Source organism: Chionomys nivalis, chromosome 7 (assembly GCF_950005125.1).
Source record: "Chionomys nivalis chromosome 7, mChiNiv1.1, whole genome shotgun sequence".
In the NCBI taxonomy this organism is placed as follows: Eukaryota; Metazoa; Chordata; class Mammalia; order Rodentia; family Cricetidae; genus Chionomys; species Chionomys nivalis.
The window spans coordinates 38,109,081-38,685,796 of NC_080092.1; the positions used below are offsets into that span (position 1 = coordinate 38,109,081).

A 576,716-nucleotide genomic window follows, 5' to 3' on the forward strand; every position below is an offset into this window, starting at 1 on the left:
CCTCCTCCAGAGGGACCACCAGAACTGGAGCAAAGTGAGGTGGTAAGCAGGATGGTCCCTGAGAAGAGTGATGGGCATGTCTGTGAGCCGTCAAAGATGCCAGCACAGCCAGGGACGTCTAAGAAGGAAATGGTTAGGCAAGCGTACCACACCATGCAGGTTTATTATATTCCCCTGCCCCACCAGAGTGAGTAGGAAGAAGCCTCTGTAGGACCAAAGTCGAGGAGTGACACATCCCGATATGGTTTGAACTGCCCAGTTAGCTATTGTATGGAAGATATACAGTGGAATAAGATATACAAAACAGCAGACAGAAGGTATACAAGAAAGATATACAGCAGATAAGACCAGAAAAGGGGACCTTCCAGAGCTGTCACCTGCTGCAGGGTGAATGATGGCAGAGTGGACCCAAGAGGTAGCGTCAGGAATGACAGATGCCATTGGATGTTGGACACATTCTAACACACAGAAAGTAGCGTTTTCTGCTGAAAATGGCTGTGTCACAGAGAGAAAATAAAGGGTCTCGTGTAATTCAAAGGTTTTGGGGGGGGTGAGGGCAGCATGTGAAGGATGACGTTCTGACTGATTGACAGCCTTTGAGTCTTTCCCGTTTCCTCTGCACATGTGCCTGCTTCCACAGAGACCTTACCAGCATCCCTGGACAAAGACCACTTAACATTCCTGCATCCCGAGCAGGACCAGATGGTTTTGATCCACTTTTAGAGAGTGCAGCATAACCGGGGCTAATGCTGGCTTTCTGATGGGGTTTTTCTCTTCTATTTGGTCCCTAGTTGTAATGACATCCAACTGTGCCCTCACAAAGAAACATTTCCCGAAAACAGTCGATAACAAGCAAAACTCAAATTGAGTTATTTCTCTATTTCCTGTCTACTTTTTATTCCCATAAATGCAATCTATTATTTCTCAGCTATGTCAGGACTCTCCTTTTGATTTGCTTTCTTTGAGCACTAGGAACCTCTACAGTGTAAAGACTATGAAGACGCTTGCTGATACACTTGCATCCACCCCAGGCTTACTGCATAGCTTCCTTTCAGCTTTGCATAAGCTACAATTCAGAAGCGTTGTTGAGCTTGTCAGAGCATAGAAGTAGCATTGCTGAGAATGTGAGGTGGGAGCGCCTGCCTCCCTGTGTTGCAAGCGCTGGTGGTGCTGTGTTCTCTTGGCTCAGCTATATCAACAACCAGCCCTTTCCTCAAGTTCTGCCACCCTCTGGCTCCCTAGGAACTTCCATGGAGAAGAGTGTATATCCTCCATGGAAATCTTCTTGATTCTCTAGCCTGACCAAGTCTCAGTTCTTGGTGAGTTTCTATGATATTCAAGTATCCACACTGTTCATCCTGTGTGCATATCCCTGCATCCCTGACTGCATCCATCCCAGCCTGTTGCTCTTCTATTCTTCCTTTCCTGGTAGCAAGAATGCCTGTAATGTTGGGCATTGGAGCCCTTCTCTGATACAGTATAGCCTTCAAGGAGTGTCTCTTCCCTTATTGGATGTGATTTCTAACATGTGGAGATGGCTCAGATAGAAAAGGTCCTCCCACCTGGCATGAACACCAGAGCTTAGATGCCTAGTACTTATGTAAAGTCATTCTGGTGAGGATGCAGCCTGAAATTCCAGCTGTATGAAGGCAGGAACAGAGTAGCAAGCTTGACTAGCCAGACTAGCCAAATTGATGTGTTCACCTGGGAGATCCTGCCTCAATGAATACAGTGGGGAGCAGCCTAGAAAGGTTCCCAAGATAAACCTCTGACAATCCACACTTCAATCTTTAATTGCTACAAGTGTCTGCATTCATGTTCACTGTGTTCACACACGTTGTAAACATGTACGACACTTGCACACATGCCACACACAGAGATACATGAAGAAAAAAGTAGATGTGAGTTCTTTCTGTATCCACCTCTTAGCATTTGTCATAGCCTGGCACTGGTACCTAATAGACTGAACTCTTTGACTGTAGCATGATGCTTCTGGAAGGCAGTTTTTTAGCGCTCAGCCCACTGCTGTCTGTAAAGTAGGCACTGGCTACATCGTGAGTGAATGTACGGAAAAGCCCAGGCTTCTCTGTCTCACCCTTTCTTGTAAAGAAGAAAGGAAAATGGATGCTCAGCCTGACTGACTTCTGTTACTTCATGAATTTTTCTCTAGACCCTCCAGACTGAAGGTCTGTTCTTTTGCCAAATGAGATTCTCCAGGATGCACACAGGTCTCGCTGAGGCTGGCCTTTGTCTTTCATGAGGCTGCACCAAAGGCCAAGTCAGCAGGGAGACACTGCCACCCACCCCAGTCAACTTCAAACTTCATGCAATTTTTATTTGTCTCCTTTGGCCCAGCCAATCTTGCACTGATCTGACATAAAAATTCAACCCCCTGGCATCTGATGAATAAAATAACTCCTTGGCCAGAATCCGCTTACACCTTGGGGAGGATTCCAAAGACATTCAGCTGTCTGTGCTCAACTCTCCTCTGTGGGCCCGCGTTCCGTTTCAGTGCCCATCGGTAATTAGCCCTCTGCCACTGGCTCACCTGGTGAGTCTTTGCTGCAGGAGAGAAGAAGGCAGGAGGATCACAAAAATACCAGGATGGAAATCAGGAGATCAAGTCGTTGCCTCTCTCAGCGCTTCTGCATCATGGGATTAAGATGAACATCAGTAAATATCCATCGAATTGTTTCTAGACTCAAATGAGTGGGGTGTTGGGGGAGACCAGGAAAGTTTTCTCCAAGCGTTTGCAGAATGACCCTGAACAGTCTCTCTTGGCAAGACTGTCACTAGTAAAGTGGCTTAGAGAAAATGGGGGGAAGTTTGGAGCTCGCGCCCAAAACACACAAAGTGCCCAGGACAATCCCACGTACACAGGAGGCAGCACGCAGGGGACAGGAGTGAGCGCTGATGGAGCCGTTTCTGATGTCACTGAGTTCTTGGCAAGCTCTCCAGGGATGGCAGTCTGGTCTCTTCCATAAAGTTAATAATTATCATCAAGGTTGGGTGCCTTCAAAATCCTGGGTACCACAAGAACTCAGTAATATTTCTCTTTCAAGTTGATAGCAGACCTTCCCACCCTCACCCGCCTGCTCTCTTTTTGTATGAAAAATGAGTGAATTTAAGCCAAGGGATGTCACATGTCACAAGTGCTTGCTCAATGATGTATAGTTGGCAAGAAATGGAGCCGACCCCCTCCCCCAGGCTAACCCTCGGTGCTTCTGTGTCTTGGCTGTGAGGAGTAAGTAGTTGATGCCACGTGACTTCGACACAAGTGAATATAACTGAGCTCTCTGCTGCCCATTGCCAGGATCGAATATTAATCCTCTTTCTCTCGGCTTGTGAGGTTGTGTTACATTTTCTCATCTCTACACGTGAGGAGGCCTAAGGTGGCTTGACTGAGGAACTGTGCTGTTCCACAGGAATTTACAAGTTTTGAAGCTCATTTTTTTCAGGTTAGGGGAAGAAGTCCCCTTTAATCGAGTGCTTTGCAGTGAGCTGGTGATAACTCCAGGGCTGAGAATATTCTCTGTTGACTGTGTTCTCATGGCAGATTTATGTCAGATGATGTTAATGTCCAGGTCAGGACCTATGAGTCTGCACTGACTTATTGCTGTTAGGTTGGTTACTGGAGTGAATCCATGTTTTATTCCTAGATGGGTGGCTTAGTTTATATCGCAGGTAGGGTCTGAGGATGTACTGAGAAATTCTGCAACTCTGGGAACTGGAAATCCATTGCAGATGGTCTTTTTTTGTGAGACAATGTGAAAAATATTGTTCTCACTGAAAATGTCATTATGAAACTCATCGCTTTGTACAATGAATATATACTAGTAAAGATTTTTTAAGGTTTATTTATTTATTTATTTTTTTGAAACTGGAAAGATAGTTCCTCTCTTACGAGAGGACCTGGGTTTGGTTCCCAGCAACCATATGGAGGCTCACAACTGTCTGTAACTCTAGTTCCAGGTGATCTGGTGCTCTCTTGGCCTCCATGGACACGTGTGCATGTGGTCTTCACATATACACTCAGGCCCACACATGTGCACACAAATATATTAAAGTAAACCTTTAAAAGAAGATTTTACTTTTTATTAAGTGTATGCACGTGTGTCTATAGATGGATTCATGCATGCTAGTATGGTGTCTGCAGAAGACAGCATCCATCGGATGCCCTGGAACTGGAGTTAAAGGTAATTGCGAGTCACCTGATGTGGGTGCTGGAAACAGAACTTGGGAGCGCTACAGGAGCAACATGCATTCTAGCAGCTGAGTTATCTCTCCAGCCCCCAATATGTTTTTTAAATAAAGAGATACTTTATAAAAAAAACAGAGGAGAAGGCAATTCCCATGATAACGTGGGAGAAACGAGAGGGGTGGGGTCTCATTGACCCCATGGGTCTGAGGTTCTGGGAATGGGGGTAGGATATCAGCTCCATCCATTTGTGGTTTGACACTGGGATGCACGATTGCACTGAAGGGACAGATACTATGGTAAGGCAGTTTTTCCATGTTTTCTCTTTCCTCCTTTCAATGGTATCCTAACCTTGGTGATGGTAGTTTAGATAAAGCAGAAAAAATGACTCACAAGGCGCTCTCAGTCACCTGATGAGAAGACCCCCATTTTTCTACTCTTGGGGTCTGGCAAGGGTGATTTTCTTGTTGTTGGCTTCCATGAAATAACTTATCGAATAGATTGATGATGGCTCAGAGGAAAGTCTAATGTACACGAACAGTGAAATAGGCATCTGAAAACACTTCTGTGATGTTTACTGGAGGCGGGGAAACATATACTTTGGATTGAAGCAACTGCTAGACAAAAGTGCCTACTGACATTGCTGGGTGGGCCTTGCACGCGCTGCTGTGGGCGAGCAAGCAGAGCTGGCACAGAACTGGACAGAACCCAAGTATCAGCACATAGCCATCTGGAGGATTCAGGCCTTCAACAATGTGGCAATCAGACTCTCTTAAGAACTGATTGCTGGGTTGTTAACTAGGAGGAGCTATGAGCAGTGTGGCTAATCATGGCCTGACAACAACTTCTAGTAAATAAGGACTTTAGGATGGAAAAACATTGAAGGCATCAATCTGTGTCTATTGTGTTAGAAAAGTTCAGTGGCTCACCCCTTCCTTCCTGAGCTCTCCACCCCACAGCTCTGTCCAGTGTCTACTTTCTTTCCACAGTAAACTTCCCGGTGGTTCCTGTCTGCAAAAGGATACCAGTGGTTTAGACAGCAAGGCTCCTGACCTCAAGGAGTAAGATTGGGAATGTGTCCCTTGGCGCTGACTGTAACTGGAGCTTACATTTGGGGGATGCATGGGGATTCCCGGGTGCATAGTTATAATTCAGGAGATGGATTTGGAAATATTCCCAGTTTAATTCTAAATCATGGCCTAAGAGCCTGAACATAAGCTTCCTTGTGTCAGGTTACAAGATAAGCTGGGTGGCCTTGCTCATACTTGTGGTCCCAGGAGTCCTTGGGTGATATTGAAGCAGGAAGATCTCTTGAACTCAGGAGTTTGGGACCTTTCTAGACAACATTAACTGAGAACCTCATCCCCGAAATGAAAACAGAGAGGCATAAAAGTGTGGTAAATAATATGAGGCATGACAAGTGACCCTATACCTAACTAAGGCACCTTCAGGACAAGATGCAACTATCTTTGGAGACAGGTGCAGACAAGATGATAGACATGTAAAACAGAGAGAAAGAGAGGGAGGGGAGGGAGTGCGAAGGGAGAAAGAGAAAGGTTAGGTGCGGGAAATAGCATTGATAACAGAGTTCAGCCATTAGTGGGCTCTAATCAACTATCAGAGTCTCTATAGTAACCCAGGCTATGGTATGTGGTACCCAAGGCTTCAGCCATGGAATACAGGCCCTTAGCTTCAGTACTTATTGTTCTCTCTCTCTCTCTCTCTCTCTCTCTCTCTTTCTGTCTGTCTCTGCCCCCTCCCCCTCCCTCCCTCCCCCCATTCTCTCTTCTAATTATCACAACTTAACTTTACAAATTAGGAGACCACATGACAACATTTCCAAACAGGTGGACTTGTGTTACATCTGCTCTCGCCTCTTCTACTACTGCTTCATTTCCCTCCTATCCTACCCCTCTCAAATCCCTACTACATCCTTCTGTAGTTCCTTATCAATTTTGTTTTGTTTGCCTAGCTTCCAAGCGTAGAAGAAAAACCTATAGTATTTGTTTCTGTAGGTCTGGCTTTCGTGTATCATGAACCTTTAGTTCCATCCATTTTCTTGCAAAGAACAGAATTTCATTCTTCTTTGTGACTCAGCCAAAATCTCCTGTGTTCATGTACCACATCGATCCCTTCATTCTTTGGTGAGCTTTGAGGCTAATTCTGTAGTCTGGCTATTGTGGATGTCACGATAGTAAACATGACTGCTTTTTTATAGGTGAGGGGACAGCAACCCAGGCCTGTACTGGGAAGTCTGTGGTCAACTCACAGGTAGGTAAACTCATAGCCTGGTCAACAGACCTGCCTTCTATTGTAAGTCTTTCCTATATGGCGAAAGGAGCTCTGTTTAAAAACAAGCGCTCCCTAAACTTAATGCTAGTCCAGGCCCATCCCTGACAGGGCTGGCCAAATACCATTCTAAAGGGGGGAACAGATATTGGTGATGATAGTGACACATTAAAGTCATAGAAAAATATGACCCCAGGACTGGAATGTGGCTCAGGGGTTGAAAGCAAGCAGATCTCTACAGAGGAACTGAATTCAGTTTCCAACAGTCAAGTTGCATAGCTTACAACCATCAATCCCCAGTAACTTCATCTCTTGGGGATCTGATGCCCTCTTCTGGCCTTCAAGGGTAACTGCACTCATGTGCATAAATCCACACAGACATATGAAATTAAAAATTAAATTTAAAAAATGGAAAATATGATCTCTAGGATCTAGATCTGAGAGGAAGATAGAGAGAATCAGAGAATTAGTGGTGGTACAGAAAGCCCTGGGTGATCCATTTCAATTACTTTCTGATGACATCTCATATTGAACTATGGTACACAGACATGGATCTCCATTTCTCATTTTGCCTTGAGAAAACAAAGTGTCCTGAATACCTCCTGCTTCTTGTTCTTTCTCCTCCTCTTAGCAATGAAGCAATGTCTTTACTGTTTATCCTTCTTTGCAGCAGGAATTTATAATGCTTAAGTGCATTTGGATATAGAGGGAAACGTTGACATTAGAGTGTTTATTCACTGGGTAAATTGACACAAATTTATTGTGACTGCAGGTTGGTGTGCTGACATCCACTCTCTCAAGCAAAATAGCCTTATCAAAATAGAAGCCAGAAAGGGAACTTTCCCTATCTCGTTTTCTTTTCTTTGGAGCAATCACTGCTGGACCTTCTGATACAGCGGGCTGTGGAGTTCTGAAAGTAATTACCCCTCCAGGAAAGCGAGCTTTGAATAGCTCATGGGTTGTGAAAAAAAGAATGTCGAGGAAGAATATCTGATTTTTCAGGGAGAAATAAGACAGGCCTCCTTTGTGAACCTCTAATAGTCGGGCTGGACTAAGCCACGTAACAGCCGCAGTTTATCGACACTTGAGGATATTTGTGTAATCACCTGTCAGAGGTTCCCAAACTGTAGCACGTGTTAGAATAACCAAGCTGACTCTCTGGGTGCATGCTGACAACCATAAACCCAGCTTTTATGATTTAGTAAGTCTGGGCATAAAGTTTGTATTTCCATGAAGTTTTAGTAATCGGCTAATAATGTTGCCCCGAAGACTTCACTTTGGAAAATATATTGTATAGTGCTTTAAAAAAAAATCTCTTTCACATTAACTACAAGCTTCGTTTGTCAGATAAACTTTCTTAAAAATAAGAAAGGCTGGCATGGTTTCTTTTTCTTTAAAATTTTATTCAGTGTGTGTGTGTCTGTGTGTGTCTGTGTGTGTCTGTGTGTCTGTGTGTGTCTGTGTGTCTGTGTTATGTATGTGAATGCAGTGACTTGGGGGCCGGAAGTGGTTTGTGTCAGATTGTCAGCAGTTGGGAGCCACCCAAAGTGGGTGTTAGGAGCTGAATTCCGTTCTCCACGAGCAGTGTGTGCTTTTAACTCTTGAGCCACCTTTCCAGTCCCTGGTACCGTTTCCTCGATGTATCTATGTTTTACCTGGGGGGAAAAGAGGTTGAGGTTAATTTGCTGAGACTCATATTAAAAGTTTAGTGTTACAATGTATCTGTGGATCCCTCATTCAACCCTTGGGTTCAGTTTAATGTGGCAACATCGCTTTCTGTTAAGATCCATATAAGGCCAAGGAATAAACTATGAGGTAATCTTCATTGAAAAGGATGCAGGACTTAAGTATAAATTCTTCACTTGGCATTCAAGATTTTCATGACTCATCTCCAGCCCAACTCTTTGCTTTTATATCCACACAGTATTTAGCTATTCTAGGCATCAATCTAACTGGACCTTTGTCAAACGAAACTGATAATTTTCTGTGTTTAAGCAGGAAGTTGTGCCAGCTATTGCCTCCATCTCGTCTCAGGAAAACGATGTTTCTCTATGCTCAGTTGACTCACCGCCTCCTCTGTATCACTTCCCACAGACCTCCGCTTTCACCCCAGGCAGATGTGGCTGCTTCTCCTCCTTCTCATAGAGGATGCTGCCCCATACTTGCTAATAAGTAAAAGCCGAGCACTGCGGAAGGAAGGTTGCATACCTTAGGGGGTGGGGTAGAAAGGGGTGCAGATTAGTGGGAGACGGTGGTGATGGATTTTCATGTTGACATCCTTTTCCGTTGCTGTTATTTCACTCTTAGAAAATACCGACTTTAGTTGTCAAGTTTTCTTTCATTTTTAAATGAGATGCATGGATAATAGCTATGTGCTTACAGGGTACCATATGGTTTCAAAACCATGTCTATTTGAGACGTATCAAATGCCATTGTGGAGTGAGTGAGTGAGTCAGGTTGCTGACAATGTGTCAATCACCTTATTTCTTCATGGTGACATTTGAAATCCTTGCTCTTAGTTGTATGTTTTAGATTTACCTTATTTTGACTATGTATGCCTGCAAGGTGTTGGGGGGGGGCAGTTGGGCAAGTGTGAATGCAATGTCCATGGTGACCAGAAGAGGGTCTCAGATGCCCAGATTTATAGGTAATGGTGAGCCACCTACCGCGAGGGCTAGGAAACAAGTACTTCTCTGAAAGAAGAGTGCATGCTCTTCACCACTGAGCCGTCTCTTCAGTCCCCATCCTTCAGTTATTGTGAACATAGCATGCGTTATTAATAACTACAATCATCATTCTGTGCAACAGGAGGCTGGAACTTACTCCTCACATCTAGCTGAAATTTGGTACACCGTGACTAACTTCTTATTCTGTTCTACATTGAGTTTGACTTTTAAGAGACATCATTCGGTACCTGTCTCTGTCTGGCTAGGTTCGTCTTACGTGGCTGCAATGGCACAATTTCCTACCATGTCACTGCTGTACACTATCTCACCATTTAAGCACACACTCTGACCCCTCTTTAACCTATCAATCAGCTGTGAACAGGGGTCTCCACATCACTAATGGGGTGGGGGGAGAGCTGAGGAAGCCTTGTTCTACCTCTGTCAGTAATACATATTCACTCGGGATTTCATCCGCTCTTTACATGGCTGCTCTAACTCCAGTCCCAGGGGATCCAATGCTCCCTCCTGACCTCCACTGATACCCATTACACACCAAAACATGCACATGCATATAAATAAAAAGAAAAGCCTTAAATATTTCATATAGACAATTTGAATTTTCTCAGCCATCTTCCTCATCAACCTACATGAGTTTTATTGAACCTGCTGTGCACTCCTATAGAACCTGCTGTGTACTCCTATAGAACCTGCTGTGCATTCCTATAGAACCTGCTGTGCATTCCTGGTGAATTTTCTGTGGTGTTCTGTGATGAGCCACGCTCAGCTGCAGTTTGCAGCCCACTGAAATGGGTGTGATGCTGCGTGGTATAAGGGTTTATATTTGGGAAGAATATCATTGTTCCTTGGACCGTCATCACTTCCGCTTGACTCCAAGGCTATGAGGATGTGGAGCTGTTGCTTCATGCTCAGTTTTCTGGAAATTACTACTAGAGTGAGTGTTATCTGCTTTTAGAATATTTGGGAAAACCCACTGGCGAAACCACTTGGACCTGGTGCCTTCCTTTCCTGAAGATTCTAAATTTTGACTGTAATTTCTTCCATGGCTGCAGAATTTCTCATCAAAATGTTCTGTCCATTTGGTAGTTGGTTTCCTGAGAAGCCAGTCAGCCCTAGTCGGTTAGATCCATATGCAAGGAGCTCTTCGCCATTCCTCTCTCTCCCTGGATTAGCACGATTTAATGACTCCAGGCTGGCTGCACCTGTGCCACCTCTTACATTTCCCCATCTCATTACTTGTGAACTGGCACTTGGGGTAGCAGATTCTTTCTATTACAGCTGTGTTTTATACCCCACTGTCCTCTCTGCTCTCCCTGTCTTGCCTCCCATGCTTGCTCTTACTTTCGAGTTTCCTAAGGTTAATGTCCACAGTGTGGGCACTGATGTCCTTGTTTAAGCCATAGTGCTGTCTTTGCTGAATCCCACAGATCCTTCCGTATCATGGTCCAGTTTTATTAAGAACACAGTATCTTCTAAACTTCCTTGGAGGCTTTCTGTGAGATGAATTACTGGAAATGGGTGAAGTCCCCTAGGTTCAGTCGTTCATTTGTAATCTTTCTGTAGTTTGACTGGCGCTAACTCACACACAAAATGTTTTGTGCGGTTATAATTTTAATTGTTTTAGATTTGGCAAGGTTTATTTATAGCCTGGGATATAGTTTAGCTTCATGAATGATCTGTTTGCCATTGAATAGGTGTTTTGCTATTGTCAAATGAAGGTTCCGAAACCATCAGTGGATTCTGACTGGTCATGTTGGCATCTGCATTCTGAGGATGTGTCCCACCTGAGGCCATTACATCACTTACAACTTCTTAACTTCTTCAGCCATGACTGTGAATGAGTCTTTCTGTCCTTTCTTGGCCCTCAGTTTTTATCAGTTACTAACTGAAGATGTAATTAACATATTATTTCTCTGGGACGAGTTGGCTGTGTCGTCACTATGCAATGCCCTGGATTTTCTTTGTTAACTTTGTAAAATTTGGGTTTAAATTATTTTAAGAGAATGTCTTTGGTGGCTATTCTTGGTTGTCAACTTTGCTATACCTGGAATTAACTGAAATACAAAGGACTGGGTGATGTGGGGGTCCCCTCTGTGTGTTGATTTTTTTGGTTAATGAATAAAGAAACTGCCTTGGCCTATTGATAGGTCAGAACTTAGGTAGGTGGGGAAGACAGAACTGAATGCTGAGAGAAGAGAAGAAGAAGAAGAAGAAGAAGAAGAAGAAGAAGAAGAAGAAGAAGAAGAAGAAGAGGAGGAGGAGGAGGAGGAGGAGGAGGAGGAGGAGGAGGAGGAGGAGGAGGAGGAGGAGGAGGAGAGAGAGAGAGAGAGAGAGAGAGAGAGAGAGAGAGAGAGAGAGAAGTGCTATGGAGTCGTCAGAAACAGGCGCTAAGAATTTTACCTGGTAAGCCACTGCCACATGGCAATTCACAAATTAATAGAAATGAGTTAATTAAGATATAAGAGTTAACCAGTAAGAATCCAGAGCTAATAGGTTAAGCAGTGATTTAATTAATTTAATTTCTTTGTGGTTATTTCTGGGCTAAGCTGGTTGGGCAACTGGGACAAACAAGCGGGCCCTCCTCCCTGCAACAACTGGGCATACCTGTGAGGGAATTTTTTCTTAATTAACCATTTCAAGTGGGAAGACCCACTTCTAATCTGGATCTTTGAGGTGGGAAGATTCACTTTTAATCTGGGCCATACCTTTCTGCTGGCCCCCTGTATAAGAACATGGAAAAAGGAAACTCTTCTTCTCTTTGCCTGCTTCTCCTTGCCCTCATTAGCAAGTTCATTTTTTCACTGGCATTAAAACCTACTCCTTTGGGATTCTGGTGTATATTGAAGAGCAGCTGAAGCTGGTCTTGTGAACTGAAAGCTACTGACTTCTTGGACCTTCCATTTTTAAATAACCATTGTTGGATTATGTGGATCATAGCCTGTAAGTCATTCTAATAAAGCGTGTGTGTGTGTGTGTGTGTGTGTTATAAAATCTGTGATTCTAGAGAATTCTGACTGATACAGATCTTGGTATCAGAAGTGGTGTTAGAGACAAGAATATAAACATGAATGTTCTCAGTATCTGAAATAGACTTTCCAATTTGCCAACACCTACAGTTAGCCTCTCCAGTTACTAAAGCTTTTCCTAGGAGCTCAGAGACTACTAAAAGCCAATGGTATGAGTTATTTTTACAAACTTAAGGAGACAAATGCATTTGATTATCTTGATTCACTTGTTGTGAGAGGCAACAGATTTGATGACTCTGTATATAAAACATTTGGCAATTTGTGGAAAAATAAGGAAAATGGTGATACTGGCAGGTTGCTCATAGATTCTCCGAACACCTTTTCATTGGGAAAATAGTGAGCCCTGTGATAAAATTAAACAACTTCTAGCATCTCAGAATATGCTGAAAGCCAGCAGTAAACTCAGTGGTAAAATCGACCAGCTTTAGATTCACATAAACACTTTAAAGGTTTCTAAGTGTGCCCTGGAAGAGAACCTTCTCTCTAGTAGTCATAGGCATCACGTTACAGAAAATCAAACGGAATCCCTCATTAGAAGGCTGACTGAATTACAGCAAAATTTCAAGTACCAGACTTGGAGGGGATCTGAGGTCAAAGTAAAGGAAAAGAATGGGATCCTGTAACTGGGAAAGTAGATGAATGGGAGAACCCTATTGAAACTGAGAACTTTGAATTCTCAGATTCTTAGCCAAAGAAGCAGGTAATCTCTCCACCCTCAGCAAAGGATGCACTTGAACCCACAATCCCTGGAGTATTACTTAATCCATCGTTGTCTGTTAAATTATCAATGGTTTTCTCTGAAGAAGGCACCAGACAAAACAATACTGATGTCCCTCAGGGCCCATCAGTAGTTGCCTTTAGACCTATAACTAGATTTAAAGCTAAGCAGGCTGACAGAGACAGGTTGAAAGTGTTGTCCATGAGGAGGTACACTACCCTACCAAAGATCTTAATGAGTTTGCTAACTCATGCAAGCAGGACTAGGAAGAACATGCATGGGAATGGATTTTAAGGGTGTGGAGTAATGGGGGAGGGGGACATAAAACTGGATCAGACTAAGTTGACTGATATGGGCCCACTGATTAGAAATCCTAGACTTAATTTGAAAGCTTGCAGTTACAAAAGAGGTGTGAGAAGTTTGCTTGAATGGTTGGTTGGGGTATTTGTCAAAAGATGGCCTCCTAAAAAGGAGCTGGAGGTCCCTGATAGCCCATGACTTAGTGTTGAGGAAGAAGTTTAAGGGCTAGTGAAATTGCCATGTTAGAGTGTATGCCAGGTAAAGCTTAATCCTCCATAAGGGAAAGGCCCAGGAGATGTACCCTTTGCTAATCCTATAAGACACAAAATGGCGAGGGGGCACCAGCACATTTGAAGAGGTTTGTGGTGGCCCTTTGCCTTGTGCCAGACCTTCGGGTTGAAAACGTTGCTGCTCGGTTGGATGAATGAAATACAATGGGTTTAATTGGACCCTGAGGTATCAGGGGCCAGGTGGCAATGCTGAGTTGTCAAAAGTGATTGCAGTTATTGCAATGGGCAGCATAGACAAAGCAATATTCATGGTGGCCTGACCTGTATTGGTCAACAGAGGAAAAGTGAATTTTATGGTGGTATGACTTGTATGGACCTTTGGGATTAGCTAATCAATCATGGTGTTTTCAAGCATGAAATAGATAAGAAGCTTACTACATTTCTGTGTGGTCTGAATAAACAGAAAAGGTCTCAAACAATCAAAAAACGGTCGCATTGGATGGTGCCAAAAAGCAGATTCAGCTCGTGTGTCAATTTTTAGACATGAGCCGCTTTGCAGACCCAGAATGCCATCAATGAAAGGATGGCCAGGTGTCCAAGAGGAAGGACATTGATGAAATACCTAAATGTTTTGCAGTTAGCTTTTCTCTAGTCCTTTCCCAGGGGGACCTAAGTCCCTTTACAAGGGTAACTGCACACTAAAGGAAGGTAACACTCAAGAGTTTCTGAGGTCTGTTGAGTACTAGTTCTGAATTGATGCTGACTATGTGAGACTCCAAGAAGCAGTGGAGTTAAAGTCAGGGGCTTATGAAGGCCATGTGATTAATGAAGTTTTGGCTAAAGTCTGACTAATAGTATGTCCAGTGTTTCCCTGAAATAATCTTGTGGTTATTTGCCCAGTCCCAGATGGAGAATTGGGATGGATAGAAGTCGGCAGAATTCTCACATTGGTCCCCTGACCTGTAGAGTGAGCTGCTATGGTGGCAAGGCTAAGTGGAAGTTGCCTCCATCAGAGAGAAAAGTGATTCTAAAGCATCCCTGGAGGAGCTGCACAGATTAGTGATGTCAAGGACTTGAAGGATGCAGGGGTGGTGGTTTCCATGACACCTCCCTTTAACTCTCCTGTTTGGCCAGTGTGGAAGACATATGGACAGTGGAAAGTGGCAGCTGACTATCAAAAACTCAGTCAAATAATGACTCTGATTACAGCTTCTGTGCCAGTGTGGTGTCCTTACTTGAGCAGACTGAAGCATCTCTTGGTGCCTGATACACAGCTACTGATCTAGCAAATGCCATTTTCTCAGTCCATAAGGATGAGAGGCAATTTACTTATAGTTGGCAAGGGCAATTAGTATACCTTTACAGTTTTCCATCAAGGACATATTAACTTTCCAGTCCTGTGCCATGACTTAGAAGGGAGCTTGCTCATCTCTCTCTTCTATAAAATATCAGTGTTTCACTGTATTCATCAATGGCTTTATGCTGATTGGATCAACTGAGCAAGAGGTAGCAACAACTTTAGGTTATCTGTATCACAACCTGTCAGCCACTTTAATAAATCCCTTTATATATATTTATCTATATCTATGTTTATGTCTGTGTATAGATATAAAGATATACAGATAGATAGGTAGACAGAAAAATAGATAAGTGGTAGATAGATTCATTCTGTAATTTATGTTACTCTAGAGAACCCTGACTAATACAATATCTAAAGTAATAAGTTTCATTATGACATTGCATATATGCCTGCTCATATTGTTCTCATTCAACCCTTTGTCCTATTACCCTGACAATTTGTCTGATATTCATTATCACTCTAGCAAGATTTTGATCCATGTTATATAGTATGGAGGAATACCTTTCTCAGTGTTGTTTGCTTTCTGTACTTTGCAGATATTGGGCTTTTCATACACATAGTTGGCATTTTAACAGAGCAGATGCTTGAAGAAATCCAGCCACAGCTGTTCTTTGGCCATCTCTGCAGCAGTCTGTCAATCCTCAGGCCATTTTCTTGTTACTATTATTACATTTGTTATGTTGACCAGGGAACCATGATTTTTGCTATAATAGTAGTTTGGCAGTATCATAAATTGTGCCCATGCAAAATGACAAATTTTGTTAATAAATATCACATGTTATAATTATTCTATTGGTCTCTATTTCTCTCCAACTTGTGGATCCTCCCATTTATTAACATGAAAAAATATTGCAGTTAATCCAGCAGCCACCTCTAAGGAACCAAGAGAAAGGAAGAATCACGTGCCTCTCACTTTAAGTCAGAGGCTACTTTGAATGAGGAAGCTTAGTGAGGAAAGAGTGTCATGGTCTGAGATGACCTGAGGTGTCATTTCTGAGGCAGATTGGCTTCTCTCCTCACACAGTCAGCTGGGTTGAGTTGAATATCAAAGGAAAAGTTCATCAAGGGACCTGAAAGTGAATTCCACTGAGAACACCAAAGAAATGAAATAAGAAAGCCCTTGTGCTAATATGGAAAAAGCTTTAAGACCTGGATAGAAGCCCAAGCTGTCTACACCATCTGTAGAGAGCAAATCTTAACCCACAGAAGAGCCTTCCCTTTCATCAACCTCAGGAAGGCAGAAAGGGTAGAATAGCTGTAGGAGAGATGTCCAAAGCTAGCCAAGTCTGGTCCATGTGGGCAGAGGATGATGTCTCCATGGTGCAAAAGCTCAGGTGAGGAAGCAGGTACTAATGGAAGGTCAGTTAATTACTCAGACAACTCCAGAAAGTGGATGACGGTGACCAAACTCAACATTCGATTTTACATGTGAGAGAAGCAGTCTTCTCTTGAATGAAGATGGGAAGAGATGCCTGTAGGACTCTGCCTTGAGGGCTTCAAGGGACGGGCTGGGTCGCTTATAGGAGTTTATGTAGCTGGTGAGTATGAGTTGACCTTAATGCTCATTTGCCATTCTCAAAATCCCAGGACCCTTAGAACAACACCCACGCTCCCCTGTCTGTCTCAGTAAGTGGAACCAGGCAGGGCAGGTCAAGCGTCTGTTTGCAGCATGGCTTGCTGAATATTTTCAGCCCATTGTGGAGATCTACAGCTCAGAGAGAAGATGCCTCCTCCGTAAATAAAGATGATGGGACATTGGCAATGTGTTTGGCCACCCCAGAGCTCTGGTGAAAGCATACACCGTCATTCTTTTGGGTGTGTTTACAAGACAACTTTTGTTCAGCTGTGGTTCTGACAATAACTTGAAATTTTATTTCTTACTCCTTGAGAGATGCATCTCAAGAGATCACAAGTGTTGCTGTGATTCTTCTGGTGGACTCTGGCAATGTGAACCGAAGATCTTGGTGGAATCTGCCATTCTGGACACCGTCAGAATGTTTGTGGCTTGATGGAGGAGGTAAATACCAGCAGGGATTTGCTCCCATACCTCTGGTTTATGTTGAGATAGTCAAGACTGCTCTAAGTAAAGGCAGAGATGGTGGGAATAGCATGGGGACTAGCACTGGAGTGAGTCCTGGAACTTCGATTGCTTGGGTATGACTCTCACCTAAAGATGAAACTTCAGTAGAGAAGTCATTGCCTTCATAAACTGGATATGGCAGCTTGCACCTGCCATCCCATCCCTAGGAAGTTGGAGTCAGGAGGATGGAGTTTTCTAAGTCAGCCTTGGCTGAATGAGACCCTGTCTCCATGAGAAAAAAAATGATAAAAACAAAAACACAGATGATGGAGAAACAATCAAACTGGTTCTTTAGACAGAACCTTTTTCTGTTATGGTGCTGTGAGCCTTTTTGAGATGATGCCGGGGTGTGGAATAGCACACACATTTAGATCATGGAACTTGGATGGTTTGAGCTGACTGAGTCTTAATTTTGAGAAAGTTCGCTTTGGATAGACAGGCTATCAAACTGTACCGTACTTTGTGTGAAATCCCTCATAAATGAAAGAGGTGGTCCACAGAGTAGACCTGTCTCAAGAAGTTCTCATCACCATGGTAACCTCAGCAAATATCACCCTGATTAGCCAGTAGCTGTGAAAATGGACACAATGACTCACCAGCAGCAAAAGCTTCTACCTCTTGGAACGCCCAGGTGCTTATTAGGGTTGTTTAACCAACACAATCTTTTTCAATCAAGTCATGTGCCTTTTCTACTCACAATGCTTGTGCTGCCTAGCTTTGGTAGACTTGACAGAAACCATATTCACCAAGGAAGACGAATTGAGGAATTTCCTTCAACAGACTGGCCTGCGTGCAAGCCTGTGAGACATTTTCTTGATTAATGACCAATGTGAGAAGGTTCAATCTGATGCTCACATCAGTGGTGCCAATGCTGGACATGTAGACTTGGGTTGTATAAGAAAGCAGCCTGAGTAAGCCATGATGAACAAACCAGTAAGCAACATTCCTCCGTGGTTTCTGTTTCCGTTCCCACCTCCTGGTTCCTGTCTTCAGATCCTCCTGGGCTTCCCTCAGTGATGGACTATAAAATACAAGCTGAAGTCAATCTTTTCCTTCCAACTTGATTTTGACCATGGTGTTTGCCACAGCAACAGAGAGGAGAGCAATGTTCTTAGTAGGAACAGGGAGAAGCTGTGTGCCTGCGGTGTATTGACATGTTTGTTTCTTATTGTGGTCTAAACCACACCTGCAGGGTGTCTTGCTAGATCTGCATTTGCTTTTCATTGTTTTGATTCTATTTCATGATTCTGCAACATTAAACTTGAAATGGCTTCCTTCTAGTTAGAATTTGTTATTTTTATACATTCTGAATATTTCTGAGTTTCTGTGGACATAATTGGAACATGAAATTGAGCACAATCATCAGCGTGTCTAGATTGGGGTTTACCTCTGTACTGTTTGTCTTTTCTTCTCTCTGGATTTGCAGTTTCTCTACTCCTTTCTCTTGAGAGGCAAAGAGGAAACTGTTTAAAATTTTTCTCATGTTCTAAACTTTCTCATGCCTTGCCATTTTAGTAACAGTTTCTGTAGTGACTGTAAAATAAACACCTGCCTTTGTGCTACGTTGAACAAATATTTTACCACTTTAGGAACGACGTTCAAGGCTTTTCCCTCAACATACATTTCTTTTAAGTTATAGTTTTTTTTTAAACATATCCCATATGCCCATTGGAATATGATTATATTAATGTATTAGAAAGTATTGTATTTTTAATTTTAGTAGCCAGATATATTTCTGAAAGTCAGTAAGTGCACAATGTGTTTTATTTCTATCTTGTTTGTTCTTTGTTATTGGTATCTATCCTCACTTTACAATTGTCTTCTTTTCCAAAGGTCTTTCACTAGCAATTGCGTCAGAACCCTTCTTCTTTTATCTGGGAATATTTTGCTTTATTTCTGAAATATTTTTTCCTGGACACAGAATCAGACTTCACTGTTCCTTCCTTATTCCTCCTTCTCCGCCCCATGGGTTATGCTTAGCGTCGAAAAGCCATTAATGTTCATCTGCCCACAAGTGACGGGCTGCTTTCCTTCAGTTGCATTTTGCCTCTTGCTTTGTGTTTACTTTCTGCGGTGTGATTAGGATACATTTTTGACATGAATTTTAATGTGCTTCTCCTGGATTGGATTTCTTGTAATTATTGAAATTGTAGGGTATGTTTTCCATGCAATTAGAGAGTTTTCCATCATTTCCCTTCAAATATTTTTGAAGTTTCTCTGGCATTTATTTACTTGTGTGTGTGTGTGTGTGTGTGCACACGCGTGTGCCCCTTGTATGAGGATGAAATGTGATTTGGCTGCTTCCTGCTGGCGGGCTGACCTCATGCCTCCATCAAAGGCAGCAAAAGTCAAGAAGAAACCTTGTACAGTTGCCTCTCAGCCTCTGAACTCAACCTCACGATGCTCAGGGAGGGTCCTAACTGTCAGCTCTGTGTGTAGATGTTGGGTACTGAACCGAGAGGGAGAATAGGAAGTGTGGCCAAACTTTAAAGCTCAAAGTCTGCCTCAGTGATGTGTGTCTTTAAGCAAGGCCATAGTTCCCATATGTTCCATACATTCACAAAGAGCATCGCCAGCTGGGACACATCTTCAAATACATAAGCCTATGGGGAACAGTTCACAATCAAGCCACAACATTTGGTTGGCACACATGAAACCATGAGTTCAGTCCAGTAGGTAGCACACAGTCAGGAGGCGAAGGCAAGAGGATCAGAAGTTCAAGGTCATTCTCAAATGTATACCAAATTCAAGGTCAATCAAGTCTGTATATGTGATACCATCTCAAGATGCGCTATCCCTGTAAGTTGTCAGAATCCATCTTCGAAATACAGAACTGAGTTGGTGGCTCAGACATGGCACCATCTCTCTTCGTCTCTCATTGCAGAGGAGTTTATGCTTCTCTCCCCTTGAGTTGAGATCAGCAACTCTAGTTACAGCCACTGGGCCACTCTGATGTGGCTGGTGGGAGAGCAAAAGAGAAAAGAGAACGGAAAGGAAGTCATGGGCTCCTGCTGTCCTTCTTGCATTGAACCCGGAAGCCTGTTCTGGGTCTCTGGGTCTCTGTGCATCTGCCAACTGGATCAGGATGAGTTCATGTGTGGGATATTGTGGTGGGCAAGAGTATGTCTGCCAGTGTCACTGCCAATTGGGGGTCCTTTCTGAGTTGTTGCTTAGCTGGCTGCTGTCTTTTGCCAGTCTTCAGCAGTTACTGCATTCATACTGCCCATGTGCTGTGGTTGTCTCTGTGGGAGACAGGTTAGAGCGTGATTGCATTCTAACTGAGAACCCAAGCATCACCATGACCTTCCCCAGGCACAAGAACTTGTTTCAGCCCTTGTTTCAATTCCATCCTTCACATTTTAAGAAAGGCGAAGATAGTGGGCACGCTCTGACTTTACCCAGCTTTATGACCCACCAGCTTAGGGGAAAGCTGTACACATCTTCTGTTGTTACTAAGGGATTGCTGAGGGCGAGTGAGATGGCTCAGTGAGTAAAGGTGTTTGCTGTGCCTTTAACTGATGAGTTCAATCCCTGATAAGTCCCTGACTACACAAAATTTTTCTCTGCTCTCCACACACACACTGTGATACACTCACGTCTTAACCCCCACTATAGTGATTTTTAAAATGCTAAGGGCCTACAGGATGGTTCAGTGGGTTAAGGAGCTTGCCCAAAATCCCATGAACTGAACTTAATCCCATTCAGTTAGACTGGGTGCTCACCGAGCTCCAGAGAGCTGCCTGTCTCTTCCTCCCTAGTGCACTACCACACATGGCCTTTAATGTAAACTTTGGCCCCCATGATTACCCAGCATGCCCTTTACCAATTTGAGCCATCTCACCAGCCTAATGGATGCCATTCTTAGGCTCTAAAAATGTTACTGTCATTTATTCTTATATATTTTCTTTATGAAAAAAAATAAAGAATTGTTTCATATATACTGCCAAAAATTTGAAATACTTAGACTCTAGAGTCAATCACTAGAGTCAGAATAGGGTGTATTTTGAATAAGACTTGTATTATGGAGAATTTTATTTGAGTGAAGGCCTCATCGCCCTCCGATTTAGGAAGTGTATACTAGTGCTAGTGTGTGAGTACACACACTTGCAGACACACTTGGTAGAGATGGTTAGTTAAGCAGAAGCCTAAGGGCCACCCCCAGATTCTAGTCAGGGTCACTTCCACCTTCACTGCCTGTGAGCTGACTGAAACCCAGCACTCTTCATCTCCTGGGAAGTACCTCTGGAGATTCCCCATCTCTGTGATTCCGTGGCCTCATCTGCTTCAAAACTGCTCAGTAATAAAAGGCCTCGAGCCAAAGACCTCATTTCCTTTTCCCCAAGTCTTCGCAGATGGGAGTTAGGATTTCTATTCCACAAAGCAAAAGGGCATACTTTTGGAACCACGGTAGCCAGTTCCCACTCGGTAAAGCAAATTCAAAATCTAATGTCCCCTGCTGCCGACCCGAGTACAATGGCTCTGTTTTCCCAATGTCTCTCCTCTGTGGTTGTGTTTAACTCACTGCAGGGCCAAACACTAGTCCACATGGGAATAATGACAGCCTGGTCCATTTCAAGACCCGGGAGTAAAGGGCCATGAAGAAATCTTGGGGAAGACTGTGGCAGCCAGCTGGAAGGTTGGAGGCCTCTGCTGTTGGCCACTGACCTTCTGCAGGCTTCTCTTGTGAGACCAATGGGAACAGCCATAGTGATCTATAAATACTGGTGAATATTGTAAATGGGAACTGTGAAATGAGCCCATTATCCTGCATTTAATTTCATGTAGAAACTGGAGAAAATTGGATCAGAACCCAGTTCTTCCCCTAGGTCCTCATCACAAGGCTTAGAGTGTTTCCCACTCCCTCACCTGCTGTAGGAGAAACTCCCAGGGCAGCACAACATATACAATATCTACTCATCCTAGGAAGGTGAACGGACGACTGGCCATAGTGAAGATTGCACTAGTCCATCTTGGCAAATGAATGTACTTACTGGAGTTCCTTGCAGGAGCAAGGCTGACTCAAACGCTGACCCCAATACCAGTGATGACTCCCAAAAGCTAGAAACCTGAAACTCTCAGTATGGCTTGTAGGCAGCTCCACCGATCGCTCTATCTCCTCTCTGCAGATCTGTTGGTTTGTGTCTCCTCTGCTAACATCTATGTACTGTTGTTTTGATTGTGGAGAGGAGCCCTCCTATGTCCTGTAAGCTTTAGCATTCCCAGACACGTGAGGTGTCATGGGTCTTTCTCTCCTGTGCCCCACCCCCTCCACTTTGAGTGTTTTAATTGAGAAAAATTGTCACACAAAGATATCTCTGTCCTTAAGTGATGTGGGATAGTTTTTGTTTTTGTTTTTTTTTAATTAGAATGTTCTCAACTTACAATCCTGGAAAATTCTGCATCAGAATCTCCTGGCATGCCTGTTGTGGTGCAGGTGCAGGTTCTGAGGAGGTTCCAACCCCAGGGCTTTCATTTCTACACCACTGGTATTGGAGACGTGGCATTTTCAACAAGCACTAGGTAATTTCTATGAAAAAAATAATGTCCATTGTAGGTTTTTTTTTCTTTGAAATAATCTTTGATTTACCATTGTAAAAATAACACAGAAGTCTAGTGAGTTCTTCACAGCATCTCTTAATGTTACTATCTTATATAACCAAGCATCAAAACCCAGGAGATTGACACTGGTCTATTGCTGGCAGCCTGTATTATACGCATGCTTGGTCTGACTTGCATGATATCGCCACATTCCACAGTGTTGACAGAACCCCGCCTCTGCTCCGGTTCTGAAAATGGTACAAGTGCACTTAAACTCAGGTCACGATGACCCTATTATGAAATACTGCTGAGGAAGCTGAATTGGCTAACGACAAAATAGGAGGGGGCACAAACTGGTCATTTCCTCTCAAACTCTCATTTATGTGTCTATGTACTCATACAAGCGAGTGCAGGTGCCTGCAGAGGCCAACTTTGGGTGTCTTCCACAGTTGCTTTCCCCCATAATTGCTTAAAAAAATTTATTTTCATGTCTGTGTATGAACCACATTTGTGTGTGTATGGGGGGGAGTGCTGGTGGAGACCAGAAGAGGATGCTGGATTCCAGGGAACTGGAGTTACAGTACAGTAATTGTGAGCAACCAGATGTGGATGCTGGAAACTGAGCTCTGTTCCCTGAAAGATCAATGATTACTCTTTTTCTTTCATGCTCCAGGGATCTGCCTGCCTCCACCTCCCCAGGACTGAGATTACAGGCATACACCATAGTCTTAGCTTCTCCATGGTCATTGAGGTGCTAATTCGGGCCTTCATGACTATAGTCATGAACTCTAGGACTGAGGTTTATTGTCATCAACCTCTCAGACTATTATTTTAATAAAGGAGATAAATTATCCCAGAGAAGAAGCATGAAAAGTGCTGAAGAGATTGGACTGGACCATTCATTGACCTCTAACCCTGTCACTTCTTTAGGTATCTGCCCCTAGTTATATTTCTCTCCTCTGTCTCAAAGCAAGGATCATGAAAGGGTTAAAACAAACCTGTAACCCCCAAGATTCCCTTACAGTTGCCCAGTGAGAGGAACATTCCCCTACAAGTTGGGGGAATAAAAAACCAGGTCCAGGGAGAGGAAGGGACTTATCCCAGGTCCCATGGCTGAGGACAGGCGGCTATATCCACACCTCTGCCATCTGACTCCTGAGTCAGCGCTGTTTCTCAGTGCACCCCACGCCTCCAGCCCTGAATTGATGTGCTCAGTGCTAAAACGGATATTTTGTCTATTCAAATAGGACATTTGGAGGAGTGAATATTTATACACAGATTCAAATAGGCACCCAAATTGGAAAGCATTGTGAACCTGGCATATTTAGCAATAACAAGTGGAAGATGTGCCGGGGAAGAGAATCAGTGTGATCCTCATTTGGCAGAGAGCACTTGATTTCCCTAAGGTTTGGAATTTTTAAAATTCTTTTCCCCTTTGTATTTTTAAGTGAAAAACATTTATTTCTAGTTTATGTCTTTTGGTGTCTTGCCTCCATGTATGTCTGTGCATCATTTGCAGACAGTGTCCACAGAGGCCAGAAGAGGACATGAAATTCCCTAGAAGTAAGGTTATAGGTAGTTGAGAGTCACTGCATGGGTGCTGGGAATCGAACCTGCGTTCCTGATGACAACAGCTGGTACTCTTAACCACTGAGCCATCTTCCCAGCCCAGTTAACGTCTTTTAACTTAAGCTGCATCCTTGTGTGTTTTGAGGATGAAATGGGCCACTCCTATGCCACTTAGAGGAATTTGGTGCTTCTGAGAAATAAGTTTATTCCAAAGAGACCAAGTATGACTTGGGGCTGACACATAGACATTGCTCAGTGCTGTGTACAGGGAGGCAAGGACAGCAGTCCATGTTTTATGATTAGAACTCATTCCCATGAGAAAATTGCTTTTTTTCTTTTGTGTGTATATCCATGTGTTCATGTAAACATGTGTTCATATATGGGCATGTGTGTTCCCATGTGCATAGGTACATGGAAGTCAGAGAGTAGTTATGGGTATTATTATTCCTAAGGAATCATCCACTTTTTGATACAGGGTTTCCTACTGGCCTAGAACTCACCAAACAGACAAAACTGATGGTCAATCTTTCCTACAGATTTGGGTGTTTCCACATTCCCCACTGCTGGGACTGCAAGCATGCACCATCCTGCATATACCCAGAATTTGTTCGTCCTTCCTCCCTTCCTCTGTCCTTTCTCCTCCCTTTCTCCCTCCCTCCTTCCCTCTCTCCCTCTCTCCCTCCCTCCCTCTCTCCCTCTCTCCTTCCTTCCTTCCCTCCGTCCCTTCCCCTTCCCTCTCCCTTCCTTCCTTTCACAGCATAGGTCCTGGGTATCGAAGTCAAGACCTTATGCTTGTGAGGCTAGTACCTTACTGAATGAGCTATTTCCCTTAGTCTGAAAAAAAAATGTTTTTGGTGTTGTTCTTTAGTCATACCAAATAGAAAATGAACAGATCAGAATGTAGGGAGATCCATAGTTAATCAAGGTTCATCATAGATGGGGGCCAGGGGAGGGGTCTCCTGGGCTGGGGACAATCTGTGTCTTTGGCGGGGGTGGGAAGCCTTCACACAAAGAGGTGGCAACTTTCCCCACACTGTTTGTGATTCCCAGGGTCTTGTTTCTACATTATTTCCAGGGGTGTCTGTTCATGAGACTTTGTAAAAGCCACGTTTTCACTTGGCAGTACTTTGACTATGTCATTCTGGATCATTGGTGAAGCCAGCCCTCCTGCTCCCACCCTTTCCTGTAGGCAGAGGTTGCTCATTTGTTCCCTGGCTGCCCAGACCCAAAATAATCACACAAAACTTCATTAATTAAAACACAACTTGGCCTATTATCTTAGGATTCTTATTAACTAACTCTTACATATTAAGTTAACCCATTTTTATTAATCTGTGTATTGCCACAAGGCTGCGGTTTACTGGGTAAAGTTCCTGCATCTTTCTACTTTGGCGACCACATGGCATCTCTTTGACTCCGCCTACTCTCTCTCTATATCTCTATTCGTATTTCCTGTCTGATTTTACTCTGCTAAGCCCTTGGTCCAAATAGCTTTATTCATTATCCAATAAGAGCAACACATATACAGAAAGACATCCCACATCACTCTCCCCTCCAATCTCTTCTCTTCCTAGCTGTGTCTCTGTCATTAACCCTGCACTGACCTTTGTATCCAGAAATGAAACATTTCTTAGTGAGTGGAATCAAGGTCTCAGATGATAAATATTTGGCAGAGTGGGTGGGCAGGTTCTTGGCTTAATACATCTAGAGTAAGTGTTGGTAGCAAGCTTAGGAACTGGAAAATGAAGTACAGGGTCGGTATCCTACAGCCCTCATATACACAAGGGTTGCCTGACTACAGGGTTTTTTCTAGTGGGAATAGGGAGTGCACACACTTAGGAGGTATCTTTGAGTCTTAGTTTTCAGGGGTATAAGGGATGGTAAGACGTTGTTAATTGGCTTACCTACTCCCCAAACCCAACCTTATGAGTATTTACTGCTCATCCTTTGCAATGCTGGTCCTGAATTATCTTCAACTAGAAGAACACCACAGCTGGAAGACACTCTTCCATCCTGCTTCTGTTCCATCTTTCCAAGCCAGGACCATCAACATACATACTCGTGGCCCTAGCACCTCTCAGCTGGATCTTCTCACATTGCGTAGGAACTCTGTCTCAAAACTGATGCATGGACTTAACTTTCATATTTTTCTGCGTGGCTGGAGTGGAAGTTTGTCCCTCCTAGAATGGTCATCCAAGAAAAATGACATTTTCTCCCTCCTCTTTAAAATGATGAGGACACCAACTGCAAAGATGAAATAACAATAGCTTGAGGTCACAACATAACCTAGGAGAAAGTTTAAGCAGGAAAACCCATTCTTATTCTCAGAAAAGCAAACTTTTCTCTATAAAGCTGTTAATCAAAAGTAAAGCTTCCACCAGACCCATTTCTGCTTTCTTCAGTGAGTCCCATTTTCCCAAGGCCAGCTCAATACCAAAAACCCGGAATGACATTGATTTTACAGAACACCCTTGTCAATTCTCCAAAGCCTACATTGGGATTTGGATTTCTTGGAGTTTTGAAGAGCCTAGCCACTGGCTTGGGCGGGTTCTGGAAGGAGGCTGCTTTCTGTTTAGACTCAAAAGAATTTGTGAGTCAGAGAGAAGGAAAGTAAGGTGGTCAAGGAAAATTCCACCCTCAAGTTACTGGATTTGAAGGTGTTATGTAAAGGGGAGATTTAGAGAGCCCGTGGATCAATAATGACTAACAAGGCAGTCAGGCCTCATTCTTAGAAAAGAGATAAGCCTTCAAGTCAACTTGTGAGGCTGATGTCAAGTCCAGTTGAAATTGTTCTTGCAAAAACCCTGGGCAGGCAGCAGAACATCCTGGAAGATCAAAAGGGGCTGGTTTCTTCTCCAGTGATAAATACAGATTGGAGCGTTGTCCAGGTTGAACTGTGCCGACCAAAGTGACACGGTTTCCAAGCATAGAACACATACAGCCTGGAATGTGGTCCTCTGTGCAGTACAGGTGAAGTGACCTGCGGAAGGAGCCGTGCCTGTAGCCTACTGTCCCTTAGGACTCTGGATTATGGAAGGAAGGTGTTTAGACCTGCCTGTACTCTCCTGTCACATGACACCCTCTCAGAATGGGTCTAATTGAAGCCACCTAAATCTATGTGAAATACTGAACTGAGATAGAAATGTTTTAAGGTTTTGTTTTTGTGTGGTATGGGCATAGAACCCGGGACCTTGTGTGTGCTGCGCAAGCACTCTATCACTTAGCCATGTTTCCTGTCCTGTAGACAAACTCAGAGATTAGGATTTGACTTTGATTCCAGCCTGGCATTGTTCACCTATTTCCCTTCCGTCTATCTCAGGCTTATATATGCCAAATAGTATAAAATTCTGGCATAAACACAACGTGGTACTATATCTCTGTCATCCTGCCACTTGGGAGGCGGGGACAGGAGCATCTAAAGTTCAAAGTCATCCTCAGCTACAGAGTGAATTCAAGATCAGGCTGGTAGATATGAGACCCTGTCAGAAAGAGAGAATAGGGAGAAGGAGGACAATGGAAAAGGCAGAGAAGAGGAGGGGGAAATGGAGGCTGAGGAGAAGAGGAAAAAGAAGAACAATATTAAAGTGAACCAGAGTACTATCAGAATGAAATATATAGATAATAAAAAAAAGTTAAACCAAGAAAAATTTGCTAATTTACTTCTTATAAGGAATTAGAGCTAGAATTCCAGGATTCTAGATGATCATACTACAGGAGAGGCTATTCCTGTCTGGCCAGATTCAGAGGGCAGCTTCAGATGACAGAGGCAAGTCTAGCCTCCTCAGCCTGCTGTTTGGAAGATCTGGGGTGTGTGGGCATCGCTGGTGATTAATCAGAACATGAATTATTGGTGTTCTTGTTCTCCAGCCACCTGCAGCCATATCCAGGCCGGCTTCCCCAGCACACACTGGAGAAAGCAGGTGCTTCCAATCTTCCTTTGCCTCCTTGAGAAACCAGGTCAGTCTAGGAAAAAGCAGAAGAGCTACATTCTGGGGCTAAAGCAATGCATGCAAAATGAGTTCCAAGAGGAGAGAGACCCATCAGTGTGGTTGGGGACACATGGAAGGCATTCAAATGGTTGACTGCCTTCTTTGAGTTTTTCTAGAAGGAAAAAAAATGAGTTACTTCAGGTGTTTCTGGTGTAGTGTGTTCTTGCATATATGTCAGCGCACACATGAATATGGATGCCAGAGTCAACCCTGGCAGTTTTTCTCAGCATTTCTCCATTTTAGGGGTTGAGTCAGGGTATTTCACTGAGCTTGGAGATCACCAACTAACCTAAACGGAGTGAGCAACAAGTTCCAGGTATCATCTCGCTCTGCCTCCCTAGTGCTAGGATCACAGGCACACGACCGTGACACTCTTGCTGTTTATCTGGGCGCTGGAGTTTGAACTTAGGTCCTCATGCTATGGATCAAGCACTTTCCTGACTGAGCCATCTCCCAGAGGTTAGTTTATGGTGTGACAGTGATGACAACCTGGTTTGTGGATGTCCCCTTAAGGACTGCAGCATGTGTGCTTTACCTGACTGATACATCTTTGTAACTTTCAAGCAATAAAACTTTCAACTTCTAATCACAGATGACCACATACTGTTTAATACTGTAATTGCCCCCCCTCCCCGGTAAATGTCGGGGAGCTTTCTTTCTTAGTTCTGAGGACACAAGAAAGAAACAAGCATCTTCTTTTGGGAACAGGATGTCTGCATTTGAAGACAGTTCTATGTGCCCTTTCTGTTTCACTTATTTTCTGTTGTATGATTTGCCTTAGCTATCCATGATTATGTATGCCTAAAATCAAGCAGAAACAGTTTATGAGATTCCTTTAAGAGTGCCACATACAACAGAACTATTCCTCCCTAGAAAATGTTCAACTTTTCTCATCACAGTTTCATCAGGACAGGGAAGGTAGAGTCTCGTCATCAATACAATGGAGATGTGCAGCTATATGTAACCTTAGGGTGGCAAAGTTCAGTCTTGGAGATGGGAAAAGAAATCAATGGGTGTGAGAACTTTCTCTGCAACCATGAGGACCTGAATCCATGTAAAAACATTGCATGGCAACATGGGTATATAACCCTGGCACTGTATTGGAAGGAGGGGAGAAAGCAGAGACCAGGGCATCTAGATGTAGAGATCTTTGACTTTACCATTGTTGGACTATTTTTTAATATACTCACATGTCATCATTTTGGGGAAATTTTGTGACCACTGTTTCCTAAAATGTTTTTACTGGCATTCTCTCTCTGGGTACATACCATAGGGAGATAAAAAGATGTGACCATATAAAAACATTGACAGAAGGACTGGAGAGATGGCTCAACCATTTTTTTTTTTATCAACTGAAATTGTTCCTTGGCATTTTATACATGTACAATCATTTTTAAAACACAAGTTAAAAAATAATTGTTTCTGTCTCCAAGTTACTGGAATAATTGAACAGAGACATTGAAAAACCATGTAGCTGAGTTCAGGGACACAAAACAAAAGCGTGTCTATGACATGAACCACAGAACAGCAATACTATTTCAGAAAAGTGAACAGAGGTGTAGAACCCACGCTTCTCTTGCAGCACAGCAGAACACTTGAGTTTTTCATAAGGACCTGGCAGCCAATTCCTAACAATTGTCATAGGTTCCCTCCTTTATAATCTGCTCTTTCCTGAGCCACAAACAGCGACAGTCACTGGCTGTTCTCTCTCATAGGTTGAAAGGAGTAAGGTGGAGCAGGGAGATGAGCGTCAGCTCTCTGACACAAGGAGTACTGGACGTGGGCACAGCCCAGTTGGTAGAATGCTTGCCTAGCATGCACGATGTCCTGGCTTTGACCTCTAGAAATGCATAAAACCAGGCATGCCAGTGCCGCTTCTAAACCCAGCACTCAGGAGGTGGAGGAAGAGGATCAGAAGTTCAAGGTCTTCTAGGCTACATTAGTGTGTTGATACAGTCACAGAAACAGAAAAGCTAGAGAGTAGAGGAACAGATAAGACATCTGGAAAGAGATGCTGATGGCTCTGGAGGCAGATGGAGTCCATGAAGGATCCAGGTCTAGTACTCTGCAGCAAGCTGGGTGACCAGCTAGATACCTGTTAGGTCTGGCTTCATTCACTATACCCTCCAAACCAGATCGCTCAGGATCATACTGTCTCTTAACATTGCTTCAGCACTAACAAGTCTGCCATCTCCACCCTGCCAGGGGTCTCTTTTCTGACCCTCCCTTCTGGTATCCTCAAATGATCTGCTTCAAAATGTCACTGTATGATGCACACTCAACTCCTGAGCACCGTGTGCCTGAGAAGAACTGCCAGTGCTCTGTGAATTTACCTTGGGAGTCGCTGAGGCATCTGTAATGCTTCCTCCTTTTCTCCTTTTCTCAAACAGAGAAAAAGAGAGGCTGGGAATTGGATTAAGTCTGTCCTTCTGGTAATTTTTATTTATTTATTTTTTTTGTGTGTAAAAAACTCTTCAGAATCACACAGTCTGCCAAGATTTATAGTCTTGAATTTGGACTGGAAGGATATACAGCTGGTAACAGAAATCCATCTGTTCATTGATTTAAAGGAAGAGTTTCTTCTTATTTTTAAGAGAAAAGGAATGGTGTCTTTTACAAATTGTTGGCTGCGGCCTCTCCCTTGAGTGTACATTGTTGTGTTCATTTAAAATGCAGTGGAACCCTTTCCGTCCGTCCGTCTGGGTGAGGCCTTCCAGGACTCAAGTGTTTTTTCATGCTGAGAAGTTACTGAGCTCAACAAGTGACAGCTCTCCATGCTTCAGAAGTCTCTCAGACTTTGTAGATAACTTGTTTAGCGTGCGTGAAGGAAGCCAGTACCTCATATCCTGGGTCTAGTCCATTCCTGTAATCCCAGCCCTTGGGAGGTGGAAGCAGAAGCTTTAGAAATTCAAGGTCACCTTCAATTACATAGTGCTAGTAAGTTGGGGGACAGCCTGGGCTAACATGATTTTTTTTTTTAGCTTTATTGAGACAGAGTTTCTCCATAGCTTTTTTGGTTTCTGTCCTGGAACTAGCTCTTGTAGACCAGACTGGCCTCGAACTCATAGAGATCCGCCTGCCTCTGCCTCCCGAGTGCTGAGATTAAAGGCGTGCGCCACTACCGCCTGGCTCTAACATGAAATCTTGTCTTAAAGAAATACTTCTCAGGCTTCCTGTCCTACAAGGTGAAATGTGGGATGGGGGTGGGACGAGGGTCAGAGCAATAGGAAGGCACAGTCACTCCTGAGATTATGTCAGAAACTTGGAGGTTTATGAACCACTTCTGAGCACGCTGAGAGATGAGAATAGGGAAGTCAGTTGTGAGGATATTTTTATGAAGCACGGAGTAGTGAAGAGCCCTGGATTCTAGAAACTTGGCTTCTGAGAGCCTGAGAAGTGATGCCAGTGAGAGGCAGTGGGTCCACCTAGCAGGAAGAATTCTGAGGAAGAAGACGGCAGAGTGAAGAAAACAGCAAAGTGCACATCTGGAGAACACATGGATGCAATCCATACTGGTCTCCGACTTTATAGCTCACAGTGGTCCTTCTGCCTCATTCTCCTGAGCGCTGGGAGAACAGGCATGTACTACTGTGAATATCACATCAGTCTTTGCTTTTCCATTTCTCTCTTGGTAGGGTGAGTTGTTTGAAAGAAGTGGCTTTTATGGATTCACCTCTTAGAACGCTGTTGAACATTTTAGTTTCCCTTTGGCTGTATGTGTACAGTGTTGGCCATTTTCTTTTATTCTAGGCTTTCATACATACCTTATACTTAAATAAAGTTTTCATAAAACACTTAAGTAAATCTTAGCAGTTGTATTTATGATCTATGGTGCATTAATAGTACAAGAGTCTAGCTTAGTGCGTTTCCTGTGAGTAACAGCAAACTTATTAACAGGAGTGTGAGGTGTTAAGGACAGGAGTATAGGGCAGCTACATCACTGAGAAGCCCACCCTAGCATGAAACCTAACCCCCTACAGCTCCCTGCAGGATTTGCAGCCAGTTTCCTGGTGGTAGAGTTCTCCATGCCATTGTTCTTGCTCATATAACCTTGTGGTAAGGGCCAAGTGAATCCTATAAGTTTCAGGAGCTTCCTGGGACTTATAAACTTGTTTTCTGACCCTTGTAAGTTTCATTTAATTGTCAAGTCTTAATGGGCCTTCCTCTTGGTTGACTGTTTCGGGGGGGAAATCTATACAACAAGAAAGCAAACGTGTGTAAAGCAGACAGGGTAGTTAGTAGCTGAGATCTGGGTGTCCAGAAATGTCAACAGCTCTTCAAGACTTGAGATGAAGAGGCAGTGGCTTGAGGGCGTGATGGCTGATTAGATCAGATCTGAGCTTCAGGAATGCTCTTTAGATCCTATGAATGGCAATATTGTGGCCATTGTCTTCTGTACGAAACAAAGGAAGCAATAAGGTTATCATGTCAGGGACTCTGAGGTATTTAATCCAGTGTGGTCGATACAAGTCTAATCAGTTCGTGTGGAGAATGGAAGTCTAGCTGTTTCTCACTTTCAATGCACCTTCCCCATAAACATCTCAGCATCCTGCAAACACCAAAACAACCATGCATTACAAACACTACATTGCAAACATGCATTAATCTAAGATGAAGGGATACAGCAATGATCTCTCTCATGACTTGGCTCACAGGAAAGGTAGAGAAAAAAGTTTGCATTGTGGTGGTCATAATTTCATAGCCTATCTTAGGGGACATGATTAAAGAGATTTTTTGGGTCTGGAGAGATTGTCCAGCAGTTAAGAGAACACAAGACAAAAGTTTGGTTCTTACCACCTGTTGGGAAGCTCCCAACTGCCTGTAATTCCAGCTCTAGGGGAGGACCCAACACCCTTTTCTGACCTCCACAGGCTTTTGTACACATGTAAACAGATACACATCTTTAGAACAAAACCACTTTTTATTAATTTGACTGACAGAGATCCATTCAATCTGACTCTGTCCCACACAATATTTTGCAGTCTGAAAAATCACTTCTTTCATATGGATTGCAATACTTCCCAGACATGTAATAAGCTGCCCCATGAACAATTCAGACCTAAGACAAATTAGGCGTCTTGTTCCTTTGGCTGAGAAGGAGCTAACAAATCATTTGGTTCTTATTATCTAGCCCTGGGACCACTTCTGTCTCCCAGCATCCACCTCTTCCCCAGGAAGCAGGGTCTGGTTTGGTCTTCTCACTGACAACAAGGAGAGAGCCCTTCCTGGTAGTTGGATATCCCAGCTTCATGGCTGCCTTATACTGTTAGGTGGTAATCAAACTGCTAGGCTGATGTATTTTAGAAATTAAAGGCTTGGAAATGTCCCTCTCTGAGCCTCAGTTTCCCCAGATTTCAGGGAAGATGTTCATTGTGGCTTTTGGTGAGAGTTTAGTTGCCTTCTCCCCTCCCCTGTATGGTGCAGTATAGCCCCCCAAAAGCTATTTAATGTCAGAGGAATACAGATTATGAAGGTACTGATGTGTGCCCATAACAAATTATGAGGGTGCACTGTAAAGCACTGGGCATGATAGGAGGGCCACAACTGTGTTATTTGGTCACTGTTTTCCTCAGTAATAGTATTATTGTTAATCCACACCACCTCATCCTCACTTTCTCTCCATTAGTTTCTACAGCATAATGGTGGAAATATATAGATTAAGGAGCCGGACCAACTGGATTCTAAAACCAGCCCTGTTTACTCCCACCTGCATGATCTTGCACAATCTATTTTGCTTTCTAAACCTTAGATATAGCATCTGCAGAATGGCTGTTTGTGCAGTGCCTCCGTTAGAGGATCCTGTGAAGTCTGAGGCGGTACCTTGCCTGGCAAGCAGATGCTCATACATTAGCTGATACAAACGTTTTAATAACACTCATGCCAGTTAAGACTCAACTGTGGTTCCTGCAGTTCTCGAGCAGAAAATCAAAGCCTGGGAAGAAACTGAAGTTGTACTGTGGGATCTGGCAGAATGGCTGTGGGTAGGTGTATAGTAAACATCCTCCCACATAGCAGCCAGGCATTTGCCTAGAGCAGAGGCAACGACCTTTGAAAGGAAATGAATGGAATGTCACAAATGTGGCTTCTATGCCCATGACCTTCAGCTTGGCTCTGGTGGTCACATTTCCACACCCCAGCTGGCTAGATGAAGTCTGCCCGACTTGCTGCCCACTCTTTCTCTTGCAATAACACATGGAGAACACACGGAGAGGGCATCCTGGAGGTGGTGGGAGAGAGAGCCTGTGACCTGCAGTCTGTAAAGGGATGCACTATAGGAAGGACAATATGGAGCTAATGAGAGACAAAATGAAGAAATGGCCAGTAGCAGAATGGGAGAATGCTGTTTAGTGACTTGCTCCTCATGACTTGTTCAGCTTCATTTCCTATACAATGTGGACCACCTAACCAGGTGCGGTGTAAGCAGAAACTGCGTTTTCGTTTCCCCATCACCCAGACCCAAATAATTACACAAAAACTATATTAATTACGATACAATTTAGCCAACAGCTCAGGCATTTTTTTAAGCTAGCTCTTACATTTTAAATTAACTCATTTCTATTAATCTGTGTATCGCCACGAGGCTGTAACTTACTGGTAAGATTCTGGCATCTTTTTCCTTTGGCAGCTACATGGCATCTGCCTGACTCGACCTTCTTTCTCTCCACATTCAGTTTAGCTTCCCCATCTAGCTATATTCTGCCCTGCTACAAACCAAAGCAACTTCTTTATTAATCAATGGCAATAAAACATACTCATAGCATGAAGAGGGGAATCCCACATCAGTGAGGCACAACTCACAGTGTGCTGGGCCCACCCACATCAGTCATTAATAATGAAGATGAGCTTGCCCACAGGCCAATCTGATGGAGGCATTTTCTTAGTTGAGGTTCTTTCTTCCCAGATGACTCTAACTTGTGTCAAGTTGATGAACCCTAAGCTGCACTGTTGGGCATCCCTGCTAGATGAGTTGAATATGTTTTGCATGCTCATCTTCTCTACAACACTCCCAACATCATTCACAGACAGTGGAATGGTGGCTTTCTAGCAAGCATGGATGTAAACAATCTTGAAGCAGCAAACATTTTGAATCCTTGGGGCTCTTGGTTCTCCTTGTAAAGTGGTCCCTCATCCTCTCTTGCAGGGTGAATGGAAGCACCCAGTTCTGTTTTTGTGTAAGGGTCCCCTGCTGTAGGGCAGCACATTGCTCCAGAAATCAGTCAACAACCACTGATGATACTCATGAGTTCTGGGAGGAAGGAATTCAGGCATGGTATCTCAGGGTACCATACCATACCAGCATGTACCAATTGCCCCTGTTCTTCATGTGTCTAGGGACTCAAATGGAGGACTTGAATCAGGAAAGTGGGGAATAACTGATGGTATGTTCACTCATTAAGTCTGGTGTTTGGAGCTGGCTGTCTTCAAAAGTTCCTCTTGGTAGGGGCTCTTTTCCCATGGGCTGCTTTAGCCTTCTTTATGGACGGCTACTAACTCCTTTAGAAGAGATATTCCACACTGAGAAAGGAAGCGAAATGTGTATCCTTTTGAAGATCTGTCCTCTGGCACAGAAGCATCACTATTCAGTATGCTTGATTGCTGGTGGAAGTTTATGTAGCCACTAAGAAAAATGAAACCAGGGCACTTATAGGAAAATGGAAGCTTCATTAGCCAGAGTCAGAAAGGCAAATGCAGTGTTTGATTTCATATATAGGACCTAATGTAAATGTGTGTGTGTGTGTGTGTGTGTGTGTGTGTGTGTGTGTGTGTTTATATGTGTGTGCCTTAGGTCATGAAACTACAAAAAAGATCATGGGGGCAGAAGAAGAGGTCTTAAGAGAGGTAGGAGGCAGAGAGGATCCTAGAACATTTGAGTTAGTGTATTTAGCAGACTAGAGGATTATCTGGGGCAAGAAGAGAGACTGTCTGGAGGTATGGGAAGGCAGTCATGGAATGGCGGGAATAAAAATGTGGTGTCATGACACAGGTTCAATGTTCTCTTTTGTTGCTGTGACAAACACTGACTAAGTGCAATTTAAGGGAGGAAGATTTCCTTCAGCCTATGCTTCCAATTCACAGTCCAGCTTTGAGGGAACTCTGCTGGAACTTCAGCAGGGGCTCGGAGGAAGACATATCTTCTGTCCCCCACAGCTTCACCTCTGACCGAAGAGCTTACTCAAAACCAAGGAATAGAGCAGGAACTATGGAGGAAGTCTGCTTGCTGGGTCCCTGGCTGGTCCATTCTCAGTATGTTAGCCGTACAGCCTGCCTTCCCAGGGAATGGTGCTGACCATACCACAGACATGCTGCTGTCCATGCTCACCTCATACGTGACAGACCCCACTCCATCAATTGGCAGTAAAGCAATGCCACCAGACACGCCCACCTGCCAATCTGATCTTGACAGTCCCTCAACTGTGTCTCCCTTTTCAAGGGCCTCTAGGCTGAATCAAATTGAGAGTTAAAGCTAAGGCAACACACATGCAGAGATGTCATGATGAAATTCCTTACTTTGAATTCTAACCTAAATAAATAATAAGAAAATAAATAAAAAGGAAGATTCCCACCCCCTGCATGCACACACATACACGTTTTGTTTGGGGTGGGAAATTTGGGTCGATGGTGGAGCATTTCATTATCAGGAGTGAGGTCCTGGGTTCGTCCTACTCTCTGTACACATTCATGTATATGTTTGGGAAACATGTTAAGTTCTCCACCTGCATTTCCTATCAAGCTACTACCCCTAAAGACTCAGACTTACGGTTGAGGTGCAGGATCATATCACCTGGAACAGATACTGGGGTAGCAGCAGGTGGACTCCCCCAGGCAAATCTCCTCAGAATAGTTTCCTGAGGTGGTTTCTCTTGATTCCCCAAGCTTCCCCCGCCCCATGCTTAATCCATCATACCATGACAGGAAAGTCCTAGGCTAACTTTAGGGACATCATGAGATGTGTAGATACTGGTTCTATGGGATGCTGACATTGTGTTAGGTACGACGGGGGGGGGGGGCATTCATTCCTCCATTTGTCTAAGGAAGGACTGTCTAAGGAAGACCCTTTCTCAGGGATCTTCTCTCTGTCTTCTGAGTCGTCTTTCTATTTCCACAAAAAAACAGTTGGTAGGGGCTACCTCTGGTTAAGATAAAAAGTAAAATAATATACCAATGTTTGGAAAGATAGTATCTGCTCTTGAAGATCAGAGTTCAATTCCCAGCATCCACATAATGGTTCCCAACCACCTGTAACTCCAGTTCTAAGGGAATCTAATGCTCTCTTCACTATATATGTATATGTACACACACACACATGCACACACACAATATACATACAGACAAACAGATGCACATACACATAAATTTAAAAATGTTTAGAAGAGAATATAGCAATGCTCTTATAAAGATTGAGATTTTTTTTTTTTTTACCAAGTTGTTCAGGATGAACTCATCACTCAAAAACTAGAATCACAAAAATTCTTGGGACAAGCTCTCAGTTATTTCAGACATTTATAAATCTGCCAGAGAAAAAGATTTGCAAATTTCCTTGGCAGTGGGCTTAGTAGTACACTCCTGTAATCAATAGGGCTCAATAGAAAGAGGCAGGAGGACTGAGCATCTCAAACTAATCTAAGCTGTACAGTGAGACCCTTTCTTAACAATTTAAGGGTTGGGGATTTGGCTCAGTGAGAGGCATCTTGCTTCACATGGGCAAAGTTAGGTTCAGTCCCCAGAATCATGGAGTCAGGAGGAAATTCTTCAAAATTGATTATTAACAGATAATTAATATTTGAGAAACTAGTTTAATTGTTTTTTAGACCTTAACAATGGGTTTTAATACCATGCCCTTCTTTTTAACAGTAGCTCATGTTTTCTTGACAGTACTCCAGGTTTGATCTCCGTACCAAAGATATTTATTAATTTTAGCAACATTTGCCATCTGGACAGATTGGGAATGAAGAATGGTGTTATTTTCCATCTCAGAAATCCCTATCTGCTTTATAGCCAGCAATCTTTTCATTAGTGTTTCTATTCAATAGTCTTTGGAAGTTTCTACACTGTTTCATGCACAATGGATTGTTCCAGAAGCATCTAGAACACAGAGATACCTTCACACTCTGGAAACTCCATCACCCAGTTCTAAGCCATCCCATATATATTCCAGTCTCCATCTCCCCAGACCAAACGTTTCTAAACTTTCCATCACCGTATAACAGGGTCCAGTTTCCAGTATCACCTTCCTTTTCTTCCTTTAGTCCAGCAGGTACTATGCCTAGTTTACCTAGGTAATAAAGTTAGGATGGATGCAGCATCTCAGCTCTCCCCTCCCTGGTATCTGTGCACCAAGGGAAACTGTTGTTAGGACCAGAATCCTCTGAAGACCTGTTGACCCACATGAGTTTTAGTGAATGGAAGCCTCTACTTGAGCCTCTGCTGCTCTCTCTGTGAGCCCCCACCTATGAAGTACTTTGTGCAGTGAGTGATGGCGTCTTTATACCATGGTGGTGGGCATTCCACAGCAAGCAACCTGGAGAGAGGAAGCCTTGATCTTTTGAGAATCAGTCTCGGAAGTCACTGAGGATCACGTGACTCTACTTTCTTGGTGGGGAATAGTGTAATCAGCTCAGATTCAAGGGATAGGGGCATACAGCACAATTCTTCACAGGAAGTTACAAGGTTGAACAGATATTCAATCAAAAGTGCTGTGGCTATTTTTAGAACTTATAATTTACCAATTCATAATATTGGATATCATTCTTGGAACCTTGCTATTTTTTAACAGTAAATTTTAATATATGGTTGTCACATTCTTCTTTGTGCATTGTGGCCCTATTGTTGGGCCCTCCCCCTAGAGAGAGGTGAACAAGTGTCTACTCACTCCAGAGGGGGAGCTGACGACCAAGTACACCACCGCCAAGGCCAACTTCGTGAACCAGTGATGGGGTTACTTATAGAGATATGAGTGAGGGGCTACTAACAGCAGCAAATATGACTCAAAGGCAGGTGCATCGCCAAAGCCCACCTCTGCATGGGTGGCATCACACAAAAGCTGGGAACCCGGAGCACACTGCACAGTCTGCAGGCCATGCCGCATGTCAGAGAATGTCCTTTCCAGGCGCCTCAGTTGTCCTGAGCCTTTTCTATGCTGCTCCCCTTGTCAGAGAGTGTCTCTCAGATGTCCTTACTGCTTACGCAAGCTTGGTGAGGAAGGAACCTAGCAGAGTTGGTTGATTTCAGTGACTTCCTGACGCTGACAAAGGAGCTTGCTGCTGGGTGGAATGTTTCTCTTCAGAACACCTTGTATCTTGAGGAGCTCCCCACCTGCACCAAGACAGACAATTTTGTCCCAGAGAAAACTGCTACAGAATAGACCCAGAGAAGCTAAATGTTCTAAACCTCAGCGTTAACGTGGTATGGGATTCAGCAAAAATGAAAATACAACTGAAAGAAGGGAGTGGAAATAAAATTCTCCCAGTTGTCCTTACCACGAGTAATCTGCTCCTGGGTAACATTAAACCGTGACATTTCCACATTATTAACTTTAGAGTTTAGTCTTTCAGAAATGTTCTTTGCATTTATTAACATGGGTATATATTATTTTACATCCTTTCGAGCCCATATGTTATTCAGCTACAAAGCCCTTTCTCATGGATCCATATTGATAGATTAGAAACCACTGTGTATTCAAACTTTATTGAGTTTTTTCCCCTCTGAAATGTTTAAATCTTTTACTGCAGCCCATTTGTTCTGTGCTCGCTCTACTTAAACAGAAACACCTGTGCATTTCTGGCTTCATGCTGAAGAGCACAGGAGGTCACCCAGAGGCTGCTAGTGTCCTGGAAGCTGAGAGAATGGAGAGTTAGCAACATGCTTAAGCTCTAACAGATAGAAACAGAACTGTTTGCCCTCTTGTATTTCATATCTTTGAGAACTTGATAGGGAAGGGTTAGGCCTGTACACATAATTTTGCTGGTAAAAGAAAATAACCCGGGATCTGGGAAAATAATTCAGTTCGTGAAGTGCTTAGAACGGAGTTTGGATCTTCACTGGTTACATACAACTGGATGATTTTGCGAACATTTACATTTTCAACAAAATAATCTCTCGGGTGTAGAGGTAGAAACGGGGGATCCCTGGGCAGCCTATCTAGTTGAGTTGGTGAGATAGAGGTTCAGAGAGAATTGGTATCACAAAATAAGGTGGATACCAACAAAGACACCTAATTCCTTCCTATGCCTTTATATATGCATAAGTGAGTACATCTGCATACACGCACAGGAACAGACGTGAATACACACATGCCACATAGAGTAAATGTAGGGCACCCCTAATGAGTAGATGACGAAAGGGCAATGTTGTGAGTCTCTGACATACGGTATAAGTGGAGAAGACCTTGCATTAGGAGTCTGATGGTCTGATTTGGTTTTCCCAGTATCTCCTATGCTTTGGCTTCTCTGGGTGTGATAGGAAGATATTGAACATTGCTGTTCCCACTGTGGGCCACGAGGCAGCAAAATCTGCACCATGTGGGAGCTTCTTAGAGTCTTGGTCTCTGCCCTCTGCTCCATTGGGTTCAACAGCAGAGTCACAGTGAAGTTTATAAACCCTGAGATAATGACCTCAGGGGCCCCGTTGCTATTCTAACTATTTTAGAACTAAAGCGCTCTTTTGAGTAAAGGAGCAAAATATAGAGATAAAACAGAACAAGTGATATTTTGTTACCCTTGAGAGAAAGGTGGACTGCCCTTTTTTATAGCACTGAGTGCGATGTTCTTTCCAGGCGGTTTGTTGAGAACAAGAAAAGCACAAACACCACCGAGTGGATGGTTGCTGGGGTAGTCAGGGTCCTTTGGGAGAAGAGAACCAATAGAAGTAAATATAATATCAAAGGGGGTTTATAGGATTGGTGCCAGGCTGATAGGATCTAGGCAACCCAACAATGACTGTGTCACATCTAGGAGAACAAGAACCTAGTAGCTGTTAAGCCCGTGCGACTGGATGTCTTTATGGTCCTGATCTAGCAGTGAAAGCCTGGAGGATTTCTGGATCACTGCTGGTCTTCAGTCTGTGTGGGAATATTGAAGAAGCTAGATCTACTCTCTGCGAAAGGCTACGGCAGCTACAGAATACGTGAGTTGGCCAGTGAGAGTGAGGGCAAGCAAGCAAAAAAGCAAAGACCGTTTCTCAGTATTTTCTTATCTGTGTTGCCACCAGACAGTGGCACCCACATTTAGGCTGGGTCCCACCTCGAATATTCTCATCAACAAAGTCCTTCACAGAGCTCCTGGTAGCTTGTCTTTTAGCTGATTCCAGATCTGGTCAAATTGACCACCAGATGAACCATGACTTTTGTCTGTCTTGTGGTCTATCCCTGTCATAGTTCTTAGTTTGATTTTGTTTGACTTCCCTGGATCTTCCCATCAGTTACCCTTTCAAACTGTCTTTTAGGAATTTTGTTAGAAAAGAGCTACAGAGCATGAAGTGACTTACCAACGGGCCTGTGTCAAGGCCGTGCTGAAAAATGCCTGTGTGCCTAAGGACAACAGGGTTACAGGAAAATACTCAAAACACATAACACGTGAGGGTGTGATGTTTAATACCAACTGTCAGCTTGAGATCTGTAATCACCCAGAAGACAGGGCATTCCTGCAGAGGACTATCTCGGTTGTGTTGATAAAGGTAAGAAGACCCATCCACTGTGGGCACCACCATTCTCTGGACTGCGATATTGGCCTGTATGAAAAGTCCGATATCAAACTGAGAGCCAGACTTCAGCATTTCACACGTCCTGTCTGTCAATGGGATGAGATCGCCTGCCTTGAGGTCTTGCTGCTGTGACTTTTCCACCATGTCCGGATGATGCTCTTGAGCTCTCGTTCCAAATGAAGCCCCTTGTCCCTTAAGTTGCTTTAGTCAGCATTCTATCACAGCAATAGGAAGAGAAACTAAGGAAGATGATCTAGCTAAATGCAACTCTCAGCACCACTAACTGGATAACTGAGCACTCCGCGGTACACAAGGGAGCATGGTTTGTTTTGTGTGGAAAACACTTCTCACTCTCTAATTCTTGTACAGTCCCGGGACACATCAGGGCCCTATTACTTGTGAATAGATTTATATACTGGATTGTGGCTTTTGAGACTGTCTTTTATGCAGCATAATTTTTAGAGTTTATCCCTGATGTTGTAAGTGCCATGCGCCCCTCCTTTTCATGGTTTCATAGTAGTCCCTTATATGGATATACTATTCTTAGCTCATTCATTCTTCACCTTTGAGCTACTGTGCATAATATTACTACAAACATTTTGGTATAAACCCTTAAAAATATATAACTACATGTGAGGCTGCGAGGCCATGTGGTCACTCTCTGGGTACTCCCTAGAGAGTGATTTCACCCTTTCTGTGAGTGGTTGAGTGACTTCACACTTAGTAAAGCCAACTGTATATTGTCATATGGGATATTTGCCCATCCATTCATGGATTCAGCTCATCCACTTGGGCCTTTTAGGAATTTTTAACTATTTTCCCCGTGTTTCAGCAGTTGTGATTTTATTGGCTTCTGTAGATGGAAGTGATGGTCTTGTTTGTTTAGAAAGACAAACAGAACTGGGAACTGAATTTTGAACACAATCTCTCTTCCTGCCTTGCGACAAGTTAGCTAGGAAATTGCTCCATGTAGCTGTGCAGCGCAACAGCCACTGCTGCAGCAGCTGAAATCTGATAGGAAAAAGCCATCAGAGAGATGCAGAGATTTATTTATTGTTGTCTTAATCTGGCAGCTGCACAAGAGATGAGGAATGGCTCCATTGTTTTCTCCCTATGAATAAGGCATTCCGTGGGTGTGGGTAAGGTCACTTGGTGCCTTACAAACAGCCCAACCAGGTCGGCTGATTCTCAGGAGATAATGACTTAGCAGAATTCACAAAGGGAGAAAAAAAAATGAGATGGCAGGCTTGCTTCTAAGACCTCTTCCAGTTCAAAGAAGCAGTCTCTTGCCCCCTCCCAGTCACAGCTGATTTGCTATGATGCAGTATCTGAATGGCTGGCAGGATGATCCATAGCTCAGAAATCTGTAAGGATGGGCAAGTCTTTGTCCCCACATAGGAAGATACAAAAGGAATAAATCCCACGAGGTGGAGGCTGATGGTATCTCATCCTAGATACCTTGTTTCACTCAGGCACAAGGTATATCGTTTGCCTCCTCAATTTTGATTTAGAGAATTCTTTGGAGGCAGGAGAGATGCCTCAGTGGTGATGCATTTGCCAAGAAAGAGTCAGAACATGAGTTCAAAACTCCAGAACCCCTGCAAAGCCTGCTGTGGAAACATGCATTTGTGATGCAGTCTTCCCTGCAGTGAGAAGAGAGGCAGAAATAGGAGAATCCTTGCAAACTCCTTGGTCAGCTGGCATGGAACGCTCAGAAACAAACAGCCAGCAAAGTGAAAGGTAGAGAGAGCACCCAAAGTCATCTCTGACTGACAATCCCCCTCCCCACACACACCAAAAGATAGAAAATTCTGCAGTTTGTTAGAAAGAACACATACCCCACCTTCCTAGCCAAATTTCTCCTTGTGCTCAGCAAGTAAATGGTGTCTTTCACACTGGTGCTGACTCAAGATGAAAAGAGATCAAGGACTCTGAGTTGACCAGATACATAAAGTTTTACAGCCCCTGTTGGCCACCTGACCTTAGGACCCTTCTGAGAGTTAAAAATGTGTCACTGCTTGCCCAGATTTAATATTAGTGCTACTTGCTATTTCCAAAGTGTCCCTTTCTTGTCTTCCTTTTCCTGCTCCTGAGTTGGATAAGTTTTATAACCTTCAAATGTCCTTTTCTGATCTTTTAAACCACATAAACCGCTTCTTGAATCCATATCTGCACCCCCATAGGTTAGTGTGGCTTCCAGAGCTCAGGGAAGCTTCTTTGTGTAATGACTAGTGGTTGTCAAAGCAAATCACAACTGCTCATAGTGCAGAGAACAAGTGTCTGTAGCCTTCCTAGCCACAAATAGGACATCAGTGTCACCCTCTTTGCAAGGCTGAGGATCATCGCGGAATAGAGAAAAGACTGTTAAACACCAGCGGGTAGGGAAGACGGGAATGGAACAGTGCCCATTTGTGATGACAGCTCACTTGCACAGCTCATGAACTCACAGCGGCCACACTTGCCAGCACCCGGTCAAGCCAGTCAATATTCCAGTATGGATTATAGAGGGGCTCCAGAAACCACACCCCTAGCTGAGGAGCTATTGGCAGTTGATGCCTGCTAGGGGAGGGGCAGTTGGTTTTCTTTAGGGTGCAGTCCCTGGTTAGATGGACCATGCTACAGTGGATCATCCTAGATTCATGAGTCAATGAGTAGCATAAATTGGACATAGCAGATTATTTTGAAAAGAACATGAAATTGGGAGGGGACGTGAAAGGGAGATCTAGGAGAGAAGGCCATGGGATAGGTGAAAAAAATCTAATTGCCCTTCAATATGGCAGACCTATTGAAAAAGTATCATCTCAGGAGCCCTTTGACCAAGGTCTCAGACCAAGTTCTCGACAGCACGGAGATTGATTTGCCCCAAGAAACAGAGGAGAGAGATAAATGACAAAGATAAGAGATAGAGGAAGAGAGTGAAGGGGAAGGAAATCAAGGAAAGGGGCAGGTTATTTGTCCCAGAGGACAAAGGACTGCCTCTCCACAGAGGGAGACAGATGTGCCACACAGGAAAATGGCGTTATAAAGGTACAAAGGGAAATCTCATGTTAGATGAGGTGTTTAATTTTAATTAGGTATATTAATTAGGTAAGCCAAAGGGGACTTTTGATTGCTGGATTTTAATAGTTTGATACCAGGACCTTGGTAGTCTAGGGAGGGATTAGCCAAATTAGGGAATGACCTTGGAGGTTAGCTTTAGGAATGTCATTTGAGGGTTTTCAGCAAGGTAGAGGGAATTGGGGAGAAGGGCAAGCCCTGCCAGAGTCACGTGCTTGAGTGGGCTAGTGTTCCTTCACCTATTACTTGTCAAAGGCGACACCACTGTGTCCAATGTCCTTGGCTGAAGCAAATCCTCTCAATTTCATCAGCCATGGCTATGATTCGGTTTCCGGCCACCACCTAGCCCATTCTCACTGGAGGATCTGTGCTTTCTGCAAAGGTTTCTTGAAGTCTCTTTAAGGAGCCTAGAACTCTTTGCATATAGCCTGTTGGCCCAAAGACAGAGAGATTTTTACCTACATGCTCCTGTGCTCTTGTTAGTTAAGACTTACTGTTTTTATTTAGTTTTTGACAGTTCCATGCATGCATATGTATTTAGGTCATTTTTGCCCCACGATCCTCTTGTCCCTTCCAGGTCTCGAGGAATTTTGTCAACATTGATGACTCTTCTTCTCCCCCTTCTCTTCCTCCTCTTCTTTCTTTTCTTCCTCCTCTTTTTTTCACTCAAAAGCCCCCTTCTGCATTCACATTTGTTTTTTGTTGTTGTTTTGTGACCCACTGAGTTTAACCAGATGAGCGTGAGTTGGGAATTTATTTACCTGAACATGAGCAAAGTATCAGTATCTATATCACCACAAAAATAGCTCTTCCTCTGTCAATGGATGCTTTCTCTTGCATAACAAGATGTATTTTTACTTAAATTTATTAATTTCTTAGAATAATCTTCTCATTTTACATACCAATCTTAGTTCCTAACCCCTCTCCTTCTCCTGCTCCCCACATCTTCTACCCCTCCCACCCCCATTCACTCCTCCGAAAGGATAAGGATTCTCATGGGGAATCAACAAAGCCTGGCATATCATTTTGAGGCAGGACTAGGGCCCTCCCCACTATATCTAGGCTGAACAAAGTATCCCTCCAAAGAGAATGGGCTCCAAAAAGCCAGTTCAAACACTAGAGATAAATCTACTGGCCACTGCCGGTGGCCCATAGACTGCTCCAGCCATCAAACTGTCACCCACATTTAGAGGGCCTAGTATGGTCCTGTGCAGGTTCCCCCCCCACTGTCAGTCTGGAGTCAGTCCCCACTAGCTCGAGTCAACTGTTTTTTTAGGTGTCCCCATCATGGTCTTGATCCCTTTGCTAATACTATCCCTTCTCCCTCTCTTAGACTGGATTTTGGTAGCTCAGCCCAGTGCTAGCTGTGAATCTCTGCATTTGCCTCCATCAGTTGCTGGATGAAGGTTCTATGGTGACAATTAAGGTAGTCATCAATCTGATTACAGGTGCCAGTTCAGGAGCCCTCTCCACTATTGCTTAGATTCTTAGCTGGGGTCATCCTTGGGGATTCCTGGGAATTTCTCATTAGTCCCCTAATGAGTTCCTCTTTCAAGGTATCTCTTTCCTTGCTCTCCTTCTCTATTCTTCCCCCATCTTGACCATCCTGTTCCCTCATGTTCTCCTCCTCGTCCTCTTCTTCCCTCCTTCTCCCCTTCCACTCTCCCTTCTCCTCCGCTCTATGCTCCCAATTTTCTCAGAAGATCTTATCTATTTCCCCTTCGCAGGGGGATCTGTGTTTGTCTCTCTTAGTGTTCTCTTAATGTTTTTCTTTTACCTAGCTTCTCTGGAGTCATGGATTATGGGCTGGTTATCCTTTGCTTCATATCTAATTTCCACTTATGAATGGAATGAGTACATACCGTGTTTGTCTTTCTGAGTCTGAATGACCTCACTCAGAATGCTTTCTTCTAGTTCCATCCATTTGCCTGTAAATTTCACGATGTCATTTTTTTTCCCCCGCTGAGTAGTCCCACATTTTCATTATCCATCCTTGGGTTGAAGGACATCTAGGTTGTTTCCAGGTTCTGACTGTTAGGAAATAATGCTGCTGTGAACACAGTTGGGCAAATGACCTTGTGGTATGAGTGTGCATCCTTTGTGTATATGCCCAAGAGTAGTATCTCTGGGTCTTGAGGTAGGTTGATTCCCAATTTTCTGAGAAACCACTGTACTGATTTCCAAAGTGGGTGAACAAGTTTGCGCTCACACCAGCAACGGAGGAGTGTTCCCCTTACTCTGTATCCTCTCCAGCATACGCTGTCATAGGTATTTTTGATTTTAGCCATTCTGACAGTAAAGATAGTATCTCAGAGTCATTTTGATTTGCATTTCCCTAATGGCTAAAGATGTTTAGCAATTCCTTAAGTGTCCTTCGGCCATTTGAGATTCTTCTGTTGAGAATTCTCTGTTTAGATCTGAACCCCAGTTTTTATTGTATTATTTGGTATTTTTATGTCTAGTTTCTGGAGTTCTTTATTTTGGAGATCAGTCTTCTGTCTGATGTGGAGTTGGTAAAGATCTTCTCCCATTCAGTAGGTTGCTGTTTTGTCTTATTGACTGTGTCCTTTGCCTTACAAAAATCTCTCCGTTTCAGGTAGTCCCATTTATTTATTGTTGCTCTCAGTGTCTGTGCTGCTTGGGTTATATCCAGAAAGTGGTCTCCTGTGTCTATGCATTCAAAGCTACTTTCCACTTTCTCTTATGTGAGATTCACTGTGCCTGGATTTATACTGAGGTCTTTGATCCATTTGGACTTGAGCTTTGTGCATGGGGATAGGTATGGATCTATTTGCCCTCTTCTACACGCTGACATTCAGATATGCCAGCACCATTTGTTGAAGATGCTTTCTTTTCTCTATTGTATAATTTTAGCTTCATTGTCGAAAATCAGGTGTTCAAAGGTATGTGAATATCAGGGTCTTTGATTCAATTCCATTGGTCCACCCATCTGTTTTTATGCCAATATCAAGCTGTTTTAATTATTGTAGCTTTATAATAGAGCTTGATGTCAGGGATGGTGATGCCTCTGGAAGTTCTTTCCTTGTTCAAGATTGTTTTGGCTATTCTGAGGTTTTGTGTTTTTCCATATGAAGTTGATTATTGTTCTTTCAAGGTTTGTGAAGAATTGTGTTGGCATTTTGATCCCTATTGCATTGGATCTGTAGATTGCTTTTGGTAAGATTGGAATTTTTATTATGTTGATCCTACCTATCTAAGAGCATGGGAGATCTTTCCATTTTCTGATATGTTCAATTTCTTTCTTCAAAGACTTGGAGTTCTTTTCATACAGATCTTTCACTGTTTTGATTAGTGTTATCCCCAAGACATTTTATCTTATTTGTGGCTGTTAAAAAGGGTGATGTTTCTCTGATTTCCTTCTCAGCCCTTTTATCATTTGTATATAGGAGGGCTACTAATCTCTTTGAGTTGATTTTGTATCCTACCACATTACTAAAGGTGTTAATCAGCTATAGGAGTTCCCTCATTGAATTTTTGGGGTCACTTATGTATACTATCATATCATCTGCAAATAGTGAAAGTTTGGCTTCTTTCTTTCCATTTTGTGTCACCTTGATGTCCTTTTGTTGTCTTATTGCTCTAGCTAGAACTTTAAGTATGATATTGAATAGATATGGAGAGAGTTGACTCGTCTTGTTCCTGATTTTCATGGAATCACTTTGAGTCTCTTTATATTTAATTTGATGTTGGCTTGTCATATTCTGCTTTTATTATGTTTAGAATCATTCCTTGTATCCCTGATCTTTTTAAGACCTTTATGATGAAGGGTTGTTTGATTTTTGTCGAATGCTTTTTCAGCATCTCATGAGACGATCATGTGGTTTTTATATTTCAGTTTATTTGTATGGCGGATTATATTGACAGATTTTTTTTTATGTTGAATCATCCCTGCATCTCTGGGATGAAGCCAACTTGATTATGGTGGATGATTTTTTTTTTTGATGTGTTCTTGGATTTGTTTTGTCAGTATTTTATTGAGTATTCTTGCATCAATGTTCATGAGGGAGATTGGTCTGTATTTCTCTTTCTTAGTTGCATCTTTGTGTGATTTGGGTATGAGGATAACTGTAGCCTTGTAAAAAGAGTTTGACAGTGTTCCTTCTGTTTCTATTGTGTGAAACACTTTGAGGAGTATAGGTATTAGCTCTTCTTTTAAGTTCTGGTAGAATTCTGCACTGAAACCATCTGATCCTGGGTATTTTTTGATTGTGAAGCTTTTGATGGGTGCTTCAATTTTCTTAGGGGTTATAGGTCTTTTTAAATTGTTCATCTGGTCTTGATTTAATTTTGGTATGTGGTACCTATCCAGAAAGTTGTCCATTTCTTTTAGATTTTCCAATTTTGTGGAGTACACGTTTTCAAAGTATGATTCAATGTTTCTCTGAATTTCCTCAGTGTCTGTTGTTATATCCTCCTTTTCATTTATGATTTTGTTCATTTGGATATTCCCTCTCTACAACAAGATGTATTTTTAAAATATTTTTTAGTTTACACATAATTTTACCATTTGTTAAAGTTTAAAATAAATTTGCATATTAATGAGATAGATGTGCTTATTTACATGTATTCAAGGAACGAAATCTTCACTGAATACTTGATACTGCAGGACCTAGGCTATCTTCAGAGTTTTTCAGATTTTTTTCTATTCATTAATTAATTTATTCATTCTAGGGCTTTTAGATAGAATCTCATGTAGGCCAGAATGTCTTCAAACCTCCTAAGCAGCTATAGCTGGCCCTGATCTCATGATCCTCCTGTCTCTATTCCTCAACTGCTGGGATTATAGATGTGCACTCACAATTGTGATCAATATTTTGATTTCATAACCATCAATTCTGAGAGATTCTTTCTTTAGCACCTCCTCTGATTCTTCTGGAAGTGTCAGGTAAGCAATGCCCGTTGTTCTGTTTAGCACAGCCTTGGACTGCATTAGCTTTTAAATTTGTTTATTTGTTTTTGGCAGCCTTATTTTTCCTGCATAGTGAATTCTATCTCCATGCCTGGTTAATGCGATTCATAAGAAACCTGCCTGAATGCTAAGGTTTCCATGATCATAATCCACAACCCTTTTCCCTGCAAGTCACCAGCTCACAGAATATAGACTGAAAAGTTGTTTTTCATTCTGCCCCCACCAAATGACAAATTTGAAGACATAGAGAAAGTAAGTCGGATATTGTTAGCTTGGGGTGACAGTTCTGGACTGTCACTGTTCCAGGACAGTTGGTGGCCTTAGACACATTCTCTCATTGGTGGACATTTTCATGAGGTTTAAAGGGACACAGGGCACCCTGCATCCACATTTTCACATCCAATATTAAGCAGAGTCAGTTAAGGTGAGCACATTACATGGAGTGAATCCAACAGCTCAGACAAATCTATAGTGCTCCATTTAGCTTTGAATTCCGACTATGCCTTTTCTTCACTATTGAATTGTTCTGAGCATGGAAATCAACTTTCTTTGTTTCTGTACAACTTTGGGAAATGCATGGGATCCGGGTTATTTAACAGGTCCTCACATGTCCCAAAGTCACCTACGTGGCCTAAGGCAGTAAAGTTGTCTTTGAACTACTTCATTTGTCACCTCCCGTGTTTGAGCAAAGTGCAAATATGGTTGGTTACTCATGATCTGGAATCCAGTCCATGTGGCGAATATACATCTGACAAGTGTGCGCTTACCCTCCTCAGCTGTGGCCTCCATCTGCTGTGCCTCTCCTTGTCAAGCCCTGGCGTCATAAAAATATTTCATAAGGTGTCAGAATGGTAACTAGTGGTTTGTACTTGGCTTGTGTGTTACTGAGTTTCTCTTGCTGTGACAAGACACCATGACTAAGACAATCTGTGGAAGAAAGAGTTTGTTTTGACTTATGGTATCAGAGTTGGGATCTATAATGGCTAAGGCCTGCCATCAAGGGGCTGGAGCCCTAAGCTGGTTGAGGATATTTCCATCCATATGCAAAAAACAGAGCAGGCCCGCTGGTAATGGGGCAATGCAATAAAACCCCAAGCTCACCCCAGAGACATACTTCCTCTGACAAGGCTCCACCTCTAACGTTCCTTAACCCTTCTAGACAGTACTATAAACCTGGCCCAAGTATTCAAATACATGAGCCTGTGTGTGTGTGTGTGGGGGGGGGGGGGGTATTTCTCATTCAAACTATCACAGCTTGAACATAAAATCTCCTTTGAGTGTGGTCCCCTGGTTGGAGGCCATGCAAGTTCAATTACAGATATGTTACTTCTGTCCATAGCTAAAAATAACCATCATGGCCCCTCATGCATTGCTATCAGGTTGCTGCAAGATGGTGGGATGGTTTCTGCATGTGGTTGCTCCTGACCCAGTGCTAGCCTTTCCTATCAGTGCAGTGACACTTTAGATGTGCAAGGAAAGCATGGCTAATAATAACTCAGAGCTGTCCGGCTACGAGGCTTCGGGAAGATGGACTCGAGTGTTACAGATGTTCAGCTGTGTCTCTGTATGTCTGTGTCCCAGTTGATCTGCATGTGCATTTTGGGGCCATGGATTCGGGAGAAAGGCTATTTTTATTTTTGTATCTTGCTCCTTCAGTTGGCGTTTGAATAGGACCATTTGGTAAACACGTCATTGGAATATTCTCTCCATAACGGGCACCAATCTGGGCAATGAGAGCCCTCAGCCATTAACCTGCCCTTCTCTCAACCTTAGTTTTATTTATAGACGTGCAGAGAAATTGGCAGTTGCTTTTTGAAGCCACAGTCAGTCATGCCGACCTTTCTGATGGCATTTGGTTAGATCCTTCTGTCTTTCTGATTCATCCTCTCCAGGCAGATAGCCTCTGTCCCTTTGTCTGTCTTGAAACTGTTGCGTACTCTTGTTTTGGATAGCGAATGCTGCTATTGTGGGTGACTGGCACTCTTCAGAGGGGAAGTGTGAGTGTGAACATGTGTGTGTGTGAGAGAGAGAGAGAGAGAGAGAGAGAGAGAGAGAGAGAGAGAGCTTGTGTGTGCTATTATATGAGCATGTACCTGTGTGAGCATCCCTTGTATGACTTGTGGGAGGGCGCTTGCTTATGTGTGAAGTCCTGTATACACAGTCTGCACTGAGGAAGAAGTGGTGTGTCTCTGCTGTGTCTAACAGAAGGATGGGTCGTTTGTTGTTTGCATCTGCATTTGCACATGTGCACCTTGAGAATCTAAAGGAAAGCCAGTCAAGCCAGGATTTTTCTTTAAACTCTGACGGCTCAAGGCAACCCTGCATATTTTTTCTTCCCTCCCAACCTCTATGGGCCTCTTCTTCCCGTCTCCTTAGATTTCTCATGTTAGTAACCCACAGCCATGCACCTCCTTGCCTTGAGCTGGGGCCTCCCTGTGATCACTTCCAAAGAAGCACAGAGAGGTTCAGGCAAGGCAGCTGCAACCAGGTACATTGTGAATCGCTTACCCTGGCTTCTGGGAAGAACACAAATGAAACCTTGATGCTCGACTCTTCAGGGGCTCCTTTTCCATGCCTTTCTTCTCCATCAGTTCCTGTGAGGCAAGGAGGGTATTGATTAGACTCTCAAATGAAGAGTAACTAGAAGGCTCTACTTTGCAGGATCCAATACAGGTCAGGGCCAGATATAACTGCTTCCAGCAAGCCCTTTTCCTCAAGAGTGGAGGAGGAGGAGTTATGTGGTCAGAAATGTAGGGAGACATCTACCACTGAAAAACTTCTAGAACATTCCTTTGCCTTCTGGGTCTTTCTTACTCTGCCTTACTATTGACTCCTTGCCTACCACAGGCCCTCAGTCTGTGGATCGGTTATTAACACAGGGCTTGAGTGAGAGGGATGGCATTTCCTCTTGGACAGAACTCCCTGGTGACGTAAGATCTGAGGGAAAGGGACCCTCCAGCTCACCTCCAGCTCTCATGCTGACATCTGACCCTTCAATAGTAATAGTAATATTAATGTTCATGGCAGAAGAAGACTAACTGTCAGCATCACTAAGGCTCAGGCTCTCTGTGTCCTTTATGTTGTTTACAGTTCTAGTCAATAAGGACACTGGGGGACTCAGAAATAGCAGCTAGATTTATTAATGATAATGATTACAGACATAAAATGTTATAAGGCATCGTTTTCATAATGCAAATAAAGGAATTAGTTAGAAAGCTGGAGCAGAGAAGCTGGGCTGTCACTCAACTGTGAGCTCCCAGCATAGGAAACATTTCCTTGCTTCTGGCTTTGCCACCGATCCACACTGCTTCCGTGGGAAAATGAAGAATGCAGATTTGGGCCTGAATAGGGTTGCTTCACATCTGACTATAGGGAAACTCAGGTGTAACACTAGTGCCTGGTATAGGTGAAGCCCTTCATAGCTCTTCATTTCCTGCATGCAGTCTCCTTCAAGACCTCCTCGTAGCTGCTTTTCTGTTCCTATGGCAAAGCATCACGAGCAGAAGCAACTGATGGAAGAGTTTATTTGGGCTGATGGTTGCCGAGGGACGAGAGTCCATCATCCTGGAGAAGCATGGTAGCAAGTAGCAGGCACGGCAGCAGGAACAGCAAGCTGAGGGCTTTCATCTTGAGCTGCAAGCCGGAAAGAGAGAGGGCAAACTAGGAGCTTGAGGATTAACTTTCAAAACCCACCCTCGTCCCTAGTGATGCACTTTCTCCAGCAAGATGGTACCTCCTGATCTTCTTCAGACAGCACCACCAACTGAGGAGCAAGTGTTCAAAATATCCAAGACTATGGGGCCGTTTCCCAACCAAATCCCTACTACAGACGCGGAAGTACTCGACCAGGTAGAGATTTTACTGTGGGTGGAATGAGGCAGACAGGTACCTTTGAAAGTTTGTTTCAGGTCAGTCCCTGCAAGGGTATTGACCCATTTTATTGAGCAGTGGGCTTCAAGCGTGACATCTAAGCTTCCAATCTACTTCTAGTTCTGGAGCAGAGGCAAACACCTCCACACTGTCATCCGGGCATCAGATACAGAAACATGAGAATGAAAGTTGTGACTAAAACTTACTCTTGTGGTTCGTCTTGTGTGGTGAAACTTGGGTTCTCTTTCAGCAAGAAAACTGGGAACAAAAAAGAATATATGACTGAGATGGGGTAGGGCAGAGGAAAGAGCAATGGATAGATTGAAGAAAGGAGGATAAACAGAAGGACCCCTCCAGTGGCACTCCAGACTTTCCCTAGCTCTCTGAGGACATGTTATATTCTTGTTCTTTCGTGACATACCTAAGGATCCTGAAAATAAGATTTCTCTAAAATATTATTCCCCACCCCCAAGGGGTGAGGATGTAGCTCAGTTATTAGAGGGCTTCCTTATCACAAATGAATCCTTAAATTCAGTCCTCAGCACCACGGCGTAGTGGTGCATGCCTGTACTCCTAGCAACAGGGAGGTGAAGGCAGGAGTATGAGGTGATCAGATTTATCCTAAGCTGCACAGTGAGTTCAAGGCCAGCCTGAACTTAAGGAAGAACTAGAGCATGTTGATACGAATCAGGGGTCTCCCTTAAGGCAGACATTTGTCTAGGTCCTTGTGACAGCAGGCGATGTGGAATGAGTGATCAGATATCCTCTCCACTCTAGTGCCTCTCCTTCTGCAACTCTGCATCTGCCCCTCATCTGCCCCTCATGTTCCTCAGGCTCATCCTTTGCTCAAAATCCCTGCACCTGTCACGAGGGTGGCACCACCTCAGGCTGCTCCCATCTCATCCCACGTCAGGGATGAGAACATTCTGTTTGGCTCTGGGCATGTTCGGATGTACTCCATCAAGATGCTCCTTGATTCATTTAAATTCTACACGAAGGAACAGCCGCCAGCTGCCACTCCGCTCGCTCATCATCCTTCCTGGTGTCAGTCACACCTCATTGCATTTGGCAATACTTTAGACGTGGGGTGACATTAGCCAGAAAACAAATCAGGTAGCATCTGCCGAGAAGTGGGGAGAAGAAAAATTGCAAACAGGTTTATAAAAGGGAAAACAAAATCAGGGTGACATCCAGGTTGCCTTTTTGAGAGTCCCAGTTTCTGGGCTTGTTTGTAGGATTGGTAGCTTGATATTCTAGTGTCCCAGTTTTCCTGGTTCAACACTGCTGGTACCACCTATTGCAAAGGGAGCTCATGGCATGGAATAGACAGGCAGAATAGAAGCAATGAAGGCAACCATAATGTGGGATTCCCCCTCTGTATGCTGTGAATATCATTGGTTAATAAAGAAACTGTTTTAGGCCTGTGATAGGGTAGGGTAGAGCTAGGCGGGGAAAACTAAACTGAATACTGCAAGAAAGAAAGCGGAGTCAAGGAGAAGCCATGGAGCCACTGCCAAAGACAGACATGCTGGAACCTTGCCAGTAGGCCATGAGCCTCGTGGTAAAATATAAAATACTGGAAATGGGTTAATACTAGATGTAAGAGCTAGATAGTAATACACTTAAGTGATTGGCCAAGCAGTGATTTAAATAATATAGTTTCTGTGTGATTATTCCGGGAGTCTGGGCGGCCTGGAAAACAAACAAGCGGCCTCCTACAACACAACCATGTGGTCCATCCAGTTCAGGATGATCCTACTTCATAGCTGTTGTCCAGACACTGTAGCTAGTAACAGCTTTTTCGCTTTCAAACATCTCCTGATTGAGGAGAGAAATAATTAGATCATGCAATAGTCTTGTTTGATGCAGGACCCATCAGTGATATGCACTGAGCCTCTACAGTACAAGATCCAAGGTGAGGAGTCTAGACTGGAGAGATGACTCAGTTGGTAAAACAGTTGTTGTTCAAATATCAGGACTTGGCTTTTGTCTTCAGAACCCATGGGAAAAGCCAGGAGTCATGACCATGCTTAAAATCCCAGAGATAGGGAGGTAAAGGCAGGCGATCCCTGAGACTTGGTGACCAGCCATTCTAGCCCAATTGGTAAATTACAGGTCAGTGAGAGATCTTACCTCAAATAAACAAGTTGGACAGCTTCTGAGGTCCTTTGACCCCTGCCAAAATATGTAAATGAACATGTATCAGTATTTCATGGTCTCTACTCTTTATCCGTTCCTCATTTGGAGCTCACATTGGCAAACAGCGCTAGAGATTTAAAAGTTGTTTTCTTAATTGGAAAGTGAGGAGAGCAAACATTGGTGATTATTGTTTGTTGTTGGGGCAGGAAGCAGTCAAGAGCAAACCACGAGGACACAGTCCCCACCCTGATGGCATCACCATGCACTGGCCTTGCAGCTGGGAGAAACAACTTGCATCCCCCCTCCACAGGTTTTTCAGCTGTCCCTGGGCCTGATGATCCAACAGTGTCTTTCTTTGTGTTAGCTGTTGTCAGGATTGAGTGCCACAAGGAAGAGCAAGTACTCAACTTTGTGTCTGGTGGAAGCTAAGGTCTCAGTGACCAAGAGCTTTGTGTTGTGTCTGATACATGACACACTCCGATACAGATGTTCGAACAATTCCATATTTGCCCATCAGTGGCAACAAGTGCTTCCTGGATTGAGGCTCTCTGGAACCATCCCATGTCTGTCTTTCAAATTCTGAGACACATGAGGTAGGGCGCATCCCAGAATCGCATGTGGGAGAAGCCTGTGCTGCTCCCACACCCAAGTCCCTGAGTTTTGGCGGTCGATGGTGTGGAGGTAAACAGCCTTCCTCAGACTCATTCATCACAGCTCTCGACATTTTCAGACGGAGGGAGTGGTGACAGCAAGACAACAGTGTGCTATGGGCTTGAGGGAACAGATGGTGTCAGGAAAGCCTAGCATGTGATGGAAAGGCATGGCATGTTCCCATCAGCACGCGGAGGGCAGGAACATTGTGTTCTGAGTGGCTCCTCCTTCTAGCCATGGGTGGAAGAAAAGAAATGGTGGGGTGCCAACTGTCAGCTTCTTCTTGGCCAGGTCTAGACCACTGCTTCTCCAGATCTAGAAAAGAGACACATTTTGAGAAATGCTGGGTCTTTTCCTTCTTCTTTTTTTTTTTTTTTTTTAAATACAATTTCTTTCCAAGATTTTACTGAAATTATATGTTGGTGGTTGGCCAAAGAACGTAGAATCCTGGAAAAATAGTTAAAAAACCAAGTATTTGCTTATCCCAAGTATTTTTGTTTAGCAATGCAATGGAAAATAACAACTTGTATTTATTGAGTTCTGCCTATCATATTTGAACTAATTTCTTAAAAATTATTTAAAAAATTATTTTAGAGTTTTTAGATAAGATGCCATGTAGACTAAGCTGGCCCCAAACTCATTATGTAGTTGGGAATGGCATTGAACTTCTGAGCCTCCTGTCTCTACCTCCAGAGTGTTGGGATTATAGGCATATCTCAGCATGCCTGGCTTATACAGGGGTGGGGTTCAAACCCAGAACAGGCACTCTGCTAACTGAGCCACATCTTTAGCCCCAGACCCTGAACTAAAAGCTTTAAAATATTATTGCATTAGGTATTTGGTGTATCCCAAACTCTGACATGGATGTTCTGACAACTCCAAACTCTCCTGTAAGGAAATTGCTTAAAAGCCTAGTTGTTACCTCTGCTGAAGTTCCACCTCTGAGTACTCGAGCTAAGTTAGCAAGCCATCGGTGGCTGTCATGGTCAAAGATAGAATAGTCCCTAGCAGAAGAAGGAGTTGCTGAACTGAGGGAGGGCTCAGGAGCATCTGTGACCTGGCTGAGGTTCCCCACTTTTCCCAGCCTGAAAGACAAGGAATTTCCAATTGGGCATGTTTCTTCTCCTTTAACAGGGCATCCCTTTTACCTTGCTTCTGGAAAGAATAGCAACTTGATTTCGGATACTGTACTGGTTTAAGTGGGAGAGAGGAGGGAGAAAGTAGCTAATGAAGGCTTTTGCCGTGAACAGTGGTCCTCCTGGCTCCTTCGGAGCCTCTTTTCTGCTCTCATTTTACACATTCTTACAGTGACTTCTCCATGCCAGACTCTGCACAGCAGGAAGGTGAGGACAGGGACTGGAGAGGTGGCTCCCTAGTTAAGAGAACTTACTTTGTAATCCTGAAGGTCAGAGTTCAGATCCCAGCACCCAAACCAAATATCCACCCCATAACTGTAACCCCAGCTCTGAATTGTGAAGAGGCAGAAGGATTGCTGGAGCTTGCTGGCTTTCAGCCTAGGTAAGATTATGCTGCAGGTTTAGGAAGAGACCCTGGTTCCAATAAACATTTGGAGATGGATGGAGGATACCTGATAGTTTTCTGACCTTTGTGTATGCACTTGGGTGCATGTACTCCCCCACATGAATGTACATGCACACAGACAGACAAGTGTACACACACACACACACACACACACACAGAATTGCATTGGACACAATCAACACATGGTCAATACCCATATTGAAGGTTCACTTCTTTGCATATATTCCTAAATATATTCATCTCCTGTCTTATAGCCACAGAGACATCCATAATGTAGTGTTTAATGGCTGATTGCTTTCATTCGGGAAGGTGAGAGGGTCACAGCTTTTCTCAGTGATCCAAAACAGGTCGTTGCATTTCACCAGCTTATTGAATGTTGTAAAGAACGGCGGGCAGCTTCCGCCACCTGGCTAGCTTTACATCCGAAATAATTACACGGAAACTGTATTCTTTTAAACACTGTTTGGCCCATTAGTTCCAGCCTCTTATTGGCTAGCTCTTACATATTGATCTAACCCATTTCTAATATTTTACGTACACCCACCTCCATCAATTGAATAATTTAGAAATGACCCTCTGTGGTTCCATCTCTGCAGGCCAGTTCCCTGCCTAGCAAATCATTTGTTTTCCTCCCTGAAGACGCATCTGTCTCAGAGATGGAAGGCATCCGGGCTCAGAGGCCTCCGAAGGGAGAATGCACTGTCTCCTTTTCCCTGACTATCCTTAGGTGAGTCACCTAATTTCTTGTAACACAATACTGGCCTGTGTCTGGCTGAGTTTGCTCAGTGCTGGATTGTAACACTGATGTAAATTTTCTCTATGGATTTAAGGGCTTGGGGTTGAAACCATTTAAGTTTGGGCCCCTCGGATGTGTATGAAATGATCTTGCTCTGTGTGGTTATGTGCATGGGGCTGCCACAAGGTTTCTTTCTGAGGTCTGTTGTAAAAGAGGATGATGACAGACATGCCTCTCTGAATTCCATACCACTGGAACCAACTGTCTGCTCTAATATAACTGCTCATAAATGACCAATAGAGCCTCTTGGTCAGCACAGCACTATGTGATGAGTTGATTTGCTTCTCAGACTTCTGTCCCCCTCTCTGCTTCAGGAGAGATGCCCATAGCACCAGGTTCTAAAGCAGCCTCCAGATCACAGCATATGCTCAGCCAGGAGTTGCTCCCCTGTCAACAATGAGCATTAGTGCAGCAGTTGGAGAGGAAGGAGAAGCCTTTGTCTATTAGGAAGCCCGCAGAGCCTGGTTGCTTAGCAACCCAGTGTGGAGGCAGCAACCAGTGTGTACCAGGAGGGATCCCAGGGAGGTGGGCCTGGAAAGCAGGGAGAAAGCATTCTTTTTGCAACTGAGTGGAGGCACCAGAGAATAAAAGGCCACTCCTCCAGTCTGGCACCCAGGTGAAGAAGCGGCACAGAGGTGGAATCAAGCTGTGACTTTAGCATGGAAGTGCTAGGTGCCATGGCTCACAGGTAACTCTCCTGTTATCTGGAAAACTTTGTGACCTTTAGGAGACTTTCTGCAGTCTAGATTTTTCTGACAGTAGAAAAATAAACCAGCCATCTCTTCTCATGTCTACTCTGTCAGAAACCTGCACGCATGCACACACACGCGCGCGCACACACACACACACACACACACACACACACAGAGTCAGACATGTCCTAGTCTTCTGTTTTTACTGGTATGCTCTTTCTAACACCATGTCTTTGTGGGAAACGGTGGAAGAAAGTTTATATTACTAAAACCTCTGAGGGAAACGGCCTTTGAGGTTAAGCCCAATTTTCCAAATAAAAGGATTATTTACGACTTGCAATCTTTTTAAGTATTTATATAGTTCTGAATGTGCCATGATGCAGATATGAAGTTATCTTCTGGTGGCCCAAGTGCTGTGCAACATTTTGCTCCAAAGCTCATAAGACCAAGACGTTTGAAGAAGGCACCTTAAAACCCAGGAAGGAAGGAGCTTCTGAGCCTGCCTACAGAGCACTCCAGTACTCCAGATTTTATGAGCTGTCCCCAAGCTGCCATAGGCTTTTAATGATGCACAGGGCCTTTGAGATGTCCAGGCTTCTATAATTAACCCCTCACCCGCCCTTCTGTAACGACCCCAATAAATTCATTGGTTCACCAACATAGTCTTTGGGTATATTGTTCCTTTAGCTTTTCTCCAGTTCCCCCTCTGAAGTAAATAGGTGTTTGTTCATGTCTCGCTTGGAAGAGCATCACACAAATGCCAAGTTTCTCACATCTCTTCTGCCCCCAAATATGTTCTTAACTAGCCTGCCTACAGACCCAAAAGGCAGAATAGATGCCTTTGGAAGTTAAGGTTTGCATAAATCTCCTCCTGCACCTAGCTGGCTGACATCTTCAGTATCCACCAGTGCTCAGCTTAAGGTTGGCAGTGAATCTTAATTGAGAAAACTCAGGTGCCTTCATTGTAAACCAATATGCAGGGTTGAATATGGACTGAGCTTGGCACTTGCAGGCTTCAGGGATGGAGGCATTGCCGGGAGAAGGCAGCCGACTGAAAACTTTGTACCTTGGAGACAGAGATGTGTGGAGACAGCACTTTCTCACTTATTTTAGCTGTTAATTTGGTCATGTTGCCTGAATTGTTTGACCGAGGCTCACCTATCAGTACACAGGAGAAATAATTTTATTTCCTTGTAGAAGATGCAGTGAGTTTGAAAGAAAATAGCCTATAGGACCAGAGGCGCTTCAGACCTGACATATTTGATCTATTATTATCACTCCTATTTTATTTATGTGTATCTTTCTGTGTGAGTGAAGGCCGGGTGAGTGTAGGTGCCTACAGAGTCAAGAAGGTACTAGATCTCCTGGAGGTGGAGTTACTAGTAACCTGACATGAATGTTGGGAACTGAACTGGGTTCATTTACAAGACCAATATATGCTCTTAGCCACAGAGTTATCTTAGCAGCCGTGGACACTGACATACTTGTGCATGTACTTGTATGTGCATATGCATGCAGCAGCTACAGTTCCACACTGGGTCTCTTACCCTATCACAGTCCACCTTAGATTTTGAGACAGGTTCTCACTAAACCTCAATCATCAGTTTGGCTCCCTGGCTGGCCCATGAGTCCCAGGGAGCTCCTTGTCTCTGCCTCCCCAGTGCTGCGGTTACAGTTGAATGCTATGGCACTAGCATTTTATGTGGATGTTGGAGATCCAAACGCAAGCCCCAGTGCTTTTGTGGCAAGCATTGTAGGGCTGGGTCACCTCGCTGTCTTAATTACCTTTTTTAATGCTGTGAAGAGACACCTTGACCAAAGCAGCTTATAAAAGAAAATGTTTACTTGGGGGCTTGATTACAGTTTCAGACAGTGATTCCAGGATCATCATGGTGAGGAGCATAGCGGCAGGCAGGCATGCGTGGTGATGAAGCAGTAGTTGAAGGCTTACTTCCTGAACCACCAGCATGAGGCAGAGAGACATCTAACTGGCAATGACATGGGATTTGAAAGCTCGATGCCCATTCTTAATGACACACCTTCTCCAACAAGGCCACACCTTCTAATCCTTATCAAAGAATTCTACCAACTGGGGGCCATGCTTTCAATCATAGGAGTCTATGGGGAGCATTCTATTCCAAACCACTGCACTGCCTCAGGGTGTGATATACTTGGAAACACTGAAGAGAGGTGGACGAGCAAGTCCATGTGGGTACGAGGCCAATGCCTAAGTTGATGTTACAGCGAATCTCACACACAACAGAGCAAAGAGAAGCAGATGAGGATTACAACCCAGGGGCAGAATGCTGGCTTGGGAAAGTGCTGTTAGGAGTTCACAGCTTTGAGAGGATGGCGGGACACACAAACATTCTGGTGTGGCCACAGCCAATGACCATAGGTCATAGGCTGAACACAAATGGTGCTCTGAAAGATCACCTTGCAGGTGGCACAGAGACGCACTCCAGGCAGCATGAGAATCAAACTTCCTCTTGGAAGTGTTCAGGCTGGCAGCCTATCCCTGCCAATACTGCCCATCTCAGGTCCCTTGATATTCTTGGGTCTGGGTCTCTGAGTCTATGAGTGCCTTTTCTCTAGAAGGTTACATTTGTAAGTTCTTTCTTAAATTTGTATCCTTCAGTAGTTCCCAACCCTTTGACATTACAACATGCTGTCATTTACAGCTGCACTGTTCCACATTCATGGTTCTCCTGAGACACATGTGGTCCATATACTGCAGGTTGGACATTCTTGCATGTCTAAAGCATATGTGTCCTTTCCTCTCTGAATGCCCATTATCCCAATAGTGTAAAGTCGACTTAGGTGTCCCTGAATGTGCTCTCTCTCACACCTGTCTTTGCACACTCTCCTCATACATTTCTAGGCCTTGAGCCATTCTGTCTATTCATAAGTAGACTTTCCTGGGTGCTTAGTTGGTGCATAGCACCGCCACAGCACTGAAGAGCTCGCATTGATTGATCAAAAGACAAACTTGTGTTCTCTGAGGCTGATAGTGGCCAGATAGAGACAATAGATACAAAATCCCTGGTTATTTCAGGTAGTAACCCCCACACTTAGTTTTGTGTAGCTAGAACAGAGCACCACCGACTGGATGACTGATAAAGAAGGGTGTGCATTCTTCATTCAGTTCTAGATGGTAGGCAGCAGGTCCAAGGTCTAATGGCTGTCAATTGCCGAGGGCTTTCTGAGGAGTCACCCCATGAAAGAAGGTCCAAGGTTAAAGGGTAAAATAATGAGAAGGTAGGCACGTATGGAAAAAGGAAGGGGTCTTTAACTCATTCTTTTATGAGCAATGTGTAACTCAGGTAGGGAAGCCCTCATGATGACATTAGCCTGACTGGAAAGGCAGAGCCCCGTGTCCCCCAGCCTCTCTTTAGGCCCTGGCTCCCACTGCTGCTGCATTGGAGAAGAAGTTTCAAACAGCTCAAGTGCATGAAGCTGGGGCAGAGCATACTATAATGCCAGCACTCAGGAAAAAGAGGCAGGGGCATGATGGCCTTGCATTCCAGGCCAGCCTGGAAATAAAAACAACAAAAATAACAAAACGTCCAATAAAAAAAATACTCACCAAACATTTCCAACACACGAATCTTTGGGGAACATGTTCAAGTCCAGACTTTACAGAAAACACTGTAAGGTACAGCAAAACACAGAGGTTTCCCCTGTAGTACGGTAACCCACAAAATACAGTCCTAACACAGGGTGGTATTAATTTTTCTTATTCTGTGGTTGACTGGACACCACTGAGTGGTCCTCCCCCAGGCCCTACACGTACTTAATGCCATCCCTGTAACCTCATTCAACTGAAAGTTTGCATGGGACTAGGACTAGCTTCCGAGATTTATTTATTTATTTATTTTTATTTTTTTTTTTTATCATGGGGCTCTTCTTACCTTATCACCCATTCAGCGTTCCTGCACAAGCTTCTAATCGCTCCCAATAGGCGACTGCATTTCAAACAGGGGTGGTCACCATCCTTCCCCCGTCCTCTGCGCTTTGGTGAAGTCCAGAGTTCAGAGACTCTGGGAGAGGACTTCATGAAGACATGGCTGTCGGGTCAGGGAACTCCTAGTGTTTGGGAAGCTGGTTACTGTATGTTGTGTAGATATGGAAAGCCTTTCGGAAGTAGGGCTTTTTGAACTAGATCTAGAAAGTCGCGAGGAAATTAGAGCTGAGTGAACAGGGCCAGCAAGATAGCGCAACTGTTAAAACCTGCCACTGAGCCCGATACCTGAGTTTGATCCCTAGAACTCCCACAAAGGAAGGAGAGAGCCACCTTCTGCAAGTTGTCCTCTGACCTCCACACGTATGCTGTGGCATGCACACGCCACTCCCCCTACAACATATAGCTAAAATGCAATAATTTTTTTAAAAGAAGGTTTTAGGCAGATGAAAGGACAGATGGAGGTTTCTTGGGTGAGGAAAATCTTGTGTCTTTCAAATATCTGGATCAAATCCTCTCTGGTTGGACCACTGACAGAAAGAGGTAAAAGAAGCCAAAGGTTAAGAAGCCATGGTGGTTACAGTGGGCTTTTGTAGTGGGAGTTTGGAGATTGTTTTACATGCACTGAGACACAAACAGCATGTTTAGGACATAGAATAATCTGATGTGATTTATAGAAACAGAAGTTAGACTTCCTTGTGGGGAAAAAAAAAGATGCTAAGACAATTAGCCCAATCTTGTCAGTAAGTCAGAGACATAAAGCAGGGAAGAACCAGATTGAGAGGTTTAAATGATGACAGCCAGATGCAAAGTGTAGTCCCAGAATGGAGGAAAATAGCTGTGGAGACATTTGGGAAGAATTAGCAGACTTAAGCCATACCGAGAGGAAGAGGCCATATGATTTTCGGGAACCAAGTTAACAAAACAACAGGGACATCAGGCTTTTACGTTGGTTTAAAGTAATCTCACAAGTGTATACAATGCGACAAGGACACCTATGAAAGCTCTGAGCTTCCTGTGAGGGTGTGAGGTTCAGAATGTTTGGATTGCTTGGCAGTAATAGGTGGGAGGGGCTAAGAGGGAAAACCAGGCTTTCGGGAAGGTGGCTGCTTTGGATGCAGAGAACAGTGACTTTGAAGGGTAACTGACCGGATTTAGAGATGAGTTGATCCACTGTGGTTATTTTGGAAGTGGAAGGATTAGGACCGACTGGTGAACCACCATCTGAGAGGAGATGAAGTCCAGTCGGAATGGATTTCAGGCTTGGGCTTGAGAAATGGATGGAAGTGGAGGCATATTCTGGAACGGGGAAAAACAAGCAAATATGGCAAGGGTTCCTTTATCAAAGAGAGGCTTAGAGATATGTAGATGCCCAGGGGTAAGCGGTTTCTAAGGAGATGATCCGTCTGAAGTTCCTAATGCCCCTGGATGGGTCCCTATAGGTCTCCAGAGTTCTATAAAGGTGAAGCCTTTCTCAAGCAAGGTTTTGAAAAATCTGGTTAAGTCGAGGCTAAGCGAGCAAAGATGTGTCTTGGAAAGACCCCTGGGGATGTGAAGTCGAATACAGTTAATAGATCACTCTGGCTGCCTGTGGAGTAAAAGCTGACTTTTAAAGCTGCTTCATCTTTGCAAATCAGTACCTGCACTCAGTGTGACTCAGACGCAATCCCCTCTTGACCTGCAGACTGAAACTGGAGTCACTGAAGAAGAGCACTGGTCCCTGTGTCCAGGAACCAGCTATCTCACGGGAAGACGTCAGCTATCTCACGGGAAGACGTCAGCTACCTCACGGGAAGACGTCAGAGTCATCTTAGCTGGAAGATGTTTTCTAGCCAGCTCTCGGTAAGGCACAATCTCCAGCTAACCCAGATTCCCATGATATCTTGTGATCAAACACAGTTTATAGATGGCCTGGAAGACTGTCCCACTCCAATTAAAGTGATGTGGCTGTGTTGCTAATTACATGAGAAAAAATTGGGTTAAAAATGAAGGAGAACTTTCTGAGTAGCCAGCCGAGAGCAGCATGGGTGATGCGTTGGGCGTGGCCCCACCCCTAGGGACTATTTCACGGCCAAAGACTGTAAAGCAGAAATAAGCAATCTCTCTAAAGACGTCTCTTTCCAGTGTATCATTTTTTTTCCTTAAGCTTGGCCCGTGACCAATCTCCCCAGATGCTTTGGGCTGAATCAGTCCAGATGGTTCTGTGAAACAGCCAAACTGAGCGTTTCAGATGTACTACAAATTTGGATACTGGAGGTTCTCAGACTCTTCACTAAGTAAGAAATCTCGGATGCCAATTACTGAACCCTAGAAATGGCAGGAAATAGGGGGGCAGGGGTCAAATGTCAAGTGAGGAGCAGGCGTGGACAGGGACGCTGACACAGTCCTTCAACTGAACTCAAATATTCGGCATGGTTTCTTCACTAGTGTTCATCCAATTTTAACAAGAACGTTTGAAATTCTGTATTGTCCCAACGGAGTCTTTCATGATACATACTGTAGTAGAGTTTCAATGAAAAATATAGAGAATGGGGAAGGTCCGTGTCCCCACAGACTCCTGCATTTGAGCTCATGATCCCCAGTTGGTGGTGCTGTTTGGGGAGGTTGTGAGGTCTTTAACAGGTGGAGCTTTGCTGAAGGTAGTGTCACTTGGGGAAGGTGTGAGCTTTAAGGGTTTTTAGGCTCAACCTGCTCTCTGTTCTCCTTTCCTCTGCTTCCTGAATGCATTGTAATAAAATATAATCTGTAGATTACCTGGAGGATTGCCCAACTCGCATTGAAGCAATGTGGTCATTTAGATAACCATAATGAGAAAAAATTCAGTTAGCAGAAAGTTCCCTGCTCCCTAGGCCATTTCTTCTCTGGTAAGACAGACTATATCTCTTTTGGAAGTCTAAGACTCGGGTAGACATAGCTGTGATAGCACACATCTGTAATCCCAGCACTCAGCAAGGAGGGTTGTGAGTTCTAGTCCATCCTGGGCTGCATGGTTAGACTCTGTCTCAAAACAAACAAACAAACAAACAAACAAATAAATCACTATGCAGAGATGTTCATCAGGGGTAGAGTACTTTCTCACTAGCAACAGGGGTGGGGCAAGAGGATAAAAAAATGAGGTAACTAAACTAGATGAAAAGGAGCCCAAAGAAGAAAGCAGGAATTGTATTAGCCACTGGGTTAAAGATGTTTCTGTCTAGTGGAGGAAGGACTATCGAGCATGCCAGAGAGCTTAGCCAGGCAAATCATCAGACATCATGATGAGGTTCAGAAAGAGCAGGCAGAGTCATCTGTCTTGTGGCTCCTCTCGGGAAAGAACTCTGCTCCTGGAGGCGGGAAGAGCCATACCAGAGACACAAGACCAGAAAACTTTCTTGAGAGACTTACCCAAAGCTGGGAACATTGCATGTGGTGCTTCACTTTTCTGTTTCGGTCTTGGCAGCAGAGATTAAATAATGTTCTACAAAGTGTTTGTATGATGTTTGATACCTAATACATCAATTTTTGTTGTTATTGTTGTTTTGTTTTTGTATTTTTTTCAAGACAAGGTTTCTCTGTGTGACAGTCCTGTCCTCGTTGTCCTGGAACTTGCTTTGTAGACCAGGCTGGCCTTGAACTCGCTGAGATAAGCCTGCCTCTGCCTCCCAAGTGCTGGGATTAAAGGTGTGTGCCACCAGCACCTGGTTCTAGTACATCTTGTTAATGTTAACTATCTATCTCCTCCCAAGTGCTGGGATTAAAGGTGTGTGCCACCAGCACCTGGTTCTAGTATATCTTGTTAATGTTAACTATCTTTTTTCCTGTTTGTTGTTTTGTTTATTTGACGTAGATCACCTTGTAGTCCAGGTTAGGCTTGAATTTACTTTGTGGCCAATGGTTGTTTTGAATTCGTAACCATCCTCCTCCTAGCTCCTGCATGGAGTGCTGGATTTACATGTATGTTGCCATACCTGGCTTCTTAGATGTTTCTCAATCTATCATTGCCAATGAAGGGGATACATAAGCCAACAAGAAAAGGGTTGCATCAGTGAAAAAAAATACTCATCAGGCACATGTGAATAATTGTAACACTGCAGAGCCTGAGGCAGGGGGATGGAGAGTCTGACACTACCTCAGGCTATGTAATAAGTCCCAGGCCAGGTCTTCCTAGACTATGAAAGTAAAATCCTGCTTAAAAAAGCCACACGCACACACACACAGAAAGAGAGAGAGAGAGAGAGAGAGAGAGAGAGAGAGAGAGAGAGAGAGAGAGAGAGAGAGAGCGCCAGAGAGAGCGCCAGAGAGAGCGCCAGAGAGAGCGCCAAAGAGAGAGAGCACCAGAGAGAGAGAGAGAGAGAGAGAGAGAGAGAGAGCACCAGAGAGAGGAAAGGGGGGACCTTCCATTTCTGATTCAGTGTTTCTCAGAATGCTGTGTTCAGGCAACTTGGAGAATCCGGTTGCACTGAGAGCCTTTTGGCATTAACAACTGCTCTGTTCTGAACACATGGAGCCACACATACTGATAAACTATTGATTTTTTTAAAATCATTGAGCTCAATCTGATGACACTCTTCTTCAGTTTTCACAGAAACTGATGATGACAGCTCGTTGGGGATCTGTCCTCAGCTTTTGGGGATCTGAGTGACTTTTGGCTGAGGACCACAGCCCCAAGACTGGTAACTCAGAGACAGTACAGGCACAGATGACATCTGCCCTGGGGGATTATCTGCTGTCTGTGCTTGTTGAACCTGTGACTAGCACATTTCTTAGGAAAGCATTTTCCCCTTTCTACGTCTAGAATCTGCATTCTTTAAAACCTGTTTGTGTGTGTGTGTGCTCACAGGCTTGTGTAAGTACCCATGGAGGCCACAAGAGGGTGTTAGATCCCTAGAGCTGGAGTTTAAGTCCTTTGTGAGTCACCTTACATGGGTCCTGGAATCCAAAGTCTGGTCCTCACGACGGAGCAGCAAGCTTTCTTAAGCCTCTGCGTCATCTCTCTCACCGCCAGAATCAGCTTTTTTACATGGACTTGAACATATCCAATGAGTAGTAGCTTCCTTTCAGGCAACCTGGTCACTGCAATTGCCCTTGCCTGCTGGGCCATATTTTGCAAACCACCCATTCTGAAGACGTAGAGGACTCTTGCCAGGAGATGTCTGTAATACGCCACAGCATTTAGTGGCACAACCATCTATATGGTACATATGATCCATTTGCTGACTGGAGGTCTTAGCTCCAGGGAGCCTGGGGCACCTAGTGAGAAAGAAAGGAACTACTTTTCAGACTCTCTTGCTGTGATTCTAGTTCTGAGTCAGTTTTGTTTCATTATTTTACCAGGCAAGTCCAACCTTTTGACATTAAAACATGATGCCACCATCCATAGCATTAATACTGGACAAGAATGCTGTTGTGTATTTATGATTTATGTATGCATGTATATATAAGTATCATGTATATATGATGTATATATATAATGAATTACAAAAAAGATCATAGAAGAAGGATCATAAAATTTTAAGTTCATGGTTTTGTATTGGTCCATATTCATGGCTCTCCTCAAGCATGCATGATCTCCTGCTGCTCTGCTGCTTGTGAGCTGGGCTCTTCTCTCAAGAAGTAGAACACATCATGTATGCGTGATGGAGGGGAAAATTAGAAAACTGAGTGGAAATGATTCTGCAAGGCACTGTGGGTAGCAAGAGGTGTACTAGGAGTCTTAACGAGGGCATTTCAAAGGAGGACAACCCTCTCAGACCCCAGTATTAAGACGAAAACCTCAGGCCTTGCATTCCAGGAAGGAAAATCATCAGCTCGTCATTTGAAATTCGTTTCATCTCCACAGTGGTGGTGTTATTTTCTCCTGTATCGTGCCTTCTTGAGAGATGTGGGGGTCTGGTCATGGTGCCTAATTTACTCTTTCACTGAATAGATTCCCTGAAATCTAGTAGCTCTGTTGACAGCTATTAAATGCCCGGTTGACACCAGACATCAAAGGATGGGGGAGCTCACATTAGGTGCTGCAGATTCATTTGGCAATCAAAGATAACTGCTGGATAAATAACAGCCAGAGTGGATTTATTTTCAGGATGAGTGGCTGGTTGCCATGTGAATCACAACTCCCGAGTTTATCCCCTTCATCAGCCTGCCAGAACACTCCAGAGCCCTTTGTTTGGGGCCATTCCAAGACTGCTTTTTAAATTCTTATGGCAGCTCGGTGATCTCAGTTCATGTGGATTGCTCGCATGGGCTTAAATCTCTAGCATTTTCTCTCCTCTGCTGTGTATCTGGTTTTTGTTATCTAGCTGGTTGTAGCTCTTGCCTGTGACATTGCTGGGTGTGGGCACAACTGGGAGAGGGCACGCATTACTGGTGAGACTCTGTTTCAACCGTTTTCATCTGTGTAACATCAGACATCGGAAGAACCGCTGGCACTCTGGACTTCTCCCCTTCCCTTGCTCTCAGAGTGCCCAGCTCTCAGCTTGATACTGCTGGTCTTGGGGAAGTCAGAAGTGTGCTTCGCTGGGCACCTGCTTTGCTTGTGTCTCACCTTCTCCTTTCCTGTAGAGCATCAGTGTGGCCATTTTGTACAGAAAGTTGGAGCATGGTGATGACGCCAGTGAAGCCCATTTGGGGCCATCTTGGCCACAAAGGGTTGTTAGGAGTGACTCACAGCAGAACAGATCATCTGGGGCTGGAGCCAGTGCAGATCATGAGAAGCAACTCAGCCTTCTTTTTCAGCCACAGCAGAAGCTGCTGCTGTTTTGTCTCTGTGTGCTCCTGGGTGTGGAAACCAGAGGCTAGCTTTGGGGATTTTTCTCTCAGGTGCTATGTACCTTGCTTTTGAAATAGGGTCTCTCTCTCTCTCTCTCTGGCCCAGAGCTCATCAAGCAGGCTGATCTGGCAGGCTGAAGCCCCAAGATCCACCTGTGTCTATCTCCCTAGCATTGGAATTTTCCATGCCTCGTTGCTGTATATTGGGTTCTGGGGATCAAACCCAGGTTCCTGGGCTTGCATGGCAAGCACTTTTCCAATTGAGCTATCTCTTCAGCCCTGCTGAAATGGATTTTATTTTAAGGACTGTATTTTCAGTCTAACTTTAAACAGCTGTGGACCAAACTGAATCTGGAGTGCCTATTTGTAAACTCCCTTCCTTCCTTCCTTCCTTCCTTCCTTCCTTCCTTCCTTCCTTCCTTCCTTCCTTCCTTCCTTCCTTCCTTCCTTCCTTCCTTCCTTCCCCTGTGTTCTGTCTCTCTCTTGTGTGCTTTTGAGACAGGCTCTCACAATCTAGTTCAAAGCTGATCCTGAGTTCAGCGGCCCACTGCCTCAGCCTCATAAATGCAGGGAATACAGGTTACATGCTTCAAAGTGACCCCATCTCCAAGAGCATTTGGACACAACAGAACTCAGAGACAAACAGCGACAGTCTCTTTCTTATATACAGGGCAGATCTCAACACAGCAATGCAAGAACATCCAGAGATGGGTCACTATTTAACCTACCCCTGCTCTGTAACCCGTCAGCCTTTTTCAGTACATGCCTCCTATCTCTGACCTCAGCTGTCTGGTTCCACTTCTCTGAATAAGCTTTTGTCTTGGTAGCCAGTACTTCAAGCTTCCCCCACCAGTCAGGGATGTTTGTGATTCTGGGTTTGAAGAGAGCCTATCTGAGGTCCCAACAATAGTCTTTTATCCTTCAATATCTTTTACACTATGTGACTCTTTAGAATGCCTGGCATAGTGTTTGCCTAGCTGTGAGCCACCCTGCATGTGTAGCCAAGCACATTAGGAGTCTCAGACATCGCAATGCTGGACTCTCTCTGAGTCCATGGTCTTGGAATTTGTGTTGTCTCTTCGTTTGGAGACAGCATCTCCCTATGTTTCTCAGGCTGGGCAAGAATTCACTATGTAGCTTAGGGTAGTCTTGAGTTCACAATCTTTTTGCCTCAGCATACATTGCAGAGGTATTCTACTAGGCCTGGTTGTGTGCATGCGAGCACACACGTGTATGAATGTATGCATATTTATGAAGGTGTATATGCGTGTATGTATGAATTCATGCATGTTTATGCATATTTATGTGTATGTTTGTATACATGAATGTCTATGTGTGTGTTTGCTTGTATTTATGCTGAGAGAAATCGTGATTTCCTGAGTAAGTGCAGAGGATGAAGTTTATGGGCCAGTAGCTTTTGGATCAGGTTGCAGGTCTACCACTTCCAGTCTATGTGAGTTCTCAAGCAAGGGTCTCCTGAGGTTCATGCCTTCTTTTCATCCCTTGCAAACTGGGTAACTATAACAGCTAATTTACTGTTCTAAGGCAAAATGCATTGAATTGAATGTTCTGTGGCCCCAAAGAGAGCAAGAGTTTAGATACCAAGAGCAGGACCAGGAAGAAGGGAACATCGGGAGGCACCATGTCCAGGCCTGTTAGTCTGTTTGCATGACATCTTTGTCATTTATTTCAAACCAAGGTCTGAGGCCACTAGGAATTGATACGTTTCAATGCCCATGCAGATCCTTGTGTAGCACGGTATTTATTCTGTGACCCTGGCAGTATACAAGCAGCATGACCTCATGTGACTGTAGACTTGAGTCCAGTAGAGGCAAGAGGCAGGGCACACAGGCCATGCTGTGCTCATCCGGTCTCAGAGGTTGGAAAACCTTATCACAAGTTTTCTCTTTGAAGGTATAGCAATGTCTGTCTTAACATTCCAGCATCCTTGGGCTTGTTCTGTAAAGATAATGTCCCCTGCTGGCTTGCAGTGAACAGGCAGCCCATGAGCACAGATCTCCACAAATTTGAAGAAAAAACAGTGTGGCAGGACTGTGGATTCCTAAGAGACTTAAGATACTCCAGCACCTTGATGGAAGGGGTGGTAGGGCCACGGACCACAGTGAAGTCAATTTTGAACAGAATAATAAGAAAAGAAACAAGATGCTGTAACAAGAGAAAGAAATCACCCAGATAATAATCTGCTAGTGTGTGTAGTAAAGGGGTATATTAAATCACCCAGTTAACAAATAAATTAGCAAAAAGGCCTGGAACCAGGGATAGGTGATGGTTTGCTCAGCCACAGAGGACAGGATCATCATTCCTGATGTACACAGAGTCAATAAAACCACAGTTTCCTCACAGAAATGTGGGAGACAGGCAGCCATGCCTAAAGTAGGTCTGCTACTTTAACGACACTCCTCCAACTCTGCATCCCCATCCTGCGGCATCCTCTTTGGGTGGACAAGCCAACGGTGAGGGCTGTGCAGGTTTATAGGTGGATGTAAGTTCGTAATTCTCACCAAAGAATTTGCAAACCAGTAATTTGTGTGTTGGGGAAGCTGAGGCAGGAGGATTGAGAGTTTAAGACCATCCTGGGAAATAGTGAGATTTTGTTTCAAATACATACATACATACATACATATATTATAAGCATGCATGCATGCATATTACTGTACTAGTCGGGGTTCTCTACAGTGATAGAACTTATAGAATGAAATAATGAGTCTCTCTCTTTCTCCCTACTCTCTCCATGTATGTTTGCATTCACACACACACACACACACACACACACACACACACACACAAAGAGGATTGAATGACATATTAGAATGACTTAGAGCCTGTGGTCCAGATAGTCCAACAATGGGTGCCTATGAGTGGAGGGTTCAAGAATCCAGGAGTCGTTTAGTCCATGGGGCTGGATGTCTTGGCTGGTCAAAGAAGTAGACGCTAAAACCAGTAAAGAAGGACTTGCTAACAAGATGAAATCAATCAGGCAAAGAACAAAACCTTTCTTCTTTCATATCCTTATATAGGCTTCCAGCAGAAGGCATGGTCCAGATTAGAGGAGGGTCTTCTCACCTCAAAACATGTAGATTAAAGGCATGTCTTTGCACCTTAAAGACCCAGATCAGAAGTGGATCCTTCCACTTCAAATTAAATGAACATCCCTCACAACTGAGCCCCATTTTAGAGTTTTAGGTAATTCAATGAGTAGTAAGTTGACAAACAAGAATAACCAATCACACGTGCATGCATATCCTTGCCTCAGGAACTCCCAGTATACTCCTACTGTTGCTGTATATACTCCTACTGTTGCTGTATATACTACTACTGCTACTGATATTATTCAAACCAGTGAGACCTTCTTGTGTGTGTGTGTGTGTGCTCATCTATATACATCTTTGTGTGTGTATGTCTTTGCCTATGTATTTATGCATGCTTGTGGAGTGGTGTTTGTGCATATTTGGGTAGGGGTGAGTGTATGTGTGCCCATGTGTTCACACAGGTATACATGCATCTATGCATGTGCACATGAATGTAAATAGGGGTCAGAGGACAAATTCACATGTCATTTTCAGGTGTCTTCTACCTTTTTGTTTTAGGTAAAATCCTCGCACCTGCCTGGAACATAACTGAGCAGGCTAGGCTAGCTAGCCAGCAAGCTTATAGGCATCCTCCTGTCCTCGCCTCCTGTCTTGCCATCTTTGGGATTGCAGGGACATGCTACCATGTCCATCTCTTTGCCTGGGTTCTAGAGATCAGAACTCAGGGCCTCACACTTTCAGTTAGAACTTTATTGACCTTGCCATCTTCCCAGCCCTACCAGGGCCTTCTGTGCATTTTCCTGAGAGGCTCCTTCCCAAGGCATCAGGCACTATTGTGTTAGTCTATTGGTTTTCTGGCTCTTAGGGTTTTGCCAAGTTACTATAAATAAAGTTGTTGGCTCCAGCCAAGAGCATGACTGCTTATAGATCGAGTGGGTCACTCACTGAGTCACTCACTTTTCCTTTGATTAGGAAGTTGTAGTCACTCAGGTATGAGACTAACTTAACTAAGTCACTCTACTAGCTAAGGGACATCTGCCAAGATATTTAACTTCTCTAAGCTTTGGTTTTATGACCTATATAATGGAGGTGATTTTGTTTAAATCTCAGAGGTTAGAACAGGTCACAGCTTTGAAAGAGTTGGTGCTGGCTAGCCTGTCTTGAATGCTGAACTGGTAGTGAATTTAGTCCAAACATAGTTAGGAAAATACAGAAGCTGGCTGCGGCCCTGGAAGGCATGTTATTTTATTTTATAAGAAAACACTTTATTACATTTATTCTGAAAAATAACTTAGAACCATGCACAATGTCCTTGGCATTCTACACAGACAGAATAATGAAGTTGTTGACCTTAAAATGAGGCCACCATACATAACCCGGGGGCGCTCGGGTTGCATTTCTTAGCTTTTTCAGTTTAGAAGACTACCAGGTCAGAAGATTTTAAAAAGCTGTGTCTTATGGATTTACCTCAAAATGTCAGAATCACAAGGGATTGCATCAAGGTCCTGAAGATGCTCCCAGAAGAGCAGTCAGAGTAATCAAATCTAATCCTCCCCTAGTCATCGTGGCCCCCACACCGTTCCTCTGTCTGCCGATGTACTAGGAGGGACAGGCCTTGCTACCTTTCCAGGATATTTATTTTACCATGGATTTAGGTGGCATGAACAGCTCTATTTAAATTCAACACAAGGAAGAAGACATCTTTGCTCTCTGCACATTCCAGAAAACCAACTCTTGTTGGCGGAAGGAGCCTAACAAATCTTTCCCTGTGTTAGACAATCCCTCATTGAATTCAAAGCAGGTTGCACAGACCTCAGAATCCTCTCTCTGGTCAAATACCCTGAGGCTAGGCTGCACGAACTTTGAAAATCATTTCCTCTGGGAAAAAAAAAAAAAAAAAAAAACCCTTACTCTATGGTACTTTGTCCTCCCCGAGGAATGGCATTGGACTACACTGCCCAGGGTTTATGCCTGAGTTTGTGCTTCCCAGAGTCTCAACTACATGGTGTTGTCTGACCTTCATGCCAAGCACTCACTCCCACCCAGGGCACGCACTTGCGCAAATCACCTACTTCAGAGTTGTGATTTTTTTTTAAGTTAAATTTATTTGGTGATAACTTTTAGATGACAGACAGGCGAGAGAGAGAGAGAGACAGACAGACAGACAGACAGACAGACAGAGAGACAGAGAGAGAGAAAGAGAGAGACAGAGACAGAGAGAGACAGAGAACTGTTCAAGCTCACAAGCTCCCAATAAAAAATGACTTTCTCATCTTGATAGAGAATATTTTTATACCAAGATAAAAGTTTAGTGTCTATTCTGTTAGGAAAAGTACTTAACCTCTCCAAACCTTCCCCATAAAACAGGTCTCATGTTAAAGTCAGATAACTGCCAGCATGACTGTAGAAAAGATGGATAGCTACACAGCAGTCATAGCCGGCGGTGAGTCACAGAGAAACGAAATACGACACACTTTAACCCGTTCCCCCCCTCCAAAAGACATGTGTACCAGAAGGGCTTGCTGTCTCATCAGCTGGCCTCATTGCCTCACCCTATCTTAAGTGAAACTGGTCACTCAGCTCTGTGTCATAACCATAGCCAGACACTGCTGCAAGTCTTCATCATTCTCCGCAAGCTGCTGCCACCGTAGCAGTCCCTTGACAGACATTCACTGTTTGGACCTCATGGGTCCACCTCCAAGGCCATGTGTCTCCCAACACATTCTGCTCCCAACTTCGTGTCTTCATTTTGTATGTCTAGCTCAGTAAGTCCAGTTAATGCTGACCATATGTGCATAGGTGTGAGGCATCCCCTGGAGCTCAGGAATCCTATTCGTGACCACGTCTCTTTTATTTTGCAATAATTTTTAGTTTAAATGCATTGTTCTTTTTTTTAAAAAAATTGTTTTTTATTGTTTTATTGAGCCATGCATTTTTAAAAAGAAATACTCTCCTAGTCCAATAACTTGTCAGTAAGGGGTGGGGCATGGAGACAACTTTTCCTATCTTTTCCAGTATTTTGATTGGCTTGACATTGCACAGGTCTTATGTAGGTAACCCCAGCTGCTGTGAGTTCATGGGTACCACAGCCATCTCTTGTCCAGAAGCACTTCCACAGCAATCCTCCCCTCCCCCCCCTCTTACATTTCTTCCTCCTTTTCTATGATATGCCCCTAGCCTTAGTGGTGGGATTCAATATGGATGTCCCTATTAGGGCCGAGCACCTATTCTCTCAAGCTGCACTCACCACTGACTGCTATTCACTGTAAAAAGCAAGGCTTCTGGTCAAAATTAATAGCAGTCAGACATACAGGTGTTAGCCAAAAATATTTAGACGTCAAATCGACAGCACGACCATTTAGCAAAATAGCAACAGCAGTGTCTACCCCGAGTTTATGGTGTGCTCATCCGCTGTCTACCCCAAGTTTATGGTGTGCTCATCCACTGTCTACCCCGAGTTTATGGTGTGCTCATCTGCTGACTTTTCATCAGGATTACAGTACCAGCCATAAAATTAACTTCAATGGAACAGGTCATACACCAATCAGAAAGAGATTAGTTACCCTGTAACAAGGAAATTGAGGGACCTCACAGTTTGAAGAGAAGGGGTTTGTTCTGTGAAGGTCTACAGTGTCTATCTGTCTATCCTTAGCCTTCACAGATGACATAGTTGCTTTTGTTTTCTTTTTAAAACTTTAGGTAGGATTTAAAAAGTTGTCAGAAGGAAAAAAAATAGTTTAATCACCTAGATGATTCCAGTTTCTCACGCCATTTCAAGTGAACACTCTGCCTTCTGGCAATGAGTATCTTTGGTACTGGTTGAGACCTGGTAGCCTCTGTTTTAATTTTGCTGCAAAGTCAGCTTCCTGATTCCTGTTCCTGACTTCCTGTTCCTGACTTCCTGTTCATGTGTGCTTAAAATGGTACGTGTATTTTGTTGCATATTACCTGCATATACCTTGTTGCATAGTACGTGTTTGATGACTTCATGACTCCTGCCAACAGTGAGATTCCATGTATACTGTGATTACACTACTCTCGTGTGTTTACATGCTTCAATTCATTTTAAATATAATTTAAAAGATATTTTGTACCCAGGCCTTTAATCCCAGCACTTGGGAGGCAGAAGCAGGTGTTTCTCTCTGAATTCAGGGCCAGCCTGGTCTAGGTGATGAGTCCCAGGACAGCCAGAGTCACATGGTAAACCCTGTCTCCAAAAATAACAGGTTATTTTTAAATGGCAAACATAATTTATGCTTTAATTGTACCGATAATGATGCACAGCAGTTGTTTTGAATTTATTCTTCCCATCTCACTAGGATTTTGTGTCCTTTGACCATCTCAGCCCAGCCCCTTATTTTAATACAGCAGCAGTCCTACCCACTGGAAGTGACATTTATTTTTCCCTTATCCAGATGATCAAATGGAGGCTATTCTGATTTGAAACCAGTTGATAAGTGGAAGTTTTCATTTCCTTTTGTAAAGGAAAGAAACAATAAGAGGATAACCTCAAAGGGCACTGGTGTCATTGCCTCGATATAATCTTACGATACAAAGATGGTAGGACTGTCCTTGTGCTTCAGTGACCACGGCTCTGGGCAGTAAAGGGTCGATGCTCTGAACTTTCTATCCCTTATGCTGGCAATTGAACAGAAGAGATGGACAGCTTCTGTGTGTCGGAACACTGAGCATATGAACCTGGGTCGGCTCAGTTTTTTGGTCTGATCCTTTCTCGGAGCTGGCATCTCAGGTTTCCTCCTATTTCCTAGGTTTAGGATCTCTGTGTGCTTCTCTTTCTACCCTTCCTCTCTTCATTTGAACTGACTCACGGGGTTCATATGTACTTACAGTGCACACTGGGGCGCCTCGGTGTATACAGCCAACATGAAGTGATGAATATGGGGTCACTGGCCTTTCTCTCTGCTTGAGGGGTTATTACTCTGTGTCAGGAAGTTTTCTGCCTCTCTGGTGGCTTATGAATCATACAGTGCACACCTGTCACTCACATGTCCATCATGTTGCAGAACCACGGAGTTCATTCTTGCTGACTGCTGTAGTTTAGTGCCTGCTGTCCATCCCCATCCCTGCCACCTCCTCAGCCTCCAGGACCCCCTTTCCAATCTACGCTAGAACAAACACATTTTTAGCTTTTCCATATTAGTGGGAATATATAGAATATAATTTTCTTACTTAACAACACATTGTCTACTAATTCAGCTCTGCTGCCACAAATGCCAGTTTGGGTAGTTGAGCAGAATTCCCTTGTATACATGCACTACATCTTTTTCATCTACTCACCCATCCGTGCATGCGTCGCTTGGCAACTGTGAACAGTACTGCGATAAACACAGGGGTGCAGGTGTCTCTTTGATGTACTGATTCATCCCCTCGGATGTCCTGGAGGCAGGACAATTGGGATTTGATGGTTCTTCATTTCTGCTGTTAGTTTATTAAGAAATCTCCACATCATTCATTTTTCTCCCACAACACTAACCGTTTTAAATTTATTTTAATATTTTTTTATATAATTTGAAAATTTCACACACACATATAATATATTGATAATATTAAAACCTCACTCCTTTCTCTAATTCCCCAACTTAGTATCTTCTTTTGTCTAATAAGTCTCAGACTCCAATCTCGCTACACACACACACACACACACACACACACTTGGGTGTGGGACCATTCACTGGATCATGGTTCAACAACCAGAGGCCACATCCTTAAAGAAAACAGACTTTTTCCCTGGAAACCATTAATTGACAACAGCTCCTCTGCTAGGAGAGGAACCCCTCTCTTCTCCGTGCTGCAGTGTTGCCTGGGTTTCTTTTGCAGGCAAGCCCGGCTGTGGGGCCGTGAACCCTTGAGTTGAGCCGTCCTACGACCAGAAGATACTGTTCCTCTGCAGCGCTTCTGGACATCTGGCCTCTGACTTTCACCATCTTTCTGACCTCCTATCTATGATGGTCCCTCAGCCTTGAGGGGAGGCAGCGTGACATGCATGCCTCTTTTGTGGCTGAGCACTCCACAGACACACATTCTCTACACTTTGACCAGCTGTAGGTTTCTGCCTCACCTCCATCCAGGCACAAAGTGACTTTTCAGATGAGGTCTGAGTGCTGCTCCAACCTACAGTATAGAGATACAAACCTAGATGGCAGTTTGATTCTATGGCAGTTTAGCAAAATAAGACTATTAAGTTCACCCATGGGGCCTGGTGTTCCCATTCATGGTTTCTTGATCAAATATACAATCATGTGTTTTCTCCTGTGGGGCAGGGCTTAAACCCAGTGTTGCTAATACAAGTAATTTTAATTCTCAACATCAGTGAATTAGAGCTCCCTTTTCTAGCTACAATGCCTTTAATCTCTTGATCAGGACTCCTCTGTTCACAGTGTATTGGAAACACAGTGAGCTATGCAGGAGATCTGCACTGAGGCCATTAGTGTGAAGAACAGAGGAAAGGGGGGGAAATAGGTGTGTGTGTGTGTGTGTGTGTGTGTGTGTGTTAGTAGATAGAAAGCCAACATTTGAAGACTTGAGGCTATTTAAACTGGGTATGGATTACAGACAAGAGATGGATTTCAATGTGGAGAGGATATGTACATAACAAAATAGAAGAGGGCTGGGCAGTGGTGGCGCACGCCTTTAATCCCAGCACTTGGGAGGCAGAGGCAGGTGGATCTCTGTGAGTTCGAGACCAGCCTGGTCTACAAGAGCTAGTTCCAGAACAGGCTCCAAAACCACAGAGAAACCCTGTCTCGAAAAACCAAAAAAAAAAAAAAGAAGAGATAGGCCAGGGGTTGAGAAAGACAAAAGGAAAGAAGGCAAGGGCATGGCTTACTTTGCTCATGTCAGCGTTTGGTGAGGTTGCAGCAGCAACCACAGAGGGAATTGAGAGAGAACCCAGGAGAGTGTGGGGTCTTGAATCCCAATGAGTAACACCTCTCAGAAGGGCCTGATTGACTGTATCAAACTGCTGGTCAGGTTAAAGAGAGACAACTGAACAGGATGTTTTCCATCCTGGACTGGGCAACTGTGGCCTTCCAAAGGAACACTCTCTTCCCAGGGCTGGGCTCCAGTTGGCTCAAGTGGGCTAGGAGAAGACCAGGGTTGTGTTAATACACATCTATTCACCACAGACTGTGCACCAGTAGCAGAACAAGGGTCTGACTCCACCCAAGTCTAGCTTGTCAAGCCAATGAATCCGCTAGAGTTCCTTCCAGAAAAATGGAGGAGTGGTGACTGATAGAAGCATCAATGAACCCCCTCCAGTGTGAGTGACAGGCCACCAAATCTGTAGCCCTGGAGTTCCCTGCCTAACTTGTAGGCAGCTCCACTGACGAGTCTCCCCACAGTCAGCAATAATCTTTCCAGAGGAGAGCTAACCACCGGCTTCGTGAATTTCATAAGCTTCCCAAGCCTCATCCACTCAAGGAGGGCATGTGCCAGTTCACAGGGAGCAGTGCTACAACCCGTGGGAAGAGAGATGTCCTAGAAGGCACTTTCAGGAGCTCCACTGTTAAAAGGACAGAGAGAGGCAAGAGTGGTTGACGAGGAAAATAAGGCGAGTTCTCTTATTGTTTCTGTTCAATTTCTAATGTGGAAAAATGTTCATGTTCCATGAGTTAAACATCCAGTTAAGAGAATTTGATATTGTCTACAATGGTATACTACTGTTGAAACAATAGCCTCAAGGAGTTGAGTGGAAATGACCTCTGTGCACAGGGTAAGGACTGGTCACTCCAGGGTTTAAAATACTTGACAGGACCTACGATGCTTCTCTCTAGAGTCGGATGACAGTGGCTTCAAGTTACCTACTGTATCTGCCACTCCCAGCAGCAAACACACAGGTTTGTGGGGGTGTCAAATGAATTTACAATGAATGCATAACGGTGCCTGACATAGCAGAGCAGCTCAGGGGAATTCATTCTTCCCAGGGAATCTCCAACATTTGGCAAAGATCACATTTCCAAAGATAAAATGGGAGGTCTCAGTGGACTTAGCACAAGTCCTGCTTACAGTGTCTGTCTGCTTCTAGGAGTGGAATGAAGATACTTTTAGCCATGCCTTTCTTGTTAAGAATTAAACTATGGCAGGAAAAGGGTCTTTATAGACACTCTCTCTTTCTTCTGCTCTTCCTCCTCCTCTTCCTCGTTTTTTCCTCCTTCTTCCTCCTCTTCCTGCTTCTCCTTTCTCTTTCCTTAGTGCTAGGCCAAACCTAGATGGTGAGGACTCTACTTGGTTGTCAACTCGGCGACCTCTGGAATTAACTAAAACCCAAGTTGCTGGGTACACCTGTGAGGGATTTTTCTTAATTAAATCATTTGAAGTGGGAAGACTGACTTTTGATCTGGATCTTTTGAGGTGGAAAGATTTCCCTTAGGTCTAGGCCACACCTCCCGGTGACAGCTTATATAAAAGACATGGAAGAAGGAAACTTTGCTTGCTTGCTCTCGCGCTCACTAGCAAGGCCATTCCTTCACTGGTGTTAGAGCCTACTTCCTTGGGATTCTAGTGTATAATGAAAACCAGCTAAGACATCCAGTCATGGACAGAACAACTGCTGGATTCTTGGACCTTCCATTGGTAGAAAGCCATTGTTGAACAAGCTGGTCCATAGTCTGTAAACCAAACAAATAAATCCCATATTTTAAGTATCCATTATATATTATTATATATTATAGTTGAGATACACGAAGTCTTTCTATCAGTTCTCTTCTTCTAGCGAGGCCCTAACTAACACATTTTTGTGCATGCCAGGCCAGTGCTCCACGGCTGACCCACAGCCCAACACTCTTTTTGCTTTGAAATACAGTGTTTCTGAGTTGCCAGTTTGACCTTGAACTCACCATCCTCCTGTCCTAACCTCCTGAGTATCTTAGATTATGGGCTTGCCACCACCAGACCCTCAGGCCTGTAGTCTTTTTAAATCATCTTAGGGTCCAGATGTTTACTCAATAAGCCCACACGTTACACTGTTTATTTTCCTTTCACAGCCGAAACAGTAAGAAGTTAGATGCCAGGCTCAGCACAGTGTAGCGACATGGCAGGCCGCACAGCCACTGGATCGTCTGGTCTGTGTGTCTGCCAAACCACTCAGAATCTGGATCGTGCTTTACTGCCCCCAAGGCACCGTGTCTGCTGCTCTTTTCACCACTAGGACCAAAGGCCTAAAGTCAAACCAAGAAAGGAGTAAGTTGTCCTGGCCCACAGTTGAGGGCACAGTCCATCAAGGTGGGGAAGGCCCGGCAGCAGGAACCAGAGGCAGTCACTTACATTGTGTGTAGATTTAAGGAACAAAGGGGTGGGGGAGATGGCTCTCAGTTTGCTTTATTCCAGGATCCTCATCCACAGAATGATGTCACCCACATTTGGGTATTTATAGGCAGCCCCTGCCCAGTTAAATCTCTCAGTAAACCCTCGTAGACAGACAGACCCACACAATTTGAAATCTAGTCAAGTTGACAATGAAGACTGATATCATCACACACTGTGATCCGAAGGCTTCTAAAATCGCTAAGGAAACTGGAGGTGATACAGGATTAACCGCCCTGTGTCGTTAGCTGCTGGAGGTAGCCGCTTGCTGCTCAGTCCCTAGTTATCACAGGCTGATATGGCAGAGACAGAGAACATGGGAACTGTGAGCTGTGGAGCCGCCTCTGAAAGGATCCCATGCCAACAGGGGGCATTGTGACTTTCCTTGGTTGCAGCTTACAGTGCTGAGCTCTTCTAGAAAGTTATGTGGAACAATCATTTAATCATTTGCTGACATTTAATCAAGAGCCAAAAATCTAATCAATGGCTGACCCACTGCAGCCCTGGCTCTGTTCTGGCTTCTTGCCTGGGCTGCCCATACTCAATTAGCAGTCATCTCAGCTGGGTGACCTTGGCCTTGGGAAATCTCAACAGGGAATAGCTATTTCCGCAGGGAACTTACCTTCACTCTCATCGCCCACTCATTACTGGACAGTGTGCTGGTTCCAATCCCACTGTCCCCATTGGCTGGGGTTAGGCCAACAGTCACTGTCATGGAAAGTTGTGGTAAAGCTTTCCTTGAGGAAGTTTGAGATGTCCCCCCATCCCCTTCCATCTTTTCTCTGTTCTTTCACTTCGAAATACACTGTTGTTTAATTTTATGCATTTCAGTTCTTTCTGCATTCACCAGAGGGCAAAACCTAACTCAGCCAGGAAGGATTTTTGCTTCGTCTCAAAACAGAGAGAACTTTCCATTTAAATTGAGTTCTTAGGATAAAGATAAAGCCTTACTCAGATTCCCTGAATGCCATTTTCTTCTGACCCCCATCTTGGAAGGTCTTAGATTGAAATTACTGTTTTGTCTGTGTCTTTGGCAAGGGATTCAGCTGCTTTGTGTCTTTCATAGATATTGATCAGTAAAGGCCTCCTTTTGTAGAGGAATCACCTGAGAGTGGAGCAAAAGCAGCCTCTGGGAATGAGGACAGCACAGGGAGACACATTGATATAAAGGCACAAGACAGGTTACTGGATAAACACAATGGATGCGATCTTATTTACTTCACCACAACAATTGGACAGAGGCTCGGTTATTCTAGTGCTTGCCATGAACACATGGGACCTGAGTCCAAATCCTCCAGCATCCACATAAAAACAAGCAGTGGTTGTGCTGTGGTTGCAATCCCAATGCTATGTAAGCAGATATGGGATGTCTCTGGGGCTCACTGACAGCTAGTTTTGCTGAATTGGTAAGTTCCAGATTAGCAGAAGACCCTTTCTTAAAAAATAAGATGGAGAGATAGTGAAAGACACTGGTATCTTTGTTTTACCTGTGTGAACACCCATACACATACATGTATAAACATGACATACTAACAAACACATATACTACTATAGGTAACCATTAGAAGAAATGTGAGCAGACTACTTAAAAAGATGGGTGCTGGTTACTGTCATAGTCTGTATGTTATTTCTCAGTGAGGTGCACATTCCCTAGGATGACATGCCAGAACCTTCCATGAGAAGACTCTAAATCTCAAAACCATTTCCTTAGCCCTTCACGTATCTAGTGAAGTACTAGAGGAACTGTGGTCTTCCTTCCCCCTGTCCATTTCTCTTCTGGTGTGGAAACATGACTAAGAAAGACTGCTGGGGGGGCTGGAGAGATGGCTCAGAGGTTAAGAGCATTGCCTGCTCTTCCAAAGGTCCTGAGTTCAATTCCCAGCAACCACATGGTGGCTCACAACCATCTGTAATGGGGTCTGGTGCCCTCTTCTGGCCTGCAGGCATAACACAGACAGAATATTGTATACATAATGAATAAATAAATATTAAAAAAAAAAAAGAAAGACTGCTGGGCATCGTCCTCCTCGAATGTGAGCAGGGGTGGAAATGTTGCCGAGAATGGCCCCATAGCTCATCGCCTCTGCAGAGCTGTGTTGGTCCTGGGATAGCTTCTGAATCAATCTTGCCACACAGATTACTAGGGAATCCGTGTGCAAGCAGAAAGACACAGCATTTGCAGATAAGACAATCTTCAAGGAACTCATTCAAACCTCAATTTTCAAAGCAGCATCACTGGAAGTGAGTTACATTTTCTAACTTACTACTGTTAATAATAATAACTGGTGGCTTGGGATGCCACCGAGTACCTGGGACAGCCTCTTAAAGAACATCAATTCATTTGACCTTCACAGCAATCTCATAACTTGGGTAAGATTAGCATGGGCACTTCTAGCATAGGGGATCTTGCTAGCAGTATTGGGGAATGCAAGCCATGTTTGAGATCACAGGTAATACCCCTTGGGAGCCCGTGAGGGTTAGTTTGCAAGTTTCAAAATGCTATACCTTAGAATCACGGGAGAAGAGATATTCAGCTGAGGAATTATCTAGACCAAGTTATTCTATGATTATTTCTTCAGATGATTGTCCTCCCTATTAATTGATGATGGGATCAGGTGGCATGATTCCCTAGGGAAGGGTGTCCTGAAGTCAGTCAGACAGGAGAAAGGGGGATGGGAAGCAAGCAAACAAGGATCCATTGGTTTCTCTCTGTTTTTGGCTGCAGATACAGCTAGCTGCTAGAGCTCCTGTTTTGACTTCTCCTCAGCAAAGGGTTGTAACCTGGAATTATAAACAAATAAACCCTTTCTTTCTTAAGTTGCTTTTGGTCAACAGAACTTAAACTAAACTAGGAACCATAGCTTATGAACCATCTTTCTCTGGAACCCCTTCATCATCCCCAAAGAATGGCCCCTTCTTTTCTCTGCATTAACAGAAACATGAAGTTGTAACTCAGAAATGAAACACCAAGGAAAACATGTCAGTACTAATTCAATGCTACTCCCAGGATGGGATGTGTCTGAATGAAAAACAGCAAAAAACAAATAAATGCAATGCAAAGTTTAAGGAAATTCAAGGGCTAAATCACGACAGAATTCCCAGTTTTGCTTTGGGAGGTGTCTATTGAGTATTAACATACTTAGAGGGTCATCCATACACTTAAAGTCAACTGCTTGATGCTACCAAGTGAATAATCCCATATCCTCATCACCAAGACCGTGACAGGGATGACAATCGGCATCCCTGATCTTTCCTCTAAAAAACCAAACCTAAACAACAACAACAAAAAACAAAAATTATGGCTCTGATCCTCTTATCAGAAATCACTTCTGATTCCTTGTGGTGAGTGGATATGATTGGACAATTCATGTTGTTGGCTTGACTTGCAGCTGTTTGAGATGCAGCTAACAAAACCAACCTTAGCTCTTGTGCAGTGGTAAATCTATAGGGTGCCACTGACACCATGATCCATCTTCAGATCACTTCTGTAGGTAGAAGCTGCCTTGGCTTGTGACCAGTAAACTCCTCCTCCTGTCCCTACCCCAATCATAGCCAGCATGTGCTCTATCTACAAGATGCTCTGCCTCCCCAACCCCTATAACATGAAAACTCTGCACTGGGTTCTATCATATGTTCAGCCAGAACCTGTGACTCAGGATAAACATATGACATGATACTTTCATTTGGTGTAAATTTTGTTGATCTATCAACATACACACATTTGGTTTCCTTCCCCTTGGATGCTGTTGCCACAGTGATGCAATGGACACTCCACACAAGTCTGTAGCAGTGTTGGTCTCCATTTATTTGTAGTTAGATTCCTACGGGGCAACCGCTGGGTCCCGTGGGAAGCATGCATTCAACACGGCGGCTCTTCACCTTCTAATGCTGTGGCACTTTAATATGGTTCCTTATGCTGTGGTGACCCTAACCATAAAATTATTTCATTGCTACTTCATAACTGTAGTTTGCTACTGTTATGAATTCTGATATAAATATCTGATAGGCAGGATATTTGATATATGACCCCTGTGGAAGGGTTGTTTGACCCCCCAAAGGATTCATGCCCCACAGATAGAAAACCACTGATTTAACAGGTTAGAAGCACCCACTTCCCAGTTTGGTACAATAACCACAGCATCATTTTATATCCCCAGCAGGGATGGATGAAGATTTGGTCATATCTCATTCTTACCAAACGTTTGGTACTAGGTATCAGTCTCTGATTATACCCACATGGGTTTACACAGCTGGATCCTTTGGGTGTAACTTGTCCCTTGCTAGTGGCTAAGTGCTCTTGTACTCATTACCAGCCAGTATATTCTATTTAATGGAGCACTCTAAACTTTTGGCAATTTACACAATCTTTGTTGTTCAATTGTAAGAGATTTTTATATATTATGAATGCATCTTTTTTGTCAGCTAATAGCTTGAAAACAATGGTTGGTCTCCTGCCTGGTGGCTTTCCTTTTCATGTATACAATTGTATGTATTTTGAAGGGTGTGATATTTTAATTTTAAAAAGCCAATTTATCTTTTTCTTTCATGACTATACCTTTATAGTAGTCATATTTGAGAAATCTTGGCCTAATCTAAAATCCCCCAAATAATTCTAGCTCTTTTTGTTTTGTTTTTTGGTTGTTTGTTTGCTTGGTTGTTTTTGAGACAAGAGTCTTATGTAGTCCAGGCTGACCTCAAACTTTTAATGTAACCATGGCTATCCTGGAACACCCAATCCTCCTGCTTACACTTCCCCAGTCCTGAGGTTACAGATGTGCATCACTGGACCTGGTGTGGTGGTTTGAATGAGAAATGGTCCTATAAGTGCTGACATTTGAATACTTGATCCCCAAGTTGGTGTTATTGTTAGAGAGGTCATGGAACCTTTGGGAGGTGGAGGACATTCATCACTGGCGATGGGCTTTGAGTGTTTATAGTCCTTCCCCATTTCCTGCTCTGTTTCATGCTTGTTTTGTTGCTTACATCCTGCTGCCTTCCTGCCATGATGACCTCATCTCTCTGATGAAATCTTCCTTTTATCCATTGCGGTTGGCTGTGGTTGTTCATAACAGTAATGGAGAAGCGAATCCACCTGACCTTTCCAGACTTGTATGCTAGAGTTCTATAGGTGCAGGACTTGTGTGGAGGCATGTGAGAAATTCTGAGATGGTTACATGATGTGAATTAAAGGCCGGTAATGTTTGTGTGTGAGTATCCAGCTGTGCCACTGAAGTAATAAAAGTGGTGGGGCTGCGTCCCCGGCACCCGGCCGCCTGCATGGCTAGCTTATGCCCTGAAATAATTACACGGAAACTGTATTCTTTTAATCACTGCCTGGCCCATTAGTTCCAGCCTCTTATTGGCTAGCTCTTACATATTGATCTAACCCATTTCTAATATTCTGTGTAGCACTACGAGCTGGCTTACCAGGAAAGATCTTAACCTGCATCTGTCTGAAGTGGGAGAATCATGGCGACTCACTGACTCGGCTTCTTTCTCCCAGCATTCTGTTCTGTTTACTCCACCCACCTATGTTCTAACCTATGAGGACCAAGCAGTTTCTTTATTTTTTAACCAATGACCTTCCTCCATCATGCCACTAGACAAAATCGTTTATTTTTAATCACTAACCATAACATTTGTGTGTGTGTGTGTGTGTGTGTGTGTGTGTGTGTTTTCCAAGACAGCATTTCTCTGTGTAACAGCCCTGGCTGTCCTGGAACTTGCTTTGTAGACCAGGCTGGCCTTGAACTCACAGAGATCCACTTGCCTCTGCCACCCAAGTGCTGGGATTATAATATTTTTAAAAGCTTTATTCCTGTCCTTTTGATGTTTGTTTGTCTTATGTCAATACGCCACTACCTTAGTGTCGGTATTTTTGAGTTTTGAAATCGGAGAGTGTTAACTATTCAGTTTGCCTTTACTTTCTATCTACACAGGTTTGTCTGCCGTTTCCTCTGCTGTTCTCTACATATGGGTCAACCTGTGAAGTTTTATTGCTAAATAGGCCTTTTGATATTTTCATGGAAATTGGCATGCAGGAAGAGTTTGGGCAGAATTACCATATTAATAACATCCAGTCTCCAAACTCGTGGATATGGCTTGTTTCAGTTTATTTAATTTGTCTTGGTCGTGTTTTATAGTTTTCAGTCGCAAATCTTACACCTTTGTTGTGTTTGTTTTATTTGAAGGGGTTCAGTTGGTAAGAGAATTGTCTTATTAATTTTATTTCCAAGTTTTTCAAATTCACAACAGAGCAGTACAATTTTCTAAATATTATATTAGTGTATATTGATATAGGAGGACCCAACCCACAGTGGGTTGTGCGACCCCTGGTCAAGTGGGTATGGATTACATAAAGCAGGTGACATCAACCACGGAGGCCGAGACAGTGTTTCTCTACCGTCTCTATTCCATTTCCTGCCTGCAGATTTGTAGTGATATTTTATTTGTATTTTAATAAATAAAGCTTGCCTGAAGTTCAGAGAGTAAAACAGCCGCACTGATCTGCCTTGCAGACCAGGGAGTGGAGTCACACACCTTTAATCCCAGTAGCCACACTAGGTTGCCATAGAAACCCGGCAGTAGTGGTGCATGCCTTTAATTCAAGCCCTAGAGAGGAATATAAGGTGGGATGATACAGGAACTCGCTCTCTTTCAGTCTGAAGAGTTCATAGAGGTAAAAGTTCTCTAGTGGCTTTGCTGCTTTGCTTTTCTGATCTTCATGTTGAACCCCAACATCTGTCTCTGGGTTTTATTAATCATGCTACACAGGTTCCTACCGTGAGTTCCTGCCTCAGCATCCCTCTGTGATGGATTATAAAGGGTTACGGTATGAAATAAGCCCTTTCCTCCTCCAGTTAGATTCTGTCAGTGTTTTATCATGGCAACAGAAACCAAAGGAGAGCAGCAAGGATTATGTCAGGAGAAGAGGTTGCCAGCTCACCTTGAGTTCGCAATCCGGAAGCACAGAGACTGACACTGGTGTCCAGCTTGCTTCCCCTTTCTCCTTCTCTGTATTCAGCTCAGGACCTTTGACTACATGATTCAATCATTTCACTGAATAATTCTGGCAATTAACGATATGAACTTGCATCTCAGAAACACCTCCATTGTGTCCCATGAGTTTGAGTTTGATGTTTATTCATTTTCATTCAATTCTACAAAGCCTTTAATGGCTTCTTTAATTTCTATCTTGACCTATTTTTCATTCAATAGAGAGTTGTTCAATTTCCATGAGTTTGTGAGCTGTCTATTGTTTCTGCTGTTGTTGATATCCATCTTTAGTCTTTGGTGGTCAGGTATGTTGCAGGTTGTTATTTAAATTTTCTTGCATCTGTTGAGACTTGCCTTTTGTTTGAGTATGTGGTCAATTTTGGAGAAAATTCCATGAGTTGCAAAGAAGAAGATATGTTCTTTTATGTTTGAATGAGATAGTCTATAAATATCTGTTAGGTACATTTAGTTTATAACATTAGTTAGCTCCAGTATTTCTCTGTTTTGTTCCTGTCTGGATGACATGTCGGAATATTGAAGTCTCCCACACTTAGTCTGTGAGAAGATCAATATATGACTTAAGATATAGTAGAGTTTCTTTCATGAGCATGGGTGCCCTTGTTACACAGATGTTAAAAATTGCAATGTCCTTTTGGAGGATATTTTTTACTTTGGTGAGTATGTAATGTTATTCCATATCTCTTTAGAAATGTTTGGTTTGAGTCTCTTTTGCCTCTATTAAAATGGTTACAACAGCTTGCTTCCTAAGTACATTTGCTTGGGGTATGTTTTCTAACCCTTCTACCCTGAGGTAATGTCTACCATTGATGTTAAGTAATGAATCTTGGATGAAGCAGAAGAATGGGTTTTGTTTCTGTGTCCATTCTGTTAGTCTGAGACTATTTATTGGGGGAATTGAGACCACTGATGTTGAGAGATACCAAGTTATCAATTGGCAGTACTTGCTGATTTCTATTATATCATTGTTTCAGGGTGTGTGTGTGTGTGTGTGTGTGTGTGTGTGTGTGTGTGTGTGTATCTTTCTGCTCTTGTGACTTGCTGGTCTGGGATAATTGATTTCCTGTGTTTTCTTGGTTCTGATTAACTTCTGTAAGTTGGAGCCTTCCTTCTAGCACGTTATGTAGGGCTGGACTTGAAAATAGATATTTCTTAAATTTGGTTTTATCATAGAATATCTTTTTTATCTATGGTGATTGAAATTTTTGCTGGGTTTATTATTCTAGGCTGGCATCTCTGGTCTCTTAGGGTCTGTAGAACATCTGTCCAGGCCCTTCTGGCTTTTTAGAGTCTCCATTGAGAAGTCAGGTGTCAGAGAAACAACACCTTTCACAGAAGCATCAAATAATACAAAATATCTTGGGGGTAACTCTAACCAAGAAAGTGAAAGACTTATCTGATAATAACTTCAAGTATTTGAGGAAAATATTAGATGATGGGAATATCTCCCATGATCATGGGTTTGTAGGATTAATGTAAAAATGTCCACTTTACCTAAAATAATCTACAGATTCAATGTAATCCTCATCAAAATTCCAAAGTAATTCTTCACATATCTTAAAAGTACAGTTTTCAGATTCACATGGAAGCACACACACAGACACATACACAAACCAGGATAGCTAAAACAATTCTGATGAATAAAATAACTGTTGGAGATATCACCATCCCCAATTTCAAGTTGTACTACATAGCTCTGGTAATAAAACCAACATGGTACTGGAATAAAAAAAGACACATTGATCAATGGAATTGAATAGAAGACATAGATATAAACCCACACACCTGTGGACACCTGATTTTTTTATAAAGAAGATAGAAATTCACACTAGAAAAAATATCATAATGTTCAACAAATGGTGTTGGCCAAACTGGATGTCTGCATGTAGAGAACTCCAAATAGATCCATAATTATCACCCTGTCCAGAACTCAACTTTAAATGAATCAAAGACTATAACATAAAACCATATACACTCAACCTGATAGAAGAGAAAGTGGCAAATAGCTCTTAACCCATTAGCATAAGAAAAGGCTTCCTGAACAGAACACCGATAGCACAGACACTAAGATCAACAATAAATAAGCTCTCATGAACCTGAGAAGCCTCTGTATGGTAAAGAACACCATCATTTAGACAAGGAAGCAGACAAAATAATGGGAAAAGCTTTTGTATTTGTTTGTTTTGCCAACCATACACCAGATAAAAGACTAATATCTAAATATGTAAAGAACTCAAGAGACAAAATATCAAGAAAACAATCCAATTTAAAAATAGGGTACAAATGTAAACAGAGAATGCTCAATAGAGGAAGCTCAAATGGCTGAGAAACGCTTAAATGTTTAACATCCTTAGACATCATGGAAATGCAAATCAGAGTTACTCAAAGATTTTATCTTACACTTGCCAGAATGGCTAAGATAAAAAACACAAGTTACAGTTCATAATGGTAAAGTAGGGGAACATTTCTTCACTGCTGATTGGAGTGAAAACTTGTACAGCCACTATGTGAATGAATATGGCAGTTCCTCAGGAAGATGGGAATCAGTTTACCTCAAGACCAGCTGTACCACTCTTAGGCACATACTACAACGATGCCTCATCCTATTACAGAGAGAGACTCTTGTTCAACCATGTTCATTGCTGCTATATTCATAATAACCAGAAATTGGAAGCAACCCATATATTCCTCAACAGGAGAATAAAGAAAATATAAACTCACACACAATAAACTCATTCAAAAATGAAATCAGAAGGAGTGTTCCCTTTATCTTACATCCACTCCAGCATAAGTTGTCATCAGTGTTTTTGATCTTGGCCATTCTTACAGTTGTAAGATGAAATCTTAGGGTTGTTTTGACTTGCATTTCTCTGATGGCTAAGGATGCTGAACATTTCCTTATGTGTCTTTCAGCCATTTTAGATTCCTCTGTTGAGAGTTCTCTGTTTAGATCTGGACCTCATTTTTATTGGATTATTGTTTTTTTGAAGACCAATATCTTGAGTTCTTTGTGTATTTTGGAGATCAGCCCTTTGTTCAATGTGGGGTTTATGAAATTTTTTTCCCATTCTGTAGGCTGCCATTTTGTCTTGTTGACCATGTCCTTTGCTTTACAGAAGCTTCTCTGTTTCAGGAGGTCTCATTTATTAATTGTTTCTCTCAATTAATCTGTGCTACTGGGGTTATATTTAGGAAGTGGTCTCCTGTGCCAATGTGTTCAAGTGCCCTTCCCACTTTCTCTTCTATGAGGTTCAGTGTGGTTGGTTTTATGTTGAGGTCTTTGAGCCATTTGCTGGTGGAAGTGCAAACTGGTTAGCCACTTTGGAAAACAGTATGGTAATTTCTCAGAAAATTAGGAAACAATCTACTTCAAGACACAGAAATATTACTTTTGTATATATACCCAAAGGATGCTCAATCATACCACAAAGACATGTGCTCAACTATGTTCGTAGCAACATTATTTGTAATAGTCAGAACCTGGAAACAACCTAAATACTCCTCAACTGAAGAATGGATAAAGAAAATGTGTTACATTTACACAATAGAGTACTATGTAATAAAAAAAATAATGACATCTTGAAATTTGCAGGCAAATGGATGGATCTAGGAAATATCTTATTGGGTAAGGTAACCCAGACCCAGAAAGGCAAATATAGTATATACTCACTCTTAAGTGCCTATTAGACATAAAGCAAAGGTATAACAGCCTATAATTCACAGCCTCAGAGAACCTAGACAACAAAGAGGACCCTAAGAGAGACATACATGGATCTAATCTACATGGAAAGTAGAAAAAGATAAGATCCCCTGGGTAAATTTGGAGTGTGGGGATCATGAGAGAGGGGAGAAGGGTAGTGGGGAGGAAGGGATGGGAGCAGAGAAAAAAAATATAGCTCAATAAAAATAATAAAAAATGAAATCAGGAGATCAAATTGAGAGTGTGGGGGTCATGGGAGAGGGTAGAAAGGAAGGGGTATGAAGGGAGGAGAGTGAAGGAAAATGTATAACTCAAAAATAAAAAAGTAGGTTGAACAAGCTATGAAGAACAAGCCCATATGCAGCATTTCTCCATGGTCTCTGCTTCAGATCCTGCCTCCAGATTCCTGCCCTGAGATCATGCCCTGGCTTCCTTCCGTAATAGACTTATTTTGTTTTAAGCTAAAATAAACTTTTCCTTCACAAAAAATAAAATAATAAAATTTGCAGGTAAATTGATGAACTAGAGAAAAATCATCCTGAGTGAAATATTTCAGACTCAGAAAAAAATATGGTATGTGTTCACTCATATATGGATATTAGCAATTAAGTAAATGACAATCAACCACAGAGGTTAGGAAGAAAGAAAGAAGAAAGAAGAAAGAAGAAAGAAAGAAAGAAAGAAAGAAAGAAAGAAAGAAAGAAGGAAGGAAGGAAGGAAGGAAGAAGAAAGAAAGAAGGAAGGAAGGAAGGAAGGAAGGAAGGAAGGAAGGAAGGAAGGAAGGAAGGAAGAAGAAAGAAAGAAAGAAAGAAAGAAAGAAAGAAAGAAAGAAAGAAAGAAAGAAGGTACAGGCTAGTGGGGACAGAAAAAACCCTCTTGCTAGGGAAAAGAAATAGAATAGATGGTTGTGAATGGATGGGGAGCCTGCAATGGTAGGAACAACTGGTGGGGTTAAGGGGAACAAAGTAGGGTATATAGTGAGAGGCAGCTAAAATTAAGGGTCATTTGAGGGTTAGTGTGGCCATCTAATACACTAGAAACTTCCTAAAATATACACACATTTAAAGGTGATCTAAATGAAATGACCAAGTAACGGGGAAGACAGAGCCCCAACTGGACATCTCTTGTTACCAAACGAAACTTCCAGTCCAGGGATTGGGTAACATGTAATTGAGTCATGAACCAAAGGAAACCGCTAAATAATCCAGGCAGTTGCCAAAACTATAGGTTTCTCTCCATAAAGTGACAACAAGGCCCCACTGCTGAAGACAACACTTACACAACTCAATGGACATGGAGAAGTCGCCTACATAGAGCCTTCACCCCTATGTTTCAGTATCTTTGGTTCATAGTTACTCCTTACACTACCTAAAGAAAAATGTAAACCCCAACCCTGTCACAAACCCTTTTATCTACAATGTTGTCCTACCTTCAAGATATGTCAGGGCAATGATAGCACAAAACTTGTGGGAATCACCACCAATAACTGATTTGAGTCAGTGTCCCCACCATGAGAGGGAACCCATACTCAACACTGGGTGATTAAGAACCTGAGACTAGATAGTTTGGGGGCTTAGGAGAAAATCAAATACTACCATTTTATAAAAAAAATAAATTAGCAATAAATTGACTCCTAATGGCATTCTTCTATACTCATACATCAGTGCCTTGTTCAATCATCATCAGAGAAGCTTCCTCCTGCAGCAGATGGGAACAAACACAGAGACCCACAGTCAGACTTTATGCAGAGAGTGAGAGACCTTGGAACACTCAGTCCTAAGTGGGATGTCGTCATCAAATCACTCCCCTCGGGACTCAAAGAATTCCCAGAAGAGGAGGCAGAAAAGTATAAGGGCCAAAAAAGATATAGGACACCAATTAATGCACACACGAACTCACAGAGACTGAAGCAGCAAGCACAAAGCCTGCATGGGTTTGTACCATGTCCTCTGCGTAGCATGATTAATAAAAGTTAATAGTAATGATTGATAATTATTATATTTATTATATTATAATTATTATATAATTAATAACAATAATAATGATAAATAAACATTAATAAAAACCAGAGACAGAAGTTGGGGTTCAACCTGAAGATCTGAAGAGCAAAGCAACCAGCCACTGGCTCTTGCCTCTACCTCAGAATCTTAGAATGAGATGTGAGTGAGAGCTATCTCCTCCTGTCTTACATTCCTCGCTAGTGCTGGGATTAAAGGTGTGCACCATTATTGCCCAGTTTCTATGGCAAACTAGTATGGTTACTGGGATGAAAGGTATGTTGTTTTACTCTCTGATCTTCAAGTAAGCTTTATTTATTAAAATACAAATGAAATATCACTACACCTCTGTGTATATATTATGATTTTCAGTTTAGTGTTTTTATGGGATTCCTGAGTGTGCGGATGAGTGGGTCTCTGATTCTTGGTGCCTTTTCTTGGATGCTTTTCTTTTAGTTTGTTTGCTTCATTTCAATTTCAATGTGTTAGTTTTCATTTCATCTTATTTTATTTTATTATTATCCTTTAGAAGCCTGTTTCTTTTCTAATGAGAGACAGAAAAGGAGTGGATCTAGATGGGAGGGGAGGAGTGGAAGAAGTGGAGAAACTGTAATCAGGATATGTTATGTGAGGAAAAATTTATTTTCAATAAAGAAAAAATTCTTTGAAATAATATGTTTAATTAAAAATATAATTAATGCACCATGATACAGACTTTATAAAACAACATGATTACAGGTACATCTCAGGATGGCCATATGTTTCTGATGTTTGTTTTCACTGTTTGCAGAGTTGAAGATAGTGTCTCCAAGTGTGGCAAACCCATGAGTACATCCCTCTGGCTTACCCACTGGATGTGACATATCTCAATTTCAGTGCCAGACGAAGTGTATTTCATGAGGCACCCTACATCAGGAAGACATATGAGGAAATTGTTAAGGAGGCCAGCACCTACCTTAGGAAAACGGGTGCAGGCCAGGCACAGGAAGCTTTTTGACAGTTCCTGGTCGGAACAATGATTACATGCTGTAGTCGGGTGCTGACATGTCTTGGCCCACAGACTACAAAATGACATGGAAGGTGGCAAGGCCGGTGGAAGCAACCACTAAAGGTGGGATTGTCTCCTACCCTTACTCTCTACTGGTTAAGCCTTTGTATTTGCCACTCAAGGGAATCCATAACACAGGTGGTATGTGAACTGTCCCTGAATGCTAAGTGGAGCCTGGTGTTCTCAAACATAGGATAGTGGCCACCCAGCTCCAGTTAATGTCACAGTAGAAATAAAGTCTATCAAAATAAAAACAAAATCAACAAGAGTCCTTTCATGCAAACAAACCAGGTCTCTGTGTTTTTAAAAAGTCTCTCTTGGTTTTTGAAATTAGTGTCCATAAAATCCACTAGCACTCTAGTGAGGATTTTTATAACGGTATATAAATTATAGCTTTGATTAAAATGAAAGAAAATTATAAGTTGTATATTGGAAACGGTGATTCCTTGGAAAAATGACATCATAAAATAAACCTAAATATTTCACTCAAATGCAGAAAGTTTTACTTTAATTTCTACCACTGATTTCTACAAAGATTATAAACATCACACAAATAGTCCCATCTTCTACTTTCCCCCTCTTAAATGTCGGTGATGTCCAAAATCCTCTGTAGTTTTGTAATATTCTGATCACATTCATTTAAGTAATGCCTTCATTATTAATGTCAAAATATTTGTATAATCCCACAAATTGTTGAGTTTGAAGAGTCTGCCTGCAGTTAGCAATACTTGATATTCTTTCTTCCTCTTCCCACACTCCGCACACTCAAGCTCATGTGCTTTTTCTAGCTTGCACCTGCCTACATCTCTTGGCCTGTTAACCCCAAAGTGAGTCCTGTGAACAGGAAGAGGGTTAGCTGAAAGGGATTGGACACTAGAGGGCGCTGTGGGGGAGAAACTGGCTTCATGCCTTCAATCTCCACACCTCTGGTCTCAGTGCTGTGAGATAGGGACTATGCACAGTATAAAGAGCATTGAATCCACATTAAAAGATTTCAAGGCCAAATACTGGCTTCATTGCTTTTTGGTTCATTGAACTCAAAGAAATATGTTTAACCTGTATGAGACATGGCTCATTTTGAAAAATGAGGATTATGTTATGAATGGATAAAAATAACATGCAAGTGCCTGGCATGAAGCTACACTGTTAGTGTTTATCATGAACAGGGACTGTACTCATTGTTTACTTCCAGTAATCCTGTTGCTACCCAGAGTTCACAGGGATTTGCAACAAGAGTCCCATAAAGCAATAATCTATTTACCACAGAGACTCAAACAGAAATGTATCTTCTCATGAGGTTTACTGACAGTACATAATGAATATTGGCTAAGCAATCACCTTGTTTAAGGTCATCTGCCATACTATAGTCTGATGCTTGTATTTAAAGATATATGAGGATTTCCCCATCCAGAGTCTGGGAAGAGAGAGAGAGAGAGAGAGAGAGAGAGAGAGAGAGAGAGAGAGAGAGAGAGAGAGAGAGAGAGACTGGAATAGGAAGATATTCTTCTTTCCTTCTAATAGCAAGTGCAAGTTAATATTTATCAAAGGGGGCAGAGTTCTGGGCACCAGCCAGAGGAGTGAGACTATAGCTAGGATTGGTCTTGGTCAGTACCAGTGTTGCTTCTGATAGTGAATCAACGATGTAAATGCCATACTGAAATTCTGAACTTAGACCTGCCAATGCCATGCCTCTATGGGTATTTTTAGTGCATGTCTTAAGAGACACAATTATAAAGCAGAAGGTGAAGCTCCATGGACAGTTGGCTGAGCCCTTGCTGTTAGAATGTGAAAACATTCTTCTCTTAGAAAAGGAAGGCATAGGTGAGGCTAGGTAGAGCTGGGGCCCCGGAGACTGACAGGCCCTCGTTCCCTGGTGCTTCTGCAGCCAGCTACAACAAATTTGGGAGCTTAAAATAACATGCTTATTATTTTATGTCTTGAAGGTCAGAAACCCAACAGAGTACTACTGGGCTAAAAATCTGGGTCTTGATAGGACTGGCTCACTCTAGAAACCCTAGGAGATAGCATGTTTGTTCTGCTTTGTTTTCCTAGTTCTTGACAGATGCCACATTCCTCGTTCTGTGGCATTCATCCATATCCAGTGGCAATGATCAGCGGGCATTGAAGTCCTCATAGTTCATCACCGAGACTTTTACTTTTCAAACTCCTACACTTATAAACATTGTTATGTTTACAGTGGTTCCTCCTGTGTAATCGAGAGTCATCTACATAAATAAAATGACACCTACATTTTATTTAGAATCATCTACATATTCATAGATTTTTAGATAGATAAACTTAATTTTAGCTGAAACCTTAATTTCATTCTACCATGCTACCTAACAGAAATTCGAAGAGTCAGGACGCATTGTCTGGGAGGGGGAGTCTTGTTCTGTGTCTACAGTGCTTCATGTAGGTAAGCACAAGTCTGGGAGAGTCTGCACAGACTCTCAGAGCTTCTGAATTTTATGGCTGTTTTTGGAAAGTCACTAGCTTGAAATTAGGCCTGAAGATGGAGACTGACTAACACAGGAGAGAAGAGAATAAACAGAAATTTAAGGTAGCTGCTCCTCAGAGAGAAAGCAGCATTTCTTATCCACTGGCTCACATCCTTCAATAAAAGAATTTCATCTTAAGGGACTGAAGAGATGACTCAGTGGTTAAAAACACTGGCTGCTCTTTCAGAGGACACAGGTTCAATTCCCACTGCCCACGTGGTGGCTGACAACCATCCGTAACTCCAGTTCCAGGGGATTTGCCCTCTTCTCCCCACCTTGGGCACCACACACACAAACGGTAGACAGACACACAGGAAGGCAAAACACCCATATGTATAGGACAATTAAAAATATATTTTGTTTTAGAAATCCCATCTAGATATAATTGGGGTAAGGATTTGTGAATGGATATCTTACGTACAGTACTCGTGGAAGTCAGTGAGGATCCTAACTGTGGAGAATTGTGAGACTGAACACAACACCAACCCTCTGACTGCATTTTCTGCAGCCGCAAAGCAGTGTTGTAACTTTGGAGAGGGAGATTTCATTCCTAGCTTTTATTGAGTCTGTTTCAGCTCTCTCTGTGTCTCTGTGTTTTTCCCCTGCCTTGACCTAGTTCTCATCAACTTAAAAATTGAATAACCACTAAATGTGCTTGTGGTAGGTGAGAAAATACATCATAAACATTCCAGAGCAATGTTTTAAGGAGCTTAAAGTTAGACACAACAAAGCAGGCAGTATAGAAGTACACATTTGATAAACTGTTTGAAAGGACTGTTGCAAGATACTAGAGAAGCAAAGAGGAGAGGAATCTGTCTACCTGGGAGCCCTTTAGAGCATAAAGGCCTCATCTCCTGGACAGAGCCCTGTGCGAGCTGAGCTCATGGCTGCATATAGGTGTTACACTGGTAGGCCTTGTGGGTTAGGATCCAGGGAGTGCTAAGGGCTCACTTGTACCTGTTTTACTTCTCTTTCCACTTCTATCCCTGGGATTTTCCTTTTACCCTTTCATCTGTGTCTGATACATTTTTTTTTCATTTCATATACCTTCTAAACCAAACCACTTTGAAGTCCCTCTGGACTTAAGATGAACCAGATAAAGGTATAAAATACTAATGACCACATGTCATGATTAATGTGTCCTGACAACTTGCTCCAAGTTCACCTGTTGTTATTAGCTTTCTCTGTTCCTAACCAAACAGGCTTCTCTTGGGACACAGAACTTCGTTCTGGTGATCTTCCCAAACTCCCTGACATTTCTGTCATTCTTGTCTCTTATTAGGAATGGGAAACACGCATCTAACTTCCTGTTATGCAAAGTAACACAGGTTATGTTTTCTCATATACTTCGGATGATTGTCATGGGTGCCCTGTTTTCTTCCACGTCATTTTAGCAAGAAGAGGCTGCACCCTATAGAATCAGGAAATGAGATGCTTTCTGGGAACTCTAGCAACTACAGAACCCATGGGGTTTGTTTCGAAAAGATCTGTAGAGCCTATCCCTATTTATCTGTGTAGATTCCATACCAACTTCTAAAGTAATGTCTTACTCTGTGGTACTTGAAAAAACTTAAATCAGAAAAATACCAGTAATATCTGTGTAAATAGAAAAAAAACCACAAACTACAATGATATTTCTGTCTTTAGGTAGAGTCTCATCAAAATCAACTCGTAGTAAATATTTCTCAAATTATTCCCTTATTATGTATGCCGATCAAGGCAAGATCTCAAACCCTTTAAATTTACCCGAGGGCATCGTTCACACAAGGAGATAAATCAATACTGGAGAAGTAAGGAAGAGTTCACACAGCATAAAAAATGCTGGGAGAAATTCAGGGTCTTTTGATCTTATTCTAAAAAATAAAAACCATGGAACTCTTTTACTAAAATGGCGTCTGACATGTGATTGGGGATGACAGCACTGGATATTGGTATAGACTGGCTTTGAGACCAACGTGAGACATCATCAAGGATAACAGCGCAGTGCAGGAGGACTTCGATGGTGGCGTGCGTGGGAATCATGGCATTAACAGAGATGGATAAAAGGGACACCAGTAACATCCTAAGGTCATCAAATTTTCAGAACGTGACGATGAACTGGAGTTGAGACGCAACAGTGAGGAAGATGTCTGACGGGTCATGTTCTGAAGGGGTTGTCATGCGTGTCCTGTGCTAATGCAACCACAGACACATAAAGGGGCCAGGTAAGAAATGAAGACTTGGTAATAATTAATGGATCCTCAATTCTCAGAACAGTGAAGAGATTCTGAATAGGTTTTTTCCTGTGGCTGTGGTTGCATTACAATAAAAATCCCAGTTACTTTGCGTGCATATGCTTGTGTGCATATAAACATATCTGTATACATGTACACACACTTAGGTAAGAGTTTAGATGGAATCATAGAACATGTTAATGGTTGAAAGAACTGATGTTTTGAGCAAATACATGTTAAAAATACATTTATTTTACATTTACAAAAGAATTTTACAACTTAAAGAGTATTACCAAAGTCTGAAAAATATGACCAAACATACACATTTGTTTATTTTTAAAATATACCTTATACTTTTGAATTAAAATATAATTAAGCAACTTCCCTTTTTCCTCTCCCCTACACATCACTCCTTTTCTTTCCTCTTCCCATTCTCCATTTCCTTTCCTCTATCCAGCCCTTCCCATCTACCCCTCCTTGAACTCTCCCAGATTCAAGTCCTTTATTTTTAATTGCCATTATATATGTGTGTGTATCTTATATAGATATGAATTGTTTCTGAGAGAACATATCTTCTCCATAGTCCTCTGCTCTAATTCTTGTACTTCACTTACCAATGACTGCGAAATATCTGTGGATGTCAAACAACTCAGTTAGAGTAAAACTTGTCAAAACTACAATATGTGTATATTTCTCTATAACAGCTATTTTTTTCATTGTACCTTTGGAGCCTGTTCTGAAACTCACTCTGTAGACCAGGCTGGTCTCAAACTCACAGAGATCTGCCAACCTCTGCCTCCCAGGTTCTGGGATTAAAAGCGTGCGCCACCATCACCCAGCTGTAATTGCTAACTTAGCACATTATGACAAATGTTTATGTTTGCACACTATCGATGAATTAGTTCTGGGTGTTAGCACTTCTCCCTTACACTCCACTACTTCACAAGTCTCAGACCCTTCTTCCATTGCCACAGTCTCTGAATGATTTCTGCTCTCAGTTTATTAAGTCCATCTACATATAACTCATGATCTCCTTTTCTCAAGGTTATTTATCTTAAGGATGTGGGTGGTATCCTCTTTTCTAGGTAAGATAGCATATTTAGATCTAATGAAGCTTCAAACATGGGCATTTTTATAAGACCATTGTTCTCTCTGTTCCACTTTAATTAAACAATATTTCTTGACCTAACTGCTTCTGAGCTGCCCTATACCATTAATGGGTGACTTGTGAAGTCTATTCAGACCAGCAGACACTGCATAAAATAAGCAAAGATTTCCTCTGCTCTTGTTAGCTGTCAGTGTTTAGCTTCCGTTGTTAGATAGCCTTCTTAATGAATCAGTTGGTTCCAATCTTAATCTGCCGAGAATGCTTCTTTATACGAATCATTTAAGATAATTGAAGCATCCAATTTCACTGCCGTGAAGTCCTCCAATTTTTGAATGTTTTCGTGTGAAATCACTGTCAGGTAACTCGGGAAATCACTGGGGTGAGAGACTGAAAGTGTCAGGCGCATCCACGATCCAAAATAACTATGCTTCACGGCATCACCGGCAGAAATAGTAAATAAACCATTTAAGTTCACACAATTTTATGTTAAAATATCTTGAATAGAAGTGGGAAGTTCATCTGAGGAAGTATTCAAGGTTTGTCGCAGGATAGGCACAGGGGCCCTGGGCGGTCTTCCAACGAAGGGTCTTTTCTTACCCTACAAATGGCTATAAATGAACCTTTTGGAGGTAGGGAGCTAGGACATAGCAAGTCACTACTGCCTTCAAGACCTTGTTTTCAATCCGCTTGCAATCATTGTATCAGCATCCACATGGACGTGGGAACGGCTAGAGGGAATCTCTGCTGTGTGTCTCTGTTACCAGGCAGATTTCCTTGTAATTGGTACTTAAATTTGTCAGCATCCCTGGCTTACACTTTAAGTGACAGTCTTAGTTAGGGTTTCTATTGTTGCGACAAAACACCATGGGCAAAAAGCAAGTTTGGAAGGAAAGAGTTTGTTTGGCTTACACTTCCAGATCATAGTCCAGGAACTCGAGCAGGTCTGGAACCTGTCGGAGCTGAGGCACAGGCCACGGGAGAGCAGCTTACTACCTTGCTTCTTCTGGCTTGCTCCTCATGGCTTGCTCAGCTTGCTTTCTTTGAGAACGCAGGAGCAACAGTCCACGGAGGTCACCACCCACAGTGATCCGGGCCATCCTCCATCAATCACTATTTAAGAAAATGCCATACCGGATCTCATGGAGGCATTTACTCAACTGTGGCTCCTTCCTCTCGGATGACTAGCTTGTGTCAAGTTGACAAACACAACCAGTCAGGACAGTAGCAGTTTTCAGATGACAGTTTTAAAAGCACTACAATGAAAGAACAAAACAAAACCATTCTGCCCACTCCCTCATTCCCCTTTTGCTAAAACATAGTAACCATTTGGGTTCTAAAAACACCACCACCACTGATTCGTCTATGAGCCCTGCTTTTAATGGGGTAGCTGACTAAGTCTCATATAACCAGGGTAGGAAGAAAATTTGCATTAAAAGACCCCCAGCATATTAATTTGGTGGTTAGTTTTTTCGGGGAAGCTATACAGTAGAGTAAGAATAACCATCTATCCCATTAACAAGTCAAGCAGAGAAGGTCAGCTTTTCTAGCTTTAGAATATAAAGTCAGTTGCAGCTGAATATGTCCTTAATGTGGGATTCCCCTCTTTGTGATGTGATTACCATCAGTGAATAAAGAAACTGCTTTGGGTCTATAGCAAGGCAGAACTTAGGTAGGCAGGGAAACCTAAGTGAATGCTGGGTGGAAGAAGGGCAGAGTCAGGGAGATGCTATGGAGCTACTGCCAGAGTCAGACATGATAAAACTTTGCCGGTAAGCCACTGTCACATGGCAATATACAAATTAATAGAAATGGGTTAAATTAATGTAAGAGTTAGTTAATAAGAAGATAGAGCTAATGGGTCAAGCAGTGATTTAATTAATACAATTTCTGTTTGGTTATTTTGGTTCTGGACGGCTGGGACGAACAAGCAGCTTCTTCTTACTGCATGTCCTTAGGTCTATGTCTTGTCTCCTTCCTTGAAAAGAATCTATGATTTACAGTAGAAACAACCTATCTCCTTTTCAGAATGCTTTGCCAAAACTCACCCTGTTTTATAAAAAGATGACGAATATAGATCATTCTAAATCTCATCCATGCTTAGGTCTGAGCCCATGTTATGAATGTTATTTCTTTCTGGCCGAAGGGAGGGGAGAAACCAAGTAGGAGTGGATCTGAGGGAGAGGGAAGGTGGGGGTGTTGGTGAGAGGAGGGGAGGGGGTGTCTTAGTGTTCTGTTGCTGTGAAGAGACACTGTGACCATAAACTGAGGTGGCTTCTTTGCAGTTCAGAGATCCGGCTTATTATCATCACGGTGTGACATGGTGACATGCAGGCTGGTGACATGCAGGCAGGTGACATGCAGGCAGGTGACATGCAGGCAGGTGACATGCAGGCAGACATGGTGCTGGAGAAGTGGACAAGAGTCCCATTTCTTGATTTACAGGAAGTGGTCTTAGACATTGGACATGTTTTGAGCATATATGAGACTTCAGAGCCTGCCCCCACAGTGACAGGCTTTGTCCAACAAGACCACACCTACTCCAACGAGGCCACACCTCCTAAAAATGCCATTCCCTTTGAGAGCCATTTTCTTTCAAATTACCACAAAGGGGAAACTGTGGTCAGGATGTAACGTATAAGAGAAAATAAACTTTTTTAAAAAGTTGAAGGCAAGTTACCTCAATGAAATTACTGTCCTTAGCCCAAACAATGGCTGTTGGCTCATTCTGAGATGCATACATAACCTGCTGGATAAAAAGGACCAGTTTCTGGTGAGGACCATGCAACAATATGTACCAACGATAATAAATCACTATTTTGTCATAGGAACCAATGGCCCTTTACTTTGCTACTTGTGTATTAGTTGATGCAAATCTAGGGACCCAAATACCATCATAACTGTTTCAATGGAGTTTTATGAAACTGTATATGATGGTTTGAGAGAAAATGGCCCACAAAGGGAGTGGCACTATTAGGAGGTATGGAACGGGATTGAACCTCAGTCTGCCCATGACATGACATCCAGTTTTCGCCAGCTCTTTCTCATCCATCTCTTCTGTGACTGGCTCTTGCATACACTGCCAATCAGCTTTTGCTTCCAAGTCCACTTTTATTTTAACCTAATCCCTTTCAGCACCACGGGTGCTGTGACCCAATCCTAGTGATGAGCTTGGGCCCCTTCTAACTCCTCCCATTCTCTTCAGTGTCCTCCTACTGCGCTTATCTCCTGCTCATTCTCTGAGAGTGACATGCCTTTCTCTCTTTCCTAGGAGGCTCCTACCCCATCCTGTAGCTGCCTAGTTCCCATTCTACAGGTTTCATCCAGAACATTCTTTCACAGGGAAGCCTTTCCTTGGACTAGTAACACAGACTTTCATTACTCTGAGAAACTAATTATTTTCTGTCATAGGAAGAAGGGCATTTAGTGTTAACAACACTGCCCTGGAGCCAGCCTGCCTGAGCCCGAATCCCAGCTTTGGGTCTCAATGAGTAGGTGCCTTGAGGGAGCTTCCTGAATTATTTTCCTTATAGTTAAAACGAGTAAAGGGACAGTAGCTTCCTGTGAAGCAGTTCAAAGGATGGTAGCAATTGATGCAAAGGGGGGAAGTAGTCCTTGCATATATTCAGATCTTGTAAGTATCAAGCCCTTCGTATATCCCTTGAACGCTGAATGTTACAGACATATGTACATCTCTCAAACACTTGCCTTTGTACATTGAAAGGATTTTCAAGTTTTTTTTGGTGTAAGGTTTGTGTGTGTGTGTGAGTGTGTATGTGTGAGTGTGTGTGTGTGCTGCAAATCTGTGCACATGGGTGAGTGTGGAACATCCCTGCAGAGATCACAGGACAACCTCGATGTGTGTTTTCTCTCAGGAGCCCCCATCTTATTTTCCCAGACAAGGTCTCTCATTGGCCTTGAATTTAGCAAGTAAACTAGGTTGTCTGATCAATGAGGCCACTTGGCTCCACCTTCCCTGCACTGGGATTCTAAGTGTGTGCTACCACATCTTGGTGGGTCCCGGGGGAATCAACTCAGATCCTCAAGCTTACAACTCCAGCACCTTTGCCAAACAAGCCCCTAGGGTCTTAGCCATCTTAATGATCCACTCTTCTGATATTGACAGCAGCCGTGTAGACTCTGTTTAAGTTTTTCTTTGCAAGTGGTCATGCATGACAAACTTTCTCTCAGTTCATGGAGATTTCCTACAGGGTTACAGGCTCTGCGTTCTAGTAAATTCCACCCCCTTTCCATCGATCTCCTTTCCAAGTGTCAACTATTCTTACCTTGAGGGGTGGCTTCCTAGCATCCCAAGGACACTCTTCCTAGGATCAGTATGCCACAGCATCTCATCACAGAAATCTGTATTGAACTCAGTGATGAGCGTGTGCAAAAGATGGGTATGTGGTTCAGAGCTGTTGTACAATGCAATCCATGCCCCAGAGCAAAAACAGCAGCCATCTTTAGCAGCTCTGCTGTGTCTGATTGCAAGGATCATCGGAGCGGGCCTACGGACTATTCACATTCCCTTGGAGAAGTTGGGAGTAGGGAGGGTCCTTGAATCTTCACCTGCCGTTCCAGCCACCCCTTCCAGTCTTTCGTATATAGATTGGGAAGATTGAAAGGAGTTTCTCTCTAAGCAGTCATCAACCACGCTGGGTACAAACCTTCCAGTATGGTTGCTTTGGGGTCAGCCATGTTTCTACCCATAACTCCTCACCCATGCTTGTAAGTTGTGAACTGTTGTGGAATCATTGGGACCTTATGAAGACGAAGTAGATATTACTTACAGCTCCCCCCCCCCATGGGGGGCGATTTTGGCCACATGAGGTGATGTAACTGCAAGGATGGGGGAGGGTAGAGAATGTAGGTAACAAGCATGGAAGCCAGGACACCAGCTGTAGTGGTCTGAGTGAGAATGACCTCTGTAGGTTTATATAGTTAAGGGCTTAGGGAGTGGCACTATTTGAAAGGATTAAGAAGAAGTGTGTCACTGGGGGTGGGCTTTGAGGTTTCAAAACCCCAAGCCAGGTCCAGTGCCTCCCTCTTCCTACTGCCTGTGGATCCAGATGTAGAATTCTCAGCTATTATGTCTGACTGTGTACCACCATGCTTCCCACTATGCTGATAATGGGCTAAACCTCAGAAACTGTAAGTAAGTTCCAATTAAATTCTTCTTTTTCTGAGAGTTGCCAAAGTCATGACATCTCTTCACAGCAGTAGAACATGGACTAAAACTCCGACACTGCCCGAGGCCTTGTGCTCATCTGATGAAATTTCTAGCTTTCTTTGTCTTGTCAGGTGCTCATCTTTCTGAAGCATTCCCGGAAGTCATTCAGTCCATCCCTGCTCACAGGGTGCCTGGGATGTGGGCAATGACATGCAGGCATTGCACACTCATGGAGATGATAGTCACAAAGCCTTCCAGTTTAGACAGCAGAGGAGTGATTTACAGTCTCCAAACTGAGTCTGGGCTTCTAAAGTTTGGGGTTCTGCTGTCTATAAAGTTTGGGGTTCTGCTGTCTAAACTACTAGGCTTGCCTGCAGATGCCAGCTCTTGGGTCTGTCTTAGTGAGCACTAGCATGCTTTGTTGCTGTAGCCACTGAAACGAAACGGGAAAGGAGAAGGGAAGGCAAACCCTCCAACCCCAGTTAGAAAAAGATGAGCATGCGCACAGCTGAGGGCCAGCCAGGAGAGGGTCCCAGTGTGTCCATGAGGCTGTGGAGATATGAGTGGGTGTTGGTCAGGTGCTTGATGGCATGGTCAGAGTCAGGGGCTACAGAATCGTAGAGCCATAGAGACTTTTTATTTTGATTTTTTCTTTTTAGAGACAGGGTCTTCTGCAGCCCATGGTGGTCTTGAATGCTCTACATAGCAGAAGATGACCTGGAATAACCAAATGCCCTGTGTCTATTTCTTTAGAGCAGGGATTACAGATGTTCATTGCTCTACCTAGTTTACTGTAGTTCTGGGGATCAAGCCTAGGGCTTTGTACATGGGGGCTAAGTATGCTACTAACTGAGCTACATCATCAGCTCACATGGAACGGTTAGTTTCAGCTGTCAGTTTGACACAACCCAGAGCACCTAGGAAGACAATCTCATGGAGGGACTGTCTATATCAGGTTAGCCTGTGGCCATGTCTTAGTTAATTGAAGTGGAAAGACCTCTGTGTGCACCACTCCCGACGCAGGGGCCCTGAACTATGTAAGTGGAGAAACTGAGATTATCATAAGCAAGCAAGGAAGTATGCACACATTCGTTTATCTCTGTTCTTGACTATAGGTATGCTGTGACCAGCTCTTTGAAGTCTCGGCCTTGACTTTCCCATAATGATGGGCTGTAAGCTGGATTTAGGAAGCCCAAATAAGCCCTTGCTTCCCAAGTTGTTCATCACCAGTATGTTTTTGTCAAAGCAACAGGAAGGAAGGCAGAACAGCACAAGAGCAATATTTTGTCAGATATTTATTCCCATGCTTACTTAGCCTTCATAAGTTTAGATGTCTGCTCATTGCTCATGTTGGAGTGTAATAGCACATTGCGTCCTCAGAAGGATCTTGGAGGACCTGCTCTGTGACCTTTCTGCCTGACTTGTGTGTTACATCCATTCTTTCCTTTCCTAAAACAGTCTCTCTTTCCTCATTGGACCCCATTTCCTCTCATTTTGTCCAAAATTTAGATAGTGCACCCAGTCAATATACTGTTCCTTAAATGATTCTCTCATGCTTATTGCAAACTGTCCGGGGTCAGAATGGAGTTCACATCACAACAGGACTAAGTCAGAGAGGCTGCTCCAACCAAGCCAAGAGAGCCCTGGCTAGCTCACTGCGCTTCCATCCACATTGGCACACACAGGTTGCCAGTTAAAACCCCCGTCATAACAGCCAACTGCTCACAAGCATCTGGGCTCTTAATGAAACTCCGTCTCTTCCTCCCCTAGAGGGAGGAAAGAATTGTTGGTTTTCTCTTTCAATTATTTTTCCAGTCTATTAAATTGTCACAGCCCCAGTGTCTCTGTAAGAGGTGGGTGTCATCATAGCTCATCTCCTGGAGCCTGGGAACAGTGGTGCCATCAAGAGATGCTTTGTGAGTCTGTTTTCCCGTCTCTGAAAAGAAGCAGATACTGATGGAGACATTCACATGCAGTGGGTGTCCGGTGGAGATTGATGGGACACGCAACAAGCGAGAAGCGGATGTTTATGCCATTGGGTTATATTAAATATGCAATTTTAATCCACTAAGCTGTTTATCTTTCCATGCAGCTTGGTCCCCCAGATAATTACCTTCCTGGGCAGTTCGCGCCATGTATGAGGCAACGTGTGTATGTGTACAAGGTTCCACAAATGGGTGTGTGGCTGGAAAACACAGGAGAGGACAGTGGATTAACCCAAATTTTAGGAAACTGCATGGTGGGTAGCAAAGGCAGGAAGCAGAGGGACCTTTTTGTTATTCGGGAGCTTGTAAAGGTCTGTTTCGCTCAGAGCAATCAACAGTGATTAACTAATGCTGTATTGTGTATCAGGTGCTCTGTGAGTTACTGTTTGCTGTGATCAAACGCCCGAAACAGTGACCAGGGGGATGAAGGCTTTATTTTCATTCGCTGAGAATGTAATGGTTAGTGTTGCCTGTCAACTCTACAGGATGGAGAACCACCTGGCAGACAAGCCTCTAGCTGGGTTTGTGAGGGAGGTTCTAGATTGGGTTCACTGAGGTGGGAAAACCCACCCTGTGCGTGGGCAGCGCCATGCCAGGACTGAGGAGAAAGAGCACAGAGCATCCTCATTGCTTTCTGCTTCCTGACTCTGAAGGATGTAATGTGACCAGGTACGTTATAGACGCTTGCCTTGACTTCCCACTTTGTGGGGGTGAATATCATCAACCTAACAGGGTTGAGGATCACCTAGGAAACATCTTGGGGAAACGCTGGGAGGGAATCTCCATATTGGACTCATTTAGATAGGAAGATCCACCCTAAGTATGGGCTGCACCATTCCATGGACTGGGGTCCTAGGATGAATTAAAAGTGAGAAAGGGAACCAAGTGCCAGAATTTTTCTCTTTGCTTCCTGACTGGGGTATGACGTGGCCAGCTGCCTCAAACTCCTGCCTCCATGACTTTCCATCATTTTGTCTATGAGACTGACCTTGCATCTTCTCACCTTGTCAGCCAGTCTTGCCTGTGTCTAAGTATGTATGTTTCAACAGATGGCAAGCCCCCATCAGTTGACTGACACACCATAAAGTCATTTTTGTGTGTGCATGTGTATGTGTGTGTGTGTGCAAGTATGTGAGTAAGTTTGCATGTGTGCATATCTTTGAAAGCGTGTGTACATTTTTCTCGTGTGTGTGTATGTGTTTTGAGGACCAGCCTTGAGAAAAATTATCTCTTACCAGGGTAGGGGCATGGGGATTTTAGAAATATAATTAAAGAATATGAAGACACATAAAAATAGCCCTGCAGTGGTGTTACATGCCTTTAATCCCAGCACTCAGGAGACAGAGGCAGGTGAATCTCTGTGAGTTCGAGGACAGCCTGGTCTACAAGAGCTAGTTCCAGGACAGGCTCCAAAGCTACAGACAAACCTAGTCTCGAAAAACCAAATAATAATAATCATCATCATAATAATAATAATACAGAAACCATAGGATAATAACGGGAGAGTATTCTAGTGATTACTGAAATCACTGTGTTTATTTTTCCATAGCTTTTGTACTCAACATAAATGGGGGAGGAGAGAAGGTATCAAAAGACTTTATTAACATGATGCAAAGTATAACTCACACCATCAATTGCTTTATTACTCTGAAACATCAAATCATTAGCATTCTGTTGTCTAGGTTGCAAAGCTGCTCTAGATCACACATCCTGAAGGCAGCACCTCCCCAGGTGACCCCATCCTTATAAAAGAAGGAGCAGAAGTACATTTGCGTATCCTGACCACCTGTCAGGATGTCATGGACCTACTTGAATGAGCTATTTTAAAGTTAAAAGAGCCAAGCAACCATATCCTGAGTTAGGATGTGGGACTATGCTTGTCTATCATTTAAGCATCCTCCAAAAACTCTCTGACCATCAGACAAGGTGAAAATGAGTCTACATTTCTTGGCCTCCACATGTGGGTGTAAATGCATGCAAGGGTGTATACATGTGTGTATACATACATGTGTATGCATGTATGCATACATATGTTTGTGCACACATCTCTGCATGGGTGTGAGAGTGTGTGAGTGCATGTGTGGATGTGTGCATATCTTTGCGCATGTGTAGGAATGTGAATATGTATGCATCTTTGTCATCACCAGTCAACTTCAGGTGTCTCCCTCTCACATTCTCCACATTGAGACAGAGTCTCTTACTGAACCCAAGGCTCATTCTCAGTGATGTCTAGACTCGCTGGCCATCAAGCCTCAGGGGTCCACCTGTCTCTGCCTTAATGTCGCTTGCTAGACAGATACCAGGCAGGCTTACCTTGCTTGGCTTTTTGCAGTTGCTTGTCTGCTTCTATTGCCACCTCCTCCATCCTGGTCTTGGTACCTTGCCAGAGCTACAAACCAGATTTGCCCTCCAGCTCATATCACTGTCTCAGCTTAAAACTTTACTCTAGCTGCCCATCTCACTCAGAAGGTACAAAGTCCTTTTGAAGGTCTGTAGGACCACAAATAATTTCACATTGTGAACGAAGGCTTTTCATCCTGCCTGGTCCCACAGCTACTTTAAAATAACCACTCAGAAGCTTAATGTTAATTACGAACTGTTTGGCCTATTAGCTCAGGCTTATTATAATTAGATCTTACAACTTAAATCAACCCATTTCTATTATTCTGTGTATGGCCATGTGGCCTGTGAATTACCAGTAATGCTCTGGCATCTTACTCCTTTGGCAGCTGCTGGCAACTCTCCCAACTCCGCCTTCATTCTTCCTGTATCTCGGCTTGGATTTCTCACCTAGTTACATTCTCTTCTGCCATAGGCCACAGCAGTTTTATTCATTAATCAATAAGAACCACATATTCACAGCATATAGAAGGACATCCCATTTCATTACATGCTCCTCCAAATCTTTGACCTTATTTATAAATGGCTCTCGCTTCCACACAGTAGCCCCCTTGCTGGGCCTCTTGGCTGTTGTCCCAGGTTGGAACAGTCTTTCCCTTCCAGGTGTTTCAGTTTCCTCCTCCTGACATTTCCTCACGTGGCCCTTGTGTTGTGCCTTGTTTAAAAGTGGGCTGCCCCCAGCATTCCCAGAACCTTCTCTCTCCATGAGCTGTCTTCCTTGTTCCATTTATTGCCCTTTAACAGACTTCACAATTTAATTATGTGTTGTGTTTCAGATGCACACTCCCTAATGGAAGTACAAATGCCATGAAAACATTTTTGTTTGGTTCCCCCCCCCCTTGTGTAGTAAAGCAGCAAGCAGTTGAATGAAGAAATAAATAAATCCCAAATAGTGCCAAGAGCAGTGGTTCTCAGCCTGTGGGTCGCGACCCCTCCAGTGGTTGAATGAGGGGTCACACATCAGGTATCTTATATAGTAGATATTTACATTGCAATTCATGACAGTAGCAAAATGACAGTGATGAAGTAGCAACAAAAGTAATTTTATGATTGGCATTCAGCACAGCATGAGGAACTGAATTCAAGGGATGCAGCATTAGGAAGGTTGGGAACCACCAGCCTAGTGAATAATGAGAGTGATGGTGCAGCCCCAGGCTTGCCATTCAAGCAGTCAGTGACTCCCCTGTATGAGGACCGAAGCTACGACTGTTGACACCTTGCTATAACAAGCATGGTCACTTGTGGATGCAGTACTACTTCGCAGCAGAGCGTAGTGTATTGCTGCGATCATCCATCATTCTAATAGCCTTTTAACTCCTGTCAGGATGCCTACTAAATGCTAATATCTTAAACGCCTAATATTCTAAAATGTGTTTTCATCAATTATGAAAATTATCTGGGCATCCAGATCTTAAAATAAATGCCTTTAAGATTTAGGGGGAAAGGAGTACATTGTTGAGAACAGATGACTTGGGGAGAGTCTGTGGAGTTTACTGGGTCTTTCAATAAGTTTCCAAAACATGCATGCCTCCATTTTTTTCTTTAGCATTTATGAGCAGCAGTAATACAGCGACTTGACTGAGAGAGTCAATGTAAGGTTTCATCAAAGGCTACACAAAGAGAACTCAGACCCAGACCTGTCATGGAGTCAAGACTGAATAATCAAAACATCAAAGCAATACTGTTTACCCATGGGTTTGTGTGTGTGTGTGTGTATATATATATATATATATATATATATATATATATATATATATATGCCAGACACTGACCTCTGTATTGTCACTCAGGTACAATCCACCATATTATTTTGGACAGGGTCTCTCACTGGCCTGGAGCTTACCAAGAAGCCTAGGCTGGCTGGGCACTGAACCTCAGGGAGCTCCCTGTCCCTGTTTCCCCAGCGCTAGGTTTATAAGCACTTTCCACATGCTCTACATTTTTTTTTTTTTTTTTTTTTTTTTTTGCGCAAGCTGTGGTGATCGAACTCAGGTCCTCAAGCTTGCAAAGCTTGCACTTCCTGCGCTTGCGCTCCCCCTTGTCAATGTTTCTTTTTTGTTTGTTTGTTTTAAACAAGACAGTTCAAAGAGACATTCTGTAGCTATGAAAGCCCTTCTGTTTTGAAATAAAGCAATGTAACTCTCTAGTTAACCTTGTGTAATGCATCCTCTGTAAAGGAGACAATGTACACATCACGAATACTCATACATATGATGAATTACACCTGTAATAATTACAAACCATATCAAATGCCGGACGTTATTCCAGGCATTTTGTATATATTTGAAAATCTAGAAAATGGGCTGGGGAGATTGCTCAGTGGGGAAAATGCTTGCAGTACAAGCATGAGGACCTAAGCTTCTCTGCACCCATGTTAAATGTATGTGGTAGAGTATGCCTAAGCTCTTGGAGAGGGCAGCAGAGATAGGAGGATCCCCAGAACTTGCTGGCCAGCCAGCCTCTATCAGTCAGTAGTGAACTCCAGAGTCAGTGAGAGATAGATCCAGTCCAAGAAAACAGGCAGAAAAACAACTGAGGAAGACATCTGACAACCACCTCTGGCTTCTCCAGGTATACACATGACCACATGCAGAACACACATATACACATACATACACATATACACACAAAATTTGGAAAAAGGACATAGACATTCATTTGGTCAATGTTACAAAGCTACTGGGTGCTGCAGTAGGGTGCCCACCACCTGTGGACGGATGCTTTCTAGGGAGACTCCTACAGTATGAAGGAAGAGCAATCTTGTATTCACCAAGAATACACTTGACTGAAAGTAGACAGGGCAGGTCACAAATAAAACGCAGCATCCCCAGACATTCAGATGCACACTCTGAACTCAAGAGCAATAATGGTAAAGGGTCGTTACCACATTGGCATTTTTCTCTTGTAAAATGGTCTCAATAATTTCTCCTTTAGCATAGCACTGAAATTTGAAAATTATTTAATTGTTGGAGTGGTTACAAGGTGAAAGCTGAAATTATACCTCTCTTTCTAAGACAAGCATTCTAACCAGGGGCGGAAAGTGTTGAGGTTGCTGCTGGGAGGTTGAGAATCAAGCTTAATAGAGTTGCATTTATGATATGAAGCCCTTTACACAGAATAATTACAGGTGTTTAATTAGTAGTTGTGTTGATTGCTGTGGAACTTACAAGGTGAATAAAAGGATTTTATCCATTTGTAAAATATCTTCGTGATGTGGTTGTACATCAAGAGGTGTACAAGAGAAACTGCTCCTCACAGTTGGGCGCTACTAGACCACGTGGTAAGAAGTATATATAAAGGTGAAATCACACAGTGAGGGCTGCACTCTGCCCTCCAGAAGTATGACTCTTGAGGCTATTTGGTCCTGTATGTAGAGAATTAACTGATAGATGTACTGGCTGTAAGACTATTTCAGAGAAAGATGGGGCTGCTGGTTGGTCAGTATTGGTGAAGAACTTTAGCGTTTTTAGCAAACCATGTCCCAGCAATAGGAGTTGGCGCTGAAGGTGTGTGATGAGTACATCATCACAGGGCAGCTTGCGTGTGCACAGGTGCCTCAGCTGGCACACAGCAGCAGAGTTGTCTGAGTTCTGGATCTGTTCATGCCCGTGAGAAACCATCATTCCCATCCTGTCCCCACATTGCTCAGTGATGTGGGATTCCTCCTGTATTCTATGAATGTATTTATTACTGTGATTAATAAGCTGATTTTGCCTATGGCAGGACAGAATATAGCTAGGCAGGAGAACTAAACTGAGTGCAAGGAAGAAGAAGGCAGAGTCAGACAAACACTATGTAGCTTCCCAAGAAGCAAGATATAAGGCAACAAGCCTCAAGCCTTCTAACAAAATATAAAATACTAGAAATGGTTTAATTTAAGATGTAAGAGCTAGCTAGAAATACACCTGAGCTGTTGGCCAAACAGTGTTGTAATTAATATAGTTTTCATGAGACTATTTGCATCTGGATGACTAGGAAGCAAAAGTGCAATCACCAATTACAACTCAGAAGAGACCCATACCAGGCAGGATTCTATGACAACCCATTCCTCTCTAGGTACTCATACCTACATGACCTTGAATCCCATCGTCACCAACCTAACTCTTTCTCCCCAGGCCCACAAAATCCTGAAGCTATTTCATTACACCCAACAGAGCTCTTGCCACAAATTCTCCATGCCTACAAGATGAAGGAAGAACTTACCACCTTCATCCTCTAATAGAATTTTGGGTTATACCCTGAAAACAGTAAGTCCTTCCTTGGAGCCCTGTCACAGTATACCTCTTTTCCCACACTCCTCTTCTCAGGAGTAGCTCCCTCACACTCTTCATTATGACTTTCAGGCCCTTCGTTGCTAAGCAACCCATCTGAATCACTTACTATAATACATATTGCCCCTCCTTAGAACAGTGTCAGAGGGTGGATGCCAGCCTCTTCCTGTTAGGCATTTTGATTCCCTCTATTTACTATTTAATTTTCTTCTGTCAGAGTAAGTCAAAATTCACCATGGGGAATTTTTCAACACGCTGGCTTTTTATTTTAAAAATTTATTACATTTACTTCTTTATGGTGTGTGTGTGTGTGTATATGTGTGTATGTGTGTCGTGGGTAGCTTCAGATGTCAGCTTGACAGTCTGGAGTCATCTGAAAGAGTCTCAGTTGAGGAATTTTCAGCTCCTACTGGGCTTGTGGGCATGTCTGTGGGGCACTGTCTTGATTGCTAATTGAATAGGTTAGTCCAGCCCCTTGTGGTCAGTGGCTTCCCTAGCAGGTGGTCCTGGCTTGTGTAAGAAAGCCAGTTGGTTGAGTATTAGATGGTTTCTGCTTGAGCTCCTGTCCTCTCGTCTCTCCAAGGTGGATTGTAGCACACACATGTAGATGAAAGTAACCCTTTTCCCCCCTCAGATCCGTGTTTTGTTGCAGCACAGGAAGGAAACTAGAATAGTGTACATGTATGTGTGTGTGCACATATGGGATACTGTGTATGTGGAGGTCAGAGGACAAGTTCCACAAGTCAATTCACTTCTTCCACTGGATGGATCCTGGGGATTGAGCTCAGGATGCCAGGCTTAGAACCAAGTGTCTCTGCCTACTGAGCCATTTTGTTAACCCACAGGCACTTTACTCCTCAAACTTTCCCATCTCCATTTGTCTTTTCTCCTACTCATTCTATACATCTTATGATTAGCAATATCCATATCCCTTCTTCAGTCAGATTTTTTTAAATATTTATTTATTATGTATACAATATTCTATCTATATGTCTGCAGGCCAGAAGAGGGCACCAGACCTCATTACAGATGGTTGTGAGCCACCATGTGGTTGCTGGGAATTGAACCCAGGACATTTGGAAGAGCAGGCAATGCTCTTAACCACTGAGCCATCTCTTTAGCCCCTTCCGTCATATTTTTAAGCACTTCATTCACCAGCCACAATCAGCTTCTCCAGCTTATACAAATACATCACACTCAGAGACACACATTCCAAACATGCATGCATGCACCACATAGACCCTGTACCACACACACACACACACACACACACACACACACACACTGCAAATTTTTTAACTGAAAATACCAATGAAATATACCAGACCATACCAAACCAAAGAGGCACTAGAGGGCTTCACTGGAAGTTTCTGGTAGGCAGAAATAGAATCAGTGCCTCTGAACTTGTTTCAATTCAGCTTGTCTTATCCAATAGTAGCCTGATGATGTGGGATTTCCCTCTGTGTGCTGTGATTACCATTAATGAACATAGAAACTGCTTTGGACCTACAGCAGGGCAAAACTTAGTTAGGTGGGGAAAACTAAACTGAATGCTGGGAGAAAGAAGGGCAGAGTCAGAGAGAAGCCATGTAGCCCTGCCAGAACCAGACAGAACTTTAACCAGTAAGCCACAGCCACGTGGCGATACACAGATTAACAGAAATGGGTTAAATTAATATGTAAGAGTCAGCCAATAAGAAGCTAGAGCTATTGGGCCAAACATTGATTTAATTGATACAGTTTCTGTGTGATTATTTCAGTTCTGGGCAGATGGGACAAACAAGTGGCCTCTTTCCAACAGCATGAGCAACAGAAGACTGAGTCAGGGGAACCGTTTTAATGCAGAGTTAAAGACCAGCCTGGGCAATATAGTGAACTCTAATTTATAGCAGTAGCTGCACTCTTGCAAGTGAGGGTTCTACTGGACCCATCTTTGCATGTCTATATTTCATCCATTGGCTGTCAGCTTGGGAGTGTGGGTGGGAAAAGGGTAGATCATTTTTCAAAGCATAGCATGTTTATTTCAATATCCTTCCATTAATGGTTTGATACCATAGCTCATTGCAAGTGCACCTCCCTCTCAAAAAGTCATTGCTGATATTGCAGTGGTTAATTGTCTCCTCTTCCTAGTGTTAATCACATTCCACTGGAAGTTCTAGTCCCGGTATCTATAGCTACCTTAAAGAGCAGATGTAAAATTATTGGTTGAATTATTAATGTCTTTGATTATAATATCTTAATAAGGTCACTGTTGCTACGGTCATTGATGCAGCATTTTGCACATCACTGCCCAAAGGACATATCTTGCCAGGTGTGAGTTCAGGAGAAAGAAAGTAAGTACAAGACTATATCACTGACAACTAATACAAAGAAATAATGGATGCATCCACTGAGAGAATATGAAGGATAAAAGTCTTTATTCTGCAGGTCACCCAGACAGCTAACAGATCTTAGAAACCAAATGAACATAATGGATATTTACAGTACATTTTCCCCCAAATACAAAAGAATATACTTTCCTTTCAGCGCCTCTTGAAATTTTCTCCAAAATTGACCACAATCTTGGACACAAAGCAAGTCTCAATGGATATAAGAAAATTGAAATAACTCCCTGCATCCCATCAGATCACCACAGATTAAAGCTGGATATCAAAAACAACAGAAAGCGTGCAAACTCATAGAAATTGAGCAACTCTCTACAGAATGAAAAATGTTGGTTAAGATAGAAATAAAGAAAGAAATTAAAAACTTTCTAGAATTCAATGAAAATGAATACACAGCACACCCTAACATATGGGGCACAGTGAAGGCAGTGCTAAGAGGAAAGGTCATAACACTAAGTGCCTATAAAAAGAAAATTGGAGATTAATAATAATAATAATAAACTTAGCAACACATCTGAAAGTTATAGAATAAAAAGAAGTAAGCACAACCAAGAGGAGTAGATGGCAGGAAATAAACTGAGGGCTGGAGTTAGTAAAGTAAAACCAGAGACCAATTCAAAGAAACAATGAGACAAAGAGTTGGTACTTTTAGAAAATTAACAAGCTCAGCAACCCTTATCCAAACTAACTAGAAGACACAGAGAAAATATCCAAATTAACCAAATCAGGAAAGAAAAGTTGGTCATAGCAATAAACACTGAGGAAATCCAGAGAATCTTAAGGACATACTTTAAAAATCTGTACCCCATCAAATTGGAAAATTGAAAAGAAATAAATAACATTCTCAATAGCTACATAGTGGTAGCTATTTTATACCAAGATCAAATAGTTTAAATAGGCCTATAGTCCCTACTGAAATAGAAGCAATCTTTAAAAATCTCAAAAAAAAAAAAAAAAGGAAAAGAAAAGAAAAGAAAAAGAAAAATTCCAGTAGCAGATAGTTTTAGGGCAGAATTCTACTAGCCTTCCAAAGAAAAGTAAATGACAATACTTCTCAAATTATTCCACAAAATGAAACAGAAGGAATGTGGTACGTTTACACAATGGAGTATTACTCCGTTGTTAAAATCAGTGACATCAGGAAATTTACTGGCAAATGGATGGAACTGGAAAAGATCACCTTGAGGGAGGTAACCTGGATTCAGAAAGAGTACATATTTACCTATGTACTTACTCATAAGTGAATATTAGCCACAAAGTAAGGGCAGACCATGCTACAACCCCCAGATCCAGAGATGCTAAGTAACAAGGAGGGTTGGGGGTGGTGCATGAAGCGCACTGTGAAGGGGAAGTAGAATGGACATTGCCAGTGGATGGGAGGAAGGCGCTGAAAGGGAGAATGGGGGTGGGAACGAGAGGGATCAGGCAGTGGGAAAGTGTACTGGGAATGACAGCTGGAATCTGGGGACATCTCTGGGCTGAACTAGAAACCTGTAACAATGGAAACTCCCAGGAATCTGTGAGAGTAACCCTAGCTAAGACTCCTAGCAATAGGGGTTATGGAGCCTGAACAAAACAGTGCCTGTAAGCAGGCAAGACTTCCAGTGGAAGATCTGGGACACCACTCCAGTCACAAACCCTTTGGCCTACAATTTGTCCTGCCTACAAAATGTGCTGGGGTAATGATGGTACAGAAATTGTGGGAGTGACCAACTAATGACTGGCACAGTTGGAGACCCAAACCCAGAGAGGGAGCTCCCCACTGAGGGCCAGGGTCCAGAAGCAGGATACCCCAAAGACTGAGAATAGAATCAAACATAAATGGCAAAAAGTCAATGAAATAACTCCTAATGATATGCTGCTCTACTCATAGATTGGTGCCTAGCCCAGCTGCCATCAGAGAGGCTTCACCCATTAACTGATGGAAACAGATGGAGAGACCCACAGCCAAATAGTACATAGAGCTCAGAGAAGCCTGATAAAGAGAGGAGGAGGGATTGTAGGTGTAGGGATAGCCCAGCCCATTAGGAGGCGTGTTCACCCCGGGCAGGAATGCCAGCCCGCAGCTCCCACTACAGAATGGCGCCCCACACTGGGCGCCACTCTAATGCTATGGTTTGCTTGAAGGGAAATGATGTGGGAATGATTTCTTTCTAATCTGTTGCTTTCATTGGTTAATTAATAAAGAAACTGCCTAGGCCCATTTAATAGGTCAACCCTTAGGTGGGTGGAGTAAACAAAACAAAATGCTGGGAGAAAGAAGCCGAGTCAGTCAGTTGCCATGATTCTCCCACTCCAGACAGACACAGGTTAAGATCTTTCCTGGTAAGCCAGCTCATGGTGCTACACAAAATATTAGTAATGGGTTAGATCAATATATAAGAGCTAGCCAATAAGAGGCTAAAACTAATGGGTCAGGCAGTGTTTAAAAGAATACAGTTTCCATGTAATTATTCCGGGTAAAGCTAACCAGGTGGCGGGACACAGCCCCGCCGCTCCACCTACATGTAGGAGTCAGTGGTATCAAGGACACCACAAGAAAACCTACAGAATCAACTGACATGGACACATAGGGGCTCACAGAGACTAAACGGACAGCCATGAAGCCTGCATGGGACCAACCTAGGTCCTCTGCATTTCTGTTATAGTTGTATAACTTGTTCTTCATATGGGACTCTTAGCAGTGAGAGTGGGGTGTGTCTCTGACTCTATTGCCTGAGTTTGGAACCCACTTCTTCTCTTGGTTTGCCTCATCCAACCTTACTGAAGGAGATGGTGCCTGGTATCAATGCATCTTGCTGAACCATGACTGGCTGATATCCATGGGATGCCTTACTGTGACTAAAGAGTTAACAATGGAGGAGAGTGGATGGAGCAGCAAGGAGGAGGGGAAGGTGGGTGGACTGGGAAGAGGGGAGGGAGGAGAACCTTTGGTTAGATTGTAAAAACAAGAAAATAAATTTTAAAAAAGAAAAGAAACAGAAGAGACACTACCCAATTTATTTTATGAGGTCACAGTCACCCTGATACCCAAACCACACAAAGACTCAAGAAAGAAAGAGAATTACTGACTAATTTTCCTCATGAACATTGATCAAAAATACTCGACAAAATACTTGCAAACTGAATCCAAGAATACATTAAAAAATGACCTACCATGATCAAATAGGCTTTATTCCAGAGATGCAGAGGAGGTTCAATATATGAAAATCAGTAAATGTAATACACTATATAAACCAACTGAAAGAAAAAGAACCATATGATCATCTCATTAGATACACAGGAAGCCTTTGACAAAATCCAACACCACTTCATGTTAAAAGTATTAGAGAAATTAGGGACACAGGGACATAACTAACCACAATAAAGGCAATTTATAGCAACTCTTCCAAGCAAGTGAAAGACTTGTATGATTAAAAATTTGAAGACTTTGAAGAAAGAAATTGAAGAAGATATCAGAAGATAGAAAGATCTCCTATGCTCATAGATCAGTAGGATTAACATAATAAAAATGGCCGTCTTACCAAAAGCAATCTACAGATTCAATGCAACCCCTGTCAAAATTCCAACAGAATTATTTATAGACCTTGAAAGGACAATTCTCAACTTTATATGGAAAAACAAAAAATCCAGTATAGCTAAAACAATCCTGAATAATAAAACAACTGCTGGAGATGTTACCACCGTCTCTGATTTCAAGTTGTACTGCAGAACTTTGTTAACAAAAACTTCATGATATTGGCATAAAAACAGATACATTGATCAATGGAATAAAATTGGAGACCCAGACTTAAATATACACATTTATGGACACTTGATTTTTGATTCAATGTCAGAAATACACACTGGAAGAAAGACAGCATCTTCAACAAATGGTGTTGTCAAACTGAACATTTCCATGTAGAAGAATGCAAATAGATTCCTGCACAAAACTCAAGTTCAAATGGATCAAAGACCTCAACATAAAACCAGATACACTGAAGCCAATAGAAAAGGAAGTGGGGAATAGCCTTGACCATATTGGCACAGAAGTAGACTTTCTAAACAGAACACCAATAGCACAGTCACTACGATCAGTAATTAATAAATGAGACCTCATGAAACTGAAAAGTTAAGGCAAGGGGCATCATCAGTTGGACAAAAAGGCAGCACACAGAATGGGATGATTTTTACCAACTCCATGTTCAGTAGAGGATTAATATCCAAAGTACATAAAGAACTCGAGAAACTAGATACCAAAATCCCAAATAATACAGTTAAAAATGAGGTACAGATTTAAAGAGAATTCTCACTAGAGGAATCTCAAATGGCTAAGAAACTTTTAAAGCAATGTTCAACATCCTTAGCTACAATGATATTATCAGAGAGACTTCTTTCAGAAGCAAATGGGAGAAGATGCAGAAAACCACAGCCAGACATTATGTGGAGAGAGAGTCAAAATTGGTGGTCTTCATGGGTCCCTCCGCTTGGATCTTGGGGAATCCTGAGGAAAGGGCAGTGGAAAGAGTATAGGAATCAGAAGGGATGGAAGATACCAGGAGAACATGGGCCAGTCCATCAACTAAGCATGTCACATATGGAACTCATAGAGACTGAAGTGTCCCCAGGTATATGTTGTGGCTTTTAGTGTGGTATTTTTGTGGGGCTTTTCACTGAGATAGAGGTGTATCTTCGACTCCTCTCCCTTCTCTTGCGACTCTTTTCTTCATATTGGGTTGTCTTGTCTAGCCTCAGTGTGGATGCTGGCCTTGTCTTATTGTTTCCTGTTTTATTGTGTTTGGTTGTTGTCCCTTGGAGGCTTGCTCTTTTCTGAAGGAAAATGGAATGGGGGTGGATCTGGCGGAGAGAGGTAGGGAGGGCTAGGAGGAGCAGAGGGAGGAGAAACTGTGGTCAGAATGTATTGTATGAAAGAAGAATCTATTTTCAATCAAAAAGGAGAAAGTCTTTAAATTTTAACGTGACATGCAGAGGATTCTGGGTAGAGATGAAATGCTCAAGCTTTGTTTGAAGATAGAAGGAAGACAGCACCTTTATCCAGACATCTGTAGGGTCAGGAGGTTCCATAGTCAGCCTTAGTTCTGACTCCGAAGGTCACAGCTAATAAGGCATGAACAAAAAGAGAATATGTCCTCAGCTCATCACACACCAGACAGGACTGCTAATTAATGTCTGATCCCCTCCCTTGGCCTCGTCATCCTCATCCTCTTCCCTCTTTTGTTCTCAGTAGCAAGGAAGTCATATTTCTATACTGAAAAGTCAGCATAGGACCATCTTCCACAGCAGTTTCAATCTCCATTTGGAAACAGCACTGACAGGAGTCACTTGAGGGGTTGATGAAACAGTAGGGCCCACACATCTGCAGGACAGAAAGTAGGGGAGGTAAGATTGGGCTGTTGGGAAATGGCCACCGGGAATAGAGTGGAGGTGTGGTCCATCCTGGACATAAATGGCCAGGTTCTGACAGTCAGCTGTCCTCTGCACTGACAGGGGAGGAAGGGGGTCTGGCTGCAAGGGTGGGTGTTGGGGAGGGTTCATAATACCAGGTCTTGATGTTATCCTGGTCCTTGCACTCTGCCAAAATCCTCTGTGGGAGTAGAATCTTGAGCGAGAGACCAAGCCCAGGAGTACAATAAATGCTACTGGGGGAGAAATGCCCTCATCATTAGCAACCATTGTCCTCCTCCATGGTCCGAATGGAATCCGTTCACATTAAAACCAAACAGAGCAATGCACGAATAAATCAGCCTTTCAGAGGCTCCATAGTGGATGGGATAAAGCCCATCTTTGTCTACAGTGAGGGCTGGTGCTAGTTAGGCGGAGGCTTCCTTTCCCTCCCCCACTCCTGTTTGCTGTTCTTTCTTCACTCTCTGGCTGCTCCTGAACATTCTAGAGAACTCTTTACCTCTCTCAGCGACCTGATTTAACCAAAAGGAACATGGCAAGGCTCAGAAGAGCACAGCTGCTCCGGGCTTTCCAAGGCTTAGTTAAAGTGGGCACTCACCACCCAGCCCGTGACACAGCACCTTCCTGAACACTAACCTGGTGCTTCCATCCCAGAACACCAAGGAGCTGAGCTTTGACCTTGAAATTTTCCTCTTCCAGGCTGACAGCAGACACTGATTTCAAAACACTTTTGGCAAATTTCCATTCGCTAGTAAACTACCAGGGAAAGAAGTTCACTATGGCTCCACATAAGGTGAAGCTTCAGATTGGTCAACCCCCAAAGTCATTCTGTCTGGTAGAAGCCCTTCCTTCTTCTTCAGACTCTCCACTCACCAAGGTGGCAAGAGGCACCAGGTGTTGGAATGAGTTAAATTACCTAACGAAATGTTTGCCTCAGTTTTGAGAATTTAATTTCCTCTCTTTGTTAAGAGCAGGGTGGGTGACTCTGTCCTATAGAATAGAGTCCCATCTCACACACAACAGGAAATTATGGGAACAATCACTCAGGAGGTCATAAGAAGGCCCTTTCCCTGGGTAGCAGGTCCTTAGTCTCCCGACACTCAGTCTGCTCAGGCTGACCCTGCCGCCACCCATACCCACTCCCTTAAGCTTCGCTAGAGAGATGCTCAAGGAGCTGGCTTTACAGATACAGTCTCAGGACTCCAGACATCTGATTGGGATTCACCCTCTTCAAACACAGTATGCAAATGATCTGCCCAGCAAATCGCTGCTCACTGCCAGTCATTGCATGGAAAAGTTTTCTGGGTCTCTGGGTAGTGACAGCTTTCCAAGAAAGAGGCAAGGGAAACACCCTTGGACAGGTGTCCCAAACCACACGGGTCACTGTGTGCCGAAAACAAGGCAGGTAGTTTCTAGAGCATGGTCAAGGTCATTCTTTTATTTGACATTTATAAGCTCCAACGACTAAGGGAAGATGTACTTTTGGTCCGTGTCATGGTTTCCTCTCCTGTTGCCATGATAAAAAGAGCCCTGAGACAAGCATCTCAAGGGACAAAGGATTTATTCCTTCTCAGAGATCAGGCTCCAGTTTATTGAGGTGGGGAAGTCAGTGTCCAGAACAGGAGGCAGCCAGTCACATTCTACCTGCAGGCAAGAAGCAGAACGAGAGAGCCATGCATGCACACTGCTGTCCAGCTCCCTAGCTCCACGGATACAGCTCAAGAGCCCACCTAGGAAACAGTGCCACCGTGAATGCAGTCGGGAGAATCCCTCCTAGACATGCTCAGAGGACAAGTTGACAGTGGCAGCTCTCACAGTCATTCTGAGTTGTTCAAAAGTTGTGTGCAGAAACTGACAAAGCCGCTCTCTGAAGCGAAAGTCTAGGATTCCGTATCTCCAGTTGTTAACTGTTTTTGTCCGATGCCAAGTACTCATAACAATTAATAACAGCTAGAGATAAAAGCTGCAGTTAAACAGCCCCTTGCCAGGAACTCTGCATAGAGCTTTGCCTGTGTCCCTCTGACACACAGTCTGTGAGATGGGTACCGAGGCATCTCTGGGAGATTCAGTAGAGTTCAGAGAGATCAGAGCTGTCCAAGGTCACCTGACTCTGGATGCCAACCTATCTTTACCATAGCTAGGAAATTTTCCTAACCTCAAGGAGATAAGTTCCGTGCATACATGTAAATTCCAGTTCTACCCTTGAGCATTTCAGAAGTCTAAAAGAAACTCTCATATCCCACACTCTCAGCAACTTAAGCAGGAAGCCTCCTCAGAAGACTAAACAGGTGGCAAGGAATCATGGAATATTATTGCAATTCTGCTTCTATAAAATGCTCAGCCCACATTACTGATAATGCAGGGGCGCTTTCATCTTACAAAGTAGGGCTATTAGTGTAGCACAATGGTGGGCCGTTTGCTACCCTGAGGCCTAGTGTCCGATCCTCAGCACCATAATCACCATGGTTACACAGTATCATCGCAAGCCAACAAACAGTGTTCTGACAGGGGCTGGAAAGTAGTTTGTAGAATGTAGCAATCCCGAATCCAGTCTGCAGCACTGTATAAAATCAAGTGTGGCAGTATACACATATAATCCCAGCATTCTGGAAATAGAGGCAGGGAGATGAGAAGTTCAACGTCATCCTCAGCTACATGGCAAGTTTGTGTGCTTGTGTGCGTGTGTATGTGTGTAGTCCAGAAATGTCTAACTATACAAGGAAGACCCACCCAGAATGTGGGCACTGCTATCCTATATGCTGGGATCTTAGACTAAATAAAAAGTAGAAAGCAAACTGAGCACCAGGATTTGCATCTTTCTGTCGTCTGACTGCTGAAGCCATGTTGCCAGCTGCCCCAAGCTCCTGCCACGCCTTCTCTGCCATAGACTTGACTTTCAAATGCTCTGCTAAAATAAACCAAACCCTTCCTTCCATAAGTGTCTTTTGTCAGATATTTTTGGTGACCGCAATGAGAGTAACTAACTCATCATCCTCTTGCAGATGTAGCCTGTGACATTTGTGGCATGAGGTGCCTGGGCACATAGGAAATGATTACCCATAGAAGCCAGTCTTGATTGAGACAGCTGTGCAGACCTTTACCCCACAATTTTCTCCTAGGAAATAAGCATGCGCAAAGTTTAAATCTGAGTTAATTGCCAATGACTAAGGAAGAAGATTTTGGAGCTCATGATTAATAAAATAAGAATGCTTAACTTTCTGCTCTCAAATCTCATGTTTTCAGAAATGATTTCTTTGTAAGCTATGAGATTTCTGACTATTTGAAATGTCCAGTGGTATTTTAACACATGCTCTGTTTCCTGTAGTTATCAGAGATCCTGCCTGAGCAAATATTATATGCTCAGTCCAAACAGCTCCAATTAAATAGAGACACATTATCAAATATGCTGCAAAAGAAGCTCAGAGTACACACACTTGGTTGTTAAATCACCCAAAAGCAATATGTTGTGGCTTAATTTGTATCTACCACTGGAGAAGAGTTATTGCTAGATTAAACAAGTATTTTAAATCCTTGACTGCACAGATCATTAAAGAAAATAAGATAATGCATGAAATATTAGTTTCTTAAAAAGAAATCTCAAGGGGCTGGGGATGTGGCACAGAGGTGGAGCCCTTGCCTGCCATGCACAAGGCTATAGATGCTCTCTCCAAGACCACAAAATTGACAGGTAACACAAGAGAACAAAGAAGATCTAGTCTTATTTGTTGTCCTTTGGAGGAAAGTCTTGACAGGATAGTATGGAGAGCCTCAGGCAGCTGCCAGAATGGGGAGAAACAAGGGGCATAGCATGGAGCACCCGGGGACACACAGCTGAGTGAGCTGTGTTGCAGCCACCAGGATGCACATTAAGAATTTAAAGATGGCGGACATTGTTGAAAGGTTGAACAATCTAGGCAAATGCACTTAGTTGTTTACTTTTGCCCATTACTTGTGTTTCTTTAAAGAATGTGTAAGGATTTGTCATTTTTAATTTTGGAAATTCTGGCCAGACTATTGGAACACTATAATAAACTGCCTGAGCTCCAACAGGCCAACGAAGGCCTCATCCCTATTCATCAGATGTAAAGGTAATGATTCAACTATAGCTGTCATTAACTGGCTAATAACTATTTATGACCTCAGGATGCAGTTTCTACCCAGCTAATGGGAGCTGCAGTAAAGCTATGATTTTTATCTCAGCTGCTACAGTTGTTGGTCTCAGTGACTTTCATTAAGGGACAAGCAGGTTCTGCTGATTATCCACATAATAAGGGATCAGGTTCTAAGGGCCTTTGGAAAAAAGTCTCATCAAGTAAATCTGGAGTTGTGCCTGAGAAGGAAACCTCCCAAGTAACTATTGATTGCCCCCAAATAATCCTCAAGAATCATGCTTAGCAAGAAACTGATCATATATTTTTCACAGTTACTAAGTCTCTCTCTCTGTCTCTCTCTCTGTCTCTCTCTCTCTCTCTGTGTGTGTGTGTGTGTGTGTGTGGTACCTGCTGATACTTACCCAATATGATTTTCCAAGCTGTTTCCACTTGGCCTAGGAGGTGCCACCTACTGCTTGTAGACACAACTCTGCGGTACATGCAAAGTCATGCCTGGATCAGATAGGTTCAGGCTGCAGGGTTGTTTGTTAATTTTTCATCAGATGGACCCACAGAAAGCAGAAGACCTAGAGATGCTCACATGCAATGTCTGGAGCAATCCTCAAGCCACACACAGCTTTTCTCTTCTCAATGTTCCTTGAAAACTGGGCTTTCTTTTCAAGTTAAGATAGGTTTCCTCTATTCAATAGCAATTCCATGAGCAAATAGCACATGCTAGAGACAGGCATTCAAATATGTTCTGGGGCTGACTCAGTCAGTAGTATGCTTGCCACAGAAGCATGAGGACGTGGTGCAATCCCAAGAGCTCACGTGAAAAGCAGCTGTGGTGATAAACATCTGTAATTGTGGGATAGAACTATTCTAGGAAGAGGCAACAAACACATCCACTCACCCCAGGAAGGAAACCTAGAAGAGACCAAAGTAACAACTGCACCAAAGTCCAACTTGCAGAGCCAGTGAGTTTTGGGGGGGCTACTTACAGGAGTAGGGATGACTTAAAAGCAGCTCCTTCGTGGAAAAGCTCACCCCAAGATGGATGACAGACTTAGGAAGCCTGTAACAGCAGAGCCGTCTGTAGCAGGGCAGTGTGAATATGTCTCCTCTCAATAGTTGACTGGTCAGTCCCCTCCTTAGCAATTGTTCATTCATTTGCATACCGTTGGGTGAGTGGTGGGGGCTGAGAACCATTCAAGTTTCTGTTCTTCTTTAGTCTGCCTGCTGCCATGATAAAAGATGGCTGACAGAGGGAGAGAATGAGTGAGCAAGGGCACAGGTGAAGGATGAATTGACGGAGTGAGCGTGAAGGAGAGAGAGACAGGGAAGGAGTGAGAGTGGGCGAGCAAGTGAGTGAGCAAGCGGGTGAAAGCAATATACACACAAGTGTTCATTTTCTAGGCTTGAGGCTGGAGTCAGGAGAGGAGAAACAGTTGGGTTCAGGTGTTGCCCGCTTCCACCATTCAGACATATTTTCCCTAGTAGGGTGCCACATTCTACAGGTTCCACAACCTTTCCAAACAATAGCCCCAGCTAGGGACAAGGCATTTAAATGCATAAACCTATGGGGAAGCATTTCACATTTAAATTCCATAGTAGATGAAACTGAATATTGAGGTCTTTAGAAACTTAACAGCAACAGGAAGGATTGGTCCTGTAGAGGAAGGGCTGCCATGCCCCCAGCTGACTCATTCCCACCATGGTGAATAGTAACCGAGTTGAGTGACGACTGAAAGGACACAGCACGTGCATTCAGGAGACTTCTTACCACACTTCCTACCTGGGCTTCTGCAGCCCAGGACACACTTTGCCCAGTGCCATTCACGGAGGCAGCAGATGTTGGGCTTGTTCTGAGCTCTTTCATCGGACTCCTTGTCTCTGGTGGAGCCTGGACTTTCCACATGGTAGTCACATCCTGTTTACACGTCTGTCCCTTTGTGCTCTGCCCTTCTTCCTTGATGTTCATCATGATGCTCCCGGTGCCAATAGCTGCACCCACAGCTATTAGCCTCTAATGCCTCTCTTGCATTAGACTGCAGGGTCTGATGAGGCAGGAGCACGACTTGCTGTCATTGCAGCTCTGACAGCTACTAAGGGTTCACCAAAGAGTGCTGATTCCTCCCCTTCCAGGCCTCACTCTGGAACCATAGCCGAGCAATGCCATGTGTTTTGTAAGCAGCAGTAGGCAGTAGCATCCAGATAGATGTTGAGAGAGGAGGAAAGAGGGGCCTAGAAAGGTCTTCATGATTGAGCCCCTGGTGGATGGAACTATTATTAGAGAGATAGAGGGATCCATAGGTGAAAAGATGGTTCTTTGGTGGAGGGCATGTTCAATTTAGGCCTCCAAACTATCACACAAGGCATTCAAATTTCTGGTGTGCTGAGGCAGGGCATTTCAAGATTTTGATAACAGGTCTGGAAAGATGGTTTGTATACTACTTGGTGATTTACCTTTAAACTATTTTTAAAAAGAAAGAGTCCTATGAACAAAACTCAACCAAGAATAGATATTATTTGTAGTCAAGTGGAAGCCTCTGATCTAAAAGCTTAGACAAACTTATCTTCACAACTCACTGTGTGCATGTGTATGTACTTGGGTATTGTATGTATACACAGGTATAATTGCCTATGTGGACATGCGGAGGCCAGAGGTTGTGTTGTGTGACTTCCTCTATAACCATCCACATTATATTTAGAAAACTGAGGCTTTCCCTGCATGTAGAGCTCACAGATTGGCTACAGTGACTGGTTAGTGACCCGTAGGATATCCCTGCCTCTTCTCCTCCTCTAGGGTTGGCATTAAGATGTATATGCCACTCCCAGATTTTTTATGTGGGTCTGAGCATCTTAACTATAATATTTACTCTTGTACATTAAATACCTTAACTACTGAACTCTCTTCCTAGTCTAGCTTATAGCAATTCTGTGGAATAGATACTGTTATTATGATCCTCATTCAAAAGACGAGGCATCTCAAAGAGAAATCTAAGTAATTTGTTCATGGTAACACCAGGGGTAAATGGCAGAAGCAGCGTTCTAGCCCTGAGAATCTCCCCCACTGCCTCAGGGCCGGTCTTCTACATATCATACAACTGTTGCCATGGGAGCAGACAACTCCATCAGATCCCCATCACCACATCTTTTTGCTAGCTGTTTCTTGCCAGAGGTGATGAGTGTTTGTTGTTTGGTCTTTTCCTTGTCACTTTACAGGTAAAGACTTTGAGGCAGGGTGACAAAGAAGCTTCCACAGGGTCACACGGCCCAGGATCAGTTGAGCTGGCACTGGAACTTGCCTCCTCTTGTTCCTAACTAGAAACTCCAAGTGCTATACCCAGCCTTTATGCACACAAATCTGTCATTTTAGATGCACTCTTTTGTTACTTGGGGGGCCACAAAGGAAAGGGAGGTTTTGATCCCAGACAATGAAATGAATTCTAGGAATACCCCTAAACACGTAATGTCTGATACCACGGCTCTGTGTGATCTTTACCTGAACATAGTCCATCAAGCCTTGAGCTTGGATTATTTTATGTAACTTTACTTGTGAGAAGGCAAATGAAATATGTGGGACTCTCCAGAAGGTACCAAACAGGCTTTAAGATCCCAAATGTCACTGTTGTTAAATAGAGACCACTTTAGATGCTCACCACAAATCCACAAGGTGGTGCTCTGATCAGTCCCCCACCACAGCCTCTACCACTTTATCCCAAGGGAACCCAAACTTAAGCAGAGGCAATAATTCTCAAAGGCACCTTCAACTAGTTCAGGAGAGAGCAATTTACAGACCAGGCCTGGCTCATGTTCAAGGTGAAGCTCTTAAACACCTCATATTACTTCTCTCTGACCTTTTAAAGAATCTGTACTGCTAGGGCTGGTGAGATGGCTCAGCTGGTGAAGTGCCTGCCATGCAACTTGAGGACATGAGTTTGATACCAAGAAGCCAGGTTTAAAAAAAAAGAAAAACCTCCAGTGTGTGGAGTGGGGAAGGGAGATGGAAACAAATCTGGAGCTTGCTAGCCAGACTATCTAGTCAAAATGATAAAGTCCAAGTTTCAGTAAGAAACTGTGTCTCAAAACTAAGGTGGAAGGACTGAAGAGTGTGTGCTGTTCTTGCAAAGGACCAGAGTGTAGTTTGAGTACCCACAGAGGGTGGTTCAGAACCGCCTGGAACTCCAGCTCCAGGGGTTTGGTTGCCCTCTTCTGGCTTCTACAAGCAACTGCACACTTATGATGGCAAATGGACACATATGCACACACACACACACACACACACACCACATACACATCATCATCATCATCATCACAGAAGTCTTAAAAAACAAGGCAGAGCATGATAGAGGACACTTGACTTCAAACTTTGACTTTCAGAAATATGGGCACATAAGCACACAGTTGGCCACATGCACTATGTGCACACACACACACACACACACACACTGCTGCAGGAATTGAGGTTTGATGAAGAGACAATTGGAAATAGTTTATTTACCCCAGAAAACCTTGAGAGGGCTGAAATCCATGCCACAATGAAATCTTTCTTCCTAATTGAAGAGGCCAGGCTGTTCTCACTATTTCAGCGTTAGGGGCCTCTGCTTTGACTCAGTGGCATAAAGGATATTGCAGTCGGATTTACTATAGTGACTGCATTAGGGAGGGCTTCAAAGTGGGAATTGACACTGGCTTAGAAACAGATACCAGGAAATGAACAGCACTTCTGAGGGTGAAGGCCTGCATGTTTACGCAGGTGTTTCTTATAACGGAAACTATTCTTAACTTTGCATTTGGATTCTTTTCTCTTGAACATTACTTAGATTTTATATATGTCTGGAAGACTCTCTAGATGGACAATTCCACAATATGAAGAAATGGGGAAAAATCAGAGAAAGGGCAAGGGGGGCCACGACTGCCACAGGAGGCAGGGGAAGATCTGTGAAGGCTTGATTCCCAGGTCTCCACTTGTTTGTGTGGCTCTAATTTCCTCGATCATTCAGTCACATGCTCTTGTGAATGCTTCCTTTTGAAAAATGTAAATAACCATGAAAGGAAGATATAAAGCTGGTCAATCAGAGCTTAGTATGAATTAGTTTTTTTCAATAATTAATTGAAAATAATTAATTTCCTGAATTAAGAGAGGATGGGGGAAATTACCTTATCTAGTTCTTAAATTATGGAGGAGTGCAGAGGGATCTAGCTTATTCAGAAATGCTGTGGGATAATGCTCTTGTACCCTGTAAAGTTTTGTCACTTCTATTAGTTTAACATTAATATAAAACATTGATTGGCCCATAGCCAGGCAGGAAGTATAGGCAGGGCAACCAGACAAGGAGAATTCTGTGAAGAGGAAAGGTTCAGTCTGCAGTCACTAGCCGGATACAGAGGAAGCAAGATGAGAATGTCTCACTGATAAAAGGTACCAAGCCACATGGCTAACATAGACAAGAATTATGGGGTAGTTTAAGTTGTAAGAGCTAGTTAATAATAAGCCTGAGTTAATAGGCCAAGCAGTTCATAATTAATATAAACCTTTGTATGTTTTGTTGGCACTGAATGACTGTGGGAATGGGCAGGACAGAAACTTCCATCTACACAGAAATCCATAGTTAACTTCATTATCAGGACATAAGCATAGCATGGACAGTCTGTATAATGTTCTTATGCTCATGTTTTGTTTTCGCAGCCATCAACATACATGATGACTGTGTGATAGATGATTGTGAGATAAACCATGTCACAGTCATGACAAAAGATTTTGAGCTGGATGGAAGGGTCAGGGAGACAGATTCAGAATGCTATTCATGCAAACATTAGGACTTCATTTCAATCCTAAGAACTCACATTAAAAATCTGGGTATGGGGCTGGAGAGATGGCTCAGCGGTTAAGAGCATTGCCTGGTCTTCCAAAGGTCCTGAGTTCAATTCCCAGCAACCACATGGTGGCTCACAACCATCTGTAATGAGGTCTGGTGCCCTCTTCTGGCCTGCGGGCATACATGTAGACAGACTGTTGTATACATAATAAATAAATATTTTTAAAAAATCTGGGTATGATGATATATGCTTAGAACCAAACCTCTGGGAAAGCAGAGGCAGGCAGATAGTTAGGGATCACTGTTTAGCCAGCCTAGCTTAGCTGACAAGTTATAGGTATGTGCATTTTAGGAAAAGCACATATGTAGGCAGAAACTACTCATTTGTTTCCTAGCCTCCAGAATAATAACACGGAAACTATCTTAATTACAACACTGTTCAGCCAATGATTCAGGCATATTTCTAGCTAGTTCTTACATCTTTAATTAACCTTTTTCTATTAATCTATGTATCGGCCCAAGGCTGTGGCTTACTGGTAAGGATCTGGCATCTGTCTCCTTTGGCAGCTACATGGAGTCTCCTCAATTCTACCTACTTCCTCTCTATATCTCTATTTGGATTTCCCACCTGACTTGATTCTACTAAGTCATTGGCTATAACAGCTTCATTAATAACCAATTGTAATAAAATATATTCATAGCATACAGAGGAGGATCCCACATCACACCCACATTGTTGTGGCTAAAGAAACTCCATTTTATGTTAGACACCCATCTTGGTACCCATTAGTCATTTGTCCCTGACTCTAGCCCCTGGAAAATGAGTTCCCAGCAATCCTGACTCGGGGATCTCCCCACCTGGAAATGTATAGCCATGACCATCTCCTTGTTTTGAAACAACTGTGTTTTGGACTTCTGTAACTTGCTTATGTAAAGTTTGTTTTGAGTCACCATAACTACTTAAACTTAGCAGAACAGATACCGCCCCACCCCAATTTGCTTGCTTGCCTAGTTATCAAAGATCTTGCAGTTTTCACCTTTAAAAAACCCTTCCCCTTTACCCCCTAAAAGGCAATGTCTAATTTGGCTCAGAGATTGTTGTCCTGTTCAGAGCTAATCAATACATCTTTTAATTATAATTGTATTGAGTCTATGGTCTTTTCTCAAGTGTCACCTTCTTCATAACAGTGCTCATGTCCATGTGTCCATCACCCTTCCAACACACACACACACACACACACACACACAACAGAATAGGATGGAGACAGATCCTTTGCACAATTCTGCCAGGTAGCTAGAAATGATTTATATCTTCTCTGGCTTTCCATTTATTCTTATGGACAATAAAGACAAATATTAACTATTCCTCTATAGTTACAAAAACAAGATAGAGTTATGCATTTGATACTCTTATCAGAGTGCCTGATGTCAAGGAACTCTGCAATACATCCTAACATTTAAAAATGTATTACTTTAGATCTAAATGATTCAAACTTTGGAATGCTCTATTGCAGTAAGGTGGATTAAGAACTGGGCTGGGTACTTTCATCAGTGACTTCTGACCTGCCGAAGCCTTAATCAATCCTTTGTTCCATGTGGGTCTCATAAGCCACTGTGAGACGCCAAGCTAATGAGCAAGGAACAATATGCGACCTTGAAAGTCCCTCCAAGCTCCTCCCTAAGTGAACCAGGCAGAGGATACCTTGTACAATTAGTAATATATTAAGACAGATGCTGGTTTATTATAGGAGGGTTGACCCCTCTAATTAACCCCTGCAAATTTCCAATGTACACGAAACCCCTCTGGAATTACTAATTAGATCTCAGAACTGTCAAGTGTGTGAAGATCTTGAAGAAACAAGAGATCAGTGAGAATTTTTAAAACAGGAATGAAACTAAAATGCCTTAGAACGTTAGAGGGATCCTGTGATCTGAACTACTGAAGAACAGTTGCAAAAACCAGTTTCCCCAGGAGATTCAAAATGGTTGTATGTCAAAATTCTGGACATTATTGAAGCAACAAATAGGATTTTAGAAACTTTTCCTTCAGAGCTTAAGTTTGGTGGCAGCAAAATCAGTTGCATTTAGAGGTCCCAGTCATCTAAAATATAAAAATAAACAACAAAAAATGGAACAGCTAATGGTGTCAAAGGCAGATATGTTTCTGGTTTCCAGACAGCAGCTTTACCAGACATCTTTGGCTTTAAAATAGTTTCAGACCATGTTACTCATCAAGACCCTGGGTGTGCATTTAAGAAGTGAAAGTGGTCAACACCCAGGCTTAGGGGACATCAGGTCAGAGGAGGCAGAAAGAAGGGATGAGCTGGAGTGCTATGAAGTGATCTCTTCTAACCTGACAGTGGTTGTCACATTACAAACTCAACAAAACTGTGGTTACTTGCATAGGATAGGCATAAAATCAAGTCAATCAAATACTAGAATAGATGGGGAGAAGCTCTCCAGGTGCCACCCCTTACTAAGGAGCTGTTGGGGACTGTCTTTCTTCCATGAAGAGGTAGCCACTGGTAGGTACCAATGGGGTGGCCCATACCCATGTACATGTGAGTATTATTAATTGAGCTTAGTGGGTTAAGACAAAAGAGGATGTGAAGTAGGGAAACCTGGGCATGGAGCATCCATAACTGGAAGACAGTTTAGACTACATGATGAGATCCAGATGAGCCTGAGTACAATGTTGTCTGTAAAGCAAAGATCAGAGGGCTTGAGAGATGGTTCATCAGTTAACAGTCTTAGTTGCTCTCACAGAGGACCTGGATTCAGTTCCTAGCACCAACATTTGTGGCCCAGAACCTCTGTGACTCAATTCTAGGGGGCCCACCAACCTCTTTTGGCCATTGGAGATATTGTATGCGTAAGGTGCACATATAAAGAGACAAACAAAACATTCATGCACATAAAATAAAATATAAAAAATAATACTAATAAGGTATCAATTAGCTACTGCACAAATCAGATAAATACCAGAGTAAAGAGGAAAGTATGTGTGGCAGGTATGTACAGTTCCTCAGCCACAAAGAAGAAGGAAATGATGTCATCTGCAGGAAAGTGGGGAGACCTGGAGATAAACACAGGCTCATGGAATCTGTGTGGAATCCAGATGAAGAAAAAAGGCATGAAGTAGAGGGGAGGTTATGTAGGGTGACGAGGGAACAGAAGTAGGGAGAGGAGACAGATGGAAAGTGACCGAAGCACATCGGATGCCTGTGTGAAAATGTCGTCACAAAGAAGCAAGACACAAACCAGGGCAGCAGGCACTCTCAAAGGCACAGTGAAAGTCTGAAGACTAGGGTTGGTGCTAGAGACATGGTTCATTCAATAGAGGGCTTGTCATTCACCAACAAGGAGTGGATTTTGGTCTCCAGAAGACACACTAAAAGAGAGAGGATTGGAAAGGGAGGGAAAGGGAGAGAGGAGGTAGTGCTTGTAAACCCAGCTCTGGAGGTGACAAGAGACATTAGTACCCCGAGGCTCATTGGCCAATCAGTCTAGCTGACTTGGCAAGTCTCAGGACCCAGTGATAGGCCCTGTCTCAAAACAGTATGGTGGCTGGCTTCTGAGTAACATCACCTAAAATTAAGCTCTGGCCACCATGTTCATACACACACACACACACACAGCAGCAGCAGCTGCTGCTGCTGCTGTTTATATCTGTGCACACATATGAACACATACACAGAAGTCTGAGGAAACTGTTCAATAATAACCATACATCCTTAGGCTTCTTTGCTTCTGAACAGGTTTCACTGTTACCGGTGAATTGGTCACTATTGCCTCTGCCTTTCTGGGCCATGTTTTGGGATCACAAAAACACAAATCTCATGTCTTCACCTCTACTTCTCTGGGCTTATATGTGAACTTTGTTTCCTAGGCCAGCTTTGATGATGAAATCAGTCTGTTATAAGCACCAAACTGCATTTTTGGTAATTAATTAATTGACATAGGAAAAAATCTTCTGAACATGACCTTGGAAGTGCAGGCATTAGGGTGAATAATTAATTAATTAATCAATGTATGCATAAATAAAAAGGAATTTAATAGAGTTACCCTACAACGGTGGGAGGGGGGCAGTACCTCAACTGGAGACCCAGTGCTGGCCAACAAAAACACCTGCAATTATTTATTGCTTGCTTACTTTCCAAATATTAGCCTGGGAGGAAGTACTGATCACAGGCTGTGGGTGACTTCTTGGCTTCCTCTGTTGCTCAGGAATTGCCTGCCAGCAGGTAACTACATTATGTTATGCAAAAGAAGACAACATGAAATAAGGAAGACACAGGAAGCTGCATATATTCACTGAGTCTGTAATTAGCAAAGGTCTTTGGTCTGAATTTCCAGGTTGGCAAAAGGATGCATTCCTCTTCTTAAAAAATTCGGTGTGTGTCTGTGTGTGTGTGTGTGTGTGTGTGTGTGTGTATGCGTGCGCACGCACGTGCACACAACTTGCAGGAATCAGTCTCTCTTCTCACCATGTGAGTCCCAAGGATTGAACTCGGGTCCCCATGCTTGGCCACAGGCGCCTTTATCCAGGAGTCCTCTGGTTATCAGGAGGGAGACTGTGTTGGTAATGAATTCCTCATACAGTTTACCAGAGAAGAAACTAGCAGTGCCGTTGACCAGTGCTGGTCAGAGCTTGCAGATCTGGGTATTTCTTTCAACTGCCAGAGTCATAAAGCTCTTCAGAAGAAAAACAGCACTGCCCATGTAGGGGGACTTTGCCTACTAGGAGACTGCAGCCATGCCTTGCAGTCTATAGTCACAATGTGATTAAAACACTGTTTTAAGGCCTCTCTGTCACCCCTTTCCACACAGAATGACATAGGACTTCACAGCTGGAAGGAGAGATATCTAATAACAGTGAGTGGCTTTTTATTACCTTATTTTCATTTTTCTATCAAAGGATAAAATCGGAGATGCTTGCCTCAGTCTTCTTAGTCTTTTCAGCCTCTAAGAACCACGCTTGCTCTTCTGAACTTATTGAAACCTGAGCTCTTTTCATCTCCAGTGTGAATATCCCTGGTTCTCTATAGCCACATCCCACCCCCAAAGCACGATATAATATTAGCAAATTCTAGAAAGCTGAGCTCTGAGCTGTGCTTGGGTAGGTACCGTGTCTGCCCATGGGAACCTCAGAGTCTAATGAGGCTGATGGAGCAAGGAATGGGCGCTTGACTGCATATGGACTTGGAGATGCGATGTACTACAAAGTGAGGGTGGAAGGCACCGCTAAAGGCAGAGGCAGGACCAAAGCAAAAAGCCAGGAAGAGCATGAGGACAGAAACCCAGAATGGAGTCTGGAGGACAGCGGGAGGGTTGAGAGACACCGAAGGGCCTAAAGCAGTGCTACTTCCTGAAGGGAGAGTGTAAGGAAAGTCAGAGTTGGGAAGACAATCAAACAAGGGCCAGGGGTGAAGGTAGCAGATACAGGCAGAGCCAGGAGGGGCAGCATACAAAATGCAGGCCCATCCATTTGACTGACTTGCCTTCCCTCCTTTCTTCTACCTTCTTTCCCCTCCTTTCTTCCTGTGTCCCTCTACCCTTCCGTCCCTTTCCTTCCTTCACTCTTCAATTTCCTCACAACCCCTTCTTCCCTTCCTTCCTCCCTCCTCTCTTCCTCTATCCTTCCTTCCCTTTTCCCCACCCTTCCTGCCTCTATCCCCCCTCCATCCATCCCCATCTCCCTATTTTCCTCCCTATATCTTCTTCTTTATCCTCCTCCTGTGTCTTCTATTCTCTCTCTCTGAATTGAAAAATTTAGATGGAAAAACAGGTTGAAAAAAGCAGGGCTCTTCCAAATATCGCTCGTCTGGCTTCTACAGTTGATAACGTGGAGCAACACTGTTGTGTGGCTTCCCTCAGCAACGGCTGCTTCCAGTCTCACTTATTTTGAAGCAGAGACAAGATCACATGTTTTCTTGGTAACCATTTCAGTTTTCACTTCAAATCAAATATGTCTAAAAATATTAGACACGAAGTTCTCATACTTAAAAACTTCAATATTTTACTATTACCAACTCTAGTCAGTGTTCAGATTGTGTGTGTGTGTGTGTGTGTGTGTGTGTACACTTTCTTCATATTGGAATTCTCACTAGGCCTATGCAGTGTGTCTGGTATAGTTTGTCTCTTTTCTTCTGTGGACTTCACTTTCTCCTTTTCATTTTCTGAGATTGGAGAAGATGGACATTTTGTACGGTAGGGCTGCTGGGGACTGTCCATGTTGTTGAACATGCTTCTCAAACACATGTACTTTCCCCAAATTAGTGCAGGTGTGCAGCTGGATCTGGATTGCTTCTCTTTCAATGTCATATGGTGGTGGTTTGCCTTTCAGAAGGTTCCTGTTCTCTCCATGTTAGCAATCACCAATGGTCATGATCGGAAGCCATTTTCCTCTTAGGACTCACAGAGTAATTGCCAGGACCCATTGTCCTGTGTTCCTTGGCTGAAAAAGTAGGAGAGAACATTTCCACCATTAGGTCTGGTCACTACTCTGGAGCCAGTGAATGGGAGGAGAGCTCCTAGCTGTGAATCTCCTGAAGGTGGCAAGTTGTCAACATGATGACTGAAGGTTTTGTTTGTTCGTTTTGTTCTGTTCTGTTTTGTTTCAAAAACCATCGTCCACTCTCAGATCGACATGTGTTTTTTGTTTCAATGTCAAAGTTTTTCACTTTGGGGCAGTGGGTGGCTCTTGAGTTGCCCTTGGATGGCTTTCTCACTCTGGGTCTGATGGAGCACTTGAGGTTCAGATGTTAATTCAGCCATTCTCCATGGATACTTTAACCCCTTGCAGGGATGACTGTTGAGTATTCCTCAGGAGAGTAACTTCCTGAGGGACACCTCCAATTGCTGTGCAGTGAATTTTGTCTTTATTTAGATTTTCATTATAGATTTTTTTTATTACTTGTGTTTCTCCATGAGATGAGTAATTCTGTGCATCAGAGTCAGGTTTCTCCTTTCTTCTCTGCCCAGACAGGATTTCTATTTATTTGAAGAAAATTTTTCCATTTAAAAAGATATTAACTGTTAGCTTCTCTTTCCTTTTCCTTGAATAAATGGGAGTACACATGCCATAGGCTTATTCTGCTGTGGTTTTATATCTAAAACATCACAGCAATCCAAGTGTTTTACAGATTCACCAATTTCCTCTTACTGAACTCCAGAGGGCAAATGCATCATGGGTTGTAACACGAATTCTCGTTGGTCTTAATAATAAAAAACTCAGAGTCAGCTATCAGAGGGTGAAAACTGAAGAATCAGAAAAGCAGAGTGGCCAGCACTAGAGAGTTCTTACCTCTACGAAAGGGGCGAACTTGTTCTCAGACTCCCTCCTCAAACTGCATCCTCAGACTGACTGCCTCAGATTGCATTGCTCCTGACTGCACTGAGCTCCTGTCTCCTCCTGCCTTATATTCCTCTCTCCGCCCAGCCGTATCACCCACCTCCCTAGTGCTGGGGTAAAAGGTGTGTTATCACAAGTGCTGGGATCACCTTTGTGTGAGCTCTGTTTCTCTTTTAGACTGGTTCAATTTCTTGTAGCCCAGGGTGGCTTTGAACTAACAGAGATCCATCTGTCCCCTGAATCCTGGGATTAAAGGTGTGTGCCACCACTGACTTCTAGTGGCTTAGCTCTGCACTCTGATCTTCAGGCAAGCTTTGTTTGTCAATTCACAAAATATCATACAATGGGTCATTTACTTGAGCCTTTACTGATGGACACATAGATGGCCTCTAAACTTGTCACTGCAAAGAGCTTCAGACCAGAGTAGGCTACATGTGCCTTTTCATGTTGGCCTGGAATGACCTTATATTAGTTTCCTAACGAATGGCAGATGACTAGGCTAAAATGGGAATGTGTCAGACCCCTCCACAGGCTCTCTGACATGCTGGGATAAGGCTGTATCACGGTGAGCATCTCCATTATGTGAGAGTGACATCTTTCATGTGGCAATGTCTCTGCCAAACTAAAAGAAAAGTGATGATTCCCAGCATGCTAGTAACGGTGACATGTAGAATGGAAAGGCTGGACCTACCAGAAGTCCAGGAATGGTCTGGGTGGCAAAGGGAATGAATGTTGTTTATAGCTGGACTCGGAAAAGAAAGTCACCATGATTTGGTGTAGGAACAAACCTAGAGCTTGAGGGAAGGGCATACCAGTCATAACAGTGTCACTATTACTGAAGAAGGAACTGCAATTTTGAAGATTAGTAGGCTGCCTCATACCCATATCTGCAACACCCTGTGGGGGCTCTTACTTATGAATGAAAAATTATCAGTTTTATATTGTTGCTCTTGGCTTCTCCTTCCCTCCCTCCCTACTTTAAAAAAAATGGTCTGCATTCCCCTTGCTTCGTGGAACTCTTTGTTCTCATGGTGAAACACTTTGGAAGACACGTTCTGAAATACGTGGAATATGTTTAGTGAGGCGGATGGCCCTGATGCTCTGAAGATGTTTGAACGGAATGAAATGAACATCTGGCATTTGAATTGTGCCTATAGTTTGTCTCATCGAGGGAGCCCCATATCCTCCCTAATCCCAGCAGCAGCTCAGCAGGAGAAGATGACAATGCATCCTTAACAACCCAAACGCTGCTAGGGAGGGTCATGAATTAAGTTCAGTTCCTCTGGTGGAAGCACTGAAGAGCATCAAGTTACTTACAGCAACCCTAAACCATGCCCATCCCCTTCCCTTTGCTTCCCATTCAGTCACGGTCAATCCATCAGCCAGTCTGCTTGTAGGCTCGCAGGGACCTATCTGATAGACATCATCTTCCTCTATTCATGGAGCTTGACTCTCCGTACAACATGAGTCCAAACCCAACTTCCATTTCTTAGCCTTATTTATAAGCATCACACATATTTCTAGAAACTTACTTATGTATTTTACCTTTCTTTGTGTGTGTACACATGTGTGTGTGCACACGCGGGTACATGTATATGCATAGATAGGGCAGAGGATGGCATACGACATTGGGCATCTTCCTCAATTACTCTCTACTTTACTGCTTGAAATGGTGTCTCTTAAGGACCCAGAGCTCACTGATTTGTCAGACTGGCTAGCCAAAAAGCCTCAGTAAAATGTCTGTCTCTACATACTCAGTTCTGAGATGACGGGCACACATACCCCTATACCTTGCCTTTTGCACGGGTATTAGGGAACCAACCTCGGGTCCTTATGCCCACACAACAAGTCTTTACTGCTGATGCCACTGCCTACCCGCTCCTTACACTTTTACTTCCTGACAGTTTTTAACACTTCTTTATTTTACGTACACATGGGTGCACATGTCTTCAGCATGTAATGAATGCGAGGGAGACATTTCACTAGAGACAGCTCTCGCCTTCAACTCTGTTGGTCCCAGGGATTGACCTAAAGTCTTCAGGCTCGGCAGCAAGAGCACTTACCTGTCAAGCATCTTGCTGGTCCTGTTATTACTTCTTATCTGAAGTACCTGGAAAACATACCTTTAGTGTGGAGTTGAGTTGGGAAAGAGACTGGAGGGCAGGGGAGCAAAGACCAGATTTCAACATGAACCAAGACAAGGTCTTTATTTTTCACCTTTTCCTTGAGTCTGGAGTCAATTTAACTTTGTGAACCCGAGTCAATTACTCAAACCACTCCAATTCTGTACCCTGACTCCCCCCATGTATAAAGTATAGGAGGGAATGCCCGACCTAGGCTTTCTTGGAGTGGTTGTTGAGAAAAAAAAAATGGGTGGCTCTGGAGTTGGCCACTCTCCACAGTTCTCAGTTACATTTTTATTAGTCTCCTCAGCTTCTTTCCAGGTGTGCAGTTGCATTCTCAATTCAGGAAGGTCACTCTTGAGTTAATACGACAGAAGAGCACAGAACAAGATTTCCAATGGATACAGTTTTAGAGCTTAGACTCTGAAAGCAATGTGCTTAGTTTGAAGTGGACTAGAGGTATATGTGCACACATGTGTGTATACAGTATCACAGAAAACCTAGGATGAAAAGGGTACAAAAAAACCCACCTTCCTCTAGTGGGTAAGTGAAATATGAGATTATGAGAGTGGATAATCAAGATTTATGCAAATATTTTTGAAAAAGTACTGATTATAGGTACTTGAGGAAAAGTGGATTTAATGAGAGGAAGTGCTTGATATAGATCTTTCCCAGAGATCCTGAAGGAGATTTGGGGACACTTAAAAGCATTACAGAAATTGATGTCACATATTTATAATCACATGTTATTTAATTTCAGAGATTTCTTGGCATCAGACATGAGCACTTGTTTTTTCCATGTCATGGTGAAGGTGGAACAGCAAAGATGGCTGAGGAGATGGTTTTCTAATGCAATCACAAGTAAAAGACAAAGAGGCTTGGCATGTCAAATTTAATAGCTGCCACTGGTTGACAGGTTAATAGAAATCAGGGTGCAGGGTGGTTTTCCCATCCTCCACTACTAATATCCCTATTCAGTGGCTTGTTTTGTTTAATTCATGGTCAATTTCCTAATCCAAGGATAATATGAGATCTTAAAAGCCACAAGTCATGAATTCAGTAGTCTTTCCATGACTATTACAAGACCCTTTATACCAAGTTGATGTCTGAAATGGAACTTCTACCTAATCCTGCTACTACGATGTTTCTTCCTATTCATACATATCTAGACTTAAATGGTTTATTGAGACTGGCCTCACTATGCTGTTCTGACTGGCCTGGGGATTCTCTGTAGGCTAGATGACCTTGAACTCAAAGCAATTCACTTGCTACTCCCTCCCTAGTACTGAGATCAAAGGTGAGTACCACCATACTTTCTAAAATTTAATTCATGAATTAGAGACAGTAAGAGATAGGTAACGGTAATAGAGCAGAACTGTAACTGTACACTGCATTAAATTAGTCGCTATCACGAGTGTAACAAGCCCTGTTAGTCACTAAGCAGCATCTCCGGATCCTTGTTTTCTTTACAAACTCTTTGCATGTGTGTGTTTAAGTTGCCATTATCTTTTCTATGTTATGAGGAAGTATTCATCGTTGAACCTGCTGGAAACACCACCTTCCTTTGGATCAAAGTTATATTAACTATATCCTGTACTTCAAGGCCTTGTAACATCCACTAAGTCTAGACTTATCTATATCTGTATTGATAAGTTATATTTTCTGGGGATTTTGAACTTCTTAGCTAATATTTTAAATTTTGTGGGATATATCTCCACAATCTAATGTCCATCCTCTGGTGATTTGTTCGTTTTTTTTTATTCCCCTTGGTTGGACTTATTAACTTTATTACTTTTTCTTGTGTACCTTCTTATTCAACTTTAGTACTTTTAGTCTTGTTTTTATTACCCTATTCTCACTTTCACTGGGACTGGGTTACCACTCTTTGGGTCTAACTTACTCTACAGGATATATGTTTTATTAGGTTTTTCAGCTCTTCTTTCATCTCCTAATATTGTTGAGATTTAATTTATATAACTCAGACCTCATCTTTTTAAATTATATAGTTCAGTGGTTTTCTATCACAAACTTTTGAATTCCAGAACATTTCTTTTCACCTTGTCATTATTATTTTAATTCACTTAAAATTAATTTTATAATTAGGATAAAAAGTGATGAATTTAAAGAAGTCACTTTCAAACATATGCAGCATCATGCCACCTTCTAATTCATTCCCATCCCTAGCTGCCCTCCTCCACCCCAACACAACCTCCTTGCTCATCAGCTTTCTCCCCTCAAATAGCCCTTTAATCCAGAAAATTATGGATATTTTTCTCAATTCATTAATTGCTAATAACAATCCATTCTTGTTTATGGATTTGCCTACAATAGATGTTTCAAGTAAATGAGTCACATGTATGACTGTCCATCTTGATCACTTAGCAATGATACATTCAAGGTTTATTTATTCTGATGTTATGTAACAGTACTTCAGACCTCCTTTTTATGATCCAGTATCTTCCATTCTGTGTATGTACAACATTTGCTTATGAATACGCACGTTGATGGAACTTTTGACTATTTCTTTATGATCTCTCTCTCTGGTGTGTGTGTGTGTGTGTAGGGCAGAGGAGGATGTCAGATGTCCCTCTTCATCATGCTCCACATTATTCCCTTGAGAGAGTTTCTCAAAAATCTGGAACTGGGTTGTTGGCCAACAAACAGCAGCTATCCTCCTGTCTCCACACTCTCCAGCATCTCCAATGGTCCTAGACTTAGAATGTGTATGATGCCACATCCATGACTCTGGAGATTTGAACTGAGGCCCTGATATTTTTACAGAAAATATTTTCATCCACTGAGTTATCTCCCCAGGCCATTTCTTTTTGACTTATAAGTAAATCCACTATAAACATTCATATTCATATATATGCATGCACACGCCAGGGAAAGAAATCCAAATCATACAGGAATACTATACTTGACTTTCTGAGGAACGATCATGGCTGCACCATTTCCATCAGCAATGTCTCAGGACCATAGCTCCTACGTGTTCTCTCTGACTTCTGTCATCAGGTCTTCAGCACAGGGGCTTGAAGTGGCACCTCTCTGGGTTTTTGATTGACATTTTCTTACAGACTATGGATTGGAGGAGGTTTTTATGTGCTCACTGACTATTGTACATCCTCTCTGAAGAAATGTCTACTCAAACCTTTTACCCATATTTCGATGGGTGAGTGATCTTTTTGTTATTGATTTGAGACTGTGCTTTCAAGTTGTTAATCAAATGTCTCATTTGTAACTATTTTTCTGTCATTCTGTAGATTGTCTTTTCACTTTCTTGATAGCATCTTTTGGCTTTTAGAAGACTGATATTTTAAAATGTTTTCAATTAGGTGTATCTTTGTTAGTGTGTGTGCATATGTGAGGGGGTAACCATGGTGTCCAGAAGAGAACATGGGATGGGACCCTCGTTCATCATGAATTTCAGGTGGCTGTGAGCTGCCCGATGTGACTGCTGAGAGCTAAACAAGGGCCCTCTGTGAAAGCAGCCTGTGCTATTAGCCATTCAGTCATTTCTTTAGCCCATGGTTAGTATTTTCTTTCCTGTTTTTTCAGTTTCTCCTTGTAGCCGTGACTGCCCTGGAACTCATGCTATAGACCAGGCTGGCCTTGAACTCAGAGATCTGCCTTCCTCTGCCTCCCAAGTGCTGGGATTTAAGGCATATGCCACCACCGTTCAGCTGGTTAGTATTTTAGTTAAATTTAAAATACATGTATTTCTGTGGTTACCTTTATTAATGCTGTTATACTAAATAAACTTGTGCTTAATTTAGACACAAGATTTTTATCTATATCGACATCTAAGAATTTTCTAGTTCCATATTCTGCAGTATGGACCTTTGAGTCATTTTAGCACATTGGATGTAAAAAACGAGGATACATATTCTCTACTGTATAGACACCAATTTTCTCAGTACTATTTGTTGAAAAATCATAGAATGATCTTTTGAATGGTATTGATGCCTTTGTTAAAGTTCAGTTGACCAGGGATATATGGGTTCATTTCTTTTTATGTATTTTATTTCATCAGCCCATGCACCTGCTCCTTTGCCAGTATTGATCATACAACTACAACTTTGCAATAAGTTCTGGAATTAGGACATGAGAGCCCTGAGACCTGGGATGTCTTTACTCAGGCTATTTTTTTTTATTCTTTTTTAATTAAAATTTCCACCTGCTCCCCGTTTCCCATTTCCCTCCCCTCCTCCCAAATATTGCCCCCTCCCCCCACTTCCCTCCCCCTATCCCCACTCCTCTTCTCCTCCCCCCACTCCATTCCCCCTCCCTCTCGATACTGAAGAGCAGTCCAAATTCCCTGCCCTGCGGGAAGACCAAGGTCCTTCTATCTACGTCCAGAAAGGTGAGCGTCCAAACAGGCTAAGCTCCACAAAGCCAGTTCATGTATTAGGATCGAAACCTAGTGCCATTGTCCTTGGCTTCTCATCAGTCTTCATTGACCGCCATGCTCAGAGAGTCCGGAATCAACCCATGCTTATTCAGTCCCAGACCAGCTGGCCTTGGTGGGCTCCCAATAAATCAGTTCCACTGTCACAGTGGGTGGGTGCATCCCTCGTGGTCTACTCAGGCTATTTGTGCACGTGTGTCAGAAACAGACTAGGACCTCAGCAAGGAGACCCAGTGAAGAAGCCCTGCTTTCACTGGAGAGGGAGGTGGAGGGCAGAGAAGGAAGGAGAGAGATATTTAGAGAAGTGTGGTGTGGTGGTGGTGGTGGTGTGTGTGTGTGTGTGTGTAGGGTAGCATCCTCCCATCCACTGAACACAAACATGGAGAACAGACAGTTCTTTTCTGCATCTGAGACATGAATAATCTGTTGGGTACCACAGCTCCTGTCACAACCTCCTCACACTTAAGCCTCTGCTCTCCCCTCGGTGGGTTTTTGGATTCTTAGTCTTGGACTCAGATTACAGGCCAGAGGGAGTGAACAACAGCATAAGTAGCCCCAGGGAGTAAAAGTGTCTTTGAATAAAAATTCTCATAGCAGCTAGAATTTAGATAACTCAATTAACTTCTTGAATAGATGTGTCTTCCATCGCTAACCAAGGATTACCATGTCACGTGTGTTTGCTTTGTGGTTATATTCAAATAAAATATTTAAAGCCCCCTGCCTTCCAGAGAGCAGACACCACATAAATAATTCATGCAAAATTATCAGAATTAAAACTATAATGATTAAGTGTCTTATGTTTTTATATACCAGAAATTTCTGCTGGAATAGCTCTCTGACGACTTAAAGTCCCCCCAATACGAGACTATGTGAAATTAAAATTGTATGCATAGCACAAAAGACAGTTCAGGGGAGAGCAACACTTTGGGGGAAAACATGCTGTGTGTGCATAAAGAATACCTCTGCGAGTCCCACATCAGTGAAGAAGGGCAAAGAATCCAATGGGAAATGGGCAAACCCTGTGAACCTGCAAGTCACAGCATGCTAGCACAAACATTCACATTCAAGGATGCTCAGCATTACAGGAAATGAAGACAGCCGAGCAAAGGTCTCTACCCATCTGACAGTGAAACAGTCGACAATACCAATTATTCTTATGGGATAACGATGAGAAGGAGGGGCATGTTAATAAGTTTGTGTGTAATTTAAAGATTTAAAATATAATTGTATGACTCCCCCCTTCTTTTTCCTACCTCCAAACCCTTTCATGCTCATTGTTGCTATGAGTATGTATCATTTTGTTGGCAATTAGAGGGAACTTTTTTCTTAATTTATATTCCCTTAACTTTCTTCTCTTGCCTTATTGCTCCAGCTAGTGCTCCCGGCACTATATTAAAAAGGAGTAGGGATAGTTAACAGCGCTGTCTTCTTTTCTGTTTTAATGGGGTTGCTTTAAGTTTCCATTTAGCATGCTGTTGGCTGTGGATGTGTCATATGCAGCTCTTATTATACGGAGTCATGCTCCCTCCGCTCCTACTCTCACTGTGACTTTTATTATGAAAGCATATTGGATTTTGTCAAAGTCATTTTCCACACTTACTGAAATGATCATGTAATGCCTGCCTCTAAGTCCGTTTATATGATTTATTACATTTAGTGCCTTGTTTATGTTGCGCCTGCCTCAGTGGGATAACACTCATTGATTTTTGTTGGTTAATCCATTCAGCCAGTCGGTGTCTTTTTATTAGAGAATTGAAGCCATTATTACATAAAATTATTATCGAAAGGTGTGTATTGATTGCAGGCATAGTTGTAATTGCTGTTTTTTTTCTGTTTTTATTCTTGGACATACTTTGTTTTCAGCAATTATAACTTCATAACAGCCTCTTGGCTATGTTTATTGCTCTATTCAGTCCGAAGTATTGCTTCCCATTCTCTGTTTAGGGTTGGTCTACTGGTTATGAATTTTTGTTTGTTTGGTTTTTTTTTTTTTTTTTGCTTTTTCGAGACAGGGTTTCTCTGTGGTTTTGGAGCCTGTCCTGGAACTCCCTCTATAGACCAGGCTGGCCTCGAACTCACAGAGATCCGCCTGCCTCTGCCTCCCGAGTGCTGGGATTAAAGGCGTGCGCCACCACCGCCCGGCTGGTTATGAATTTTTAAAGCTTGTTTGTATAGGTCAAAATTTTTGTTCCCTTCACCCTTGGTAGAGAGTTTTGCTGGGTATATTAGTCTAGACTGGATATTATAGTTTTTAGGACTGGGAATGCATTGCAGCAAGATATTCTGGCATTCAAAGTTTCCATTTTTCTATTGAGAAATCATCTCTTTTCCTGACTTGTGCTTTTCTTTTGCAGCTGTTAATACTCTTTCTTCGCTGTGTGTATTTAGTGTTTTAGCTATGATATACCGTGGGAGTTTCTTTTCTGTGGGGACTTTCCTTTCTGATTTTGTCTATTGGATGTGCTGTGTACTTCTTGTGTTTGTGTGCATGTGTCTTTCCTTAGTTTGAGGAAGTTTTCTTCTAGGATCTTGTTGAAGATCTGGCCTATAATTGATTCTTCTTCCCCATGCATGTCTATAGCTTGACATTTGTCCTTTTGGGGGTGCCCCATAGTTCCTGTGTGTTCTTTTTCTGTTATTTAATTTTTTCCATGTTCTTTGCTTGTGTGATTTAATTTCTTCTACTTTTTTTTGGAGTCTTCACAATCTATCTTCTACTTGAGCCATTCTTTATAACTTAATTCTTTATCAGGTTTTTCCTTGAGTCTCCTATTCAGGTTAGGTTATTGAATTTTTAATTTTATCTTCAGTTCAGCTTGAGTTCTTCTCAACAATTCTGTCTCTTTATTGAATTTAGTTTTCAAATCTTATACTTTCTTCATCACTTCCTTCAGCCTTATGTTTGTATGATCTTGGGCATTGCTCAGGCATTTGTTCTCTTCAAGGTCTTTGAGCTGTTTATATTTTCTTTCAGTTCCTTGACGTTTATTATTGTTCTTTTAAAGTCATTGTCCTGGAATTCATCTAGGTAATTCTCATTGGAACACATTTCTGTAGGACTGGTGAATTCGGGCACACGTTGGGGTCGGCAGGGGTAGGTACTGCCTTTTTCTGTCACCTGATTTGTATTTTTGCAATGAGACCTGGAAATGTGGACTTCTTTTGTCACTTCTGTCTCTAATGTTGACACAGGGCTTAGGCTGTGTTGGTCCAGGTTGGCCCAGAAAGTTGAATGTGGTGTGGATGGGATGAAGTCAGATAGAAGACAGGACCCTGCGCTTGTGCACAGTATTTACGTCTGGCTGAAGAAGCCTGAATAGGACCATAGATGACCAGATTAGGTTTGGATGCTGTATTTGAGACCAAGTCTAAATCTGAGAACTGGGGAGGATGCATAGAGGGTAGGGTCAGGCTGATTCACCAGGTACCACTTGGTGCAATATGTGTGGGGTTGGGTTGGCCTGAGGTGGGATGAGTGAAGGATGAAGTCAGGTAGGAGACACAAAAACACCTTGTAGATGGTGTGTAGCATGAATTATGGTGGCATGGCAGAGCTCATAGAGCAGTCAGCAGAGGAAACATATTACAAGTGTCTTTAATCCATAGTGCCATATGTTAAACTTTACAATATTTAACTCTAATTTTGAATTTATGGGTGTGTGTGCATGCATGTGAGTGTGCATGTGCACACATGTGCCTGTGTGTGGATTTCAGAGGTCTCCATCTTAGTCTCTAATAGAACCAGGAGCTCTCTTATTGACTATATTTGCTGGCCAGTGAACTCTGGGGATCTGCCTGTCTCTACCTCCCCTGCACTGGGGTTTAAGGTGAACACCACCAGGCAAAATGTTTTTGTGAGTGCTGGGGATCCAAACTAAGGCATTCATGCATGTCCAGCTTTTCACATTTCTGCATCACTCCTACTCATTTTAAATGAAAACTATCACTGTTCCATGAGGACTTATAGGCAGTTCATAGCTACTGGGGGTGGGATAGCTAGTTTCTTCAGCACTGCTAAGTTGGTCTTGTACCTTTAAGCATCCCTAACAGACTTCCCTAAGACATGACAATGCAGAAAGAGATGAGAATAGAGTAGGACTAGTTACGAGGGGTCAGCAGGAGTGGGAATGGGCAAGAGAGGGTCATGGGGTACATTACATATAAAATGAAACCCATTATTATCATAACTAATAATGAATAATAAAAATCTTACAAAATTATGAAAAAATATTACGACTAAAAGCAAACGTCAACTTGAAGAACAAAGCTTACTGTTTTAAAATATACCATTCAGTTTGAAGGGAAGATGTGACGTGTCTCTCATTACATGCCTCTTCTTTCCTTTTTTCCCCATACACATAAGTGACAGGTGACATAGATTCGAGAAGCAGTGGGTAGAATGACACTTCCAAATCAAATGATCAGAAGGAGGTTAGGAACATAAGACGAGAGAAATCCCAGAGCCATGGCTGCTATGAGCCCACTATGGACGGTGGCCTGATTCCAGCCCCTAATGGGAACTGACACCACAGTGTCTCTCTGCAAAAAGGAGGGAGGGTGTCAGCCTGAAATGCAAGCATGGGATAAGGTCCCTTTGCTACTAGACAGAAATGGGTAAGTTGACGGTATTGTCAGAGCCAAAGGCCTGGGGAGTCAAAGAAAGACACAACCTAGCGCCCAGCAGTGTTTCAAAGCTGTCTACTGCTGTTCCTGACTGAAGCAAAGCCCTGATATCATGGAGGAGGCAAGGACCCTAGACCAAAGGAAGCTGAGTGTTGTGTGACCCTATCCTCAAGAAGATGTGAGCAAATGTCTATTCGCTCCAGATAGGAAATTGATGACACATTAAAGCGTGGGTACTATGAAAGTCCAACTTGGTGAACCAATGAGCTTTATTAGGCTTATAGGAGTATAGGTGAGGGGTTACTTACAGGACCAGAAATTACACAAAGGAAGCTGAATCACCAAAGCTGATGCCAGGATGGGTAATATCCCATGACAACCAGAAACCTGGAGCACACGGCACAGCGGCAAGCAGTTTAACTCGTTAGTTAGTGTCCTTTTCCGGCAGCTCAATTGGTTTGAGCCTCTTCTAAGTGGCTGAGCTGATCTTGCACCTTCCAGGAGGCTTTGCTTGTCTTACTGTGTCAGTCAGCAATCCTCGTTGCACATAAAAACTTGGAGAGGAAGGGGACTAGTGAATTCAGTCAGTTTCAGAGACTTCCTGAACCTTACGAATCATTTATTTCTTGAGCTTAAGGAGTTTCCCTACAGATCAGAATGTCCCACCTCTGCTTAGAACACTCTGTTGTTTTGCCTTCCTTTTACCTTCCCGTGTCTTAGGAAGCTTCCCTCCAAAGTGGAAGGTTTTGATCTTGGAGGAAACTGCTGCACAACCCTGAGAGATCTGCTAAGTTCTCCAAGGCCAGAAGCCACCTGATCAGCATCAGATAAAAAAATGAAAGGAATTGAAAACTAAGTGGTTGGCAAGGTCATGTTCATTGTAGGAGTCACTTGCTGTCTGGGAAGGCATGTTGATGAATATAACTATCTTCAGTGGATAATAAAAGAGACAATAGGAATCCTGAACTAGTCTCTGCTGCAAACTGGTTGCTTGTGGAGGAACTGAGATGGGAACTTTCCGGACCCGTAAAGATATTCCACCATGGGTGAAAATTCCTGAAGACCTGAAAGATCCAGAAGTATTCCAAGTCCAGACACTGGTGTTAAAATTTCTGTTTGGCCCACACGGCTCTCGAATCCCTCACTTCGAGAAGGTGAGCCAGGCTATGTTCGATCTGAAGACCCTGGAGTCTTCCGAACTCACCGAGGTCTTAGTTTACGGCTCTTACAACCACAAGCTTCGGGCCAAATGGATTCTTCAGTCCATGGCTGAGAGGTACCGCCTACGCCAGGAGAGAGGAATGCTCCACCTGGAGGAAGCCATGAAGACCCTGGAACTAGGAAAGTGTTTGGAGTGAAGCCTGTTTGTAAGCAGTGTGACTGATTAGGCTGTGGCCAATGTTGGCCTGGTTCTGGTGTGTGTTTTTTTACTTTGATAAATCCTTCGCGGACTAACAAGATATTCCTGGATCCCTGCCTTGCAGTGAGATCTGATGAAACTGTCTCTTTCCAAAGGTAAATAATAAACAGTAAAATTTAAATAAAAAAAAAAGAGACAATAGATGGTAAAATATACCAGAAATTACTTCTTGGTCTGTATGTCCGCAGAAGTGATGGAATTCAAAAGTCAGAGAAGAAAGGGGAAAACAGAATAAACCACAGACAGATAGAACTAAACATATCATAACCACAGTAGAGATAGTCAAACTAGATCAATTAGAAGACATATTACCAAGGTGGGTAAAGCCAGCAAACATTATAACCTACTATCTTTAAATATTAATGGTTGATTAATATTTAAATATTAATAAATAATAATATTAAAATATTATTAAAACACTCCTGAAATTAATTTGAAAGGCAAATGAGCTGGGGAGCAAATTTAAAATGGAAATAACTTCAATTAGAATGCAGATTCCATTACCAGACATAAAGTGGAATGCTACATTGTCACAAAAAGTATAATTCACCTCAAGTTATAAACTGATGAAGTTTGGAGTTCACATCATCAGGGCATTAAAGTATGAAAAGGAAACACTTACAGGTGCACGCACACACACCCTGACAAAGCTAAAATAATACTATGAGACTCAAAATAGAAAAAAGAAAGAGATTGATGAATCAGACAAGAACAATAGCCAACATCTAAGAAAGAACCTTTTATGTGCATATGTGTCTTACGTGATGACTTATTTTTTTCTTTGTCTTAGTTTTTGAGGCAGGGTCTCTCACTTTATCTGGATATCACAGATTCAGCTAGGCTTTCTGGCTATCAAGCCCCAGGGATCCCCCTGTCTCTCCCCCCTCATCTAAGATTTCAGGTGTGTACCACCACATCTGGCCTTTTCATGTGGGTGCTGGTAATCCGAACTTAAGTTCTAATGGTTGCCTAACAGGCATTTTACTGACTGAGCCATCTCTGCAAATACCAGTGTAAGAATCTCAAACAATAGCAGCATTATGTCAGTGCTTGCATATGTCTGTCCAAATAGGGACACTGTAAGACACTCTGTTAGGATTCAAAATTCCATTTTGAAGACTGTTCTGTTTAATGACATTCTGGCTGAGATGAGTTTCAATTCTGAAAGTTCTCTGAGCAGGCAGAAGTAAAAATCAGAACTACCTGCAGACACCTCGTCATCTGTGTTCCTGGTTTGCTCACTATGGTAGTTATAATTGAACAATTTTTTTATTGTCTTCAGTGGAGGTTTTGGCATTAGAATTTATTTAACTTATAGGAGCAGAGGAGACAGTTTAGACAGTATGCTCTGTCAGTTCAAGGATCCAAATTAGATCCCCAGAGCTCCTGTAAAAGACTCAGTATAGTCTGTGCTTGTAATTCCAATACATAGAGGCAGAGAAGATGGCTCCCTGAGATTCAGCAGTTACTTTTGCTAAAGACATCACAAATTGCAAACACAGGACTATGAGGATCCTAGCTGAATCTGACCTGAAAGTCTCCTCACTGAAGACAAGTTTTCATAGTGCCAGAAGTTTCTAAAAAGCTTCCTCAGTGATGAAGTCAACCAACAGTCCCACCCAGCTATGATGATTCTGACACACGACAATGGCCAGCACAGCATGATATCACTAAGGGTGCGATAGTGGCATTTATATCTTGGTGATAATCAACAATTTTCCAATTGGAATTATAGACTACAGACCTGAAGGAAAATTATACCGGTTATTGGAAACCTAGCCAAGCGCCAGTGGCTGGTGAGGACGTGAGCGCTGGAGTACTGCCTACTGCCAGTTCTCTTAACTACTATAATTCCTGGCACCGTCTAAATATTTATCCTATGCCCACAGGTAAGTGTGACTCACACCGCTCATCAAAGAAGCTTCTCTTTGCAACAAATGGAGACTGTTAAAGAAAACCACGAGATGCGAAGAACAGGTGATCATGGAGCAGCTAACCACAATGGATACATGCACAACACAACTCCTGCTCTCAAAGCTCATGGAGCACCTCTAGAGGGATGAAAATGCCACAAGAGTCAGGGGAACAGGAGATTTGTTGTAGGAGTTTTGTTTCCTCAAATTAACAGGGAAGCTTCACCCACGATGCCTCAACAATATGGTTGCCTGAACAAAGACAACTCCAGTAGACGGGCGAATATGTAAGGGGAAAATTTCACAAATTCTGCCTGAAGAACTATAGAGCACTCTTGTCTGCTGAGAGAGGAAGACTTGGTCCCCAGGGATGCACCCTCTTAATGATTATCCAATACCTTGAACTCACAGACACAAGCAACACCAAACAGATTCAGAAGGTTGTCTTTATATATTTGTGCACACACACATACACACACACATCTGCACATATGTAACAATAACAATTCAATGAAAAGAGTATATGAGTTGGAAAAGGAACAAGGTGGCTACCTGGGATGGGTTGGAGGGGAAAAGGGCATAGGGAAATGATGTAATTATCTTTTAATTTAAAAAAATGAAAATATAATTTAAAATCTCTTTAAAGGCTCCTCCCCTCAAAGAACAAACCTCCACATTTAAACACCTCAAGCAAGGCATGGAATAAATCACGGCATCTTTATAACTGAGAGTATCAAGTAATAATCTGTGGCATGCGGCTAAAACAGCACCCATGAGTATATAATCCTGATTTCATTTGTTATCAAAACACAATGTAAATTAAATGCTAAACCTCCAAACAGTTAAAATGGTAATGAACACAAAATCCAAGTTAAATTAAATTAGAGATAGCTGAAATTAAGAGAAGAACAAACAGAAGAAGATACTTAAAAATAAAACAACAACAACATAGATTTGTTCTTTTCAAATAGTCTAACAACCAGTTGAGTCCAAGGAAACCAATTTAGCAAAGGAGAGGGGGAGTACAAGAAAGGAGCTACTGTAACTCTCCAGAGCCCTCATCAGAGCACCAGGGGTGGGCATCTCCATGTAGATATCTGGGTTGAGCATGGTAGAGTATTCATGCTACAGAAATTGATGGGTACTGCCAGTCAGAACCAGGTTTTCACGCTTGGGGTGACTCTCCCCGCTTCACCTAAACTAATCAAGATACTCCCTCCCCAGTGTGTGTCTCCTAGGTGACTCTTGAGTGAGTTAAGATGGCAATTACTATCAACCATCACATTTCTATGTGCACTTTATGTATGGGCTCTATTATTTTAAACCAGGATTATATATTAGTCTATGATAAATGATAGTACAGTACATTATCTAAAAATATAGAAACATCAGCATATCATTACATAGTGGATACATTATGCTCTAATATATATTGTATGCAGCATATCGATAACCGCAGTGATATATTGTTCATATGTTATGTATATTTCCCCCATTTAAAGAAGAATTTTCGTTAGAAAGCTGTTGCTCAATGATGTCACCTTAAAATCAAGGCCATAAGGTCACCAGGCTCGATGTTCATTAACTGAACTGACCACAGGTTCTGAAGACCCGAGATGTCCTCAGTGGGAGGTCTCCTTGCGGAGGTCCTTTGATGAGAGTGGCAGATCATTAATCCTTGTAAATCAATCTCCCCACTTAGTGCTAATGAATTAAGAACCACTTCACAAAGACGGTCCAGTTTCTGGCTAATGAAGTGACAACTGATGTGGCTGGGCCTGCTGGGGAGGAAGGCTCTGTCATACAGTAGATGCATCGTCAGAGAGTCCCTGTCGTCTTTAATACGATGAACCATGGATGGATTGGTGGATCGTTAGGAAATCCGCACAATGAGATGCTTTATTCTCTTATGTTTGTCATTCCCACCACTCTCCCTGGAACTACAAGCAGAGACAGTCTAGGGTTTCCCTTTACTTTCTCTATTGCAGAAACAAGGCTATCATCACCTCATGGGCCTCTGGGGAGCTGAGAGAAGCAGAGGGTCATGTGCATCTGAGCCCAGACACTGGCTACACATTGGCAACATGGTACAAGATCTTCCTCCAAGGTCCACGAGCATGGCATGGATTCTTTAAAGAGAACAAATTTTGGAGGCAATGCCTGAAGGGTGACGACCATTGTTTACTTCCAGTACAGCGCAGGCAGAGAACAGCGGATCCCCAGCTCTTGCTGGTCAGCCGGTCCAGGTTTTCATATAGCCCTACTGCTAACATGGCTAATTGTAATAGAGCAAATTGTAAGAGGTATCCACCTACAACACACAGTCCACTCACAAGCAAGAAGCTAACAGGAAGTGACCAAGTAAGACGTCTTTGTGACTGGGCAAAGTTGATCCTCTGCCACAGCAAGGTTGCAAGTTCCCTGCCAGGTTGACAGTGGGATTAAATAGAGCAGACAGTCAAGGAGAGCAGCCGAGAAGTGTAAAACAGAGATGGACAGACGGAGGCAGTGTGGAAAGGGTGGGTGACCACCCCCTGGATTGGACAGGGCACCTTGGAGTGTGCAGCCTCCAGCCGAGTTCACAACTCTCGCTTCAGCCTTTCTCGCATTTTGGCCTGGACCTACAAAAACCCCTAGATAAGGCCGTTTTTCTCTTTTGCATCTTTCTCTCTGTCCTCCCTTTCTTCTTTCTCTCCTTGCCTCAATGTCTCACTTTTCTGTAATTCGTCTTAATAAAGCTTGTCTCTGCTTTGCATACTACATGGAGAGCCCGTGTCTTGAAACTTTGCTAGGAAGAGACAGCAAACTTAAGTCTACTATCCCAAGTTGATCTTTGGTGACTGTGAATGACCATCATTTTAGGTCCTTGAATCACACACAACTGGACCATGAAAGGTTCTGTCACACTCGAAATCGGTGTGACAAAGGAAGTGAAATAATCTTGAACTTGAACATAATTCATAGGGGCAGGGAGAGGCCAGCAGGATGTGAAGGCAACATGCTCAAAATACAGTATATGCATTTCTGAAAGTGGATTCCTGTCACCTTGAATAAAGCGTAATTTCGGCGTTATAGTAAAGGAAGAAGGGGCTATAGTTAAACAGAGATATGTGTTTACAAACGGAGCAGTGATCCCTACCGAATCATAGGGAAGTCGGGCACTCACTGGAGAGAAAGGGAGGAGTCAGGATGGCTCCAGAGAACACAGCACACAGGGCTGAGCTCTGTCTCCACCCAGGCCCTGGCTGCTCACGCCATGTTCCACATGATTTGATCCCACACAGTGACATGTATGCTCTTTTTCAAGAGTGTAGTTAGCTGAAGAAGCTGATTATGGGGAAGGAGAGTACCAGGTATTAGGATGTGGTGCTTTGACGCCCTGGTCTGAGGCCGAGCCACTGCTTGTACAGATTCCATGGCTCTCAAGTAAATCCCATTCCTTCCACAGCACACAGATCCAAAGCATGCCCGGACCTCTCTGGGCAGACCATTCCTGTGAAGAAGACATAGGGGTCAGGATGCACGCTGCGAGTCACAGCAGACAAAACATTGCGTTGGAAGGGCAGTTCTGAACAGTGGATAAGATTTCTTGCAGTTGTGAGAGGCTAGGGTTCCAGTTCATGCAGACAGGCTCATGGGGCAGCTTGGTTACTATGCCCCATTGACAAGTCCTGAGATCTATTCAGATCAGCCCAACCCTTCAACTCTGAGTGGCAAATGGAAGCTCTTCTGCCATGCTCAGAAACGGGGAGTGTGTGGTTGTGGAAATCACCAGGAAACACTAGACGACACTGACTCGAGGTGCCTCTGATCCCCAAGGCCATGGTGATTGGAGGATTTGAGCTTTGAATTCAGAACAAAACCATCCAGCTGCCATGTCACCTCTGGCAAACCCATTCATCTCTCTGAGGTCTTTTCCTCTTTACAGAGGGGGCGTGGGTAACAACTGGAGTTTGCAGGATCATTGCAAAATTAAATAAGGAAAAGTGTGTAATTATTCCATATATCCCACCAAAGTTGACCTGCACTCACATCGGTTTGGCAATTATTTCGTGATTTATTCATTTCCAGCTATTTCCAGCTCTCATCTTTATTTCTTACACTCTCAGAATCTAATCACCCCATTGCTTTAAGCTTATTGTCTCGCATGAGGTAATAAAGCAATCACTGATTCACTCCTTTACACCGCGCTCCGAGTCTTTGCTCCGTCCCACACGGAGACGACACACTGAGAAACAGCTGGGCATATATGCGCTCCAGCTGTACAAGGCCAGTGTGGGAAGCCATCCTCCATCCGAGCACACTTAAGGGGAACATTCGGGTGATGGATTTGAGTGTTGATAATTGATATTCTCCTATGTATTCCCATTCATCCACTCAATGACTCTTTGGTTATACAGCAGAATCAAAAAGCTTTATGTGAGAAAAGAATTTATATATGACTTATTACACTGTCTGTTTGAAGGAGAGTCGAGGCAGTTAAATGCAATTTTTATTGCCACGTTGAGAAGAAAATAAACAAAGCAGACTAACACGTCCTGCCAGGCAGAATGAACAGAGTTTTACTCCCCGTCTGGATCTCGAAGGGCTCAAGGCAAATGAAATGCGGGCGGAGTTGATTGTGAAATGAGAGAAAACACTTGGAATAGAGTCATGGGGATTTTGATAGGGCATTACTTCCAGCTAGAAGAAAAGTTTGAGGTGCACCCTCAGACCTGCGTTATCCAAGCAGGCATTTCCCTTTCTTCTGTTGGGAGGACCCCGCTTTTCCTTCAGCAGCCTTTCTTTCTCCCTCTCTGTATGCTATGGTTGAAATTGACCCCATTCCCAACAGTAGACTTCAGACGTTGCTCAGTTGGTTAAGGTGCTATACTGTTCAGCAATGGAAATTATGTCCCAGATGGCTACATGACCCAATGGCCATTGTGGGAGCCCTACCCAGGCCTGGCTACATTGGCAAGTGGGTTTTCTCATTTGCTGGGGTTGGTAAATTAGTGAAGCACACTGTCAATAGCCATTGTTTTAACCCTCAAAAGAACTCACTGATTGAAAACTACTCAGAACAGAGGAAGCAAAGAGATGGAAAAGTACAGATTGCTGGGTCTAGGGAAAGAGCTCAGTGGATAAGAGGTTTACCATGCAGTCATGAGGACTTCAGTTTAAAGTCCAGCACTCATGTAAAAAGTCGAGCATGGCTGGCCGTGCATGCCTGTAACCCCAACATGGTGGGAGGTGGAGACAGGAGGATTACTGGGGCAAGCCAACTCATCTCCAGTTCACTAAATAAGATAGTATCTCAGGAATAAGACAGAGTGACTGAGGAGAATACTTGATGTACCCATCTGGTCCCTGTGAGTGCATGGGCATGAACAGAAGACTATATGTGTATGTGCACTTCAGACACATACATAACACACACACATGCACACACAATGCACACACACACACAGTTAATTAAATAAAATTAGATGCAGAATCCTAATATCATTTGAGCACCTGGATCTAAGTGAATCTTGAGTTAATGATGTTTCAGATGACACAGTTCTGTAGATACATAAACTGACCCAGGTTAAGTTGTCATTATTTTGAAAGATTTGTTTATCTTATGAGTATGTAGTATTTTGTCTACGTATATGTGTTTGCATCATATATGTGTGCAGTGTTCACAGAGGCCAGAAGAGGGCACTGGATTCCCTGGAACTGGAAATGCAGATGCCTGTGAGCCCCCGTGTAGGTACTAGAAATAGAGCTGGGTCCTCGCGAAGAGCACCAAATGCTCTCAACAGCTGACACCTCTCCAGTTCCTAAACTGGAATCTTAATATACATTTAGAACAATAAAATTTTAATTCAGCCATGATTGGTAGGTAGCAATTACATTTGTATGTGCCTGAGAAAGTTATAGGATAGCAATGGAGGGAGAGAGAGAGATGGGAACATACAGAACTAGCTGGAAAAGCACAAAGCATCACAGTTAGGTGCAGTCAGGAGAGGGAAGGGACAGTGAGAGAATGGAAACAGGAGTGGGGTTAGATTTTGGAAAGTCATGTTCCTACACCGCAAGTCTTTAGCTTGGAGAAGAAGGAATTTTAGGGCTTTCTAAAAGCACACATGTTCTGTGCCGAGCTGTGCTTTAGAGGGAGGGAGGAAGCAGGCAGAAGTGGAGGACGGAAGTATAAGGAAATAATTATGGCAGAGAGGGCTGTGTGATAGACACGTAATTAACACTCTTGCCAAGTGGCTCCTCTTTTTGAGAATGGGGAATGCACTCCTGCTTCCTTCCTGGCAGAAATTTGTGTTCTGTGAGTGGATTCATTCTCTTGAAGCTTTCGTTGCTTTAGTATCTTGGTCCCTGGGAAAGCTGAAGCTGTCATTTCACATCCAGGCATATACATTCCCTCGCAGTAATTATAGATAAAATAAATCTTCATTGAAATCATCTTCAACTCAAAACTCTTCAAACTATCATCATTAGTTTAGACTAAAGTGGAGCAAAAGGTTTAACCAATCACAAACATGGTTGCATGTAGACTGTTTTTAATGATAATGTCGATTTCTCAGTAACCTTTTCAGCAGTTTTTGTCTTGATTATCCAAAAATACCTGTGATGGTTAGTTTAACAGTCACCTTAACACAACCTAGAATTGTCAGGGAAGAGCATATTAATCAGAAATGATCTAGATGAAGTTGGCTTTGAGCATGTCTGTGGAGAATGATCTTGATTGTTAATTGCTATAGGGAGACCCAGCCCACTGTGGGCAGCACCATTGCCTGGCATGAGGATCCTGGACAGTAGGAGAGAGGAGAGAGAGGAGAAAGCTAGCTGGAGCAAGCAAGCAAGTAGGCCTGCATGTGTTTGTTTCGCTTTGCTCTTGACCATGGGGTGTGAACAGCTTCTTGAGTTCGGTCCTTGACTTCCCCTCAATGATGGGCTGTAATACATATGTAAACCCCATAACCTCTTCCTCTTCTAAGCTACTTTTGTCAGGGCATTTCATCGTAGTAAGAGAACAAAACTAGAACATGTCAACTAATTCTCAAAATATCAACCAGCTGCAGCCAGAGATGTTAAGTAATGTGGGCGGAGGACACACTCATTACAGAGCAGGCTTTGCAATTAATCTCTTTCCCTGTGTGTCTTTCTAAGATTGGGACAGAATTTTCTAAAGACATTATTGGGGCTGGAGAGATGGCTGGCTAGACAGTTCAAAACAAGTACTGCTCTTGCAGAGGATCTGAATTCTGTTTCCAGTACCCAAGTCTGGTGGCTCACAAGTGCCTCCAATTCCTGCTTTAGGCTACCAGAAATCCTGTTCCGGCCTCTGCAGGCACCTGAACCCACTTAAACATACCCTCCCTCCCACGTGTACTTAAAAATAGAATAAATCTTTTTTAAAAAGGCAGTTGGAGTTTTCCTATATTTAAAATTGGAATACCAGAAAAGGATAAATTTCCCTTAGGACATTAATTGGGATTAAACACCATGGCAGATTTTGACAATCAACCTTTGTTATGTCACACAGTACCCAGCATGCTTGGAGAGCTTAGGTAAAATTCATAAAGTGTTAGTAAGTATGGGGAAGTGGGTCTGATAGGGCTGGAAACTATGTTTAATATGCAATCATGAGCTTAAAATTGAGCATTCCCCCTATAGCACTAAAGAAAGCATTCATGCTAGTTGTTATGACAGATGTCAGTAGTCAGCCTCAGCATCCCTATTTAATAGTAAGTGTGATCCAGAGCTACCTATAGTGTTGACAGATTAATGTTCAAATAAAAGTCCATTGTCTCCTGGGTCTTAGTTTTTTTTTTTTAGACCAAACAACACCCTTCTCACATACACATTCATGTTGTCTTTTGTACTTAGGTACTACTGATGTTAGATACCCCACTGTATGCTATAAATATGTTTTATTACCATTGGTCAATAAAGAAGCTGCTTTAGCCTATGGCAGGGCAGAATATAGCTAGACAGAGAAGTCAAACTGAATACAGAGGAAAAAAAAATCAGAGTCTGGGAGATGCTAGCAGCCGCCGGAGAAGTAAAATGTGAAGTAACAAGCTGTAAGCCTTGTCGTAAAATATAAAATAATAGAGATGGGTTAGTTTAAGTTGTAAGAGCTAGTTATTAATAAGCCTGAGCTAATAGACAAAACAGTACTAATTAATATTAAGCCTCTGAGTGGTTGTTTTAAAGGCGACTGTGGGACCAGGTGGTATGAGAAACCTCCACTTACACACTACACAGTGGCTAAGTAATTAATGATAGATGAATGCATATTATAATAGAGATGCCTTCAAGCCAGAGCCCAATGAAACCTAAATGGAAATGTCAGATATAAAACACAACATGAGGAAAACATATCATAGTTATACACAGGTGACATCACTCTGCATTCTGAACCTCTCTGGGTTACAACATTTGGAAACGTTTAAGTGATTTATTCCAAACCGTAAAGTTTTGTGGTTCTGTATCCTCAGATAAGTGTCCCTGGGATGTAGCAGCCTTGTTAAAAACTGCTGCTGACTCAGAGGGACTTGGGAATTGCTTTCATAAGGGGGAGATGTCCTTGAATTTTTTGCAAATGTATTCCTTACCTAAATGCTGGACAAGGCCAAAGTGACCTTGTATTGGAGAGTGGACCCTAGTCAAGACAGGTCCTGAGGAAGGTTTTGGGCAGCTTGAAAAGTAGTCATGAAAACTCACAGAAACATGGAAGATCTAGGGAGGAGATCAGGTTGCCATGGAGTTTTTTCTTAGGAACAGGAGAGCGCAGTACAGATGATTGCTTCTGGAGCTGACAGAGAGCACCCAATTCCTTCTCTCAGTCTTCTGGAGCTGACAGAGAACACCCAATTCCTTCTCTCAGTCTTCTGGAGCTGACAGAGAACACCCAATTCCTTCTCTCAGTCCTCTGGAGCTGACAGAGAACACCCAATTCCTTCTCTCAGTCTTCTGGAGCTGACAGAGAACACCCAATTCCTTCTCTCAGTCTTCGACTTGGCTGCTACCTCCGCGCTCTGACAGTCAAACAAAACCAGCATTGCAGTGTAGTAATGTAAAACCTGCGTTTTAAAATGGCTATCACTGTTGCTGGCACAAAGAAAATCCTTCATTAATCTCTGCCCTCATTCTACTCATCAAACAGCCAAGATGCTCTGCCCAGGTGTCAGGCAGTGGTACCTCCCATAGCCTGGTGTGTATCATATTTTCCCCCACACAGCAACTTTGTGCTTTAGACAAATTGAGATGTTTTTACAGAAATACAGTGATGTTTCAGCGATATTCTAATTACTGACTCCAAAGGGCACTTGAGTGGCTTTTCTAATTGAGATAGACCCAAAGAGAAACCATTAAGTCTTACCTTGTAAAGTGTCCTCACGTTCCTCATCACTCACATCCCATATTATTATTCTTTTTAAGGAGCCCTGGGACCTCTGTCAGTGGAGAGAGTGCCACAAAAACAAATAATGTAATCTGTGTAGGGTTGCTCACACCCGTGATGCCCTTAGGAGGATGAGAAGGGAAAAGAGTTCAAGGCCGGACTGGGATACAGATTGAGTTTCAGGCCAGTTTAGGGCATATGGCTAGACCTTGTCTCTAAGTAAATAGATAAAAAACAAACAAACAAATAAAGGCAGGGATATGGGTCAGTCATTTGCAGGCACAAGGACCTAGGTTCAGTCTCCAGTACTGATGAAAAAGAAAAAGCTTTGGGTGGTTACACACATCTGTGCTCTCAGTGCTGAGAAGTTTGAGACAGGTTGATGCTTGGGGCTCCCTAAGCAACCAGACTAGGCTAACAGATGAGCTCCAGGGTAGGAAGAGCTCTATGGAATACTACACACGTTTGAGCAGGTTTAAACCCGTTCCGGCTAATGAGCAGCCATATTTTTATTTGTTTGTTTGTTTTTTGTAAATCATAAACTCTTCACAGAAACCTAGAGCTTATCCTTTTGTAATTGACGGTATGCTAAGCACGGTACAGGGCGTGGAGGGAGGGGCTGGGACTTCCTGCGGATTCCTCACTTGAAAGACCTCACTGTGCTCTAAGCTGATGATGAGTGTGGTGTTTGGAGCAGCAGCATCAGGGCAGCTGTGAAAAGTGCAGATTCTTAGCCCCACCCCTCAGATACTGGATGATTTTGAGGGGTCCTAAACAGTAACTCCCAGCCTCTCCTTCCATGCAATGTAGCTGGAACAGGTTTAAACCTGCTCAAACGTGTGTCGTATTCCACAGAGCTTTACAAAAATCCCTAGCTCTAGACAGCAATGTGCATGTGTGTCACCTTTGCTTTTCAAAATGTAATCTGCTAATTTTTTATAGAAACCAAAATGACTATTTATTACATTTCAACAGATATTAAAGATTACCCCAGACCAGGCTTTAAAACACAAATCCATGCCATCTAGAGCTATATATTTCTATGGATCTATTAATTGATGAGTTATGGGTTTACGATTCTGCCTGTTCTCTCCCCCATCTCTCTTTCTCCTGGCCACTATGAAGTCCGCAGCCTCTCTGTTGCATGCTCCCACTGCTGTGATGGTCTGGCCATCCTTGAACTCAAAGTAACAAAGCCAGGTAACCAAGGACCAAATTCTTTGAAACTGTGAGCCTTAAACTGTCTCTCAGTTGTCTGTCACAGACAGGAAACTCATACACATACATCCAATGAAAGGGTTATCTTTAGTGTTTGCCCTGCTCGTATGACACGCGTGTGTCAGTCTGATGTGTAGCGGTGACTGTCCTGAGAAACAGAATATATGTGTCTGTGTGTTAAAAATTCGATTTCAAAGTGGCAACCATAAAGAACAAAGGTTGATTATTCCTCTGTTGGCTGCCGTCTTCTTCCTCTCAACTCCAAACACATTTATTGTGGATAGACACGTGTTCTAGCAGAATCATTCTGAAGTATTAGATAATGTAATTTCATCATTGATGGATTTAATCTACTTTATATTATATCTGATTTTATGAAACTCCTGGTCACAGCTGAGATGAACATTTGTAAATTTCTTGGGTTTATGAAGGTTGAAATCAGGATGAATGAATGATGATGTCCTAGCGTTTATTTGCTTTCTCTCTATTGATCTTCCTGGATTATGAAAGTTGTAGGGCCAGGGATCTGACAACTTGGTCGAGAGTGTCTCGCTAGTGTGATTGGGTCATTGTCTCCTTGCGCTCTCTCCCCAACAACTTGTTAAATGTTCTTTTGACTTACTCTGGAGAAGAGCACACCCCAATAAGACACCAGTAACAAGAAACAGATGGGTGCTAGAGGGACTCATGGGCAGTGGCAGAGCGAGCTGGGTGGAGAACATGGAATCATCTTGACAAAACCAGGCCCCTCTGAAAAGCCAGAATAGCTAGGACATGGTACATATGAAAAGCCAGAATAGCTAGGACATGGGTACACATGAAAGGAAGTTGGGGGCCAGTAGGAGGAGGAGACAAAACACAGACCTTTGACAGGCTCCATCTTGTGACAGGGAATGGATGGATGTGTAGCCCAGAAAGCGTTTAGAGCTGGTGGGAGAGAGGTCGGAATGACACAAGTCACCTGGCCAGACACAGGCATTGGTCACATTCTTTGGGCCTCACAGATTTTGATGAGACATGGAAATTACTTTGAGAACAACATAAGCCTTCTTGAGAGCTTTAGGAAAAGAGCAATATAATTGAGTCTGCATTATAAAACAATACCTCCGACTGCAGCAAAGAGAATGGCCCTTGGGTATTCAAAGAATATTTGTTTAATAAATATATGTCCAAGTGTGTTTTCACATAAATGAATATATCTGTGAATTCAACCATGCAGAGACTCCAGCGGGCTTCAAACCTGCGCAGCCCACACACCGTGCACACTTCCATTTCTGCCTCAGCGCCGTCCCTGCCTAACCTTCAGGTTCCTCAAGGATGACAATAAGGACGTGAAGCTTTCCTTCAGCCCAGAATAATTCAACAATCCTGCCAAGGCTGCCCTGCTGCCAGCACTCTTTGGCTGCAAGCAGCTGGAGAGAGCAGGCAGCGGCTCTGCTCTGTTGATCAGCTTTGGCTTGGCATTTGTCTGCAGCTGGAGCCCTTTCTATAAGATCACTCAGCATCTATAAGTTGACTCATTTCCATACTGATTGCAAAGCTGGAAGTGTACACACTTGTCATTCTTATTCTTGGCCCAAATGCGTGCCGGCAGTAGCTCTGACGGTGGAGGCCTTGACACCACTTGGGAGTTATTGTCTCACGTGCTATTGATATGAGTGGGATTTAGAAGATACACAATTTGATAATCAGACCCCATCTGCAGAGTAATCACGAGCTACATTATGGAGAAAAAGCGAGAAAATGCTGGAGATGTAACTGTCTTATTTTCGACTTCCTTTACCCTAGCGAAGACTGTGCTAAGAGATGTTGATATGCAAAACAACTTTGTATTTTTTTTAATATAATGAGCATCTCAGCAGTTTAGCATTTATCTAAATACAGCAAGTGGCAGGCTATGAAACAAAATGCTCCCCTGTCCATGATCTCATTTGTAAATGAGTTCTAAGAGTCACGTGCTTGGGGAAGATATTTAAGCTACAGGGAAGCACCTGACCTTGAGACAGTCGTCCTGTATTCTGCTCACTCACCCTCAGGATGATGGTATGGTCAAGAGCAAACTGGCAGGTGGACTCAACAGCTCACCTCAGTTTTCTCAACTCTAAATTGGAAATAGCATCTTGACAACAAAGCTGTGGGTCAGGACTATGACTCATCCTGTATCGTTCTTGTTGCACAAGACTGAGGACCCAAGTTTGGGTCCCCAGCACCCATGTTAAATGTGAACATGGCCACACATATCTGTAACTGGAAGGACAGAAATAGGAGAAGCATTCTTGGAACTTTGTTGGCCATCTGGTCTACCGGAGTCAGTGAGCTATGGGTGCAGTGAGAGAGCCTGTCTCAAAAACTTAAGGTGGAGAGCCATCTAGGAAGATTACCAGTGCTGACCCCTGGCTTTCACAAGAACTCATGTGTGAGCATAGACGCCTCTACTAGAGGCTCACCCACATGCTTGAGCACAACACATACAAACATCAGCAAACACAAAGTTGGGGGGAACATTCATCCATGCCTGTTGCATTTGGAACAGAGCCTGGAGCACATCAGGAGCCCAGAAGGACTAAGTTGTGCTGCATAGTGCTTCACTCTGCTCCAAAGCCAGACTCTCCCACAGTTTTTGGCGAGACAGACCAGGTATCTGCTACAAACCTTTAACTTCTATTTTTGTTTACTTAAGAGAGCATCATGGGTATACCAGGTAGCATTTTTTTTCTATTCAAAGCTGAATCAACACCTGGCTAGCATGTGTAAGAACCTGGGTTCCATGTCCAGAACTTCACAGCAGGAAGGATTCTCCAGAGTTCATCTTCTTGTCCACAGCGAGATCTGCATCATTAGCACGTGCAGAGTTGAATTTTATGGACAGGCTGTCATCTATTTAATTATTAAATCAATGATCATTTTGACTGCCTCTGGCTTTGTGCTGTTTACACAGTGCCCTAGAACTTAATTGTCAGTCTTTGGGCACTTGTAAGCATTTGTGTGCTGATTGGGTTCCAGGAAGCACCTCTGTATCATCTCAGAATCTATTGGAAGGAAATAGCCTTTGAGCTCTGCTGTCCACAAAGGGCTCAGAGCAAAGTGGAGATGGGTACTTAGGTCAGTCTTCCAACACAAAATCAAATGTGCATTCCATGGATTGACATAAAGTTCAATGAAGATGTGTCTAGTACCCAACCGCTGGAAGCCCGGGAAGCCTTTCGTGTGGGACTCTAAACTGTTTACTAACTGTGGCTGCAGAAGGACCTGTGAAGGTCGATTGTAAATGGAATACACATAGTCAACCAATCCTGATCTTCATCCAGTCTTGTCAAAGATTCCCCCACCCTCAAATGCAAGGCTTACCGAGAACTCAGGAAAGTGAAATTGAATCTCAAGCTGGGGGCAGGTGACCCTTAGTCAGTTCACGATCTCATAGATAAAAAATGAATGGAATAATAAAAATACAAAGTGGATTGATTAAAAAATTCCTTTATCAATCATTGAAGACTTTAAAAGATTGTTTTCAAATAGCAAAGTCAGCTCCCTCTACCCTTACTCTATGGAGAACCACAACCCCATGTCCCTAAATTAAAGTATCATGGACACTGTACCCATGACCATCATTTGAACTTCTGAATATAATCAAAAAATGGACATTGACTCATGAATAGACAGTATTTCATACCCAACCTAAGAGTATTAGCTTTTGTCCCTCAATTTATGAATGAAGATTACAAAGTACAAAAACCATTGAGATTAAGTGTGTAGATGAAATGGTCTCCAAGTTGACAGTTTCAACCTTATATCATATTCCAGGAATAAATATATTCGGGTGCATGAAAATATCATGGGGTACTCTACAGCAGGTATGAGATAAACAAAATACATCCAGGAGTCAATCTCCCTAGGTCTCTGTCAGGCTTTGAAGTTTGACTATTCTGCCATTGATGTCATACCATGGTTTTAAACCAATGTCAATGGAACAAATAAAATTGCATTTCTTTTTGGCATTTGTAGTTATTTAAATCCACAATCAGGTGAAAGGTTAAAAGCGCTCTCCTCAGCACCCAAACTCTAGAATGAGTTAGATCATTTTTATGTAGTCATTAACCCAAATACTAGACTTCGGTGACCACTGTAGTAGACCACTGGTCATTATCAAATGGCCATGATGCTCGCTCTCCTGCTCATAACAATTTCAGGTGCGAACTTGATGACTTGCACTCTTCCAGTGTGCGAGTTTTCAAAAAGTTGATCCTATTAAGCACCTGTTCTCTTTTCCCAATGGAGATGATGGAACGGAGAGGAAGGTGGTGTGCAATCCTACTTCCTGCATTGTCAGCAACTAAACAATAGAAGTGACAGCGGTGAAGAGGCAGCCTCCCGGACCTCTGTCGGCGACAACGTGAAACCTTCTCCTGAAATCCCACAAGCTTCTGCAAGGACTAAAAAGACAGAGAGAAAAAAAGCAATCAGTTTGATTGTATCAGTGAAAATGAGTAAGAAAACAGCACTTTGGGTTTCTGTATATGGGAATATGGCTGCCAGAATTTATTTGAGTTGTGCAGGGTCCCCAGAACTTGAAAAGGAGCTTGGCAGACTGAAAAGATATGGGTGCTGTCCTACCAGCAAAGAAAATATCTCTTGAATTATGCCCAGATATATTTTTTTTTTATTTCTCAATGGACTGTGAAGCCTAACTGCATAGTAGCAGCTTGCATTTCCTAGTTTGATTTTTCTGCTTCAGCGATCCCGAAGCGCTGAGCAGTACATCCTGCCCGCTTCTTCGCCTTTACACCAGGCTTTTGTTGAGTAGAATAATCACACAAATATGCTTTATGTACACACCTATCTGCAGGTATATCATACATGTACTGTGTGTCATATGTGCATTAGTATATTCGTTATGTGTATGTTTATGTAGTCTGGTGTTTTCTGGAGTTCAAAAGAAGAAAACAGGCCAGAACCATTGAGAGGCTTGTCATAAACTATGTGGTGCTAAGCATTCAAGACATCTGTGCTTGGGATATCCTCCACACGTATGTAAAACAGATTGCCTTGTGCATTTCCAATTTAAAGGTGTGTAAACTGAGGCTCACAAGTAACTGAGAAAGTTCAAAAGCCACAGAAACCACCAGACTTCTTTCAGAGCCCGTAACTCAAGCAATCATCTTCTCCCCATTAGGAAACATCACAGGCGACATTCAATTCAGTTCGAATTTCAGATGACAACAAATATTGCAGATTGGTTTCTCTACTCTGCCATAGAAAGAGTATGCTCTAGACACAGCGGGTTTAGTAACCGAGTGATTGTAATACTCTGAAGGACTATTCAGTATTCAAGATATTCAATGTTTAATCTCATATACGTCCATTGTTCTCCTCTAAGTATAAGTTACCTGCATATCCAATGATTTTTATTTGCTACTTCTTTTCCTATAGTTGGTAATGGAATGACAAGAAATTTACACCTAAATCATAAGACATGTCGTGTATAACTGCTTCAAGACAGGCCCAGATTGGATCTCTCCTCTTCCTCTTCTTCCCCCAACCCAGTATATTTACAAGTCTCTGTGCACATATTTGTATTGATATGTGCATGCAGGCATGTGAAAATGCCAGTCTTCCTTGTTCACCCTCTAGCTTGCTTTTGTGATAGGGTCACCCTGAAGTTCATCGATGCAGCTAGACTGGTCAACCTGCAAGCTCTGGGGATCCTCCTGCCTCTGCCTCCAAGCACCACAGTTTCAGATGCACATCACCCGGCTTTCTCCTAGGTGCTGGAGATCTGAATCCAGGTCCTCATGCTTGCACAGCAAGCGCTTCCGAACTGAGCTTGCTCACCATGGTCAAAGGCCTCACTCTCTGCAGATGCAGCTGTGGGATGTGGGGTTACTTTCAACAGAAGAACATATCAGGGACAGACAGAAATCCAGAGTGCCTCTTTGTGCACTGAGGTTCTGATGGGAATTTGCTCAAAAGCTGTTTCAGGAGGCTGGAATTGAAAATAATCAAAATAAATCATAAAAGGTAACATGAATGCATGTAAAAAAAATAAAAGCAATCCTACTGCAGGCATGAAATAACTGCAGCATGCTGCTTAGGATTTAGGAAAGGAAATCTTGGTTCCAAGGACTTTGGTTGTTTTCACATCCTGTTCTCCAAAACAGAACGGACATAGTGCCTTTGCTTCAAACCAGCAGGTGGGGACAAAGGAGATAGTCTGCAGGACAGGGGAGCAAAGATGAACTTGGAAAAATCTTCTCACCCCTAGTCTCTGGTTAGCCCAGAAGGTCTGTCTCCATAACAGCAAGCCTTGCCCGGGGTGATAGCTGCTTAGCAAATTAACCACACAAAAATGGTGGGGGTATTGTGCACAATCTTCCTAGCAGTTTGTCATATTGAAAATAGGGCATAATTGATTCTGCAGCAGCGCCAAGGGAATACAAAGCCATAACCAGGACTTCTGTAGTGTTTATATCTACAGTGGCGGATGTCTAATTGCATAATTTATCATTATGAAATAAACTGCGGTGATCACAGGTATGCATGGTAATCAGCTGCAGGGTGGTACTGGCTTTTGTGAAAATCGTTGTTGACATTTTTGATCCAGTGCAGAAGCCAGACATAGAAAACTCTCAATTTTGATTCCATGCAACTGAATTTTGATGGTCATGCTAAGTGCCCAGAGACCTGAGCAATATTTGGAGTGGGGGGTGGTGTGTGTGTAGGTGCACATGAGTCTGTGCATGTGTGCATAAGCCAGAGACCAACCTTGGGTGCCATTCCTTAAGAGCCACCCACCTCTGTTTTCTCAGACACTGGAAACTGGCACTTGCTGCTCATCTGGGCTGCCTGGCATGTGAGCTCCAGGGACTCTCATCTGTGTCCACTCCCCAGGGACTGGTAAGGAGTGTCGCCACACTTTGCTTTTGATTTAGGTGTTAGCGATTGAACTCTGCTCCTCATGCTAGCAGAGCAGGCTCTTTATGCAGTGAACCATCTCCCCTGTCCCTGCACATGCTCTTGTCTCTAGAAAACCTCTCTTTCTGTCACTAGTTCAGTCTCTTTGTGGTTCATAGAAGAAGGTACGAGAGCTGCCTTCAACATGACCACCAGCTGCTCTAGGTCTGCAGCATTTCCATTACCCCAGAGGACCTAAACTGTTCTATTTCCTTAAGGTCAGCCTCTACTCTCTGGGTCTCTAGCTCAGCTACATCACACCACTCATTAGTGGACCCAGGACTCACTGTTCCTCTTCTTTTATTGCTTTTTGTTCATATCTCCAAATCCTTAGATGTGGGGTATGTGCTCATATGTGTATTTGGTTATCTGTACACATAAGCCACTTTGACATCAGACACATTTATAGACACCGTATAAAACAAACATCAGAGGACTCTCAATGCTGGGGAGAAGGTGGCCGCCTTCTGTGGCTGTGATAAAACACTCTAATCTAAAACAGCTTAGGGATGGAAAAGGTTTATTTAACTCACACTCCCAGGCCACAGCTTGTTATTGAGGGAAGGGAAGGCAAGAACTTCTGGAAGAAATATAAGGGGAAAAAAAATGTTTGGTATTCCAGCTAGCATCACTCCTAATCAGGGAACTCAATCGCAGCTGAGGGAGTATTGCAAAAAGCATGGATGAAGGAATCCCACTTGGGTGGCTTGCTCACAGCCTCATGGTGCCACCCCAGTGGGCAAGGTTTGTGGACACTTTAGGGATTTGAATAGAAAATGTCTCTAACAGGGTCACATGTTAAGGCAGGCCCACAAGTGGCGGTACTCTTTTGTGAACTTCTTGGTTTTCTGCTGCAACAAAATATCACATTGAAAAAATCTGTGGCTTCATCCAGATTCCCCACTAACCGAGAGTATTTTGAGTGGCTTCACTTCTACCCACCTGCGTCTTATCAGGGAGCAGCCTCCTCCCTCAACTCCATGCAGCCAAGGGAAGAACTAGCAACTCCAACCTCTTACACAGCTATCAGTTTCATTCCCTGTCAAACTACAGGAAAGCCCAGACTGCCACCCAAACCTGGGAGTTCAGAAGCACACTCTCCAGGTGACTCAAATGGAGAGAACTGAGACTTGTGTTCTATGAACCAGCTCTCCCACTTTGACTTCATCGGGAAACATTAGAAATCATAAAAGAGTTCTTTAGCTCCTCAAGCCAGGGTGTCTCAGAAAAGGCTTGGGGAAGAAGAGTTCCAACTGCACCCAACATCAGTAAGGAGAGTCTCACTACAGCTGTGGATTAGGAATAAGTAGAAAACCTTGTTTTTCTTTCCTACCAACTTTAAGACAGCATCTCTTCACAATGTTCCCTTCTTGATTGTATCAGAAAAAGCCAGCAAAAAAAAAAAAAAAAAAAAAAAACAGCAGGCTTGAATAAAATCTGAACACTCATAACAAATTTAAATTCTGATTGAAAATTTCCCATCAGGACCAGAAACAGGGACAACCCAACCTTTAGTGAAAGAGAAAAATGAAAGGTGCCAACATTCAGATAACAAGGCTACTGAAATTATTTGATAAGAGCTTAGCAACAGCATAAAAATGTTTTCCTAAACCACAAAGAACACATTTGAAACAAATGAAAAGATAGTCTTTCTTTTGAATATTTATTTTAGTTTCAAAATTTAAGTGTATGCATGTGTCTGTGTATAGGTATGTATATGTGGTCAGGTACCTACAGTGGTCAGAAGACATCAGGACATCAGGTCCCCTGGAACTGAAGTTACAGGTGAGCTGCCTAACACAGGCTCTGGCAACTGAACCAGGGATTTTTTCAAGAACAGTGCATGCCCTTCAACACTGACCCATCTCCCCAGCTTGAAACAAATACTTAATAAAGAAATAAGTATTTTAATGATCCAGAATGACAATGTAGAATTTTGTATTCAAAGATCAGAGGGCAAAAGACATGGAAATGTTTCAGAGAAAGAAGGGGAAAGAATAGAAAGACTGGAAGAAAGAACAGGAACTACACAATCTGAAAGAGAGACAGAAAGCAGAATGGAAACCACAACAATGAAGAGTACAGGTAGCTTTACGGGTGCTTCCCAAGAATAGTGACCGACCATAGTCAGTCATGCTTTTGGTTTCGAATGAGAGAGTTTATTAAATATGTAGCAAGCCAAATAAAAGGACCTGCAACTAGTAATGGATAGAGAGAAACAGCTGAGAGCAAAACACCATTAAATTGGGTGCTTACAGAGCCCGCCAAAGCGACATTATCATATTGGATGCCTCCCACCTCCAGGATAAGCCCTGCTGAAAGAGTTAACCCTTCAGATTCTGGCCAAAAGTTGTCTTTCAGTGGATGAGTGCCTGCCTACTCTTCCCAGCTGCTGGCTTTTGTTTCTTCTCTTTATTTTTTAAACTAGGGGATAAACAATGGTAACCTATATCAGAAATGGTTTACCGAGTAGCCATTCTCAAGGATGCAATGTTTTTAATAACCTTAGCTGTTTGATGCTCTCCTTTCTCCCTTTCACAGAAGCAGGGACCAACCTGACCCAGGAAACAGTCTCAGAGGACTCATGATAAATACGCTGAGTCTAAGATAGCCCCTCCCCCCATCTTCGTCTCAGAGTCCATCTTCACCAAGCACAAACAACCCATGGCAATTTACTAATAAAATTTACATCACAATAACAAATGTTCTAATGTTCATGACATAATTAGACTCTCAGCACAAACAAATGAAAATTGAAACAATTCATTTATTTCTATGACCACAATGGAATAAAACTGTAAGTCAGCAACAAAAAGACAGCAGTCACATCTTTCAATCCATTGTGCGTGCTAGCCAGTGCATCTGTGACTAAAACACAAGTCTAGGAGGAAAGCTGAAAACATCTCTTTAACCAGTGCACCGAATGAGGGGTACAGTTAATTTTCTAATTACGTAAGAAAAGAGAGATGCTGTTAGCTATACATGGCGGTACAGACCTGAAATCTCAGGTACTCAGGAGGCTGGCAGAGCTAGGAGCATTATAAACTTGATGTCAGACTTGGCAGCCTGGCAGATGTGTACCTGAATTAAAATTAGAGTGGACTGAGGCTCAATGGTTAGAGTTTCTCTTGTGTGCACATGACCCTGGATTCAGTTCCCATCACGCCCCTCGGCAAAAACAAAGCTTTTCCACTGACTGTCTCAGCCTAGTTCAGAAATCTAGAAGAAAACAAAAAGAATAAAATGAAGTCAAAGCAATCCAGGTCTTCATAAGGTATGACACGGGGAGATTGATGGTAGCCTGACATGCATAGCAATTCCAATCACATATCTATACAAACACTTGCATACATATGTGTACGTCTGCCATTGAATTATATTAGCAACCCTCTAATAATTGCCAAGCAGTAAAAGAAGAAAAACGTACAAATAACAAGAATGTTGCAGGGGCACCATAACGTTTGACATGGAATAAGAAGGGACATTGTCAACTACTCTCTAGATATACATGTGAGAGTTCCCATGAGATAGGCAAACACTCCAAGCTAGGACAACGCATGCCGAACAGCCCCTATCCCACCACTGTTAAGGAAACTGAATCCATAGCTTTAAAAATTCCCACAAAGGAATATCAAAGCCCAGATGATTTTGGTAAAAAGAAAAATGTGAAGTGTTACAAAGAACTACCTCCAGTTCTATATAATCTCTTCATATTAAAGAACTTAGAAAGGGATATTTTATAATTCCTTGTGAGCATATCCCTTTGATAGCTAATCAAAGATAGTCCAAAGAAAGAAAGCTGTAAACCAGCAATTATTCATAAAATACACCTGTAAAAATTAGTAACATAGAATCAGCAAAGAACTCAGAAATTTATAAAAAGAATTGCACATCCTCACCGATAGATATATTTCTTGGATGAAAGATTTGTCGATGTAACACACTAGAAAATCTTCAGGAATGTTGGACAGAGGCTTCCAAAAGAGCATCCACAAAAACAGGGCTGGAGAGATGAATCAGTGTGTACAGTACTTGCCATGAAAGTCTGAAGATCCAAGTTCAAATCCCCAGACCTACATAAGTCTGCACAAAGTGGTGCATATCTTATAATCACTCCGAGAGAGATGGAGGCAGAGACAAGAGAACATCTAGATGACTAAGAGCAGCTAGAGTTCCACCAGCAGTGGAGAAAACAGAGTCCATCTCAAACTAGGTAGAGAGTGAGGACTGACCCCCAAGTTTGTCCTCTGGACTCTACACACGTTCTGTGTCACGCTCTTGGCTGCTCTTGGCTGTATCCATTTACACAGAGGCATATGCACACATGCACATTTGTATATATGCACATTTGTATATATATATGTGAAAAGAATCTCCGCTGAAACAAGAAAAAAACACCAGGGTCATGTGATCTGTAGTGACTGATAGAAGATTGAACACTTCCTTTCTATACTCAGGACCAAGGCACAGATGCATTCTCTCATCACTCCATCAACCCATTTCTGCAAACCCTTCAGGATGATAGGCAAAGGCAGGAAATAAAGGCACGGGGATAAGAAAACAGGAAATAATACCATATCCAAAATCAGTCCTAGAAAATATAAGGCTATAAGATATAAGATAAATACAGAAAATCCAATTCATTACCTATATCCTAGGAATGAGAAAGTAGACACAAAACTTGAAAATGTAACAATTTATAGTAATTCATTACAAATGAGATACATGTTCGTCTAATAAAATATACATAATTTGGATGCTGAAATCTAGATTGCCATTGAGAGAAATTAAAGCATAAATTGCTCATGCATTAGAGGACTCTATATAGTAACAAAACACATTTTCCTCCCAATTATTGTGTGGGTTGGATGTAATTGCTGCCAAATTTTCAGAAAGATTTTCTATAGAGTAGGCAAGTTTCTTTTTTCATGTACTGTAAGTGGAAATGTAAAGGAAATAGAAGTAATATATTTGAAAATAAATGTGGGGCAATAAAAATATCTGTTTATTTGATTTAAAGACTAAATATTTGTCCTAAGCAATCAAGTCTGCATAGAGTCAGGGAAGGTACTGACTTACAGATCAATGATGAGGGAAAAAAGAACACAGGAAGATAAAATAATTTCTGGGACACTGCAAAACCATCTAGCAGAGGTACAGAGGCATCTTAGCAAAGGAAGATGGAACAATTGGGCTCATGTAGACAAAGAAAGACAGAGAGAAAAAACAGAAAAGGACAAAGAGAAAAATAATGAGACAAAGAAACAGAGAAAGATAGTGAAAAAAACGTAATTTCATGATTTAAAAAGATAATTCAAAATAGACCATACCTTAGCCAGGAACCTACTACTGTAGTCTTACTGAATGGCCATGAGGTCACGCTGTCTTCTATATAATTGTGATTGTGCCCATGCATTAGTTTTGCCTTTAATTGTAATCAGAGAAGCTTCTCTCTGCAGTGTTCACCAGTTAATAATACAAAACTCATAACTGGCCAAAGTGCTGAGAATAAGCGAATACTGAAAGATCAGTTCTAAATGGGATGTCTTTATCAACTCACTCCCAAAGGCTCAGGGAACAACATGGAAGAAAGGGAAGAAAGAATGCAAGGGTCGCAGAATGGGGAGGGCTTCTGTGAGCTGCCGTCTTCTGGATGTGGTGTGGATGTGGTGCTCATGAGCTCACTGAAGCTGTGCTTGTCTATAGAAGATAAAGTCAACAGCATCAGTCAACATCAATTAGCATCAATTGGATCCTGTAGATTGCATGAAGAAAAAGGAGGGAGTGTGAAAGGGGTGTAGAATGTGTTGGGGGGTGCCTGGAAAGAGTAGAGGGGGAGCTGAGAAACATGTGATCGAGATACATTATTTACAGGTATAAAACTGTCAAGGAATAAAGAAAAGACATTCTATCTAAGGTGGGCCATGCCATGGAGAGGGGAGATCTGTTAGGAGGGGAAATAGAATACAGTGTTATAAAGGAAGAAGGGGGAGGGTGGGACAGGAAAGATGAAAGGGGATGGAAAAAGCCATATAGAAAACCACAGTAGACGCTTTCTAAAATATATACATACACATGTATAAAAAGAGTTTAAATGGAGTTACCCTATAGTGGAGTGATAATAAATCCTCCAGACAGACACCATATTCTATCATTAAAAGTCCCAGTAACAGCAGTGGTCTATATCTTTTTGAGTTGTTGGTCGATGGGGTCCCATAGACCCTCTAAACAGTACAGACTATTATTGCCAATGCGCTTACAACCAGAACCTGATTGTAAGACCCTACTGCTAAAGACACCACATGACACAGAGAAATCTAATTTGTTGTTCACTGGAAGTTTCAACCCTGCTGGCCAATTTTTATGGTACTGGCAAGTATTATGCATACTGCTGGAGGGGAAAAGTTATCTTTAGTCTCACTGAACTATGAACACTGCTAGTGACAATGACGACCTCCCTGGTAAGATTCTCACCAGTGAAATAAAGGCATGGATGTTGCTGGAGTAACCAACCACTGTCTGATTCTACTTACAGCCTGCTCCATGAGCTGGAACCCAGCTGTGACACTATCTAAAAGTCCAAGACCCCATGGTTAGACGGGGGAGACCCTACTGTTATTCTGCTGCATAGACATAGGACTAAAATTACTCCTAATAACTTACTGAAATGTCATATTGTTCATAGCAAGACCCTTTATGGAAGCTTCTTGTTGAAGTAGACGGTAGTAAACAGAGACCCACAACTCATCAATCTGCAGGGAACAAGAGACTTTGAAGCTCTTCACCTTGCTTTGAGACATGACCTCTCACTATTCACAGAGATCACAATACTAGACTGACTTAGCTGGAGAACCCTCGGAATTCCACTTGTCTCCCCCTTCCCAGCTTTCAAGCACTGGGATTACAAGCCTGTACCTCACAGTCTTATCCCTGTGGGTTCTGTATACTGAAGTCTGGTCCTTGTGCTTGTGCGGTGATGAAGTTACCTCCTTGTGTCCATCCCAATAACCCAGTTTTCTGCACAGCATGAATCATTCTTTGAAATTACTTTGCTTGTTTATCTTTTTAAAAAAATCCATCATCTCTGTACCCTTCAGAAAAGAAGCATCGTCCTAATTTCTCTACAATTATGTTTGCATTGTCGGTAATTTTCCAAAGCTAGGAAAAAATACAAGATGAAGAGATGTATGAGAAGACAGAAAGGAGACAGAGAGGTACAAACAGGCAGCTTGCAAGGGAGTTAATCCGGCTTAACCAGTTGCCTTAGCAAACAGGAGGATCTGTTTGCACTTAACTCTTCTGCCTGCTTGCATGAGAGAGATGCATAAAGGAGCAAGAGAGTGAAATCAGTTTCTGTCATCACAGAGCTGAAGATGCAGGGAGGAAAGTCACTGTGTATCAATCTTTGTGTCCACTAAAGTCAAAATGTAGCCACGAATAATAGGGCTGCAACTAGGATTCTTCAAAGAACGAGGCTACAATCTGCTAGGAGAGGTTGTAGCAAGACTTGACCTTCTCAGGGGAGGCTTTCTGGAGAGAGTGGCATTCCTCACAGAACTTGAAGGCAGGTACAAGGAGTGAGCCTAAGCAGGAGAAAGAATAGTACCATGGAAGGAGGAGCAGCGTCTGTGCAGGGAAGAGCCCCAGCTCGAGCTCTGGCATTCATGAAGCAGGCTGTCTCCCTGCAGACTCAGGATCATAGCTGTCATTCATCCTGGTCACAGGAGGGAGCTGGCTGGCACCAGCACTCATCACCATTCTCCATGCTGGGGATCCGTATCCCTCATGGAGTAAAAACTGAATGACTCGTGACATTTTATCTGCCTACAGAAGACTTTTAATGTGTGTGTTTTATGACACTAATATTTGTACGTCAGCCAGAGGACAGTCTTTAATGCCAGCCCTGTCCCTTCATTCTTTGAATGAAGTGTGGGAAGTCAGCATTTTGGCTCTGTTTTCTTTGCTTCTGTCAGAACTTTTCCACTGTCTGAGAAAGCATTTCCTGTTTGCTTTATTTCAATTCCATGGGAGAGTCCTTTAACTCTTGCTGAGTGGTCATGGAAAGTCTGCAGACATGAGTATGGGATGTTAGCCTTCAGAAAGTAGAGAGTAGAAGCTGAACACTCTTCTCTTTCACACTGACAAGCGTCCCTCTCTCTGCTCCCCAAACACAATGCTGGTCCAACCTTGATGCATTGGGTCTGTTATTCTCCATGCTTGGAATAGCTTCTCCCTCTGCAGACCTGTCTTTAAAAATCTACTTAAATTTCATCTGCTTTGGGAAATCATATACCTCTTAGGATTATTTTGATTGCAAATGACAGAAACCCTCATTCTAAGTAGCTTATATTTAAAGAGGAATTTCATGGCCTTATGTGGCCGATTAGTCCTGGAGAACTTGGCTTTGAGAGAAATTGTCTTAAGGACACAACAATGTCAGTAGGAGTCAGGTGGGTTTTTTTTTTTTTTTTCTTTATATTTGGTTTCCTCTTCTGCACAAATTCTTTCCCTATAAACTTCTGGGCTCATATCATCTAGAGACAGATGTACAACTTCTTGTAAATCTCAAGATGTTTTACACATTCTCATTGGCTTGTTTTACATCTTGTAACCAGCATTGAACTTGATTCTTTCCTCAGAGAATAAATGGCTCTGATATGGGAGACCATGGTCCCATAATGATTCTGCTGTGTGGTGCTTATTGAATATTTCTTCATATCAGATGTTCCTGTTTTTCCTATTTATTTATTTTTGCTTTAGAGACATAATTTCACACTATAGCCTAGGAAGCCCTCCAACTTCACACCCAAATTCACAGCAATCCTTCTGCCTCCCCCTCTTGAGTGTTTAGATCACAAGTGTGAACTGCCATGTTGGACTCTGGTTCTGGATTTGTTCAGCCCTAGATAACCTTAGAAGATGGTGCCTTAAATCAGGGTAGAAATTCGCTCTGACAGATGAAACAGAGCTAGGAACAAGAGTGTGATACCAGGGATGACAGGCTGTGGCAGGCCTCTATACAAAGGTGTCAGTCCGTAAGGATGTATTCGGTGGTGCTTTTCTTTTCTCCATGAATCACATGGGGGCACAGGAAATTATAGTTTAAGGAAGAGAGCTCTGGCCCATAGCCAAGAAACGGGGTAGCAGTTTGTCACACAAAATTATAAGGAAACTAACATCACTAACACATTTATGTGTGGCTGGCTTTGTGAAGCTCACTGTGTACACAGGGATCAATCAAGTCGTGTCTTTTCACTCCAGGAAGGCACAGTGGAGTCTGTAGTGCTTCTCTACCTCCGAATGCTACAACCCTTTAATATAATTCCTTCTGTTGTGGGGACCCCCAACTATAAAATCATATCATTGTGGCTTCATACCTCTAATTTTGCTACTGTTAGCCATAGTAACGTGACCCACCCAAAAGGGTCAAGACCCACAGATTGAGAACCACTGCTCTAGACCATTGAGAGATGATCATAAGAACTTAGGTTTGAAATGTGACTCTAAACCTATGTCTGGATTAGTCAGGTATTTGGGTTAAGGATACTCCAGAAAGAACACATGGGCTGGGCAAATGTCCTAAGAAAGAAGGATAAAGGAAACATGACCTATTTGAGGACATCACAGAACACAGTAGTAGAATGTGAAGAAACCGTCTGGCCAATAGAAAAATGGCTATGAGTCTGTGTCCAGACAGGGTTCATTTGAGGGAATAGGCTCAGTCTTAAATGGGAGTGGCGCTATTGTGGGGTCTGGAGTATGGACTAGATAAGGAGGGAAAAGGAAAAGCCAGCTGAGCATCTGGATTCATCTCAGCTTGCTGACCTACCCATACACTGAGAAAGCAGCCTCAAGATCCTGCCTCCATGTCTCTCCTCCATGCTTAACTCTCCCTACTCACTGCCACTAAAGTAAGCCTCTCTTACCTTAGCTGCCTCTCCTGAAGTCTATGTGACCCAAGAACTGGCATGCCACTAATATAGACATGGTGTAAAACAAAACCACAGGGGCTAACCTTGGGTTTTAGACAAGCTTTAGGGCCTGGTAAAGCTGATTTTTTATCTTTACTAACAAGACACAGTTTATTTATTTATTTACTTATTTATTTATTTAATAAAGATTTCTGTCTCCTCCCCGCCACCGCCTCTCATTTCCCTCCCCCTTCCCCAATCAACTCCCCCTCTCTCATCAGCCCATCAGCCCATCAGCCTGAAGAGCAGTGTCAGGGTTCCCTGCCCTGTGGGAAGTCCAAGGATCTCCCACTTCCTTCCAGGTCTAGTAAGGTGAACATCCAAACAGCCTAGGCTCCCACAAAGCCAGTACGTGCAGTAGGATTAAAACCCAGTGCCATTGTCTTGACTTCTCAGTAGTCCTCATTGTCCGCTATGTTCAGTGAGTCCGGTTTTATCCCATGCTTTTTCAGACCCAGACCAGCTGGCCTTGGTGAGTTCCTGATAGAACATCCCTATTGTCTCAGTGTGTGGGTGCACCCCTCATGGTCCTGAGTTCCTTGCTCATGCTCTCTCTCCTTCTGCTCCTGATTTGGACCTTGGGGTTTCAGTCTGGTGCTCCAATGTTGGACTCTGTCTCTGTCTCCTTTCATCGCCTGATGAAGGTTAATATCCAGGAGAATGACTATATGTTTTTCTTTGGATTTACTTTCTTATTTAACTTCTCTAGGATCACGAGTTATAGGCTCAATGTCCTGTATTTATGGCTAGGAACCAATTATGAGTGAGTACATCCCATGTTCCTCTTTTTGGATCTGGCTCACCTCACTCAGGATAGTGTTTTCTATTTCCGTCCATTTGCATGCAAAATTCAAGAAGTCATTGTTTTTTACTGCTGAGTACTACTCTAATATGTATATACAAGACACCGTTTTGAGGCATGGAAAAGGAACCTCTGGGTTTCACTATTTATCCAAAAAAGAAGTCAGAAAAGAGACTGATTGAGGATCCGTCATGTAGAGCCGCTGAGATAGTAGTGGTGACAAAAGCAGAGGCAGAGAGAAGCAGATCTGAAAGCTTTCCATGCCTTCAACCCCACAGGCTAGCATTCAGCCTTGGGTTGGTTACAGGTGGGTGGAGCAGAAAAGATAATGAGGTGTTGGGATAAATGTCAAGGCAGTGGTATTACCTTAGTATAAAGCAAAAATCAAAGAAAAGAAATTAGAGAGGTGAACATTCCAAGGAACAGAAGGATACAAAAAGGACTAGAGAGGAAAGGGTTTAACTAAAAAAGAGGTATATCCACACGCAGAAGCCTGAACAGAGAGTCAGAAGGAACCACTGTGTAAGCATGAACAGGGAGACAAGAAGAAAATACAGAGTGCGGACCAGGTAGTTTGGTGTCAAAAACAAGATTTGTTTATTCCTAGGCCAACAGCCAGGAAGAATTTCTGGGCATTTTAATGAGAAATGGTGTGTGTGTGAGCAAGCATAAATTAAGTTCACCTTGGTGTGACAGCAGATAAAAGGTGGGGTCAGGCACATCGAGGGGATGGAGATGAGACTGCAAGAAGGGGATCAAAAGGAGGCTGAGCCAGATGTTCCCAGATGGAAGGATCTCTAACAATATCATTTAAAGCAGGTAAAGGGGGTGGTGGTGGAGTATAATGAAATCCAAGGCTAGAGAAGGGTGAATGGCTGTCATCTTAAATATTATGCAGCCTATGAGGGATTAGATGGCTCCGTCTCCCTTAGGGGATTTACAGTCTAGGGAGGGCAAAAACTTTGCTTCATTTCAGAAGCTCTGATGAGCGACAAAAGATGAGAGGGAGGAAAGCGTGGAATTTCAGAAGATGGAAGTGTAAGTCTCTATGAGGGGCTCACAGTAAACCTCAGAGAGAGAGAGAAAGAGAGAGAGAGAGAGAGAGAGAGAGAGAGAGAGAGAGAGAGAGAGAGAGAGAGAAGAGAGAAAGGAGAGAGAATAGAAAATAGGAATGAATAGAAATTGAGAGCGCACGTGTTAGGGTACAAGCCCAAACTCTTGCTTCTCCTGAAGAATCTGGCCGTGAGATCTGCTGATCCTTCCAGTCTGGCACATCTGGTCCCCTGTGTGGCTTTGTTTCTCTCTGCTGGCAGCCATCAGAGCTAAGCATCCCCTCCAAACCCCTCACGCAGCCCCATTGCCCTCTTAGGAGTAGTTAATGAAGGCGCTAATGAGATTGGCCTAACCTCTGGTCTGAGAGAGCCCTGGTGGGCACCCCAGCCTCCTGCGGTTCCCAATGCCACTCGCTGCTGCCTTTTGTCAGTTTCGCTGTTATGTCTTCTGACAGTTTTCAATCCTGATGACAACACCCATATCCGATCCAATTTCTAGTGAATACCACCGGCCGGCCGCCCCCCTCAAACTCTGTCATAGTTTCCTGGGATGCCATCAGATAACATAGGCTGCATTATGTATTATAATTATAATAATTATAATTCTACCAGAAAGCTGGTCAAGGATCTCTTAATGCTCCATTCTCACCGCTCTAAATAGCTCCATTTATAACAATAGCTGTGGGGCTGGTGGCTTTGACAAGAAGCTGTAATTAACCATGGTTTTCCTAGAATCATAGGAAGGAGACATTTCAGAGTAGGAAGAGGAGCAGGAGGTCACCTGATGACTCTTCTAACTGCCACACATTTTTTAAAAAAAAAATGTGCTATGTTCTCATTGGTCTATGAGATATGCTGAGAGCCAATTACCATAACCATCCTGGAGTTGAAGGGACTGTATTTCAGAGAAGCCACCTGATTCCTCAATATGACAGACCCAATAAAACACCATGTGTGACCAAAAGTTACTCTTCTGGGTCTTAGGTGGCTTCTCTTTGCTATGCTGATAGAAGGAATAGAAATGTTCCCACGGAGGCACAGTGTCAGCTTAAAGGAAGACAGCATGACAGCATTCATCGAAGCATCCCAGAGTAGTCAGACTTGTGAAGGATACAACCAAAGCCGGGAGGGGAGGTACACACTAGGCTACAGGCTGTGATGTCAAACACCGCCTAGACTACCGCTCAAAAGAAGTTCGGGATATGTCCAGGCTGAACTGGAGCTATGACCTTCTGGCCCCAACACTTACTTTAATGCTTGAAGTTCTTATTCCCTCCAGCTCTCAATTGTCCCCTTTGGCTGGGGATTGAACCCAGGGACTCACACATGGCAGGCAAGTGCTCTATCATGGAGTTGTACCCCCAGTCCTCTTCAAGCTCTAGATTTTAATATTCTATTTTTTTGTCAAAATGCTTGATATTTTTCTTTCGACATTTCTTTATGGAGTATTCTGATATCAAGGAGTTCCTATGTACACTGGAAAGTCACATCTATGTTGGGCACTAAAGCACATATCTAACTAATTATTATGATAATTCATGCACTACTGAATTTAGAGAAGGGGAATTTTTTTTCTCATTAATGTGACTTAGGGAGACTTTCTAAAAACTACCAGGCATCTTCTAGACACTAAAAATGGGTGGCTTTAAGCAGGTGACAGCATTCAGCCGCTGGTCTCTGGGGTAAAACACCTGAAGAACGGAGAATGGATGGAGAAGGATGAGACCCTAGTATTGTTGTTAAATCCAATCCCTTCTTACTTACTTTAAAACTTTTATGCTTATAATTCGTTACCAGAAAATAATTTAGAATATTAGAACTTAGTATTTATACCCATAACATGTGAAGTATAATCTATTTTTATAAACATACCTATGTAGTTATACTCTCAAAAAATGCTTCTAGTGGAAGTTGATATCAGAATATCAGAAGTATGCAGAAAGCAACCACTGGGCAGAAAATGATGCTTGTGGGTTTTGTTTTTTTGTTTTTTTTTTTTTTTTGTGAGACAGGGTTTCTCTTTGTAACAGTTCTAGCTGTCCTAGAACTAGCTCTTGTAGACCAGGCTGGCCTCAAACTCACAGAGATCTGCCTGCCTCTGCCTCCAGAGTGCTGGGATTAAAAAGGCATGTGCCGCCACCACCACCTGGCGCTTGTGTTATTATCTAATGGTCACTAAGGAGTAGATACTTTGTATGGTTTCAATTTCGTTGTTGTCTGTGCTTTCCAGTTTCCATAACTCTGCTCCTATTGGCATTGTTTTTTTTTCTACTTTTGGTAAGTTCCTAAGCCGTGCTTAGATTGCCGATTGAGCTTTTCTCTCACATATGTACATGTAAGTGGCTGGAAGAATGACTTAGTAGTTAATAGTGATCCTGACCTTTTGCAGGATCTGGGTGCAGTTCCAAGCACACACAACAGGTGGCTCCCAACCACCTGTGACTCTAGCTCCAGGGTATATGGTGCCCTTCTTCTGGTCTCTTCAGCAACTGCACATACACACATACAAATGCACATGCACATACAAATAAATAAATAACAAAAGAAATCAATCCATGCCTGATTTTATATATATCCCTGTTGGCTATATTTTCAGATATAACCCACAAACTTTGATACCATTTCATTTCATCTTATTCAATGGTTTTTTAAAAATTTTCTTAAGGCAATTGTTTGGGCTCCTGGGTTCTCTTCGTATGCTGCTTAAGTTGGCGTAGCTGCCTCTGTTGATAAGTTCAAATTGGAGTGGATTGTAGTTATTTCAGTATGTCTGAACTTGCCAAGGCTTGTTTTATGGCCCAGGACTTGGCCTCTTTTGTTCATGTTTTGGGGGTCTTGGACAGAATGTGAACTCTGCTGCTGTTGGATGGAGCGTTTGGCAGATATTGACTAGATCCTACTGATGGATGCTGCTGTTGGGCACTTCTGTATCCTTATTGACTTTCTGTCTTGTTGTTCTATCAGCTGTTGAGAAAGACCATAAAAGTTTTCAGCGTAATTGTAGATTTATCTATTTCTCCTTTCCTTTCCATTTTCGTCCCAGGCGTTTGGCAACTTTATGGTTTGGATACATCTGCAATGCATCCGGGTGGATTAATGCTTTTATCAATGTGTGTTGTCTCTTTTGGTGCCTGGGTGGATTAATGCTGTAATCAGCACGTGTTGTCCCCGTCTTCGTTGGGTAACTCTGTCATGAAAGCATGCTTTATCTGATATTAATAGAGACTCCTCCTTGCAATTCAGCACTGCTGGAATGATGTATTTTCCTACCTCTGGCTGTCTGTTCAGATCATATCAACAATGACTTTCTTTCAGATAAGAGCTCAAGATTCATGGCTTACAGAAGGCTACTTTGTGATCTCCATAAAATATTTTCTTAATGTTAGCATATTCAGTTTATTTTCATTTAACATATTTTTGATGTGATGCATTTAATTTTATTGTTTTTTTCCTCTGATTAGATTGTTTTTATTTTCTTTGCCAAATCCTGAACATCTTTTATGATTTTATATTGATAATCTCTAGGGTGGGTGTGTGTGTGTGTGTGTGTGTGTGTGTGTGTGTGTATTTGGTGCTGGAATGGGACTTGACAATGTGCACTTGATAGGCAAGAGCCTACAAAGTTGCGTATCTATTTCTGTGACTTATTATGATATTTATTTGGTTGTTTTCTTAGCGGTTTCTCTGGGCTCTGTTCCTATAGTGCATGTGAATGACAGAGTGCAGTCCACTAAATGTAGACTTTCTTAGCTTATAGTATAATCCTCACCTTCTTTTCTGATCTTTCCCGTTCTTCCTTTAATTCTTTGCTTCATCAAAATGCCATAGACAGTAGGCCTTTCAACCACCGTGTTCTAATTCCTAACTCCCTCAGGAAAGGAAGTCAGGTTCGGGTGTTGGCAGCATGGTTGGGCTCTGATAAGGGCACTTTCCTTGGCTTGAAGATGACTGTTTCTCTCTTTCTCTCTTTGCCCTGACAGGTCTGAAAGAGAAAGAGAGCAAGGCAACACCCTAGAGTCTCTTCTTGCAAACATACCAACCCCATCATGAAGGCATTGTTTAAACATAATTAACTTCAAAGGCCCCATTCCCAGACACTATGGCTTTGTGTGTTAGGGCATCAACAGATACATTTGGTAGGAGACAGTGAAGTCTTTACAGATTCACAGGTCGCATGGTTTACTCCCTGTTCCCAGGAAGTTCAATGAAGCCGTCCGAAGAGCCAAAAGTAGTTTTTCTCTCCTTCTTTCCTTGATTATTCATCTTAGCCGTCTACACTATAAAACTTCAGCACCCAGTCTACAAAGGCAGTTCTTCATCCAGAAGGAGGTGCTGGGATCTGGGGTGAGGCTAAGAATAGATTTGGATTCAGTCAGAGATGAATTCCGTAGCCAACTCCCCTATGGAACTGCCAGCTTCTATAGAGTTAACATTGTAAACTATGATACCTATTTCAATAAAATCTACACCGTTTTATCTGCCAGCAGCTCAGAGCTAATTAGACACTAATTGAAAGAATTTCTCAATGCCTCATTTCACTGTGTAGGCATGGGCAATGCACGTGTTATTTTGTGTGTGAGATCCTGAGGGTGAGAACCGCACATTTGAAGCCATGGGGTATGTACCAAGCTCTAAGCACTGGTCAGACGAATGGTTTCAGGGATTACAGAGCCCTGTGTTTCCTAGCTGAGAGTGTGTGTCTCCAGTCATGCACCGGAGAACACAGGGCACTATGAAGAAAGTGCTCGCTGTTCAGGGGAAGCAATCATGAACATTATAGAATGGAAGGTGGTTTTAGAGAAAGGCAGTCATAGATGTTGTGATGGTTAATTTTGAATGTTAATTTGATGAGTTTTAATATTGCCATAGAAACAAAGCTGATTGCTTGCCTATGAAGGACTATTTAGGCTAGGCTAGCCTCTGTTCGCATCTGTTAGGAATTGTCTAGATCTCATCTTACATACAGGCAATACATCCCCTGAGATGGGGTCCCTGACAGCAGACAAAGGAGAGGGTGAACTGAGCCACAGCAGCGTTCCTCTCTCTCTGCGTCCTGACTGTGGATGTGATATGGCCAGCCCCTTCGTGCTCCTGATACCTTGACATCCCTGCCATCACAGACTGTGCTCTCCAAACGTAAGCCACAGTAAACCTCCGATGAGTTGCTGTTGTCGGATTTCTTATTACAGTAGCGAGAAAAGTAGCTAATACAGGTAAATTGTCAGCAAAATTCAGACTGGAGCCTGTGAAAGAAGAAAAAAAAATGTGGAAGCCTGCATGGCAGAGACAAGTTTATTTCAGAATAAGCCTAAGAGAAGTCCCTATAGGAGGAGGCAAGAAAACCAGTTTCTCTTGGGGAAGGGCTCAGAGTCTGCTTAGGACAGCCTTGGTAGTAGTTAAAGTAGGTTGTGCAGCAATGGTGTAGTGGTATTCACAGTGCTGACTTTGGGAAATTGAAGCTATTCATCATAGGAGAGAGGGGCTGCTCAGATGGAGTGTAGCCACAGGAGAGTGGTCTTCTGTCATCCTATTGTTTTCAAGGCTCCCTTGACAATGTAGGATGACATGTCAAAGACACTGAGATTTGGGTCATGAATTACATCAGAGAGTTCTGCACAACTTACTTGGGTACTTGTTTTCATTTTCTTCGTATTCTTCAGTGGCTCCCAAATCGGCACCCATAGAAACATGGTCTGTGGAGCTGGGATAAGTTAACAGTGTCCCACAAACTTGAATCTTAGTGCCTTCTGAAGAAAATAAAATGAAAGTCAAAATCTCTGGACAAAGGACCTGAGTGTGTGGTCTTCAGTTTTATCTTTATTCATTTAATGTTACAAATTAAAGCACTCTGGCCATTTTTAACATGAAGCCAGCTTGGGAAATCATTGATGTGGAAAAAGAAATTTAAGAGGGACTAATCAGATAGTGCAGTGCAGGCAAATAAATCTCAGCAAGAAGGTTGTGACCTTGGGGCTGGCCTGGAATACACAGGGAGACTGGCACAGAGAGAAAAGGGGGTGAGAGGAGATGAGAAAGGGTGAGAAGGGAGTAATGGAAGAGGGAGAGAGAAGAGGGAGGAAAGAAGAAAATGAAAGAGATGGGGGGGGAAGGAGGAGAAGAAGTGGGGAGAAGGGAAGTGGGAGTATGGAGGGGGAAGGGAATGGGAGTCAGATAAAAAAAGATGAGACGGAGGGAAAGACAAGGGGTGGGGAAGAAGGGAGGAGAGCAGAGGAGAAAAAGAGAAGAAGGGAGGGTAGAGGAGGAGCTGGGAGGGGAGTTGTTAGGGAAGGAGAAGATTAGGAAAACAAGGGCAATCTTTCCTTTTATATTGCCTCCAGCTGCAGCTGCAGGGCAGAAATGAGTCCCTGGGGTCCCAGAGCCTCTCACTATGGGGGCAGAAGCTCCAAAGCAGATCTCTGGATGTATGTGATGTATCTATCGCTATGATCTCCACCATCACTTATGTAATTGTGATATGTAATATGTATGGTCAATTCCCCATACTCTAAATCCGAGAAACCCATTTGGGGGGCTTGAACTTACATCCTTTGGAAGAACAGCCCATGCTTTCAACCACTGATCCACGTCTACATCCCTCTGCTCTACTTTCTTTTATTTCATAATTATTTTATATAGTCATGTAGCAGAGCTCATAACTAGGGTAACACCATTGCACCAGAGGTCTCATGCACATGTGACGGCTGCACCTTCAGCGAGAACGAAGAACGATGCAGTGTAGGAGGTCTCCATGGCTTGCTCGGCATTCACTTCAGTCTATGGACAGAGGCCATCAAGTCTCCAGGACAACAAAAATTTCAGTGTGATTATGGTGCCTCCGGGTTTATGAGTTCATATCGTGCATGCTAACAGATCTGTGTACTGGAGTAAAGTGAGAGGGTATAGTAAATTCATCTTTCGAGAGAAAGTGAGATAAATATCTGGTCAATCTAACTTCACTACGGAAGGTGAACAAACCAGGGCCGAATCTGTGTGACCCACAAATTGTTCTCATTTCCTCTCTGTTGCTGTGATAAAGCCCTCTTACCGAAAGCAGTTTAGGGAAGGAAAGGATCTATTCAGCTTGCATTTCCAGGCCCCAGATCGTCAGCGAGGGAAGTCAGGCAGGAATCAGGCCTGCTTGCTGATCTGCACAGTGCCACCTCTGACCCAGGAACACACTTCACGGCTAAGAATTACAGCAGGAGCCATGGAGGATGCTTGCTGGCTTGTTCACAGGTTCATGCTTGGCTAGCTTTTTTACACAGCCTAGCGTCTTATTATCTGGGGAATGGTGCCACTCACAATGGGCTGGGTTTTTTACATCAACGAATAATCAAAAGAATCCCATAGGACATAACCATAGGCCAATTTGATCTAAGCAGTCCTTCAATGCAGACTTCCTCCCCAGGTGACTCAGGGCTGTGTATTTTCAGGTTGACATAAATCTAACTAGAAGACCAAGGAACGTTCAGCAGCAACGTTTATGTCAATGTTTTGTCTTGTGTTTATGTCAAAGAATAAATACAGAATGTCCAGGAGGGCAGAAGATGTGGACTCTACCATCAACTTGACTTCTGGAGCAAGTAAGATTCATGAGGCTCTAGGAAGACATACAATGCTGCCTACTGGGGGTTTCAATTGGGAGAAGGCTTGTTCATATATGTGGGAGAATGTGTGTGTGTGTTGGTGTGTGCACACGCACACACACACACACATTCATATGCCTGTGTACAAGTTTGTGAAGGACAGAGGAAACTCTGGGTGCTGTTTCTCAGTGCTGCATTATTTTAGATTAAGTATGATTGAGTGATTGGCTAGCTAGCCCCAGGACTTCCCCCATATTAGCCTTCCCAGCACTGGGGTAATAAACACTCACCACACACCATTCCTGCTTTCTAGTTTTTTTTTTTTTTTTTTTTTTTTTTTTTTTTTTTACATGGGTTCACATAGATTCTATGAATCAAACTCAGGTCCTCATACTTCCGTACAGCAAGCAAGCTACCAACGGAACCATTTCCCCACCCCAGCTCTTGGGGTTTTTGTTGGTATGCCAGACCTTGTTGACTACCCAAGACCTTGACCCCTCTGAGGAATGGATGGGGAATAGGGAGCGGGGAAGAGTGTGGAAGAACGGGAAGGAAGGGAAACTGGAGTTGGTATGTAAAATGAAAAGTAAATTTTTGATAAAAAATAGGGAAAAAGAAAAAAAAGTACAAACATAAAAATAAAAGAGCCCTTTTGGAGGCTGTAGGATAGTGTAAGCAAAGGATTTAAAATTTAGGGCAAGGAGGAAAAGGGAACAGAAAAAGACAATCCAGGATGGATGGGGCGTGTCCCCTCACTTGCTGCGGCACCTCCTGCCTATGGAATGAGATTCCAAGCTTGTCCTACTACTGGGACCTGAGTGCAAGGGCGACACCTGCACAGCTTGGTGTGAGAGACTCAGGCTTGGTCCCTGAGAAGCACTAGAGATGCTTGGAAGGAGAAGCTGGGGCCTGGGCATGTGGCTCAGTTGTTGAGGTGGTTTGAATGGGAATGGCCCCCAGACACTCTTGTTTGAATGCTTGGCCCACAGGGAGTAGCAGTATTAGGAGGTACGGCCTTGTTGGAGGAGGGTCATCACTGTGGGGGTGGTCTTCGAGGTCTCAGATGATCAAGCCTGGTGTAGTGTGATGTTCACTTCCTGCTGCCTATAGACCCAGATGTAGAACTCTCAGCTGCCTCTCCAGCAACATGTCTGCTTGCATGCCACCATGCTTTCTACCATGATGATAATGGGCTAAACCTATGGACTGTAAATTAACCCCAATTAAATGTTTTTCTTTATAAGACTGGCTGTGGTCATAGTTTCTTCTTCACAGCAATAGAAACCCTAATTAAGGCAGTAGGAAAGAGTACATGCCATACAATCATGAGGGCCTGGGTTCAAATCCGAGCACTCAAATAAAAAAATGGCACATGACTGTGGGTGTCAGTAATCCCCAAACTGTATAGGGATGAGACAGGAGGGTTGCTCTGCTCTCTGACTGTCATCCTAGCTCCAGGTTCAGTGAGAGAACCTATCTTCAGTGAATAAGGCAGAGAGGGACAAAGTGGGACACCGGATGTCTTCCTCTAGTCTTCAGGTGCATACATGGGCATAAACATCCTCACACATGTATATGTTCATGACACATATCAACTGTAAACATCACACAAACACATGCATGCACACAAGATGCATACCAGGTAAAGAAAGAGGGGAACTAGAAGATTGTCTGTCCAAACAGAGACTCCCAGGGTCTCTGTAAAAATAAAGTATTTATGGAAATATAGGTGATGTGCCTGGCCCACAGCCTGCCCGTAATAGATGTGTGCTGGATCTGAATGGGACCATCTCTAGAAACATCAACAAACACAGGACTGTCTGTGAGCATCCTTGAAAATTGCTGCCCTGCATGGCATGTGTCTAAACCAGGATCCATTTGCCAGAGAAATCCAGTATGAACTCTGGAGTCGTCCTTGGTCCTCTGAACATGAAGACAGCTCTGTCCTCTTTTCAGTTCCTTTGTGCACACTGGAATCTTGCTCATTTATAAGAGAGTTTCCTAGGTGCTCCCCCTTATAATTATTGCATCTTTCCTGTTTTAAAAGATATGTTCTCAAAAAACCTTCTAACATGGACAACACGTAAAATCACACTTACATCCATATAAACTGAAGATGGCTCATTGCTGCTCCCTTGTTTGCTAAAGGTGTTTGGTCCTACAGGTCTCTTCATAGAACACCATGGGGTGTGCATGCAAAGTCTACAACAGAGAAAAGGTGTTCAGAATGAAGGCAGGGATGGTGAAGATGATCATGGTGATGTGGTAATGATGGCAGGGATGAGGATGACCCTGGTGATGTTGATTATGGTGGTGATAATGATGGTGATGATGATGATGTTGGTCATGATGACAGTGATGATAATGATGATGATTATGGTGGTGATAATGATGGTGATGGTGATGATGATGATGATGTTGGTCATGATGACAGTGATAATGATGATGACCATCATCAAGGTGATGCTGGTGATATTGATGGTGATGGTGGTAGTGATGATAAAGTGATGGGGAGATTCAGGTAACAAGGGCAGGTGTAGAGGGACAGGAAGGAGAAGAGATCAGGACTCACAGACAGGAGCATGACGAGAATAGAAGCATAGAGCTATGTGGGGGACTTCAAAGAAAAAGAGAAAACATCCTACATGCAGATTGCTCTGGCATGTGGGAACATAAACGGCCTCTCCTTTGGGATCAATTATAACAGATGTTATGACCAGATTGAATGTGGATGTTTGACAAATTAGGGATCAGAAATGGCAATCTTATGGCCCTCCACATGTCAGCATCTGAGTACTGTATCAACTGCCATTGTGCCCATAATAACTCTGCAGAATCTACCACATGTGGACTGCAAATTGCGACAGAACACATAGATTTGAAATATCAAATCTTGAATGCTCCTTAAAGATATGGATTCTGCTTCCTTATATCTGCTCCAGCCTTTTCCAGAATGCTGCAGAATCTGCAATCAAGGCTTCACATGCACTATGTTGTTGTTGTTGTTTGTTTACTTTTTTTGTAGGAAGGACTTTTTAGGTAACCAAGGATGACCTTGAACTTGTAATTCTTAGTTCTCCACTTTGAGGGTGATGGGATCACAGGAGTCTGGCTTTGGTTACCCCAGGATTTTCCTTATAGCCTATTTCCCATTCTTGAATAAATCCTTCTTCCTTCCCTCCCTCCCTCCCTCCCTCCCTCCCTCCCTCCCTCCCTCCCTCCTTCCTTTCTTCCTTCCTCCCTTCCTCCCTTCCTCCCCTTCCTCCCTCTCTCCCTTCCTCCCTCTCTCCCTTCCTCCCTCTCTCTCCCTCCCTCCCCTCCCCCGTCTCCCATCTGTTTAGACTACTTTTCAAGATAAATTGATATAGTGATTAGGCAACTCTGTATGGAGACTCTGCCAAAAAGTAAAATACAACTTATGATCCAGGTGTTGCTTGGTAGCTAGACAGTCATGTCAGGTTTACAGGTCATGATAACAGACCCCTCTCTCATCTGCTACAACCTGTAAAGTCAAAAAGCTAAACTACAGGATTTTGATACTGTCTCAAAAAATGAGCCCTGAGGCCTATTTCTGCCTTGGGAGAAGAAAGTAATAAACTATCCCCAAAGTCATAAGATTACTATTTAGCCAAGGTTTCTGGTAAAGAACAATACATGCCATTGTCCCCTCCCTTAAGAGTTAATCCAAATGGGTCTGACAATCACCTGGGTAGGAAAGAGACCCCCACCTAGGGACTTTAAGAAATATAAAGCCTCCGGGCAATGGTGGTGCACGCCTTTAATCCCAGCACTCGGGAGGCAGAGGCAGGCAGATCTCTGTGAGTAAGAGGAACGTGGGATGTACTCACTCATATTTGGTTTCTAGCCATAAATAAAGGGCATTGAGCCTATAATTCGTGATCCTAGAGAAGCTAAATAAGAAGGTGAACCCAAAGAAAAACATATAGGCGTCCTCCTGAATATTAACCTTCATCAGGTGATGAAAGGAGACAGAGACAGAGACCCACACTGGAGCACCAGACTGAAATCTCAAGGTCCAAATCAGGAGCAGAAGGAGAGAGAGCACGAGCAAGAAACTCAGGACCGCGAGGGGTGCACCCACACACTGAGACAATGGGGATGTTCTATCAGGAACTCACCAAGGCCAGCTGGCCTGGGTCTGAAAAAGCATGGGATAAAACTGGACTCGCTGAACATAGCGGACAATGAGGACTACTGAGAACTCAAGAACAATGGCAATGGGTTTTTGATCCTACTGCACGTACTGGCTTGGTGGGAGCCTAGGCAGTTTGTATGCTCACCTTACTAGACCGGAATGGAGGTGGGTGGTCCTTGGACTTCCCACAGGGCAGGGAACCCTGATTGCTCTTAGGGCTGACGAGGGAGGGGGACTTGATTGGGGGAGGGGGAGGGAAATGGGAGGTGGTGGCGGGGAGGAGGCAGAAATCTTTAATAAATAAATAAATAAATAAAACAATACAAACATTATAAAAAGGAAAAAAAAAAAGAAATATAAAGCCTGCCTAAAAATGCCTGTCTGTGCAGTGGTCTCTCTCTGACAATATTCACTTCTACCCTGTGAGAGTACTGAGGTCTATGGTGGGTGGTCCCTCTAACCTTGTCCAATCTCCTCCCTTGAGAGTGCCTAACTTAACTCTGTGTGTCTCTCCTGAATTCTTCTGAGAGAGATCACAGGGATAGGGAACAGAGGGGAGTCCCGAACTAGACCTTGGTCACAGTTTGCTCCTTTGATTGCACTGTTACTGGGCACTTAGGCTCATAAGCCTGTTGCCTGCCTCAGTTTCCCTGCATTACAAAGAAGTTAGGGAACAGAAAATGGAAAAGGAAAATGGATTTATTCAGCTTTTTTATATTTTATAGAAAGCTATGTACAAAGGCCAGAACATATGCAAATTTATCTAAGACAGGCTATTCTTTCCTGTGGGGCAGGGACCCTGGTAGCCTCTTCTCTGCTCTGCACTGAAATCTAGGCTGAAGAAAATGAAGCCTTAAAGATTTCTAATTTTTTTCCATTTGATATTTTTAGCTTCTTTGTCAAAAATCAGGTGTTTGAAGGAGTGTGGATTGATATCCAGATCTTCAATTCAGTTCCACTGGTCCTCCTGTCTGTTTCTATGCCAATACCAGGCTGTTTTCAGTACTGTAGCTCTGTAGTGGAGTTTGAAGTCAGAAATTGAGATGCCTTCTGAAGTTCTTTTATGTACAGAATTGTTTTGGCTATCCTGGGTATTTTGCTTTTCCATGTGAAGTTGAGTACTGTTCTTTCAAGGTCTGTGAAGGATTTTGCTGGGATTTTGATGATGCATTGCATTGAATCTGTAGATTGCTTTTGGTAAGATTGCCATTTTTACTACTTTAATTCTACCTACCCAAGAGCATGGGAGATCTTTCCACTTTCTGGTATATTCTTCAATTTCTTTCTTCAAAGATTTAAGTTCTTGTCATACAAGTCTTCCACTTGTTTGATTAGAGTTACTCCAAGATACCTTATGCTATTTGTGACTATTGTGAAGAGTGATGTTTCTCTGATTTCTTTCTCAGCCCTTTTATCATCTGTGTACAGGAGGGCTACTGATTTTTTTTTTTTGAGTTAATCTTGTATCCTGCTACATTACAAAAGCACAGAAAATATATTTAACAAGATTTCTCATTTTTAATGAGGAAAGATTCTTAGGGGATTTCTGGGCCTAGCAAAGCCCTTTGTCCCTTGGCCTGGTCTTTGATAGGTAAAAAGTCAAATCTTTTTGTCTTTTCTTTTGGAGATCAGCTTAAGCTCAGATTCCTGTGTGTTTGCTAAGAGTACTAAACTTGCAAATGAAATGGAGCTGACAGTCTGTGAGATGAAGAGAAGGGCAGAAGTGATTCCCTTTATACTATTTCTATCTCAAGGTCATGGTTACATCACTACTGGGTGTATATCCAAAAGAAGTGAAGTCACTGTGTCCAAGAGTCGTCTGCATTCTCATGTTCATTACAGCCCTATTCACGTTCGTCAAGACCTGGACACAGTCAAGTTGTCTATCAACCCACGATTAGGCGAAGAAAATGTGGTACATACACACAGTAGGATACTCTTCAGCCATATAAGAAGTGAAATTCTGTCATCTCATGGGAAATGTACTGTGTTTTCCACCAAAGGGTTCAATAAGACACAGCTCCATTTGAAAGAATAGTAAAGAAGCCACTGACAGGAATTAAAATCCTGCCAGAATTAGCGTCTCTTAAAACCCAAATATATACTGAAGGTTACATTCAAAACTTCATTCTGCTTCTCAGCTGTCATTCAACTAGCCAGTTACATAGGCTTATAAGGCCAAGCTCTGAGCGTGCAGTGTGAGCAAAGGCTCTTTGGTGTTAGGTAAGGGGGAACCCACATATGTCTATGCAGACAATGATCTGCCAAGAGACGAGAGTGAAAACTCGGTTCAAACTGACTTCATCAGCTTGGATCAGACTTCAGGGAGTCTAAAGCCGGTTCACTGTCAGCATATTTAAAACACAGTACAATTTGGGAAAAAGCCTCCCATTTCTAGGGAACAATCGTTTTGATTCCAGGTACACAATAAAGCTTGAGGTGCGGCTACCTAGAAACATTTTTACACGTGACCGCAAGTGAGTTCCATAGTTAATGGGTCTAGGATCTAATGTGGTCTCTGACCGAGATAGCATAGGGGCAGTACATAAAATACAGTGACGTCTCCCCTAAGGATGGGCTTTATTAACTCTGGGAACTAAAGACAAAGTCTATGGAGGGAGAGTCTGGGATAATCGTTCTGGGGAATTTGGGTGAGGTCTGCCAAAGGTGGGTAAGATTTGCTGCCAGAGAGAGCAAGAAAGTCATGAGTTAGTTAAAAACATCCATTCTCAGCTTTCTGAATGGAAGGCAGGCATTTTATTTTAACTCCCCCAATGAAGAGACACCCCTGTATGATTAACATTCCTGTTTTCCCTGAATGCCTGTAGGGGCAAGGACCTCCTTGCTCCCAACAGTTAGGTGGAAATAAAAATAAAAAAGGAAGCCTCATTGGGTATGATTGCTTGCTGGATTGACATAACTGCATAGACGTAGAACTTTTTTGCTCTGCTGGAATACTTGGGAATGCTGGAATGTTCTATCGTTTTCTCCAGACCCCAGGTCTATTTTCCAGCTATATGCAACAAGTTATGTGGATGAGTGGAACCGGACCTCATTCACAAATTAGGTGTACTATGCCAGATACAGAAAGACAAGCGCCATCTCATCTCAGTCCTGTGTGGGATCTAAAAACATTGGGCTCTAGAAGTTGAGGGTCCAGAGGCCAGGGCCAGAGCGGAATGAAATGAACGGGGGAAGCTGATCAGTGGGTCCTAAGTCACAGTCAAGCAGGGGCAGGAAGGTGTCGTGTGTAAGTGCCCAGCATTGTGACTACAGACAACAGCTCCACACTGCATTTACAAAAGCTCGAATGAAGGGATTTAGAAGGTTTAATGGCAAGAACTGAGGTTAGAACTGAGGTTTGGGGAGAGAAACAGATTGATCTTCTACTGTGATGTGAATATAGCACTGCATATATGTGCATTAAACATTACATAGAACCAATTATTATACACAACTTCTTTCTATTTATAAAAATAGTTCAAAATGATAATTACTAATATTTGTCTTTCCTTTTGTTTACATGACCTATGACTGCCCCCTCCCCACCCCAATCACTCCCATTGATGTGATAATGGACATCTTCAATGCCCTTTCTCTATCATCTAGAGTTCTGGGAGAACCAGGACTATCTCATTCATGAACTTCCATTGATATCTGGTGCAAATTCTCATCTGTTCCCATTGGCTATAAGAAGCTTGTTTAGTGAGTACATACAGAACTTATGAAAAGACCTCCTGAGACGAGGGATGCCTTAATGGTTAGCATGGTAGATGGTTCACTCAGCAGTATCTTCTCAATGAATCAACGGTGTAATCAGTGAATCTCTTTCAGGCATAGATGCTGAGCACTGTGCTTGGTGCTTGGGATAAGCCAGCCTACAGAGAAGACAACCGCCTGTTCTCGCTAAACTTGCATGCTTGCATAAGTGCTTGTGAATCTAGGGTAAGAAAACTAAAGAGGTAATGCACAGATGCATGGTGGGATGGATAATTTGGGCGCTCTCATGCCAGCCTGAGGGATACCTAGAAGCCTGGTAAAGCTTACTTCTGGGCATGCTTGTGAGGCTGTTGCCACTAGTGTGAGGACAGCAAGTCAAGTGAGGAGCATTGATTCGGGTTTTGAGTAACACCTTTCATTAGTCTGAGGGCCAGGATGGAAGAAAAAAGCAGGGGCAAGGAGAAATTGTCTGTGATGGATAATCTCAGTGCCAGTTTGGTAGGGTTTAGAATCATCAAGGAACAAACATAGAGGCATGCATGGGAGAGTTTCTAGACTAATTTAACTGAGGTGGAAAGACTCACTCGTATTTCTCAGAGCAGATTTAATTCTTTGTATTTCTTTGCCCTTTTTTTCAGAGATCAGTTAATGGTTAGTTTTGTCTAACTAGAATCATGTGGGCAGAGAGACTCAGTGAGGGGCTGTCTGCATTCAGTTGGCCTGTAGGCACATGTGTGAGTGGTTAAGTGAATGAATTGATGTGGGAAAACTCAGCCTACTGTGGGTGACACCATTCCCTAGACAGTGGAATCCTGGACTGTGTAAGGATGGAGAAGATACATAATATATGGACATTTTAATAGTGAAAAAACTGTCTCCCCATGTCAAATGATTTAATAAAGAAAAAAAATCCCTCATCGATATGCCAGTCATTTGGATTTTAGTTAATTCCAGAAGTAGTTAAGTTGACAACTAAGAATAACCGTCACAGTCAGGATATTTTGTCCCAGCAGCAGAAATGATACCAGGACACTACACCCCCGTGGTAATTCTTGATCCCTCTGTTTCATTGCTGTGTCTCTTCTGTAGCTAATGTTCTGCTTGATGGCTGCTGTTTTACAGTAATCCCAGGCATTGACTGCTATCAATTCTTCCCACCATCTTTCAAGACTGAATCAGCTATTCTGAGTCATTTACCTCTTCATATAAACTTCCACAATACTAACGATGTTAAATCTTGCTGTCTGATGATGAACTATTTCTCCTTCATTCACTGATTTAATTCTTTGGTATTTTTGATCAGTTTTGTAGTTTTACCCCTATAGATATTATGTATTTTTTGCTAGATTTATATGTAGTTATTTCATTTTCAGAGTATCAACATAAATAGCAACGTGTCTTTGATTTCAAGTTCTGCTGGTTTATTGTTAGTGTGGGGGAAGGCTGTATTATTTAATTTTCTATCTTGGAAACTTACTCTCACTCTTATTAATTCCAGGAGATGTTGATACTTTTTGATTTCATACAGACGCAAGACATAGACAAAGTTCATTTCATTTCCCCTTTCTGGTACGTATACGTTATTTCCTTTCCATGTCTTACTGAGTTGGTATGACCAGTACGCTGTTACGAGCAATGCTCAATAAGGCATCATTACTTTACTTCCAACCTCGGCAGGGAAGATTCCAGTTCTTGAATGTCACCCATGAGGGCAGGTAGCATTTTGCAGAAGCTTTTGGTAGAAAATTCCTATTTATTCTTAATCTGCTGAGAGTCTTTCCATGAGTGGCTGTTATTTCTCTGTTGCAACTGATACAGTCATGTGACTTTTTTCCATGTTTAGACTGTTGACATAGTGCATTATATTAATTCATTTTTAACTGTTAAACAGCCTTATGGACATGGAATAAGTCCTACTTTATCTTGGTATGACATTATTTTGTGTATTTCCATATTAAATTTTGTAATATTCTCTTGAGGTTATTTATACCTGTGTTCATGAACAGCTATGGCCTGTAGTTTCCACTTCTTGCAATGCCTTCTTCACCTTGCTTTGTTCTTGGGCAATGCTGGCCTCGTGGTATAGATAAAGAGGTACTCTTGGCTTCAGCCTGGAGTCGATTGTAGATAACTCTTAGTGGTTTTTTTTTAGGGACTAGTATGTCTGATATCAGTAAATAATTAAAAAGCAAAGGATGTAGATCAGCGGTAGATCGCTTGGCGAGCTTGCCAAATATTCTGACTTCCATTAACAGCAACATAAAAGCCCAAACAGCTCTTCTATTGCATTCGCTCATCCACTCTTCACAGCCCTTTCTTTTCTTCTGTGTGGATGAACCACGTCAGTTTTCTCCTCCTTGAAGAATTTACCAATTCCTGGGTGTACACGGTCAAGCACAGATTTCCCTAAGTTGGTTTGTTTGAACAACTCTTTACTTTTCATGGATAATTTGCAGGGTAGAGAATTCTCAGTTAGTAGAATAATCTGTCTTACTCAGAACCTCATTTGTGTTAGTGTTCTCTCCTTTGCTAGCACAGCTACTCAGAATATAATTACATAATTTTTTGCCTCTGTTCATTTACATGCAAGGTATTTAAATTCCTCCCTCTGGGCCCTCTCAATGTTTGTCCTTGCTTTTGATTATCTGAAATTGGATTATATGTAGATTACTTTTGGGGTTAGTTTAGTCTGGCTGATATTATTTGGGCTCCTAAATCTGGGGTATGGTATCCAGCATTAAATTGTGGTGAATATTAATTATTTTTAACTGCTAGTTCTGTTTATTTTTTCCCTCTACTTTGAATTCCTATTAGTCATACATAATAGTTATTCTAGAACTCTCATCGTTCTTGGAGGGTCTGTTCTTTTGCAAACCATCGTCTTTAGCCTTTGTTTTTGATTGCTTCTCAGAACTCCAATTTCTCTGTTCACTTTATTCATCCATCTTTGCAAGATTTCAAGCTGTTCCCTTAATGCCCTTAGTGTGTTAACCATGATGGCTCTAAGTTCCTGACCTAACAATCCTAGCAGCTACGGCACATCTGGCTCTTGCTTTGAAGTTTTAATTATTTTTTGCAAACTGATTTTTGTTTTCTTTTTACCTTTTGTTTTATTTATTTATATTTGTTTAGAATCTTGGTACAGTGCAGATAGAGGGAGTCTTCTGTGATGCAGTTGAGAAGAGGAAGGTGTGAGGCCAGTGGACGTTGCTCGAAGACCTATGGTGGTCAGGATCCATCATCCTGTGGGCCTGCACTCCTAGACTCTGGTGTTCCTCAGCAATCTGCCTTCTTTTTGGCAGAACAAGATAGCAAGAGCTGGCCCGAGCTGTGGATTTCCCTCGCCTAGCTTGGGAAATCTCTGAAAAGATAGTTTAGAAAGTTTCTCCAGAGAGCAGGCCTTGATGGGAAGGCAAGACACATATATGTTGCAAAGTGGCCACTTTCTAGCCATCTGCCCTGCCCCTGAGCTCTGAGTGATTTTTCTCTCAGCATTCCCTTGAAGCACCCGTGCAACTGTTACAGGTACAGTTTACTCCAGTGGCCCTGTGACTGCGTGTGCTCACAGAGGCTGACTCTCACACTTGCCCACACTGCTCTCCCAGCAATCTCTTACTCATACTGGCCATGGAGGCATGAGCCCTGTGATTCTGAGGGCAGCCATTTGTCCTTTGATCTTACTTCTCTGATTAATCTTTTAATCTGCTCATATTTTTGGTTGCTATAGAATAAAGATGTGTAAGGTAGGAAGATTGACGGGAGTGACTTCCATATAATTTCAGGAACAGAAAGATGACCTCATCCCCAGCTTGGGGCTGGCAAAGCAGAGAAGGTGTCCTGAAGGAAAAGACATTCGGTCACAGTGCTGAGCAGCCGCTGTGGACTCTACTTTTACCCTGCCCTGTTGGTTCATCTCAGATGCTGTTGTTGCGTCTCTGCTAGGGCCATCACGATACAGTCCGTCTCTTCAGACATCTGACCCAAGGAATCTCCTTCTTGATTCCAGAGAGGGATAGAAAGTTAATCAATGGCTCATTAATTTTGCTAATAATGTGAAGTTAATATAATCCAATCCTTCTAGGCTATGGAGGAGCTGTTGTCTAATTAAGAGAGAAATTTCTCCCACCGCTTTAAAAGGCACGGACATGGCCATCTATTAGTAGGACATGGCCATTTTCGCCTAGCAAACACTGAAATGCGATCATGGAAGCACACTGCTTACTGTAAGTGGCTTCGTCTTCAGACCCCAAGGTCACCTGGTTTCTCCATGTTTCATTTCTCTAGAGGACACCAGTTGGGTATAGGGTAGGAACAGTGGTAAGAGAACAATAGAAAAAGAGAAATGACTTGTTTTCTCCATGCCATTCTTTCTACCTCGTGTAAAAAGCCTGAAAAAGGGTCCCTGACTTGAAGATTTGGAAAGTCATTAATAGACAAGATGCTAAGCCTTTTAACACTGAGAGGTAGGAGTTTCCCCCTGAAGCCTGGTGCAGCCAGAGTGGGAGATTTCACACTGTTCTGACAACTGGTCAGACCACCTTTCAGGTGACAATGACAAGACAATGATGGAGAAGGACCACATGGACCCTGTCCTGCACTGCTTGGTCACAAATGTCTCTTGCCCTCTATTAAAACATAAACTTATTTAATTATTAAAGATTTCTGCCTCTTCCCCACCACCACCTTCCATTCCCCCCCTCCCCCAATCAAGTCTTCCTCCCTCCTCAGCCCAAAGAGCAAGCAGGTTTCCTTGCCCTGTAGGAGGTCCAAGGACCACCCACCTCCATCCAGGTCTATTAAGGTGAGCATCCAAACTACCTGGGCTCCCACAAAGCCATTACGTGCAATAGGATCAAGAACCCATTGCCATTGTTCTTCAGTTCTCAGTAGTCCCCATTGTCCGTTATGTTCAGCGAGACTGGTTTTGTCCCATGCTTTTTCAGACCCCGGCCAGCTGGCCTTGGTGAGTTCCCGAAAAATAAATAAAAGAAAAAAAAAAACATAAACTTATGTCAGGAGTCCAGGGATGGACCTGGGATAACTAGAACTCTTTCTTCATCAACTCAAAGTGGCCATATTAAATACATTTTCTTTCTCTGGTTTTCACTATGATTAGTGTCTTTATTTGGCCACTAAGGATGGATGGACCAGCCTGGTTCACTGGCTGCGAGGGCGCAGGGGCTGACCCTAACAATTCTAGCAGAAACCCTCTTGGGTCTGTGTGGTCATCTTTTCCCATCTTTCACTCTTGCTGCAAGCCTGAGCCCTTGACTGAACAAAGCTTCCCTGAAGTTACAAATTGCCCATGCAACTAAGTCGTAGCAAGGATACCAACCTGAACTAGATCTCAAGGTTGGGGACCTGAGCAAGAAAGTCTAACTGGCGACCGTCAGTCAGTGGTCTAGTCTGGTCCACTTAGTAGTAGCAACAAGAGCAGACCAGACTCCTGTCACACATACATGGCTTCTAGGCTTTCCTCATGAATGGCTACTGTGAAGGTCTCAGAGGGACAGGATGATGGAGAGGTAACAATGTTTCCACAAAGTGACATAGAGTAACCTATGGTTCTTGCAGGAAATTGCATCTCTCTCTCTAGAATTCTCAGCTCAGTCATCATAAAAAGACAGGGCCATACCTACAAGTGGGGTGCAAATGAATCCCACAGCGCTCCATGGTAACAACTTATCACCCACCCCTCTCATTTGTTATGGGGATTTGATTTCTCTTTGGCTGCCTTTTACTTTTTGTGTTTTTTTTTTTTTTTTTTCCCTTCTGGAAGCAGATGTGCCCTCTGAAAATGAGGTTTGATACAGCATTGTCTTTGGTTTGTCTCCAGATGTGGCCAATTTAACGTCTCAGTCACAGGATGGCAAACAAATGCTTTCCAGGGAGAAATTAAATGATGGCATTTAAGCCTTAATTGCTGCTTAGAATCATATCCTTTTTAATACTTGATTCAAGTAAATGGATTCGTAGTTCTCCAAGTTTAACTTAAAACAGTCGTGGAACTAAAGAGACAATAATTCGCCTCCATAGCATTTCTTAAAATGAAAATAAATGTGATTGTACAGTCTTTTTATATTCAAAAAGTGTGACTGCTAGATATTTAGTCCTAGCATGGTGGTTTATATATCCCCTCCCACATAACTACTGATGTGCAAAATCTACTTCTTAATGAAACAAGAAAATCCTGAACACATCTGTCATGCTATATCCCCCACAACCACACAGCAAAAGAATCTTGAATTAGTGAGGCACAAAATTAACCTGTTTTTTCTTTGTGGGCTCTGGTGCCTGAAAAACCCTCCTTGAATTGTAATTCCCTTTATTTAAAGAGGGTGCTTGCCGAAGTCTCTATTACGCTATGTGAAGTTTTTGTAAGTTCACGCTAAAAGACTTGTCTGATGAGAATCTGGGCTGCCTGAAGTTGCAAAAAGATGCTGGCTGCAGGAAGTAAGAGTCGATGCCATGCAGTCAATGGCAGAGTTCCCCAAAACAAAGAGTCAGCTGTTGAATGAAGTGGCTGAGAAGTTCCTGCGTGTGGACTACTATCCCTGTGCTGACTTCCCCAACCATCCATCCATCCGTCCATTGATTCACCCATCCATCCATCCATCCATCCATCCTCCCACTCAGTCACACATTTATCCACACATCCTCTCATCCATCTATCACCCATTCCTCCTTCTATTCAGTCACCAACCTCCCATCCAGACATCCTCCCATCCAGTCATCCTCCAACCCACCCACATGTCCATCTATCTATCCGTTTATCAACCTATCTATCCCATACCCAGAATCTGACACTATTATATCTCTGAGCAATCAGCACAACAAGAATCAGAGGGCATAATGCCAAGGAGACTACAACCAAAGGCCCTCTGGTCAGTAGTTTTTAATATGGCATGAAGTAGTAGCTTATTAAAAAGTCACACAGGTTTGTGACTGAGTAATTTTAGATGGTTATGTGTGAGAAGACTGCTAAGCCTGGTCTGGCAGTTGCCTAAGTAGGACCTGGGGACAAGGACAATAGGACATAAAAATAAAAATAAAACAAAGAAGGAACTAGCATCAAAGGAAGCAGACACCTGGAGAAGGATACAGAAATGTACTTCCTAAAGTGACTCCATCTTCTTGTTCCAATCCTTTCTAGACTCTTTGTTTCCTACCTTTGTTCATGACACATAGCAACAATACTTTGAGAGCTCTTGAAACATCCAGACTTTCATTAAATTATATAGTATTTTGTGACCTCGTGTAGCCCAGGTTGAACTCTAGCTGGGTATGTAGCTGAAGATGAACCTTGAACTCTTGGCCCTTCTACCTCCGCCTCCAATTGCTGAGATTCACGTCTACACCTCTGCATTTGGGCAGTGCAGGAGATCACCTGTAGGTCTTTGTGTACTCCATTGGAGCACTCTGTAGGCTGATCTACACCCCGACCCTTGTTATAGTCTTAATGACTAACAGAAACAATAATCAGTTAATGATTAATGGGCCTGTATCAGGTCCCCTGCCTGTGTCTTACATGTGTACTATCTCACTATAATCCTTAAATCCTCATCTAGCGAATTATTGAGGCTTAGGTCAGGGAAGTAATCTGAGAAAAGGAACCAAGTAAACAATTGGTATTTAGAGAATTCTGGGGTCCCAAGTCAACAGATAAGCACTCAGATTTAGTTATCTCCACAGAACAAACTTTGCTTCTACACAGAAAGGTATATGGTAACCCGCAGGTGGAGAACAAGCACTCCGACAACCTTTCAGCCAGTGCAAGGGGGCATGGCTCTTTCTCATCAACCGAGTTTCAACTCAGTCTGTACTCAGTGGCTACTTTGAGGAAGGTGCAAAAAGATTCACGCACAAGCTAAAATTCAGCAGACAGATGTGAATAGGTGTGCACTGTGATCTTCAGGATTTCTTCCTTGGTCCTAACTGGCATAAATCCAGGAAAATGCAAGCTGTTTTTACTATGAAGAATATCCTAGTTATGAGCTGGTGTGAGTCCTTTCCAACAGGTTCTGGTCAACTCTGCTGGAAAAATAATCGCATAACTGGTAGATGTGGGAGCTGCCATTTTTAACCTGGGTCAAAATATCTTCAATGCACATGGGAGGAATTATTTGATTGGTTTGTGCCGTGTCCTCTGAAACTGTGCTCTGTTTTCTGCCACCAAGGAACAGAAGTAAAATCAAGCTGGTGTCCCCATGTGGCAGCTTCCTGTGCTTTTGTGTTTCACCCAGGATCAGGCTGAAACTCCCTTCTCCTTTCTAGGACTCATAAGAAGGTTGGAAAGTCTAGCAAAATTCTTGCCATGCCACCTGGCCAATCCCATATCTGTGCTTCCAAAATAGAGAGTAAAGGGAGCTAGAAAGAAGGTTCCTGTCACGTCTGAAAAGCTAGCAGGTTCATTGTCATTCTGGGGAGCGTGATAGCAAAGTCAGAAGGCACAGCCCCGGATAGGACAGGCTTTCAATGATGTTGTCATCCCTGCATCACACAATTGTTTAACCATCATTTCCCCCTGAGACTAGAGTTTAACTAATTGTAGTTAACAACTCAAACTGTACTTAAACCTCACAGTGTCTCTTAAAGTCTCCTCTGTTGCTACCTCCTCTCTTGTATCACTGCAAGCTTGAGAGGGATAATTTCTCCCAGAATGGCAACGAAGCAATTGAAACCCAGAAATGATAATTGTAATTTACAAAGCCTTATAGTAACAACAGTAAGAAGATTAGGGCGGCTCACAAGAAAAGAATAATTACCTGAATGTAGAGCAATGCAAAGTCAGAGGAGCTATGAGCCCGGCCTGACGGCACGGACCTGCTAATCCACCACATGGGAGGCGGAGGGAGGAAAATTAGGAGTGTAAGGATTTATTGAGGTCCATAGTGACTACATGTGGGCTACATGTGACCTTATCTCGAATAAACCTAACTTAGGGATGGAGAGATGGCCCCGTGGGTAGAAGCAAGTGCAGCTCTTGTAGAGGACCCAAGTTCAGTTCTCAGGACCTATGCTAGAAGGCAGTTCACAACCACCTGAAACTTGAGTTCCCATGATGTAACCCTCCTCTGACTCTTCAGGCATACACACACACACACACACACACACTACACACACCATAATTAAAAATAAAATCTTTTAAAAACTAATTAGCCAACCAAATGAATAAATCTGTATGTAAAACTGGGATATAAAGAATATCTTATTATGGCAGGAACCTTGCTACTGTTTCTGCCTTGACAGTTTATAAATTAGTCTGAGGAAGCATAGACTCATTCTTGCTACTATATTTTCTTAGAATATGAACCCCAGAAGAAAGGGGACCTCCTGGACCCCACAGCTGGCATCATTTTCAGGAAACAGGAGATGACTTTATTGGATGAGAGATGCATCTATCATGAATATCTCTGAATTACCAACATGAACTATATCAAGGAGAGTAGGTAAATAAATTTAGAACCACTAACTTCTAAAGCTAGAACTGAATTCACATCTCTTAGAAGGAACTGGCTTTATAAATAGTCCTAGGTTCCCCATTTCATAAAATGGAGGCATGGAGGTGGATGATGTCCAGGGCTTTGATCACACTAGCATTTCTATCTTATCATCTGTCTTAGTTAGGGTTTTCTATTGCTGTGATGAACACCATGCCATCAAACAACTCAAGGAGAAAAGGGTTTATTTCAGCTTTCAAATCTCCCGTCATACTCCAGTGCTAAGGGAAGTCAGGGCAGGAGCTCAAGCGGGGTAGGAATCTGGAGGCAGGAGCTGATGCAGAAGCCATGGAGGGGTGTTGCTTACTGGCTTGCTCCCTAAGGTTTGCTAAATCAGCTTTCCTTTTTTTCATAATTTTTAAAATTTATTTTACCTACCAACCACAGTTTCCCCTCCCTTCTCTCCTCCTGCTCCTTCCTCTCTAGCCACCACCCCCCACTCCTCTGTCTCTACTTAGAGGGGGTAAGACCTCCCATGGGAATCAACAAAGCCTGGCACATCAAACTGAGGCAGGACCAGGCTCCTCCCCACTGCATCAAGGCTGAACAAGGCATCCCACCATAGGGATTTTGCTCCAAAGAGCCAGCTCCTGCATCAGGAACAGGTTCTGGTCCCACCGCTAGGGGCCCCACAAAAGACCAAGCTATACAATTGTCACCCAGATGCAGAGGGCCTGGGTTGGTCTCATACTGGCTCCTTAGATGTCAGTCCAGAGTCTATGAACTCCCACAAGCTCATCAGCCTGCTTTATTATAGAACCTAGAACCACCATTCCAGGAATAAGCCCTCCCACAATGGGCTGAAGCCTACCCCTACCAATCACTGATTAAGAAAATTTCTTCCAGGCTTGCTAGCCGCCTGATCATATGGAGGTGTTTTCTCAATTAAGGTTTACTCTTCTTAGATGATTCCAGTTTGTAACAAATTGACATAAAAAAAATACAACCAGTGCACAATCTCACTTACCCTGACTAGGAAGCAGGAGCCGAACAGTTTTGACTCCTGGTCTTGTGTTAGGATCTGAAAATACATAACAAAATTACTTCTGATTAAATAACATCTCAAGTGCCTTTCCCTTAATTCATCTAAGTTTGGAGAACCATCTTGTATTAGAACTTCATGAACTATCAAAAATGAATGAGAATTATAAAACATCACTCTGCAATTCTTAAGGAAGAATGCGATAAAAAATATGAGACCCCCCCAAAAAAACCCGTTTCCTACCAATTTTAATCTTGGCAACATCATTATAGAAATAGCTGGACCCTAAAACTGCACTAAGTAGCTTTGCTTGTCAGGCTCCGTGTTAATCACTGACCTGCACAAGCTTGTCTGATGCCGTGAAGAAGCCTGCAATGTCGGCCTTTTGTTATCTTCATTTTACAGACAAGAAAATCAAAGCCCAGAAGTAGTGAGCTACATTTTCAAGAGATAATTAAAATGTAAGTCCGAAGTGGAAGGAAGGTCTAACTCCCAATTAATGTCTAGTCTTCTTGTTTTTATTTTTAAAGATTTATTTACATATGTGTGTCTGTGTGAATGTTTGCCACATGTGTGTGGGTGTTCAGGAGGCCGGACGAGAGCATGGAATTCTAGAGTTATGGGTGATCACGGGCTGCTTGATATATGTGCTGGGATGGACCTGGGGTCCTCTGGAAGAGTCCTCTTACCCATTGCATGATCAATTCAGGCCCTTCTAGTGTGAGAGCACCCTGATTAAAGAGGAAGAGGAAGGAACAGAGTACCTGCTGTGTGTGTGTGTTCATACATCCATGTATGGACTTGCTTGTGTATGTGTGTATGTATGTGTGTATATGTGTGTGTTTATGTGAGCTTGTATATATGTATTGTGGGTATGTATGTGTCTGTGTGTGAGTGTGTGTGTATGTATATATGTAGGTGTATGTGTGTATGTGTCTGTGTGAATGTGTCTGTATCTGTGTGTGAATGTGGGAGCATGTGTGTATATGTTTGTGAGTGTATGGGTGAGTATGTGTGTGGGGTGAGTGTGGGTATGGTTGAGTGGGTGTGTTGTGGGTGAGTGGGTGAGTGTGTGAGTGTATATGTATACGAGTGCATGTGTGTGAGATGAATGTATATATCGTATGTATGTGTGTGTTCTATAGGGAAAGGATAAAACAAGAATCCCTGAGGAGTTTTGCCAGTGTCAGAACAATGCAGCGCACAGTCTTATGGTGTGGTTTTCAGAGAAGTGAACTAATTACTATAATAAACTTTTTGTTTAGCTCTGGTTCTGTTGAATACTAGGTTCATCTTTTGAATAATTGAAAGAATCCTGACCAATACAGGTGCACTGTGCCCTTTAGAGGAAACAGTCCCAATGCCACAGGTCATCCACTGAAGAGGGCTGGGTCAACCCTTGCCCCGAGAGCACACATGTGATTCAGGATCAAAAATTCCTATCCCATGTACAAGCTGACCTGGAGCACCAGGAGGGACCCCAGTTTCTCTTCACTTCTGCTGTGTTCCACACCCATGCTTGTAAATGTAAAACTGCAGGTCAGAAATTCACCAAGCCTATGAGAAAAAAGAACAAACCCACGTGCGTGACAAACCACTGTCATAAGTCAGAGTTAGGATGCCCAGCCACGTCAGAAGACAGTGATCTGCCGGGACTTTATTTAGGGGGGACTCTATCTTTAGGACAAAGGGCATTGTGAAGAAGCCTCAGCAATTTTCAATTATCACGCTGTGAATGAAAGCAGGACTGGCCACGCGTGTCTGATATAATTACAAATAGATTGTAGGCTAGAGCAAAGCATTCTATTAGGAACCACGAGTTTCATCAGAGAAGAAATGGGGTGTAAATATGAAATCAGAGAAGTTAAATAAAAGCCGAGGCCTTCCAATGTGACTCAGCAGGAACACTTGAGAGCCAGTATGTCTGCTCTCCCGCTCTGCTGTCTCGATGATTTCTGAGCTTTGACTACTGGCTACAGCACACCAGTATAATATCAGGGTGTGCCCAGAAACATCTACGCCTATACTGTGACCTCTGGATAGAACATCCTAATCAATAGAAGCCAGATTCCTCCAATACATGCTTGATTTGAGGTTTGGGATAGGAAATAGATTAATGTAAGAGGGTCTTAGACTTTTTGTCCCTTCAGAAAGTAAAGAAGTGATGGTCACAGTGTCAGGTCACAGACACTCAGGAACCAGGGTGAAGAGGCATAAGGGACAGGGCATTGTAAGTAGAACTCCAAGGACCAGAAAACCAAAGTAAAAACACCCAAATTGGCCAATGATATGCATTTTTAATAAAAATCAAACAGTAAAGTAGAGAAAAAAATGCATTGGTCAGTACCAGCAGCTGATAGAGAACAAAGTTTTATCAGGTTGAAAACTGGCAAATGGAGGAAAAGAATTCAATGACTGTATCTTTGCCCATATATAATATATACTATGTAATGTAATACGTAAGCAGCTCACAGTAGCTGCTGTTCAGACGGGGCAGATGATAAACACATGAAAACTGAATACACAGAGCAGTCACCGCATACACTCTGATGAAACTGAGGCTTTAATCCTTACGTTACAGAGAAAGGGCAAGAGGAGGATGCACGGTAAAAGCAAAGAATGAAAGGCGTAAGAAATGTTGCTGAAAGTAGTTCCTCCATAAACATCACAGGACAGAAGGAAGAGAGCGGGGAGACGCTACGGATGAAGGACGCAAAACACACAGCCGTCAGTTTCACTTGCTCGTCTTTCAGTGTGTGTACTTTGTATAATTTGTGACAGACAGAAGGCAAGAGGAAGCTCAGGAGTTTTCCTGTGACCAGATCATTCCCACCACTGCATTTTCTTAGTAAGCCACGCCCACATTCCTGCTAGTTCTGGTGACAATGGCAAGTCCACCTGTGTCCATTCCTGTGTGATTCCCAGCTGCCTTCTCTCTGACACAGCAAGAGGAAGTGTCTGTATTCCACAGGTGACTGCCTCTAGCAGCTCAAAGCGCATTTGGCTCATCCTTCCTCTTCAGCAGGTATTATGCGACTGCATAAATGAATAAATGACCAGGCCAATGAAAACAGTGCTGCACACAGAGTCTGACTGAGAGCCAGTGGTCATAAAACACTGGTTATTGTCATCTGTGTTGCTATTGTTTCTCCGGTGGTAGAGCCCCGGGCTAGATGAAGAACACCCAGCTAAGAGAAGATTTAAGAGGAAATTGTCAGGCAAGCTCCAAACTCAAGACAGAACCGGGAACTGGATGAACATTAGGACTAAGGCAGAGCCCCTGGATGCCCATGACAGACATGTCTGAGGGCCCCTGAAACCTCGGTTATCCAGAACCACAGAGCAGGTGCAGCACTGTACCTACTGTGTGCGACCTTCTCAAGTTCCGAGCTTCCAGGGTGAGAGGAGAATGGCCATGTGACAGGTGCTGAGCCCAGTCTTCCTCTCAGAGACCTTGTGCTGGGATTGGGAGATCCCTTCCTAGTTCTCAGTGAGTCGGGGGAGGGGCTGTAAATGCACTGAGTTCCGCTAATGAAGACACAGTCAGCAACACCAACAGCACATGAACATGAGCTTGGTCCAAAAGTGTTGAGAGACTGTGGCATTATGGGTGGACCTAGAGTTCCATAATGACTGTCATTTCACCAAAGTCCACCCTTTTGTGTGGGGGAAAAAAAAAGCAACACACGTGATTTCTGCTCCCCTCCCCCTCCAGGCTGCTGATAAAGGGGCTGAAAATGATCTCTAGCCTACCTGTGATGATTGGTCTTGGTTGACCACTTGACTGGATTAAGGGTTAGCTGGGACTGGTGAGAAGCACCTGGGCTAGAGATGACTGATTAACAGGTGGGACAATTGAGAGGTTATGGAACCTTTACGAGGTGGAGCCTAGCTGGAAGACATGGGTCACTGGGGTGGAGGGGGGGATTGCAGAGAGAACCTTTTGGCCTTAATCCTGACTGCAAACTGGATGTAGCCAGCTATCCTATTCCCACTCCCCAACACCATGGTAATCCTGCCACAATGGACTGTGTCCCCTCCAACCGTGAGCCAAAAGATCTTTCCTTCCTTTAGCAATTTTTCCCAGAGTGCTGAGAAAAGTCTGTGATCCGGTATTTGCTACGAAGTTTCGACTTTCTTTCCTTCACTTTTTGTTTTGGAAATGAGGAACAGTTTGCAAGGACCTTATAAAACATTCAAGGTAGTTGTTCTTAAATTTTTGAGATTGTATTTTTCCTTTGGGACTCCAATGATAAATGTAGACCTTTCTCAGAAACAAATTTGATTATAAATAACAAGCTCCCGTGGCTATCTCCAGGGTGCTCATAGAATTCTGGGAGCTTGCACAGAGGCGTTTGTGTAGCAATAATCATTATGACTATAGAGCTGTGACTGGGAGTGTGAGTGTGTGTTTGCTCTATCTACGTATATACACACACATGTGTGTGCAGGTGTGCACGCCCTTCACACAGAGAAGCCAGAGGAGGACACCAGGTGTTCTCCTCTATCACTCTTTACCTTATTTCCTGAGACAGGATTTCTCATTGAACCTGGAGCTAGGCCAGTAGTCAGTAAGCACTAGTGATGCTCCTGCCTCTGTCTCTCACAGTGCTGGAGTTAAGGTCTATATTACGACACCTGTATTCCTTCCTTCCTTCCTTCCTTCCTTCCTTCCTTCCTTCCTTCCTTCCCTCCCTCCTTTCCTCTCTCTCCTCCCCCTCCCTCCATTCCTCCCTCCCTCCTCCTTTTCCTCGTCCTCCTCTCTCTCTCTCTCTCTCTCTTTCTTTCTTTCTTTCTTTCTTTCTTTCTTTCTTTCTCTGCATTTGCTGCCAGGGTGTGACACTTGTGTTGACGTCAGATGATAACTTATGAGAGTTGCTTTTCTCTTTCCATCATGTGGGTCCTGGGTATTGAACTTGGGTCTTTACTCTTAGCAGCAAGCACATTCTCCCTGCTCCCCCACTGAGCTATACTGCTGCCCCTTTGTCAGCAAAACAGATCAAAGATTGACTGCTGACTGTTAAGATCTCATCAGAGATTAGTGAGGGAAGCTTATTATTTTTGTTATGACTTTTCATCTCTGCTCATGTGACCAAGAGTCCTTTTCTGACACACATGGTGGGTAGGTACAATTTATATGACCATTGGAGACACTTCTGCTTGGGTGAGGAGGCCATAATCAGACCTGGGAATTCTGCCATATTGTATGGGAGTCACGCAAGCTCTACCTCAAAACTCAACCAGGCCTGAGACTTGGGTGATCACTCCACAGGAAGCTCCTTACTTCTGACAAGCTCAGGACTAGTCATAGCACATGTAAATTAGAAACTTCCAGAAGCCCCTTTGCTTGGCTGGTAGATTGAGTTTTCCTGAGATAATGGGATTGAGAGGTATAGATGAGTTGAGCCACTACAGAAGTCAGCATTGGGCTTCTGTAGAAATCCGAATAGAGCCAGTACAGAATCGATAGACACCAATGGAATAGGCACCAATGGAAAAACATGGTGGTCTGAATAATGTCACTTAAACCCCTGGATCTCATGGTACCTTGAGTATTCAGGAGCATCAGATGGTCTATTTCATTATTGCTTGGAATATACAAAGGGACCTATTTTTGTTTTTTCAAATTAAAATACATAGAAATCAACTATCTCTCCTTTACTCCCAGCAATGGGAAACTCCTGTCATGTGTAAGTTCCACCCTTGGACTGTCTCTTAGAAGCTACGCCTGTGTCCCAGAAGCTTGTCTGTTGCAGGCACAACACTCCTGTTCCCTCTCAGGACTAAGCCTCATCCTCCCCTAAGGTTACAGAACCCTGCCATCCCTCTCCCCCTTCCTTACTCTGGCACATCTAAACCATAAATGCTTTTATTCGCAAAAGAATTGTGTATTTTAGTGTACATATGTGTGTAAGGAAGAGCATGTGCATGTATGAATGCAGAGATTTGAGGTAGAGTGTTCCTTGGAAACAGGGTCTCTCATTGGCTTAGTATTGACTTGATTCGTTAGGTCTTTCAGGGAGTCCCAGAGGTGCTCTTGGCTCTACCTCCTCAGCACCAGTATTGCAAGTATTTTTTTTTTAAAAAAAATCCTGCTTCTGGAGGGTCTTACTCAATTCCTCATGCTTGTGTGGCAAACATTTTCCTGACTGAGCCATCTTCCCAGCCTCCCACTAAGCAGAGCTTAATCTGGCTATGTCAAAATGACTAGTTTTGCTCTTTTGGAGTAATTGTTAGAATTGCAATTTAATTATCTTTCAGGACTTGTACTCAAGTTGATACAGATTTTTATGTGAACCCTTGAATGGCGGGAGTGATGGATTCATTCCATTTACCCAAGAAGGGCACAGGCTCACATATCCTGAAGACAGTTGCGAAGCTGAATTCCTTCATTTTTCATCAAATGGGAACAGCTGTTGAGAGCTCACAGACGTCTAGGGCAGGACAAGAAAAACCTCACAAAGGAACTGTCTTCAGGCAGGAAGTGTGTGAGCCAGGAGCCTTGAAAAATCGCCTCAGAGAATTATAAAGCTGGTAAATTCTGAAAAGGGAGGCTGAGTTCCCGAAAAGAGGCAAGCCCAGGATCGCAGAGATGTCAACAGATATTAGCCTCCAGATGTGCGCATTCATTCAGTTTTTTTGTCAGTTTCACACATGGCATGAGATGAACTATTAGGCAAGTCCTTAGGCTACAGTGCACTGACTGCATTTGGGAGAAGGGAAATTAACCCAAACCTCTCATTGTGTGACATGCTTTTTCTGGGAAGATGAAACACACACACACACACACACACACACACACACACACACACACCCCTACTCACCTCAGATAGGTGATGACAGACCAAAGTAATGATTTCACAAAGTCCACCATGGAGAATCAGTGAGCTTCTACTGGGGGGTTACTAACAGGCGCGTGGGTCAGGGGTCACTTACAGGAACAGGAATGACTTAAAAACAGTTGCCTCATGGGAAAGCCCACCCCAAGAAAGCAGACAGCTCAAGAAGATGGCTCTCCACACAGCTTGCAGGCAGCTGAACAGCTCCAAGACGCTGTGGCTCCTCTCAGAAGCTCTGCCAGTCAGTGGCTCCCCCACCAGCCATTTGCTCTGTCTGTAAAACTCGGGAGGAGGCTTCTAGAATCTTCTGACTTCACACCTTTCCAGGCGTGTGCATTTCGTGTACCTACCGAGTGTCTCAATCCTCCCCGCCACCCTGTATGGAATGTTTCTGTTTGGAGGAAATTGCCAAACAATGCGATGTGTTCCAAGAAATTGGAATGAAAAACCCAACAAGAAGTGGGATTGATAGGTGACTTCCTAGTGTGGGTTATGGCTGAGATCCGGCCAAAAAATTTAACTCTGTCCTTTCTAAATTCCTCACTTAAAATCTATAGAACATCAGATTTGGTGAGCCAATGACAGCTCTATTAGAGTCAAGTTGCTCAAATATTCACTCACATATATAAATAATTAAATATTTATTACATATTATATAAAATTAAAATGTATACACACACACACATATATATATATATATATATATACATACATAATTTATCAAACACTTGAATGCTGTGGTTGAGGCGCCATGTGGGAGGTGCTGCATATGCGTACAGGCAGAAGGTGTGGAGGTGTGTGGGAAGAAGAAGGGTACAGACTCCAAGGAAGTTCCTCCACCATATGTTTTACCATGCTAAATAACAATAAATACAGTACTGTGTTCTAATTTATTCTTTCTAGTAGAGTCACTGTGAACGTCTTTGTCTGCGGAACCGAGGAGGCCACACTGGTCTCAAGCATTAGGAAATTTTATGTATAGGTAAAGGGTGAAGATGAAACACTGACCTCCTATGCTGTTGCCCCATATTTTCTTTATGGTTTTTAAATTACAAGCCATCCTTTAATCTTTCTGCTAATGCTTTGCCTTTTGCAAAGCTTTCTTTAAGTCTCCCCCACAGAGGCCATCCTTCTCATGAGCTCTTGAAACACATTACAGAAACATTTTGGAGGGTCGTGTAGTACTCAACTGTTGTGTAAAGCCTTGTCTTATCTTCTGTGATAGTAAACATTTTATATATGAACCACTTCCGAGGGCATCCTAAAGTGAGAGATTCAAGTACATCAAATGAATGTCTCTTTGTTCTAGCTTTCCATGGCCAACCAAGTCTACTTCAGAGTCTCAGTGCTCACAATTCAACCCTGTTACCATTATTATTTGAAAATGGACCTTTAGGAATAAGTGTGGAGAATAGAATTTCATAATAAGAAATAACTATAACCAACCAAATTAGTTGATATTACGTGAGCTGTCCCATAAATTATAATCCAATTCATAGAAGAACATTTTAAGCCAAAAAAGTAGCAGCTATTGAAAACTGTAACTCACCATTGAAAATTTAAGGATTTCTGTTAATGCGGCCAGCATAGGGACATGAAAGAGTAGTCAGGGATGTCTGGGAATGCATAGACTCTAGGGCCTTACAGAATACATACAGGGGGCTCTCTCAACTGTCAGAGCGATGAGCAGAGGAGGAGGAAGGAGAACTAAGCCTTCGTGACCCTTAAAAGGTTACTAGCAAGCAAAATTTGGAAATAGGAGTATGCCAAATGAGTCTGCATTTGACAACATGGCATTTGATTTCAACCATCAAAACAAATGAACTTAACACGCTTGGTGTCTCGTTCGCTTTCACTGTCAAACTTGCCACATCCCAGTGTCATCTGAGGGCAAAGCCTAGGTTTAAGAAGTGCCTCGCCTTGCCCAACTTCAATGAGATGGTTTTCATTTTATCTTATTGTATTCAGTTGTGTTATATTTTGTTGTTGTTTCTTAGAAGCTTGTTCTTTTCTAATGAGATACAGAAAGGGAGTGCATCTGGATGGGAGGGGATGTGGGAAAGAACTTGGAAGAGTAGAGGGAGGGGAAACTGTATGAGAAATATATTTTCAATAAAAGAGGGGAAAAGAACACAGATAATTGCATAGGTCAGATTAACCTGTGGGCATGACTACAGGGGCCTTTTCTGATTATTAATTAATTCGCACTGTGGGCAGCTCCATCCATAGGTAGGCTCAGCCTAGGTTGTAAAAGAAAGCTAGCTGCGCATGAGCCAGCAACTCCTCCTGGGCTTTGACTTTGAGTTTTTGCTTATGTTTCTGCTATAACATCCCACAATGCTGGACTGTGACTGGGAAGTGTAAACCCAACTAAACCTTTTTCTCTCCTACAGTGCTTTTGGTCAGAGTGTTTTATCCCAGCAACAGGAACAAAACTAGAACACCCAGTTATTTATAATCCATCAGGAATCCCCTCCCCCCCAAAGAGACAGACCTGCCTTGAGCACTTTCCCTTAGGTAGAAGCACGTTTTTAATGATGGCCACAGCCTCGTTGAATACCCACAACAGTCCTCCAAGGAAACAGCTTAATGACGATTCCAATTTATTTTGCTTTGCTTGGTCTCTGACAGAATTAGCACATGTTAACTGGCACGGGGAACGGGAGAGAGAGGAATGCAAGAGGGTCTGTTTAGATCCAGTTCAAAACAGAAGAGCATCCAGAGACGTGCTGACTGGGTTGTTAAAGGCTCATCTGCGTTTGCTCTAGATGGGAGGTTAGATCTCAGGCAGGCCCTCGCAGATGGCTGCATGCTGTCATCTAGTTTTATTTTTGTGATAACACCACGGCCAAAAGGAACTTGAAAAGGAAAGGGTTTATTTCATCTTACACTTCCAGGTAATGATCTATAACTGAGGGAACTCGTGCCAGGAATCTGGAGCCTAGACCATGGAGCGATGTTCATTACTAGCTTGGGTTGTAGACTATTAGTTGAAGATAATGTTAACATCTGCTTATACTGTGGAATATTTGCTTAATGATGCAAAGATGTGTTGCATTTCTTTATGTTACATTTGTTTACCTCTGGAAAGCTGTGTTACTTTGCCTGTCAAATGCCTGATTCATCTAATAAAGGGCTACACAGTCAATAGCAAGGCAGGAGAAAGGATAAGAGCGGCCTGAAGGCAGAGAGAAGAAACAGGAGAAATCTGGGAGGCGAGAAGGAGGAGCAAGAACAAGGCGATCTCTTAGAACACTCCTGTGTGCCTGTTCGGAAAGTCTCTAAGAAAGGACAGTCACAAGAAAGGACAGTCACCCTGGCCAGACGTCCAGAAACAGAAATTCTGTAGTACTGGCCATTCTCTTCTCATGTCCACCCAGGCTGGGATCCAGTTACAGAACCTCAGAGCCATGATTCAGAGTTCTATTCTGGGGCTGGAGAGATGGTTCAGAGGTCAAGAGCACAGGGTGCTCTTCCAGAGGTCCTGAACTCAATTCCTAGCAACCACATGGTGGCTCAAATCATCTGTAATGAAAGCTGGTGTCCTCTTCTGTCATGCAGGCAGAACACTGTATACATAGCAAATAAATGAATCTTTTAAAAGTATTTTAAAAGAATATTCTGTTCTTTTGCTGCACATGTTGAACCATCTGAAGCTATCTTCATAATATACTGACTGTTGAGTGTGGAAACAGGCAGGCACATATATTTCCTATTGATTTTTCAACAAAGAGGCTAAGGCAGTTCACTTGGGAAAGGACAAGATTTTCAACAAACAGCACCATAAAAATTTGTTGGCCCTATGCAAAATAACCCCCAAGCCAAAAACAAAAACAAAAACAAAACAAAACAAAAAAAAAAAACCACTCCAGACATATTTCACAACACATATTAAAAGGACAACAAACCTAAACCGGATCATAAGCCAACAATTAATAATATGACTTCAGGAGGGAAAATAAAAGGAACCCTATCTTTGTCACTTTGAGTTTGGGGAACATAGTAGCATGAATGAAAAAAAGAAATAAATCAATACACTAAACTACATCAAAACCTGGATTTCAAGTTTAGAAAGACATGCCAAGAAAATACTAATGTGGTCTCCAGATTGGGAAAAAATACTTGCTAAAAGACAATAGAAGAGCATGGAGAGATGGCTCAGCCATAAAAGACTATATACACAATGAAAAATATAAGAGCATTTTCTGTTTTTTACCCGAAGTTGGGTGGCTCACAACTCTCTATAACCCCAACTCCAGAGGGTTCAGCTCCCTCTTCTGGGCTCTGCAAGCAACTGCACTCATATGCAAATACCCACCCACAGGTATGCAGGCCGCGGGCGCACTCACTCACAAGAGAGTAAGACAGTGTAAGAGTGGAAACCCTCACAGACTCTTGACTAACCATAATGGAAAGCAGGTTGGTCTTGTCCTACACACTCACAAACATAGAGAAGAAACATTTTACATCTCTGTCCTTACCCACACAAAATGCAAACCTGTTTCCCTTCATCTGTGTACTTCATATCTGTGTACATATACACATAACAGATATTTTGAGAGAGGATCTCACTTTATATCCCTGATCAACTTGCTATATAGAGCAGACTTGGTTCAAATTCATGGTGATTCATCTGCCGCTGCCTCCTGAGACCTGCGAGTGTGAAACCAACTGACCCCATAATAGCTTTTGCTTATTACAAGACCCATATTACAAGGAAGTCACACCTTCAAGGACAAAGAAGACATATATACATTGTAAATCCATGAACACTTGCACAATACATGTCACTATCATTCTGACAGTCTTTATAGAGTATTGAAGGTTGAGTCCAGAAAGAGATTTTCATACTGATTGCTTAGCACAAAAATGGCATGAGTTTTTGTTTTAAAGACTTTTTTCAATTTTTTTCATGTGTGTATATATCTATGTGAATATATATGCACTTGTGTCTAAATGTCTGTGGAGACCAGAAGAGGGCATTGAATCCCCTGGAGATGGAGTTACATTTGTTGGTGATATAGGATGCTGGAAACCAAACCCAGGTCCCCTGCAAGAGAAGCAAGCACTTTTCACTGGTGAACCACCCCAAAAGACCCCAGAAATGAATTTTTGGTACTTTTAACAACATAGATGAATATCAACTATTTATGTCAAATAAAGGAATCCAGAAATGCCTTTCTTCAAAGAGTATATGCTTTAAAATTGAAGAATCAAGCAAATATCCTACAACAGAAAGCAAATCAGTGGCTGCCTTGAACAAAGTAATAGAGACTGGTAGATGAAGAAGGGCTGGACTGAAGAGGCCATTTTCATTGGACATACTCATTGTCTTGATTCATGCAGTATAGGCTGATAAATGTATTAAAATTCCATGTATGACCCATATTGCATACACATGGTTTATCACTGCTAAAGTTTATTAAAATTTCAGGCAATACAGGTAAAAAGGCAAATCTCTTTGAAAGATGTATTCCACGGTACAAATGAGGGCGATACTAAGTAATACATGATTAACTCAATCAGAATACATGATTAACTCAACCTTATGAGCACAGAGATAAATTGGCATTGTTCATTTAAATATCTTCTCATCACATAGTCTCTATTTCTCTCAACATATTAAACATTTACATTTCTTTCCATTGAATTAATGTCTATCTAACACCATAAGAATATTCAAAACTCTGGAATCCAATTTAGTGTTTGGTACTCTTTCCTTAGTGTCTGACACCTGTACTTAACTAGTGTTTGTTGAAAGAATGAATGTATGTAGCACCAAAATTAAAAGCCTGATAAAAAAAAAAACAAGAAATGGCTTCTCCTGGTTTAGGCCATCAGTAAAATATTAAGTTGTTACTCAGAACATCTGCACATGAAGATTTCCTTCACTTAGTCTTCGGTTTAATCCTTGTGAGAATTACACAGACTGAATGGAAGTTGTCTCCTTTTATGAATGAATCTGGAATTCAAGAGGTCACACCATATGGATGGTCAAGTGATAGAGTCCAGTGAACTCAAAGTCTGGTCATTGCATACTAAACCATAGATGATATTTTATTTTTAGTTATGTGTATATGTGTCTCTGTGTGGGTTTGTACATGTGTATGCAGTGCCCTTGGAGGCCAGAAGAGGGCATAGAATTCTCTGGAACTGGAGTTACAGGTGGTTGTGAGACACTTGGTGTGGGTGCTGGGACTCAAACTAGGGACTTAAGAGTAGTAGGTGCTCTTAACTGCTAAGCCATCTCTTCAGTCCCAGAGTGCTATTTTAAACCTCTTCACCATCTTATTCCTAAGTACTGAATGCATCTTGGAAATACATGCAGTTTGTTATTTGTTGGCTTATCTAACTCTGTTCCTCCATTTCACCCTCAGAGATTTGACTTCACAGGTCTAGAATGCTGGCTATCTATTCCATTCTAACTTTGTGTCACTGGTTTATCCATCTTAGTCTATAGAGTTGTTTTACCTCTGACCATCCTCACTCCAAAACACACACCACTTTTTCCAAAAAAGTACTTGAACGTATTGCTACAGAGCATTCAGGGTGTCCCCAAACCTCTATCTTCTTTGAAAGAGGAACTTCCCCAATAAAGAATCAAATGACTACAATCCATGCCTAGGGCCATGAAAAGAAGCAATGATCAGGGTGCATCTAGTGCTAGTAAACAAGAAAGTAGGAAAAGTTGAGGAAATTATGTCAAAAAGCCATTGGAGCCAGTTTGGTGAGACTCCTACCATCAGCCTCAAAATAAATAATATATATCCAAGATGGGAACCCATGATTATATACTGATTTAAAATAAAGGAGTAAGCCAATAAATAAATACAGAAGGTGGGACTCTTCTTTACAAGAGGGGGACAATAAAATTAGAGCGTTTTAAAACTATTATGCTAATAATTGAATTAAGAAAAGCTGAGCAAGGATGCTAGACCGAGGGAGTGAAGAAAGTTTCACAGGGTGAACTGGATATTGACATAACCTTGGGGTATTGCCCCACAAATTCTTATTAATTATGGGGGTGAAAACAGAAATGTTCACACACACACACACATGCACACACACACACACACAGTCCTTCTTTATACACAGTCCACTTTAACTGTAAGAATGTAGCAGCCACTGTAATGGGGTCCAGGGATCCTGAACCTTGCTGCTTCTTTATTCTCTGGAGCCACCCTTTGCATGCTGAACTCACTCTTTGGAAAGAGGCTTCCCTTTGGGAGGCTATCCCGGCTGACTTCTCCTTGGAGAGCACTCCCTCATACCTGTGGGCCACATTTCTCTCCTATCACTCAAGTCTCACTGCCACGCTCCCCACCCCCCCGAGAGCAAGTGCTTCCTGGCATCTTTGGTGGCCCCAGTTCTTTGCACATTAAAGGCATGCAACAAAACTGATGACAGATGGCTGGATGAATGCCCTTCATTAAGAGAAATATTGATACCAAACATTGTATACGTCTTATTAGAGGATAAAACGAAAGCTCAAGCCGGGCAGTGGTGGCACACACCTTTAATCCCAGTACTTGAGAGACAGAGGCAGGCAGATCTCTATGAGTCTGGAGCCAGCCTGGTCTACAAGAGCTAGTTCCTGGATAGACTCCAAAGCTGCAGAGAAACCAGGTCTTGAAAAACTCAACAAATATACACACACAAAAAAAAAAAAAAGAAAAGAAAAAAGAAAAAAACAGAAGCTCAATTACATTACTTCTATAACTTTTTATTTAGTATGTACCATAAAAAGATATTTTATATGCACACCCAATATAGATGCTAACAGACCTCTTAAAATTTGTTGTCTTCTGGCAGACAAATAATTACTTTTCCTTTTTTAGTGCCTAAGAAACGAGACTCCAAACAAGATTTGAGTTCTGCTAGGTAGCACAGATTGTCTTTGTGCACAAACCCTCATACTTGAAGCATGTGTTAAATGATGACTATTGCAGAACTGTGGCAGAGGTGAATTACTCTGCAGAAGAAAGCAAGGATCCAAGGTGGCTAAGAGGAGGTTCCTGGGGGCAGCATGGAGCAGGAGGCCACCCATAGGAAAAGATGAAAGGGAGCAGGAGAGACCTTGAGACAGAGGACGGAAGGGGCTGCCGCTGAAAATATATCCTGGTTTACTGTGGACGCCAAGGAAACTCCTGACGACTGAACTCAAACAAGCCTCAATATTAAAACCCCCCCTTCATCTCTGCCACACAACCTTTAGTAAAATACATACATTTGATAGTGAATGGAATTGGGGATTGGGGCAAGAAAGACGCTTGCTAAACCACATGGGGGGGAAGAAGGAAGAAAGGTTACACCAGGGAGCCTGCACCCTGTAGCACAGGGCTTGCACAGTCAGCGAGTGGGGACTGATGTGACTGACATGATTCTGCCTCTGTAGCCAGCATCCAGTCTGAATGGTCAGGATGACTGTGCTGAAGACACCTGCTAATAGGTTGGAACACACAAGAAAACATTCTGGTAATCCAGCCATTCAATCAGAAATCTGCACAAATTAATCTGGGAAAGACAGGCATTTTCCAATGCTGTTTGGGAGAGCTAGTCCATTTTGTTACATGAAATATTACAACGAGGAGTACTGGGTCTCATTACAGATGGCTGTGAGCCACCATGTGGGTGCTGGGAATTGAACCCAGGACCTCTACAAGAGCAGCCAGTGGCTCTTAACCCCTGAGCCATCTCTCCAGCCACAATGAGGGGTACTGGGCTGGGTCATACTACATGTTCTATCGTTTTTGTTTTGTTTTTGTCTTGTGGCAGTTGTTTAATCAGACCTCACTATAGATGGCTTTCCTGGTTGTTATACACACATGCTAGCCACATGCTGACTAAGGAGCTTTGGTGTGTTGTGCATCGGGGTTCTTCCCTCCAAGATCCTGAGGTCTAGAGTCATAAATTAATGTACAGTCAATAATGAAATACTGTGTTTTAGGAAAATACTCTGGAACCCTAAATTATCCCAACACTGATTCTGAAATCAACCAAATAAAATCTGAGTTGCACATTTCTCTTCGAGCAATGATTTGGGGGTCAGAATTCTAGAGAGACTTGAGTGCTAGCCAAGGGTTCAGACCTGAGACATTATTAAACCCATGCTCAGACTTGTCACATATTCTGGACAAAGGCTTTAAAGGGGGAGAATGCATCTTCTGGGAAGATGCTGAGTCCTCTGCTTAGGGGAAGGAAAATGGGCAGGCTTTATCCAGGGATAAGGGAAGGAAGGAAATGCAGAAGGAGCAAGGAGGAGCAAAGAACTGCAAGGATTTCTGAAAAATCCATAAAGAATCATACTATTTTTTATTTATCTAAAATTATATATGTAATTTTAGGTAAGTCTATGTGTACACACACACACACACATACATATATATTAAATGAGATAATCCTACTTGGGCTGCCAATGTTTTCCCGAAGAACCGTAGATGACTACTGAACAAAAACCCCATTACCAGGCATGAGAAACCCCCTTTTGAGTTGTTGGTCAAGGCAGTCCAAGAGACTCCCAAAGCAATGCACGTTATTACTGTTGACCCAGAGGTTGAAGGTTGACTCTGAGGATCTGAGCTAGATCTGACCTGAGGGCCTCCTCTCTGAGTACCAGAGGGGGCTGTGTAAGATGCCAAGGGAGCATCTGGCCATCCTATTCAGTTGTGATACCTATGAACTAGTCTTCAACAAACTGAAGGGGTAATGGTGGAATTTATATCTTGGTGTTAGCTAACAGCTGTCTAGCTGGACTTAAGGCTTACTCAACAGGAGGGAAATAATGTCTGGTACTGGAAATCCAGCTAAGCACCTGGGGCTATAGAGGTCATGGAGTTTAGAGGAGAATTTCCTATGACCACTTTAGCAAACCAGCATAATTCCCAACTGCATTCTAAATATTTATGTGTATACCCACAGAAAAATGCGGGTCCCATTCCTTGTCAAAGAAACACCTTTGTGTAGCAGATGGAGAACAGAACAGACAAATCACAACTGGCTATCACTGAGAGAACACCTGATTGTTGGGTGCCCAGCCCCAGCAGAATAATACATCTACAACACAACTTCTCCACCAAAGGCTCAGAGGACATCACAGTAAAGGGAGAAGAAAGGCTCTATGAGCCAGAGGACCAGGAAGCCTGCTGTGAGATCGTGTGTGATCCTAGCAATGATGGAGGACCTTTAACCATGATATCTCAGAACATGTTCAATGGGTGGTAGAGTGTGTGGGCACCAGAGTTTATACTCCAAGAGCCTGAAATACAGAATATAGAATAACATACAGCAGATAAAAGAATACCATGTGTTGAGGCTTGAGATTCAGATTACTCTGGTACTCTAAATTACCCTAAGGTTATAATCTGAAATGAGTCCAAAGACACTCTGAGGTGCCAAGAGTTACAGCTAACTAAGGATTTCCGAGTGTGCATGTACGGAATAGTCTTCCCTGGGGATAAGTCCCTAGTTGTATATTCAATACCAAGTGGTCACTACATGTACTTAGAATATACTATTTGTATATTTAACAATACTAGAAAAAAAGCCATGCATTTTAGGGAGAGCATGAGAAGGGTTGGGGGGAGGAAAGGGAGTGATGGAAATCTGGCAATTAAATTTTAGAAAAGGTAAAACATGAAGTATATTATCCTATAAACTCTTGAAGAAATGTTTTTAGGTTATCATCCAGACTGCTGTCTGTATTTCCACACTAAGAACCCATATTTACTTGTTTGCCTCTGATAGAATTAAAAGTCTCGATTGCTCTCTTCCAAAGTTCTAACCAATTAACAGGCAGAATTCCATGCAAGCAGAATCCAATTAACATATCTAATACATTCATCAACTATTAATTTAATTAGAGCATTCCGCAAATTGCCATCATGTACCCAAAGCTGGCTGAGTGCCTCGAATACTTCAGGGAAGTCACGTTTGCCACAGACTTGCTTTGTGTCTTTAGAGATGTAAAATTACAAGTGAGAGAAAACCCTTCAAAACCGGTTTATGCACTCCCAAGTTATTTGAAGATATTGATGCTCTCTTAAAAGATTCAGGCCATGGGCTGGCTTCTGCTGTGTTCTCAACCATTCTTCCCATGGTTGTTCATATGTTTTATGTTTCTCTAGAGTCTCAGTTTATATTCTCTCTCTCTCTGTCTCTCTCTCTCTCTGTCTGTCTGTCTCGTGTAGGGGTAAGTGGTATGGACTACCTGTGAGGCCAGAGATGAGCATCAGGTGACTCCTCCTCTCTCTGACCACCTTTACTTTCTGAAACAAGTTCTTTCACCAAACCTGAAGCTTATGTTTGTGTTAGACTGGCTGGTCACTAAGCTTCAGAGATGGGATTATCTCTATTCTCCTTGTAAGCCTGAAGTCCCAGATATACCTCACTGTGTCTGGTTTTTCCTGGGCTTTGGATATGCAACTCAGGTTCCTACACTTGTGAAGTAGGAGCTTTCCCTACCGGGCCGTCTCTCCAGCCCAAACTCTGTAGGGACATAGCCCCACCCATTGGGGGCGTGTTCGCCTCGGGCTAATGTTTGTTATATTTATTATTTGTTATTATTGTATATAGTTGTATTTGGTTTGGTTCTATCTTATTTAGACAAAAGGGGGAGATGTAGGGACATAGCCCCACCCATTGGGGGCGTGTTCGCCTCGGGCTAATGTTTACGGATAAATCTGCCGGGCGTGAGCCCAGCAGCCCTTTTCTTTTGCTCCGCTTTTCCAGTGCTCCGCGGGAACCTGTGGTCCTGTAAGTCTATTTCCTTATTAAAGCTGTATTTATCTATATAATCTGTCTGCATTCATTTGCGCCACCACAAAACTCACATCCATCTAAACAAGACTTGGTTCTGTTATCTATGTTAGATGCTACTGGGTTTAAAATGAAATTGGGAACTGTGTAAAGGCCCATTCTAAGTAACTAGTTGACACTGGTACAATCCTACTCTCTCACCTCCTGCTCATCACAGACAACATAATCTTCTGCTCACATGCTAAGACCACTCTTGTGTTTCTTTCCTCTCCCCAGAAGACTGGCTTTGGGGAATGGAGAGTTGCCTCATCAGTCAACAGTGTTTGCTGTTGTAGAGCATTGGGGTTTAATTCCTAGCACCCACATGATGGCTCACAACCATCCACAGCTACTGTTCTGGGTGATCTGGCACCCTCTTCTGGCTGCCGTGGGCACTGCATGCACGTGGGGCAAATACACACGTGGCAGCAATCACCTGTACACTAAAAATAAATAACATCTTGAAAAACATTTTTTTTAAAAGATTGACTTTTACCAAAAACTGGATATTGAATTCCTCACCTGGATGTCATACCTTGCTTCTCTCACTTCTTGCTTAGTCTTTATTCTCTGCTAAATCTAGAAAATGGTTAGACTTTCACTGATAATTTGGCACAAACTTCACAAATATAGTTAGAAACAAGAAGAAATTAGTGTATTGTCCCAGCTCCTAACGAGCAGCATGGACTGTAATTAAACCCTTCCTTTCCTTCCGCAGCCAGCCCCCTCCTCCCTCCCTCTCCCTCTAATTCCCGTTTCCCCAGGGATGCCCTCCTCCTGCAAACTTAAACGTGGCAATTACTTTATCCAGAGGAAGCCAGCAGCTCACTCGTGGCTCCAGTTGTTATACCCTGCCCTCTCTCAACTCTGCTTCCGAGAGGATGTTAATTACTGCTGACAGACTCCACGGGTAAAAGTACCTGGTGTGTTGAGCCCTGGGACGGCCAGATTGGCTCAAATGAGCTCTGTGGGTTCTTTGCAAGCCTCACGCTGCAAAAGGAATTTGATTGACTTCAAGACAAGAAAGGTGATCTGGCGAGAAGGGAAAGATCCGCGTGGGATGCCCAGAGGTCCAGAGACTTTGGCTAGCCCAAGTTCTATACAAAGGTGTCAGTAATTATTCCTCATATGGCAGGTGCTGAAATTAAATGACAATGAATGTAGGCGCTCCAATCAAGTGGTGAGCCCAAGACAATCACCGAGTGAGTTCTCCCCAAGTTCCATCTGTTTACAGTTTCAAACACAGAGAGGGGAGACTTTCTCGTTAGCCAGCCCTGTTGTGTTGCGGTTTGAATGAGAAATGTTCACCACAGGCTCATGTTTGAACACTTGGTCCTGAGCCGGTGGCTCTGCCTAGTGACTTATGGAAACTTTAAAAGGTGGAACCTTGCTAGAAGAAGTGTGCCACGAGGTGGGGTTCTTTGAGGGTTTATAACCTGCCCCTACTTCCTGTTCTTGCTCTTTGCTTCCGGCACGTGGATGAAACGTGAGCAGCCCACTTCCCAGCTGCATGGCCAGTCTCACACTCCTGCTGCAAACCCTCTTCACTGGGATGGACTCTGTCCCCTGGAAGCTGCAAGCCACAATAATCCCTTTCTTTCCTAAGTGGCTTTTGAGAGAATTTTACCACGGCCACAGAGAAGTAACCAATACAAGGCTGGATAAAAGAGCGATGTCTGAAAACATTAGTTCAACGGCAGTGGCTCCTTAACATTGCCACGAGAGACAGGAAATGCAGTATATTTAGGTCATAGCTCAGGGTCAGCCCAGCTTTTCGAATCTCAGCTACTAATTTTTCCAGTCCTTTGCTATGTCAGAAACTAGGGCCATTCTTAAACCTGAAGTGCGCATTCAATTAGATACCGCAGTGCTTCTTTTGAAAAATCACGTTGAAATCCAGCCAACATTTTACAACCAGAAAAAAATGAAATAATAGTGTGAAAAACGCACCTGGCCAGAAAGATGGTTCAGCCAGTGCAGGTTCTTGTTGCACATCTGATGGCCTGAGTTTGATCCCCCAGGATCTATAAGGCAGAAGGAGAAAAATCCCTCAGCACTAGGGAGGCTGAGGAATTGGGGGAATCTCAAGGTAGAGCCCACTGAGGCTGGATAATGAGATCTAATCTCACAACAGGCAAGCAAAAAAAAAAAAAAAAAACCAACTTCCTTTCTGTTAAGAAGTGCGCACAGACAGATTTGCAGAAGTCTGAAGGCTCAGACGCCTACCCAAATCATGGCCAGGTTTTCCTTTTGAATTCTTTGCTCTTCCCGGAGGGCCTCACGGTGACCTTTCTCTGCCATCCTCACTCAGAATTTCATATCCTTGTTTTGCCCCCATGTACTTTGCCCAGTGCTTGGTGTGTTCTGCTATGAGTCCCCACAATCCCAGCTATGGATAAAATGGGAAGTGAGATGACCAGTGAGGACCTGGCGCACAGAAAGCTGGTGCGACAGGACTCTGGTTCCTGCTCACTTTAGTCCTTGCCTGGTCCCCCCACATATCCCCTATTCCCAAGGTTGGGCATTTAGAAAAAGCCCCCATTTCTTTAGGGTCTTGAAGAAAATTGCTGCTGGCTAGAGAGGGAGTCATTGTTCTTGTCTCGGGCAAGAGGAACAGGTGGTTTTTCCCTTGACTTAGGACTGTGGTGCCTGTTAACTTATCAAGGTCAATGCCAGCCTCTAGGCTCCCTCAGTCCCAGTTCACAAGCCCCTTTTCTCCTGTTCCCGTTTAACCCTGGAAATCTTTCCCCTGTTGCTTCCCCTTGCTTTCCCAGGAGACAGCCTTCATGGTTGGAATAAATTTTACTTTTTCCCCAAAGCATAGCTATTTTGGTTTCTTTACTGCACCCATTTTCATTTTGTCCTCAGGTAATTTTTGTATTTTGATTTTTAATTCATATTTTTATTTTTGGTTTTCTGTGTCCATATGCTTGGGTGCCATGAACATGCCGCAGTGTACATGTGAAGGTCAGAAGACAACTTGCAGGAGTCGGGGGGGTCTCTCCTTCCACCACAGGGATTGATCTCAAGGAATAAGATTTGGCAGCAAGCACCTTTTCCTATTAAGCCATCTTGCTGGCCCAATCATTAAAAGTCTAAGTATTTTCCCTATTAACTTATGTACAGTATTACTTGTTTTTCTCACTTCTGTGAGAAGATATAAAACAAAGCAGCATAGTTAAGGGAGTATGTATTTTGGTTCCCACTCTGAGAGGACAGAGTGCCACACTGTACTGCAGCCGGGAAACAGAAAGACGGGAATGCTGAAACTTGGCATGACTCTTCTTTTGACTTAGCCTGGCACCCCTGCAAGGCAATGGTGCTGCCCATACGCAGGGTGGGTCTTCCCAGCATAGTGAACACACTCTAGACACTCCTTCACAAACATGCCCAGAGATTTGCCTCCTTGGTGACTCTAGATTCTTTCACATTGACAATATTAACCATCACAGGCCCTGTTTTGCTTTAGAACACAGATTATATATATATGTATATATTATGTATATATATAGCCATATATTTGTTTGACATAGTACCGGGTCTCATAAGAACATTGCCATACAAGTAATGAATGTAGTTTGTACAATTTCTTTTATAACAGAATTTTATCAATGAGCTTATTAGGAGAAACACAGAGTCTGGGTAATGAGTGACACGGAAGGTTAGAACTTAGAAATCTGTATCATCTTAACAAATGACAATGAACATTTAGAGAAGCTGCAGGCCACAGAGAAAGGACTTTGTGTTTCTATAGTAACTAATTTAGGATGATGAGTACAAGCTCCTCCATGGTCGCTTAGGCACGTCTCATGTTCACATTCAGTTCTGACTCCAAAGCTGTGATTCCCTGTCACCAGCCATCCCTAATTATAAAGGAATGGCTTCAACAAGCAAAGAAATAGCGATGCCCCCGTAGGATAACCTCAGTGATTGCAGCGCTTAGGTATTCAGAAGGTACGAACATCAGAGTGGTCTGAGTCGCCGCCAAAGCATGGAAGGTACTTTTCTTTTTTTGCTGTGACCAAATAGCCGACCAAGAAGCAATAAGAAGGAAACAGAATTTATTAGCTCATGGGTTGAGGCTTCTGCCCATCGTGGTGGGGGAAAACGTGGTGACAGGCAGATCTGCTGGGACAGAGTTTTTTTTTTTTTTTTTTTTTTTTTTTTTTACCTGTTGGTAGTGCAGGAACCAGGGCTGAAACAGGGAACAGAAACAAATCAGGAATCAGAATGAAACAAGAAGCAAGGATTCGACAGGAACTGGGGCTGAAACAGGAAGCAGAGCTGGTGCAGAAAGTAGAGGAAGGACAGCAGGAGGCTTGGGCTATAAAGCTCAAGGTTCAGCCCCAAAGATCCACTCCCTCCAATTGGGTTCCACATCCTAAAGATCAAAGACCAACACCTTCCAACTATGCTTCTCTTCCTAAAGGTACCATACCCATGCCCCCAGCTAGCTAGGGACCAAGTATTTAAGCACACGAGTCCATGGGAAACATTTCACATATAAACCACAGCAGAAGATGAGCATGACACTGGACTGGGTTACATGGTCACAGGAAGAAGAAAGCCATGGGGGCTACCGACTGACGTAACACGGCCATTGGATTGTATTACAGCTGGCTGGACATCATGTGACTGTTCAAATACTAAAACTATAAAACCAATCAAAGACAGCTGTGACCAACGTGGCTCCCCAAGATGGTACCTGATTGTCCTTTTTTCCTCATTAAAATGGCACCTCCTTTCCATACCATTATCTTTGCAGAGCTGCCCTCTCCCGTCATGCAGCTGATACCATATCACTCTTGAAGAGCACCATATATGGAACAAAAGGGGAAATAAAATTTATTCCTCGAGAATTCTGACCCATCCCTGGGGTTTCCTGTGTCCTCCCCTTTGCTCATGAATAATCTTCCATCCATTAAAATTTGCTCATTAAGCAAACTGTCCAAGCCCAGGCTGTGATCATTGAGAAACCCACCCTTCCTGAGTATTCTTACTCTGCAATAAAACTTGCTCCTCATTCCTTACTCTGTCTCATTTTTTTGAAAATTTCTCTTGAGAATGCTAGGAACCTGGGAACATTAGGTGAGGACGTCAGACCACTGGTGTAGTGATATTTCATTTGTATTTTAATAAATAAAACTTGCCTGAAGATTAAAACAGCCACCCTGGTCAACCTTACAGACCAGCAAGAGATGACACACACCTTTAATCCCAGTAGCCATACTAAACCACACTAAATCCCAGTTTGTTATAGAAAACAGGTGGTAGTGGTGCACGCCCTTAATCCCAGGCCTACAGAGAAATATAAGATGGGAAGAGACGGTTCTCAGTCTCGTTCTGAGGATTCCCGGAGGCAGAATCACCATTTCAGACTGAGATAGAGATAAGAGCCAGTGGCTTGCTGCTTTGGTTTTCTGGTCTTCAGGTTGAACCCCAATATCTGTTTCTGGGTTTTTATTAATCATGCTACACACTGGGAATAAATAATGACTCCCTCCTTCCACAGAGTACCAAGTCCTGAGAGCAGTGACTACTGTGAGCTATGAAATGTCCTTACTCATTTTTCAAAAAGTACAGCAGCAGGTAATGATAGACTCCTGCAAACATTGAATTCATAAGATAAAGTCTTCCTCAGGCACTGAACACCCAGATGCACTTCCACATCGAACCCTAACTTCATGTGTCAAAGAATCGAGAACCTTTAGAATCTAGAACTGGTTCTGGGAGAACCAGCAACTTTCTATGTGAACACATCGCTACACTGGAATTCTCAAGAGATGAGCAGAACTCCCATTATATGGCAAGTTCTGCCTATAATCTGTTTAATGATCCATTAAATGTCCATCATCACAAGCATGTCTAACTGGGATCTGGAATCCTTATAAGAAAGGCAATCTTACACAGGAAGACATTTTCCTTCTGGGTCCAGATGTTCCTGGGTAAGACCTTTCAATGGTGTATGTGTGTGTGTGTGCTTGTGTGTGTGCTCATGTACATGCACATGTGTCCATATTCACACAAGTGACAGGTTGAAGTTGAGCATAACACTCAGTCACTCTCTACATAATATTTTTGAGAGAGTTCTCTTTCATTGAGCTCGCTGATTTGGCTGGGCTAACTAGACAGGAAGCCACAGGGATCCTCCTGTTCCCATCCTCTCCCCGGTGCTGGGATGTCAAACGCACACTGACACACATGACCTTTTCATGTTGGAGCTGGGGATGCAAACTCAGGTCCTTGTGCTTTCCCAGAGAACACTTGACAAGTCAAGTCATCTCCCAGCGCAACAGTGCTTATTAAGCAACCAGATTCCATCCATCCGTTCTCGGTTCTATAGAGAAGTCCACTTCTCTTCAGCCTGTCATACTTCCCTCTTGACTCCAAGGAAGGTGCCTCTGATTATCACTTGCTCCTGGCAGATTCCACCTAGTAAAAGCCAGCATGGCCTTTCCTGGAGATCCAGTATTGATTCCGACATGTCTTCATCTGTCCCAAGAGGCGATCTCTCTGTGCTTAGGCATTCGTCTTCTGCTTCAGCCTGAGTATCTTCTTGACTCTTCGTAGAAATTTGCCTCAAAGGATTCAGTCTTAGTTATCATGAGCAACTGATTGCTGCCGAAAAGGAAGCATCACTGTGATAACTATAGAGGAAGAGGGGGCTTGTCTTTAATAAAAACATGGCCTCTGACCCACTTCTGAACAGTTACAGACATAATTGACACCGAGATGTTTACACAAGTTTTAGTCAAGGATTTTGTCTTGTGTAGCTCTTTCCTACAAGAAGCTGAAGTGGGGGTGGGACTTTTAAAAGGTAAGGAAGCCAATGAACCTTGCAGAGCTTTGGACACTATACAAGACACAAGATTCACAAGCCTATCCTCCCAGTTAGTCTCTTCAGTGGAGTTGCCTGCAATTTGGGTCTGTGTTAGGAACGTATTTGTAGCATGATTTCTAATTGGCCTTAACAATAAATACCCAGAGTCAGATGTTAGAGGGTGAAAGCTAAAAGACCAAAGAATCAGAGAAGCCAGACACTTATTCTTATCTCTATGAAATCCTCAGACTGAAAGGGGTATCCTGTTTCTACAAGTCATCAGACTGAATACTTCAAACTTCTGTCTTTTCCTACTTCATATTCCTCTCTCTGTCCAGCCATATCCCTTTTTGTCTCCAACTCCGTAGTGTTGGGATTAAAGGCATATGACTCCCAAGTACTGGGATTAAAGGTGTGAGCCACCACTGCCTGGCTGTCTTTCTCATTGAGACTGGATTAATCCCATGTAGTCCAGGGTGGCCTTGAATTCACAGAGATCCATCTGCCTCTGCCTCCCTAGTGCTGGGGATTAAAGGTGTGTGACCACTGCCTGACCTTTATACTAACTAGTGGCTTGCTCCATACTCTGATCCTCAGGGAAGTTTTATTTGTTAAATCACAAACAAAATATTACCACACTAAATAGGATGAGCGGGCATTTGCTCATCTCTCCCCAGGATAAATTATACAGCACACACATAAATTTATAGCCTGACTTGTTTGCATTAGCAAGGAGATCAATCTATCTTATCAACCTGATCTGCACAGTCAAGCTAAAATTTTGGGGTTGTCTTCAGCTTCTTTTCATTATATATTATTTTAAAAATAATCAGAAGCTTCTATTCTTTTAAGATATTATGTATTATACCTTCTTCCTTTAAGTACCACCATAATTCAAGTTTCCTGACTGGATCATTACCAACTTTATTGTGAGCATCCGGGACACAGAAGCATTGTGAAAGCCCCTCTCAATGTCCCATCACTCTTGGGTTAGGTGGGGAAAACAGAGCCCATCCCTTGCCTTAGCCAAAACATTTCATGTTTGCTTTCTCAGGACCGCCCCATTCCAGTTTCTTTATCTTTTGTTTGTTTGTAGCATCCTGGAAGTTTGTGTGCTTTCCTTTCTTCCTATAGTGTTTTGTCCTGGGATGTCCGTGCTGTCTCTTATCCTTGAAATATCAATGAAAATATTATCTCCTCAGGGAAAAATTCCTTGACTATATAGGATGTTGTGTATCAATTTCCCTCAACCTAGAAATCATATCCTGGAAGGAAGTGCCTTGAGACATAGTGTGTTCTAAAGGCAAACTTGCTGAGATTCATGGAGTAAACAACTCAAAAGTCTCAGGAAGTCCCTAAAATTGACCAGGCGCATAAATTATCTCCCCTACAGCAACCTAAGTTATGGAAGCAGTAACAACTTCTGGAGAGGAGACTTGACTAGCTAATCTGCTTAAAGGAGACCCCTTAAACCTGCCAAGCTATGTCCAAGCTGTACAGAGATCTCTGTAGTTGCGGCTTCTGTGAGTCATTACCCATGTTGAGGTGGACCTGCAATGACATAGCTGCCTCTGAGTCATCTATTTTCCAACAAGTAATCCCCCACCAATGCTCCTGTCAGTGACCCCAATAAACTAATTGGCTCACCAAGTTAGACTTTGGTTATATAGTTATTTTGATCTGTAATTGTTAAGTTTCAAACCCAGGACAAATGGGTGAGATGCCTTTAAAAGTGGGGCTGTTCAAGTTCTCCCAGAATTTCTCAGCCCCTACCTGTTACAGGGTATGGTTTGTACATCCCACCCTATGCTCTGAACTCTCCAGTCCAGGGTCTAGGTTGCCCTTTCACCAGAGGCTCTTCCCTAAATAAGGCAGATATGTTGGTTGCCCTCCCCGTTGAACCTTTGACCTCCTGACTGCTGCCCCTGGTTCCCCTCTCCCTCCTTTCCTTTCCCCTCCCCATCTCCCCATGTAACTTAGCTGAGTCTGGTTGTGTCCACTCAGGATTCTGTCAGGTGTGTCTGCCTCTGGCTATGCTCTCCTTTCGTCCACAATACATTTCTCTTCCACTATCCCTACGAGCAGCCATATCCTTCCCTTTCCTTCTTTCTTTCTGTCAGTTCTTTCTTCAGCTCCCTTTGTGGGATAAGTGAATGCTTGTTCACATCTCCCCAGGAACAGTAACACATGGCATCTTGTTTCATCCTGCATTCTCCTCTTCCCCAGGCAGCATCAGCCATGACATCCTATCACTTTCCTTCCCCGCTGTCAGCAAATTCTGACTGTATTTTGGTGTTTATTTTTGTTTGTTTAGACCTGTCTCCTGGTTCATACCTTAGGAAAGAAAAAAAAATCTTCACAGTTTTAGCAACTCAGCACACTGACTAGGTGATGACGTGCCCAGGCATGTTTAAAATCATGCTTAAAAGTTCCCTGAATTGAGAGGTACAATCTCACTTTCAGATCTGAAATTTTAGTGAAAATTTGACAAATACTGAAAGCAGCTGAAACTCTGTTTTCTGACACTTCAAGAGAAAGTTGGAAGCAGCTGCCCCATTTCCACCTGTTGCTGGGAGTATTCATTTATGGAGCCCCGACACAACATGGAAGAAATCACACTTCTCTAGACCTGGTAAGCTGAAAAGGCAACCCAGATGAGCTTTGATAACCGGTCCATACTGATATCTCTTCAGTTAATCCAGTCCAGCATCCAGCATGCAAGGGCATCCTGTAGCTGGGTCCCAGGGCACTCCAGTGGCCATGTCTGGGGAGTAGATATATATCAGACCCATACAATAGAAAATACAGGCCCCATTGCTTCTGTTTGAGTTCCTGAGCCCCCAAGTTGATGGACACTGTGAAGTGACTACTTTATATCACTACTATGAACAATGCCTTGTGATAAAATAGCAGTTTCCAGAACACATGCTTGAATCAGATGATTAAGACCATTTGCTGAAAATGGCTTACCATCCACCATAAGGAAACAGATCTGAGGACCTGGGTTCTAGTCCCAGCTAAGCCCTAATTTGTCATCTCACTGGAAGAAGACCTTTCCAACTGAGTTTCTGTTTCCTCATGTGTACTAGGGTGTGCAGGTAAGAACAAGAGTCCCAGCAACCACAAGACGCTCAGTAGCTGGAAGCAGAGGTTCTTTCTTCCTGTATTAGTTATTTATCTCATTGCTGTGACAGTATGCCACCTAAGACACAATTTAAAGGAGGAAGGGTTTGTTCTGCCTCACAGCTCGAGGGAATCACAGGAATCACAGCAGGGAAGACACTGCGGCAGGAGCAGGAGGCCAGTGGTCAAAGGGCATCTGCAGTCAGGAAGAAAGGCGTTGACATGAAGTTGGGCTGGACTGTAACACTTCAGTGCATCTTCCCGCTTCCATGACTTCCTTCTTCCTGGGAGACTCCGCCTCCTAAAGGCTCCAGAACCTTTCCAAACAGTGCTTCTGTCTGGGAACCAAGTGTTCAAACGCAGAAGTCTTTGGGGAACATTTCCCATTGAAACCCCAACAAAGCAGAGCTCTGCAGAGCTCTGAGAACGTGGAATTCAGGAGGCTGCACAGAACACTATGTTCCTTGCTCTCCGACTCACAGGAAATAGTCTGTCATTGGCCCCACAGACTTAACAGCTAGACAACCCAATGCAAGGGCAGGAGGACAGCTGACAAAGGAAGGGCTTCTGTGAGTTTCTGTTTCATAGTGGAACCATTTTCGTTAATTTTATTTTTAATCCACCGAGATGGTGACATTTCTACAGAAGAAATGCAGATGAGTATTTCTACAGAATCAACTCCAGAATTTTCAGGATGGACCTAGGACTATAACAGTAACGGTAGGGAGATGGAGCGGTCTTCTGATTGGAAGACTAGATTACCTGTACAAACCAGCACTCTGGCCTCCCATTCTGAAGATCTGTAAGAGCCACGCTTGGCCACAAATACAAGACCTACTGCCCCCCCTCACTTCATATGGACTGTAGACATCACCAGTTCACCACAGAACCATTACTTCTACACACATGCCAGGCCCTGCAATCCTCTTCCTGGCACAACCCTAAGATGATATGGAGGGAGGGGCTCTGTGCACAGGGTTGGTAGGGATGAGTATACAAATTAACACAAATATTATAGAAAATGGCATTCCCTCAAAAACATAAATCTAGAAGAGTATCCTATGACCTTAAATTCCACTCTGAAGTATTCAGAGTATATTCCGCTGTTCTTACAAGTACCTGCTCCATACTGAAATCAGAGAGCTAGAGGGACATCTGTCCCCACAGTTCACTACAGTGCCTTCCATGACAGCCAAGACATGGAAGAATCAATTCATTAAATCATAAATGTAGAAGAAGCATGTGATTTAGACAGACAATAGAATCCTATTATTCCATAAAAAGCGAAAATCCTATCATTTCCAGCAACTTGGCTGAGCCTGGAGGGCATTGTGCTAAGTAGCAGGAGCCAGACACAGAATGCCAAGTATCTCCTGCTAGCATTCATCCGTACAATCTAAAATGGTGTGCCTCATAGGAAGTGAGCGCGCACAAGGGCTACTGGAAGCTACAGAGGGAAAAGGTGAGGCGATAGATGGGTACACATTTGCCGTCCAGCAGAACTTGTGAGCTCCAATGTTCTAGCACCTAACAGGATGAGCACAGCTAATCATCTACACTTTGTATTTTAATACAGATGGAAGAGAAGATTTTGAATAATCTTACTTTGAGGAAATAACTACTGTTTATTATGATCAATACACGAATTGCGTGATTGAGCATTTTACAAGTGTATGCTTGAATAGGAACACATGCTGTACTTGACAATTGTATACAAATATCCATGTCAACTTGAAGTAAAGCTTGGATCAGGGAGAAGGCTCAGTGGGTGAAAGCTCTTGCTGTCAAGCCTGAAGACCTGAGTTTAAGCTCCTGGACCCACAAGGGCTCTCAAAAAGGTGATTGTAGTTTTATGAGGAAGGAAAAGAAAGTAACCCACCCAGATGTGAGCTTGGAGCGGAAAGATCCCAACTCAGGGCTTCACAGCTTCACTCGTGGTGCTGCACATAGCTGGCTTTGCTCCGTCCTGAAGTGATGGCTTCCTAGACAGACAACTCTATCTAACGCAGCCTCCAACTTCTACTGAGTTCAGCTTCAGCGTTTTAATGTGAGGTTGGTGTTGTAAATTTCTGAACTTTTCAAGGTGAATCTTTCCTTCATTTGGACACCGCTCCAGACCCTTGCAGACATTTATTCTTCCTTTGAGCCTGAGCAATGCTGCTAGGTCCTTAGATTGCCGGAGAAATTGCCAGAACGACTGGGGAGGTTCCACAGGGAGAAGTCCAGACAAGGGCAAGGACTGCCTCTTCAGCAAGGGAAGAGAGCTGTGTCCTCTGACCCCAGAGAAGAATCAGAATGAAATGCTTGGGTGTTGCTGCTTCTGGTTCCATCGCCTCTCCTGAAGGGGCATGGTGAATGAAATTAGCCGTCCAAATTTAGAGCAGATAGAAAGAATTCCTTTACCATAGCATTACCCTGCTACCCTGGGTATATTATTGAGGCAAATGGAAGTCCTCATTTGGAAGAGGATTAGGGGCTTCTATGAATAAGAACAGCATGTGCAGGTCACAGCAAGGATCACAATTACAGGGCCAATTAGTTCCCACTGGGGTCAGAATGCCACCAAGCACACACTGGGGTCAGAGAGCAAACCATCTACAGAATAGAATAGTGGCATCCAATTTTCTCCATCGTGTCTATATCTGATTTTCCTTCAGTAATTCCTCGAAGGGTCTGAGGGGCATACAGTTCATCTGGTGTGGTGTGAGGCACTTCAAGGCTAACTTCTGGATCTGAGTTAGAAGTGGAAACAGCTCCCAAGAAATTCATAGGACAATCCAATGCCCCAAACCCTCCAAATAGCTTTTCAAGTGTGGTGCCTTGGTAGGAACAACACACCTGTGTTACATCAACTTGATGACTTTGAAGAGGTCACCTGCCTTCACAATCTTCAACTGTTTCTAATATAGAGCAACCAACACTATGTTATTCTAGCCTGCATAACACGTCACTCTAGATGCTGAGGCTCCACAGCACAGGGGAGCAGCTTACGCCCCACATCAAGTATTTGCAGGCAGCAAACAGAGTTTTGCTTCAGTGACCTGGAAGAGAATTAGACACCCATGCATTTATCTTTGGAGTCCAAGCATCTTCAGTAGTGGCAGTCATCTCCCAATGGCATGCCTAAGGTCACTGGTACTGCGAACTCTCTTTAGTCTCGGCAAGCTGTTTCTGAAGGATCCTAACAGCTCGTTGTTCATGTCCCTAAACCAAGAAAGACCCACCAGCCTTAAGCTTCCTTATCTGCATGTGAACTTTCTCCAGTTTGACACATTCGGATATCCAGCTACCCTGAAGATGTGACTGAGGGACAGAGTGTGCGTATGATTACAGACAAGGACCAGAGGTATGCATTTAGCATCTTGTATATTCCTTATGTATCCTTATTCATATGGTATATGCACACACACACACATACACACATACACACTCATATACACACTCACACACATACACAAATGCCTATCACAGAATCGGAAGCTCTTTTCTTTCCTAGCAGCGGAGGAAAGGGAAGGATTGACTGCCTTATGGTTAATTAGACTTTTTAGGGAAAAATACAGAGCATATCAGAATGAGAGATGGACAAGCTGATCCATAATTTATCATGCATACAAGCAGATAAGCTCTTATCTATATTTTCTCATTCATAATGGGACAAGAGGCAAAGAACAATTAACAAATGGTATTTTTCTAATACCAGCAGTTTCCCATATGGCATATTGGTGCTCTATTTCTGACTAAAGAATGTGGTAACATATTTTAATTCCACCAGAAAGGTCTTTCCTCTATTTGAGACACATTGTTCTACTTCTGGGTTCTTTGTCTCCCAAAACTTTTTTCTTGTCTCTCAAGTCCCTAAACATGTTCTGATGTAGCCTGTATGTGAACTCTTTTTTGATTCACTTGGTCACTGAAACTCCCTCAAAGAAGAAACCTATGATGACAGGTTTCCTCTGCTCACCTACTCCCCCTCCCTCTCCACCCCTGTTTTCCTGGACAGGCTGGGGGTTCTTCAATCATTCCACGGGCCTACAGTCAAATGTGTTTCTTGGTTTCTTCATTTCATTCTCATTGTATATTTAGAAATATGTGATATAGAATCACAAAGACCTCAAAGCACTGCCTGAAACTCATGCAGGAAAGAAGAGAACAGAGAATATCTAAACGTCTGTCTCTCAGAGGAGCTGCCCTGCATCTGAGCTCACTTCCTCTTCCTCCCAGCATTCTATTCTGTTTACTCCACCCATCTAAAGGCTGGCCAATTAAATGGGCCAAGGCACTTTCTTTATTAGCCAATGACCTTCCTCCATCAGGTGAGGGGATGAAACTGTGGACATAATATTGGACTTTTCACACCCCCCTCAAAGGCATCAGCTAATGGAAGACGGTTTCCCAACTGTTCCTATGAGGGCAACATAACACTCAGAACAAAACCCAACAGAGGCTGAAGGTGGAAAAAAAAGCCAGAAAAATATCAATATCATTTTTTAGTAAAACATGGAAATACAAGATAAATTGAAAACTAACTTAATTTAATGCCATTTTAAAGGAATAACTTACCATGAGCAAACAGGAATTATCCAGGTAAGTACCAAGGATGCAGCATTCAGAAACCTCCCTATAGCAACTTACCCATAAATAGACACAAGAGAAGCACTCATCCAGAAGAGGAAAATTAAAGACACATTACAGTTAAAAGCCTTGCTAATCTGTGAAAAATGCCATCACCTCAATCCTGGAAATAAAAATCTACCTGAAATCTACTGGCAGCTCTGCTAATATATGCATAAAAATGTGCTCTGCTAAGTAAACCTGAAAGTGTGAAATGACGTTATCTGGGGCCTGGGAGCCAGCTCAGTGTTTAAAGTACTCGCTCTGGAAGTATGAGGACCCAGGTTTGATGCCCAGAACCCATGTAAAAAGCAGACTGTGGTGAACGGCTCAAGTTTATAATCCCGTTGTTGAAGAGACAGAGGCAGAAGGAATCCTGGCACTCACTGGACACCCGGCCTAGCTGGATCAGTGAGCCCCAAGGGGGATAGCAACAAAGGAAGAACACCAGATAATAAGTCCTGGCACACTCACACATGCATCTGTGCACACACACAAACATCCACACACATGTGCACATGTGTACACAATTAAAAAACTGTTATCATTAGAAGGTTCTGGATATTCTGAGCATTAAATAGGACAAAAGCCATGTAAGATACAAGGGATAAAACACAAACAGTATCGGGAAGGACAGGATTAAACATCATTAACTGAAAATATAATGAGAATAAAGTTGTTTGCTTAAAAATTCTAAGGGAAAATGGGATGTTTATGAGATCTTCGCAGAGTTTGGCAAGCTGACTGCTTCTGAAGAACCAATAATTGACCCGGGATTTTACAAAATCAAATTAGAAAGATGCGTTGTGAAAACATTATTTCTAGGGTCTGGAGAAATAGCGAAGCCGTGAAAGCCTCTTGCGTTTCTGAAGGACCTGTCTCCCTTGCTGGCACGCACATCCAGCAGCTCACAGCCACTTGTAGCTCCAGTTCCGGTGAGCTATCACCCAAATCTGACCTCCAGGGGCCTCCGCACACATGTGCACACACAGACACATGGACAACTGGAAATAAAAGAAATATTTGAAAGCCCTTTTCCTAATAACAAAACACAGGGCATGTGTGACCTAGGTTTACCTGGGAATGTGTCGGAGATATATGAATATTTAATTAGAGACATGATTATGGAGGCAAAAAAGCTGCAAAGTGTTGAAGTTGGAGCTTTTGTTTTCTCCCAGCTTGATTGGCTTCTGTGAAGCTGAGCACAGGGTTAAAATCAGAAGGGAAAGCAAACCTGAAGAAACTCCCAAGGGGACCCCGCAGGGTGGCACACTGCCAAGTGTGAAAATGCATTTGAGTGTTCAATTATGAAATTGCACTAATGGCGGCTGGGGTGTGGTTCAGTTTGTAGAGTCCCCGCTGGTTGTGCACAAAGGCTCCAGCACTACACCAACTAACTGGTCATTGTAGCCTATGCCTGTCATCCCAGCACTCAGGATGCAGAGGAAGGCGGGAAGAGCAGAAGTTCAAAGTCATCCCTGCCTCTAATATAGTGAGTTTGAGGCCAGCCTCCGGGCTATGTGAGACCTTACCTCAGAAAAACAATTCTGCTAATGGAAGCGGAGTGCTCAAGCAGGGATGGCGTTTGAGAAGCAGAGCCAAAAATATCACAGAAATTGGTGCAGATAAATGTGACATTTTGAAATGGTAAAGGATGGATTTTCAATAAATTGTATTGGGATAGCTGGCTGAACGAAGGCAAGTTGCATCTCTGTCTCAGCAAAGATCTGAAAATAACTGTGAGTTGATTGAATAGTTAACACTAAGAAGGAACTGTAAATGAGCTGGAGAAACTTGTTTACATGATTTCAGGGTAAAAGGGATTTCTAGACATTAGATGCAGAAACTATAGCTAAAAGAACAGATGTCTGCTGCTAGGTTGTGTCCCTGAGACATGTCAGAGCAGACATATCCACCATCCCTCAGCAAGATGATTACCTGAATAAGAGCAGCACAATGACAGCTAACTGGCATGCCAACGTCATCAGGGTAAACCTCACATAGTACAGATGAAGAGCTACCGGCAATTAACAGCTACAGACTGGGGAAGAATCAGTTTCCTCCAGGGACCAGCTCCTATATAGGATGTCCAAACAAACCCAAGTGGCCAGTCCTAGACACGTACATATACAAATAATGCCAAATGGAATCATAGGGCATATGTACTTGTATGCCCCCATACATTTGTATGCTACAGATGTATACATATGTAACAATAACAATTAAAGAACAGGTCATGAGTCAGGCAGGCAAATGGGGCACAGAGAGGAGCTGGAGGGAAGGGTGGGAACAGAACGATGTAAATGCGGCGCTCATGAGGTTCTCAAAAGTTAAGCTAAAATACATAAAACCACAGGATAAAAACATACCTTCGGAGTTGTAGCGATAGTTCAGTAGTTAAGAGCAAAATCTGCTTTTGCAGAGGAGTTTAGTTAGATTCCCAGCACCCATGTCAGACAGTTTACAAACACTTGTAATTCCATCCCCAGGGGGATCTGATGACCTCTTCTGGCTTCTGTGAGTACCTGCAGTCATGAGCAGTGGACCTACTCACACACAGCTACATACAGACACATACTTACAATAAAAATAAGATTTGAAAAGCACTTGGCAGAACACCAACAGGTGACTGAAAAAGTGGGATGTCTGGTGTTGGTGACAGGAGAAGGCAGCATCATAAACAAAAATTTAAAGAAGATATTATAACTCTACAGAAGGAAAGCCAGTAAAGCAAACAGAAAAAGATCACACAGTAGCAATTTATGGATGATAAAATAAAAATGCTAATAGAACAAGAATAAGCACCTCAGTCGTTTAAAGCAAGTAATGCAATAACATTTTTTATCTGTCTCACCGGAAGGAGATAAAAGACACGGGTACCGTGAGCTGACACTGATGCAGAAGGCACACACTCACATGCACCTGCCGGGCCTCCTCTGTCATCAGGCACCTTGTTCTTGGCAATCTCACTGTGGAAGGTTCGCCCAAGGATATTATGAATCTATGTGAGTGGTAATTGAAAGAATATGTACCGTACTGAACCTTGCCTCAAGTAATGAAAGAATCATATAACTAAGCAAGCAGCATTGGGGGATTGAGCGAGCACACACAAGCATGTTAATATTCCCATTTTAAGCACGGTATTGAATATTGAGCAGGATGAATTCACAGTAGATGTTTATGTGTAAAGCTATTATGGGCTGGTTATGAGAAACTGGTAGCTTTCAATTTTTTATTCTTTGAAAACGTCATACGTATTTGTGATGTTTATCGATCATATCAAACCCTACTTTACACTCAAACTACCCCAGCCTCTCCAGCACATCTTCCCAACTTCATGCTTTCTCTTGCTTTGCTTGTGTTATTTACTGAGTCTAATTAGTGCTTCCCATATGCCTATACATGTATGAATGTGTGCGTTGTTCACGTTAGAACACCTCTTCCTCCCAGAAACCACAGTCAACATCTCCTCACTTGTGGGAGGGCACAAGAAGCCACCTCCAAATCCATGGTAGAATTTTTAACTGGCTTGATCTAGTTTGAGTCTTGTGTAACTGTAGCTACCTGCGTAAGACCAGGAGTGGCAATTTTATATGCTTCATTCCACTATTAACTATTTTCTTAAATACACATACACACACACACACATCAACAATAAAATTGTAGGAAAATCTGAAAATATTAAATGCATGATACAGAATTCTCTCCTTTAAATATTTGTCACATATATGCATAACTATATATTTTACATATATATGTATATATATATATATGTTCTACAAGTTTAGATTAAGTAAAAGACATTTTTAAAAAGGAAAGAAGGCTAATATATCTGGATCTGATAGCATAGGCCTACAATTCCAGCTATTCAACAGACAAAAGTAGGAGGATTACAAGTCTAAGACTGGCCTGGACTGTAACTTCAAGACCTGTTTGGGAAACCTAGTGAGACCCTGCACCAAAGTAAAACATCAGACTAGGAGGGAGGTGGCTTAGTGGCAGAGCATTTGCTTAACATATGTGTGTCCCTAGGTTCAATACCCCGGCAAAGGTAAAAAAATTAGCAATATAAAAGTACCTTATATCTGTTTGCTTTTCCTACTCAAGTCCTCATCCCTGCTCACTTTCAGGAGCAACACGTCACTGAGGTGGTAACTCTGGCAGAAGATATAGGGGACAGTTATTCCCAGCTCTGGTGTCAGGCTCATGTGTTGAGCTCCAGATGGCATGTTTCTCAGCTACACATAGTCAATCTCTATCCATCCTCAGTGCCCAAATCATGTCTCCCAAACAGAAGTAAATGCTGCCCAATGCAGAAACTTCTCAGGGTAAGTGGCCTTCTAGAACAATGTGATGCCACAGCTGTCTCCAGGGTCAGGGGTGAGGGGAAGAGAGGGTGATATGTTTTTGAGAGCTGAGGAAGAAAGGAAAGCTCACAGTGTTATACAATCATCATTTTGTGACAGACATTTCATAATCTACCTTCAGAGACAGCTTCATCTTTACAGGACTAGAGGAAGAATTTGAACACATATATACTTGCAAAAGGACTGGTGAAGAGTTGTTTGGGCCCTGGAAGTGTAGCCTCTGGGCAGTGGCCTCGGAATCAGCTGGTATCGGACTGGTTAGCCATGAAGAGAGCTGGCTTCAATCCAGACCTGAATCAGTATCTTTATTATTACACTCTCCAGGGAGTTGCGTATTTCCTCAAGGCTAAGAAGCTGTGAAGGTTAATCTAGATGTCAACTTGATAGGGAGAGTACACCTTCAAAGGATGAAAACTAAAACACTGCTTTGTTAGTTATCTTTCTATTGCTGTGCTAAAATACCATGACTGAGGCAGCCAATAAAAGGAAACTGAGGCTCATAGTTTCGGGTTCGCGCCCATGACCATCATGGCAGGGAACAAGGCAACAAGCAGGCAAGCATGGTGCCGGAGCAGTGGTTGAAAGTTAATATCTTGAGGCAAAGGCAGGAAGCAAAGAGAGCTACTCAAAATGATGGGAATCTTTTGAAAACTCCAAGCCCACCCCCAGTGACACACCTCCTCTAACAAGGCCACACCTCCTAATCCTTCACAAACAGTTCCACCAATTGGCAAGCAAGTATTCAAATACATGAGTCATGGAGATCATTCCCACTCAAGTCACCACACCTTCCTTCCTTAGGCAGCTTTTGTAGGGCACTTTTGTCACAGCAATAAGGAAAACAAATGATGCAGGAGCATTGATGTCTGGCTTCAGGCATTTACCTAAATATCTATCAGTTCTTTTGACAGGGTTATTGAAAGGAAAAATACTGGCTCAGGACCCCCAAGACCAAGTTCTCATCACAAAGGAGATTTATTTGCCACAGAGGGATAGAAAACAGGGAATAAGAGACAAAGACAGAAGACAGAGGGTGAGGAAGAAGAGGAAGGGAACAGGGGATAAGGGAAAGGGGCATTAGTGCCAGAGTAGGACAGAGGACTACCTATGGTAGGGAGGAGACAGAGGTGGCAAATAGTAGTTTATGAGGGAAAAGGGGGAAACCCCATGTTAGAATGAGCTGTTTCATTTTGATTGGACATGCTAATTAGGTGAGTCAAAGGGGGCTTTTGATTGCTGGACTTCAATCAATACTTTGTTAGCAGGACTTTGGTAGACAGCCTCAGGAGAAGGAAGTGGCCAAATAAGGGAATAGACCTTGGTGGGTAGCTTTAAGAATGTGATCCAATGGTTTTTTTAGCAAGCAAAGGGGATGGGGATGGGGAGAAGGGCAAGGGCTGCCAGAGTCATGCTTGCCAGGACTGAGCTGGCCAGAGTCCCTTCAGTTATCAAATTCAAAGACGCCAGGCATTCTGTCTATGGGTATACAGTGGGTAGTCAGAGTTGTCATTCAAATCCAAGCCACATTGCTTCCACAATGACCCTGATAGAAGAGCTGGTGAGGAAGCAGAGTCTTCATGCATCAAACAAATAAGACACAATTTAACATTTCCCAAATTTCTATATCTGAACATTAAACATTTCCTGCTTGCTTCCTATAAACCCAGTTCCAAGGCCAGCAAGATATCTCTGTTGGTGAAAGTACTTTCAGCTAAGCTTAACAATCTGAGTTGGATCCCCCAGAACCACACCGTAGGAGAGAACCTGACTTCTGCATGTTGTCCTCTGACCTCTGTGTGCTCACTGTGACACACATATAGCCACATATATGCATGCATACTACACATTAAAAATAAACAAGGATGTAGAGCAAGGGGAACACTCCTCCATAGCTGGTGGAAGTGCATACTTGTACAGCCACTTTGGAAACCAATATAGCAGTTTCTCAGAAAACTGGGAATCCACCTATCTCAAGACCCAGCAATACCACTCCTGAGCATATACCCAAAGGATGCTCCATCATATCACAAGGACACTTGCTCAAGTATGTTCATAGAAGCTTTATTTGTAATAGCCAAAAATATAGAAACAACCTAGATGTCAATCAACTAAAGAATGGATAAAGAAAATGTGGTACATTTAAAAATGGAGTATTATACATCTGTTAAAAATGACATCGTGAAATTTGCCAGCAAATGGATGAAACTAGAAAACATCAACCTGAGTGAGGTAACCCAGACCCAGAAAGACAAACATGGTACGCACTCACTTATGAGTAGATATTAACTATAAAGGGTAACCATGTTACAATCTACAGGCCCACAGAAGCCAGTAACAAGGAGGGTTCAATCTGGGGCACATAGATCTCACTGTGGAGGAGAAATAAAATAGACATGACAGGTGGATGGGGGAGAGGTTTTGGTGGGGCGTGGCCTTGAGAAAAGAAGGGAACAGTTGAGGAAGGGAGGATGGAGGGAGAGAGTTCTACTAAAGACAATTGAAATCAGAGGCGTATCTGGAATGAGCTACAGCCCTATTGCAATGGAAACCCCTAGGAACCTATGAGGATAACCCCTGGCTAAGAACCCTAGCAACGGGAGAAACAGAGGCTGACCTGGTGATCTCCTGGAACCAGGCAAATATTGCAGTGGAGAGATTGAGAAACAAACCAAACACATAACCTTTGATCTATAATTTGTCCTGACTACAAGATGTGTTGGGATAAAGGTGGCACAGAAATTTTGGGAGTGGTCAACCAAAGATTGGTCCAGTTTGAGACCCATACCATGAGAGACAACCCCCCACTGACACTGATTGGAAGGCCAGGATCCAGAAGCTGGACATCCTAGAGTCCTAGGATGGAACCAAACAAGAATTCCAAAAAAAGTTAATGAAATGATTCCTCATGATATTCTACTATAAAGATCGTTGCCGCGCCCAATTGTCATCAGAGAGGCTTCACTCAGCAATTGATGGGAACAGATGCAGAGACCCACAACCAAATATTAGGTAGACCTCGGGGAATCCCATGGAAGAGGGAGAAGAAGGATAATGGGAGTCAGAGGGGCCAAGGACACCACAAGAAAACCCACAGAATCAACTAACTTGGGTTCATAGGGGCTCACAGAGACTGAAGCAACAACCAGGAAGTGTGTATGGGACTGACCTAGGCTCTCTGCACATACATTACAGTTGTGTAGCTTTGTCTTCTTGTGGGGCTCCTAACAATGGGACCAGTAGCTGTTTCTGACTCTGTTATCTGCCTTTGGGACCCATTCCTCCTACTGGGTTGCCTCACCCAACCTTAGAGGAGGTACCGAGTCTTCCTGCCACTTGATATGCCATGGCTGGGTTGTATACATGGGAGGCCCGCCCTTTCTTGAAGAAAGAGGAGGAGGAGTGGATGAGCAGGGAGATTGGGTCTGAGGGCCTGTGAGGAGAGGAGGGAGGGAGGGGACATTCATCCTGGCTGGGTCAAAATAATTAATTAAATAAATAATGTTAAAACATAAAACAGTTCTAGAGTCTCATTCTGGAAAAGTCTGGTGGAGCTTGAGGAAGAAAGGCAGAAGCTAGGAAATTTATGCATTTTGAAAGATTCCTTGATATTTGGGATTGCCTGAACTTTTTTTTTTTTTTTTAAATGTAGCAGCACAGCTGTAGACATAGGGATGGGATGTATTGCAGAGCTTCTGGATCTTTCCCCCCTGACTATGTCCATCACCAACAGCAGAAGGTGCGTCCAAGGGTGAGATCCAGATCCTTCTATCCCCAAATAACAATGCTCAGAAGGGACCTCAGATTCTAGGGTTTTCAGTGAAATGAACTGTCTTACCCACGCCAGTCAACAGTTCTGTCCTTTCTTCAAATAAATAAAAAAAGAACTGAGAAGGGCTGTGCACTGCGATTCCCCAGAGATCTCACAAGGCGTTTTAAAAGCATGAAACATTTTTATCTTCACTGGAGAAGCAGGAGGTGATTTGAATAACAACAGCAACGAAAATACAAATGAAAGCGAACACATACAGCCAATTTCTCTAAGAAAACACACTCCAGGCGCCCACCGACCCTGAGCAGACAAATCGAATCGCTCTGATTTTGCTCCTGCTCTTTCTTCTCACAAAGCTCATTAACCAGCAATTATGCAATGACCTGGAGGAAACAGAGCTGTGGTGTTTGGATTCCGTGGGACTGCTGAGACACTGCCGACCAAACTTCCGAAGGAAGAGTAGACATTCCTCTCCACTGAGAAGCAGAGCTTGGGTGCTGAAGTATACAAATCGCTATGCTCAGATTCTGAATGGAAGAAGAGAGCCCACTCATGCCTAATACATTTAAAGGGCAAGCAGCGGTCTGGTCCCTAAACAGCCACCACCTAGGGCTCCCCACCTTCTCTTCCCAAGAAAGACTCTATCTCCCTGAGTCACTGTTATGTCTTTCAGCCAAATTGCTCAAGAATGATAATCTGAGAATAAGTCCTTCCTAGGTAAGAATATGGGAACATTTTATAAAGTAGACCTTTGTTGTTTTGCAATTCTATCCTCTTCTCACACCGAACTTGGACAAGCACAGTATCTTCTCTGGGGAATAAAGAGCCTAGGCTGCCCTCAACTTAGGGTTCAGAGTGCCAGAAATAATTTCTGTAAGATTTTTAATGGGGTACACAGCATTCATGTAACAATTTAATGGACAAGAATCTTCCTTCTCCCAGCTTTTTCTCTTGTAGGTAGAAAAATAGGAGGTAGACTCTGCAAACTAGCACTTCCTGTAGAGACATTTACCATCCAAGATGTTTTAGTTCTGAGGTTGCAGGCAAGATGCTGCAATGTTTTCAAAACATAATGTCTTGAGTTGAGGTAAGAGTGTCTAAATGCAGAAGTTCTCTTTTTTTCTAATGTTTGGGGAGATGTATGCATGCACACAGTTTAAAATGTCTTGCTTCTCTTCACAAGAGTCTTAGGTTCATTTTTCCACTTCCTGAGAGTCTCAGCTTCTTGGCCCCAGGATGCTGACAGAGCCAGGCACAGACTACATTTGCCACAGCTACACAGGCAATGCACCCTGCCAGTGCACCGACTGCATCTCCAAAGATGATACCCTCTCTCCAACCTCAGCACTTCTAGCATTTCCTGTCTGGAGCAGAAATTACTCTTGCCAGAAGCCCTTCCCTCCATATCCGTAGTCTGAATGTTGACATGAAATATTGTTGTATTATGACCAAAATAAATAAATAATGAAAACCTGTCTCTCCATGTTGTAGAATACTACTTTAACTATGTAAGTATGTGTTACATTTTTTTATGCTGGAGAATATTACTGTAACTATATAAATATGCAAAGATGTGTTGCTGTTTCACCTTGCCTGCCTAAGGCACCTGATTGGGTCTAATTAAAAGCTGAAAGGTCAATAGTTAGACAGTGAAGGGATAGGCAGGACTGGAAGGCAGAGAGAATAAGTAGTGGGAGGAATCTAGGCTCAAGAAGAAACGGGAGAGGAGAGAGAATGAGGGAGAAAGAGTGGGAGACGCCCAGGGCCAGCTAGCCAGCCAGCTGCCAGCCAGCCATACACGGAGTAGGACATATAGAATGAAAAAAAAGTAAAAAGCTCTGAGGGAAAATGTAGATAAAGAGAAACAGGTTAAATTAAGTGACAAGAGCTATTGAGAAACAAGTCTAAGTTAAGCTGGGCATTCAAAACTAATCATAAGTTTCTGTGTCATGACTTGGGAACTGGCTGGTGGCCCAAAAGAAAACCTGTTATATTTCTATCCTCCAGAAATCAAGCAGTTCCCCAGTTTGGGAAGGAGTCTTGTGAGACTGTGCCTTCTCCGTGCTGAAGTATTGACTGATTTGATCTTGTGCTGCTCTTGCTCAGGCAGCTACAACTTTGGTGAGAGCCCCTAGTGAAGCAGTCATGTTAGACATACTTTGCCCTGGTCTTCCTCAACCTCTGACTCTTGACTTTGAGGCCTGGTTTCCACAATGATCTTCAAGCCTAGGGGGCTTGTGGTGTTAAGGTGCTGTCTAGTTTACAGGCCTTATAAAAAGAAGAGGTGACCTATATGTGACAGATAGTCTACCCTCTTTTAATATGCCAATAAGGTATATATTCACAAGTACAATTATAGTATTTTTCTCAGACTTATGAAAGTAGATATTCTGTCCTGACATGTTTTTGTATGGTACTTGTTTGAATCCTCTTGAGGCAAATGAAATTTGACAATGTTTTCATGAGACATTGCACTATGCAATTAGAGTCCATGATTTAGCATCATAAGGACCACTCAATACTTAAGAAATCAACTTAGTTTAGAGAACTTTTACTAGTGTTTAAATGATTAAAAGAGATAGAACAGATTATAAAGGCCACCACACAGCAAACATAGATTTGGTTTGTTGAATTGTATAAAGGTTGTATACATGTATGTATGCATGACGTTAATATAGACATTATTTATGGGTCTCAATGCAATAAATCTACAAAACACTGACTTGGAGGCATTTGTCTCTGTAAAAAGAAATGTTCAGAGCAGTATCTCCAAGATTCATGCAAAGAACTAGCATTGTTGGGTACCACCACTGGGTGTCTATGGCTTCTACCGTGGTGCGCTTCATTGACTGATGAATGACCAGATGGACAAATGATGTAATTTGGTCAGATAACAACCTCATATTGCTTCAGTTGTTTTATGAATTCACTCCTGCATTTTGAGCACAGTTATTTTGCAATATTTAAAATACTTGCTTTTCGCCGGGCGGTGGTGGCGCACGCCTTTAATCCCAGCACTCGGGAGGCAGAGGCAGGCGGATCTCTGTGAGTTCGAGACCAGCCTGGTCTACAAGAGCTAGTTCCAGGACAGGCTCCAAAGCCACAGAGAAACCCTGTCTCGAAAAAACAAACAAACAAACAAAAAAAAATAAAATACTTGCTTTTCTAATTTGCATTATGAAAAGAGTTTAGGAATTATGTCTGTGAATAGATAATTTGAATCATGCTCAGCAAAAGTTGTTTTCTCTTTCCATTAAGTATGATTGTTCATATATCAGAGCATCCACCCCAGTTCCTTCCCTCTTAGGCAGGCCTGGGTGAAGACCCATTTCCAGTTACACCCAGTTTTAGAAGCAATATCAGATATTCACACACATACCATAGCAGGCCTGTTGGAGAAGGGGAAATGAATGACTGTTTCTGGTTTGTCCTCTCCTGGAATCCTGTTTAAGGAGCTTTTATTGGACATTTTGTTCTAAAATGGTCTTGATTTTCCATTTTCTTATCACATGAGTATCAAATACAGTCTCTATTTTATCTGAGTCATGTGAAAGAAACCATTGCTATGTGCTAAAATCCTGTGTATTTTCTCCCATCTATTGCTTGTTCTTTCTTTTTTTTATTTATTATACCTCTGTACAGCCCATCATATCCAGAGATTCAACATACAAGGCAAAAGTTCCACTCATAAGTGACAACCCAGTCCTTCCTCTGCAAAGTGAGGCAGGTTTTTCTCCATCCTCCTCTACCGGTTTTCAATGCTTTGAAAGTCTCCTGTGGACATTTTGTACTGTGAGTCTATTATGTCAAGACACAGCTTAACTTTATCCTACTATGCACATCTCTTGAGATGCTGGATACAGGTTATATAATAAGAATTTTTATAAGGGTAACATGTGGGGTCTTCCAGTGGCCACAGAGGCTAAAAAACAATGCTCCCCCAAAGACTTACATATGGCTATTTTTAGAAAGCCCTCAGCAATTTTCATATCTCTCCACAGAATTCTTCCACATCCTTTATTTACTCCTGGTGAGATGCTATTAGCTTGATGTCAATTGATTAATGAAGGAACTTTCCTTGGTATCTTAATTACTGGTTATGAAGTAAGCCCCAGTTAACAAAATAATGATCTGAAAATAATACAGATATTGCTACTCATTGTTGGGCATTTGGAAAGAATCAGGCAATTGACTTCATTAAAAGTTGGTGTTTAATGAGCACTGAAAGAAAAAATAATTTAAAAGCATCCTCCCTAATATCATTTAGTTGTAATTTTAAAAAGTCTTTAAAAATATTTAGTCTCTGGGGAAACCACTTAATGAAATGAGGAGAAAAGGAGCTGGCTAACAGGCAAAGTGATAAAGAAGGCAGGCAGGGACACAGTCTCAGAGCATGGCAGAACCACGGGCATCATGGTCTGTGCTGCCTGTATGCAGTGTGTCGTGTGGTCAATCTGTTAGCTGTGTGCATCGTAAACAACAGAGACTGAAACTCTGTCAGGAAGCCAGGAACACTGGGCTATGAACTAATGGGGGAGAGCTTATGAGGAACAATCATGCCTCTAACCAACAGGCCAAAGCCATGTTCTTATTAAACTGGAAATGCACTCATCCCGAGGGACATCTGGCCCAACACACTGCTGCGTCTCATCTTGGATGCAAAGGTAACCATCACCTTCAATACTGGAATCCCCTGACAAGAGCTTGAAGCCTAGAGCATTTCCACACTCTGTGTGCCCAACTGCAGAGCAGTCTTGTGCAGCCTCTGCAGATGGAAGACTCTTATTTCTCCTCCATGATGGTCCAGGTCCTGGGATATGATGGCTTTTAAGGTTCATGCCAAGTGTAAACTGAATGGCATGGCTGTTCCCAGTGTACTTTCCTCAGCAGGCTTCCTCTTTAGCTTATGCTAATCTCACTGGAGACTGAGGACTAACGGGTAGAGTGCTGTCTATGCTCACCTGTGGTGGTTTTGAGAATGACACAGTTTGAAGTACACATGATGATGATGATGATGATGATGATGATGATGATGATGATGATGATTTCCATTTGCTGAAGCTCACTGTGCCTCAAGTTCTGCCCCAGTATTTTGGAGACATTGACATTATTTGAGCAAATTTTCAAAAATTCTCAAGATGTGAGCATGGCAGCCACCCTCAAAAGACAAGCAAAGGTATCAAGACACAGGGAACTCAGATCACTGTCATCAGAATCCATAGAATCCAAAGAGTCTAGCTTAAAATGCTGCTCTTTTTATCAGACCAGTTCTCTTCCCCTTAGAATGAGTGATTTATTGTTGACAAGGATGTGAGAAGGCAAGGACCTCTCTGCAATGCCAGTGAGGATGTAAATGAGTGTAGCCACTATGGAAATTAGTATGGAACATTTTCAAAAATTTAAAATAAAGGCGGGGTGAGGTACTGCTAAGATGGCTGGGTGAGTAAAATGCTTGCCAGCAATCAGGATGACCTGAGTTTCAATGCCAAGAACACATGTAAACCTGAGTTGTGTAACACAATCTGGAATCCTAGTTCACCTTTGAAGAGATGGAGTCTGGAAACAAGAAATCCCTGGAAGTTCATGGGCTAGCAAACCTTGTGTATACAGTGGCAAAGAACACAGGAACCTTGTCTCAAACAATGTGAAAGGTGAGGACTGATGAATACTGCCTTCTAAGCTTTACATGTGTGCCATGACTTGCACATACCTACATTCATGAACATGCACACCTATACACACAGATCTCACATGCATGCATATATGCATACATGAATTTACATGAAAACTTTTAAAAATTAAAAATAGAGATATCATATGATCCAGGCATCTGGATCATTGTATATATTGTATATAGTGCTGAAGGCGCTAAGTCAGAAAGCCATACTTTTCCTTTTCTTCTTCTTCTTCTTCTTCTTCTTCTTCTTCTTCTTCTTCTTCTTCTTCTTCTTCTTCTTCTTCTTCTTCTTCTTCTTCTTCTTCCTCCTCCTCCTCCTCCTCCTCCTCCTCCTCCTTCTCCTCCTCCTCCTTCCTCCTCCTCCTCCTCTTCTTCTTTTCTTCTCTTTCTTCTCCTTTTCCCCCTCTTGCTCCTCTTCTCTTCTCCTTCCTTCTCCTCTTCTAATCATCATCATCATTATCATCATTATTTTGTCTGCTTCTGATACAGGGTCTCACTATGTGACTCTGGCTGGCTTGGAACTTGAAAAGATATTCCTGCTTTGGCCTCCTGGATGCTAAGATTTAAGTTTCTTAAAAATCTGCAATTAGTTCAGTGCAACTCACAACACCAAAGATAGAAAACCAACCTAGTTGTCCCACAGAGAACTAGATAGAGAACCTAGATCCACATGGTGTTCTCTATTTGGTCACAAGGACTAAGGAAATGATGTCCCTGTAGGAAAATAGATGGCAGTGAAGACCATCGGGCTAAGTAAAATAAGTGAGACTCCAAAGGACAAACACCACATTCCTCTCATAGGAAGATTCTAAATTTCAAGGTTGAACACTTGGAAGTAAAGGGAGGACAATTTGGGCAGTGGAGAGGGGCTCAATGGAGGGGCTGTGGAACAAGAGGGGTGTGAATCTGACTAATGCATATGATAAACATTTATGAAGATGCCATAATAAAGCCCATTATTTTCTGTACTGACTGCGCAATACAATAACAGTTTTACAAATGCAGGGGGTTGATGGCTTTAAGAAGACATCATATTCTTCTGTCAACTCTAATTGTATTTTTCACTTGAATTGCAAGGGCATCTCTTCTTCATACACTCTTCATGTGGTTAAGCTTTCCCTCACTCCCACATTTTGCCATCTCCCATTCCCTTTCATGGTTTATTCTTTGTTATATTTATTTATTTCTGTGATTTCATTTTGCATTCCAACCACAGTTCTCCCTCCCAACTCCTTTCTCCTCTCCCCCCTTGTCTCTCCCCCAGTCACCCCACCATCTACTCCTCCCAACGGGAAAGGGCTTCCATGGGAAGTCAACAAAGTCTGGCATATTAAGCTGGGGCACGACCAAGCCCCTCCCTCCTGCATTAAGGATGAGCATGGCATCCCACCATAGGGAATGGGCTCTAACAAGCTAGCTCATGCACCAGGGATAGATACTGGTCCTACTGCCACTCAGATAGTCTGAGTTTCACCGCTGTCTCCCACATGCCCCCCATACTTGCTCTCTTCTAATCTGGGCTAGTAGCAGCTGATGGTAGCCAAGGGAGAAAGAGCCATTTTCCTTTGAGCACTTGTCAAAAGATTAGTTGCCTATAGCCTAGTGGATAGCCACGTGCATATGGGCAATACTGACTGGACTCAGGATTATTAATAACAACAAAAAAAGAGACATGAAGTTGAGGGTGTAACAGGGTGGAGGTACCTGAAGGAGTTGTAGGGAGTTGTGGTAGATGGATATGATCAATATATATCATATAAATGAAAGAAATTTCCAAATAATGAAAGTACTATTAAAATATAGAAGAAAGTGTGGAGTATGTAACTCCCTCTACCATATTTTCTAGGGACACAGAGAAGAAGGAATATGAAGCCATTACTAGAGCTGGAGAGAGGGCTCAAATGTTTAAAACACTTGTTACTCTTGCAGAGGAGTGTGCAGTGTGCAGACCACCCACACTGGACCCCTGTAACTCTAACCCCGGGGGCACTGAACTCATATGCACATATCTACATGGAGATGAATAACTACAATTAAAATACATCTTAACACTTAAGGAAATTATCTTCCTTACTCAGTCTTCTGAACCAGAGTCTATAGCCCTACCTACTCATATCTATGATCTCAAGGCAAAAATAACAACAATGTTAAAAACTGAAAAATACAGAGACAATGTTCAAGATAAAATGGTTCTGGATGTTGGGCAGGATTTTCTCCCAGACTGCATCTTGCTGTAAGAACTGAATGACTAGAGACAGAAGAACATCTGGTTTCTAGGGCCAAATGGTCCTGCCTTACAGAATCAACGTGAAGCCTCCGAGGAAAGCCTTAGACTGGTCACTGATTTGTGATCCACTCTTCCTTTACCCTGCCCTTTGTCTTGGAGAGCCAGGCCCCGGAAGTCAGGTAGAGTCCACCTTCCTGTTTTGCTTTCCAAGATCATTAGATCATTAATTGGTCTATGAAGAAGAAATCCCCCAGGGTACATGTCTCCTTCCGTTGACATAGCAATTGGTATCTTAGGGCTATTAAAGAAAGCCAGCAGCCCCTGAAGCACCCAACATTTATCACTGTTTTCCTCAGCAAGTGGGAATCACAGGAATCACCCAACAACTCTGTTCTTCTCTCTAATGAGCTGTGGGGATGCCCTGGAGTGTCCAGAGGAGGGAGCAACTAAACACATAGAGTGGCAAGACAATGTTTCAGAAGGCTGGTGTCGGGCTGGGAGAGTCTCCATTATTGGAAAGAATTCTCTACTAGAGCCGAGCATTGCAGCGTAGGACAAAGGATGGGAAGAAAGTGGGAATTTGCATCATTTCATCTGCTGATCCTCCTCATATCCATCTCCATGGTCTATAGACACACCAGACACATCCTGTGGTCCTCTCAACCCACACTTGCTAGAAAGGCCTATAACTGGCAAGCCATAGCCAGGTGTCACAGAGGCAGCTATGGAATGAGAGAAGAGTCTCCTGGGCCAGAAATCAGTGTTCCCAACTTTGCAGAAATTCCTGGGTCAGTCTAAAACCAGCAACTTATAACCCAAACAGAGCGGGAGGTATATGCCAGTTAAACAGCACTAAAGGTGCCTGCTTCAATTCCATTATGTTCCAGCATTTAAACACCAGGAAACTTCATGGACTGATCTAGATACTGGCTGTTCTCAGCAACTTGTCAGGAGCTGAACGAATCCAATCTCTAGAGTCCTGTGTCTGTCAGCTTTATCCTGTTGCATGATTCTTTAACCATCAGGCAAGAGCAGCTCATCCATCATGCTGGGCTTTCAGATGAGAACATCTGTCTATCTCATATTCTCAATAACATATAAGAAAATGAAGGACAGGTACAAGGGGCTTTTCCTTTAGACCTAATTCATGTACCTACTCTGAGTGGCTCAGGCAGGTGTGCTAGCTCACATACTCCTGAAGAAACAGCCCACATGGTTAAATACTCATGTGTACCAGGCACCCTTCTGTCTCCTCTATTGCCCTGTAACTGGCTCACAAAGTAACTATCTACTAGCCAGAACTTTACTGTTCCCATTTTACAGATGAGGAAATCAAGGCATTGTATGTATGGTTGAGAACTTGGGGATATGCACAAACTGTTACATGTATGAGTTATCCCAAGGAACAATGGAGATTATTTTTTCATGGTGAGTCTTGTTTGTGATCTCCTGTTGTCCCTAGTCTAAGCTTCAGACAGGTATTCAGGCTTTCTTTGGGAATCCTCCAGACACAGTGGTCAGGATTCACACTGGACAGGTCATGTCCGTGCACAGCAACGGAACATATGATTGAGTTCCTTCTTAATACCAAGTTCAAGTTCCCTGGTTGGCTGGAAATCCACATCTCAAAGAAGTGAGGCTTCACTAAGTTTAATGTAGATGAACTTGACAACATAACAGCTAAGTGTCTCATGCCTCATAGCTGTGTGGTCAAATGCATTCCCAGGCATTACCCCTTGGACAAGTGGTAGGTCCTGAATATATAGGTTGCTTCTGCTATGTTGAACCTCCTACCCCACAAACTATGTTCAGCAATAAATCTCTCATCCATTCTAGAAGGAAAATAAAGAAACAATGAAGGCAGGTCAGTTACTGTGACATTATAGAACTTGACCAAGGTCACACAGCTGTGGGAAACCTCAGCTAGCTTAGAACCAAGTCACGGCTCTACTCAGACAGTGATTCCGATGATAACAACTCAATCATAAAAATTATTGATTATCAATTTGAACATAGTATGGTTTTATTCATATGCTAAAACACTTAGGTACCCCACCATTCTTAACAATTTGCAAGACAGCACAGTATCTTAAGCACAAGGAAGGGAATAGCAGAAGAAAGATAAATATAATAAGCACATTTTCCTACGCCCCAAAGTGATAGGTCATTTGTATCCTGTTATTTACACTTGATTCCTCAAATTTTGGGTAATGAGCTTTCACTATTTTTATCCTCGCACAAATTGAGAATTATATCTATGGAAACACTGTCACTGCTTGATCTCAGAACATAAATCTCCTATACATTCCCAGCTGAGAACACTAGAGGCCAACCAGAGAGTGGATTGATGGTCCCAACCTAAGGGCATCTTTGAAACAAGCTCAGCTGTCAAGATTCTGATTACCTCAATATCAAATAAATTATAGAACAAGGATGATAAGCAAGACCTACACAGGTAATCTAGTCCTTGAACTCCTGAGCCTCCTGCATCAGCCTCCCTAGTGCTGAGTTTATAGGCATGAGCTACTACACTGGAACTATAGTGGTAGGAATGGAGAAATGTCATCTTCTAGAAATGATTCGATTCTAGTGTGTTATTGTGGCTCAAGACAAGAGGCTCAGGGATTCAAGGTGAGCTTGGGATGCCTGATACAGACTAAATTAAAAAAAGAGAGAATAAAGTACCTTAAGGCAAAAATAATGAGTGTTGGGTGTGTGAAGGTACGTTCAACAGGCTGAGGAAAGAGAATCAGAAGACCAAGACCAGCCAAGGGTATGTAAAGAGATATTTTATGTCTGGGTGTTGGATGTATGTACACATGTCTGCAGGTTCTCAACACTTGGGCAGAGGACAGACGAGGACTGGTACTTTGTCCTATTCCTCTGCCTTTTCCTCTTGAGGAAGCATCCGTCACCATGCTGGCTGCCTTTCTGTTGCTGTGCTAAAACACCATGACTAAAGGCAGCAGGCATGGAGTAGGAGCAGGGAACAAAAATCCTACCTTTAACACAATGTGGAGAGAGCAAACTAGACATAGGGCCAAGTTACATGCTCCCAACACCATTGGCATTCTTCCTCCAAGAAGGCTGCACCTCCTAAGCCTCCTTAAACATTGCTACCAACTGGGGACCCAGTAATAGCTCAAATACTGGAGCTTATGGAGCACATTTCTTATTCAAACTTCTACACTCACTGCACTTGGAGCTGGGCTGGCAGCTGTTGAGCCCCAGTGATCTTTCTGTCTCCCCTGCATCTGGCAGTGCTGGGGTTACTGGGACATGTGAATGTTCATGCCTTATGGGTGTTGGAGATCAGATCTCAGGTACTGCTTTTACCCACTGAGCCATCTCTCCATCCCTTCACTTTAAAACTCTGTGAGTTTGAGGCCAGCCTGGTCTACAAGAGCTAGCTCCAGGACAGGCTCCAAAGCTACAGAGAAACCCTGTCTCAAACAAACAAACAACAACAAACAAACAAAAAACCAACAACAAAAAAAAACAAGGATAAAAAGGAATCTGGAAATATTAACATTAGCATATAGCATAAATTTATAGAAAAAAATAACAGATAAAGGAGCTCACCTCTGAAGTATAGAAACACAAGGCCTTCCTGAGACTTACATTTAGGCCATGTTCTGTGTCCCTGGAAGAGGCTCGCTCTCTGTGACAATATGCCTGCTATGTGAATTTATCTATCTTCACCCTTAGCCCATAAGCTAATACATTGTACAGAGCAAAACTTCAAAAGCAACATGCTACGGACTGTGAAATCAAAGGAAGTTAGAAGATGCGAATTATCACTTTCTAGTACTGCTGGGTTCAAATAAACAACCAAATTATTTACATGGTCCAGATGTCCCAGGGCAATCTTGGCAGGGTAACTCAGGAGGAGGGGAGCACGTACTGGAAGATGATTGATTGGGAGGGGTACAGCCGACTGGCTGAGTGTTGTCACTCTGACAGCTGAATCTTGTCTGCCATTTGGGCTGTTGTTTGCAATAGGCCACTGATCACTAAGCCAGGCTTGTTGCTCATCACTCAGTCCTCCAGAAGAGACTGCAGGGAGCTGCCCTTCATTCTGCTTCTTTGATACTCCGAGGTTGTTTCTGCTCCATCATGCTTTGTGCATTGTATCCTTTGCTGACCGAACTGTATCCTAGATGTCTATACTTTTAATAGAGGCCCTCTTACAGGATGCCCTAGCTGTCTACAAGCTCCAGGGCTAAAGCATTCCTCCTGCTCCCGTTTAATTAGTTAATTGGAACCACAAGCACACCAGCAGACCAAGCCTAGGCTCCATTCCTTTTTCTTTTTTCTTATAATTTACATTTTAGCTTATTACTTGAAAAATGAAGAAATGCATATACATTATATTTCTGTTGTAATATGATCATATCCATTCTCATTCCCACCCAGTTCTCCCTAGAGCCCTCCAATAGAGCCTCCTTCTCCCAACTTCATATCCTCATGGTTTCTTTTTGTTTTAATAACCCATAGAGTCCAATTACTACAGTCTATATGGTATGGGAATGGGCCAGCCACGGGAACATGAGCAACTAGTGGCTGCATCTTCAAATACAATGGCTCTCCTTCTTCTTGTAGGTTCAGTTATTACTAATTTTTTCAGTGAAGTTTGGGGCCTCATGCATCTGTCCCCCACTAACCTGTGCTGGACTGTTGATCAGATTGATCATGCGCAGGTAACCACAGCGGCTATGAAGTACTGAATGTAATGACCTGAGCATTTCCCAGCATTCCTCCCCAGCCTTCTGGACATAAGACCTCCTTACATTATTGTTTCAGCCCTGATATTGGTGCCACTTCTTGGTGGCCAACTACCTGCAAAGTCAGGATCGCTTCCTCCCAGAAGCCGAATCTCAGAGATGCTTTTAGCCATGACCAGGATTTACCTTGTCGAGTTGTTCGCTTGTGATTTTCTGTTTCCCACTGATCACCTGGCTGCTTCATTCCTGGTTAGTGTTCACATTAGTGTTGGGACACAGAAGGTTCTCCACAAATGCTCATGGCACAACACAGGAAAGGAGAAAACATTTGCGGAGCATCTCCCTCCTCCTCCATCCACTGCTCGCAAACACACAGGATTCCATTCTCTCTGGAAGCCCTAGAGGCAGTGGCACAACTTCATTTGGAGAGTGAGGTAGCTTCCAGAAATGGAGTGTGGGAGAGAAACCACCGGACCAGACTGGCTCCACAGACCACTCTTGCTTCCTTCCACCAAAGCTTCCTGACAAGGTGAGCGGTAGAGTTGGTCTTACGTCTGGTCTTTTTAAAGCATCAGACAACCAGTGGGATCAACACTTGGGGACAGTGCTGTCATCTTCACCTCCCATCTGCCATGTTGTTCCTGGATAACATGGTTTTCTTTGATCCAAGCTAAAGCCATCACCTCCCAGCTGAGAGAGGATAGGATTCAGAGTGAAGAATCTTACTATGGTCAAGTAGCTATATTCCATTTTTGTAAAGACTCAGGCCTTCAGAATGCTTTAAAATATCAAAAATAGGGAGGAATCAGAAGTCCATAAGTGGTCACCTGAGGATCCTGTCAGCTGGTTGATGGTTGGGATCTTAAGATGCTACACATAGCCTGAAGATGCAGCAGGATCTGGTCCTTGCCTTCTTCTCTGCTTCATCCCTCTAGAAGCCTCTCCCACATATCTCCCAGAAAGACATTCCTGTCTCTAACATCTTCTTCCTGCTCTTTCTGTCAAAATGCCCTAGGCCTTTTCTTCACTGAGTAATACTGCCCCTGTGTTATTTTAAGGCTTTCTCTCAGCATGACTCTCTCTGGAAAGTCTAACCAGTCACATGGCCCTGTTATGGCATCTGTTTATCCACAGTCTATATTAGCCAAAAAAATCACACACCTTTATAATAATAACATTACATCTTAGTGACTAATCATTAGTCTTTTTCCCCCATAAGATCACCAGCAACTAAAGCGTCATATCTTTCTCATGACTGAAGTAACTTTAGAAATACTTATTTGTATTTCTCTAGTATACTAGATTCTCTGTCAAAAGCTACACATTATCTCTTTAATCAATAAAAATATTAGTGGAATGAACACATTAAAGGCATTAGATAATCATTTAATACTGAGACAGACATGATGTCACTCTATAGTCTCAGCACTCAGAAGGCTGAGGCAGGAGAATCACTGTGAGTTTGATCCTGATTTTGGCTACAGAGTGAGTTCAAAGCCAGTACAGGATACATAATGAGACCCTGTTTCAGAAAGCCATTAAATTTGCAAGGTATTTACCTCCTCAGGGTGATTGTCTCAAGGCAATGTCATCACCCATGCAACTGCACCCTAGTTCACAAGCCAGCCTTGTCCCCAAACCCATATGCTTGTCCCTGATACTTATCTCACTACACCCACACAATCAAAGAAGTAAGTGTGCTTTCTGTATGCATAAATATACATAAACCTTCCTAATTTATATCACAGAACCTCAAGTTGGACAACTACAGACAGCTTCTCTAACTTCTGTATCCTCTGTTATCTATAGGGTGACTTTTGATAGTCTCTGTATGCAACACAGCAAAGGATTTACAAAGAAGGGCCAGCTGCCCGGAGTTCCGTTCTGGAGACCAGTTGCCTTAGTTCTATGCCCAGGGTTACTTCCCATTGTGTGAGTAACTTTGGAGCCAGGCCTTAAACACTTAGTTTCTCAATCTCTAAAACAAGCATGGCAGTTCCTAGTCCCACAGATCAGCACATCCCCTGCTTCATTTTAAACGTTTGATATGCACTATCTACTAACATAAGAGATCACAAGAGAGAAAGTAAGTCCTTAATTTGGCAAATGGGGAATGAAGCCCAGAAAGGAAAAAAAGGACTGATCCAGAAGAGGGCTCACCTGAGGTCCCGCCACAGCCTTCCAACCCTCAAATCCAAGATCTTTTTTTTTTTTGGTGGGGGGGAAATGTTTTTTTTTTTTTTAATTGAAAAAAATTTCTGCCTCCTCCCAGCCTCCCATTCCCCTCCCCCCCACTCCTCTTCCCCTCCCTCTCCAGTCTGAAGAGCAGTCAGGGGTCCCTGCCCTGTGGGAAGTCCAAGGTCCTCCCCCCTCCATCCAGGTCTAGGAAGGTGAGCATCCAAACTGTCTAGGCTCCCACAAAGCCAGTACATGCAGTAGGATCAAAACCCAGTGCCATTGTCCTTGGCTTCTCATCAGCCCTCATTGTCCACCATGTTCAGAGAGTCCAGTTTTATCCCATGCTTTTTCAGACCCAGTCCAGCTGGCCTTGGTGAGCTCCCAATAGATCAGCCCCACCGTCTCAGTGGGTGGGTGCACCCCTCGTGGTCCTGACTTCCTTGCTCATGTTCTCCCTCCTTCTGCTCTTCATTTGGACCTTGGGAACTCAGTCCAGTGCTTCAATGTGGGTCAAGTCTCTTGCCAACCCTAAGATGGCTCCCTTAATTAAGATATATACTTCCCTGCTCCCATATCCACCCTTCCTTTATCCCAACCACCCATTCCCCCAAGTTCTCCCCATCCTCCCCTTCTCACTTTTCTCTCCCCATCTCCCCTTACCCCCATCCCACTCCACCCCCAAGTTCCCAATTTTTGCCTGGCAATCTTATCTATTTCCAATATCCAGGAGGATAACTATATGTTTTTCTTTGGGTTCACCTTCTTATTCAGCTTCTTTAGGATCACCAATTATAGGCTCAATGTCCTTTATTTATGGCTAGAAACCAATTATGAGTGAGTACATCCCATGTTCATCTTTTTGGGTCTGGGTTACCTCACTCAGGATGGTGTAGCTTTTTATACATGAGGCATATGAAATTTCAAAGAATAAACTAGCAGTCTTCTTCTGCATCTTTCATTCTTCCCGAGAGCTCATTGAAATGCTGTCACCTATCAGATTCCAGTTTCTCAAAGATCATGACTAAGGGAAGGCTTCACAGGCAGTGAAATTTTTCTCTGGAAGGGGGATGGTTTCCTTTGAGGTGGAGAATGGGAAGAATATTCAAGAAGCAGGAAGAAGGAAAAAACACTTATGAACATTATGAACAATTTTAAGAAATGGAATCGCTGAGCCTGCAAACTTCAGGATTTTGGAGAAAATAACAAACTTGTTAGAAGAAATAACTGGTTACTGAGAGAAAACGGGTTGGGAGGGACTTTGTTTCCCTAATCCGGAGTCTGATGAGCCTTCTGTTGCTAAGATTCATTGAAAACACAAATTGAGAAGAGAACAGAATCATTTCTATTAGCCAAAATGTTTCTCAGATAAACCAAGACAAACTTTTGCCAGACTTAAAAACCATGGCAAGCAAATTCCTTCTCAAAGACCAAGGGCTAAGCCAGATGAACCCGCCAATGCTCTCTACTCTCTGACTCCAATTCACAGCTCTTTATTGGACCAACATTAGCAGTTATAAAGAGAGTTGGCCACAAATTAATCAGTCTTCCTGTCTGCATCCTTTGTGCTCTCCTTCTGTGCCAGGCATCCATTTATCATCTCCACCTGAACACTCAAGGTTAGCCAAAGCCCCCAGATGAGGTGACATCTGAGAGTGGACAGAGTCCTGTATTCATGCTCTTCCCTCGGGATTCTAATCCTCTTATTGTAGCATCAGTAACTCCACTGTGAGGAGCTTGGCATGAGGACCTTCATGTATGCACATGTGTCTTCTCAACTGGAGCTTGCAGGGTCCACACAAAAGACTCCCATGACTTCAAGACTCGTTTAACTCCAATAGGTTTGTGGATAGAAAAAGGGAGAATCTAACACATCATTGAGGTGAGGGGGATATCCTACACTACAGCTGTCTCTCATTGAGCTGATACACACACACACACACACACACACACACACACACAGAGAGAGAGAGAGAGAGAGAGAGAGAGAGAGAGAGAGAGAGAGAGAGATCTTACCTAAAATGATAGGTTTATCTAAATGTCGAAATGCTGTCTTTCTAGAGAACATGGTGGACAGTGTCTTTTCTCCTGATAGCTACAGATTCTGTACTTTTGGGAAAAACAGAGTTTGTGAGCTGTTAGGATCTGCCTGTTTCCACCATCGAGGTAGGTTTGGGAACTGCTTGCTCAGATGTGCATGAGGTCAAGCTTTCTGTCTCCTACTATCAAGTGGGCACCTTGACACGGGAGAAATAACAGTAGCAAATGGAAAACATTACGGAGAGAAGAGTTAGGCTTAGTCAGATAAGAAACAAAACTCCAGCTCGAAATATCTAATAGAAAGCTGGCTTTGCTCAGGTTCAAGCAGGACAACTCAGAATTGAAAACTGCAGAAGGACGAGCGCTAAAGAGCACCAGGATTGCACAGGGAAGAAAGAGCAGAATCACGATGAGTTTCGCACCAATAAAAAGACACGAATTGGAGATTTTATTTGGGAAGTAATTTCCTGCCAGGGCCTGGGGACTTTCCTTTCCTTGTCCCAAATCTCTTACCAATAACTGGAAGAAGTCAGCAGAGAGTCTCTGGCTGCCTTTTCCTGGGAAAATCCTACGTTCCTACCAAAGACAGGCTATTACAGGAGATGATAATCCAACCCCACTATGAACAGCCCTTTCTATTTTCTTACCCATAGAGAAACGCTCCCTCCTTGGAGCTTCAGCTGAGCCCTCTGCATCAATTCTCTGCCTACCTTGAAGTTTTGCAGAGCCTCAAGCTTGGAAGAAACCGATGACTCCCAGTCTGACTCAGCCCACTGGCAGATCACAAAGCGGCAGTGGCTTGGTGGTGACAGGAGCAGTTGTTTAAAGTCGGAACCGTTTCAAATTTTCTGTTCTTTCCTCATTTAAGTTTCCTTCCAAAGGGGCTCTAAACTATTCTGGTTGAAACTGGTTCCTTTTATCAAGGTTCCAGCAGATGAAAGGCAAACAGCAGACACAGGGACAATGGACTCTGGGCAGCTCTGCTCTTTCTCTCTGCAAAAGAATGAAGAAATTCTAACCCAAAGATGATCCAAAAGGGCGTGCCAGACTGGCCTTTCTATGTCTCCATGGTTATAATAAAAGATTTTCTTGGAAAGTCCTGTCCGATAGAAATGTCATGGGTGTCACATTCCCAAGCCACGTGGGTAATTTTACATTTTCTAGTAACCCCATTTCAAAGAAATAGAAGTTAATTGGAACCTTTTATATAGTCCATTGACCCCCATGATATAGCATTTTGAAATGCTATCGATATCAGAATTACTTATGGTAGATTTTTGCCTTTGTTTGTCTTTGCACCTGCATTTCTGGGTGCAGTGCACCCTCTGTATTGGTGTGGAGGTCAAAGGACAACCTTGGATGTCCTTTCTAAGGACCTATCCATCTTGAGTATGGAACAGGATTTCTTACTGATCCGAAATTCACCAAAAAGGCGAAGTTGGCTGTCTTGTGAGCTTCAGAGATCTGCCTGTCACCAGCTCTGGGATTACAAGCACACATCACAATGCCTACGCATCTTTAATGTTGGTTCTAGAGACTGAATTGAGGTCATTGTGCTTGCAAAGCAAGAACCCACTGACTGAACCATCTCCAGGCCATGAATTATTCCTTCTAACTCTATAAAATAAACATCTAGTTAATACTGGTGACATATCTCAATTCAGATCAGCTGCCACCCAAATGGTCAGTGGAAATGTGAGAAGTGACCACCACACTAGACCAGAAAGCACTAAACCTTGGCTGCACCTGTTTGTTCAAAATATGATTTATTAGCAAGCCAAGGAGAGGCTTTTGCTGGCAATAATAAAATATTAATAGAGTTGTATATCAGTATGTGTTTGCTGCATTGGAGATGAAAAGCACATATTTATAAAGCTTTTATGGTTCTTTTAAGTGCTTGGAGGGTGAAAATGAAATCAGATAAGAGGAAAATATTAGAGCATATGAAAGAGATGAATGTTATCAATGAAAATATTCTGAGTAATTTATAACCTAATAGAGAAGACAAATGTTTTCAAAGATCTTTACATATCAATGAGAAACGGCATGTATATAAATACCAACATGAAAGGAAACAGCTGGTACATCCTATAGAAATTGAAGAGACAGGTTTCTCCCTCCCAGGTGGCAAATATTGTAAAAGAACGCTCATTGTATGCATGGCTCAGGGTTAAGGGGTGGAGCCTACATTCTGTTCTAATATCCTTTCCATCCCGTGAGAATGCACTCTGATCCAGAGCAGCTTAGGGAAGGAAAATGTTACATACAGTTCATCACTGCCAGAAGTCAGGATAAGAAATCAAGGCAGGAAACAAGGCAGGCTTGCTTGCTATCCCATGCAACACGATTTCTGACCAGGGAATTCAACCACAGCCAAGGAAATCTATGTTGCTTTTTTCTGGTTCACTCTCAGGCTCCTGCACAGCTAGCTTTCATCTATAGCATAGGACCACTTGCTTAGGGAATAGCGCGTACCACAGTGGGTTGGGTCCTCCTACATCCATTAGCAATCAAGACAGTCTCCACAGGCAATTCCTCAATGGAGGCTTTTCCTTGTCAGAGACTCTAGACTGTGTCAAGCTGCCAATTAATGCTAACCGGGACACACTCCGGTATACTGCTAGAAATAAAAATGTTACCGCAGTCATGAGAAACAGATAGCTTATATCATTAAAATGATATTGTTCATCCTAGCCACTTTAATTCCTTATCTTGAGGAAATTGCAAGGGATGGTCATAAAAGTGAGCATAAAAAGAGACTCTCTTCCCTGACACAAGAATACTGAAGATTTGGAAACAACCCAAATATCTTAAGAAGCAGGACTGAAAGGCAGTGTGTTTCCATCTGGATGGCCTGGCATGTGCAGAGCCAGGCTGTGAAGCCAGTTAATTGCAAACAGAATTTTACATTTATCACACAATGCACCTATTAGATGAAAATGTTAGCATTAAGGGGAGATTCAGTGCTAATACCACTCAAAGCACCCACTCAAGGCTGAGGAAGTAGATCATTGGTTAAAGTGCTTACCATGCAAGAATGAAGACCTGAGTTTGACCCCAACACCCTTATATAGAGCTAGGTAGGACAGCACATATCTGTCATCCTACTTCTGGGAGAAGGGCAGAAGAGGATAATCCAGGACAGAGTTCTGGGGTTAAAGAGAGACCCTGTCATTAGAGAAAAGGTAGTTTGTGGTTGAGAAGAACAACATATGTCATGTTTGGGCTTCTAAATTCACAGATGCATGTGCATACACAAACACGCACACACAATGCACAAACACAGAGTGGAGCATGCATACAAAACAGAGCATTTACAGAACTATTTGGGAAACATTATTTTAATAAAAAGCACATAGAGTTTAATTAATAGAATAAGTAGTGCATTTCTTTACATTTTGATTAAAATGGAAACAGAAACAATAGCATCACCAAGGGAGAAAGATTTCCTTCAAAGGGGAACACTACAAGATACGAGGGACTCATTCTCCAGTCAAAATGATCCCGTTTCCATATGGATTATTTATTCCCTGGATGGTGACTTCTTTTCAAGCCTTGCTCTTCTTTTTGCTTGGAATTTACAAGAAAGAGAAGACCCACACATAAAAATATAGCTGTGTACTGATTTCCTATCTGACAGGTTTATAGATTACAACCTTCACCCAGGCTTGTGTGCGAATTTACCTGACAAGTGTGAAGCCTGCGCAGCTCAAGGGGCCAAAGGGAAGTGGTGGGCTGGGAAAACACACAACGGCAAAGCTATTAAAACGTCAGATCGGCTCAGAGAAAGGTCAGCGGAGGATGTGTCACATAAAGAACAGACAGGGAGAGCGCCTGTCTGCCAGGAGCACTCACAGTTATCTCTCAGCACCCAGAGAAAGACACACTGTAACTGCACAGGGCTCTGGGTGCTCCCACGTCCATAAACCTGCATGTTGAAACCCCACCCCCAATGCTTTGGTATTAAGATGTGGGATGAATAAAGAGATGGGTTTAGTCAGCTTCAGCAAATGCAAATGCAAAACACCCAAGACAATGATCTCACATAGAAAACGGGCTCGTTTAGGCTCCTGTCCAAGACCAGGTGCCCATGGCTTTGGCATTTGGCAAGGACAGCATGGCACGATGGGAGTATGGGACACATCAAAACTGCTTGTACTATGACCAGAAAGCAAATAAAAAAAAAGACAGGAAGACACTGGCATCTCATAATGCCCTCCAAGGGTACTCCCCCAATGACTTAAACCTCTCATGAGGTGTTACTTCATAAGACTCCAGCCTTTTGCACCCTGTGGCACCACTATGGAGATCAACACTGTAACATCTGGTCTTTATCTACTTTAGAGGAGGAGTAATGAGGGATGGGACCCTTATAAAAGTGACCCAAGCAAATTGCCCCTGCCCACCACATGAGGGCACAAAGAAAGTGTTCACACCAGACTCCAAATTCGTTGTCATCTTGAGCTTCTCAAGAAATTTTCGACGTTTACGTGAAACCAAATTTGAGGTGGTTTTGTCCCTCAGGCAGCACCTACACTAAGACCGCACATCTGTCTATGTGAGCTGCAACCCCTTTCTCCCATTTTTCTCTTCCTCCTTATTCTTGGCAGCCAACATCACACTTACACGCTATCTCATGATCCTTCACCCTGGATGTAACCATAGCAACCTCTCCTCTCACCTGTCTTCCTCTGGTTCCATCTAAGGTGCCAAGGCCCTTCCTCCAAACGGTCAAGTGATCTGGAGTACTGTCTAGGAAACCAGTCCACCAACCCTAAAATGCCCATCTGGTTCTGTTTTGTGTGGTTTTGTTTTGACTCCCTTTGCTTCCCAATGTGATTGTGCTATTTGAATTATCCTTGGACAATTTCACAGGACACCTCAGATCTGAAGACTGAGAAGATGAACAACCTGGAGCCCGTAATCTCAAGGCATACCGCATCCTCGGACTGAGCGCCAGCTGCCTCCTGTCAGCAAGACGTTCTCATTTCCCTCCTCTTCTTCTTCCCTCTGGCCCCGATCTTTCTTCTTATATCACTTATTTTTCTCATTCTTTACCGCAGCAGGAACAGAATCTGAAAGCCTGTATGGTATACCCAGGGACTCTTCTTAATGTGACCTATTGTGTTACCTCCCCTGGGAAGACATGGACATCCTCACATAGATCAGGCGTCAGCTGCAAACAAAAGAAACTACTCCACCCAAGTCTAGCTCACAGAATTAGCTGACTGAGGTGACTCCCAGGAACATGGATGATTCAAAGGCAGATACACCACCAAAGCAACCTCTTTGCTGATGATGGCTTGTGAACACTGCATGCAGACTTCTCTGTCAATGAGTATTCCGTAGTTGCTTTCTGATTTTATACATGCAGGTGGAGCTGGGGATGAATTTTGTAACCTTCTGATGTTCCTAGACCTACTGAGTTGTATGATTTTTATGAGTTTGTTTATTTTCCGAGTCTAATTGCTGCTCCTTCCTGGGTGTGGGGACACATAATTATGCTTTGATTTAGATAAAAGAACTTGCTGGTCAGTGGTGGTCCACAAAACCAAAGAAGGAGGATAAGAAGAAGAAAAAGAAAGAAGAGGAGGAGGAGTAGGTGGAAGAGAAGAAGGAGAAGAAGAAGAAGAAGAAGAAGAAGAAGAAGAAGAAGAAGAAGAGGAGGAGGAGGAGGAGGAGGAGGAGGAGGAGGAGGAGGAAGTTAGGTCACATCTCCCCAAGGCAAAGTCATAAAGTATAACTGAACTTACATGCCTTTCCATAAATCTTTCCCATTTGAACCTCTATATAGCTTCATACATACATATAGGTATATATGCATACATATATACATATGCTTTCTCTTTCCCATACCACATATCTTGTCTTCATATCTTTTTAATGTTTAACATATTTAGAACATATTTGCATGCACTGTTTTATGTATATATCCTGAAGGTCTGCTGTGCATGCTTGTGTCTACAGAGGCAAGAAGATAGTATTTCGTTTCCTACAACTAAGTTTAAGGGTGATTGTGGGCTGCCAAGTAAGTTCAGGGAATTGAACCTGGGTCCTCCACAGAATCACCAAGTCTTACATACCACTGAGACATCTCTCTGTCCACCGTCATGTCATAAAAGTGAGACTCAAGCTCTTTTAAAAACAACTATGTTTATTTATGTATGTGTGCTGCTCACACCTATCTATGCACACGTGTGCACACTAGAAGAGGACATCAGGCATTCTTCTTAGACTTTACCCTTTGAGGCAGAGTCTCTCTGTCTCTCTAAACCTGGGGCTTGGACCCTGGATAGACGAAAGCTGGCAAGGCCCAAGGATCTTCCTAGCTTTGCTTTGTTGGAGCTGTGATTACACACATTTTCAAGGTCACCTGGCTTTTGTATGTAGGTGCTAGGATCAAACTCTGGCCCCCATGACTGTAGAGCAAGGTTTTTTAAACACCGAGCCATCTCTTTAGGTCTGGGTCTCTACCTCTATCCATGAAGCTTCTTCTCTGCCCTATGGGTTTCCTGACTACCTGTCAAAATGAATTAGATTCAGGAAGAAGCATCTGCAACTTTCTTTGGAGCAATGCGAGCTACAATTTGTATCGCCTTCACTTGGTAAGCAGTTTGCACATAATTCTGTGTTCCCCAGAGAAGGCAACATGGTGCTTAATGATACTTTTGTTGATGGACCTGTTTGCAGACTGAGGGGCAACTTGCTTTTCAGCCATACATACATATACATACATACATACATACATACATACATACATACATACTCCAGGAAGCAGAGTGCATCCAATAGAGAAGGTGAATTCTGCATGATGGACAGCTTGGCTGGGTGGTTGCCAAGCAACCACTCAAGTGACAAGCAGTGAGATGCTACTTTAGAGAGCAGGATTGCTTTGACAGTTACTATGGCTCTTTTCAAATAAATTAGCCACTGACTGCAAAGGGGTGTTGATTATCCAGCTCCTTGGTGAACCTGTGAAAGTGAGCTTCGTTCTTAGTCAATGTGTAGCCAATCATCTTTCTAAGCCCGTTGACCTACAGAAGAGCCTCGCCCATTGCCATGCATGGAGACAAGTTGTTTTCCTGAGAATTGGACTCATCACTGTCCCCAGAAAAACATGGAACACGTGAGCTGTCAGCAAAACCTTTAGAGCTTCTAATTTGTATCTCAACGATTGTTTTGTCTGATGGTATTCCTTATATTTCTGCTCTGCTCACCACCCTGTAACATTGACTACCACCAGTGAATGAATACACGCATTTTTCCTAGCCTCTGTTTCCTGGGAAAGGAAGCCTAGGGTGCTATGCAGGAGCAAAGAGATGGGAAGTAATCTTTACTTACCCGTCATCTTCCAGAGGCCGACATGGGGCTACAGTTCGGTCCTCCCTGTAGCCCATGTTCATTTCCTCAACCACATTACCAAGTAAACACCTGTCTTCACTTCAGATCTCAAAGGCTAGAAAGCCACAGATTCAATCACAGATTTTGTTAATTAGTCTCTGTATGGGCCAGGATGGTGTTGTCTAGAGGTCATCAGAACTGAGTCAAATGTGTCCCACAGACTGTTTTTGCAAGTGGAGCTCTGTAGACATACAGCCATGCCTGCTTGTGTGTGGGTTGTGTATAGTCCTGGGAATATGCAGGATGAGGTACCCCAGAGAGTTTGTGGCTTTAACATTTGCAGTTCCCAACCTCTGTTCCCACATTTTTTTTTATTTTAGAATAAATTGTTAGTGGCTTCTTGGTTAAATAAATGAATTGTGAGCCATGCCAAAGGTAACTTATTCCCTCTTCAGACCCCGGAGAGAGCACGCTGATGACAGTAAATGAAGGCATGGCCACACGCATGCATTCCTAATGAACTCCTTTGATGTTGTAAGAGGGTTAACTTCAAACACCCAGGTTTCCAGCAGTTGACTCAACTCTCGCGAGACCACAGAGATGGGTATGGAATCCAGTGCACATGCTGTCTTGGTTGGGGTTCCTTTCCCTCAAGACTAACCTTGGGCATTTGCTTCTTTTCTGATGAAACTGGAATTCTCCAGTCGCCCAGTGTATCCATCTATCTTTGGTTCTCTGTCAACCCCATATCCCTGTCTGAGCAAGCGGTGAGTCACACAAGATCAATGTCTGCCGGGACCTGGCCACACATCACTCACTTGGGACCCGTTCCAGCCGTCCTCGCCTGAGCCAGAGAGCCCAAGCTGAGCCAGAGGCCTCTGTTTCTAGCGTACTCGCTGAGCTGACAGTGGGGGGGGGGCAGAGGGAAGAGGCTGACAGCTATGTGACCTTTAGTTAATTGAACAACAGATCTCTGTAATTTTCCAGACGTGGTGGGGAGAGGAACCGGAAAGGATATATCACACCAATAAACGCTTTCTCATTTACCCCATCAAGACAGCTCTGCATGTGATTATGGAGGGTGGATTATAGCAGGTGGGCATGTATCAAAGTCAAAGAAAGGGACCAAGTGAAATCTAAATTCCCATCCGTTTCCATGGAGGAACAAGAGGAAGTCAAGGTTTTGATAACAGACAGGTGACCATAGTGTCTGTTTTGTAAGCCTTGCCACATCCTTATATGAATTTAAATTAGTATAGTATGTCATGCCACATGGATACTGTATATAAACAATTAGACATTGTGGTGATAGTTTTGAAGATGCTGAAAAGATACTATGAAGCTAAGTCACAGCCAGGGCAATACAACTTATGGGTTTAGCTAATGCTCATTTTGCATGGTGTGGTGCCGGGGTAGGGGCCTGGACACAGCTGCTTAGAAACCAAATTCTGCACTAATAACGTTTTGTAGAGATCTTCCCAATGCTACTCATCAATAATTGAATCCAATAATTTCTCACACACGCGACTCCTAGTTGGAATTTTATAACATTGCATTTCCCTCGTGGACTCGTGTAGAACAAATAAGTTTGAATCCTGCACTGTGTAGAATATCATGCAGTGGCTGATGGAAAAGAAAAAGGCCAGATTCTGCCTTCAAAGTGTTCAGCATCCAGACCCTTCCTTCTTCATCTCAACTCTTTGCATTGCCAGCCAGGGGAATATGAGAGTCCAAAAACGAAGGAAACAGACATGGTGAGAAGGGGAGCAAGTCAATGCGCTCAGCACCACTTGTCTTCAAATGATCTGTTGGTGTGAAATTGCCCAAGATAAATGTGTTGGGATAGAATATGCCGTACATCCCCTGGCCATGAGATACCAGGAACCCGGAGAGTACAGCCTGGGGACTACCACCTTAAGACTTCCATGGGAGGTGCTGCACACATCAAGTCTGAAGACCAGTAAATCGCTTCCTCAGTTCTGGTTATTAAGTTGGGAGTCCCAGACTCTGCCTGCTCTGCTTTTCAGCTATATTGCAACAACAGACACTGGGCATTTTATGTTTCAGATGGGGGAGGGTCAGATGCAGCTTCCTGGGCCAGATTCTGCAAATCTAGGTAGGGAAGGGCGTTAAATTCAAGCCAGTTCCCAGATAACTCCTTGAGACAATTCTGCTGGAGATATACTCAGCAGCTCAGTAAGTCTTAGGAGTTCTCTCACCCGCTTCCCTTCCCCAGGATCAGAGAGTTGGGGGACTTGAAACTCCCATTAGAATTCCAGGAAGAACTTGATAATTATGCTCCTGTCTTTAGGGTTTGCTACATCAACCACTTTTCTTAACTATTACAAAATGAGATGGTTCAAATAAATATGTACAACTAAACACACCTCTTCCTTGGCTACAGTCCATCTGGTTTTCCATGGCTTTAGGATTCAGGCCCTAGATCTCTGCCTGTTTTCTAAGATGCTCCTTAAGCTCTTTCTGCTAGTGCCTGACTTCTTCCTTTCATAACTGCAACACTCTGTCTGGTGCTCCAAGAGCCTCTATCCCAGATCTGCATCCCCAACTCTTCATATCTTCATAGCATGCCACTATGCCATGTCTTTTATTACCATGATCCAATTTCAGCACCCAAAAACCTCGGCCAGGCAAGGCCACATCCACTTAAGCCTCATGTCAACCCATTATCCACCCTCACGTACTGTGATGTTTAGCTTTTGGACTGCCAACCAAACACAACCTAGCATCACCTGGGAAGAAAGTCATCACGAGAGGTTGTCTTTATTGGATTGGTCTGAGGAATTTGTCCTAATTAAGTTAATTGATAGGAGAAGAACCAGTCCACTGTGGGCTGCATCATTCCCTTGGCAGCATGTCTTGCATGAACGTGGAGAGAATGAGCTGAACTCAAACAAGTGAGCATGTATGTCCTTATGTCTCATTTCTCTTGACTGATAGGGTCACGTGACGAGCTGTCTCAAAGCTCCTGCTGCTGAAAGTTCCTGCAACAATCGACTATAACCTGGAACTGAGAGCTAAAATAAACTTTTACTTCCCCAGGTTGTTTCATCATGATGCTTTAGCAAAGCAACATAAACAAACTAGGACTCATATTCTTAACCTTAACAATTACACAGGTGAACAAAGGATAGGCAGGGGCTGGAGCGTGAGATGCGGGCATAGGATAGCTGTGTAGGAGTGAGGAGCTGGAGCTCAGCGAGAGAGCATTTGCCTAGTGGAGGAGGGGAGGAGGTAAGCCTAGGACTGGGTCTCCAGCCCCTTGCTAAAATCTAATATGAGTCTTGTGTCTAAAAATATATTTATTTTTCTTCCTTGGGATGACTTCTCCTTTCTATTTTTTGTGTACTGAAGACCCAATCCAAGTGTTCTGAACATGTCACTTCCATTCTTTTTCTTTTTTTGCTTCTGTGTTTTAGTTGGTAGACTTTTTCCCCCTTTGATTTTTGAGACAGGGATTTTCTGTGTAGCCCTGGCTGTCCTGGAACTCATTCTGTTGACCAGGCTGGCTTCAAACTCACAGAGATCCGCCTTCCTCTGCCTCCTAAGCACTGGGATTGGGATAAAGGCGTGCGCCACCACACCCAGTCAGCTTCTGCGTTTTAAACAAACACGCCAGCCGTGTCACACACCTGGGTGTGGCTGAAGTTTCCTGTCTCCCGTGCCCATGTGTGCAGACATCTCTAACGGCACCCAGCACATTAGATGGCAGTTCTTGGCTGACTTGTCTGTCTCTGCTACAATGCAAAAGGAAATCAGCAGACAGGGCTGCACTGCATTAAATAGGAATCCTGAGTATGCAGCGCAGCCGCTCATGCAGCGTGGTTGAGAGTGAAAAATGAGGCAGAGCCACGAATCGGGGATTCACCGGTGAGCTTGGCTATGAATGCACCTAGGAGCATAGATTTCTTACACAGAGACCGCTGGGCCTAGAGAACGACAGCAGCTCCATTTTGGAGTAAGAGTCATCTCCAGACAGATCCCAGGAGGCCACGGAGTCCGTCACAGGTGTCCAGCCACTTGTCAATGCCCCTGGGAAATGTTCAGTCCTTCATCTGTCAGTCAAAAAAGCTGAATATAAAGGTCCAAATGGTCCTTTAGCCTTTGACTCGTATTTTTTCCTTATGTGACCTGTGGCTTCCATTAAGTCTCTTGAATTTACTACACGCTGATGTTTTAGCTCATATCCTTTCTTCCGCCAGTAGTGACCCTGCTCACCTGGAGTTCCATCCCATTTCTTCTGCCAGAATCCTATTCATCCTTTACTTTTAAAACCACTAATGTATTCATTATTCAAAGTGATGTATTGCATAACGATGAATTTTCTCAACTGTATCTTGTACTGTGCTTACATTTAACTCTCTCGTTCTTTCTTTCTCCATACCATCCCTTACATGAGCCCTTCCATAATTTTACCAGGAAATAGAAGCATTGGGATTGTTTGTTTGTTTGTTTGCATTAGAGTTGAGGGACAAAGCCAGCACTTCTCATAGATTCCTCCCGGTTATTAGGGTTAGCACAGGTCCTGCTGTCAACTGCTACTATTTCAACTGGTCAATATGGTGCTATTTAAAGATTTATTCATTTATCTCTGTGTTTATGTATGTGTATGTATGTGAGTACATGTATATATACATGCATGTGTGTGTGCACTATGCATGAGTGTCCCCCACAACACGGTATATGCAGGTACATGTACACTAGAGGAGGGCACTGGGTTTGGTCTTCTACCCCTCTGCCTGTTCCTTCGAGACAGGATATCTCTCTTTGAACCTAGAACTTGCTTTTATTCTTGGCTCAGCAAGAGTCAGTCAAAACCCAGCCACCCTCCTGTCTCCCCACAACCTTCTTTGGAGCTGAAGTTACTAAGCACATATTATGTTATATGGATATTGAAATCCAAATTCTGTCCCTCATGACTACGCAGCAAGTGACTCGTAGTCATTGAGCCATCTCTCTAGCCAGTCCCCAACTGCTACTTTAAACCTCACTTCTTTGTTTGAAAACAGTAAATATCAATATAGCTTCAAACGAGAGACCAAAGGAGTTAAAATGCAGGAAATCCAGCAAAAAGGAGTGTCCCAGAAAACAGCCATTCCGCTTATCTTTTTCCTCTTGTTCACTTGCTCATTCCTAGTGTCCCTTGCCACCATAATCAAGTACATTCATTTTGTTCTCTGACAATGTCATTTAAGGTTGCTGTTCTGTGGGATATGACCCTTAATATTGCTTTGCTTGATACTTGTTCTAAAAAAACTTCTAGTGCACAACTTATTGAGGCATCAAAAATTTTTTATTAAGTTACTTTTTAACTAATTCACCAGCCTATCTACATCTGCCTGACCACTTCTGATCCTTGGTATCTTTGTGTAGGACATGAGATAATAGTATCAGACTACAGGAATGTTAGGATCTCAGGGCAGAATACATATTGATGGTTTCCCTCCCTTGTGTTCGTGCCAGGAAGGTACCAACTGCACATCGCCAAATGTACAGGATCCAACAGAAGCACTTCTGGCAATTGTTATGAACAGTTGTCCTCTGGGAATGGAATAGAGGATGTCCTCTTGAGCTCTTATCAGCTGACCTGCCAAGACTGGGTTATTAGCTTTACATCATAGATGGAGGGAGGGGTCCACCAGCTTCTGACCACTGAAGATAAGGAAGTTAATAGTGGTTAGAGAGGTGAGACTTGGGGGGGGGCTCTCCTTCCCCCAAATGTACAGGCATTGAAAGGTTGGAGAGAGAGAAAGACGGAGGAGGTAGAGGGAGGGAGGGAGAGGGAGAGGGAGAGAGGGAGTTAGTTTCTTCATTAGTATATCATATAGCCTCTCTTAAGTTACTTGTAAATATTCTTAATTGAACTCATTGTCTCACTAAATTAGATTGGACTTGAATAGAATTCTATTATTTCTTGTTGTCCTATCTTATGTGAACAGACATTTGCTAAACTCCCCAGGAAAAGTTCACTGAGCAGTGTTGCACTAGGCTCCTTAAAAATGATGGTCAAAACTTCAGAGAGCTTCTGTCTTGGCTGCAGAGCCACAGGGTGAGAAAACACAGCTCTCCTGGCTACCAGAATCTTCTCTTATCCTACCCCATCCCAGTGGATGCACCATCTGCCTGTTTCCAGGAGCTACCTCTCCATCTCAATGGCTTTGAGATCCACATTCCTGTTAGTCATTCTGTATTGCACGGAAAACAGAAGAAGAATCATTAGATGCTTAATGAACTTCTGGGTGTTATAAGTTCCTTCTCCATTTGTTGCTGGACTTCCCTTCCCATGGCTCTTTCCGGGACCCCATCTTCATGGCAGAGAAGAATCATTTGGAAAGAAAAGTTTTAAGACAATTTTTGGTGATGAATGGAGCCAGTAAGGCTTGTCTGTGTCTATACTGTTTCCCTTTCACTCCACGAGCAGGGAACAAGCACATGCCCAAAAATTCTGTCCACCCAAGCATTTTAAAAGAATGTGGATTGAAATGGAGATTGAAAGAGAATCACTGGGGCCTGGAGAAATGGATCAATGGTTAAGAGATGGTAGCATTTTTAGAGAGGACCTGAGTTCAGTCTTCAGTCCCCAGGTCTGGGGCCTCGCAGTCTATGCAACTCTAGCTCTTACACACCTGCAGGCTTTGGCATTCATCTGTATATTACCCACATGGACAGACAGACACACATAGACACACAATTAAAAAAGATAAAAAATCATTTTAAATCATTGTATTAGTATATGTCCTGGTGCTATTACAAATTCTCAAACAAAAGCAACTTAAGGGAAGAAGGCTTTATAATTCTAGTGCAAGTGGATAGAAAATTCATCATTGGTGGGGAAGAGATGGCAGAGATTCCCGAAGTGTCACATTATAACCACAGTCAGGAAACAGACAGCAGGTAGGAAATAGAGCCAGTCTGAAAATCCTCAAGGCCAGCCCCAAGTGACTGCAATGCTCCATGACTTTACCAGTGTTACCAGCTGGAAACCAAGTGAATAAGTGCATAAGCAAAGGGGGAACCTCCATATTCCAACCACCATGATCACCCATTTCCCAGACACCAGAAAAGATGATTTGCCAAGCCTGTGACCGGAACTGGGAGAACCAACAGGCTATAAAAAGACTGTACATCTCAAGCCAATTGCTAGGGAAATTAGAAGGATTTGGCCAATGCTGCAGGGATGAGGCTGGGGCTGGGTGCTGAGACTCAGCCTGGGGGAGGGGCTGCTCAGAGTTCTAGAGAGCATTAAAAACACTGCAGGGTTTCCCATGTCCCTCTCATCCTTCCTCTATGTTTTGGCTTTGCCAAGGTCTGGGGCATCAGTCACGTTACACCTGTCCATATGAATGTGTGTGTAAGGCAAGGGAAAGGTCAAGGCCCCTTTGGGGAAATAGCATGGTGTGAAATAGGGCTTTGGTTTTTTGTTTGTTAGTATTTTGTTTTGTTTTGAGATTATAATTCAATTGCAAAGTTTCTCCTTTTCCTTTCCTCTCTCTCTCTCTCTCTCTCTCTCTCTGTGTCTCTCTGTCTCTGTCTCTGTCTCTCTCTCTTTCTCTCTCTCTCTCATATAATCCTCCCTTTCCCATTCAAATCCATGGCTTCTCTATCACTAATTATTTGTATATACATATATATTCCTATAAAGAGCATCTTATGCCTATTGAATGCTACTCATGTCTATATTTTCAGGGCTGATTGTTTGGCCCTGGACAACCAACTGGAGTGGTCTTCCTGGGAAAAGATTGCCTCTCCCAATCTCATCTTGCAGAATCCTTAATTTAGAGACTGGCAAATTTAGGCGTGTGTTCTGATAAAGACTTAAGGTGTGTTTCTTCCCCCTTGTTTATCCTTGGTTTTCATACCCATATTAGTACTGGAGTATAACTGTGTTCTTTTGATCATACAAGCACATCAAGATCACCCAGTGTGTGTGTGCGTGTGTGTGTAGGTTAATTTTGACCGACGATGTGAGACAATGCAGACATCACCAAGGTGTGGAGTCTCCATTGTGGAGTCTCCATGAAAACTGAATAGGTTAAGTTGACCGTGAGAATGCCTGTGAGGGATTTTCTTAACTAGGCTAATTGAGAAGAGGAGCCCCACAGTCAATCCCTTGAGCTGAGCCCTGGCCTGAAGGGAAAGGAGAAAGCAACCTGAGCACTGGAATGCTCCCATCCATGCGCTGCTCTCTGCTCTCAAGTATACATGTGATGTGAAAGCGGCCTCTGGCTCCCACCACTCAGCTTTCCATAATGGCAGCTGAAACATGGAACTGGGAAACAACAAAACCGTTTCTCTCCTAAGTTACTTTTGTCAGGGTATGTTATGAGAGAAAACAGAAACAAAACTAAGGCAGAATTCGCTTTCAAGATATTGGACTGTTACAGGGCTAAACCCAACCATATGCCTTTTAAGCCTTTCGAATTGTTTTCTGGAAGAACTGTGGAAGAGCTTGGAATTTGGGGCTAGGAGAACCATTAGATGGTGGAAGCAGAGCTTCCTGGGATGTTCTAATGAGAGTTGGGAAGGCAGTAATGCTCTAGAAAGACCGAAAACCGGCCTCACAATGTTTCAGATAGAACAAAGACCTTATCAACAACTGATCTAGAGGTCATTTATGTGATATTTTGACCAATAATATGCTTCATTCTACCTATGCCCTGAGAACTTGGGTGAAGTTTAATTCAAAGATAATTGACTAATTTGCTCGACAGAGGAAATTTCAAAACAGGATGTTATTTGGCAGTTGCTGACAAATCAGCTATAATCAGTCAACAGATCAGCACCATCCTCGGTGAACTGGGAGAATGGGGAAAGTATCCCCAGGGCAAACCTCCACCCAGTAGAGGCCATATACAGAGCTTGTTGCAAAATGTAGCAGCAACATTATCTCCAAAGTACAGGCTTTGTAATTAGGTCTTGGAGAATGCTGAAATCAGTCACTGTGTAGCAGGGTTCGAATCCTATGCAGAGGTGCTGAGAGACAACTACGTGAAGCTGAACCCTCAGTTGTAGTAATGACCCCAGAATGCCAGAGACCCCAGGCTGTGGGATGTGTTGAGGAGAGCTATGGACAGGAAATGAGCCATCTTAGGAGGGAATCTGTTGGCACTGGGTTGTGGAGTTGGAGAGGTAATACATAAGCCCTTCTGGGGCTCCCCGCCAACATGCTCATGAGTTTCAGGCGATAGACATATCGAATTTGCTGTTTCCATGCTGAATTTCAGTTTGGCTCATGTGTAATTGCTCATTTGTTATGCTTCTGTTCTTCCATTTGGGCATGGAAATATTCAGTGTGCACCATGGTATGTTGAGAGTGTGTACAATTGTTTATTATTATTATCATTATTATTATTATTATGCTCTTAGTTAAGAAACTGATTTTTACATGTTTAAATTTTTAAAATCTTTGGGGACTTTTAAATTGTATTATATAACTCTATGGCTTAAAGTGGTGTATTTGTGTCAAGATGACAAGGGGAGCATTGTGATGGTTATTCTGATTGGTAACTTGACAAAGCATAGAATCACCTACGATCATAATCCGAGTGAGAAACTGTCTTGATTAGCTAAGTCAGCCTGTTGTATACCTGTGAGGCATATTCTTAACTGGGTTCCCTAGAGTAGGAAGACCCATGCTGTGTACAGGCAGGGCTATTTAAGGCACTTGGCTCCAGGCTAAATAAAAAGTGGAGAACGAGTTGAACATGAGCATGCACACACTCCTTCGTTTCTTTCCTCTTAACTGTGGATGTGCATGGCCCGTTGCTCCAGGTTCCTGCCATCCAAACTGTCACACAGGGATGGACTGTAACCTAGAATTGTGGGCAAACAAACTCTTTTTCTCCTAGTTTCCATTGTTGGGGTATTTTATCACAACAATAAAAACAAAATTAAGAGTATGTATATATAGTATGTATATATTTATATATTCAAATTTCAATTAAAAATGAATGATGTTAAGCCAGGTGATGGTGGCATACTTCCAGCACTCAGGAGGCAGAGGCAGGCAGGTCTCTGTGAGTTCGAGGCCAGCCTGGTCTACAAGAGCTAGTTTCAGGACAGGCTCCAAAGCTACAGTAAAACCCTGTCTCGAGAAAACCAACCCCAGTCCTCCACCAAAAGAACGATGTTATTCAATTCAGATAAGCAGGTTTACATCTGGGTTTTCAGCTTCAGAGTGCAGCAAACTAGGATACTTTCTAAATGTGTCTTGTTTAAGCATGCAGAGCAGGGGAGATGTTGAGAAGCTGTGGGAATGGATGCCAAGAACACGACACCATGATAGTGTCTGGCACACAGTCAGCACCAACAGGGAATCTTCCCATCGGAGTCACAATCCTGCGCAGACCAGATTAACAACTGTACATCTTCAATGGCTAAACTCTGCTCTTCCACCTTCAGGAGGACTTTGTGCCTCTGGACTCAACAGATGTGCTCATTTCCCCTGAACGGGCTGGTTTTATGTCAATTTGACACAAACTAGAGTCATCAGAGAGGTAGGAGGAGCCTTAAAGGAAGAAATGCCTCCATCAGATCCAGCTGCAAAGCATTTTCTTAATTAGTGACCGGGGGGGGGGGGGGGGGCAGCCCATTGTGGGTGGGACCATCCCTGGGATGATGGTCCTGGGTTCGAAAGCAGACTGAACAAGCCATATGAAGCTAGTCAGTAAGCAGCACCCCTCCATGGCCTCTGCATCACCTCCTACCTCCAGCTTCCTGACTTGCTTCAGTTCCTGTCTTGACATCTTTTGATGATGAACATCAATGAGGAAGTGAAAGTCAAATGAGCCCTTTTCTTCCCAACTTGCTTTTTGATCATGGTCTTTTGTCACAGCAATACCAAGACACATGCCCCCCCCACCACCACATCTACAAATTTTAAGAAATGTTAATGAGTAGAAATCTTTCAGAGGCCCATTATTGGCAAATAAACAAATGTGGTACTCATGCTGTCAAATATTACTGTACTGCATGAAGGAACGAGTTTAAATTCCTGCCATGAAATGCACGAAGTTTAAAAATGTTAAGTGAAAAGCTCCAGATGCCAACTGGCATTTATGAAATTGTTCAGAAAAGATAAACACAAAGATCAGGGGAACTGGGAAGGAGTAGAGACAAATGGAGAGTCATCAGTGATGACTACAAGTACCTTTTCTGACATGACAAAAATATCTAGAAACAGGTGGGGGTGATGGATACCCGGCCATCTCAGAGCATCTTGAATGCCTAGGGCTGGTTGTTTCTCCTTCTAATCACAGTTATGATTTATACTGAGGAGGTGTAGGTGTGTGTGTGTGTGTGTGTGTGTGTGTGTGTGTGTGACTTTTTTATAGGGTGAGGCCACCTTGTTTTTTGCTCTTGATCACCATGCATTTCTGAGCACAGAGGTGCTTGGTGGAAGACAGGAGCCTCAGAGATGATAGAACATATTCCACGAGCCACACCCTGCCTGGAAGGCAGCCGAAGAGGAAAGGGTCTGCGGGGATGGCATACTTCACTGAAGGGTCAGGAAACAGTGTAATCTTGGTTATGAAAAAGAAGGAGAATACATCAAGCCAGGGCAGAACACTACAATGTCCTCAGTGGGGCCTGAAGGTCAATTCCTGCGCTCCTGCTGAACACAGGAGAGGGGACAAAAGCAGAGCAGCAGGCTGGAAGCCAGGTCTGAGTGGTTCTGGATTGTTCTCTTAAATTGGAGGATTTTCATTTAAAAAGCATGAACATTAGCTATTGTTAATCTTTCTAAAGGCAGGTGAGAAGTTTGACAGCCCAGGGTAGAAAGAATAAGAGGGGCAGGAACTAGTAATTACCGTCGTCTGGAGACAAAGGCTTGCATGTGAGGTGCACACACTTTCGTGTTCGCCATTCTCACTGTTTCTGTTCATAATTAATTCCTTTCTGCATGTCAAAGAAGGCAGATTTCTCCTGTGATATTGGCAAAGGAAGGTTGCAAAACAGAAAAGACATTGCATTTCACGGTAGGGTAGAAATTTACCAACTGCACAGGTGTAGTTTGCAAGGTAAAAGGATGACTTACTCCTTCCATAATAGTTCTTTCACATTGTAGAAGTTGTCTTAGTTGGATTAACAATCAAGTTGACAAAGCCTAGAGTCATTTGAGGGGAGAGCCTCAGTAGAGAAATTGCCTGGATCAGATAAACCTGTGGGGAACTGTCTTGAATTATTTTAATTTGTTCATTGAAGCAGGAGGGCCCAACCCACTGTGGGTAGAACCATTCCCTTGGTTATATAAGAAATCCAGCTGAATATAAGCCAGGTTATGAGCCAGAGAGCAGTCTGTATCCTCTGAGGTTCCTGCTGTATTACTGGCCATAAAGTAAGTGCCTTGGTTGGGGGTAATGTTATATAGAATAGCAAGCAAACCTGCCTTCAAGTTTCTACCTTGACTTCCATCAATGATGGGCTGGAGCTGTGAGTCAAACATACCCTTTCCTCCCCTAAGTTGCACTGGGTCAGAGTGTGTCACCGTAGCAACTGAAAGTTTTACCGGCTACTGTCCATGTTTCCCAGTGACATCATTGATACCTTTAGAAATATTTAATGGACACGCAATGTCAGGTTTAGATGTTTGGTGAGTAGAACCACACTTAGGCATTGACCATGGACAATTGAGAAAAGGGGGAAAGTGATCCCAGGAGAGCAGAGATGTAGACTGAAAGAAAAACATTTCTCACGATGAGTTTTCACTAAGGCTGCCAGTGACAGTGAGTTTCAACCCAATCATCACAGATCTGTGCACTTGATTCTGATTGCACGGTGAGTAAAAGGACATCAGAACACACAGGTTGGGGCTGCCAGCTCTTGAGCATGGTTCAAGATGGGCGAATGTAATCAAAGCAAGACAGATGCATGTATAGAAATGTGCAATGGAGCCCGCTAGCATATACAATTAGTCTTCATTCCTAGCTATAAGTCAAGATTAGAGCCAACTGGATGATAGTAAAACTGTCTGTAAAAAGACAGTAGGACAGTTTTATGAAATGTAAAGTGGAAATAATAATAATAATAATAATAATGATAACTATATCTTAAGATTTATTTAGATTGAAGGGGAAAGTAATCCTCTAGTAGCTCCAAGAACGTGAGAATAGTCAGTACACACCAAACCACAAACATGATCATATTCCTTTAGTGTTGGTGGATATGTTAAAATAAAAGCCTTCTTTTTTTGTTTAAACAGAAAAAGGGGAAATGATGGATGAGGGTCATCTTTCTATCTGTTGCTTTCATTGGTTAATTAATAAAGAAACTGCTTGGCCTCTGATAGGGTAGAATTTAGATAGGCGGAGTAAACAGAACAAAATGCTGGGAGAAAGAAGCCGAGTCAGGAGTTGCCATGATTCTCCCGCCGGACACAGACGCAGGTTAAGATCTTTCCTGGTAAGCCAGCTCGTGGTGCTACACAGATCATTAGAAATTGGTTAGATCAATATGTAAGAGCTAGCCAATAAGAGGCTAAAACTAATGGGCCAGGCAATGTTCAAAAGAATACAGTTTCCGTCTAATTATTTTGGGTAAAGCTAGCCATGCGGGTGGCTGGGCACCAGGAACGCAGCCAGCCGCTCCTTTTACTACACTTTAGCGATGCAGTCTTAAAAGAAAGCTACGGTGTGCTTTCTTTGGAAGTGCTGGCTGTACAAATGATTAAGTGGCGCAGACAGGTTCAAATACAGTAGGAAAGGATGACCGCGCTCTATGGGCCCCAGTCACTGTGGTCTTGATGACTTGGACTCCTCACCCCAACATAACCCATCTTCTCTCCTTTCCAACTGCAGACCTCAGGAATGAGAGAGAGGCAACATTTCCCCCAGCTCACATAGCCAGTTTACTGCCATTCATAAGACTCTCATAAACCCCAGTTCTCTCAACTCCTGGTCCAGTCCCTACACTGCAAGGATAGCAAAACCTTTGGATGTTCTTTAAAAAGAAGACTCAGAAGCAAAAGTTCAAGGCGCAAGTATATTGTTAGCACTAGATGCTTAAACAGAGGCATTCACCATTAGCAACAACCAGGAAGGACATGGGAACTAGAGAGGAGGAAAATGAATGTGTAACGGCATTGGGGATAGTCAGCTGAAGACAAAGCAAACTCCTCACATGTGCAAAGTGACAGCATGGCTTTCCATGATGACCTTGGTCAAGGCACAACCTTAAAGGCTGCAGCAGGTCTCCTAGAAGCTATTTGGGGTATCTTCTATGTTCTATCAAAATGGATACGACAGCCAATCAACATGGTAGGATCTAGACTCACCTAGGCAATAAGCCTTTTTGCAGGTCTGTGAAGGAGTCTCTAGATTAAATTAGCTGAGGTGAGGAGACGTATAAATATGGACAGCACCATCCCAGGAGCTGGGGTCCCAGACCGAATGAAAAAGAGGAATCTAAATGAACACCAGCATCCTTGACTCTTGTCTCCTGACTGTGTGACCGGCTACCTCCTGCTACATCCACCATGATTTCCCCACAGGGAGGACAGCACTCTCAGACTGTGAGCCCAAATACAAAGTTTGAAATGTAATCATGTGTATACCTGTATGTCTGAGGGTAGTTTGTGTGTGCAAGAGCAGGTGTCTGAGAAGGCCGGAAGAGGCCTTCCCATCCCCTGGAACTGGAGTAAGCCATCCAACATCCATCCTGGGATCCAAACTTCAGTGCCCTGCAAGGGTGTTCTCTTCACCCCACATGAGCCCAAACAAACCCCTCCTTCAGATGCTTTTGTCATGTGCTTTGTCCCAGCTATGAGAAGAATACCTAATCAATAAGCCACTTTAAGTTGTGCATTTAGAGGCTACATTTACGTCATTTGGAAAATTCCCTCTATGCCTCTCAATGACAGTTCATGGTCTGTCCCTGTTCGTTTGATGTTTATCAATAAATTTACATCAAGTAATTCCCATTGCTTGAGATGATAAAAGTCCTCAGCATATATACTCAATGAAAGAGAAGGGCAAGCTGTGTTAAAGGATGGATGAAGGAAACACGGACACAGAAATATCTCTGCCATTATGTGTGTCTGTGACATCTTGGTATCAGATGCCCTTTACTGCACCCTGAGCCCAAACCACGAGCAGCCACCTCCCCGAGGCCCACGCTTCAGTGGTTCATATGTCATGCTGACCTTTCTGCATTTTGCTCTCGTAACAGCAAGGTGTCTCATGACAGTCCCTAAATTGTCTTTCTTGTACTATGTTCAACTTGTGCATTTTTTATTAGTATCTCATTCTCACATAGCATATGTATCCAGTTAAATTAAAAAAAAATCATCTCAATACAGACTTAGTGTTTGCGCTTTCATTACATACACTAGAAAACAATCCCCAGCAAATTTGTTGAATCAATAAATGAATGTGTATGAAAAAATAGAAAGATGAATATATTTATGAGCAATGTTTAAAACATTGGGTCGAAACAACCTTGATTTAATGACTACTTCACAAGTGTTTTCATGTGTATTAAATTAATTTCACACCTTTCAATCATGAGTTAGGGCCTGTCTGCCCACAGACTCTGACTTATGTAATGAAGACTGAACAGAAGAACTGAAGATGGAGTGAGTTCTCAGCTGAATTCCGACCCAGTGAGTCAGCAGGCTGAGAGGTGGTTTGTGTGGCCCTTTCAAGTTCTGATTATATTGGTTTATGACCTGACAAGAACTACGGGGACGAGCCCAACTGTTCCCCGGACAGGTAGATAAGGTTGTCGTTGTTCGCTTTGCTGATAATCCTCAAACCTGACAGCACCTCCAAATCACCTGTGTACCCTGCAAAGGCACTGTGAGCAGCCTGCGTTTTACAGTGCCCTTGTTCCCCTTCTATCCCACAGTTTGTAAAAGGCACAATGGCTGAGTGCCCAGTTTAGTGATTAGTGCCTTTCCTGTACTGAGAAAACAGCCCAGAAAAATCTACAGGACTGCACACATGAAGGAACTCAGTAGCCAAATGGAGGTCACAGTGCCGGGGAGGAAGTCCATAAAAGATAATAGAAAGAAAACATGGATTATGCTTTGAAACCAGAGACTGAGGGAAGCTTTTGAAATAAAATCAAAGTATGGCATACACACCTAAGTGATTCTAAATCTGGGGGAGCTGGAGAGATGACTCGGTGGTAAAAAACACTATTGCTCTTGCAGGGAGCCTGGGTTCAGTTCCCGGCACACACATGGCAGCTCACAGTTGTCTGTGACTCTAGCTCCAGGAAATTTGATGCCCTCTTCTGGCCTTGATGGTCACCAGGTGTGCATGGTACCGTAGACAAAACATTCATATGCATAATACAAAATAAATTCTCCAAAAATTAAAATAAGTAAACAATTTAAGCACTTTCCAGAATTTCTATCTTTACAATGCCACAGTTTTAACACATTATTTGTATTAACTCTTTGGGAATGTCATACGATGTATTTTGATAACCTTCCTTCCCCTTTCCTGCAGTTCCTCCTACATCCACGCCACCTCCCTACAGCTTTAAAATAATGGATGGAACAAAAGTTCAAAGGAAGAAACATTGTCAATTCAATGGTAAAAAGCATTGGATAAAAGTCAGGAAAAAGTGAAAACAATATGATAGAAAAAAATGGGCAAAGAATTTGGGGTTGGCAATGACCCTGCCATTTTGTGTGTGTTCAGCTTTTCTCTTACTAGCCACAGAAGCTGGGTTCATTGGCGTGGGTTTGGGGGCTGAAACTGGCAGGAAAGCATGTGCTGACTGACACTCTGCAGCTCACCCTCCTGGGCACTGAACAAGGCGAAAGAACGCAGAGGGTAAGGGACAGGTGAGGGTGATGATTCCTTAAGATCTGCATTCAGGTCTCTGGAGGATGCGGGCAGAACCACAGCTGTGACCCAGAGAGCTTGCCATCGGTGCCTGTGCCACAGAACTGGAAACTCCAAGACCATAGAATTAGAAAGGCCCAGTGTTGATGCATGCATGCATGTATGTCCATGTGTGTATTTCACACATCGACTTTTAGAAATTATATTAGCTCTGTATTCACATCTATCACTTTTATATGAAGATAAAAATTAATATACAAATGTAGGAAGGCAAGAAAGCAAGCAGATGAACAGTAAGAAAAAAGACAGACAGACATGGACTGTGATTTGGTGCAGCTCCCAGGACGGGAGATGATCATCTGGTTTTCTCAAGTCTCAGTCTTTTTATCAGTCAACAGTAACAATCGCAGTTCTAACTATATATTTTTCATTGGAGATTTAACTGACAAAATGCATTGAAAGTACTCAAGACAGCACCAGGTACTAAACCTAAACACTAGTGATCGCTATTGTCATTTTTATCAGTTGATCTGTGTTTGGTTATACTCGTCCATTGAAAGAGTAAGACAATCAATGGCCAATAAAAGCGCTATACATGCCTTCATTGTTCCAGGTTCCCATTCAGTGCTCAACTATGGAGAGAGCTTATAAGTTGGACCAGGCAGAGACAGGTAAAATAAGACTACACCATGGTGGTGAGGTCAGACAGGTTGGTGAGCTTAGTGACTCAAGGTCACAGTGGATTCATGATGACCTCTCTTCCCCTTGCTAAAGCTACATGGTCTGCTGGCAGGAGGCAAAGCCTTGAGACAAGCTAAGGAAATAATGACCCAGGATTTGTCAGAAGGAGAGGTGTAACTATAGATAGCCAGCGAGGCCACTGGTAGATGCTTATTAAAACAATCTTAAAAACTGTCTGTTTTCTCAAAAACAACAACAAAAATCTGGCACAATTGAGTAACAAACATGAACTTGTTATTTTTTCCTGTGGGTGTTCTTGAAATTATAGGTGATCTCCCACAAATTTAAATAAGAGAATGAATGACAGGAGGAGGAAGGAGAGGGGAAGTAGGTATATTTCACCAAGAAGTGGAAGGGATACCTCATACAAATATAATCTTAGAAGATGGGTCTCCTCTCATTTTCTGATGACCACTTGGAAATGTGTTGGATGGGAAATTAATGAGCAAGGAACAGTTGCAGTGGGGTGGGGACAGCAGCATGGCACAGAGGTTGCAATAACATCAAGGCGGAATACCTCCAAACATTCTCCATGTACCAGGACACTGAAGAGACCTGGGGACTTCCTTCTCCATATTTCATTGTGACAAAACCTCCCAGACCAGTCTGTCAGAACTTACACCCCATGTCTAGGGTATACCCAGCTTAGGACTCAGTGTTCTGAAGTCCAACTTCCCAATACTTTCCTTGTGTGATAGTGTCTCCAGGACACTAGGCCCGCTTCCAGTTTCTCCCCATGGATAGTAATTTCCCTGCACCTGTTCAAACTTTGGAAATGCCAACTGTAGATGAAAAACCTCAGAGGCATCTGTGGACCCTCACCTTTGTTGGCTACTTAGCGTGAGCCTGCTTGCTGGGATTTCACCATCCAAAAGTCTTCTCATCTGTAAGATCGTTCCTCCTGCAGTTTTCCCTGCACTCTTGAGCAGCTCATAAATCTTGTGGCTAACACAGTGCTGAATCCCTGATCACTGTGCTAAGTGCTTGCTTTTAACTGTCACCTTGCCAAAGTCAAGAATTACTCTGAAAGAGAGTGTCTGTTGAGGAATTAGCTAAACCAGCCTGGCTTGTGCACATCGATGTGAGGGGTTGTGTTTAATATAGACCCACTGTGGGTGGCACCATTCCCTAGTCAGGGAGTCCCCGTCTGTATCAAAATAAATGAAATGATCAGAAAGCAAGCAAGAAGCATGAGTATATCCATTTCCCCCTGATATTGGCAGTAGGTAAGTTGTGACTAACTGCTGGAATTCATGCCTTGACTTCCTCTCAATGATGGACTGCAACCTGGAAGGATCACCCAAAGAAACTATTCCCTTCCCTAAGTCTCTTTTGGTCAGGGTGTCTGTTACGGAACAGAGAGAAAAGCAGAGCAGGGATTACATCCTCCCTACCCCCAGCCCTCTTCCTGAAGCCATTTCTGCATTATTGCACTATTAATGGTGACAGTTGGTCCTGGCTCATCAGATGCACATTCAGCATCTCCCTGTCCCCATGGTCCTCCCCTCTCTCAGACCACCTCCCCATCACCTCTCTGTGAACACCAGAGCATCCCTCTGGTGCCTTCCCAGATTGAGCACATTGAATCTGACCTCAAATACTCTCTGGCTTTTCTCCCCACTCCCAGAGTGATGGTCTATGAGCTGTTGGATGATCATCTCCGTTAACCACTTCTTGTTCATGAAACCTTGTTTTTTCCTTCCCTGAGCTTCTGAATTTCTTGATTGTGTGTTTTCACAGTTGTTGTTGGCTGGTTCTTTCTCATCTCCTAGATATCTAGTAGAAGATATCTCCCAGTCACTGTTTGAATATTAGCTAGACTTAATGTCCACATTCCAAAAATCAAACCTCTGATTGTTCTTGGTTATGTCTCAGATGTCTAAGACGCATCTTAAATTTCATGTCTCTAAAGCCAAACTCCTGGTTCCTCTTCTTTGATAAAATGTTCTTCCTACAGTCCATCCCACATAGTAGATGGAAGCATCATCCCTCAAGTGGTCCAGATTGTGTACCACCCAGACAAGCCTTCCTACCAATCCTGAAGCAAGACAAGGCAACTCTTGTCTTGAATTTGTCATTCCATAGACCTGCACTATATTTCCCCTCTACATCAAGATTATCCATCTCTTTAAATGATTTTTTTCTGACCACCTCTTCTATAAAATAAATCCTTGTCATGATTCTTTGTTCACCTCTACATATTGATCCAGGAAGTCTTGGTTACTTTCTATGTGTTTATTTTTAGTCTTCTTTCTCCTATTCAGAGTAAGCTACACTAGGCTTAAATATTTATTTTGATAAATACAGACAAATTAGGTACACAAAAACACTCAAATGCCTGTGAAATGGGTGGATGGATGAATGAATGAATGAACAAATGAACAGCATTACAGCATTGTAGCTTAGTCATCTGCCAGAACACTTGTGCTGTATGACATCTATTGGTTCATTTTTGTCATACATTATATTCCCCTTATAAGAAAAGGAAAAATGATGTGTGGGGATAGTGGCACTGGGCACATGTGCAGGTCAGAGAGCAACTTTCTAACACGTCCTCCCTTCCAGAACAAATAAAAATTCACACCATCTGCACCATACTGTATAAATATGGTTCAAAACGTCCAGTGACTTAGCTTTCACTTCCTTGGCACGAACATTTGCCCTGGACTATCCATCCCAAAATCAAACTGATTGTGCATTGAATTTGTCATCATCTCTACCCAAAACTCAAGGCATGCCACTGAGAAACAAACTGCCTCTTCACCCATGGAAACGAGGGAAACTTCTATAGAACCATCAGGGGAAGGGTGACCTTTCAAAATAACAACGACAAAATGAGTAGAATGCTGGCCAATGAGTCTGAAACACTGGTGTCTAATAACCTTAAGCTCAGCATTTTCTCACCATCTCAGTCATTATTAATTCTGAACACTGCTAAATATTTTCATGCATTGCCTCATTTAGTTTGTGTTATGACCTTATTAAAGTCTGCATTGGAATATGAGAAAACTGGGGCTAACCAAGCTTAAGTAACTCACTTGGAGTCCCAGAATGTAAATACCAGAATAGGTCTTGTCAAGCTTGGCCATATAATGAAGCGATGGAGAGCACTCTTTCCTGTCCTGTCCACAACTCTTACACACTGCAGAAGAGGGACTGGAAAGAATGTCAGAGGCAGTGGATGTCTACAAAGAAACAACGCTTTCCAGAAGCAACATATGAACTCATGGGGGTGTGACAGAATGCACAAGGCCTACGCAAGCTCAAACCAGCCCAAATTAAAACATGGGCACCAAATCTCACCCTTAGCCCAGGAGCTAATGTCAACAGAGAAACTTGGATATTCTCTATAGAGGGCACTACACTTTGAACTTTTCTCATTGTCCATTAAACCATTACCTCACAGTTCTCAGAGGTCCTAGAAGAGCTGTCTTGTCTTTCACCTATGTGAATCATGTGATACATTCAGTCTGCAATTGATATGGGAAATAGGAGTTCAGGAAAATGTCATTGCGCATTGTTGGGAATCTGGTCCCAAAAAGTGGTTGTTTCCTTTGGTGGAAAGTGTGTTTGTTAACAAAAATCCAAAATGAGCCCAGGGACCACTTCCAATAACAATAACTCTGAGCAGGGGGAGCTCAGTATCATAGTTACCTCTCTATTCCTGAGAATAGACACCATGACCAAGGCAACTTATGTAAGAAAGCATTTAATTTGGTGGCCCATGGTTCCAGAGGGCTAGAGTTCATGCTCTTCATGTCAGGGAGTATGGCAGCAGGCATGCAGACATGTCCCTGGAGCAGTAGCTAAGAATGTGGATCTCAAGCTTCAAGTTGGAAGTAGAGAAAGAAAAAGTACTAACTGGAAATGGTGTGGGCTTTTCAAACTTCAAGGTCCACTCCCAGTAACATACCTCCTCCAGTAAGATCACACCCCCTAGTCCTTTCTAAACAGTTTCACCAACCGGGGACCAAGCTTTCAAACACATGAGCGAATGGGGAAATTCTCATTCAAACCACCACATTTCAAGACCAGTCCTGTGCAAGCATGGCTTATTATGGGCAGACAGCATTGTTCATCCCCCATGCTGACACTGGATTACCTTGACTCAGGCAGCATGCATCTCAGCTAGCATCCCTGCCAGACAGTGCTTCAGAAGCAAATACGCATAGTTAAAAAATAGTAAGAAGAAAAATAGTAAGTGAAATCAGAGCTCATTAGAGCAAGGGCAACAGACTATCAAGAACAGTATTTCAGAATAAAATTAAAGTTCACACAGTGCATGGGACTCGGCCAAGGTGGCAGAGGAAATCACTGACCAAACAACTGCTTTTAGAATCATTGTCCAAATCTTTTGACTTAATTGCCTAGCTTTTTTTTTTTTCTCAACCATCATCTCAACTCATGGAATCCCACTTCTTAGTTTCCATGATAAAATACTTTTCAATAAACCCTAAGGTGTAAAGAACGTTGTAGACCCAATGAGCTGGCTCAATGGAAATGGAGACTTCCCACCAGGGTTGATGACCAGACTTCGGTTCCTGGGACTCACCAGATACGTGGAAAGAACTGATGCCTACAAGTTGTTCTGAGCTCCAGACACATGCAGTAGTACACGCACACACACACACACACAATAAATATAATATAATTAAATAATAAATTGTATTTATAAGCCTCTATTTTGTATCCAGAAATAATGTACTGGAGGCATCTTCAGCCCCATGCCTTTATTGATCCTGGTACCAGAACATTCTAACCCAATAAACAGTGTGCTCTTAACCACAGGTCATCACTATCCCTGGGATGTTCTCCACCTAGCTAGTTTAAACTGCTAGGTAACGGAGCTTTCCTATTTGTATAGCTTGAAAAGCTGTTGTTCAACCTTTGCCCCAGTTTTCGAATAAAGCTTCAATATTAAGAGGTATAGAGTGCCGGGTGGTGGTAGCGCACGCCTTTAATCCTAGCACCTGGGAGGCAGAGGCAGAGGCAGGCAGAACTCTGTGAGTTCGAGGCCAGCCTGGTCTACAAGAGCTAGTTCCAGGACAGGAACCAAAAAGCTACAGAGAAACCCTGTTTTGAAAATAAATAAAAAAAAAAAGAAGTATTGAGTGTCTTGACTCTGGGTCAATAAAGTTCTTAACCTGATGTGAGATTCCCCTCTGTATGCTGTGAATGCCATTGGTTAATAAAGAAACTGGCTTGGCCTTATAGAGTAGAACAGAACTAGGCAGAGAAAAACTAAACTAAATGCTGAAAGAAGGATGGAGACAGAGAGAAGCTACAGATGCACTGAAACCTTGCCAGTAAGCCACGGCCACTTGACAATACACAGATTAATGGAAACGGGTTAAACTAAGACGTAAGAGTTAACAAATAAGAAGCTAGATCTAATGGGCCAAGCAGTGATTTAAATAATATAGTTTCTGTGATATTATTATGGGAGTCTGGGTGGCTGAGAAACAAACAAGTGGCCTCCACCAATATTAACCCATAGAAAGTCATAAGACAGTCATCAGAAATGGAGTAATCTCTAAAAATAAAAATAAAAATAAATAAAAAAAACCTTAACAAAAAGCCGAGCAGTGGTGGCGCACGCCTTTAATCCCAGTACTCGGGAGGCAGAGGCAGGCGGATCTCTGTGAGTTCGAGACCAGCCTGGTCTACAGAGCTAGTTCCAGGACAGGCTCCAAAGCCACAGAGAAACCCCGTCTTGAAAAACCAAAAAAAAAAAAAAAAAAAAAAGAAAGAAATGGAGTAATCTCAAAAAAGGAGTTAGATGGGAGGTTACCAAGGAAACAACAGCTGAATCTTGGTATGTTTCTTTTATTGTCAGCAAGTTCCCCTGTGGTGTAACATCCTTGGAATTTAGTTGAAGCTAGACTCTTGCCATATATGGAATTAAAATACCAAGTCTCTTTTCCATACATAAGGTAAGGAATGGTCTTCATTCTCAGAACACCTGGCTCCACTGTGATATCACCTACCCTGTGGTTTTGAAACATGCAACCCTCCTCCCCCTGCATTGGATGTGTTGTAAAGGATCATGGGAAGAAATTCAGAGAGATCCAGATCCAGTGTGGGAGGAAACAAGAGTCATATCACCTTAGTTCACAAATATACCTGACTTCATAAATGTTCACAAAATTTTTTAAATATATAACCCAGCACCAAAGAAATGGCTCACTGGTTAAGGAAGCTTCTGCCAAGGCTGAGGACATGAATTCAAATCCTGGAGCCCACATGGTGGATGGAAAGAACTCAGTCATATAAATTGTCCCCTGACCTCCATACATGTACTATGGAATATATATGAGCCTTTGCACGCACGCACACACACACACACACACACACACACACATACACACAAATAAAGGAACAATGAATAAATAAATAAGATGTAATAGAAGATAGAATAAAACCATAACACAGAACTCATTGCTCTACCTGGCCCTTTGGTGAAGCTCACCCCAATCTCTTGCTTTGTTATACAAACTTCCGCTTAACCTGATGTGGAAACTGTCTGAATGTTTCCCTTTAATAAGCCAAGAACTGAAGATTGACAGTGTTTTACCTCATCAGCTTTAGTGAGCAGGTAAATTTCCTCCAAGATCATCTCTCAGCTGCTTCACCCCCAAGGCCCGCTGGCAAGTGTCCTAGGTAATTGGATGGTCTTTTTGACAAAACATGTATAGTCCTGTATGGTCAGTCATTCCTACCCTCCAAGGAAGAAACGGGCTGTCACTTGAGAATGAACATTGAGTTCATTTACTCACACTTTCCCCATGTTACCAGTTCAGCCTTCAAAAGATTTATTCATTTTTCAAAAATATTGCCTGTACTGCCCAGCAGAGTTCTATAGATCTCCCAGAGCTGGAGTTACAGGTGGTTGTGAGCTGCCCAACGTGAGTGCTGGGAACTGAACTCAGGTCCCCTGAAAAACAAGCTGTCAGTGTTCTGAATGCTGAGTCATTTCTCCAGTTCAGGGTAGGTTTTCTCAATAGGTTGTTATTGGTTCAAGGTTAAGAATTCATATAACAAGATATCAAGGTTTTAAGTATGTCTCCTTTAGACCATAGTTCTTCAATTAATTGGCATCACCCCTTTCCTTTTTTCTTTCTTGTCTAAGATTCACTCCATCTCTGCAGAATCCACTTTCTCCAGAGCATACTTTGAGAGTGATTGAAGTTCATTGATTGTGGCTTTCAGGGTCACACAGCCTACATTCCAGTCCAAACTCTGTCGTTACTTTCTTTAGTTTTAGGGAATCTATGGTTCCTTTCACTTCATTTTCTGCTCTTCTCCTGAGTGCTCCTTCCAACTCTAGGATCCTCCATGCCTGTGTTTGAAGACCTTTCGTTCCCTCCCCAGTTACTTGAGAAACCAGACACTCCCTTCTGAAACTGATGATTGGATGGTCTGTTTCCAGTTTCCTAAATTGGTCCATCTTTCAGGAGTGATGTAGCCCATTGATCTGGAGATTCAAACATCTGCAGTCACTCCAATCAACTCAACCACACTCAACCTCAATGACACTTGGTGTGTGTGTATGCCTATGTGTGTGGTAAACTTTGATATTTGTATATGTGTGTGTGTACAATGTGGCAGGTATATGAATGTGTTTGCGTATATCTGGTGTGGGGGTATATGGTGTATGTGCACATATCACACACATACACAGACACACACGTAATCAAAACTACCTATACACTCCATGTACATAACTCTCCCTATATTGTAGTGTATATTCACTATACATTCACACATGTACATGTGAGTGTGCAAGTACATTCATTGGTGTAATAAAGGCCAGAGCAAGAAACTGAGGGCTTGCTCCATCAATCTCTGTCTTCTTACATGAGGATGGCATCTCTCACTGAACTGGAAGTTCACTGCTTAATCTGGGGCAACTGGCCAGTGAGCTTTTAGGATCCTCTTGTCTCTGTCCGTATTACTGTAGTTGTAGCTCATGAAGCCATGGCTGATTCTTTATGTGGGTTCTGAGGATTCGAACTTGCATATTCACACTTGCAGAGCAACACTCTTTCCAACTGAGCCATCTCCCCAGTCCCAAGTCTTGTACTTTATTATTCCAATAAAATGGGGCAATTGTGTAGCATCATGGGCCTTCTGCACACTTTTCTTTATGCTTTGATCAAGTTAGAACATTAATTAATAAAATTCAACCAGTGTAAATCCCTGTGAGACTCCCCAGTCAGAGCCAGAGTCTGAATTTCCCCAAGGACAATAAGGTTGGTTCTCTGTGGGTAACTCTACTGAGTAGGCAGGATGATGGATTGGCCTGATGAAGGCTTTGAAAAGCCAGCGGCAGGGATGCTACAGAGGGTATGTAGGGACCAATTCAGTTCAGAGCACACAGCAGGGACATTGGGACATTTCAGCTAAAAGGAGAGGAAGATTTCCAGCCAGATGCTTCACAGCTGGAAGTAGGGGCTATGATGTTACTAATATGCTGCAAAACAAATGACACAGGAAGAAACTTACTGGTCTCCAGATAGAGGAACATTCTTGTATTACCTAGAGCACAGGTTTGGTGCATTGGAAAACAGCCCTCTCAAATGTCTCATTATAAGTCAAATCTTATGAGGCCAACGAGTCCCTTAGCATCAGAGCGACCATGCCTCCACCTGAACCTAAGGGAAGCCCTAAGAATTCATATCTTTGAGGCAATGATCTGGCCCCAGAACCATCAATGGTGACTCTTTCTCTAAGGATTATACTATTTTAAGTTTCATGGTGTCCTCCTTCTGTTTCAGTTCTTTAATATTGCTGAGCAATTATAACAGCGACCATGAGCAAAGTAGAAATGAAGAACATGTGTATCAAGAAAACTGCAGGGACAAAGTCAGGAAATGATTGTTTCGAATCAATATACAGTTTGCCAACTCTTAACCCACAACAAACAGATCAGGGAAGGAGTCAACACTTGCTCTGTTCACATCTTCGGGAACTCAATATGGTATACTCTACCTGCTCAACTCAGGACTGGCAGAGGGTTAGAACAGCTGTCGTGTGCCCACAAAGTCTCCTCTCTCCAAATTATACCTAGGCCTTCTGTAAGTGCCACAGAGAGAATGCTTGGGCCTTAATCCCTCGTTGCTCCAATACAAAAGCATCAGACAGCAAGCATCACATCCCTGGGGAAGAGTGCTGCAGACAAGCATCTGACTATCCATGCTATGAATACTTCTTCTGGGATTGCTGTTAAAGAAATTGGCCTCTAGAGTCTTCCTCCTTGTCTTTAGATCCTATTAGACTAGAGGTTAATGATCAGAGACAAGTTGATTGCAACTTTGGGAATTGCCAGCAGCTTTTATTGATTAAAATTTAAATACAACACCCAAACAAACAAAAGAAAGATGCAACGCCTGGGAACAGAAAGCAGACTGACACTCCAAGAAGAATTACTCTGTGTGTGCTGGGAGGGTGGTCTGAGGTCAAACCCAGGCCCTTCATGAAAGTGATATAAGTACCATACTGTTGCTCATGGCCACAGTCCTGACTGATAGCTCCAGTTTAGGGATTAAGTCCCTCTGAATAGCTTTTGTTGTGGAACATTTGTAGACTGTGTGAAGATACGTTGCTGTGATTGGTTTAATAAGGAGCTGAATAGTCAAAAGATAGGCAGGAGGCATAGGTGGAATTTCTGGACAGAGAAAGAGAAAGCAGGAGATGTCCCTGAGAAACAGTGAGTGGGTCACACAAAATGCAAGAGAGGTAAAAGCCATGTGATAAAACATAGATTGATAAAAATATGGATTAATTTAAGTTATAAGTGCTAGTGCACAAGCTAAGCTAAGGCCAAGCTCTCATAGTTAATAATAAGTCTCTGTTGTTATTGGTGAGCTGGTAACCCAAAAGAAAATCCAATTACATATGGTGCCTAATGCCTGGCCATGTATAGCCACATAAGTCTGAGAAAGTTTAAAACAAAAGTTCTGAACAAGCGGCTTCTTGGCGTGACTTCCTGGTGACTGTGGACTCTTCAGTAGGCTCAGAGTAGAGAGTGACTCTTTTAATAAGCCCTGTTGTGCAGCTGAGCACTTGGGCAGCCAGCACTGGATACAAATGCCTGCTGCAGACAGACATAACATTCCCAGAGCTGAGGTAGGTAAATTTGGCTACGGGACCTGTACCCATCAGCATGAGGCTAGGCTCTCACAGAATGGAGGAGATCAGAGCCAACCACCAGAATGCCATGTGCTAACTGTTACTGTACAATGGTAGCCTAGCAGTTTAAGATTTGGCTGACATGGTCAGAGGAGGCTGCAGACACACAGAAGGTCAGATCCAAACTGAGAAAACCTTTGAAAAGATATAATATGCTTAAAAATGTGCTTAGATTCTGAAGAAAGAAAAGAAAATGGGTATATATAAATTACTCTAGTCAATGAGGACACTAAGAGAGACATATATAAACCTAATCTGCATGGGAATTAGAAAAAGACAAAATCTCTTGAGTAAATTGGGAGCATGGGGACCTTGGGAGAGGGTTGAAGGGAAGGGAGGAGGCAGGGAGGGGAGCAGAGAAAAATGTAAACCTCAAGAAAAATCAATTAAAAAAAGAAAAAAAAGATTCAGAGGAAAACATAATAGTAAAAGTTTTTAAAGAAAGAGTTAAAGTGATATTTTAAAAAGCCATGTAAACATGGGAAATACACAGGGCATCTGGATCCTGGATGGTGCTTTGTTGATTTTGAATTTTTAAATCCTAATGAGAAAATGGCAGCTGCTTAAAGACATCGGATTACGGAACGGACTGTTGGATTAAACCAGCCTATATACTTTAGAGATGTGTTGACTTAAGAATGGAAGTGAGGAAATGTGTTGTGTTTGCGGGGGGGGGGGAGGGGGAGGAGGTTATACCTTTTTTTCCCACAGGAAACAAAAAGATATGTTTCTCTTCAAAATAAATAAAGATCAGTTTTGATTGGGGAAGACCTCCTGAAAATCTTGGCTATAGACATGAAAAGAAAAACAAGACAGACTACAGCACAGATGATGTCCATGCTGATCCCTCTACCATGGGAACCGCTCTGAGACGAGACAAGACATGATGAATTGTGTTGTCTACAGAGTCATCAGGACTTATTCCGTGCCATTCTTTTGTAGGGATGGACAGAGGTTTGTACTGCAGTTTGGCTATGCAGTCCGGATGGACTTATAAAGTGGACAGACCCCTTTTACCTGCTCAAACATAAAAAATCATCTTTAGCTGATTTGTACACACCATACATTACATATTTGTGTTAATACAGATCTGTACTTTCTCATCACATGGAGACTGAACAAAGAATAATAAAAGCTAGCTCTCCAAGGACTTGACCATCATCCCAGTTTACAATAGTTACAGTCTGGAATCAACCCCAGGGTCCACCATCGGGAGAGTGAAGGCAATGTGGAACATCTATTCAGTGGGATACTATGCAGCCTTTTAATAGTTTCTGTCTTTTGTGACAACATGGATTGAATTGAATGGCTTTATAATAGAATTATCCTGGCACAGTAGGATAAGCAGCACATGTCTGACGTATGGGAACTCTAGGAACCAAACCCAGAAATAGTAGATAGGTGGTGTATTTATTACTGTTCTTGTTGCTATAACTACACTTGGAAAAGACAATGTAAAGATGAAGGGTTTATTTTGGCTCACAATTTGAGGGTACAGTCTATCATAGCAGAGAAGTCACACAGGAAGGAGCATGAGGCAGCTAATCACATGACATCCTCAGACAGGAGTGAGAGATGCATGGTGCAGCTCAGTGCACTTTCTCCTTTGCACAGTTGGAGGCCCAACCCTTAGAACAATTCCATTCACATTCAGGTGATCTTCCCATCACAATTAACCTCATCTGAATAACCCTCTACAGATGCAGTAAGCGGCTTGTTTCCAGGGTTATTCTAGGTCCTGCCAAGTGGATATTAGTATTAACCATGCTGGTGGGTTCAGAGTTTCATGGTTTGGATAACAGGAAGATTATTGTCAAAAAGATATACAGCCTCATTAGTAAGAAACAATGTTTTCCTTTTAAAGGATATACTGCCATTGTAATTCACCATGTACCATACATTTCAATATTGCGAGCAGTAAATTTCAAATGTTCTCAAGATAAAAATGGAGCTTGGAGGTGATGGGTGTGATAATTACCTTGATTTAATTATTGTACATTGTGCTCATGAATCAAAGCATCATAGCTCATAAATACATGCAGCCACACATCTCTATCTCATAATTTAAGGCAAGAAGAAAAGACCTTCAACAAAACACAAGAGCACCTAAGAGGAGAACTGAAGGAAGCATCCCAACATGTGTGTTCCCAGGGGCCATTTCAACACCCTTGCACGGAGATGTGCATGCCGTCCTTCTAGGCTAACACACCCATGAGCTTACAGAGATGGTCGGGGTTTGCTCATGACCAAGTCAGTCAATAAATTCTCCAGCACAGATTGGGAGGGGCTCGGGTGGCTCCTTCCCTAGCTGAGGAACAGTTGGCACCTGATGGCTGTCAATGGAGAGTCACTTTCCTTTGGGATGTGGCCACTGGTAGGCTGTCTATGTGGATGGCCCTATTCCATTTGCACCTGGTCAGTTCTGCTTAGACACAATGGGCTGCTGCTGCTGCTGCTGCTAATGATGATGATGATGATGATGATGATGATTTTTACAAAGAGTCAGGGGAATATGGGACAGTGGGTCCCATGAGGAGTTGTAGGGAGAGAGGGAACCAGGGTGAAAATGATTAAAAGATACTATAAACATGCATGAAATTTTCAATGAATACATAAAAATATGATCTTTTTAATTAGAAAAAGATAGCTGTGTCAGATAGGCTAGCTAGTTGGTAACTAATGAATGCTATAAATTTTATAGCATTATAAAATTACCTACTTAGAACAATCAGTTGATTTATTTAACACAAAAGACATAGATTCAAATACAGGGTCCCTATAAAGCAAAACTTGCAATAACTTTCAGTTAGTATTTAAAATTGCACATATCCTTTACTTTAATAACTGCAGCTTCTAAACTGTTATATATCACTTGTCTAAATTATGTGAACTATGGAGAGAGAAAGCTGTTGTGATTTGAATTGATTTTAAAAGTGGGTTATAAGTGGAGCCTTTCACAAGTCAGAAACAATTGCCACCTCCAGAAGGTCTGACCAGGGTGAGGTGAGAGAAACAGCTAGCAAAACTCTTGCTGATGTGGGAATGGGAAATGTCCTTCTCATGATCAGAGCAGCATGTGGATGAAAGTGGCTCTGTAACTGATCAAAGTGGAGCTGCTCAGATGCTGGTGTTGTCGTGGAGAGACCCCCATGGCAGTTGGCTGTGAAATTAATCACCACTGCACCCCAACAAAGCACTCTGGCAGGCAGTTTATCCACCAGCAAAGAAAGCGTTGACTAGATTGACTAGAAAATCAAGTAGTTTTGTTTTCCTTAATTCTTCTTCCTATTATTATTTTCAAATTTCTTATTTGTAATTACATAAATTTCTCTGCCTCTGTGTTTGTACACCTAAGTGCAGTGCCCACAGAGTTCAGAAAAGGGGCATTGAATCTCATGAATCTGGGGTTACGGTACAGGCAGTTGTGAGCCACCTACTATCCAATGTGGGTACTGGAAACGGAACTTAGGCCCTCTGCTAGAGCTGTATGTGCTCTTAACTCTCAAGCCATCTCTTTAGTCCCTCCTTCATTCACGATTAGCTAGTAAGATAGAAATATCCTTGTTTAGAGACTTGGTCAAATTAAAAAATAACAGACATTCAAAAACACTATGTGAATACCTGCAAAGAAAGTGAACACAGACTTAAGAAGCTTCCAGAACTGGATCCAAGTTCAAACTGGAGTTGCCCTTCATTATGTGCCAAGTCACATCACATACCCCAAAGTTTCTGGCTCTTCATGGGTCTCCAGAAGATACAATGCTCCTATTGCTGCTTTAATAGATGGGCACAAACTCGGGAGCTTAAAACTACATTAATGTATTATCTCATGATTAGTGAGGCCTGGAGTCTAAAAAGAGAATCAAGACCTGCATTTCTTCTAGAGGCCTTTGAAAAAGAATTGCCTAACTTCTGGATGTCCCTTGCATTTCCTGGGCTCCTTCTATCTTCAACATCATGAGATGAACATCCTTGTACACACAAACATATGCATGCATCTGTACATACATGCAACAGATGTTCTTATACATGACACATGTACGTGCAGTATATTTAGATGTATGGATCTTAGTTTACAGCCATGTGGGGCCTAGAAGCCTAGAGCATTCAGGACAGGGCACCAGGCTGGATAGACTCAGGCAGGAGGTGAGGCTGCACAGAACATCTGGACTGTCTTCATCCTCAGAGAAACATCGAGTCTGTTCTTAGGCGCTTTCAACTGGCTGCGGGAGCCCCCAGAGACCATGGAAATCAATCTCTTTATTTAAAAATAACTGATTACAGAATCAGTCACTTTCAAAACATAGCACTTTCTCAACAACTCTTCTATTAGCACTTGATTAGATATCCAAGTAAACACAAGCGTAGCCAGCACTTCCCCAATTCCACCTTCTTTCCTCCATAGGGAGGACTCCTGCAATACAATTCCCTGCTTTAGTAATCTATAACAGTTTGGCTCCACATTGTCATATAAAACAGCGCATTCACGGACTGCAAGGATGAGGTCATGGGCATCCATGGAGGACTCTTACTCCACCCACTGATGTAGAAACCAATTTTCTGTTACCCAGATCAAAGGTCATCCTGAAACTAAAGCAAAACAAGCAGAAAAGGGAGGATAATGTCAATCTTTAGAGTCAAAACTTTGAACTTGCATGATCTAGGTTTCAAACCGAATTTGTCAATGTTGAGCCATGGGACCCTCAGGGAGTGACTATCTCAGACTTTTTGTCAATTAATGAGAATAATAAGAGCAACTACAGTCATTGCATCTAAGGTCAGTGTAGTCTTTGTTCTGGTAGACAGTAAGACTTGATAAATATTACTTCAGATTATGTATATGCCTATGTATGCATACACACTTATACACAGGCATGCATACATACTTTATGAGCTAACTGGTGCAAAGAGAGACATTTAAGGGAGCCGAAGCTGGGATGGGGGTGACTCAAATGTTTGGAGGGAAACGAAACTGAAGACTGCCTACTACAAGGGTAATGATAATTATTTTGCAAGTGAGAATGTAGAAATGTAGAAATCCTGATAATTTGTTTTGAGATTGTGTTTATTTCAATTCAATTATATACTTTCCTTATGATTAAAAATATTTGTTATGCTATTAAAATGAAGATACCTGTGAGAAAGGAAGTCCTGGTAAAAAGAACTCAAGACACATCATCATTGTTGTTGTTACTTTTAGCATGATTGGAGGGGAACTACAGGCAAGAATGCAAATGAAGATTTTGAAGGTCAGAAGGACAGCACCGAGTCCTTTTCTGTAACCGAGTCTGCACACCGGCACGCCGGCACACCCATACAGCATATTTCTTTCTCTCATCTCTCACTCCTGATTTTCGAGCCAACCTCAATGGGCTCTCCCGTAGGGATGACATTAGCTGACACAGTACACTTTATTGGCAGACACCTGGGACACAGCATGCAATGGATGGAGGATGGCCATTTACCATCCCAATAAAAAACCCTGTAAACTCACTCTTTTCCAGTTAGCCTTCTCAACAGCAAATGACCCCCTTTCTCCCTTCCTCCCTTCCTCCTAGGTCTCCTGAGCTCCATCATTCTGACTTCATCCCAGATTCCTGGGATGACCCCTTTGGCCTCTTTTCTCCAAGCTGTTCCAAGATTGCCATCATAGTTACTGGACTATAGAATTTATGTCTCTTGTTTCTTCCCCGCTCAAATCGCCAGGGTGGGCTCTGGTAGGTCACATCATTCCCTGGCAGTCGTGGTAGATGATAACAAATGAGGAAAAATGCACCTTCTAGCTGGGTGGTGGTAGCCTATGCCCTTAATCCCAGCACTTTGGAGACAGAGGCAGGTGGGTCTCTGTGAGTTCAAGGACCATCCTGGTGTGTAGAGAGTTCCAGGACAGCCAGGACTGTTACTTAGAGAAACCCTGTCTCCAGGAACAAAAAAACAATTAATGTTTTTCTATGTTGACCAGCAAACAAAGCCTATAATGGAAGCGGGAATCTTGAAGGAGGGACCTGCATAATTTCTCAGTTATGTCCTCAAGATCCAGAGGCTTACATAGCTGACAAAGCTGATCACTCAGGCACCTCCTGCAGCAGGTCCACAAGTAACCCACTTGCTATGGGCTCCTAGTAGACTGCTCACAGTTGATGAGGTTGGGCTGCCTCTCTGATTTTTCTTCTTTCCTTCCCCTTTTCCTTCCTTCCTTCCTTTCATCCTTCCCTCTCTTTTTCCCTCCCTCCCCCCTCATTTACAGGAAGGAGTAAACAGAGTTAAGTTATTTATTTTTTTGTCCAGAGAGGCTAGACTGTGTTCGGTTTTAGCAGGATGAAGGAGGCAGTTCAGAGGGGGAAACAGTGGAAAGTTACAAAATATCTGTTATATGCTCCCACCCCCAGTCCATCACAGATTCAAGAGCTCTTCCCTTCTGTCTTAAAACACCCATCACTTTTCAATATTATGGAAATCATTTACCTTAATAAGATCTAATAAATGGTACTGTGTACCAGATACCATTTTAGTTTTTGTTTTGACTTAGAGTCTCCTTAGGTAGTCCTAACTGTTCTCAAACTCAAGATAGTTCTGTCTCAACCTCTTAAAAACTGAGAACACGGACACCCTACTTCAAATTTCCTATGTCCTACTTCAAATTTCCTATGGACTTCCCTCATTAGCATATTTAATCTGTGCAGTAAACTTGAGATACCAACATTATAACTATTTTATAGATAAGAGAATCGAGCTTAAGTAGGTTACCCCAACAGAATACAGGAGTTTTACAAATTATTATGCACAGTATTTGAAATCCGGTAGTGATGGATGAGATGCCTAGAGAAATGGATCAGAAGTTAGAAGTGTTTGCTACTTTTACAAAGAACTTGTGTTCAGTTCCCAGCACCCATGTGGTGGCTCACATCCACATGTTAATGATTCAGAAGAGGGAATTTGATGCCCTCCTTGGCTGCCGTGGGCACTGTACTCACATGGTATATGTACCCACACAGAGAGGTACACACACAAATGAGCAAACTTAACAAATCTTTAAAAATATTTAAAATTGAGTAGAATGGACAATCTTAACTTATAAGTGTTTATATATTCAGATATTTCAATAAGTGAATTAAGTCTCTTTGAAACATCTTACAAGCAATTATGTAATGTTGCCTGGAGCCACTTTTGACTCTTCTAATACAATATTCCAGATCTCATTTCTGCTTGAGTTATAGGAAAATCAGTGCTTAATACATTTCTGTTTCATTCAATTCTATATTGTTTCTAGAAATATTACCAAAGGTCTTAAATAACTATCTCAACAATATATAGACTTTGCCCTTGTGCATTATAGAAGGACAGTCTGTGATCTCAATGACACTACCCACTAAGTTGATTTGCAGTTTTTAATCAAAATAATGCAAGGAAATAGATTAAAATAGAAAGCAGTACTGGAAAACTTACAAATAAATCTTTAGAAGGTAATATTCTCTTGACCTCCTGATATCAGAAAGAGTCTCTCCTTTGATTTCCTCTCCCCTGGAAAAGACTAATCCTGCTCTTTTTGCACTTACCAAATTAGGAAAAAAAACTATGATCTTTCTACTATGGAGAGTGAGGTTTAGAGTCTCTCTAACACTGGTTTCTCATCTGTCTTTACAGAACTTCTCCTATTATAGCCTTTTTTAATTACATGGAACTTAATATGACTAATTCTGGTCTTTGTGCTGGTTAGTTTTTTTGTCAACTTGACACATCTAGGGTCATTTGAGAAAAGGGTCAACTGAGAAAGTGTTTTTACTAGATTGACCTGTTGACAAGACTGTGAGTCATTTTCTTCTTTGATGATTGATGTGAGGTCCCAGCTGCTTGAAGGTGATGCCACCTCTGGACAAAAGTGGAGAAAGCCATGGGAGAACATGTCAGAAAGCAATATCCCTCCTTAGTCTCTGTTTTAGTTCCTACCTCCTTGTTCCTGTCTTGAGTACCTGACCCAACTTTCCTCAGTGATGGACTATAAGCTATGAGCTGAAATAAAACCTTTACTCCACAAGTTGCTTTTTGGTTACAGTGTTTTTCATAGCAACAAAGAATACAAGCTAGATAGTTTGCAATCTGCTGAAAATATATCAACTGAAATTTTACTTACAGGTAGTGACTACCTTATTTTTCTCTCCTGCTCCTTTCTTCCAACCCATGTATTTACTTTCTGACCTTTTATTTTTTTGCAATGGGTTCTTGATATATAGTCTTGATTGTCCTCAGACCGTGTATGTTGCTCAGACTGTCCTTGAACAACAGGCAATCCCTTTTCAGCCTCTAAGTGCGACAGTTAAAGCCATGCAGCACCATGCCTGGCAAAAAAAACCCTTCTCATATTGTTTCCTAAATCCAATGTCCTCATTCTCTATTTTCTCCTACATCTCAGGGATTGCATCCTGCACAGCTATCCAAGAAGGGATGCTGGGTAAGTTCCTTTTCAACTGTGTGAACATGCGTTTACAACTCAGTGATAAAAATACTGTTGCAAGTTTATCTCATGTTGGTTGCTCCCTCCCCCTTTTTCTCTCTCCTCCTAATCTACCCCAAGATTTTTTTGGTTTGGGGTTCTTTGGTTTTGTTTTTGTTTCATTGTTGTTGTTGTTATTGTTTTGAAGCCTCATGTCAATGATGTCTGTGGTTCCAGAAGATTTTTCAACCTATAAATCCCTGATTTAGGAGTGGGGATATTTTTGTTCTGTATCATGTGACATTTCTTCTGTTTTACACATAAGTCCTCCTGTCATGCAGATTGATGCTGAACTTGTGATAAGCTGCCTTCCTCTACCCCTTGGGTACTGGATTCATGCGTATGTACTGCTATACCTAAAACTTTGACTTTCCTTCATGCTTGGGATGAGCATCATTCAAAATGGGTCTTTCTCAGTTCTCTTATTTCAACTTCTCTTTTTGGAGTACTTTGTAGATTTCATGAACTTTGTTTTCCATTTGTCAATGTAGATATTTTTTTTTCTAATGCAATGTCTTGAAAATCATAGACTGCTCCATTCTATTTTTGACTCTACCACTTTAAGGTTCAGATGTGTTTGGCAAATTATTTAGCTTGCTTCAACTCAGTTTCCTTTCACAGAAAATGGGAATGGTAATACTACCTGACTTCCAGGGTTCTCGTGAGGATGAAATGAACTAAAATGTAAATTTCAGAGATTGTCTGACACATAGAAACAGAAAGATAGTTCATTTTAAATTTAAAAATTATAGGTTTCTCTATTTCTGGCTGTCTTTAAAACCAGTGAATAACACGGATTAACAAAAAGCTGTACCTTAAGTTAACTCTGTCTCCCAATGTGTTCAGACCCAATAATTTCTTCTAATTGCTGAAGGAGCCAGTCATCCCTCCAATTTGTCTCCATTCTTTCTCAAAATTTTTCACACCTACATACACATTCTAGAGATATTCTGTGCAGCTTTTTCTTATTGTTCTTGAGGGAATTCAATTTCTTGGCCATGGTCTTCTGGAGGAAGCTTTTAAAGATCACTCGGATGAGAAGAGGACCCCAGACCTTGTCATTTTAAGAATATTTGAAAGAGTGGCACTCTCTGTCTTAGAGAAGAGCCAATCAAGTAAAAGTTTTATCCCTGCTTACTGTGGTGATCTACTTCTACTCCTAAGAAGTGAGAAGGTGGTTATTTTATGCCGAAGGTGTTCAAGATTGAATCATGTGGGAGCTTCCCCCATCTCATCAGAACATTTTGGCAAATAGTTAGGGGTAAATGCTCTCTTCATTATGGCTTCTACTTAAAGAAGGAAATCAAGAATAAAACCATGTCTAAAAGCCACTAGAGGACCCTAAGAGAGATTTACTTGGATCTTAATAGGAAGGAGGAAAAGACAAGATCTTCTGAGTAAATTGGGAGTGTGGGGATCACAGGAGAGGGTAGAAGAAGAGAGGGGAGGGTGGGAGGGGAGCAGAGAAAATTGTATAGTGCAATACAAACAAACAAAAGAATAAAACTATAGCACTCCTGTAGCTAGGGGAGTTATATGGCCATGGTAGGATGGACCAGTCACCCATGTCTTTATCCCATCTGCTCAGCATTAGTGCCAAGATGCAATCTCCCATTTCCTCCTGCACTTTTTGCTAGTGAATTACTGTCCTAGTTAGTTTTTACATCAACATAACACAGTCAAGAGTCACCTGTGAAGGAGTCTCAGTTGAAGGATCACTAAGATCAGATTGGCTTGTGGTTATGTTTGTGAAAAAAATACCTTGAGAGCCCAAACCAATGAGGACAGTATCTTCCCTACACAGGTCATCCTGAGCTAGGTCCAGAAAGTGGGTCAGGTTGCAGCTTTGCTCTGTGGTTTTTTACTTCAGTTCCTGCCCTAACTTTTTTCATTGATGGGCCATGGCCCGGAAGAATAAGCCAAATATACCCTTTGCTCCCCAAGTTCATTTTGGTTCTGGCTTTTATTATAGCATCGGAAAAGCAAACTAGAGCAGTTAGGTACTTGAACCTGCATCCGTTGATGAACTCCCTCATCTGAGCACTCCAGTATGTACACCTACAAACACGTGTTTCCCTGTTAGTGTTTTTGTCTGTTTAATTCACAGCAGCATGAGGAAATTGCTCCCTCCTGGACATTGGGGCTCCAGTACCATCTTGTTATAATAACTCACTCTTCCTTCTTTGGAAAATCATCCTTCTCTTACCATAGTCTATGGACTCCATCCATACTCGCTCCATGTATGTGTCCTAGGACTTGGATGCAGCAGGGTCCCATGCTGATCAGAACATGGTGTCCTCTTTTTTTCAATTGATTTTATTGAGCTATACATTTTTCTCTGCTCCTCTCCCTTCCTCTCACCTCCCCTTCAACCCTCTGCCATGGTCCCCATGTTCCCAGTTTACTCAGGAGATCTTATCTTTTCTACTTCCCATGTAGATTAGATCTATGTATGTCTTATCACATTCACTCAACCTGAGATGAGCTTAACTTGGCCAAATAAGTTAATAGTTTGTGAACTGTCTTCAGTGAGCAAGATACATTATCTCCCGGATCGAGGCAAAAGACATGATTTTCACCCTGTAAAGAATCCTTGTGTGAGAAAAAAAAATCCAAGAAGGACAGACAAAGAAGAACACACAGAACAATTACTAACATGGTAGTCAACGTGAACCTGCTTACACCAAAGCTATACCGTAAGCGACTGTTGACTCCTGTGAGCCACGAACTTCCACAATTCCAAGTTGGGATTCCAAGCTGCGGTTCGGTCATTTTTAATCAAAATGTCCTGAGTCAACAGGCAGGTGTACTACAGGAATAAGGAAATATTTGAACCAAATTCATTGGTTAGGAAAATATCCCGTGGCCATGATGCATGGCAGTTCTAAGGAGTTCTGAAAGGCGCTCATCCTGACAAACAGTTCATTCATAAATTGACCTTGGCCTAGATAACAAGGGAGCCTTTTCTTAAACACAGCACAGGCAAGAATAATGTTTCAGGAGATAGGATTAAAGGACAATGGCTTCTGCTCACATAAATACTTAACATTACCAATTTTCACTACTTCCTAAGAAAGAAGCCGCTGCGGGAATCACATCTTCTCAGGATAGACTGAGAAACTGGGACTCAAAGATATATATATTTGTGAGTGTGTGTGTATGTGTGTGTGCATGTGTGTGTGCTCAGAGTACAAAAAAGAAGAAAAAATAACCAGAGTATAAGAATATAAGTCCTGAATCAATTTGATCAAAGTTTTTATATTCAGGTCTTGCCACTGACTAGCAATCCACATGAGTAATTTCCTTACTCTTCCTTTATTTTGTCTTCCTTGTTTTTAAATTACCAACAAGTGTTAAACTCAGATCAATGAAGGACTAAAAGAAACGCCATCTGCAGAGAATGCAGCATCCTGGGCTGGGGAGGATGACTCAGCCGGTAAAGCACTGGTCATGCAATAGAGAGAAACTGAGTTAAACCCTTAGAACCCACATGAAGTCAGATACCAGACCACATAGCTCTTAATCCAGCTCCCCTACAGTGTGATGGGGCCCAGAGACAGGAGAATCCCTGAAAGTTCTCTCTCAGGTAGACTGGTATACACACCAATGAGCAAAGAGACCCCGTTTCAAACGAAGTGGAAAATAAGTAGTGACACTTGACGCTGTCCTCAGTCCAACACAGGTGTGTAGAGGCATCCATGTCCCTGCACGAGCACGCACACCCACATAGAAGAACATAACATAGGGCTGGAGAGATGGCTCAGTGGTTAAGAGCATTGCCTGCTCTTCCAAATGTCCTGAGTTCAATTCCCAGCAACCACATGGTGGCTCACAACCATCTGTAATGAGATCTGGTGCTCTCTTCTGGCCTGCAGGCATATATGTAGACAGAATATTGTATACATAATAAATAATTTTTTTTAAAAAAGAATATAACATAATGCATGATGCCGCTATTATTACTGATATCATACAAACAAATAGGTTTAAGTGTCCAAAGTAAAATTCCAGATCTAATATGATTTTTCCATCCTATAGTTCATCTTAAATGTTGTTTCTTCTCTTCTCTGTACTCAAACATTGTCTCCCACAGGCTTTACGGCTTGTGTTGACAGTCACAGGGCCTTTGGATGGGAGCCTCTACAGTCTAAGAACATCTTAGTAAACAAAGTTAATCAATTTTCCACATGGAGATTTTTTTATCTCTGCAACCAGTAACCAAATGGACATTTCTTCAGTCATTATCCCTAGACCACTGGGTAGGAGGCCACCTATGCTGTCTTAAAAAAAATAAAAAACAGAGGCCAAAGCTAAGAATTTCTAAGTCATTTGCACATTTGTGGATGGTGAGAACGAGTCTCTAAGGGACACATTGTCCACAGCTAGCAGAAACACTGACCTTACTGTAAAAAGAGATTCAGCCAACAGCTCTGGAAGCCGTTAAGCAACAATGCACTGTCCACAGGAATCAGAAGAAAGAGGGAGATGAGCAGCCATGTTTTTCTGACGTGAAGAACACATTCTTCATAGAGGTTGGCAACATCTGTGAACGTCTGTGAATATACTGATGACCCCTGAATTTTACACTTGAAAGAGCTGAGTTGTGTAGTATGTGAATTGTCTTTCAATGCATCAGTTACAAAGAAGAAGGAGGAGGACTGGTGAGCAGGATTCTCTTGCCACGTGGTCATGGAAAGATGGCTCATATCATCATAGTCCGGAGGCTAAGACAACTCAAGTTTCACCTGACTACTCACTTTATGTAAGTACTTCCTGTTACCTTATCTATCACAAAAGATCAATAGTTTAGGAAAGGAAACCTAAGCAAAGAGCACTAAACAGTTGGTCAAAGGTCACTGTTAGTCCTGGGAAGATGTGTTAGTAGGTAAAATGCTGTATGAGAAAGAGGACCTGAATCAAGGGGTATTTGTAACCCCAGTGCTGGGAGTGTGGGAACAGGCACAGCCCAGGGACTATGTTGGCCAGTCAGCTGAAGTGGAGCCTTCCAGGTTCAGTCAAAGACTCTGCCTCAAAAGGTAAAGTGGAGAGTAGTTGAGGAAAATCCATAATATTAATGTAAGAAAACACACCCTCGTGCATTTGTGTACACATGAACACACACACACACACACATGCATGTCACAGTCAGTCCATCAGAGGCAGGGATTAAGTCTATGATCAGTCTGATCCTTAAACCTGTTTTTTTTTTTCAGCACCTGGGTAACACTACCCCATATAGAGTCCACACACCCATCAGGTTCACCTGCATGACAAAAAACTGTAACCAGTGGTACCCTGGATTTCCAGGATGAGTGATGGCTTGGGTCAGGACCAGAAAACACCAGGTTCTACTGTTGGGAGGATATTAAACTCATAAACCTGTGTGGAGTAGAGTCCGTTTTTGTATGAGGAAATTCTGTTCCCTAACGCAGTGATTGTGTTTATATGAAAAGAATTTTTACTTGATTTTCAATTAGTTATCTTAATCAAATGATTCTGAATTGAAGCTCACAGTTCTAGCCAATGGATTCTATCTTATAGAGCCAGTCGAGGCACCCTCTAAGCTTTGGAGAGCTTCTTTCAATTAATTTGGAAATTGGCCTTTTACAATAATGAGTAGATTCCTCTGTGTGCACATCTGTGTACACATAACGACTTCTAAGCAACGGGGATGCCAAACCTGAACCCTAAAGTTCTGTGTTAGTTATGTTCTCATTGCTGCAATAAAACATCTGGGCAAAGAGATGTGCGGGGGGGGGAGGCCTTATTACAGCTCACAGGAAAGGGTACAGTCCCTCATGGTAGGGAAGGCATGGGCATGAAGCAACTGGTTACACTGGATTGCTTGTGAAAAAAATAGAGAGAAAGAGATGAATATGTGTGTGGCTTGATTTTTCCATTCTACCTTCTCTGGGACCCTAGTCCATAGGGCCATGCCGTTCATTTTTAAGGTGGGAGAGCCCACCTTAAATATAGATGCTCCTTGACAAACCCTTTCAAAGGCTTCTGTCTCCTAGGTGACTCTATATCCTGTCGAGTTGACAACATTAATTATTGCAAGTGATTAAATAAGCAACTACAGATGTTCTAGTGCAATCTTTTATTTTATAAGTCTGTAAAGATCAGGCCAAAAAAGCAAACAAAATAAAACAAAACAAAAAAATGTTTTCAGAACCTTTCACTTAAAGACAATGCATCAAAAGGTTCAATTTGTCTAACTTTTGAAGCCAAGTGCAAGTGTGGGTAAGATTTTGCTGACAAGGTCATTTCTAATTTTCTTCACTTTCAATATTTCAAGTACAGATAGCACATTCTCTTTAAATGTTTTCCAGTATTTTTATCACCAAAGATTGAATTTATTATCCCCATGCAGCCTTCATTTGCTGTGGTACCTTAAAACACTTCAGTATAGAACATGTGCTTTAGAGACATATGCTGTGAACTCTTATTTATGTCATGAGAAGAGTTGTAATGTTATATTAATGATAACTTATTTGAAAACATACACCTTATGGACACTGTCCAAAAGATTCACCAAATGCTCACATGAGGTTTAACTCCCCATGTCTTTAACCTAAATCAAAGTCCTGTAATGTCCTGCAGGCAGAAATGGCAGCCTAGCACAAGCCTAGACACAAGACCCCTTCAGAACAGTTTCTGGGCTTTGGTTTCAGAAGTTCACATGCTGGTGTGGAAGATGTGTGCCTCTTGGCTTCAACTAGAGTTAGAGGTTCCTACGACCAGGGCTTGTCTGAGTTCAGTGAACTTTGCCTTGAAAGAATACATGGCTCATGATTGTATGTTGACCTGCATTTATTTTTAACATATGTTAATTGATTCCTTGGTGTCTAGGGCTTATTATAATGACCCAGAGGAAGAAATTTATAAGTCCTTGTCTAGCTCTCAGTCATAGGAGCAACTTATATTAATCCAAGCACATGAAAGAACAAGTTAGCATAAGTCAGTTTGCAAGAATACCCTGAGATACTTTGGAGTTTGAGTAGAGTGGCTGAGTACTGTATTTAAGAATGGATTACATGGACTGAAGGCATGTCTCAGGAGAGTGCTTGCCTCACATTCGATGTCCAGCACCACAAAAACAGGCTATAATGGTATAATCCCAGCACTCGAGAAGTAGAGTCAGGAAGCTCTGAAAATCAAGGTCATCCTCTGCTACTCAGTGAGACCCAGGCCAGCTTGAACTTCATAAAAAAGTATTTATGAATATATACTGTAATAGAATGGTTTCTTAGTAGACCTATAATATATTCATTTAAGCTTTTAGAGCCAGATAACAGAGGTAACAAGATGGTTCAGTGGGTAAAAACACTTGATGTGCTAGCCTAATTATTTGAATTCAATCCCTACAAGCCATACAGAGTTGTAAAAAGAGAACTGACTTCATGAAATTGTCCTCTGACCTCTATATGTCTCTGGCACATGGACGGCACCACATTACACACACACGATAATAATTTTAAAATAGATTATAATCTGCCCCCAGAGTTAAGGAATCAAGATCTCTGAGGAGGAGACATGAGCATCTACGATCCTCATCATTTCCTTGATTATCCTTAAATGCCCAGACCATTATTAATTCATGGGCCAGCTGGTCTTTGGAAAGAACATAGTGCTGTATGCCTCAAAATTTCATGCGTACGTCTCTTTTTACATTTCTTTTGATAAACAAACAGCAAACCCTAAAACAAGCAGCACAAATAAAAAAGTACCCTGAAAGGAGCTCTTGAAATACCCACAGCAGACAAGGATGAGTAAAGGCAGGGATGGGAATCAAAGGAGAGATGCTGGGCACTGGGCTAGCGACAGATGCAGCAATAATTCTCATTAAGCCTCTCCTTGTACTCTGAGGTAACTGCAAGGACCACCAGGCAGACACGGGCCTTTCCTGGAAGCTGCAAAATCAATCATTGGCTAACAGCTTACCTTGGCCAGCTCTCAGTTAAATCCCTGGCTAGAGTTTGTATCAAGCAAATGAATTCTAGTTATTCCTCCTAACTCTTGTTGGCAGGAGGCAGGACGTTTACCATCTGTTCAGCTGTGCGCTGGCAATAGGTAAACACACTGTTTCCCCAAGGCCATGAGTGGAAAGAAGCAACATATGAGCAGAGCTGAGGTAAGGCACTCATGTTCTGGCTGTGAAAAGCCACTGAGAGGTAGACAGAGGAGCATGGTTAACAACCTGGGACACATACCAATGCAATTCCACAGGGGTTAAAATGCAGAATTCTTGAGGGTTGATCATTTGGCGTCGGATAAGCAATCTACATGCCCTTCTCTGGGGAAGACTATTTCTCCCACTCAGTATTCCTAAGTTGACTATAGTTCCTTGCACAGGAATGAGGCCTGAGAGGCATTTCACATATCCATTTGCCATATCTACTGTTATTGTTCTTGTTCAGCTCATGTTTGGGCAGTCGTGTTGGTGAGATTCTATGGGTGCAGCTTCAGAGATTATTAGGAGACATAGTCTCAAGGAAAACTCCCTGGTCCTCCAGTTCTTAGATCGATCTGTCCATCCCTGCTAAATATAATGTTCTGTTTTTCATTTCATTTCTATTCTGTGGATCCTGGGTCAATACTTTACTGCCTCAATTACTCAATTGCTGTGGATTTAAACTTTGAGAGCAGAGAGAGTTTAATCAGAGAAAATAAATATGGGAAATATTCTTCAGTTGCTCTCCACCTTATATTCTGAGACAGTGTCTCACCCTGAACCCAAAGCTCATTAATTTAGCTGAATTTGCAGACTAGCAAGTTCCAAGGATCCCCTTGTCCGCTCTTCTTGCTCAGTCCTGGAGCCAGAAGCATCTACTGCTATACAAAGCTCCTCTTAATGCACGGGTGTCAGTGATCCAGCTCAAGACCTCATGCTTGCCCAGTAAGCTCTTACAGATGACTGAGCCATCTTCCCTACACCCAAACACTTCTTAAAGCCCCATGTTTCTCAAAAAGTGGCTGTGAGAGAAGTCAGTCACAGCCAATCAGCCAGAGACATGGATCACGGCAAGGAGATGGGTAGCACCAAGAGCAAAGAGGGCTTAACCCCCAAATAGCAGTGATGCTTTGTCTACTGCCCACTCCCAAAATTTAGGCTTTGAACACTTATTTCTCCTCAGGGTTCTCAAGGGTCAGGAATGGAGGTATGACTCAGAGGAACAGTTTTGCGTTCACTGTCTCATAAGGCTGCAGTCAGCTATGTAAACCCAAGTGATATGCAATTGTAGGCATCACTGTGAACATATCTGCTTCCAACGTGTCATGTTCCCATGATAGGTACTGGTTGTGGAGAAACCTTTCCAAACAGATGTCTTTACAGGACCAACTGAATGTCTTTACAGTATGGAGCCTGACTTGATCCAGAGTGAATGATCCAGGAAGTTAGGAAAGACAATCAGTGACTTCAGAATCTAAGCTATGAAATCACATGTTGTGCTATACTGAGTGTGGAATACCTTGGTGGCAGCCATCCTTGATTGATCAAAAGATGATGGGCTTCTGCAAGCCCACTCATAGCAGAAGTGAGGGGGATAGGACATCATAAGCGGAAGGTGACTTTACAAATGTCCCTCTGAGTTTTGGCTCAATGAGTCATTGAAGAACATTCTTGTTAAGAAATGTTAATAAAAAATTTGGTGATGTTACAAGTTTGTTTTACCAACCAAGATAATAGCATCAGAATGCTGTGTTTCTTTGGGTGCTGGAAGCACAGAGAAGCTGATGAGAAACCCTTAAAGAAGCTTCACCCTGAAATGTCCTCAACCCAGGCATGGGAAGATGATTCAGTGGATAAAGTGCTTACCATACAAGCGTGAGGATCCAAGTTTGAGTCTCCAGTATCTACATCAAAGGCCAGGCATGGGGGCACATGTCTGTAACTATGGTACTTTGTTGTATGAGGACATTTGTTAGTTCCTCGTTGCTTAACCCCAAAATAACCACACAGAAACTGTATTAATTAAATCACTGCTTGGCCCATTAGCTCTAACTTCTTTTTTGCTAACTATTACATCTTAATTTAACCCAATTCTAATAATCTGTGTATTGTCATGAGGCTGTGGCTTAAACTTCTGGCGTCTGTCTCCCTGGCGGCTACATGGCTTCTCTTGACTCTGTCTCCTTCCTCCTAGCATTCAGTTTGGTTTTCCCTGCCTAGCTCTACTCTATCCTATCACAGGCCCAAAATAGCTTCTTTATTAACCAATGGTATTTACACAGAGTAGAATCCCACAACAGTGTTTGTGGTGCATAAACATGGATCTGGGGGCTATCTGTTCAGTCAGCTGAATTGGTGAGTTCTAGATTTAGTGAGAGATCTTGTCTCAAAAACATAAGGTGAAGAAGTGATTGAGGAAGACATCCCAACATCATGGCTTCTACATGCACTTGCACTGATGTGTACACCTTTGGGAACATATGTCCATGCATGTACACATACACTCCATAGACCTCCATTTATAGCACAGATCAACTACAGAAGGCTAAGCTACTCATTTCACCAAAACTTAAAGCTATCAAGTAAAGAGTACTGCTTACCAAGAACTGAGACATTGTTGCTTTAGGCTTGGAATATGCTTGGATGCTTGGCCAAGCATGGTTGACTTATCAGAAACTTGACTTAAAGAAACTTGACTTAAATAAAGCTGACTCTTCACTGGGAGATGTACTCATCTATGGATATAGCAAGAAGTCATTAGGAGTTGATTTAATACAGTGTTCATTAGCAGAACACTAGCAAAAGATTCTCCCCTAAGGTCTATGAGTCAGTTACAGGTTCTTGGCCTAACAATGATACCAGGGTTTTTTTTTTTTTTTTTTTTTTTTTTTTCAGCTTGTGAAGTAGACTTTAAATCCAATCAGAAAGTGGTTGGTTACTCCCTTAATGTTCTCGTTACTATTGCACCAGGCCATGTATACATTTTGGTCAAGCCCCTCCCATTTCTTATCCTTCTAATTCCTCCCTCATATCTATTATGACTCTTAACTTCCAATTTCATGTTTTCTCAGCTACTCCTTTTTGTTAAACCCATAGAGCCTAATTAATGTGGCTAATATGTGTATGGATGTAGAGTCATGTGTTGGAGCCATGGATAGCTTTTCCTGTATCATGTGCCTGGAGAAAACTGACCCTTCCTCTCCCAGTGACCATTAATTGCTAATAGTGCCTCAGCTATGGGTGAGACTTTCTGACCTCCTACCAGCTTCATTCTGGAATTTTCTGGCTTGATCTTGTTCAGGGCTTGTGTATGCTGTCCCAGTCACTATCAGTTTATGTGTGAAACTGCCTGTTGTGTTCAGGAAACACTGTTTGGCAGAAGTCACCCACTGCTGCTGCCTCTTACAGTCTTTCTACCCCCTCTGTCAATTCCTGAGCCTTGGGGCGGGGTTTGGGATGTGATAAATGTGTCTAATTTAGAGATTAACATTCTGTAATCTCTTATTCTCTGCACTATGATGAGTTATGTGTCCTGGGATTTATATGTGGGTTATAGAGAATGAATTCATGTCCTCATACTTATAAATAAAACTTTGTGCTAACCAAGCTAACTCTCCCTCTATTCACATAATATTTTTTTTGATATATAATCATGCTTTATTTATACAGGGTCATTCACCCTAGAATCAAAGCTCTCACCACATATCTCATTAACCCTTACGACACCCCCAGGAGGCATGTAGATGGCAGGATGATCCCCTCCTCCTTATAGAGGACAGCCTGAGGCTCAGGACCCTGAAGGGACTTGTCAGGGGCCACATCAAGTGAGTGAGTAATGGGGCAAGAAAGGAAGCTGAACTCTGTCTTTATCTTCATGACACTATTATATTTTACCATGGGGTTGCCAAACATCTTCATTACTTTTTTGTTAGAATTCATTTAAAAATAACTGCTTCTTCAAAAAAAATCAGAAAAAAAAAAAACGTGACTGGCTAAGAAAAAGATATTGGGATTTCTGTTTGTTTTTAATGAATCCTTCATTTAACATGTCTAAAGAAGAAAAAACGCTGCGTGAGAAACTACTGTCATGAGACAAACGGCTACATTTTAAAGGTAATTAAGGGGAACTCAAATTCGAACTCTAATTTGGGACTGAAAAGTCCAAGCTGCTTGTTTTTGAGTTTTCAAACAGAACCACAGAAAACGTGTTTCTTTGCTGACTTGTCCCAGCTTTGCTCTGGCAGTGATGGGTAAGCCAATGCTTTAACTGCATTATCAGCGTAAAAATTATCATCGTTTTCAAATATCGTAACCTTCACATTTTGCTAGAAGTCCACAAAGTGAGCAGTTACGTTTTAAAAATCCTTGTAATAACAACCAACTGTTCCTAGGAATTCGTGATTCCACACAGTAAAATGGTTTACTATCTAGCTTCCCTATTTTTTTTTTGATTTTTTTTATTCTTTTTTACTTAAAATTTCCAACTGCTCCCCGTTTCCCATTTCCCTCCCCCTCCTCCCACATATTGCCCCCTCCCCCCGCTCCCCTCCCCCTATCCCCACTCCACTTCTCCTCCCCCTAGTCCACTCCCCCTCCCTCTCGATACTGAAGAGCAGTCCAAATTCCCTGCTCTACATGAAGACCAAGGTCCTCCCACTTCTATCTAGGTCCAGGAAGGTGAGCATCCAAACAGGCTACGCTCCCACAAAGCCAGTTCATGTATTAGGATCGAAACCTAGTGCCATTGTCCTTGGCTTCTCATCAGCCTCCATTGTCCGCCTTGTTCAGAGAGTCCAGTTTCAACCCATGCTTATTCAGTCCCAGTCCAGCTGGCCTTGGAGAGCTCCCAATAGATCAGTTCCACTGTCACAGTGGGTGGGTGCACCCCTCGTGGTCCTGATTTCCTTGCTCATGTTCTCCCTCCTTCTGCTCCTCATTTGGACCTTAAGAGCTCAGACGGTTGATCCAAATTGGGTCTCTGTCTCTCTCTCGATCCATCGCCAGATGAAAGTTCCTGTGCCATTCTCCTTGGCCTCTCGTCAGCTCTCATTGTCCACCACATTAAGAGAGTCCGGTTTTATCCCATGTTTTTTTCAGTAGCAGTCCAGCTGGCCTTGGTGAGCTCCCAATAGATCGGCCCCCTGTCTCAGTGGTTGGGTGCACCCCTCATGGTCCTGACTTCCTTGTTCATGTTCTCTCTCCTTCTGCTCCTCATTATAACCTTGGGAGCTCAGTCCGGTGCTCCAGTGTGGGTCTCTGTCTCTATCTCCATCCATCGCTAGATGAAGGTTCTATGGCGATATGCAAGATATTCATCAGTATGATTATAGGATAGGTTCATTTCAGGTTCCCTATCCTCAGGTGCCCCAATGAACTAACTGGGGACATTGCCCTGGGCTTCTGGTAGCCATTCCAGGTTCAAGTCTCTTGCCAACCCTTAGGTGGCTCCCTTAACTAAGGTATGAGTTTCCCTGCTCCCCCATCCAACCTTCCTTTACCCCCAATCACCCCGATTCCCCCAGTTCCCCTCATCCTCTCCTTCACACTTTTCTCTCCCCATCTCCCCTCATCCCCATCCCACCCCACCCCCCAAGATTCCCATTTTTTGCCCATCAATCTTGTCTATTTCCCATAGCTGGGAGGATATCTATATGTTTTTCCTTGGGTTTACCCTCTTGTTTAGCTTCTTTAGGATCACAAATTATAGACTCAGTGGCCCCTATCCATGGCTAGAAACCAATTATGAGTGAGTACATCCCATGATCTTCTTTTTGGGTCTGGGTTACCTCACTCAGGATCGTATTTTCTATTTCCATCCATTTGCATGCAAAATTCGAGAAGTCATTGTTTTTTACCACAGAGTAGTACTCTAATGTATATATATTCCACACTTTCTTCATCCATTCTTCTATGAAGGGCATCTAGGTTGCTTCCAGGTTCTGGCTATTACAAATAATGCTGCTATGAACATAGTTGGACAAATGCTTTTGTCATATGCTAGGGCATCTCTTGGGTATATTCCCAAGAGTGCTATTGCTGGGTCCAGGGGTAGGTTGATCCCAATTTTTCTGAGAAACCGCCACACTGATTTCCAAAGTGGTTGCACAAGTTTGCAGTCCCACCAGCAATGGATGAGGGTACCCCTTTCTCCACAACCTCTCCAGCAAAGGCTATCCTTGGTGTTTTTGATTTTAGCCATTCTGACAGGTGTAAGATGATATCTCAAAGTTGTTTTGATTTGCATTTCTCTGATCGCTAAGGAGGTTGAGCATGACCTTAAGTATCTTTTGGCCATTTTAACTTCTTCTGATGAGAATTCTCTGTTCAGTTCAGTGCCCCATTTTTTAATTGGGTTAATTATCCTTTTAAAGTCTAGTTTCTTGAGTTCTTTATATATTTTGGAGATCAGACCTTTGTCTGTAGCGGGGTTGGTGAAGATCTTCTCCCAGTCAGTAGGCTGCCTTTTTGTCTTAATGACAGTGTCCTTTGCTTTACAGAAGCTTCTCAGTTTCAGGAGGTCCCATTTATTCAATGTTGCCCTTAATGTCTGTGCTGCTGGGGTTATACATAGGAAGCGATCTCCTGTGCCCATATGTTGTAGGGTACTTCCCATTTTCTCTTCTATCAGGTTCAGTGTGTTCAGATTGATATTGAGGTCTTTGATCCATTTGGACTTGAGTTTTGTGCATGGTGATAGATATGGGTCTATTTTCATTCTTCTACAGGTTGACATCCAATTGTGCCAGCACCATTTGTTGAAGATGCTTTCTTTCTTCCATTGTATACTTTTAGCTCCTTTATCGAAAATTAGTTGTTCATAGGTTTGTGGGTTAAAATCCGGGTCTTCTATACGATTCCATTGGTCGACTGCTCTGTTTTTATGCCAGTACCACACTGTTTTCATTACTGTAGCTCTGTAATAGAGTTTGAAGTCAGGGATGGTAATGCCTCCAGAAGTTCCTTTATTATATAAGATTGTTTTGGCTATCCTGGGTTTTTTGTTTCTCCATATAAACTTGATTATTGTCCTTTCAAGATCTGTGAAGAATTTTGATGGGATTTTAATGGGGATTGCATTGAATCTATAAATTGCCCTTGGTAGAATTGCCATTTTTACTATGTTGATCCTCCCAATCCAGGAGCAAGGGAGATCCTTCCATTTTCTGGTATCCTCTTCAATTTCTTTCTTCAATGCCTTAAAGTTCTTGTCAAATAGATCTTTCACTTCCTTGGTTAGAGTTACCCCAAGATAGTTTATGCTTTTTGTGGCTATCGTGAAAGGTGATGATTCTCTTATTTCCCTCTCTGCTTCCATATCCTTTGTGTATAAGAGTGCGACTGATTTTTTGGAGTTGATCTTGTATCCTGCCACATTACTAAAGGCGTTTATCAGCTGTAGGAGTTCTTTGGAGGAGTTTTTGGGATCGCTCATGTACACTATCATATCATCTGCAAATAATGCAAGTTTAACTTCTTCCTTTCCAATTTGAATCCCCTTTATCCCCTTATGTTGTCTTATTGCTATTGCTAAAACTTCGAGAACTATATTGAAGAGGTATGGAGAGAGTGGACAGCCTTGGCGTGTTCCTGATTTTAGTGGGATGGCTTTAAGTTTCTCTCCATTTAATTTGATATTAGCTGTCGGCTTGCTGTATATAGCTTTAATTAAATTTAGGTATGACCCTTGTATCCCTAATCTCTCCAAGACTTTTATCATAAAGGGATGTTGAATTTTGTCAAATGCTTTTTCAGCGTCTAATGAAACGATCATATGGTTTTTTCTTTCAGTTTATTTATATGATGGATTACATTGATAGATTTGCGTATGTTAAACCAGCCCTGCATCTCTGGTATGAAGCCTACTTGATCATAATGGATAATTTTTCTAATGTGTTCTTGGATTCGGTTTGCCAGAATTTTGTTGAGGATTTTTGCATCGATGTTCATGAGTGAGATTGGCCTGTAATTTTCTTTCTTGGTTGGGTCTTTGTGTGGTTTTGGTGTCAGAGTTACTGTAGCTTCATAAAAGGAATTTGGCAATGACTCTTCTGTTTCTATATTGTGAAATACCTTAAGGAGTATAGGTATTAGGTCTTCTTGGAAGTTCTGGTAGAATTCCGCATTGAAACCATCTGGTCCTGGACTTTTTTTGGAAGGGAGGTTTTTGATAACTGCTTCTAATTCTTCACGACTAACAGGTCTATTTAGGTTGTTCACCTGGTCCTGGTTTAACTTTGGTATATGGTATTTATCTAAAAAAGTGTCCATTTCTTTTACATTTTCCAGTTTTGTGGCATACAGGCTTTTGTAGTAAGATCTAATGATTCTCTGAATTTCCTCTGTGTCTGTGGTTATGTCTCCCTTTTCATTTCTGATCTTATTAATTTGCAAATTCTCTCTCTGCCGTTTGATTAGTTTGGATAGGGGTTTATCAATCTTGTTGATTTTCTCCAGGAACCAGCTTTTTGATTTATTGATTCTTTCAATTGTTTTCTGTGTCTCTATTTTGTTGATTTCAGCCCTCAGTTTGATTATTTCCAGTCTTCTACCCCTTCTAGGTGAGTCTGCTTCTTTTTTTTCTAGAGCTTTCAGGTGGGCTGTTAAGTCTCCAATGTGTGCTTTCTCTGTTTTCTTTAAGTGGGCAGTTAGTGCTATGAACTTTCCTCTCAGGACTGCTTTCATAGTGTCCCATAGGTTTGAGTATGTTGTTTCTTTATTTTCATTGTCTTCAAGGAAGACTTTAATTTCTTTCTTTATTTCTTCCTTAATCCAGGTATGGTTCAGTAGTTGACTATTCAGTTTCCATGAGTTTGTAGGCTTTCTGGGGGTAGCATTGTTGCTGAATTCTAGCTTTAATCCATGGTGATCTGATAAGATACAGGTGGTTATTAATATTTTTTTGTAACTGTGAATGTTTGCTTTGTTACCGAGTATGTGGTCGATTTTTGAGAAGGTTCCATGAGCTGCAGAGAAGAAGGTATATTCTTTCCTATTTGGGTGGAATATTCTATAGATGTCTGTTAAGTCCATTTGATTCATTACCTCCATTAATTCTCTTATTTCTCTGTTAGGTTTCTGTCTGATTGACCTGTCCATTGGTGAGAGAGGAGTATTAAAGTCTCCTACTATTAATGTGTGCAGTTTGATGGCTGCCTTGAGTTTTAACAATGTTTCTTTTACGTACGTGGGTGCTTTTATATTAGGGGCATAGATATTCAGGATTGAGATTTCATCCTGATGAATTGTTCCTGTTATGAGTAGAAAATGTCCCTCTCCATCTCTTCTGATTGATTTAAGTTTGAAGTCAACTTTGTTAGAAATTAGTATGGCCACACCTGCTTGTTTCCTAGGTCCATTTACTTGATAAGCCTTATCCCAGCCCTTTACTCTGAGTAGGTGCCTGTCTTTGTGGTTGAGGTGTGTTTCTTGTAAACAGCAGAATGTTGGATCCTGTTTTCGTATCCAATCTCTTAGTCTGTGCCTTTTTATAGGTGAGTTGAGTCCATTGACATTAAGTGATATTAATGACCAGTGGTTGTTAACTCCGGTCATTTTTTTTTTAGTAGTAGATTTTGTGTGTTTCCCTTCTTTGAGATGTGCTGGTAAAGGGTTTCTAGATGTCTGAGTTACTGTGGTCATTGTTGGACTCCTTGATTAGTGATTTTCCTTCTATTACTTTCTGTAAGGCTGGATTTGTGGCTACGTATTGTTTAAATTTGTTTTTATCCTGGAAAATTTAGTTTTCTCCATTTATAGTGAACGAAAGCTTGGCTGGGTATAGTAGTCTGGGCTTGCATCCATGGTCTCTTAGTTTCTGCAGTACATCTATCCAGGACCTTCTGGCTTTCATGGTTTCCATAGAGAAGTCAGGTGTAAGTCTGATAGGTTTACCTTTATAAGTAACTTGGCCTTTTTCCTTTGCTGCTCTTAGTATTCTTTCTTTATTCTGTATGCTTTGTGTTTTGATTATTATATGGCGAGAGGATGTTTTTTTTTGATCCAGCCTATTCGGTGTTCTGTATGCTTCTTGAACCTTCATAGGTATATCTTTCTTAAGGTTGGGAAAGTTTTCTTCTATAATTTTATTAAATATATTTTCTGGACCGTTGAGCTGCGCTTCTTCTCCTTCTTCTATTCCTATTATTCTTAGGTTTGGTCTTTTTATTGTGTCCCATATTTCCTGAATGTTTTGTGATGAGAATTTGTTGGCCTTGCTGTTTTCTTTGATCAGCGTGTTTATTTTCTCTATGGTATCTTCAGAATCTGAGATTCTTTCTTCTATCTCTTGTATTCTGTTGGTTATGCTTGTTTCTGTAGTCTCTATTCGTTTACCTAGATTTTCCCTGTCCAGCTGGCCTTCTGTTTGTGTTTTCTTCTTTGCCTCCATTTCAGTTTTTAAGTCTTGAACTGTTTCCATTATTTGTTTGATTGTTTTTCCTTGGTTTCCTAGGGTATCATTCACTGATTTACTCAATTCTTCAAACTTTCTGTTATACTTCTCATCCATTTCTATAAGGGCATTTTTTACATGCTGTTTAAGGGTGTCAATCACTTTCATAAAGTCAATTTTATCTACTTCTTCATGATTAAGGTGTTCATGTCCTCCTGTTGTGAGGTCGCTGGGTTCTGGTGGTTTCATATAGTTTTTCAGATTGTTGGGTGAATTCTTGCATTGGAGCCTGCCCATCTCTTTCTCCGAATGCTCCCCTATGGATCTTCTTTTACCGGATCAGGTCTCCTTGCCTACTGATGTACTTTCCCAGTGATGGCACCCTGCAGTGATAGCTCTCCTGGTGCTCCAGTGATGTCTCTTCTGGTACCAATATCAGATCTCCTTGCACAAAGACGGCTCTCCTGGTACCAAGATTAGCTCTCCCACTGATGGCTCTCCTGGTGCCAAGATCAGATCTCCGTGCAGGTTGGGTAGTTCGTAAACAAAGGCCTTACCTTGCTTGGTGCAGGCAGGCCAGTAAACCAAAGGAAGTTTCGCCTGCCTACTTGCCCTGAGGATTTGCCCCCAGCGCCAGACAGACTGAGGAAAGAGGAAAGGGGGCAGAAGGAAGAAGGGTTCTGGATGCAAGCTGGGTGGGACAAGAAGAGAGAGGCAGTATGCAGGGTGTAGAGCCCCTGCAGGGAGCCCAGGGAGTATAGGGTGGGGGATGAGGAACTTCAGAGTTCCCTGTCCAGGGCTGCTTCCGCTGCCGCCTGTCAGGTCACAAACTCACCCCGCTGCTGTCTCTCCTGGTGCCTAGATCAGATCTCCCTGCAGGTTGGGTAGTTTGTAAACAAAGGCCTTACCTTGCTTGGTGCAGGCAGGCTGGAGAAACAAAGGAAGTCTCGCCTGCCTACTTGCCCTGAGGATTTGCCCCCAGCGCCAGACAGACTGAGCTGGATGGTGTTATGTGCCCAAAGAGGAAAGGGGGCAGAAGGAAGAAGGGTTCTGGATGCAAACTGGGTGGGACAAGAAGAGAGAGGCAGTATGCAGGGTGTAGAGCCCCTGCAGGGAACCCAGGGAGTATAGGGTGGGGGATGAGGAACTTCAGAGTTCCCTGCCCAGGGCTGCTTCCGCCGCCGCCAGTCAGGTCACAAACTCACCCTGCTGCTGTCTCTCCTGATGCCTAGATCAGATCTCCGTGTAGGTTGGGTAGTTTGTAAACAAAGGCCTTACCTTGCTTGATGCAGGCAGGCTGGAGAGACAAATGAAGTCTGCCTACTTGCCCTGAGGATTTGCCCCCAGCGCCAGACAGACTGAGCTGGATGGTGTTATGTGCCCAAAGAGGAAAGGGGGCAGAAGGAAGAAGGGTTCTGGATGCAAGCTGGGTGGGACAAGAAGAGAGAGGCAGTATGCAGGGTGTAGAGCCCCTGCAGGGAGCCCAGGGAGTATAGGGTGGGGGATGAGGAACTTCAGAGTTCCCTGTCCAGGGCTGCTTCCGCTGCCGCCAGTCAGGTCACAAACTCACCCCGCTGCTGTCTCTCCTGGTGCCTAGATCAGATCTCCTATTCACATAATATTTTAAAACAAATATTATTTACTCCATCTTCTCGAGAACAGGCTCCTCTTCTAAGCTTGCCAAATCCTAACACTGAGCAGAGCATATTTGTTGGTGGCTAACCGCTGACTATAAACTTAGATTACATTCATTTCCACGTTAGAATAATGTCATTTCTACCTCTCAAATAATTTTCCTGGCAGTAGCCATAGGTCTTAGCAGCAATAACAATAATAACAAAATCTGACTGGTTGGAATGGCTGCGTGGGAAGCTGTGTTGAAGTAATGTTAAATGGTGTTTGAGATTGACAGGAAATGGTGTCATGATTAATTTCCAGGTTGGTCAGTTCCATGGGAGGAACATGTGGTCCCGATTGGCTCTGCATCTTGCCTCTTGGCAAAGTTTTGGCTGAAATATGACTGTGATTGCCCCCAGCTCCCTAACTCCTTGACAGGCCTGTATTTATGCCAAAGAATCATGTGTGTTTTTCTTACCTTCTCCATCTACAATATTTTTTAAAAAAAACTGATTTAGAAATGATTTTATCTTCTTGATTTTTGGTATGCGGATTTTAGGAGATATACAGTTTGTTCACGGAAAATAATGCTCACCCAAAGTGCTGACTGCCTTTCTTACAATGATTCCAATAATGACCATGGTAACATGATTTTCACGGATAGCTATAACAGAGCTTCACTGACCTTCGAAAACACAATTATTAAATGAAATCAGAGGTTTGTAGGAAGTACAAGTTTATTGGAACAGTATGATAGCTGAATTGTTAACTTGATTGTAGAGTGTTAAACCATTTAGTGCATTAGTGAAAAATGTGTGCTTATGTCTGTGTTTCTGTGTGCCTGTGTGTATGTGCTGCCTGTGTTTGTATGCATACATGTATGTGCTTGTGTGTTTGTCTGTGTACGTGTATATGTGTGCATCTGTGCTAGTGTTCGTGTATGTAAATGTGTGTATTTGTATGTTTGTGTGTGCCTATGTCTATGTGTGTGTCTGTGCTTGAGTCTATGTGTGTAAATGTATATGCATTTGTGTGTGTGTGTGCACATTTGTGTATGGTGTGCACATATAACCATCTGCAGATAGGATTAACTGAAATCGAGATGACTTATCATGACCATGTGAACCTCCACCCATTTGTTAAAGTTCATACAAAATGAGCACCAGCATGCTTCCTTTTCTGCTTTCTTGTCCCTAGAGACAAGAGTAGGAAGCCTCACTTTTCATTGTCACTCCTGTGTACCTGTCCAACTCTTCATTGTCACTCCTGTGCAGCCTTCTTCCTAACTCTTCATTGTCACTCCTGTGCACCTATCCTAACACCATGTCTTCCTTGCCACAAGGGACTGCAAAATTTCAAACCACAACCCATAATTGATACTTCCTCCCTTAAGTTGCTTCTTGGCTATATTTGGTCACAGAAATGAGAAAAGTAGCCAACAAAAGGCTATGAGAGGGTAGAGCTTGAAAGACAAGTTGCCTCTCTTCTGTGATAAAATAGATTCTTCATTGCAGCTGGAAAGGCAAACACCTCTCCCATCATTATGCATTCCAGAGAACACCGTGAGAACCTGTGCAGAGGCCCCTGCTGGCCCAGTGTCACATCTGCCAGCTCCTTGGACTGTGGGACCAGATCCAGTGACCTTGTGAGATGAGCACCAGATGTCTACTGTCTGTCTTGGTTAGTCACCACAGGCTTCTGCCTGCCCTCACCCCAGTGAGACTGAGGACAGCATGTTTTACCTCATCACCAGCTGTCCCCAGATGGTTACAGCCTTGGCTTAATTAAATCTGAGGTCTTGCTTTCTGCGGCTTTGGAGGCATCACCTGTAATTAGTTTACCTGGATACATCAAGTTTTTATATTTAAGATACCAGCATGCTTTTGCTCCCTAAGGATGGGGAGAATAATATAAAATTCTAAGCAATATGGGCTTATTCACTGGAGGAAAGATACAAGGTCAGTGTTGCACCAAAACATGCAGGAAACAATTTCTCCATGCCAGTCAACACAGAGTAATGCCCTACACCTTCCAGCCCATACTAAGCATGAAATTAGGCAGCGAGGAACATTTTCTATTCAAAACACATTTGGAAGGCAACAGGAAATTTGATGCCTTTATTCAAGAAAAAAAGAATATAAATTCATGGTGTGATAATAAGGGAAAGAAGAGTCTTCAGATTCAGATAGAAGATTTGAGTCCTGACTTTGTCAGGAAGTATGGCTGCACATTGCTACCTCCCTCTCTGATCCTCAGTTTTCCCTTCTGCTAGCATCAAGATCCAATTCAGAGAAGCATAGTATAAAACTCAATAACAAAAAGAAATAAAATACATAAAATTCCTTAGTGTTGACACAGAACACTCTTTCCAATCTATCCTCTCTCATACATCCGTATGTATACTTAGGTACTGTAAGCAACTCTGCATTGAGTTTGCATGAAGCTTACATTCCAATAGAGAAAGGGTCACCCCCAATGCCACCTGGAGTGTTACTGTGCCTGTGTGATAGGTCCCACAGTGAAGCAAGCAACCAGGTAAACTCAGTACTTTCTAGTCAATGAGATAGACAGAGGAAGTTAAAAGAAGTGCAGTATTGAGAACTTCAGTGTCTTCTTGAGGAAGCAGTTATGTGAGCTGGAGTCCAAATAACCTGAAGAGGGCTATCACACGAGTATCTGAATAAGCATTGAAAGGTGGGGTCAGCTCAATAAATGCTGGACAATGATTGCGACTTTAAACAGTTCCCTAGTCTCTTTGGATGGCTTCTTCATATATTGGGTAGGTCCAGAAAAGAGATATGGTAGAGTGGGCCCATGAGAATCGGACATTCTGAATCACTGACCCAGTCAGTCGTCTGACCCAGATGCTGACTGAGTAGGATTTAGCTAGAGGAGACAAAATCAAAGCCCTGCACTGCTCCTCCACACAGCCCTGCAGACGAAGGATCCAGAGACTCTAAGTCCTGTCGCTCACTTCCAAGAATGAGAAGGTAGTCTCAGTTTAGGGACTGTCAGATCATGCTTGCCCGTGTGCAAGTCTGTGGGAGCCAGTCTTAATTATGAGTTGAAGTAGAAATGATGTAGAAAGGCCTGACCCACTACCATGGCTGACACCATTCCCTAGGCAGGCAGTCTTGGCCTCCTTCAATGATAGACAGTACCTGTAAGCTGAAATAAACCCTTTCCTCTCCTAACTTGCTCTTGGTCAAAGTGTTTTCTCATGGCAGTCGAAAGTAGACAAGAACACTAACTAAGACCAGGTGTGTGTCTACGGATTTCCTTTCCTTTGGCCTTGCCCCAGCCTTACCCAATAGAGTCCCCATTTCCTCTTAAGTGAAGACTCCCTTCTCAGAAAGTTCTAGGCCATGTCAAGTTGGTAGTTAAATCTGAGCAGGATAGTCATCAGTAAATAAAGAAATCAACAAATATTGGGAGGAGCCTGGAGGCAGTAGCTCTGGTTCTAAGCACTATGAACCAGATGACTGCGGTTTACGACACTGGGCATCTCCAAGGCTCAGCTCCTTTATCTCTAAAACAGTAACATTGATACATCCTAGTTCTCAGAGGCGCTGTGAGGACCAAATGACATTTAAAACAAAAATTGCTTAGCAACGAACCTGGCATTTGTTAAAGGGTCATTAAATGTCACCCAATTAAATCAAAGGAAAGACATTGGCACCCGCTTGGCAAGCCTCACACAATCTCCTTAGAGGAGGTGTTTTTAGATAGCATGGTCATAAAATGTCTTGCCTATATTACGGGGGGGGGGGTCACTGCTCAGCTGAGGAAGCTACCTGACATGTTTTCTTGGCCTATGATTTCCAGGTCATTCGTGGGAGTTAAATACTTCCCTGGCAGGTGCTACGTGAAGCTGGGAATTCACTGACCTATGATGGATGAGTCTTAATTACTATCCACAGGCCTTGCCTAAGACTTGTGAGTGACGCTCAGAAAGCCATATGGTGAGCAAAGGCATTTGGGATGGAAACATATTGGCAGAGAGACGGTTCTCTGCTGTTCTCTCCCCAGATTAGGTAGGTGCAGAGAGAAAAAGCCTCATAAATAGTGGTTGGGAAAGCTTAGAGACTATGAGATTGAATTTTGAAGTTTGATCCAAATACACATGTGCATGTACATGCAACTCATGCTGAGTGCTATACAGTACCACACACAAAAGAAAATACAGGTTTGGAAATCAAACATACAGGATCCACCAATCAGTATTTTCACAAGTTCAGACAAGTCACAAGGCTCCAACAATGCCCCATTCTTCATAGTGGAAATGACAAAAATCTACCTGGTAGGGCTATGGAAGGCAATGAGATGAGCTGTAGAGACTCCTTGCTGTCATTAACAATGAATATGAGGGTAGAGCTGGGTTAGCCCTATGAGGTTTTTATATGAGTCTGTTTACTGTTTAATGTAACCATGAGCCATTTAGTGAGTTTGTGGTTCATCCATAATAAGATGAGGCTAATAAGATCTACCCTACTTGGGGGATTAATTCTTTCAATAAATAATTATAGAGTCTTTTCTCTGGAACTTAAATGATTTTTAGAAAAACAATATTAAGCAATAAAAGGACAAATATTCCCTTAAAGCTGCAAAAGGTCCAAAGAAAGAGGAAGATGAACCTAGAGAAAACACAGAAGAACATAAAAGAAGGACCACGGGAGAAAGCCCTGGATGATGAAGGATATTGCAATGGGAAATGAGGAACTGATGCTCAAACAAGTGGTCAAGTGGGCTTTCCACTTGACTCTTCATTTTTTAGGTTTATTTTTACTTTTTGTGTATTAGTGTTTATCCACATGTATGTCTGTGTACCAAGTGCGTGCAGTGCTCATGGAGGCAAGAGAGAGCATGGATATCCTGGAACTGCAACGGCGGGAGGTTTTGAGTTACCATGTTGGTTCTGGGAACCGAACTCAAGTTCTCCCCTAGAGCAGCAAGTTCTCTGCTCTTCACTGCTGGTCTGTCTCCCCATCCCTGAACTTTGCTCTTAATAAACAGGGTAGCCAAGAATGACCTGACGAATGTCAAACAGAGGGAATTACACAAATCAGCATCCCATTGGGAATTTGTTAACTCATTGAACGATGACCAGATAGCCATAAGGCTCTGTGGACGTGGCCAGCACAGCCGCTGCGGGCTGTGATGTCCCTGGAGACTGATGAGGAAGGCAACAGCGTTTCAGTAATTCAGTAATGCACCAGGCACAGATCAATGGCCCACATGCAGCTGGGAATAATTAGTATCACCACAGCAGCCATAATAAAAATCGGCAGTGTGCTCCCCTGTGCAAGCAGTGCAGTCTGTCTTCAAAGCAAGGCAGGGCAGCAGCCTCTACTTCTTTCTTAGGAAAAACACCCCTCTGCCATTTTGTTTTGTAAAAAGAACAGTTCTCGAGGCTGGAGAGATGGTTGGACAGTTTTCAGCAGGACCCAAGTGAGTTATTCTAGCATCAATTTGTTGGTAGGATAGCGGTAGGATCACAGCTGTGTGTAATTTCCAGCTCCAGAGGACTGGACACACTCACACAGTCATATACAAAAATAAATAATTTTTAAAAATCAATCTTTAAATATAATTGAAAAATAACATTTCGGGTGTGTCGGTGCTCACCCTGGAGTCCCAGCACTTAGGCTGTAGAGTCATGAGGATCAGGAGTTCAAGGTCCTTCCTTAGCTATACAGCAAGTTTGAAAATAGTCTGAGTTTCATGAGACCCTGACCAGTTTTATATTAGAGTATTGGAGCCTCAGTTTGAAAAATTGGTTAATAGTCAGGCTACCCTCACATGTGGTCACCAAGGAGATGGGGAGAATTGGTAGCAGGAAGGTGAAGTTACAGCTTACAGCTCTTATCTCTATTTTGAACTGGAATCATGAGAACTTAATTCTCTAGGTCCAGAGAGAGGCAGGGGCTGCTTGGTTTGGTGTGGGTTTTTTTTTTCTTACTTCTTTGCTTTATCTGTTGCTAGGGACCAAAATCTAAAGCTAATGTCTTATAAATAACTAGCCTGATCGTCCCTGAAAACTTAGAATCAGGTCTACATAATTAACTACCCCAAACTAATAGCCTGTGAAGTCCTGTGCTGGCTGCGCAGTGGAGCATCCTTCCACTGCAGCTCATCCTGGAGCTCCTCCCCATCAGCACTATGAGATGCAAGAAACTACTTGTATAGCTCTCAAAAGACAGTGAGCTCTTGAACCCAGATTTGTGTGTAGTATCAGCATACAAACACCCAGTTTTAGCATAGCTTACACATTACATTGGTGCATGTGTTTTAGGTTAGTAAATCTTTACCTAGTATCAGATAGCAACACACGGACCATAACTCACACTGCTGAATGTGACTTGCTCCTGGTATCTTTCTACATTGGCTGTATCGAGATCTGTTTGCTTTATATTTTCCATTCCTCAGAACCTCTGGTCTGTATTTACAATTTTCCATTTTGGGGTGTGTGTGTGTGCGTATGTATATATATATACATATATACACACACATATATATGTGTGTGTGTGTGTGTGTGAGAGAGAGAGAGAGAGAGAGAGAGAGAGAAGTGTATGTGCAGTGTGTGTCCATGTGGTATGTAATGTATGGTGCTGTGTGTGAAGGGCACACATACATCTGTGTGAGCATTCAGATACACATGATTGTATGAACACGTGTGGAGGCCATTATGGGATGTTGGGTTGGGTGTTTTTCTCTATCACTGTCTCTCTTAGTCACTTGAGACAGATTCTCTTACTCAGTCTTAGGTTGGTCCTTTTGTCTCTGCTAACTGGCCTGTGAGCCTTCAAGACCCATATATCTCCAACTTAATACCTCCTATTCTGGGACTCCAGCCATGCCAGGACATGATCATCTTTACATGTAGATACTGGGGATTTGAACTCAGATACTCACACTAGCACGGCAAACACTACTACCCACCTAACCATCTCCCCAGCCATGTGGTGTTTCAATTTGATACCAAACTGTATGATTCTTACCAAAAATTTCTTTTAGCATTTTTCCTAAATTTTCTCAGAAGCTCTTTTACATAGTGAATCAAGCTTACATTACTTAAAGTGTTCGGTTCTTCAAGAAAATGAGTTCTCAAAGGCACACAAGCATTTAAATAGGAAACCTACAGAAATGCCTGCAATTCCCCGGAACAATTACCTGTCATGTAAACAGGCAATAACAAATGAAGTCTGTGTCTGGTCTGTGGGAGCTGGCTGATTTCATCAGGAAAAGATTCCTGGCCCAACTGCAGGGAACTGCACAAAATCACGGACAGGGACACAACTCTAAACACCAGATTCGACCACCCCTTCTAAAGTAGAGGGATCACCACATGGGATGCCTTGCAGAGGTCTCCTAATAGACTTCACTTTACTACTAGAGTTGTCAAAGACAGAGCTGTTGAAGTTAAGGTTGTGGGAAATGACACCAAGAACTTCTGGGAAAGATTTCCAGAGGCCCTCTTCTCCTCATCAGGAAATGAATCCACTTGTCAAGAAGTCTGGCTCTGACCACATCCCACCAAGTCACAGATATTATTCATCATCTCTCTTACAATGCTAGAAATTATGGCTTTGAAACAATTACCCCCTTTTTAATCTACAGGTAAAAGCTGGATACACTTGTGGGGTGAGGTGCAATATTTCAATTTGGACTGAGTCTTCTGCTTGTGGAGTTGTCTGCTTGACCCATCTGACTGGTTGTTGAATGTGTCTATCACTTGAAGGTGCACACCCTCTCAATATCAAAAATGTTGATATTATATGCAGTTTTAATGAGCAGACACTTTCTAAAGAGCATTCCTCATGAAGCCTTCCTCACAGACATTAATCTTTCCTCTTAAATATCACCCTTCCAATTCTGTTGACATTAAGTCATCACTGGTCATCTAACTTACTGTTGGGTACCTCCCAGTTCTTAATTAAAGAGTCACTATGTTGGGTCTGTAATCAGATTTACATTACAATAGCAAAACACCAATAATAGCCATGGTCAGCGAGAGACGTAGCAGGTAAAGGCATTTTACCACCAAGACTGACAACTTAAGTTCAATTCCCAGGACCCTCACAGTGGAAGGAGAAAACTGACTCCCACAAATTGTCCCCTGACCTCTACACACAAGCCATGGCAAACACCTACACACAAAACACACACAATAAATCTAAAGCAAAAGAAAAAAGTCCTGAGGAATGAATAGGTAAGAATTACTTAATATTTCTGAGGAAACATTTGATTGCATGACAACATATTGATGAATTAATTTCTTTCCTGCTACAGTGACAAATACCTTGAGTTTGTTTTTGCTCACAGTCCAAGGTTCCAGACCATTGTGCAGGGGAGGCATGGTGGCCGGAGCTCTGGACATCTGGTTACATGGTGGTCACAGTCAGGAGGCAGACATGAATAATGCTATTTGGCTCCTTTTCTTCTTTTTATTCAGTCTGGGATGCCCAATCCATGGAACAGTGTGGACAGCATTTTGGGTGATTCTGGCATTTTCAGTTAACCTAAATGAGCAACTTTCACAGCCATGCCCAGAGGTTTGTTTCCACGGTGATTCCAAATCCCATCAGATTGACAATCAAGATAGAGATCAGTTTGCAAAAGTATAATTAACCAAATTTTTACAACAGTGTTTGTGAGACTTTTTAATTCATCCAAGGAGTTGTTTAATCTTCACATTTCAAGCCATTTGTTTGAAGTATATTATTTGCTCATATTTGATCATTGATATACCTTGATCAACTGACCTCACTCTGTTGGAGCCTTGACAATGAGTTTGCAAGATATTGAAACATCATGTTAAGAGACTTTTCAAACTCTTTCCCTTTTTTTGGCAAGATTTGCATTTTTCTTTCCATTAAGTTGCTAATAAGCCTCTATTGTAGTGTCTGGTATTTAAAACCTGCAGCAATCAGCAGGAGGCTGATGTACACAAGCGCAAAGACACAGAAACACTGCTAACATGTATGCAGACGGTGTTGAAGTTAGCAAAATAAAAATTAATTAAAATTTACCCCGTGACATAGACAGAACCGGGGTCTTCAACATTTTTGGTAAAATATTCTTATTAATTCTCTGAGAAGTTCATACATACATACAATGCATTTTGATCACATTAAGCCTATGTTCCTCTCCCTAACTACTCCCAGATCCATTTCCCACCCCCCATCCCAACTTCATTGCCATTTTCTGTTTTCACAACTTGCTGAGTCCAGTTTGGCTGCTCATAGAGTCATGGGTCTGGGGCCATCCACCAGCGCATGGGACACACCCTTAAAGAAAACTCACTCTTTGTCCCTGAAGTCAACAATGGTCAACGGTCAGTGGTACCTAAGCTAGAGGTGGGGTCTAGTGGTACCTTACCCACAATAGTCTTTACCTCCAGTTTTAAGGTGAGGAAAGGCTAAGCAGGACTAGCATACACAAGATCTCATTTGGAGAGGGGTTGAGTCTCTAGTTCTGTGGTCAGCATCTGACTCACCCAAACACCCTATGAACTCACAGAATGTAGAACTGTACTAATGTGTTTTCCCAACATCACTTCTGAGTGTCCATTACAGGACCTCTTCTCACTGGCAGACACAACATAGCTATCTGTAGAACCATTGTTGTAAAAGGAGCAGGGGGCCGCTTCCTACCACCTAGCTCCCGGCCGCCTGGCTACCTTATACCCTGAAATAACAACACATAAATTGTATTCATTTAAACACTGCCTGGCCCATTAGTTCTAGCCTCTTATTGGCTAACTCGCACATCTTGATTCAACCTATTTCTAATAATCTGTATGTCACCACAAGCTCATAGTTTACCGGGAAAGATTCAGCATGTCTGACCTGGCAGCTTGGGCGGGAGGCTCTCTGTCTCTGCCTCCTTTCTCCCAGCATTCTGTTCTGTCTACTCCACCTATCTAAGTTTTGCCTTATCAAAAGGCCAAGGCAGTTTTCTTTATTCAGCCAATGAAAGCAACACATAGAAAGAAGACCCTCCTACAAATCATCCCCTTCCTGTCTACTTAATTACAGTCCCTGCCTTTTAATACTTCAAGAGCAAATACAGAAACAACCTTGCCTCATCAGATTGGCCAGAAAGGCTATTTTTACTTTCCTTTATTATGATAATTCTTACTGTACATGTGGGGCTGTTTTTCAGATTTTTTAAAATATTTTAAGTAGTGTTTATTTATTATATTTGAGGCTTCAGGCTATGTTAGTGAAAGTTACTATTTCAGAAATATAAAAAATTAAAATGCCATGTGGTAAGAGAATAACACAGTAAAATATAGATTCTTATTATAGGATTGATTTTCTTCTTAAAAATGCTACTGATAACAATGGTTATTATCAATAATCACTAACATTTACAAATATCTACAGAGAATTTATCCAATAATAAGTAACTTTATCAAGAATATCTCCCATAATTTTCATACAATCATACAATACCAATGTCATTATAGTCAGAGACTAGCCTTCAGTGATAGAATAACTTTCCTAGAGTGACAGAGTCTGTGAAAATGCATCTCTGGGACCATCCATAGAGATCTCCACCAGTGCCTGGCCATTGAGTTCTACATGGTATTACTTTCGGCAGAGAGCTCTGTCCAAGTCTTGAAAGTTTATCTCTGGAGTCCCAAACATTCAGGTTGATAAGAAAATGCAGTTCTGGAACAGGGTGGTTATAATAAACTTTTTACCAGTAATGTGCTGAATGAGAGAGTTTTGATAACAAAGAAAAGACTCTTCCAAAGGGAGAGCACGTATATGTAGAAGAGCATAATTGTGGTGTTTTGAAAGAAAATGATTCTCAAAGGAAGTGGCACTGTTAGGAAGTGTGGCCTTGTTAGTGGAAATGTGTCACTGAGGGGGCAGGCTTTGAATTCTCTTTTTTCAAGTTTCACTCAGTGTAACAGTCCATTGACTTACTGTTGCCTGCAAGATATAGGACTCTCAGCTGCTCCAGCACGGATGTCTATCTGCATGCCACCATGCTCCCAGTCATGATGATAATGGACTGAACCTCTGAAAATCTAAGCCAGGTCCAATTAAATATTTTCTTTATAAGAGTTGCCGTGGTCATGGTGTCTCTTCACAGCAATAGAAATCTTAACTAAAGCAACAATAAACTATAAAGATGGTGATAAGACCGATGAAAATTTGAAGAAAGAGAAAAGCAATACAACAGAATAGAGTGAGAAGCTTGTAGACCCCACTGTGACTGCCCAGGTGCAGCCTCCAGAAAGACCATAACTCTTCAATCAACAAAGCCAAGGATGCTGACATGGCCGACATTAGAAAGAATTCAAAAGTCAGTTTGTAAAACTTGTCAATGTCTTCAAAGAATATGAGATTAAATAAGAAGATGATGAAAGGAAGGAATTCAGTTCAGGATATGAATAAGAAACTTAAAAATTAGCATACAAGATGAAACAATCCATAAGAAAATGGACATTTCAAAACAAAATGAAACCAACGACAGAGTGGAAATATTAGAAATAAAACCTCAATGAAACAAGCTTAAAAGAACCCTGGGAAGCATCACCAATCAACTAGATCACGCAGATGAAAAAATATCAATAAAATATGAGATTGAGGAAATACTACATTCAGACCCCAATATAGAAAAATAGATAGATAATTAAACAAACAAATAAATAAAAGATTCTGATCATAATTTTTTAAAAATTTGAGACATGTTCAAGAGGGGAACCTTAAGAATTCAGGAGAATAAAGAAGTTTCTGAAATGAAACTTAAAGTATAGAAAATGAATTAAATGAAACTATATTATGAAATTTCCCAAATCTGTAGGGGAAGAAAACAAATAGCACTTAGAAACCCAAAGAGACATGACCAGAGAAAAATATCTTGTGACACACTACAGTTAAAATAATAATAGTACAAAAACACATAATTATTAAAGTCTATAAGAGAAAAATAGCACTCCACATAAAAATCAAATACACCAGAGTAATTTTAGAGCTCTCAGCACAAACCTAAAATCCATGAAGATGTGGAAAGATACATTTGAAGACTTTCAAACAAATAACCTGTCAACTAAGGTTGCAAGACCCATTAGATTTACCATTAGAAGTCGCAGAAAGAAAAAAGTCATAACAAACCTAGAAAGATAAGAACTCATGACTGCAACATCAGCATTGCAGAAAGATGGTCTCAACCATAAGAGCTTAGGAAAGAATAAATATCAGCAGAGAAATAGGTGGACAGAGGAGAACTAACCAGCAATTGATCACCTCCTGTTCAGCACAGCAGCAAACCCATAGTATAAATGGGAGCAATAAGAAAAACAAGAACCAAATAAACCCATAAGAGAAAACAGCGTTGCGACTACAAGAATCAGCAAACCCTCGTTACTAAAGGCCCTATGCGTAAACTGCTCCAATTCTCCAGTTGAAAGATGTGGACTGGATGACTAAACCAAACAACAGGATCGACTTCTGGGTTTGGTTTGCTCTTGGTTTTCTAAGATCTTGAGGTAAAAATGAAAGTACAGTTAATTAAACCAGGAGTGTTGGGATACTTAGAGCAATCTAAGCAGAGAGTTTGTACCTATCAGTACAGACATTTAAAACCTCAGAGAATGCAAAGAAAGAATTTACACCAAGTGCTCCTAGAAGAACATTCCAAGAAGATGAAAATAAATAATCAAGGACATTCCATAGTAGATGAAAATGAATCAGAATATGTACTAGCATATGCATTGCCATTAGTATGTATTTTAGTAGCGAGCACATGCTGGCATATATATTACTGCTTCTCAGTGGTTCTACCATTTTACCTCAATATAAAATAATTCAATCATTATATAGAGGACAGTCCCATAATAGGTATCGACACTTTAAAACTGTGACTGTAGTCCAACTATTCTCGTGGAACTTTTGTTTTAAAATGCTAAACGAAGAGGAATATTTACTAAAACCACATTTCCCCAGCTTTCAGCTTGAAAAAGCACCAAGAAACTTCAAAATATATGCGTAATTTAATATTAGGGTTCAGGCGTACTGTGGTCATTTAGATCAAGCCCACAGAATCCCCAGCACAGGTAGCCCATAATCTACCACAAGCAGTCATAAGCAAATGTGTCGATACATGGATATAGCTGGGTTGCAATCAAACTTCATCTACAAAATCCGGTGGAAGAACAAATTCAGCTGAAGTTGCATAGTCTGCATTATTTCTCTAAATATTTTTTTAAAAACACTTCCACTACTGTGTCATAGAAGCAGGAGTGTGTACACCTTGCTCCCACTGTTTTCGTTGCCCAGCATAAAGCCATATATGTATATATGTATATATATATCCACACAATATACATTACATATATATGTTGTATTTCTGAATATTTGTGTGAATATAAAATGACTAAAAGATTGTGTGAAGGTGAGGAAGAAGAGGCAGCCAGAGGGTTTCTGTTGCATCGTCTATGCTTTACTCCTTATACTTACTGATATTAGTAATACATTTATTACATTACTGCATTCAGAGTACACATGATCTAAAATAATGACAGCCCCGTTATCTCTCAAAGGTTGCTTAGCTCCTCTTATCATTGCAATGAAATTCCCCGATGCTAGTAACTGTTGCAACTCTTCACATGCTCTCCCTTAACCCACTGAGTCAGAGAGGCTTCTAGAATTCTGATCACATTGTGGTACCAAATATGTGACTATGGCTGATCTGACCAAGCTAATGTCATTCTCTCCTGTGCCAGTGGGAACTTGAAAGCTTCATGTTTTAAAACCTACTGGGGGAGTTAGGAAAAGTGTATTAAGAGTTTATGGATATTCACTGGGGACTCTAACCAAACATCCTTCCACTGAGAAGAATGCATGAGTCAGGCCAAGAAGCCTAGACACCAGAAAGGGCCCACAGAAGAATTGTTTTGAGCTCATAAATATTTCTTGCTTGAATGTACTTCTTGAGTTTGCATTTGTATTGACAATTTTTTATTGCAGTGACTGACTAATTAACAAGGGTCAGCTTCAGTTTAATAAGGGATACAATCCATTGTGGTGGGGAAAAATGGTGGCAGAAATATGAGGTGCTTGACTTATTGTATCCCTATGAAAAGGGGTAAGGTTCTGGGGAGATGGCTCAGTGGTTAAACTAAGAGCACTTGCTGCTCTTGCAAAGGACTCAAATTCAGGTCTCAGCACCCATATTAGATACCTTACAACCACCTCAACTGTAAGTCCAGCACCAGAAAATACAATGTTCTCTTTGGCCTCCACAGGGTCCTCATGTAAGTACACACACACACACACACACAGAGAGAGAGAGAGAGAGAGAGAGAGAGAGAGAGAGAGAGAGAGAGAGAGAGGAAGGGATGGAGGGAAGGAGAGAAAGAGTACATGACAGAAATACATAAAATATTTTTGCTTTAAAGTTTTTTTAATTATGTGTATGGGCATGTCTATGTGTGCATATGTGCACATGAGTATCCATGGATACCAGAGGCCCTCTGGAGCTAGAGTTGCAGGTAGTTGTGAACTTCCTAACACGTATGCGAGTAACCAAAGTCAGGTCCTCTACAGAGCAGTATGTGCTCTTAACCACTGAGCATTTTCTCCAGCCCAATAAAAATAATCTTTTAACAAAAAAAGGAGAGCTCAGAGAGGACAGGAAGTGGGTACAGACTAGAGGACCTAAAGACCCACCCCCACCAGTTACTCACTTCCTCCAGCAAGGCTCTACTTCCTAAATGCTCCAAAGTCTTCCAAAATAGCACAACTATCTGGAGACCAAGTGTTCCAATGTAAGGGCCTTTGGGGACACGTTCCACCCAAACCACAACATTATTGCCTCCCTGTCCTAGGCCCCAGCAGACATCCCTTCATGTTCTAATGATATAACTAACTATTTAGCATTAGCCATCTCAAACTGGTTTCTGCTGGCCAACATTTAAAACTCTGTGGAACCAACCTCCATATCCCCTCACAATAGTACAGACACACACTGTGTTGCTCAGGACCTGGGCATGCAGAGCTTCCCAGACTGGGCCTTGACCTCTCTGTGCACCCTCAGCCCCACACTCTGATGCATGCTTCTTTTAATGTCACCACCCATCTTGGAGTTGACACAACTCAGGTCAGCATTTCTTTGGAGAAGGCCACCACATCCAATGCTTCCTCTGTGATGACCTAGTCTAGTCTAGACCCTAGGTTCTCTATCTGGATGCAGCAGGACCACACCCTGATGCCCTCATGTTCTACAGCTTCTTTTCTACTTGGGACTTTATAACTCATATCTGGCGTGATCAATAGCTCTCAGATAATCCCATAATTGCCAATGCTAAATTACCAAATGAATTACCCTGTTCAGACTTGTCTCCTGTAGAGTGTTATGCTTCCATATTTTATCGATTAAAATTCTTAAGAAAATTCCAGAACAATGAAAACATAGCCAGTCTGATGGGCTGATATGTTCTAAAACTTAGAACTTTTATAAAAGAAACAGGGATAACAGACAGGTACTCTGACCACAAAGGACACATACAAATCAGAAAATAACAGCATGAGCTGAGCTGATCACACTTTATTTGAATTTAATAGTGTGACAAGCAGATATCAGACAGTATCAACAGCCTCTATAGTCATAGGCTTTTTATAGTTATGAATAAAAAAAAATCTCAGTTGAAAATTACTCATCCCTACTTTAAGCAAGTTCTTATGAATTTGTCAATTTGATATTCTACCCCACTTGAAGATATTTTAAAATCAAGATCAGCTCTTGATTTGAGAGATGGGAAACCTGGTATTTAAATGAGAGTAATGGGGCCTGAGAGGTGGCTTAGCAGTTAAAAGCATGTACTGCTTTTGAAGAGTACCTGAGTTCCCAGCCCTATTTTGGGCAGCTTACAACTATCTGTGACTCCAGCATCAGAAGAATCCAGCATGTTTCTGTAATTAAAGTTACACCTGCAATCATGTAAATACCTACATATGACACACACAGAGAGACATATGTACAGTTAATGGCAAATCTTAAATAGAAGTAATCTAACTTAGGCAAGAAAGCCCTTGCTGGAATGTGGCTAGAACACTATGCTTTCAGATGCCTGATCTAAGCTAGTTTCTCACATTTTCTCTTCTTTCTTTCTTTCTTTCTTTCTTTCTTTCTTTCTTTCTTTCTTTCTTTCTTTCTTTCTTTCTTTCTTTCTTTCTTCTTTCCTTCCTTCCTTCCTTCCTTCCTTCCTTCCTTCCTTCCTTCCTTCCTTCCTTTCTTTCTTTCTTTCTTTCTTTCTTTCTCTTTCTTTCATTTCTTATTTGAGACAAGGTTTCTCTGTAGCTTTGGTGCCTGTCCTAGAACTACCTCTTGTAGCCCAGGCTGGCCTCCAACTCCCAGAGATCTGCCTGCCTCTACCTCCCAAGTGCTGGAATTAAAGGCATTCGCCACCACTGCCCAGCTTTTTCTTTTTTATAATTGTTTTCCTTGAGCTATATATTTTTCTCTGCTACCCTCCCTGCCTTTCCACGCTTCTACCCTCTCCCATGATCCCCATGCTACCAATTTACTCAGGAGATCTTGTCTTTTTCAACTTCCCATGTAGACTAGATCCATGCACGTCTCTCTTAGGGGCCTCACTGTTGTCTAGGTTCTCTGGGATTGTGAATTGTAGGCTGGTTTTTCTTTGCTTTATTTCTAAGTCACTTATGAGTGAGTACATATAACATTTGTCTTTCTAGGTCTCAGTTACCTCACTCAATATGATGTTTTCTAGCCCACAAATTTCAAGATGCCATTATTTTTTTTCTGCTGTGTAGTACTCCATCATGTAAATGTACCATATTTTCCTTATCCATTCTTCAGTTGAGGGGCATTTAGGTTGTTTCCATATTCTGGCTATGACAAACAATGCTGATATGAACATAGCTGAGCACATGTCTTTGTGGTACGATTGAGCATCCTTTGGGCATATACTTAAAAGTAGTATTTCTGGGTCTTGAGGAATGTTGTTTCCTAATTTTCTAAGAAAATGCCATACTGATATACAAAGTGGCTGTACCAGCTTGCACCCATACCAACAAAGGAGGGGTGTTCCCTTTACTCCACAACCTCTGGAGCGTAAGTTGTCATCAGTGCTTTTGATCTTGGCCATTCTTACAGGTATAAAGATGGAATCTCAGAGTTGTTTTGATTTGCATTTCTCTGGTGACTAAGGATGTTGAGCATTTCCTTAAGTGTCTTTCAGTCATTTTAGATTCATCTGTTGAGAGTTCTCTGTTTAGGCTTGTACTCCTTTTTTTTTTTTTATTGGATTATGTGTTCTTTTGCTGACCAATTTCTTGAGTTCTTTGTATATTTTGGAGATCAGACCTCTGTTTGATGTGGGGTAGGTGAAGATCTTTTCCCATTCTGTAGGCTGTTATTTTGTCTTATTGACCATGTTCTTTGCTTTACAGAAGCTTCTCAGTTTCAGGAGGTTCCATTTATTAATTGTTTCTTTAAGTGTTTGTGCTACTGGGGTTATATTTAGGAAGTGGTTTCCTGTGCCAATGAGTTGAAGCGTACTTTCCAATTTCTCTTCTTTGAGATTCAGTGTGGTTGGCTTTAGGTTGAGGTCTTTGATCCATTTGGATTTGAGTCTTGTGAATGGTGATAGATATGGATCTATTTTCATTCTTCTACATGTTGATATGCAGTTATGCCAGCATCATTTGTTGAATATGCTTTTTTCCATTTTATATTTTTTGTTTTCTTGTCAAAAATCAGGTGTTCCTTCTGTTTCTATTGTGTGTAACTGTTTGAGAAATATTGGTATTAGTTCTTCTTTGGAAATCTTCTAGAATTCTGCACTGAAACCATCTGGTCCTGGGTTTTTTTTGGTTGGGAGACTTTTGATGACTGTTTCTATTTCTTTAGCAGTTATAGGTCTGCTTAATTTGCTTATGTGGTCTTTATTTAATTCTGGTAAGTGATATTTATTCAGAAAATTGTCTATTTCCTTTAAGTTTTCCAATTTTGTGGAGTATAGGTTTACAAAATATGACCTATTGATTTTCTAGATTTCCTCCATGTCTGTTGTTATGTCCCCCTTTTCATTTCTGATTTTGTTAATTTGGATATTCTATCTCTCTCTGCCTTTTACTTAGTTGAATAAAGGTTTGTCTATTTTGTTGATTTTCTCAAAGAACCAGTTCTGTCTCATTGATTCTTTATATTGTTTTTTTTTGTTTGTTTCTATTATGTTGATTTCAGCTCTCAATTTTGATTATTTCCTGCCATGTAGTCATCCTGGGTGAGTTTGCTTCTTTTTTGTTGTAGAGTTTTCAGACATCCTGTTAACTCAATAGTGTGGGATTTTTCCAGCTTCTTTATGTATGCATTTAGTGCTATGAATTTTTCTCTTAACACTGCTTTCATTGCATCCCATAATTTTGGGTATGTTGTGTGGTCATTTTCATTGACTTATAGGAAGTCTTTATTTATTTCTTTGATGGGGAATCTCTGTCAGCCAATGATTTTTAAGGAGTGGGGACATGTTAGGGAGTGACCTTTTGGGTATCCGGAAAAAAAGGCTGGATGGACTAGACTTTCTCTTTGTGCTTCCCAGGCTACACAGCTGAGCTTGGACTTCTTGTTCCTGTTTCATGAGCTTGTCCCCATATAATAAAGAAAAATATAGTTGGTTTATCTTGGAGTTAGACTGATATTCTTCAACCCACATTATTTCAACATTTCTTCCTTGATCTATTCATTATTCAGGAGAGCAGTTTAATTTCCGTGTGTTTGTTCTTTCTGGAATTAGTGTTGCCCTTGAATTCTAATTTTAAGCCATGGTGATCTGATAAGATACATGGGGTTATTTGATATCTGTTAAGTCCATTTGAGTCATAATGTCTGTTAGTTCTCTTATTTCTCTGTTAATTTTCTGTCTGACAAAACCAGTTCTATGGTAAGAGTGTGATGTTAAAGTCATCCACTATTAGTGTGTAAGGTTTAATGTGTAATTTAAGCTTTAGTAGTGTTTCTTTCATGAATGAGAGTGTTCTTGTATTTGGGGCATAGATGTTCAGTATTGAGATTTCCTCTTGATGGATTTTTCCTGTGACTAATATGAAATGTTCTTCTTTGTCTTGTTCAATTGATTTTAGTTTGAAGTCTATTTTGTTAGATATTAAATAGCTACAGCAGCTTGTTTCTTAGGCCTATTTGATTGGAAAATTTTTTCCCAACTCTTTACTCTGAGGCAATGCCTGTCTTTGAGGTTGAGATGTTTTTCTTGTATGCACCAGAAGGATGGATTCTGTTTTCGTATCCAGTCTCTTAGCCTGTGTCATTTTATAGATGAGTTGAATTCATTTATATTAAGGAATATTAATGACCAGTTATTGTTTGCTCCTGTTATTTTAGTTTTCATTGTTGGTGATTTTATTTTGTGTGTTTTTCTTTTCTTTGGGATTTGCTGCTGTGAGATCATCAGTTGTCTGTGTTTTTGTTGATGTAGCCAACTTCTTTGGGTTGGAGTTTTTCTTCTAGTACTTTGTGTAGGGCTGGGCTTGTGACTAGGTATTGGTTAAATCTGGGTCTATCATAGAATATCTTAATTTGTCCTTCTATGGTAATTGAAAGTTTTTCTGTCTATAATAGTCTGGGCTGGCACCCATGACCTCTTAATGTCTGCATAATGCTTGAGCAGGACCTTTTGGCTTTCATTGTTTCCATTGAGAAGTCAGGTGCAATTCTGATAAATCTGCCTTTATATGTTACTTGGCCTTTGTTTTTTTAGCTCTTAATATTCTTTCTTTATTCTATATGTTAAGTGTTTTGATTATTATGTGGTGAAGGGACTTTTTTGATCCAGTATATTTGGTAGTTTGAAGCATCTTGTATCTTCATATGCATATCTTTCTTTAGGTTGGGAAAGTTTTCTTCTGTGATTTTGTTGAAAATATTTTCTGTGCTTTTGAGTTGGACTTCTGTTCCTATTACTCTCAGGTTTGGTCTTTTCATGGTGTTCCATATATCCTGGATATTTTGTGTTAAGCTTTTGTTCGATTTAATGTTTTCTTTCACCAATGAGTCTCTTTCCTATATTGTATCTTCAGCACTTGAGATTCTCTCTTCCATGTCTTGTATTATGCTGTTTATGCTTGCATTTTTGGTTCCTGATCATTGTCTTATAATTTCTGTTTCTATAATTCCTTGGTTTGTGTTTTCTTTATTGTCTATATTTTGGTTCTCAATCTTGAATCATTTCTTTCATCTGATTGCTTTTTCTTGGTCTTCTTTGCGGGATTTGTTGATTTCTTCCAATTTTTTGTCTTTTCCCCCATTTCTTTGAGGAAATTTTTCATTTCCTCTTTAAGGGCCTCAAACATTCTCCTAAATTATTTTTATGTCATTTTCTTCTGTTTCATGTTGTTTAAGTCTTGCTGTTACAGGGCCACTAGTTTTCATTGGTATCATGTTGCTCTTTGTGGTATTGAGTGTGTTCTTACCTTGTCTGTCCATCTTTTCCTCTGATTGGTGTAGTTGATGCTGTGTCTCTCTCTGTTGATCAATCTTCCAGGTGCCAGTGGATCCAAGGCTCAGATGGTTGCTCCATGTGGTGCAGTCAGGGGCATGGTTTCAGTCACTCCAGAGACTACTTTCTGTTCCTGGAAGTTGCTCAGCACTCCCAGGGGTTATTTGGTCCTGCTCCCATGGAGTTTGCTTGCTTGGGGCTGCTTTCTCAGAGGTAGCTGCTTTGAGCATGCTTCAGCATGAGTCGCTGGTTCAGGCCTGCTCCAGCAGAGGTCACTGGCTCAGTCCTGTTCCTCTAGATGTCCTTGGCTTCTGCCTGCTCCCATGGAGGTCGCTGGCTTGGGTCCAGTCCTGCAGAGGTCTCTAGGCTTGGTCCTGCTTCCTAGGAGGGTCCTGACTCATGCCAGGACCGCAGAGGTCTCTGACTTGGGCCTACTCCCTCAGTGGTGGCTTCCTTGTACCTGCTGCTGTGGAGGTCATTGCCTTGGGCCTGCTCTAATGGAGGTCACTAGCTCAAGTCTGCTCCTATGGAGGTCACTATCTTGGGCCTTCTCCAGATGAGGCAATTGACTCAGGCCTGCTCCCACAGAGGTCACTGGCTCAGGCTTGCTCCCTTGGAGGTCCCTGACTCAGGACTGCTACCTTGCAGGTGGCTGATTTACTCATGCCCAGTCCAACAGGTCTCTGGGTTGGGCCTGCTTTATCAGTGATGGCTCTCTGGTACCTACTCCTGTGGAGGTTGTTGCTTCAGGGTTAGTTTCTCACATCGTTAATAGTTCCTTTTGCCTCTGAGTCGACCTGTAATTTAACCTCACAGGCTTACTAACTCTAGTCCTTTGCCAAACTCTAGTAAAGGTATAAAAGTTAAAAGAAATTGTATTGGAAATTCATCTCACAGAGAGAAATCAAAATGACATCAGGTATAGTAAATAACAGCTGCATTGTCTTGAGATAAAGGTTGCCTGTGCCTCAAACGAGGTCAACTTCTGGCATCCACATGAAATAAATCAGAGGCGGCTTATCTTTGTGAAGGAAAGAGATGATAAAATCACAATTGCCAGAATGGGAGAAAATTGAAGCTGATTTCCATGGCAACAAAAGAGTTATGTGGGTGAAATAGGGGCACATAAAAATCTATGTATGCCACGTTAAAGGGAGAAAAATGGCAAGCAAATAAGAGACTGACATTCATCAGGAACTCTCTCAGAGGGCAGGCTGTCTCGGAGACCCCTGCAGGCTGGGAGTCAGCAAGAAGACGCTGCTAACCAGAAGCTCAAGTCTGCCTTACTGTCCTCTGCAGATGTCCTGGTGGCTAAGGTCACTAAATGCACTGTGGCCTGGGTTCCCCATCAGACCTCTGGACTGTTTTCTTATTGTTGTTTTTGCTGCTGCTCTTGATGATGTTTCTGTGTTTTGTGCTCAGTGGAGTGAGTCTCCTGTAGGTGAAAGACTTTTGGTTAAGGTTGTCAGACAGCAATGTCATAAATATTTTTAAATTGTCACTTTGCTTTATTCTAATAATCACATGCTAATCTAGTCTCACCTTCCTGCTCAAGTCTTTCTCTCTCCTTTTTATTGTATTTATTTACTTGTTTATTTGTGTGCATGCACATACATGCATGGCACAGCAGGATTATGGAGGTGGAGGTCAGAGGGCAGCTTGTTCTCTCCTTCCATCATGTGGTTGCTAGGGATCAAACTCAGGCCATCAGGTTTCATGGCCTGGACCCACTGGACAATCTCTGTGATCCTCTTTTCCTATTTTTATATATCCCCCCAGTCCTTTTATGGTTTTACTTTTTTTTTTTAAACCAACCCAGTATAAGACAACCTATAACCATTTCCATATATGTCCACTGTCAAATTCTTTAGCATGACTCAAAAGATCTTCACATTTCTGTAATGTACCAAAACACCTGTCGTATTCCCAGCACTCTAAAACTTCCAGTCCCGATGACTTCACACTTCCTTGGAATTCCATACCACTGCATGCACTACTCCATCAGTCTCTACAGTCTGTGCCCCACAACCCATCAACTCTTTCCTGCCAGCCTATCCCTCATTAAGAGTGGATGTAAACCTCCTCCCAGGAGCCTCCCTTGGAAGTTCTCCATTTCGAGGACCAGATATTTCCCGGGAGCATGCTTTCATGCCAGTCTCATCAGGTACTGACACAAATGCTTATAGTACTGAGCTCCAGTCTCCCGCTCCCACCAGTCACCTCTGCCAGACTTCGTGCTCATCTCCATGATTAGCTGTCACCAAAGTCCCGGTATCTAACACCCAGTCCACACACAATCCATATTTATGTGCTGGGATGAGTTCAAGATAAATACTCCCTGTGAGAGTTTCCCAGGCTCCCACTGGGTATCTTATTATCTCTAGTTAAATAAATCCAAACACTTTCACTTCTTTTGTTCATGTAATATAACCATAATGTTTCATTTTTGTATCTTTAAAAAGAATAAACTTCTGTGAGCCTGTGGAAACCCTGAATAAACGAAAAATACAAATAAATGGGGGAGTTAAATTGACCTGTATTTGCAGATGACATAATTGTGTATGTATGTATAGATAATACATACACACACACACACACACACACACACACGCACTGCTTCATAAATCTGTTAGGTGCTGTTAGGTGGTATAAACAAGTTTGGCAAACTAAGAGATGAAAGTCAGTGGTGTTTTGATATCTTTACAACTATCTAAAAGTGAGCTCAATTAAATGATCCCATTTTCAACATCATCAAAAGGAATAAAGCACCAAGCAAGAAACTTAACTAAGGAAGGGAAAGCCTCTGGAATGATAACTATAAAACAAATTAAATAAGACATAGATGCATATAAACATCTGTTTTCACAGACTGGCAGACTTAATAATGCTAAAATGTATAATACCCAAGGCAAACAACAGACTCAATGTAATTCTTAAAATCTTAATGGGTGAGTGATTGTAATGAGAAGGAAAGAAGAGAAGGAGGAGGGAGGGGATGGAGGGAGAGAAAGAGGGAAGAACAGAAGGGGGAGAGGGAAGGAGGAAGAGAGGAAGGGAGAGAAGAAAGATAAAAGGGAGAAAAGACAGAAAGAGTCACAGACAGGGAGGAAGATACTCTTGTGAAATGACAAGAGCAAATAGAGACTATTCCCTTTAAGAAGTTTAGTGAACTTCAGGGTACAAACACAAAAACGTTAAATGAAATTTGAGCAACAACACAGAAACAAGGAAATAAATTTGACAAAGAAACAACATCAAAAATGAAAATTTTTAAGCCGGCAAATATTGTGGTTAGAGTAAACAAATCCAAATTGGTTGAAAGCTTCAGCATCCAGCTTGATCCAACAGAAGGGACAGCAGTTGAGCTCAAAGACAATGCTTGAACCATGCCGTCAACAGAACAAAAAGCTAAGTGCCCTACAAGGATTGAAGAAGCCTGGTGAAACTGTGGGAGCAGGAAGCCCCAACTTAGGCAGAACAAGAGCCAGGGAGGAGAAATGAAAAGGAGGCCAGGAATCCATGTTATATAACCAAAAATATGGATTAAAAATACTGTTAAACCGAGGAAAAACATGTACATAAAGACACAAAGAGCATAAAAAGGAACTAGAAACAGATTCAATCCAAACAGGAACACACCTCACATATAATAATCAAAATAATAAAATTCAAAGACAAACAAACAAAAAAAAATCCACTAAATAAATAAATAAATAAAGTGCATTCTAGGCAGGTAAGCAGTTGAACTATCATGCATGGTGTTAACCATTTTTAACTACTGTGAACTGAAATAAACCTGTGCCCCTTCACATTGCCATTGCCAGATATTTTGTTACAACGGTAAGAAGAGTGACACGTACTCTAATAACATTTTGGAAAATGAATGAAGGACCGTGGGAATCACGATAGGACGATTTGGTGAAATCATGGTCTGGGACACTACTTAATTATTTTCCTCGGCCTCTTTTGTTTTTTGTATGCCATGAAAGAGCACTTTAGAGAACCATGAAGGCTTCCTGTGACCAGACTCAATCTTCCTCTTAGCAGTGACCACAGTCCCCAAAGCCCCCAAACACTCAGTGGTTTTATTCTTGCTGATCCTCTCTACTATATACTAGAAACGTACTACAAGACACACCAGGCTTTTCTGTCCTCTTAGTGGTCATGCCCTCTCTCTAGGCAACTGCACAGAGCACAGTCTATGTTGCATGCAAACCGACTACATTTATAATGATCATTAAATTCCTACAGGGCCAGGGAGATGGCTCAGCAGATAAAGGTTCTTTGCCACCAACCTGGTGGACCTGGGTTCTATCCCCAAGACTCACATGTTGGAAGGAGAGAACCAGCTCCCCCAAGTTGCTCTCTGACCTCCACTGTCAAGCTGCAACAATGCCATCTTCACCCTAATAAATAATAAGTAAATATAAAATGCTTTAATTTTTTTAAATTGCAAGTTCTACCTCCTTCTGAGAAGTGGATGAAGAATCAATAAAACCCATTGAGAGCTTTGGACCCCTTCAAGTGTTTATCTTATGAAATTTGCAAGCAATTCTAGGGTGACACATACATCAACTGATTCTGCTGCATTTAGATAAAAATTCAAGACAGTTATTACTGGAAAGAATGTGTTGCATCAGCCTTTGGTGACCTACATTGCAGGTCTAGCATCAGATGTTGGCACTATGCTGTGTGAGCCAGACGGGTCACGTGACTGTTCTGGGTCTCAGTACACTGGAATGTGAAATGAGGTGATTGCTCTCTTGACTTCCTCTCTCCCTTTCTCTCGGGGCTTCTGAAAGGTCCAGATGCAATCATTAGCCCAAAAGTGCCTGCTAAGTGGTAAGAGGCCCAGCTAAATGAACAGTCCATGTCATAACTATTGGCAAAGTTGCTCCATGGTGCTGTGGGGAGGATAAAGACACATAAGGCAGGGTTTTCCCTTCTAAAGGAATCAGAGGTTCGACAGAGTTGTCTTGAAAACAAATTAGCTTGTACCTAGAACATCTACCCAATGGTATGATTTGACTTTCAATCTCCAAAAGTGGTAGCATCAAACAGCATTACAAAGCCATTGGGGTGGGATGAGGTGGGGTGGGGTGGGGTGGGGGCTCTGTGCACTCTGAATAACACCTTAGCATAGTCTTAATCTCCTTTCAAATCTCCAAAGTCAGACATAGATAACATTCAGTACATTTTACTACTTTAAATATTTTCACAGAGCTGGTAGTTTTGTCCGGCGATAGACACTCACCCTCACTCTTCTCTTCATCCTCAGGAGAGCTGGGAGATCGTTTCCATTGATGAACTTCCCTACAGAAAAGCCAACATTCCACTCAGCTCTTCCTTTACTCCCTTGGGAAGCATCTGATCCCTTCCGTTTCAAGTTCTCTGTGTATTTCCATTGCTAACATACAATATCCAACATAATCAACTTAAAGTATTCAGTTCGTCTTGGCCCACAGCTTTTAGTTTGGAAGTTCCTGCCTTGTCTTTAGGTCTGCGACAACTCAGGACTAGCACAGCAGAAGGTCTCGTCTCAGTGGGAAGAAAGTGAGGAGTCAGTGCTGGGTGATGTCAGGAAGAGACTGCTGACAAATCTACCCTCAAATGAACATCCCCAGGGACCAGCTTCTTCCCACTAGGCCCCATCCTCGCATTTGCACCATCTCCCCAAAATACCACTAAGTTGTGGATTAGGGCAGAGACCACAGGATTAATCCCACCCCCAAGAATTTTGAACTCATCTCTGGGGACCAAATCTTCAATCCGTAAGCCCTCAGGGGACACTTCGCCTCTACACCTCAGCACTGAGGCTGTGAATGGAGTCGTTGCCACTGTGGAGACCAGTGTAGAGTTATCAAAATTGCCAATTCTGTTTGTAACGTAATGTAAAGCCAAGCTTGTGAAACAGTAAGAAGGGTGATAAACTTTGGCCCCTAACTTTTCTTTTATTAATCTACCTGTTCAAAACAATCCGAGAAGGTATCTCTAGGGATGTCTGTGCTCTGATAACCATGCTGAATTCCTTGTCTTCATATTATCCTCACCGCTCCTCAAAGTATCTATTATTAGTACACCCATGCTACTAAAGGATTGAAGTGACTCTTGTAATTATCTCCCCAGGTCTTCCAGATAGCCAGGCATAGATTGAAGTCGTCAAATATTGATCGAGTAGGTGCCACCTCCCCCTCCCTGACTCCTTCAGATTTACAAGGGTGGCTCTAGACATTAACAGGATAGGAGTCAGGAAGGGGCTTTAGGAGACGATCTAGACTACATGGGGTCAGGAAGTTTGTGCTCCCTCGTTATTCTAAACTGCAGCATTATAGGGCTCCCTACCTCTTGTCTTTCTTTTCCTCCAAGCCAGATAGAGGGCGTTTTCCAAAAAAAGGAATCTCTCTTCCCTTGATCTCAAGATTTCCCAGACGGTTAGAAACGAATGTCTGAGCTGGGCTGTGGTGGCGCATGCCTTTAATTCCAGCAATCAGGGGACAGAGACAGGCGGATTTCTGTAAGTTTAAGGTCAGCCTGGTCTATAGACCAAGTACCAAAAAAGGCTACAAAGCCACGGAGAGATTCTGTCTCGAAAAACTAAAAAAAAAAAAAAAAAAAAGATAGAAAGAATGAAAGTAAGAAAGAAGAAAGAAAGAAAGAAAGAAAGAAAGAAAGAAAGAAAGAAAGAAAGAAAGAAAGAAATGTCTGTTGCTGCTGATAAGCCACTCAGATCAGTGTTTTGTCAAGGCAAGCAGAAGACAGCTCAGAGGATTCAAAGCCAGACTCCCAGACTCCTGTGCTCTGGAGCTTCGCACCCAGCCAAGGCTTGTGCACAGGTCTCTCAGGAAGCCATTTCTACCGTTCCTACCAGAATGTGATGGGTAATGACTGTCAAAATGGTCGGACTTAAAGTTACCATGGAAACCTACCATACAGTGACTCTGTGAAAGGGATCCAGAAAGTCTAACTAGCTGAGATTGGAAGATCCACTATGCACATGGGCAGCACTATGCAAGGTCTGGGGTCCTAGGCTGAATAAAAGAAGAAAAACAACCAAGGGCTGGCATTCATCTCTCTGCTTCCAGGTGCACGCTGAGCAGCTGCCTCAGGGTCCTGCCACCATGATGTCCACTGTGAGCCAAGAGAGACGCTTTGTCCCTTAGGTTGCTTTTGTCAGTATTCTGTCACAGAAACAGGAAAGCAACCAATATTCAGAGATAAGGGCCTAGAGAGATGGTTCATACTGATCTTGCAGGATTGAGTCCCAACACCCACATGGTGGCTTACAACCACCTGCAATTCCAGTTCCAGGGATCTGATGCCATTTCTGACCTCCATGATCTCCTGCCTGCATGTAGTGCACAGACATTTACCCAGGCACATGTACATACACATACACAGAAAATAAAACCAATTACATTTGAAAGTAATAAGTTAGATCCCAGTAAACCAGAAGCCACACCCAGCATCCCAGGGGCTCTGCTCCTGTGGTCCCCAGACTTAATCACCCCTGAGCTTTTGAATATTTGTACACCAGAAATGGTGATACCTTGGAGCTGCCTGAAGCACACAGGATACTGTCTTTAGGACATGTGACAGTGTAAGTCCATGTCCTCTGGGAACAGCATGGCATGAAGGTGGTCAGGAAAGTCACTTCACTTCTTCAAGTTGGCTTGACTAAGCACACACAGACAAATTGAGAAACTAAATGGTGACACTGAATTCATAGTTTGACATGTATTCATTTGTGTGTGTTGCTAGCTTCAAGGACAGGATCTCAAGCCTCTTGGTTGAGGGCTTCACATTTTCTTTAGTAAACATTTCTTCGGATGCGAACCTCCTCACAAGTCTCAGCCTCATCCACATCCAAGCATGTCTTACTGTAGAAGCATGATGAAATGAGTTCAGTTACCCAGCCCCATGGAAATGCCAGGATTAGCAACATGGCTGCCATGCCACCTTGGAAGAATTAGTCACAGGAAGATTTGGGAGCTCACTGGTCAGATGATCTGGCCAACATGGTGACCTTCACATTCAGTGAGAGAACCTATCACAAAAATGAGGAGGGAAATAGAAGAAGCCTCACCATTTTGGCCTTTAATCTACACACACATACACATGCACATGTTAACACACACATACACACTCATACACATTAGCACACAAAGAAAGAGAGATATTGAGAACAGTGACACCCAGAAGTTTAGAAGTACCCATAGCAGCAGTCTCAAGACAGGGTTTATTAACTCTGTAACCATATAGATTTGAAAATACTTGCTGTACGTGAACCATAGGTTTCTCTATGACATAGGGATTTCCAGGGACATTCAGAACTCTTCAGTAACAAGGTACAGTTCATATTCCTTCTACAAAGATTCATAAACCCTGATCCCTACATCCATCATTGTGATGAGGTCTGATACAAAGTCACCAGGGACCAAACACAGAATCAGAGAGCAGTAGCATGCCACTATAAATGTTTAATATTAAAGTTAAGTAGCATGTTGATTTGTTTAATTTTATCATCTCATACTTGAAAAACCAAGTGGAAAAATATTACTACACTCATGATGAAGACAGATTAATACTTCAACACGGTCAATGACTCAAGGCACATTATGAACAAGACTCAAATTAGTCTTTAATTTGAACAAGGAAATTGTGCTACCAAAACATAAAATAGCCAGCACATTTTGATTTTGTAGCTTTAAAAAAACTGAAGCCTCATTTTTTTTTTGGTAAGCTGATTACAGAACATTAAATCTTGGACTAACCATCCCATCCCATGCCCATCTGGCCATTCTATCCTACAGAGCACATATGCTTTACTCAGGTTACCAGATATGGCCAGTTGGGACTTGACCTGGCTTCAGTGGTGAGATTTCTGGTGTCTGAGTGGACAAGGATGGCAGGGGTTCTTGAAAGGACACTTTGGACAGGTATTTTCTAAAGTGACAGCTCTTACTCTGAGCTTTGCCAGCTGACTTTGTGACATGTGGGAAGTGGCCCTTTGTCAATTACTGCTGGAAGTTTCTAGAGACAGTGGTCCCCATTCACTGATTTCACCCTCTCTCAGGGAGACAATGTAAGTGACACATTGAACCCTAAGTGAGAAAATTCAGCAGATTTGGCAACACCATCTGTAGGAATTAGTGAAGAAATAAAGAGGTCAGACAACCTAAAGAATGCTGTAACAAATGCTGGATCCTTCTCAATACACTGAAGATTTTGGGGGTCTGCTCTCAGCCAAGAGCTCCAGCTGAGCTGTCACCACATAGGGTACAGAAACAAAGAGATTCTAGGCCAACAAATCACAGGTATCAAAGAGATGCACATGCATCACATGTAAACAGAGATTGTGCTTTTGTTTCCTGGCCACCCAGATCCAAATAATCATACAGAAACTATACTAACTACAACACTGTTTAGCCAATGGCTCAGGCATATTCCTAGCTAGCTCTTAACTTAGATGAACCCATTTCTTTTCATCTGTGTATTGCCATGAGGCTGTGGCTTACTGGTAAGTTTCTGGAATCTTTCTCCTTTGGTAGCTACATGACATCTACCTGACTCTGCCTTCTTTCTCCTTACATTCAGTTTAATTTTCCCACATACCTATGTTCTGCCCTGCCATAGACCAAAGCAGCTTCTTTATTAACCAATGGTAATAAAACATATTCTCAGCATACAGAGGGAAATCCCATATCAATCACATCCATGTTTTCTTGCACTTTCAAAGTTTCAGAACTAACCTAGCTGCCCAACAATGAAGGATGGGTGAGGAAAATGTGCTCTACCTACACAATGGGATTCTTTTCAGCAATCAAGAAAATTACGTTCTGTCAGTTGAAGGAGAATGGATGTGACTAGAGATGATCATATTAAGTGGATTAAGTCAGATTCAGAAAGACAAAGAGCACCCTTTCTGTCATTTGATGGTCGTAGTGGACTCTATGGAGTCATAAACTCATACTTCAAAGTAGAAGGGAATGTGTCTAGGAAATAATTTGCCCCAGCGGATGCCCATGGGAAAACTGATCAGCCAATAGAATGCTGTCATTGTGGAAAAGTAGATGGCACCTAACCACCCAGGGGTAGGCAGCAGCAAATCAGAGCCTGTCTGCTGTGGCTCCACTCGGGTCAATCAGGCAGCTGAGTCTGCAGTGCTGACAGTCTTACTCTTCAACACTGATGAGAAATTCACATTTTAGGCTAACAATCTCCATGTCTTAAACACGTGTCATTTGTTGTTTTAGTATGTTCTACTGAGAAGACAAAAATCTGTCTTTCATCTTGATCTTGAATATAAAGCCTATGATTTCTTTTATAGTTTTTCTCTGTGTGTGTACATAAATCACTTATGAGCCAGAAAAGAAGTATTTGCATCTGAGAAAGTAGGAGACGTGAAAGCAGCCACTGTGCCGACTCCTCCAGGCTACCTGTAGCTCGCTCAAAGCTGAGGCAGTAAGCCACAGGACTGCAGAAGAACAGGGAGAGAAGATGGAACAGCCATCTGACACGGCATTCAGGTGAACACATTTGTCCCCAAATCCTGAAAATAAAGAAAGTTCTCAGGGGCTTTTGGAAAGGCTGAGACAACAGAACAAAGTTGAGCCCTGTCATAGTTGGGGTTTCTATGGAGAGATGCCTTGACCACAGCAACTCTTATCAAGGAAAACCATTTAACTGGAGGGACTACATTTTCAAAGGTTTCATCCATTATCATTGTGGTGTGACATGGTGGCCTTCTGGTTGACATGGTGCTAGAGACGGATCAGAAAGCAATATCCTGAACATGTACGAGACGTCAAAGCCCACCTCCACAGTGACACACTTTCTCCCACAAGATCACACCCACTGCACAAGGCCACACTTCCTAATAGTGCCACTGGGGGACATTTACTTTCAAACAACCATAGCCATCCAAACAGAATGAAGCCTAAAGCCAGAGAATTTACTACTCCAAGACAAATCTCTCTCCAATCTCTTCCAATCTCTCTCCCCTCCCCCATACTACACATACAATTCCTAAAGAGTTCAAACCAACCTCTACTTGAATTTCAACTTTCTAACTTGATTATGATCCCTAACTTTGTTGGGTTAGATTTCTCATAACAAAAGTATTACCATGCATAGGGTAACCCCACGGGCTGCCTGAGGTTCAGATAGTGTCCACAACAAGTTTCAGTGACAAGATCACATTACTAGCTAGCACTGGTCTCATTTTCCTGACTGCTGCATCCCAGGCCATGAGACCAGGCCCTGTCATAGAGCAGAGGTTTAATATTGGTGTAATGGAACAAAAGATAAATGAACTAATTCTCCTTAATACGTGAGTCTGCTCACTGGCACTGTAAGAAACTCAGAGATGGTCTGTCAAAGCTATTACTAACAGTTCACCTGATGAATACAGACTTAATCCATTCACACATCCTCAGATCTGCTTAACAGTGTCATTTCTCCTGCATGGCTGACAGAACTTGAATTTCATTCAGTAGTCTGGCAGGTAGAAGTATGCTCAGTGAAGACAATACTACCCTCAGCCTGAAGCTACATTCTGATTGGTGTATACATTTATTTTTATCTTATTTTTTGCTCTACACCAGTGGTCATAGAAACTTCCCTCTTTCCCAGCAGTTGAGTGGAGCTGGTTGATGGGACTCTAAAAAACTTCATCGGTAGCCATCTGGGGAAAACGTTTTTCTGCAGAAAGCAGGTTACAGAGGTAGCCAGCCTGCTTCCCTCTGTCCTTCCTTCTGCTCTGACCTTGGTCCTTAACTCTCACTTTTATATAAAGGCAATTATATTACCTTATTTTATGAAGGGGTGGTTTGTATCTGTGGCAACTTCTTGACTCCATGAGAGAGAAATAAAGAGATTCACAGATAAAAGAAAAAGAAAAAATTCAGGCACAGAACTGTCAAGCAGTTGAACTAAGTAGCCTGGGACATCACTTAGCTCAAAACATCTGCTAAATGGAATTAGAAGTGTTTGCCGTGGGAGTTAATTTCAGTCAGCGATCTCTCTCTTGAAAATTCAAAGCATCTAAATGGATGTAATTGTCACTGTCTTGCTAAAGCCCTGAGTCTACAAGGGCTAGCCAGCAAGGGTAAACTTCTAGTCCAGCCATAGCAAAGATTACTCTATACCCTGTGATCACGCCATGCAGTGTCTTCAGCAATAAGGTTGTTCTGTTAGCTAAACCACCACAGTGACATTTGTCTAAACTGTTCTGTGTGCCTTGTGGGAACCCTATCCTGGCCCTGGGGTTTTTGTTTAATATCCTATAGCTTTAGGAAGATTTTTTGGTCAATTCTTTTATTTAAAATTTTTATGCTATAGTCCAAAAGTTTTTTTTAAAAAAAAAAAAATCTGTCATTAGGAGCTGAGGAGATGGCTCAGCAGGTAGAAGCACTGACTGTTCTTCCAGAGCACTGGGGTTCAAATCCCAAGACCCACATGGTAGCTCATCACCATCTGCAACTTTAATTCCAGGGGGCTCCAATAACTTCTTTTGGCCTGCATGGACACCAGGCACACACGTGGCACACAGGTATACATACAGGCAAATAAGGGATATGCATATAATAAAGTGTTTAAAATTCTGCGATTAAAATCTGATAACATAAGCTACTACGATGGCACATGTCTACAATCCCAGACCATTGGAGAAAAATGCAGGGACACCAGGTGTTCAAGGTCATCTGCATCTACCTAGCAAGTTTAGGAGCAACCTGGGTCACATGAGTACTGAAGGTCTGATCCCAGCAACAATGAACAAAAACCAGGTGTGGCCACGAGTGTCTGTAACCTCAAGACTGTGGGGAGTGGGGTGAGGCAAGGGGATTCCTGAAGCTTGCTGTCTTCCAGGCTATATCCAGATTCAGTGAAAGAATAAGGCAGAAAATGAACCATAAAACCGGACACACAATGCCCTCCTCTGACTCCTCTGCAAGTGGACTCATAGGTGCATACATCCACACACATGTACATAGAAATCATAGAAATACATACATACACAGACAGAGAGGGATGGGTACAGGAAGATAAATAGAAGAGAAGAGGAGATGGAAAAGAAGGGAGGGGGAGGAAGACAGAAAGCAGGCAGTCTCATTATACTGAAGAAAGTCCCAGGAGAGCAGTGGAGGAGGATGTGACCCAGGGCCAGGTACCAAGCTCATGCATAAAGCCTGCATTATCTGGGTTGAGCACTTATAGGCAATGTTTTACAGAAGGAGGAAGATTTGCTTTAGAATAAGCATCCCTTCCCACTGTAATTTGATCTGTGATCCACAGCCCAGCTCAGGACCCCTGTCTTTCCCTGTGATCTGTGCTTAAACTAAGACTGTAGTCAACCACTGCTGTCAGCATCTCTCCCCACTATTACACTCAGCAATTCCATGGGGTTTTAGGAGGTGGGTTTTTTCCCTGCAAATGTGTCTTCTCATGTGGAATATATTTTTTTAATATCCACAGGGAAAAAATGAGGGAAAAATTATATGAAAGCATGTTTTCCTTTGCAAATTCAGGCACCAGCGTTTTGCTTACATATTATATCCATCCAGTATATTAAGCACAAGCTAAACCAAACCACCAAAATCAGAGGAACAACGTTCAGAAGATGTATAAGCTGAGGTCTCTCTGCAGGTGGTTAAATTGCTATTTAAAAACCACAGCGCACGAGGAAGCTCAAGGGGAAAAGTAGGAAGTAGAGGAATGGATAGGCGCTTCCCCCTGCCATAAAAGCAATCCCTCTGCTGCATCCACCCATGGTTATTTAGGCAGCAGAGCTGGAGGTGTTTGTTAAAGGGGATGATAAATATGAGGGCTTGCCTGTAGAACTACCCTACTTTGTGAGTATAATAAGCCTGGTGTGAGAATTGGCTTTAGAGAAGACAGATACGAACCTGAGTGCTAGCTCTGCTGCTGAAGAAGCTGTGCAAATGTGGTCAAGGCTCTAAAATGAAGACGGCTATAGTGCTTGGTCTCAGTGTAGGCATGGAAAAAAAAAAGAGCTATTGCGGTCAAGGAACCTTACACAGCAGAAACTTAGGAAATATTAGCTGTGAAATATGACAGACTCATAACTAGGGGTCTAAAAATGATGCCAAGTGTGGTAGAGAGCAGAAGAGGAAGCTGGATTTGGGGGCATTGGCACTGACTTGCAACCCCATCAGCTTGGAGCGGGGAGTAGGGGCATCTATTCAAGGTCATCCATTAAAACCATTGTTCCTGGCTGGATAACAAGTTCCAGGACAACTTGGGCTATATGAGACACTACCTTAAGAACAAGCAAAAAGAAAACGCTTCCAACACTGGCACCATCAGTCAAACGTCAAACGGAAAAATAATTTCCCTGGTGTTACCAACAATAAAAATAAAACCCTGCAGTTAAAAGTCTGTGGTTGTGGGGGTTGAAGCAATGACTATGTGGGCAAGAATACTTATTGTGGATGAAGACTTGAGCTTAGATCTCATCACCATGAAACAAAGCTGAGCCTAGCTCTGATTGTGTAAGTGCTGCAGAGGGTAGAGACAGGGAATCACTGAGGCTTTCTGGCTGCCACCTTAGCTCCAGGTTCAGTGAGAGACCCTGACTCAAAGTAATAAAGAGGAGAGTGATGGACCACAACATCTCATACTTCCTTGACCTCTACTTTCATGGGCATTTGACCTCTACATTCATACACATATGTGCATCACACACACACACACACACACACACACACACACACACACACAGAGCATTCCAACCCATGGGCTACAGCACAGTACAAATCTTAGTAGCATGATGCTTTCTGTCTTTTAACAGGAAGAGGTAGGGGCCTTAGCAGTTTTTATTTTCTATCTATCTATTTATTTCACAAAACTCTACCTACTGTGACCATTCAGGGTACAAGGTGTGTGTGTGTGTGTGTGTGTGTGTGTGTGTGTGTGTGTGAGAGAGAGAGAGAGAGAGAGAGAGAGAGAGAGAGAGAGAGAGAGAGAGAGAGAGAGTTCTGAGTCCTAAGGAGACATAAAGGTATGATCCCCTTCTCCCTTCTGCAGAGCAATCAACCTCTCCACCAAGCCAGACCTCCCATTTCCTCCATTTCCTCCTTCTCCATGGTCTAGACAGGTAAATGAACAGAGTTTGTATATGTGTATATATCACATAAGGACAACAGATCATACTGAGTGTAGTAACCAGACACAGAAAGACAAACATCACATGTTCTCTCTCATCAGAGGCTACTAGCTTCAACTCCTCAAGGACATTTCTCCTTGCAGCAGACAGAGCTGCGCACAACAAATCAAAATGCAGAGTTGTGGAGCCCAGTCCCAATGGGTACATCTACAAAACAACTGCTGCACTTAAAGCTCAGAGAACATTTCTTTTGGAAGAGGGCGCAGAAAGTTTGGAAGAGCCAGAGGATAAGAGAGTTTGTGGTAAGAGTTTGTCTCCCAGCAACCTCAGAAACTATGCCCATAAGGTTTCACCAACAGGACTGCCTAAATATGAGCTGAATAATGACAATAGACATGACAACATGGATATGGGGAATGACCATTAAGTCTTAATCCTACGCAAGAACTAAAAGCAACTAATGGATGCTCAGAGTGGGAGAAACAATTTTCCCTATGGAAGAGAACACCATTTCGTTATTCAGTACCAAATGGTCAGTGCAAAAACATACATATGAGTAACACTGTACAGACTTACCAGGTTATATTTAGAAATATATATGTATATACATATATGCATTTAACAACACTCAACAAAAAAAAGGCATGCATCCAAGGGAGAACAGGGGAATATATGGAGCATTTAGAAAAAGGATAGGGAAGAGAGAAATTATGTAATTATTATAATCTCAAAAATAAAGGGAAAAATAATTATGTAATTATTATAATCTCAAAAATAAAGGGAGAAATAAAGGGAAAAACCTTTATGAAGACATAAAGGTTCTTCATACCATACTCTGAGCTGAATCAGCAGGTCTGTCCAGGTGGATATGGGGGTAGATGGAACAGAGACTTTGCAAAGTAGCGGAATCTGGCTAGGAACAGGGCTGAAGAGACAGCTCACCAGTTCAGAAGACATGCTGTTCTTGTTGAGTGTACTGGGTGGTTTGGTGTCAACTTGACACAAGCTATATGATCATCAGAGGAAGGAGCTTCAGCTGAGGAAATGTGTCGTTGAGATCCAGCTGTAAGGTATTTTCTCTTTTAAGATCAGCGGGGGAGGGTCCAGTCCATTGTGGGTGGTGCCATGCCTGGGCTGTTGGTTCTGGGTTCTATAAGAAAGCAGGCTGAGCAAGCCATGGGAAGCAAGCCAGTAAGCACCCTTCATGGCCTCTGTATCCGCTCCTGCTTCTGGGATCCTGCCCTGTTTTGGTTCCTTTTCCACCTTCTTTCAATGATGAACAGCAATGCTGAAGTGTAAGCCAAGTAAACCCTTTCCTCTCCAACTTGCTTTTGGTCATGGTATTTTTGTCACAGCACTAGAAACCCTAACTAAGACACTGAGGACCTGAGCTCACTTCCCAGCACCTGTGTCAGACAGTTCCTAATCATCTAACGCTAGCTCCAGATCTGATGACCTCCTTGGGCTTCTGTAGACATCTGTACTTATGTGCATGTGTGTGTATTCACACACACACCCCTAAAACATTAACAATGACTCAGTAAATATTAAGAATCAATATACTTTACACCATCATATGCATACTTTCCAGTTTTTTCTTTATTTTTCTATATTGAGCTTGCTAAAGATTTATTGTGTGTCTGTTGGTGTGTGTGTATGTGTGAATCTATGTGCACATGTACACACATACCTCTGGGCACACATGGAGGCCAGAAGAGGGCATCTGGTATCCTCCTCTATGGCTCTCCACCTACTCCTTTGAGATGGGTCTCTCCTTAAACCTGAAACTCTCATTTTATCAGAGAGGTTAGAAGTCAGAAAGCTCCAGCGATGCCCTTCCCTCTGTTCCACTCTCAGAGCTTGGATGACAGTCACGTGCAGGATGCCTAGCTTGTCATATAGGTGCTGGGATCTAAATCCTAGTCCCCCGAATGCATGCAACTAGCACTCTTAGCCCCGATAGTAAACTAGGAGTTCTGATTCCCAAAGGCCCCAAGAAAACTACTGCAAGGGGTGTAGAGCTAACATGTATGAAAGTTCTCATTAGACTCCTTATGTGGTGCAAACAAGCGAACGGTATTGCTGTGTTAGGCCAACGGGCATGACTTGGGAGCAGAACAGTTTGGGAAATTTCAACCCACTGCTGAATCCAGCATGGACTTGAGCAAGAGTCCCCGAAAACAGCTGAATACTTAACATTGAAAAATTCAAGATATGCTTCCTTCAGGAGGTTACATAAGCCTTCCATTGCCCTGGATGTTTATTATAAGCTGGATGTCCCTGGAGATACTAACGGGCCTGACTATTAAAGCAAGCCAGGGATGAAGAATATAACATCCTAGTTTAAAACATCCTGTTTTCCCCATACATGAATTCTAACAATCAGAATTAAGGTGTAGAGGAAGAACCCCCCCCCCAAAGGGAGAAATTAGCCTTTGAAAGTGCTTCGTTAGGGATATTTTTTATTTTAAGCCAACAATGTTCATTTTCACCTTCCTTATGTGCTGGGCATTAAGAGGAGTTATGAAGGCTGCAAGACACCAGGCACACTGCAGCTGGGGAGACCAAGTCTTTCTCTGGAGAGGACATTAAGACTGCTGTGTCTTTTTCTTAAATGGATATGCACACCAAGAGTCTTTCCTGGGGAAAATGAGATGGCCTTCAATTTTTAAGAGAGAAGTGGACATCGTGGTGGCTGTCCTAAAACTGAAGGCTATGTGAAGGGAAGGTAGAAAGATGGGCCATGTGAGCCCAGGTGTCCTGGGCACACGGGGGTTACATCTGCAGAGGTGTTTACCTCCAAGGCCAAAGCAGGAACGCATGAGGAGCAGGGCGCATTCTCTAGGCTTTGTGATTATAGCACAGATGCTCTGATTGACAGCTGAGCAGAGAACACCCACCATGTGACCCTGATCTGCCAGTGCAGAGTGCCAAGCAGGACCAGGTGCCCCAGAAGACCTACCCAAGTGAGCAGACACTCTGCCCCCAAAGGAAGCAAGTTCCTTTAGCTGCCCTCCCTCTTGGTGTAGCTCCTCCTGGGAGCCATCATCCCACACAGGAAAAGCCTAACAGAACCATTCTATCACAAAGCACTTGAGGAAAACCTTCAGTTAAAACCAGTTACAATTGTAACAATTTAAACAGAAAACATTCCTAACTCAGGAAGATTATAATACTCATGCCAAATACTCAGTTTTAAGTTACTTATGTTGAGATAATCTCAGAGTGGAGCAATCTAAAAACTCTAAGCTATGACTATGCTTATTTAACAACATAATTGTAAAATGCGAGGCAAACCCCACATAAAATTATATAAGGTCATGAGGCTTTTTATTTTTTGAGCCATCACCTATTATTAACATAAAAATCCATTCAAGAACTGGCTCTGGACAGAAGTCAGGGCATCATGTCAGTGCAAGAAAGAGTGTGGGGAGGACAATTGAGTGGCAAGGTGCTGGCTACACAGCATGAGGACCTTAGCTCAGACCCCAGCACTCACAAAAAAGCTAGCGATGGTGGTGCATGCCTATAACCCCAGTACTGGGAGACAGGAGGACTCCTGGGACCCAGATCAGCTGGTCAGCCAATCCAGTACAATCAGCCAGCTCCAGGTTCAGTGAGAGATTGTTTCAATGAAAAATGTGGAGAGTACACACATACATGTTCACACACAAAAACACACATACACATATATCCCCCCCACATCCCACACAAAAGTAGATTGTACTTTCTTTTTATCAAATGATAATCTATTTTATCTATAAAGTTTGAACCAAGAGTCAGTGATGGTGGTGCACACCTTTAATCCCAGCACTTGGGAGGAAGAGACAGGCAGATTTCTGTGAGTTTGAAGCCAGCCCTGGTCTGCAGAGTGAGTTCCAAAACAACCAGAGCTACACAGAGAAACCCTGTCTGGAGAAAAAAAAAACTAACTAAAATATGAACAATAATTTAAAATGTTACTTCTTTTGAAGAGCATTTTGTTGTGGTAAACAAATACAACTTAAAACTGCCATAGGAAAGAGTGTATTGACACTGAAGACAGCCACACTGCCTAGCTCTCACCATCCTCCATTTCCTGAGCACCTCCTCTTCCCAAGCTAAAGTGTACAAGCATGAAGCAATGCCTCCCTGGTGTTTGCTGTTCTTCTATTCCTGTCTGGTGAATGGAACACATCTTTCAAATTTGGTTTAATGTTGTTTGAGATCCATTCATGAAGCACACACCAAAGTTTTGTTCATTCTAAGGCTGAATACCTAATGTGGGACATGTGCCACATTTTCCCTGCTCAATAAGAATGTTGTTATAAGATGTGGATGTGCTAAGGCAAGCTGGACCCAAGCTCTTCATTTGTTAATAGGTCTGAAGGCACAGTTTATTGTTTGTTTGTTTTTTAAATCATTCTTTCTTTTCCTTATTGGTATCTATGTGAAAGCACTTGCTTTTATTAATTTTTTTAAAATTATGTGTATGTGTGTGTGCTTATATGCATGTGTGAAGGTGCTCATGGAGGCCAGAAGAGGGCATTAGATTCTCTGCAACTGGAGTTATGGGAGGTTGTGAGTTGTCAGAAGTATGTGTTGGGAAATGAACTCAGGTCCTCTACAAAAGCAACACACGCTCTTAGCCACTGAGCTATCTCTTCAGGCCACCTGCTTTCACTCTAAATATTAGATTTCAAAGAGTGTTGTTTTCTTAACAGTTGGAGCCAAAATTGAGGGGATTAGCATTCTTTTCTTTTGTATATATTTTTATTCCATTCATGAGTAGAATGCCCTTTCATCGTATCTAACCCTCTCTCTGGGCTTTCTGTTTCTGAGACATGGTTTCACTATACAGCCTTGGCTGGCCTGGAACTCTTTATGTAGACCAGGCTGACTCTTCAACTTACTCTGACCTCAGACTTGTGGTCCTCCTGCCTCATGTGCTGGGATGATTGGCATGAGATATCACAAAGCTAGTGTCATTTTGGGGGCAGGCTTTCCCAGTGCTCTCTTCTGACCCATGATGGATCCCCTATGGGTTATTATGTACTGGTGTTTATTTTAGCCTATGGGTAGAGAGATAGAGCATCCTTTAGGGCTTGGAAGGCATGGCATGGCGTCAGGACAGAAAGTTGACTGATCACATTTCATCCACACTTTAGCATCAGAGACAGAGAACACGAAGTGGGGCCAGGCCACAGACCTCATAGCCACTCTCTGTGCTGCATTACCTCCAGCAAGTCTCCGCCTCCAAAAGGTTCCATAACTGTACCAACTAAAGCCAGAAAATGTGGACCAAGTGTTCAAATGCGTGAGCCTATGGGGGACATTTATTATTTAAACCACAGCACAAAGTGTGCTTTAAAGTCACTGAACTGGACACTCATGAATGTAAAATTTTCTAGCAGAAGGTGATGCCTGGTGACTCTGAAGGCACTGGCTAGCTTCTCCATGGAGGCATGGATGCCTTCAGTCCCACCTCATGCATCCTCCTTTTCTATGTCCTCAGAAAAGTCAGCAAGAGCCAAACCCCGGGAAAGCCGTGAAATCCATCGGAACAGTCACACCCCTGAAGTGTTTTCTCAGCTACCAAACCGCTGTGTGATGCAGAAAATGGAAGAGAGAAAAGCAGCAATGTGTCCTTCTAGAAGTTCCCGGGAACAAGACACAGGCAGGAGAGGCCCAGAACAAAACCAGCTTGCTTTCCTATTCAGGTCATAGGGTTGGAAGGGTCATTTAGGGTCGACAGACTTTATCCTTCCCATGTCCTTCAAGTTAGAAAGTGTTGTACCCACAATTCACTTTATGTCCCTAGGGGAGAGGATGCAGCTAGCTGTCTCTGCTATAAGAGGAAGAAGGTCTAGAAAGGAAATGGGTGGGCAGCTGTGAGGAAGAACAAGCCCCTGGGAGATGGAACATCCAAGCCCAGGTCAGGGCACCACCTCCTCATTTCCAAGGTGAACACAAGGCGCAGGCTGTCATGTCTGTTTGAAAAAAATCATGTGCAGTATATAATTAATAAATCAATTAATACATTTATAAATTAAAATACAAAATTTGCCTCATAATACTGCTGAAGAAGCCAGGCATCGTGAGACACACCTGTAGTGTAAGCACTTCATGATGAAAGACCTGGAAAAAAAACTTGGTATTGAAGAACCATATGGAAACATAATAGAGCATACCAACAGCCCACATCATAATGAGCGAGGAAAAATGAAAACAGGAAGGAGACAGGATGCTCACTTTTAGTTCTCTTCTTCAATTATAACAATTAAAATTTTAGTCAGAAGAGTAAGGAAATAAAATGGATACAAATAGTGCAAGAAGAATTTAAAATATTCCTATTTGTAGTATATGGTCCTGTTCTTTTTTTATTAATTTATTTAATTATTAAAGATTTCTGCCTCTTCCCCGCCACCACCTCCCATTCCCTCCCCCTCCCCCAATCAAGTCTTCCTTCCTCCTCAGCCCAAAGAGCAAGCAGGTTTCTCTGCCCTGTGGGAGGTCCAAGGACCACCCACCTCCATCCAGGTCTATTAAGGTGAGCATCCAAACTACCTGGGCTCCCACAAAGCCATTACGTGCAATAGGATCAAGAACCCATTGCCATTGTTCTTCAGTTCTCAGTAGTCCTCATTGTCCATTATGTTCAGCGAGACCGGTTTTGTCCCATGCTTTTTCAGTCCCCGGCCAGCTGGCCTTGGTGAGTTCCCAATAGAACATCCCCATTGCCTCAGTGTGTGGGTGCACCCTTCGCAGTCCTGAGTTCCTTGCTCGTGCTCACTCTCCTTCTGCTCCTCCTTTGGATCATGAGACTTCAGTCCAGTGCTCCAATGTTGGTCTCTGTCTCTGTCTTCTTTCATCGCCTGATGAAGGTTAATATTCAGGGGGATGCTTATATGTTTTTCTTTGGGTTCACCTTCTTATTTAGCTTCTCTAGAATCACGAATTATAGTCTCAATGTCCTTTATTTATGGCTAGAAACCAAATATGAGTGAGTACATCCCATGTTCCTCTTTTTGGGTCTGGCTTACCTCACTCAGGATAGTGTTTTCAATTTCCGTCCATTTGTATGCAAAATTCAAGAAGTCATTGTTTTTTACTGCTGAGTAGTACTCTAAAAATCAACAAGATTGACAAACCCCTATCCAAACTAATTAAACGACAGAGAGAGAACACGCAAATAAATAAGATCAGAAATGAAAAGGGGGACATAACCACAGACACAGAGGAAATTCAGAGAATCATTAGATCTTACTACAAAAGCCTGTATGCCACAAAACTGGAAAATGCAAAAGAAATGGACACTTTTTTAGATAAGTACCATATACCAAACCTAAACCAAGATAAGGTGAACGATCTAAATAGACCTGTTAGTCGCGAAGAATTAGAAACAGTTATCAAAAATCTCCCTTCCAAAAAAAGCCCAGGACCAGATGGTTTCAATGCAGAATTCTACCAGAACTTCCAAGAAGAGCTAATACCCATACTTCTTAATGTATTTCACAATATAGAAACAGAAGAGTCATTGCCAAATTCCTTTTATGAAGCTACAGTTACCCTGATACCAAAACCACACAAAGACCCAACCAAGAAAGAGAATTACAGGCCTATCTCACTCATAAACATCGATGCAAAAATTCTCAATAAAATACTGGCAAACCGAATCCAAGAACACATTAGAAAAGTTATCCATTATGATCAAGTAGGCTTCATTCCAGAGATGCAGGGCTGGTTCAACATACGCAAATCTATCAATGTAATCAACCATATAAATAAACTGAAAGAAAAAAACCATATGATCATTTCATTAGATGCTGAAAAAGCATTCGACAAAATTCAACACTCCTTTATGATAAAGGTCTTGGAGAGATTAGGGATACAAGGGTCATACCTAAATATAATAAAAGCTATTTACAGCAAGCCGACAGCTAACATTAAATTAAATGGAGAAAAACTCAAAGCCATCCCACTAAAATCAGGAACACGACAAGGATGTCCACTCTCTCCATACCTCTTCAATATAGTGCTTGAAGTTCTAGCAATAGCAATAAGACAACATAAGGGGATCAAGGGGATCCATATTGGAAAGGAAGAAGTTAAGCTTTCATTATTTGCAGATGATATGATAGTATACATAAGCGACCCCAAAAACTCTACCAAAGAACTCCTACAGCTGATAAACACCTTTGGTAATGTGGCAGGATACAAAATCAACTCCAAAAAATCAGTTGCCTTCCTATACACTAAGGATAAGGAAGCAGAGAGGGAAATCAGAGAAGCATCACCTTTCACGATAGCCACAAATAGCATAAAATACCTTGGGGTAACTCTGACCAAGGAAGTGAAAGATCTATTTGGCAAGAACTTTAAGTCTTTGAAGAAAGAAATTGAAGAGGACACCAGAAAATGGAAGGACCTCCCTTGCTCTTGGATTGGGAGGATCAACATAATAAAAATGGCAATTCTACCAAAAGCAATCTATAGATTCAATGCAATCCCCATCAAAATCCCATCAAAATTCTTCAGAGATCTGGAGAAGACAATAATCAACTTTATATGGAAAAACAAAAAACCCAGGATAGCCAAAACAATCTCATACAATAAAGGATCGTCTGGAGGCATTACCATCCCTGACTTCAAACTCTATTACAGAGCTACAGTACTGAAAACAGCTTGGTACTGGCATAAAAACAGAGAAGTCGACCAATGGAATAGAATAGCAGACCCTGACTTTAGCCCACAAACCTATGAACACCTGATTTTCGATAAAGGAGCTAAAAGTATACAATGGAAAAAAGAGAGCATCTTCAACAAATTGTGCTGGCAAAACTGGAAGTCAATCTGTAGAAGAATGAAAATAGATCCATATCTATCACCATGCACAAAACTCAAATCCAAATGGATTAAAGACCTCAATATCAGTCCAAACACACTGAACCTGATAGAAGATAAAGTGGGAAGTACTCTACAACACATGGGCACAGGAGAACACTTCCTACGTATAACCCCAGCAGCACAAACACTAAGGACATCATTGAATAAATGGGACCTCCTGAGACTGAGAAGCTTCTGTAAAGCAAAGGACACTGTCACTAAGACAGAAAGGCAACCCACTGACTGGGAGAAGATCTTCACCAACCCCGCAACTGACAAAGGTCTGATATCCAAAATATACAAAGAACTCAAGAAATTAGACTGTAAATGGTTAATCAATCCAATTATAAAATGGGGCACTGAGCTGAACAGAGACTCTTCAACAGAAGAAGTTCAAATGGCCAAAAGACACTTAAGATCGTGTTCAACTTCCTTAGCAATCAGGGAAATGCAAATCAAGACAACATTAAGATACCATCTTACACCGGTCAGAATGGCTAAAATCAAAAACACCAATGATAGCCTCTGCTGGAGAGGTTGTGGAGAAAGGGGCACTCTCATCCATTGCTGGTGGGAATGCAAACTTGTGCAACCACTTTGGAAAGCAGTGTGGCGGTTTCTCAGGAAAGTCGGGTTCAACCTACCTCTCGACCCAGCAATACCACTATTGGGAATATACCCAAGAGATGCCCAAACATACAACAAAAGTATATGCTCAACTATGTTCATAGCAGCATTGTTTGTAATAGCCAGAACCTGGAAACAACCTAGATGTCCTTCAATGGAAGAATGGATGAAGAAAGTATGGAATATATACATATTAGAGTACTACTCAGCAGTATGGTCCTGTTCTTAACAGAACCTAAAGACTACTTTAAAAAAAAAAAACCCTACAAATATAGTAATGCAGAAACATGCACATCCAAGCAGCACATCCCATCAAGACTTGAATGCCCATTCTATCACTGCTCTAGGAGCCAAGTTACAGAGTCAGCCTAGATTTCCATCCATGGATAAATGGCAACAAAAATGTTTTATACACACACACACACATACATACACACACACACACACACAGAGAGAGAGAGAGAGAGAGAGAGAGAGAGAGAGAGAGAGAGAGAGAGAGAGATTTTATTCAGCCCTAAAGAAGAATGAAACTGCACCATCTGTGTAAAAGTGAAAGGGACCAGTGGTCATCATTCAGGCAAAAATAGACGTGTATTTCGTGTTTTCTCTCATATGTATAATCTGAAAACAAGAAAACCAAAAGCCATAGAAGCTGACTGTGAGAGACAGGGAGGAGTTAGTGCTGCTACGGGAGGGTGTGTTAGGGAAGCAACAGAATTGGCATAGATGGAGGCATCACAGTGAACAACGTGATCCACGACAGTTCATATACATTAACAGAGATATTCCAAAAGTCAGCAGCACAAAATTGACACTAAAGACACTCACAAGGGCATGAATTAATTGAGCTAATTGTTTATACTTTTGTTTCACAGGAAACCTGTGAGGTAAGCGCCATAGTCATGCTCATTTTGTGGTCTGGAAATGAGGGCACAGAGGTAGAAGCTGTCCAAGGCTTCTGGGGAGCCAGTGCTGGGAACCCCTGGGATCTGCTGGCCAGATACTCCCACCCATAGGAACGAGTATAGGATTATGTGCGGAAGAGATGAACAGAAATTTAACAAAAAGATAAAGCATGAGATGCAAGTTGGCCTGTGGAATAGAAAGCATCCCCATGGGAAAAACTTACACAGAGCATGGTTGTCTCCATTTGTCTGCTGTGTGTTGTAACACTGAGCTTGTTGAAGCCCTGATACCTCTTCTGGGAGAGGGAGATGGCCAGAGATCACAAGAAGAGCTTGGGGTGAGTCGGTTTCAGTAAGTAAGTTTAGCTGGACTGTGAAGAGTGGAGTCAGTGCTTCTGTTGCCTCCCTGAAGATAGAGAGGAAGGCTGTGTGTTCTGTAGGAAGCTCACACAGAGAAATTCCATTGCTTTTTCTTGCCAACCTGGGCATACTCTTGTTAAGAACATCAATGGCACCAAATTAATTCCATAGGAATGACCAAAGACATCATGGAGACTGTCCTTCACTTAGGGCACCTGGAATGAATTAACAACAGATCTGTTTGGGATTTTTTCCCCTACGTCCATGCACTGATTGGAGATAAGGCACTTTCCTATCAGTAATGTGTCCATACTGTCTTGAAGTTTAGCTTATAGATGATCGTGGAGAAGAAAGAAAGGAAACATAAGTTGCAGGAACTCTAGACAGGAAAGAACCAATGCACTGAGGAAAAGCTCACCAAGCAAAATGCTCCCACTGAGGCGGGTCATACAACCCCATCAATACATGTCTGCTTCAAGCCTCCAATTCCAATCTCATAGTTTCTAAACATTGGACAGGGACATTGTTGGCTTATTTCATTCCTTTCTTGACCAAAAACGAAGCCAAGGAAACCCTGACAAAATTTTTCAATAACTATTTCCTGTGAGTCTACCCCCTTTCCCCGAGCGAATGTGCTCCCATAATTTAGGTGATAACATCTCACATCCTGTAAACAGTTCTGTTGACTGTGGATGGGTGTGAAATTTGTTTGTTGTTTGAGACTTAAAGAGGATGGGACAATTGCTTCCTCAGAGGCAGGAATCTCTTTACTGTTGAAAAATAATTATGTCTTCTGGAATTCAGACATGGGAATTTGTGTGCTAATCCAACATCCTAAATAGCATAACAGAAGCAGTGCGGTGGGCAATGCACTAAGTCCCGTTCACGTCTGTGTTATCAGCCTTGCCCTCTGACAGTATTAGATGCACGATTACAAGACGCTCAGAGCGCTTAATAGACATTAGTGATAATCGAACAGGGTTATCTACAAAAGTTTGGGCTCCTTCTTCTAAGTTCACGACTTCATCCTGGTGGCATTCCATCCTGGGCAGTGATCACTCTTCCCTAAAGATAGAATTTGCCTTTCTAGAGGCACAAGATCCATTACTTCTGCCTATGGGTTGAAGATCAATGGGAACAAAGATCCTGAATTTTTTTCATTTAGACACCCACCTACATGTTCATTCAAGTGCATATGTGCAATATATACATGTATATACAAATGCATGCACACATTTCTGGCCAAACAAACATAGGTGCATATGCGCACAGATAGGCACATAAACCCATACATGACTACACAAGTACATACATATATATATATATACATATGCATGCATACATGCGATACACACATATTTTAAAAGAAGAAAAACGTTTATTGTACAAATGTCCAAATTGCTCCCTTGCGTGAGATCAGTCTCCCACCCTTTGCTTCCAGCACACTGGAGGATTTTGGCATTTTCTTTCCCATTCTTGTACCTAGAAGAGGAAGCTGAAAAATGTGCTCTAGAAAGTCCACCTGCCTTTGAAAAGCAGGAGAAGCAGTCTCTGGTGTATCAGTTGTACCCCGCCCCAGGCATTGCTCAGATTCCCGCAGCCTTTTCATCCTCCCCAGCGAAGCCTCTGCCTCTTCCAATCACAGACCGAATCTCAGAGAAGTTAAATACAAGTCCCAGACCACACTGGAGAGCAGAGTTAGAGTCTGGACTCAAACCAGAGATTTATCTGGGTTTTTTCCTATTTCCCTTTTGGCTGCAATAAATGTCCAGGGATAGAAGAGCCAGGCCTCTTGCTGGTCAGTTCAGCATCATCTTCATCTCAACACACAGCCGTTGGAAAGCAGAAACAAGATCTCTGACCAAAGAGGACAAGAGAAAGCTTTTCCTGGAGCCAAAACTGAGCACCCATGACCTGGAAACACAGATTAGGGTTTCTCCAAATACCATGTTCTGACATGATACCAGTCTGTTGAAGTCTTTACAGCAATGCAAAGAAACTCATCAATCAGCATTGTTTAAAATACATTGGTGGGTTCCTGTGGTAGGTGGGTGACAGTAAGGCAGGGAAATCCTTGCTAGGCCCTTTGATGATATACTTAGCCTTGGACCGGGAGAAGCAAGGCATCTTTTCATATATTCTAAAAGGACTTACCTAATTGCTCCAAGGATATCAAATTATACAAAAAGGTAGACCATAAATGGCTATTTAAGGAGTCCAGAGAGCCAACATATTTGATTCTGGATCTGTAACATCCAATGTCTCCACTGAGGTTCTGATCAGTTAACCTTTCTGAAGATTCAGTGGTTGTGTGTGTGTGTGTGTTTTGTGGGAACTTTGGTTCATACCATCATTTGCAACTCTCCATCCAATGAGGAAATGAGTTCTAGGGAAAATCCTTGGTGTCTGGAGTATCATTCTTATCCCAAGGCCCCAGTGACAAGTACCCACTGCAATCCCTCTGTATGATTTCTCAGTTCTGTTACAAGCTTTTCACAACTGGTCTCCCATTTTAAAATCAATATTAGGTGTGCTTGGGATCTCTCCGTTGTTGTCTATCCTGTCGGTTAGCACCTGGGCTCTAGCAGCGTTTCAGTATGTGAGAGCGCCTTTGCTCAAGGAGAAGGCAGTGAATTGTATGAAAGAATAAGAGATAAAGTCTTGCGATTGTGGGGCACCTGGCATCAGTCCTCATGGAACCAGTCAGGAGAGAGAACGACGTTCTAGAACAGTAAAAATTGATAACGCTAGACGCGGCTTCACAGAGCAGCATCGCATCTGACAGACAGCTGAGCACACGGAGGAGACCCAGGAGCTGAAGCTCTGCTCTGTTTTCTGCCAAATAAACCCTTTCTGATAGAGAGGCCCAGGTGACCCTGGTTAGCCTGCAGCAGTTCCCGCGGTGAGGTTTGTCTGCAGAGTTCTCTCTGACACTTTATATTTGCAGGACTTCTGAATCTTCTGATTCTATCAGCATAACTGAAGACAGGCCTGCCGAGGGGCAACCTGGGAAAAAGTGGGGGTAGATGCTGAGCTTCCCACACAAGGGGCCAGATGAGGTGGAGATGGAAGTGAGGGGCTGTTTCAGTGGCCATGCCTCAGGTATGACTGCTTTGACACATTTGAGTCCTTTCTTAAATGTCGGATTTTAAAGGCCAATTGAACTATTGAGTTTTAAAAATTCAGACCAGGAAAGGCGAGTTTGGAGGCTCAGTATTGTTAAGATTTATTTATATGAGTAAATCCAAACACTGGTAACACATTTGTTCCTTGATGCAGACTATTACTTAAGCCCCCAGTTTGCTGCCCCTCTTGCTTTGTGGAACCTTCTAGAAAGGTTATAGCTGTGGGTGTATTTCAGCTAACACCATGCTTCTCACTTACCTGGATCAAATGAAATGAGATCGGGGGAACAATGTAAGAACGCCTCCTAGTTCTCGTATGCCCTGCCTGAGACCCTCTGTTACTTCCTGTTCTGTGACTGTGATAGAACATCCTGAAAGAAGGCAAGATAGACGAGAAAGGGTTTTTGTTTGCAGTTCCAGAAGGATAGAGTCCATCCTGGCTGGAAAGAGATGGCCCCAAGAGCAGAGAGGTGAGTGATCACAGGTCGTTCACACAGGACAGGAAGCAGAGATAGAGAACAAGAAGTAAGGCGAGGCTGCAAAACCTCAAGCCCTCGCCCTCCAACCCAGGTCCTTCAACAAGGTTCTACCTCCTGAAGGTTCCATGGCCTTCCCCCAAAGTACCACCATCTGGGGACCATGTGTTCAAGTACAGGAGCCTATAAGGGACATTCCACATGTCAGTCACTATAGACTCCCAAAGCAAAAGAATGAACACAGCTGGGGAGGCTCTCCCTGCCTACACAGCATGCACCAAAGCAGACCAGTACAGGACATGTTTGATGTAACAAACAAAATCTGTTGCTTCTGAAACTCCAAAAATGCCCCTGATGAAAATACTACTTTTTCAAAACTTATTGCCACAAGCTTTGACCTGGAAGGAAGTCTCAAGTCCACCAGAGTCTGCTATGTGGATCAGAAGGAAGTCTCAAGACTTCTAGAGTATTCTATGCTGAAACAGCATGAACTATCTGTTTCTGGACGGGAAATTAACACTCAGAGATGCCCCATGACAGGCAGGCTCACATATTTAACTCTGTTCCAGGTTTAAATAATCAATTGTATCAGGTCAGAAAAGGAATCTACAGCCAGAGGCAGGCAGATCTCTGTGACTTCGCGGCCAGTCTGGTCTACACAGAGAGTTCCAGGATAGGCACCAAAGCTACACAGAAAAACCCTGTCTCGAAAAACAAAAACAGAACAAAACAAAGAATTTATACCCACAGTTACCCTCTCTCATCTGCAAAATGAAACTGAGACCCTTATCTCACTGGATTCTCAACATAAAAGCAAAAGGAAAAAGTCAGGCACAGTGCAGTCCTGTGATTCCGCACAAAGGAGAGGGTAGCGGGGAGTACACATCAATCTTTGGCTGCATAGTGACTTTGAAGTTAGCTTTGACTTGGTGACACCCTGTCTCAAATTAAACAAACCACAAAAAAGAAGAAAAAAAACTTAAATATGGGTCACAGGTAGAATGTCTCTTAGCCATAAGGGAGTGAGATGCTATCAGAAACTACATCCTGACAGCATTTTCAAATTTTGGGAAGGGGCAGGTTGGAGGAGGAGAGGCTTTGGGCATCATTACGTAGCCAAAGCTGGCTTTGAAGGCTTTGAATTCGTGGCAGTCCTCCTGCCTCGACCTCAACAGTCTTGAGAAGACTGAAGAGCGGTTGTTCAGTTACCGCTCTTGCTTGCAGAGAACCCGGTTTCTGTTGCCAGCCTCAAGCCCAGGTAACTTTAGCTTCAGGGAATCTGACACCTTCGTCTGGCCCACGCAGACACCCACATGCACAGCAGGCCATCCTACAGACTCGGATGCACAGACACATAAATAAAAATGAATAAGGCTTAACAATAACAAAAACTCATAGGAGCCCTGGATCCTCAGTCAGAGGAAATTTCACAGAGCTGGGAGGCAGCGTTGAGGTCCAGCCCTGGGGAAGCTCAGAGCGGACATCAAGATGGCAAGCCTTCCTCATACTGTGCTCCCTCCCACCTGACTCCTGTTTTACTCATTCTGAGACAACCTTCTCAGACCATTTAGTTTTCCTTAATCCATTTACTCTCACAGCTTCACCCCTGCATGTGATGCAGGTCAGGGCTTAACAAGTGCTGATTTAATTTGCAGGGAAGATCGAGATCATCACAGATCAGAGGGGCACATGCGTGCGTGGGCACACACAGCAAATGTCGCTACAGGGGGTTTGACAGAAAATTCAATTCACTGAAAATCTGGGGGCGTCAGACAGGAATCAGGGGCAGGGGCAGGACAGGGAGGCTGAGGAGATAGCTTGGAAGTGTTTGCTAGAGAGGACAAGGACCTGAGTTAGTGCATAGTGACAAGATCAGTGCTCCTGTGGTGAGATGGAAGGGCAGGTTTTCTGTCTGTCCAGTCAGCTGAACATATACAGGAGCAGACAATAAGGTCCCCTGTCTCAGAAAACATAGAAGGTAAGAATTGACACTTGAGGTTGTTTTCTGACAAACACACACACACACACACACACACACACACCATATTAAAAAGAAATCTTGGTGGCAGGAAAACAGAATACTGGGCCTTTTCCAGATTCTTGGAAAAGATGGCGACTACTTGGGCCATCCAGTCCAGGGTAAGAGGGACATGTATGCTTCAAACCTACTGGGAGCCCCCGGGGCCCATAGGTCTGCTCCTTTTCCGTCTGTTGCTTCACTTTGCTGGAGAGCCTTGGGTTTTCTCTGATGAACAGCTCTACCAGCTCGGCTTGGGTGATACAATGTCTGAGCTCCAGAAACGGCCCCCAGCTAATAAACACTGGACATCCTCCCTGAGATCATCCAGCCCAATCCCCAGAAGACAACTGTGAACTGTGAAGGGTGAGAGCATTCTTTGCTCCGGCTATCGTGAGGCTGCTAGAACATCAGTCTGCAGATAGAGAGCTATAGACTGCTGGGAACTGGCTGGAGAATCGCATAAGTACAGAGGGGATCAGAGCCAGGGAGGGTTGCCTCAGGAGCAGAATTTCCAGACCCAGCCATGCCTGGAACTAACTAGTCTGTGCAGCTGGGTTCCAGCCCACCTGGGTTTGTTGTCTGTTACTTAGAACTGAGCCAGTCTTTAATGGCACAGGTCTATAAGACAACGAGAAGGCTGATCCTCCTGAGACAGTCTATTAGATCAAACAAGCAATACCTCTTTCCTGGAGCAGTGATTTCCAAACATCAGCATGAATCACAGTCACCTGGGGAGGCTGCTTACAAAACACATTGCTTAATGTTAACTGGGTATGTGAGCAGTGGGCTAAACAGCTCTCAACAGCTGGATGGTGATCTATGATAATAGATCAAGATCAATATAGACATTGACTCAAGAGGATGAACAAATGAGTGCCTGTGTTGTCAAGCTACCTTCTAAATATATATGTTTATACCCACAGATTGCTGCTCTCAGCATGGACAGGGGAGCATCTCTCTGAAGTGGGCATCCGTCAATGCTGAAAGGGACAACTGGTCCAAGTGCCGAGAATATATGACTGTTGAGTGCTCGGTCATAAATAAGACATCTGTGTCATCTCTCCCAAGACTCAGAGAATCTCATGGTTACCTATAGCTGCCTACATAGGCTCAAGTCAAATGATCAGTCAAAATTCCAGCAGGCAGCACTAATGGGACTTAGTAGGTTAGGAGGAGAAACATGGCTATGAGGAGATGTGCTTCCAGATGTGTAGAAGAGAGGAGGGGGAGTTAGGGGTGGGTAGGATCAAGATACACTATGTATATGTATACAGTTGTCATCAATTATAGAAAAGGTTTTTTTTTTTTTTAAGTAGATGAATGAAAACAATTGGATCGCCTCCTCCTTTTCTGTTGCCTACAGGCCAACCTAATGGAGGCATCTTTTTAGCTGAGGTGCCTCTTCCAAGATGTCTAGATCTATTTCAAGCAAACAAAAAAAAAGTCTACGCAGATCTCTGTCTTGATTGTGTGGCCTGGACTGTGAACGAGGTCGAGCCGGCAGTAAGATTGCCTTTGGCAGGTCTGGAGACTTTGCTGTTGCCCTGAGAAGCTGCATGGAAGCTGAGGCACCGAGATGGACTCCTACCCTTCTGGCCAGAGGAAAACAAACCCTTTCAGCACTACATGCCTTGGATCCATTTTTAATCCAAGAGGCTTTATTCTCACATCTCCCTCCATCACCAAAGACTGCCCCACCAAGGCAAGACTCGCACTGTTAGAGGTTAGTCCACCAAGGAGAAATGGCTTTCTACTTGATGTGATTTTTATATTATCCTAAGTTGTTTTTGTTTGTTTTGTTTTTGTTTTTCGAGACAGGGTTTCTCTGTGTAGCTTTGGTGCCTGTCCTGGAAAAGGACCAGGCTGGCCTTGAACTCCCAGAGATCCACCTGCCTCTGCCTCCCGAGTGCAGGCGTGCACCACCACAGCCCAGCTTTTATATTATACTAAGTTATGTAAGATCATTTCCCTTTCTCTGCCCCCTCCTATTAGTCACCTTTGTTCTCCGGTTTCAGTTCTGCTATCATGATATTTGGGGAGGAGGGGTTGTTGATATAAAGTCTGAGACCCACAAATGAGAAAAAAACATGCAATATTCAACAGAGACTGGCATAATTCATTCAACATGGTCATCTCTGATAGCATCTATTCTCTTGAAAATGATCTGACTTCATTTTTCACAGCTAAAAATCTGCGTCATGTATAAGAATCAACATTTTTAACCATTTTCTGTTAATAAACACCAGGTCTGTTCTATAAGATAACTATTATGGAGAATCCTGTAATAAATACTGTTGTGCATGAATCTCTGTGAAGTACTGAACATCTTTTGAGTGGTTATCAAATAGAGGTATAATTGAGTCATATGGTAGATCCATAATTTTTAGTTTTGTATCAACCTCCATATTCATTTCCATTAGTTTTCTGACTATTTTTAAGTAAACTCCCAATACTATATCTTCAGGTATGGCCTCATATCCATCTCCAAATCTAACTCTATGCCTAGAGGCTGGGCAGACTCATGGTCCAGGCCAACCATCTCTCAAGGAAAGTCCTGGTCACTGTCTTAAAAAAGAGAAAATGGGTGTTTTGTATCAAGGAAATGATGGGTTCTGAGCAAAAGAAACCTATAATGTCCAAGTGGACACAGTGTCCACTGAGGCTGCTGGCTGCGTCTTTAACCTATATGAGCAGTGTCCCTTGTATTGCTAAGTTCTGTGTCAAATGTATCAAAGAAATGTATCTAAAAATCCCATCACAGGGGCAGGTAAATCCTATTCACAAAGCTTATGACAGGAAGAAGATTGACAGCATGAATTCTGGGATTCTGAGAAGATAGGACAGGGAAGGGAGTGCTTAGGAACAGCAGGGAGAAGGAAAGTGTGGGGGAGGCCCAGCTCTGGGTCATATTCAGTTAGCAGGGATTCTCGGCCATCCTACACCTCAGCAGGCGTATGAAGCAAGTGAGAAAGTTCTTCGTTTGTGAGAACTCTGCCTTCTAATAATATCTTGATTTTGCAGAGCACTTTGTTTCCCAAGGCCCTAGTGTTCCTGTGATACTTAGCATCCTCCTCTCAAGGGGGGGAAGCCAAAGCAGAGGACCCAAGAGGGTAGAGGTCCTGGGATGATGCTAGGGAACAGAACGAATGGAGTCTGGTGATCTATGGCATTAAGGTTGACTTGACCATCATGCAGTGGGGCCCTTGGAACTAAGATGCTCAGGGGATGCTGGTGTCAATCAAGGAAGAATCAATACTCTCTCATCTCTTAGATTATTCCTCCTTTTTCTCATTGCTAAGGGACAGCTAATCTTGCAGAGAGTTGTGATGCCAAACTTAGTAGTTTTGATGTATCATGTTATATCAAACTTTCCATTTCTATGTGTAGTTTAGAAATGATCATCACAAGCCATTATTTTAAATAACAACCTAAGTAGAAATGTTGATTGTGTTGTTTGCCTTGGACTCTGTAGTGAATCCAGACAAGATAAGTTCACTAACATTGTCATACCTGCTATCAGATGATAAATGAATGGTCAAAGGATACAAGCTTAACTGAGTTTGCTTTCTCTTTGATGCTGGAATAACACAAGCTCTAGTATTGTGTCTGTGGCTAGGATAGCATACCCTGACTGAAAACAGTTTAAGGGAGGGAAGATTCTCTTTACCTCACAGAGCAGATTACATAGAAATTCACAGACAATTACAGTGCAGAAAATGAGTTATCTGTGGCGTCTTCAACCGGAAGTAGAGCATCTACACGCACATGCGAGCATGAACACACGCACACATGCACACGCGCACACACACAAGGATCAGGGACCACTGTGGGGGAGGGACAAAAAATTATAAGAGCTGAATATAGAGAAGGAAGGCAGCAAAGCAATGTCTTCTAATCATGACGGACTGTTGAACTCAGACTCAACTCACAGCCCTCACAAGGTCAAGGCAATCAACACTATAGCATGGAACAGGGAGGAGTTCACGACCCCCACCTCCTAGCTGAGAAGCTATGGACAGTTGATTGCTTCTAGGGGAGCAGTTTCCTTTGGGAGGGGGAAACCCTGGTGGGTTCTCCATAGTCCAATGGAGTGGCCTCAACCTATTCATATATGGGCAACAACAACAACAACAAAAATCAGACTTAGTGGGTTACTTAACAGTGTGGAACGTGAAGTGGGGAGGTATGAGTGGATCTGGAAGGAGTTTAAAATGAATATAATAAATATGGTGTATATGATAAATACGGTAAAATATATTGTGCAATAATAAGTTTAAAAGAACAGTTCCCAGTTACAGTTCATTACTTTAGAGAAGCCCAGGAAATCAAAGTAGCTGGCCACATGGCTTTCAGGGTCAAGAGTAGAGAGAAATGAACGCATGCATGCTAAGTGGTCAGCTAATATTCTCTACTTTTATATAGTCCAGGGCCCCAAAGGAGGGAATGGTGCCACTCACTTTCAGGTTGGAACTTTGCCTATGAATTAAGACAATCCCCCCACAGACTGACTTTACCCAGGCTATCCCCTCATTCCAGAATGCTATCCCCTCTTTTCAGGGGATTCAAGGTCACAGTACCAACCATCACAACCAACCAATCCATTGTTTTACAATACAGTCACAGAAACAGACAAGGGCCAGTGTGAACTCTCAGCTCTCCTGCAGTCCGCCATTCACACTACAACTAATAATGCCTCTGTGAGGAAAGAAGTCAGCCACTGTGAGAAAGACTGGATAAAAATCCAATTTGAAGGCAGAAGTATAATCATAGGCTGATTTTCTTCCTGGAAATTCTATCCACCAGTCAACTGATACTAACAACTTGAAACCATACCCAGGAACTTCCTTGGCTCTAACTTCGGGATCTTCACAGACTTTGGTGATAACTCTTTTTGTGTCGCCCTAAGTAGAAATGATTTCTTTACACGGCTGTCACCTTCATCAAACCAAGGATGAATCCCCACATTAACCGTGTTTCTCCAGTTTCCCGAACTGAATGCCTGGCGCACAGACAGTTTTTACAACTATGGAGAAAGTGAGATCACTGTGGGAACATTTACTGAGAGACAGGAACTGTGAGGTCGAAGGCATGGATGGTGGTGTCTTTTCTGGGAAATGTTTACCCCTTGAGTTGCAGCATCTCTGTCTACAGGAGAAAGCAGGCTCTGCGATAAGCTGTAGGTTGGTGCTTCATTAATCTCCTTTGTAAGATACAGTTGGTAGAAGTTATAGCCTTTAAGCCCCTACTTAGAAAACACACCAAGCTTTAGCCAGGTGTGGTGGTGCACGCTTGTAAAACCTGGTAGCCGGAGGCAGGAGGATGATGAGTTCCCAGCTGGACACTATCTCTAAAATAAAAATACAGCAAAAGAAACCACTCCTTGATTCATCCCAGATCCACCCCCACCTAAGACCTCTTCCAACTTAATGTCCTTTAAAAATATCATCATTTGAGCCTAGTTTGTACTGTCCATATTCTCATGGATCTGGGACCATCTGCTAGAGCACGGGTGAACAAGCAGAGACCAAACATGTGAAGAAAACTGACTCTCCCTCCTCCAGAAACCATCAACTGTCAATAGCTCCTCAGATACAGATGGGGGCTGGTGAGCCCAGCACTGATCAACAGCTTTTCAATTATGGATGGGGTTGTTGCTGTTTGTAATTTACTCTTTTGGTCTCTTTGAGGAACCCATCATCTAGTTTCCAAGTATATCACACACGAAGGTTTGTTCTTGGTTATGACTGCCCAGCCTTAGCTTGGTTTAGTTTATTGCCAGCTTTTCTTAAATTATCCCAATTACTTTTTGCCTCTAATCTTTTTCCTTTCCTTCCTTCTGTAATCTGACTTTCACTCTTACCCCATGGCTGGCTAGGTGGCTGACCCCCAACACCTTCCTCCTCTTGTCCTCTGTTGCTCTGCCTCTTTCTTGTTTCTCCTTCTATTTATTCTGCCTGTCAGCCCCGCCCATCCTTTCTCCTGCCTCGCTATTGGCCATTCAGCTCTTTATTAGATTAATCAGGTGTTTTAGACAGGCAAAGTAGCACAGCTTCACAGAGTTAAACAGCTGCAGCATAAACAAAAGCAGCACATCTTTGCATCATTAAACAAATGTTATACAACCTAAACAAAAGTAACACACCTTAAAATAAAATTCCCCAACAGGCTGGTGAGCCCAGAAATGATCAATAATTTCTCTGTTATGAATGGGGGCTGGTGAGCCCAGCAATGTGATTCAGGGCAGAACCAAAACCTGATGTCTCTGTGTTTTACTCAGAACATGTTCCCATTGGGATTAAAATCAGGGACATGGGCTAGAGAGATATCTCAGTGGTTAAGAGCACTGACTTCTCTTGCAAAGGACATGGGTTTGATTCCTAGCACCCACACAGTCAACTCACAACTGTCTGAAATGCCAGTCCCAGGGCATCTAGCATTCTCTTCTGGCCTCCATAGATACCAGACATGTCAGTAGAGTACAGACATATTATGCAGGCCAAACCTTCATACATATTAGGGAAAAAAAAGATCAGGGACCCTGAAGCCCTCCTGCTGAGTGTTGGGCACACACTCAAGCATCCACCTATCGTTGTGTGCCTACTATACACCAGACCCTTTGCTAGGCACTGAGTATTTAGGGGTGTATAAATGAAAGACAGGCTGGGAAGAAGGTTCAGTTGGCAAAGCACTTGTTATTTGAACACAAAATCCTGCATTCAATATTCAGACCTTTCTCCCCCCAAAAAATCAGATCCAATGGCTGGCACTAATAATTCCTGGGCTGGGGAGGCAGATCTCTGGGATTCTCTGGAAAACCAGACTATTCAAACTATGAAGCTCTAACCCAATGAAAGACATCACATTAATAAGGTTGATGGCTCCTGAGCACAGATGTATGGATTGGCCTCTAACCCTTGTGCCCAGATACACACAGGCTCATTCAGACACATACACAAAACAGTTAAGTTAAAATTAAAACAGATAAATTAAAAGGAAGCAAGCACATGCACAAATAGTCCTCTAAAACAAAATGAGAAGTTGGACTCTTTAGTGTTTGGAGACACTGCTGTGTTATTTCTTTTGGTTCATACACTAAGTCAGGAAATCACTTTCTTTCAAGCTTACCACACTGCTTGGATTTCCTACTTTGGCTAAGGTCCTCAGCACTAGAATTTAATATCCTTTAGGAGAAAATTGTTTGCTGGGAATCATTGATTTTTGACTCCTAAACACAGTGCTTGGAACACAGCTTCACAATAAATACTTGAAAAGAATATTACACAGTCGGTCCGTGACTACGCACATCTGAGCCCCACTCACAGCTGCCTCTGCTATGCTAGAAAATATTCTCTTCTTAGCAGGGTGGAGGCGGGGATGGGAGATTTTCGACAAACTGAAGACAAACGTAGAATTCCACACAAGGTGTGCTCACTGAGGACACAAAACCCACACATCAATTATATTCTAAACAAGCTATTCTTGTTGTTCATTTTTAGAGTCTCTTACATAGTACTAGATTCTTTCCCACTATTTAGGGTTGAGGAGCTCAAGGTTCAGAGAATATTAGATTGTTTTGCTAGCTACTAGTTGTGGCAGCAGTTGAGAAATAAACCCAAGCTTACCACATGGTCTAGAAGGACTCAGAAGAGGGGTTTTCTGCTGGAAGAGCTTGGCATTGTTCATTTGTATTCATCTCCTGGCTCCTGGCCACTCTCTGCAGGTCACCATTGGATTAAATGGTTCATGTCGGTACATGCAATCCTACATTGGCCTCAGACCACCACAGTCAGGGAACTCTTGCTCTCCTGCCTCGTTATTTCCCCAACATTTTGTAGCTCAGGCGTGCCTGAAATTTTCAATCTTCCAGTCATAGCAATGACTAGGATTACAAGCCTAACAGCTAGACCCAGCCCTGCACACTTCTGAGGATGAGAGCGATGGCACCTTGGACACAAAGATATCACCTGTGTGTGCACTTCCTGCCATTGCCTCATTCTGCCCTTGGAAAGAGGACTTGATAAAGGGAAGTCTCTCCTATCCTCATCTCTGCTACCTGCCTTTAGTTAATCTGTTTTCTTCAACTAATTGTTATACCCTTGAATTCTCAGGAAAGCAATAAAAATCTGGAAGTTAGGTTATAATAACAAGATGTGGTGGTCTGAATGACAATGGCCTCCATAGGCTCATAGGTAGACATAATAGAAGAGGTGTAGCTTTGTTAGAGTAAGTGCAACCAGCGCCATGTCTGCCTGCCTGCTGCCATGCTTCCTGCCCTGACGATAATGGATTAAACCCCTGAACCTGCAAGCCAGCCCTAATTAAATGCTTTATTTTGAAAGAGTTATATGTGTCATGGTATCTTTTTTATGGCAATAGGAATCCTATTTAAGACAGAAGTTGGTACCAGGAGTGGGGTGGGTATTGCACTTTTGTTTGGAGGAATGTGGACTTTGGGACTTTGGATTAGAAAAACAGTTCAATACTTTTACTGGGGCTTAAAGAGCCATACTAGGAGAAACATGGAAGACAGTGGTGCTGAAGTTGAGTTGAACTGCTGGGGCCTGGCTCAAGAGGTTTCAAAGAATATTAGTATGTGATCTAGATACCATTCTTGTAATATTTTGGTGAAGAATTTGGGTCCTATCTGCTCTTGTCCAAAACAGTCTGCCTGTGACTAAATTGAAGAATTGTAGATTAACAGCTTTGGCACAAGACACTTCCAAACAGCATACTATTGACTATGTTGTTTGGTTTTTAGTTGGTCATACTTATGCAGATCTATAAAAGGTGCAGGCTAAGCAAGGGAAAATACAAAATGTAGATAAAATTTTAAGAATAAACAGATGCTAAATGGGATAAAGGGAGTGGTGATCTCCCAGCAAGACTCCACTGAACTAAGTTTTTGACTCATGAAAAGGAATTAGAGAAAAGTGAAAAAGAATTAAAGAGAAGCTTAGAACTGCGTCTGGTAAAGCATGCCAATAAGATGCAAGACAATAAAGAATTGCAGGACAAAATCCACTGGTAAAGTGCGTTTTCCTCAGTTGGAGCCTCTTACCCAGAGAAGCTTATTCTCAGCAGAGCTAGATATCCCCTATTGCCTACTTTCTCCTATCTCAGGAGCCATTTCATTCTTGTCTAGTAACAATCACCATTGCAGGTTTCTGGAGTTCACATCATACAAAGTAACCCCGAATCCCCCCTAAGATTGAGGAATTTGGCAATATGACCATCTAGCAGAACAACAGTTGAGTCTTCTCTCTGCAGAATTAGGCTATTGGCTAGATTTACAGTAGCTACATGGGATCCCGGCTGTGGAGCAGTTCATCTGGCGATGGATCGAGGTAGAGACAGATTCTCAATTTGGAGCAACGGTCTGAGCTCTTAAGGTCCAAATGAGGAGCAGAAGGAGGGAGAACAAGAGCAAAAAATCAGGACCACGAGGGATGCACCCACCCACTGTGACAGTGGAACTGATTTATTAGGAGCCCACCAAGGCCAGCTGGTCTGGGACTGAATAAGCATGGGTTGATTCCGGACTCTCTGAGCATGGCGGTCAATGAAGACTGATGAGAAGCCAAGGACAATGGCACTAGGTTTCAATCCTAATACATGAACTGGCTTTGTGGGAGCTTAGCCTGTTTAGAAGCTCACCTTCCTGGACGTAGATAGAAGACCTTCGTCTTCCCGCAGGGCAGAGAATTTGGACTGCTCTTCAGTATCGAGAGGGAGGGGGAATGGTGTGGGGGGAGGAGAAGAGGAGTGGGGATAGGGGGAGGGGAGTGGGGGGAGGGGGCAATATTTGGGAGGAGGGGAGGGAAATGGGAAACGGGGAGCAGGTGGAAATTTTAATTAAAAAAGAATAATAAAAAAAAAAAAGAAAGCAGTTGGCTACCCCTGTAGCCTGCATGCCACTAATGCACCCGTGAGCACATGGTGGCTGGCAGGACAGTACCGTAGCACATGGAGTCCAGTGCTGGGTTATGACCATCAGTGGCTTTTCTCACTCAGAGGCAATATAGAGCTACGAAGTAGAATCTGCTTTTTAAAAACCACTGACTTATTTGGGCCTATGGAGAAACTAAAAGTGGGGTAGCCATGTTTATTTCATATCTATCGCCTTGACTGGTGTATCAGTTCAGTTTTTCCTTTGATGTGACAAAGAATAAAAGAAGGAAGGAAGGAAGCAAGGAAGGAAGGAAGGAAAGAAGGAAGGAAGGAAAGAGGGAGGGAGGGAGGGAGGGAAGGAGGGAGGGAGGGAAGGAGGGAGGGAGGGAAGGAGGGAAGGAAGGTAGGTTTCAGTCCATCAGGTTGGGGAAGGCATAGTGGCAAGAGCAAGAGGTGGCTGGTCATAGTGCATCCACAAGCAGGAAGTAAAGAGAGATGAACGGTGCTGCTTTCTCCTTTTTATTACATGGGAGACCTAGCCCATTTCACATAGCCCACATTTAGGATGGTTCTTCCCGCCTCAATTAACCAAGTCTAGAAACTCCTTCGCAGATGCACCCTAAGTGTCATGTGTCTACGTGATTATAGATACTGTCAAGCTCACAATCAGTAACAGCCATTATAGCTGACATATTGTCAGTTTTTAGCTCTATTGTGTCCTATTTAAAATCTCCTTGACAGGAACCTAAACCTCATGTTGGAGTTCAGGAATCACGGGACTGTGATAAATTTCTTTAGGATACTAGATCAAATGTACTGCCAAGCCCTGGTGAGTCACCAGACCACTCCTCGAATCAAGTGAGACTGTCATCTCACAGTGAGACTGCTGTCTGGAGAGAAGAGGGTACCATTAGGGAGCCAGCCTCGTGCTCCATGTCAAACATCAAAGTTTCCTTGAGTCTCCTTCAGGACCAGAACTGAGGCAATGTCGTCCCAAGGTTCAACTGGAATACTTCAGACTCAGAGTCTGAATTCTAGTTCTGACTGAACCCAAAACTTATCAGTGCCCCATGACAGACCTCTTATTCTGTCCCTCTGACCAATGTGCCTCCGGCAAGATTAGGAGAGAATTCTCAGGGAAGTCATGAATCTCTCTGTCTCTCTGTCTCTCTCTCTCTGTCTCTGTCTCTCTCTCTCTCTCCCTCTCCCCCCTCTCTCTCCCTCCCCCCCTCTGCTTTTTCATTTATTCATTTTGCATTTTTTTGTCTCTTTAGTTGGCATTTTAGGATGGGCCTCAACTTTATGAAGACTCAAAAGTTGGGGCTTTCACCTCTAAAGTTCCAGTGCCCCTAACCTTAATAACCAAGGTACACTGAAATTAGAGATTGTATACATTGAGATATAGTTACCAATTTCTTTTCCTGATATAAGACAAAAAAAAACCCACTTTTTTGTTCCAGCTACTTTTCAAATTGAGAATTGAAAACCCAGGGAGGAAAAGGTCAGTCTACACAGTTGCATAGTTCCTTAACATCTCTCACTCCAGAAGAGAGCCCAGCATCTTTCATGACATTAAACTAAGTGAACATGGGATTTGGATGCTCAAGGTGAAGTCTGGTAGAGATCCATGGACAGGTTTTTGGGAGCTTGTCTGCTGCTTACCTGGACCATTGGAGCAGCACACCTTAGCCTTCTCTCCTACTCAGTACAGAGGGGGAACATACCAGGCGTGCTTCACTGTTGGGGCTGTAGCCCCTCAGACCATTGACTTTACCACAACTTGTTTTTTTGTGCTTGCAGCTGCTCTGAGCATGAGACCCTCATGAGTTCCTGATGTCAAGGGAGTGGTTTCTGGTGGGTTTACAGCTGAAAATCCCAAGAGCTGGGGTGTGGCTTTCAGTTAAGGATCACTATGTAAGCTTCCCTGGAGCACAGTCAAGGATGACCTGTGTCCCTGTGTGTCTCTGTGTGTGTGTGTTACAATCTCCAGCCCCTTGCCTGGCGGCTCACAAACCGTTCCGTAGTACAGGCGCTACACTTCACCTTCTTGAGGCATCGTCTTGCCTCTCCAGAACTTTGTTCCTACCTCACAGACAGCACAGTGATTTCTGTTGAATCAATTGCATTATACCTTTACGGCCTCATTTTTCACCTTGTTCTAGAGATCATTACTTGAATGGGTCTCGGTGAATTGGAAATGAGTAAGAAGGAATCACTTTCAGACTCACTGGGAAGACATGTTTTCCTGGCAACCTCCTAAAAACGTGCTTATACTATGAATAAACCAAGCTTTATCTTGTTTACGTCAAGAGTAACAGAAAATGATGCTCCAATATGCATTCAACCAAAAATGCATTCTTAGGGTCTCTCTCCTTTCTCTCCTCCCTCCTCCCTCTTTCTCTCTTCCTCCCTCTTTCTCTTTGTGTGTGTGTGTTTGTGTGTAGCCATGCATGTGAGCACATACACTTGTAGATGCATGCATGCAGAGGCCAGAGATCAGCACAGATGTTGTACCTCATGAGCCCCCCATCTTATTTTTTTGAGAGAGTTTCTCACTGCCCTGCACCTTACCCTCTGGTCTAGACTGTCTGGAGATCCTCCTTCCATCTCCATGCTGCTGGAGTTAGGAGTATGCATCTCCATATTTGGCTTGTTACCTGGGTGTGCATGTCCATATACTTTCTTGGCAAGAACTTAGTCTGCAAAGCCGTCTCCTCAGGCCGTCCCTTAACGATTCCTAAGCAACATGCAGGAGCCCTGCTGAGGGAGATGAGAGATGCTAAATGAGAGAGCCTCACCCCAGCCTGGCTTGCATGGAGTGCTGAGATTCTGTCAATGCAATAATGCAGGGACAGCCACAACTGATATTTTCACAACCTTCTCTGTGGACCTCAGATGCTCCGCAAACATCCATCACTGGTACTTGTAAAATCTGGCAAGACATAGGACTATTATATCTATTTAATCAATCTATTTGATTGGTCTGAGGTCACATGATGAAGTCAAAGCTTCATAGAGGTCCATTTTTGTTTACATAGATGAAAGCTTCTGTGACATTTTAAATGTTTTCAAACAGAAAGAACAAAATGCTAACAGTGCTTATAGAGTACATTGGTAAGGGTACGCTGGCTGGAAACAGCAAGGCGAGTTCCTGGGGTTCTACTTACTTTCTGTCTGCCACAAAATGGGGACTGGGAGGTCACGTACACATACTTACCTATGTAAACCCTTCAAACAGACGCTCTCCTTGTTTACTTGAATAAAGTAGTTATAAACTATTTGCATGTAGGAAAGCACGGACAAGCAGTAACTGGTGAGAAATAGATATTTTTCTGTCATACACATCTGACTGTCTTACATTTTCTCATGTTTACTTCTGCTTAAGCTTCTATTTGCAAAACAAGCAAGTATTAAATGCAATAAAATCCCTGTCCTGTCTCACCACCATCACACCTCTTTCCCATCCTCTCTTTTCTTCTCCTCTCCAATCCTCTCTCTCTCTCTCTCTCCCTCTCTCTCTCATAAATAAATAAATAAATGAAGTCAAATCAGCTGACTATAGATCCCTCCGTTGCGGTTTGAATGTGAAACGTCCTCCCAAGCATCTGAACACTTGGTCCCCAGCTGATGGTTACTGTTCTGGAAGGTGTAGAGTCTAGTTGGAACCTGACTGGAGAAATGAATCCTGAGGGTGGGATTTGAGACTTTATAGCCTGGCCCCACCTTCTCTACGCTGTTTCCTCAGTGCAGATGCAATGCAATCAGTTTCCTCCTGTTCCCACCACTGGCTCCATCCCCTATAATGGGCTGCACCTTCTCAAAGTGTGAGGCTAAGGAAACTCTTCTTGACTTCAGCTGGTTCTCTTTTGAAACAATACCTTCTTTGGTTCCATCGTACACGAACCTACTTCCTGCAACACCCCACAGCTCCTTCCAGGTTTTTTCTCCAGAATCCTCACCCCTTCTTCATGACCCCTTCTCTTCTTTTCCTCTTCATCTGAGTTCAGTTTTCCACGGATGTTTATCCAGCATCTACTCACAGCATAAAGAAAGTAATGAGCACCCCTGCCTCCCCGCTTCTCTGTGCTGTTTGTGCTCAGAGATACTCAGTGTGATAGTTTGAATTTCACGTGTGCCACATCCCTTTGTCACGTTCAACACATGTTTGAGCTTCAGCTCTGTTAACACATACAAAGCTACATGGCTTATGGAAGGTACCTGGTACATATCTGGGGAAACTGATCACCTTATTGGATCAGTTCATGCACAAATTAAAACTCTTTCCATTTCACATGGCAACAACGAGGCCACGGACATCTGTTGGCATGTCTTCCCTCTGGAACACAACTTGCTGTTATTTTCTATGATGCGTACCAAGAGGGTGTTGATTGGTCACAGGACACAGGCATGCTCATCTCTCCTGGGTCTTGCCATATTGCTCACAGTGTATGATATCTCAGTTTCCCTGAGCTGTACCAACTGTTCATACCTGCTGATAGAGATCATGTTCCAGCTGTTGTTACACCCTTACCACAAGCTCAGTTACTTTCTACATGAGAGCTAGGGCACACCACCATGCTTCAGTACGGCTCATGGATATTGATGAGTAAGGAACAGAGACATGCTTTTAAATATTGTCTCCTCTGATGATTGCTTCTGTTACTTCAGTTTAGGCACAGTGTCTCTCCAGCTGGAGACATCACACAGTAACCTGTTTTACAGAGTCAGTGGGATTAAAGGAGATTGCGCATGCTCGGAGCCTAGACATCTAAAGACAATTCTTACCTGTCATTTTTGTCTTATTGCTAATTCCTGTCCTCATATTGTAGAACCCACGGTGCTTTTGGAATAGTTCAGACATGCAGAAGTTGCCATGGCCTCAAACAGCCATCACCAACTTTTCCCATGGGGTGGGTTTCATGGAGGAGTAAAAGAAAGCACAAGGCACAAAGAGCCAGGGCTACAGGGCTTAGCCTAGAACGCAAATGTATCTTGCTTAATTTATGCTCCAAGACTATACATGGAGCTCTTTCTTCCTTTCTCTCTTTGTTCAAAGAAAAACTACAATAATCCAAAGAACATATCACAGGGGCGCTTTGAAATAAGACCCCAAGTAATCCAGGGTGGTAAAGAAATCTCCAAGACAACACCCACTCCTTCGCCTTGAGTCTCCTGGTGCCTCATGATTGCCCTGCATCAACCTGGCAAAAGCTACTGCTCCTCCCCAAGACTGCCTGTCTCTGGAAGCTGCAGGAATGAAGAATGAAAAGCTCTCTGTAGGATGCTAGCAGAGATGCCAGCACTTAAGGCACAAGTGGGAGGGAACCCGAGGAGGAGAGAGAGATGCCAAGAGCAAGGGAAACAAAGCAAGGAGACCCCAGGATCATGCAAGCATGAGTGCCCGTGCCGCCGTCTAATAGGGGAGCCCACGGGGTATTTTCTTTCACTAAAGAAGTGGGTAATGGGTCACCTGCATCGATAATGTGGCCCCCATTCACCCTCACAAAGAAGAACACATTAAATAGCCATGCAGAAGTGCAGCTGCTAACTTAGGAGTTCTGATCGGGAGACAGAAATAGAATGCCAGTTTATTTGTGCGTTAAAAATTGTTTCCGGGAAATGGATGCAGACCTTTGGGCTCTTGGGACCAGAATAACACAACAGTTCCATGAGGGTTGATGTTTCTAATACAAAGGAATTTATCTACAAAGGAATCTTGTCATGGCAAGGTCACTATTAGCACAGCAGGTACCCTGCCCTCTTTATCACTCTCATTCTCTGAAGTCTAGCAGGAGAAAGCTTCTGAGCCTAAAACTATAAGACCAATTAGTAGGATGGATGGGCAGATATTTGAAGAGGGGTATTCCCAAGTTCAGCCAAATCTCATTACCTTAAATCCCCTTTGATGAGTTGACCATAAGCTAGGAGTATCTGGGGAACAAGTATCTGGAGGTCAAGTTTGAGCTTGCTGGGTACCAGAGAGGTGCTGGACCAATGAAGCTGAGCTTGTAGTAACATCAGTTGTGGCCACATCAGCCTGGTATTTAGGCTGGAGCGCAGGTTTGGTAGGTCTTTGACATTAATGATGCCTGAGAATTTGGCCTAAAGACTATCTTTGACAGGTATCTGCCAACTTCCCTGATCCTCGGGGTTCTCCCCATCTGATGGGGGTCACTGGAGCAATGTTTTAATATCTAGATGTGTCAGAATGGTGTGAATAAATGTCTACTGAACACGTAGAGCACCAATGACAATTCTACCAACGTCTAACCTCAATCAAAGCCAATAAAGGAGTTTCCAGAGCTTCCTTACACAGCATGGGTCAAGGATTACTCATTCCCTCATTGCCACTAAATCCCACCCCGTCATGGAGGGTAGCTTCCCAGGAGCTGCATCGTGGAGTCCCCGTTCTGGTTAACCTTCCTCTTCCTATATACTCCAGGAATGCACAGCATCACTTGTAGCCAGGGAAGAGCAGGACGGAGCAATGGCTTCCATGACCCTGCCCTCTCTTCCTTCTAGTATGGGGTGTCAATCACTCTGTCACTCTTACAGTAGACATCACTATCTTAGTATGGCTCTGCTCAATTAGTTGCTATGGTTACCAGGCCACAGTAATCTCTGTTTCAAGATGGCAATCATGTTATGCCTAAAGGAAAGAGTCTTACTACCACAGATAGACAGACTAGGGTCTGCTGGAGACCTAGTGCAATTTCCAAGCTGGAACTGGTGCTCACAAAAGATGGATGTATTATTTTTATTAATAATAGCCTTTTGGAATAACTCAAGTCACAGGCTGTAGAGTTTCTGAGCCCTGGAGCCCTGAGAAATCACATAAAGCAGTTCTTTATTTCTCAGAAAATGAAAGAGGCTCAGACAAGCTCAATGACAACTTTGAGGTCACTCAAGCCACCTGCTTCGAGTCTTCCAGGTAACCTAATCCAGGAAATTCTATCATTAGTGAGTCGCATGTGGTTAATACCCTATGGTCAAAAAAGAGTTGTCATTAGAAAGGACCTAATGGCTTCCTTACACCAAAGCCCCACAGAGTTTCTGCTTAGAAACACTTCACAAGAAATCCTTCAAGAAAAGAATTGTCTTAAAGACAAAAACCAAGATATTCCTTCCTCTAATACAACTATCTTTTGCTTCTGCTGACTCCAAAGGGGACATTTGGATTTTGTTCAGTTTCTCTGCCTTGCAACAATAACAAAGAGAGGAAAAAGCCAGGCATGGTGGCACACACCTGTAATCTTAGCATTTGTGGAATGGAGGTAGGAAGGTCGGAAATTCAAGGTCATGCTTGATTGTATAGTGAGTGTAAGAGCAAGGGCAGCCTGGACTATGTGAGCCCTTGTCTCAAAGAGAACAGCAAATAGGCGCTTTTAAAGAAGTTAAGGACAGTTGGTAAGAGAAAGGGACATAAACGGACACAAACGGACAGAGGAGATGGAGGATGATGAGAAACATCGGTGTGGGAGCCCAACTGGCTGACTGCGAACAGGTACTATCGCAAGAGCCACAGGATGCTGAGGCCGGACATTGAGGCTTGGGATGACCCTGGCCAGACTTGCCTATTTCACCGCGTGGTATAAGACCTCAGCACTCAAGATCCCCTTCAGTCCAGCACAGCTACACGGTGTGAAATGACTCGCTCGGTGACTGAGCACTCTGTTTTGTTTGACAATCTACACGCAATTTTTCATTTGCTTTAAATTGCTTAGATTTTTTGGAGGAGGGGACAATTTCTTGCCAGTTAACAGATACTGGCCTCAAACTGACGATCTCTCTGCCTCAACCTTCTGTGTGCTGAGAGGCCTTGGTTTTGCATTTTTAACTAGTACTTCTTGCATCAAAGATACTGTCTTGGGTGATTATTTTCACTTGAACTTTCTTTGATCTGAGGATGACATTGAACTTCTGGTTTAGTTCTTACTGGGACTACTGGTTAGGTTTATTTAGGCAACTTGACACAAACTAGGGTCATCTGAGAAGATGTAACTTCTTCAGGTGAGAAAACACCTCCATCAGTTTGGCCTGTGGGTAACTCTGTGTGGCATTTTCTTCATAATTATTGATTGGAGATCCCAGCTCACTGGGGCCAGTGCCATGCCCGGGCAGGTGGTTCTGAGTCGTTTAAGAAAGCAAACTGGGCAAGTCCTGAAGAACAAGCCAGTAAGCAGGATCCTTTGAGGCCTCTACTTCAGTTCCTGCCTCCCATTTCTTTCCTCGAGTTTCTAACCTGACTTTCCTTCATCTTAACCACAGGCTATAAGCTAAAACAAACCCTTCCATACCCCAATTTCTTTGGGTCGTGCTGTTTTCTTACAGGAAGTAAGCTATCAATAGTATCAATAGGAAGTAAATTAAGATACTTGGTTTACATCCACACAGGACATGGAGAAGGCATTATGATTGAAATTTAGTTGAAAAGCAGCTTGACTAACTAGCTTATAGCCTGTATTTAGCAAAAGAAGGAAGGAAGGAGGGAAGGAAGGAAGGAAGGAAGGAAGGGAGGGAGGGGGAGGAACGGAGGGACAGAGAAAGGGAGGGAGGGAGGGAGGGAGGGAGGGAGGGAGGGAGGGAGGGAGGGAGGGAGGGAGGGAGGGAGGAAAGAAGAAACGAAGGAAGGAAGGAAAGAAGGAAGGAAGGAAGGAAGGAAGGAAGGAAGGAAGGAAGGAAGGAAGGAAGGAAGGAAGGAAGGAAGAAAACCAGGCAATAAAAAAAGGAGAAGCAAAACGGAAAAAGAGGTGAAGGGACCAGACAAGCAGGCTACTGCTTTGCTCTCTTCCCTCCCTCCCTCCCTCCCTCCCTCCCTCCCTCCCTCCCTCCCTCCCTCCCTCCCTCCCTCCCTCCCTCCCTCCCTCTCACCCTCCCTGCCTCCTTCTCTCCCTTCCTTCTTCCCTCCCTTCACACTGTTCCCTTCCTTACTCATGAAGAGTCTAGATTTACACTGAAAACTCATCTAGCTCATGAAAAGTCACTTTGTGATCCTGAAAGTGGGCAACGGTGTGATCTTTAAAAAAATACATCATCTTTGAGCACATCCTCCAGCCTGCAGTCCTCTCCAAAGCACCACAAAAACAAAAGCCAGGGTGACCATAGTGCCTTCTTCCTGCCTGGCACTTTGCACACCTGGCTGGCTTCCCTGGGCTGTCAGCACGCAGACTGGCAGCCTCTGGGAAGCCTTTCCAGCACCCTCGCCACTGTCAGGGCTGCTTGTGGGCTGGAGACAAGGAAAACAAATGCCGCTAATGAGCTGGAAACATAACACACTTGTAAGAACCAGCACAGAGATGAGCTGCTCTCTATTCTTGGGGAAAGAAAAAGGAAAAGAAAAAAAGAAAAAATACTGCCAAAAGACAGAATGCAGAGCCCTAATTCCAAAGCCCTTACACCATAGCTCCCAGCAACTTGGGCTCATGCCTCTTGCTCTCCCTTGTGCGTTGACTCAGCCTTCGTTCACATATAAATATGGAAAAATGACATCACAGCACATAATGGAATCTGTAGTCTAGGCTGTGTCAGGGTCAAGGTTTTGCATCCCAGCAGCCTTGTATGGACAGACACATCCTTGTTCAACTGTGTTCAGCAACTGCTAGCCTTCCATGAAGACGGGCTGGTTCCTTGGGCCTTTATGTCATCTCTTCTATGGGTAGAAAAGTCAGTTTTGTCTAGTTTTCTTGTTGTGTTGAGACAAGGTCTCTTATAACCCAGACTGATCCTTCAGTTTGTTTTTTTTTTTTTTTTTGTCTGTTTGATTTTTTTTTTTTTTTTGTAGCGGAGGATAGCCTTGAATTTTTAACCCTTCTACCTTTACTTTCCAAGTGCTGGGATTATAGGTATATGTTACCATCCCTGGCCTCAACATAAAGGATTATATGTATTGCCAAAGAGGCTCATGGTGTAGTTGGGTTCCATATGGTCTGACTTGAGATAGATATTGGAAAAAAAATCTCTACAAATGGCAGCCTGGTCTTTTGGCAGCCACATGACTCATGGGGTAATAACTCCAGATCAGTACAACTTATCCTTGGCATTGGTGGAGCCACATATAGATTTCTAGGTTTTCTATGGAAAAAAAAAATCACCACTAACTTGCAGCTTCAAACAATAAACATTTATTTGCTTCTAATTCTGGATCCAGAAGAACTAAAACTCCAGGTATTGACAGTATTGGTTCTTTCCAGAAGTTCTAAGGGGGTACTGTGTTCCCTGCCTCACTCCTAGCTAAGAGTGAATACTGGCAAGCCACCCTACTCCATGACTATACACGTAAGGCTTCAGTGTGTAGTCGCATCTTCTCACAGATATCACAGGGCAGCTGCTCATGTGATCACCTGTCATTTAACACAGGGCCCGTCCACCTGGATTCACACTGCTCTCTGTTGGGGATTCTTCATTCCAGCTGCTACCGTCCTTCCTGAAAACGAGCATATTCCCAGGATCCAGTGAGCCACAAATTGATTGAGGGTGGGTGGCACTGAGCCCAGCCTCACCAGGTTCCTCCTTCCTGTCCAACGAAAATAGCCACTCTGTTTTGGCAGGAGAGCATCCCTATTTCTCAATTCCCACTTCAAAGAGTTTGGTTGGACTTCAAAGATGAATCTGAAGTACACGCAGAAGCAATCAATACCCTATCCCTGGAGCCTCACTGCCTGGATTAGTGGGCAGACGTATCAGTTTAATTAGACTCAGGCTTGAGCCATCTTAAGAAGGTACTGGGGATAGAATCATTTTATCCTAGAGATACTATGCATGGTTTGTGTAGAATTATGCATAGGAAAGAGCTGAACTCTGGAAAGGGAACCTAGCAGGCAAAGAGACCAGAAGCACCCTGGACCCACCACTGTCTGAAGACCCCATGAGATTTCAGTTACATGTTCCACTGAAGACTCTTTTGCCCTCGCTCGATAATCTTCTGAAAATGGCTTTTTAAAAATAAAAGTCTGACTAATACGTTAGCATTCATCCATTCCAGAAATAGCCTTCTGCCAATAATGAGCCAGGCAGGGCTTTAGTCACCAGTCTGAGAGGGCCCAGGATGAAAGAGAGAACTCCTGGCTTCCCAAGGGCCATGTAGTGCCTTGGGGACTGTAGAGATGTTGCCATGGAATTTCTGTGGCAAGAAGTAGAAAAACCCAAGTGCTCCTCAAGTTGAAAATTAACTTTCCATGGAGACACAGAGAAAGATCCAATGGGGATTGGAGGAGTTGCTCACCAATGTGCAAACCTCCCAAACATTGTCAATGCTCTAAGGGAAAGACAAAAGTGTGGGTCACAGAGAGGATATTTTACACTCAGGCTGAGGCTCTGTAGTCAGGAGAAAGCCAGCACTGTCCCTGGGGCCACTGCAGCTGTCTATAGAGGAGGTGATAGGTTAGGCCAGCTCAGTACATAGAGAAAGACAGAGATTGAAGAAATACAGACTGGGAAGCACCGGCGCGCAGGCAGGCCCAGGCGGCGGAGGCACCAGCACGCAGGCAAGTCCGGGCGGCAGAGGCACCAGCGTGCAGGCAGGCCCGGGTGGCGGAGGCACCGCCAGTCAGGCCCGGCAGGCAGGCCTAGGCAGTGGAAGCACCGGCGCACAGACAGTTCCGGGCGGCGGAGGCACCGGCAGTCAGGCCTGGCAGGCAGGCCTAGGCGGTGGAAGCACCGGCGCACAGACAGTTCCGGGTGGCGGAGGCACCAGCAGGCAGGCCTAGGCGGCGGAAGCACCAGCGCGCAGGCAGGCCCAGGCGGCGGAGGCACCAGCACGCAGGCAAGTCCGGGCGGCAGAGGCACCAGCGTGCAGGCAGGCCCGGGTGGCGGAGGCACCGGCAGTCAGGCCCGGCAGGCAGGCCTAGGCGGCGGAAGCACAGGCGCACAGACAGTTCCGGGCGGCGGAGGCACCGGCAGGCAGGCCCGGGCGGCAGAGGCACTGGATGCAGGATAGTGCGGGCAAGAAACAGTGAAGCCTGCACTGAGAACAGATTGCCCCGCTACAATTAAATCAAACCCAATAGATAGCATCGGTAAGAGGAGATGGGCAGACGCCAAGGCAAGAATTCACCCAACAATCTGAAAAACAACATGAAAACACCAGAACCCAATGATCTTACAACACAAGGACTTGAACACCCTATCACAGGAGAAGAGGAAAAAACTGACTTTTTGAAAGCAATAGAGTCCCTTAAACAACATGTAAAAAACGCCCTCATAGAAATGGATGAGAAGTATAACAAAAAGTTTGAAGAAATGAGTAAATACGTAAATGATACCCTGGGAAGCCAAGAAAAAACGATCAAACAGGTAATGGAAACAGTCCAAGAATTGAAAACTGAAATGGAAGCAAGGAAGAAAACACAAACTGAGGACCAGCTGGATATGGCAAATATAGGTCAACGAGCAGAGACTACAGAAACAAGCATAATCAATAGAATACAAGAGATAGAAGAAAGAATCTCAGATTCTGAAGACAACATAGAGAAAATAAACGGACTGATCAAAGAAAACACCAAAACCAACAAATTCTCATCAGAAAACATTCAGGAAATATGGGACACAATAAAAAGACCAAACCTAAGAATAATAGGGATAGAAGAAGGAGAAGAGGCACAGCTCAAAGGTCCAGAAAACATTTTTAACAAAATTATGGAGGAAAACTTCCCCAACATAAAGAAAGATATTCCTTTGAATATTCAAGAAGCATACAGAACACCAAACAGACTGGATCAAAAAAAAACATCCCCTCGCCATATAATAATCAAAACACAAAATATACAGATTAAAGAAAGAATATTAAGAGCTGCAAAGGAAAAAGGCCAAGTAACTTATAAAGGTAAACCGATCAGACTTACACCTGACTTCTCTATGGAAACCATGAAAGCCAGAAGGTCCTGGATAGAGGTACTACAGAAACTAAGAGACCATGGATGCAAACCCAAACTACTATACCCAGCCAAGCTATCGTTCACTATCAATGGAGAAAACAAGACATTCCAGGATAAGAACAAATTTAAACAATACGTTGCCACAAATCCAGCCCTACAGAAAGTAATAGAAGGAAAATCACAACCCAAGGAATCCAACATTGCCAACACTGCCTACAATAACCCAGGCAACTAGTGACCCTTCAACAGCACAACTCAAAGAAGGGAGACACACAAACTCTTCTACCAAAAGCAGTAAGAATAACCGGAGTTAACAACCACTGGTCATTAATATCACTTAATATTAATGGTCTCAATTCACCAATAAAAAGGCACAGGCTAAGAGATTGGATACGAAAACAGGATCCAACAGTCTGCTGTTTGCAAGAAACTCATCTCAACCACAAAGACAGGCATCTACTCAGAGTAAAGGGTTGGGAAAAGGTTTTTCAAGCAAATGGTCCTAAGAAAAAAGCAGGTGTGGCCATACTAATTTCTAACAAAACTGACTTCAAACTAAAATCAATCAGAAGAGATCGACAGGGACACTTTATACTCATAACAGGAACGATTCAGCAGGATGAAGTCTCAATCCTGAATATCTATGCCCCTAATATAAAAGCACCCACTTATGTAAAAGAAATATTGCTAAAACTCAAGGCAGACATCAAATCACACACACTAGTAGTAGGAGACTTCAACACACCTCTCTCACCAATGGACAGGTCAATCAGACAGAAAACTAATAGAGAATTAAGAGAATTGTTGGAGGTAATGAATCAAATGGACTTAACAGACATCTATAGAACACTCCACCCAAATAGGAAAGAATACACCTTCTTCTCTGCAGCTCATGGAACCTTCTCGAAAATTGACCACATACTTGGAAACAAAGGAAACCTCCACAGATACAAAAAAATATCAGTGTCCACCTGTGTCTTATCAGATCACCACGGATTAAAGTTAGAAGCCACCAACAAAGCTACCCCCAGAAAGCTGACAAACTCATGGAAACTGAACAGTCAACTACTGAACCACACCTGGGTCAAGGAAGAAATTAAGAAAGAAATTAAAGTCTTCCTTGAATTTAATGAAAACAAAGAGACAACATACTCAAACCTATGGGACACGATGAAAGCAGTGCTAAGAGGAAAGTTCATAGCACTAAGTGCCCACTTAAAGAAAACGGAGAAAGCATACATTGGGGACTTAACAGCACACCTGAAAGCTCTAGAAAAAAAAGAAGCAGACGCGCCCAGGAGGAGTAGAAGACTGGAAATAATCAAACTGAGGGCAGAAATCAACAAAATAGAAACACAGAAAACAGTCCAAAGAATCAATGAAACAAAAAGTTGGTTCTTGGAGAAAATCAACAAGATTGACAAACCCCTATCCAAACTAATTAAACGACAGAGAGAGAACACGCAAATAAATAAGATCAGAAATGAAAAGGGGGACATAACCACAGACACAGAGGAAATTCAGAGAATCATTAGATCTTACTACAAAAGCCTGTATGCCACAAAACTGGAAAATGCAAAAGAAATGGACACTTTTTTAGATAAGTACCATATACCAAACCTAAACCAAGACCAGGTGAACGATCTAAATAGACCTGTTAGTCGCGAAGAATTAGAAACAGTTATCAAAAATCTCCCTTCCAAAAAAAGCCCAGGGCCAGATGGTTTCAATGCAGAATTCTACCAGAACTTCCAAGAAGAGCTAATACCTATACTTCTTAATGTATTTCACAATATAGAAACAGAAGAGTCATTGCCAAATTCCTTTTATGAAGCTACAGTTACCCTGATACCAAAACCACACAAAGACCCAACCAAGAAAGAGAATTACAGGCCTATCTCACTCATGAACATCGACGCAAAAATTCTCAATAAAATACTGGCAAACCGAATCCAAGAACACATTAGAAAAGTTATCCATTATGATCAAGTAGGCTTCATTCCAGAGATGCAGGGCTGGTTCAACATACGCAAATCTATCAATGTAATCAACCATATAAATAAACTGAAAGAAAAAAACCATATGATCATTTCATTAGATGCTGAAAAAGCATTCGACAAAATTCAACACTCCTTTATGATAAAGGTCTTGGAGAGATTAGGGATACAAGGGGCATACCTAAATATAATAAAAGCTATTTACAGCAAGCCGACAGCTAACATTAAATTAAATGGAGAAAAACTCAAAGCCATCCCACTAAAATCAGGAACACGACAAGGATGTCCACTCTCTCCATACCTCTTCAATATAGTGCTTGAAGTTCTAGCAATAGCAATAAGACAACATAAGGGGATCAAGGGGATCCGTATTGGAAAGGAAGAAGTTAAGCTTTCATTATTTGCAGATGATATGATAGTATACATAACCGACCCCAAAAACTCTACCAAAGAACTCCTACAGCTGATAAACACCTTTGGTAATGTGGCAGGATACAAAATCAACTCCAAAAAATCAGTTGCCTTCCTATACACTAAGGATAAGGAAGCAGAGAGGGAAATCAGAGAAGCATCACCTTTCACGATAGCCACAAATAGCATAAAATACCTTGGGGTAACTCTGACCAAGGAAGTGAAAGATCTATTTGGCAAGAACTTTAAGTCTTTGAAGAAAGAAATTGAAGAGGACACCAGAAAATGGAAGGACCTCCCTTGCTCTTGGATTGGGAGGATCAACATAGTAAAAATGGCAATTCTACCAAAAGCAATCTATAGATTCAACGCAATCCCCATCAAAATCCCATCAAAATTCTTCACAGATCTGGAGAAGACAATAATCAACTTTATATGGAAAAACAAAAAACCCAGGATAGCCAAAACAATCTTATACAATAAAGGATTGTCTGGAGGCATTACCATCCCTGACTTCAAACTCTATTACAGAGCTACAGTACTGAAAACGGCTTGGTACTGGCATAAAAACAGAGAAGTCGACCAATGGAATAGAATAGAAGACCCTGACTTTAGCCCACAAACCTATGAACACCTGATTTTCGATAAAGGAGCTAAAAGTATACAATGGAAAAAAGAGAGCATCTTCAACAAATTGTGCTGGCAAAACTGGAAGTCAATCTGTAGAAGAATGAAAATAGATCCATATATATCACCATGCACAAAACTCAAGTCCAAATGGATTAAAGACCTCAATATCAGTCCAAACACACTGAATCTGATAGAAGAGAAAGTGGGAAGTACTCTACAACACATGGGCACAGGAGAACACTTCCTACGTACAACCCCAGCAGCACAAACACTAAGGACATCATTGAATAAATGGGACCTCCTGAGACTGAGAAGCTTCTGTAAAGCAAAGGACACTGTCACTAAGACAGAAAGGCAACCCACTGACTGGGAGAAGATCTTCACCAACCCCGCAACTGACAAAGGTCTGATATCCAAAATATACAAAGAACTCAAGAAATTAGACCGTAAAAGGTTAATCAATCCAATTATAAAATGGGGCACTGAGCTGAACAGAGACTTTTCAACAGAAGAAGTTCAAATGGCCAAAAGTCACTTAAGATCATGCTCAACTTCCTTAGCAATCAGGGAAATGCAAATCAAGACAACATTAAGATACCATCTTACACCAGTCAGAATGGCTAAAATCAAAAACACCAATGATAGCCTCTGCTGGAGAGGTTGTGGAGAAAGGGGCACTCTCATCCACTGCTGGTGGGAATGCAAACTTGTGCAACCACTTTGGAAAGCAGTGTGGCGGTTTCTCAGGAAAGTCGGGTTCAACCTACCTCTTGACCCAGCAATACCACTATTGGGAATATACCCAAGAGATGCCCAAACATACAACAAAAGTATATGCTCAACTATGTTCATAGCAGCATTGTTTGTAATTGCCAGAACCTGGAAACAACCTAGATGTCCTTCAATGGAAGAATGGATGAAGAAAGTATGGAATATATACATATTAGAGTACTACTCAGCAGTAAAAAACAATGACTTCTTGAATTTTGCATACAAATGGACGGAAATAGAAAATACTATCCTGAGTGAGGTAAGCCAGACCCAAAAAGAGGAACATGGGATGTACTCACTCATATTTGGTTTCTAGCCATAAATAAAGGACTTTGAGACTATAAATCGTGACTCTAGAGAAGCTAAATAAGAAGGTGAACCCAAAGAAAAACATATAAGCATCCCCCTGAATATTAACCTTCATCAGGCGATGAAAGAAGACAGAGACAGAGACCAACATTGGAGCACTGGACTGAAGTCTCACGATCCAAAGGAGGAGCAGAAGGAGAGTGAGCACGAGCAAGGAACTCAGGACGGTGAGGGGTGCACCCACACACTGAGGCAATGGGGATGATCTATCGGGAACTCACCAAGGCCAGCTGGCCGGGGACTGAAAAAGCATGGGACAAAACCGGTCTCGCTGAACATAATGGACAATGAGGACTACTGAGAACTGAAGAACAATGGCAATGGGTTCTTGATCCTATTGCATGTAATGGCTTTGTGGGAGCCCAGGTAGTTTGGATGCTCACCTTAATAGACCTGGATGGAGGTGGGTGGTCCTTGGACCTCCCACAGGGCAGAGAAACCTGCTTGCTCTTTGGGCTGAGGAGGAAGGAAGACTTGATTGGGGGAGGGGGAGGGATTGGGAGGTGGTGGCGGGGAAGAGGCAGAAATCTTTAATAATTAAATTAATTAATTAATAAAAAAATCAACAAGAAAAAAAAAAAGAATTGCACTCAAATAGTCACAATGAACAAAAAAAAAAAAAAAAGAAAAAGAAATACAGACTCAGCAATGACAGGAATAAAGGAGATGTCCCAGAAGAATATCTTTTGGAAACTTCTCCAGTAGGTAATCCATGTTGAGGGAGTCAGAGTCAGGAACTGGCTTCTGTTCAAACAGAATGGTTTGTAAGTTACAATTGTGTAGTAGATCGAAAGCATGCTCTTCTCCTTCCAATCACACTTTGGATTCCTTCCAGGACTGCACCCCTAGAAGAAACTGTTTGTTGTTGTTGTTTTGTTTTGTTTTTAGGCATTCATGTTCAAATTGCCTTGCATTGGATGGTCTTGTACCATACAAAATCTAACTGCAGTCCATGCTTACCTAGGTTCTAAAAGGCTAGCCTCACTCAGCAAGTATGAGCATGGGACCCTAGCTCTGCTAACCAGGCACCTCGACTCCAAATGCCAAACTGCAATGAAGTCATGCTACCGTAGGGACTAATGTGGTCACTATTTCTAAGAGAAGAGCATGGGCGCTGGATGGAGCCTAGGGACCGCAGCATGGAGACCAACCATGCTGTGTCATTTCAGAGGACTCTGTTGGCTGAATCCTCTACAGACTCACCTCTCCTTAATAAATTGCTTTTGGTTCAATAACAGAGATGATTTCCTAAGATTGCAAGTAATAATTCTGACTTTTAGTCACCCATCTAGATATCCCTACTAGGGGGAAACAGTCAATCACCTCTCCTTCCCTTTTCTTTGGTTCAATATCCATGGATTCAACCAACTATGGATTGAGAATACCCATGGAAACAGAGTCTGGGACTGGGAAGGTAGCTTAGTTGGAAGCTGCTTGTCTAGGACACAAGCTCACTATGTACAGCGCCATCTCTGGGCAGGTGAGCCTGTGCAGCATCACTAAGCTATCTGAAAATAAGCCTGGAAGAAGCCGGTAACCATCATTACCCCATGGCTTTTTGATGGAGGAGGGTCATCTGTCTATGTGTTACTTTTATTGGTTAATAAAGAAACTGCCTTGGCCCTTTGATAGGACAGAAAATTAGGTAGGCAGAGTGAACAGAACAGAATGCTGGGAAAAGGTGATGAGGCAGACACTATAGCTCTCCTCTCCAAGATGGATGCAGGTTAAGATCCTTCCCGGTAGCCACCACCTTGTGGTGCTACACAGATTATTAGAAATGGGTTAATCAAGATGTGAGAATTAGCCAGTAAGAGGATAGAGCTAATGGGCCAATCAGTGTTTAAAAGAATACAGTTTCTGTGTAATTATTTCGGGTGTAAAGCTGCCGGTGGCCGGGAGCTGGGAGGCGGGAAGCGGCCCGCCGCTCCACACTACAGCTTTTGCTTCATTTCCTGCCCTGCTGGAGCTCCTCCCCTGACTTCCTTCAAGGATGGACTTAAATTGTAAGATGGAATAAACACCTCTTACTGCAAGTTGCAGAAAACAAACAAGAGTAGTGTATACACACACAATTACATGGAATCTATATGGTATATCTGACAAATAAATGGTAAGGTTGGATAACATGGTTCCAAAATCTATAATCATATAATACACACAAACTATTTTGCATTCAACTTAAATATCTTATTTAGGAGCTTGAGGATCTTCAGCTATATGGTCCAGTTGTTCTTAATGGACCTCAACTGGCTACGCCCTGAAAATCTGATTGTCTCTGACCCTCAGAAATGACTAACGAAAGCAGGGTGATGGTGGCGCACGCCTTTAATCCCAGCACTCAGGAGGCAGAGGCAGGCGGATCTCTGTGAGTTCGAGACCAGCCTGGTCTACAGAGCTAGTTCCAGGACAGGCTCCAACGCCACAGAGAAACCCTGTCTCGAAAAAAAAAAAAAAAAAAAAAAAAGAAATGACTAACAAGGGCCTCAGCTAACCAGTAGAGCCCCCCTGACTCCCGTGTTATCCAATCCCATTTTTTCTTTATCCTCTCACCCAAGGGTCTCACTCGACCCAGTACCACTCAGACCCAGCCCACCAATATTGCCTTCTCAAGGAAGCATAGCACACTCTCATTTGTGGCCGTTACCTGATCCTTACTTTCTCAGCGACATGTCTCATCTCCAAAGTTTTATAATTATACCCAAAACTGTACTCTCTTAGAGCTAAGAATTAGCTCAAATTTAGTTCTGAGTCCAATTTTACAAACTTAGCCTCTCCGAACCTGTTTCCTTAACAGGAGATTGCATTCAAATGGTTTAATTCAGAGAGCAGAAAAATACGGGAGATAAAATACCTATTACAGTTTGGCATAAAGAAATGATCTAAAAATAAAATCCCTTACTGTTGATTTTAATATGATTTTCTCAGTGAATTGTAACAATTTTTCATGAGTGATGTGAAGATCACTTGACCATTTTGCCTTCTAGGTTTTTGTAACAACCAACATCAAGGGTGTGTCCTATCATCAGCTCAATGATGGCTGTGATACACGAGCCAGAGCCATCCATTCAACAGCACCTGAGTATCTAGTCTGTGCTGGATGCCTTCCTTTCCCAGGTGTGAGGCTCAGCGAAGGCTGGCTCCCTTAGGTCTCTCTCCAGAAACCTCTCAGCAGATTTATAAATAAATAAAAGCAGTATACAGCGGATAGTCTGAACGAGCAAGCCAGGTAATTGAAGAAAGATATTCAGGGGTGGGAGAGACAAAGTGTGGTGTGAGATTCAGAGGGTAGTGTAGTAGGGAGCTGCGGGCCTCTTCCCACAGCCCGGCTCATGGTTGCCTGGCTAGCTTATGCCCCAAAATAACGACACACAAACTCTATTCTTTTAAACACTGCTTGGCCCATTTCTGTTCATGTATGTAGCACCCCAAGGTGCGCTTACCAGGAAGATTCTAGCCTACGTCCATCCTGGGTCAGAGCTTCATCGTGTCTGCTCTGGAGAGGAGAGCATGGCGTCTGTCTCTCAGAGGAGCTGCCCTGCATCTGAGCTCACTTCCTCTTCCTCCCAGCATTCTATTCTGTTTACTCCACCCACCTAAGGGGTAGCCTATCAAATGGGCCAAGGCAGTTTGTTTATTGACAAATGACCTTCCTCCATCATTTCCCTTTTTTCTGTTTAAACAAAAAAAAAAAGGAAGGCTTTAACTTTAACATAGCAAAATTACATATAACAAAACAGTTATCAAGTAAAAATTACAATATTTACATCTATTTTATCTTTATCATAACTAAGGAAAACAATAACTATCTATATATTCTTTAACTCCCTCAAAGACTCCAGAAGGATATAATATTACCTAAGCAAACAAGAAATAAGCAACTTTCAAACTCTAGAAATGACAGAGACATCTCACTGCCTGGACAGTCACCCAAAGTTCCTCTGTACCGTTGGGGCATCCATCTTCGGCCTAAAGGCCCATAGTATCCAGAGACGTTTCCATGAAGCAAGAAATTTAAAGGCAGTTCAGTCACTATCTGCTGTGTCCTGCAGAATGTCTCACAGACTCTTTCATGAATCAGGAACCCCGAAAGATCATCTCACCTTTAGGCAAGTTCAGCAGTCCTCTCTCTGCGGGTTCTTTGTGTCCAGTTTATAAAATAGTCCAGGCAAGAGCAGTTTCTTGCCCAAATGGCTATCAAACTCCATAAGGATCCTCTTCGATGCCCATCTCCTTCTTGAAGTAGATTGGTGCTGCCAGGAGCAGAGTGTCTCATTGTCATGAAAAACCCTAAGTTATTAAAACATTTAAAATACCATATTCTCTAGCCTTTGAAAGATATGATGAATGCCTATCTGAAATATATGCATGCACATCTAGAAAATCTAACTAACATGACTACAAACTTGACTATTATTGATAATTATCCATTAACAACCTATACACATTACATTTTTAAGTGAACTACACAATCACAATACCTTAATCAATATCAGAAATACATATACATATAATAAAATTGACCTTAAATTAATATCAGTAAACCAAGATTCATATCAATGCAAATTATTCACATCTATATCATCTCCCTCTTGAAATGTAAAAGAACATTTATAAACAATATTTGGGAATATGGGCGCAGTTATTTCTCTCCAAACTGCTTCCTGCTGAATGGGGGCACTGTTAATCAAGTCTTTCATGGTATAACCTGTGTGCTAGGTTCCTCTCAGTCGGCAGTTGAGCAAAGTAATTTTTTGAAGGTGTTCACGGCAACCCTTCAGGAGGACGTGGTCTATCATACCATATTGGGATCGAAGAAGCAATCCAAAGAGTCTCATCCTCTGTGAAAACAAAAGAAGAAACTCTTTTCCAAAGTATCATATCCTTAGATCCAAATTCTGAAATCAAGGTATTTTGAAAATATCTATCTTGGATTAATTCAGCAGCATTTATAAACAAATATCTTTTAGCATCTGTTGCTCCTTCCTCAGCATTAAAACAATTCAAAGAGAGCATAATAGCATACAGTATCAAGATTCTCATTGTATTTTCCATCTTTGTGCAGCTTTATTTTAACCTCTATTTCGTTTACTTTTACTTTTATTTTATATTTTCTGTATATCTTCGTCCTGGAATAACTCTTTAGGCCAGGCTGTCCTTGAACTCTCAGAGATCAGTTTGTCTCTACCTTCTAGGCACTGGGATTAAAAGCGTGTGCTACCACACCTTGAAGTCTCAGAGGTCAATCTCCCTCTGCCTCCCAAGTGTTGGGATTAAAGGTGTGTACTACCACACCCAACTACTCTCTTTCTTCCTTATTTTACTTTTAGGAACTTTAACTTTCAGCCTGCATATATTTTTAAACACACTGTAAATCATTTAAAGTTTTCTTTGTCTTTGAATCTCTCTTTACTGTATATCTCTCTTTTTCTGACCACATGAGTCTTTAATTTACCAAGCAATATCAGTAGGATGAAAGCCGTGGCTTTGACGGCTGGATTCAGCCATTCCTTAGCTTTCCAGCCTCATGGCTGAGGTACCGGCTGTAGCCATGTTTACCACCACAACTCTGTGGCGTTTCAAGGTCCTTGCCAGCAAACAAGCTGCAATACTATATCCACAGACAACATTCAACTCCTCTCTCTGTAGTCAGCCCTCCTGCCTCAAACAGTCAGAGTTTGCCCTGGCAGGATGGCCCAGAAAGCCGGCATTTTAAAACAGCACAATTTTTTTCCTGCTATGGCTGAAAACCGAAAAGCATGCCTTCAGCTTTTCACCAACACCGTTTTAAGTATTTCGTGGTAGGACCTCTTAAATGAGCTGCAAGGTTTCACAGCTGAAGCTGAGTCAGGAAGCCTCTCTTAGATGAGAGCACTTGCTTGCCTCTAGCAAGCAGAGCAGACCCGAGAAATTGCTGCTACCAAGAAAACACGCTTTACTCTATTCTTTCCCAAGCTTTCTCAGGCTTTCTGTGGATGCAGTTATCCACGTGGGCGCCATCTGTAGTAGGGAGCTGCGGGCCTCTTCCCACAGCCCGGCTCATGGTTGCCTGGCTAGCTTATGCCCCAAAATAACGACACACAAACTCTATTCTTTTAAACACTGCTTGGCCCATTTCTGTTCATGTATGTAGCACCCCAAGGTGCGCTTACCAGGAAGATTCTAGCCTACGTCCATCCTGGGTCAGAGCTTCATCGTGTCTGCTCTGGAGAGGAGAGCATGGCGTCTGTCTCTCAGAGGAGCTGCCCTGCATCTGAGCTCACTTCCTCTTCCTCCCAGCATTCTATTCTGTTTACTCCACCCACCTAAGGGGTAGCCTATCAAATGGGCCAAGGCAGTTTGTTTATTGACAAATGACCTTCCTCCATCAGGGTAGGAAGAGGTCCTTTGGAGATATGGCCCTGGTCCTGTCAGACGAAGAGGGGCCATTCACACAGGTGCAGCACCACACAGGTATCCAGGCAAAGGGAGCACAGGGAAAGAAGGACAAACTCTCCATAGGAAGACCCCTCTTCGTGTTGATGGTGCAGGGAGTACAGGAGAACAAGCATGAGGGAACACAAGATGTCACTTCTCACAGATGATGATGGAGAGGTGCGGAGGGCTTCAGGTGGGGAGACTTCAAGCTTATTCATTTGTACCATCAAACTATATGTTAGTGCTTGGTGACTAAGCTCTGAGAATGGTTTCTCTTCTAATTAGTTTATTTTTGATTCCTTTGTGTGTGTGTGTGTGTGTATGTATGTATGTATGTATGTGTATGTTCATATATGTATGTATATGTGGAGATCAGAAGTCAACCTCTAGTGGTGTTCTTCAAAAGTTGTCCACCTTACTTTTTTCTTTGAAATGGTGTCTCTAAGTGGCAACAAACTCGCTACAGGAGACTGGACAAGCTGGACTGAAAGCTCCAGGTATTCTCCATGCCCGTTTTCCCAACACTTAGATTATAAACACATACAATACAGCCCAGTGTTTTACATGCATCCCAGGATCTGTAAGCACTTTGGCAACTGAGCTGTGTCCCTAGTCTTTTGACTTTTTGTTCCTGTTAATGTGATTTCACCTTGGTCATCTTGCCTTGGCCCCTTGCAAGAAAACACACAGGGCCCCATCTCTGCTCACCCGCTCATCTGAAGAGAAGGAAATGTCAGACAGACACACTATGCTCCCAGTACAGGCCTCTCCTTCCAGCACCCTTGTGGCACCCTGTGTAACAACAGCCCAGTGAGGACTTACTTGGCCCTTGGTCCATACTCTCTTTTTCCTTGGTATTTGGGAAGTTGGCTCCACTGCTGGAGGGAGACATTTTAGGAGAGGTTTCCATGGCAACTCAAACTTTCTCTCCAGCTGCTCATGTAGTTTATCCCTATATTTTTAAATGTATGTTTCTTTTTGATCAGCTTTTGGAATCTTGCTCCCGTGGGATGACTGGCATAGAGTGTCTAGGAATGGAGTCGTCCCCACTCTCCACCAGTCTCTTCTCATTCTGCTCCCATGGCTCACAGTGAAGAGCATTGAAGCTATGCTGCAGAAAGGAATTGTTTCTGATTCCTCCCCACTAGTCCTCTCCGGAGAGCAGTCTTCCATCCCCAGGTGGCCTTTGGCATCACTGATGGGACATCAAGAGTCTTACAAAGCTACTTTTCTGCCTCTGCCTCCTGCCAGACAAAGCCCTTGCTCATGGCCCCAGCTTCCTGTTCTGCATCACCACAAGATCCAAAGCCACCTGTACGAGCTTTCTTGTCCCTATAGATTGAATTCTTAGTCCTCTTTCAGTATGCCACTTTAGTCTTCTTGTCCCATATCCATCATTTATTTTTGTGCCTGGACATGAACCCAGGGCCTTGCACATCCATCACTAACATGCTTTCAGTAACACTTATCACAGTGGACCATTCCTGACCTCCCAAACTGGGTTAATGTCCTCTTCACACTTCTTGCAATAATAAAGAGATAATTATTTTTGCGGTTATATGTTTATTGCTTGTCTCACTATTAAAATACAAACTCCCGGAGGAATTATATCTTCTTAACTTCTGTACCTTTTTACAGCTACCGGTGATTTTCTGAAAAATTAAAAATTAAATGGTTCTATTAGGGAAATGGCAATGTTTGAATTCAAGAATGAGAAGGAGCAAAATCATAAAATGGGTTCAGCTTTGTGCATTTATGGAGCAGAACTTATCTTTCTCCAGGGAGACAAGAGCTCTGAAATGCTGGGAAAATAAATCTACACTGCTTGTTTGATGGGATGTGGGCCAAAGCAGAGACTCGGTCTGTTTAAGAACTCCATATCGTGGTTTTCTGTGGGGACAATGAACCTTCTGGTGTCTTCTTTACAGTTGAGTGTAAGTGGAGACTACACTTTGGTTTCTTGGCTGCCCAGACCCAAATAATCACACAGTAACTGTATTAATTACAACACTGCTTGGCCAATGACTCAGGCATATTCCTAATTAGCTCTTACATCTTAAATTAACCCATTTCTATTAATCTATTTATTACCACGAGCCTATGACTTGCCAGTAAGGTTTTGGCATCTTTCTCCTTTGACAGCTACATGGTGTCTCTTTGACTCCATCTTACTCTCTATATATAACTGTTCAGATTTCCCACCTGACTTTATTCTGCCCTGCCATAGGTCAAAGTAGCTTCTTTATTAAACAATGGCAATAAAACATATTCACGGCATACAGAGGGGAATTCCACATCAGCTGAGCAACAGGTACCCAAGACTGTTAGCATAGGCCTGAGTCCTCAATGGATTGGAAAAAGAGAAGCAGGATTTTTAGCTAATTTTCTGTTACTGTGCTATGACGCAGGCAATTTACAGAAAGTAGAGATGAATTGAAATTATGACTCCAGGGTATTGGAGTCCATTATGGTTTGGAGACATGGCAGCAGGATGTTGGCATGGGGACAGGAGCAGAAAGCTGAGAGCTCATATCTTGAACTACAAACATGAAGCAGAGAGAGCAAATTGGAAGTGACAGAGGCTTTACACTCTCAAATCCCACCCAAAGCGACATACTACCATCAGCAAGGCCACAGCTATCAATCCTTTCCAAGCAGTTCCACCAACTGGGGACTAAGCATTCAAACATAATGGAGTCTATGGGGCCCATCTCATTGAGACCACCACAAGTACCAACAACTGGAGTCAAACTGTTCAGATGCCTGATACGCTGGCATTCAAACTACTCCACAGGAGTATAGGAACCAGGGCCCGCAGAAGCTTCTTCCTGCCTGTATATATGAAAACATCTGGCTCTCTGTTCCCTCCTCAACTGCAAGAGGGCCTCCCCATCCTGTACCACTATCAGGAACTTCACACAAGATCCTTTACCCTCTACTCCTCACTTGGTAACTTGGGTCTAAATGACGGATTTCTCAGTCCTCATATGGGGATTCAGGCCCATGCATCTCTCTTTCCAGCTGCACCTTGAACTCTGACATCACAGGTCAGCATCACGATAAGCTGTGTGTCCAGTTATTGCCTGCTGGTCTCACTGAAGGACTTGGGGCTAAAAAAAAAGCAGGTTTTGTGCCTCTTGATCAGTGTTGCTCCTGATGCACAATGTGGTGTCTGAGATGCATTGGACAAGAACACCAACATATTGGTTTGCTATTTCATGAAGTTTATTCAGGAATTGTGTAGAGTGAAGGATTTGTGATGTGGAACATGGAGCAGCCATAAGCTATTCTACAAAGCTTTGTAGGAGTATTAACTCACAGGACTACAAGAGAATCAAACTGTTCATCCAGCAAATGCATTACTTAGAAAAACAGTGGAACACGCCATTCCCATCCCTTGTGTACACACTGTCTGTACCAGTACCCACTTTTCCACCTTTGTCCTTTGTCCTTAATGTCCTCTAACGTTGTGTTCATGTGTACACGCTTTGTGACCACTCTCTTCACTCCGAGCAGCCACCGGAATACCAGTTCCAAGTCCTCAGCCACCTTAGGGAGAAGAGAAGCAGGCGGGGCCCCCAAGGCTGTTAGGGAACAGGTGTCTCTGATGAACATTGGACCCAGATCTGTGTAGAACCTTCCAGGGATCTTACAAAAAGAGCTCTGCCATCTTTATTCTAGGAAGAACTATGGATTCATGTGGGGACCAAGGCAGAAACCTGAGCTCCAAGAAAACAAAGAATCGGTTATTATGCAAATCAGTCAGCGCTGAAAAGAGGAAAGGAAATGACAAGCAAACAGCCTGTTTGGTGCCACCTGGCTTTAAAATAGTTTCCTCACGGAGTTTTAAAAGGTGTCAGCTCATTCGAAACAAAGGTCTCTAATCACTCGGAAAGTGTTTTTCACTTCGCTGATTTCACTTTCTGTCTGGGCAACTTCCGGTGGTGTGATGATTGTGCTTTCAGAGAAAAGCATTCAGGAGACCCCGTGTGATTTTCTTTATTTCATGAGAAATTTCCACCTGTTCTGCCAAAAAAAAAAAAAAAAAAAAAAAAATTGGGCCATTGTACTGCTGGCTTATTCCACCAGCACTGATTATTTGCCCTGCGCCTCCTGAGCACAGGGATAAAGGCTGGAGCAACACAGAGAGCCCCACCTTAGTGGAGTCTGAATTTCCTGGGAACACCAGAGCAGCTTACCTGCCCCAAGATGTCTGCTGGGAATGGGTGCAAGCCTGTGACCCAACAGGCTTTGCAAAGTTCTTTTGGTTCCACGACTTCACTCGTCTTTCTGATAACCCTGATCAGAGCATAATGCAAGTGAGGCTCTCGGGATGAAAACAAACTAGACTCAAGTTTCATATGTTCCTTCAGAAGCCAGGACAGCCAGAAAACACACTATGGTGTTCCCTAAGATTTTAAAAGGCAGATAAGTGTGCACACCTATACGGTTAACCTTTGTAACCACCCTGACTCTCAACCAAAATAAACACTGTCCAAACTGAGGTTTAGAGTTTAAGTAACACTGAAAATTAATCATTCAACTAAAAAGAGATATTTGAACCCCAACATGTAACTCTGGGGTTGGCCATCAACCACAGCAGCTCAGAGTCATGGTAATTAGTGACTGACTGCCCATGTCCCTTACTTTCTTTCAAATCACCATCACTATGATCAGCTTGAAGCTAGCAAAACTGAAGCACAAGGAGATCAAGAGCTGCATTAAAGGTCACACAGTCTGGACTGTAGCAGTTACAGCGGTGACCCAACCCCCAGGGGAACCTGACTCCCCGCTTGGCTATGACTCTCACTTAGAAAGAAGAGAACTCGCAGGAAGAAAAATGGCCTACTCTAAACCTCTGCTCGTAGCCCAGGTGAGGAGTCTCTCACACTGGATTTACTCCACACCCTTACCTAAAAGCCAGAACCGAAAGAACCTTTAGGGTCAACAGAGACGGACCCTTGTAACAGCCGCCAATGACAGAATCCCCGTGTGATGTAGTATATTGATTTTCACATATCTTAGCAGATCCTGCAGAGATGAGTCCCTTCCTTCTCCCAGAGGAAGATATGGGAGAGCTAGTCTCAGCAATAAAGGGGTAAAACAACTAAAGAGGCCTTTGAGACTAACAGGAGATTCATGCATGAAAAAAAAGACAGGCTGGAGGGCAAACTGAAGTCAATTTCTCTTGCACATGCGCGCGCACACACACCTACACACACAGATATGTAGACACATTCACACATCCACACACATTCATACCCTCTCTTACACACACATACATACACTCACACCCACGCTCACATGGCTGCACCCACCTCGCTCCCCCCAAGAGGCATCTGCACTGTTGGTTGGTAGTTCACTTATCACCATTATCTGGTTACTCTTGGGGAAGGAACAAAGTAGCCCTGAGCTTTATAGAGCAGTCAAAGGTTAATCCGCAGAGTCTCTACATCTGCTACTGTGTTTCTTCGGTTACTAAATGTCTGTTATTTCCTATTGTCTATCAGTCACTATTCTATTGCTGGGAAGAGACACCACAACCATGGCAACTCTTATAAAGGAAAGCATTTAACTGAGGGCGTGCTTACAATTTTATTGGGTCAGCCCATGATTGTTATGGTGGGAAGCAGACAAGCCCGATGCTGGAGCCACAGCCCAGATTACCATTTTATATTCTGATCCCCAGACAGGAAGCAGGGAGGGCTGAGGGAGGTAGAAGGTGAGAGAGAGAGAGAGAGAGAGAGAGAGAGAGAGAGAGAGAGAGAGAGAGAGAGAGGCACAGGCCTTTGAAACTCCAAAGCCCTCCACCCCAGTGGCACCCCTCCTCCAAGGCCACACTTTCTCATCATTCTCAAACAATTCCACTAACTGGGGATCAAGCATTCAAACCCATGAGCCTATGGGGCCATTCTCATTTAAATCACCACGCTAAAATTCTATTGAAGTTTCTTTTTTTTTTTTTTTTTTGGTTTTTCGAGACAGGGTTTCTCTGTGGCTTTGGACTCTGTCCTGAAACTAGCTCTGTAGACCAGGCTGGTCTCGAACTCACAGAGATCCGCCTGCCTCTGCCTCCCGAGTGCTGGGATTAAAGGCGTGCGCCACCATCGCCCGGCTTGAAGTTTCTTAAGACATTAATGAGGATGGGACTGGAGAGATGGCTCAGTGGTTAAGAAGAGCTTACTTTTCTTGTGGAGGAACTGAGTTTGGTTCCTAACACTCATATCAGGTAACTCAAATAGCTGTGACTCTGCCTTCAAGGTATAGGGTGACTTCTTCTGGTCTCCACAGAGACTGGCACACATGTATGCATATATAGACACATACATATAAATACAGATAAAGTATATATTTTTTTCAAAAGAAATAGCTGTAATGAGCACAGTTGCTCCTTTTGTAGACAAAGACCTCCTCAGAGAGAAAAGGACTCCAGAGTTTAAGCATGCCAGCTGCCAACCTGAGGCTGCAGTGCAGAAACACACCCTCTCCAGCTGTCTGACTTCATGAAACAGCCACACAGGCTGCTAACAAAGTTCAAACTCCAATTCCTCTAAGCTGAAACAGCGCTCCGAATTGTCAAGAGTTATAACTAGGAAGAAATGATGTCTAATCTCCTTTAAGCACTGCATATGAATTACTCACAAATTTGATATATGGGACATGGTAGGTGAAAGCTATTACCAAGATAAATTTCACCTATTTTTAATGCAGTTCCAAGGTAATTAAAAAACATTCACATGACTTGAATTATATTCCCCCCTGGGCAGTGCCAGTCTAGTAACCCCCACCATGGTCTTCTTGAATTACCCTGGCCAAGGGAATGTCCACTGGCCCTTCAGGGATTCTCATTTCTTGTTCAACAGCTTAGGCTACATGGAAATGGCTCTACACACTCATCCACAGTCTGTCTTCATGAGCATTTCACTCGTGGAGAATTGTGGTGTGCCATGCTGTTCTTGTATCAATGACCTCAACTATATTTCCACTGTCCCACATCTTTCATGCTTTACACATACATACATATTCACATAAACACACACATTCTTAACCACACATAAACATGCACCCTCACTGTAGGCAGAAGGGCATGGTAGAAAGATCTTTAGCAGAAGACACAGTTCTAAGTTTGTGTACCATCTTTTCACCCATGGGCAGCCTTGGCAAAGTAAAGTTGCCTCTTATGAAGATGCATAAGAAGGTTCATGAAAATAAGTAAAGAAATAAATAGGACAAGGGGTGACAATTCTCTGAGGTGAGCCTCTCTCAAATGTCCAGCATTCCTGTTCCTGGCTGAAAGAAACCTGTCTCAAATCATATAATTTCTTCTCATTTTGGAGGAAGGCTAGCCTCCTGTCTCCACCTTCAGGGGAGGCCTGCAGATCGGGTAAGACAGAGAGTCACAGAGCCTGTGCATTGATGGATATGGTCCTCAGTAAAAGCAAATGCATTGTATAAAGAGCCACTTAAGAATGAAAGCCAAGGAAGATGCAGACTCCAGATGCATCATGGGGTGAGACCTTCTAAAGTTCTGCTCAGAACTGTATAAATACATGGCATCCCCTTGGTTTAAAACCAAAACACAAACGACAACAACAAAACTAGACCAAAAGCATCCTAAGTCAATAAATTCCTTTATTCCCTAAGTTGGTTTGAATTTACAACCAACGAGTGCTTTGTGTTAATGACTAAGCTAATTCCTGGTCTTCTCTTTCATTCAAATCCTTGTAACTTGTCATGTAGGAAGCTTGTTATGCAAACAAGCAAAGCACTGGACTAGCAAGCGGAAGGACAGACATGTTAGAACAACAGAAGGTATTGGGCAACAGGACCCTGGTTCTCTGAGGCTCCGTCCCTCCTCTGAAGAAACAAATATGTTAATCATAACCTGTGTCCCATAACAAATCCACTTGGCCAACAGCCCCATCACTTACGCTGTCACTTTGTGTTAAAATGATTTTTATTATTCGTTTCCTCTGAGGACTACAGCAACTAATTAGACCACATGAAAACAAGCTTTATTTTATAAGATCAATGTGTGTATGGAAGCAAATTGACTTCCTTTAGAATTCTCCGTGTGGTTTATCAGTATTGCCAATGGCTCCTCAAACTTCAACATCTTTTAACCCTCCCATTTCTTTCTCCTGCCCCTGTTCCTGTTCTCATAACAAGGGTTTTTTATTTTACCAGAACACAGAGTAGAAATGCCTTAACGAATGGCTGCTGCCTTCCTCCCTCCATGTAGAAATACCGGCTCCATGAAGACAGGGAGTGACTCTCGGTGTACACTGTGGGTGGGAGCTCAGCATTTCTGAAATGTCCCACAGAACACCTGTACCACGATCAAAGTCACTGTGGGATGGTTTCTTTCCTCAAAATGTTTACTTTTATTTATTCTTGGACTATTTCATATGTGAATATAATAGATCTTGTTTTAAGCTACTCCTCAGTCCCTGACCTTCATCTAAGAGCCTCCAGCTCATCCCCCTCTCTACTTCATATCCTCCATGTATAACTGTTTGTTTACTTTTAAGCCACTGAGTCTAATTAATGTTGTCCATATACACATGGTGTGAGGCCATTTACTGAGGCATGGGGAAACCTACCTACCAGTGGCCATGTGCCTACGGAAATATGACTCTCCCTCCCAGAAGCCATCAGTTTCTAAGAGCTCTTCAGCTAGGGGTGAAGGCATAGGACCTCCCCTACCTCAGCCAGGGCTAGACTGTTGACAGGCTTGATCTTCTGCAAGTCTTACCCTGTCACTACAGGTCTGCGTGTTCAGGAAAGCAGCTGCCAGGTCATGTCTGGAAGACAGCGTTGCCTACCATCCCCCTGAGGCTCTTACTGGGGCTTTCACTTCCAGCATCCCCTCACAGTTGGGCTTCCTGTGGTAGTTCTATCTCTTCGCTGAATTCTCTTTTCCCTCCACTGGATTTCCCACAGTGCTGGCATCCAGACTGGGCACCTCATGCTTACACAGCAAGCACCCTACTGAGCGAGTCATCCCCTGAGCTCTCATCTTTGCAATTCTAACTTCCAGATCTCACGCGAAATGTGTTGTGTAGACTGGGTTAATGCATTACTGTAAGAAAAGGGAATTCTGGGAAGCACAGGTCTGGGGTGACTAAATCGACAGTACAAAGACCACTATTATCATGAAAAAGCTTAGCAGGCTTAAAGGTCACATGGTATATCATTACAGGGACATCCTTAAACAGAAATGTGAACTTACCACTAATCCATCTAACTTTTTCCTTAAGTTTAAGAAATTTACTATTTCATTCGCACCTTTTAATTACCCAGGGTAACGTGTTTTCATACATGTATATAAAATATCTTGACAGTGATCAGTCCCTATTACTATCCCTTGTCCCCCTCCCAATTGCACTATTCCTTTCCTCTGCCTAAATGCTCCCCTTCCTACCTCCATGTCTTCTTATTGTTGTTGAATCAAAGAATTTAGTTAGAATTGCTTCTGTGAGGGTTACATACAGGAGTGTAGATGACACAACCAATGTCTACAACATTACAGAAAAATTCTCTCCTTAACTTCTGAAGTACAATAATATATCTTGGCAAAACATCATAATAAAACTCATTATTCTGAATCAATGAAATAAAGTTTGGAAGAAATACATTTATGCCATGGAAAAAAGTAAGAAAATTCGGACAGGGTATACATTCTCTAAATCAGGGATTCTTGGCCTTGGTCCCTATTCAGGCTACTTTCTTGCTCCAGGAGCTACTCTGTGTACTGCTGGCTACGTAGCAACATCCTTGGCCCACATCCTTCCCAGGGTCAGCAATCAAATTCATCTCCAGACAATGCCAGCTGCTCCTGGGTGGCAGGACCCTCTCCCCCATCCCCTCTCCCACTTACTGAGAAGCTCTACTTTCAGTAAAGCAAAACAGGCAGTGGTTTTGTTTTATATTAAACTCACTTCTGGTTGAAAATACGGTATCTACCACCGCTTGCACATCTGATTCCCTAGATAGTGCTTTTGGAGTCTGCAAACTCACTCGGCATAAATATTAATGCATTGGAAGAGACTTTCTCTGTGGGTTCGACTTTGAGTGGAAGCTTGAAAGCAGGACTCAGTTGGCCAAGGTCACTAATTAAAATACTGTGGATGGTTAGCCTTAGAGGTTCCACTTTTTATACCAACAAAGGGAAGTATACAGCAGAGAAGGCAACATCCCTAGGCAGATCCAGACCATTTCAAAAGAGTTGAGCTAACTTACTTACCCTAATGAGGCCCTAAAAGGCTACAGTGTGAACAATGCCTTATAATAATATGTAAACTGATTTGCTTACTTCAAATTGTTTTACATTATACCAAGAAAAAAGAAAAAGAAAAAAATCATAGCGAAATATCTAAATTCACTAAATCCCATATTCGTAAGTGGTCCATCCTGAAATGGTTGTAAATATTTAAAAAAATAAACAAATAAGATAACCAGTTAACACTACTTTACTTTTTGAGACGGGGTCTCTCAGGACTGGAAAGAGCCTGACGTGGGAGCCACCTGTCTCTGCCTAGCCCCCAAGCCAATGCTGTGCTAACCATGTATACATGCTGCCTTGGGTGGCTTTTACTTGGGTTCCTGGGTTCAGGGATATAAATTCAGATGCTCATGACTGCACAGCAAACACTGTAGCCACTGAGTTGTCGCCCAAGACAGAAATGAAGAGACACTCATGCCCCTTCATTTGGTTTTCAGACTGTCGAGATGATGATCGATGCTGACGGAATTGGGATTTCTCCAGGAATCCCATGCTAGGAGAAGGAAAGTGTTAAAAGTCTGGCACCAGTCAGAGGAGGAGCTTGCCTCCTGGAGCATTTCACCTGGTTGTGATAGCGTTTATACCTTCTGAAATGAGAGACTAGAGCTAAGACAGTGATGATGGGCAGGACCACACCTTGACCAGAGTTGCTACACATGCCTCGCCCACTTCATTTAAGCCTAAACCTAAGTTAAAACCCTGAAGATGAACTTGGGGTGGACATTTGCTCTCTGAGCCTCTTTATTTGTTCCTCCATACAATGTGGTCATTTGTTCCTCATCGCTTCTCTCTGAATTTCACTAGTACTTGTCCAGGAGACCAAGCTTAGCTCATTATGGCTGCCAAGGCCCAAGGTTTGACTCTTGTACCGGTACTCATAACAAATCATGCTACATGCCAGAGAGAGGATGTGAATATTCTCAGGGGTCTGGTGGGCAAAGTTAAGCCGTGATGAGCTGTCAGTCTTAGTCTCTACAGAAAAAGAAGCCATTCAAACAGATGTGATCATGTCAGTCAGGCCCGGAGTCTGTATAAGATTAGAAAGTTCATTGCCAATGGCTCAATGCTTAGAGATCATCACCAGGTAACACGCCCGCCATTGAGAGCAGAAATGCACATGTAAATGGCTGTATTATGTTTTTGTCTGGTCTGCATCTCTGTGTAAACACATGAGTTTGTGGCATAAATTAATCTAAACTTATTTGTTTGTATGCATTATTTATATATGTTAGATATTCAATACACATATTTATAGATACGTGTCTATATGTGTGCACTCACTTTTGTTGATCTGTGAGAGTGAATTTATTCTTTAAAATGCTCCACTGTGCTGGCAGAAAACTTGACTAATGTGCAGAAGCCCTTGGTTTCATCTCAACACAAAAAAACTAAAGACAATACATTCTTACTCTCATGCTAAACCCTCAACTAAGTAACAATCTAATTTATTCTATGAAGAGGGAAGAAAGGACACTCCTTTCTGAGGGGTTTTCTCTAGTCATTCAGTCCTGTAAATTCCCAGTACTACCGAAACACAATTGTTGTCTCTTCTGATCAAAGTAGCCATGCTAAACTGAGAATTCTCTGGATGAAGAAGACCTTTTTACATTTTGCCAGAGGAAACAAGGGTCAAGAGCTAGTATGGGTCTCCGGAGAGGGAGCCATTGAGTGGGTAATAATAATTCTGTGCAAACGTGAGGACTTCCATCTGGATCCACAGCACCCATGGAAAGTTAGATGTGGTAGCATGCATATCGGTAATCTCATTGCTAGCATATCCATGATCGCAGTGTCCCTACATCAAGATGGGGTGTGAAAGCAAGAGAATCCCTGAAGTTCACAAGCCAGGTCACCCGTCATAGGTCAAGTTGGGGACAAGAGACTGTGTTTCAAACAAAGTGCATGGTCAGGACTGACTCCAAGTTTATCTTCTAACCTCTACTTGTACACTCAAGTTCCTGTGGCAAAGCGGGGAGGGAGAATGAGTACATGCTAGTTTCCCAGGGTCACAAAACTGTATTCTGTAGCCACCCCTCAAACCCTAGTCTCCTGCACACTCATCTAGTGATTTTTCTGGCTAAGAATTAACTACGGTCCTTCTCAAATTACCTGGTGTCAGTGAGCATAAATCTAAGAGGGCTCCATGTGTCATTTTCCCTCTTGAAGAAAGCTCTGTTTGGCCTTGCCGGTCCCTAGGTGGATGTCTGACAAATGCTGTGTTGAAAACAAATTATGCCATGCTGCACGTGCATTAATTTCTTGGCTAATATTTCAGTTTACTATATTGAAAAGCCCTTCGGAGCCACCCCACTCTGTAAGAACACACTTTATTGCTCAAATATTTGAGTTCCAATTTCAAGACCCGTCAATCTATCAGGACTCGTGAGTTGGCTTAACCTGTTTTTCTCTGCCCCTTGACAATATTATTTAGTTTTTGTTGGGCTGTACTTGACACAAGGAGAGTGTATTTTATATTTAGTCAAATAAGTCGAAAGTTACTAAAAACATCCCCATCCTCAAATTCACACTGCACTGCCTCTCTCCCCCTCCCACCCCATCCTTTCCTTTTCTAACTTTGCTGAGCCCGTTATCAAAGCAATTACAGAGTTTATCCACACCAGGAAGCTGTCAGTAGGGTGTGAATCTCAGACTTTGAAAAGGGGATTAAAAAGAGTTCCTTTCCTCCCCAGGGAGCCTGTCCACAGGGGAAAAAAGCCCTTAGATCTGCATAGAACTTGGCTCTCTGCTAGTTCCTGTCATGCAGACGTGATATTTACAAACAAAATAAACACATCTCTCATACACAGGCACCCTTATCCTATCTGGTCGTTTACCACATCTTTTCTCTCATACTATGACACCAGGACATTAGAAAGGAGTATACCAAAATTCTAGATGTCCCCAACTCTACAGCTGTGCGTTTGAGAACGAGGAAACTCTCGGCATGTTACACTGATTCAGGTTTCCTGGTAGTCCTCGGGACCATCCCCTTTTCCCTTCCAGTCTTTCTTCCCTTTGCATCTACCTCCTCTGTAGCTCGCACAACAATCTCAGTCACATAGACGGAAGTACCAAAGCACGGACTTACAGACTTGGGTGGCTCCAAGGGGCTTTGCAATGTAGTAAATTGAAATATTAGCCCAGAAATTCAGGCATGTGCAAGACAGCATGGTTTGTTTCCAACACCTTTGTCAGACTTCCACCTGGGGACCCAAAGAACCGAACATAAGTTCCTAACATCCCTTTTGAGTTTGGAGTCTCAGCCCTTTCCAGTCCATTTACCACCCAGCATGAGTGGCGGAAATAGCTGGTTGCTTTCCCAGGAAGGATTCCTACTTCACAATGGAACTGTCTAGTTCTTCTGCACTGGTGCTCTCTGCTCTACAGGGTCGCATTTCCCAGTATCTTTTGTACTTATTTGGAAATTAGTGGGCACAGACTCCTGATGATGAAAGCAAGCATACAGCTATATTTATCATCACGGTGACAAGGTAGGAGGCAAAAGGCAGACTCAGGAATGAAGGGTTTGTCTCATGGTTTGAAGGGATGCAGTCTCTAAGTACAGGGCAGGTATGGTACCAGGAGTGGGAGGGAGGTGACTGGTCACATTGCACCCACAGTCAGGAAGCCGAAAGAGATGCATGCCGGTGTTCAGCCCACTTCCTCTTTTTCTCTTTGTCTTCAGTCAGTCCATGGCCCCAGCTCATGCAATGGCATCACCCATGCTCAGGTGGGTCTTCCTCCTTGGGTTAGCATCTCTGGAGACTACCTCACAGACACCAGTCCTAGAGATATGGATCACATCCAAACCAGACAGCTGTCCTTCGTGTCCTTCTCTGACTCCTCATCACTCTTGGGAGATGGGTGGATGGTGGAACCTTCCCATCTAAGGCCTTTGAGGACGGAAGCTGGGGATGAAGACAGCAGAGTGGCAGTCCCCAGGGACTCTACAGAGCTTCAACACCAGCCCCAAATGGCCCTATCTGTACCCCATGTAACCCTCACACATTCCAATCATTGTTGTCATCGTATCTTCCTTAAGCAAGTGCACACAGCCATAGCTTTAAAGGCAAATTGGACACCCACCAACTTTGCAGCTTCTTCCATTGTCCCTGCTGGCTGTGGTCTAGCACAGACTTTTCCACTAGCAGTGTGTGCCACAGCCCCTTCCACACTTCCTTCCAGTTCCTCACACTTGTTCTGACAGCTCCCTTCAGCTGCTTGCGGCTCTCGTTGCCTGGACAGTGGCAATCTCTAAGACACCACTTCAGAAGGATTCTCTGACCCTTTCCCTAGCTTAATATGTGACCACCATTTTGCTTATTTTCAGTCCAGCACGCCTCCCAACCTCCAATTCTTATTTATTTGCTTACCATCTAACTGCAGACCAGAGATCTCTATTGTTATGTAAACTCCTGTTTAATAAAAACCACATCAATGAAGTTTCCACCACTCCACTCAACAAAACTTCTTTCCTAGCCTGAGTGGCCTGGCCACAGGAGACTCTGAGTGTGAAAGGCCCAAATGGAAGCCCCCCTAAAGTGGTAAACAGCAAGTAAGTTCTATCCCCTAGAAACAAATCCTTTTCTGACCTTGCATCCTCCACCCCTTCACAGCTCAGCATGCTAGGTTGATTCTCTCTTTTTGCACTAAGATGTTCACCTGGTTGGTGACTTGGGAGATGGCTCAAAGTGTAAAAGTCCTTCTTTGTAAGTATAGGGACTTAAGCTCAGGTCATCAAAATCTAAGTAAAGCTGGGTTCGGCAGCAAGTGTCTGTCATCATGGTACACTTATGGTGGAAAGAGAAGCAAAACCAGGGACACTCTCAGAAGCTCATATCAGCTAGCCTGGTCTATTCAGCAACAAGCACCAAAGAGACACGACTTCAAACAATGACAGTGGTGAGGACTGGTGCCTGAGGGTGTCCGCTAGCCTCCACATGCTCTCAGCAATACACACATGCCTGCACACAGGAACCCACACATGGATTCACCTGGTTGAATCTGAACCCCTTGAGAAGTTTCATAGGCATCACTGGGCTCTCACCCTTCCAAGTGAGCTACTTGAAAACCACCTATCTTTTCTTGCAGAAGCATGAGAATCAGCACTTAAGCAGATTAATTCCAGGGCCCATGTATGGGCGTGGCCATCACATAACTTAATTTCAGTTCTCAGACTAGTCAACATGTGATTGAATGAACTATCTCGGTACCAGCTAGCATGTTCAAAATTGAAGCTAATTGTAGCTTGGAGCAGGATATGTAAATGATATCCAAGGAGCCTGTAGTATATTTGTTAAGGTAAGTTTTCTATAAGTTGTGGTTCCATTATCTTTGACACCTGGAAAGCACATGACACCCTGTGTGTATTGCAGGGATGGTACATCTTCATGGTCAACCAGATGAGATTTTCTATCCTTGGAAGACACACTTCTGGAAGTGTCTCTTTGTGTGTGTGGGGGGGTGTCCAGAGAGGACTAATTGAAGTACGAAGATATATCAGGAAAAGGGGTGGATAGTACCATCCCACAGAGTGGTGTCACAGACTGAATGAAAAAGGAGAAAGGAACAAAAAGCATCTGAGTTCCAGCATTCCCCTTTCTGCTTCCAGGCCCATCAAGATGTGAAGAACCCTGGTCACACAGTCCCTACCCTGCCTTCTGCTAGGATAAGCTATACTTTCTTAAACAATGAACCCGATTGCCCTTCTTCATTCTTAATTGATCCTGTAAGGTCCTTTGCTACAACAGCAGGGAAAGTAACCAATACAGCTACCCCCATACTTTTATTTTATTTATTTATAAGAGGTTTATTTATGTGTATATATGTGTGTGCCTGCATATTTATGCTTATGTGTACAGTGCTTGCAGAGGCCATAAGGGGACATTGGATCTACTGGACCTGGATTTACAGACAATTATCAGCTGCTCAATATGGGTTCTTGGGATGGACCCTGGGTCCTATGCAAGAGTAGCAAGTGCTCTTAGCTGCTGATCCTACTCTCCAGACCGCACCCTCACAACTTCAGTAGTGTAAATAGTAGTACATATCAACTTACCAGCTCATATCTTCTTATCTATGTACCAATTGTGACGTCATAAGAACAGGGCTTATAACACCTATTAACTGACAAGAACCAATGTACTGTGCTGTTCCAGGTGACTCCGTCCAACAGTAAAACAGATGAGTGAGTGTCACCCCAGGCCTGGCAACGAACCCTAAGGCACCGTAGCTAATGAGCTTGCCAAGATGCTCCTCCACATGGAGTGATGATCAGTCAGGGAAAAATAGTCTGGCCAGTAATTCTGTCTAAAATATCCTGAAGTGGGGAATGTCTCTACCCCCATGACTGTACTGTACCTACAGACTCTGCTGCCTCCTGCACCACCCTGCTAAATCTGCTTCCTGGCAGGGGCTAACAGTTGTCTACTTGCTTGGTGTAAGAAGTGTCAAGCATATGCTATTCCACCTAAGACTGCTCTTCTGTAGATGTCAGCTCTCTGGATAAGCATTGCATTTGATAAGCTAGATGATGTTATATAGAGGATGGATTCCCCTAGAAAGGGTGAAAAAGTTTACAAGTAAAACAAATGTCATTGTATTTATTTATGCTTCCTTCAGAAAAAGCACTAAACAATACCAATCCCAAGTCAGGAATAATAGGAAGGAGAAAGTTTCTTAATTAAAAAAAAAAAATAAATGTTAGCCACAAGATCAATACTGGATGAAGAAAACAGATGATAGGAGAGAAGAGAGAAAGAGGCACCTAAATATGCTAGAACTAGGGGGACGTCCTGGAGGCTCATGTGTTTATCTTTGTTGAAGCCATTAATTTCATTATCAGTCTGTGTAAACAAGTTATATAAATGGATAATCATGACTTAACGCGGAGGCATAGATTGGCGTCTTGGGAATTTTCCACTGTAGGATGCTGAGGCTGCTCGACCTGCCCCATAAACAACACATGTCTCCATTCCATTCTCAGGCAAGGTTCTCTCTGGCCTATGAATACAGACTACAGGACCATGGGCTTAAAGTCCACAAGGACAGACTTGTCTTGGCATTCTGCGTGTGATGCACAGTGGCCCTGCAGCTTCTAACCTCAAGTTCTTTCTCTGAAAACCGCATGAGGGACCCTGCGTCCTAATGGTGTACCTGTTCCAAGTAAATAAACCGGACAGCTATGACGATGATTAGATTTCTCCTGCAGGATGCTCTGCAGTTTTCTCTAAGATGTATGCGGCTTCGTCAGCTGCGCTAGACCTTTTGTCAACAAGGCTCTTCCAGGTGAAGCAATTACAAAGCTGATTACAGGAGCTGGAACCGCTGGCGCCAGTCAGTGATGAAGAGATTCATTGGGGTTTCTAGTTGAGCTGTGTGTGATTAGCTTGTCTGTGACCGTGAGCAGCCCTGTCTCTGTGGGCACATTCCATTGGACACAGAGCAGCTTCATAATTCCAAACCTGACCACCGTTCAGGAAGGGGACATACGTTGGCATCATTAACACACGTTCATTTATTTTAATGGGGCATTAAGTCTGATATATCGGATAGCATTAAAGGAGAAAGATCATTCCAGAATTACAGCTGTGTAAGAGCAGTTAACATTATCTCACCAGTAGGCCTTCTAGAGGGATGGTCACCAGTGTCCCTGATTCTGGAAACCTCTGTTCCATTGTGTCTTCAGCAAGACAAATCAAAACCAGCAACAACAAAGGGGCACATGGGAGGCCAGATTCACCTCTGCATATTCTTTTCTACAAGATGGCTCCTATCACTTCTGGGGTAAACTTCAGTGTTGGCAGAGAACAAGATCCTTGTGTACACTCCTTTGAAGTCTAACCACAGTTGAAGGCTCTGGCAATACTTCTTATTTGAAATGCTTCCCTCCCTTTATTGCTAATTCTTTGGGGTGATGTATAATCTTACCTTACCACTTTACAACTTAAACACATGGGAATGCAGTGTTTCCTCTCTTTCCTAGAAGCTTCTAGCTGACTGACATATATGATTATCAACCTCCTTAGATATGTCTTCCCTTGCATTAGTCTTTCCCGAGCTCTCATTGGCTACCCAGTCCTTCCTAACAGTCATCTGTCCCTTTGTTCTGATAAGGAATCACCGATTGTCCTCCGAGAAGAGAAGCCTAGAAGGGAAAATGACAAAGCACATGGTGGACAATGGCAGCTTTAGTCCACTAAAGATATGGGTCAAGGGCAAGATTTTGGGAAAGATCTTGAGCATTTTGTTAGCATTTTCAGTAACCGTGCTTGTATCAGCATGAATGGCGAATGCTTTCTGATGTGTTCGTGAGCTATTGCTTAATCTCAGAGTCACCAGTTCACCTTAAAGGCTATGAAGATAAGCCCTGACTCTGAACATTTATCAGGGGACTTCTCAACTTTATCAACAATTGTCACCGAAGGTGCTCAAATAATCACATCAGCAGCATGAAAAGATGTGGTTACCTTACTGGTATGGCTCCTCCTTCTTCATTGGTGTTTAACTGTCACCATGCTAGAACCTAGAGTCACCTGGGAAGGATCTCATGAAGAATTATCAAGATATTGCAAGTTGGCCTATGGGCATATACATTAGCATTGTCATTATTATTAATTCACCTACCTAGCCCAGAGTGGGCAGCACCATTCCCTAGGCTGGCCCCTGAAGGAAAAAAGGCAGCAAGTGGGCAATGTGGGTGCATCTGCTTTTCTCCAGTTTTGGCTATAAATTGGACTATGATGTGACTAGCTGTTTGAGGTTCTATCTTTACTTCCCTGAAATGATGAAGTGCAACCTGGACTTGTAAATCAAGTAAACCCTTTTCTCCTTGAAGCTGATTTTAGTTGGGATATTGTGTCAAGGCAGCAGAAATTAACCTAGCAAAGAAGGCACCCTTTTCCTCTCTGTCTTTATTCTGACAGCCCAAGGTTAACAGTCTGTATATGACTTCACAAGGCTGTCCTAGAGTCCCAACACAACGATCACCCACTCTACCCCATTAGGAGACTGGATAGGCAGAGCTACAGGCCAAATGGGAAGGTCATCTGGGAAGTTAACCTAGTTTAGAAAGATCTCAAATAACAGCAGTTCTATTTACTCAGGAACTGACCCAACAGCATCAAAATTCTACTTTCAGCCAAGGTATAGAACTCAAATCAAATATTATTTTATTTAATATTAAGGAATCATTGTAAGAACGATGTACACATCAGAATAGACTCCCAAGTATTCTTAATGTGGTCAGAACATCTGAAGAGATGGGGGCAATCTTTCTATACAGGAGGTGGCTACATTTTAGAGCCTTCACAACCCTGGGAATTCACCATCATTTCCAGTCATAGCACCTCAGCCCTTCAAAAATAAGTGCAACCAGGCCCCCAGGTGCTTTAGGCAAACACCATATTCACTTTCTACCAAACACAAGACATCCTCTCATGTGCAGATGAATGATCCAAATGCATAACAAATAAGGCAGGAGGCCGATACCCACTGATCTTGCTCATCTCCAATGCCACATCTCATTAGTTTGATGGGGATTCATTTCCATTGTATCTTTCTCTCAATCTAACACCATCAGCAATTTCATATGAGAACCAACTCTAAATATGCTCATTTCTCATCAAGAAAGATAATGGCCCTGCCAAAGAGATACATGTTCAGAGGCATGGTTCTTCAGTGAAGCAATGCTTTGTGGAAGTCGGGCAAGCTAGCATGGCATGTTTTGGTTTCCATAAATTTAACTGTCCCCTCCGTATTCTTGGTAAAGATGGCTCTGCCAATCAGAGAAGTGTCACATCTAAATTACTTATTCTGAAATTGCTACCTATGGCTTCCCTTACTGCCAATCATGTTGGTGGATGAATTTATTATTCAATAGCTGCTGGTCTCGCCCACACTGTAAACTGAAAACAACTCGTTAGTAATTGCAGGGAACAAATTGTTATCAGCTGGTAAAAACCTAGTTCTCTTAGGTAATGCTTTAACCCCCGAAGTCTCTCAGACTGCCAAGGCAGCGAAACCAAAGCCATGACATCTTCCCTGTTTACAAGAGACGAAAGAAGAAAGAAGCTCTGCCCTTACAGGTAGGCAGAGTGAAGGGGGCTGTTTGGGGGTGAAGTGCAGCTACTGATTCTATCTACATTTAGTGTGTGAGATTAGTCTGTAGTCATTGCCCCCTTCTGCACAAGTCTCCTTTAGAACTGCTTACGTAGGAGTTCACATTCGTGTGTTTGCACTGAAACAGAGGCAAGTGTGTAGAGCAAAGAATCCAGAGACACTCAGGCCCTCTCAGGGTGGGGCACACTGGCATGACAGTTGAAATTTCCAGCATTTCAGGAATCTTACGGGCAGCTTCAGCAAAACTTTTTTTTTTTAAAGGTTTTGACATCTCAATATTATAAAAGTGAAAGAAAAGACAAACTCATTTTAGAAGAAGTCAGTGACATAGCTGAGGGGAAAATAATACCATATGACCAGTGCTACCTTAAGCCAAGGGCGTCCATGAAGAAAGTGGTCATGGCTCAGTGCCCAGCATCACTGGATCTGTCCTCATTCCCTCTCATTGGAATAATAATGCAAATCTCATAATACTCAGGGACTGATGATTAATCCTTTCTGGGCAATTTCGGCTATCTTATGACATAGAGCCTCCCTTAATTGGAATGAGAGAATGCTAGTCATTGATGGTCAGCCCACGTTTATTGGGTTTTTGCCATATTGAAATCTGATACTGTGCAATTATACATCGGTTATATGAGGTAGGTAGGTAAGTAAATAGATGATAGACAGATTGACAGATGCCATATCACAGATAATGGAAAGTGCATTTCTCTTAGGCAGTCATCAAATGCCATTCCTGAAGGAAGACTGTTAACAAGATACTCAAAAGCAGCTTCTAGAAAAACACACACAGACAAGTAACAAAGGACCGATGGAGGTCACCTGTGAAGTGTAATCCTGACTAGTAAAACAAGATGAGAGGGGAACTATGTAAAATCTGACTCCTTTACTGGGGTCTACTTATTAATAAGGTTTCTAATATTGGTACTTAATAGGAACCAAATGATCCCTTAATCATAGCAAGAGTTTTAACCCCAAAGTAATGTTATAAGAATGGTTTGTTTTTCTTTCCAGGGCTTTCTCTGATTTTTCCCAAATTCCTATGATCTTTACTATCTCTTTCATGATCCCATTTCAACAACTCTCTTCTTGTTAGGTCAATGGTTCTCAACTCAGCCAATGGTTCTCAGTTTAGTCAATGGTTCTCACCCAAGCAAATGGTTCTCAACTCAGCCAATGGTTCTCAGCTTAGCCAATGGTTCTCACCTAAGCCAATGGTTCTCAACTTAGCCAATGGTTCTTAACTTAGCTAATGGTTCTTACCAAAGCCAATGGTTCTCAACTTAGTCAATGGTTCTCCCCTAAGTCAATGATTTTCACCTAAGTCAATGGTTTTCAATTTAGCCAATGGTTTTCAACTAAGCTAACGGAACTCAACTAAGTTAATGCTTCTCTACTAAGTCAATAGCTCTTAACTAAATTAATGGTTCTCAGCTGGAGTCTTTTGTCTACTTTGCTCTCACCTCAACCAAAAGTCACCCAGAAATCTTACACCTATACATAAAATAATGTTAAGCAATGAATTTTCTTTGCCTTTTAAAGGAAAAATAAGCTACTTCCTTACTTTCCCTTTCTGACTTTCCCTGATTACATAATGGAACTGAATCCTCTTTCCAATCCTTGGATGAAAAATCAGTTTCTTCAGGGACCAGAACATCCCAGTCTAAAGACCAAGGTGGCTTCCAGAATCACAGGACTTCACCACTGCAAAGGTAAAAAACCAAATTCACAGAGCTAATATAGCCTTGTGTCGAGATACAACTGTCTTCCAGGAAGACTCAGATGTCTTCTGGAAAAACAAGTCCCTTCTTACTCATTCAGGGCAGAACTGTTCTCAGCCAGCTACTTTGACTCGCAAGAGAACGTCGCATCACCTTTCCCATAAATATTTGATGGTATTCCATTGACTCTGCAATCCTATTGCATGCAGACAGGCAGAGTTTTCCATACTAAACCACTGTTCTCTCTAGACCCGTTGACACGGAAATGTTTCTCTACTGACGGAAATTTCTTTCCCCCTCACTTGAGCCACTCTTGTTTTTGCAGGGTAGAAATGGTTACTAGTGGAAATCTGCCAGGTAAAGGCCAGGGATAGTGCTAAACAGCCTGCAAGAGACAGGAAAGCCTCCCACAGCAAAGAATTAATTTACCAAAAAATGTCAGCAGTATGGTTAAAGAATTCTATTCTAGATCATCTGGCATGTCTGTGCAGATCACCCCATTCTTAAAATGGTGTGTATGTGTGTGTGTATGTATATGTGTGTGTGTATGTGTGTGTGTATGTGTGTGTGTATGTGTGTGTGTGTATGTGTGTGTGTGTGTATGTGTGTGTGTGTGTGTATACATGTGGAAGCCAGAGGTTGGAAGTGGATTTCTTCCTTTCTTCCTCAGTTTCTCCCCCACTTTATTTTGTAAGAAAAATCTCTCATGAGCTTGGAGATCACTGATTGACAATTCTAGCTGACCAGGCAGTTCTCCAACTCCACAATAACCACTCAGGGGCAAGTTCAGACCCTTGTGTAGCCTCTGATGCAGGCATCTCTGGTGTCACCCAGCTTCGTCTCACATCAGTGTCCTCTGTATCTGAACCCCTGTCCCACAGTACTCCAATGGCCATATCTCGAATATGACTGCCCTGTTCTCCTTTGTCATCCTCTGTCTTCCTAGCCTCTCTTCCGGAACTTTCTTTTTATTATCTTAACTTAGAGAACACCTTCTCACTACTTTCATGGCAACGCCAAAGCTGCTCCTTGGGGAAAGCTGCAAGCAGAAGAAAGCTGTAAGGTTTAAGTCCTGAGAAATGTGTGCCTCGAATAACGAGCAACCGCAGGAGGAGTTCTGGAGTCTGCGCCCGTGTTCATCACTCCAATGGGGTGTCAGGTTGTCTTCCCTTTCTTGTCTGCCCTTACATTAATGAGGTAGCCGTGCAGGTGCAGGCAGCACCAGGGCTCCAGGCTTACACAGTCCCATCAAAGATGACTTTCCATGGGCATCTCCCAGCAGCACCTCCTCAGAATGCTCAGCTCCTCGTGACCATCACTGATCACATGTTATTTCCCTAACTTCAAGGAAGCAAGAAAATCCACACATTTTTATTCTCTAAAATGAGAAGTAGAGAAAAAGAAGAAATACGACCACCAACCACAAACAAACACACTGCGGTAGACAGACGGTATGCTCAGTGGGTAGAGCACTTACCCACAATTTATGAAGCCTTTGGTTCTTCCCTCAGAACCACATAAACCCAGTGTGGGCTGTGACCCTGCATGCCTATAACCCCAGCACTCAAGAGACAGAGGGAAAAGGATCCCAATTTCAAGGTCATCCTCAGTTGCACAGTGAACTTGAGACTAGCCTGGGCTTTTGTGCAACCCTGCCTTAAAAACAAGCAACCAAACAAGCTAAGAAGCAAAACAAAATACCTCTGCAGAGTGGTGGTACATCCACCACAGAATTCATTATCTTGAAACACTCAAAGCAAAGGTGGCCACGTACCTTTTCTAGGAATGGCTTGGTCGGTTTGCAGCTCTCCAGGCTCTTCAAACACAGGCCTTTGTGCTACTCCAGCTAAGTAGTGCTGCTTCTTTTGAGGCTTATGACCAATAACCTCAATTCCAGAATTTGTCAGGGCTTCCTAACTTCTATGAACTTAAATATACTTTGTCTACAGTTGATGATACAGATAGCTACATTTCTAAAGTCCTAAGTTAAACAGATTCACTAAGCCATGAGGAGAAAGGGAAGTGAATGCTGGCTAATGAAGCCAACTACAGCATCAGCCACAGAGGGTGGCCCTGCACTGGGCATTAACTTGAAGTCTGACTGTGCATGTCCTTTATCCCCCTGTGGAGTTTTCTTCGTACTTGAAAAGTGTTGATGGAGCTAGCAAGTTCATTCATTTCCTTTTTTCTTTCTAGTTTTATGTTTAGGTTTGGTTTGTTTGGTTGGTTTTTGTTTGGTTTGGTTTTTCGAGACCTAGTTTCTCTATGTAACTTTGGAGTCTCTCCTGGAACTAGCTTTGTAGACCAGGCTGGCCTTGAACTCACAGAGATCTGCCTGCCTCTGCCTCCTTAGTGCTGAGATTAAAGGTGTGCGCCACCATCCTTTCTTTAATCTTTTTCACTTTTGACCATTTTCCCACTCCCATAGACTGCCTTTTAGTTCTATCCTTTCCATACCCATCATACCAAATGGGGGAATAAGGATATTTCTACAAGAATCTGGAACAAGAGGAGTTCTTGTTTTCCTTGTTTCCCACTCTTGCTAGAGGGAAAAAATAAAACAGGAGAAAAACAAAGGAGATACAGGTAGAAAGAGAAGTCAATTATTTGTAGATGACATTTTAGACTCTACAGGGACCTTCTGAAAACTTAGCAATGACAAACACTTCCAGCACAGTGATGGGACACAGTTAACACTTATAAACTGGCACCCTTCTTAAATACCAATCGCAAGCCTATTGAATAATAAATAAAAAGAAAATCCCATTCAAAATTGGCTCAAAAATCACCATGTAAAAACTGTAAGTTTCTGCTAAAAAAAAATTTGTGTGGAAAAAATCTCACAGTCCAGCCCTTGAGACACTGGCCTGATATGAACACTAAGGTCAGCACCATCATATTGACTGCTGGTGAGAACTATTCTTGATTATTATTGTATTATGGAAAGACGTTTGTCACTGGAGTTTTCTGTTTTTGTTTATTTCTGATTTTTTTTCCTGGCCTGCCCTGTAACTCAGGGGTCTCCAGCATCAAGAATACAAACACCAAGGCTTCTCTCACTCCCTCCTCTGATATTAAGAGGGGCTGACAAAGCAAACAGGGGGACCTCACTCAGACTAGTAGACCCTGGAGGAAACGTGAATTCTTTATAAGTGGCAGGCTCTCGCGGGGCGAGGGCACTTCACACACATGGTGCACATACAGACATGCAGGCAAAATACCCATACACATAAACTAAAGTCTTGAAAAGTTTTAAGAGTCTGGGCAATTAACTTCAGTAGGCATTATTCACACCTGAATAGTTCAACATTTATGGTCATGTGGAAGATTTTCGTATCTTAGATGCACATGGGCCCCTCCTCCTTAGATGTGTTCTCCCCTCCCTAGATGTGTGTGCTCCCTTCCCTCCTTCTAGCTGTAGGCTCAGTAAAGGCCAAAGAGTCTTTGTGGTTCTTTACCCATACCAAGGATTTGGTTTAACTTTTTCCTCAGTGAAGAATGCCTCTCATGGTGTCACCTGTCAGCATTGGCTTAAACTAGAAACGGGAGTCATTATTTCTGCCAGGTTTGAAAATCTAATTAATTGAAAATCAAATTAGGTGATATATGCATCAATAAGCTGACATTTATATGAACATAAAACAATGAAAATTTCATAGACGCAGCTCCCAAACGAGACAATGGAAAAATATTCAAAGTAAAAAAATGAGCGTCAATTCAATAACGCTTTTCTTTCTCTCAAACTATATTAGACATCAGCTATACTCTGAAGACATGGGAAATCCAGCAAGTATAAAACCTGAAAACAAGTGATGAGAGACAAGAGACAGAAGCTGGGGAATGGTTCAGTGGTAAAGGAAGCCAGAGGAGAGAACCAACCTACTCCTGCAAGTCATTCTCTCCTTTATGCGTCCTCAGCATGCACATGGGCTTTTACACAGTAAAATATTAAAACGATAAAATGAAACTGGTCAGGCAGCTTGGGGGCAGGTCCTAAAAAGGGAGCAGTTTTGATCTGTGCCATTGTCTTGAGTGGGGCAGAGACCACCTATCAGAACTTGTTCCCCTTAGTGCAGCTCTGCCACCACCTATTAGATTTGGCTCTCTCAGCCTAACTCTGCCTGAGCTCCTCCTGTACTGAGCTCCAGGGTCCCACACCTGCTTTGCTCCTCCCTTCGTTTCTTTTCTGTGCTAATCCACCCTGACCAAAAAGCCATGGGTTTGCTTTGGCTCACAGTTGTTCCAGAATAGAATCCCCATTGTGGCAGGGAAGGTAATGGGAACTGGATGCTGGTGGGTCACGTTCTCCCACATTCAGTAAGTAGGGGAAGGTAGTCAAGGGGGCGGGGCTAAGCTATAAAAGAACAAGCTCACCTCAGTGACATATGTTCTCCAGCAAGTCTCTACTCTCTTGGTTCTATAATCTTCCTAAGGAGTGTCCCCAACTGATGAAAAAGTATTCCAACATGAGCTACATGGAATATTTTATACCCAGACCACATAGCTGTGCTGCCAAAAACCAAGAATGGCATCAAATTCAAAGAAACCAAGCAAGTATTCCACTGGAGCATCTGGAATGCAGAGATGCAAAAAGGTCGAAAAATCAATACTCGGTGACTACCTAGCTCAGGTATGAGGAATAGGACAGATAAAGTTGACATTTTCTTGGTGAAATTTGCCCAATCGGTGACTATGGATTTATGGCAGCTTCACAGGATTAAAGATTTTTAGCATTAGACTGTTACTTACTACAAGATAATAAAATTGTTAAAGCAATACCAAGGCAGCCATTTGTGAACCATCAACCTGTACAGTATTGCTGATCAGGTTTAGAAGCAAGCCTGTTAATCAAGTTAGTCAAGAGTAAACTAAACCCTTAGTGAAGTGCTGACTGAGAATTGGGGGCATGCTAATGCAGAGGCAGAGAACTTCATGTCTCTTCAGCACAGGACACAGAAGGGTCCAGCTCCCCTCCCTCCAGCTCTGCACATCAGTTTACTGATACCAGTCTGTGGAGGATGGGGCTGGGGTGATGAAGGCCTCCTGCTGGAGGGCAGAATTCATGCAATGAAGATTCCAAGCAGTAGCAGCTTGGTGTAGAGAGGCAACCATAATGGGGTACTCTAAAACATATGGGTATTCTCACGTCCGCTGGCCCTAATCATATCAGAGAAAGAGGTGGGTATGGTTGACACTGATTGTCAGCACAGCAGGATCCAGAACCACTCGGGAGACAGTTGTTTAGATGTGTTTATCATTGAGTTTCTAGGTTGGGTTAATTTGGGTCTGAAGACAAACGCTATATGCTGGTGACTCCATTCAACAGAATGGGACCCTGGACTGGACCAAAATGAGAAAAATAGCAAGCACCAGATTTCATCTTTCTCTACCTACCAATTGTGGAAGCAGCTGCCCCAAGTTTCTCCTGCCATGTCCGTAACATAATGGACTCATGCTGTGAGCCCAAAGAGGACCTTTCCTTCCTTTGGTTGCTTTTTTGGGTATTTTGTCAAGGTAATGGGTAAGGTCAATAGCAGCAGGGGGACACGGTGCAGGTCTGAGAGTGACCCTAGAAGATGAAGCAGTGTGTGATGAGTTGACTGGAAGAGAGTCAGGACAGGGAAACCTCGAATCACCTGCAAGACCAGCAATGGATGGTAAAAGAGCCAACAGCCTTGTGCAACCAGCACTTCTCTGGGGAGGCTGCAGTAAGATGGCACGTGCTCTCAGAGCTCATCGTTTTGTAGGACTGGGAAGGAACATATTCCCTGCTCACCTGTATCCAGCTTTGAGAGGACAGAACACGTGTAAGAAGGAAGGACAGGAATACAAAATTCTATAGGGTTCCTGGTTGGCTTTCCCCAAAAGGGGAATTAAATTGTCAAATTGAAGTCTGTTCCCACAGACTGGGGATCAAGAAAGTCCAGCTTGCTGATCTATTTACTAAAGACAGATTTAAATAGGAAAGATGCCAATCCCTGCGGAAAATAATCAGGAGTCTAAGGGTGAAAGTAGGGACATGTCTACCCAAACATGTGCGACGGTTTGAATGAGAATGGCCCCATAGGCTCGTATATTTGAATTCTTGGTCCCTAATTGGTGGAACTGTTTGAAAAGGATTAAAAGGAGTGGGCTTGTTGGAGGAGGTGTGTCACTAGGGGCCAGAGTTGGTCTTTCAAAAAGCCCCCACCATTCCCAGTACCTTTCTCTGCACTGTGGTTGTAGATCAAGATGTAAGCTCTCAGCACTGCTCTAGCACCATGCCTGCCTGCCATACTCCCTCCCATGATGGTCAAGGATTCCCACTCCTAAACTGTAAGCTCCAAGTAAACTCTTCCTACTTTTATATGTTGCCGTGGTCATGGTGTCTTTGCACTGCAATAGAAAGTAACTAAGACATCTGTCACAAAGACTGACTCAGAGAGACACTGTGCAAGAGGCACAGAGGAAGACCACCCTCACCAATGACTTTTGTATGACCTAGCCATAAATGTCCCTAGACAACAGTGTGACTCCCAGGACACAGGTGAGTCATTGGTGCGACTGCTGGGGGTGGGGGTGGGGGGAGTTCATTGCTTAGGCAGAAGAATGCTTCTCTGATGTAAGTATTATGCTTTAGTTCCTTGGAAAATGGTGTAGTTAGAGTAGGCCACACTTTGTCTGTTTCTTTGGCGGCTGAGACCATGCTGTGTTGTTTCTGATCTTTCCGTCTCTAGTCATTACGCGTATTATATTTATATTCATCTCATCATCCACAGGTTACTGGTTAGGGATCAAAAAGTTATGGGGCTGGAAAGATCACGGGGAAGTTAAGAGCACTGGTTGCTCTTCCAGAGGATACTGGTTCAATTTCCAGGACCCATAGATGGGTCACCACTGTCTGTAACTCCAGGTCCAGGGGATCTGACACCCTTTTCTGGCTTCCTTGGGCACTATACAGATGTCATGCACAGGCATACATGCAGACAAAACACTAATATGCATAAGGTAAAAATAAATATATTTTAAACCATCCTTTTGTATTAAACATATAATACCATATTCATATTAAAATAAATAAATCTTAAATATATTTATAATATTATATATAAGTTGCTGAAACCAAGCACCAAGTGTTAGCTACCATGCTCCAGGATGGCCCCGATGCTCCCTGATGTCCAGCCACACAAGTGGTCGATGTGGAGTCTATTCTGGAGTTGCTTACAATTGATCTTGCGGAGAGAGAGACATATGCACATGAGGCAATTGGCAAATAAAGCAAAATGGCTTATAATTAGATCTTGCTTTGTGCATCTCAGTCTATTAGTGTGATGGATCAGAAGAGGGAGATCAATGCAGTTTGAGCTACTGAGAAAGCTTCAGAGAGGGAAATTTAGTGTGGGTAACTGAGGAATGGGTCACAGCAGAGGACGGAAGAAAGAAGTGGGGAGTTTTCAATTCCCTTATGCTACCAGTGTCTGAACTTCCTCCCATGTATGAGGAATGTGCTGCCATGTGTAGCAGGGTGGGCCCTGGAGCAGAAGTAGAAAATGCTTTCTTTTTCTTTTTTTCCATATTCTTTCTTTTTCCATTAACCCTGCCAGCTGGACATAGATACATGAACCGTGTTAGACAAAGAAAGTATTTCTTTACTAACTGCAATCTAGAAGCTGGCTGTTGGAGGACACAGGGACTGTCTACAACATACATTTTACTATATATGCCCCTGCTTAACAGAGCATTGCAGCTGCATTCTAAGGAACGGAGTATGAACAATGCATCTGTGGAGACACCAGAGACAGTGCAGAGGGGAATGACCCATGGTGTGGGTGTCAGAAGAGAAGTAATAGGCCTGGGAGACATAGCAGCATCTTTACAAACCAGCCCGATATTTCCATACCCTTAGGCTGGCCAATGGAACATAAACCATACCAACTGCATAAACAAAAGAAAGGCCTGGTTCTGAAAAAAAAACTAATATTGCATCAGATGCTATGGAGATGGCCCAGTAAGTAAATCTTGCTGCACAATCACGGGGACCCAAATTCATATCCTCAGCCACTCACATAAGAGCTAGGTACAGGGGTGCATTCAAAACTCAATGCCAGTAGGTTGGGGGTCAGGGGGCAGAGACAGATGTTCACTGGAAGCTCACTGGCCAGCCACTCTAGTCAAATCCACAAAGTCCATACTGAAAGAGAACTTATCTCAAATAACATTCAGAGCAAATGAAGAGAACACTTAATGCCTACTTCTGCCCCCCCCACACATGTACGCACGCACATGCATGCACACACACACATACACGAGTATACCCATATTCAAACACACATAAATACACATACACATATATACCTACACACATAAATACACCCATATTCACCCACACATATACATACACACATATGCCTACACATATACATATATATACACTCATACACAGATGTTACAAATTACGTTGATATTCCCCCAACTTGTTCTCCACACCTGATAGTCTCACTCATGATCATTTCCCCCAGGGAATAGTGGCTTTTTCTTAGCATCTTTTCTCTGGTTTCTATTAAGGAAACTCCATGGAAAGATGTTAAGGTGATGAACCCAAAAATGTACCGCATACACACACACACATTCACACAAGCAATAGAAACAAACTTCTGGAAAACACATATGAAAATGAGGAATCTCCGTCCAGTCTTCTCAAGAGGGATTCAGTGGATGGCTACGAAATGGGCTGGAATCTGTATTTAAAAAAAATTCTCTTTAGTTGTTTTTGTTACAGCAGCGTTAGGAAACCAGTGACCTAAGAGGAAAACTCACATGTCTGTGTAGAGTTCCAGGATATTTCGTCTTGTGAAGGGTGTCTCGTAGAGCCCATGTGATGGTTAGTGTCAATTGTCAACTTGGCAGAATCTGGATTCACCTGGGAGACGGGCACTGGGCATGCCTGTGCAGAACAGCTTGATTGTGTGCACTGAGATATAAAGACTGGCCCACTATGGGTGGCACTATTCCCTGGCTGGGATCCTGCACTGCACAAGCGTGAAAGGGGACTGAGCAGCAGCATGTGTCCCCTACTCTTCACTTCTTGATTGTGGATGTGAGGTGATGGCTTGAACTGTGAACCAGAAAAAAACAAAACAAAGAACAACTTTCTCTCTTAAACTGCATTGGTCAGAGTACTTCATCCCAGCAAAGACACTAAGACAGGGAGCTCCCTTCATATTGCACACAAAGGCAGGGTCCTTCCACTTCCCGTTTCCCCAACCGCTGTTGATCCCTGCATCAAAATTAAGATGATGTTCAAGTAAATGCCTCACAATATCAGAAGCAAGATCTCATGTGTTGCTGTACCATTAGTTAGGGATGCCAAGATGCATGTTAATACAGGAATATCTTATCTTACAACAAAAACCTTATTAAATAGTATAAAGCATTTACAAAATCTAACTGAGTAGTCATTAAATAAGACTGAATTTATCTTGACTCTTCTGTAGTCCTGCTGTGTTGCCCATTCAGACCTCAAACTTAAACTCCACCTCCACCATCCTTTGAAGTTCTGGGATTTCAGGGACCCCCATCATGCGCTAAGCCTGCTTAGAACCACTACACTTGGCTTACTTAGCACGACTTCTGTTGATCATTTTCAACCAAAATTAGAACAAACTCTTTAAAACATCTACCCTTCATATACATCAGAAGATAAAAGGAGAAAGTATGAATGGGTAGATACGAGGGAACTGGCTGTAGGGACAATGGAGACAAGATCAGGAGCACGGGGCATTTTTGTGGGCTTGGCTGATATGGTAGGAATCCAGCTGTGCCCTTCCAACATCTTGTTTATTCATCATTGTGGTACTCAAATTGTGGAATGTCCTGTTTACTTTCTAAAGAGAAAAACTGCCTGTTCTGTGGCTAGCCAAAAAAAAAAAAAAAAAAAAAAAAAAAAAAAAAAGCCAGGTTAATAAAAACAATAGATTCACAGTTCTGGTAGCCAGAAGTCTGACATCAAAACAGTGTTACAGACTCCCTGCCTCAAAACCACCCTCTGCTTCTTCTAGCTCCTGGAGTGTGCCATGCACATCTGTAATGCCAGTGCTGGGGAGGCAGACACAGAAGAATAGACCAAGAATGCCAGTTCAGTACATCAGTGAGATCCAGGCTCAGTAAAAGATTCTGTCTCAAAAGTAAGGTGATAGAGACATACCTATATTGACTTCTGGTTTCCACATATATGTGGACACATATGGATGCATAATCACACACATTCATGCATATACACAAACATGCACGCACACACACACATACACACACACACTATTCAACACACAGGGAAGAGGATGAGAGTCCACCAGCCAAACAGGAAATTATCAGTGCCCATCACCTCAGGCTCACATTTGTTAGTCTTCACATTTCAGAAGACCTCTTCTGTTTTTAAAACTTTTCCCATATCCACAACTATTGTATTAGTTTTATTAAGTCTGTGACCATATACCTCAATATTTGTAGCCAAAATACCCAAAGAAGAATCTGTTTTGACTCTCAATGTTATTAGGTTCATCCCACGGAGACCTGGTCCAGTGTGCTTAGGCAGAATATTCAGAGACAGGAGTGGGTAGAGGAGGAACTTCGTCCCCACTGTAGACGTGCAAAGGGCATGATAGGAAAAAAAACAAAACAAAACAAGACAAAACGATCAAAACAAAATGAACCTGCTTCTAGTAGCCACTACCCACTTCCTATAGGTAAATCCCTCCCCTGAAATTACCAGATTATCGAGGATAACATCACCAAGTGAATTCTTCAGTCTTTCTGTTTGGGCAAGAAGCAGTCCTTATGCACTGTGCAAACTAATATACTATTTCTCTGCCTATAATTCTACCCATCAAAAATGAATAATTCACGCAATTTATTGAACTTTGTTTTTATTTTCTATAAAACCACTTGTTTCTACTTAATTTTATGCCCTCATATTCCACTTAATATTCTAATTTAATTTTTCACAATTCCCATAAAATAAGTAACAGAGTTTGTAAAATGTTCATGAATTCTCCCATCCCATCTGTATCAGGGTGGAGACGTGACCATTTGGAAACACTGCCTTCAATAATTCATTAACTCACAGGCATCTTCTTCCTAAGCTTGCTGTGTGACAGCCCAGAGACTTCACATCTCGGTGATAGGAATGTGTGGATACCTCAAAGGGATGCAAATGTTTAGCCTGATTTAAGGGTATCTACCAAGCAAGTAAAAGAAGTGAGCATTAGAAACACACCTGAGGGAGATTCTCAATGGCATGTGGTCCCTCCTCAGTCTTTGAGCATCCTTTCTGGCCACCAACTATCAGGTGACTGCACTGTGTGCTGTGTGATGCATGGTTTCAGCATAAGTCCCCAGCCACATCACTTTGTTTCAGAGAAGAGGGAACTGGGTCACATATTCTACTGTAGGAATTGGAGGCAAGAGACAGGAAGAGACTATCCTTCTAGAGTGGGATGAAGAGACAACTTTGGAGTCCTACAGAAGCAAGATAAGAAATGAGGGGCTCACTGGGCAGTGATGGTGCATGTCTTTAATCCAAGCATTTGGGAAGCAGAAATAGGATCTCAGTGAGTTTGAGACCAGCCTGGTCTACAGAGCAAGTTTCAGCACAGGCTCCAAAGCTAAAGAGAAACCCTGTCAAAAAAAAAAAAAAACCATAAATAGATAGATAAATAGATGATAGATAGATAGACAGACAGATAGATAAGTGACTAAATAAATAAATAAATGAGGGGCTCATGGTGAGCCACCTGTGACCTAGAACATGTGGAGGCTAAACACTCTTTTAAAAAGTACACATAAGGAGAAAGAAGTAGGGATGTTCTGTAACCAACTTAGCAAAGTTGGCCTGGGCTGTCCCATCTGCTTTCTCACTCTGATTTATCATCTGTGGGCATGAGAAACCTCAAATGATGAGTCATGCATGATACATCAAGGCTGTCATCAATGTGGCTTCTTAGGTTGCCAAGTTCACCTTGATTCAAATCTTGATTTCACTGTTCTGCCACCATGTAGTCTAAAAGGAGTAATTTTAGCCTCTAAGCCTCAGCTTCTACAAGTGTAACATGTATGGTTAGGAAAATCAAGTGTGAGATAGCATAGCCCTGGACGCAGAGCCAATGCCCAGTAGTCAGTATCACCAATATTGCACTGACCAGCTCAAGCCAGCAATGAAACAAACATAAGTAACTGATGAAGTGCGGGTGCTACCAGGCATTGAAAAGTATTGGGGAAGATACTTATTAGAACAATCAGGACTGAATTGTATTCGGACTTACTGTGTTCTGTGGATCGAATCCCAAGTTTATCTAGAAGCTGGAGAGGAATTTTGAATAACATGAGTTCCCCCAGAGCATATCACAGGAGACAAAGAACTGTTTAGACCTATATGGTTATAGAGACCTGGTTCTCTTTTCTTTTGTTTTTTAATTTCTATCTATATAAAGAACCAGAATAAGCATGAAAAGCATTATAAAAAGACCCTTTCACCTAGTGTCCACCACAATTTCACATTTATTACTAGGATTTGTTTCTTGAGAACTGGCCACCCCACAAACTAAGAACTCATCTGGCCTTCTGTTTTTTTTTTTTTTTTTCCTCTGTTCTGAGAAACACATAAGTGAGGGCCTTGCAGAACACAGGTCTTTTCCACTCCCCCTCCAGGAGGCAGGTCTTTCCCACCCCCCTCCTCCAGAAGACAGGTCTTTTTCACTCCCCCTCCAGAAGGCAGGTCTTCACCAATCCCCTTGAGCTTCCTATAACACTCACCTTCCACATATCAGTAAAACACAAAGCCAGGTATAGTCCAACATCTCTATGCTTCAATATTTGAACCCTGGGAGAGCAAATGCCCTATGTTAGTGGTAACAGGTTATTCTGATTGCTAGTTCCATAAGTGCATACATCTCCACTCAATTTTCTCTCCTATTCTTGCGTGTTGGCAAGCCAATATCCAGCAATGATTTGCTTCTTAAGAGTCCCACTGCACATCTCCCATGCTCTTTTGCTCTCTCTCTCTCTCTCTCTCTCTCTCTCTCTCTCTCTCTCTCTCTCTCTCACACACAGATGTAAAATAGAAGGAACACATCAATGAATTAGATGAGTGACCCGGCAGAAAGTCAACAGCAACCACCTCCCCCATCTACCCGCAGCTTTAATTGATGCATGCCACAGCTCATTATCTGTCTTCCTTTGCAAGCTATGTAAGCAGAGAGACCCAGAACCCTTAGCAGATTTAGGGGTCATGAGACTCTGGGGGTGATTTCCCCAGGGACTCTGTGAAATATGTTTTAAGCCAAGGTGAGCACAAATTCGGGCTGTAGAGTTATTAAACAAAAGGCATTATCATTATCCTTAAATAACTGCTCAGAATCAGGAAAGCACAGGCCCTGCTTCCCTCTGAGGAAAAAGACAGTATTGGTCTCTACCATTTGTAATAAGAACATAAAGCAATAGCAGTGATTGGACACTTGGTTTTCTGAGCCAGCCTCATTAATACACTAATAGTCATGTTCTTTTTGTGAGTACTTTGAAGTTCAGAGGTGCTGAGAAAATACTAACCTGGCACTGACCCTGAGAACAAGAGGACATTGTGGATCTAAGGAAAAGATTAACCAGCAGACATCAGGGTTCATGGAGGGGACTGGCACAAAGAGAGGGGCTAGAGGAGCAGAGTCAATTATGACTTCAGGTGTACCAAGTCGTTGGGAAGGAAGCCACCTGGAATCAGGGAGAACCCTACCACTCTCATGGAGGAGTATGTGGGTATGTGCCTGTGCCCAAGGATGAAGCCAGCAGCTCTTAGTGAGATGTGGGACTGGGCAGGGATGCCCATGTGTGTGTGTGTGTCAGAATCTTTTAGGGGCTTCAAAGGTTCTGTGAGCCCAGGACCTGTGAGTCAGTGGGTGCAGGTCTGAGCTGGAGAATGCTATTTTGAATAAAGGGCAGAGGCTTGCTAGCTCAGGAAGACACCAGAGTTGAGTAAGAGACCTTAGATGATAAAGGAGAAAACAAACCTAAATTGGGTCATGGGTTGAAGTCGCTAGCTTATGCTGTTTCCAAGCCTCAGATGAAACATAGAACCCACACAGTACTCTCAAGGGTGTTTCATCTGCAGGCAGGTGCCTCTGCATGCCAGCCTCAAACAAGAATGTCAGCAACTTGGGACTGATGCCCAGGAATCTGTGTGGCAGCCCTCCCTCGTTCTCCCTCACACCCAGTAGAATCTAATAGTATTCTTATTATCTCAAAGCTGTCATAAACTCTGGTGATAGACTATGAAGTCATCTTTCTGCTCAGGCAAATCATCTTCATCCTCACAGAGTAAACTTGGGCTGTTTTTGGAACAAGAAGCACGGGACTGTCTGCATCTTGAGTCCACCTGCATGGCTTGTGAAGCAAGGACAAAAGATGGACATGGCATCGAACTGGACAGGAGGAGAGGAGGTCAATGGGCATTGGCCATCAACTTCCCATTCATGCCTTTGATTTCTTCATGGTTTCAGAGAGACAGATTTGTTAGTTTGTACAGGGTCAGCGACAGAAGAGGAGGCAGGGGAGTTGCATTTAGGATTACCACACAATTACAGAGGTCAACAAGCCAACTCTAAAGTCTGCAGAATAGGCTGGCAGACTCAAGACCTACCAAGAAGCAAGGGTGAGGTTCAAGGTTGAAGGCAGTCTTCTGGTAGATTTTTCTTCTCGAGAGAGTGAGGTCAACCCTATCCTATTAAGACCTTCAACTTACTGGAGGAGAACAATTCACATGATGGAGGAGAATCTGCTTCACTTAAATCCACAGATTTAAATGTTAATATCATCCAGAAATATCCACAAAAAATATATAGCAGTAATAAGCCAAGCATTTGGGCATTATAGTCCAACCAAACTGACACTAAAAATTAGCTACCATGTCACCTCCTGCCTGGCACTGTAATCTACTTATTTATTATATTAAATATGCGTCACATACTGCAGAACTGGGGAGCTGTCTTTCTGCTCGGTTTACTGATGTAGCTCCAGAGTCAGAGACACCTTCTAACTCACAGCAGACAGGCCATAAAGATTAGCTGAATAAATCACCCCCTTGTCTTTCCCATCCTCCTTAAGTTCACTTAAGGTCAGATGGATACTTTTAGGAAAAGTACAGAATTTAAACACACAGTGACTACGTGTCTGTCCAGTGCATTTTCTACTTCTGTAATGGAAGATCATATTCAGAAATATAAACAGTATTTTAGATGTCGGATTCATCCAAAGAAGATAAGTCCCTGTGTGTGCTCAGGTGTATGTATGCATGTGTGTGTAGGTGTGTATATGTGTGTGTGGATGTGTGTGAACATCTGTGCACAAAGATCAATGTTGTTACCTTCCTCGATCTTTCTCCACCTTAATTTTTAAACAGAATCATTCACTGAGACCTGGGGCTTGCTAGACTGACTAAGCTATAATCCCTACAGAACCTTTTTCAGAGCTGGGATTACAAACACAAACCCTCCCCACAAAACTCTGATCCTCCTGTTTATACAGTCAACACTTTACTGAGTTATATATTCTCTCTCTCTCTCTCTCTCTCTCTCTCTCTCTCTCTCTCTCTGTGTATGTGTGTGTGCGTGCGTGTGTGTGTGTTTGGACAGAAAGTCTCATCTCGGGTTGGTCTCCAATTCATGATCTGATCCTCCTGCCTCAGCTTCCCTGATGCTGGGATTAAACCACGGTTTGCTCAAAGGAATGACTTATTTAAAGAATATTTCTTCTTTCCAATCCAAAGGTTGCCTGTGTGCTGGGCCCATACATGCTGTCCTTTCAGCCAGAGAGAACCTTTCTTCAAAAGAGGGAAGGAGAGTTTCACTTCTTTTCCCAGCATAAGGCTGGGATCTCAGCCACCCAGGGAGTAGACAATCATGCTAGTTGGAAACTATTTACAGCTTTAATATACCTTCTCTATCCAGACTTTCAGACTTATGACATCTCTGGTGCCTAGGTTCTCAGACAGGCTGTGGCTCATTTGGTTGTTTTCTCCCTCCTTTCTGAGTTAGATTCACGGCAGTACACTTGCTAGTGGTTGATGGATAATTCCTGGACATGGCCCTTGGTCCTAAGGGATTCGAAAGCACTTTGGCTATTCATAACCTACTCAGGAAAGCATTCCAACAAATGACTGCCCGTTCCATCAAAGAGAAGGAAAACAGGAATTGATACACTCTTAGCAACTAGTTGGTTATACCACACACAGCAAGGCATTTAACCTTGCCCCCATTCTGTGACCCCACTAACTTCACTAAAGTCCATCTCCTCTAAATGTCAGGAAAGATTTACATTCCAAGATTTCCATCAAAATATTTGTTCAAACAACAAACATTACCAACAATTTGCATACCCCAGGTAGGGCGTTGCTAAACAGCAGTCAGTAAAGAGAATAAAAATAGCCATTGTAAATCTTGTGTGTGAAGACTGCAACATGGTGACAGAACTTTTCAGGATGTTTAATGAAAATTCAGCACATAAAAATATTTGTAAAATATGATCTAATTATAAAACCAAAGAAAAATAAACTAGTCTAAAGAAAGATAGATGGGGGAAAAGAGCAAACGAATGTTGCTGGAGTTTGTTTTTTTTTTTAAAAAAAAAAAAACTATGAATGATTTTTTCTCTTGAGCTTTCTAGGTTTTAAATATTACCTAGGGAACCCTTGAAATGGCTCAGTAGGTAAAGGCATTTGCTGTTTAAGCTTGAGATCTGAGTTCAGTCCTGGAACTCAAGTAAAAACAGAGAGAAAATGCCAAAAAGCTGTCTTCTGAGTTCCACATATACCACTGTGCGTTCCTACACACAGAAACCATGCACACACACACACACATACCATGCACACACTAACTACACACATACCATGCATATGCACACTAGGCACGCACACATGCCATGTATACATACACCATGCACAAACACACACACACATCACATGCACACACACACATGCCGTGCACACATACAACATGCATATATACACCATGCATACATAAACCATGCACACACACACCATGCACACACACCACATGCACGCACACCATGTATACACACGTCATGCACATATACATTATGCACACACACATGCCATGCATACATACACCATGCACACACACACCACATACATGCACACACAGACAGGCATGCAAATGGAAACAGCGCTACACATAAACCCAATCTTCCCGATTCCCGGGCTGAGTAATGGCACAACTCCAGTTGCTCTCCCTTGGAGGGCATCGTTTTATCAGTTTCTAAGGCTCTAAGTCTGGATGCCGTCCTTTTCTTCTTCGAGCTACCAGGTGCTGTATTTCTACGTTGACTCATTTTCCTGTATGTCTTCTCACTGAAAGTCCCCTGAGTGGAAGGACTGTAATTCATCGTCCACATCTAGGGGAGGAGGCGCTATTAGGAACCATGAAGAGACAAAGAGCACCAATTAAGATGGCTACTCAAACTCCTTTTGAGAGTTGACCAGGTGAGAACTGGAGCAGGGTCTCCTCTCCAAGCATGCACATACAAGGGACTTTGTATTCTTGCTTGAAGCCTGGAAGCCATAAGGAGTCCCGAGAATCTCTGAAGATAGCTACTGTTTCCAGTGGAAGACAAGGTCTCCTACTATGGCTCTTTGCCTGGCTCCTCATTTTGGGGTCACATGGATTTTCCTAAAGAGCTGTTCGGCTCAGCGGTTTATTTAAAGAACTCTCCTACTGTTCAGTCTCCAGTTTGATGGTATTTTCTAATGACAATTGCCATTCCAACTTTCCTCCCACCAAATCGTCAGAAGCAAAGGCCAATCTGTGGTTTCTAATGCTCCTGATGGCCTTAGGGAACTTTTTAAAGCTTCCATTCAAACAGGGGATGTACTCACTCATATTTGGTTTCTAGCCATAAATAAAGGACATTGAGCCTATAATACCTGATCCTAGAGAAGCTAAATAAGAAGGTGAACCCAAAGAAAAACATATAGGCATCCTCCTGAATATTAACCTTCATCAGGCGATGAAAGGAGACAGAGACAGAGACCCACGTTGGAGCACCGGACTGAAATCTCAAGGTCCAAATCAAGAGCAGAAGGAGAGAGAGCATGAGCAAGGAACTCAGGACCGCGAGGGGTGCACCCCCACACTGAGACAATGGGGATGTTCCATCGGGAACTCACCAAGGCCAGCAGGCCTGGGTCTGAAAAAGCATGGGATAAAACCAGACTCGCTGAACATAGCGGACAGTGAAGACTACTGAGAACTCAAGAACAATGGCAATGGGTTTTTGATCCTACTGCACGTACTGGCTTTGTGGGAGCCTAGGCAGTTTGGATGCTCACCTTACTAGACCTGGATGGAGGTGGGTGGTCCTTGAACTTCCCACAGGGCAGGGAACCCTGATTGCTCTTAGGGATGAGGAGGGAGGGGGACTTAATGGGGGAGGGGGAGGAAAATGGGAAGCGGTGGTGGGGAGAAGGCAGAAATCTTTAATAAATAAATAAAGGGAAAAAATATTATAAAAAAATCAAACACTGTATGAACAATTCACAGTCACACAGGAGACTCTGAATTAGACTGCCGAGTCTCCTGAGATGGAAACCACCAGAAAATTTGCAAAGACCAGGGTTTAATTTGAAAAAAAAAAAAAGCACACTTAATACTTTTCCAATAAAAGGGTGAGTGAATGAAAGATCAACCATTTATAAAGTCAGGCGCTATTCTATTCTTTTATAATAATAGCTCGCTTTTTTTGGTAGTTCAACAAGCATGCAATTTCATTCTTTAAGTGAAAGACATAGTTTAAATAATTGCATTAAATCATCGCCTTCTCATAGCGCCTAGTGAAAGGGCAGCTCACTACATCGAATGGAAATTTCCTACAAAAGTTGATTTTCAAAAGACCTTGTCAGATATGAAGATAAAGTTGTCCTTATTTCTCCCAATCCTGAAAAAAAAACACCCTTTCTATTAGTAAAATAAGTAGAAGACCTTAAGAAAGCATCAAATTGACTCTCCTGAAAACATTTTATTATGGAAAAAATGTGAACATAGGTCAAAGTCTGACAGTAAAGATGCTAAAAGGTAGAGCTGAACCAAGACAAAATCTTGAGCTTCCTCAAGACATAGACATACCTCCGGCCCAGCTGTACCCCTACTCGGGGTCTCCCCAGTGCTAGGTCCCTGTCAGCATCTTATGGAGATGCTTGCATTTCAGTGTTTACTGCAGTGCTGTTCACAGTAGCTAAGTTACAGAATCAGACTGGGAGTCTGTCAACAGAGGGTCAGGGAAGGGGATATGCTGTACAAACATATTTTTTTTTAAGTCACAAAGAATAATGAAGCCATATTGTTTACAGGAAAATACATACAAATGGAATCAATTATATTAAATGAGTTAAACCAGACACAGAAAGACAAATACGCTGTTTCTTCTCATTTATTGTCTTGAGATTTTTCTATGGACACATATGGAAGTAGGTGTGAACAAAAGGACTAATAGGAAAGTGGGGGACGAGAAAACGATGGAAAGATGGGTAAGAGGGGGCGAGGTCAACACATATTATGCCCTTGTACAGAAAGAGAAGGATGAGATGAGGAAGAAGAGAAGCCTCACTGGTTCATCTCTCTGTGCATTCAAGGCACCCAAATCTGGAAGGATGAAAGAAAGTCACCCCATAGATTAACTATGCAATGGCTTGACTGTCTGCTGCATTAACAGGATACAGTCATACCAGTATGAGGTAGCCTACCTTCTCTCCGTCCCTTTCTACTTTACCCAGTTCCTGCTAAGGAAACAAAAAGGGGAACCAAGTATGACATGTTCACTGAAGTCACCTCTCAAGAGCATACTCTCATCACTTCTGGGAGGGTACCAAAGCCTAGGAGTGGATCTAAAAGAGCATTGAGAAGAGATTGTGTGACTTCATGACAGGGAAGATGATTAAGAACCCCTTTGGATGTCAGTGTGGCAATTTCTCAGAAAATTAGGAAACAACCTTCCTCAGGACCCACCGATACCACTTTGGGGTACATATCCAAAGGATGATCCATCATGCCACAAGGACATGTGTTCAACTATGTTCATAGCATCTTTGTTTGTCATAGCCAGAACCTGGGAACAACCTAATTGTCCCTCAATCGAAGAATGGATAAGGAAAATGTGGTACATTTACACAATGGAGTACTACTCAGCAGAAAAAAATAATGACAGCTTGAATTTTGCAAGAAAATGGATGGAGCTAGAAAACATTATTTTGAGTGAGGTAACCGAAACACAGAAAGACAATAATCACATGTACTCACTCATAGGTGGTTTTTAAACATAAAGCAAAGAAAGCCAGCCTACAAACCACACTCCCAGAGAACTTAGTCAACAATGCAGACACTAAGAGAGACTTATATAGATATAATCTACATGGGAAGTAGAAAGTAGAAAAAGACAAGATCTCCTGAGTAAATTGGGAGCATGGGGATCTTGGGGGAAGATTAAAGGGGGGAGGAGAGAGGCAGGGATGGGAGCAGAGAAAAATGTAGAGCTCAATAAATATCAACAAAAAATATCCCATGGCTCTTGTTTGCTCATTTGTTTGTTTTGATACATTTTTTTTTTGCTATTTAGCCTCCTGTCACCACCTCCTGAGGGCTGGTTTTACAGGTATGTTCTACCATATCCATCCTAATGATTCTTGCTTTATTTTGTTCCAATTTTGAGACAGGGTATTACTCTATAGTCTAGGCTGACCTTAAATCAATTCAGCTTCCTGGGCATACAGATGTGTGCTACTATGCCCAGCTCAATAGTCCTTAAACATACGATTAGAGGACAAGCCAAGGATGTTGTCCACTTAGGAAGCAATGCCCACTTGGACTGTGAACATCTAAATGCCCACTGAGAGGGATGAGAGAGTAGGGGGGCTTTGAGGTGAGAGAGACCATGCACTATATACAAACTTAGAAGAAAAATCATGATGGTTAGAACAAAGAGAGTGGATGAGGGTAAAAGGAGACAAGGCACAGAGATACTTCTGGGGTAACCATTGGTCTTTTTACCCAGGGAGCATAGTTGTGATTTGATTTGGTGCTGGGAGAGAATTGGCAGGAAGAAAATGATTCACAAGTAGGAAAATATGGGGAGTCACAAAAGATATTCAATTCAACTCATCCAAACATCACTCAGCTGGAGAAATTCTACATCTGCACAGGGACTTCCAACTCCTGTCCTATTCCATTATGTGAGGGCATCTTTGCTTGTTGCTATGGGAACAGTCCACATACATTTACTTCCAGCACCTTGCAGGGCAGCTCACTACTCCATGCGACAGCCTGAGCCTTTGTGTTCTATGGAACTGGGATCCTGTCACTTCACGATTTTTTAATGTCACAGAGGCCTCTAGAAAGAAAAGTCCCCAAGAGTACAGAGCTCCTCCTTAGCACACAAGTGTGCACTTTCTTTGCAGAATGGCTACTGAAACCCTCACCTGATGGGGAGCTGCTGGGAATTCTTAGCCTATATTACAAACACTGAGTTCCCTGGACCAGAGGCAGTTCTTCCAAATAGGTGAGATGCTCCAATTCTCAGGGCCTCTTAGAGGCAGTTCCTCCATATAAGCAGGATGATCCAATTCTCAAGACTAACCCTTTGCCTTTTAGAGCTGGAGAACGAGTTTTGTCCTCTTGCCTGTGTCTCACTTTGCTTAACTGCTGAAGTCAAATGCTCCCCTGTAGTCATCACAGGCACTGCCATTTGACAGCAGCAGGGATCCCCATCTGGAAAGCTGTCATGTGGTGCTAATGGGGTGTCACCAAGAGCAGGAAGCAAGGGACTAAGCTGCTAATGGGTAATGAATTCTGTCTGCTGGGAAACTTTTCCAGTGACCGCCACAAGGTAGATTTATTTATGTCTGTCTTCTGTGTTGGCTTGACAGAGCCAGTCCTGTGGACACATACCATACTGACAGTTTATTTATTCATTCACTCACTCACCAGTGGCCATTGCGTGTCAGCCACAGAGATCAAACAAAGAGACCAAAGGAGCAGTATCTTTGCTCTTGTGAGGGACATATGTCAATGAAGGGCATATGTCAATCAGTTGATAACAACTACTCATGTATTAGATGATGTATGGAAATGTGTAGCAAGGGATAGCTGGGTGGGTGCAGTTTTAATACAGTGGACAGGAGACAGGGCCATTTTCACTTCAGAGATGGACAATCATGGAGATATCTGAGATTGACTTCTTGCCTCTGCAAGCAAATATTGGTACAGACACATACAAACATGCACACATAAACCTGTGCGTGCATGCGCGCGCGCGCACGCACACATACACACAGAGAGGAGAGAGAAAGAGAGAGAGAGAGAGAGAGAGAGAGAGCTAGAAAGAGCTAGAGAGAAGCAGAGAGGCAGAAAGAGGAGAAAGAGGATGAGGAGAAGAAGAAGAAACATAGGCAAATAGATAACATTCCTTGACCTAACTTAAGAATTATTTGGGAAGCTGAGTGGTGGTGCCTTCCATTTGTTGAAGCAGGGTCTCTCTGTTTTCTGTCCAGCTTCATACTAAAGTCTATGTGGACCAGGAGCTTCCAGGTGATTCTCCTGCCTCTGAATCCTTTCAGACCACTGAAGGAGGATGACCACAGTTCTTAAATGTGGGCTACAGGGATCAAACTCAGGCCGTCAGGCTTGTGATGAGTCATCTCATCAGGTCATTTCTTATATTTACCCAACAACTGTTCTCTGACCAATGGTTCTACGATAGCCATTCTTGATTTTAAGAAATGGAAATGAGGCAGATGCTGCTCTTGGCACTAGGACAGTCATTGCTGTACTGTAGGAGATGAGGATCAGAGAAGACTGTACCCTAAGTGCAAAGGATGAGAAAACTGACATTTGGTGTAGATAAATGCTTTAAAGGAAGCAAACCCAAGTTTAAGGTGAAAGGCAGGTGCGAAGCGAGCATCTGTCCACATCTGGGGTGACATGGGAGGGAATGCCTCATTCATCATGGTTTAAGACAGTCGTGGTATCAGTTGAGCCAGTTATCAAATGACAATAAACTTTGAATGTGCCTTTTTGGAGAGAGAATATTCTAACTACACGAGCAGGTTTGATGTCCAAAGACAGGAAGAAAGGCTTACAGACTGGGATGCGGAAAATAAAGGATAAAGAAAGGAACTAGGATCACCAAGTTTCACAGGGTCAGAGGCCATGGTTTTTGTGGGTCAAGTGGAAGACTTCACACACAAGGAGTCCTGTGTAAGGACAGACTCATTCTCTTTTGCATAAATAGGAGACAAGAGGCCTTGAGAGATGGCTTGGTAGATAAAGTATTTGCCATACAAGAGGAGTTAGAGGAGTTGGATCCCAGCACTCACATATAAAAACCTGTGTCTGTGACAACCCACCATATCAAAGCACATGGATAGTAGAGACCCGGATCAATGGTGCAAACTATATAGCAGCTAGACTCTAGCTAAACCAGCAAGTTCTGGGTTCAACAAGAGATCTTACCTCAATAAATAAAGTGTAGAATGGCTGAGTAATGACACCCAACATCGACCTCTAACTTCCACATGCCTGTACATACAAGTTCACAAAAACCCATACACACATATGAACACATACACACACATACTGCAATATGATGTGTGATGTTCTTCTGAATATGTGTTGCATTTATTGGTTAATGAATAAAGGTATTTTGGCCAATGGCTTAGCAGATTAAAATCAGGCAGGAAATCTGAACAGAGATAGAGAGGGAAAGTAGGTGGAGTTAAAAAAGATGCCATATAACCTCTGAAAGAGAAAGATACCAGAATATTATCAGTAAACCACAGCCTTATGGCAATACATAGATTAATAGAAATAGGTTAATTTAAGATGTAAGAGCTAGCTAGGAATACACCTGAGCCACTGACCAAACATTGTTGTAACTGATATAGTTTCTGTGTGATTATTTGGGTCTGGGCAACCGGGAAATGAAAGCATAATCTCATGTTACATAATAACACCCAGTGTGGAACTTGAACTCATGACCCTGAGATTGAGTCTCATGCTCTACCAACTGAGCTAGCTGGGCTTTTCAGTGAAGTAGGAAATTTGAAGATCTGTTCTTTCTTGTACTGGGAAAGTTCATCAGTTGCTTTCTTCTGTGTCCTGCAGAATGTCTGGCAGTTTCTTCTGTGAAGCAGGAACCCTAAAGGACCATCCTGTCTTTTGGAGACTTCAGGACTCACTCTTCTGTGGGTCCTGCACATCCAGTTCATATAGCATACTATCAAGTAGTCCAGGTAAAAGTAGTTTCTTGCCCAAATGGCTATCCTTGTCACATTGAAGGCAAATTTCATGAATTTTTTAGATGCCCACCAACCTCTCTGAAGTAATTGATGCTGCCAGAAGCAGACATGTCTCACTGTAGAGAAAAGTCTAAATTCTTAAAACCTTTTAAATTCCATATTCTGTAGGTCTTTGAAGTGTTGAAGATTATCTATCTAACTGAAATATATCTCTTTATATCTAGAAAATCTAACTAACGTGACTAAAAGTTTGATTTTTGTAGATGACTATTAATCTGTATTTCTTAATTATGCATTATATTTTAAATGAGCTGCATAAACATAATTCTTTAAACAAGAGTATTATATATATGTGTGTGTATACATATATATTATATACATATAACAGAAAAATTAAAGGTGACAAAAATGTATCTAGGTACCAAGATGGTCAAAGTGGCTCTAAGATGGTCAAAGAGTGCCTGTTGTTGACCATGATGGCTACACTGATGACAACTTGACAGACAAGCTTCCTTTGAAAGAAAATGAAGACTTGTTCCTTGAATGAAGACAGAAGAGTCATTATTATTTGGTAAAGACAGACATGCAGGGTCTCAGATCTTCACAAGCTGGCCTCCCAAATCTACTGGTATACAGGAACCAGCAGCAGGTGGCATGTGGTGTAAATGGAAAGGGTAACCTTGACTGGACCCTGAATGAGTTTGGACACGAAAATCTAAGCATGTACTCTTTGGTCCCAGTCTCATAAATGTGTAATTGAAAATTAAATATATGTATATGTAAGGTATCCCAGGTAATGTTTGTTATGTATATGCACTGTGAAATAATTAACATATTCAAGATAATTAACATATCCACTACCACTTTTGTATACAGTGAAAATACTGAATTTTCTACATAGCAAATTTCAAATCTTCAAATACAATAATGTCAATGATTGCCACTATGCTACTACAATATGTATAGAACTTATTAATTTTATAATTTTGATGTAGTACCTATTGATAATCATCTGTCCTTTTGATCCCTGGTAACCACTCCTATTCTTCACAGACTCCATTTTGACTTTTTACAGGTCTCATGCAGCATGTCAATCAGGCTAGTCTTGAACTTACTATGTAGTCAAGAATGGTCCTGAACTCCTCCAGCCTCCACCCCCAGTAGCTGAGAATACAGGTCTATGAAACTTTCCTCAGACTTCTTCATAGATTCCTTATTTTCAAGCTCGTACACAAAGTAAAACGTTCCATTATTGCATTCTTACACACCTATACCAACATACTCAGACCTTAATTGCAGACACCCATCATTAAACAGCATTCAAGAAACTATGCCCAATCTTGCTACAGCTCTGATGGGAAAACTGAATCTCAGAGAGGCATTGACTCATGCAAGTCATAAGCTCACTGAGCCAGCCCTCTCCTCTGCCTGCTGAGGGCACTCTGCTGTAATCGACTTTAGCATCAGAGAAAAGCTGGTTCCCTATAAGTCCTTCAATGAACCAGAGGGAGAATGGCTTCCTGACTGGTCTCTGTTACATGGTTCTGTCCCTTTCTCATAACCAGTAAACCAGGTTACTTTTTTTGTCTTGTCATAAAGGAACAGTCTTGTCTCCTCCAAGTGGCTGTCACTATGTGCAGGTGTTCTTTCACTGCGTAGAGTCACCACAATGCAGAGGCCACTAAATCCACCCACATGTTTCTCCTTTTTGACTCAGTCACTTGACCTGTAGGGAGCTGAGTGGGGACAAAGGTGACCCCTTTGTCTTACGTTCCCCAGCATTCTGCTGGCTGGAACTACCTGTCAGGCTTCCAGCCAGGACTGGTAAATCTTTCATAAGCATGATGATGCCAGTCAAGAGATGAGGAGTCAAGGAGCATGCAGCCACAGAGGGAGATGTATTCACAGTCACAGATAAGAATAACTCTTTTCTTTACCCTCAGATCACTTCTCCAGGACAAAGGAACTCTCCAGTATCCCCTGGGGTTGGGAGCACCCCTTTGTACAGCTAGCAGCTGGCAGCTACCCAGCTTCTTTCAGTATCTGTGATCTTCTGATGTCTACGTCTCCAACTCACCTACAATAAAATCCCTCCTTCACAGCATCTCTTTTCCTTGTACAAACCTCCATATCCATTTCCATGCAGCTTTGAAATACTGTGTCTATTTTCCTACCTACTGCAAAGAGAACATTTCAAATGTCCTTACAAATTGGCCCCTTGCTTCAATACCAATAGCCCCTAGGAAAGTTCCTTGCTTAAAATAACCACCAAGTATAGATGTGTTGACGACTAAGAGTTGACCCTAGGAGTTCTCCAAGTGTGGATGCCCCAGATATGGCCTGCAGACCTACAGCGTCAGCCTTATCTACAAGTTTATTTGAAATATAAACTGTCAACCCATGCCAGACACAGTGATTTGAAATCTTGCATTTTAACAAAACCCTGAGGCATGCATCCATCTACACATTAAAGTGTGATAGGAGCTGCATTTCAAACAGCCCCATCAGCAGAGTGTACATAGAGGTGGAACTGCAAGAACGGGAAGGAATGTGACCATGCTTGCCTAGCCTGTGGGTGGCTGTATGGCACGGAAGACTCGCATCTCAAGTCTCTAGTACTGCAATCTATTTTGCAAAATTCCTAGTCTGAGTCACCCCCACCAGGGACTAGTACAGATTTACAAAGGACGGTTCAAAGGCCACAGACTATTTCACTGTCATTTTAAAGCCTGATGTCCTTTATCTCCCACAAACAGAGACCTGCGTTCTATAATTCAAAGAGCCATTGAAGCAACACTGGCTGAAATTCTTTATTTTCATTTCTTGTGGAATCTGAGATTTTATCAGTAAGACTCAAATATTTTTGGCTAATGAGATTGTTCAGCAGATAAGGGTGAAATCTATAGGGTAGAAGGACAAAATGGTCCCCACAAGTTGTCCTCTGACCTCCACGTATGCACTATGACATGTGAATTCAAATGCATACACACCTTCATACAAGAGTGGAGTTGACGTTTTCTTTGGGCTGCCAATCAGCTCCCAAATAATGATGTGGAGTCTTATTATTAATTATGAACATTTGTTTCTATCTAGTTTTTCTTTTACTTCAATTAACCCATTTCTATTAATCTATATGCTGCCCTGAGACACATTTACTTCATCTTCATACTGTCATCCCGCTTACCTGCTTCCTCTGTATCTGACTGGCTGGCATCTGGCAGGCAGGCCCTGCTGGCTGGTTGGACTCCTTTTTCTCTTTCTCTCTGCCTGCCACCCCCATCTATCCCTTCTCTATCTAGATATTGGCCATTCAGATTTTTATAAGAGCAATAATTAGGTGCCTTAGACAGGCAAGGTGAAACTAACACTTTATTTATTTATTTTTGGTTTTTAGAGACAGGGTTTTACTGTGGGACAATGATCTTGTACCTTGTAAAGATTTGTCACTTGTGTTGGTTTAATAAAATGCTGATTGGTCAATAGCCAGGCAGGAAGTATAGGCAGGGCAACCAGAATAGGAGACCTCTGGGAAGAGGAAAGGCTCAGTCTGCAGTTGTCACCCAGATTCAAAGGAAGCAAGATGAGAATGCCTCATTGATAAAAGGTAACAAGCCATGTGGCTAACACAGACAAGAATAAAGGGTTAATTTAAGATATAAGAGTTAGTTAATAAGAAGAATGATCTAATAGGCTAACCAGTTTATAATTAATGTAGCTCTCCATGTGTTTTTTTGAGACTCAATGGCTGTGGAACAGGGCAGGACAGAAACCTCTGTCAACAGGGTTTCTCCATAGCTTTGGAGTCCTGTCCTGGAACTTGCTCTGTAAACTAATTTGGACTCAAACTCACAGAGATCAGCCTGCCTAGGGTTTAGTGCCATGCTCTTAGGTACCTTCCAAGTGCTGGCTTTAAAGGCTTATGGCATCACTGCCCAGTGTCCAGCAACACATCTGTCCATAGTTAAATAAATATTCTATTCCACAACACAATAAATGGATTACAAAGGAAATATTTGATCTGAGCATGGTGGAACACACTGTCATCTCAGCACTGAAGAGGCTAAGGTGGGAGAGCCTGAAGTTAGAGGTTGACCTGAGATACATAGCGAAATACTGTCTCAAAAAGCACAATAAAATAAATATCAAAAAAGCATTTATCATTAAAGGCAAGTACACTTTAGAGAAGAAATCATTTATAGGCTTGTTAATTACCTTCTTGGGAGGGGGTTATCTGTTCCTTAGCAAGGAGAAGCAAATAGGTATACCTAAGAAAAAGCTTAAACCTAGGCAATTCTGGATGACTTTGGCAATATAGTGGCAGTAACTCTTCACTGACTATTTTAAGTTCTTCATCAGTGTATAGTAAAGGTGTGGGTATTTCCAACAAGTAGATGGATCTATGGGCTTATAACCTATGGTTTCTACTGAAGGACAACAAACGTAAACATGTACCACTCTTGCATGAATATGGAAGACCAGTATATTACTAGGCATTATGTTTCTTCACTGACCTCATCAGCAGACAAGGTTTAGGGCCTCTTCTGAGGCTTGGGTGCTTTGGTAAGGACACGTGTAATGGAACTTTCAAATAACCCAGGGTAGAAAAATGAGTAAGAAATTAAGAAATGTCTCGTTAGTTATCTCAAATGCCTAGGGTTTAGTGCCATGCTCTTAGGTACCTGTCCTGGATATACAGACAAATGGGCCACTTCAGTTTCCTAATCCACTAACCTTTGAAGTTGGAACACAACAATCCTATCCTAGAAAATGCACTACAAGGAGTAAGCTATGGGGCCCATGAAATGCTCCATGTAGTGCTTGTTTCACAGGAGCTTAGGAATTCCTTGATGCTCATTATTTCATATAGATCTATATTCTTATTTCTCTCTCTCTCTCTCTCTCTCTCTCTCTCTCTCTGTGTGTGTGTGTGTGTGTGTGTGTTTGCAAGCTCATGTAAGCATGGACTACAGTTCAGTGCCATGGAACAATAAGAAGGCATCAAACCCTGGATCTGGAATTATGCCTGACATGCATGCTGGGAACCCAACTCAGGTCCTCTGCCAGAACAGCTATTGTTCTTAACCATTAAGCCATCCCTCCAGTCCCTACTATCATCCTTTAGCTGGCTCAAAATAAATCATTCAAGGAAGAGAGATGCAGTATAGCAATGGGTTAAGAGGATGTGAGAAAGTACGAGAAAGGAATACCAGGACAGGTAGGGAGTGTAGGTTGCAATAGTGTCACATGGAGATCCTCTGGCATATTTATGTGGGACAAATTACATTAATAGTGAGTGCCATTCACCGTTTTGGGGTACACATCCACAGGCAGCCACCAGATATTTGTTCAGGGGGCAAGAGAGGAAGCTTGCTACAAGACAGTAGGAGGAAAACAGTGTTAGAAGATGTGATCATCAGACTTCACTTACTGCCAACCTGCCCCATATCACTGCATGATTGGTGCCATCTTCCAAGACTGTAGATCCAAGGTCACAGGCTCTAAAATGTCTAGCTTCTCAGCAGCTTGTTTCCTCTGAGTTTCCAGTATACACCACTTGAAAGGTATATCTTCTCCATTAGGCTAGAGACTCCTTTCTCCAGACAGAAGCCTTGTCTAATTCAACAACATCATCCACAGTACATTGCTCCCCTTCCCTCTATTGTTAAAAGATGTGTTTATTTACAGGCCTGCTTGGGGGGTCACTAAATGCCTTCTTCATTTACTCTCCCAGTAACCCTGTGAATAGGTATATTTTAATTATTCTGGACTATGGAGATGGCTTAGTGGGCAAAGTACTTGCTGTACAAGTCTGGGGGGGGCGCGATGAATTGAGTTTGATTCCCCCAAGCACTGGGGCACAATCTGTAAACCTAATGCTCCTGTGGTGAGAAAGGAGGTGGAGACAGGAGACCCCAAAGCTCAGGGGTCAGTTATCCTCGCAGCAAAGAGACCCTGTCTCAAACGAGGCAGCTAGAAAGGCCGAACAACTCCTGGTTGTCCTCTGATTTCCACCTGTGTTTTGGGGAACATGCACACTTACACACACACACACAGAGAGAGAGAGAGAGAGAGAGAGAGAGAGAGAGAGAGAGAGAGAGAGAGAAATTAATTAAACAAATAAATCTAAAACTAAAAATAGAACTACCGTATGATCCAGGTCTCAAACAACAGCCTGACAGTTAAGGTTGACAAGACTTCTACGCACAGGTTGTGACTTGTGTGCAGGACACATATGCATGTGCAAGTACACACACACAAACATTATTTTTCCCATTTTCCACAAGAGAACACAAATGCCAGGAGAGGTTAGAAAGGAGCCAATGTTTTTCAAGACCGTCATGAAGCAGAATGGATGCATGAGACCAGATCTCTCTGACTTGAAGGTCAACATTAACACGTGCATTGGCCCTGAGGACTCCTTTGCGGACTACCCTGCACATGTGAAGTTGGAGTGAATGTGCTAAGACCCAAAGGAGTAAAGAAAGAAACAAAGGATGATAACAAACAGAAGGCCACGAGTTAGAAACATGTTTCCAGCATGCCTATTGAAAGGCATGTGTGGGTTGGGGAGGTCTTTGCAAAGGGAGCCTCATAAGAGACTTGCCCTTACAGGGGATCATGAGACCTGGCCTTTTCCTTGTCGCGATCTGGGTTCTGGTGCAGCCCTCGTCTGAGCCAGTCATCAACAAAGCCTCTTTATCTCCAACTAGAATCCCCAGTGATGAAACTAAAGAACCTTTTTATTCTTTCTACATCAATTGACTCAAACATTTCTTTACAGGAATAGAAAGCTAACTAATATAACCCTCTTTTCTGCTTTGCTAAGACAGAGCCCCACCTACCTTCTTATAGTATTTTTCTATAGAGTCGGAGGTCTGTGAAAACCAAGAGGATCTAGGAGGACATTTCAGGGGTGAGAACTAAAGTAGTGACTTCAGAGGAAGAGAAGACAAGAGATGCCAGTGACTTACAGTAAATAGATTAGTTTCAGTGTGATGCCTTGGAAGGTTTGTCCCATCACAAGTCCTGGCTTCAAGTGAACCTTAATTAGATTTCTGCTTCCCCAGTTCTCTAGGTCTGCACCTCACATTGGAGAGATGGGTTTATTTGCTCTGCCCATAACAAACCAATGTTAGGGTTATATCAAGATCCTAATTCCTATAACCTCTCCATCTTCCAGGGGAACTATCGTCAATCATGGATAGGCCCTGGACTCCCACTAAAGTGCTCCTTTTATAAGTGACTTCTGATGGGTGTGGAGGAGATACAATTCATCCTCCAAGAAGTCTGCCTGTTATCCATCTTAGACACATGCGGGAGACAGGTTTGACCTCAGAGAGAAGCTGTTAGCTAATTCTTTCACAGCATCCTAATATGCATAATCATAACGTATTAGCTAGAATTCAGTCCTGAGTCTTCTTAATAACTGTCATTCCTTCAAGTATTGATGGAGGCTGGGTTCCTGCTAAGAAACACAAGTGAAATTGGTGCCCATTGTGACTTCCTGGAAGGCAGCAAAGGCCATCATAAATTACAATGAGCTGCATCCCAACAGGATTATAGACACCAATATAAATGTAAATGGCCCCCTCAGTTAGCAATGTGCTGAGCGTTTTCCCTCTTAATGCACATTGTCTGGGATTGTCTAGAGACCCAGACACAGCCCTGTGGATCCCGACCCAGGCATCAGAGGATGGGGCACCACCCATCCTGGTGATATTCATGATTTACTCATTCAAATGCATGAATGCGGAAACACTGGTTCAGTATGGTACATTTAGTCAAAACATCATTTAATCAATCAATCGTGCATTCCACCCTCACAAGGTACTATGTCTACCCAGGAGTTAATAAACTGTAAAGATAGCAAGGGAACAATGACAGGAATCTGCATATGCATTTAAATATCCTTTCCCTTCTGCGCTGGGTGGCAGTATATTCATGAGGACCTAAGAACTGGTAAGTGAGGAAAGATCTCTGTAAAATGATAGGAAGAAATTGGGGCTTCTGGGCTGAGCTCTAGTCATGAGCAAACCATTGATACTCAAGAAGCTTTGTCTCTGGGCTCCTATCTCTACTTACAAGATGGCAAATATGAAGCCTAGATATATGGCTATTCGTTAAGTTGATTTTCTGCACAAAACCACCTCTGAGATCGTTGAAAGGGCTTCACTCAAGAAGTGAGGAAAGCTAAGCGGTGGTGGCGCATGCCTTTAATCCCAGCACTCCAGAGACAGAGGCAGGTGGATCTCTGGGAGTTTGAGGCTAGCCTGGACTACAGAATGAGTTCCAGGACAGTCAAGGCTACAGAGAAACCTTGTCTCCAAAAACCAAATATCAAAGAAACAAATGAATACATAAATGAACAAGCAAATTAATGAATGAATGAATGAATGAATGAATGAATGATGAATGGAGAAAAACTCACCTAAGGTTCTGTTCTTATCTCTCAGTCTGGCAAAAGCATCAGAATACAGCATCCCCTCTACTGCAACTGTATTAAATCTAAACAGCTATGTCTACATCTGAGGCCTCCCAAAGCAAACACCAGCCTTCTTATATGGTCACATGCCCTTTCTTCAGCTCTTTCATCCTGCTTCCTGATCCACTGGCCCTTCCAAGGGCATTACTGGGCTCCAGGCTGGACTGTCCTTTCTCTCAGCTTCTGGAGACAGAAAGGCTAAATGCTTCCCTCAAACTCATGCCTTATATTTTAAAAGCTCTCCCAACTCTTCCAATGTTCTCTACCCACATAAACTTAAGTATTTATTTTAGTGTGTGTGTGTGTGTGTGCATACACCACAACACACATGCAGAGGGTTGGTTCCCACAATCTACCTTGTTGGAGACAGTTTCTCCATCTTCACCACTGTGTATTTCGGGCCAGCTGGTCTTAATCTTCCAGAATCCCCCTATCTCTGCTTCCAGTATCTCTGTAGGAGTGCTAACATGACAGGTATGAATTTATTGACTTACAGATAAGTGTCACGAGCTTTCATGTCCAGTATTATGTGTATTCTAGAGATATAAATATTGGTCTTCATGCTCAAGAGCCAAACCCTGCACCCACAGAGCTTTCTCACCAGCCTCCAAGCTCAATAATTCTAGGTTGTTTCTTAAACTGGTTTCCAGTTTTCACTGTTCTGTCCTTATTTCCTCTGAACTGAAACCTCCTTTACTGGACAGTGACTCAGTTTCGAGAATTAAAGAAAACTTACAGGGTTCAGGAAGGAAACAAAGCCTGCAAGTCCAAGGAAACTCCTGAAACTTACAAGATTCACAACACACACACACACACACACACACACACACACACACACACACTGCTGATGACCAGAGAAGACTCTTACCCAGCCTAGATGCCTTCAAGTGGGCCGAGAGATCGGGGTGTAGTTTTATGAATAGTCTTCTCTACGAAGTGAGTTCCTCAGTAACACAGCTGCTTTGGGGCCACCCATGCTCTTCTAAGAAACCCCCATTAACTCATCCTTTCACTAGACGGGAGTCAGATGGAGACATTGCTTTGCTCTGTTGGGGCTTGTCTGGGGTGAGTAGATATTTGTTCATATTCCCAAGCAAAAGTCACATGGCACACACATATGAAAACAGACAAGGACATGGCCCACTTTATATTGAAATAGTGCTGAATGAACGAAATAAGACCTGTAAAGGCATCCATGTACCACACTGTGCACCCTGGGTATTTAAAGGGTTAGTTTTAAGAGTGGGAGTCATGCTGTCATTGCCATTTTCTTGACACTATATTTCTACTGCTGTATTTCTATTCTATCATTGAATTTTATGCCTCCGTTACAACCTTGGCACCCCCAGAGACCTTTGGTTACAGCGACCGTCTGTCATTGAGCTGTGAGCCCACAGCACGCCAGGCCACCTGAGACCTATTTCTTTCTTCAATACTGGTCAGTGCCTGGAGTTTGATGGATGACTGCTAAAGCCTACCGAGCCTACACATCATATATGTCACATGAGCCACAACTCACATTCAAGATGAGGATAATGACAGCACGGATCCAAAGAATGAGGTAATAGTTTGCACAATGAACTAAGGAAAAAAAAACAGATTTCAGCAATGCTGAAGAATCAAATTTACAAGTTACTGAAGAAAATCACATTCATGTTCATATTCATGTATGAGTTTACATGTCATGTTTATTTATGTATGCATATATGTATATGTGTGTACATGTATATTTGTGTGCAAGTGCATGATTAGGCATGTACATGTGTATATGTGCAGGTATACATATGTATTTGTATATGTGTGTACATGTATGTATATGTTCATGTATACACACGTGAGTATACGTGTATATTGTAAGTGTACATGATTTATGTGGGTGTGTATATGTGTATACTTGTGTATGTGTGCTTATATGCATGTATATGTGGATATGTGTATATACATATGTATGTGAGTGGGTATATATATGTGTGTGTGTTTGTGTATGCATATGTGTGTATGCTTTTGCTTAGGTTTATTCTTTCTGTTTTTGTTATTTTCTTTTTCAGCATGCTCATTTTGTGCTCAAGGCCCAGTCAGGACAGGGGTCTAATTATGTCTCAGGAGAGGAAATAGTGAAAGAATTATAACGCCAATGGTGCAGGGAATAAAAACATCCCCTACTCTGCTGAGAACAGAAATTGGTGTGTGCCTCTACCATATGCAGTATGTATTAGAAGCCTCCAAATGAGCACATTTCTCAGTCCTACAATTCTGCTACTAATTCATTCTCAAGAATTCAAATCACAACAGTACAAATGAGGAATATTATGCAACAACAATATTAAGCTATAAATATTTTTTCTTTATTGAGACACATAGATTAAGGGTGATGATGCTATGCCGACACCATCATCATGACCTGAGACAACATATCAGGAAATCTTTAGCATGATTAAAGGTTTTATGTCATTATATTTGATAAGAGGATGGAGAATAGATGATAAATATGATAGGTAGATGGATAGATAAATGGATAGATAGATATGATCGATGATAAAAGCGTGTGAATATGTAGATGATAGAGACAGATAGCAATAAATAAATGATAATAGATGGATGATAGTTGGACAAGAAAGACATGTAGATGATTGACAGGTAATAGAAACTGACATCACTAGATAGGTTATAGAATATAGATGAGAGAGGTAATACATACATAGATATACACCACAAATAGGTGATAATAGCGGTAGATTAGTGAATATTATAATAATAGATAGTGACTGATATTTTTTTTTGGTTTTTCAAGACAGGCTTTTTCTGTGTAGCCCTGACTGTCTTAGAACTCATTCTGTAGACCAAGCTGGCCTTGAACTCAGAGATCTGCCTGCCTCTGCCTCCCAAGTGCTGGGATTAAAGTTGTGTGCCATCGTTGCCCACCTACAAATGTCTAGCCAGAGCTAGAGTAGCCTACTTTCTCTTCCTTCAGCAAATCCTATGAGTGTATGCTGCCACCACCACCAATGTGATTGATATCTGTAGTTATCAATGAGTAGATGACAGAGATGGAAGGAAGGAAGGAAGGAAGGAAGGAAGGAAGGAAGGAAGGAAGGAAGGAAATGAAAGTATAGATTAAGATATATTGATAGATTGATGGTAAAATATAGATGAGAGTTGATAGATCACTGATAATAGTAACACAGATAGATGATAGATAGATGATAGATAGATAGATAGATAGATAGATAGATAGATAGACAGACAGATAGATGGTGATAGATATGATAGAGGGATAGATATCCTTGATAATACAGAGAAATCATAAAGCTAGCATCTGATAGTAAATTAGGTGCGAAAATATAATTTTACCCAAATCTCTCAAAGAAACATTCAAGGAGTACAACTAAGAAATTTATTAATTGGATCATCATACAATTCCATGAGCTCCGATATCTTCTGACTATTGTAGGCATGGTATGCATATGGTATATGTACATGCATAAGGACAAACATCCACACACATAAAATCAAATTAATAAACACTTTTTAAAAAATAAAAAGAAAGATTCATTCAGTAAAATTTGTTAGAGGAGATAAGGTGCCTCCTAAGAAAAATGATTTATAACATGCATTTATTTTATGTATTTATTTTTATTTTTGGAGCAGTCAGAGGTGATAATGGTTGTCACCCAAGCTCTCATTTCTTTACCGCTGCTACCCAAATTGATTAAATGAAAGCTTAATCCAATCAAAGACTAGCATTTTGATTTTTCTAGGCATTTTCAAAACAGATGTTGAACTTCGTTACACTTGAGAAATCAGCACGGCCTTATGGAGATTCAGCTAGTGAATAGGGAATGGATTTCTAGAATAAGATACAGGCAGTTTCACATCCTAGCTCTTTGTCTCTTACTCTTTCTAGGCAAATCTCTCTCTCTCTCTCCCTCTCCCTCTCCCTTCTCAGGTGTGGAGTGTCAATAATGGTATCTTTTCAATGATTAAACGCAGTTGTAGATCTTCCCAGAGTCCCTGACACATAGTAGCCACATAATAGCAGTCTTGCTCTGCTACATTCATGCCCTTTACTATTCTCATGAAGACACAGTCTTGGGATGGTTGATGAAAAGGGAAGAATGGCAGCTGGGAAGAGAGCTCTAAACCCGGCAAGATGCTGATGCTATGATCAGTTACTAGAGATAACTGGTGCAAACCAGGGGGATTTAAATATTACTCCCTGAGATCTTGGTGCATCTCTGGACCCATGTTCTTGAGAGGAAGTAGAATAATAGTTAACTTGTAAGCACACACATAGGATATTCGACTATCATGTTATGACACGGCCCCACCCAGCACCCACTATAACACGAATGAGTGGACATGAATTTCTCTTCATCTTAGATACACTATGTTCAAGATTTATAATCCTGGAAAAGAGTCTGATTTGAAATTCTACAGTCATGTGACTTCTCAGTCATACTTTGAGCTCAGAAGTAACATCCGGGGTTAAATGGTTGGCCAAATTACTGAGATACCACATGATATAATAGAAGTAGCTTTCGTTTCGGCCACATGCTCAGCTATCCTGCAGTTATGAGAGGGAATTGGTGATCAGTCTGAATTCCGTGTTAAATAGGAAAATGAGAGTATTAATGCTTCTAAAAATACAAAAACCTTAGAGCTTGGGAGGTGGCTCGGTGGCAGAAGAACACATACTGTGTATACATTAGGGACCAAGTTTGAATCCACAGTAACCGTGCAAAAATCCGGCAATGGCTGAATGTAGCTGGAACTCCAGTGTAGAGGGACAGAAATAGAAGGATTCTAGGGGTTCACCGACCTGGCAAACTCACTAATCGGTAAGAGATTGTGTGGCAAGACAATAGGTCACAGAGAAAGACACTTACATGAATGTAGCACACACACACATGCACACACACACGCATGTACATACATACCATAACTTTATATGTGTGTGTATATGTGTGTATGTATAGCCTTATTCCAATATAGACTATCGTATTAATGATGATAACCTATTTTTGTACCCAAGGAATTTGCCAGAGAAGTCCAAGCAGAGAGACCAAACGAGGTTTGGAATTGGGACTCTGGGTCACCCAGAGAAGTATTTTGACCTGATAGAATCCTGTGAAAACAAGATGGGCAGTTATGAAACCCCCCATTCCATGTGGAGTTTGCTGGACAGGCTGTTAGACTGGCAGCAGTATTAACTTTGCTGGAGGTGGGGTATCCATGCCTGGTCTGTCTTTTCTTTAGTCACAATCTTATAAAAGCTGTGTTTGCCCCACCCACCTCTCAGCCACCACTTCTTTGTCTCTGAAGAGAAGGCTGGGTAGGGATTTGCAGCTCAGACCCTACGCCCATACCTGAAAGCTGAGTGAATGATAGGCAGCCCCAGGGCAGAGTCAAGATGCTCTAATGGGTGCCCATGGAACTGAGGTCTGGATAAGGTACAAGGGAGAGAGGGAGAATGGCAGGTCCCTAACACTGTTGAGAAACACAGTGAGCACCTGGCATTGAGAAGTGAATTCTATCCCTACTTGAAATCGCATTCAGTACTTCCATCAGGCTGCAATTGTCTAAATGGAGGCCTGGTCTGAGGTTTCCTAAGCTGGTTCTCAGCACATTCGACTAGACAAAAAGAGACTTAAAATGCAGTATGCGGCGAGGTTAGGCTCCAGTTCTGTATTCACTGCCTTTCTATCCACAATAGTCCTGACAGCACTTTCATTTGTCAAAAACCTGCAGAAACCACTTTTACTTCATAAAAATGTGTGTGAGTGATGGAGGCGGGGGAATTATTTATCAGATGCTCACCTTTAAAGCGCTCTATCGATGGTTTGTCTAATACTTGTGTTTCTATGGCATTGAATCAGATAAAGGTAATGATGACAGCACCGGCTTGCGTAGAATGCTCTCAGGAAGAAGGGTGACAATTTTTAGAATATCTCCCTCAAGAGACAGCTACAGTGCTAGGCTGATTAGATTTGGAATGAAAAGTGATTTATATCAAGAAGAAATTTCAATATCTGGGAACATTTTCCCTCAGAATAAATGGCTGGCCACTCATAGGCAGTGGGATGTGGGACATATAGAAAAAGACACATTTATTTATTTCATTTTTTTTCCTAAAACCCTGTACCGGCACATTTTGCTTATGCAGCACTGGGGAGAGGACCCAGGACTTTGATCAACTTAGGCAAGCCCTTTCCCAAAGGTGCTGCATTCTCAGGACAAAGAAAACCCTACATGTTTGGATAGAGGTATTCATATTTCATTCATTCACTTGTAGTAGGACAGGGCCACACATACACTATACATACATACATACATATATATATATATATATATATATATATGATTCTTTAGTTCTCTCTCTCTCTCTCTCTCTCTCTGAGTCTTCATTTTCTATTTGTTTTATTTGGGGCTAAATCCTAACTTCCTTTCTGTTGCTATAATAAAACAATCTGATTAAATGATAAATGGATAGATCGATCGATCGATTGATTGATAGATGGACAGACAGACAGACAGATAGATAGATAGATAGATAGATAGCTTACCTGTCAATGTAAGAAGCCTAGAGTCAAATAAAAAGTGAATGTCAATTGAAGAAGCTGTGGGTATGCCTGAGAAGGGAAGTTTTGATTATTAATTGATGTAGAAGGGACCAGCCTACTGACCCTGGACAGCATCTGTCCCTGGGCAGGTGGAGTTCTGATCTACATAAGAAAGCTAGCTGTACATGAACCTGTGAGTAATTTAGAAAGCAGTGTTCCTTCTTGGTTTCTTGTAGAGTTCCTGCCCTGACTTCCCTTAAAGATGGATTGTGACGTGGAGTTGAAAGCCAAATATTTTCCTTCCTTAAGTTGCTTAAGGAATTGCTTAAATCAGGTTAGACTATAGACATGTCTGTGGAGGGGTATCATGATTGTTAATTAATGTAGGGGGAACTCAGCCCACTGTGGGTGGCATTATTCCCTGGGCAGGTCCTCCGGAGCTGTATAAGAAGCATAACTAAGCATGAGCCTTAAGAGTCAGTAAGAGAGTCATCAATCAGAATTCCTCCATGTTTACGACTTCAAAGTCCTACTTGAGTTCCTTCCAAACATCCCTCAATGATGGACTGTAACCCACAAGGTGAAACACACCTTTTCCTCCCCTAAGTTGCATTTAATCAGATTGCTTTATTATAGCAACAGAAAAGAAGCTAGGATTTGGCCCCAAATAAAACACATAGAAAATGAAGACTCAAGATAGAAGAGAGAGAGAGAGAGAGAGAGAGAGAGAGAGAGAGAGAGAGAGAGAGAGAGAACTAAAGAATCATGAAACAATATCAAATAATGTCCTAACTTAATATGTATGTAATGAGAATAGCAAAGAAAAATACTTTATGTGGTAGGAAGGAGAGAAAATATGTTGCAAAGAGGCATGTACAGATCAAAGAAGAGAACTGGAAATTGTATCTGCATGAGTACATGTGGAAGGGTCCTTAGTACATGCCTATTTTTTTTAAAAGAGCTTTTAAACAAGCAATGAAATACATCTGGGGGCCTATGGTATTTAGAAAAACAAAATTTATGTTCATAAAACCTATAAGATATGAAACAGAAGTAGACTAACATAAGGAAGAGGTATGTCTCCTAGAAGTAGATATTGATAAATACCTTTTGTGTTTCTCTTTTATTTTTTTTTTTTTCATTTTTCAAGACAGGGTTTTTCTGTGTAGCCCTGGCTGTCCTGGAGCTCACTCTGTAGACTAGGCTGGCCTCAGACTCCCAGAGATCTGCTTGCTTCTGACTTCCAAGTGCTGAAATTATAGGCATGTGCCACCACCTCCAGGCAACAAATACCTTCTTTATCAAGTATATTTAAGAAGTTACAGTTGCAATACTTGAAGTACATGATGTATTTTATATATGTTCACATTGCCACAGTAAAGGTAATTAGCATATTCGTGACACCATAGCATTATCTTTTATGAGTACTGTGAGAATATTTGATATCTACAAAATTTTAATTATATATCATTATTAACTTAATTCATCACATTGACATTAGACTGCAGAACTTATAATTGAAATGATGTAACTGTGACCAAAGTCTTCCCACTTCTCCAATACCTACCCCCAAATAACACCTTGCTGTGTCTGAATCCTCCTTCCATAGACTCCATATAGGTGAAATCATGTAGGGTCTATCTTTCTGGGCCAGGGTTCCATGCATTCAACTTGGTATGGCTGTTGCTGTCTTGAGAATAAGGTACATAAGTTCCATTTGTGGACTTCCAACTCAGACAGAGAACCCAAGTCTAGTTGTTGAGGGATTGGATTACAAGTTTACCTCAGTAGTTGGAAGCCCATAGCAGTCTAAGCTTTGCTCTCTAGTGGGGTACTGGTCCTGGCAGAGTGTTGGTTCAGGATATGACACAGGGTTGCAGAGTTCAAGGCCACAGATGTGGCCTAGAAATCAGCGGCTGGCCCATCTAAGAACTTCAACATGAGTGAACGCCAATATTGAAATAGCTGAAGTCACTAGAACTCTGCGAAAATAAGCAGCTTGCTTAGACTTCGGGACCGACAGACACATTGTCATATTAGGAAGACAGTAAGAAGATGAGAATCCAAACTTCACTCCTCAATGTCCTGATGTTATTGCATGCCAACAAGTGTCCAGTGCTTACAAGAGACCATGACTTTACTAAAAGTCAAACAAGGTTCCAGAAATTCAACAGATATTAATTGGTATAGGAGAACTCTCAGACATAGAGTTACTACAACAACAACAACAAAACCACACAGAACTTGAGGAAAACACAGAAAAGTTTCAGCACTCAATCAAAGAAACTTAACAAATACAAGACATTAAAAAATAAGCAAAGATTTTGAGAGGAAGAAAACAGTTAAAACTGCCATCTTACCCAGCTGTGCTGCAAGCTACAATATTTGCGGGCCTGGCAATATGTGTCCCCTGGTGAAATAGTGACATAAGCGTGATGGCTATAACCAACCCCCCCACACCCCCATTAACTGAATTCAAGTCGTATTCCACAAGATGAAGCCTTTACCTGATACTATTACGCAGCCAGGAATCTGTAGTTAGACAGACCAGCACAGACATTCTGAAAGAAGCTGCTAGTATTCTGCTAAGTGGACATGGCATTAAGCCAACTCTTAATGATTTGTCATTTTACCCTTAAATTAATGAATCACTCAACCCTCAACAGAGAAGTTTGTGTTTGTGGCATATGGTGATTAACCAAGACCTACAACTGGTCAAGATAAGAGACTGAAGGATGTTCAGCCATAAATAGAACATCTACATCAAACCCTCTCCTCCTACAGCTCAGGGATCATTGCTGAGGATGGGGTGGAAGGAAAAGCAAAAGCCAAAGTTGGTGGATGACTATGAGGAAACACTGTCTCCTGGACACAGCAGGGCACAGGCCCGGATGTATGCACAGAGGCTGTGACAGCATGACGTGCACAAGACCTGTGCCAGTCCCAGTCAGACCAAATTCTAACATGGGGAGGGGAGGTGGGCACAAAACCCCACCCCCGGTTGAGAAGTCACTGGCAAGTCACAGCTTCTGGGAGAAGGAAAGTTAGCTTTTTTCAAAAATGTACAGCTCCTAGTAAATCGGTCCCATTCTAGATATGGGCATGATATAGGATTTGAACAGCACAAATTGGACTTGAAGGCTTGAAAAAATAAGGGGACACTAAGTTGCCTGGGTAGGGAAGAAGGGCATGGATCTGGAAGAAGTTGGAGGGTGGATACTATTGGTAAATATTTTATGAAATTCTCAAAAATATACGTTTTAAAATGCAATGGAAGGCGGAGAAAAATGTAGAGCTCAATAAAAATCAATAAAAGCCAGGCGATGGTGGCGCACGCCTTTAATCCCAGCATTCGGGAGGCAGAGGCAGGCGGATCTCTGTGAGTTCGAGACCAGCCTGGTCTACAGAGCTAGTTCCAGGACAGGCTCCAAAGCCACAGAGAAACCCTGTCTCGAACAACCAAAACAAAAAAACAAAAAAAAAAAAACAAAAAAAAAAGAAAGAAAGAAAGAAAGAAAGAAAAGAAGCATTCGTGGTGTAATTGATCTCTCTCATCTCTCTACATTCATATGGAAAAAAATACAATGGAAGGAAGGCATGGATAGTGGACTATATTAATCAAAAGAAGGAACTGAAAATTTGGGATACTAATATAAAAAATAAAGAAGGAATTTGAAATCTTTCAGACCATATTTAGAGAGCAAGGGTTCAGGTTATTCAAGTTTGAGAGGGGCTTTAAAATTCCAAAGATCTAGAAATATTATAACGTACTCCCCCTGGGGAAATATCCTTGATGGAAATTTCCAAGCCCAAAGAAAGACATAAATGCCTAGGTACATAGAGGATTTCTGAATCACTGGTCAGATTTGACCCAACCAAGTGATCTCACAGATAAAGGACAAAAGGAAGATGCTTAAGGTTCCTGACGGGTGAAGGACAACAAATAACACAGAAAGGAGTTTCAACTCCCCTGACAGTAGACTTTTTGGCAAACATTTCATAGGTCAGGAGAGAATGAAGTGTGTGTGTGTGTGTGTGTGTGTGTGTGTCTGTGTGTCTGTGAGCGCGTGTGCATGCGCACAATTCTAAAGAGCCCTCTTCTGTGCTCTTCAGTTATTCTGTTGCCATGCCCTATGAATCTTTAGTTCTTGCTAAAACAAGATGTCCTCAAGCATCGTTTCCAGATTCCCAGAACAGGCAGGAGCCACACTCTTTATGTGGTTCTAAGTATTCCTTAAAATTGGTTTTAATAACATAAAAATGTACTTGTATGCAAATCAAAGATGTCTCAACACCTTACAGTGCAGCTCTTTCATCTCATTGTTGAGATACCTGCAACAGCACTGGGGGCTGAATTAGTTGTAAAAGCAGTAATGGTATTCTGAGAAAGATGTTTGCACACTGGCTCCTATCCCTGTGTACCCTAGAACATGTTCCTCTCTCAGTCTACTCTTTACTTTGCCTTTAAATCAGGATTATAAGACTTTTACTAATATGCTTTACAAAGACCAAATAGATTAATTGTGATAATAGTTGAAGTTATACAAATAAATAGAACTCAGAAATTTGTCATAAAGAGTTGAACCTTTTGTGGGGGGCTGAGAAACTCAAATTTTACAGCCAGAAAGCTGGTGATCCAGAAGAACCATAGCTGTGGCCCCAATCTGATCCTGGTAGACAGACCCCCTGGACCAATCTGTCAGGAAGCATCTGCTCCCTCAAACTCAGCTTTTCTGCTCTCCTCAGTCTTCACTTGACTGGTTGCAAATGGCACACATTAGGGAGAGCCGTCTGCTTAGTCTACCAATCCAAAGGTTATCATTATTCATAAACAGCATCACCAACATATCTAGAAAAGAGTTTAACTGAATGTCTGGTTACTCCATAGTTCAGGCATTAATGAATTTAGCATTTTTGACTGTATTTGACATATGTAAAAGGAAATATTTGCAAACCAATACCATATCAATCTTAGGAGTCTAGAACTGGCATTTATTTAAGATTAGAAATAAATAAAAATGAAGGGAGAAGGCCATAAGAACTTTAAAGCTAATTCATTAAATAAAAGGAAATTCTGTTTAAAAAATAGTAAAAAATTCTGAAAAGCAAAAAAGTCACAAGAGAACCCTGTATCCAGAAAAGCCACTAGAAAAGACTCGCAAATTTAACCAAGGAAGTGAATGACCACTGAGTAAAAGGGAAAAAAATAACTACACTCATGAAATTATCTGTGCTCTGGACCAGAAGATCCATACATTCAGTATGGTCCTTCTCATACAACAGTGACATTATTTTAAATGAAAGTATTATTGTTGTTAAATTGTGTTTGTGTGTATATGTGTGTATATGCACACACCGGTGGCCACAGAGTCCAGAAAAGGATGCTAGATACTAGAATCAGAGGCAGTTGTGAGCCACCAACTTGAATGCTGAGAACTGAACTTTGGTCCTGGAGATCAGCAACAGGTGCTATAACCACTCAGCTCTATCTACCACAACAACCACAACAAAAACCAACTGGAGAAATCAATTCTAAATGCCACGGAACTACCCTTATAACAAACTCAAAGCAAACTGCCAAAGTCACTTGAGAAAAAAAAGACAAAGAAAGATATAGTATCTGATTGCTCAAAGAAAAAGACAAAGTTGGGATGGGGAGGTGTTGAGAGAGATTTAGGAGTAGATAAGGGATAACATGGCGTGGATATGGTCATTGGGAGTGGAGGTGTCGAGGAGGATGTAGAAAAAGGTAAGGGATAACATGGCATGGATATGGTCATTGGGAGGGGAAGTACCGAGAAGGATGTAGGAGGGAGGTAAGGGATAACATGGGGGTGGATATGATCATGGGGGCAGAGGTGTCAAGAGAAATTGAGGAGTAAATAAGGGATAACATGGGGGTAGATCTGATCCTGTTTCATTCCTGACATCCTGACATGTGAAGAATTTCCAGAGAAAATGATTTTAAAAAGAAAAAAATTCACAGAAGAAAAAACATATTATTGAGATAAAAATCAACACATATGCCAATAGAGTTGGGTAGCTGAACAGACAGCCCTGAATTAAACCCACATATCAGTAACCAACTGATTTCCCAAAAAAAGTTGTTAAGAATGTAAATTGAAGAAATTACCATTTTCCAACCAATATTCCTGATAAAATTGAATATCCACATGCAGGCAAGAGCTTTTACCCACACACAGACAGGAACCAATTACATACATCACCTTAACAGATTAAAAGTCCTAAACTTGACTGTAACTAGAAGAAAACAGATACAGCTTTATGACACTGGGTTGGGTGGGGGTACTATTGAGGAAACTTATGAAAAGAAACAAAAGCAAAAATAGAATAATATGATGCCATGAAACTAAGACCTCACATACAACAGAGGAAGCAATACGCACAGTGAGAAGGAAGCTTACGGAGTGGGAGGAAAGGAAATTATACATTCGCGAGGAGGTGGCATCCTAAATGCATGACTAGATTCAAAGAGACAGCAGGGCAAGCATCAAATAGCTGGATGAGAAAATGGCCATTTTCTCTATTTAGAGGTTTCTCAATGGAAATGCAAACAATGCAGAGGGGCTGGGGAGGTTACTCTGTGGGTAAGAGCACTTTCTCAGTACCCCACCAGATAGTCTGTAACCCCTGTTAACTCCAGCTCCAGGGGCTCTGGTGCCCTCTTATGGCACCCACAGACTGAGACACACACATACATATTCACATATACATACATGGCTTACACTCAAATACAAACATGTACACATAAATAAAAATAAACTTTTTGAAAAACTTACTCAAGGTAAGCTATCGTCAGAGATGTGCAAAACAAAACCACGATGCGCTATTTCTTAATCCCTGTAGAACAGGCTATTATCAAAAAGACTAAAGATAAGAGATGCTAGCAAGGGTATGGAGGAAAAGATACAGACTCAGTTACAATCACAGGTGAGCAAGTAGCTCTGGTACGGTAATGGACAGTGGGCGTGGCTAGAGATGGTGTATCAGGGAGGCTTTGCATTGTTGTGATAAAATGCTGGCACAAATAACCGAAGAAGGAAATTTTATTTTATCTCACAATTTCTGAGGTTTCAGTCCACGGTTTTCAGATAAAAATTTGGATTAAAAAAAAAAAAGTCGGTCGGTGGTGGCATTTTATCTCACAATTTCTGAGGTTTCAGTCCACGGTTTTCAGATAAAAATTTGGATTAAAAAAAAAAAAAAGTCGGTCGGTGGTGGCGCACGCCTTTAATCCCACTAGGGATGCAGAGGCGGGAGTGGGGGGGTGGGTCTCTTCGAGTTTGAGGCCAACCTGGTCTACAAGAGCTACCTCCAGGACAGGCTCCAAAGCAACACAGAAATCCTGTCTCAAAAAATCTCAAAAAAAAAAATGGATCTGTGAGAAGGCAAAGACATGGTGACAGCTGAAGTGGGTGGCAGAGATTGTTCGCTAATCGTGGTCAGGAAGCAGAGACAGGTAGGGGCGCTGAGCTCCAGGCTTTGCCCAGTATCCCACTACCTACAGTTCTATTCCAAATTCCAAAGTTCCCACCATGTCCCTGGGTAGTACAACTAGCCAGGGCCATGTGGGCAACACATGGTCCTCTGGGGACATTTCAACGTCAAACCCTAAAAGAGGATGTTACTGTACTGAGTATTTCAAAAGCGTAAAAGAGATTTTTAAATTTTCATGAATTACAAATGATACAGGAGATGTATATGTTAAACCTGATTTAGATATTATGTAATATGTGCATATATTGATCACTTTATCATAATATTATATATAAATGAAACATAAATTTTATGTTTATTAGGTTGAAACTCTAAACACAAAAATTTGCTTTTGATTTGTCTAATTAATTACTCATGAATGTGTCAAAATTTTCACACATCTGTGAATTTTCCTCTTGTTATTGATTTCAAATTTCATACAATTGTGGTCAAAAGAAGTATTTATCATATTCCAATTTCTAGATTTTGCCTGGGTGTTTTCTTTCTCACCTGGCAGGTAATTATTCTTTTAGAAAGATCCGCATGTGCTTGAGGACAATGTCTGATATACTGTTGTAGGATGGAAAGTTCTAGATTTCTGGTTGCTCCAGTAGTCTTTAAGTGCTTCTTAAATCCAATGTTTTCTCATTTACTTTTCTTCCAATTGATGCATTTGTTGTTAAGAGTGGACTATTGATGTTTCCAACAACTATTAAACCACTGGCACTGAGGTTCTCCGTGGCAACAGTTGCTGGGGAGCTTTGTAGAAAGGCCATGAGGGATCATGGTGTTGCTTGTTGCACGATAAAGTCCCCACTCCACCCATGTGTTTCCTTCTCCTAGCCATCTTCAGATGCTCGAGAAATAGCAGTCTGCTATGGGATCTTTTCTGTGTGTATATGCTCTGTATTTATTATATATAGATAAATAATATAGTATATAGATATAGATGTATCTATTATCTATATCATTGCATTACTATAGATTTGGAACAGGGCTCTTGAGACTTTCCTGGTCTAAATTTGTTGGTAGAGCACTGAATATCTGATTTTGTAGGGAAGTAAAGGTTGATACTTACTTCCACATAATCTTGCTGTTATTAATCTCTAGATCATTCAATTATAGAGTACAAGCCCTTCAGCAATGAAATCAATATGACTTATGACAAATAAGTCTATAAGGAAAAAAATTGAATCAGATTTAGTCAATCCAAAAGAAAGCATAAGAAAGGGGAAAAGGAAGAAGGGACACATTAGTCACTAGGAAACAAACAAAGCAAGGCAGGATCCTTAACCTTGATTGTATCAGCAGACTCAGTAAAGAAATACTAAGTGCCATCATCTTCAAGAAAATGTTCAGATCCAAATAAATGCCAAAGAAACACTCCTGAAATGCTTTCAAATGACAGCGAAAGGAAAGGGGTACCAAATGTATATGAAGAGAAAGCTGGAATGAACTACTGCTTGATCTCAAAGGGAGATCATCCTGTAACTGGACAACAACTGGGGGAATTTCTGAGTATAAAACACTTCCAAGAGTAAAAGAAATGTAATTTTATGATCTTTCAAAGATATACAACAATCTTGAACATTTATGTTCTATTGTATTAACTTTCCATTGTGATAACAAAATGGAACTTAAGGAGTAATTATTTTGACTTACCATTCCAGAGGGGTAGGGGTCCACACTGGTGGGGCAGACAGGAGCAGGAAGCTGAGAGATCACATTTTAACCATTCACAGGAAGTAGAGGAGAATGTGCAAGAAGTGGAATGAGACTCTAAGCCCCCAAAGCCTGACCCCAGTGCTAGATTTCCTCCAGCAAGGCTGTACCTCCTGCAGGTCCCATAACCTCTCCAAACAAAGTCCAAATGGGGTGTTCAAATAGAGGAGCCGATTGGGTGACATTTCTCTGGCAACAGGATTGCAGTATTCATCAGCTAAATGACACACACTGGGGTTGCAGTCTGGTTGCTAGAATGTTTTCCAAGTATATATAAAGTTCCATATTCTATCCCCAACACCACAAAAATCCGGGTGTGATCTTGAATAGAAAGATCAGAAATTTAGGTCACCTTCATGGTTACATAGAAAATTCAAGGCCAGCCTAACACACATGAGACCCTGCCTTAAATTGAAAAATAAGTAAAGTAAGACATGACAAATTAAACTGACTCTTAAGGCAGACAGACAAGATATAATTACAGTTGGATATATTTCTATTCTTCTCTAAGTAGATAGATGGGTGAGACAGAAAAATCAGTAAAAATAGAAGCTTCTGGGCCAGAGAAATGGCTCAGCAGTTAGCAACATTTGCTGCTCTGGCGAGCATCGACTTGGAGGTAGGATTTTTAGTGATGTAACTTCTTTGAATCACCCATGCTCCTGTAAGTAACCCTAACGACCTCACTGGTTCACTGGGTTGGGTTTATTAAGGTAGAATCATTGCTTTGGCCTGTCATCACTTCTCCTGCTGAGACGAATAAGGATCTGTGCAATACCATCTCGCGCAAAGCATCATGCAGCTCCACTCAACATTAGCTGTGCATGTTTGCCTTCTGCAATGCACATATATGCCCCAGCATAGATGACACTGTTGGCACAAAACAAACCTCGAAAAATGCAAAGAATTGAAGCCCACCAAATACTATTTTTGAGCAAATTGCACTTTTATTTCTTTCAATCAGAGTTCTTGACGACATCAGTCATCTCACTGGCATGTCCGCCAATGGGCCTTGATGTGCCTCCAGCAAGTGTTGGAGTCCATTCATTCCCATTGTATTTGGGAGAGCTTTTGACTGAGGTCAAAGTGATTTCTGAGGCTGTGCTTCAAAGAGCACGAGGGCTTCTACTTATTTAGTGTCTTGGGCCATCTACTTGAGGGCAGGTGAAAAATGAGTGAGAAGGTAACCACTTGGTGACAAAGTCAAAGACGACAGTGTGATAAGCTCACACAGGGCTACATAATCACATAGTCTCCCAGATGCAAGAATCTTTTGTGCCCCCGCAAACAAACAAACAAAGAAAAACCCACCAGCATGTCTTTCCACAAAGCACCAAGCGCTGTGCCAATGGGCCCTACATATCTGACCCCAAGAATATCTCTAACTGGTTTTGGTCATCTGACTCCAACTAGTTGGTTCTGCCCAACTAAGCTCATTGGGGAGAAAGCACATGTTGTACCAAACAGCTAAGTGCTATGATGAACTGCTAGGAACCTGAAATGGCTAGATGGCTCTTGGAGAAATAATTGTGGTCCTGGTCAAGGTACCCCCAGGTGGAAGGGATGATCAATAGAGATGGCCAATGCATCATTCTTAGTGACCGCCAGGCAGGTGAGGCTAGCCACATTAGAAGCTCTGTGCATCCATCACTGGTGAATTTGAGGACCGGTGAGACAGGAGATTCTGCTCTGATCTTATTGAACAGAATTTGAGCAGCAGCAGAGGAACTCCTGGCAGACAGGATGAGAACAGAGGGGCTGTTTGATCTGTCCCTGGATACAGAGATTCTAAAGATGTGTGCTATTTTAAAAATCAATAAATTATTTTAAATAAAGCAAAGGCTGAGATTAGAGGGATTTCAGGAACTCCTTGGTGTATTGAGAATATGTATTCTTTATGCTTGCAGGATGACCTCATGTACAATGAGTTCGTGTGCTACCACAAGGGGTCATTTCCAAAGCAACGCAAAGAACTTTCAGGTTAACCCTAAAGGCAGCCGAAAGATATGTTATCTGACATTTCATTAATTAGAAATTTCTAGAAACCATAACTTCTTTTGTTCCTCAATTCCATTTTTAAACTAGAAACTGGCCCCGATTTTCAGGGTTAATATGAATAATAAGAAGGGTTTCTTAAAATTAGGACTTGTCTCAATAAAGAATGTTTAGGGGAAAACAAATTACTCTCAACCCCACGGGTCTTCTGCTACAAATGTCAACTTTTACATACACTTAGCATAGTTTAGAATGCAAATACCACGGGTTAATATTTAATGGAATACTGATTTAATGAAAATTCTGAAACGTATATCCAGAGGACCTAAAGACTTTTCAGTCTGGAGATGAGAATGATTCAGGAGAGCTCCCCGCCACCTAAAGGACTATTGGGTGACCAGTGGTGAAGGCAGGGTCTATGACGATGAGTGTACCACCTCCTGGCATCAGATGGAGTCTCCTGTAGATCTCTGATTGGGGGTTGAGTTGTAACTCCCCATCCAGGAAATGTGTTCTTCACTGCCAATTATGGGGGAGCAGGTACTCTGTAAGGGCCCAAACTATAAGAACAAAAGAAAACGGTACTTTCCAATAGGATTCAAAAGCGTAGGGTCAGGGATCACAAGTAATCATACAGGTTCATCAAAATTTTTCACTCAGGTCAGGAAGGTAGATCTGCTAGCAAAATGCTTGCCATGCAACTATGAAAGCCTGGGTTTGATCGCCAGTGCCCATATAAAAAAAACCTGGTATGATGGCATATGCTGGTAATCCCCACACTGACATGTACAGGAGTATCCCTGGGGCTTTCCAGCCAGTCAACTTAACCTAATTGGCAAACCCCAGATCTCAGCTAAAGACCTTATCTCCAAAACAAGGTAGAGAGTTACTGAAGAATGACACCTGATGTTACCCTCTGGCCTCTACCCACATGTGCCCATACACTCACAGACAGATGCACATGTCCCTGCACATGCATGCACATATACACATCTTAACTCCACGGTCAGGCACAGTGCTGGCTCCACAGCTGATCCACAGTAGAACTTTCCATACAGTGGATGAATGTCTGCAGATGTCAGTGACTCACTCTAAAGAACAAAGCATATCATTCAATCCCTCCCTCCGCAAAGCCCAGAGGATGAGCTTCCAAGCAACAGACCCAGCTACTCCAGCCACGCGAAAGCAGCTGGTCTGATGGATGCAAGCTGACGAGGCGGAAGCTATTCTTCTTGAGATAATTGTGTTTGGGGACATTTCCGCATAGATGTTTGAAGCACTCATCTTGAAAGTCACAATGCCTTTGTTCCAACAAAATTATAACCAAATTTTATTCCAACAGCTGTGTATGATGCATACTTAGAGGAATATATTTTAACCACTCTCCGTTTCCATTTCTCCTAGCTACTCCTCAGTTCTTTGGCGTGGATGCTATTGCGGTCGGGTAGAGATGGGTGGAGATGAGCAGAGTGAATGCTGGTTCATCTCTCCAGAGGCTGATTAGGGATGAGAACTTTCCCCCTTAGTGTTACCGAAAGTCGCATTCTCCTTTCAGACTGAAGATCGTAACGTTTACACTGGAGTATTTAATCTCTCCAGGTCATGGTTTCTGGGAAAAGTCTTAAATCTAGCACAAAAGCATCTAGGAGCAGTGTGTATATTAAATTATTCCAGTCAAGTGTAATGGTTAAACACAGGTGACCACTCAGATCTGCCCAGTAAGCTGTTGCTGGATGAATCCCATTCCAAACAATGAGAGTCCCCCACGGGGTTTTTGTAGCTTTGCATAGGCCCATTGTCCTAATTAGTTTCAACTGTCAAGTGATCACTGCTTAGAGGCATCTGACTGTGGGACTTCCTAGATCGAATTGGCTTCTGGCTTTTAATGCAGGTGGCACCATTCCCTGAGCAGGGGGTACTCGACTGGACAAGAAGCCTAGCTGAGCTGAGTCATGGGGTGAGCTAACAAGCAGCATCCTCCATGATTTCTGCTTCAAGTTCATCTTTGATTTCTGCCCAGACTTCCCTACGATCAACTGTAATCTGAAAGTATAAGCCTAATAAACCCTTTCCTTGTTCTTGAGGGTGCTATTTCTCACAGCAGCAGAATGTAGCTAGTGCAGCCATGATGTATGTGGTGTGATCTAAACCTTCTTAATGGGCGGCTTGACATATTAGATGCTGTGAACTCAGTTTTAGAAATGAATGCGGCAAGGATCAGGAAACTCAGGCTACTTGAACAAGCCCCCAGGCAAAACTGTTAATAAGGTCAGAATAAGAGCTCTGGCTTCTAAACACCTTCCTACTCCATGAGAAAGAATGCGCCATGTAACACTTCTTCCCTATCGACTTAGAGACACGTGTCTGGCCACGTGTGCAAAGCCGCTTACCAGATGGAAAAACTTCCATACTGGTATGACAGGTACTCAGATTCACTGACAGAAACACATTTCTCTGAGGAAGAAAACTGTCTACCTGGGATGAGAATGTTCCTCCCCACAGCATTAATTGGAGTACTGGAAGTAGCAGGGGACAGAGTTACAGCTTCCCTGAGAACCAGTCTTCAGCAGCTCAGGGACTGAGAAGTAGGAGGCACAGAGTCAGTGAACTAAATACTCAATTTGATTTTTCTATCTGAGGGAGTAAAACTTAAGTGTCTGGGGCAGGCAAAAGGGTACAAAACTCTCTTGGGCCAGCAAAAAAAGGAAAACACATACACACACCACACACATACACTACACACACACCACACACACACACACACCACACACACACAAACATACAAACCATACACACACATCACATACACACACACCTTTATCACCTTTCTGTCATCTCTCTCTGTTCTTTTTTCTATCCAGATGTTTCCCTTCTGTCTCTCTCTTGATGTCTTCCTTCTAACTCTTACCTTTGACATCTTTTCTGGTGTTTTTCTTCTCTTGTCTCTTTATTCTTTTCCCTGACAACTTATACACCCCATCAAAATCTTTCAAGCAATATAAAAATTACAATGTTACATTCTATTTTTCAATTGAATGAGTACAATGAATACAAATTAAAAACAGCATGTTTTCGATTTCCCTTACATGATTAAGCATTTTTATATTACAGGTGAAAAACAAGCTCTCCCAAGAACCCACATACATTCATATCTAAGCAACTGTTATAGACTAACAGAGTATAAGCAAGTAAGGCATTTTTCTCAGATAGTTCTTTTTCTGGCAGGCTGCATTTTGCAGTTATAAAGAAAGGACCAATCATTTTATTACTTATCTCAAAAGGTAATCTTGCAAGAGATCTTAGAAGAATCACAAATCTAAACTTTTATATATGATAGAGAAATTGGTCATCTCTACTTTAAATCCTCAGGGTGCAGATGCATTCATCAACAGTTTTATATATCAGGAAGCTGAGGGCAGACATGGGTACAAGGAATTAATTAATCACTACCTTTGGTCACCAATCCATCCTAGCAAGAAAGGCATGACAGCCAGCAATAGCCAGGCTACCGTTTTTCCTGCTCCCTGACCTCAAAGAGCCCTTCGCCCCTCTATTAAAAGTATGCCTTTAAATTGTTTTTCAAGATTTTTCTTTTACCTCAGAGCCATTAACAAAAGTATCTTAACCTAATCTTAAGTCATTTTTAAAGCTCTGTTTCAGCTGTGATGCACACAGAAACCCGTGAACACATCTCCCAATATTAAAATTAAAAGAATTTGAGCTAACTTAGCTCAATTTTTCTTTATCATTAACCTAAGCCACAGTCTATACAGCTTCTCAAGAGAAACTGGTTGGGTGACATATTCTTGTTCTTGTTTTCTTTTTTCTGCAGCCCCTGTTTTATCAAGGGCGGATGGCAACACTTTAAACTGTACAGCTTAAGAGGAAATCATTTACGTATTAATCCACAGGCAGAAATGTCCAGTAGAACAGGATATTTTCATGAGATAATCACACTGTATTAAAAGCAGTGGGATCTCACCATGGCCAGTCACACCATGTCAGATACCAGGGAACAATGGCAGCAGCAAACATGCAAAGACACAACAATAGCAAGCAAGAGACATTTTGGGGCTGAAGCCCTTGGTACGGATCCCGTAAAGTCAATTGCCTCCTGCTGTTCCTCTGACCTGGCCACCAGCACAGAATATTGAATCAGAGATACACAAGCAGAGAAAGGATGGCTAACATGGGTGGGGAGTAAGGACAGGCAGGAGTCAGACATAACAGGGTCCAGAAATTAAAAATCTCTACCTTTGGGGTTGATCCCTTCTCTTCACACTGTTCTTGGCCACTGCCCACTGTGTTTGGGTTCCACTTTCTGGAAGATTCTGTCCATTCAGGGTCCTTTAGTGCAATGGTTAACATTGATTGTCAACATGAGAGGATCCAGAATCACCAAGGCCTCAAGGCTCAGGGCATGCCTATGTAGGATTAGAAAGATTAGGGTTGAGTGAGATGGGAAAAATCCATTCCGAATGTGGGCCACACCATCCCATGGGCTGGGCTCCTTGACTGCACGAGCACCAGTAGCCATCTCTCTGCTTCCTGACTGTGGGTGTAGTGTGATGAGAACTGTCTCAGCTCCTATTGACCACAGTGGACTCTGCTTTAATACTGTGAGCTGAAACACATCCTCCATCCTTAACTGCCTTTTTGCCTTATGTCTGGTCACAGCAGTGAGAAGAGCAACTGCTCAACCCAGTATTTCGAAGCACGAAGGACCTTCCCCTCTCACTTAGGCTCAGAGGATCTCATATGTCCCATCTGCTGGCTCAAAACAGATCAATGTCTGTCTGTGCGAAACAGACGAGAGCAGGTAAAAGCCATGGCCCCAGAATTTTGAGCATGACCTATTGGACCTGACAAAGTGGATTCAACCCTGCTCCAGTCATATGGACTGATGTGGGAGTAGTTTGGCTCCTGAAATGAAGGGCATATTTTCTCTCCTAGAGGAAGGGAGAATGGATTCTGCTTGCAAAAATTTACAAATATAAAGGGTATAAACAAAAATCTATAAAGATAACTATGGAGTTAGTACAAAATAATATCACAGCAGCAAATCATCCAATAATTTTATAGCCCTTGAGGCAGCTAAATTTGGCTTTTAAAAGAGATTTATTTTAAAATTATCTGTAGTTGGAGAAAGACAAGGTATACCGAAGCAACAATGCCTGTAGAGGCCAAAAGTATCAGGTCCCTCTGGAGCTAGAGTTACAGTGGCTGTGAGTTGCCTGGTGTGGGTGCTGAGAACTGAACTTAGGTCCTCAGCAAGAGCAGGATGAGCAGCCAGGTGATGGTAGCGTACACCTTTATTCCCAGCACTTGGGAGGCAGAGGCAGGTGGATCTCTGTGAGTTTGAGGCTAGCCTGGTTTACAAGAGCTAGTTCCAGGACAGGCTCCAAAGCTACAGAGAAACCCTGTCTCGAAAAACCAAAATAAATACATACATACATACATACATACATACATACATACATAAAATCAGGATTAGCTCTTAACTTCCCAACCATCTCTCTAATCTCTCTAGAACCCTGAAACAGTTGAAAGGACGATTGATAAAATCAGTAAGACGCTCAGTGCTTGTGTGGAGCTGTGTTCACATGCCTGTACTTTAGCGGCTCTGAGCTTGAAGTTTGATGCTGGTTTTGCTTTGGAGTTGAGTTTTCTAAGGAATATTGTGATTTTTCCACCTCACCTCTGGCTACTATGCCTTTTCAGTTGCCTTCCTGTGATACAAAAGACAGAGAGACAAAAATCTAAATGTCCAGCTCTTGCTTGAAAAATTGGGAGGTTGTATTGTGCAGGAAGATATTACATTAGACAATGCCTGAACAGTTCCATTAGAAATAGATATTTTAAGCTGTGTGTGGTGGGATGATGTGGGAAGTCCTTCTGTATATGTATTTCTTTTATTGGTTAATGAAAGCAGTTGTGAGCCTGCCACAGAAGAAGCAAGATGTGATTGCTGAAAAAAGGTACCGAGCCTTGTGGATAGCACAGATAGTGGGCTAATATAAATCATAAGCATTAATAAGACGCCCGAGCTAGTGGACCAATCAGTTTATAGTTAAAAAAAAAAGAAAGAAAGAAAGCTGTTTCAGCCAATGGCTTTGCAGGGTAAAGCCAGGCGGGAAATCTGAACAGAGATATATAGAGAGAACAGGCGGAGTCAGAGAGGTGCTGTGTAGTTGCCCAAGTAGAAGGACACACCGGTAACTTAGGAACCTTACCAGTGGTCCACAACCTTGTGATAATACACAGATTGATAGAAACGGGTTAATTGAAAATGTAAGAGTTAGTTAGGAATATGCTAGAGTCATTGGCCAAACAATGTTGAAATTAATATAGTTTCTGTGTGATTATTCAGGTCTATGCGGCCGTGAAATGAAGAAACAGTTTCTGCCTACAGTGGTACATTCCTGTGACCCCAGAACTCAGGAGGCTGTGGCGGGAGGATGGGGTATTTGAGGCTAGCCTGGGCTACACAGTAAGGCTTTGTCTCAGAAATCAAATGAAAGTAGGAAGAAATGAAGGAAGGAAGGGAGACAGAAAGAGGTGGGAAAGGAGAAAGGAGAAAGACAGAGACAGAAAGATAGAGATAGAGAGACAGAGTTTGGAAGATGAAGACAAATCTGGAGTGAGGAGGTCATCTCATAACTACACATGGTCATAAGGCATCACCCAACAGCTATAGAAAGCCTGGGTTATCAATCTACTTGTTACTACTTGCAACCTGAGACAAACTTTTCTTTTTCAAGAGACTGTTCTCCTTGTAGCTCTGTATCTACAGGATGCATTCTGAAGTGCAATTCCAGATTGCAATGGAATGCTAGGAAACCTGCACCATGGACACTGGAGACAGCATTTTCCACAGGCTGGAACTGAATATGGCTCATAATTCTACCCACTTTAGTTAACTGTGGGACATGACAATCTCCCTGCCCAGCACTCAGCACCCTCTGAGAACCTTCCTGCCATATGCACCAAGACTGGAAAGGAAAGGAGATTAGCTCCCCCTTGTTTGTGTTTACTCAGCCATTTTGCTTGGCAAGTGTCGCTGTGACACTTCCTTCCAAAAGCAATCTGTTGGTATCATTTTGTTTTTTCAACATAACATTTTTACCTAATACTTGGAAAGTACCAAGAGGTATAAGAGATAAACATTTCAATCTTCATTGTTTCCCTAAATGCTCAAATATTTTAATTGAGAACAATTACAAAATTTCTGGACTAGAGAGACGGCTTGGAGGTTAAGAGTGCTTTCTATTCTTGCAGAGGACCAGAGTTCATTTCCAGCATCGGCTTCAAGCGACTCAGAAGTCCTTGACTTGAGTCCAGGAGAGTCAATGCCTTTCTCTGACCTTTGTGGGCACTGTACCATGGGCATATACTTATACATACACATAACTAAAAAGTATAAAACTTGAAATTTTTCATCAACATTTAGGTAAAAATGCTCACAGGGAAAATTTGTAGAGACTTATTCTTAATATAACAGAGAACAAGAGAAAATACTTTTCTAGTTTGAAAGTGAACAAGACAGGTGATAACTAATGTATATTTTTATTGTAATTTTAACAAGTCCCCATCAGGAGGGAAGGAATTGTCAAGTGCATTGCTTTACCTGGGAACGTTATTTCACCACTTCTCTGACCCTTCTGCTCTCTTCTCTGTTCTAATTCAACCCTTTTCTGGGGATTGGTTAAAACTTGGGTTGGGGCCAATCACGACTATTTTGTCTACTTGGATGGGCAAACACCAAGGCCTCTGTTGTGTTGTCTTCTCTTCTCTTTCATGTGTGTGGTGTCATATACATGTATAGTGTGGCAGGGAAGTCTGAACTTCACAGAAACATGGATGGAGCAATGTCCTCTGAATCCTTCATTTCTTCCCTTACAGTTTTGGCACAGCCTTTTGTTTCTTTGCCGAATTCAGAGACTCTTAATGGGAAGTGCTTACCAGTGAGTGCCACCACCAGTCCATTTACAGATTTTACTTTGAAGCAGGATCTCACTAAGTTGCTCAGGCTGGCCCTGAACTCTCTCTATAATGCATGCTAGCTATCACTTCCTTAACTTTTTAAAGATTATTATTTATTTCTATTTTATGTATGGGGGCACTTTGCTTGCATGTATGCTTATGCACTAAGCAATGTACATGCAATCATCTTAGAGGCTGGAAGAGGGCATTGTATTCCATGGAACTGGAGTTATAGGTGGTTGGAAGTCACCATGTTGGTGCTGGAAATGGAACCTGTGTCCTCTGGAAGAGCAATAAGTATTCTTAACTGCTGAGCTACCTCTTCAGTTACTAGCCTTGAACTCTTGATTCGCCTGCCTCTGCTTCATGAATGGTGGTTAGAATGCCAGGAATGACCTCACAGTTTGGATCATAGATATTCTCAGAAGTTCATGTATTGAAAGGGTAATTGTTGGCTCATGGTGCTACTGAGCAGTGTTGGACACTTTAAGAACCAAGTGGAAGGCAGTTAGCTCACTGGTGTTGTGCCCTGGATGGAATATTGGCATTCATCCCCTTCCTGTCTTTCTCTTTGCTTCCTGGTCACTCTGAAGTAAATTGAGCACCATAGTCACATACTTGTATGACAACACATGGTATCATCATCGTCCAAAGCAATAGGACCAAGTGACCACAACCTAAAATCTCTGACGCCCATGGCCCCAAACAAACTTCCCAACTCTTTAAGGTGGTTTGCCTCACATACTCTGCCACAATAACAGAAATTAAACAAGTATCCCATTAACAAAAATACACATAAATGCATATACACATACTCACACACGCCCAAATATAAAAACATAGACATACCATACAGGCACACACATGCTACCACAAGTGACCCCATGTGCTCATGAGCTCTGTACTTCTGGACAGCACAGAAGGTCACTGGGATTTCAGGTTCAGGGAAGACCCTGAGCAGAGAATAGAAAATACAGAGAAACCTTGAGAACTTTTCTGTTTAGCATTCATCCACAGAGAAGGAGCATCATGGCTCTCCACAGACCTGCTTGTGGTAACATGTCGGCAGTCAGAAGTCAGTGACAAAGGATAGGAGTCATCATGGGAGCCCAGTGAAGACCCAACAGTGTCCTTCTGTGGGTAGCAAGTCAGAGAGGGCTCACACACATGTTCATAGCTGAATCCGCAGATAGATACACAGTGATTAATGAAAACAAACTAAGTCCTATATCTTGTGGCTCATGCTCAATAGATCACAATAATTTTGTTTGTCTATGCGAGTTTAAATGGAGATCTGTTCATTTCAGCAAGTAATAGTTCATATTCAATATGCATAATTCATAGAAACTTCCTTAGGTCACCCACCTTCTTATGTTATCTTAGAATACCACAGAAAATGTAGTAGCTATAAAATCTTTGCTCACTAAAGTGCACATGATGAATGCATAGATGAACATAAGTAAGCATGTCAGCACCCACACTCTCCAAGGGGACCCAGCTTATATTTAATTACTTCCTGGGATATTTTAATTAAATTACTCTTTAGCTTGAAAAATACAGTTGTATTTAAGATCAACAAATTGTAAAAAAAAAAAAAAAAAAAAAAAAGATATTTTTTTCCCTCAATGCTGTTAGCAAAATAAACACCATCGTCTCACGCTTCCCTCAACAAAACACCATGCGAGGGACACTGGGAACTGTGACTAGAGATAAATGAAGCCACTGAGTGTTAGGCATTCAGTGTGGCAGTCACCTAAGTACCTCTTAAGTGTGGCCTACTCCCATCGAGCAGGAAGGAGGCCGGGCGTCAGAGCCTGTGCCATCATGGTGATGCCCAGTGTGATCTTGTCTATGATGAGGAGTGAGACATGGGATCGTATGCTTTTGGATTCCATGTACAGTAAGACGGGGAGAAGTTGGGATTATACCATCTCTAGCACTGGGGTTGGATTGAAGTTTCATCTATCTCAGTTCTAGAGACTGAAATCACCCATGCTCATATTTATATCACACAAGGGAAATATGTATCCAGTTATCTAAGTAGATACCTACTGAAGCTTGGGACAGTGCTGTGGTTTATGATCTCAGACACTCAGAAGGCTGATGTAAAAAATGCAAGGGTCTGCCTCGGCTACAGAGTGAATTCATAGCCAATCTGGGAAACTTAGTGAGGCTCTCCCTGTGTCGAAATAAAAAGTGCAAAAGAGCAAGGTTATTTCTCAGCAGTGTGGCACTTGTCTAGTGTGTCTGAGACCCTAGTTGCAGCTCTAGCTCCACAAAGCTGAAATTAAAATACCAGATATGAACAAAATATTTAAAGTGGATTACAATAAAATGTACTGAGGAAAAATAAATATATGTGCAAGAAAAAAGAAAGAACTAACTCCATATATGTGTGTGTATGCATATATGTAGCAAATATCCAAATCATTGGAGTTTTTGAGCTTCCCAGTATCAAAGCAAAAGGACATATATAAAATTTCCACAAAATAATGATGAGAGCAGTAATTTATTGCTAATCCCTGATTTAATCTTTCCTCTTCCCAAACGGTCTCTTTTGGTTCACCCACACCCTAGAGAGGAGTTATAAGCCGATGAGGGGTTTGGACAACATTCGAGATTGAAAGGGAGAAGGGAAATGTGGGATACAGTGAGGGGCAAACCAGGATAACATCTCTACCGATGAAAACCAATGGGCAGTTTAAAATGTCCATCCTTTGGGAGCACTGATAATGGCGTAGATGGGAGTGTGCGCTGTTTGAGGTCAGCTGATAGACGTCTCAAAACTAAATGAAATCTCAAATATTTCCTGTGGTCATTTTAGAATTCTGTAAGTTTTCACTATGTGTTACAGTAATTTTAAAGCTAAACTTTAAAATTAGGGATAATTACAAACTACTAAGGGAAAATGCTAGCTAGCACAATTGGTACCACTAAGTCATGAAATGCTACTTCTTGGTTCTAAACAGGGCTGGGTTCCTTGTCTCCAATGGGGTTATGGCCTATATTCTAGATTCTAGAAGGTACCAGCCCCAGGCTGGGCTGAGCTGTAGAAGCTGTTCACCTGTTGGCCTTCACCATCTGTAGAGCAGAGCAGATGTGTGGTCCCATCTCCAGCCCAGAGCATTGAAATCCCTAAACCATCTCCAGTCTCCAACCTCACCACTCCAAAAACCTACCATCCACTTTTAACACAAGATGGATTTTTAAACTGCTTCTTGTTTCTTCTTAAGATCCTCATAATAGTTTCCAATATTAGATCTTTTTAATTTTTAAAATTATACTTTAGATACCATAATACAGGATATATATATTAAATAACACTAAAATAGGAAGATTTGACATTTTAAACATAAGGAAAAAGGAGAAATTTTTATGTTACAAGCCCCCCCAAAAAACCCGCATTTTTTTTTTCAAAAAGATTCACCTTTTTAAAACAAGCGTAAATGGGCAAATGTCTTCAGTGACTCTGTATGACTAATTTCCTGCTGTAATCATGGTCACTGACATCAAAAGGAAAGGCCGGATTTCACAGGCACTGCCTCAAATGAAGGACTCCTTTGTTTGTGATACAAAAATGTTTCTTGCTACATCAATACCCAGAAAGTTGAATTGATTTATCAACCACAAGAAAAAAAAAATGATGATACGGTTGAAACTAAAAACCAACCGAATAAATAAATATCCTTTCTATCCTCTTTTGTGACTCACGCCTCCTTATAAAGAATCCTGATAACAGTCATCAAAGCTCAGTTAATCAAGCCTAGTCTTTTCCTCCACCTTCCTCTATCACCTTCCCCAGCCCCACCCACTCCACCCAGCCAAGCCCACCTCCTTTCTTTGCTGCACACACTATACTGGATTCCTCCTCTTGTTTCTCCTCCTTTTATTGAACATAGTTTTTCTTTTCCTCACATAATATATCATGACTATGTTTTCCCTTTCCTCTATTTCTTCTGTTTATTTTTCCCACCTCCCAGGTCCCACCTAGATCCATGCCCTTTCTGTCTCTCATTAGAAAACAGGCTTCTGAAGGATAACAATAAAATAAAATATAATAAGATAAAAACTGACACACTGACATTAGGCAAAATAAATAAACAGAGGGAAAAGAACCCAAGAGAAGGCAAAAGAATCAGAGACGCACTCATTCACACACTCAGAAATCCTATGAAAACGCTGGACTAGAACCCATCATAAATACCCAAAGGACCTCGTGCCAATCCCTATACAGCCCTGTGCGTGCTAGAGTTCATACACTTTTTGATCATGTTGGTTTAGAGGGCCTGCTTTTCTTGGTGTCCTCCATACCCTCTGCCTCCTCTTCTACAGGGTCCTTTGGGTCCCGTTGGAGGAGGATTTGATTGAGACATATCCTTTGGGGCTGAATTCCAAGGTCTCTAACTCTCTTGTTAATGTCTGGCTGCGGTCTCTGTATTTGTTCCCATTTACTGCAGGAGGAGATTTTTCTGATGACGGCTGAGCAAGACACTGATCAATGAGTATAGTAGAGCATCCTTCCTAGTCATTTAATTGCTGTGTTTTTCTTTTTGTTTCTCTTTTTCTTTAGAACAGTAGAATTTGGTCCTTCTCCTTCAATGGCCTGCTGAGCTATGTAACACCCCTTCCCCAATCTTTACCACACTGTTTTCCTATTGTGCTTACTTGCTTCATTTTGTCATTCTTTTCTCTTTCTATTGGTTTTTAATTCTCTGAATACCCAAGGTTCAGAAAATTATGTGAGATCCCCTGGGTGCTGGGAACTGATCCTGGGTCCTCTGCAAGAACAGGTGCTCTTAACTGCTAGTAATCTCTCCAGAGGATCAAATACCCTCTTTGGAACCCCTCCTGTAATAGGCTCACACATGGTGTACACGTATACATCTAAGCAAAACATTCTTATACATAAAAAAAATAAATCTGAAATATTTAAATTCTATGAGTACTGAAAATGTATGCATAATTTGGTCTTGTAGGCTCAATGTCTAAGTGGAGGTTTAGTCCAGAGTAAAGATTCCATGTGCATTTGGAGGCTGGAAGGATGAAAGGGAAGGAGAAAGGGGAAGGGAGGGAGTGAGGAAGAAGAAAAGGGAAGAGAAGGGTGGGAGACAGAAAATTGCCTGTGTAAGCAAATTAGCCCGAGTCTGATACTGTATGAGCATGAATCTGATAATGTCAAGACGATACTCACACATGTAAATCCATCCTCCCCAAACAGAAAGGAATTGAGAGCCGAGCATTGCCTGTTCATTATGTTTTGCAGAAGAGAATGTAAGTTACCTTCCAACTTTGCTAGTCTAATTTGTAATTGAGAGCTTAAAGTTCAATTAATCAAGTTCTGAGTACTGGGATGTGAATTTGCACAACAGTAGAATTAAAGATCATTACAGACAATTACGCAACAACAAAAACTGCAGTGCAGTGGGTTATCCTAAATTCCCATAAAAATGATACCCTGCGCCCCGCGCACGAGCAAGGTTTAAACGGTGGGGTTATTGATTTGCCTGTGCTAATTTGTGACAGATTTCATCTTGAAATGGGACACTTCAAGAGGATCACTGGGAGTGAACCACAGTCAACAGGAAAGAGAGAATAGAAATAGGTTTGACATTCTCAAGGACTGTGGGGTAGCATTTCTTCTCCCAGTGAGAACGGCATTTTAGGGGTTTGTATCTCTCTGAAGAACACTCTCTACTTGTGTCTTCTTCACAGGTTGAGAGGAAAGTAGTGATTTGGGCTTTAGGCATAAATAATTTTATTGTACAAATGCTTTTTGTGTCTGCATGGCTACAGTATTCGAGGCTAGCAACAGGCCTCATGTCATGACGACACCAAGTGGGAAAGGGGCTTTTTTTTTTTTTGATAAATTATAGTTTTCTCATCAGTTCCTCAGATCCCCGGATTCTTACCTGTCTAGCATCCCTCATCCTATGTTTTCATTCCTGTTCCTACTGTGGGACACAGTTCATCCATCTCCTCCTATGCAGGGTCCAGGACTTGCTCATTTATTGAATAATTCAGCTCGCACGGACTGAGCCCTTGATAAATATGCATTGTCATTGAGAGTGAATGTCTGAAGTCCTCGACAATGAGACTTGAATTTGCACAAGTGAAATTAGAGAGCATTGCAGACCATTATGCAATGAAAACCAGTGTCTTATGCTCTCTGAAGCCCAGTGACTTATTGAGTAAACAAATAACTGACCCAGGCAGATGCTGTTGCCACCTTCCCAAGTGCCACACTCTGTCAGAGAAGATATCCGATAAGACTCTGGACTTTGCCAACTATTAGCAAATGTCTCCCCTTGCTTTCTAACCTTACAATAGCAAGTAACTTTTCTGATCATCCAAGGCAGTCTGCTGCAGGCAGCAGTAGCTGTCAAGGGACCATGGTTGGATTGAAGTCATCCTTCCACATGTGGGTGGAAAACCAACCAATGATGGCAAAGTCCCCCAGGACTAACTTGTGCAAGCGCACCTGGGAGGTCAGACCCACTTAGCCTTTCGGGTCTTTTTCTATGCGCAGCAAAGCCGATCCACATAAAATATAAATGAGTTCCCAGCAAGAGTGAGGGTGCCAGCTCCTTTTCCTCCTGTGTCTGAGGAGACTAAGTCTTCCAGGAACTCCAGGTGTGTCAACAGGGCCGCCACACACCTTCATAGGAGGCTCTGACTGTGAGCTCAGACTGCAGCTGGCTTTGATCTCAGTGGGAAGTCAGCTGTCAGATCTGCTGCACAGAACCCTGAGACTGGAAAATTAGCCAGTCCTTCTTTAACCTTGACTCGGCTAAGGCCCCAAATTAGACACAACTGAAGTGGAAACCCAAGGGAAATTGTTAAGACCCTAAGCTGACCGTTTCAGCGTGACTTCGCCTATCTGTCACCGGGGCAAGAGGATGCTCATTCTAACCCAAGGTCAGTCAGTCTTCCATTGAGGGAATGATAGAAAAGCATTTATTAAAGCAGGGTTCCTATCTGTCCATCTGTGTATCTTTTGTTTCTAGCTTAAATATTCTTTACTAAACTACGAAAAATTTGGATCAATGGCAAGAAACATCAAACTAAACCTCTAGTTCTGAGAAGAGCATCTTGAGGCCTGTTACTGGAGAAGAGTCACAAGATTTTGAGTAACCAAAGCACTGGAAAATCATTCTCAATTCAGGCAGAGCAACTTTTTTTCTTTTTAGATTTCCTTTTATGTGATTGTTTAGCTGGATGTATGTTATATGTACCATGTACATGCCAAGTACAGGTGGAGGCCAAAAGATGGAGTGAGAACCCCTCAAACTAGTTACAGGTAGTTGTTAACCAGCATGTGGGGTGATGGGAATGTAAGAGGATCACCTACCTACCTCTCCCACCCCCACCCCAATAAGTGTTTTTGGTTATTGTCATAGCAATTTTACATTTTGTGCCCTGCCTAAGGTTCTGTTCGAGTAAAGGAGTCTGTACTTAAAATAAAAATTTCCAATCACTAAGTTCATTCAACTGTGATCACAGACTAAGATTTGTTTTTATTTGTTGTTAGTATTTGTTTTGCTCATAGCCATTGCATCTTACATAGAAGCTGCAATTTTTTTCTCATTTATGGACAAAGAAAGTTCTTCAAGAGGGATTTGAGTTATCATCAGAGAAGAGTTTCCTGGGGTGGGGTGGGGGGAATGTAGAACTCTGATGAATTAAGGGAATTAGAGAATTCCTGGCCTTCAATAATGCAAAGGACTTTTTAAAACCACCTTTATGTCGACATTCTTGGGAACAGATTGCTTCAGAGCCACACTGAACTGCATGTAGCCCTGTATTGAATATGCCTAAGAAATAATTGTAAGTCAGACAGAATCCTCTTACCCAGGGGTTCACGATGATATGTGGGAATTCAGCCATCTCTGGTCGTTAGCAAAGGGAGATGGGAAAATATCAGGGTCTATAGAAGATACTCTGGACATAAGACAGAGCCTACCTCAGGAGCCAGACAAAGGATAATGACAAATAAAACCAGAGCTACGGAGGAACATCATATCAAATCCGAAAGGGAAACTGAATTTCTCTTTCCTTTTACTTCTGTGTGTGAGGCATGCATATAAGTGTGTGGGCATTTATAGGCCAGAGAAAGAGGTCAGCTGTCTGTCTCCCAGGACTTTCTACTGTATCCCCCAAGACAGCATCTCTCATAAAACGGGAAGCTTATCCTTTCAGCTGGGCTGGCTAGCCAGGAAGCCCTTGGGATCTGCCTGCCTTTACCCTCAATGTTGGTGTTACAAAGATGGATAACCATGCTAATTGGTTCATAGGGGCTGGGGATTCAAACTCAGGTCCTCACACTTGCAGAACAAGTTATGTCATGAGGCACTGGCCTATACCTTCCTTCCATGTTTGACTGAGACAGGTTCTGACTACACAGTCCTGATTGTCTTGAAATTCAATGCATCGGCAAGGCTGGCCTCAAATTGGTAGCAATCCCCCTGCTTCTGGTTCCTGAATGATAAGGTGCCAAGTGTCTACCACCAGACCAGTGTAGAAAATGTAAGTTTTAGGGGACATATCAGAAAATACTGAGAAAGCGGTTTCTGAGCTGTGCTTTGTACCATAGGAGTGGTGTGGTAACAAGCCTGGGGCTGAAAGCTCTGTGAACACGGTGAGCCAGGGACCAAAGCATGGGGCAGAGGTCAGCTCTCTACACAACATGGGAAGAAAGCAGACTTTTAATTAGAGGACAAGTCAGTGCCCATTTGTGTTCTGTGCTCTGCTCCTCACTAGGACACCAAGCTGGACAATTCTTCTCTTACAGGAGGAGGTAGCCATTGTTCTTGGCCCTAGCCACAGACATTTGAACAGAAGCAAGATTTATTGTTTTTCATTTTTCTTACCATAGCAATAATGGACTATGGATTTAGAGCTCTCTTTCAGATCGCGTGAGTGCCCAGCCGACTCCTGACAGATATAAGCCATTGTTTTATGGCATGGAAATTACAGGTAGTTTGTTACCACAGTGAGGGAGGCAGAGTTCCAAGATGGCTCCTGTTTTCCTTGTCCTGGTATCTGCAGAGCTATGTAATGCTCTCAGCTTGAGTGGTGACCTACTTCTAAACCACAAGGTTAGATGGTGCAGGAAGTTCTCCAGCTGGCTTTGAAGAAGCAGGATGTATTATTCACATTGGAGGAAGGCTTGTAGGAGAGCCCTTTGACATGGAATTGTAAGACCCAGCAGAGCTACAAACGACTGTTGGTTGACAACCACAGATAACACAGGACCTTCCTCATCAACAACTGGAAAAAATTCAGTTTTATCAACAACCATTTCATGAGCTTGGAAGATAACTCTAAGCTTCAAAAACCATGGCAGCCTACCCCTGGGTCATGGGGTAAGAGGCCCTGTACAGAAAGCCAGCTAAAGCACATTCAGACTCCTGGCCCAGAGAAACAGGAATCTGTTTCTATTATGCTAATCTGTTCTTTCTGGTCATAGGCAGCATGGAAGACTTAGATGCATTAAGTAAGTTAGCATCTCCAAACTTCTGCCTAAATAGTGGGCTATGGAATCTAGAAAGGTGTTCTAAGTCTTGTTGTTAAAGTGTCTAGAACAAAGTCAGAGTCAGATCTGGGTTGTGGGCATGGGTAGTCTTTGAAGGTATTGAAGGAAAGTGGGAAAGAGAGAGAAAGTCAGAGAGAGAGAGAGACAGAGAGAGACAGAGACACAATCAAGGAGATAGACAGACAGACAGGGATAGACAGACAGACAGACACACACACACACAAAGTTTTATTTTCACATTCAGAGGAAGGGATTTTCAAGAGTTGTTAGGAAAAATAAGCAGAGATAGCTATTAATGATTGACAAATAAATAAATATATGCATCTCAAACACATACAGATTATGCGCACCCCTTATCAAATTACTCACATGTCTCAAGTCGCCCACAGCAGGGAAGTGTGCTGGTGTCCTTGGCATGGCATCAGGGGTGACTCTCTCTGCCTGCACTTCCACTTTAGCAGAGTTCCCGTACCTCCTGCACTTCCCTGGTTTTAAAATGACAAATGAGCCCAGTTTCCCACCTCCTCGTCTGGCACTGGGAAACTGGTCCATTTGTTAACAGGCATTGCTTTGGGCCCGGAATTTCATCTTCAACCCACAGTAAAATGCCTTTTAGCTACATGAAAATTTGAAACATGCACAAGAGTGGCTTATGTTTTATTTACCACTCATTCTTCCAGGAGAACAGGGTGAAGCGTGGAGCCTGAATTCAGTTTCTCAAGTATGAAATAGCACAGCAATCTTTTATGAGCTGTGCTGTCATGCTCATGGGGTCACAACTACTTGGCTAGTATGAATCTCAATACCCAAACTGGCACATGATAACTTCTCCATAGCTGGTGAGATCCGCCTGTCTCAAAAGACAGCTTGAGGGTTTTGTGTTTTTCCATATAGGTCACTCTCTCCTTTGGGACATCTCAGTGGGGACTGAAGAGATAGCATAGAAATTAAGAGCATGCACTGCTCTGTCGGAAGACCAGCATTCAAGTCTCAGCACCCACATGAGGAAGCTCACAAACACATGCAATTCCAGCATCAAGGGGCCCAACACGCTCTTCTGGCATTTGGAGGCACTGCACTTACTCACACAAGCATAAACAGACATAAATAAAATAAAATATACCTTTAAAGAACAAAAGCCGGGTGGTGGCACACGCCTTTAATCCCAGCACTCGGGAGGCAGAGGCAGGCGGATTTCGGTGAGTTCGAGGCCAGTCTGGTTTACAAGAGCTAGGAACCAAAAAGCTACGGAGAAACCCTGTCTCGAAAATCCAAAAAAAGAAAAAAGAAAAAAAAAAAGAACAAATACAGTATTGGACATCTGTTGTTCTAAGACCCATTGATTTGTCTTCCCATTCTTTCTCTTCCAGAGGGTAAAGCTTAATGACTACTTGCTTGGAAGTAGCCCAGGTCAGGTAATCCAGCTTTGCCCTACAGCAACCTTAACTGGAAAAGAGGATGAACCATGGGCTATCTAAAGAAGGTACTAACAAAACTATAGTCTCCTTGTTTCCACATGACTTGAACCCAAGGGTGTGTCAAGTCTTCACAACCGTCTTCCCACGAGACAATCTGTAAAATTTTCCAGGATTGGGAAGACGGAGGATCAGTGCATCCTGAACACAGAGAGCCATCACTACTGCCAAGCCTCAGGGCAGCTACAATTGTATTCTTTCATTAAACCAAGACATTTAACATTTTGTGACACAATCGACTGTTGGTTGCTTTTCTGACACTTTACAGTAGGCTACCATCACTAGAGGTGACATCAGCCATTGCCTAGGGAATACAGATTGTATGATCACCCCTTCCACCAGCAAGTCTTGAGTTCTACCCATGGTTTCATAACCCTGCGTACCACCCCTGTGCTCCTAGATTTAAATGTCTGCTGTGCTCTCTTCTGCTACTTGCACGGCTCTGATCCAAATTCACATAAACATGTCACTCAATTCTCTGTGGTAATCCAATACTCAACTTCATATGGAAAACCAAAAAATCCCAAGATAGCAAAAACAATCCTGTATAATAAAGAAACTTAGGGAGGCATCACAATCCCTGAATTCAAACTCTACTACAGAGTTACAGTACTGAAAACATGCTGGTATTGGCATAAAAACAGACAGGAGGACCAATGGAACAGAATTGAAGACCCAGATATTAATTTACACACCTAAGAACACCTGATTTTTGACAAAGAAACAAAAAATATAAAACGGAAAAAGGAAAGCATATTCAGAAAATAGTACTGGTAAAACTAGATATCAACATGTAGAAGAAGTAAAATAGATCCATATCTATCACCATGCACAAAACTCAAGCCCAAATGGATCAAAGACCTCAACATAAAGCCAACCACACTGAACCTCATAGAAGAGAAAGTGGGAAGTACACTTGAACACATTGGCATAGGGAACGCTTCCTAAATATAACCCCAGTAGCATTGACACTGAGAGAAACAATTAATAAATGGGACCTCCTGAAACTGAAAATCTTCTGTAAAGCAAAGACATGGTCAATAAGACAAAACGATAGTCTACAAAATGGGAAAATATCTTCACCAATCCCACACCAGACAGAGGTCTGATCTCCAAAATATACAAAGAACACAAGAAATTGATCATCAGAAGATCAAATAATCCAATGAAGAAATGGAATACAGACCGAAACAGAGAACTCTCAACAGAGGAATCTAAAATGGCGGAAAGATACTTAAGGAAATGATCAACATCCTTAGCCATCAGAAAAGTGCAAATCAAAACAACTCTGAGATTCCATCTTACACCTGTAAGAACGGCCAAGATCAAAAACACTGATGACAACTTATGCTGGAGAGGTTGTGGGGAAAAGGGAACACATCTGCATTGCTGGTGGGAATGCAAGCTGGTACAACCCCTTTGGGTGTCAGTGTGGTGATTTCTCAGAAAATTAGAAAACAACCTCCCTCAAGACCCAGCAATACCACTTTTGGCTATATACCCAAAGGATGCTTAATTGTACCACAAGGACATGTGCTCAACTATGTTCATATCAGCATTGTTTGTCATAGCCAGAACCTGGAAACAACTTAAATGCCCCTTGACCAAAGAATGGATAAGGAAAATGCAGTACATTTACACAATGGAGTACTACACAGCAGAAAAAAAATAACAACATCTTGAAATTTACAGGAAAATGGATGGATCTAGAAAACATCATATTGAGTGAGGTCACCCAGACCCAGAAAGACAAATATTATATGTACTCATTCAAAAGTGGCTTTTAGACATAAAGCAAAGAAAACCAGCCTATAATTTATAGTCCCAGAGAAACTAGACAACAATGTCTACATGAGAAGTAGAAAAAGATAAGATTTCCTGAGTAAATTGGGAGCATGGGGACCATGGGAGAGGGTTGAAGAGGAGGGGAAAGGAATGGAGGGGAGTAGAGAAAACATATAGCTCAATAAAATTAATAAAAAATGACAAAAAGCAAAAATGAACAAAGAGTTGATGGAGGAGAAATCATAAGCAAAATATATTGTATAAAAGAAAATGTATTTTCAATTAACATAAAACTTAAAAAGACAAAAAAAATGTATCAATAAACCAAGATCCATACCAATTCAAAGTATTCATCTCTGTAGCATATACCCCTTTAAATGTAAACAAACATTTATAAACAATCATTTAGGGAATTTGGATGTTGTTCTCTCGACTACTTCCTACTGATTGGGGACGCTGTTATTCATGTCTTTTATGGGGTATCCTGTGTGGTAGGTCCATCTCAGCCAGCAGTTCTGAAGTTGTCATGAATGCTGGGCCATCTGAGCCATTGCTTCAGGGGGTCTTGTTTGATCAAATCATATTATCTTGGAAGGAATCCATAGGTTCTCATCCTTTGTGGAAACAAAAGCAGAACCTCTTTTCCAAAACAACATAGCCTAGACTCAAATTTTGAAGTCAAGATAGCTTTAAAGTATATATATACACATATATATTAGTTTAGCTTAGCAGCTTATACAATGAAATGTCTCTCTGTACTTACCTCATTCACAGTCAAAAAATCAAAGAAAACACAATAATATACATAATCCAGTCTCTCTGTGTATTTTCCATCTTTATGTGGCTTATTTTTCTTTTACTCAATTATCTTTTTATTATTTATTTTATTATCTTTATTTCTTTAATAACACTATTACTGTCTGTACTCTGTTTCTTTAAATATTTTGTTCCATTTTTTAAAACTTTTTTTAAACTATTTTTGTTTATAACTCTTTTTCCTCTCTCCCAAGAGAGGAAATTTATTCAATACTGTGACCCATTCAGAGATTTTTTTATTTGAATCTGTCTTTATTGTGTATCTGTAATTACTTTCTGACCAGGAGCATTTTTAAAATGGTAAGCAGCTTGGTTGCAGCTGCCCTGGATGCTGGCTCTGCCTCTCTCAGCCTTTCATTATGGTGGAGGTACTTCACTGCCAGATTTGGGGCTGCCGAATGGGAGCCATCCTCACCACCTCAACTCTGGGTAGCACCACGTATAAACTCTTTTTATCTGAGTAAAAGCTAAACCTACCTTGTAGTGCAGTGTGGCCTGGAAGTATCTCCGTACATGGTGGTGGGAATCTGCCATGCTCTCCTGCCTGTGCACTCCTAGCAGACCCAGACCAGGGAGGGGAGTTGCGCTGAGCCACGGGCATGATCTCAGCTACTTTTCTCCCATGCTGAGTGGGCACACAAGCACCCATGCCCAAAGTGGGTGACGGCATCAGCCCCAAACGTTTGGGCACCATTCTGTAGACAGAGACTGCTTGTTTGTTTCCCAGCTGCCCAGACCCGAAATAATTACAAGAAGCTATATTAATTACAATACTGCTTGACCAATTAGCTCATGCATATATCTAGCTAACATCTTACATCTCAAATTAACCCATTTCTACTAATATATGTATCACCACAAGGCTTGAAGTTTACTGGTAAAAGCCCAGGGCGTCTGTCTCCTTCAGTAGCTATATGGCATCTCTTTTTCTCTGCCTTCTTTCTCTCAACATTCAGTTTAGTTTTCCTGGCTAGCTGTATTCTACCTTGCCACAGACCAAAGCAGCTTCTTTATTAACCAATGGTAATAAAACATATTCACAGCATACAGAGGGGAATCCCACAGACCTACCTGTCCATATATCCACTCAACTCTCCTTCAACTATCTACCTACCTAGTCATCCACTTACTAATCTATACTCTACCTATCTGCCTTTCTGTTCCTCATTCACTCACCTATCTATTCAACTAGCCATGATTTATCTGCCTGACTACCTTCTGTCTATCTATCTATCTATCTATCTATCTATCTATCTATCTATCTATCATCAACCCACCGTCTACACACACACACACATATATATATCCATTCATCTATATATCTACCCTTTCATTCATTCACCCATTCATCTGTCCATCCATCCATCCATCCATCCATCCATCCATCCATCCATCCATCTATCCATTATCTACATACCTATCTGTTCATCCACCTTCCAGCTACCTGTTTACCCATTATCTATATATCTATCTATCTTACCCTCAATCTGTCATCTATCAACCTATCACCATTTTTTCAGTATACTTGCTATGTTTAATCTTTGTTGTCCCACTCCTCCCTGGAGCACTAAGAATACATTTTCCCTGTGACTGATGCTGCAATTTCAACTCCCCTCTGAGCAGGCAAAGCTAGACTCCAGCTAGACTTTTGTGGCTTCTTCTCTTGTCCTGACCTAATTTCCTCACAGAGTGTCACTCAGATGGACCCTCTGCAGATCACATGCCAAGAACTCCCTCTAAGTTTCCATTTTTTTAGGGAGCTTATTCCGCAATGATTTCTAAAGACACAGAGATGGCAGTAAGAAATCAGGGAGGAAGAGGGAGAGAAGCAGAGAGCTTGCAGGGGGTAGGAGATCCTCCAGGGGGTGTCTAAAATTAAAAGAACAAAACACTCACAAAGACATGATGCTGGAAAATTATAACTATGGGGACCAGAGAGATAAAATATTGATATGATCATCAAACACTGGGAAGAAAATGAGGAATGAAGGTGGGATTGCAAAATAAATAAGCCCTCAATGCCTATACAACAGAGTGAAAAAATAAGCATTACCTAAAGTTGATGAATCAAGAAATGTTATGCCAGCACATTATTTAGATGTATGGGGCACATCAGAGAAAAGAAAAATAGAAATGGTTGAGAGAGGGTTTATCTGAGGAATGCAATAGGAACAGGAAATAATTCCAGGATAAAACTACATCTTTAAGACACATTCCTGTATCTTATTAGACCTCTCTTTCCTTGCCTTATTCATTTACTGGAGTATACACCACACACACACACACACACACACACACACACAGAAAGAGAGAGAGAGAGAGAGAGAGAGAGAGAGAGAGAGAGAGCCAGAAAACCAGCAACCTTTTCTTCTAGAATTGATTGCAAAATATCACTTCATCAGTCTATAACAATTGCTAAGATTTTAAAATTGCTAGGTCCTGAATTAAATGCATTATATAATCTGATTTAGTCCTAGCTGATACCCTGGGGGTTAGCTTCTATCGATATCTTTATATTAAAAGCTGGGAAACTGAGCCTAACAGGGAGAAAATAATCCCTATAGCCATTGTTCAGGACACATAGTACCCACACTCCTCAGCTGCTGAGCAATCCCAACTCTCAGATGCTGGGTGTGCTCCTCAGGGGCACACTCATCCTAAAGGGAATCCTGTCCTAAAACCAACACCATTTAAACTTCTCCAGGTCTACCACCTCCCCCCCAACCCCCCTGGATCCACCTACAAGGGTTGTGTTCACTTCCTGATTGAAAACAGCATATGGAACTCTTCCTGTGCTTGCATTCGTACCCCAAGCATACGTGCTTTCCATGATGAACTGAGAGAGAGCCTTGCTGTTTTCTACTACTCACAGAATCCTTGAAGTCCCAGATCTGTTCCATACCTTTGTGAGTTTGCCCACAGACTCGTGAATGGCTTCATGCAAGCAACGAACAAAGCACTTAAGAATTTTCTTCATCCTCTGTAGATAATGCCGGTATACATGATGCAAAATGCCTAATTAGTGCCTGTGTGCATATTTAGAGAAAGAAAATGGTATGCCTAATTAAATCTCTCTAAAAGGTTCCTTTTCCAATTCATGGAAAACTTCAAGGAGCTCTCTCTATATTCAAAGAAATAATATAAATCTTACCTTTCATTTCTCTTTAGCCGAGATGCCATAAAAACCATCCAGCTCAACGCTTGAAATTGAAAATGAATGATGGAGCGTGATAATGGCTAAGAACAGTATGAGAATATTCTGGAATCATAGGACTTTCTTACAAACAAGTTTTTTTTTTGTTTTTTGTTTTTTTTTTAAAAAAAAAAGAAGAAGAAGAAGAAGAAAGATTGTTTACTGCTCTGTGAAGCCCCGCAGCTGGATGTGTTTTCTATTTGCCCAGGAGCAAAATCAGTAATTAATCATGTGAGGAACCTCGGACTCACTTTGAGAATCTGAACATAGGTCCATCCCACCCATGCACGTGTGGCCCCCAACAGTTTCCTGGGGTCAGCATGGGTGGGGCATGCCTCAGCTCCGCTGATCTGAGCCTGTCTTACAGTCTTTCCTTGGCCAACCCTTCTCTGTGTTAGTCGCCTGGCTCCAACCCTTCTCTGTTTTCTTCTCAGGTCTCAGGCTCTCTTTCTTAGGTAACTACTTTTCTTCGACCTGGAGAATTCCTCCACATTCTCTACATATTAGGGTTTCTTTTCAAATGTCACTTTGTCCCAAAGATGCCCAGGATCTCTCACTGATACAGACATTCCACTACAAACAAACTCATGTTGATTTTCTCCCCAAATCTTAGGAAGTTTTTTTTAAAAAAAACAATTTATTATTTTTAATTATGTGCACCTGCATTTTGGGGTAAGTGCACATGAGCACAAGGACCTTTGAGGGCCAAAGGTGTTGAATCCCCTGAACTGGAGTTATATAGATAGTTGGAAGTTGACCAGCATGTGTGCTAGGAACCAAATTTGGGTCCTTCACCAGAACAAGTGCTCTTAACTACCAATGACCGCTCCAGCACCAAATTTTTGTTTGTTTGTTTTTTAACAAAAGCAAGGCTAGGAATAAGGCTGGGTAAGTAAAGCACTTGCCATGCAAGCATGAAGATCGACTCACCAGAGGCACTTTAACATCCCAGAAAACCTATGGCTGGATGAGAGGCAGAGATCCTAGGACACTCACAGATCAGCGAGCTTAGAGGATGCAGCAACGAAGAAGGGACTTTGTCTCAACAAGGTAGAAAGCAAGGACTAATCTCCAAAGTCTTCCTCTACTTCTGCACATGCACTATGGCACTGTATGCCTGCATTCACACACACACACACACACACACACACATGCATATATACAGCACACACACCATATACACACATGTGCATACACCACACACACACATGCACGGTAAGAAGGATAGTTTTTACTCATTAGTCTCAAGGAATACATTCATGGATCAGAATATGGGGGAAGGAATCAGGGCCCCGGTCATTTCATCTCCTCAGTAAAGGACCCACATCCTGAAGTAGCACTTGGTTCTAACTGGGGAGTTACTGCTGAGAAACGGTTCTCCCACCTTCACACTTCACATGTCACAGTCTACACCAGTATGGCCTCACTAATCCCCGTCAAGGCAGCATGGGTTCAGCATTCCAGGGAACTGTGGCCAAGATGAAACATGACAAGAAATTGTCACTATTCATCCCAAGAATGAAAGACCTAGCTCATTTTCCAGCAGAAAACAGCAGCCAATTGTTTATTCCTTAAGACTCTGTCTGTACTGAGCCCCACAGTCTCATTCTATTTTTCCTTATAATTTTTAATATATTGTATATGATCATTACCTAACCCTGACCAAGATCTCCATAACTTCCCAAGTCAAATATTCAAGTTTCAATGAATACCCTTAGTTCACTTACCTTCTGCCTACTCATTCAATCAAGATGGTCACTTACTGCTGTGAGCAACAATTTTATTTTCGCTCAACAGCTCTTTCTGACCACCATCAGGAAAGCTGGGAAAAGACCATTTATTTCAGGCTTTAATGTTCCTTCCTTACCTAGGCATTTCATTTAAAGGAGTAGCTCTCACTCTCCTTAATGCTGCGACCCTTGAACACAATTCCTCATGTTGTGACTCTCAGACATAAAATTATTTTCGTTACTACTTCACAGCTTTAATTTTGCTACTGTTATGAATTGTAACATGAATATCTGTCTTTTCAGGAAGTCTTAGGTGACCCTGTGAAAGACCCACAGGCTGAGAACCACTGATTTAAAGATTACGGAGATTGGAGTCAGTAACCAAGAAGAGCCGTCCAGCTTAGATATTCTTTCAGAGCCTTTGGAAGGCTTCTCTTTCCCTCTTGGTGGTCTCTTTGAGAGCTGACATTGTCTTGGAGAAAAGGACAGTTGATCTTTGAGGTTGTCAGAAAGTGGGTTGAAGTCAGGCTCTTGAGGAGCTGGGAGTTCAACAGCCCCGGTTTTCAAAAGCTGGCTTCCTGCTCTTCTCTTTCTTGTCCTCACCATGGGAGGAAGGACGGCCATTGTTTGCTTTTGTCTTGCTGTACAAAAGCTGGACCTGCCTTGGTGGGAAGAAAGGGGTTCAATGTCCTTGGCCATGAGCCATCCTGGAGGCCTGAATGGAACTTCTGCCTGGGGGGGGGCTCTTCTTATCCCCATGGGGGAGACCTTAACCTCAGCCACAGAAGAGAAGGAATAATTGTCTCCAGAGCTCACTTGGTGGCACGCAGAAGCTCACATCCCTGTGGAGGTGAGGGCAGGCCTGAGCCCACATCTCTTTGAACAAGGCTAGTGTGAATGTTGAGTGGGGCTTTTGGAAAAACAACAAACACAGTGATTATATTCATGAGGGGGCAAGCCCAGAAAAAACTTCTGGGGGGTACACACGATGACTCTTTGATCTTTCCGAGCCTGAACTTAATGAAAAATGACTTAACAGCCCATTCTGGTGAGATCCAGAGCCTAAGAAAGTTGTGTTCTTTGTGAAGGAAATTTACTTTTAAACCAGGTCTCAGATGTGGAAGGTTGAAAGAAGGGCAAAACTGGTACTGTGGTGTGATGACATAAGCCGTGGGGCAGCTAAAACGGTGAACTAGAAAAATGCCAGTTACTGCCGCCGCTGCTGTTGGAAACTGAGAGAAAGAACCACGTGCACTTGGAATGACATGAGCAGTTGTCTGTCTCCCTTGATGGCCTCCAGCTCTGGCTTGAACAAAGACAGTCAGGTTCTCCCATAATAATAACAGCTACCGCTTCATGCTTCATCTTTCAGCATCTTTCACTACGTCCCTTTGTGTTCTTCCCAGCATGAGATCCATCTCTTAAACTGCTCCTTACATTTCACTGAAGGTCCTAGTCAAAACTTTCTGCTACCAGTTCCGCATGACCTGAGAGTGTCCACTGTGACCTGGAAGTGTTCACTTTGACATAGGAGTGTCTACTGTAATCTGACAGTGTCCACTATATCCTGCGAGTGACAAGCATGAGCTAGGAGTGTCCAGCATGACCTGCAAGTATTTACTGTAACATGGAGTACCCACTGTGACATGAGAATATCCACTATGACAAGAGAGTGTCCTTTGTGACATTGGAGTGTCCCACTGTGACACACTGTGATCTAGGAGTTCCACTGTGACCTGTGGGGGGGTCTTCACAGTAACCCAGATAGTACCCAAGGTGACTTGAGAACACTCACTGTGATGTGGACATGTTCCGTGTCACCTAAGAGTGACCTCTGCAATCGAGAAGAATTCATAGTGTCCTCAGTGCCATAGTCCATTGTGATCTGGAAAAGCCCTCTGTGACCTAATCATGCCCTCTGTTTCCTGAGAATGACCACAGTGACCTGCGGGTGGACACTGTGGTCTAAGAGTACCCTTTGTGACCTGATAGTAACCACAGAGATCTGGGGTGGCCACAGCAGTGGGCATAAATGTTCTGAGGTGCTGCAGAGGACACTGTAATCCAGTGTCTCCTAGAGTACCCTGCTAGAATGGAAAAACTTACCATCACTCTCCTGTTTGTTTTTGAAATCAGCATGGAAAATAATCCTCAAGGTGCCTGAGAAAATAAAGCCCCTGTGGCTTAGTTGTGGCCTTGGAACACTTTCTCAAGAATATGAATATATCCTGTTTTCTTTCAATTTTGCAAATATTTCTAAGCTGACACATAGCAATGGTATGTATTCATGGGGCAATGTGTAACAATTCCATACAGGTGCACAACATATAAATCGTATAAATCAGAGTATCTAGGGCCTTGAGTGTTTAGAATTCAATGTCCTGGGAACCTTGGAAATCCTCTCTGGTGGCTGTTTTGAAATAGTCAGTCAGTCAGTCATCACCCATACTCTTTTCTATCCAGGTACATCCCTGGACCCATCAGCTCTTTCCTCCTTATATCCTCATAACATGGGAAGATGACGAAAACATTGGGCTAAACTAAGCAATGCACATACAGACAGCTGCAGCATGCTCTCATTCAAAGAGGGTGTTCGGCCAGTAATATTGCCCAGCAAATATGAAGACACGATCCAGGTCCTGAAGCCTATGTAAGGGTGGAAAGAGAGACTCGGCTCCACAGAGTTGTCCATTGGCTTTCACATGCACACATGCATTGCACAGGCCAATGTACATACAGTGTGCATATGCACATCACTTAAAACATTAAAGTGGATGTTGTTGCTTATTTCTAGGAAACCAAAATTGCAGCTGTGGTTGCTTCATGTGGAGTGGGGTAGTCCATCTTCCTACCAAACGCTTGCCCACTTTTACCTGTGTACCAGGTATGGCTGCTCAAATGGAGAGGGGCAGGAATGCATCCAGATAGAATTGCCCACTGTGATTACACTTTCTCCGACGCACAAAGTAGTTTACAGCATAGTCTGCTTTCATTCAGCCAACATCCTGAGCATTGCTGCAAGTTGCCATTGCTAACAATAGGAAAGAAGTAGGCAGCGAAGGCTCTGAGTAATTTCACTGTGAGCAATTACGAGCACTAATTAAGTGGTTGGATCAGAAGAAATGTTGGGGCAGCAGCTCACTCACAGCCTTGGCTTCCAGTGCAGCCTCTTTATGTTTGCTTTTGTAGAATTCTTGACCGTGCATTAGGAATGTATCTCAAAGGATTTGGGGCTGTGGCAATCACATGACCCTGGTTGATCCTGCACGAGGGACTTCCAAGGTCCCATACGTGGTTTTCCCACTTCTGTTTGGAACAAGGGGGCCTGCAGTGTTAATGACTTCTAACTTGGAGCGAGAAATTAGAACTCGGGCTCACATTTCAGAGTATCTCTGACTCACATTTTCCTTCTTTCAGGCGTATCTATGCCTTAGCTTCTTCATAAAAGAGCAGTAAATGCAGTAACCCCAAGGAGTTGATGTGAAAATTGTACCCGTATAATTAAGGGGTGCTACACAGCTCTTTGCCTGCTTGTAGTAGGTGCTCAACAAACCATACCTAACAGGAACAGGAATAGGAGCCACTTTGAACAGCATAAGCAGCATTGTGTGTTGTAGAATAAGGTTAAAGTAAACAGAAAATGTGCCCTTATCTTGGCTCCTCTTAGCTACTTTGTCCAGTTTGTCACATATTCCTTTTTCCATGCCAGACCAAGGACCAATGGTGGTGATATAAAGACACCTTGATTTGTACAGGTACACATACCCAGATGAGGTCTGTGGAAAGAGATAAAAGAAACTACAGCACGACTGCCATCCACTCGCTAAACATGTATTCACAAAAATTAACTCTTCTAGAAATTTCCTTGGGTGTTGAGTGTGTCAAGATGAAGCCGATCCTTATTTCAGGAAGTTAATAGCCTTATTAAGAGGGGGATGCAAAGAGGCTGTGAGGAGAGGTAGAGAGAACTTACAATACTAAGGATGTCCAATAAAGCCTTAAAGAATCATATTATTTTATATTTAAATAAAAATACATGTAATACATATGAATATGTACACACACACATACACACATGCATTTCCCACAATGCTCCCCATAAGAACCACACACTGTCTAACAAAAGCCCCAACAGCAATCATAAGAAATCTCCCTTTAAGTTGTTGGGCAGGAGACCCCAAGAAACTCCCCAAACAGTATAGGCTATGTCCATTGCCCTTGGTTGCCTTCCAGAAGTTGAATTTTAATTCTTTATTGCTGAAGACACCATTTTGGATACATGACTCAGAAAAAATGCATTGGATGCTAAAGCCTCCTCTCTGAGGACTAGCTTTCATAGTACCAGAATGTGCTATGTCAGATGCCAAGGGAGGGAAACAACCAAGCATCCTATCCTGCTATGACACCCATGAACCTCAACAATGACCAGCATGGCAAGATAGCCCTAAAGGTGAAATAGTGGTGCTCATATCTTGGTGGTAACCAATAGCTCTCTAATTGGACTTCAGGCCCAATCAACATGAGGGAAATCATGCCTGTAACTGGAAGCCAAGACAGTTCACCAGAGTTAGTGAGGTCGGAACATTAAAGGAAGTGCTACTATAGCCACTTTACTCAAACAGCATGACTTCCTAAGTGCATTCTAAATTGTATGCTTATACATTTATAATATAGATAGATATAGCATCCACCTCTCCCCAAAGAAGCTTCCCTTTTCAACGAATGGAGATCATTACAACAGACCACAACTGGTCATAATACAGAGTCTAATTGATCATGGGTGTTCAATCCCAATGAATACATCTACAATACAACTCCTGCACCTAAAACTCTGGGAACACCTCAGACAGGGGGGTGGGAAGATTGTAAGAGCCAGAAGACCAGGACATCTGCTGTGAGGTTGTGTCTCCTCGAAATGACAAGGAAGCTTCAGCCATGAAATTGCAACAATATGTGTTCTCAGTAGGTGCTCTCTAGAGGAAAAAACTCATAGAATATGTGTACACACACACACACACACATATAAAGGAGATTTATTAGAAAGGCATACAGGTTTTGGTCCAGCTAGTTCATCAATGGCTGTCTACCAACAGGACAAGGTCCAAGAATTCAGTAGTTCTTTAATCATTGGATGCCTCAGCTGGTCTTCACCATATGGTGATATCCCAAAGAAGTAGGCTCTAATGCCAATGAAGGAATGGACTTGCCATCAAAAACAAAAGTAAGCCATCAAAGAGAGAGAAAGCTTCCTTCTTCCATGTCCTTTATATAGGCTGCCAGAAAAATGTGTGCCTCAGATTAAAGGTAAATCTTCCTACCTAAAACATTAGCAACAGAGAGTCAGGGCCATGATTTAATTAGTGATGGTTTACATCAGAGGCAAATGAGAGCCAGCAGGCCAGATCAAGGATGGAGAGATTAGCCATCTGCTTGAGGACATGCATAGGCTACCCCCACCCCTGTCACTCCTGTTCAGGCCTTTTCCTAGGCTTCTTCTGAAGGGCAAAGCTTTTAGTTTGTCAATGAATGCACTCTGAGCTCTGCAATGTTGCCCATTTTCCTTCCTTCCTTCCTTCCTTCCTTCCTTCCTTCCTTCCTTCCTTCCTTCCTTCCTTCCTTCCTTCTTCCCTCCCTCCCTTCTTCCCTTCCTCCCTTCTTTTCTTCCTTCCTTTTACATCCCCTTCTTCCTCCTCCTCTGCCTCCTTCTCTTGTTTATTCCCTCGAGACAGAGTCTCACCACACAAATCTGGTTGTATGCCTGGGAACTCACTCTGTAGACCAGGATTCTCATGGAATCCTCCAGCTACACTCTGGCATTAGCCAATTTCTGCTTCTCTCCACCATAGTGCAGGAGACTGGGCAGAGATGATTGGCTTTCCCCAGATCGAGAATGGACTTCTGGCCCATTCACAGTGACCTAGGTGAATGTGGCCTCGAGTGAAGAATATGATTTTGAAGAATATAACAAGACGTGCACAGCAGAGCCCCACTAAAGAGCATTGTCTCCAGCCAGGGGTGAGCTCTTCTCTAACAGCACGGTCCTGCCTGCTGTTACCAGTATACAAAAGTGGGTCTTTTTCATAGACACACCCTCCCATTTGGGTTTCAATTAATTCCGGATGTAGTCAAGTGGACAACCTAGAATAGCCATCTTCACAACAGTGCTGCCTAAATAAGACCTGAACAGGGGCAATACTGGTAAAGAGACTGGCATGGAAGGGGAAATTCTCACAGGGCCCCAACACAGACAAAGAACTAGAGGCCACTAATGACTGCTATGAGAGGAAGAATTACCCTCTTTCAGAGAGGTAGTCCCAAACTCGTCATTCAATACCAAGTTATCAGTTCTGAAACGCATTCATTCCCGTAACATTTATATGTTGCATTTATATATTTATGCTTGCATATGTAACAAAAATAGTCAAGTAAAAGATGCCATAAATTTGAGAGGACCTGAGAAGGGCATGGGAGGATTTGGAAAGAAAAAAAGATAAGGAAGAAAAATAATGTAATTGTAATAAATTAAATGTAAATTGCTGGAAATAATTAAAAATTTTAAAATAAAAAACAAAACTCGTGACTAAGAGGGGGGGCAGCTTAAGCTAAGAGGAAAGACTGGGTATTGAGAGCTCCTGGCTTCAAAGCTTTTATCTTTTCTTTCACTGTGGCAAGTGTTTGAAAAAAGAAGTAACTGTGATATAGGCAAGTATATGCCAAACAGATAGGTGCGTGTGCTCAAGTGTCTGTCTGTAATGATGGAGATGTCACTGCAGAAAGGACTGCCCTGGGTGGAAGCCGCAGGAGAGAAAGCTTTTTACAGCTTCTTAGAAGCCCAGAGAAAACACCCTAGGTAACGGGAAAGCCTAGTGCCAAGTCTCAAAGGCAGGAGAGATCTAGGCCCATATAAATCGAAAGGAATTCAGCACCAAGTTGGGGGCAGATGCACAGCATGGGGCTGGCTTGCAGAAAGCTGCATTCACAAACCCACATCAGTCATTCATATAGGCGCTTACCATGTATTTATTGCGCTTCTAGGCCTGTCAGCTACCGCTGAGGACTAGCACGTCGCAAAATAGCAGGGTGCATTCTGTTATATACCTACGCATTGAGATTGATGTATGTACAAAAATAAATATGCAAAGCTATTTTCAGCATATAAAACTATTCAAATGAAATCCCTTTTTAAAAGTTAAGCATAAATAGAGGAGAGAACAGTGCCTACAATGGATGAAGGTCAAGGTGCCACATGTTGAGATTCACTGTAGACGTTAGCGAAGGAGCAAGACAGGAATGTTCTAAAGGGCAGAATAACAGGATGCCTGGGAATGGCCGGGAAGAATGGAGGGATGATTGACAGAGGCTGGTGAAGCAGGTGCAGCCAGCCTGCCTGCCTTCAGGGAAGGGGATGAGACCAATGAACACCCTGGTCTCTATGGAAGTCCCACGGTGGTGCCCCTGCTCAGGGGCATCTCCTCCAGGGGCGCCTACATGCCCTCCTCTTGTGATCCTCGGGAGTCCTACACTTGCAGCTTCGACTCTGCAGGAGCTCACATCCTCACTCTGCCATCAGCCAATTTCAGCTTCTCTCCACCAGAGTGCAGGAGACTGGGCAGAGATGATTGGGTTTCCCCAGATCAAGAATGGACTTTTGGTCCATTCACAGTGACCTAGGTGAATGTGGCCTCGAGTGGTTTCTTGTGTCCCCTGATTCCTCTTCCTTGAGCACAGAGATGAGAAGAATATGATTTTGAAGAATATAGCAAGTTGTGCATAGCAGAGCCCCACTACAGGGCACAATCCCCAGCCAGGAGTGAGCTCTTCTCTAACAGTATGGTCCTGCCTGCTATTCCCAGGTATACAAAAATAAAGTATGTTGTTGCCAGGCATGGGGACACATACCTTTAACCCCAGCATTTGAGAGACAGAGACAGGTGGATCTCTGGATAGCCTTTTCTACATAGAGAGCTCCAGTTCAGCTGGGGATACACAGTAAGATCCTGCCTCAAAAATATTACACAAGATAAATCATGATGTGACGTGTTGATCATCATGTCAAGGATGTCTCTAGTACACAGGATGGTTTATATGAATTGAAACTGCAGAGTAATGATGACATCAAAGGGTACTGGGGACCACATCAGAGGGGAGTGGGATGGCTGGGCAGCTCCTACTTCCTTCCAACTGGATGATTGTTACACAAGGATGTGGCTTACAATCTGCCAGCTGTGACTGGTACAAAAGTTTCCAGAAATGTAGACTATGATGCAAAACTGTAAGGTGATACTTCAGTCAATTTTCTAAATATTTTACATGGGAGTTCTTCTTATAGATCTTAAATCAACGATCATTACTCTTTTTCCATACAGGGAATAGACGGGGTAAGTGAAGAGTCTAGAGATATTCAGGTAAATGGTTACCCATTTTTGAGAAAGGAAGCAGAAATCAGACCAAGATATTACCTCCTAAAATTGACACTCTACTAAAACATTTAGGTCTCGTTAAATAATTTTGGGGAACCCTGATGCTAGGGACCCAGAATCGCCGTGCTGATCCCCATGGAATCCTCTAGTTCATTTCTAGATAAAAATGGCAGATGAATGCTGGGATACTCTCTCCATAGAGCTACTCTCTAGGGAAAGTCTCCTTAGGAATCCAGCATGGTTCTTGGGGAAGTGTCACCTATAGTTCTGAACACTGAGTTATCAAATAAAGCATGTTTTTAGTGCAATGATCATAATACCCACCAGTTCTTTGATGGTATCAGCTGAGAGGAAGAGACGCAAAGGGACCGACTGAAGGATGGGAATGAGGAACATGATCTGAAACCTGGAGGAAGTGGTTTCATGTAGAAGTTTGTACATGATTCAGACAGAAACTGGTAAAAGATTAGAAAATCCTATCTGAAAATGGTCCACATTAGACTGGCTGTGATGGCACATGCCTTGAATCCCAACACTGAGGAGGCAGAGACAGGTGGCTCTGTGTGCCTGTAACCAGCCTGGTCTACAGAGTGAGTTCCAAGGCAAATAGCCAATGTTGCATAATGAAACTCTGTCTCGAGGAAATAAAGAAAAAGGAGGAGGAGGAGGAGGAGGAGGAGGAGAAGAAGGAGAAGGAGAAGGAGAAGAAGAAGAAGAAGAAGAAGAAGAAGAAGAAGAAGAAGAAGAAGAAGAAGAAGAAGAAGAAGAAGAAGAAGGCAGAGGAGGAGGAAGAAAGTGATGTGGAAGAAAGGAGGGAAGGAATGAAGGAAGGAAAGAAGGAAAATGGTCAATGTTGCAGAACCCAGAGTGCATTTGTTGACAAACTGAAAGTTTTACATTTCAGAAGAGGCCCAGGAAAAGGCCTGAACAGGAGCAACAGGGGTGGGGGTAGCCTATGTTTGTCCTCAAGCAGATGGCTAATCTCCCCATCCTTGATCTGGCCTGCTGGCTCTCATTTGCCTCTGATGTAAACCATCACTAATTAAATCACAGCCCTGACTCTCTGTTGCTATAAAGGACCAGGTTTTTAAAATAGATGCCCTCCATGGCAGGATCTTGTGTGTCTGGGCTTTTCATCCAGTCCTGATAAGCTCCTTGCTACCCACTGTGCCTCTCCTCTCTGTTCACTGCAGTCTGTGAGTTTGTTCGTTGGAACCCACTGGTACAGGCAGCAACACTGAGTAATACCAGAAACCAAATCATGTCACTAAGATGCTTAGACCTGGAGGGGTTGGGTTCAACCTTTCCAAGGGATAAGCTTGCCCACAAAGAACCACCCAGCAAACTGTATGATTTTACAAGACTTGTAGCACCAACAGAAGCCTACAGGCAGAGTCTCAGCTCAGCACATTGTTCAGTTCTTCTCTCTGGTTTTGGAAGGAAAAATGATCCACACCATGGTGCACATCCTCCATACACACATCCTTTGCTTCTTTCCATGCCAGTAGTAATTAATATTTATTCAGACTTCACGGCCCCAGGTCCTGAGCTAAGATCACACTTACATAGAAGCAATTGCATTATTTCATTTAGTCTTCTCAAAAATGGCCACACCTCACTATCACAGGTGAGAGTTGGAAGCTTCAAACTCAGTGTTTTGCAATGAGAGTGCACAGAACCAAGTTATGAGCCCAGAACCCTGCCTGCCTCCGAAACTAGCCTCTGAATGTCAGCTTGTTGACAGAGGTTTCTTTCCCGCCCAGTCCTACAGCCATTCAGTCCCAAAGAAACACACAGAGGTCTACATTAATCATAAACTGGTTGGGTTCTTATTAACCTTACATTCTACATATTAACTCATAATTCTTGTCTGTGTCAGCCACATGGCTTGGTACCTTTTATCAGCGAGGCAGTCTCATCTTGTTTCCTCTGCATCTGGGTGTGGACTGAAGACTGAGCCTTTCCTCTTCCCAGAATTCTCCTGTTCTGGTCACTCCACCTATACTTCCTGCCTGGCTCCTGGCCAGCCAGCATTTTATTAAACCAAAACAACTGACAAAACTTTTACAAGGTATAAGACCACAGCATCAGCTGGGTCAGGATCCTTGATAACATTCTGTAGTTGCTCTACTCATTTGGGTTGGTGAGAGCCTTTCACCTGTGTGCTTCTCCAGATCATCAAAACAGCACCTAGGAGCCTGTCAGGGTGCAGAGCTCAGGCACCTTTGCCAGGCTTCAGAAAGAAGAATCTTCTCCTGAGCTTCCCAGAGAAGGCACACAAGGAAGGTCTGGCCTTAGGCATCTTCCTCAGAAACATAGCTCTTGGGATGAAGAATAACTTTCAGGGGCCTGGGGAGAGGGCTCAGTTGGTAAAGATCTTGCTGCTCAAGCATGAGAGTCTGAGTTCAGTATCCAGACCTCATGTGAAGAGGCTGCACTCTTTACCCTAGCACTGAGGCAGTAGAGACAGCTGGATCTCTGAGTTTTGCTGGCTAGGTAACTCAGACTCATCATCAAGTTAAAGGATAGTAAGAAGCTCCATTTCACAAAACTAGGGAGACAACTCCTGAGGAATGATACCCAGGGTAGTACTATGACTCCCATACTCACACACACACAAGTGTATGTGCCAACACATAGTGACGTACTTGAACATGGTAGCGTACACACACACACTTTTCAGGAATATTCAGTAAAGTACCATGAGTTCCTGGAAAAGAAACTGAGGTTTAATGAATACTTGACCCATCTAACTTCTAGACCCTTGAAAGCTAGAGCAGGATCTTATGCTCTTTAGACAACAGCACTGGGGACAACATGAAGGCAGTACTTGCCTTATATCCCTTCTTGGCATCATTGCCCTTACTAGGCTCTAGGTCCTAGGTCCTATGGAACTCTGATGTCCTACAAACAAGCCACCAAGAGACCAACAGGACTGTAGGTGGTTTCAGGACATCACCACACCGAATTTCTTACTTTTATTAAATTTGAATCCAGCCAGGAAGATGGAAGAAAAAGAATTGCATTTTGAGAGTTGATATTTTTTCTCCTGTTAAATTAAGCTGTGGGAGGTATGAAGTGCTGAACTGGTATGTTTCAAAAGACAAAACCCCTAATGTTTTTCCCCCATTAACATGTTGCTAAGCAACCTTTTTACAATATCAGCAGCTGTGTGACTCGGAGCTGAATGAATGTCTAGAAATGCAGAAAGAACCGAAGGCAGAAATGCAGGACCATGGGAGCATGCTGCCTTTGTTAGGGAAGGATGGGGTGGCCTCCAATATCCAGAGGTGGCTGGCACTTTCTTCCAGTTTAAATAGACATCATCAGCTAACAACTTTGAGAGTTGGGTCCTGATTTTAGCCACATAATTTTTTATCAATTTTATGTAATAAAAATTGTCATATATATTCAAATATAGAATAGTGTAATGAACTCCTTTATATCCATTGTGAAGCTTTAACCTTATTCAATGCAAAGCCCATCTTGTTTTATCTATTTCTCTTACTTCATCCTTATTGGAAACAAAGATGTACCAAACATCTATCATTTCATCTGTAAATATCTCTGTGCTGATTCAGGGAAAAGGGGCTTTGGAAAAATAAGGTACAATTACGTTGTTCTACCAAACCAAAAGCTAACAGTTGTCTTGAGATGTCATCAAAGACCGGATGATGTGTACTATATCCTGTAAAGCCTCCTTGAATCAGAATTGATGCATTTTGTAGGATTTGTTTTTTTATTTCCTCCCAAATAATCTGGATCTAAAAAACTTGGAGGAGCTAGGGAGATGGTCAGGGGTTAAGAGTATTGGTTGCTCATTTAGCGACTTGATTTTGATTCCTAGCACCTACATTGGGCCTCTTACAACCAAAAGCCTGTAACCTCTGTTCCAGGGGTTCTGATGACCTCTACAGACACCTGCACACACACACACACACACACACACACACACACACTAAAATAAAATAAATACTAAACTTGGTCAAATTGAGAATTGATCTTTGGGTGAAATAATTAGCCAGTGTGATTTCATAAAAATTATTTTGAAAAGAGACATAAAGATCCATTTGCCTCTTTTCCCTGATGCTGGCAGACCCCTTGATGCATTAATTCATTACAGATTACAAAATAGTATTCAACTGTTCACCTGATCCTGTGTAAGGAAAAATTTACCTTTTCCTTCCACATGCTCACTAAACAATATGATTCACAGAATCCTGGGTTAGGGGAATTTCCCTGCTGTTAGCCAGGTTTCAAAGCTGTGGATGGGCTTTGATCAGCTTCTCCCAAGCAGAGCACTTAGGCCTGCTGGATGCTGTAGTATTTTGCCTTTGTTATCTTCCTGTTCTCAGCTCTGCTGATATGGAAACAGCTCATGTGTGATTGATCAGAGCCTCTTCATTTTGCCCTCAGCTCTTGTCCAGTCTTCTCCTGTGCTTGGGGTGGGGAGAGGGCACCTACACTATGTCTACTGAGGTCACACTGGGTTAGCTCTGCTCTTTGAGGAAAAATGCCCATTTCATCCAAGATTTCGGATGGAATTGCTTAAAATTATGTAAAACAGTCTCTGTTGGCTTTAAATGCCCTCTATTTTGAAAAAGCATCCACACGGGGTTTTTCCCGATTCTATGCGTGTATTTACCTTTTATCTCATCTAGGTAGTCCGTGGCTTGCCCACTCCTTTTGCTGTTATTTTAAGGAAGCTACTCCCCCACTTACTTGTCGGTTCTAGTCTTCACCAATTTTCTAGCTAAACCCAGCTTTATGAAGTCCTTTTGTGTTCTTTTGCATTGTTTTCTTTCTCTAGATCTTGAATTCTTAATTGATTTACTTTCAGGGTTTAAATTTTTTATTATTACATAATTTTCCCCTAAGTGATGCTTATGTTACATACCATCAGTCCTGAGTTTTTATATTTTTATCACTATTACTCATATTTTTCCTAAATTTAAAAGACAGTAAACAATTTTGTCTTTTTTTTTTTTTTTTTTTTTGTTCGAGACAGGGTTTCTCTGTGGCTTTGGAGCCTGTCCTGGAACTAGCTTTTGTAGACCAGGCTGGTCTCGAACTCACAGAGATCCGCCTGCCTCTGCCTCCCAAGTGCTGGGATTAAAGGCGTGCGCCACCACCGCCCGGCTTGTCTATTCTTTTTTTTTTGTATGTGTATTTATTTTATTTTATTTGTATAGATGTTTAGTCACGCATAGTTCTGTGGTTTGCATGAACAAACCTGAGCTGAACACAAGGCATTCTATCCACTCTCTCATTTTTGGAGACAGGGACTCTCACTGTCCCATAATCTGGCTGACCAGGAACCCAGGTGTCTGTCTGTCTGTCCACCCCTATGCCATGCTGGGTTTACAGACATGTCCCACATTGCCAGGCTTTTATGTCGGTGCCAGGGATCCAACTTAGATTCTCTTACTTTACCCACTGAGCCAGCTCCCCAGCCTCCAAGACTTGTTTAATAGTGGATTTTATTTCTTTCTGAGTTTGCCTTGGCTATAGCAAAAATGCCTTCTGGGCCATGCCCTTGTCTCTGGAACATGTATGAGACTTTTTTGTAGACTGTGCTGTGGTCAAGTTTACAAACATGTCATAGGTATCCAAAGTAGACATGGTGTCTGTTATTAGAGCCCATAAATCCGTGACTGTTGTGTTGACTTTGTTGTCTTCTGAATCCCAGCTTGTAATTCACTTGATCTTGCTTCAGATGTGCTTATAGCAGTTCCTCTTTGCACCAGTTCTGAATTCTGCTTTCCAAAGTCAGCGCTGCTCTCTAAGCACGGGGATGTAAATAATGGACGTGCCTTTGCCAAAACCTAGAACCTTTGACCTGGCTTCCAAGTTCTCTGAAACCTTTGTTTGGTTTTTCACACGTCACTCATTACATCTTTCTTTTAGCTCATGTGCCTGGCCCTTCCTTCCTTCCTCCATCCCATGCCTTTCTTTCAGAGATGTCTTCCTGGAGACGACAGCATTTCTTTCTCTCTCTTATTTAACTACTCAGACAGAATTCTGATTTTTTTCATTGGTTTTGCTTCGGTTCCTATTAGTGGATAAATGATTTAAATGTATTCATCCGATTGGTATTTGTCTTTTTTCTGTCATGCTGTTTTTAAAAGATCTTTTTCTTTATAAAAGTTATATGTATGTGCCTGTGTATGGATTTGTGCACATTGAGTGTTGCAGAGTCCAGAAGCGGTTGTCAGATCTTCTAGAACTGGATTTGCAGGCATTTGTGAGCTGCTTGACATGGGTGCTGGGAACTGAACCCCAATCTTCTGAAAGAGAAACAAGTACTTTTAACCCCTGAGACCTCTCCCCAGCCCCTAAAAGGCCAACCTCATTTCTTTAGTTATAAAAAAAGTGATGTGTACATGTATGTGTATGTCTGTCTATGAGTTTGCACACATGAGTGTGGTTTTTCCTACGGTGCTGTTTCATATAAGCATTACATTGATGTAGATTTGAAAACTAGATTTATTGAATTTGCATTTCTGTATTCTTAATTTACATATTAATGAAAATGGATATTCCTTTTTTGTTGTTGTTGTTCATTACTTTTGTGACTTTCCTACCCTTCTTTATATAATGCTCTTAGACCCTATTTATTTATCAGGATTATTTTCTGTTGTTTCTCAGCAATTAAAAAAATATAAGGCTATATGATAACATTTTTAGCTTCACCTCATTTTCTTCTAGCATCTAAGTGAAAGATTCTTTTATTCCTAGTTAGTGATGACAAGGCAACTCTCAGCTCTTCTTCCTGGGCATGTATATTCTCCTTCTACTATACAGAACACTATAATTTCATATCATACTATAGTCTCCCTTACTAAGCATCATTTATTATTAACTCCACAATACACATGTAATGCTCACCATTAGTTCTCATGTCAATATCCACCCATCAGTACAACTTATATTTGAGTACATTCCTCAACAAGATTCAACAGAAGACATATCTTTTGAATTCTTTTCTCTTTCTTTTGAGATCTTAATATAACTATACAGTTTCCATCCTCCAAACCTTCACACATACACCTTCAACTTGCTCTCCTTCAAATTTGTGGCCTCTTTATCCTTTAATTGAGGTTACGTGTGTGTGTGTGTGTGTATAGAAAAACAAAGATATATCTATATATACATATCTATATCTATCTATCTATCTATCTATCTATCTATCTATCTATCTATCTAACTATCTATACATATATTCCTAATTACATAAATACAAACTGCTCAGTATATGTAATGTTACATGGATGTTTCCAGACTGGAATTGAATAATAAATTGGTGTGCTCTTCCCTCAGTAAAACTATTTCTCCTATTCTCAGAATTCCTTACTTGCTTATAGCTATTTCTCTGGTGCTGAGACCTCAGGGTCTTTCACCCATCATTATTCATTCTGGGCTGGATGGATGGCTCAGCAGTTAAGAGCATTGCTGCCCTTTCCAAGGACTAGGATTCAGTGGCTCACAACCATCCTTAACTCTAGATGCCCTCTTCTGACTTCCATGGGCACTGCACAAACACAGTGCACACACACATAGGTATATACAGGCAGAGCATTCATCCATACAAAATACATCTAAAACATAAATTTGCAGTTACATTCTTTATGAGAATGTGGGCGCACACAGCACGGCATGGATCTGGAGGTCAGAGGACAGCTCTCAGGAGTTACCTTTTTTGGAGTCACCTTTTTCCTCCTGCCAGGTAAGATAAGACCTGGGGCTAGAACTCAGGTAATCAGGCCCTGTGACAGTACTGAGATCTACTAAGTATCCCCAGGACCCTGCCCTGCGCTCTCACAGACTCACTTCAGAATGACAATCTTTGTACTTGAGAGTCAGTTTGACTATATTAAAATCAAAACACTACAGTTTAAATTTTCTTTCTTTGAAACTGAAAATCTTACTTCATTATATTTTAGCATTAAAAAAACTTTAAAAGTATAAGAAAACAAATTTGGTCATATCCCATTTTCCTTTTAAAACAATGTATTCTTATATAGCCAGTTTTGTTATCTTGCCCAGGTGACCTTGAACTCCTGGCTAGAAGCCCTCCTCCTGCCTCCACCTCCAAGCAGCTGGGGCCATGGTCTTCACTGAACCTGGCACATTTTTCTTTCAAGTTCAGCAGAGATATAAGATTGTGGCCTTTTCTTCCTTGTTCTGTTGAATTCCAGGCTGAACAGTATTTCTTTTCAACAAATAATTCTACGTTTATCCATTGGAAAGTTTTCTCCACGCGTCTTCAACTTTTGTCTTTCACTGTTTTTTGAGGGCTAGCACCTTATTATCCCTGTTTACACACCTTTGCCGGACTTCTCTGTTTCCCATTTTTTCCTTTGCTTTTGGTTGGTCTTCCCACTAAGTTATATACGATATTAATTTTCCCCTACATGCTAGTTTATCTGTTATTCTAGAAATAGATTTTCTTTTCCTTATAAACATCATCTATGTTGTTTCATCCCATTTAGAGTTTTAACTGGTCCTCATGTTTCCTCCTTTATCTCTGGTTAGTTCTTCTGCATTGGCCTTCCAACAACTCTGAATTTGATACAGATCTGAATCCTGGGAGCTGGATCACAGACGTAAGAATCACTGCGGTTTAGTAGCCATGGCATACTCAGAGACAAAGATAACACACACACACACCCCACACCTAAACACCCACACCCATATACCCACACACTCTCTCTCCTTTCAGACAGCAATGTCTCCCTCCCATACTTTCACCTGGGTCATCTGGGTTTTGCTTCCTTTCCTACCATACTTGTTCTGTTTAATTTGGATTCTACCCATTCCACAGATTAGCTCATTTCTGGGAGGGTGCTTCAGTTGCTCAAGATGAGGCATTCTTGGGTCTCATTGCATTTTGGACCCCTCAAATCTTACATCAATTCCACATTCTTACTAGTAAATTGGTGGTGGGGGGTAGAGAAAATACTCCAATGTCTCCTATTTCTAAATTGTTCTGACAGCCTTCCAGTTATTGCCTAGCTGTAACGCTGGAATATTCCTTGTACAAGCAATGCTCTTTTAGTTTCCAGGATCTCAGGGAGGAGCAGAAGTGTTTTGCAAATGGAGAGTGTCATTCAGCTTCTGTCTGGGATAGTTAGTGGTGACTGTCAACATGATGGAATCTAGAGCATTCTGGGCGATGAACCCTGGGCATGAGTGTGGTTATCTTGATTATGTTCACTGAAGTTTATGACGCTTATGAAGACCTGTCCACTGTGAGTGGTATCATCCCCGGCTGTGTCACTCCAGAAGGTGAACTGAGCCCCAGCAGACACTCTTCAAGTCCCTCTGCTTCCTGACTGTGAACATCAGGTGGCCACTGGCTTCAAGCTCCACCAATTGGACTTCCCTACCACGATGGACTCTATCTTGAAATGTGAGCCAGAATAAACCATTTTACCCTTGGGCTGCTTCTGCCAGAGTGTTTTATGCCGGCAACAGGAAAAAAAACAAAAAACAAAAACAAAAAAACAAACAGAAACCCTAAGACACTGTGCACACACTTCAGAAAGCATTGCCTCTGGGAAGATCTTGGTATCTGAGGATTCCTAGTACTTCCGAAGCTTGTTTCCTTTAGCCTTTCTGCTTCAGCTGCCAACCAATACTATCTAGTCCTGTAACTGCTACTAGGGCTTCCAATGAACGCTCTCTAGCGCTCTCAGGCCATGGCAGGAACACTTTTACCAACGCAGCGGCATGTGCACAGGAAACTGAATGAGCCCCCAAATGTAATTATTTTCCGAAGGCAGTGGCCCTGGGAAGTGCTCCGAAGTCCAAGCTGTGGGTTTCTACAGCCAGCTCTCCTGACGTTTACACTAAGCTGACTAAATGGCAGTGGCTGACTGTGCTGACAGAGCAGTTAGCCTCCTCTGCAGATGGTTAGACTAGCCAGTAAAACCCAAGTCATTCGTACCACGTTTCTGGGTACTCTGGGAAAAGGGGAGAGCAGGTTGGCTTTCAGCGATTTAGTAGGACAGAGCCTTCCTCAGAGCACATTGGCTCAGTAAATTCTCATATAAAAAAACATAAAAACAGTTTGGGCAATTAAAAAACACTTTGACCATGAGATTTTTTTTTTCTTTTTTTGTATAAATTGTTGTTTCCCTTCCTATCTTGAGTCGGTTTGTTTACTCAGCTTAGCCAAAGGGCTCATGGTCTTTAACAGTAAGGGTTTCAAAGTCTAGGGAAGATAAAGTTGGAACAGAACAGGAGTTGGGAGCAGGCACCAGGCTAAGAGAACTCTGGCAAACTCTTCTGAAAGGGGGAAGCTGTTCTGCTCCCTGGGTGTCTGGAAGTGGGGGCGTATGACCTTCTCTGCCTAATCAACCTTTCTAGGGGATTTATTTTCTTCATGAGAAAATGTAAATATGAATTGATTGTTAACGGCTCAGATTTTTAGATGACTGACATAAAAATGAGGTGTTTAAACCCCATACTGCGCGGTATAAAGGCCACAGCATCTCACTCCGGCTAATGGTAGTCATGGCCTTCAGGAAACACATACGGATGAGAGGAGCGAATGAACAGCGGCTTTCGCTTCATTCTTAAACCTCCCTTCTAGCTGGGCCTGTGATGAACGGCGTCCAAGTCTTATCAGAGTAAAGTCTAAGACGGTGAACAGACAAGACAGCAACAATGGAGGGAAGTCAGAGGTAGTAGCTTCCCTGTGTGTTCAAAAGGCCCACGGTGCAGATCTAGAGAGCCACGGAAATGTTTCCTTTAAATGTATCTCCAGAGCCACGGAGACAGCCTAGCCAGAGAAGTGCTTGCCAGCAAGGGTGAGGACCGCAGTGGGATCCGCAGCACCCACAAAAAAAGGCTGGCTGTAGTGGCTCACACTTGTCATTTCAGATCTTGGGAGCTGGGACGGGGGATCCCCGAGGCTCACTGGCCAGCTGGTGTAGATGGGATTCTCCAGGGTGCGTGAGGGATCCTGGTCAAAAATAAAATAAGATGAAGAGGTATGGTGGAAACATGCAGCCTTAACCTCTGACATGCGGGCTGCACTCACTCTGATGCACGCATGCGCACATACTCACACACATCAAAGAACTACAAAACACTCTAGAATTTATACCGAAACACAAAAGTTCCCCAAAGGTCAAAGTGATCCGGGGTAAAAGAAAAGTAAACAAACAAACAAATAGAAAAGACACTATTGGCGTCATGTTGGCATCTAATCAAATCATACTTCTGAACCACAGGAGCCGAAGCAGCAGGGCTTGAAGAGTGTCCCCACACAGAAGTGATTGGGAGTGACAGTGAACGCTTTGGATCCTGCTTTGATTGCTGCCTGCTGTGTCCTCTGATTGTGTAACCATCACAGACCCACAGAACGCCACAATGTCTCGGTAGAAGGAAACAGTAGAAGAGCTGAGGTTTTAAAAGGAGAAGACAAATTAAAAGCCCTAGTGTATGCTTTATGTTTGGGCATGAGGCTCATTGAATCGTTGTAGCATTTTATTTGTTTGTTTGTTTGTTGGAGAAATTTTTGTGAGCCCGACGATGCACGATGCTTGCTGCTCATTTCCTAGCTGAGAACGCCGCAAACTCACTCCACTTAAACAGCGAGTGGCCAAGGCAACATTCAAATTAGATTTACTTTGAGAGTGACTGACGCCGAAGCCCAAGCACTTTTCTAACGATAATGATGACTCTACTGATATTTACCGAGTGCTCACCGTGAAGCAGTCAGGGTCCTAAGTGCTCTGCCCTGACTGATTTCTCATCTACTTCCCGAGTCAGTTTTACAAGGTGCTCCTGGGAAATTTCAAGGAGGCGCAGTAATTTCTCTAGGTTCTGAGTAGCTGGATGCGAGAACATCTCTACACGACAAAGAAAGAAGCTAGAAGCAGTGCTTTAGGATAGGGAGGCAGCGGGCAGGAGGAAGGCACCCGTGTTTCAGACAGGAGGAACCCAGCCCCTGTGGACCCAGGTGCAAAGACAGAATCTGGTCTATAGGAGCAAAGGGGAAAAAAATACCATATATGGCCCGTGTAAGAGAAAATAAGGAAACACAGTTTGATTTTGAGCTTGGATACGAAAATGCGAGCCTGGTCCGCTCTTTGTAGTTAAGTGGAAAGACTCACAGTCAGACGAGAACAGCTGATGGGACGCGAGTTCCAGCTGGGTTCCATCTGCTGGTGCCTGGTAGAATTCTCTCTGTGTCCTGATGGGTTGGGGTGCAAATAATTGTATTTCAAAAATACTTGTAAATTGGACTCTGATTTCTACATATCAAGGTTAGGCAAGGCACCACTGCCTGAAGAGGGAATCTTGATTTTTGGCTAATTCCTTTGGGACAACGCTGCTGTGCTCCGATGGCCCCTACCTCCTTTCCCAGAGAACATTGAGTCCCCCAGATTGAAAGCACTATTGTGGACCACAGGGTTCTCATTCAGGAAAGAATGCTCAAGCTCCATTTGATAACACCAGGAGCTTGCCAGCATGTGGTCCATTTGGGGAGGTTTTTTTTTCTTCTGTTCTGTATACAGCCTTTGGAAAATGTAAAAAAGAACAGGTTGAAATGCAAAAAGAAAGAGAAGGAAGAAGAGAAGGAGGACCATGAGGAGGGGGAATCCTGGGTAACCCGGGTTAGAGACCTGAAGGTTTACTAAAACATGAAGAAACGCCTTTCCCCTCTGTGTGTGGCTTTACGTTTTCAAGATGACCTATAGGATTTTCATAAGGATGAGTGGAGAGGCTGATGCTGGCTGTCTGTCAGTGGTCAGGTAAATAGGCTTCCAGTGTTGGGCCTGACATCCATCCACTTACAGTTTAGAGTCTGTTTAGGAAGAACAAGGGTCTGTTCTTCCTTCCTCTCTACCAGGGTGTTTGCTATGTTACTTAGGTTGGCTGTGGTCTCTGGGACTCAAACAATTCTCCTGCCTCAGCCTAACATGTACCTGGCACTACAAGGTACCGTGCAAGCCTGGTTTGTCTTCTTATTTTAGATCTGGTTGTCCTGTGACTTGGAGCAGAAATTGGTTTATTTCTAATACATCAATGGTGCCTCAACCCCACACAAGCTGATGAGCCTGATCAGGAGGCTCTCTCAAGTCAACCTATGAGAGCACCAAGCAATGGCATAGTTTTGCAGAAGGGGACAGGTGTGAGGAGGGTAGATCAACAGGGGAAACGTGGATTCTGTAAAGCATTGAATTTCTGGTCATGGTTCTCAGGAAACACTCTATTATTTAACTCCTTATCTGTCCAGTTGAGACACAGACTTTCTTTAGGAAACTTTGTTTTTCTTTTCCTAAAGGTAAAGTGTGTTAGAGGCTCAATTTTAATCATAGAAACCCTGGATTTCTAATGATATATGCCCAGTCTTCCACAGGAGGCAGCATTGCCTCTCTAAGGAACACATGACCAACGTGAAGGAAGAGGAAGGGCTGAGTTGGGCAGACCTGTGCACCCATGCTTTGTCTAGGATGGAACAATGCATGTTTGTAGCTGCACAATGACTCGAGGACACCCACACCGCCTGCCTGGCTAGCCAGTTTGTAGACTCTGGCCCTGCATTCACATGCGCAGGAAAATAGGCAAATTCGGGGCTTGGCCAGTGATTGTTTGTGCATCTCGCTGTGCTGTGCAGAGCCTTTTCCTTTTCCTGCCTCATTTAATCTGTGCTTAATTTTGAAATGTAAGATGATTTTTCTCACCCTAAAGATAAGGAGGCTAAAATATTCGTATGCAAATTAATTGTCCAGCTGAGTAACTAAGCAACCAAATATGACATCCTCCTATGCCAACAAATATTTACTTGGTTTTATCATGCACCCCTTTTGATGCTTGGCATATGTCAATGTTATGTTTTTGAATGTGAAGTGCTCTCCACAGACTTCAGTATTGGAAGAGCTGGTTCCCAGATGATGGCACTGTTTGGGAAGGTTGGCAGAAGCTTTAGAAGGCAGAGCCTCACTGGAGGAAGTGGGTCACTGCAGGGTGGGCCTGGAAGTTTTATGGACTGTGAACTGGTTCCACTCCTGTCTGTTCTCTGCTTCATGAGTGTCCATGCAATGTGCCCAGCCGCCTCATGCATACGTCACCAAGCCTTCTTCACCACAACATGTTTTAAGTCAGAATAAACTCTTCCTCCCTTAAGCTGAGTCTTGTCTGGCATTTGATCAGAGCATAAAGACGTTAACTGATGTACCAGGGATCAGAATAAATAAGATCAACTGCTTTCAAAGAGTTTATGTTAGAGTGCGAATGGGTAGACCATACATACAACAAAGAAGTAAATCAAGTAACATGTTGAGAGATGATAAATTCTATTTAAAAGGTGAGAGAAATAGGTTAAAGTGCACATTGAAAGAGTCCCATGGCACAGTGAATGCTGCCCCTGTAGAATGAACTTGAGGGCCAGGGAGAAGGGGTGGAGGTGCCTGTACTCAACACTCCCCTGAGAGCAGGACATGGACTTGAACACAGAGAGTCTATTTGATAAGTGAATCGGGATGCAGGAGCAAGGACATAGAATAGATATGAAGGATGAGGAAGAAACCCAAACTAGAGACTCCATGAAGGCTACTGCTTCCTCCCATGTCTCCCAGCTTGGAATATCAGAGACCACAGGTTTAGGGAGCTTCGTGGCTCCACAGCTGAGGGTGAGGTCTGCAGTAATCATACTCAGGTGAATTTCTGTTTTTCTCCTAAATGTGAGCTAAGTCAAGATTAGTGGCTCTGATGACCTATCAAAGACCCAAAGCACAACGATGAGAGACAGAGGCTGAGAAATGGCTCAGTGGGGAACAGTACAAGCTTGCTATGTGTGCACAATGATCTGAGTTTAAATCCTCAACAACCACATAAAATTCAGGCAGACCATGTATGTTAGTGACTGTGGAAGGGGAGAAGAAAGGAGAATCACTGGGGCTTGCTGGCTGCATATACATCCGACACATGTACACCACACATGTAAACCATACAGACAAAACATCCACACATCCACAAAAGGCAAAAGGAGGAGATAGATAGATGGATGGATGGATGGATAGATGGATGGATGGATGGATGGATGGATGGATGGATGGATAGATAGATAGATAGATAGATAGATAGATAGATAGAATAGATAGATGAAAGAGAAAAAGGAGAAAGCTGAAAGACAGTGGTCCTCAGCCAGGGTCATTTGACTTGGGGTTCCATGTTACAATTCAGAAGCTAACAAGGGCATGTAAGGCAAGACACACCAAAGCTGTGCTAACTTCTCCTTCCCCTCCTTCTAATAGCTCCATCTGCTTAGATCAGAGAGATCCATGCCAATGATTAAGGATCCGGGAAGTTGTGTTCTGAACCTCAGAGCCAATGTCAATAAGCAGCTTCAAAGAAAACACTGGAAAAAAAGAGTCATGGATTACATATAGCCAGATGCTCAGTAGGTCAAGGATTATCACATCATGAGAGTGGTCCCCAGATGAGGTAACAGTGATGCAGGCTATAAGGCAGGGTGGAGTTTGAGATCCCTAAGGAAACCTATGCAGAGAGAAAACAGAAGTGTCACTGTGATGGTGAGAGGAAAAGGGGGGACAAATAATACCTCTACATTAGAAGGAAGGAATTCATTTAAGGAATATTTTAGGAAGGAGAAGAGAATCAAGGGAGTGATTAGAGCAACATTTATAAGATAAGCAAGACAAAGGTGACATCAAAGGATAGGATCAGGGGATTTTGGAGGACATTGTATAAGGTAGAATAATTCCTGAGGTCAGTGGTGGAGATGAAGGGGTGAGAGAGAGGGACATGGAAATGAAAATAGGGCAGGGTTTAGAGTTGATGAACTTGAGAAATCTATAGCTGGAGGCCCCTAAAAATCACATCGGTCCTGGCCAACGATGACTCCATGTATTTCAACTCATTCTAAACCAGGTAAGCAATACACAACCTACGTGAAGCACTAGACTGGAAACTAGAGAAGGGCAGGGCAGCAAGATTGGGAGGATCCAATGCTGCAGTTTACCTAAATCCCCCCTCACAGTCCTGGGAGTTGGCCAGGGGAATTCTGTGGTTCCCGTGGAGGTGTGATTTTTCTCATGGGTTCCAGATGCACCCGCCGAAGAGGAAGCCAGTTCCAAGGCTTCAAAAGAATGTGCAGGCTGCTGTCTTTGATAACTCAGGAACTCCTCATTCTGTTGCAAACTGGTGCTAAGTATTAATAAGGGAAAGACTGGCAGATAGACTTCATTCTCCTGCCCCCCATCCCCCAGCCTCCATCCTTCAGCTTCTATGGCAACAGCCTCCTGACTGGCTTCTCCTTCTGTGATTTCTTTCCCATGGAAGCCTGTCTGGCCTATAAGTTCTCAAAGCACAGTGTTATCATTTGATTTTTTTCCCTTCTGAAGTCTAAACAACACCCGGTTTATAGGTATATTTCATATGTTTTATCTTGGCATTTACAGCCATTTATAACCTAACATCAGCCTTTTTTTTGTCATAACTAACTTAATGTGGTACAGATTCTACACAAATTAAATTTCAGATATCCTTAATTCATGACCAACATTTTCCTAATTTGATAACTGACCCAATTTCTTTACTGTTACTCTGATAAAATGCCCTGAGAAAAGCCACTTATTGAAGAAAGGGAATTTTATCTCACAAATTCCTACAGCTCATGACTGCAGAGAAGTCAAGGAAGGAACATGAAGCAGCTGATCACACTCGCAGCCAAGAACAGAAAAAATGAATGCATGCATGCTTACTACTCATTTGATCTTCTCTTAAACAGGCCAGGATGCAGACACAGGGAATGGTTCTGCCCACTGTGGACTGGGTCTTCCCTCATTAATTAACATAATGAAACCTCTCCCTCACAGACACTGCTGCAGACCAATCTGGTCTAGATAATGCATCATTGAGATTGTCTTGCCGGGTGACCCTAGATTGTGTCAACTTGCTAATTAAAAACTAAACATCACAATGACTATTCATATTTTCTATCTGTTAGAAAGATTCTTAAATAAGCTGAACTCAGTGTTAAGGCAAGCTTAATATCTGAGAAGCACTGAAAGGATTGCTTTCCCCACAGCTTTATGCAACCAACAGTGACCTGTCCCTCCTCACATGTCCTTTTATGAGCTCCATGCTGCTGTAATGTTGAGTTTAGGGGGGAAATGCCACTATTTACAGGTCTTGTAACTTCATGTAAAGCAAAACTATGACTTACAGTTTGTTCCAGACCTTCAGAGATGTGACAGAGGTAAGATGGTTATGCAAAGTCTACGAGAGGAAAAGATGAAGAGTCCAAGATTTGATTGACAGCCTGAAGGATCTCTGGGTACAACCTCTTCTTGGTTCTGGAAATGTATGCATTGTCAGCAGTATTAACCCAATGCCTACCATGTTCTGGTGAGACTCAAACTGGAGAGCAAGCCTGCCTTCTGAGCTCAGAAGATTAATTATATTCCAGTAGGGTGGGATGGTGCTGAAGATCTCAAATTACTTCCTGGTTTGATGATTTGCTGAAAGGACCCAAAGAACACCTAAAGGATGCCAGTTTCTTGATTCTTTTTAGAGAATATAAATTAGAGACAGAGGGGCACAAAGTCTAGAGTCCAGAAAGATGGAATTGAGTATCTAACTTGGCTCTTCATCACTATGTTCAACATACTGCCAACCAGTGTAATTCACTTGAACATTATGGTTGAGGGACTTTATTAGAGATCAATCAAAAAGGTAGGGTCACCTTAGATATTCCCTGAGAGGTCCAAGTACAACAGCATGCCCAAAGTTGTAGGTGAATGGGCATTCATCATAAGTCAGCTTGTAGCATAAACATCTTGTATCATAATAAAACAGATATTATGTCATCGGACATAATCAGATACCTGTTACATAAGTGTCTCAAGGGCTCAGTGGTTGTCTGACAGGCCAATTGAGGACTACTCATGAAGACGTGTACAGTTCGTGGGTTTCCAATACCTATGAACTGAGTTAATTCTTTTTCTCACGGCTGGGATTCTGTTCCATAGTCATAACACAAAGACAAAATCATAGGCTTTTGAATTGAACAAGGGTTGAGACAGAGTCCAAGTCATTTTATCTATAGTGAAGCCAGAGCATCTATAGCATTTAAGACCTTTTCTCATTGATTCTGACTCCCATTCTTCAATCCAGAGCCACTAACTATAGATAAAAGTTCCTGTCCTGACTGGTCCCACAGCTATTTAGTCCCAACAAAACATACAGAGGCTTATATTAATTATAAACTGTTTGACCTATTAGCTAAGGCTTATTATTAACTAGGTCCTACAACTTAAATTAACCTATAATTCTTACCTATGTCAGCCACGTGGTTTAGTACCTTTTATCAGTGAGACATTCCTACCTTGCTTCCTCTGTGTCTGGGTGGCACCTGCAGACTGAGCCTTTCGTTTTCCAAGAATTCTCCTAGTCTGGTTGCCCCACCTATACTTCCTGCCTGCCTACTAGCCAATCAGTGTTTTATTAAACCAATACAAGTGACAAATCTTTTCAGGGTACAAGAGCATTATCCCACATCTAAGCACTGTAAGGTATCTACAAACTCAACTTGAATCACATGACCCTCACTGTAAAGCTTATTTATGCTACTACTTAATTTAAGACCAGTATTTTCTATGTTTTATGTCTTAGTTTCTTTGGCAAAATGCATAGGAACAATAACAGTAGTGATTGAACTACTATATTATACAAAGGATTCTAGAAAAGTCTGCTGTGGTTGTCTGAAAACTTTACTACTCTAGTATGTTATAAGGTGGATCTGCAATGTAAATGCACTCTGGGAATCATCTTGATTCCACAGAGTAAACAAGGCTGCCATGTTTCCATTTTTGCTCTATTTTAAAAATCAGTTTTACTCAGAGCTGTGCACTTTGGTAAAGGAGATGGTGGCTAGTTTCCTCCAGTAAGCATGACTGGTAGATAAGGCTCTGTCAGTGTGTGACATGGATGTCCCACATAGTGTAGGTTGTAATAAGAACTCTCCAGGGATCATGAGCTTCAAAAGTTGAGATCCAGCCTGTTGTTCTGGCTTGAATCAGTTGCTTCACCAAAAACAAGACAATACTTTAGGATTTGGTGGTAATTTAATAGAAAACTGTCTTATTGACAACATACAGAAGTGCTGTAGTATCAGCTGATGGATTCTAGGACTGATGTGTTACCTGTTATACTCTGGAAGGATTGGTTCATACACATGAAAGAATCCCCACCTCAGAAAAGACCCCCAGGAAAAGATCTTCACCAACCCCACATCAGTCAGAGGGCTGATCTCCAAAATATACAAAGAACTCAAGAAATTGGTCATCAAAAGAACAAATAATCCAATTTTAAAAATGGAGTACAGACCTGAACTTTCAACAGAGGAATCTAAAATGGCTGAAAGACACTTAAGAAGATGCTCAACATCCTTAGCCATCAGAGAAATGCAAATCAAAACAATTCTGAGATTCCATCTTATACCTGTAAGAACGGCCAAGATCAATAACACTGAGACAACTTATGCTGGAGAGGTTGTGGGGGAAAGGGAACACTTCTGCATTGCAGTGCAAGCTGGTACAGTCCCTTTGGATGCCAGTATGGCAATTTCTCAGAAAATTAGGAAACAACCTTCCTCAAGACTCACCAATACCACTTTTGAGTATATACCCAAAGGATACTCAATTGTGCCACAAGGACATATGCTCAACTATGTTCATAGCAGCATTGTTTGTCATAGCCAGAACCTGAAAACAACCTAAATGCACCTTGACCAAAGAATAGACAAGGAAAATATGGTACATTTATACAATGGAGTACTACACAGCAGAAAAAAAAAACAATGACATCTTGAATTTTACAGGCAAATGGATTTATCTAGAAAACATCATATTGAATGAGGTAACCTAGACCCAGAAAGATAAATATCATATGTATTCATTCATAAGTGGTTTTTATACATAAAGCAAAGAAAACCAGCCTAGAATTCATAATCTCAGAGACCATAAACAACAATGAGGACCGTAAGAGATACAAATATGGATCTAATCTACATGGAAAGTAGAAAAAGACAAGATCTTCTGAGTAAATTGGGACCATGGGGACCATGGGAGACGGTAGATAGGGAGGGAAGAGGAAGGGAGGGAAGCAGAGAAAAATGAAACTTAGGGTCAGAACTTTAAATCAGTTCACCAGAGTGTTAAGAAATTTCATAATAAGATGCCATTACTCTATTTCATTTTATTCTGATAATAAATAGCAGCAGTTTAAATCTTACTTTAATTATCATTTTATAACCAATTTTAATGTTATTTTATTGTCTTACATATTAAAGTAGTGGAATTCATATATAATTTATAGGTAAGTGTTTCCTTGATAGGTTATTCGATGAATGTGCTTGAAAACACTTATCTAAGCAATCAGTCTTCTGGGCGTGTTTTTTTAAAAATTTTATTGAGCTATACATTTTTCTCTGCTTCCCTCCCTTGCTGTTCCCATGTGTTTCTTTCTCTGATTCTTTTTATTTCTGGAGGCTGAAGCAAGAGAACCTCCAGTTTGTGACCAACTTGGGCAATGTAGCATAAGCCTGTCTCAAAAACACACAACAATGCCTACAAATAATTACCAAGAAATGGGTGTGCCCTACCTTATAATAGAAATGTAAAGAGAAAACTAGGAGAAAAATTAAAACTCTTATGTGACATTCTCCATTCATTTTGTCTAATAAAAATAAGATTTCTTTAATTTTTTATATATTTTTTAATATTTATTTATTATGTGTACAATATTCTGTCTGTGTGTGTGTGTGTCTGCAGGCCAGACCTCATTACAGATGGTTGTGAGCCACCATGTGGTTGCCGGAAATTGAACTCAGGACCTTTAAAAGAGAAGGCAATGCTCTTAACCACTGAGCTATCTCTCCGAGCCCCTAATTTTTTAAATTAAAGTATAATTGCATCTTTCCCACCTCCTTCTCCTCCCTTTATCCCCTCCTTTACTCTTCACTTCCTTTTCAAATTCATGAAGTATTTAATTATTACTGTTACATATATATATATATATATATATATATATATACTCAGCAACCTGCTGAGTCTGTTTAATGTTGCTTGTATGTACATTTTTTAGGGATGACCACTTGGACTTGAATAAGCACTGTGCCTATGAAATACATACCATATCTATAATATGGCTACTTAAATAAATTTATTGAGCTTAAATTTGTCTGGTTAGGGTTCTCTTGCTTAAAATCTATTTTAGTCTCGTAGCAGCAATATCCCATACAGGCAGTAATGTGTGGGTATTTTTGAGAAGACAAAACCAAACAAATATTGAAACAGATACAGATACAATGGATACAAAAATTAATTCAGAGATACCATAAGAATTTGGGTCCATGTTTATGCACAACTTGATGTGCGGGGTTTTCATCTCCATCTTTTCTCCCAACCAGCAGCCCTGTCAGCTTCTCTGCCCTCTCTTTTCTAGTAGAAAAAGTAAGGACAATGAGCCAAGTTCACACTGGTCTCCTGGGATGCAGAGTTATCAACAGAATGCAGAACTCCACGTGCCTTGATGTACAGTGCATTGGGGGCAGGGACAGGATCGATCTTCTACAAGTTGAAAGGCAGAAAGAAGAAATAAAGGTGAAGATGTCCATTGAAACAGCTGTCAGGGCATCCATCACACTAACAGAGCTCTGGGAAGTGCTCACGCCACCCAGAGAGGAGAGCGATCCACAGCAAAGCATGTCTAAAAATACCTGCAGCATTTATTTGGACTTTTAGGCAGACCACCTGTTTTATAAATAATTATTTGTTCTGTCACAAAGCAAGGCAGTTAAGCTGTCAGTGGGGAACAGCTCAATTACACCTCCCATCGTGGTCTTGACTGTGAGGTTCTTCTAGGAAGACAGAAAAAGGAGAAAAGGAAAACATTACAGATTTCGCAAACCAGATGTTTGCTTTGAAAGACAATGGAGATCACTTAATTACCCTTCTCTCATTAATGCAACTGTGGAGCGCTGGAGTGTGTGTATTAACGGGCTGGGTGTGCAGGAAGGGGGCTAAGAGCCAGGAGCTCTTTGAATGAGCAGTGTTAACCCATGACGAGGGGGTCTTGGGTACAAGACCCATCCATAGGCTCCATTCTTGGATTCCATTACCATGACAGTCTGGAAGCTCCCAGTGCCTCAGTGAGTCCTCAAATTAAAGTTGGGTCTCTTGGACGTTTCTACTATAAGTCAGATGGGTCCTGCTCCCTAAAGCCAAATGACCTGTTTTCCTCTCAGACAGCACCCTAAGAAGAGGGACGTGGACAAACTCCCCTTGCAGATCCCAGTCACATACACAAAACAGCACCCCATACCTCCGGGAAAAGCAACACGTCTCAAGTGAATGTCTTCAAAGCAGGGTTCTAATGAAGACTTCAAAAGGTGGATTTCCCAGCCTAAAGACCAACAGGTTTAAACAGCTTATTCCCCGATGGACACCGCTCAGTGGCTACCTCAGTCTAGTAGCTGTCTCTTAATCCAGGTGGTTCTCAGTCATCAGCTATGTTTGAAAAGAGGGAAAAGGAAATTGTAGCAGCTTAGGGAAGGATGAACATTTTTGGCATGATGTAAGGAAGCTCCTCCCTAAGGATACTTCTGGGTACCTGTGGTCTTCACTAACACAGAACGTTCATGTACATAAAAATGCTTGGTGCTGATGTATTTATTATTATTATTTATTAGTCTTCATTTTGATATGTAAATGTGCAGGTGTGTCCATAAGTATATTTGTATATGTACAAATGTATGTATATGTTTGCATATGTAGATATGTATATATATATACCTGTGTATATATTTATGTGTGTGCGTATTTATATGTGTGTCTATGAATGTATATGTGTATATGTATACATAGGTATATTTGTGTGTTGCTGCATATAGGTACACATACATGCCTATGATCTGTGCATATTGTACTACATGAATGTGGGTGCATATGTGTTTCTGAATGAGTCTATCTTTCCGTATATATGTGTATATATGCATGTGTACAAATGTGTATATGTATATATGTTATGTCTGCAGGTATACATGTGTGTATGCATATTTCTATATGTGTGGATTTACATATGTGTATATGAACTTTTGTGTGTGTATATGCATGTGCATATTAACTCTGTGTATGTTTGTTCATTGTTTACATGTGTGTGTGTATGTGTTTAATAGTATGGAAGATGAGAAAAGCAGAATGGCTAAATATGAAATGCTGAAGCGACATCAATAAGGCTCACTTACACAGACCTTCACCAAGTTTGGGAAGATAACCAATCCTCAGATGAATACAATGATTTCATCAGCCTCCAGTTTTAGAGAGGACTTGGCAGGACAGGAAAGGCGAGGGTCAAAGAGGAAAGAGACTCTAGCCCATTCAGGACACTGGGCAGCTACTGTAGCTCCTTACTGAGGATAATGGAAGGAGGTGTAGAGCAGAAGACAAAAGGCTGTGGAAGAACCCCACAGAGGCGAGTGTGCCCGTTCCTGATGGAGGGGTTCCAGAAATGCCCTAAGCAATGCTCTGGGGCACAGGAAATATGTTCAGTCTCAGTGTTGGTGAAGGAAGGAACCAAAGTCAATGAGCTCATTCATAACCGTCCCAGCTACACACCCAGCACGTGGGAGAGCCTAGGAAATAGCAAGAACTCAATTAATTAATGACAAATAGTAGAACAGATCTGTTGAGTAAGGGCAGGGCCATCTCAGCAGGTTTCACAGGTGGGAAAGATGTCATGAGCTCATGAGAGATTGTTTTTAGTCTTGTCATGCTCCTGTGCATACATAAGCACAGTCCCATTTCAAGGCTGCCCTGAAGCTTTAGTGTCTCCATCCTGTAAGGACTATCAGTTAGAAACCACTTTTCAAACCAGTTTACACAACAAAGCTAGGCCTACAAAAGTCAGGTGTACTGCATGACAAACTTAGCCTTGCCTACTAAGAACATCATCCTATTCCCCAACATGTTAAAGTCCCAGATTCCCTCATCCCACCTTAAATCCACGTGCCCCCAAAGCATGGAAGGGTAATCTTCCTATCTTTCCTTTTTCCAGTTCTATTGAGTTATAGCTGACAAATAAAAGCCATACATAGCTAAGTTTTCTAGTGCCGTGCTTTACACAATATACATCATGAATGATTGTTTCCTATCAATTTGTCAGCATAGCTGTCACCTCCACAGCTACCACCCAATCTACATGGGGCAAATTGTAAATACACAGGCAGGGGCATTGTCTTCAGTGACGATGTTGAACCTTAGAACTGGAGAATACATTCAGCCAGCAGAGATTTGACCTTGGCCATTACCTCTGAAATATACCATCCCTCTTGGTTTCTACAATTTCAATATTTTTAGTTTCCATGTACAAGTGAAACCATGAGAATATTTTCTTCCTCAGCCTGGCTTATTTCAGCCAAATCCCCTCCAGGTTCATTGCCACTTCTATAAACAACAAGCTTCCCTGCTTTCTTAGCCTGAATAATGCTTAATTGTAAGTGGGTGGGGGAGAGGGAGAAAGATTCCATTGACTTATTCTTGTATTCTGCAACATTTATGTTCGCTCCATATTTTGACTATTATAAATAATTCCATAATGAACATTGGAAGGCAAACATTTCTTCAAGACAGTGGTGTTATTTCTCTTGGATATACACACAGAGCTAAGTGGCTGAACAAACAGATCATATTTAGTTATATCTTCAAGTTTTCAAGGGTCCCTCCTTACTGTTTGCCATAAATGGCTCCATTAATTTACACTCCCACCAGCCATATACAAGCCTTTCCATTTCTTTCCATTCTCCCCAACATGTGTTGACCCTTGGCATTTTGATCAAAGCCTGCCTTGCCAACCGCACAGGTGTGTCAATGGATGTCTTACCGTGGTTTTGATCTGTAGTTCCATTAGGATTAGTGGCATTCAATGTTTTTCCACATGTCTGTTGACTACTTTCATGCTTGCTCTGTAGAAACGTTTTTCAGGGCCTTTTCCATTTTTAAATTGAGGTTACGGTTTCTTTTCTATAGTTGAGTCTATCACATAAACTGAATAGCAATTTCTTATCAGCTAAATGGCTGGTAAATTCTTCCCATCTGGGGTTGCTTTGAAAAAAAAATGCATGACCAAAAAGCACCTTTTTGGGGAAAAGGATTTATTTGACTTAAACTTCCAGGTCATAAGTCCATCATTGAGGGAAGTCAGAGCAGGGAGATAAGGCAGGAATCTGAAAGCAGGCCTGCTTGAATAGAGAAGAATGCAGTCTCAGCCGAGAAGTACAGATCATGGAGGTGCTGCTGGGAGCTCGCTCTCAGGGCTATGCTCAGTTAGTGTCCTTTGCAGCCAGCATCACCCTCAGAGGATGGTTGTCTTCTCTCCACACAACTTAAAGATTGTTTTGTTCTGATTCTGAACAAAAGTTTGCTGGAATTCTAGCAGGGACTATATGGACTCTTTAGGGCTTTTGGATAGAATGAGTACTTGAACGTTTTGAAGTCTTCCAGTCCATCAGTACTATGTCTTGTGAGTCAAGGTCTCACTGGGTAATTCAGTCCATACTGAAATTTACTGTGGAGTTCAGGTTGGCTGCAATTCTCTTGCTTTATCCATCTAACTTCTGGAATTGCAGGCAGGTCCCATCTACATTGGAGCTTTCATTTATTTTGTATCTTCAACTTATTTAATCAATAATCTACAGTTTTCGATTTATAGGTATTTTACCAACTCAGAGATATTTACTTCTAAGTACTGTTTGAAACTCCTCTAAGTGAGATTATTTTCTTAGTGTCAGTTTTACATGGTTTTATTATATAAATACACAGCTCATTTCACGTTCATTTTGCATCCTGCAATTTTCCTGATTTATTAGTTCTGATATTTTTTTCTGTGATGCCCTTTGGATCTTCTAATTACAAACCTTATCATCTACAAACAGAAATAATTTAATTTCTTTCTAATTTGAATTATTTAGTTTATTTTTCTTAGCCAAGGGCTTGGGCTGGGCTTCCCACTAGATGTAGCAGGTGTGTGCACATTGGCCTTGCACCTGATCTTACAGGGAGAGCTGATTATCATAATTGAGTACAATGTTAGCTGCTGGCTGTGGCTTACAGTGTGATGAAGCCCATTCCTGGTTTGTTGTTTTGTTTTATACCGAGAGGATGATGAGTTTCATTACATGTTTTTTCCCCTCATATTTTGAGATGATTACATGTTCCAACCTCTATTCTGTAAACATGATGTCTCACGATTATTGATTCCCTATATGTCAGAGAATCCTGTGTCTTTTGATACGGTGAATAGTAACTTTAATGCACTATTTAATTTGGCATTCACATGGGCTCTGGGGATCTAAACTCCTATTCTCACAACCGCTAAGCAGGAGCTATAACCCTGAGGGCCCCCAGGAGGCTTTGCTTTCTTATTACAACCTGATCTAGACAAACAGTTCCTAGTTGTAGCAGGCTATTTTAAACAGCTAACCACTTCAACCTCCCACAGTTCTTATGTTATTGAAGTCACAATTGACATATTCATATTCCATACTTGTTAACAAATGGCCTGTAAATCTATCTGATTTTCTTTGTTCTTAATGTGTCTTGTTGGAGTTAGTGGCCACACGCCACCACTGCACCTCAGGTCCTGAGTTCCACTGTAGCTGCACCACAAGGGTTCTAAGATTTCTCTGTGTGATTCCAGAGAAACTGCTTGATGCTATTCCTTCCTTCCTGAAGAGCTCTCTTCAGTGTGGTGAGCTGAGGGTGGTGGTCCCCGAACTACTGTTTCTCTGAAAAGATTTGTTATCTCCCCGTCAGTGCTGAGCTTACTCTGCCCACCACAACATTATTTTTCTTAATGCATTTTTGAGAATTTTACATATGAGAACTTCATTGACACCATTGTTCCTGTTCCCTCTCCTCTGTTCAATTCATCCCATGCCCCCCCCCCCACTTCTCAAATTCATGGCTTCTTCTTTTTTAATTATAATGGTTACATGTGTTTATTTATAAATACAATTTTCTGAGGTCATTTAGTATTTATTTAGTGATGAACCCTTGTGATTGTAGCATGATACTCTTGGTTACCAGGGTGTCTTTTTAAATTATTTATTGGGTTTTTAATTTTTCAGCACTTTTAATATATCACCCCACTTTTCACTACTCAGCAGGGTTTGACAAATTTTTTATCACAACAATTTTAATATTATTTGTCTTCTAGGAAAATGTATATGGGTATAGACACACACAGACCATGCTCAGCATGTAGCTGCAGGAGTATGTATATGGGTATGACCACACACAGACCATTCTCAGCATGTCGAACTCAGAGTACAACCTTGTGTGCTGGTCCTTCCTTCCACTTTGCTTGAGACAAGGTCTCTCTTACTGCACATTGCTCTAAATCAGGCAGCGAACTGGCTTGCAGATTTCCAGGGATTCCTCTGTCTCTACTCCCATCTCCCCCTGGGAGGGCTGAGATAACCAATGGTTGCATTTGAGTGTCCATATTTTACATGGATGCTCAGGCTCTGAACTCAGATCGCCAGGCTCCTACAACAAACTCTTCACCCAGCGAGCCATTGCCCTGGCCCATCTGTGTCTTTTAATATTACAGTTGACTGTGACAGACACCGTGAGGATGTCTTCCTGATGAGTCCACCTTGGGGTTCTTTTGGATCTGAAAGTTCCCATTTCTCTGAATTTGAAGTTCCCCTCATCATTTCATTAAATAACTGTGCTTCCTTTCTCTTTGCTTCTGGGGGACACCTATAATTCAACATTCCATTTGACTGACAGCCCATCAAAGAACCCGTGAGCTTTTCTACTCCTTTTTATTCTTTCAGTCCTTCTCATTTTTCCCTACTTAGTCAAGTCCATTGCTAATTTTTTTTTATTTCAGCTCAGTTATCACTCTTTTTTTTCTTCCAGAATTTAATTTTATTCTTTTTTGTTTATGGTGTCCATACCTTTGCAAATTTGATTTTGTTTCCCTGGTGTTGTCCAGATGTTTATCTGAGACCTTTTGCAGCTCACCAAGCTTCTCTGGGGCAGTTAGTTTGACAGGCAGGTCCGAGATTGCCACGCCTGTTGGTCGCATCCTGTTTCTCACATTGTTCATCCCCTTATGGACTTACTGTCAAGTCAAGGCCTTTAAAATGAGATGCACTTCATTCATTCTTTAGAGCTTCTCCTTGGAAACAAAGGACAGGAGAGTTGGCTAGTTGCTCGGTCTCACGGGCTGGCTGGTTGCTAGTGTATTCGGACGGCTATTCTGCTGCATAGTTCTTTAGCACAAGACTAGAAACGGGTTGGACCATGGAAGTATGACTTGAATTTGTGTTTGCAGATACAACCTGAGGTCCGAGTCCTCAGAGATCAAATTGGTGGTGAAGTGCACGGACCAGACTGAGTACTGAAGTCTGTGATGGAGCCATGAATTCCGTTCATGCTTTTTTCCTCTGTTTGTAGTTATTTCTCTCCAGAATGCTCCATACACCTTGGAGGAAGAGGTACATGGGTAAAAGACAGAATATGGAAGGTAAGAGCCTTCCATATTCAAGGCTTCCAATGCTGTGGTCCACTGGACACTAGGACCTCCCTCTGGAATTCTTGTGGGTTTTTTTTGTTTTGTTTTTTTTGTTTTTTGTTTTTTTTTTTTGTTGTTGTTGTTCTTTTTTGGATTTTTCGAGACAGGGTTTCTCCGTAGCTTTTGGTTCCTGTCCTGGAACTAGCTCTTGTAGACCAGACTGGCCTCGAACTCACAGAGATCTGCCTGCCTCTGCCTCCCGAGTGCTGGGATTAAAGGCGTGCGCCACCACCGCCCGGCTCCCTCTGGAATTCTTTAACTCTTGCTTGAAAGTTGTCTCTGCTGACACTTTCAGGATGAGCACTGCCCCTTGCTGACAATTAAATCGTTCAGTAGTACCTGCTTAGTGTTCTCTGTGAGTGTGCTGTCTCAGGGAGATACGAAAGAAATGAATACAAAACTGGATGCCCCAGTAAGGTACCCAAGGTATCTTTATAGGAATGACTCAACACATGTCCGGCAGCTTCCAGCTCTTTCCCTTTCTAACCCAGGACAAGCTCAAACTTGCTATGTGTCTGAGGATGACCTTGTAGTCTGAGCCTCTTGCCTCTACCTTCTGAATGCTGGTACTGTAGGTGTGAACCATGACAGCCGCCCTATGTGATGCTGGGAATTAAACCCAATGCTCCCTGCATGCTAGACGAGCATACTGCCAACTAAGCTACAGCCTCAGCTCTACTTCCATGGCTGGAGAGATGCAATCGTGTGCTACTAAACTGATCCTCATACCTAGGTCCCTTGTCAATACTATTTGCCCAATCTGAAGTATAAACACCGTCACCATAGGCAGCACCGAACAGACAATGTGAAGTTACTGAAGGCTGGGATGAGTAGGGTCTGCTTCTGTGGTACAGAATAATCCTGCATGGCTGTACTATTGAGAAAGCATGTTCCCTGTCTCTTCTATCATGTATATTTACAGGCATAAGCAATGTCACCTCTTCTTGAATATGTTGCCCATGTCTTTGGAAGTACTATGCCAGGTCTAACCTGAGGAAAGAGTTCTTTTTTTTTTTTTTTTTTTTTTTTTTTTTGGTTTTTCGAGACAGGGTTTCTCTGTGGTTTTGGAGCCTGTCCTAGAACTAGCTCTTGTAGACCAGGCTGGTCTCGAACTCACAGAGATCCGCCTGCCTCTGCCTCCCAAGTGCTGGGATTAAAGGCGTGCGCCACCACCGCCCAGCTGGAAAGAGTTCTTGAGATTGTATTCATCCCGTCTAATCAACATTCTCTCCCAGAAAATTCTGTAGTATCTCTGTACCCTTTCATGCTAATGGGGTACGATTGCAATCTCTTTACAAGATAAATTAGTGCCTGACATAAAGAGCCGTGCAGGTTCACACACCACAACCCCACACTTCGGAGATAAGGCGCCTCAGCCATAGGAAATGGATGAGCCTCTCCTTGTCCCCTACACATGAGAGGTTCTGAGCTGAAAACTTAGAAAGCATCTCAAGAGAACCAAAACTCCAGCTATAAATCACCATGGTTATCTAAGTCGAAGTGACCTGTAGTGAGATGCCCAAGGACACTTCCAGATCTGACTTTCTCAAGTATCTAACCAAGTTCACAGCTTTCCTGAGTCTAATAGTATGCAAAGCCCTTTCCTTCTCCTACCCCTCAATTTAAAAAAAATAAAGCTTTTCTTTTAAACATAGAACAAAGCTACCTTGGAGCTACACAAGCCAAGATATTGAACAGGGTCTTTTGTTGTTCTTATCAGTTGTTAAATACAAATTGAAGAAATAGCCCACCGAGAAAAATTATGAGCTTTTTGTACAAACTTGAAATGCAGAGTAGTAAAAAAAAAATCTGTCAAGTGCAGAATTTTATTGTACATAAATCCACCTTAGCTGGAATTCATTAAATGGGTCTCTCACTGTTAACAGTGTATTCCACCTTGGCATGCAGAGCTTTTAATTCATTTAATTCAACATTCCCTCTAGATGTGAGTGATTGCCTTTGGCAACAGTCTCATTTGAAAGAATTCAGGGACATGTTTTTTGGTTTTGGTTTTTTTTTTTTTTCCTCTGACTTAAGTCTAAACTTGTCCAAGTTGACTTCTTAAGATGCTGAAGTTCCTGTCATTGGATTTTGGATTTGCCATGTGTCTATGGCCATTGATAGCAGTCCTGTTTCCAAATGACCCTCGGGGGAGTAGGAAGTCTGGAGCATCTGTTGCAGAGGGGCACAGAGATCGGACTACGGAGTGGTCTGGATTAGACGCTGGCTATTAGAACAGCAAGAGCCATTCTGGGCACACACCCCAGCATTTGTATGCAGCTTTCATTTTTCAGTGTGGCAGGATTGCAAAGCAAAGCCCTGTAGGAGACACACAGACCATGGGGGAAGAACATTTATGAATGAACATTTATGAATGCTTTTCCCAGGTGAATGGGTTCCTTTCTGGGAATGTGATTTTCTTTTCTCTTGTACTTGTATGTTTTCTCCTTTCTTCTATTTCTCCCATGAGAAGCATCAGGAGGTCATCACTTGATAATGGCTGCCTGGCCTTAAATGGCCTTCCCTCTGGGCTGCAATCTGAATAGACCTGCTTCTTTTATGAAGCATCTGGTGTCTGGTATTCTGCTATAGCAACAAAAAAGTGACCAAGACAAATAATTTAGGACTTGAAGATTGGTATTTTTCTTGCCAGATGTTATGTTATGGGAAGCTTTAGAACTGAAGCAGGTGTAATGGATATATAATGGTTACCCAGCAAATACTGGCAGGGTAATATCCTAGATTTAACAGTAAAGAAAAAATTACCGGAAATAAATTAGATGTGTCAACTCTGGTCATTGTCTCCAGACAGTACTCTGATTTAGATGGTGTATGTGTCCTTCAAAAGGTCACATGTTAGATAGCTGGTCTTTAGTGCAGTGACACTGGAAGGTGATAAGTAGGGCCTGGTAGGAGGGCACTGGATCAGGAGGAAGCAACAGAAGGTCATTGGGACCCAGGACTCTTTCTGGTTTCCTGTTGGGCAACACGATCTATCTTTACACATGTGCTCCTGTGAGGCCCCACAAGGTCTTGGTGTCATGCCCTTGGATCTGTAAAACTGCAAAATGAAATAATTATCTTTGTTTCCTTCTGGAAGCCTGCTCAGTGGGTGGAGCGCTAGATGTACAGTAGGAGGATCTGAATTAAGATCCTCAGCGCCCAGATAAAAACACAGGTATGGCCACAAAAGCCTTTAACTCTAGTGCTGAAGGAGGATAGTGTGGAGACAGGGGACTAGATGGGACTTAATGGCCACCAGCCCCATCTTCAGTGAAAGACCCTATTTCAAGAGAAGCAGCAGAAAGATACAGGACACCCTACATCTCCCTCTGGTTTCTTCATGAGTGTGCACATGAATATGAACACATGAATGCACACACATACACACACAGATACATACAAATACTTTATATTGAAAGTTATCCTACCTAAAGTTCGTTTTTTTGTAGAAACAGCAAATAATGCATAACTATATTATAGACATGTTTTCTTCTTATCCTTCTCAGAAAAAAGTTTTCTTATTATACTGATAAAGATACTGGTGCCAGCCGGGCGATGGTGGCGCACGCCTTTAATCCCAGCACTCGGGAGGCAGAGGCAGGTGGATCTCTGTGAGTTCGAGACCAGCCTGGTCTATAAGAGCTAGTTCCAGGACAGGCTCCAAAACCACAGAGAAACCCTTTCTCGAAAAAACCAAAAAAAAAAAAAAAAAAAAAAGACACTGAAAAGACACTAGTGCCAAGAGAGATCCCATCTGAGCTAACTTCTGTGTTCTGAACCACCCCACAAGCAACTGTCATTCAGGACCCCAAAGCTGAGAAAGCTATCTTCCCACATGTTCACATGCTGAAACCTCACCCCTAGCATGCAATCGTAGACAGAAACATAATCTAATTGTGCTATTTAGAAGTAGAATGTCTAAGCAGAGATTTGGGTTAAAAAACTCTGAAAGATGGAGTCCCCACCATTTGTAAGATGAGAGAGAGCAGAAGAGACACATACACACACACTTCCCATCTTCTGCCATGTGGTTTCCTGTACCTATTGAGTGTGCTGGCAAGAAAGCTATTACCAAATGTGGCCCCGTGGCTTTCAATCATCTTGAATAACAGACCGTGGTGATGAGGGGTGGCATCATGTGCTCTGGATAGCTAAATGACTGTGTCACTGAGCAGTGGAAGTTTGGAGAGAATTGCCATGCTTCGGTTCACTATATCTTGTCTGCAATTCTGTCAGGGCGATGGCTCATCATACTTAGTGTTAGACGAGAAGAGTCCTTCGTACAGTGACTCACCACGCCATGTCCCATCCTGCTTCAGAATCCTGCATCTTTGATTTCTATTCAGTGTCACTGTGCAGAATCCCCAACCCCCAGTATTTAAACCCTTGAAACCCTGTCATGGCGACTTTTTGTGTCACATTGGTATTCCCCACACCTCTTCTTTCATGCCTGCTTGGATTTATTTATTTGGTTTCATCTACAGAAAAACAGCAAAGCCAACATTTGTTCAGATTGATGCATTATCTCTCTCCACAGAAGTAAAATAGATTTTTTTTTAATTTTTGGATAGAGGTCAATAAATGGCAAGAAGAACTTTCTAGATTGGAACAGAATGACTCTAGAGTCCTATAGGAGCCCAACACCTCAGAACATAATATTTGCTACAGTCAGCTGTGCTGTTGGTAGCTAGATGAACTACTTGAAAGCAACAACAGAAAGAGGTTCTTATTCTAGATAAAGTGGAAAAGAAAGTAGTACAGTTACTGTGTGTGGACATGGATCTGGATCCTGGGACCTGTTGAGATATCCAGGCTCTTGTGTCGAGGGTAATGGAGTAGACCAGGGATGTATAGTTACAATAGAGATAGTTAGAAAGCACTCCTTGGAATGAGGGAGGACCAGGGAATAGAGAAAAGACTCTCAGAGCCCTAGGCGATGAGGGGCATGGCCCTTCATAAAACATTTACACAGTATCCACCTCTCACACTGGTGCATCATTGACTCTTCTGGCTCATGTCTCACAGGAAGCCCAGGTACAGAGGTGTATCCAAGTTTTCTCTGTAAATTGGTTTCTTTTGTATATTAATCATGATGCTGGTCTCTAGTCTTTGCTCTCCCATCACAGTTGGACTTTGGATAATTTGACTGAGAATAACATCATAATGTTACTTCTGAGGAAATCACTATATTTTTCACTTTCTTTCATGTATTAAGGTTTATTATTTCTTTTTGAGACAAGGTTTCCAGTACAGACTGGCCTTTAACTCCTTATGTAGTCCAGGATGACCTTGAACTTCCAATCTTCCTGCCTTCGCCTCCATAAAGTTGGGGTCAAAGGCATATGCCACCACATCTAGTTTGTGCTAGGGATCGAAGAGAGGATGTTCACCCATGTTAGGTTAGCATGCTACCAACAGAGTTGCAAGCTCACCCTCTCAGACATCTATCTTTATGTAATAATTAATATATACAACCTTTTTGGGTATTTAGCCTATGTTAGACACTGTACTAAGAGATTTACATAAATGAAGTCAATTCTTCTTGTAAAAACTGTGAGCCGAGTGATGGTGGAGCACATCTTTAATCCCAGCACTCAGGAGGCAGAGATATGTGGATCTCTGTGAGTTTGAGGCCAGCCTGGTCTACATAGTGAGTTTCAGGACAGGCTCCAAACCCTGTCTTAAAATGCCAAAGTAAACAAACAAAAGAAAAGAAAAAACTGTGAGGTAAGTGTTATTATTGGCCCATTTTAATCACTGAGGAACTGAGGCAAGGGAGTGACCAAAAAAGGGCAGTTTGACTGCCTCCCTGATCCCTGAAAACATAAAATTAATACCCTAGGCCCAGTACCGTTCTGACAATTATAAGATCTGCTAAAATATCTGTTCTATTCCTGGTATCCAGAGCTTAATGTCTACCTAAAGAAAGAGGCCTTTTACATGTGAAAACAGAAAGACAGGAACTTCTATTGCACAGTTCAGTGAAAAAGCAAGATGTGATCAGAAGACAAAAAGGACGATCTGGGTGCCGAGAACCAACTAGTCTTCCCAGAGACAGAGGATTGTGGGTCCTGTGGGAAGGACTGCCCACTGCTGCTCAACTTTGATAACCCCACATACTTGGAGGTTGGGATTGGAATGTGGCACCCCATGCATCATTCTGCCACTCTACCAGGAGTACTAGCACAAGAAAGAAAAGACGGGAAGGAGCCTCCCTGTGATTAGCCCCTGGTTCTTTCCGAAGGACCTTTCTGGAGCTCAGTAGTTGAGCTCTGCAAACTGAAACGGGATTACAATAAAGGAAAGCAAAAGGCACTCCTGCTGGGGCTGCCGATGATGGCTCCTGATAGGTCAGGAAGCGGGGAAGCTGGCTAGAGATGGAAGGAGTTTAATCCCAGCTCTGGAGAGGACATAGCTCGGGGTCCGTAAAGCAGAACACACAGGGTGTGTGGAGACCCTTTCCACCGGGAGGAAGCAGGGCTTTCGGTTTCTATTTGCTCTGACTTGACTGTGCCTTTCCAGCAAAGACAGCCTGCATATGTGCTAATTAACGGCACAGAGCCGAGTCCCAAACCTGCCTCCTGACGAGAGTCCAGAAAGCAAGCTGAGGGGATCCAAAGAAGGAAAAGACATACATTGCCAACTCCTGAACCAAAGTTGTCAGTGTGTGGCTGAAGCTGATGAAAATTTTTTATCCCCTTTTCACTGGACTTCTGGGATTCAGTAATTCAATATTTCACAGTTATCCTAGGCAAGATGGAGAAGGGGACTTGTAATTAATTAAGCATCCATTTTCTTTAAAGATCACTTCCAAATGTTGGTATCTAAACTAAAAGGAAACTAAAATGAAGTCAATGAAAATGTTCTATAATAGTTATTTTGTATATAAATTATAACTATATATATTATAAAATTAGTAATATAATTGCATTAGTTCTTTGGAAACTGGGTCCATTTAGGAAACTGAGGTAGAGGGTAAAGTTCATTCAGGAAAAGTCAGCCCTCAGTTTCTCCAGTTGTGAATTAAATGTCTAAAGCCAGTGCTTGAACTTATTGAAGTCACACATTATCTTATGTCTACTTGAAAATACATATATAACATATACGTACATATATAAGACACACATATATGGTTTAAATGAAAATATGGCATATGTTGGTTAGGGTTTATTGCCACAACAAAACACATGACCAAAACCCAAGCTATTTGGGTTATTTGGTTCACACTTCCACAGCACTCTTTATCATCAAAGACACTCAGGACAGTAACATGGAGGCCGGAGCTATTGCATTGGCCTTGAGGTGTGCTGCTTACTGGCTTGTTCCCCATGCTGAGCTCAGTCTGCTTTCTTATAGAACCAAGGACCACCAGCCCAGGGATGGTCCTACTTACAACATGCTGCGCCCTCCCCCATCAATCACTAATTAAGAAAATGCCCTACATCTGGAGCTTATGGATTTTCTCAGTTGTGCTTCCCTCCTCTCAGATGACTTTAGCCTTTAGCTTATATCAAGTTGACACAAAACTATCCAGCATATGCCACTAGGGGTTAGAACATACTCCAAGAGTCACAGACTAACAAAAACCCCAGTGCCAGACATGTTGATCAAGAAGACCAAGAGACTACCTTAACTATATAAGCACTGTTGTTGCCCTAGGTTGCCTCCCAGAACTTGAAGGTAAGACCCTATTGAAGGATGCTGTGCACTCTAGTCAGAGGCCTTGGGAGATCTGAGCTAGAACCAACCTAGAGGTCTCCTCCCCGAGAACTAACTCTCATAGTCTGGAGGCACAATGCAAGCTGCCATCAACAGTCCTACCTAGGTGTAGTCTATGAATCACAATGATAACCAGATAGCACAATATCTTTAGAAGGGCCATAGAGGTACTTCTATCATAGTTGAACTTAGGGCCTGCTCAAATGGGGGGAATTCATGGGTGTTACTCTAAACCTAGGCAACTATCTATAGATGGTGAAATAGTCATGGACCCCAGAGGAGAAACTACTCTTGCTTCCCTAAGCAATTATGATTCAAAACTGCATTCTAATACCTATCATTATACCCACAGGTAAGTGCAGCTCTCACACTTCATAAGCTTCTTTTGCAGCACATATATCAACACAGAAATCCTCCACTTTCTGTAGGTTGCCCACCCATGACTGATATATCTACAACACAATCCTTACTCTGAAGGTACAGAAAACATCTCAATAGAGGAGGCAGAAAGATCACAAGAACCAAAAAGCAGGGCATAAGCTGAGTGACAGTGTCCTCTGAATATGACAAGGAAGGTGCATTCATGAACTCTCAAAACTATGGTCACCAAACAAGACCCGAACAACAATAGTGCTAATGTGGATTGGGGAATCTCACAGGGCTCCACCCCTAGATGAAGAGCTATGGGCAATTAGTGATTGATGAGGCAGGGAGGATCAACCATTTCCAGGGATGAGGCCCCTGGGAGGGTATCCAATCTCAAGTGGTCATTCCTAAACACATATACCCATGCACAACACTAAATGGATTCAGCGGATTATATATATATATATATATATATATATATATATATATATATATATATATTTGTGCATATGCATATATCAATATATTTATATATCTCATGCTAATAATTTTAAAAGAAGAGGTCATGAATTTGAGGAGTAATGGACACAAGAGGAATTGCAGAGGAGAGAAGAAAGGTTTCGATTGCTGTAAATTCATTACTCATGTGTGATAGTCTCAACAAAATACCCAAAAAACAACAAAAACCCATTTATTTTCTTTGGGAATTCTGATGATATTACTGACTGATATACTAAGAATGTAGAGCTCAGCCTAAGGATTGAGTAGTAAATGTGACTGCTGGCTGCATGCTCCCTCTATTCTACATCTATGAATTAAGTCATGTTTTTATAGTGCAAAATTCAGACCAATTGGGGGAGCACTGCACAAGATCTAGGAATCAAAAGTTTCTTCTTATTTGAAGGCAAATTGTCATGAATATTAACATTTCATTCACTTTCTATTACTGTAACAAATGACATGAGATGATTGACATAGAAAGGGAGAACTATCCCAGCCCACAGTTCTCTATGTTCTAGTCCAAGATCTGGGGAGCCCAGTATCCTGGTCCTCTTCTAATGGGGCAGCATATCATGGTGAGGATTTATAAAAGAGAAACTGTCAATAGGATAATCGAAAAAACAAAGAAAGAGAAAAAGAGTTGAGTCCTACCATCCTTCTGGGGAATACACTCAACATAAGAACCTGCCTCCCAAGAGTTCTAACATCTCTCAGGAATCTAACACGGGTACCAAGCCTTCAACACATGTGTTTGGGGAGACATTACACAAAACCATAGCAAAGACTTCCTTTTACTGAGTAGTTACTATGTGGCACACACTTTTCTAAGTATTTACAATGTACACCGTACTAAATTTTTATAGTATAACAAAAAGTACCATGATCTTCAGTATAAAATCCTATGCCACACAAAGAGAGGTGAAGAGGAGACAGAGAAAGAAGACAGACAGACAGAGGGAATCAGAGGCAGAGAGACAGAAACATAGAAAGACCAAACCTGGTGAAAGGCAAGTGAGAGGTAGGTTCTCACATCTCTACAGGCTATTGACAAAATGAAATATAGAGGACCTTGACTTGGAGTTGGGGAAGTTATGGCTAGGATGTCTTGACCCGAAGAGACATACTACCTAGGAAGGTAAGCTAGAGCTGGGCTGTCAGTTGCTGGCCTGCTGAGTGTGACTCTCAGGATGTGTGGAGGAGGCCATCCACTTGATTTGCAGATGTGCAGTTTTGAAGTTCTGTTAACAGATTTGTGAAGTTATGGAGGTTTAGGGGGTCAGCATTCCAACTCCCGGCAGGCAGAAGTGTGAGCCTCATCCCATTTCCATCAAGAGATTCTGTGTATTGCTGACTTTCATCTAACTCTCCTTTTGATAATGGTGGACGCTCCACAGCCAACTCTTCTCATCTGGATTTTGTGTCTAGGGAGCTGGTCTGCTCCTCTGGCTAAGCCCCAGCAGTGTGAGGACCATGAAGAAATCCAAGGAGGGCTTATGAACATTCAGCATGAAAGGCCCAGGCAGAGCACAGTGAACCCACAAGGACATGAACCAAGGAAGTTAAAGGAATCCTGAGACATAGAAATGAAGGTAGAGAACCACTAGAAAAGGAGATGCCAACCTATAGGCACCATGGTCAAGTGTTGGAGCCAAGTAAGATTATCTACATGAGTACATATGAACTCCAGTAGACAGACATGGATAGATGTGAATTTCTCATCTAGAAAAGAATATGGTACCAGACAGACGAAAGATATGTACCAAGTAATAATATAAAAAGTAACAAGAATAGCTGACAATAATATTATAATCATAAAAATATTAAACTATTGATAATAGATCATGGCATTCAAAGTGTTTGTGGTATTGAAATATTGGTAATTTTCTCTATCTCTGGTAGAGTAGTAACTTGAATTTGTTAATTATCAAAAATTTAATCAGCTGTGCTGTCACATTCCGGTGTTTGCCTATTTGTACATGTACATTTGAAAGAAAGGCACTTTCTAGGCTGCTTCCAGACAATAAAGAAATTTGAAAGTATAATAGCAGCCAGAACTGTCCTTTAATAAAACCTAGTTAGAAGGTTTATTCTGATTCATGAACTCAATGTGGAGCAATGAGCAAACTCTGTCCACACAAAGGACCAAGCAGTGAACCTAGAAAATGTTCCAGAAGTTTCCTCATCACAGTCATAAAATTAATACCCTGGAGAAAAGGCTTGGTGCCAATATGGTCATGGCAGCTCACAACTATCTGTAACTCCAGTTCCAGGGGATCCACCTCTCTCTTCTGGTCTCCATGTCCAAGGTCCATGTCCACTGTATGTCCAAGGTGCATATTCATACATGCAGGCAAAACACTCGCATACATGAAATAAATGTCCAAGTTGATGTGGGATTCCCCTCTGTGTACTGTGAATACCATTGGTTAATAAACCGTCTTAGGCCTGAACAGGGTAGAATAGAGGTAGAAGGGGGAAAATAAACTGAATGCTGGGAGAAAGAAGGCGGAGTCAGTGAGAAGCCATGGAACTGCTGTCAAAGACAGACTTACCAAAACTTTGCTGGTAAGCCACAGACACGTGGCAATACACAGATTAATAGAAATGGGTTAAATTAAAATGTAAGTGCTAGCCAATAAGAAGCTAGAACTAATAGGCCAAGCAGTGATTTAATTAATACAGTTTCTGTGCGGTTATTTAGGGAGTCTGGACAGCTGGGAAATGAACGAGTGGGCTCCTACAACACCTAGTTAGTATTTCTATTGTTGTGTTGAAACACTATGACAAAGCATCTTGGGGAGGAAAGGGTTTATTTGTCTTATGCTTCCAAATCACTATCTGTCACTGAAGGAAGCCAGGGCAGGAACTCAAACAGGGCAGGAACCTGGAGGCAAGAACTGATGCAGATGTCATGAAGGAGTGCTGTTTGTTGGCTTGCTCTCCATGGCTTGCTCAGCCTGCTTTTGTATAGAACCCAGGACCACAAGCCTAGGGGTGGCTCCACCCACAATGGTCTGGGACCTTTCACGTCAATCTCTAGTTAAGAAATGCCCTACAGCCAGATTTTATAGATGGATTTTTCTCAATTGAGATTCTCTCCTTTCAAATAACTCTAGCTTATGTGGAGTTAACATAAAAATAACCAGCACAATAAAAATAAATCATGCTTTTTTAAAAACATGAAAATAAAAACAAACCCGTCATGGCATAAGAAGCATGAAGCAATATGTATAGAATGTGTTTGTAATACACTTGTCTAACTGGGACTTACAACCAGAGCATTTTAAAATTCCCAAAACTCCAGAAAAAAGCAGAAAATAGGTCAAAGAAACTTCACCAAGGGCTAGATTCAAATGACCCATAAGCTTATGGAAAGTGTCTCAGTGTCATTATCTGATAAAAAGATGCAAATTGAAAACACAAATGAGATCCCATCTCATATCTACCAGGAAAGCTAAAATGAAAATAGTAAGTGCTGGCAAGACTGTGGAGCAGTTGGAGCTCTCGCATGCTGCTGTTTCAATAGCTAAGGAGAACTCTTGGGTAATATATATTTAAAGTAAAAGTACATATGATACACTGTCCTAAATATATATACTCAACAAAAAGCTTAACAATGTACACCAAAGGGTGCACAAGCATATTCAAATTAGCACTAATCTCAGAAGATAGAAATGAGAATGAAAGCAAATGTGTGGCACTTCTCAGGAGTAGAATAGATAAACACATCAGATGTATTCGCACAACGGATGCTATCCAGAAGGGAGAATGAAACAGCTCCTATCATACTCAGCATCGGGATGAGTTTCACAAACACAATATTGAGTAAAGCAAGCCAGACACAGAAGAATCACCATGTGCTTCTATGTGTGTACAAAGTTCAAAACAGACAAAACTTAAAACTTTTAAGATTGAAGGCATGGTTAAGGATAAGGACTGAGATGGGCTTAAGGATTCGTGGGGATGCCTAGTCCTGTTCTACAACCTGAGTTGAGTACTGGGTGCATGAATGTTTGTTAACTTGCACAAAATCAGGATCCTGCCCATTAGAGAACTGTGCCCTGGGCCTGGACAGATGGCTCAGCAGGTAAGCTCTAAACTCTTACAGAGGACACAACTGTCTGTAACTCCACCTTCTGGGGATCCAACACCTGTGGCCTCCACAGACACTTACACCTTCTCATGTTGCACATACAGACACACTCACACACATAGTTAAAAATAATAAACATAAATCTTTTCAGAAATATCTACATTTTTTTGAGTACATATTTTGCCTTCTTAAAAAGAATTAAAAACAGTGCCACGTGCTGACTCCAGAAAGGTGGAGTCATGAGATCCCTGAATTGAGCTGGCTAATGAGACTGGTTGAGCTGGCAAGTTCTGGTTTTGATTAAGAGAAAACTGGAGGTTGAAGGGTAATTAAGGAAGTTTCTTGGCATGTATTTTCTCTAAATGCATGCTCACATGCATGTGATTCTACACATGAACACTTATATAAACATGAGTGCATGCCATATGCACAAACGCATGAACAGGAAAAAAAATAAACAAAATAAATTGAGTATGATGAGTGTTTGCAGAGGACAAGGGGTAAAAATCGTAACAACAGGCAGCATGTGCTTACTGAACAGAAAGGAAGATGCTCCAGGAAGTGTGAGGAGGGACCAGGACCTCAGAGCTATCTTTACATTGCTTTCAGCCAAAGGGAACAGACCAGATCCACACATGCATGCATACATTTATCTATCAGTCTATTCATGCATGCATTAATCCATCTACACATCCTTGCATCCATTTATCCATCCATCCATCCATCCATTCATCCTTGCATCATTTATCCATCCATCCATCCATCCATCATCCATTCATCCTTGCATTCATCCATCCATCCATCTATCCTTGCATCCATCCTTACATCCATCCGTCCTTGCATCCACCATCCTTGCATCCATCCATCCAATCTTTTCACCCATTCACTCCATTTATTTGTCCAGCTAGTCATCCACTCTCCCATTCATTATTTCAGTCATCCATCCATCCAGTGTTCATCCATCCATTAAACTGCAGACCACCAACTTAACCTGGAATTCATGGCAATTATTTTGCCACAGTCAAGTTTTGAAATTATAGGTGTGTGCCACCACTATCACATCCAGCTTGAGCTCTGCTTTTAAAAACATTTTTTTCTATATTGCGCCATAAATTACTGCAGTGCCTAATCAGTCTAAAGGAAGGCTGGTTTATTCACTGGGAGGCTGGTAAGCCTGCTGAATTGATAGATGTCCTTTTCATTCCTGTCTATATACAACCTTAAACTTCTTTAAACCATATGGAAATGTCTAATCCTCTGTGTTAGACATGGACTTTAAGATTCCCAAGTCCCTTCTGGAATTCCAATGCTTATGTTCATCTGAAATTCCAAGCGGTCTCATTTTGCTCTTTGCAGCATCCTCAAAATATGAAACATTAAGATTGCTGTCTGGAAGAGAATGCGCAGACCTCACAAAGCAAACTACACACTGCACAGCAACCCACTGTATCTCTCTCTTTTCCCATAGAAATCTCAGTTTTGAGATGAAAGAGCATGCAGCTCTGCTTCATGAATACAAATACAGGATGATTACAACAGAAGCCCATCCATCTATTTTTTTTAGCCAGTTATATTTATGCCTATTCATTTCAAAGGAAACACACACTCCTGTATTTCCCTAGCTCACTGATTATGTGAGAGCTCCTTCTGAAGGTTTTGTTCCAGGGTGTTCTATAGCATTAGCATTTGTGTGCACAAATTAATGCTGAGCAGATACCTGCTGCGATCCTAGGAAAATCTGAGGGTTCAATCCCATGGCTACCACTGTGCTGTTGAATCACCATAAGTTATCCTATCTGCCTTGTTACGTTTCTGACATTATTTGCTCTGTTATATGACATGACAGGCCAGGTAATTTTGCCTCTGATTCTGTAGCTATATGCACACAAACATAACAGCTTATAAATGAGAGAGGAGGGATGAGCACCAAAAGCCACAAGGTAAGTGACATAGAGAACACTAGATCTATCTTTGAGTCCAGTTGTTTTTGTTTTTCTGTATATTAGAACTCTCTTGAGGCCATGGGTGATGCACTCTGCCTTTACAGATTTGTTTTCGTTTCCAGGAAGGAAGTTCAAGTACTGTCAAGTCATGTTAATTAATTGCGTTGTGGTTGATTTAGAGGAAGACCAAAGTCTTCCACGTCCAGGTCACACTCCCTACCGAGATGAGGTCACCAGTGAAAGCCTGGACTCACTATAGACTTAGAACTTCAAATGTTATGAAGCCACTCACAGACTTGCCTAAGGTTTCAGTCTTCTGGGTGCAGTTTCAAATGATCAGTACCTCAAACACAATGCCATACTCATATCTCTGAGTTCCTCTTTTCTCCAGGAACTTAGCTTCTATACTAGTCAAAGTCTGTCTTGGTTATTTTTCTATTGCTGTGATAAAATGTGATGACCAAGGCAACCTATAAAAGAATGCACTTAATTGGACTTATAGTTTCAGAGGATTAGAGTACCTTATGGCACAAAAAAAGAGTGGCTACGGGAACGTTTGAGCTCTTGTATCTTGATATGCAAACAGGAGGCCGAGAGAAAGTACACCAGAAATGACTGAATATTTTGAAACCTCAAAGCCTACCTATGGTGACACACCCACTCCAACAAGACCATACTTCCTAATTCTTCTTAAATAGTTCCACTAAAAAGAGAGCAGATATTCAAACACATGAGCTTATGAGAGCCATTCTCATCCAAACCACAGGGCTTTAGATGCTCTGGCATTTTTAGTTTCTCCGATTTCTTTTCTTTCTTTCTTTCTTTTTTGTATACTTCTAGTATTATTGGTGGGCGTCATGATTTCAAACAGGGCATTGGTGAGAGTTAAAGCCACATATACACAGCTGTGCATACTAGAAGAGTAAATGAGTCAGAGCTGACACACTGGACACGGATTGCCAAAGGGATGAGTCTTAACACCATTCTTTTAATTATGCCATTGATTGGTAGCTGGCCCTCTGCAGCTATTACTCTTACCATCAAACAGAGAAGTTAGAAAGAGGACTATCATGAGGATGAACAGGAGCATGTAAGGTGAATGCTCACAAGCAGTGTGCTAGAAATTCTTCCTGCTCTGTAACCACTGGGACTCACTAGCAGGAATTACAGTGAATTGAATATTACTAGTTATTGTTATGATCCTATTAAAAATCACATAAGCGTTTAAATATCATCCTATGTAAGATTTCATTGCACTGGGAGACCTCTCCAGTATAGAGACGTCATTCCACCTTCTTGCCCTCACTTTCAGTTCTCTTAGAGAAAAATATGAGTTGTAGATCATTGGCATGACTTCATCACACAGTTCAAAGGCAGGGGTGCACACTCTGACAGACAAGGGCCCCAAACTGTGAGTTGATTTAATAAAGTCATTCTCAGAGTTCTTTCTTTTACTCGAAGGGTTCTAATCCTACTATAGAGGTTTTTGTTCATCCTTGCTTATTGTTACTCTAGCCTAGATCTTCTTCTACAGGTGAATTGGGTTAGAAGAAGAACAAGAAGAAAAAGAACAAGAAGAAGAAGAGGAGGAGGAGGAGCCAGGCATGGAGTAGAAGCCATGAATGCCGGCACTCAGGAGGTAGAGGCAGGTGGAGCTCTGTGAGTTTGAGAGCAGCCTTATATAGAACAAATTGCAGGCCAGCCAGTGCTACGTAGAAAAACCCTGTCTCCACAATACAAACAAAAGATGTGGTACATGTCCACAGTGGGAATTAGTTCCACCGTAAGGAAGAATAAAGTGAGGACATTTTCAGAGAAATGGGTGGAGCTGGAAATCACTATGTAAAGTGAAGTCAACCTGTGTCAGAAAGACAATTAATTCCTGAACTTCTTTACATGCTGAGCCTAGGTTTGAGTTTGCATATATGTGTATCTATGGGGGATGTAGAAAGGGGTATGAGACCATGATAAGGATAAAGGGGGAGTTTAAAGGCTGGAAAGGAGGGTAATAAAATGCAGGTGCTGTGAAAGGAACGGGAGTAAAGGGGGAAAAAGTGGACCAGGAGGAAAAGGCGGGGTGGGCAGGGAGGTGAGAGGCTTAGCCGAAACAAAGTGTGAAAAGACCATCATGAAGCCCATTGCATTGTATACTGACTTTTAAAACTGAGTCTAGCCATTCACAAAGCATTATCAATTTTAATATAGTTTTATGGACGTGCAGTCATTGACCACAGTGGTAGGTTTCCCAGCATTTTCACTCAAGTGTGTCATGCACCTTGACAACGCTCGCCCCTGAGCTCCCCATGGTCTCCTCTCTAGTCCCGCTCCCACCCCAGTCAACCTCACTTCTACTTCCGTATTAGATCAAGTCTTAGTCGGGGTTTTACTGCTGTGGAGAGACGCCACAACCATGACCATGGCAAGTCTTATAAACATTCATTAGGGCTGCCTTACAGTTTCAGAGGTTTAGTCCATTACTGTCACGGCAGGAAGCATGGCAGCATGCAGGCAGACATGGTGCTGGAGAAGGAGCTGAGAGTTCTACATCTGGATCCACAGGCAGCGGGAAAGGAGCTGTGAAGCGCTGAGCCTGAGCTTGAGCCTCTGAGATGTCAAAGCCTGCCCCACAGTGACACACTTCCTCCAACAAGGCCACACCTCCTAATAGTGCCACTCCCTATGGGCCAAACACTCAAACACATGAGTCTATAGGGACCATTGCTATTGGTACCACCACAGCTCACACACACACACATATATATATATGTGTGTGTGTGTTTGTATTTATTCATCTAAAATCAAGGATTCAGAAAACATGGTATTTGCCCTTCTTTTTTTCTTTTCTTTTTTTTTTTTTTTTTTTTTTTTTTTTTGGATTTTTCGAGACAGGGTTTCTCCGTAGCTTTTTTGGGTTCCTGTCCTGGAACTAGGCCTTGTAGACCAGGTTGGCCTCGAACTCACAGAGATCCGCCTGCCTCTGCCTTCCGAGTGCTGGGATTAAAGGCGTGTGCCACCACCACCCGGCTGGCATTTGCCCTTCTGTGTACGGTTTATACTGTGTATGTGATGACTCCTAGTACCTTTCATTATTCCTGAATACAATATAGTTCTGCTCTTCACTGTGGCTGAATGAGACACCACTATGCACACAGCCTGCCTTCTCCTCATCCACTCATCCGCTGATGGGCACCCGGGCTGCTTCCAAAACTGAACCACTGTGGAGAGTGAGATCTACTATAAATGCAGATGTTCAAGCATCTCAGTGAGATGTTCATTGAGAGTCCTTGGGGCACACACAGAAGTCTTATGGCAGAGCCATATTATAGTGTAGATGCTTTGATCAAACTGGCTTATACTGGCTGAAAATTCATTTCATCTTTTAGCTCAGTGTTTTAAAGGAAAAAACCAAGGCTCAGAGAGTGAGAGCCGCGTTAGATTCATACATACTATGAAGGACAGAGCAGCAACTATAAGGCCCAGATTTCTGGTATTCAGGGAGTAGAGAGTAACTTCTATGTTTAAAAAAAAAAATGCCTGATGATAGCTGTGATATTAACCCCAAATATCATTAATCACAAAAGAACATTCTTCCCCCAACAGAGAATAGCATGTGCTGGAGAGGTGAGCCTGTTCCTGTTACCACCTGGTTATTATATTAGGCCACTTTAAGCATTTTATCATTCATTTAAAATTTTAAGGCAACATCATATGCCCAGCCGGGAGGCAGAGTGAAAACGGATACTCAGGATGTGATAGATTCAATTACTGGTTTATTGTGTGTGGTTTGGTCTATTATAAATCAATTCACATAACATGAACTTCTCAATAGCCTTAGAGTTGTTTTTTGTTGTTGCTATTTTTTTTTTTTGTCAATTTGGTGGGGGAAGCAGTAACAATCCATGGACAAATCACAATGCCAACCTTTATTAGAAAAACCCTCTGAAAATATTCTGCTCAGCACTCTCTCTGGGTACTTAGATGTTAAAATAACATTTTAACATATATTGAACATGGCTTAATAACTTGTTAGGAAATTAGTCATTGAATGCCAGAGATCCTAAGGCAGAGATTCTTTTCATACAGAATGGACCTAGCTCTCTTCTAGGCTGCAGCTCCTGAGAGGTCCCATGGAGGGGCCAGAAGCTTTCCAATGACATTCCAGAAGGCCCACATCCCTGGTGTGACTGTGAGGAGCAGGAGGGGAGCTGGGCAGCTGTGCTTTCCCCCCACAGCTATTGTCTGCACCCCCTCTTGGCTTAGTCAGCCAACTGCAGAACAGTCAGACCACTGGGGACCTTTAAGAAGTTTGGACTCCACTGCATCACTGCTTTCTTCCTTCCAAGTCCTTTCCTCCCTTCTGTCCCCCGCTCTACCCGATTGGGCAAGTTTCTAAGCACAGGCATCAGCGGACTGCATCCTTTCTAAGAACTCAAGCCGAGAATCTTTTTTCTCCCAAGCAACATTTTTTTTCACAATTTCAACTTCTGTATGAGACAAAACAAAATTTATAGTGTGTGTGTGTGTGTGTGTATCCACACTTCTTTGGTTTAGTTTAGTCTTGTTTTAAACAGCCCAGGCTGAGTAATCAGGGAGTAAAATACCACCTTCCACCTGCCATTTTTATTTGTCTGTTTTTCAACAAAGACCCTGCATGGAGCCATCTCCATATTTTTTGGTCATGTGAAACTATTTCTGGAATATGTGAGCAAATGCCTACCCACCCCAGATAAAGAACAATAGCCAAAGTATAGATATCACCAAACTCCAACTTGGTGAACCAATGATTTATTGGAGTTACTCATAAGAATATGAATGAGGGGTCACTTACAGGAGCAGAAATGACTCAGAGACCACTGTATCACGGAAGCCCACCCCCCCACACACACAGGTGTCAGCTCGTGAAAACTAGAAATCTGGAGCACACTGCACAGCCTGCAGGCATCTGACAGGTAAGAAAATGCCCTTTCCAGGCAACTCCAAACATCCTCCAGGCAGTCCAGCTGATAACTGGGTAGGAGGCTCAGTTTGTCTGAAAGTGTCTCTGAGATGTCTTTATTGCTCATATACACTTGAGGGGTGATGGTCTAGTGAATCTGGCCAGTTTCAGGGACTTCCTAAAGCTATTGAGCTATTTACTTCCTGAGTTTAAGGAACTACCATGGAGGATGGAATCTTTTACCTCTTTTAGAATACACTGTGAATTATTAAATCATCGCAATTAACTATTACCTCTTACAGATGTGAGTGGAGCTCTCAGAATAAGAAACCTCTGACAGGCTGTGATATTAATGATCTATGAAGAGAATTTATGTAACCATAAGGGGCTACAAAGAACCCAGTGCCCAGATTTCTAGCTGCAGGCCCTTTCCATTGCCACACTGTCTTCCCTGAGAGCCTCCAAAGGTCAAAAAATGCCTTCTACCTGAAGCACAGCCCAATCCTTCTACAGCATGAGCATTGCCATGTGTTCATTTCCGGAAAGAACGTTAGAGCTGTTTGTACATGGCAAAGATGGTCAAAATGTACAGAATGCAGTGAGCCCTGCAGGCCTCCAAGGAAATGTGAGCAGATTATGTCCAAAAGGGAGTGAAGGGAACAATGACAGATCCTGGAAAAGTCAGAGACTTGTTTCTGACTCATTTCCCCCAACACTGACTGAGACCTGCCCAAAGGAAGGTGTGGGTGGAATGGTTTGCAGAAATAATTGCTCTGGGCTTCAGTGCCAGGGCTCAGTGCTTCTGCAACTTGGGCTTCATTAGAAAAGTGTCCTTTCTGTCTGTTCCTGTTTAGTGGGGTTGAATTCTGCAGCCCTGAATTCATCCTAGCACAGCTAGAAAGGAGCACGCAGAAGATCCAGGTCTTGGGTGTAGAAGTTAACTTGATTCAGTAAATAACCAGGCTGGCTAAAAGATAAAATAATTATATTTTTATTTATTATAATGGGAAAACTCACGAAACAGGAACAAGAAGTCCAAGCTCAGCTGTGCCATGAGGGAACCACAGAGAGAGAGAGAGAGCACCAGGGTGAAGAGCCATTTTTCTCTGGGTCCCAGAAAACCACATCCTAACTTGGTCCCACATCTTAAAGATAATTGGCTAACAAGGCTTCCCAATCACTTGGGTGCTGTGGAGGAGCAGGGAGGTGCCAGCTCAGGGGAAAGGGCAAATCTATCTGTCCTCCCATCAGAACAGCAGTGCTCCATATAGTTGCTTCACATTAAAAAAAATATATAAGCCATCTTGTTAAGACACCTTGAAAATATCTTGCCTGAGGCAAAGGACTGCTGTAGAAAAGCTGTGAGATTTTTATTATTGTTGTTATTTGTTTTGGTACTAAATAAACAAGCAAAATTCTGTTTTAACCTTCATGGTCCCCAAACACATCACTTCTATCTATGTAGGTAATCAATTATTCCATCTACATAAGTAATTTCCTCTCCTGATTACATTATGCATCACAGGGAATTTTCTTCTGAAGAATAAAGGATACGATGCTGGTAAAATTTGTACTGTGGAATGTATCAGGTTGCTAATATTGAAACACACACACAGACAAACACCACACACACACTCAGTGTAAAATCTTCTTCTACTTATCATGTTCTTCCTTTGAAGACTTTACCGGGAAACAATGGAGATGACTAGAAATGTTTAGCCAGTGCTGGAATTTCAGACACACTCTGACTGCCTCAGCAGCTGTTGAGAAAAATGCTGAATCCCCGAATCCCTGAGGAGAACGCACTACAGGCACACCTCTTCAGATGATACAGAAGGAATAAACAAGTATAGATAGATAATATCCTTTTGTCCAAGGCCAACTTTAGTGTGGAGGCCTCATGATAAGCAGAAGGTCCACAGAGGTGAAATTCCAATATCTATTTAGTGAGCCTAAGTTTTTATATCTGCCAAATGGGTTTAACCATCTCTCTTTACAAATTAGCAGCCACATGTTGACACCTGTCAAGCCTGACGTACCCAACACCAAGGGCTGTGAACCTGACAGTGTAGAATATGGAGGAATATTCTAAAAAAATATATAGGATGAAAGTCAGAATCAATGAAGACAAACAACACTGCCAAGGAAGCTCTGAGGAGGCTGGGGAAATGCTTCAGTGGATAAAGACTTTGCTACTCAACCTCTTGACCTGTGTGCAGACCCAAAATCCACATAAAAGCAAATGCATTGGAACAGCCTATGTTCCCAGAGTACCTCTACTGGGCAATGGGGAAAAGACGGGAGAAGCCCCTGGAGCAAGGCAACAGTGAACAACAAATGAGAGACCCTGCCATAAAGAAGGCTGAAGAAGTTGGACATCAGGGTTGTCCTCTGACTTCCACACCAGCCGTGACACATGTGTGCCCACACTCACGTCTGCCAATGCACACAGAATCATACATGCACCCAAAAATTAATAAATGGAAAAGATCTAAAGAGACTTCTCAAGGCTCGATGTGTATTTACTATGCTAACAAGACCGTTCTTCTACATGAGAAATGAACGATCATGGACACGAAACTACGTGTCACTAGAACTCAGCCGTGCCTGTTTTTCTCCTAGACTAACTCTGCAATTCAAAGGAGATCATCTGGGATGACAAGCTGAATGCCAGCAGCATTGTTAGCACAACTTCATGGGAACATTTTCTTTTCACTCCAAGATAAGCCAGATGCCACAGCTATTTGGTGCATTCAAAATACAAAGTTAAGATAAAAGCAAACAGACAATATCAGTCAGAGAATCTGGGAGTAGGGAGTGAGCACTGTGCTTACAGGTAAGAGTCCATTCTGATGACTGACTGTACTACCAAACAGCCTGGACACCCAGGCAAGAAGTGCTTTCTCATTTATTAGCTATCTTGTTTTAAGATGGGAGATAATTAGTCCCCCCTTAGTAACTTTATCTAGTATAGAGAGCAAAGACAAAGAACCTTATAAATGGGAATGGGCTGCACAGATATGCTAGGAGGTGAACAGAGCACTTCTTAAAGTCCCAGCTTTATAAATACCCAGCAATGACTGCCCTGGCCTTGCCTTCTTTGGATAAAGTTCCCTAATGTAAGCCACCCCCACACATGAATG

General features: G+C 42.5%; 1 protein-coding gene across 1 annotated transcript; it reads left to right on the plus strand.

Moving 5' to 3' along the window:
• Nucleotides 1-153,051: 153,051 nt before the first annotated feature.
• LOC130876740 (developmental pluripotency-associated protein 5A-like) lies at nt 153,052-153,402 on the plus strand. The gene has a single exon (XM_057773307.1). The coding sequence runs from the start codon at nt 153,052-153,054 to the stop codon at nt 153,400-153,402; it is 351 nt and encodes a 116-aa protein (XP_057629290.1).
• Nucleotides 153,403-576,716: the final 423,314 nt, after the last annotated feature.

Coding starts and splice junctions, on each gene's coding strand:
- LOC130876740 (XM_057773307.1), top strand. CDS start 153,052: ATGGGAACTTTCCGGACCCGTAAAGATATTCCACCATGGGTGAAAATT.